Below are 530,048 nucleotides of genomic sequence, written 5' to 3'. Positions count from 1 at the left end.
ATTAACAATTTAAATAGGCTTCTTTTCATCTTTTCTCTCCTATAACTTGTATTATAGGAAAATGAAAGTAGTTGAAACTGTAAGTGAATTCTGGCCAAATATTTTTCCTAAATAAGCCAGCCAAAAGATGCTCTCCCCCAAGTCCTCTGAGATCTAATGCTGGACAAGAGGTACTGCGCCCCACCCCAACCACCCACATGGAAGCAGGACTCAAGAAGTCATGAGCTGCACATTTCTGATTTTGCTCACAGTCAAGCTGCGCAGGCAGAAGGGGTGAGGATTATTAATCAGATAAAGTGAGATGAACTACCAGCTCTCTCTCCTCTGCTCCTCAAAGAATTCCTTCACTTCCTCTGCCTGTTTCTGTCCTCACCCAGGGTGGCCCATGTTCTCCCACGGCGCTCTCCTCTGCTACTCGGCTGCTCCCCTGAAGGGCATGCCCAGAGCCTCCCGGTGCCCATAGCATCTGGTGCTGCTTCAAAGCCAATCACTAAACCAGCCAACTATCTGCCCTTGCGGTTTGCCCAGGCGAATCTTCCAAGGCCACTCCTGTCAAACTGGAAGCTCCCGGAACCTCTGTGCAAATGAATTCTAAAATCCTCCGTACCTTTACAGCAATCTCACAGAGATTTATCTTGTCACAAAGAGGAAAACATAAACCTTCCTGCCATCACTGAGGTACTCCAAGTGTGACTGCCTTTACTGCACCACTCAAAGAGTGAACTATGCATGAAAAATAAAATTTCAGTCTTAACATTAGCTTCACTGTGAAATGGGTTGGAATTCTTCAAGAGACTAATTTAAAAATGAACTCTGAGAATCTGAACAAGCAGTATCTGAAAGGGAAACCTTAAATGATACATAAATAGGTGAAAATACTTTCAACCTCATTAACAATCAAAGGTATGCTAAACAAAACATACATGTTTTTGCTTATCTAACTAGAAATGATTTTTTAAAGTTATATTTGATGTCAGTGTAGAATGTCGGGAAACTTGTTAGTCAGGTTTCCCTGTTCGTCAGGTTTCCCCACATTCTCCTGGTGGGAGATTGGTAAAAGCAAATTGGGGAACTTGTATTAACAATGTGGAAACTATGCATAACCTCTCAGTAAGCAATTCTACTTATGATCCTAAGGATAAAATTAGTAGTATGCAAGAAGATTTGATAATAGCAAAAACTGGAAAAATATACAAGAATAAGTAGTCATTAAATACGGTATCTTCACTTGACAGAATACTCTGCAGCCATTAACAAGGAGCTGAAGGAAGAGGTTTATACATGAGAAAAAAAACTAATTATGAAACAACACATACAACGTAGCCCCAGTTTAGTGGAAATACATACACCTAGAAAAGGGTTTAGAGAGGAGTCATCAGTGGTTATCTCACAGTGGGGTGGACACAAAGCTAGCAGGATGGCATGCAGTTAAGAGTAAGGGGATTGAACATACTTGGATGCATATCCTAACTTTACCACTCTGGGAACTGGGGCAATTTTCTCACAGACTCCTTATTTGTAAAATGGGGATAATGTGACTTCTTAGGGCTTGTTAAAGGATTAAAAGAAATGGTGTTAATAAAGTACATAGCACAATATTTGGTACAAACAAAAACTAACTTATAGATCTAGAGATTTTTTATCTAATTGCCAATTTTCTATGATAAATACATATTTTATAGTGAAAGTCATTTCAAAAAATGTAAACAAATATAGAATTCTAATTAATAATATACACATTTAAGTGATTAGAAGGGAAGTATACTAATGTTTACAATTTACTTTGAAATACATCAAAACAGAAGATGGATTAATGGTAGGTATACAAAAATTTACTGCAAAATTCTTTCAACTTTGTGGTGTGTTTGAAAATATAAAATGTTGGTAAAAATGAATATCACTTTAAATGTATTATCTTTTTTATTTATATAAGTAAGATGACCAGGCACATTGGTTCACTCCTGTAATCCCAGCACTTTGGGACGCCAAGGCAGGTGCATTGCTTGAGGCCAGGAGTTCAAGACCAGTCTAGGCAACATGGCAAAATCCCATCTCTCTACTAAAAATTAAAAAAAAATAAAAGAAAGAAAGAAACAAAAAAGAAAATTAGCTGGCCCTGGTGGTGCATGCCTGTAGTCCCAGCTACTGGGGAGGCTGAGATGGGAGAATCACCTGAACCTGGGAGGTCGAGGCTTCAGTGAGCCAAGATCACACCACTGCAGTCCAGCCTGAGCGACCAGAGTGAGACCCTATCTCAGAAAAAAAAAAAAAAAAAAAAAAAGGAAAAGATGTTCATTTTAAGAGAGCATGAAATAAACACATTAAGAAAAAGTTAGTAATTTCTCTGACATACTCCTCACCAATTCCACTCTGCTGGGAAGGTATTTTTTGTATCTTTCCACATTTTTATGATCATAAATTTAAAGGAAACTGTTTTTTCATAAGATTTTATCATCCATATTACTTGACAACCCCTGTTTTTTATACTTGGAAAGGTAATTTTTGTTTAAAAAATAAAGAATGACATCTACCTCTTACTAATGAACCTATAAGTCACAAATAAATTTTCTTTATAGATAAGATAGAACATAGCTTTTTCCCATATGTGATTTTTATTATTACTCAAAATTTTAGGAGCCTTCATAGCAAGAAATAAAATACTTTGGTTTTTAAAATACTTTCATTATTTTTATATTAAAATGCAACACAGCTTGGTGCCTGTGCGTCCTACTGTGAGCTAGTATTTATTACCATCTCCTCCCATGGATTCCAAGTCCACTCACCTCTGTCTTTGGTGGTGTAATTGCTACCATTACACTTGAGGTCACTTTCTGCAGCCACCACTGTAGCCTAAGTTAAAGATAAAAATGTACCTGAGATTCACAGCATCTGAATATGCAGGACCACAATTCCTATTCACATATGTACATTCAATGTAAAGAAAACAAAATAACAACAGTGACAAAACTGTACCAGTATATCCTGTGTAAGGAGTTGTTACCTACCCCACAGAAGCAGACTGGACTCTACTCCAGATTTTCAAGGAAACTATCTTTTGTTAATGCTTTGAAAATGTCTTGTCATTTTCTCTGCTTTTTCTTTATGAAACTCCTATTTTCTTAGGATACTGAACCTCCTAGATTAAGCCTCTAATTATCTTAGCTTTTCTCCCTTATTATCCATTTCTTTAATGTTACTTCTTACTGGGTGTTTTCCTTGACTTCATCCTCCTGAATGAGGAGCATTCTTAATTTCAACTATAATTTTTAATTTATAAGTGCTTTTTGCTCTGACTAGACTGGTTTCATTAATTTGCATTCTTATTTTATGTCACTAAACATATTAAATAGCAATACTTTATAGCATTTTTTCCATTCCTTGATTTGCCTCTGTTAACTCTTAGTGTCTTTTTATTATTATCTTTTGGGGCAGGGGTTGGTTTGTACCTGTACTTTTCATGTTGAAGGTTTTCCTTAAATATCTGGTCAATTTCTCCTATTTAAAAACAAGACATTAAAATGCTGACTGGAGGCCCCACTCTATTGGTGGCATCTTAGTTCATTTTGTGCTGTTAGAACAAAATGCCACTGACTAATTTAGAGCGAACAGAAATGTATTATCTCACAATTTAGATGGCAGGGAAGTCCAAGATCAAGGCAGTGGCATCAGGTGTGGGACTTCTTACTGCATCCTTACATGATAAAAGGCAGAAGGGCAGCAGGGAACCAGCTCCCTCTGTCAAGGCCCTTTATCAGAGCACTAATCCCATTCATGAGGGAGGAGCCCTTGCAGTCTAATCATCTCCTAAAGGCTCACCTCTTAATACCATCACATTGGTAACACCTGGATTTTGGAGGGGACACATTCAAACCACAGCAGTAGGGCTTGACAACTAGTGAATCTCATTGTACAGCATTGGGCAGGCATCCAGGTTTTAATTTTTTAGGTTTTTAGGTTTTTATTTGTAGGTCTGGTCAGTTCCCGAGTTTCCTAACAGAAGAATCCTCCAATCTTGTCCTCGGGATAGAAGGCTGGCTACTAGTATGTTCAGCTTAGATGATGGAAGACCTCCTCATTAGATACAACGTGTTTCTTGTATTTCCCTGGTTTTCTATCCAGCACCGAAGCACTTCTCTCCTCTGTGCTTGGTATCCACAACTCCAAAAACTGTTTCTGCAATTCCTCTAAGAAATGGATCTCTCAGGTCTCTTAGGGCACAAGAAGAGTAGTCATCTAATTTCTCGGAATGAAGGTGGGCATTGGCATCCACTTGCTCCTTAAACAAATAGTCTTCTTGTTCTCAGCCTCCTCTCCTCCAGGCTTTGGGCTTCCATTTCTGAGAATTCCTGGAATTTGGCAGGGTAAATCACCAAGCTTCTCAGTGGTAACCTCCCTCCTCCCCTCCACATACACACTTGTAAATTTGACCTTTGATCTGCCCAATGGTTGAAATTCACCCAACCATGTGTAATCTTCATATATTATAGTTTGAAGTTTTAGGTGTTTCCTGGTTTCATTAAAGATAAAGTTGAGCACCTGTAATTGTGCTGTGGTTGTTACTGTTCTTGTTATTTTGTGGTAACTTCTGAGAGGAGAATTGGGCAGAGACATCGTTACTTTTACCTCCCATCTTATAACTGATAGAGCTTCTTATTAGTAGAGGAAAGATTCTTGTTTATTTTCTTAGGTGAGAATAGAAAATTACTCTTTTCTAGTTGGAAAAAGCCTGTCATATGTATATTTCTTCATATTCTCAGCATGAATTCTAACCTAAATGATTTCTTTCTTTCTTTAGATGCCTAATACATACAAAGTTAGGAAAGCAAAGGCAGGAAGCCAAAATGAAACACTTTTCTTTTTCTCCCTGGCAGTCCCTTAACATTTTGGGCTTCATACAGTATCTCCACTAAATAACAGAGGGAGAAACTGAGATAGAAAGCGAATCCCAAAGTGTTGAAGGTGATTATGCCATCGAAAGCTAATGTCTGCATGTAAGATGGGGATTTCTACCCCAAGTTTTCTTTCTAGAACGCTAAGGGCAGGCAGGAAAATTATGAGGAAATAAAATACTTAGGATTTAGTAAAACAGATACCAAACTTTACATATGAGTTTATTTCTTCACTATATTTTCTATGTTATATTCTAAGAACAAAAGCACACAGTCTTCTCCTGGGTAAGAAGCAGCTTCTGTTTGACACACATGGCTAGCATGTGGATAATGCCACCACCATCTTTCTAATTGGACTGCAGTTCATATCTTTTCTCATTTGGCTGCCATTCATCCAAACCACCTCCCACTCTTCCTTTTGTGTCCAGAATTGCGAGCAGTGAACCCTCACAGTGAGTGTTACGGTTCTTAAAAATGGTGTGTCCAGAGTCTGTTCCTTCAGATGTTCAGATGTGTCTGGAGGTTCTTCCTTCTGGTGGGTTCATGGTCTTGCTGACAGGAGTGAAGCTGCAGATCTTCCCGGTGAGTGTTACAGCTCTTAAAGGCAGCATGGACCCAAACAGTGAGCAGTAGCAAGATTTATTGCAAAGAGCTAAAGAACTAAGCTTCCACAGTGTGGAAGAGGTTCCCAGCGGGTTGCTGCTAGCTGGGGCAGCCTGCTTTTTTTCCCTTATCTGGTCCCACCCACATCTTGCTGATTGGTCCATTTTACAGAGAGCTGATTGGTCCGTTTTGACAGAGTGCTAATTGCTGCATTTACAATACCAAGTTAGACACAGAGTGCTACACAGAAAAGTTCTCCAAGTCCCCACTAGGTTAGCTAGATACAGAGTACTGATTGGTGTATTTACAAACCTTGAGCTAGATGCAGAGTACTGATTAGTGTATTTACAAACCTTGAGCTAGACACAGGGTGCTGGTTGATGTATTTACAATCCCTTAGCTAGACTTAAAGGTTTTCCAAGTCCCCACCAGACCCAGGAGCCCAGCTGGCTTCACCTAGTGGATCCCATACTGGGGCTGCAGATGGAGCGGCCTGCCAGTCCTGTGCTGTGCGCCTGCACTCCTCAGCCCTTGAGTGGTTGATGGGACTGGGTGCCACAGAGCAGGGGGCAGCACCCATCGGTCGGCATGGGAGCCCTCTGCAGAGGTGGTGGCTCGGGCATGGCGGGCTGCAGGTCCCGAGAGCCCTACCCCCTGGGGAGGCAGCTGAGGCCTGGCGAGAATTTGAGCCCAGTGCATGCGGGCTGGCAGTGCTGGGGGACCCAGCGCGACCTCTACAGCTGCTGGCCTGGCTGCTAAGCCCCTCACTGCCCTGGGCCGGAGGCACCAGCTGGCCACTCCAAGTGCGGGGCCTGCCAAGCCTGCATCCGCGCCCGCCAGAACTCACGATGGCCTGTGAGTGCTGCGCACAGCCCCGGTTCCTCCCGGCACCTCTCCCTCCAAACCTCCCACAAACAGAGGGAGCCGGCTCCAGCCTCGGCCAGCCCAGAGAGGGGCTCCCACAGTGCATAGCTCCTCAAGCGCCACCTGAGTGGACATGGAAGCCAAGGAGGCACTGAGAGTGAGGGCTACTAGCACATTGTCACCTCACACTTTGTCTAAGAAATTTCCCACTTTGAAAGTCCTGTTTGGAAGGAGAGTTATTTCTCACTACATAGGCTGAGATGCTGAGGCTGTCAGATTCACAATTTCCCAAGTCAACCTTGCAGGTAGAGTGCAGGTGAGAGGTGACAATGTGCCAGCAGCTCTTGCTCACTCTCGGCACCTCCTCAGCCTCTGTGTCCACTCTGGCCATGCTTGAGGAGCCCTTTAGCCCACCGCTGCACTGTGGGAGCCCCTCTCTGGGCTGGCCGAGGCTGGAGCCGGCTCCCTCTGCTTGTGGGATAGTATGGAGGGAGAGGCCTGGGCAGGAACCAGGCTGCTTGCTGGCCAGCGCAAGTTCTGGTTGGGCACGGGTTGCACGGCCTTCACTCAGAGTGGCCAGACTGCGCTGCTGACCCCTGGCAGTGAGGGGCTTAGCACCCTGGCCAGCAGCTGCAGAGGGTGCACCGGGTCCTCCAGCACTGCCAGCCCACCCGTGATGTGCTGGAATTCTCACTGGGCCTCCCCCGCCTACCTGCAGGGCAGGGCTCGGGACCTGCAGCCAGCCATGCCCAGGTCTCTCCACATGCCTCCCCCACCCCCATGGGCTCCTGGGCAGCCTGAGCCTCCTCAACCATAGGGCCCCCTGCTCCACAGGACCTGGTCCCATGGATGGCCCAAGGGCTGACAAATGTGGGTGCCTGGCGCAGGACTGGTGGTCACCTCTGCCCACAGCCCCAGGGAGGGATCCACTAGGAGAAGCCCCCTGGGCTCCTGAGTCGTGTGGGGACTTGGAGAACTTCTATGTCTAGCTAAAGGATTGTAAATGCACCAATCAGCACCCTGTGTCTAGCTCAAGGTTTGTAAACGCACCAATCAGTGCCCCATGTCTAGCTAATCTAGTGGGGACTTGTAGAATTTTTATGTCTAACTAAAGGATTGTATTATGTCTAGCTCAAAGTTTTTAAATGCACCAATCAGCACCCTGTCAAAAAGGACCAATCAGCTCTCTGTAAAATGGACCAATCAGCAGGATGTGGGTGGGGTCAGATAAGGGAGTGAAAGCACGCTGCCCAAGCTGCAGCGGAAATCCGCTTGGGTCACCTTTCACAGGGTGGAAGCTTTGTTCTTTCCCTCTTTACAATAAATTTTGCTGCTGCTCACTGTTTGGGTCCACTCTGCCTTTATGAGCTGTAACACTCGCTGCGAGGGTCTGCAGCTTCACTCCTGAAGTCAGCGAGACCACGAATCCACCAGAAGGAAGAAACTGAGTATCTGAAGGAAAAAACTCCAGACACACCATCTTTGATAACTGTAACACTCACTGCAACAGTCCACAGCTTCATTATTGAAGTCAATGAGACCAAGAACCCACCAATTCTGGACACAATATGACAACAAATACCTTAGGGGTAAGAATATCTAGCCATACAAACACTACAGGTAGGCAGATATTTCCTTAGGTAGCCAGACATTTTTTGTTAGTTTGAACAATATAATCCTGTTTTCAGAGTCCTACTCCAAGAAAAAGGTGCTAATATTCTTTCAATCTTGCAAATTGCATGGACCAGACAAGACTCAAGGTTCTTGGTAACTCCACTAGAAACTGAGACAATGTGAAACCCCAAATGAGCAAGCCAGCTATTCCTACTCATCATAACTGCCTAACTCATCCTACAGACACCAGTGTGTTCAAGGAGCTCCTCTGGGTCTATACACCTAAAATGCATATTCAGGTCAAAAGGAGAGAGCGAGTTTGTGCACAGATGAAATTAATATCTGTGGAAATCATGTTTGAGCACTCTTTTAATTAAGCAAAGCTAATGAGAGTACCCATGCCCTTTTTTGTTTAGTAGTGGTATCCAGGTGGTGGTTTTAGGTATAATTATTGTAAATAATGCCAGTTTAAGCTTCAGAGAATCAAAGGTAAATTCCTGAGAGAATTTTATTTTCTCAGGATTTAAATAAACAACTGAAAAAGAAAAGAGAGGCAAAGGAGAATGTTTTCAATAATAAACAAATAGCTATTTTATAGGAACAAGTCTAAACAAAATATTAAGAATCAACCTAATGCAATGCAGCAAATACTTTTGAGAAATTATACCATGTTAGGTGCTGAAGAGTTATAGAGATAAAAAGAACTTGGGCCTACCCTTAACTAAAGCTGACAACTTCAGTGAGAGGTAGCAAAAAGTGGAAAAAATACTCAAATATCAGAAGACATTTAAGCATGACAAAAGGCAGAATGGGATCAACCAGAAGAGATGTAGCAAGAATCATATTTTTCATTTGTTTTTCAATGTCTCTATTTTTTTTTTATTCCCAAAGTTGCCTTCTTGTGACTTTCCATACACCGAGGCTGAGATGCTCATCATTTTCAGGGAGAAGGTAGATCTGCCTAGAATAAACAAGACACAGGCACATTATGATTTTTGTACATTTAGAGGGTTCGCAATAGACAGAAAACCCTCTGGCTTTCAATAGAAAGAGCTGGATGCTTGAAAGAGAAAGCCAGTTTCTCAGGAATCTCAAAGATGGGCTTTGAAATTCCAATTGACCAAGCCTAGAAGACTGGATTGTAGAGTTCTAACTGTAAACACAGAGTATGGAAGTGCAGATTAGGGAATGGGACAGGAATTTGAGGAAGCCCAACCTGTGGCTGTGGGAGGAGCCCAGAAAATTGAGATGCTTGTCTGGGGTCACCTTGGGGTTGAGAGACTTGTGGGGTCGGGGGATGTAGAACACAGGTTGACTGGGAATCCAGAGTGTAGGAGGCTTGGGCATCAGTTCCCTTCAGGACCTCTTGGAGGGGACCTCTTCGCAAATTAACTGAGCCACCCTGTGCCACAGTCAAGTAGAACTGCGTTTAGGCTGAGAGGGTCTGAGAGAGATCCCTACTCTTTACTCCAGCACAAAGTGAAACCAATCCAGAAAATCCCTGGAGTCATTGCAGAGGGCAAGAAAGACATCTGAGAAACAAACAAGCGAACGAACAAAAAACAGAATGTGATGAGTCCTCATGCCTGCTTGAAGAATGCTGCATCATAGGGAAAGGGGACCACTCACAGAGGCTGCAAGGTAAACAGCTCAAAGCCAGAAGACAGATGGGTCCATCGGTGAACCTCACAGGGTCAGCAGTACTGGTGAGAGCAGAGTTGAGGGAGGAGAGAACAGAAAGGGACCGGGGTTGTGCCAAGAGAACAGAGGACAAGCTACACTAGCCAGAGAAGCCTTCAAAACAGACACAAAGAGACTTCATACAAAGCCAGCCAGGCCCACCTGCCTGCCCCTGCCCGTGCTTCATTTCCATGTGCTGGAAGAAGCAAGAAGGGAGAACACCTATGAGGAGATACTGATCCTAGTGGGGAACATGAACCTTGACTGACTACATTTAAGCCCTGATTTCACTAATGATTGAGTAAACTTGAAGAGGCAATATCACATGTTTTCTAGAGCTAATTGGTGGCTGATGAGTAAGTTAGGCCCATTTATAGGAAACCGCTTCTATTTCTACACACGAGTCAGTGTGTACATGGTGCGCACAACACAAAAGATACACACCAAATATGGGAACACCGAAAGAAGGAGACATTGTATTAAGTTGGGGGAGAAGAGCGATTGGGCCACCACTGGATGTTTTGGACTATGCCTTAGTGAATTTTTGGGATTCTGACACATAGAAATGAGGTGGAGGCATTCCAGGTGGCAGAAAAATGTCTATCAAAATCTAGGAAATCGGAGTAGGTAGGAAATGATAAGGAAAAAAATAATGGTCCAATTTGGCTGGAAAATACAGTCCTCATAAAATTCTATATACACTCTGCCAGAGTCTGTGTTTTGTCCCTAAGTGCTGGGAAGAGTTTTGTAAACATTTACAGAATAAAATATATTCTGAGCAGAGTGATGCCTGGAAATTTATGCCCATTACTTAAAAACCCCGCTGTCTCTGGTTCCTGTTCCTTACTGCAACTGTAGTAGACAAGCTTGCCACCAAATATTGCCTCCAGTGGAATACTTCTGTATTCAGCCTCAGCCCACAGAGAAGGAATCTTCCATCAATATTTTGTCCTTTCATCAGATGCTAGGAAAGTTTGCACCATTCTGCCCATCCCTACTCCTTGGATGGAAGCATGGCTAATACAAGGAATGTGGTGGTTCCATGTATATGAGGTGGGGTTCAAGCAGTTTTATTTTGATGAATCTCCAAAGGTGATTTAGATATACAATCTTGATCTCTGCTTTTTCTATCGCTCTGTCTCGTATTTCTTCATACCAGTTTGGAAGAATATCTGCTACATAGTTGGTTTCAATAAATATTTGTTGAATAAATGGACAGACACACCCACCCATTTCTTTTCTCCTTTTTTTTTTTTTTCTTGAGAAGGAGTCTCACCCTGTCACCAGGCTGGAGTGCAGTGGCACAATCTCAGCTCACTGCAACCTCCAACTCCCTGGCTCAAGTGATTCTTCTGCCTCAGTCTCCTGAGTAGCTGGGATTGCAGGCACGCACCACCATGCCCAGCTAATTTTTTTTATTTTTAGTAGAGACAGGGTTTCACCATGTTGGCCAGGATGGTCTCAATCTCCTGACCTTGTGATCCACCTGCCTCAGCCTCCCATAGTGCTGGGGTTACAGGTGTGAGCCACTGCACCCAACTCCATTTCTTAAGCTTTAGCATGCAATGGAATCACTTAGTAGGCTTGTTAAAACAGACTGTGGAGGTCCACCTGAAGAGTTTCTGATTGAGTAGGTCTAGGGCGGAGGCTAAGAATCTACATTTCTAACCACTTCCCAGGTGATAACAATGCTATTGTTAGAAGGGGCTACACTTTGAGATCCAGTGGTCTAGATAAATATGGAAACCCCCTGAATACTTTAAATATAAGCCCAAACTTAATGGGACCTTTGAATGGTTTGCCTACCATTTTTCTGGGAGCTTTTAGAAAAGATGTTTCCCTATGTTTCATTACATAAGTTAAAGGAGCAACTTAATAGCATAAATTATAGGCATTGAAAACTGTTGCTGAAACATAGGAATTTTTATTAAGAATCCAGGAATCAGAGAGTTCTGAATAAAATGTGAGTCATCATTTTCTATTCAAAGTTTGATGTCATAATCTAAAATAGGATTTTTTAAAAGTCATAGGATTTCTATTTTTTTACCCTAAAGTGACCTCCTTTAATATCAAAACAAATCAAAAATCAGGCTCCCCTTCTGGAGTGATTGAAAATTAGATAAAGAGGACTGTATTTCTGTCCATTATCTGGAGGAGAATCCATGTGAGAATTTGGGACTGTCTTGCTATCTTTTTAACCCTACAGAAGAAACAAAACACCATTTTCACATTCTGCCAAGTACCCACAAAGGACCAGGTTTCTGTCTTGTTTTCTAGACACTATAAAAATATCAGAGCTGCTTAATTTTTAAAACTTCTGTAAAAATTTAAGGTTTTTAAACTTTCAAACAGTAATACTTAAGATTTATATTAAGTTATAGCTTTCCTTGGTAAGATTACTCTTGAACTTCCCTAATTTGTAGTTTCAATTCTATTAGTTGTCTGTAAAGTCAAAGATTTTGTTTGATCACTATAAATAATGTGTTTACTTTATAATGGTGTATATTGTTTTTATCATGTGGACTCTCACTATTTAGAAGTTTAAGTGATCAAATACCCTTGTTTCTGTAAGCCACCTAAGAACCATAACTCCAATTATAACTAATTGGAAATATATACATATGTATATAGATAGATGCATATATATATGCATATATATATAATGGAGTTCAGATAAATGATTTTGGAGCTAAAAAGGCTCTCTCAGAGAGCCAGACTGCACATGAAATTCCCAATAAAATGTCTGACACAGCTCTGAACTACAGGGCTCCTCAACTTTATCCACAACGCTGAACTTTTGATATAGTCCTACAGTGGACAGACATGTTGCTTATAAGGGCAGAAAATAACAGTCTGAAGAAGTGTTTCCAGATCTGGCTTTTTTATTAAAAACCTCACTTATCCAAAGACTGATGCTTATTAAGCTTGACATAACTCCTCTCAGACCTGAGACTTCAACTTCAGATTGATTTTCCTTGTTGTATTTTATAAGACACGAAAAATTAAACACTCTCATATGTCATTATTATTTGTAATTGCAGGTTGTATTTTGCAGGCTGACTGCTCCCTGCTGCCCCTGTGTTTTATGAGTACATGTAATTTTGCACATTAGAGAATTTTCTATTTGTCTGCCAATGGGCTCTTTTGCCAAGATGTAGGCAGGCGTAGATATCAAAAGCCTTCATAGCAATAGCATAAACAGAAGCTTGACTCAAATCACTTTTATGAAAGGAAACATTTCTTCACATAATTTGGTAGGAATTCATCACTGTGCTACAGAGTGAATGGAGGCTAACAGAAGCAAGAAGGGTCAAAAGAGGAAATAGATACAGAACATGGGCTTCAGAGTGGAGGGCATAGAACAGACGAGTCTCAAGATAGATAAAGAAGATTTTGGCAAGTAAGAATCAGGAGCAAGAATGGCAGAAGACAGTTGGCAAGTTTGGGAAACAAGAGTACAAAATGAGTGAGGGCGCCAAGGAAGTCAAGGTGCCAGGTGAGAATGCCTAGAGAGGATGGCAGAGGTGAAATTGGCATTGGTGAAATTGACAGAACTATGTAGGAAGCAGGCCAGACTCAAACAAAACTGAGACCAGCAGCCAACGCTATGACTATAAGACTAATGGAAATGCAAGAGAGTGAGAAGGAAGCAAAACAGACAATCAATTTTGACTATTCTAATGAGCCTTAATTAACTACTTTGGCTGAAAACCTCCCATGACAGAACACAGCAGCCTCCAGAGCAGCTTAAAGAAACTGTCAGGATGTACATGAGCTGTTAACAGAACTCCTCACTTTAGTTTTCTTTAGCCAGTTGTTTTCTTCCGTATGGGTGAATGGTCAAAGGTGTGAATCTGAATTCACCAAACAAGATGCAAAAAAAAAAAAAAAAAGTTATGAACTGTATTTATGTTACTAGCAGCAACCTTCCTGAGGATATCATTAATATTTCAGGAGATCCACTTAATAAGAACCATTTCCACATGAAATTTTGAATTCCTTAGGCAAGCCACCAGGCTAGATAAAGAAACCCACCAGATGCCTTGTAAGTTGTATTATCCTGTTATCCTTAGAAATGAATGGATATTGAATTCAACCCCTACGTCAGTGGTTCCCACTCCAGATAGCACATTAGAATTTACATGGGGAAATGCTGATTAGCCTGGGGTGGAACATGAGTTTCTTAGGAGCTTCCCGCATGATTGTAAGGACTGAGAACTATTGCTATATGGAAGAGACTCAATGACAAAAACACAACTCCCTACCACAATATTAACAATATGTTTTAAGATGTAGCCAGAATTTCCTAGAATGTCATGCAACCTTTGCTTCTACTTCTTTGGGTAAAAGAAGGCATGTAGTGACTTTAGCCAATCTCAATGTTATGGGCTCATCTCCTGAGGTTACTATGCCTCTTTTTTCTTTCAAGAAAAAGAAACAACAGCATGTTGCTTAATCACGCTTACTTAATTTGTGCCTATGTCCAATAAATTTCAATTGCTTTGTAAGATAGTATTGATGGGTCCTGTTCCTTTTCTGTCCATTATAATTTGTGCAGCCTAATTTATCCTTTCAGTTTCTGAGTATGTATTCACTGCTTTTAAGTGACAGACAGAGGGGAAATGTCTGTAGTATTTCAAATAGAGATCTAAAGCAGCAGAATGGTTTAACCAAGACAACTGCTAAAAAGCAACTAGATGGCTTCAGTCCCAAGAGAAATAGATATTATATCAAAAGAATGCTGTCTAAAAAGTAATATTTGGAAATGAAGATAAACACAAACTTTGGAAGACTCAAGAATGTCATTTTGATACAGGAACAATGTCTAATGAAAATTTAGAAATCATCGGTTAGCAAGAAACATAAAAGTGTATAAGTATGGCCAGACTTAACTAACTTAGGGGTTATATATGCACATTAATTGACAGGCATTAGCCATGACCTGTAAGTTTAAATGAAAATTAAAATTCTACCAAATATTAGATAAGAATAAATCTGAAGTCTTATAAAGCACTATAGGCATATGAAGAGAGTAGTACTATAATGTTAGCATGAATATTATTCATTTTGACTTCCAAGTTAAATTGTCCCCTGGTCTAAGGTTATATTCAAAAGCAAAGTAGCATTCAAATTCATCTAAGGTGTAAATGCAAGAACAAAGACCCAGCAAATTGAGGTCATTCAAATATATTTTAATAAGCACAATAAATTAAGCAAGAATTCTCAAGGAAAGATTAGACTTTCTTGCCCTACATAAAAATCTTTGAAACACTTAGTAAAAATAATTCAAATGGCAAAGTACAAACTGAAGGTCTTTTAGGGCAGCTTAGCAATGGAAGGGCCAAGGAAGGATAAGAGGAGCATAGGGTCAGTCAGCATGAGTCAAGGAAAGATCGTAAGTAGAGAAATCAAAGAAGCATCCAATTTTTATTTTGATCTGGTTTCAGCATTGCAAGACATGAACATTTTCTCATTGGAGCATAATAATAAGGATTTTGAGGATGAAATCTAGATTTCTTTTGGAAAGTCATTTCACATTGAAATGTCAGTTTTATTTATGTGAATATGAATTTGAATATGTGCACTTGTTTTCTATTGCTGCTGTAACAAATTATAAAAATTTAGTTGCTTGAAACAACATAAATTTATTATATTATACTTCCATAGGTTGGAAGTCCAGTACAGGTCTTATGAACTAAAATCAAGTTGTTGACAGGGCTGTATTTCTCTTTGGAGGCTTCAGGGAAAAACCTGTTTCCTTGCCTCATCTAGCTTCTAGAAGCTGCCAGCATCCCTTGGCTGATGGCCCCTTCCTGCATCTTTTTTCTTTTTGAGACAGGGTCTCTCTCTGTCACCCAGACTGGAGTACAGTGGTGCAATCACAGCTCACTGCAGCCTTAAACTTGGGCTCAAGTGATCCTCCCACCTCAGCCTACCAAGTAGCTGGGACTAAAGGCATGCACCACCACACCAGCTATTTTTTTAATCTTTAATAGAGACAAGGTCTCACCATATTACCCAGGCTGGTATTGAACTCCTGGCCTCAAGTGATCCTCATGGCTCAGCCTTGCAAAGTGCCAAGATTGCAGGTATGAGCCACTGTGCCCAGTCCTGCTTTCTGTATATTGAAAGTCAGCATTGTCTCATCACCCTGACCATTCTTCTGTTATCATATCTTTTTCTCTTATCACAGCTCAGAAACGTTCTCTGATTTCTCATATCTGATGTCGAGAGATTAGATTCATGTGACTAGACTGGGCCTATCCGGATAATCTGAAATAATCTCCCCATCTCTAGGTCCTTAACCTTAATCACATCTGCATAAGCCCCTTTTGGCAGGTAAGGTAACATATTCACAGGTTCCAGGAATTAGGGTATGGACATCTTTGGGAAGACTATTATTCTGCCTACCACCATTAAAATATAATAGTAACTAGATCTTCTTCAAAATGAGTTAGATCCTCAAAACGAGTTAGATCTTCAAAATGAGTTAAAGCCACACCTGTCTTCAAGTCTTCCAGATGTCATCAGATGCCCATGCCACCTTCTTCTTCCCAAATTGATGAGGCTTCACTCTTTCCCCTTGTGGTTCATAAATTCTGATGTCCTTCATGCTGTGCTCTTTGATTTACTATAGGAGATGGCACCTTTTCCCTTCCACTACATAAAAAATTCACTCAGAATCACCCATTTACTGTTTCTTATAACTCAATTTAAATATTATAATTTAAGAACTTGTTTTTTGCCCTTTATCTATACATGCGATGCTACACCAGACAAATTCCCAGAGGCAGGTACAGTATATTTAACTCTCTTCAGATGATTTCCACACAGCACCATGGAGATAAAGAATTTTATTGATGCTTTTATCATTTAACAAGCACATGGCAAAACAAGTGTATATTTTATAGATAGAAAACCACAGATAAGTGGTTAAAGTCAAGCTATCAAAGCACATCAAATTAGGTGAGGTTGAAGAAAATAACTTTCCAAAACAAGTCACTAAAAATTTCTTTCAGAAACCATTTTCGGCAGGTTCAAAACACAGTTTTCTGGACACATGCTTTTTATACTTAAAATGAGGCACCCAGTTAATGATCTCTTTTTGTTCTCTTCCCAAGATAGTCCCATCATAGATGCTATGGGACATTAGGACTAGAAGGAAACAGAACTATCTAGTTTCTCCATTTAATAGATGAGAAAACAGAGGCCCAGTAAGGTGAAACAAATAAAAGCATGAGAACTATATTGACATCATAGGTGAAAGCACAGGCTTGGATTGCTTGTGAACATTATTCAGAATTAGGAGCAAAAGGGAAAGATTCTCACACTCTCAGACTTCCAAATGACAACACTCTTATTCATAGCTTCACCATAGCTTCACCTTGAGAATGGATAATAGCCACGAGCCAGTGGAGCAGAAGGCCAGAGGAGAGAAGGGTGTCACTCACGCTGACGAAGTACACCGGCAGTAGTGAGAAAATGCACACTGTCCCTTGAGCAATGATAGTTCAGCTTGGTTTCCCTCAAACAGTCTAAGTTTTAGTTTAAACATTTTCAGCCACAGCTTGCTTGATTTTTAATACACAGGCAAGTTGATAATCTTTCTTCTGAGAATTTTATCTCTGGTGCTAAAGCAAATTTAAATCAGCATGCTGTGTAATTGTATATTTTTAGCAAATGCAAAAACATGCAGTAGCAAATAGCTAACCTCCTCCCATAACCTTTACCCCACCCTTGTCTCTTCCTCTCCCTTCTTTCCACCTGTGTGATGCTGTGAAGACATGCTAGACAGCGTTTCAGGCACGTCTCATTCATTCCACGAGCCTTCCCTCTCTGAAATCTCTGTTTCCGCACAATCTCCCTCCTCAGATCTATAGCTGAAGACAATGGGAGAATAAGAGAAAATGCAAGGGCTCATTAAACAAACGTAACACTCCATCACATGCAGTGATGAAAGTTTAATTCCATTTTAACTCCAGGGGCCTCCAAGCAAAACTTTCACAAAGAACTCACTCTCATGTCATCTGTCTCCCACTGCCACCATCACAGGAAAAGGCTCCAGAGAGTTTTTGTTGTGTTCTCTGAGCATCTCTTTATTTCCTGGGTCCTTCTCACCAACAAAGGCTTTAGAAAGCCTCAAAAAGTATACTGGCATTACAAAGAGGTTTACAGACAGTGATGTTTATTCAATAAATGCTGCCTGCTTGCTGCTGCCACTACTACATCTCAGAACTGTGATGAGTGTTGGGATACAACCGTGAAGACACAAATCTGGTCCCTGGAGCTCTGATTCTAGTGACAATTGACTAATACTAAATCTCCTAATGAAAAGAAATGGATTGGATTTAAAGTTCAAACAAATTTTATCACCTGGTCTGGATTAGAGGTTCAGATAAACCTCATTACCTGGCATGAACCAGAGTTTGCTCATGGATATACGTTCATTGAATTAAATGTCTTCTTTTCCTGTTCCCTGCTTCCTCTATAGAAAGGCTGGAGGTGTCTTGATCATCTGGCTAACTTCCTGCACTTAAGGCAAGATGAGAAATATAGTATGTATTCAATAAATTCTTGATGTGTGAACAAATTAAAAAATAGCTTCAGCCTTAGGATTCATGTTTTTAATTTCATCCAGGAAGTTCCAGGATAAAGATAGTAAAGCCTTTCAAGATAATAAAGACAAACAAGATTGGCAAGCAAAATATAGTTGTGTCAAAGTAACAATCCTGGAAAAGGCACATAGATGATCAGGTCACTAGAACTTTGATTAAGGAGAGTGAATCAGGTGATAAACAAGCCGTGGTAAGAAATGGAATCAACATGATGAGTCATCAGTTCCTAGCAGTGGTGCTTCAGAGAATCAGATTTCAAGAGGAAAAATAAGTTCAAAACCAGCAAGCTTTCATAAAGAAGCAAAGTGACAGAAACCAAGAGTGAGTGATGGACCTGTGGTAGGATATTTTTGCCCCCAGCTTTATTAAGGTATAATGACAAATGAAAACTAGATATTTATGGCATACAATCATAAATATAGTTATACATATTTATTAGTTCGTTTTCACGCTGCTGATAAAGACATACCCAAGACTAGGCAATTTACAAAAGAGAGAGGTTTAATTGGATTCACAGTTCCACATGACTGGGGAGGCCTCAGAATCATGGTGGAAGACGAGGAGGAGCAAGTCACATCTTACATTGACAGCAGAGGGCAAAGAAAGCAAGTTTGTGCAGGGAAACTCTCCCTTATCATACTGTCAGATCTTGTGAGACTTATTCACTATCATGAGAACAGCATGGGAAAGACTCACCCCCATGATTCAATTATCTCCCACTGGGTCCCTCTCACAACACGTGGGAATTATGGGAGCTACAAGACCAGTTTTGGGTGGAGACACAGAGCCAAACTATATCATTCCACCCCTCCCAAATCTCATGGCTTCACATTTCAAAACCAATCATGTCTTCCCAACAGTTCCCCAAAGTCTTAATTCATTTCCACATTAACTCAAAGTCCACAGTCCAATGTCTCATCTGAGACAAGTCAAGTTCCTTCTGCCTATGAGCCTGTAAAATTCAAAAGCAAGTTAGTTACTTCCTAGATACAGTGGGGGTACGGGCATTGGATAAATACAGCCATTCCAAATGTGAACATTTGGCCAAACCAAAGGGACTACGGGCCCCATGCAAGTTCAAATCCAGCAGGGCAGTCAAATCTCAAAGCTCCAAAATGATCTCATTTGACTCCATATCTCACATCCAGGTCACACTGATGCAAGAGGTAAGTTCCCATGGTCTTGGGCAACTCCATCCCTGTGGCTGTGCAGGGTACAGCCTCCCTCCTAGCTGCTTTCATGGGCTGGTGTTGAGTGTCTGTGGCTTTTCCAGGCATGCGGTACAAGCTGTTGATGGGTCTACCACTCTAGGGTCTGGAGGACAGTGGCCCTCTTTTCACAGCTCCACTAGGCAGTGCCCCAGTAGGGACTCTGTGTGGGGGCTCTGACCCCACATTTCCCTTCCACACTGACCTAGCAGAGGTTCTCCATGAGAGCCCGCCCCTGCAGCAAACTTCTGCCTGGACATCCACACATTTCCATACATCCTGTGAAATCTAGAGAGAGGTTCCCAAACCTCAATTCTTGACTTCTGTGCACTTGCAGGCTCAACACCACATGGAAGCTGCCAAGGGTTGGGGCTTGCACCTTCTGAATCCATGGCCCAAGCTGTACCTTGGCCCCTTTTAGTCATGGATGGAGTGGCTGGAATGCAGGGCACTAAGTCCCTGGACTGCACACAGCATAGGAACCTGGGCCTGGGCCACAAAACCATTTTTTCCTCCTACGCCTCTGGGCCTGTGATGGGAAGGCATGACATGAAGACCTCTGGCACACCCTAGAGACATTTTCCCCATTGTCTTGGGAATTAATATTTTGCTCTTCATTACTTATGCAAATTTATGCAGCTGGCTTGAATTTCTTCTCAGAAAACAGGACTTCCTTTTCTATCACCTTGTCAGGCTGCAAATTTTCTGAACTTTTATGCTGTGCCTCCCTTATAAAACTGAATGACTTTAACAGCACCCAAGTCACATCTTGAAAGCTTTGCTGCTTAGAAATTTCTTCTGCCAGATACTCTAAATCATCTATTTCAAGTTCCAAGTTCCATAAATCTCTAGGGCAGGGGCAAAATGCCGCCAGTCTCTTTGCTAAAACGTAACAAGAGTCACCTTTGCTCCAGTTCCCAACAAGTTCCTTATTTCCATTTGAGACCACCTCAACATGGATTTCATTGTCCATATCGCTATCAGCATTTTGGGTAAAGCCATTCAACAAATCTCTAGGAAGTTCCAAAGTTTCCCACATTTTCCAACCCCTGCCTGTTACTCAGTTCCAAAGTCACTTCCACATTTTTGGGTATCTTTTCAGCAGCTCCCCACTCTACTGGTACCAAGTTATTGTATTAGTCTGTTTTCACACCCTGATAAAGGCATACCTAAGACTGGGCAATTTATGAAAGAGAGATGTTTAATTGGACTCATAGTTCCACATGGCTGGGGAGACCTCATAATCATGGCGGAAGGCAAGAAGGAGCAAGTCACATCTTATATTGGTGGCAGCAGGCAAAGAGTGAGAGCTGTACAGGGAAATTCCCCCTTATAATACCATCAGATCTTATGGGACTTACTGGCTATCACAAGAACAGCATGGGAAAGACCCACCCCCATGATTCAATTATCTCCCACCAGGTCCCTCCCACAACACACGGGAATTATGGGAGCTACAAGATGAGATTTGGGTGGGAACACAGAGCCAAACCTTATCAACATATATTTATGTATATAATCATTTTGGTACATGTATACATTGTGCAATGATTAAATAAAACTAATTAACATATCCATCACTTTACGTACTTACCACTTTTTGGTGGTAAAACATTTAAAACATACCTTCTTAGTAATGTTCAATTATATAACACATTACTATTAGCTATAGTCACCATGCTGTACACTAGATCTCTAGAACATATTTCTCCAATCTAACAAACTATGTACCCACTGACTAACATCACCCCATTTCTACTCCTTTCTCCCTCCCAGCCCCTGAAAATCACCATTCTATTGTCTGCTTTTATGAGTTTTACAATTTTAGATTGCACATTTAAGTGAGATGATATAGTATTTGTCTTTCTGTGCCTGGCTTATTTCGCTTAGCATAATGTCCCCCAAGTTCATTTATGTTGTTGCAAATGACAGAATTTCCTTCTTTTTGTAAGGCTGAATAGTATCCCATTGTATGTATGCATATAAGTCTATACTACATTTGCTTCATCCATTCATCCATCGATGGGCACTTGGGTTGATTCCATATTTTGGCTACTGTGAATAATGCTTCAGTGAACATGGGTGTGCAGATATCTCTTCAACATACTGACTTCGGTTCCTTTGGATATATACCCAGATATGGGATTGCTGGATCATATGATTGTTCTATATTTAATGTTTAAAAGAACTTCCTCACCATTTTCCATAACTGCAGTAATTTACATTCCCACTAACAATGTGCAAGGGTTTTCTTTTCTCTACTTCCTCACCAGCACTTGCTACCTCTTGTCTTTTTGTTAATAGCCATTCTAAAAGTGTGAGGTGATAGCTCATTTTGGTTTTAATTTGCATTTCTCTGATAACTAGTGATGGTGAACATTTTTTCATACACTTGTCAGCTATGTGTATGTCTTCTTTTGAGAAATGTCTTTTCGGGTCTTATGCCCATTTTTAAATCAGGTTGTTTTCTTGCTATTGAGTTGTTTGGGTTCTTGTATATTTTGGATATTAACCATTTATCAGGTATTTGGCTTGTCAATATTTTCTGCTATTCTGTAGGCTGCCTCTTCACTTTGTTGTTTCCTTTGCTCTGCAGAAGTTTTTCTATTTGATGCAATCCCATTCATCTGTTTTTGCTTTTGCTGCCTGTGCGTTTGAAGTCATATCCAAAAAATCATTGCCCAAACCAGTATCAAGAAACTTTTTCTTGGCCGGGTGTGGGGTTCACACCTGTAATCCCAGCCCTTTGGGAGGCTGAGGTCAGGAGTTCAAGACCTGCCTGGCCAACATGGCAAAACCCCATCTCTACTAAAAATATAAAAAATTAGCTGGGCGTGGTGGCACGCACCTGTAGTCCCAGCTACTACGGAGTTGTGGCACGGGAATCACTTGAACCCAGGAAGCGGAGGTTGCACTGAGCTGAGATAGAGCCACTGCACTCCAGCCTGGGAGACAGAGTAAGACTCCATCTAAAAAAAAAAAAAAAAAAAAAAAAAAAAAAAAAAAAAAGCGTTTTTTCTGTTTTTTTTTTTTTTTTTTTTCTAACAGTTTTACAGTTTCAGTTCCTATATTTAAGCCTTTAATTCATTTTCATTTGATAGTATGAGAGATGGGCTCACTTTCATTCTTCTGCATGTGGCTATCTAGTTTTCCCAACACTATTTATTAAAGAAACTGTCCTTTCCCCATTCTCTGTTCTTTACGCCTTTGTAAAATGTCAATTGACCATAACTGCAAGGATTTAGTTTTGAGGTTTCTATTCTGTTCCATTGGTCTATGTGTCTGTTTTATGCCAGTACCATGCTGTTTTGATTACTTTGATTACTGTGGCTTTTTACTATGTATTTTGAAAGTCAGGTATTGTTATGCCTCCAGCTTTGTTCTTTTTGGTCAAAATTGCTTTGATTATTAGGGGCCTTTGTGGCTCCATATGAATTTCTATTTCTGTTTTAAAATGTTACTGGAATACTGATATTCCTATCAGTATCTCGTTGAATCTGTAGATCACTTTGGGTAGTATGAAGATTTTAACAACATTAATTTTTTCAATCCATGAATACAGGATACCTTTCCATTTATATGTGTCTTCTTCAATTTTCTTCATCAATACTTTATAGTTTTCAGTGTATACATCTTCTGCTTTCTTAGTTAAATTTATTCTTAAGTTGGTTTTTAAAAAATTATAAATGAAATTGTTTTCTTAATTTCTTTTCCTGATGGTTCATAGCTAGTGTATTGAAATGTAACTGATTTTTGCATGTCGATTTTATACCCTATAACTTTACTGAATTTGTTTATTAGTTCTAACAGGTTTTATTTTGGTGGTGTCTAGGTTTTCAAGATCGCATCATTTACAAACAGAGACAATTTTTCTTCTTCATTTTCAATTTGAGTTCCTTCTATTTCTTTTTATTGCCTAATTGCTTTGGCTAGGAATTGTACTACTACAATGAATAAAAATGGTGAGAGTGGGCATCCTTGTCTTATTCAAGATCTTAGTTAAATATGATGTTAATTATAAGCCTGTCATATATGGCCTTTCTTATGTCATGAAAGAATGTTGAATTTTGTCAAATGCTTCTACTGCATCTATTAAGATGATCATATGATTTTCATATTTTATTCTGCTAATGTGGTACATCACATTGGTTGGTTTGTGTATGTCGAGTCATCTTGCATCCCAGGGATAAATCCCACTTGATCATGGTGTATGATCCTTTTAATGTGTGGCTGAAGTCAGCTTTCAGTTTTACCTTGTTGAGGACTTTTGCATCTATGTTCATCAGGGATATTGGACTGTAATTTTTTTTTTTGTTTTTTGTAGTGTCCTTGTCTGGCCTTGGTATCAGGGTAATGCTAGCCTTGTAAAATGAGTTTGGAAATATTCCCTTCTCTTCAATTTTTTTAGGAGAGCTTGAGAAGCCTTGTCATGAATTCTCCTTTAAATGTTTGGTAGAATTTGCCCCCAAAACCAAGCCACAGGATCTTTTTGAAGGTCCACAGCCCCATTCCCTAGTACCTGACTTAACAGTAGTATTGACTCCTGGATGGGAGCGGTGGCTAATGCCTGTAATCTCAGCACTTTGGGAGGCCAAGGCAGGCAGGTCACGAGGTCAGAAGATTGAGACCATCCTGGCTAACACGGTGAAACTCCATCTCTATTAAACATACAAAAAAAAAATTAGTTGGGTGTGGTGGCAGGTGCCTGTAGTCCCAGCTACTTGTTAAGCTGAGGCAGGAGAATGACATGAACCTGGAGCTTGCAGTGAGCTGAGATTGTGCCACTGCACTCCAGTCTGGGCAACAGAGCGAGACTCTGAGACTCCATCTCAAAGAAACAAAACAAAACAAAACAAAACAAAAAAACAGTAGTATTGACTCCTTACTAAGGCTGCTACATATACCATTTGGTCTGCGAAGACTCTGAACCCCTCTTTTCTAGGCCCTTGGGACCTTTCCTAATCTTTTGGAATTAATTTATTGTTCATTTAATTCATACATTCCAGTACTCCTCTTTCAATTCTGTCTAGGTCATCACTCAAGCCCAGACATCCTTGTCAGACCTCTCCTTGATGGCATGGACCTCCCTTCACATGAAAACGACACTAAAATCATGAAAAGCAATAGGAGAGGGAAACGGAGGCAAGAAAAGAGACAGCAAAGAAATAGTCATAAAGGTAAGAGAAATAAGACATGTCCTATTGTGAAGTGCAAGGGATGTTTTGTTAAAGGGGTGGGGGCAGGGTTCCAATTATGGTGCAAGTGGTTAAAAGCAGGAGCTTTGGGGACAGAGTGACAGATTTGAGTCCAGCACTGCTGTTTACCAACTAGGTAAACTTAGGACAATTACTTAACCACTCTGGGCTCAGCTTCAACAGATGAATAATAATACCACTTACCCTCATAACAGTTTGTGAAGACTAAGTATGTTAATTCATATCAATGCCTGGCACATAGTATGTACACAGTTAATGTTGGCTAGTATAATGAGAATAATGTCATTTGGACTCCTGACTCTTACAAATATTTTAAACATACGCAAAATGGCTTAAAGTTGGCATGTATATGTGCTAAATTAGTGTGCTTATTCTCCTCAGGGAACAAAAAACGGGAGGGGATCGGCCTGGGAAGAGAATATATAGGAAAAGAGCCTCCTTGAGCCTCTTCATTCATAGTAACCCAAGTTTATTGTCTGGAAGGAAAGAGTCTGACAGATTATGACATATAGTTACTGTCAGGAGTGAAAAACAACCTTGCAGTAAGTCTCTTTTTAATTTGTGTTTTTGAAAAGTTGGGACTATCCTTTAAAATTCCCTGATTATTCAGTGGTGAGGATGCAATTACAGGAGCATGATGCTTCCCCTGTCCTCAGAGGCAGCAACTCCCCAAAACAGAGCAAGCAGGCCTCCACCCTGTGTTGAGGATGGGGATTGTGGAGCCTCCTCCTGCAGTCCCTAGGCTGTGAAGGCTTCTGCTCAGCAAAGTCACCGCTGTGGCATTAAAAGCAGCATTCCCAGGGCTCCTCCTCACAGCAGCCTGTGCTGAGCATGCCCAGCTGCTTCCTCCACCCTCACATCCTCTCCTCTGCTCAGCTCATGCCCTGGATGATGAGAACAAAAATAACATGGGAATTGAAAAGAATTTGGTGTAACGGATGGGGATTTATCAAACGGAATTGGGTTTTTGATTTTTCAAAGCTAATGCCAATGTCAGTAACAAGAAAAGACCAGAAGATGGGTGCCTGGGAGAGGTGACTCTCTGCACAGGGTGCAAGAATCTTGAATGGGAGCCTAGAGCCTCAGATGGTGGGAGTGCCAAGAAGAGGATTAAAGATGAAAGGAAACACAGAGTTCTGGTCAGGAAGCCAGGCCACCAAAAGCACGAAGAAAGACTGACAGTCTTTGTTAAGAGAGCAGAATCACTATGACTCTAGTACAGGCTGTGCACCCAGAAAGTCTGCTTCAGGGAATTACTGTTGGTAGACATAAGGACCTCCGGGGCCAGGTGTCTAATCTGTTTTCACCAGGAGTCAAATAGAGAAGGGATCTTGCTTGTCAGGTAAGCAGAAGAGCAGTGTGTGAGCCCTGGGCAGAGTGGATGCTATCAGCTCTCAGTCCTGCAGCTAATCCCTCCTTCTTCCTTCCTAACAGGGTCCGGATTTCTTTCTATGCAGTTTGCCTTCCCCTATGTAGCCTATGGGGCTCAGGAAAAGCTGACCCCATGCCCAGTTCTAAGGGTGTGTTTCAGTAGTTTAAAAGAAATCCTGTCCTCCTTTCCAGACCTTGGTAAATTGTCACATGACCATTGAGACCAAGGAGAGACTTCCTACAGCTTCTGCAGAAGTTCTTCCCCACCTTCTAGAAGAGATTCTGGAAATTCCTCAGTGTTCTTTATGATGAAAGCCCAGAACTGCTGCCAGCCTAGGAATGCAGCCCACTAAGCAGAAAAGAGCCACAGAAACACAAAAACAAGGCCATGAGATTGTGTCACTCAGAAACCATTCAACCTTGGACTTCCAGTTTCACAGGCCAGTAAAATCCTTATGGTTGAAGCCAATTTGAGTTAGATACTTTTGTCACGTAGCTGAAGTATCCTGGAGAAAAGAAGGAAGGTGGGGAGGAGGGTGAGGAGAAGAAGGAAGAAGAGAAAGAGAAGGAGGGGGACAAGAAGAAATGAAAAGTTTCTATTACAAGTAAGACTCAGAAAAATTAAGTAACTTGTAATGAATCAGTACTCCAGCTTGGGTCTGGCTGATTTTGAAAGTCCATCTTTTTCCATTCTCATCTCATGCGGCCTCTCCACAGTGAATAGCAGGAAGGAGCATTCTTGACTACCTGCCTGAGTAGGGTGTGCCCTGCATCTCTACATCAGCTGGTAAAGAGCTTTTGCTTGAGAAACAGAGGGCTGTATAAAAGAGAAAGAGAAAGGGTCCTAACCATGGAACCCAGACTTTAAAGGAGAAATCCAGATCCTATGGAGGTAGAGGAGGCAAGAACTGCTGGCTCTCCTGTTCTGTGGCTTTCCTGGGCCATGTTTTATAACAAGGAAAATTCTGGAGGTAAATGGGAAGGAAACTGTCAGCAACTCCCATTCTCAAGGGCTTAACGGAAAGAAAAGGTTGATTGATGGAGAGAATAAAATACTATAAGTGGAGTCAAATATATGTTAAAAATCAGCACAAGAGCAAAGAAAGTCACACACAACTACTTTATTTGTTTTTATTTTCCTTCCTTTGAGGCAAGTGAAATAAAGAATATAGCTCCCCATTTAGGTCATGAGAATTCATCACACATTGGATACAAGTGTTGAAATATCACATGCACCCCATAAACATGTATAATGATTATGTATCAGTAAAAAAGGAAATTCCATATGAACATGATTTGTCATGGACTAAGTACTTTTTTCTTGGAGAATGTTTTATTAAATGCATAAATGCTGTGATTATCAAAAAGGATACATTCAATAGAAGACTCCATCATCAGAAATGTAGTCACCTAAGATGGAATTAGCATAGGTAATATAGTTACCTAAGAATAAAAATTGGTTGATATCCAGGTGTGGTGACTCATGCCTGTAATCCCAGCTATGTGGGAGGCTGAGGCTGGAGAATCCCTTGAGCCCTGGAGGCAGAGGTTGCAGTGAGCCAAGATCATACCACTGCACCCCAGCCTGGGAGAGAGAGTGAGTGAGACTCCATCTCAAAATAAATAATTAAATTAAATTAAATAATAAACATTGGTGGAAAGAGGCATGGAGATCTATTCTGGAGTACAGATTTCCTCCCTGCCCCATCTCAGAAGGACACTCTCTCGCCTCAAGGCAATGCAGGGTGAAAGTATTCAGTCCTCTGGCTCCTAAACAAGAAGAAAGGAGAACTGGGGTAGTGGAGGGAAGGGAGGGCTCTCCTGCCTCTCCTATAGTGCATCTTCTGCCACTTCCCAGTAACAGAGGAACTGCATGACCAAAGGCCTATGCCTCTCCAAAGGCTGTAACAGTGGGTAGGTAAAATCACATGAGAAACATTATCATACACCTCAATTTCCTTGCCTCTCCTTCCTTTGTACTCACCTCAAATATCCAACCCTGATTACACTCAACCGTTCTTCTACTCTCCATTCATGTTCAAGCAGTTGTCTGGTCTCACTTTGAATTTGTGATAACAAATCTCAAGTGGGCCTTCAGTGCTGCCTGGCAATCCTGGTATATTCTCCTAATCAGTTTCGTTTATTACTCTCCCAATTATTCACAAGTTTGCCCTCCTTAAACCTCCAACATTCCCTGCCCTCCTCATTCTCAACCAATGGCTTCGCTTCTCATTTCAATGAGGAAATGGGTTCCATCAGGAGAGAATTCCACATCCTCCCATCATCAAATTTATCAATTTTTTGTACAAACCAGCTGACCTTGTTTTTATCTCACAATTTCTCCCTTTGTATATGGGATCTCAATTCTTCTCATCTGCTCAAGTGAAAAGTTTCTTAATTGTGAAAAAAGCCTCAAGAGCTGATGAGATTCCTGTAAAGATATGCAAAATGTCATGTGTATTCACATTTCTAAGGAAATATCTATAGCTTTTACCAAAGTCTCAGACAAAACAAAAAAATTTAGCCCCATTATTCTAAGAGCTAATAATAATAGCCATCCTTTATTAAGCATTTGTCATGTGCCTAGTACTAGCATAAATGAGTTCAATTTTCAACACAATTGTATGATAAAAGTATTATCATAGATAATGATACAAGAAGTACCTATATCACAGATGGACTGTATTAGTCATTTCCGTTGCTGTAAAAGAATACCTGAGACTGGGTAATTTATCAAGAAAAGAGCTTATTTGGTTTATTGTTCTGCAGACTGTGCATGAAGCATAGAGCCAGAATCTACTCCTGGTGAGGGCCTCAGGAAGCTTACACTCGTGGCAAAAATTGATGGGGAGCCCGTATTTCACATAGTGAGAAAGGAAGCCCGAGAGAGGAGGAGGAGGAGCCAGGCTGTTTTAAACAACCAGATCTCATGTGAACACATAGAGTGAGAACTCACTCATTATTGTAACGACAGCACCAAGCCATTCATGAAGGATCTACCACCATGACCCAAACGCCTTCCACCAGGCCCCACCTCAAACACTGGGGATCATATTTCAACATGAGATTTCGAGGGGACAAATATCCAAACCATATCATGGGCAAACTGATGCTCAGATGCCCACAGAGTTTAGATAACTTGCTGAAGTTTGCAGGAGTGGGATTTGAGCCCAGACAGATGCTCACGACCATCAAACTAATTTTGCCTCCATGTTGTCACCAAGAACTGGCCACTTGAAGGATAGAGAATTTAGAATTATTTATTCATTGTCCTCATATCATCTTTGGAAAACTAATACACAAACACATGTACAAATTCTCTGAAGAAAAATGTTATTTTACAACCACATTGCCTCTAATAAAACAAGGCTGGGGGAAGCAAACGGCTTTACTCATACGTAATTTAAATGATATATTGCTTTTTATATTGTGCGTCATTTTTTAATAAACTATTATGAGGTATTATGCAAATTAAAAGTTATCAGCCTTCTGTAAATAACAAAAAGTACTTAAAATATTTACTAAGTGATTTATAACTGTTCAAGTGATCGAAGAAGGTAATTTAGCCTGTTCCTTGAACCCTGCATGTTTAGACAATTAAAAACTTGCTTGGTTTACATTTTAAAATGCCAAAATGTGAGTCACTATCATACATCCTCGCTTGTTATATATTGGCTACTATTTCATTTTCACTTCTTTGTGCCTGGCATAACCCATGCACCAGATCAAGGGAATAGCACTTAGGATACTAAGCTGCCCCACTTTGAAGCTCATTTATCTTGGTACTCAGTAAAGAAAAACAAATATTCTTCTGAAAACAAAACTGTCAAGATGTAGCCACTGTTCCATGGTTTCTTCACACTGCCTCTTCTTTGTTTCTTCATTTGCAAAAGTTGCAGGCAACATATTCAGATCTTTGGAATACATGAAAGCACTTTCTTGAGTTTCTGCAGTCTGTCAGAAAGTACAAAATCCTTGGGAATTCTCATTTTGCCCCATACTAGGTATGTTCCTAGCTACAGGATGCTGAGATGGGGATTCACCAAGGAAAACCAAACTAGGAAGAAATCTCAACTCTCACCTGCCCCTCTTCTGCAGACAGGTTTATATATATAGGACATATGTGGCCAAAAATCCCTGAGCAGGGGTGTTTTTCCATCTCTAGCCACTACTTAAGCCAAAATCCTAAAGATGGGGGCCAAATCTGTGCCACATTTTCCAAAATTTACAATAAGATCCCCTTAACCCTTTTAGTCCCTGCTCCAACTGTACTGAGCTTTGCCATCTTGCAAAATCATTCTCTGTTGATACTTGCTGCTGCCTCAACCCAAAATACCCTTCCCTTCCTCTTATTCCTCCTTCCTTAACCAATTCTTAATCTTTCAAATCTCAGCACAGTGATACTTTCCTTGAGCACCCTTATCCCAGCTTTAGAATAGGTGGCATTCTATGGCTCCCCCAGTGCCCTGTTTACCCTTACCTTAGTACACACCAAACTCTGTTGTTCTGGCTTATTATCTGTCTCCCTTGCTAGATTCTACCATCTTTGGGACAAAGAACTGTGTCTGCCTTGTTAAAAGTTGCATCACTTATCATAATCTAGATTAGAATCGATAATAAAAATTACATGTTAAAGTAATGAATGACAGTCATCATTTATCGTATCCTCTATTTGGGGCTATGTGCCCATAGATGCATGTAGAAAAGAAATGCATGGAAGAAAGTGGTAAAAAGACACAGAATAAAGGGGGTGGAGCAGGGAACAAAAATCATACCACCCTATTATGTGAAAAAAAATCCATCACACAAAAGTTGCCCTCCAAGGATGACCCCTTTTCTCTTCATCTTTATTTCCATTCCTCCTTCCAAACTTCTACCTCACTGGTCCTTTCAATATGCCCTCCTTCTTTATCATCATTTTATTTTTGCCATATCCTCTTCTGCCAACCTCTGACTATCTAACAACTTGCCTTTCTCTCTGCTGTCTTCCAGTGATCATGTGCATCTGATTCGAATGATTTTATATTTTTACATTTCAACATCAAACCAACAGAAAAATGGAATCTATTTGTAAATAAACGTGGTATATAGTACATGCCTCACATTGATTTATGCATGACAATACATATTAAGATTAAAAGATATGCTTTCTAGGTATGAGCAGTGTATCTCATCTTACTATTATATGTCAAAAGATCAATAACAGACTTCTGCTTCTGGCCAAGATGAAATAACAGAGAATGAATTTATAATTGAAATGGAAACAACCAAGAAACTGCAGAACATATATGAAACAACAGTTTTTCAAGGTACTGACTATCAGTCTATTAAGGTTAGTGATCCCTGAAAGATAGGAAAAAAACAAGGTAAGCCCTGTGATTGTCTCAACTTACAGCCTTGAGAGAATTTCCAGGATGTGGCACAGGGAGAGGGAACCTAAGTGGAGTCCGATAGACTCCCTGAGTTTAAGAAATAGACCTAGGAGTCCAGGGAGACAGAAGATCCTAGAGTTTACAGGAAAGAGTACCAGAGAAGAGAGAGCTTCACAGATACAGAAGTCTAAAATCTCAACTATTAACCTGATTTTGATTCTGTTCATACATGTCAGAAAAACAACGGTAAAAGAAACAACTGAGACTGGGCACGGTGGCTCACGCCTGTAATCCCAGCATTTTGGGAGGCCAAGGCGGGTGGATCACCTGAGGTCAGGAGTTCGAGATCAGTCTGGTCAACATGGTGAAACCCCATGTCTACTACAAATACAAAAAATTAGCTAGGCATGGTGACAGGCGCTTATAATCCCAGCTACGCAGGAGGCTGAGACAGGAGAATCACTTGAACCCGGGAGGTGGAGGTTGCAGTGAGCCGAGTTGTGCCATTGCACTCCAGCCTGGGCAACAAGAGTAAGACTCCATCTCAAAACAAACAAACAAACCAAAAAAAAAAAAAAAAAAAAAAAAAACAGCTGAAAGAATTAGAGGAAATGTACCTAACACAGGACCAGGAATAATGCTCATTCCCACAAATCAAATTGGAAAACCTCATAACTCACAGGGAATTGGTAAAGTATTTAGAAGGGTCTTGCCTCTAAATGGAGAATGATTAGCCCCAAACTAAACACAATTCTGCTTCCACCTAAAATTCATTATGTCTGGCATCTAATAAAAAATTACAAGACACAAAAATAAACAGGAAAATGCAACCCACAATGGGGTTCTAGAATAATCAAGCAAATGAAACTGACCCAGAAATGACATAGACATTAGAACTAGCAGACAAGGACATTAAAATGGTTATAAGCCCTCCCTATGTTCAAAAAGTTAATTACAGACATGAAAGACTTTTTTAAAGACTCAAATTAAACTTCTAGAGATAAAAATTACAGTGTCTGATGTATTGATTTTCTACTGATATGTAACAAGTTATCACAAACTTGGCAGCTTAAAACAACACCCATTTATTAGTACACAGTTCCATATGTCAGAAGTCCTAGAGGGCTTGCCTGAGGTCTATGATTAGGATCCTACAAGGCTGAAATTATGTCATTCACTGGTCTGGGTTCTTACCGAGTGGCTTTGAAAAAAAATTAACTTCTAGGCCAAACACAGTGGCTCATGCTTGTAATCCCATTGCTTTAGAAGTCTGAGGCAGAAGTATTGCTTGAGGCCAGAAGTTCAAGACCAGTCTGGGCAACATAGTGAGACCTTGTCTCTACAAAAATATAGATATAATTTTTTAAATTAACTTGCAAGCTCACTGTAGCTGTTAGTAAAATCTAGTTTATTGTGGCTATAGGACTGAAGTCCCCATTTTCTGGCTGACTAGTAACCAGGGGTCACTCTCAGCACCTGGAGGCCATTGTCAGATCTTTTTCATGAGGCTCCCTCTATCTTAAAGTCAGCAATGGCTTAAATCCTTCAGGTGCTTCAAATTTCTCTGACTTTCTCTTCTGCTACCATCCTGAAGAAACTCCTCTTAAGGGCCCACCCAGTTAATAGCCCTTTTGATTCATCCAAATTCAACTGACTAGTAAGCTAAATTACTAAAATTAATTAAATCTGAAAAATTCATTTTGCCATAAAACATTACAAAATTGGGGATTATATCTCATTATAGTCACAATTCTGAATTAGGGTAAAAAAATTTGGGAGGTCATTTTAGAATTCTACCTACCAGGTATGAAATGAAAAATATGAAGATTAGTGAACTTGAAACATAACAACAGAAAATATCCAAAATGAAATACACAGAGAAAAATATATAATCATAAAAAACACACCGTGTGAGCATCAGTGAGCTCCTGGACAACCTCAAGGAGGCAGGGTGTATTTGAAAGAATAATGGCTCAAAAAATCCAAAGTTGATGAAAACTATAAACCCACAGTAGCAAGAAGATCAATGAATCCCAGGTACAAGAAATATGATAAAACTATACCAAGGAATATCATAATCAAATTGTTCAAAACCAGTGATGAGGAGACAATCTTAAAAGCAGACAGAGAAAAAGATACATTATTTATAGAGACAGATACAGATGAGAGCAATATTCTCATTGGAAACAATGTAAACAGAAAGATAGTAAAGCAACATCTTTAAAACACAAGGGGGAAAAGTCAATCTAGAATGGTATACCCAGCAAAAATTACTTTCAAGAATTAAAGCAATGACACCTTAGGTGAAGTAGTGAACTACCTCATAATGCTCCCAGGGCACATAGTATCACAAGCACAGTGATATCTAAGGATGGAAAAATTGCTAAATTAACTGCTGACTTCAGAGCCATGTAGTAACTGCTCAATCCACACCAGCAATATGGATGGTTCACGTACAACTGCGTCTTTCTCCACTTAACTCAGTTCTGAATTACAGTCTCCTATATATGCACCTGATTGGAACAACATAAATTGCATCTAAAAGCCTAACAGCAAGAGTTAAAAAAATGTAATTAACATTCCAGCCTTTGCAGTCAAGAAATATAAAATTAAATTTCAAAGAGATATTGACCAGATACCATCTACTTTATGTTCCATATCAGCAAAAATGTATACTAGGAACTTCCTAGTATATATGTTCCTATATCAGTGTTAATGTCCCTTTGTGCCCACCAGCATATCTTTTTTAGCACATACTAGAATCTGGATTCTATTTTTATCCATTGGCCTGTTGGCCTCTCCCACCTAGACAGATAACCATATCTTATTGTTGTTGCTGTTGTTGTTGTTGTTGTTGTTTTTCATGGCCTGAAGAACTTTCTACAATGTCTCCAAAATAGTAGATGTTCCAAATATATTCATGGAATTAAACTACATTTGTTGATTAGTTCATTTAATAAATATTTTTTAAGCTCTTACTACATCTAGGTGCCAAGAACTGTTCTACAAAGTTGAAATGGAGCAGTGAACGAATTAGAAAAATTTACTGGCCTCATGGATTTAGCATTCTAGTGGTGAGCAGAATAAACATAAATAAATAATTGTCATATATTATTAAGACTACTCATAAGAAATCTGAAATAGAACAAGGAGAGCAAGATGAGGGCTGCTCACCTATTTTAGATAAGATGGTCAGGAAAGGCCTCTTTGAGAAGGTGACATTTGAGCAGAAATCTGAATATAGTGAGTGACCCACCCATTTAGCCGGCTGTAGTGATAGAATACTAAGTGCAAAGGTCCTGAGCCATGGCATCTTTGGCAAACTTTAGGAACAAGGAAGTCAATATGGCAGATCAGAGAGAACAAAGGGGAGAGTGGTAGGCACTGGGGTTGGAGAGGTAGCCAGAGAAGGCTCTCAGTCTTTACTTTGCCTCTGGAACACCTGAGGAGTTTCGACAATCCACAAATGTTCAGGTCCCAAACCCAAAGATTTGATTTGAGTTGGTCAGGGGTGGTATCCAAGCAACAGTAATTTTTTAATCCTCCCCAGATGATTCTAATATATAGACATGTTTAGAACCATTGCTGCAGAGCCTTGTAGACCATAACGCTTTGTATTAAGAGTGATGGGATGCCATGGTGGGTTTGAGCAGGGGGTGAAATTATCTGACATATATATATGTGTGTGTGTATATATATGTGTATATATATATGTGTGTGTATATATATGTATATGTGTGTGTATGTGTGTGTGTGTGTGTGTGTGTGTGTGTGTATATATATACACACACTTTTTTGTTGTTTTTTTGAGACAGAGTCTTGCTCTGTCACCCTGGCTGGAGTGCAGTGGCTCGATCTTGGCTCACTGCAAGCTCCGCCTCCCAGGTTCATGCTGTTCTCCTGCCTCGGCCTCCCGAGTAGCTGGAACTACAGGCGCCCGCCACCACACCCCGCTAATTTTTTTTATTTTTAGTAGAGATGGGGTTTCACTGTGTTAGCCAGGATGGTCTCGATCTCCTGACCTTGTGATTCACCCGACTCGGCCTCCCAAAGTGCTGGGATTACAGGTGTAAGCCAACGCACCCAGCCCTGACTTACATTTTAAAAGATCACTCTGACTGCTGGGTGGCTCCAGAAAGCAAGTATAGAGTCAAGAACAGAAATAGAAAATGCCAGTTAGGTCTCTATTACAACAGTCCTTGTGAAAGAGTAAGGAGGTGGAGGTGGAAAGGATGATAAATTACCAAATTTGTGATAAATTACAAATGCAGTGTCAACAGAATCTGCTAGTGAATTGCATGTAGGATGTGAAAGATTCTATGTCTCAAAAAAAATGATGATTCAGTTTTGGGTCTGAGCAACTAGATGAAAAGTATTAGTGGGATAGGGACCACTGGTGGGGGGATGGAGAGAGAGAAGCAAGTTTTAGGAGAGAAATCAGAAGTTGATATAAAATAACAATAAAAATGCTGATATCAGTACATTTCTACATCTCTGCCTTCTTCCTTCTTTACTTAACCTCCATCTGGCCATATCCTAACTCCTACCCTCTCTGAACTATATATTGCTTCTCATCACTTTTGTGGCTCCAAAGCCCAGAATGTTTCCCTGCAAAAATACTATGTCACTATAAGATTATGTATCTAAATAGGAATTTTAAAGATCTTATGAAAAACACATCTGGGTAAACCTACAACTCCTGAAACAGATATTACAAACATATCCACAAGGAAAGTTTTGGCTTTTGTCAATGTACTCCTAGGTGCAGGTTGGAGGTTAAAATTCAGTTCAGCCAAATTCCTGAGAAAGCATAGGTCTTAGAGCTTGTAAGGTCAGGCCAACTGAATTTGAAGAGGTGATCAATCTTCTCCATTAGCATTCTTGCATATAAAATGATTGCCTTAGATTTTGCAACATTCATTTGCATTTATTTATTCATATATTATATGCAAAAGCTCATTAGATGTTCCTTTCATGTAAAATTTTTTTAATATTCCAATTTTAAAAATGAGTTAAATGTCTGACTCCTTTGGTCACTTTAGCATGATATTTTATCAGATTTCTATAAAGTAATACTAAATGTTTAAGTTTTTCTAGTGGCTGATTTTTCTATTCTGCAATTAACCCAGCATATCTGTTTGAAAATACTCTTCTCTCTGCAAAACATGTTACAATGGCTTTCCTTTCCTTAATTCTAAGATGGCACTGGATTACAAATGCTTTAATATTACTCATTTCTTTTGAAAAGAGTTATATTACTTAAGAGAAAATGTTTATCAAATTTTCTTTACCAAAACAAAAAATTTGTCTAAAGCTGAAAAATAAAGAATTTAAAGGAATCTTTAAAATAACAAAAATATAAAGGCTAAATATTAAAATTTTATATATATACAATGATAGGACAGCTAGCTGTAAACATCACTTTTTATGTTTTAAAGATGGTTCTTCTTAATTAAACAATAAAAGTTAGCAATATCACTGCTAATTTATTGGACTAAATTATTTCAGAATAAAGGTAAAGGCCCACCACGCTAGATTTTTAACTTAATGGGAGAGTTGGGAGGTGGAGCAAATACAGTATTATAAGAATGCTGGTGATAAGAGTTTGCTTTTTGTACCAAAATGTTGATGAAATGGAAAAGATTCTTCATACATTGAAAAAGTATTGAATGTGTGTAGAAATGAAAAAAAAAATCTGCTTAGAAAAATTGATTTCAATATGAGGAAATGGGGGCTACAATCAAAGCTTCAAGAAAAGAGAATGTCAAAAAGGACATTCAAGCTCCTCTTGACTCAGAGAAGAAAAAGATCAGAAATATGTTTTTCCTTTTATGATAGTGAGCTTCTGAACAGTGTTTTGCTTGCCAGAAAAATTGAAAGTAAAGGGAAAAAATATTTCAAAGTGAAAAAAATAAAAAAGATTCCCGCCAATCTTACAGAGTAAACTGATCTGAGGCAGCAATATTTTCTTGAAGAATTCCTCTTGGCTAATACATTTACTATATTTTTCTGCTAAATCCTTTTATCTCTAGTTGTAAAAAATACTTTTGAAGCATTGCTCAGACAATTACATAAGTTGTAAAAACAATTCTCAATGTGAAAAATGATGTTTATAAAATTAAGTTGATATACACTGACTTAAGCTCAATCTTTAATAAAATTTAATGACTTATAACACCTTTCGTATAAGTACATTTATTTAAAACATGTAAAGGTCCAATTTAATGTAGTGTTGGTAAGGCACTGTAAACTTGATCATCTATATAAGCAATAGAATTTTCTAAGAAAGTGATTTCTGACAATTTATCTTCTAAAAATCCCAAGTACCATAGTAAAACATTTTTTGTTTTAATATTTATCTATCTCTATATGTGCCAAATAATAATAATGTTTTACTTGTAGCCAATTTCTATTTTCATTTTTATCATTAAAGTTTGTTATTGGAATTTCAGAAGGAAAATTTAAGAACATGAAAGAGCTACAAATGAAGGAATACTGCTGAAAATAACTTGTCATTACAAGATCTCCCTACACACATTTTTCCCCTCATCTCTTTATTTTTCCATCTCATTTGTCCTTGACCACTTCTTTACTCTCTATATTCTCCTAGCCTTTGCCCTACCCCCAAACTGAAGAAATTAAACAAATATTTTCCCCTTAATAGTATATGTAGAATAAAGTTTTCTGTTCTTTGCTTTTAATTTCACAATTAGGGAACTTTGTTTTTGTAGGGTTCTTTTTTATCTATTTCTTTAAAAAAATAAAATTCTTCAATTATTTTTTAGCCTATTATGGTTCTCAAATTATTTTTCTATGTGGTTGATATCCTTCAAGAAGAACAATCTTTCTTACTATGTTCATGGATATAAGCAACATTTGATTTACTTCTAATTAAAGTCTCCCAAGAATATGCGATTTCATCAACTCAACAAACATTTATTAAGCACATAATATGTATCAGGGACTGTGTTGGATAAAATAAAGTCATAATATTCTTACAGTAAGCTTACAGTACCAAGAGAATAAAGATGGACAAATTGGAATGGGTCATGCGGGAATGAACATTCTTTCCAGTGTTGTCTGGTAAGGGATCACAAAATGTATCCACAAAAGTTGAGATTTAAAAGCTGAGTAGAAATTTGTCAGGAGTCAAGTACAGAAGGGCATTCTGGAGGAAAGCATACATGAAATAAAGTAGATAGGATAGAAACTCTAGCAGATATGTTGAACTACATAGATTCTGTATTCTCAAAGCTTAAAATGCAAGACAAGGAATAAGAGGAGAAGCATCTTTTGGGAGGCAAACCAGTCAGATGGCGAAGGTCCTAGTAAGCTATTCTATGTCTAGATGTTACCCTCTACAGCAGTGGCCTCCAAGTCAGTTATTCCAAAAATAGTTAAGATCATCATTGAGAGGCTTATGAAAGAAAACTTTAGAACTTCTATTTTTCCCAACATGATATTATGAAAAATTTTAAGCACACAAAATGTTAAAAGAATTGAACAGATAATTCCCATATACTCACCACCTAAATTGAACAATTAACACTTTAATATATTTGCTTTATCAAACAGCTGTTCATAGGTCTTCCATACACCAATTCCTTTTTTTACTTTTTTTTTGTATATTTCTGTTTATATTTGTTACTCTTGAAGATATTTTTTATGGATATAGAATTCCTGATTGACAGTCTGTTTTTACTTTCAGCAATTTAAAGGTGTCTCTCCACTTCCTTCTGGCCTCCATTCTTTCTGATAAGAAAAGTGAGCATTCTTCCAGGTGTAATGTGTCATTCTTCTCTCTCCACTTTCACGATATTCTATCCATCTTTGCTTCCCAGCAGTTTGACTGTGATGCATCTATTTGCAGTTTTCTTTGTATTTATCCTCCCAGGGATTCACTGAGATACTTGAATTCATGAACTTATGTCTTTCAACAAATTTGAGAAATTTTTAGCCATTAGGTCTTAAAATTTTGGGGGGGTGCGAGCAAGATGGCCGAATAGGAACAGCTCCAGCCTCCAGCTCCCAGCGTGAGTGACACTGAAGATGGGTGATTTCTGCATTTTCAACTGAGGTACTGGGTTCATCTCACTGGAGAGTGCCAGACAATCGGTGCTGGTCAGCTGGTGCAGCCCGACCAGCAAGAGCTCAAGCAGGGTAAGGCATCACCTCACCTGGAAAGCTCAAGGGGGAACGGAATCCCTTTAGAAACTGAGACACACAACACCTGGAAAATCAGGTAACTCCCACCCTAATACTGCGCTTTACCAAGGGTCTTAGCAAACGGCACACCAGGAGATTATATCCCACACCTGGCCCGGAGGGTCCCACGCCCATGGAGCCTCCCTCATTGCTAGCACAGCAGTCTGAGATCTAACTGAAAGGCAGCAGTGAGGCTGGGGGAGGAGCGCCCATCATTCCTGAGACTTAAGTAGGTAAACAAAGCCTCCTGGAAGCTCAAACCGGGTGGAGCCCACCACAGCTAAAGGAGGCCTGCCTGTCTCTTTAGACTCCACCTCTGGGGACAGGGCATAGAAAAAAAAATGCAGCAGAAACCTCTGCAGATGTTAATGACCCTGTCTGACAGCTTTGAAGAGAGCAGTGGATCGCCCAGCACGGAGGTTGAGATCTGAGAACGGACAGTCTGCCTGCTCAAGTGGGTTCCTGACCCCTGAGTAGCCTAACTGGGGGACATCCCCCACTAGGTGCAGACTGACACCTCACAGCTCACACGGTGGGGTACACCCCTGATACAAAGCTTCCAGAGCAAGAATCAGGCAGCAGCACTCGCTGTACAGCAATATTCTATCTTCTGCAGCTTTCGCTGCTGATACCCAGGCAAACAGGGTCTGGAGTGGACCTCAAGCAATCGCCACCAGATCTACAGCTGAGGGTCCTGACTGTTAGAAGGAAAACTAACAAACAGAAAGGACACCCACACCAAAACCCCATCAGTACGTCACCAGCATCAAAGACCAAAGGCAGATATAACCACAGATGGGGAAAAAGCAGGGCAGAAAAGCAGGAAATTCAAAAAATTAAAAAAATCAGAGCGTATCTCCCCCTCCAAAGGAATGCAGCTCATCACCAGCAACAGATCAAAGCTGGATGGAGAATGACTTTGACGAGTTGAGAGAAGAAGGCTTCAGTCGATCAAACTTCTCAGAGCTAAAGGAGGAACTATGTACCCAGCTCAAAGAAACTAAAAATCATGAAAAAAGAATGGAAGAATGGATAACTAGAATAAGGAATGCAGAAAAGGCAATAAATGAGCCGACAGAGACAAAAACTATGACACGAGAAATATGTGACAAATGCACAAGCTTCAGTAACCGACTCGATCAACTGGAAGAAAGAGTATCAGTGATTGAAGATCAAATGAATGAAATCAAGCAAGAAGAGAAGTTTAGAGGAAAAAAAGGAAAAAGAAAAGAACAAAGCCTCCAAGAAATATGGGATTATGTGAAAAGATCAAATCTACGTCTGATTGGTGTGCCTGAAAGTGAGGGGGAAAATGGAACCAAGTTGGAAAACACTCTGCAGGGTATCATCCAGGAGAACTTCCCCAACCTAGTAAGGCAGGCCAACATTCAAATTCAGGAAATACAAAGAACACTACAAAGATACTCCTCGAGAAGAGCAACTCCAAGACACATAATTGTCAGATTCCCCGAAGTTGAAATGAAGGAAAAAATGTTAAGGGCAGCCAGAGAGACAGGTCGGGTTACCCACGAAGGGAAGCCCATCAGACTAAGAGCAGATCTCTCGGCAGAAACTCTACAAGCCAGAAGAGAGTGGGAGCCAATATTCAACATTCTCAAAGAAAAGAATTTTCAAACTAGAATTTCATATTCAGCCAAACTAAGTTTCATAAGTGAAGGAGAAATAAAATCCTTTACAGACAAGCAAATGCTTAGAGATTTTGTCACCACCAGGCCTGCCCTACAAGAGATCCTGAAGGAAGCACTAAACATGGAAAGGAACAACCAGTACCAGCCATTGCAAAAACATGCCAAAATGTAAAGACCATCAAAGCTAGGAAGAAACTGCATCAACTAATGAGCAAAATAACCAGTTAATATCACAATGACAGGATCAAGTTCACACATAACAATATTAATCTTAAATGTAAATGGACTAAATGGTCCAATTAAAAGACACAGACTGGAAAATAGGATAAATAATCAAGACCCATCAGTTTGCTGTATTCAAGAGACCCATCTCACATGCAGAGACACACATAGGCTCAAAATAAAGGGATGGAGGAAGATCTCCCAAGCAAATGGAGAACAAAAAAAAAGCAGGGGTTGCAATCCTAGTCTCTGATAAAACAGACTTTAAACCATCAAAGATCAAAAGAGACAAAGAAGGCCATTACATAATGGTAAAGGGATCAATTCAACAGGAAGAGCTAACTATCCTAAATATATATGCGCCCAATACAGGAGGACCCAGATTCATAAAGCAACTCCTTAGAGACTTACAAAGAGACTTAAGACTCTCACACAATAATAATGGGAGACTTCAACACCCCACTGTCAACATTAGGGGACAGATCAATGAGACATAAAGTTAACAGGGATATCCAGGAATTGAACTCAACTCTACACCAAGCGGACCTAACAGACATCTACAGAACTCTCCACCCCAAATCAACAGAATATACATTTTTCTCAGCACCACATCGCACTTATTCCGAAATTGACCACATAGTTGGAAGTAAAACACTCCTCAGCAAATGTAAAAGAACAGAAATTATAACAAACTGTCTCTCAGACCACAGTGCAATCAAACTAGAACTCAGGACTAAGAAAATCCATCAAAACCAGTCAACTACATGGAAACTGAACAACCTGCTCCTGAATGACTACTGGGTACATAACGAAATGAAGGCAGAAATAAAGATGTTCTTTGAAACCAATGAGAACAAAGATACAATATACCAGAATCTCTGGGACACATTTAAAGCAATGTGGAGAGAGAAATTTATAGTACTAAATGCTCACAAGAGAAAGCAGGAAAGATCTAAAATTGACACCCTAGCATTACAATTAAAAGAACGAGAGAAGCAAGAGAAAACACATTCAAAAGCTAGCAGAAGGCAAGAAATAACTAAGATCAGAGAAGAACTGAAAGAGATAGAGACACAAAAAACCCTCCAAAAAAATCAATGAATCCAGGAGCTGGTTTTTTGAAAAGATCAACAAAATTGATAGACTGCTAGCAAGACTAATAAAGAAGAAAAGAGAGAAGAATCAAACAGATACAATAAAAAATGATAAAGGGGATATCACCACCAACCCCACAGAAATACAAACTACCATCAGAGAATACTATAAACACCTCTATGCAAATAAACTAGAAAACGTAGAAGAAATGGATAATTTCCTGGACACTTACACTCTCCCAAGACTAAACCAGGAAGAAGTTGAATCCCTGAATAGACCAATAGCAGGCTCTGAAATTGAGGCAATAATTAATAGCCTACCAACCAAAAAAAATCCAGGACCAGACGCATTCACAGCCAAATTCTACCAGAGGTACAAGGAGGAGCTGGTACCATTTCTTCTGAAACTATTCCAATCAATAGAAAAAGAGGGAATGCTCCCTAACTCATTTTATGAGGCCAACATCATCCTGATACCAAAGCCCGGCAGAGACACAACAAAAAAAGAGAATTTTAGACCAAAATCCCTGATGAACATAGATGCAAAAATCCTCAATAAAATACTGGCAAACTGAATCCAGCAGCACATCAAAAAGCTCATCCACCATGATCAAGTGGGCTTCATCCCTGGGATGCAAGGCTGGTTCAACATATGCAAATTAATAAACGTAATCCATCCTATAAACAGAACCAAAGACAAAAACCACATGATTATCACAATAGATGCAGAAAAGGCCTTGACAAAATTCAACAGCTCTTCATGCTAAAAACTCTCAATAAATTCGGCATTGATGGAACGTATCTCAAAATAATAAGAGCTATTTATGACAAACTCACAGCCAATATCATACTGAATGGAAAAAACTGGAAGCATTCCCTTTGAAAACTGGCACAAGACAGGGATGCCCTCTCTCACCACTCCTATTCAACATAGTGTTGGAAGTTCTGGCTAGGGCAATCAGGCAAGAGAAAGAAATCAAGGGTATTCAGTTAGGAAAAGAAGAAGTCAAATTGTCCCTCTTTGCAGATGACATGATTGTATATTTAGAAAACCCCATCATTTCAGTCCAAAATCTCCTTAAGCTGATAAGCAACTTCAGCAAAGTCTCAGGATACAAAATCAATGTGCAAAAATCACAAGCATTCTTACACACCAGTAACAGACGAACAGAGAGCCAAATCATGAATGAACTTCCATTCACAATTGCTTCAAAGAGAATAAAACATCTACGAATCCAACTTACAAGGGATGTAAAGGACTTCTTCTTCAAGAAGAACTACAAACCACTGCTCAGTGAAATAAAAGAGGACACAAACAAATGGAAGAACATTCCATGCTCACGGATAGGAAGAATCAATATCGTGAAAATGGCCATACTGCCCAAGGTAATTTATAGATTCAACGCCATCTCCATTAAGCTACCAATGAGTTTCTTCACAGGATTGGAAAAAACTGCTTTAAAGTTCATATGGAACCAAAAAAGACCCCACATTGCCAAGACAATCCTAAGTCAAAAGAACAAAGCTGGAGGCATCACACTACCTGACTTCAAACTGTACTACAAGGCTACAGTAACCAAAACAGCATGGTACTGGTACCAAAACAGAGATATAGACCAATGGAACAGAACAGAGGCCTCAGAAATAATACCACACATCTATAGCCATCTGATCTTTGACAAACCTGACAAAAACAAGAAATGGGGAAAGGATTCCCTATTTAATAAATGGTGCTGGGAAAATTGGCTAGCCATAAGTAGAAAGCTGAAACTGGATCCTTTCCTTACTCCTTATACGAAGATTAATTCAAGATGGATTAGAGACTTAAATGTTAGACCTAAAACCATAAAGACCCTAGAAGAAAACCTAGGTAATACCATTCAGGACATAGGCATGGGCAAGGACTTCATGTCTAAAACACCAAAAGCAACGGCAACAAAAGCCATAATTGACGAATGGAATCTAATGGAACTAAATAGCTTCTGCACAGCAAAAGAAACTACCATCAGAGTGAACAGGCAACCTACAGAATGGGAGAAAATTTTTGCAATCTACTCATCTGACAAAGAGTTAATATCCAGAACCTACAAAGAACTCAAACAAATTTACGAGAAAAAAACAAACAACCCCATCAACAAGTGGGCAAAGGATATGAATAGACATTTCTCAAAAGAAGACATGCATACAGCCAACAGGTACATGAAAAAATGCTCGTCATCACAGGCCATCAGAGAAATACAAATCAAAACCACAATGAGATACCATCAAAACCACAATGAGATACCAGTTAGAATGGCAATCATTAAAAAGTCAGGAAATAACAAGTGCTGGAGAGGATGTGGAGAAATAGGAACACTTTTACACTGTTGGTGGGATTGTAAACTGGTTCAACCATTGTGGAAAAGAGTATGGCAATTCCTCAAGGATCTAGAATTAGAAATACCATATGACCCAGCTATCCGACTACTGGGTATATACCCAAAGGATTATAAATCATGCTGCTATAAAGACACATGCACACGTATGTTTATTGCGACACTATTCACAATAGCAAAGACTTGGAATCAACCCAAATGTCCATCAGTGACAGACTGGATTAAGAAAATGTGGCACATATGCACCATGGAATACTATGCAGCCATAAAAAAGGATGAGTTTGTGTCCTTTGTAGGGACATGGATGCAGCTAGAAACCATCATTCTCAGCAAACTATCATAAGAACAGAAAACCAAACACCGCATGTTCTCACTCATAGGTGAGAATTGAACAATGAGATCACTTGGACTCTGGAAGGAGAACATCACACACTGGGGCCTATTATGGGGGGGAGGGGGAAGGGAAGGATGGCATTGGGAGTTATACCTGATATAAATGACAAGTTGATGGGTGCTGACGAGTTGATGGGTACAGCACACCAACATGGCACAAGTATACATAGGTAACAAACCTGTATGTTGTGCACATGTACCCTAGAACTTAAAGTATAATAAAAAATAAAAATAAAAAAATAAAATAAAATAAAAGTGTATTAAAGCAAAAAAATAAAGAAATAAAAAAACGAAAAGGGGAAAAAGAAAAAAAAAATTTGGAGTGGGCCCCAATATTTCTGTCTTTTCCCCCAGGATGCCAATTACAAATACTTACATATTTTACAAATATATTACAAATATATAACCTACAAATACACCTTTTGATTTTTCCCACAGGTCACTAAAGCTGTATTCATTTCTTCAATCTTTTTTCTCTGACCTTCAGGTTAATATTATTTATCAATTTCCAAGGTCATTAACTCTTTTTTCATTCATAATATGCTACTAAATTCATTCAGCAAATTTTTTATTTTAGATACTGTATTTCTCTATTCTAGAATTTGTTTTTTTTTAGTTTCTGTCTCTGTGAGATTTGTTATTATAAGCCTCTCCATCCTTGAGTATAGTTATAATAGGTACATTAAATTTCATCTCAGAATCAGTCTCCATTGATTGCCTTTTCTCTTTATTATGATATTATTTTTTCTATTTCTTTGGATTTGTATTATTCCTAGGAATTTTGTCTGGTACCGTGGACACTATAAATGACACATGGTAGAGAATGTAGATTCTGTTATGTTCCTCAAAGGAATATTAATTTTTGTTTTAGCAGGCGTTAACTTGGCTGAATTCAAACTCTAAACTTGGAAACAGTGCTTTTAGCCTTAGCTGGGTTGCTTGGAGTCTGCCCTGCTCATGAAAGGTGTTTTCTAGAGATTTTGGAAATGTATACTTTTGTCTCTCCTTTCTAGCATTCCCCCACTTTCCAGCTACTGCAATTACCTTAAACTCTGGTTCCTCACAAACAGCAAGACTGTGCATTTCTGTCCATATTTCAAGCCTATGTGTTAGTAGTCTGGGGCTCACCCTCAGGCTAGAAACTCTAAAAAGTGAAGCTCACCCAGTACCATTTCTTTTCTTCAAATCTAACCCCTCTTTCAGTATTTTTCTGCTTTTATTCACTCTACATAGCCTTTAGATAGCTGCTTTACATTTTGCCCAAAATATGTAGATATTATTTGCAGGATAGGTGATCTGATAGACCTACTTGGCCATTAGTGGAAGTGGAACCAGAACTCATATTTTTAGTTATCACTTATTTTAGCTAACATAAAAAAGCAATTAATATTTAATAATATTTAAGGATTAATATACCCTCATTTGGATCATATAAAAGGAAGTTATCATTATTATATGTTATATGAAGTATTCTATAGGAAAAGTTGGAGAACTGGTAGAAGTTACAGGCATGGAACTGTTGAAGACAGTGATATGGTTTGGATTTGCGTCCCTGCACAAATCTCATGTTGAATTGTAATCCCCAATGTTGGAGGAGGGGCCTTCTGGGAGGTGACCGGATCATGGAGGCAGATTTCTCCCTTGCCATTCTTGTGATACCGAGTGAGTTCTCATGAGATCTGGTTGTTTAGAAGTGTGTAGCACCTCCCACTTTGCTCTCTGCCTGCTGTTCCACCCATGTAGGACATGCCTGCTTCCCCTTTGCCTTCCACCAAGATTGTAAGTTTTCTGAGGCCTTCTTAGCCACGCTTCCTGTACAGCCTGTGGAACTGTGAGCCAATTCAACCTCTTCTCTTTATAAATTACCCAATCTCAGGTAGTTCTTTATAGACTAACACAGACAGCATTCTCACTCATTTGTTCACTTTTGGTATATTAGCACATATTGCAGGCCATGTGTTTCTTCCCATGTATATTTGTGTGTTTAAAGATTATATTGTCTAGTCTTAGAAACCAATCTAATCTTTGTAAAATGTATCTGTGGCTCTAAAAATATAGAGTAGACATACTCATAAGCAAGAAAAATCAAACAATAAGAATATGGCAAACTGATACTCTAACCTATGATGAGCTCTTTAGCCACACCATAAAGCAAGAAAAAGAATAGTCTAGTCATACCTGACAAAAACTTAGAACCCCCAACATTTAAATTGCCAAGTGGAATATTAGAAGAAAAGAATATATATCCTCTCATTAACGACAATCCTCATTCTAAGTGAATTTTGTGTATTAACATATTAGCCCTTCAATCATTCATTTGACAAACATTTATGAAGCACCTATTATTCATCTGGAACTCCTCTAGACGCCAGGGAAAGAGCTGTGGACGAAACAGTCAAATGCTGGCTTCATGGAGTTTTGATTCTAGTGGAGGGAGATGGACAACATATAAAATAAAAGATATGTAAAATACATACGATGCTGGTAAATTATAGTAACATTATAACGTGATAACATCATTAAGAGTATGACAGTTAACAACTAAGTACCCTGAACATAAATGCAACCTACCAAAATTTGAGAGTAGACAATTTCTTGTATCATTTCTAAATGAAAAATTTCTTATTCTTTTTTTCATTTTTAATTGTTGTGAGTACATAGTAGGTATATATATTTATGAAATAAATAAGATGTTCTGATCCAGGCATGCAGTGCATAATAATCACATCATGGAAAATGGGGTATCCATCCCCTCAAGCATTTATCCTTTATGTTACAAACAATTCAATTATACTTTTAGTTATTTTTAAATGTATGATTAAATTATTATTGACTATAGTCATACTGTTCTGCTATCAAATTCTAGATTGTCTTCATTCTAACTTTTGTACCCATTAACCATCCCTACCTCTCTCTCACTCCCTCACTACCCTTCTCAGCCTCTGGTAACTACTCTTCTACTCTATCTCCATGGGTACAATTGTTTCAAATTTTAGATCCCACAGATAAGTGAAAACATGCAATGTTTGAATTTCTGTGCCTGGCTTATTTCAGTTAACATAATGATCTCCAGTTCCATTCAAGTTGTTGCAAATGACAGATCTCATTCTTTTCTATGGCTGAATAGTACCACATTGTGTACCATATTTTCCCTATCCATTCATCTGTTGATGGATACTTAGGTTGCTTCAAAATCTTGGCTATTGTGAACAGTGCTGCAACAAACATGGGAGTGAGGATATTTCTTCGATATACTGATTTCCTTTCTTTTGGGTATATGCCCAGCAGTGGGATTGCTGGGTTTTATGGTAGTTCTATTTGTAGTTTTTTGAAGAACCTCCAAACTGTTCTCCATAGTGATTGCACTAATTTACACTCCCACCAATAGTGTACAAGGGTTCCTTTTTCTCCACATCCTCGCCAGCATTTGTTATTGCCTGTCTTTTGAATATAAGCCATTTTAATAAATTATTCTAATATATTGTTTGGTTCACTATCTTCCTATTCCTTTTTATTTCTATTAATTTATGTGTGCTGTGATGATTAAACAAACGAATAGCTGTCAACAAATAAGAAAATAATATATTTGGCTAAATGCACTTACAGACCTTGAGATTTAAAAAAAAAGAGCTCCATAAATGTTTGTTATTATCATCATTATTAACATCATAATCACTTTACATATATATATATCTCTCTCTCCTATAAATAAATAAATAGGTGTACCTACACTGGGCCAAAGTTCAAAACATTTTACTGCCAAGTCAAAACTAGTGTGAAAACCACTTCCCTACGCCATAGCGATCCATTGGAAAGCTTTGAATATGGTAGTTCATATAATTCATTTTTTTTGTTGTTAATAATTCATTCCCTGGTAAGAATGTAGGACCGGAATAGACAGTGTCAAGACCAAGAGTCAAGGACACCACAATGGCTCAGTCTTGAGATCACAGTATCTGATAGATACTGTGAACACAGAAGGATAAGAAAAGATTTTTAAATTCAGAATAATAATAATAATAATAATAGTAAATTTAGGCAGTTAGGGATTGCCAGAATAGAGGAGTCAGGCTAGGGAAGAACCTAGAACAGCTACCATATTTCTGAGAAATTGATTCTAGCAATTGAATTAGAGTAAAATGATTTTTGGTGGGAAGCCAAAGCTGCAAAGTTCAGTTTTGGATTTTCCAAATTTAATTCACCTGTTGTATATCCAATAAGCAACCTGGAACACAAGTCTGAAGTTTAGCAGAGAACTAGGAATTGGACATGAATCAGAGTAACCTTCACCAAAGAGATAAAGATTTTAAAATTGTGGGTACAGTACAGATTTACCCAGAAAAAGTGTGGGGAAGAGTATCGAGAATACAGTCCTTGCAGGCCACATACCAAGGGTAGATCAGGGGAGGGAACCATAAAAATGTATTAGGAGTAATCAAAGAAGTACAGGTCCAAAGAGAATTGTGATCTGAAACCCTGGAACCCAAAGAAGGAATGGTTTTGACCTAGAGGGGAAGGAGGGCCTTCAGAGAGGGGCAAGATGAGGGCTCCCTGGAGTAGTTTATGTATCTCTCCAAATCATCTCGTACAAAAACTAACATAAAAAGAGGAGAGGGAGAAGGAAAGGGGCCAGGGGTGAGGGAGAGCATCTATCAGCAGGAAAACCTGGCAGCCTGATCCTGCAGGCCAGGTGGGTTAGGAAAGCCACAGAAGAGCCCTGAGGGTAGTGACCTGGGAGACCCTGAGCAGCCCCCTGGGGCTCACTCTCAGGAGGGTGAATCCCACTTCCAGTGGATCCCGGCTCACTGCACTCCCTGCCAGGGTTCCCCAGCCTCTCATTAGGGCATATGTGGAAACAGTCCCATGAGGGGCTGCGGGAAGAGGCAAAGTGGGGCAGGGAAGGGGGTGACCTGAGCAATTGAAGCCCTCAGAATCCTCAGCTAAACTCTCCACAAGAACAAAGCTACATCTGGAGGCAGACCCCCGGGAAAAGAATCTAAGGGGCCAGGAGGGGCACACTATGGGGATGAAGCAGGGAATTGGAGATGGCTCCCAAGAAAGGCTGTATGTTTTAATGCTTGGCAACAGCCGTGAGGTTGGGAAAGCTTTCCTGGCCCACTCCCATTCCTTACAAAGGAACTCCTAAATGTACAGGAAAGCCCGTCACATTTTGCCATGAGAAACAGAAAAGGATCAAGATGGAGCCCCAAGCAAATACAAGCAAAAAGGGGAAATTGTCCAAATCATATACTGAGACAATTACCATATACTAGAAATATAAATACACATATATGGAGAGAGAGAGAGTGAGAGAGAAAATCACAAAGTGACTGCTGTAATCTAATATTTCAAAATGAAATAAATTAAGAAAATGAGAGAAGCTAGGAAGGAACAACATGACTCAAATATAGAACACCCACAAATGGTACAACGAGAAACCAGAAAGATATGAAAACAGAGCTGACAAAGTTCATAGACTCAAACAGATGAGAAAGCACATAGAAATTGCAGGTAGAGACACTGGGGACAAATGCCACAGACATCCCTATTGTGTTTACAATCTGGTTCTAGAGAGCAAATAAGGACTAAATTCTCTAGCTTATTAAACCTCTGTGGCTCTACCTTGGGTTTGACCTTTACCTTTTGCTTATCTCCACCTCTAGCATTTTGTATCCTCTTCTATATCATCCCCTAGGTTCTCCTTCTAAATCTCATAGACCCACCCCAACACTCTTGAAGCCCTTCTCTATGCAGATGTCTAGTAGTATTACTTATACTTACAGGGCCCGTGGTGTTGAGAAGTCTTAACCTTGGCATCCTTGTTGCTTGAAACCCTCCACCCCACATCAAGCCATAAGCAATTCAGACTTTGACTACAGAAGTAACACATGGCAACTGGTGGCACTTTCTCTTATCAATCATAGTATAAATGGAATAAATGAGAGCCTGGTGGTGTCAGCCTCCTAGCAGATGATAAGGATTTTTAAAATAGGGGTCAGAAAAACTATTTTTCAGGGATACTGAGTTGACTATAAATAAATAATAATTGGAATAACAGAAGTCCAAATACAGTGTTTAACATATTTAGCTAATTGTACTGTTATATCAATGATAATCAGAGAGTTCTGGTGCTATGAAGTTCCATGCACTCCAGTAATTCCAGAGGAAAGGATTCTTTCCCTGAAATCAGCAAAATCTATTACCAAAAATGTGGTACCAAACTAAAAAAGACTAAGAGAAGTCACTGTGGAAAAAATATTAAAGCAAACAAGCAATAATGTCATTGTGCTTTTTAAGTAAGACACATTTTTAATTTTATAAATCAGATTGTAGAAATCTTAATTTTCCTTTCTGTTCTTTTATTTTTAAAGTTTATTCTCAGTTTTTTCCTTAGTTAGAGTTATTAAAACCACCTTGACACTTGGAAAGCTAGGGTGATTTAGCAAGCATATAAATCTGAGCTTAATATCTACACCAAGAGTTTCTAAAGCCTTAGGGATTTTACTCTAAAGATGACAGCATGTCCTCCCAAACGGTTCCCCTGCCACCATGTGGCAGCATGCCTGACCTCTTAGGATTAAAGTTGGTGATGATGAGCTCCCAACTTTGCCCACAAAAATCTAAGTAAAGTTCAGGTAACGTGATCCAATACTGATAAAGGAAGATGGCATCTCTGATTACATTGCAGAAACTAAGTAGGATGCATGCAGGTTGCAACTGTATATACTGCAGATGGCAGATGTTAAAAAAAGAGAAAAAAAAACAAAAAATCTACCAAATTTTATTTAGTGGAATAAATAGTTCTGAGAATGGCATCAAAATGTAAACCAGACAATGGCTTGGTTAGTTGGAGGAGGGGAAATAGTGCAATCAGGATGGTTGTATATAGTTCATTTTCTACATAAACAAATTTTGATATGTAAGAATGTCAGTGCTGCCAGACTGTTTCTATAGTGATATCCTAATAGCTTGGAGACCTCCTGGGAAAGTTATTTCTCTCTCTGCCCTATCTGGTGGTATGTGAAACCAATCAGGTCCAAAATAAAACACTGAGAACAGCACAAAATGTAAGAGCAGAGTGAAAAGATATGTTATCTGGCTGCCCTGATCCCAAGAAAGAACTAGAAAATTCAGCCTGTATTTGATTTAAGCCAAAGATAGAGAAAAATAAAATAAAATAAACCTCCTTTCTTCCTATTTCTGTTATTAGTGAATTTGAGAAAAGGACAAATACTCCCAATTAGAGTTGAGAACTGAGAGCTGTAATATGTGAATAATTACAAAAGGATCTCCCTCCCCCCATACCCTCCCCTTCTAGGTTAGAGTTTGAGGTGTTTTTGTTTGTTCAGAAGCTCTTTTTTATAACATTCGATAATTATTTTAAGGAAAACAACTAAATCTAATATGAATTAATATAAACATTATTAATTATACATACATAATAGCTCAAATTATAGCTCAAATTAACTCGTTCTGTTTAATTAAGTCAGAACTGCTGGTAGTGAGAAAGTTTTTCCTGAAATAAGCATGGTGAAGGCAATTACTCTGTTCTGCTGTAATTGTTGCAGGTGAAAAGCAAGAGAAATGCCCCTCCACCAAAGGACTGTTTATTTTGTGTTTAAATGTAATTAAAGCCAATTCCCATTTCCAACTGCCCTGAGACAAGCAGAATTTCCAGAATAATCTTACTCTTTTGAATTCAACTCAAGAGGGAGCCTAGAGATAGTGCAGAGCTGGGGATACAGATGGGACATTGTTTCCTTCAGATTAGCATTAAGAAGTGCTTCTGCTTTTCTAATAACCTGGTAAATGAGAAGATGTCTACTACAGATCATCCAGTGGTAAAGTTATAGTGGAGACATCCACTATAACTTTGATAAAAATCTATCTTTGATAGAAATGATTAGGTAAATATTGGATATAAATCCTAGCTATGCACCCAATGGTAAAACCATAAGCAGCAAGCAGTATAAAAAAAAAATGCAAAAGAACCCGTTGCTAATTACTTTGAAAATGCAAACATGGTCTTGATCAACAACAGGAAAGACTTGGTTCTATCTAGGAGAGACAGAGGAGGAGGAAATGAAGGGAACCCTTCAGCCAACAACATACCATGTACTTTTTTTGTCCTAAGAATACACATGAATATATTAACAGCATGGGAGTAAGCTAGCAATGTCATTATCCACAGGATTGTAGAAAGAATGTGAAAACTGTTCAAGTTACTCAGGAAATTCAGGTTAGTACAAGATTACAAACAGCTCTTTCCTCCCTCAACATGCAGAGCATAAACATCTTTGCACCAATTTTCAAGACATAGAAATACAGCCCTGGTAGCAAGTACAGCCTACAAATATGGACCCAAAAATAAGATTCACAGGAAGCAATCTGTGCAAACACAGTATAGCCTGTCACCAAGTATAAAACTCAGCTAGTACCTTCTTGCACTTAAGCCATGAGACAAGAAAATCAAACTAAATGGATTTTCTAAAATCCCTAAATGAAAGCTTATATCCCTTTCTTTGGGAAAGGCAACAAAATAAGCCATTGACTTTTTTTCATCCCTAACTCAGTCAGCATTCAAAATGCAGTACAAAGCAGAATATTTATCCTACCACCCTTTGCCCAAATACAGATTTCCATAAAATCAATTAATCTTTAGGGTGAAAGGGGATTTGGAGGTCATGACACCCATTCTCCCACCCAATACTCCTACAGCCAGGAGATTACCCAGCCTGTGTTTGAAACACTCCACTGGGAGCTTACGACTGCTTCAGGCAGCTCCTTTTACTGACAAACAGCGGCAGTTATTAGAATGTTCTAATATTGGCCTGAAATCCGCCTCCTGGTAATTTCCACCCACTGGTCCTAGTTTTGTTCTCTGAAGCATTTCGGAGTCTAACTCTCATCATCACCATGACAACTCTTCAAATATTCAAAGGCAGCAAGAGCCTTCTTCACTCAGGCTGCACATTACCAGTTTCCACACCTCTTCATTTAGAGCAGACCCCGTATTTCCCAGGACATTATCCCATGACTATGTCTATTTGGTCAATGTCAATATGAAAATATACTTACTGGAAGATTCACACAGTATTTAGTATTGCATTTAGTAGTATTAAAAGTAATGGCTAAAGTTGTTTTTAGACTACAGGATGAGCTAAAGCAACTTTTGTGGTTTATATCTATCTGCTTATCTTCCGGAACTCTTACACTATTCTGGATACTGATTAAGAGACTCATTTGGCATGTTGAATTCCAAGAACTCTGAATCATCAGGGAAAACAAGTCATGCCTCTATGGCCAACTGAAGGAAAACTTGCCTGTGGTAAAAATATATCTATAGATCATATACAATTCCCCTCATACCTCCTCTAAAGCAGTTTCCATAAGTAAGGGTAGACTAATCTCTCCTAGCTGCCACCCCTTCCCTGCTTCCAGGATGGCTCACAGCTGCACAGCTCTAGACAAATAAAAATGTAACCTGCTGTTAAAATCCCTAGAAAAGAAAATTCCACAGCCACCCCCAAGGTAACAAATCCCCTTGCCTGACCACTTGGCACAATGCCTATTCATCAAGTCAGAAAGTTTATTTACGTACTTCCAATGAAACTGCTTTGTCCTAATTTCCTTAGGGGCCCTCTGGTGTCTGAAAACCTGCTTTGTTCTTTGGCAGCTGCTGCTATTTCAGACTCTAGGATCACTTAATTGGGTCATGACTTGTTTTCTGGTCCTGACTCCTCTGCCACCACAGAGACTTCCTGAAATCAGCCTGAGCAGAGGAGACTTAAGAGAAGTCCATCTCTCTACACGGAACTGTTCTTAACGTTGACCAAGGAGCTGGGCTGACTGGGAGATCCAGTGTGCAAATCCAGTGTACAGATTCAACAACGTGTATGAACTGTAACGGCTGACCCTCACCTGCTAAATGCAACACTCTCCTCTCTGTGTCGGCTGGGGCTTCTGTTCTGATTAGTCTGATCCATCTTTTGCAGGGGTGTCACTTACCCTTCAAGTCCTCAGAAACTTGAAAGGCTGGGCTACTCTGAGTAAGATAGCTCCTAAATCTGAATTTTCAGGAAACTTCAATACTCTGGCAGTGGACACCGCACCAGATGCTCCAGGCAGCAGCCAGGCCCTCCTAGGCCTCCCAATCAGTCAGCATAGGAGCATAAGACACAGTCACCGGCTCCATTCATTTCCTATTCTGACCCACAAATTCTCCTGCTATTCCCAGGTCAGAGAGGTAATTATCTCAACATTAATGACTACAGTCAGAACATTAGAGTGAGTCTCAAATCACCAGACCCTCCTGACTCCAACCAGCCCCGGGCTATTGGTTAACTTTTGAGGTAGAAGGATGCTTTCACTCTACTACTCTTCATTTATTCATTCAACAAAAAAGTATCAAGCATCTACCAAGCTGTTCCAGGTACTGTACTAAGTTCGTGGGGCACCAAGATGAGGAAGTCAGTGCCCATACCTACCAGGTTCTCACAGTCCAGTGAGACAGGTCAATTACCAACCAAATGACCATATCAGAGTGTTAGGGTCCTATGCTTGTAGTGATGTGTTCATATGCTATTATAATAGACAGGAAGAAGTTTTAAATAACTGCCTGGAGAAGGTGGAGAATGTGAAATTTAAGCCGAGCTTTAAAAATGAATAGGAGTATGTCTAGCGGCGAAGGGGAATAGAATACTCCTATCAAAGAAAGCAACACAAACAAGACATTAATGTATAAAATGATATATGCCATTGAAGAAGATATGTGCTGTTCAGAGAAGAGAGAGTGAATCTGCCGTGGTGGCTAAGAGCTGAAGAGAGGAGAATGGGTCAGAAAGAGTTACTTGAAAGACAGGTTGTGACTCGATTGTGAAGGCCTGGCCAGGGGATTTGGTTTTACTTGGTGGGCCACGGGAATTGAGAAGAGTCAGGGCATTTTCTGGGTTTTAGAAAAATCCCTCCTAGATGGAAAAAGGTATGAAATATTCAAGGTAGTATAGTTAGTCAAGAAGGAGAGCATTCTCTAACAACCTGGAAGCCTTTCTGCTGTTTTCCCTGTCTACAAATGGGGAGGCAGTTGAAGGCAGCACAGAGTAGCTGCTGTTCTAGGGGAGGGATCAATCTCCTTCTCTGTGGCCCTTGGGGATAGAACCAGACACTGTAGAGAGGAGGGAGACCTCACCTCCAGAGAAGGAACCTCTGGGCAGGTATAGTGGCCCATGCTTGTAATCCCAGTGCTTTGGGAGGCTGAGACGGGCAGATCACCGGAGGTCAGGAATTCAAGACCAGCCCGGCCAACATGGTGAAACCTCATCTCTACTAAAAATACAAAAATGAGCCGGGCATGGTGGCGCATACCTGTAATCCCAACTACTCTGGAGGCTAAGGCATGAGAATCGCTGGAACCTGGGAGGCAGAGGTCGCAGTGAGCCGAGATCACGCCACTGTACTCCAGCCTGGATAACAGTGAGGCTCTGTCTCCAAAAAAAAAAAAGAGAAGGGACCTGTGAGGTTTAGTGCTGAGGATGGAATAGGCTGCCTTGAAATGTTGCTGCAAGGAGGAATTCCTCTTGTCTGGGTTGAGCCCTGGGACACTAAGGAGATATCAGGTTGATAGGATTCATAAGAGACTCAAGTTTCACACAGAAGAAAGTGCTTACAAATAGTAACATGCTATGGCACTGGAGGGAAATTTTGTTCTATCTCACATTCCTCAGAAGCCCATTAAGAATCACATATCATGCTAAGGACATACCAAAAGGATTCCCATAAAGACTGCCCACTATGATCCTACTGCTGTATGTGAGAAATACATTACATTTTTTAACTTTTTGGTTAAGGGACAACATGGAGATCTGTTGCTAATATAAAATGCTACTGAGAGTCAGCAAAGCAAATATTTACTAAATCCCTTTCCTATGCAAGGGCCAAGTCCAGAGCAAAGATCAGCTTCTATTTTGAAGGCCCTATTTCTAGCTTGCCACAATAGCTACCACTATGGATCACCTATTCAGTGCCATACTTCATACTAGCAGCTTTCTTATAGACTCTTAATTTTTACAACAACCATACTAAGTAGGTATCATTATCTCCACTTCATAGATATTAAAATGGAAGCACAGAAGGCAAATAACTCACCCAAGTTCACATTCCTGGAGGACAGTAGAGACGGGAGTGGATCTCAAAGTCATCTACCTCCCAGGTACCACATCTTCCCTGGGCTGCTGTCGGGATGGTGAGAGGGGCCCTGAAAGGGAAGGCTGAAGCTGAAGCTGGAAGGCGGGGAGAAAACAGGTGCGGGGTGTGGCTCTGTGCAGCAATGTTTTTGATAACTTTTTCTAAGTAAAGCCACTTTCAGTGTTTTCTCAACCATCTTTTAGGATCACAAGAGAAGAGTGTTACCAGACCCTAGGAGGCCAAAGTGTCTGACCTCCCAGCTCTGCCTTTAGAACCCTTTCTTTGGGGGAATAGTCCAGGTTAGCATCACCAATATGTGGATGCAGAAACATGAAGCTCCTGAGAAGCACCTCTTTAAAAAGGGAAAATACGTGTTTAGTTTTGTGTAGCTCAGCAGTTCAAAAATTCACTTGACCCAGAAGCCTTCTTTTTTTCCATAGAACACCTAGGACCCTGTAGAACTGAGAATTCACCAAACGCTTAGTGAGGCAAGGTAAGACAATATCTACTCCTACTGAGACAATCCAAGATTAGCCTCTCAGGCAATAATTCAACTACAGCCATTTGCAGGCCTTGTGGGTGTGAATGACTGATTGGGGGAGTCATTTAATTCCTTTGAGCCTCAGTTTTCTCATCTATGAAATGGAGAAAGCATAAGGATGTCTTGGGGATTAATAAACTAATTCATTGAATGAGTTAAATATAACCGCCCGATATATAGCAAGACTCAATGAGTGTTAGCTATTACTTTTTTAAAGTATATTAAATGCTAGAGATGAAACTACATGAGACTTGTGAAAATACTTGCTAAACTACAGAGCACTGTATAAATGTCAATGGTTAGTTGTTATTATTACCAGAAACTTCTTGGTCTCTATAAAATGCTGCTATCCAATTAAATCCTCTGTGTCCATAGAAAATATCCAATTGTTGAAGACTGATTACTCAGCTTGTTAAGGTGTCATTATTCAAGTGGTTCTGACCTGCAATGGAAAGAAACAAAAATCCACCTTTTCTTCTTCTGCAAATGGAAATTACTTTCCAAGAAGCCATCTCCTTTTGAAATGAGAAGCAAAGCAGAGAAAGCACCTGGGTAGGGGTCTTTGCAATCAATAAAGTGTGAAAGAAAAAAGATCACATAAGCAGATCATTTGAGAGTTTTAAAATCCATGAGGATTTTTAGAATTTTTTTCAGGTGGTCAGTTTCTAGCTAACTGACCTCATGCTGAAATTTCAGATATCATGTAATACTAGAGGTACTGGGAAATAATCCGTTGTGTGGATGCTCCACAGTGTACCCGGCACGGGGATTTCGGATGCAGCTACTGAGAAGCCCTTTGTCTACTTCTACAGCAGTCTCTGGTGAACATGCTTCCCAGGAGAGCAGGAGCTTTGTGAATGTTTCCTTTTTCCACACATTTTGTTTACTTATGTGGATTCTCAAACGAAGTAGGTGACACACCTAACATAAGCCTGGCAGGTTTGAGTCCAGCAGGGTGAGATCCAGGCAACTGCAAGAGTGTAGTATCCTTCCCAAAGAGGCTAACTGCCTGCCAACATGACCAGGATGTGCTGGAAGAAGCTGTCAAAACACAGAGTAGACATGTGTAGTACAGCCGTGCTTGCCCACCTGAGCGGGCACATGACACGTGAGCACTGCCCACCACCCAGGCACTCTCTCCTACAGTCCTCTCTTGGGTTTGTGTGTAGGGCATGAAAACAAACAAGAGATCCTGCTCCAGTCTTCTTGCCCTAGATCTCTTTTTCCTGCTCCTGTCCACTCCCCCACTCCCTACTGTCCTCCTGCTTTTTCTCTCTTTGCCCAAAATAAGATACCTTGCCAATGTTAACACTTTCCAGTTTATGAGGCAACTTTACAGTTGCTCCTAACACATGGGCTTGAGAGCCCAGATAGATCAACGTGTGTTTGAATCTAGCTCTAGGTCAGGTTTGGTGACCTTGAGCAAGGTTCACTGACTTCTCTGGAAGGGTAAAATTCAGATAAGTATACCTACCACAAAGACACTTCGGGAGGAGAAAGTGTTCCGATGTATCAGAACATTTTCCATGGTGACTACCATGGAGGAAGTACTCTTTAAAGTAGCAGCTGTTAGCCTGAGGTCCTCTGAGTTAGGGGCTAATCACATGTTTTACATAAGAGAAGACTGAGGGACAAAGGGCAGGACAGGATTGTCCAATGTCACTCCATTGGTAAGAACCAGAGCTGGACTTTGAGCCCAGACTTGATTACACGGACACTCCTCACCACACTGCCTCCTGGCCCTTTTGTCTTTTTTTTTTTTTTTTTTTTTTGATCCTATCCTCCATATAACCTAATAAACGTGTTTCTTATATGGGGCATAATTCAACTGTGAGTTCTGCTTATTTTCTGGCTCTAGTGGCCAAGAACTAACATTCCCACAATACTACGTTGGTCAGGCTCAGAGCTTTAAATACGTAGGAATATATAAGTACACGCACACACAACATACACAAAATATATCCACTATATAAACATATTACCTATATACACATGTGATATACACATATACATATATGCACATATGTATATGTATACATGTATACTAAATTCCATATAATTTTTTTTGTTTAAGAAAACTGTAGGTAGATAAGGTATGGAAAATCTGCAGTGACATTCAGGGGGAACATTCAGAAACAAAGCAGAGGCCAATGATATGAGAGAAGAGAGAAAACAATTTCAGTTTCCATGTGATTCCAATTTTGCTGCAGTATTGATGATTCAGTGTTTTCATTTCTTCAAAGAAATATTTGCAGTAGCTCTTATATTTAACAAGCCAGCTTGTGGTTAACGTTTTATAAATACGAAATACGAATACAAATTTTAAAAACAGCAAGAGCACAGTATTACTGAATAATGCTGAGAAAGCATCATAATTTGGAACAATATATTTGATGTACAAGAAAAGAATATTTCTGGTTATAGTTTCGATAGCTATGTTAGAACTTGAGAAAATGCACGTAAACTACCAAGACCTCATCAAATATAATCATGTTGAGAAGTCAGAAAAGTATTAGTTTTCTCATAAATAAAATCTACCTTTTATTACAACCTGTCTTAAAAACTAGATAGAAAATTTCTTTCAGGTTAAAATCAATCTCTGTAGTAGCCCTTGAAAATGTATTTTATTAATATTGGACCCCTTTGAAAAACCTCAAAAATGGAGAATTTGTTTGGAGGTGGAGGGTGTAAGTATCTTGATCCTCTGGAGTAGCTCTATGAGTTCTCAAAGCTGGGTATCCTTATACTTTGACTTCCAAAAGTTCCCCAGATCGTAGTAGCTTGTTATTATAAGGATAGGAAAGACCAAAAAGTACAACAGAATCTCCATGGGGTCACTGTATAAATGCATAATTTCATCCAGAGTATAATTTTTCCCCTTTAATAATATACTTTTAATCATAAATAGTGAAAATATAGAAGTAGGATGTCATGTATAAACTCCCACAGTTTTAGGTTCTAAGACTTAAATCATGTTGTAAAAGAAAGCTATGGAAAGATGTGTTTGAATCCTGGCTCTACCACTATAAGCTCTGTGTTTTTGCACAAAACACTTATTCTCCATCAGCTTTTGTTTACTTGGTTATAAAACAGGGATAATAGCACTCAAAGGTGCTATGAGGAATGGGTAGAAGGACATGCTTGAAAGCTCACAGCATGGGCCTAGACACACAAAGAGTTCTGTAAATGTTGGCTAAATATGGCTGAAATGTTGGCTATAAATGTTGCCTCTACCCCGCCCCAAATCCCTGTAGTTTTATTCTAGGGAATAGTGGGTTTCCAATCCACCAAACTCATTTTTCCTTCAGAAGATTTCTTGGAAATAACTTTATTCTCAGAAAGTAAAGCATAATATATTTTTTTTGAAAACACAAATTTCCAAACATGAAGGGAGTTTTTCTTTTGTTTTTGTTTGTTTGTTTGGTTTTGTCTATTTGTTTTTTTGAGACAGAGTCTCACTCTGTCACCCAGGCTGGAGTGCAGTAGTGCCATCTTGGCTCACTGCAAGCTCCACCTCCCGGGTTCACACCATTCTCCTGCTTCAGCCTCCCAAGTAGCTGGGACTACAGGCACCCACCACCACGCCCGGCTAATTTTTTGTATTTTTAGTAGAGACAGGGTTTCACCGTGTTAGCCAGGATGATCTTGATCTCCTGACCTCATGATCCACCCGCCTCAGCCTCCCAAAGTGCTGGGATTACAGGCATGAGCCACCGTGCCTGGCTGGGAGTTTGTTTTATTTTGTTTAAGGAATGAAATCTTCATTAAACTGAGTTTTATGTTGAAGCATAATCTCTACAAAATCAGTAAACACCGCATATGCGGTGGTGAAGGTGTGTGGGTTTGGACTAAGGTAGGGTCTGGCCTCTAGCCAGCTTGCCTGCTCTCTAACAACCCACCTCCTGCACATCCCCCAAAGGCCCCAGTATAATTCCAGAATTTGCTAGGATTATTTGAAAACTTCTGGTCTAAAGGGTCAAATAAACCTTCCCATTCCAGGGTAGTAAAGCTGTTAGGAACAGTCTGCTAAGGCACTAATGACTGTGATCTTGCTCTTTCATTGGCCAAAGAGAAAGATGTGTAATTCTGGAAAAATCAGCATATTAGATACCAGTAGGGTCGCCATCTATTGAGAAGTTACAACCAAACAGAAATCCCTACCCTTATTTCATTTCAAATTACTGTAATCCCTAACACTGTCTTGGTTTACTTAATGAATAAAGGCTCAAAGTGAAATTTATGTTTAACCTCACTTGTAAGCCCACCCTTAGTATTCGTTTGGTGATGAGTGGCACAGATGGTAGTCACACAGGGTATTTCTGAATTGGGGCATAAGCCAGCAAAACTGCAAGGTCCAATGTTCTGCAGGTTTGAATTCATCTAATGGTTAACACTTAATTGCAGACATCCTCCAAAATACTACAAAGATAGAAACAATCCATTTGGGTCTAAATTGAGCAAAGTAGGCATAATGCCATGGGAGTATTATAGATGAGTTCTTGCCCTGGTGTCAAGCTTACTTCAATCTCCCAAGCAGGAGGAATAAAGAAAGTACTATGCTTTAATTTGGGCTATTTATACACCTTAGTAATTACAGATGTGAAAGCAATGTATTTTCTAAGAAAGTTCTGGCTAAAACCATAGTTTTCAGGATCTGGATAATAGCTTTTCAGCAGCTATTTGTATTTCTCTTCAGTCTGACTCTCAGCGGTATCTTTATTTACAGAAATGTGCACCACACAGTTAAATCTAAGACTATTACATTTCAGAAAGGAGAAAGAACCTTTTATTTGGTTGGAAGCAGGCAGAAAGATATCCGTACTAATCCTCTGTAGCTCTAAACATTTTCTCTAGCACTGCAAGTAACAGTTAAACCATTTTAACTATTGAGTGAAAATGAGTAACTACACAGCACTTTGCAACTTAAGCTCTTCTTTTAAATTATACATTTTCACTCATAAATTCATTTCCATGCAAACCTTATTTTTAAAGGCAAACGTTAAGAATGCTCAAGCTGCGCTATTTCCTACATAGAGTGTTATCCATTAATACAGCTTGTTTTAATCTCTTGGAAAATGGGCCCTTTCAAATCAGAGAGTGGCCTCTAATCTAACAAACTCAGATCAGTCTGAATTTGTCACACTCTGCTCATTTTTCCTCTTTTCCATCTGAAAGCTTAAACTAAAGAGGTTTATTTAGTCTTAGACTTTGTGTTTGCTCTTGGAGACATGCAAGAAAAATTTCTTGAAAGAATCATGTTTTCCTAGTTGTGGAACTGGAGAGAAACAGAATGTGTGGGTTGTGAGACACTGAGAAGGCTAACTTAGAAACAGAGCCTGCTGCTCAGCCTTCTGGCTGAAGATCTGAAAGTGCCAATATTCTGGCCTGAACGGGTGGCTGAGTTTCATAAATATCCATGCTGTTGTGTGATTAGTCACAGAGAGGAAAAACTGTGAGCCATTGAAATGCAAGCAAATTAAAACAAACAAACGAAAACCCAAAAAACCCAAAACTATAATTTAGTGCAGCATGCAGGGATAAAATGTTATTTCATTGCCAATGGCCACAGATTACATTCCAATGCTAGCCAGAAAATTGAGGAATTCATAAGACAGGACCCAGATTCAAGATGAAAGACCAAACATATGCATCAACTACTCTTACTCCTCTTGTGTCCTAATGAAATGGTAGAAAAGTTGTTGGTTTTTTTAATGAGCCTACAACAATCCTCGGAGGAAAGGAATCAAGCAAAAGAACAGAAAGTTCAAAGGAACCAGGAAGAGAGAAAGCAAATATGATCAGATGTACAAAGAAAACCGAGTAGGGAAAACAGCACTTCCAAACCACATTGCCCAGTGAAACTCCAAGATCTAGGTCAACTAACACAAAAAGCAGGAATGGGACCTGGGGCACCCATCAAAGTAGTTAATAAAGAATTGAATGTAGAAGAGCTAAGCCAATTGGTCCCTTGCAATTTCCATAGTTATAATGGAAGACTTTTATCAAAGACTCAAAAAAGTCAGGTACTCATGAATCTTCATTACAACTCTCTGAAGTAGGCCCTATTATTATCCTATTTGTTAAAGAAACTGAGGCACTGAGATGATAAGCAACTTATGGTCACATGGCTAATGACTGATAGAACAGGAATTCAAATTCAAGAAGAGTTTGGCTCTAGAAAACACGTTCCTCAATAACCATGATATACTGCCATAGAAGGCCAGTTGAAAACTGCCTTTATTAAACTGGGGGGCTTCAGATTCAGAATGGCAGACTGAGAACAAGCTCCAGCCTTACCTTTCTGCACCATCCTTAGAAATAAGAGTAACCAAAGTTTTAGCACTCATCTTTACAGTGAAAAACAAGGAATGTGCTATCCTTCAAGACAGTGGCAACAAAAAAAAAATTAGCATTCATTTCTACAGTAAGAAAAAATGTCCTCATAGGACCAAAAAATTTGAAGACTCCTAAAGACAGAAGTCAAATGGAATCAGGTTAAAGAAGGAAACCACAAACTATGCAAAAAAGAGACTGTGGAATAAAAAAAGAAAGGAGGCCCAAAGGTGCTTGAAACCCAGATGCAGCAGTTACTATGGAGAGGAATGGGCCTTGGGGCAGCTAATGAGCAAGTACCCCTCTAACTCCAACAGGCATGCTGCCGCTCAGGGAGAACTTGGACTGCAAGCACCTGGGTCATAGACACAGAGCAGAGCCCTGGGTAAAATGAAGGGAATCGGGTATCCTCTAGACCCAGAAAACACCTACATGCTCTAGACATAAGCACTACTGCTCCTTCTCCACAGTCACTGGAGAATGTACCTATGTAGGCAGCACATGCTGACCCTCTCCCAAAAGCAGGCTTCACAGGCAGGCTAGTGGGGAATCTGGAGAAGAATACAAAACCAGGCTGGGTGCAGTGGCTCACGCCTATAATCCCAGCACTTTGGAAGGCCGAGGCAGGTGGATCACTTGAGGTCAGGAGTTCAAGACCAACTTGACCAACATGGTAAAACCCCGTTTCTACTAAAAATACAAAAATTAGCCAAGGTTGGTGGTGCATGCCTATAATCCCAGCTACTCGGGAGGCTGAAACAGGAGAATTGCTTCAGCCCAGGAGGCGGAGGTTGCATTGAGCCGAGATTGCACCCCTGCACTCCAGCCTGGTGACAGAACAAGACTCTGTCTCAAAACAAAACAAAACAAAACAAAACCATGAATCATTAGTATTTGATTAGAGGCATCAAACATAACAAATGGAAGCAATTGCCTCCTAAAGAAATCAAGAAAAAAGAATAAAACTTTAGGATAGGTATAAATAATATCCTCAAAGATGTAAAAGTGAACATGATATTCATAAAGTGAATCAAGTATAGATCTTGAACACTAAAAATTTAATCATTTAAATTAAAAATAAACAGCTAAACTAAGTAGCAAAATGGACAATGAAAGCAAATTAATTAGCTAGATAATTAGACTGAGGAATTCACAACAGAATTCAAAGGACAGAGAGTTTGAGTACACAACAAAAAAGTAAGAGTTCAGAGGAAAGACCCCAAAGTTTCCAATATTTATCTAACCATTATCCCGGAAAGGAGATTATATATTATTATATAGAAAAAAATATTCAAAGCAATAATGAAAGAAAAATTTCCACAACTGAAGACAGGCATCCTCAAGGTAGGTAGAAGCACCTACTAAGTGTCAAGCAACGTGAATCAAAAAGACACATTATGGTGTAAATGAAGAACTTCATTGATAGAGACAAAGCTCAATTGCCTCATAGAATTAAAATGTCTTGATTCTGTATAAAGGAACAAGAATCAGACTGACATAGGCTACCTCATCATCCACAGCACATGAAAGAATGTCTTCTTGAGGCTGCCTCTTAAAAACTTATGTGGGAAAATTATTTTGAACCTAGAATTCTATGCCCAGTAAACTATCATTCAAGAGTAAATAAAAACAAAGACATTTTGAACACATAAAATAATCAGAATTTTTTTAACACATTAACACTCTCAAAGAATTACTAAAGTACATTAGCAAAAAAAGTCAAGAGAAAGTAGTTTGATACAAAACAGCAATAAGCAAAAATAATATTAAAAATATTAAATGTTAAAAATATTATAATATAATATGTAGACTATATCATTATATATACTATCATAATAAAATTATATATAAATATTACATATTAATATGCTTATTTAGCTATTATATATGGTATATTTTATAATATATAAAATGTAATATAGAATACATAATAATAATATAAATAAAATATGTCAAGTATACAAATATTTCTAACAATCTGGAACTAAAATTATAGATAATCTCCAAATAGGAAGGAGAAGTAGAGAAGGAAATAACATTCTAAGGTTCTTATTCTTTTTGGAAGAGAAATGATATAGATATTGATTAACTTAATAATACCAATAGAAATATACATTTAATTATTGATATTAAAATTTAAAGATCAACCACCAGAAGAGAGAAATAAAAAGACTGTAAAATTTCCAAACCTTAGGATGAGGGGTGGAAATGAAACAGAAAAACAATAGTCCAAGAAAGACCAAACAGAAGGAAAAAAAGATCTTAAAAGAATGTCAACTAGAAAATACAAAATAAGATGGCAAGTGGAATAAATAATCACAATAAATATGAATGAGTTAAAAGATTAAAAATAAAAGACATTAATCCAATAAGGACAAAAAGAACAGAAAGATTATAACAATAAGATTTTGGAAGCTGGAAACAAAAATAGTTATTGACTTAGCAAAACTTAGACGAAATAGAAAGTCTCAGGACTGGAGGAAATGGAGCACAGTTGAAGGATCGGCCACTGTATTAAAAACAGAAAAATAAGTAAAAGTCTAGGTACATACAGAATCTTGAGACCAATCACCCTGTTCCCAGTTGGATCTCAGAATATTTTCAGTGATTCTTCTGTCCTCTAGATAGAATACTACTAGATTCTTATCTGGGAAATAAGAACAGTCTAAAAGAAAAAGACCTAAGAATACTGACATTAGCAATTTCCCAGTTAAACTTAGTCAATCTCCCTGCTGGGAGACCAATAGTCAACAAGTCCAACCAAGTTCACAGAGTTTCCCATAAGCTTGTTAGTGCCCCATTCTTAAATGAGTACAGAGGAGAGCCTAATAGGAAAGATCAAAACCACATACAGAACAAAGCAAGCTGGAAGAAATAGGTTTTTTTTTTTTTTTTTTTTTTTTTTTGGTTTTTTTCCTTTTGTTTTCTTAAAAAAAAAGCTTCTAAAATGTATTCATTAATTCATTCATTAATATTCTCAGAGAAATGAGAAAATATTACATCCATAAAATAAGAATAGGATGCCTTTAATAAGGAGCATTCAGAGTAAAAAGGTCTCTTAAAAATTAAATATATATCATAAATAGCTCTTATTATTTTGAGATACATTCCATCAATACCTAGTTTATGGAGAGTTTTTAGCATGAAGGGCTGTTGAATTTTGTCAAAGGCCTTTGCTGCATCTATTGAAATAAACATGTGGTTCTTGTCTTTGGTTCTGTTTATAAGATGGATTACGTTTATTGATTTGCATATGTTGAACCAGCCTTGCATCCCAGGGATGAAGACAACTTGATCGTGGTGGATAAGCTTTTGATGTGCTGCTGGATTCAGTTTGCCAGTATTTTATTGAGGATTTTTGCATTGATGTTCATCAGGGATATTGGTCTAAAATTCTCTTTTTTTGTTGTGTCTCTGCCAGGCTTTGGTATCAGGATGATGTTGGCCTCATAAAATGAGTTAGGGAGGATTCCCTCTTTTTCTATTGATTGGAATAGTTTCAGAAGGAATGGTACCAGCTCCTCCTTGTACCTCTGGTAGAATTCGGCTCTGAATGCATCTGGTCCTGGATTTTTTTTTTTTTTTTTTTTGGTTGGTAGGCTATTAATTATTGCCTCAATTTCAGAGCCTGTTATTGGTCTATTCAGGGATTCAACTTCTTCCTGGTTTAGTCTTGGGAGAGTGTAAGTGTCCAGGAAATTATCCATTTCTTCTACGTTTTCTAGTTTATTTGCATAGAGGTGTTTATAGTATTCTCTGATGGTAGTTTGTATTTCTGTGGGGTTGGTGGTCATATCCCCTTTATCATTTTTTATTGTGTCTGTTTGATTCTTCTCTCTTTTCTTCTTAATTAGTCTTGCTAGCGGTCTATCAATTTTGTTGATCTTTTCAAAAAACCAGCTCTGGATTCATTGATTTTTTGGAGGGTTTTTTGTGTCTCTATCTCTTTCAGTTCTTCTCTGATCTTAGTTATTTCTTGCCTTCTGCTAGTTTTTGAATGTGTTTGCTCTTGCTTCTCTAGTTCTTTTAATTGTGATGTTAGGGTGTCCATGTTAGATCTTTCCTGCTTTCTATTGTGGGCATTTAGTGCTATAAATTTCCCTCTACACACTGCTTTAAATGTGCCCCAGAGATTCTGATATGTTGTGTCTTTGTTCTCATCGGTTTCAAAAAATATCTTTATTTCTGCCTTCATTTCGTTATGTACCCAGTAGTCATTTGGGAGCAGGTTGTTCAGTTTCCATGTAGTTGAGCAGTTTTGGTTGAGTTTCTTAGTCTTGAGTTCTAGTTTGATTGCACTGTGGTCTGAGAGAGAGTTTGTTATAATTTCTGTTCTCTTACATTTGCTGAGGAGTGCTTTAACTCCAACTATGTGGTCAATTTTGGAATAAGTGCAATGTGGTGCTGAGAAGAATGTATATTCTGTTGATTTGGGATGGAGAGTTCTGTAGATGTCTATTAGGTCCACTTGGTGCAGAGCTGAGTTCAATTTCTGGATATCCTTGTTAACTTTGTCTCGTTGATCTGTCTAATGTTGACAGTGGGGTGTTAAAGTTTCCCATTATTATTGTGTGGGAGTCTAAGTCTCTTTTTAGGTCTCTAAGGACTTGCTTTATGAATCTGGGTGCTCCTGTATTGGGTGCATATATATTTAAGATAGTTAGCTCTTCTTGTTGAATTGATCCCTTTACCATTATGTAATGGCCTTCTTTGTCTCTTTTGATCTTTGATGGTTTAAAGTCTGTTTTATCAGAGACTAGGATTGCAACCCCTGCTTTCTTTTTGTTTTCCATTTGCTTGGTAGATCTTCCTCCATCCCTTTATTTTGAGCCTATGTGTGTCTCTGCACAGGAGATGTGTCTCTTGAATATAGCACACTGATGGGTCTTGACTCTTTATCTAATTTGCCAGTCTGTGTCTTTTAATTAGAGCATTTAGCCCATTTACATTTAAGGTTAATATTGTTATGTGTGAATTGGATCCTGTCATTATGATGTGAGCTGGTTATTTTGCTCGATAGTTGATGCAGTTTCTTCTTAGCATCAGTGGTCTTTACAATTTGGCCTGTTTTTGCAGTGGCTGGTACTGGTTGTTCCTTCCATGTTTAGTGCTTCCTTCAGGAGCTCTTGTAAGGCAGGCCTGGTGGTGACAAAATCTCTAAGCATTTGCTTGTCTGTAAAGGATTTTATTTCTCCTTCACTTATGAAGCTTAGTTTGGCTGGATATGAAATTCTAGGTTGAAAATTCTTTTCTTTAAGAATGTTGAATATTGGTCCCCACTCTCTTCTGGCTTGTAGAGTTTGTGCTAAGAGATCTGCTGTTAGTCTGATGGGCTTCCCTTTGTGGGTAACCTGACCTTTCTCTGTGGCTGCCCTTAACATTTTTTCCTTCATTTCAGCTTTGGTGAATCTGACAATTATGTGCTTGGTGTTGCTCTTCTTGTGGAGTATTTTTTTGGTATTCTCTGTATTTCCTGAATTTGAATGTTGGCCTGCCTTGCTAGGTTTGGGAAGTTCTCCTGGATAATCTCCTGAAGAGTGTTTTCCAACTTGGTTCCATTTTCCCCGTCACTTTCAGGTACACCAATCAGACGTAGATTTGGTCTTTTCACATAGTCCCGTATTTGTTGGAGGCTTTGTTCATCTCTTTTTACTCTTTTTTCTCTAAACTTCTCTTCTCACTTCATTTCATTCATTTGATCTTCCATCACTGATACTCTTTCTTCCGCTTGATCAAATTGGCTACTGAAGCTTGTGCATGTGTCACGTAGTTCTTGTACCATGGTTTTCAGCTCCATCAGGTCATTTAAGGTCTTCTCTATGCTGTTTATTCTTCTTAGCCATTCATCTAATCTTTTTTCAAGGTTTTTTGCTTCTTTGTGATGGGCTCGAACATCCTTCTTTAGCTCAGAGAAGTTTGTTATTACCGATCATCTGAAGCCTTCTCTCAATTCATCAAAGTCTTTCTCCATCCAGTTTTGTTCCGTTGCTGGTGAGGAGCTGCATTCCTTTGGAGGAGAAGAAGCACTCTGATTTTTAGAATTTTCAGCTTTTCTGCTCTGGTTTCTCCCCATCTTTGTGGTTTTATCTACCTTTGGTCTTTGATGGTGGTGATGTACAGATGGGGTTTTGGTGGGGATGTCCTTTCTGTTTGTTAGTTTTCCTTCTAACAGCCAATGTCATACTGAATGGGAAAAAAATATCATACTGAACGTGCCAAATTGTAATGTTTTTGTGGTGTAATGCTTTCAAAGAGAAGAATTCCCTTTGAAAACTGGCACAAAGCAGGGATGCCCTCTCTCACCACTCCTATTCAACATATTGTTGAAAGTTCTGGCCAGGGCAATCAGGCAGGAGAAAGAAATAAAGGGTATTCAATTAGGAAAAGAGGAAGTCAAATTGTCCCTGTTTGCAGATGACATGATTTTATATTTAGAAAACCCCATTGTCTCAGCCCAAAATTTCCTTAAGCTCATAAGCAACTTCAGCAAAGTCTCAGGATACAAAATTAATGTGCAAAAATCACAAGCATTCCTATACACCAATAACAGACAAACAGAGAGCTAAGTCATAAGTGAAATCCCATTCACAATTGCTTCATATAGAATAAAATACCTAGGAATCCAACTTACAAGGGATGTGAACGACCTCTTCAAGGAGAACTGCAAACCACTGCTCAGTGAAATAAAAGAGGACACAAACAAATGGAAGAACATTCCATGCTCATGGATAGGAAGAATCAATATTGTGAAAATGGCCATACTGCCCAAGGTAATTTATAGATTCAATGCCATCCCCATCAAGCTACTAATGACTTTCTTCACAGAATTGGAAAAAAAAAAAAAAACAACTACTTTAAAGTTCATATGGAACCACAAAAGAGCCCGCATTGCCAACACAATCCTAAGCGAAAAGAACAAAGCTGGAGGCATCATGCTACCTGACTTCAAACTATACTACAAGGCTACAGTAACCAAAACAGCATGGTACTGGTACCAAAACAGAGATATAGACCAATGGAACAGAACAGAGTCCTCAGAAATAACACCACACGTCTACAACCATCTGATCTTTCACAAAACTGACAAAAACCAGAAATGGGGAAAGGATTCCCTATTTAATAAATGGTGCTGGGAAAACTGCCTAGCCATATGTAGAAAGCTGAAACTGGATCCCTTCCTTATACCTTATACAAAAATTAATTCAAGATGGATTTAAGACTTAAATGTTAGACCTAAAACCATGGAAACCCTAGAAGAAAAGCTAGACAATACCATTCAGGACATAGGCATGGGCAAGGACTTCATGACTAAAACACCAACAGCAATGGCAACAAAAGCCAAAATTGACAAATGGGATCTAATTAAGGCACTTCTGCACAGCAAAAGAGACTACCATCAGAGTGAACAGGCAACCTACAGAATGGGAGAAAATTTTTACAATTTACCCATCTGACAAAGGGCTAATATCCAGAATCTAGAAAGAACTCAAATAAATTTACAAGAAAAAATCAAACAGCCCATCTGTAAACTAGTTCAACCACTGTGGAAGACAGTGTGGAAGACAGTGTGGTGATTCCTCAAGAATCTAGAACTAGAAATACCATTTGACCCAGCCATCCCATTACTAGGTATATACCCAAAGGATTATAAATCAGGCTATTATAAAGACACATGCACATGTATGCTTATTGAGGCACTATTCACAATAGCAAGGAATTGGAACCAACCCAAATGTCCATGAGTGATAGACTGGTTTAAGAAAATGTGGCAGATATACACCATGGAATACTATGCAGCCACAAAAAATGATGAGTTAATGTCCTTTCTGGGGACATGGATGAAGCTAGAAACCATAATTCTGAGCAAACTATCACAAGGAAAGAAAACCAAACACTGCATGTTCTCACTCATGGGTGGGAATTGAATAATGAGAACACTTGGACACAGGGTGGGGAACATCACACACTGGGGTCCATCATGGGTTGGGGGGACAGGGGAGGAATAGCATTGGGAGATATACTTAATGTAAATGATGAGTTAATGGGTGCAGCACACCAACACGGCACATGTATACATACGTTAACAAAACTGCACATTGTGCGCATGTACCCTAGAACTTGAAGTATAATAAAAAAAGAAAAATAATTAAATATATGATGGATAAATTGTAAAATTTATCTGGGAACAACAATGCAATACCACCTTACTCCTGCAAGAATGGCCATAATTTAAAAATAAATAAAAAAATAGATGTTGGCGTGGATGTTGTAAAAAGGGAACACGTTTGCACTGCTGGTGTGAATGTAAACTAGTACAACCGCTATGGAAAACAGTATGGAGATTCCTTAAAGAACTAAACGTAGAACTGCCATTCAATCCAGCAATCCCACTACTGGGTATGTACTCAAAGGAAAAGAAGTCATTATATGAAAAAGACACATGTGCACACATGTTTATAGCAGCACAATTTGCACTTGCAAAAATATGGAACCAACTTGAATGCCCGTTAACCAACAAGTGCATAAAGAAAATGGGGTATATATACACCATGGAATACTATTCAACCATAAAACTGAATGATATAATGGCCTTTGCAGCAACTTGGATAAAGCTGGAGGCCATTTTTCTAAGTGAAGTAACTCAGGAATAGAAAACCAAACATCTTATGTTCTCACTCACAAGTGGGAGCTAAGCCATGAGGACGCAAAAGCATAAGAATGATATAATGGACTTGGGGAACTCAGGGGGGAAGTGTGGGAGGGAGGTAAGGGAAAAAAAAAGATCACATATTGGATACAACGTATACTGCTTGAATGACAGGTGCGCTAAAATTTCAGAAATCACCACCAAAGAACTTATTCGAGTAACCAGAAACCATCTGTTACCCAAAAACTATTGAAATAAAAATAAAAATAAATTTCTGGGAACAAAGAGACAATCCTAAAAGCTTTCAGAGGCCAAAAAGAGGTTGTATGTAAGAAAAAAAAAATCAAAATTGGAAAATTGGAGAACTTCGAGAATGATGCAATGCCTACAAAAATTCTGAGGGAAATGGATTTCAACAAAAAGTTCCATATACAGTTAATTGCCAACTAATTATGATGGCAGAGTAAAGATATTTTCAGGCATGAAATGTCTCAAAAATTTATATTCCATGCACTCTTTCTCAGGAAGCTACTAGAGGAGGTGTTCCTACAAAATGAGTAAGTGAAACAAGATACAATATATGGGATTCTAGAACAGGGAATTCAACCCAAGTGGGTGAGGAAATTCACCAAATGATGGTGAAAGGAGACTCTGGGATGATAGCTGTGTGGGAAGCCTAGGAATAAACAGGTCCAAGTTGGAAAAGTTCAGAAACTTCCCGTAGAGAGTTCTCCAGATAGACAAAATTGATAGCATACCAGATGTGCTCAAATATATCAAAAGGATATTTAAACAACTGGCAGACTCTGGGTATAAATTAGTGATACGTATATGTTTTAAAACTAAAACAAATAATTCCAGGGAGAGCAAAAAGAGGTGTAAGAGAGCTTTGAATAAAGTTTACATAATCCAATCATTAAAATATAATATTGATCTAACCAAAATTAAGTATAAGTTCATCAAAAAGATAGAAGGAATTGAAGGCTTCTTGCAGAAGAATGAAAGAATGCTACTTTTTCAATCTCCATAATGGAAGGTCAATAGATAATGCTTCAAACAAAATAAAAAAGAAGGAAGAAAGGAAGAAGAAAGAAAGGAAGGAAGGAAAACAAAAATAAAAAAGGAAAAAGAAGAAAGTGTCAGTAAAACATGTTATTTAATAAGCTTGTTAAAGCTATTTGACTCTTTAATCAGAAAACAGCAATAGCAACTTGAAAGGACTCATGTAGTACTTTGCTAAAAATAAATTTTAAAGACTTACACTTAACTACAAAGAAATGAGAAACAAACTGGCAACAGGCCATCAACAACACTGCACACTAGACTACCAAGCTGCAACACCTTCAAAGCTCCAAGGAAAAATAATTTTCAACCCAGAATCATATATATCTATAAATATACATATATATGCATGTATACATCTCAACTATCAAATATTATAAAAATAAAATAAAGATAATTTCGGTCATGTATGGATGCAGAAAGTTTACACGCATGCATCCCATATGAAAATTTTCCCTAGAAAAAAAATTTCAGCAAAACTAAAAAGGAATGTAAGGAAGAATATGACTTGAGATACAAGCAACCATGGCAACCGAGTAATGCCTAAAAGAAGAAAAGAAACTGAAGATGCAATTGAGATGTTTTTTTCCCATTAGTTAGATTTCAGAAGGAGCATTATGGTGGTTTATCTAAAAACAAAAAAAAATTGATTTTGACAATAAATTTTTTAATATTTTGAATGTTATTTTGATTTGGGTTTTAAGTTTTTGAGTCAATCTACAGATAAATCAGGTAATGCTGAATTCTAGCTAAAGATTACGTTCTAAATGTTATAAATTTTGACCATAAAAAATAAGAATAAAACTTTTGTTAAAAGCAAGAAATTGAAGAGGTTGTGGTTGAGGGATTGTGTACTAAATTCCTTATTTTTCATAGTTAAGATGTGAAAGGTACCATCCAAATTATGAATTATAAGTTACAAATCATAAATATTTTATTTAAATTATAAAGAAAAGTGCCAGCAAACATAAAATAGAAGTAGTTAAAAGTAGTACTACTGTTTTCTTTAGGAAGTGGAATTAGGGGTAGAAAGAGAGAACTATTATTTTTCTTTTCATATATTTTTTTTTATGGTTTGGATACTTTCACTATGCCTAGATAAAACTTTATTTTTTTATGAAAGACTAGCTTAAAATGAAGGCGGGCCCTCCCTAACAGAGAATTAGTAGTATATCCTCCAATAGTTCATAAGGTATCCATGCAATGGAGTCCTGTGTGGATGTTGGAAAGACAAAAGAGGATGTCAGGGCCCTCATGAAAAGGTGTCCAAAATGTGATGTTGGTGAAAATGTTTTCATTCATTTGTTAATTTACTTACTCAGTATTAATCGAGGGCCTATCATATGCCTAGCACTGTGTTAAGTATTAGGTGCATATTGAAGGATAAGAGTTCTTATGCAGTTTACATGCTGGCAAGGAAAATAAATGATAAATAAACATAGAAATAAGTGTATAATTATATAAAACTTCTGTACAAAGACTGAATCCTAAGAAAACATATATAATATGTCAGTTTGGGGTTAAAACATTATATATTAATAGACATATGCATTAGGAATATAGGTTTATACATGTATAGGAAGAGGACTGGAAGGATGTACACTGAAAGATCAGAATCAGGAGCAGTAGTGGAGGAAGGGAAAGAGTTTCACTTTTTATTTTCACATCTGTTTTGGGTAAGTATTAATTTTGCAATTTTTATAATTTAAAAATTAAAATAACAGAAATTCCTTGTAAAAAGAAGCAGAACTGGTCAAGGAAGTGAATAATTGAACAATCCACTTATTCATCAATTCTGGAAGAAATACAAACATTTTCCCTGTGAAGAAAGAGTTGTCAGCACTGTATTCCTATAAAAAGGAGAGCATGGTATTATTTACTATAATTAATTATATTTATTATTAATAAACATATTAGCAAACAAAAAGAGGTGTTCTAGAGTATTACTTTACAGACCTTTAAAATACTGAATTACAGGGGCATTGATTCCTATTTCTGTATCATAGGCCTCTCGTGTTTTACTTGTAATTTATTTATAGGAAAAGTCACTATTGTGCAAGTCTTTAAATTCTAGTAATTCAGTTCAGTTAGATTGAACAAACTTTTGATGAGCATCTGTGTGACAGGACCTTTCCCAAGGACCTGAGGGATGCAAAGGTGAGTAATACAGCAAAATGACCCCCAGGAAATTCACAGGAGAGTCTGTATCCATATCAGAATTTCACCATCTTTGAAAGCCATAGGAATCTCTCACAATTGGCCTGTGGGGCTTTAGCATCTTCTCATTTCTACATCAAGTTATTAGGTTGTTTTTCAAGGTAGCCGGGAGTCATTTGGCTCTTTTTTTCTCTTTTTATTTTTTTTTTTTTTGAGATTGAGTCTCACTTTGTCACCCAGGCTGGAGTGCAGTGGTGTGGTCTCCGCTCACTGCAACCTCCACCTCCTGGGTTCAAGCGATTCTCCTGCCTCAGCCTCCTGAGTAGCTGGGACTACAGGCGCCCACCACCATGCCCGGCTAATTTTTGTATTTTTTAGTACAGACGGTGTTGAACCATATTGGCCAGGCTGGTCTCTATCTCCTGACCTCATGATCTGTCCACCTCGGCGTCCCAATGTGCTGGGATTACAGGTGCGAGCTACCACGCCCGGCCATTTGGCTCTTTTGGTTAATGGAGGTTGGAAACGAGGTCCCAAAGGCATAAAAGTACCATGCTCTTCTCTGGTGAGTGATATCAGCAACCAAAATTAGAGTTGTGCCACGCCCAGAGTCTGGATGTAACACCATTTTTGTGCATCAATGTTACAGCTTCTGTATTTGCATTCCCAGCTGGATTTTCAGACAGAGGCACCAAGTTTATACAGGTAGAGTATTGGCTCTACCTCCTTCAAGCTTCATTTTGCGTTGACTTGAATTCAGCTGCAGGTCCCTATCAGGTGACTATAAGCAGGTTTAATTTCTTTTACATCCTTTACTAACACTGGAGACCAAAAGTATCTGGCATCCCAGTGTTTGTAGCTTTGTTATGGCACTCATGGTATCGTTTGTGAGTTTATATGTTTACATGTCTATCTTCCTTCTCCAGAATATGAGTTCTCTGGAGGCAGGGATATGTCTTATTGTTCTTTGTCTTCCTAGTGCTATGCAAAATATCAGAAAATATATTTTGTTTAAAAGTATTGAATAAATGAAAAAAATAAGGTTACTCAGTGGACAGTCTACCCTGCAAGAATGATATCAAATATTTCTTGTTTTTCATACATGTTCACTCCCATTTCCCAAGGTATTGAATCTTTGACTCTGTACTTAAAGAACATCAATGAAAACCTGGCCTTGATAATATTAGCAACATGGATTAATTCCTCTCTATGTTCTAAATCATATGCTAAGTGTGTGTGTGTGTGTTTGCGTACATGTTGCATTATTTTATCCTTACAACAATGCATTAATTAGATACCTTTATCATCACTGCAACACATGAAAGAATCAAAGCCTAGAAATAATGAGCCTATGTCAGGACACAGAGAATACAGGGTAGACATAGGATTTGGATCTACGCCCTTATGCCTTTAGAGCCTAAGCATTTAGCTACTACGCTATCCTAAAGGTGGAGTTCTCCAGACTGTGAGAGGTGAGAAAAAATAGTAAAGAAATGGATTAATGTAATGAAATGGTAGAGACAGGCAGGGCAACTTAGAAAACTGTGGCTTTGTCTGGAATGCTAAGCTTTGGGTTAGGTAAAAGTTAATTCCAGTAATACGGAATTCCTTTGCTTTAATAAGAATAATACACTTGAAAAGTCATTCTATCATGTTTCTTAGGCAGCATTTAGCCACTTATTTACATCAGGAGAATAATTAGAACTCATTTTGTAATTTGTACAAATTCACATAATGAAATTTACAATATTAAGGGCCATGATTATGGCATGTAATTATAGCACAATGAATTTTTTTTTACAAGGGTTGATAAAATGAATCTTTTACTTGGTATTTTAATAATGCCTTTTTTAAAATTCCAGTGTTTGTTTAATTATTAGTATTTTTATTTCTTTCTGTCTAACATTTTTGGTAAAACTCCTTCCCCTTCTCATGGAAATAATTTTAAAGTTTAAAAAGTCAGAAAGGCCTGGGTTTACATCTTGGCTGTCCCACTCCCTAGCTGCATGACACTGGACATGTTACCCTCACTGAGCTTCAGAGCGCCACATGTAAAACAGGAAAAGAAGCCCTAATTTGTGAAGTTTTTTGAGGAGAAGAGATAGTGTATAAAAATCCCCTAGCCCAAGGTTCAGTCACCTAGTAATGGTGATGATGATGGTAACATCAACAACCTTTATTGAGTGCTTGCTATTTCAAGGCCCTTGTCTAAGCATTTTATGTGAATAAACACATTTACTCAATAGATAGTAGCAGGCAGTAGTAACTGTAGTAGTGGTGGTACTCAGTCTAAGGACCCCATTCCCATGCCCACCATTTCCCCATCAAAAACAGAGCACTGGAAACTTTTAAAACATCTTGTATTTAAAATTTTTGATATCTACCCAAATGAGATGAAAATTTACGTCAACACAAACCTGCACACAAATGTTTATAGCAGCTTTCTTCATAACCACCCAAACTTAGAAGCAACCAAAATGTTCTTCAATAGGTAAATAAACTGTGGTGCATCCATACCATGAAATATCATCCAGTGATAAAGAGAAATGAGCTATCCAGCCACAAAAATATATGAAGGAACCTGAAATATATGGGAACCACACAGGTCCCTGTTAAGTGAAAGAAGAAAGAAACCAATTTGAAAAGGCTACATCCCATATGGTTCCAATTATGTAACATTATGAAGAAGGCAAAACAATGGAGACAGTAAAAAAAAGATCAGTGTTTCCCAGGTGTTTTGTAGAGGAAAGAGAGGAATAAATAGGTAGAGCACAAAGGATTGTTAAGGCAGCGAAATTCTTCTATATAATGTCATAATGGTGAATATTGTCATTATATATTTGTCAACATCTGTAGAATATATAACACAGAGTGAGTCCTAATGTAAACTATGGACTTCAGTTATTAATAATGCATCAGTATTAATATTGGGTCATCATTTATAACAAATGTTCCACACTAATACAAGATGTTAGTAATAGAGGAAACTGTTCAGGGGTTGTGAGTAGTAGTATATGGAAACTTTGTACTTCCTATTCAAATTTTCTGTAAACTTAAAACTGTGCTAAAAAATGAAGTCTACTCATTTAAAAACAGCTATCAAATTGTACACTTTAACAAATACTACAGAGCTGTTTCAGAGACTTAGTTAATACATACAATAATTTTTCCTGAAAAAAGTCATTATAAAACACTAAAAGTTGGGAATTATCTTCAGATTAGATGTAATCAGTTTCATTACTATGTTATTATTGCTTCTTGTACACACACATACACATAAAAGAAAGAAAAAGTAGTTCAGAGGCTAAATAAAGGGACCCACCTTATCCATGCTGAACAGTCTCAGATAGAGGAATCTCTATGTCATTGATTCTTAGTGTGGGATATGTAACAACAGCAGCAGCAGCAGCAGCATCACCTGGGACTTGATAGAAACCCAAAGTCTCGGCTGCCCGGCCCTTCAGGTGATTCTGATCCTTGCTGAAGTCAATGGATGTCTACCCCACATTCCTCCCAGACACACAGATACACAAACAAAAGACTCCCATGCTTGACAATGGAGCTTCAGCAGAAGACTGGGACAAGAGTGAGGCCAGTGAGGTGCCAAAACATTCAACAATCAAGATGAATAATATTTTAATGCAATATTTTTAAAAATCATATGAATGCAAAAAAGTCATGATGAATAAAATACTAAAATTTTCCATAAAGACAGGATCAGTGTAACTGACATTTCCTTTCACCTCAGGCTGCATTCTGGCTCTGCAGGTAGTGCTTCAGCATCAGGAGGTGGGAGTGGGCCAAGGGCTGGGATCCCTGAAGCCAGCCTTGGCCCTCTTTCCTCCCTGCAGCATACACCCACACCAGTGTGTCCTGCTGTCCTCATCAGAGTCACGGTCTGCTCATTGCTACTTAGACTTCCCTTAACTACACCCATTAAAAAGTAATTCTAATTTAGTGGAAGCTCTTAGTATTTCTTACAGTAATTAAATAATGATGGTTCAAGAAATTTACCATTTTTGTGGGAAGATTGAGTGTACACAAGGCGTAAAGAACTCCCACAAAGTAATATCTCTTCATGCAAGCTATGACAGTGCTCAGTATTGACATTCTGAGGACTCACTAAGGAGTAGGGAGAACTGAGCCACATGAAGTTCATTTGACAACTCTGCGAAAGTGCTTTGTGAACTGCACATCACCACGGGAAGTTAGCTGTGGTTATTCTCTTCCCGGGAAATATCAGCTGTAAGCCATATTTGGAACAAAGTCAGGTTTATAGATCTGGGGGAGGGGGTTAGAGAAAAATCTACCATAGCCAGGAAGAACTGAGAAAACAGGAATGTTGGGGGGAAAAAAGAGACAGATTTGCTTACCTCCTATATACGTAAAGAAAACTGGAAGAGATAAAGTGGGTGTAAGAGAGAAAGGGCAAAGTGGGAAAATGGGGGGTGGGGAGGGCATCGCTGGGCCAAAGAGCATGGCTCAGCCTGAATCTCACCTGGACTTTGGAAGCTGAGCAACTATGGATTCTGATTCAAGTTAAAAGCAGCCAACAAGTAAAAAGAGCCAATGACATTAAAACTGAACTAAATAGTCATTTTTAAATTTCAAGCGAAGAAACCTAGTGGACACTTCAGCACAATTCAAACTTGTTCTCTGCAATGGCAAGGGCTCGGGGAGTGCTTCCGTAGCAATTATTTCTTTAAAACAATTGAAAAGAGGAAGAAAAGTTCAGTTTGGAAGCTTTGATTGATCCTTGGACACTTGAGTCATTCTGAATGAAAACACTCAACATCACTATGGGAATCTATTACCCTGGTGGTTTGGGCAGGGCAGAACTTTGCAAACTGTTTTCTTTTTGGAGAAACATATTTTTATTTTTCAGTAATTGTTGCTGAAGACCTAAAGCTGAGAGCCAGCAGCAGTTACAGGACCTAGAACGGGACAAGGCTCAGCAGGTTACAGAAATCAGAGCTGTAGCTCAAGAAGGAAGCAGATAAAGGAATCAGGTGGACTAGGTGAGCTCTGCCTTGACCTTCTGCTAAGAACTAAGCTGCCCATAAGTATCGGGGTCAAATAAAAATCGAAAGTCACCGCCATTGCTTTTAGGAACAGAGAACGAAAGGACTTCCTCAGGGTTATCAGCAAAGCTTGTAAGAACTAATTTTTTTTTTTTTTTTTTTTTTTTTTTTGAGTCGGAGTCTCAATCGGTTGCCCAGGCTGGAGTGCAGTGGCACCATCTCGGCTCACTGCAAGCTCCGCCTCCTGGGTTCACGCCGTTCTCCTGCTTCAGCCTCCCGTGTAGCTGGGACTACAGGAGCCTGCCACCACGCCCGGCTAATTTTTTTGTATTTTTAGTAGAGACGGGGTTTCACCCTGTTAGCCAGGATGGTCTCCATCTCCTGACCTCGTGGTCCACTCGTCTCGGCCCCCAAAGTGCTGGGATTACAGGCTTGAGCCAGTGCGCCCGGCCAAGAACTAAAATTATTTAACATCAGTGTCCCAAAGAGAGCCTATTAAGGGAACCTGTGAAGCAGTGAATGGCATTTGAACAGAGCCTAGAAGAGTACGGGTATTGGGATCAGGGTCTATCAGTTCTATTTACCAAATTATCTAACAAGAACCATCAGTCAGATTGGATGTAGGAAAGAATGGGAAGGCCCCTACAAAGCAAGGACTTTGTGGAATAGGATAATGGAGCGGACCTGTTCTGGCAACAGATTCCCCAGAAGACAGTGCTCACTGCACTGTCTCAGCCCATCACGTTACAGTGAGACAAGGGTATTCTGATTAGAATAGTCTTCATACAGGAGGTCAACACAGGCTGGTCAGGTCTAGGAGGGGAATCCACCATACATCGCTGACATGTAACCCAGGTCTGGATCTAAGGAGATGACAACCTCGGGCCCACACCCAGGTAGAAAACAAAAAATAGAAAAAGGTTCTGAGAGGGACAGAGAATTCTATCAGCCCAACCTGAGGGCTGAGAGTGAGGAAAGAAATTCAAAATTCCAATCCTGAGGGTTGTATCAATAAAGTAGATAATGGTTTTCCTAAAATTTTTTTTAAAAGTCTATTAATCTATGTATGCTTATATTTATTTTTGTTTTTATTTTTATTTTTTATTTTTTATTTTATTTGTTTTAGTTTTTATTTTTATATTTTCTTTTAGAGTTGAGTAATAGTCCTTTTTGAAAATACTAACTTGTCTCTTATTAATTGGGAGTAAATGATTCTTGTTACTGTTGGAAAATAAAGACAAGGCCAAAAAGTTAAGATCTTTGCATTATAGAGCTGAGAGTTTTTGAAGATTCCTGATTTACCCAGGGATGTGATAAAATCAGTCTTCCTCCTTGAAAGATTTCAACAGCAGTGTGTAGGACGAATTACAAAGAAGAGTAAAGACAGAAAGCCTACTATTTCATGCTGTTAGAATGATTTAAAATGTAAGAAAATAATTGCTAGGACTTGATGGTAATTGTAGAATGGGACAAATCTGAGAATTGTTCAGAGCTACATGTAGGTAGAAAACAGAATACAGCAGATCCCTGTCTTTGGGAGGACACTAGAAGGATGGAGGAGCTCTGGAGAGCAATGAGGAAAGTGGGTGGAAGTGACTTTAAGAGGGCCAGATAGCAAATCATTTCAATGGTAGATTTTAGATTAAGTGTAACATCCGTATTTTGTGGACAACTAGAGATATGATAATGGATAGTGGGTGAAAGGTCAAAGAAAATTTAGAAAAGAAAATAACTAGGGTTAAAATTATACTCATAGTACTAGAGAAAAGAGCAAAAGGCACAGAAATAATAATAACAGTAATTACAACTTCCACCACTCATTGAATGGCTGCTATTTTCCAGCCATTGTACTGAAAGTTTCACTTATTTGATCTCTAGACACTCTGAGATAGATTCGATTGTCCTATTACAGATGGGAAATTGAGGCTCCAGGTGGTTAAAGGACTTGCTTACATCACACATTGAAGAATCACAACTAAATTTCAAGCAGACCAATCTGAAGCCCATTCCACAGCCTATTTCCTTTCATGTATGGTGGTACAGTCTCCTTGTCCCAAAACACTTGATGTAGAAATATGAAAATATAGATATCGTGGAATACAACTGGAGTAATTTTACATGGAAGACAGTAAGGCACAAGGGACTTCAGGGTGTGAAGATTGGGTAGGCCCAACAGGGCACAGGCCTGGTCTAGAAAGAGGCCAAGAAATTTGTAATGCCCTCCTACAATACCAAGAAGTCACTAAAGAAAGTCACTAATTTCCTCCTTTGTCCTTAACCTGACACAGCACAAAGACAGAACTTTGAAACATAATTTGGTTTTGAAACACTTAATTACCTTCCCCACTGAAGCAAAGGGAAAGATGAAACCCAAACAACAGCTTCAGAGAGAAGCAGAAGTTTCAATGGGGAGTTGAACAGAGAGAATCAAGATGCTTCATAGCTTCATTAATAAATTTCCAGGATACTATACTCATTCACATTCAGTTATAAGCCTCCCTTTGACCCTGTACATTCCAAAGCCAAATATAAAGAACTTCTATTTTCCTAGTGTTGACTATAATAATTATGTTTGTTTTGAAGTCAAATGATAAGATGTTTAAATCAGTTCTATTTATCCTGCATTTACTAATCAGTTAATATGTGCTGATCTCTGCTAGATACTAGTATACAGAGATGAAGTAGACATTTCTTGCCTTCAAGAAATGCACCATCCTTACACAGGAAAATATAAATTATACCAAGTGATAAAGGCTATCAGAGACGTTATGAACTAAGTAAGCTAGGGCATAAAGAAAAGCATGAAAATCTTGACCTGCAATTGCCAGACAGAATACCATCAAAAGATAATGGTTTCTCTGGACCTTGAAAGGTGAGTATTTTCTGAGAGGATCAAGGACACATAGAAAGGATGGAGCAATTTAACTTGGGCAAAAATGGAAGGTAGAGTAACTGACCAGACTAGAACTGGCCCCAAAGCTCACAAGCTAATGGACAGTGTGTAAAGGAGCTTGAAGGATATGTACCTTCCTTCAGTCCTGGTACTGAACTCCCATCAATTGGGTGGACAAATAGCAGAAGGCCAGACAGCAGAGAGCATCTGAAGTTAGAGGGTGAGCAAAACCATGGTTCCAGGGCTTCCTCTGGCTGTGACAGCCCAAGCCTGGGAAAGGCTCTGACAAAGGCCTAGCTATGGGCTCAACATAGGGTACAGTCCCTCTCAGTGAGAGAGTGCTTAGGAGATGCTAAAGTCAATGAAAAATAGTCGTAGCCATGCCAACAGAAAAGGCCTGGTGCAAAGCCATCTGATGCCTAGATCACAGCTCAGGAATATCAGATATCAGGTCTGGGGCAGTAAGATTAATGTGAGACCCCATCCAGCCAGCATGATGTAGTTCTGAATATTTGTAATAACTCCCCAAATTACTACTATAACAGAAGGTAAGTATTCATAATATATTCTCTAAGTAACTAAATAAATATGCTTTTGTGCTACTTTACACCTGTTTCACTTCCATTTCCTTAATGACTATAGGCTTTATCATCATCATCATCATCATCATCATCATCATCATCATCATACTAGCTAGCAATTATGGTATATTTATCATGTGCCTGAAGCAATACTGGGAGCTGGGAGGGTCTCTCATCCTTAGAACATTGCTATAAAGGAAGACATTAGTCCCATTTTATAGATGAAGAAAATCAACTTCAGAGGGATTACAGATATTGCCCCAAATCTCATATGGTTAACAGGGGCAAAAATAGTGGGATATCAAAGCCGATGTTTTATCTGGTAACAAATTAGCTCGCCTCAATGGTAAATAAGTCATTTTAATAAAAAATTTGGTTAATTAAAAGAGAAAATAATTCAGATTGGTAATGTAAGAATGAAACAGTTGAGTGACTTTTTAAAAGGTTTTATTACATATACAGAAAAGTAAACAATTTATTGAATTTTCACCAGCTGACAAGACTAATTTTCACATTTTGATTGGATGTATTAAAGTTCCATGGATATAGCACAAAATCACATTTTCTTTGTCTATTACAGCCTTATAACAAATAAGAGAGGAGACATAATTTCCAATCCACAGACTTGTATAATCTTATTCTAAAATCTACAGCCTTCTGACCCCATAACTTAAGTGTCTTGACTACTTTTCTGACCTTCACTTGTTAAAAATTAGTCACTACATCCAATGAACTCCATCACCAAGAACTTCTAGACTGACTTGAAGACATTTTTACTCCACTACATTCATGTTATTTTTCCCAAAGGAATATCTCAATTATTTCCACTATTTCCTAAGGAAACTCAACTCCCCTGAACTCAGTTCTGAGTTCTTCAGAAGTGAGAGATCTGTTGGAACCTGAGTGGCCCCACTTTCATCACACAAAACTGCAAAATGTAGCAAGGAAGTCACATTTGACTGTAGCAAACAACTTGCAACATTCCATTTTTAAAGTATTCCTGTCTGTCAGGGCATATGAATTATTATCCTACTCCCCTCCCTGCTAAATCTGCCCCCTCTCGTGGAGGTGCCAGATGCTGCCTGTTCACTAGCAACAGCTCTGTCACTTTTACTTTGCATCCTAATTAAGAAGACAGAGAGAGACACAGGGAAGTGCAAGTACCAGAAGGATTCTGCTATCTGTCATACTGTCCTCCAGATGTTCTAATGATGCCTTTGAATTTGGATGGAGGAGACGCACAGAAAGAACTCTGGCACTATGAAACCTTTCCGTGACTACTTGTTGAAGAAAGACAATTAATGACCAAACAGCTGCTAATGGGAACCTTTAGCTGGAGAACTTGTTATGAAGAGCATTTACCAGCACTCAGAGGAATTCATACTGATAAACACCTTACTTACATGCTTTATTTTTGTTCTAAAATGCACAATTCATCCTTCCTAAACCAATTTCCTTCAATTACAAACAGAACTCCTTAAGACAAGAAAGATTTATCACTGGTTTTTAAAAAAATCATCCTGTGAGCTCGTGAAAGCCTACAATAGGAATCATTTCCCTGAAATGTTCAAAAAACTTCCCACGTATTTGACTGGTAGCTAGCCCCTGGTATTGCATAAGGGAATTGCAAACAGATACTTTTGAATACTGGAGCCAGACAGTAGGAAATTCCCTTTTGGACATTATTCACTAATTCGCTTTCAAAAAGATACTGTGCTTAGAGCTCTATGACAGCTCGACACCCCTATCCAGAAGCAATTAATACATGTTCTTGCTTTGGATATATGTGACCTGCTGGGGAAATAAAAGGATATAGTCAGTAATTCTTAAGTTATCATCATGGCAGTGGGCCTTGTCTTCAAAGTGGCCAGACTTTATTATAACTATGGGCTGCTACTGTTCACAGTTGCTCCCAAGTGTGGGGTGGAATTGAAAGCTAAGCTTCTGGTAAGAAAACAGAACTTGATCTCATTCTCTGAGGGAAGAGAAAGGCTAATCAATAAAATGGTCTTTTAAATAGAAACACAGACAATTCTGCCCAATTTCATTATCCTAACAACCTCTTTCTCCACTCCCAAAGAAAAATGAACTATTCTTACCAATTTTCATAAACCCTGTGCTAAGTAATCAGGAAATAATTCATTTCGAGCTCTTCATTAATAATGGGGATGAAATTCCTTAATGAACAGCCTCACTTTAATTTAATGATAACTATTACTGAAATATTTATTGATATAAAATTAAATCAGAGAGAGAAAAAAGCATTTTTCTTAAAAAAAAAAAAGGTCAAATCTTCAATAAGGCATAGGTGATTGCTTGTCCTTTTTATTGCTGAAACAATACCATTCTAAAGAGTATTAGAACTTTGGAAAATACGTTTAAATACTATTTTTGTTAAAAACATTAGCCAGTCGACAGCTACTATGTATCTTCTCAGTTATAGCACTAGATTAAATGATATGGAGTGATACAAGTAAAAGCAAAGATTTTCCCTCAAGAAAATTATCATGTAATTCGGATTTGCTCAGCAGCAGCTCTCTTGACATTTTAGGATGAATAATTACTTGCTGTGAGGGTTCTCCTGTGCGTTAAAGCCAGGGCAGAGGCCAGGGGCATTACCCCTTGCCCCAGCCGTAGCAACGAAAACTGTTTTTCAGACATTACCAACTGTTCCCTGGGAAACAAAATCACCTCAGGTTGAGAACAACTGACTAATTAAAGGATCTAAAGTGCTGAGAAAACCTTCAAGCACATAGTTTTCATGAAAGAGACACTAATAGATTGAATAATAGCTCAGCATCAAAAGAAGTATCCAAATAGATAGCCCTCCAGCTCAATAAGTGGGTGACCTAGTGGTTAAAAATTTGACTGTAGAGTCAGATGGCTTAGGTTTAAATCCTGGCTCTAACTTTTACTAACGTTAGGCAAGTTACTTCTCTTCTCTAAGCCTCAGTCCCCACCTCTTCAGTATGGGCATAATAATAGTAGTTACACATAGTTTGTTTGGAAGAGGAGACAAAATGATACATAGGAGGGCCTGGAATTACTCATATCTACTATTAATATTATCATAGGTGGCATTCACATTTTTGTTGAATTGGAGAGACTAGACTTATAATAAATATTCATGTAGACATTAAATGAAAACTTTGAATAATTATTTTAGTGGTAATGGAAATTTTAAGCATTTATTGTGTATTGGTAGATTGATATTTACATTTTAAATAATGTTTTATAACAAATATAACATATCTAATCTCATTAGTTTTTTCTTTAGGGTAAAAGGGCATATACTGACCTAAAAATAAATAACCCAGAATGATCAAAATTGACAAGTATCCTAGGAAAGTTATTGAAGTTTAAATCCAAAATTTGGGGAACACCTAGGCAAAAATATGAAATAATACATAAATTAAAAGAAACAAGGCTGACCTTGTATTTCTCCACAGAATCCAATGCCAAAAACCAGTAAATCAATACACAGGAGTACTTCAAAGAAAGAATTGTGAGCCAAAGAATTTATATCCAGTAAGCTATCCTCCAAATTTTATGAAGGCTTCAGTCAAACCATTTAAAATATGCAAAAATTCATGGAATTTTGTTGCCATGATTCCTCCTTAAGAAAACGGCTAGATGACAAGTTTCCTCCAACTGAAATATAGCTGAGGAAAAATCTAGCAAAAGAAATGATGGTAAACACTGAATGTATTTAATTGTACACTAAAAGAGAACAAAAGTTTGGAGAGAACTTTTTTTTATAAAAAGATCAAAAGAAGGTGATAGGTAAAATAAGTTCTCTGATTGTTTCAGCTTTTATTCCTGGAAATCCAAATATCTGAAAGGTAACAAGTTAAATAACATAAATTTAAACATACTTGGCAGTACAAATGGAAACACTAAAAAAGCTAATGTTATTGACTGAAATTAGTTGATAAAGTAGAAAAGGAGGGGAAAGAAGATTCTAATCTTCTTTCATGGTAATTTCATTATTTTGTATATTAAGAAACTAATAAGTACTCAAAAATGAAAGACCTAAAGTTATTATATAAAAGTATAATTAAAAGGTAATCAGTACAAAAATGTAAACTTCTCAATATCAAAAAAACTGCATGAGACAAAATAAACGAAAACAGACCAGAATGTGAAGGTTTTTCAAAACAGAAACTATAACATGAACTAACATGACAGAATCAAGACCAAGCATCTCTGTCATTTCAGTACATTTAAATGGCCTACACAAAAGACAAAAACTGAACCACAAATCAAAACCCAGTTCCAAAACAAAGTGAGTCAGAAAGTGAAAATATAAAGATAGTCAGCATTGTAATAAGAAAGCAAGACTTAGAATTTTAACAACTGGCAGGATGGAATTCAGAATTAAAAGTGTTAAACAAGACAAAGAAGCCTACTTTACAATGACAAAATGTAAAACTCACAATGAAGATTCAAGTGCTACAAATATTTATGCACCAAGTAGCATAGCTGCATCATAAACAAAGCAGAAATGATAGGAGCTTCAAAGAGAAATACCTAGGAACTCATTAGTAGTAAGAGACTTGAAATCACCTCCCTCAGTTTTTGACAAATTGTGTAGGAAAAAAAAATAAGGTTATAGAATAATAACATGAAAATCAGTAAATAGAAATCTGATTAATAAATGTAAAACCCTATAACATGAAAATTATACCTCATTTCATATAAACAGAAACATTCGCAAAAATTAACAACATATTAGACCCCAAAGATAACTTTTGTAAATTCAAAAAAGTAGAAATAACAATACGATTAAATAGAAATTCCATCTAGAAATAGTTTGTTTATAAACATACATATATGTGAGATATATTATGAGATACATATAGCTCACAATTTTCTAAGTATAACACCAAATCCATAATTCATAAATGAAACGACTAATAATTTAAAACACATAAAATAACATTTTTACATAACTAAAACCACCACATGGTAAAGACAAAACACAAAGAAAAAAATAGTGAAAAATATTTGCAACACACATTCCAAATGGCTACTATTTCTAAATTAAAAGGAGTATTATAATTCCATATGTAAAAGAGCAACAACTCAATTTTAAAAGGCAATGAACAGTTTGCAGAAAAGAAAATAAAAATGGCTCTTGAACATATGACAAGATGCTAAACTTCACTCTTAAGAAAAATGCAAATTAAAACATGACTGAGATTACATTTTTTCACTTATACTGGCAACGATCAAAGAATTAGATAACACACTGGGCTGGCAAGAGTGAGGGAATAGGCATTCTCATGCATTGCGGCTAGGAGGCTAAATTCATACAACCATTTTGGAGGGCTATTTAACAAATCTAGTGTAATTACCAATGTCCTTACCCTCTAACCCAGCAGTTGCACTTCCAGAAATGTATCCTACAGATAGATATGTACTCACATATCTGATATGGTATTTGTACAAAGGTATGCATAGTCACATAAAAAGAGCAAATGTTGGCAAACATCCCAAATGCCTATTAATAAGGAAATTGTTATAGAAATTTTGGTATATTTATATAATAGATTCAGAAAGAATAAAAACGCACTGATAAGAATGTACTAAAATGGAATGGACTCCAAGATATAATGCTTAAAAAGAGAGGGAAGGAGGGGAGGGATGGAGGGAGGGATGGAGGGACGGAGGGAAAGAGGGAAGGAGGGAGGGAGGGAAAGAGGAAAAGAAGGAAAGTGGTATAGAAAAGCATGTATAAAGTTGAGGCTGGGCAATGGATACACATATTTGTTTATATACACATTTGCACAAACTGTCTCTGGAAGGATCCATTAGAAATTGGTTAGTTTCTCAACTGGGGAACAATAGTGGAAGAAATATTTGCCTTTCACTATACAACCAAAAGGTATCTTAATTTTTTTTATAAAAAGAATCTATTTTGGGGCCTATTGGTTGGATTTGGCCTGTGATTTGCTACTTTGTAATCTCATTAATGGTCATTAAGCCAAAAGGGATCACTTTATCATAAAATTGGTAACTTCCTGTTTAAATTTATCTATAACCCATATAATATTTGCATTATTCAGTCAACTTTATCCCAGTATGAACAATTATTGTGATGCAAGCACTCTAACTTCTAATGCCCTAAATTCTGAGTCTACTATAAAAATAAAACATTTCAATATGTCACAGATGAGACTATTCTGTTGCAAACTAAATTATACAGGGTTTCACTTACAACCTGTCTACCTCTGACTTGATAACTTTATAGTGTAGATGAATTCTTTCAGATTGAAAAAATTTTTTAATCTGTCCTGTTAGAAATTCAGGGAAGAGAAAAAAGGAAAGGTTTATTTTGCTCTATTCATTTCTCAGGAGAAACACAAGCTACATTTGCTCGTATTTGGGGAAGAGTTTAAAGCATAAACATTGATAAATCATAAGTAATCATGTAAAAGAAGGAGAAAAAAACTAATCATATCTGACAGCATAATCTCAAAACAAAGCTTTTATTTTTATACCAGAAAAGTTAGGGGAAAAAATCCATCCTGTGTTGACTCCCAAATTGCTCTATAGATTCAAGTCTCTTTTGTCAGTCTCTGAATGGTTCAAACTTCTCAGACCTGAAGGCCTTTCGACCTTTGCAAAATGCTTATATTCCATAGACACACAATTTCGTGTATGTGTCTCACTCCCAATTAAATTTGTAATGGGTTTTGACCAAACTGATACCTCCTATTTCAAGTAATATTTAGTGTCACGTCTAAAGAACATAGTGCAAATAGTATCCACACAGTGATCTCATTTTAAGGCTTTTCTTCCCAAAAGGCAGCTTCAACTTCTCATCATATAAGCTAAAATTACCCAAAGTCTTTATTGAACTATTTATCTATATGCTCTGGGCCATTATTTCATACAAAAGGTTTTTGGTGAAACAAGAGCATGGTCTCTTGAACTTTGCCTTTTAATTAGTATAAGCTCCTTGGAGGCTGATGGTGTGACTTCACAGCAGATAATAGAATGGACCTAAGGAACAGTGCTAAAATTAAACATTCCTTCCAAATGTTTCAGGCAATCCTAAGCCGTGAAATGCCTGCCAACCCCCTGAGAAGATCAATAGAGCGACCACTGGGCATATAAAGCAGAACCGCCCACTGGAAAGACCAGTTAATGAAAGTCCGCAATGGGCAATCGGTCTACAATATACGCACATTCTTACAGAAGAATGGATTCCCTTTATCTGTGCCTCTAACTCTGGTAGATGGTTCAGTGAGCAATTAGGCCTGCAAAAACTAACACCTGCAAGCCCCAAACTGATAAGATGGTTTCATGTGAATAGAATTAGATTATTATTGAGTCCTTGCCTTTAGGAATCACTTGAGTACTGATATTAAACACAAGGATTCTAGGGTCATCTTGAATAACAAGGCTTTTTCTTTAAGAAATTCAATTCAAATCACAAGCATTAAGATTGGTTTTGTGGAAATGGTATTTGGTCTTTTACTGACCAGCACATTTATCCATGTCATTTGGTTTGCTTCATTAAATTTAATGCTCATGTATTGTACATTATTTTTAAGAGGAAAAACAATGTCAAGCATTATAGGCTCTTCCTAATAAATCCATCAATGCAGTAGTGTATACTATATCTACTTTACAATTCTATACTAGGTTAGAATCTCTCTTTCCACAGCAAGTTATTTATCCTTCAAAATAAATATCTCCTATGGTACAGTATAATTAAATATTTTTCACAGCTGAAATTACCCAGCCTCCTCAAACAGAATTAATAGCCCTTTGTTCATACATATTGCTATGGTTTGAGTATCTCGTCCAAAACCCATGCTGAAATTTAATTGCCATTGTGATGGTATTAAAAGGTGGGACCTTTAAGACATGATAAGGTCAAGATGTTCAGCCCTTGTGAATGGATTAATGCTGTTTTCATGGGAGTGGAATAGTTATTGGGAAAGTTCAGCCTTCTTTTTCTCTCAGGGGTGCTTCCTTGCAATATGACGCCATCTGCCATGTTATGAAGCAGCAAGACAGCCTCTCCAAGATGTGGCCCCTCGATCTTGGACTTTCCAGCCTCCAGCACTGTGAGCCAAATAAATCTGTCTTTAATGAATTGCCCTGTCTGTGCTATTCTGTTATAGTAGCAGAAAAGGGACTAAGTCAGAAAATTGGTACCCAGAAGTGGGGCTGTTGCCATCACAAATAACTGGAAATGTAGAAGTGGTTTTAGAACTGTGTAATGGGTAGAGGCTAGAAGAATTTGGAGAAGCAGGCATTTCACAGCTTAAACATTGGGAAGGAATGTTTAATTTTAGCACTGCTTCTTAGGTCCATTCTATTATCTGCTATGAAGTCACACCATCAGCCTCTAAGGAGCTTATACTAATTAAAAACCTAGATTGCTGCAAGTGGAGCAATAAGAGCGATTCTTGTAAGGGCTCAGAAGAAAAAGAGCTGTAGGGAAGGTACTTTTAGACAGTACTTGAGTAGTAGTGATCAGAATGTTAGTACAGGTTGAGTATCCCTTATCCAAAATGCTTGAGACCAGAAGCATTTCAGGCTTTGAAATTTTTTTTGGAGTATTTGCATATATATAATGAGGTATCTTGAAGATAGGACCCCAGTCTAAACATGAAATTTATTTCTGTTTTATATACATTTAATACACATACCCTGAAGTAATTTTATATAACATTTTAAATAATTTGGAGCATGAAACAAAATGTGTTTACATTAAACTATCGTATTACCCTTTGTGGGTGTGCTTTCGTGAGGGAATCTGGGCATGACAAGAAAAAATATGTTGCAGATGAAGGGGCCTGGGAGGGTCTTCTATCCCTCAGGACACTGAATAAACCATGTGTTGTGCACCTCAGTTTTGACTGCAGCCCTTCACATGAGGTCAGGTGTGAAATTTTCCACTTGTGGCATCATGCTGTTATCTAAAAAATTTTGAACTTTGGAGCATTTCAGATTTTGGACTTTTGGCTTAGGGTTACTTAACTGGTAGAAATATGAACAGTAAAGGCCAGTCTGACTAGGTCTCAGGGGGAAATGAGGAACAAGGTATTGGAAATTGGAGTAAAGGTCATTCTTTTTATATAGTCACTAGGACCTCGGTTGAATTATGTTCATGCCTGAGGGCTTGATGAGCTAGAATACCTGGTAGAAGAAATACCTAAGCAGCCAAGCATTCAGGCTGCTGTGTGGCTACTTTTAACCTCATACAGTGAGATGCAAAATGAAGAAAGTGATTAAAGATTGAATTTATAATAATAAAAAAACAGAACAGAAAGATTTAAAAAATTTACAGCCTGGCCATGTAAAGAGTGAAAAGGCATCTTTAAGAGAGTAAACCAAGAGTGTGGCCAAGCAACTATTTGCTAAAGAGATGGCCATGGTTAGAAGGGAGCCGAGTATCTTCATAAAGACAATGGGGAAAAGATACCAAAGGCATTTCAAAGATCTCTGAAGCTGTCCCTCCCACCACAGGCCCAGAGGGCAGAAAGGTTTCTTGGGTGCCCTCCATGGACCCACTACCCAGATTCAACTCAGGATCCACACAGTGCTCTTCAACTGCCCCTTTTGTGGCTCAAGTGAGCCCAGCTATGACTCTACCTGCCATTCCAGAAGGTTCAAGCCATAAATGTTTAGCAATACCTATGTGATGCTAACTCTGCAGGAACACAGAATGCAAGAGTTGTGGAGGCTTAGCAGCTTCCATGCAGACTTCAAACAGTTTCACAGATAGCCTGGGGGCCCAGGAAGAGATTTGTAACCGGAACAAAACCATCACAGAGAGTGCCAGCTAGGGCAATGCTGAGTAGAAATGTGAGGTCAGGGCCACCACAAAGAGTCCCCACTGGGGAAATGTCTAGTGGAGCCATGGAAGTGGGACCAACCCAAGACCACAGAACTGTAGGGCCACCAGTATGCACCTCCAGCATGGGAGAGCTGCAAGGCAAAAGATGCCAATCCATGAGAGCTGCTGGGTGGACTGAGCCTAGCGAGACCATAGGGATGGGGCTTCCTAAAGTTTTGGGTACCCAGTCATCCCTACCCCACCCCTCCACCCCCAGTGTGCCCAAGTTGTGGGACATAGAATCAAAGGAGATTATTCTGCAGCTTTAAGATGTGATTTTTACCCCCTGTTGGATTTTGGCTTACTTGGAACCAGTTACCCCTCTTTTCTTACATATTTCTTACATATTTCTCCCTTTTGGAATGGGAATGTCTACCTATGCCTGTCCTGCCAATATAGTTGAAAATAGATAACTCATTTAATTTCACAGGCTCACAGCTGGAGGTAATTTGCCTCAGGATGAATTATGCCTTGAGTTTCACATATATCTGATTTAGATGGGACTCTAAACTTTGGATTTTTGAATCTGTGCTGGAACAACTGAAGACTTTTGGGGCTATTAGGATAGAATGAATATCTATCTATCTATCTATCTATCTATCTATCTATCTATCTATCTATCTAGAGAGAGAGAGAGAAGGAGTCTCACTCTGTTGCCCAGGTTGGAGTGCAGTGGCGTGATTTTGGCTCACTGCAGCCCCCGCCTCCTGGGTTCAAGTGATTCTTCTGCCTCAGCCTCCTGAGAAGATGGGACCACAGGCACACCACCTCGCCCAGCTATTTTTTTTTTTTTTTTTTGTATTTTTAGTAGAGACAGGGTTTCACCATGTTAGCCAGGATGGTCTCGATCTCTTGACCTCGTGATCTGCCCACCTTGGCCTCCCAAAGTGCTGGGATAACAGGCATGAGCCACCGTGCCCAGCCAGAATGAATATATTTTGTACGTGAGAAGGATGTGAGTTTGGGGGGACCAGGGATAGAATGCTATGGTTTGAATGTCCCTTTCAAAATTCCAGTTGAAAGCTAATTGCCATTATGATGGTTCAGTAGCCCCCTTATGCTCATAGAATATATTCCAAGACCCTCATGCCTGAAATCATGGATGCCAAACCCTATATATACTATGTTTTTTCCTATACATACATACCAAAGATAAAGCTTAATTTATAAATTACACACAGTAAGATGAATAATAATAAAAATAGGATAATTATACTATAAAAAAAGTTATATGAATGTGATCTCTCTCTCTCTCTCTTTCTCCCTCAAAATATTGTAACTAGAACCATAGAAAGTGAAACCAACTATAAGGGTGGACTACTATATTAAGAGGTGAGACCTTTAAGAGGTGATTAGGTCATGACAGCTCCATCTTCATGAATGGATTAATGCCATTACCATGGTAGTGGGTTAGTTATTATGGGAGTTTGGCCCTCTTTTCCTCTCTGTCTCTCTCACATGCACTTCCGTGTCATGTGAGGCCATCCACCACATTATGACACAGCAAGCAGGCCCTCATCAGATCTGGCCCCTTTATCATGGACCTCCCAGCCACCAGATTCATGAGCCAAATAAATCTCTTGTTTATAAGTTACCCAATCTGTAGTATTCTGTATAGCAGCAGAAAATAGACTAAGACACATATATCATACTGTTTATCACATTTTCAATAGGTGCTGTTGTTGATAGATCTTGTGTTCTCACCAGATTGTGACCCTCCTGTTGAGAGTGGAAAACAGATCTTCTTTATCTTCAAGTAAGCTCCAATGACTTTCACAGAGCCTCCCACATTATAGATGAATGAATAATGAAAACTTCTAGCCAGAGGTTTGTAGTCTTCTCTCTTCTGCCTACTCCCCACAGCAACACTGTGATGTGGGTGGCAAGGCAGAGGGGGTGGAATGTTGAAGCACTTAATTTCTCCTGAGTGCCTCTCAATCTCATAGTCATAGTTCTCTTTTTTCTCTTAAGTTCTATTGCAATTGTAACTTCTAGATTCACAATGTAACTCTCTTCTGAATGTGGCAGGTGCTGCAAAAGAATGGCAATTAAGATCCATTGCAGTTCAGTGCAGAAACAGGCAGCCTGTGGCAATGAAAGTACCAAGTGGCACGTGTGTAACATTCTCACACTACCTACTACATAGCCCTCTTTTATTTGTGCCTCACACAGCCCCTCCTCTCTCCCTTCCTCTGGCTCTACTTCGATCCCCTTTTTTCTTCCCCCACTCAGCTATTTCAATTTCCCTGCTTGCGCTCACAGTGGCCCATGAGCTAAAAATATTGCTGGGTAGGGATAGAAAATACTAGGCGAAGTGCCACCATTCTTCTCTCACTTGCCCAGGACAAAAGTCATTAGCTGATTTTTTAAGACTCTTACTTGCAATCTCAAAATCCTAAAACATGGCTAGAGACAGCCACCACGAATTAATAAGAGTGGACATGGAAGATGACACCTGTTGCAACCTCTATGGAATTTTTATCCTCCTGGCAGTAGAAAGTATTAACTTAACCCTCAGTATTGAAAATATTTTTTGGGAAAAAAAAATTTCCTTTGCCCCTTCTGCCACTGCGGTTGACTGGTAATGGCTCTTCTGGGGCACTGTTTAAGGTGATCAAGAGATAGCATTCTGGCCCAACAAGAAATAGTGCATTAGTAATGTCTTGCTAAGCAATTAGGAACAGAGTGGCAACATACATGCTATGTAATTGCCCTATCTGCCTTACTCTCTCATTTGGTAAGTTACTATTCCACTATCCTCAGTGCAACCAACAGGGCTTGCAAAGTTTATTTAGTTCATTCAACAATTAACTGAACTTGAATATGAGTTCATTAGATTTGAGTATAAGCCCAGCACGATCTACGCACTGGACATAGAAAGATAACTAAACACATCATTAATCTCAGGCAACAAATAATGTCTAGTTTCTAATAAACACAATATGCCATTCGAACTTAAAACCAACCAATAGACAATATTGTCCATGTTCTTAAAGTTTAAGAAAAGGACTTGCATTCAAATAGAACCATTCTTTTATGACTAATCTTAACCTTGGCTTTGCAAAAGCCTAAGCAAGCCACAGATATTTGCAGGAAATTCCCCAAAGTTTCTTGTTATATTTAAAAGGGGGTTAGGGTCCCTGGTGTAAGTTCAAATAATTAAATATTGAATGCTGCCACTCCAAAGTGTTTGAGAATTTGTGGATTACATGTGTGTTGTATGTGATGTCAGTAACAATAGTTGAAATCAGGACAAACATAAAGAAAATAATAGACTAAAGTAATATAATTCCCCACAGATATAAGAATATGCCACACAAACACTAACTTTCTATAATTATCAATTCAGAAGAGTTGCAACAAACATAGAAACTGTGACAGTGACGCATGATGGGAGTAAAAACTTGTTGTCTGTGTTAAAGAAGAGCTGTTTCCTTGCAAAAGAATGAAACTTGAGAACAGAGGCAGCAGCAGGGCAAAGACAACAGATCAGAATACAGTGTATATAATTTAGCCTTCTGAGCTGAATCATCGTCTGCCATCGGTCTCCTCTCCTCTCTTATCAATCATGGTGGTTTCAAGCCCACCAACCTCCAGAGCATTAGGTTGCTGCTGTCTTTTTAGATCTCAAAACTTTGTTTGCCTCTGACATCTATTATATCAATACACTTTTAGTTTTGTTTGTCTACTTGCTTGGGCTATATTTGTATATAGGTTTCAGAATAGTCTCCAAGCTTTTAAGTTTTGAACTAGATATATGCAATATTTTAAATATATAATTTTTAATTAGATACATCCCAATATGAAATTGGAAGACAGTGTATTTTTCCCCAAACTAGCCAAAATAATCGAATAATAGGTCTATTTTTCAACTGCTGTTTTCTACTCAAAGGTGAAGCAGGTACCCATCCACCCAACCAACCCCAGTCATTGAAGTAAAACAGATCCACATGACAGATAAACATATTCACTGGCAGTATATTTATCAAGGTGTGATCTATAGACTGCCCACCTCAAAATCTACCTGAGAAACATTAAAACGCAGATTTCTAGAGCTATCAAGAGCCCCCAAATCTGTATTTTAGCAAACCCACCAGATGATTTCTAAAGGGACTGAAGTATGAGGTGCCCTACCATTCTAGGGTAACTGCTCCATGGCAAAGGGCTTTTCCCATCTAGTCCCTAAAATATATCAGTCAGACTAGTCACATCTGTGCAGAAGTATTAGGGTAATTCAAAATCCAAATCACTGGAAATTTTCCTAAGGTTGGCATGAGGCTCCTGTGCTCAGCCTAATAGGCCCAGAATAGTCCTGTTCTCTGAGTGTACAAAGCTTCTGGAAGCTATGTATATCAGTGATGGAGTGAGTCTAGAACTATTTACGCATTGGGTAAAAATCTTTGAACCTCATATAGGTCTCCTACTAGCCAGGTGCCCACCTTCACTTAAAAGGCAGTGCCTCTGGCCACCTGCCTTGATATTATTTATTGACTGATATTACTGGCTCAGAAGGGCAGCTGCAAGTGAGTCACAGAGGGATTTTTGCAGCATCTCTGGCTGGTGCTGCTCAAAGACAAGCACCCATAAATCCTCTGGTTGCCATCGATCAATGGCAGACACAACAAAAAATACTACCCAGGCAAGTTTAAAGTTCAAACATGGCTACTGAGGGACAGCAAGGCCATACACTGATTCCCCAGTTCCTTTTTAAGAAAGGAGAGCTCAGAGATAAATACAGAAAATCATTCTCTTACTATTTTCAAATATCTAACCTTTAACTTTGTTTAACTTCAATAATTGCCTGAGTTGAGACTGCTTCTAAAGACAAGTTCAAGTTGAATACTAAGTTTCCCACTTGATTTTATTCAGTATAGATTTCCTTTTAGAGCAGTTATTTTGATTCAGACACTCTTAATTCACATCATACACTTTAACACAAAAAGAAGCCCCCATGCTAATGCTGGTATAGAATAAAAACACTCGAATTTGTGAATTCCAGAAGAATTTGTAAGCCTCCTTGTACATGTATTATGCTTCCAGCAAATATACTTCTACAAAGGGCATACAGAACATGACTTTGTACAGAGATCTTACTTTGTACAGGACCACACATGCATGAAAGACCAGAACTGTGAAAGAACTGAAAATTTAGAGACAACAATAACTGGAAATTATCTAATCTACAGTCCTCATTTTGCAGTTCAAGAAGGTGGATTCTCTGGAGTGAACTCAAAGTTTCCTTCTAGCCCTGAAATTGGTTTTTGCTTCATACAGCAGAGGTTCTTGGTGCCCAGAATGATCACTTCACCAATCAGGGTTCCTATGTCTGACCACAGCTTCCTATGGTAGCCCTTCCTAAGGGTTCCTGTATCTCCCTTTTCTAGCCACAGAACATACTGAGTTTATGCATAAGTAGGAAGAAGGTGCTGGAAAGTTAATGCTGCATACCAGCTCTCAGCTAATGACAGAAGAAGGCAGATTATTAACCAGCTTCTGACCTCCAGGTGGGACAACCCTGAAGTGTGCTTTACACCAACTCTCAGAGGTCAGGTACAGTGCCTGCTGACACACCCTGTGGCAGCTTCCCTGACCCACTTCACTTTCCCACCAGTGTCCACTGAATACTTACCCCTACTGGCACTCAAATCCTGGCCTTGGAGTGATCTACTGGGAGAGTCCACCCTAACACAAAAGGTTCCAAAGCTATGGCAGAAAGGGAAGACCACACTGGTTTGGTTTTGCATATTTTAAGAATATTTAAAGAAAAAAGTTGGGAGCAGTGGTTCATGACTGTAATCCTAGCACTTTGGGAGGCCACAGCAGGAGGATCACTTGAACCCAGGAGTTTAAGAACAATCTGGGCAACAAAGCAAGATCCTGACTCTACAAAAAAAAATTAAAATTTTTAAACTTCTAAAATAAATAAATAAATAAAAATTAGCCAGCCAATGTGGCTTGCACCTTTTGTCCTAGCTACTCAGAAGACTGAAAGAGGAGGATGACTTAAGCCCAGGTGTTTAAGGCTGCAGTGAGCTATGATCATGCCACTGTACTCCAGCCTGGGCAACAGAACAAGAATTTGTCTCACAAAAAAAAAAAAAAAAAAAAGATAAATATATTAGATCATGTCATGGAAACCTGGAAGAGTAAGTAAACAGTCTGTTTCAAACAGTGTGAGACATATTCATCCAATTCTTAACAAGTTTTCAGAACCTTAGTTTCAATTCAATCAGACAGTTATTCAGAACTGAATATCAATCAGGCTCAAAATTGATTTAACAAGCAATTTTGAGGTAAAACCAAAAAAATCAACCATATTTGTTCAAAAGCCAAAAGTAGTATTTCGAATACTTGCCTTATCAAATGAGGACAAAACATAACAATTATGTAAATATCTTCAGAATTAGGAGGACAGACAAGGAAAGATGACTGAAGAGAAGCCTCCAGTAATCATCTTCCCCTCCAAAACACCAAATTGAACAACTATTCACACAAAAATCACCTCAATAAGAACCAAAAATCAGGTGAGTGGTCACAGTACTGGGTTTTAACATCATATTAAGGAAAGAGGCACTGAAGAGGGTAGGAAAGTCTTGAATTGCCAATACCACCCCTCTCCTATTCCCTGGTAGTGGCCTCATGACATGGAGAGAGAATCTGTGTGTTCGGATGAGGCAGAGTGCAGAGCTTGTCAGAATTTGCACTGGAACTCAGTGCTGCCCTGTCACAGCAGAAAGCAACACTGAGCAGAATTCAGCCAACTGTAAACAACAATTAGACCAGCCCTAGGCAGAGAGGGATCACCCATCCCAGTGGTTAGAACCTGAGTTCTGGCAAGCCCTGCCACCACGGGCTAAAGAGTTCTGAGGTCCTAAATGAAGTTGAAAGGGAGTTTAGGCCATAAGGACTGCAATTCCTGAGCAAGTCCTGGTGCTGTGCTGGGATCAGAGCCAGTGGACTTGGGGTGCATACAACCTAGTGAGACTCTAGCCAAGGGAGTGCTTGTGTCACCCCTCCTCCAACCCCAGGCAGCACAGCTCACAGCTCCAGAACAGATTCTTTCTTTCTGCTTGAGGAGATGAGAGGGGAGAGTAAAGAGGACTTTGTCTTGCCATTTGGATACTGGTTCAGCCACAGTACAATAGGGTGCCCATCAAAGTCCTAAGGCCCCATTCCAGGACCTAGCTCCCAGATAACATCTGTAGACACCCTGGGCCCGAAAGGAACCTGCTGCCTTGAAGGGAAGGATGCAGTTGTGGCAGGATTCATCACCTGCTGACTAAAGAGTACTTGGGCCCTGAATACTCAGCAGTGGTAGCCAGGTAATACTCACCACAGACCTTGGGTGAGACTCAGAGCTGTGCTGCCTTCAGTTATGAACCAGCACATTCCTACTAGTAGTGGCTATGGGGAGATACCCTTTCTGCTTGAAGAAAGGAGAGGGAAGAGCAAAGGAAACTTCATCTTACAGTTTGGGTACCAACTTGGCCACAGTGTAGTACAAAATCAAGTGGGCTTCTGGGGTCTCTAATTCCAGGCCTTGATTCCTGAAACTGCTGTGAGCCAGACGGACAACCACTGCCATGAAAGGAGAAACCCAGACCCAGAAGCATTCACCACAAGCTGATGGAATAGCCCTTGGACCTTAAGTGAACATCAACAATAGCCAGGCAGTACTCACTGCAGGCCTGGGGTAGTGGTGATCATGGGGAGAAACTCTTCTGCCTGTGGAAAGGAGATGGAAGAGTGGGAAGGATTTTGTCTTCATGGTTTGGGTATAAGCTCAGTCACAGTAGAATACAGCACTAGGTAGATTCAAAAGTTTTCCAGATCCAGGCCCTGGCTCCTGGATGGAAACTCTTAACCTTCCTGGAGCTGGGGGAACCTTGCCTCCATGAAGGGAAGAACACAAGCCTGACTGTATTCACCATGTGTTGTTTGCAGACCCCTAGGGCCTTAAAAGAACATAGGCAGTAGCCAGGCAGTAGTCACTGTGAGCCTTGCGAGAGACCCGGTGCTGTTCTGGCTTTGGGACTGACCCAGCACAATCCCACTGGTGGTAGCCACAGTAGTGCTTGTGTCACTCCTCTCCCCTCTCCAGGCAGCTCAGCACAGAGAGAGAGACTCCATTTGTTTGGGTGAAAGGAAGGGAGGAGAATAAGAATCTCTGCATGGTAATCCTGGGAACTCTTCCAGATCTTACCCAAAACCACCAAGGTGATACCTCTTCAAGTCTGCAAGAACCACAGCATTACTGGGCTTGGGATGCCCACTAATGAATATATGGCTCCATTGAGCAAACATGAAGATGATAACACCCAAGTCCCTTCAAATATCTGGAAAGCCTTCCCAAGAAGGATGGGTACAAACAAAGTTAGAGTGCAAAGACTGCAATAAATACCTAACTCATCAATCCCCAGACACCAATAAACATCCACAAGCATCAAGACCATCCAGGAAAACATGACCTCACTAAATGAACTAAATAAGGCACTGGTGATCAATCCCAGAGACAGAGATATGTGACCTTTCAGAAAATTCAAAATGGCAGTTTGAGGAAATTCAGCAAAACTTAAGATAACACAGAAAAGGAATTCAGAATCCTATCAGATAAGTTTGATAAAAAGGTTGAAATCATTAAAAAGAATCAAACAAATTCTGGAGCTGAAAAATGCAATGACGTATGGAAGAATGCATCAGAGTCTCAAGAGCAGAACTAATCAAGCAGAAGAATTAGTGAGCTTGAAGACAGGCTATTTGAAAATGCACAGTCAGAGGAGACAAAAGAAAATTCTCTCTCATGAAGCATGACTACAAGATCTAGAAAACAGCTTCAAAGGGGCAAATCTAAGAGTTACTGGCCTTAACTCATTTCCTGTTTGCCCAAGAATACTCCTGTCTCTAATCCTAATGTAATATCATATACATTTCTGTTACATTAGGATTAGAGACAAGTTCTATTAAGAAATAACTCCAAGAACAATTTTTATATTTTATTTTTACATTGTAAATCAGTCAGATTTGTTTCAGCCTCAAAGAGTATGTTAATGTAAAATTAAATGAGCACTTGGCAGCAAGCTGCACTTTTTTTTCCTAAACAGGAAATAGGTTAAAGAGGAGCTTGAGAAACAGATCAGGGGAGAAAGTTTATTCAAAAGGATAATAAGAGAGAACATCCCAAACCAGAGAAACATATCAATATTCAAGTAAAAGAAGGTCACAGAACACCAAGCAGATTTAATCCAAATAAGACTACCTCAAGACACTTAATAATCAAATTTCCACAGGTCAATAAAGAAAGTATCCTAAAAGCAGTAAGAGAAAATAAATAAATAACAAACAATGGAACTCCAATATATCTGTCAGTAGACTTCTCAGTGGAAACCTTATAAGCCAGGAGACAGTGGCATGACATATGTAAAGTGCTGAAGGAAAAAGTTCTATCCTGGAGTAGCATATCCAGCAAAAATATCTTCCAAACATGAAGGAGAAATAAAGACTTTCCTAGACAAAAAAAAAAAAGCTGAGGGATTTCATCAACACCAAGACTGTCCTACAAGAATTGCTAAAGGAATAGACAATATGTTAGGCCACAAAACAATTCTTAAAATTTTCAAAAAAAATTGAAATTATATCAAGGATAATCTGTGACCACAATGGAAGGAAACCTAAAGTCAATAACAGAGGAATTTTGACAACTATACAAATACATGAAAATTAAATAATATGCTCCTAAATGACCAGTGATCAATAAAGAAATTAAGAAGAAAATTTAAGAATTTCTTGAAACAAATGATAATGAAAACACAACATACAAAAACCTATGGGATATAGCAAAAGCAGTACTAAGAGGAACATTTATAGCAATAAGCACCTACATCAGAATAGTAGAAAAACTTCAAATAAACAACCTAACAATGCATCCTAAACAACCAGAAAACCTGAAGCAAACCAAACCCAAAATCAGTAGAAGAAAAGAAATAATGATTGAAGCAGAAATAAACAAAATTGAAATAAAAGAATAGTACAAAAGATCAACACAATGAGAACTTCTTTTTTGAAAAGATGAACAAAATTGACAAACCTTTAGCCAGACTAAGAAAAAAAAGAGAGAAAATTCAAATAAATAAAATCAAAGACGAAAAAGGAATCTTTACAATCAATATCACAGAAATTCAAAGGATTATTAGAGGTTACTATAAGTAACTATATGCCAGTAAGTTGGAAAGCCTAGAAGAAACGGATAAATTTGTAGACACAAACAACCTACCAAGATTGAACCATGAATAAATCCAAAACCTGAATAGACTAAGAACAAGTAATGAGATCAAAGCTGTAATTCAAAGTCTCCCGTCAAAGAAAAGTCCAAGAACCAATGGCTTTCTACTGAATTTTAGCAAATATTTAAAGATGAACTAACACCAATCCTCCTCAAACTATTCTAAAACATAGAGGAAGAGTGAATACTTTCAAACTCATTCCACAAATCCAGTATTACCTGATACCAAAACCACACAAAGACATATCAAAAAAAGAAAACTACAAGCCAATATCCCTGATGAACACTGAAGCAAAAATCTTCAACAAAATACTAGTGAACTGAATCCAACAACACATCAAAAAAAAATAATACACCATAATCAAGTGAGATTTCTCCCAGGGATGCAAGGGTGGTTCAACATATGCAAATCAATAGATGTGATACATCGTATCACAGAATGAAATTTTAAAAACCAAATAATCATTTTAATTGCCCCTGAAAAAGCACTTGATAAAATTCAACATCCCTTTATGATTAAAAAAAAAAAAAATTAAAAAACCGGGTATAGAAGGAACATATCTCAACACAATAAAAGCCATATATAACAGACCCACAACTAATATCATACCTAATGGGGAAAAACTGAAAGCCTTTCCTCTAAGATCTGGAACATGACAAGGATGCCCACTTTCACCACTGTTACTCAACATAATACTGAAAGTCCTAGAAGAGCAATCGGACAACAGAAAGAAATAGAGAGCATCCAAATTGGAAAGGAAGAAGTCAAATTATCCTTGTTGGCAGATGACATGATCTTATATTTAGAAAAACCTGAAGACTTCAATGAAAAATTATTAGAGCTGATAAACAAATTCAGTAGTTGCAGAATACAAAATCAACATACAAAAATCAGTAGTAGCAGTTCTATAGCCAACAGTGAACAATGTGAAAAAGAAATCCCATTTACAACAGCTACAAATAAAACAAAATACCTAAAATTAACTTAACTGAAGAAGTGAAAGCTCTCTTCAATGAAAACTACAAAACACTATTGAAAGAAATTGAAAAGGACACAAAAAATGGAAAGATATTCCATGTTCATGGATTGGAAGAAACAATACTGTTAAAATGTCCTTACTACCCAAAGCAATCTACAGATTCAATGTAATTCCTATCAAAATACCAATGATATTCTTCACAGAAATAGAAAAAAAAAATCCTAAAATTTATATGAAACCTCAAAAGACTCAGAACAGTCAAAGATATCCTCAGCAAAAAGAATAAAACTGGAGGAACTACATTACCTGACTTCAAATTATACTAAAAAGCTATAGTAGCCAAAATAGCATGGTACTCACATAAAAACAGACACATAGACCAATGGAACAGAATAGAGAACTCAGAAGCAAATATATTCATTTATAGTGAACTCATTTTTCACAAATGTGCCAAGAACATATTTTGAGGGAAAGACAGTCTCTTCAATTAATGGTGCTAAAAAAAACTGGATATCCATATGCAGAAGAATGAAACTAGATTCCTATCTCTCACCATAAACAAAAGACAGATTAACTGGATCAAAGACTTAAATCTAAGACTCAAACTATGAAGCTGCCACAAGAAAACATTAGAGAACTCTACACAACATTGGACTGGGCAAAACTTTGTTGAATAATACCTACCACAGCACAGGCACCCAAAGCAAAAATGTACAAATGGAATCTCAACAATTTAAAAAGCTTCTGCATAGGAAAGGAAACAATCAACAAAATAAAGAGACAATCCACTGAACAGGAGAAAATATTTACAAACTACCCATCTGAGAAGAGATTAACAACTAGAATATACAAGAAACTCAAACAACTAATTAGGAAAAAAACTTAATAACCAGATTTTTTATTGGGCAGAAGATCTGAATAGACATTTCTCAAAGACATACGAATGGCAAATAGGTTTATGAAAAGGTGGTCAACATCATTAATCATCAGAGAAATTCAAATCAAAATTACAATACCATCCCAACCCAGCTAAAATGGTTTTTATCCAAAAGACTGGCAACGACAAATGCTAGAGAGGATGTGGAGAAAAGGAAACCTTTGTACACCATTGGTGGGAATGTAAATTACTACAATCACTATGGAGCACAGATTGGAGGTTCCTTAAAGAACTAAAAATAGAACCATCATATGATGCAGCAATCCCACTGCTAGGTATGTACCCAAAAGAAAGAAAATGAGTATATAAAAGAGCTATCTGCATTCCTATGTTTATTGCAGCACTATTCATAATAGCCAAGATTTGGAAGCAACCTAAGTATCCATCAACAGGTTAATGGACAAAGAAAATGTGGTACATATACACAATGGAGTACTATTTAGCCACAGGAAAAAAAAGAACAAGGTCCTGTCATGTGCAACAACATGGATGGAAGTGGAGAACATAATGTTAAGCAAAAGAAGCCAGGTACAGAAAGACAAACTTCATATGTTCTCACTTATTTGTAGGAGCTATAAATAAAAACAATTGAATTCATGGAGACAGAAAGTAGAATGACGGTTACCAGAGGCTGTGAAGAGTAGTTGGGCAAGTCAGGGGAAGGGAGCATGGTTAATGAGTACAAAAATATAGTTTGATAGAATGAATAAGAGCTATTATAGTATTTGATAGCACAACAAGGTGACTACAGTCAGCAACAATTTATTGCATATTTAAAAACAACTAAAAGAGTATAATTGGATTGTTTGTAACACAAAGAAAGGATAAATACTTGAGATGATGGATACCCCATTTAGCCTCATGTGAGTATTATGCAGTATATGCCTGTATTAGAACATCTCATGCACTCCATAAGTATATATACCTACTATGTACTCACAAAAATTAAATTTTTTTAAAAAATTGAATTAATATTTGGTCTGAATAAGCTGGATTTCTGTATTTGGTGCACTATATTTCTGTTTTGTTTTAACTAAGACAGTTTTCCACCTACATTTTGTTAAATTTGTACTGAGTTAACCCTAGAAATTATTTAAAAGGTTCACCTTTATCTTATCTTTTTACTTCACTGGTATTTGGTAGTGCTTTAGTCTCTACAACAATACACAATTTTTATTAAACAGGTCTTGTCTATAAGTTATAGGTTTTCAAGACACAGACTTGTCTCCCTTCCATTGTTGTTTTAATGGATATATAAAGACATAAAAGAAGACTTTAAATTAGAGCCTCTGCTTCACTGAGTCCAAGGTCACTCAAGAATTAATTTAGGATGAAAAATATAATACTATAGTATATTGGTACAACTTTTTTCCAAAGAAAATATACTGTCTTATAAATAGTCATTGCTTGCTGCAGCAACACTGATGGGGGGAAAAAAAAGTAAAAACTAACTGTGTTTTCCAGAACAAGCTAAGATGCTAAGACTCCAAGTGAGCAAGTGATTTGAATTAAACCACTCAGTGAGCCAAAGGCAAGAATGCAAACAGGCTGCAGGACCCTAATTCCAAGTTATGTTGTATAGATTAAAATTTGGTTATTTAATCTCACTTCTGGGCAGAAGTGTATTTATACTGAATCCAATGAAGCTTAAACTCCAAAGCCCCACATATGCATACATCCCTTTCAGAGCCCTGGAACCAGAGCCCATATAACCTCACTTAGTGTATGACTTTGTAAAAATTGCCAAGGTGCACACTGAAACCTATCTTCACTCTGACTTTAAAGAGGACTCCTCAAATTTTATAAGCTGCAGATTCTGCAAAACAGGAATTCCTTCTTGTGCTAGATTTACATTAAAACATTACCTGTGTTTCTCAGCTGATTACTTACCCCTACGACTCAAAAACCAACCAAAATATTTTGTCTTTCAGAAGAGACATTTTAGTCCAGAATTAACTCAGGCCTCACAGCATCTTCCCAACTAACAACTTCACTAATCCATGATCTTCCAGAAGATACTTTACAATTACTCTGAACCTTTGTGAGAAACTTAGGAAGCTTTAGTTCATCAATGAGCTGTTAACATCTGTGGATCCCTACTGAGATCTGAGGTTAACAATTAGTGGTAATCAGGAGCTTTGCAATGCACTTTCATACAAAACAAGCATATGCTGATGTTTTAAATTTAAAAACATACTTTCCTGTAGAGAATGTCCACACAGCTTTCTCCTTCTTTGGCTCATGTCATTATGATTACATTTTGTGCTCCAAGAGTGATTATGGGACTCACAGAAACCCTAAGTCCCAAAAGAAAAGATTTCTACATAAGAAACCATACTCTTTGAATCCCATTATTTTGTGTACTTCTATTCATGTAGTTCTTTGTATCTGTTTATTTGAAAGCCTCTACAGTTTGTTCTTCATTCTCCACTCCCAGATCCCAGCCAAAATGCTAGATAAAAAGAAATGAGCCTTAAAATAATGGCCAGACACCCTAGTGTAGTGCTACAACCCTTTCAGGCTAAAAGCTAGCCATGGAGAACAGATGGCAACTCACCCTTATCTTCAACTCTTGAAATTGTAACTAATGACACACAGTTTGTCCATATTAGTTTCATTAATAATAATAATAGCTAACATTTATTGAGCTAGGGCTATGTGCCAGGTACTACACTAAGTACTTGACTGGCATGCATTGTCTCATTTAACCAACCCAGTAACAATAAAGGGTAGGTACACTTTAATGTCTCTATAAACAAGGAAACTGAAGCACAACAAGGTTAAGTAATTTTCCCAGAGTTACTTTTGGTGACCACCATCTTTCATTCCTAGGAATGCACAGTCCCAGTCTCTCTCAACATAGGTTTAGGGGTGTGACTTAGGCTGGCCAGTTAAAGAATCCCATTCCTCTAGCCACAACGATTAATTCAGAGATGGGCATTGTATTAGTTTTCTACTGCTGCATAACGAACAACCACAAACACAGAAGGTTAAAACACCACCACCAGTTTATCAGCTCATAGTTCTGAGGATCAAAAGTCCAGGCACAACATGGGTGCATTCTCTGCACAGAGCATCATAAGCCTAAAATCAAGGTGTCAGCCAGGATGAGTTCTCATCTAGATGCTCCAGGTGTGAAATCTGCTTCCAAGTTCATTCTTGTTCAATTCCTTGCCATTGTTGGACTGAGGATCCATTTCCTTGCTGATTGTCAGCCAGGGGCCACTCTCAGTTGCTAGTGGCTGCTCACATTCCCTGCCATAAGGCCCGCTTCATCTTCAAGCCAGCAGGTGTGTTGAATTATTCTCATACTTTACATCTCTGATATCACCATCTCTGACCTCTAGACCCAGATTTAAAGGGTTCCTGTAATGAGGTAAGGCCCACCCAGACAATCTCTCTAGCTTAACATCAACTGATTTGGGATCTTAGTTATATCTATAAAATCCTTTTGCAGCAACATCTAGATTAGTGCCTGATGAAATAACTGAGAAAAGGTGTTGTGGACACCAGGGGCTGGGAATTTTCAGCACTATCTTAGAATTCTGCCTCCCACAGGCACATAAATAAACCAAGCTAGACTAGTCAGTATCCTCTACACAAAGAAGCCTTCTCTCTTCTCTAAGCTCACTAACTGTGTGCACAACATATGGTTGGAGCTTCAAGATGGAGAGAGCATGATTGCATATGAAACTAAAATAGAAGGAAGAAAAGTCGAAAGAGATGATGCTGATAACATTATTAAAGTCTCTGGATGCAGTAGCTTGAGTTGGCCTTCTGTTATGTGCAACCGAAGACTTCTGACCAGTACAACTTTCTCACTCCAAAGTCCAAGCTCTTAATTACCACGACATTTTTCACTTTCTTTGACCAGGCTTTTGTATTCTAAGTCCGATTTGTATGAGTCATTTGCACATTTTTTTTTTTTTAAAAACAAGCCAGCACTGTCAATCTTCATTTTTCCTTCCTATAATTATTTAAATGATATTAAAACATAAGAAAGCTGTATCAATTAGTGACAAATATTTTTAAAATTGACAGGTAAACATCAGAGGAAGCTGAGTGAGGGCACACACAAACTCTGTACTATTTCTGCAACTTCAGTTAAGTCTTAAATGATTTTAAAATTAAAGGTTTTATTTTAAAAGTCCATTGATAATCGACTCACTTAGGCATCAAATTAAGTCAACCATACTGCTTCACTATACGTTTATAAAATTTTTTTTTCTGCTTTCAGGTAAAATATACAAGATGAGGAAGCAGGGACCAATTGCACAAGAAACCTTGCATATATGTAGTCCTCTCTACTGAAAAGGTCTAAAACTAAAAATGTTAAATATATTGTATTTAATATGTAATATAAATATTTAGGTGTATTGACATCTAAAAAGTGTGCCACCATTCTTATTGATGTCATTTGTTACTACTGACAATGTTGAAAGCACCAATAGTTTTCTGTCTCCTGTACTCTTTTCTTTAATTATTGTTGTCTTTTGAGTTTCTTGTTTTTTGTTTTTTTGTTTTTGACAGAGTCTTGCTCTGTCACCCAGGCTGGAGTGCAGTGGTGCAATCTCAGCTCACTGCAACCTCCACCTCCCAGGTTCAAGCGATTCTCCTGCCTCAGCCTCCCAAGTAGCTGGGATTACAGGCACGCACCATGACGCCTGGGTAATTTTTGTATTTTTAGTAGAGACAGGATTTCGCCATGCTGGCCAGGCTGGTCTCAAACTCCTGACCTCAGGTGATCTGCCCACCTCGGCCTCCCAAAGTGCTGGGATTACAGGCATAAGCCACCACACCTGGCCTTTAATTATTGTTATATGCTGAATTATGTCCCTATCCCAACTCCAAAATTTATATGCTGAATTTCCAACCCCTAGTACCTCAGAATTGACTGTATTTGAAGACTGGGTATTTAAAGAGATAATGAAAGTTAAATGAAATCATTAGGATATGTCCTAATACAATTCGACTGGTATCATTATAAGAAAAGGAGATTAGAACATAGACATACATAGAAGGAAGATCAGGTGAAGATACGGGGTAAAACAGCCATCTACACGCCAAGGAGAGAGGGCTTAGAAGAAACCAACCCTGTTGACACCTCAGTCTAAAATTTCTGTTGTTTAAGCCACCCAGTCTGTGGTATTTTGTTATGGCAGCCTTAGCAAATTTATACCGATTAGTATGATGTTAAATAAGGTACAGGCATATCTCATTTGACTGTGCTTCACTTTACTGTTCTTTGCAGATATTGCATTTTTTACAAATTGAAGATTTGTATCAACTATGCAGCAAGAAAGTCTATCAGCACAATTTTTCTAACAACATGTGCTCACTTCATGTCTCTTGTGTCACACTTTGGTAATTCTTACAGTGTTTCAACCTTTTTCATTATTGTATCTCTTAGAGTGATTTGTGATTGGTGATCTTTGATACTACTATTGTAATTGTTTTGGGGTGCCACAAGCCACATCCATATAAGACAGTAAATTTAATCGAAAAGAGATTGCTCCCCTGTCTTTCTCCCTCTCTTCAGGCTTCCTTATTGCCTGAGACACAACAACATTGAAGTTAGGATAATTAATAACTCTGCAATGGCCTCTAAGAGTTTAGGTGAAAGGAAGAGTTGCACATCTCTCAAAAACAAATTTAAATCAAAAGCTAGAAATGATAGCTTTTGATTTAGCTGGAGAGAGGTAAATGCCTGGCTTCAAAGTTTCAAAAAACAAGCTGATTATCTTAATGAGACTAATACAGCTGGTGACTCTAAATTGAAGCCAGTGTTCATTTAACATTCTGAAAATCCTAGGACCCTTAAGAATTGTGTGAAATCAACTCGCCTGTGCTGTATAAATAAAACAATCAAGCCTGAATGACAGCACATCTGTTTACAGCATGGTTTACTGAATATTTGAAGCCCACTGTTGAGACCTACTGCTCAGAAACAAAAATATTTATTTCAAAATATTGCGGTTCATTAACAATGCACCTTGTCACCCAAGAGGTCTGATAGAGATGCATAAGGAAATTAATGTTGTTTTTATGCCTGCTAACAGAACATCCATTCTACAGCATATAGAGCAAGGAATAATTTCAACCTTCTGGTCTTATTATTTAAGAAATATATTTTGTAAGGCTATAGCTGCCATACACAGTGATTCCTCTGATGAATCTGGCAAAGTAAACTGAAAATCTGCTGAAAAGGATTCACCATTTTAGATGCCATTAAGAACATCTGTGATTCTTAGGGAGCGGTCAAAATATCAGCATTAACACGAGTTTGAAAGAAGCTGATTCCAACTTTCATGAATGACTTCGAGGGGTTCAGGACTTCAATGGAGGAATTTGCTGCAGCTGTGGTGGAAATACTACCAGAACTAGAATTAGACATAGAGCCTGAAGATGGGACTGAATTGCTGCAATCTCATGACAAAACTTGAATGGATGAGGAGTTTCTTCTTATGGATGAGAAAGAGTTTCCTGAGATGGAATCTACTCATGGAGATGATGATGCTGTTAATATTGCTGAAATGACAATAAAGGATTTAGAATATTACATAAACATAGTTAATAAAGCAGCAGCAGCGTTTGAGAGGACTGACTCCAATTTTGAAAGAAGTTCCACTGTGGGTAAAATGCTATCAAACGGTAGCACATGCTACAAAGAAATCTTTTGTAAAAGGAAGTCAATCAGGGCTCCCAAATACCTGGGACCATAGGCAGGCACCACCACGCCCAGCTTTTTTGTTTGTTTGTTTGTTTGTTTGTTTAGTAGATATGTGGTCTGGTTAAGTCATGTTGCCCAGGCTGGTCTCAAGCTCCTGAGCTCAAGCCATCCACCCGCCTCGACCTCCCAAAGTGTTGGGATTACAGGCATGAGCCACTATGCCCAGCCTTCATTGTTGTCTTATATTAAGGAATTGCCACAGCCACTACAACTTTCAGCAACCACCACCCTAATCAGTCAGCAACTATCAACATTGAGGCAAGACCTTCCACCGGAAAAAAAGATTAGGACTCACTGAAGGCTTAGACGATTGTTAGCATTTTTTGCAATAAAGTATTTTTTAATTAAGATGTGTACATTGTGTTTTTTGTTTTTTTTTTTTTTTTTTTTTGAGACGGAGTCTCGCTCTGTCGCCCAGGCTGGAGTGCACTGGCCGGATCTCAGCTCACTGCAAGCTCCGCCTCCCGGATTTACGCCATTCTCCTGCCTCAGCCTCCCGAGTAGCTGGGACTACAGGCGCCCGCCACCTCGCCCGGCTAAGTTTTTGTATTTTTTTTAGTAGAGACGGGGTTTCACCGTGTCAGCCAGGATGGTCTCGATCTCCTGACCTCGTGATCCGCCCGTCTCGGCCTCCCAAAGTGCTGGGATTACAGGCTTGAGCCACCGCGCCCGGCCTGTGTTTTTAAATATAATGCTATTGCACACTTAACAGACTGTAGTACTTAGGTAAATATGACTTTTACATGCACTGAGAAGCCAAAAAGTTTATGTGACTCACTTTATTGTAATATTTGCTTTGTTATAGTGGTCTAAAATCAAACAGGCAATTTCTCTGTGGTACACCTGTACTTAGTTCCAGTTCTAAGCAAAGGTCTTTGGCAAGGAGGAAATTAGGTCCAATTTTAGATTGTGAACTCTGATCTGCTAAAAAGTTTAATGAACCTTCTTGTTCCAACCTAACACTGAATAGCAAGCCAGCTTTCCCCATAGGATGTCTTTCAGTGACGTAAACAGAGAGGTTTAAGGCTGGAGGAAATTTGAGGACTGCACGAAGGACTGTCCAGGGATAGTTAAAATGGTGCCCAGATGGTTACCATTACACCACCTGCAACTCAGTGCCTTTGAAAAGCTATCTGTGAAGGGAATTATGTTTTCCCATTAACTTCTATTAATAATTTCAAAGGTGCATCTATGAAAAATAGAGACAGTAGAAAAAGGTGACACTGTCAGAGCTTGGAGAATACTGTTCTTCAGGGAGTGTCTTACTGTCAAAGATTCTGATGTTATTGCTAGGCAGTAGAGCCCAAGTGTTAGGATTTTTTTTTTAACTCCCTAGGAGATTTCAAATTGCAGTCATAATCGAAATCATCTGATATACAACAGTGCATCTCCAACATGAATAAACATACAGATAACCTGGGGATCTTATTGAAATGGGTCTCAGAGGGTAAAATCCCGGACAAGGAATATATCATCAAAGGATTTGAAAACATGTCAGCTGCATTTATGGGAATGCTGAAAGGAGATAATTTGGGGAAAACAATAGTGAAAGTATGAAAAAAAGGACACATGGAATCTGGAGGCCATTTAGAAGATTATTTAATTTGTTTTTCACCATTTGGCAAAAACGTATACTACCTTAAATGTCTAAGAAACAGTACTTGTAATGAGTTCAATCTACTTAATAAAATACATTTAAGTGGTAAAAAAAAATGCAGATTCTGATTCAGGAGGTCTAAAGTGATGCCTAAGAGTCTATGTTTCTAAAAATTTCAGGGAATGCCAGGGCTGCCGGTCTGTGAAACACACCTGGAGCAGAAAGGCTCCACTAGACAGCAACATGCAAGAGGGTGGCACTAATTTAATCAGAAAAACCCAGAGGGCAATTTGGAGACACAAAAAGTGGAACCTGTAGAAAACAGAAACAAGGTTCTTTAGCTTTGGCTACTGTGAGATCACATTGCAGAGAAATCCATGAGTGGAACTCCATCTTCCTTGCTCTGTTTCCATAAACTCATCAAGCAACTACATCATTAAGCTGTTGTGATCTAAGTCAAACATTGTAGGGATGGGGAGAGAGCAGCTTCCTTTTATGAGTAGAAACAATCTAGAGTGGGAAAGATGTATTCATCTTCTTTTTGTGTGACACCAGCCTGCTACAAGCTGTAAACAGGGGAACTCATTTGGCACACTTTCCCTGCAGCGATTTGTCAGATGTCATAATTCCATGAATAAAAAGCCATTGGGAAAGAATAATGAATGTATTCCTTAGTACTGAATTTCTGTTTATCCTGATATCTCTTGAGTCTCAGCTTTCATCTGGATACCAACATTATTTTAATATTAATATTATTAAGCTTTCTGGAAAAAATTTTTATTATACTTTAAGTTCTGGGATATATCTGCAGAAAGTGCAGATTTATTACACAGGTATACATGTACCATGGTGGTTTACCTCATGACAAACCTGTCATCTACATTAGGTATTTCTCCTAATGCTATCCCTCTCCTTGCCCCCCACCCCACAACAGGCCCTGGTGTGTGATGTTTCCCTCCCTGTGCCCATATGTTCTCCTTGTTCAATTCCCACTTACAAGTGAGAACATGCAGTGTTTGGTTTTCTGTTGTTGGGTTAGTTTGCTGAGAATGATGGTTTCCGGCTCATCCATGTCCCTGCAATGGACATGAATTCATTCTTTTTTATGGCTGCATAGTATTCCATGGTGTATATGTGCCACGTTTTCTTTATCCAGTCTATCATTGATGGGTATTTGGGTTGGTTCCAAGTCCTTGCTATTGTGAATATTGCTGCAATAAACCTATGTGTGTATGTGTCTTTATAGTAGAATGATTTATAATACTTTGGCTATTTACCTATTAATGGAATTGCAGGGTCAAAGGGGAATTTCTGGTTCTCTATCCCTGAGAAACTGCCACACTGGCTTCCACAATGGTTGAGCTAATTTACACCCCCACCAACAGTATAAAAGCATTCCTATTTTTCCACATCCTCTCCAGCATCTGTTGCTTCCTGACTTTTTATTAATCACCACTCTAACTGGCATGAGATGGTATCTCATTGTGGTTTTGATTTGCATTTCTCCAATGACCAGTGATGATGAGCTTTTTTTCAAATGTTTGTTGACTGCATAAATGTCTTCTTTTGAGAAGTGTCTCTTCATATCCTTTGCCCACTTTTCAATGGGGTTGTTTTTTTCTTGTAAATTTGTTTAAGTTTCTTGTAGATTCTAGACATTAGCCCTTTGTCAGATGGATTACAAAAATTATTTCCCACTCTGTAGTTTGCCTGTTCACCCTGATGATAGTTTCTTTTGCTGTGCAGAAGCTCTTTAGTTTAATTAGATCCCATCTGGTTTTGCTGCCATTGCTTTTGGTGTTATAGTCTTTGCCCATGCCTATGTCCTGAATGGTATTACCTAGGCTTTCTTCTAGGGTTTTTATGGTTTTAGGTCTTACGTTTAAGTCTTTAATCCATCTTGAGTTAATTTTTGTATAAGGTGTAAGGAAGGGGTCAAGTTTCAGTTTTCTGCATATGGCTTGCCAGTTTTCCCAACACCATTTATTAAGTAGGAAATGCTTTCCCCATTGCTTCTTTTTGTCAGGTTTGGCAATGATCAGATGGTTGTAGATGTGTGGTGTTATTTCTGAGGTCTCTGTTCTGTGCCATTGGTCTGTTTATCTATTTTGGTACCAGCACCATGTTGTTTTGGTTACTGTAACCTTGTAGTATACTTTGAAGTCAGGTAGTGTGATGCCTCCGGCGTTGCTCTTTCTGCTTAGGATTGTCTTGACTATACAGGCTCTTTTTTGGTTCCACAGGAAATGTAAAGTAATTTTTTCTAATTCTGTGAAGAGAGTCAATGGTAGCTTGATGGGAATAGCATTGACTCTATAAATTACTTTGGGCAGTATGACCATTTTCACGATATTGATTCTTCCTATCCATGAGCATGGAATGTTTTTCCATTTATTTGTGTCCTTTATTATTTCCTTGAGCAGTGGTTTGTAGTTCTTGAAGAGGTCTTTCACATCCGTTGTAAGTTGGATTCCTAGATATTTTATTCTCTTTGCAGCAATTGTGAATGGGAGTTTGCTCATGATTTGGCTCTCTGTCTACTATTGGTATATAGGAATGCTTGTGATTTTTGCCATTGATTTTGGATCCTGAGATTTTGCTGAAGTTGCTTACCAGCTTAAGGAGATTTTGGGCTGGGACAATGGGGTTTTCTAAATATACAATCATGTCATCTGCAAACAGAGACAATCTGACTTCCTCTCTTCCTATTTGAATACCCTTGATTTCTTTCTCTTGCCTAATTGCCCTGACCAGAACTTCCAAAACTATGTTGAATAGGAGTGGTGAGAGAGGGTATCCTTGTCTTGTGCTGGTTTTCAAAGGGAAGGCTTCCAGCTTTTGCCCATTCAGTATGATATTGACTGTGGGTTTGTCATAAATAGCTCTGATTACTTTGAGATATATTCCATCAACACATAGTTTATTGAGTGTTTTTAGCATGAAGGAGTGTTGAATTTTATGGAAGGCCTTTTCTGCATCTACTGAAATAATCTTATATGTAGTTTTTCTCATTGGTTCTGTTTATGTGATGGATTATGTTTATTGATTTGCATGTGTTGAACCTGCTTTGCATCCCAGGGAAGAAGCTGACTTGATCATGGTGGATAAGCTTTTTAATGTGCTGCTGGATTTGGTTTGTCAGTATTTTATTGAAGATTTTTGCATCGATGTTCATCAGGGATATTGGCCTGAAATTCTCCTTTTTTGTTGTTGTGTCTCTGCCTGGTTTTGGTATCTGGATGATGTTGGCCTCATAAAATGAGTTAGGGAGGAGTCCCTCTTTTTCTGTTGTTTGGAATAGTTTCAGAAGGAATGGTACCAGCTCCTTTGTACCTCTGGTAAAATTCAGCAGGGAATCTGTCTGGTCCTGGGCTTTTTTTGGTTGGTAGGCTATTAATTACTGCCTCAATTACAGAACTTGTTATCGGTCTATTCAGGGATTCAATTTCTTCCTGGTTTAGTCTAGGGAGGGTGTAGGTGTCCAGGAATTTATCCATTTCTTCTACATTTTCTAGTTTATTTGCACAGAGGTGTTTATAGTATTCTCCGATGATAGTTTGTATTCCTGTAGGATTGACTGTTTTTTTTTTTTTTTTTTTTTTTTTTTGAGATGGAGCCTCACTCTGTCACCCAGACTGGAGTATAGTGGTGCGATCTCTGCTCACTGCAAGCTCTGCCTCTGGGGTTCACGCCATTCTCCTGACTCAACCTCCCAAGTAGCTGGAATTACAGGCACCCACCACCACGCCCATCTAATTTTTTTTTTTTGGATTTTTAGTAGAGATGGGGTTTCACCATGTTAGCCAGGATGGTCTCGATCTCCTGACCTCGTGATCCGCCTGCCTCGGCCTCCGAAAGTGCTGGGATTACAGGTGTGAGCCACCGTGCCCAGCCCATTCATTGACTTTTTGAAGGGTTTTTTTGTGTCTCTATCTCCTTCAGTTCCACTCTTGATCTTAGTTATTTCTTGTCTTCTGCTAGCTTTTGAATGTGTTTGCTCATGCTTCTCTAGTTCTTTTAATTGTGATGTTAGGGTGTTGATTTTAGAACTTTCTTGCTTTCTCCTGTGAGCATTTAGTGCTATAAATTTCCCTCCAATACTGCTTTAGCTGTGTCCCAGAGATTCTGGTACATTGTGTCTTTGTTCTCATTGGTTTCAAAAAGCTTATTTATTTCTGCCTTAATTTCGTTATTCACCCAGTAGTGATTCAGGAGCAGGTTGCTCAGTTTCCATGTAGTTGTGAAGTTTTGAGTGAGCCTCTTTTTTTTTTTTTTTTTTTTTTTTTTGAGGTGGAGTCTCGCTCTGTCACCCAGGCTGGAGTGCAGTGGCCAGATCTCAGCTCACTGCAAGCTCCGCCTCCTGGGTTTAAGCCATTCTCCTGCCTCAGCCTCCCGAGTAGCTGGGACTACAGGCACCCGCCTTCACGCCCGGCTAAATTTTTTTTGTATTTTTTAGTGGAGACGGGGTTTCACCGTGTTAGCCAGGATGGTCTCGATCTCCTGACCTCGTGATTCATCCGTCTTGGCCTCCCAAAGTGCTGGGATTACAGGCTTGAGCCACCGCGCCTGGCTTGAGTGAGCTTCTTAATCCTGACTTCTAATTTGATTGCACTGTGGTCTGAGACAGTGTTTGTTATGATTTCTGTTCTTTTGCATGTGCTGAGGATTGTTTTACTTCCAATTATGTGGTTTATTTTAGAATAAGTGCTATGTGGTGCTGAGAAGAATGTATATTCTGTTGATGTGAGGTGGAGAGTTATCTATTAGGTCCTCTTGGTCCAGAACTGAGTTCAAGTCCTGAAAATCCTTGTTAATTTTCTGTCTCATTGATCTGTCTAATATTGACAGTGGGATGTTAAATTCTCCCACTATTATTGTATGGGAGTCTAAGTCTCTTTGTAGGTCTCTAAGAACTTGCTTTATGAATCTGGGTGCTCCTGTATTGGGTGCATATATATTTAGGATAGTTAGCTCTTCTTGTTGCATTGATCCCTTTACCATTATGTAATGCCCTTCTTTGTCTTTTTTGATCGTTGTTGGTTTAAAGTCTGTTTTATCAGAGACTAGGACTGCAACCCCTGCTTTTTTTTTTTTTTTTTCTTCCCATTTGCTTGGTAAATCTTCCTCCATCCCTTTATTTTGAGCCTATGAGTGTATTTGCACATGAGATGGGCCTCCTGGATATAGCACACCGATGGGGCTTGACTCTTTATCCAATTTGCCAGTCTGTGACTTTTAATTGGGTCATTTAGCCCATTTACATTTAGGGTTAATATTGTTATGTGTTAATTTCATCCTGTCATTATGATGCTAGCTGGTTATTTTGCCCATTAATTGATGCAGTTTTTTCATAGTGTCAATGGTCTTTACATTTTGGTTTGTTTTCACAGTGGCTGGTACCGGTTGTTCCTTTCCATATTTAGTGCTTCCTTCAGGAGCTCTTGTAATGCAGGCCTGGTGGTGACAAAATCCCTCAGCATTTGCTTGTCTGTAAAGGATTTTATTTCTCCTTCACTTGTGAAGCTTAGTTTGGCTGGATATGAATTTCTGGGTTGAAAATTCTTTTCTTTAAGAATGTTGAATATTGGCCCCCACACTCTTCTGGCTTGTAGGGTTTCTGCAGAGAGATCCGCTGTTAGTTTGATGGGCTTCCCTTTATGGATAACCTGACCTTTCTCTCTGGCTGCCCTTAACATTTTTTCTTTCCTTCATTTCAACCTTGATGAATCTGATAATTCTGTGTCTTGGCGTTGCTCTTCTTGAGGAGTATCTTTGTGGTGGTCTCTGTATTTCCTGAATTTGAATGCTGGCCTGTCTTGCTAGGTTGTGGGGGGGTTCTCCTGGATAAAATCCTGAAGTATGTTTTCCAACTTGGTTCCATTCTCCCCGTCACTTTCAGGTACAACAATCAAATGTAAGTTTGGTCTTTCCCCATAGTCCCATATTTCTGGGAGGCTTTGTTCATTCCTTTTCATTCCTTTTTCTCTAACCTTTTGTTCATGCTTTATTTCATTAAGTTGATCTTCAATCTCTGATATCCCTTCTTCTGCTTGGTTGATTCAGCTATTGATATTTTTGTATGCTTCACAATGGTCTTGTGCTGTGTTTTTCAGTTCCATCAGGTCATTTATGTTCTTCTCTAAACTGGTTATTCTAGTTAGCAATTCTTCTAACCTTTTATCAGTTTCTTAGCTTCCTTGCATTGGGTTAGAACATGCTCCTTCAGCTTGGAGGAGTTTGTTATTACCCACCTTCTGAAGCCTACTTCTGTCAATTTGTCAAACTCATTCTATATCCAGTTTTGTTCCATTGCTGGTGAGCAGCTGTGATCCTTTGGAGGAGAAGAGGTGTTCTGGTTTTTAGAATTTTCAGCCTCTTTGCACTGGTTTTTCCTCATCTTCATGGATTTATCTACCTTTGGTCTTTGCTTTTGGTGACCTGTGGATAGAGTTTTTGTGTGGTCATCCTTTTTGCTGATGTTGATGCTATTGCTTTCTGTTTGTTGGTTTTCCTTCTAACAGGCCCCTCTTCTGCAGATCTGCTGGAATTTACTGGGGGTCCACTCCAGATCCTGTTTGCCTGGGTATCATGAGTGAAGGCTGCAGAACAGTAAAGATTGCTACCTGCTCCTTCCTCTGGAAGCTTCATCCCAGAGGGGCACCTGCCAGATGCCAGCTGGAACTCTCCTGTATGAGGTCTCTGTCAACCCCTGCTGGGAGGTGTCTCCCAGTTAGGAGGCACCAGTGTTAGGGACCCACCTGAGGAGGCAGCCTATCCCTTAGCAGAACTCCAGCACTGTGCTGGGAGATTCGCTGCTCTCTTCAGAGCTGGCAGGTAGGAACGTTTAAGTCTGCTGAAGTTGCACCCACAGCCACCCCTTCCCCCAGGTGCTCTGTCCCAGGGAGATGGGAGTTTTATCTATAAGCCCATGACTGGGGCTGCTGCCTTTGTTTCAGAAGTGCCCTGCCCAGAAAGAAGGAATCTAGAGACGTAGTCTGGCTATAGTGGCTTTGCAGCTCAGTGGTGGGCTCCACCCAGTCCAAACTTCCAGGTGCCTTTGTTTACACTGTGAGGGAAAATCACCTACTCAAGTCTCAGTAATGGCAGACACCCCTCCCCCGACCAAGCAGGAGCATCCCAGGTCAACTTCAGACTGCTGTGCTAGCAGCGAGAATTTCAAGCCAGTGGATCTTAGCTTGCTGGGCTCCGTGGGGGTGGAACCCGCCGAGCCAGACCACTTGGCTCCCTGGCTTCAGTCCGCTTTCCAGGGGAGGGAACGGTTCTGTATTGCTGGCATTCCAGTGCCACTGGGGTATGAAAAAAGACTCCTGCAGCTAGCTCGGTGTCTGCCCAAATTGCCACCCAGTTTTGTATTTGAAACCCAGGGTTATTGTGGTGTAGCCACCTGAGGGACTCTCCTGGTCTGTGGGTTGTGAAGACCATGGAAAAATCGTAGTATCTGGGCTGTAATGCACAGTCCCTCATGGCACAGTCCCTCATGGCTTCCTCTGGCTAGGGGAGGGAGTTCCCTGACCCCTTGTGCTTTCCAGGTGAGGCAACACCCAACCCTGCTTCTGTTCACCCTCTGTGGGCTGCACCCACTGTCTAACCAGTCCCAGTGAGATGAATCGGGTACTTCAGTTGGAAATGCAGAAATCACCTGTCTTCTGCGTTGATCTCACTGGGAGCTGCAGACTGGAGCTGTTCCTATTTGGCCATCCTGCCCGGGTATCTTTTTTTTTTTTTTTTTTTTTTTGAGACAGAGTTTCACTCTTGTCGCCCAGGCTGGAGTGCAATGGTGCGATCTTGGCTCACTGCCACCTCCACCTCCTGGGTTCAAGCGATTCTCCTTCCTCAGCCTTCTTAGTAGCTGGGATTACAGGTGCCCACCATCACGCCCAGCTAATTTTTTTTGTATTTTTAGTAGAGATGGGGTTTCACCATGTTGGCCAGGCTGGTCTCGAACTCCTAACCTCAGGTGATCCCCCCACCTTGGCCTTCCAAAATCCTGCGATTACAGGCATGAACCACCACGCCCAGCTGAGAATTTTTATCTGATACATAAACACATGGTATATTTGGTAAAGTAATACAAGAATAATATTTCAGGATTTCCATTCTCCGTAAATGTTTGGACCTAGCTTTAGTAGTTGTAACACTACTGAGGTTTCTTATGGCTTTTTTTAAACATTGGTTGAGATGGAAATATGGGTGCTGATTTTAATTTTCATATGACCAAATAAAGATGCATGTGATTCAGGAGGTTTCTTCTAGGACAGCAGTCCCCAAATTTTTTTGTCCTATGGTTCCTTTTCATCCTTAAAAATTTGTGAGAATTCAATTTGCTTTTGTTTACATGGGTTATATCTACTGATACTCTTTTAAAAACTAAAACTGAGAGAATTTAAAAATATTTGTCCACCTTAAAATAACAAAGCTTCACATTATCATAAACACTTTAGAAAAATTAAGTTTGTTTTAAAAAATGAAATTATGAAAAGAGTGGCATTTTAAAAATCTTTTTGAAAATCTTTTTTGAGCCTGCCTTAATAGAATACAGTTTGGATGTCATATCTGCTTCAGCATTTAAGTTGTTGTGATATGTGGCATTAGTTAAAGCGTATAAAGAAAATCTGGCATCTCAAGATCTATGATCTAGAAAAGGAAGAGTATTTTAATATTCTTCCAGATAATTGTGGCTATCCCTCTTTTTACACTACAGCGAAACTCAACAAGTGTTCCTTTCTGAAAGGTTAACTGCAATGTGGAATAAGAAACCACATCGATGAACTTTTATTTTCTGTCACATTAAAATCCACTGTTCTTTCTCACTCTTTGAACGGATCTTTTACCCAGGCATAATTTGGTGACATTAGGACTATCTTGATTCCCTGAGTTATGGAGATCTCCCAAATGTTGGTGCATTTCATTATGTATTATCAAAAACACATTCATTAATATCCTCACCATTCTCATCAGAAAAGTCTTTATGTATTGGAAAGTTATCAAGTTCATGGTGGCAAATACAAATTTTCTAAAACTCAAATTGTCACTTGCAAGCTCAAACTTTATCACTGGCAACAAATGCTATCAGTTTTCCTTAAAGTGACAGAACCAATTTGTTCATTAAAAAAATAAAATTAGCCAAGTAGTCATGTCTTAATACCAACAGTTTGTTCATTAGTCATTCTTTCAACTGAAAATGGTGTTCCAAGAAAAATATGGTTAGTTCAACTCCACAAGTCCTTTTCCTCAAGATAACCATCATAACTCACATGCAGTAGAAGTGTTTTCTATGCATACTTTCCACTTAGTCACATAGGATTAAAAACATGTATGCTCAATAGCCAAGATTTAGTAACAGTATAAATAACAGTATAAATAAAAAACAAATTTATACTACTCTATTGAAGATCCTAAGTAAAACTGGCCTTTTGTTTTTTAAATTGTAAGTGTGTGGCAATGACAACCAGTAGTTTGAAACCACTTCCTTAATTTTTCCCAAGGCACCAGCCATGTTGCCTACCATTAATTTTGCACTACCATTATTATTATTATTATTATTATTTTTTGAGATGGAATCTTGCTCTGTTACGCAGACTGGAGTGCAGTGGTGCACTCTCTGCTCATTTCAACCTCTGCCTCCTGGGTTCAAGGGATTCTCCTGCCTCAGCCTCCTGAGTAGCTGGGACTACAGGCACACACCACCACACTTGACTAATTTTTGTATTTTTAGTAGAGATAGGGTTTCACCATGTTGGCCAGGCTGGTCTCAAATTCCTGACCTCAAGTGATCCGCCCACCTCGGCCTCCCAGAGTGCTGGGATTATAGGCATGAGCCTGTGCCCTGCCTGCACTGCCATTATTTGACCACAGAAAGGGTTTATATTTATGCTTTTCTTTTTTCTGTTTTTTGAGACAGAGTCTCGCTCTGTCGCCCAAAATGACTACTATCTTCTGCAGTAGTGCCCTATGTAACACATCTGGGAAACACTGTATTAAATACCCTCTTTAGTCCTTTCTACTTCAACATCCAATGAAAATTTATGGTTCCATCTATCTGCCATATTATCTCTTTGAACTGACGTAACTTCAGGGAATGGAGAAATTTTACCAATTTTTATTAGGCTTCAATATTCTTTTCTATGATTTATTAATCAAGTTTTGATTTACATCTGCAATATCTAACACAGTGCCTGGAACAGGCTATGTGTTTTGAAAATGTTTACTCCTTTATATCTTATCACTCTTAACAGAGAATTGGAGGCATTTTTTGCAAAAACACACACAATATGACAAATGCATTCTAAAACTCCAATCAAACACAAAGGTACAGCATGAACAATTAAGATTGGGTTGTAAATTTGACCCCAAGCTTCCTGAAGTCCAAAGAAACAGGAAATTTCAATCAGTTATTATAGAAAAGCCACATTATTGCCCAGGCACGGTGGTTAATGCCTGTAATCCCAGCATTTTGGGAGGCCAAGGCTGGTGAATTACAAGGTCAGGAGTTTCAGACCAGCCCGGTCAGCATGGTGAAACTCCATTTCTACCAAAAATACAAAAAATTAGCTGGGCATGGTGGCATGCACCTGTAGTCCCAGCTACTCAGGAGGCTGAGGCAGGAGAATTGCTTAAACCCAGCAGGTAGACGTTGTAGTCAGCCAAGAGCGCACCACTGCACTCCAGCCTGGGCAACAGAGTGAGACTCCATCAAAAAAAAAAAGAAAAAGCCACATGGAAATGATTCCAAGCCACATCCAGAGGTGGACTGAGACAGTTTAATAAATAATAGATGTAGACTTCTGTTCTAATTTATGACTAGTAAAATATAACTTTTTTTATAATTTGACTATATTTCATTGATAATTTTTATAAAAGTTACTTCTGATTGTACTTGTAAGGAGCCAAGTTGTCTACGAAGTAATCTAGGAAGTTCTCTCTCTCGTTTGTTGCATAAGTTAAAATCCTCTCATTATTCACTATGAAATCTCTAAACTCACAACAACACATGCCAATCATTCTAGAAGGATTAAAGTTGGTAAGGAAGCCTACACGTATTTATTCATATATTTATGTATTCAGAAATTGAGCATCTTCTATGTACAAAACCACGGTGTATGTGGTATAATCACCTATGTAAGACTTTCATACTTGCTTCAAGTCAGGAATCCAGACAATTTGTCATACAAATAATTATTTTCCTTAAAAAAAATACTTATAATACTTAAGAAGCAGCTAAAAGTAACCAACTTTTGCATTCAGTAGGGGCAAACTGTATTCAGTGCTTGGATAAGAATTCATATCAAGTATATGTGCCAATAAGCTTCGGTCTACACAATATAATATGAAGATGTGTAGAAAATATAAATGGATTTGAAGTGGATTTGGGGGACAGATGAATTATGTGTGGAGAGAAAAAAGAGGAAGATTACATGTTAAAGCAAGAAAGCATGAGTAACAAAACTGAGAACCAGGCTCTGTCTTCATTTTGCAGTTGCTAGTGAAGCAATCTTGAATAAATCTTTCAAAAACTTTTTCTCTCACTCTTCTAAACGTGAGTCCTTCACCACAACCAGGTGGTTATGTTCATGTCTTGGAAATTCAGGTTTAGTCTACCTAATCATTGTGACTTTATTCAAGCTGGTCTCTATCAAAGAATAGTCTCTTCCATTCCTCTCTTCCCATTCAAAATTCTATCTGTTCTCCAAGACAGTCAAGACAGAGTTCAAACTTCACGTCATACATGAAACCGACCTCAATATTTTGCATCTCATGGCATTCTCATCCCCCTTGTAATTCTTAAAGCATGTATAACATGTATACCATTAATTTAGAAAATAATTCACAGCTTTTGACTATTAACTATTTGGTCATCAGATGTTACATCTCCCTATTTAGCTGCTATTAGCCTTACAATACTAAATTCTAGCATTCTCAGTCCCTGACACAATACTAAACACATACATGATAGTTGCTCAATAAGTACTTGTAGAATTTAATGGAAGTTCGCTAATCTATGAAAAAGATTACTTACTGCCTACCAATGGTGAAGAGGTATTTCTATTAACAAGACAGTCACTAGTTACCAAAGTGATTCTTAGACTATCTAAACATTGAGGGCCCCCCGGCAGGCTCCATGAGTATCTTTAATAGGACGTTTCCCCCAAAATACTCTACCCAGACCTTCATAGTTTTCACTTTGTCTTTTTATTAAGCAGACTCACTAGACTTTCCTGCCCTGTCAATTGTCTGTGGTTCATTTATTCATATAATAGAGCTGGGTAGATCATAGTGAGTAATAAAATAATGTTATTTCACATTTCACTGTGTTGTACCCATTTTGTTGTGTCAGGAACTCATATATAAGGACATTGTATTCATCCTTACTCACTAAGCTCTTTTCAGTTTATAGTTCCATTGGTAAATAAATGAAGGTGTTTCATTATTGTCACAGCTGTTTTGGCAAATGATAATGTTTTCATAGATTTTAACATGATTTTGACTTGCTTCTTTCAGCACAAAAATAATAATAATTTATATAGTTAAAAAGACCAGTTATTACACTAAGTCAATGAAGGAACCAGTCCATGTCATGAAAATCCTCATGGCATCTTGTTCACACATGGAAGTGCCCAGGTAGATTACATGCGACCCTGAAAAATCTGTTAGATGCACATCACCAGGGTGACTAGAATCATCATGCTGGAACTGTGTGGCCTATTAATTTTTCTTAACTTTGCATGATGATACTAATAGGTCTATTCTAATTCTTTCCTACATTTATATTGTTAGAGGATAAAAGGGAAGAAAAATATTTTAAAGAACAAACACATAGGCTTCATTTGGCATCCCATATTCAATGGTCCTTTAAGACAATATATTTCAGTTAGTTTTTCCAAATAAGTATCATCCAAAAGGTTAACATGGGATAGATGTTAGATAAATAATGGACCTAAAGATCCAGGCATGACATTTTCTCAAGCTGGAAACAATTTGAGCAACATGAAATTAAAGAACCCACATAGCAAAGACAATCCTAAGCAAAAACAACAAAGCTGGAGGCATCACGCTACCTGACTTCAAACTATACTACAAGACTACAGTAACCAAAACAGCATGGTATTGGTACCAAAACAGATATACAGATCAATGGAACAGAACAGAGGCCTCAGAAACACACATCTACAACCATCTGATCTTAGACAAACCTGACAAAAACAAGATATGGGGAAAGGATTCCCTATTTAATAAATGGTGTTGGGAAAACTGGTGAGCCATATGCAGAAAGCTGAAACTGGATCCCTTCTTACACCTTATACAAAAATTAGCGCAAGATGGATTAAAGATTTAAACATAAGACCTAAAACCATAAAAACCATAGAAGAAAATCTAGGTAATACCATTCAGGACACAGGCATGGGCAAAGACTTCATGACTATAACACCAAAAGCAATGGCAACTAGAGCCAAAATTGACAAATAGGATCTAATTAAACTAAAGAGCTTCTCCACAGTAAAACAAACTATCATCAGAGTGAACAGGCAACCTACAGAATGGGAGAAAATTTTTGCAATCTATCCATCTGACAAAGGGCTAATATCCAGAATCTACAAAGAACTCAAACAAATTTACAAGAAAAAATCAAACAACTCCATCAAAAGGTGGGCAAAGGATATGCAGCCAACAAACATATGAAAAAAAAGCTCATCATCACTGGTCATTGGAGAAATGCAAATCAAAACCACAATGAGATACCATCTCATGCCAGTTAGAATGGTGATCATTAAAAAGTCAGGAAACAACAGATGCTGGAGAGGATGTGGAGACATAGGAATGCTTTTACACTGTTCGTGTGAGTGTAAATTAGTTCAACCATTGTGGAAGACAGTGTGGTGATTCCTCAAGGATCTAGAACTAGAAATACCATTTGACCCAGCAATCCCATTACTGGGTTAATACCAAAGTATTATAAATCATTCTACTATAAAGACACATGCACACGCATGTTTACTGCGGCATTGTTCACAATAGCAAAGACTTGAAACCAACCCAAATGCCCATCCACGATAGACTGGATAAAGAAAATGAGGCACATATACACCATGGAATACTATGCAGCCATAAAAAAGGATGAGTTCATGTCCTTTGTAGAGACATGGATGAAGCTGGAAACCATCATTTTCAGCAAACTATCACAAGAACAGAAAACTAAATATCACATGTTCTCACTTGCAAGTGGGAATTGAACAATGAGAACACATGGATACAGGGGCAGCGGCATCACACACCAGGGCCTGTCAGGGGGTGGGGGGCTGGAAGAGGGATAGCTTTAGAAGAAATACCTAATGTAGATAATGGGTTGATGGGTGCAGCAAACCACCACGGCACATGTATACCTATGTAACAAACCTGCACATTCTGTACATGTACCCCAGAACTTAAATATATATATATTCCATTTATAATTACCTTGAGACTTCATGTAATTGATCTAATTACACCCACTATGTGAAGCATCCACATTGCCTTTTTATGATCTAAACCTAACTTTAATGTTTTCTTCGTGAATCATTGACGGCAGGCCCAAACTGAAACCCAGAAGAACTGCTGAGCTAAGAAATCTTCAACTCAGCTAATTCAACCAAGAGAATTTACAGCAAAGAATCCTTAAAGATGTGTGTGACTTGTCTAGTGCAGCATTTTCAGGACTGGGAGGAATCACACATCTCAAGGATCCACCCAGAATTCCTCAGGAATTATATTTCTCATCACAAATGGTACTGCTAAAACATTGAAGACAGATGACTTGCAGCATAGTATTTTGTGATCTGTATTGAACAATCCATTTGATCAGGGATCTAAACTCAGAATTAGAATTGCTGCAAATTTTTAATAATTACTAGAACCCCTCCTACCATTTATGATATGCTGTGTTTCAGATAGCAAGTCCAATTAAACTGACATTAATGTCACCATTTTACAGATATCTGAAAATCGATGAAGTTAAGTAACTTGCAACAGGTCACACAGCTAAACATTAGAAAGAGACCAAAAGGAAGACTGTGAAGTGAGGTGTAAGAGGAAAGAAGGACTAATATATAAGAGGTGTCATAGGATAATAAACATTTTCTTCTTTATTCTGAGAACAATGTGATGCTACTGGAAGATTTTTAGAAAAAAAGAATGAGATGACACAGAATAGATGTGGATACATCACTTGAGGGGCAAATGTAGTGGTCCAGATAACAGTGAATAATAGCTTGGACAAGAATGATGCTGGTGGAAAGGTTAAAAACAGGAACATTTGAGAGATATTCAACATGATCACATTAACAGGAGTTAGTGATATGTTGGATACGAAGAGTAAGGGAGAAGTCAGCATCAAGAACAACTCGTGGGTTTCTGGCTAATAGAAATAGACTGATGAGAATATCCTTTACTGAGATAAGAAGTACTGAGTGTTATATGGAAAAATTCTAAGTTCTGGGCTGGACATGTTGGGTTTAAGATGCTTGAGATATCAAGAGAAGTGAGGGCACAGTTGGACATATGGGATTGAATTTAGACAGGAGGTCTTGAATGAAAATATACATTTGTCAGTCATCTGGGCATCCATGGTAATTGAAATATAGTTTGGGCTGATATTCCTTAGGGGAGGAATACAGCATGAGGTAAAACAGGAGGTGGGGAGCAAGGACTATACTTTGAGGAAGATGGGCATGCATGAAGGACACAGAAGAACTGGTCAGAAAATTTACAATAACAAAAAAGTGTATAAGAAAAGTTGAGAGAAGAGATTACCTCAAATAGAAGGGTGTGGGTATCAGAATCCGATCAGGTAATTGAGCTCTGATATTATCCACTGAATTCAGCTACATTGAAGACATTGGTGATGTTCGCAAATAGTATTTTGGTAGATTGTTAAGGGCATAAGTTAGATTGCAATGGATTTGAGAGGAGTGAAAAAAAATGGAGACAATGATTATAGACAACTCTTTCAAGAAATTTGATTGTGAATAGGGAGAGGAGAAACAGGACAAAAACTTAGGAGGGTTATGTGAGGTTCAGGAATTTATTTTATCTAAGAGAGATTTAAACAAGTATAAATGTGCATAGAAATGATCCATACTGATGGTGGAGGTGAAGACTGTGATCCACGTGCCAAAGTCATTAATAAATGGATACCCAGAGGCTGCCAGATGACATAAACCAGGAAATAAAAAGAATGATAGAGCTGAATGGCATGCGTTTCAAAAGACTTTTTCTTATAAAAGGGTAAGGGAGTGCTAAGTTGGAAGAAGCAAAGATAACAACAGTTTGTTTAATCACCAACCACAGGTTTGGCATGAGTAGGAAAAGAATAAATAGCACTACTTTGAGATAGCTATAAGAAATGTCCTGTCCTCAGGAGATGGGCTGGTTTCAGCGAAGGCAAGAGGGCCTTGGGAAAATTGAGAGGAGGTTAGGATACAAGGGCCTCTGCCTATTAGACCGTGAGATCCTTGAGATCAAGGATTCTGCCATATTGATGAGGTAATTTAGACCTATGGTTCTCAAAGCTTTAGAGTGTATCAGAATCACCTGCAGGGCCTGCTAAAACACAGATCGCTGGGTCCTACCCTCAGAGTTTCTGATTTACTAGACCTCAAGTGAGCTCCAGAATATGCATATCTAACAAATTCCCAGGAGATGCTGATGCTGCTGTCTGAGAACCACATTTTGAGAACTCCTGGGATAATCCATGCTATGTGATAACAAACCTGAAATCTCATCAGCTTAATAAAATAAAAGTTTATTTTCACTTATTCATAGTGTAACTGGGTAGCTCTCCAGGGCAGTCTTCTTCTAAGCAGAAATCCAGGAATCCAGGTTGCTCCTCCCTTGTAGTGATGCCATCTGGAACTTGTGGCCTCCAAGGTCAAAAGGCAAGGGAAGAGAGACCTGGAGAGTCACTTAAGATGTTTTCAGCAGTCAGGACTGGAAATGGTTTATTATCTCTGCTCAGCTTCCGTTGATGAGAACTTAGTCTCATGGTTCAAACATCACTACAAGGGACACCGGATGTAAATGTTAAGGAGAGAACATGAATGTTTCGTGAATATTAATCATCTCTGTCAGGGGATCTTCTGTCTCTAACTTCAGCAGAGGGAATGATACCAGTTAAGATCAAGAGCTCAATGTATATTGCCTGGTTCAATAAATGGAATAGAATTTAATAGTTATTTACCAAAACCTCGGTTTTCGCTTTCCTTCAGACAAAGCACCCCTTACAACTAACCACTATTACCTGCTCATATCCCCAACAAACACACACACAAATCATGGCCTCCTCTGAGTTATCTTTTCTCACCTTGCCAGGCTCGACTTTTCATTGCTACATTTGGGACATTCATAGATTGAAGTGATATGCACATGCTGAAATGGAAAAGGAAATTATACTGATTTCAAAAGAAAGGCTATTTCAAGTTCACTCCCCTTTGCTATGAATTCAAACATTTGAAGTAGAATATTGGGTTCAACAAGCAGCCTTATTTTTGAGAAGGCTACACCCTTGGGATGCTCCACTTCCTGTATTACCTTCAAGGTCTTTATTATATTCCAGGGCTGGAGATGGCCGAGTGACAGGAGATCTGACAGTTCTATTAGCCATAGAGCGAGGACAGGTCAATCAAGACTTCTCACATCTCTAAGTAACAAACTGGGTTTCCAATGGTAACCCAGATTCCAGCAGGACGGGCCGCAGTCTTGTTATAAGATGAAGTGGGCTCTTCAAGGTCAGCTTTTACCTCTAGGATCCTCCATCACCCACTTGAAATAGAAAGCATTAGTCTCATTTCTAACATGCTTGCTGCCAACCTCTGGTAGCAACTAGTGCAGAGTATAGAAATACAAACAAGAGAAAGAGAGCAATTTTCTGGGCTCCATGGTGCCAGGAGAGCGAGCTTCGTCCTCCACCACTGTGGTCGTGCAGAAAGGAAAAGATGATGTGATGGGTACTTGAGGTAAACAGACATTTTGATTTCAATCCATGGAGATCAAAGAGGTAATGTTTTAATCTTATTTTCACCTCATTTGCATCTTATTTTTTATCTCCAATTGAAGCACAAATCTCACAATGCTTAATAATTACTTTGTGTGACAAGCACATCTCTTTTAGGAAAAATGAGAAAACTAAGGAAAAAAATGAAAGAAATTCCAATGAGGAGTAAAAAGTGTACTTATTATTCAGTGTCTCAGTACAATTGATATAATGGAGAAGTTTCCTATCAAACAGCAGTTAGATAGCTGTTTTCTTAGAAATATTTTCACAGCATATCATAGATAAAAATTACATTAAAACATGTAGTACCTAGCTGCTGTTTTGAATGTTTGCATAGCACAAATATGTTTAGCCTCAAGTTTTCATGACAGAGACCAAAGGCACAAAAAGTTAGTTTCTAAATTCTTGACCTTAGTGAGATGCCTTTCAAAAGGAGGCTGAGACATTTGTAACAACTGTCACTGAATTCACTTTTCAGACATAAAACTATACTGAGACTTACACAAACATGGTCTGCATTCAGATTTCTACATATCTTGGGAAATGATTGGCTGAATAATATTGTATTTGTAAAATGTCATTGTGGCTTAAGAGCTAGTCCACAGGGAGGAGAAGTTGTTTCAGCATCAGCAATGAACGCCTTATTTTTTTGTATGCTGCTGTAGAGATCTGGGATCCAGAACTGTCCAGTCTCCATCAACATGCAATGTTCCACAGATCAGTGTTTATTAAGGTGCATTTAAAAAGAGAAAAATGATACTGTCCTAGGATCAATTCTGCACTCAGTCTGTAAATGCAGTCGTCCCTAGGTATCCATGGGGAATTGGTTCCAGGATCCCCCTTGAATACCAAAATCCACGGATGCTCACATCCCTTAGATTAAATGCGGTAGTATTTGCATATACGCTATGTACATCTTCCTGTATACTCTAAATCATCTCTAAATTACATTTAATACATAATACAATGCCTATATATCACTTCATTCACAAGGAATCAACATAGTGCTTGGCATATGGCAAATTCAAATTTCGCTTTGTGGACCTTCCTGGATTGTTTTAATATTTCAAAAATATTTAAAATATTTGTAAAATCTGCAGTTGGTTGCATCTACACAGTTGGATAGGAACCTGTGGATCTGGAGGGCTGAGTGTATTTATTGGAGAGCTATTATGTTCAATAGAAATACTTCTACATAATTTTCTACAATACTTACTGAATATAGAGAAAAGTGAAAGCATGAGCCTAGGAACCATAGTTCAGATTTCAGAACGTAAACAGTGAGAGCAGGTTTAAGAGATAAATACATGTGAAATTGCATTGTAACTTATTCCAGCCTATGTGGTATAATGGTAGGGTTTTTATGGATTTTTCAAATGCAAGACTTAAGTTTCTATATCACTCTATCATTTTCTATCTGTGAATCATGGAAAAATTACTTAAGCTCACTGAGCCTCAGTTTCCTTATCCATAAAAGAAACATAATGTTATTTACCTGTAGAGTTGACATGAGAATTAAACGAGCTATATGAAAGAGCCTAATGTGTCATAAACGTTTAATAAATGGTAGCCATAACTGGGCTATATTATCATTCAGCCTTCTGTGAACAGGTTATATTGTATTAATGTATTAATTATATATATTATATTTATATATTAATATATATTAAATGCTGCTTATCAGTCGGGCATGGTGGCTCACACCTGTAACCCCAGCACATTGGGAGGCTAAGGCAGGAAGAGTGCTTGAACCCAGAAGTTGGAGACCAGTCCAGGAAACACAGTGAGTAGAGACTTCATCTCTACAAAAAATAAACAAAATTAGCTGTGCATGGTGGGACATGCTTGTAGTTTCAACTGCGTGGGAGGCTTAGGTGGGAGGATGGCTTGCGCCTGGGAAGTCAAGGCTGCAGTGAGCCAAGATTGTCTCAAAAAAAGAAAAAAAGAAAAGAAATAAAAATGATTTTTATCGAAAAGGATGTGATTTCTAAAAAGAAAGCTTTGTTTATAAAAATTTTTAAAGGATTTAAAAAAATTTTTAAATGATCATACATTTGTGTAACAGTTAACATCAAATATGTATTAGCTCATAAGTATCTATTAACCTAGAAAGCTGGTTTATGTTACAAAGTAAATGTGGATGAAAAATAAGAGAAAATTAATTCTGATTTGTTATTTCATTATACTTTCTATTGGATGTTTGGATTTTTAAATTTCCATTGACCTTTAAACTATTTATGTTTTAGACACATCCCTAGACAATTTAAAAGAAACAAGCTAATCCTGGATATCAAATACAGCACACACATTGAAGTTTACCAAACATCATATAAGGGAAAGGTGATTCCTGAGTCATAGGGTGTAAAGAATTGTAGACATGAAAGTCATTTTAAAAGCTGGTCATTTTTAATTATTTCCTGTGACATCATTTATCATGGTAAAGTGTGAGAGACCTGTTCATAAATATTGGAATTTGAAGGTTGCATTTATAGATAACATAGCTTCTAGGCTTTTTCTAACTGGTCAATTGTCTATAAGTCATTTGTCACAAGGACTAGACACACATTCTTATAGCTCTCAAAAATATTCATTTCTAGAAGGCCATAGTCATAGTTCCTTAAAAGAAAAACTTTAAAAGACATGTATTATTAAAAAATTAGTATGCCTTTTTACCAATATGAAGTTCCTGGATTTCATTTGCTACACTGTTCAATGAGTTAAATGTCAGAAATCAGTAACAAACCCTAAATGTTCCATGCCATCTCTGACAACAGTGTAAATTAAAAGGCTGTCAAGTTATTTAGTTTTAAAGATGAAGGTAGACTTCCTGGCAGTCACATTTTCCATCACTGATGACTCTGACCGTATCCAGAGAGGATATGAACTAACAAAACCCAGACAGGGAAGGAAGGAGAAGGACAAAAGGCAGTGAAAAGCATAATGAAAAAAAGAAAAACAGAAAAAGAACAGTTTCCAAAGCAGGAATAGAAGTAACGGAAGTAAATAGTTATTTTTCCAACTACCTTGAATATAAAGAGAATTCAAGAAAATCAGAAATTTTTTTCCAGTAAGATACGGTAAATAAACAAAAAGACACCCCTCCAGAATCAGCTGTTTTTAACTTAAATGCAATTGTCCTTGTGGGGAAAAACACATTAGAAGCAAATGTTTTCAAACTGCATTATAAATACAGGTTATATTTCATGTCTTAGTGTTAGGAGTGGCTGAGTAAGCCTGCTAGACATTTGGCTCTCCTACCCAATCCAAGCAGTAGTACCAAGGCAGCAGCTCTGATGAAATAGTTTGAGAATGAAAGCAGGGTATGGGAAACTAATTGGATTTCTTATATTTCTTATCTAATGTGTCCTTTTGGAAAGAAATGAATCTCATTTCTTTCATGAAAGTAAATTCTAGAATTAGGATTCATTTATGCTAATTTCTGTATAGATATCTGGTTGTGCTATTTTTATATACAATATCATATCTGTACATTTTCCCATAAAAATACTAAAATGAACAACCACACAAGCAAAGATTACTGTTAATCTGTTCAGATGACAAATTCCTATAGAGGATAAAGACTAATACTTGACAGTATTTATATTGTTACAGTGAGATACCATTAAAATAGATGGATTTATAATACTGCTGTTAAAATATGTTCCCTAAATTGTAATTCAATACAGTAAAATTTCTGATTCAATAAGGCCCAGTGTGACTGTCAGGTAACATTACCTTGTAATGGATTCCACTACATATACATTTATCCACACATGCACATTAATAAATGTATAGGCAAATGCCATGTTTTGAAAAATTGTGAACAGCAAATAGCATTCGTTTCTGATCTATTATTAATTTTGTTTCTTCTGTAGCTGTCATGTATAACTAGCCCATTTGCATTATATGAACATTCCCCAGAATACAGTATTTAAGAAAGAATTCTACAAATCCAAGATAGCAGCGTCCACAGGTCCTAGCCATATGGTATATACTTGTTCTTTGAGTTACTGCTTGCTTAAAAGAACCAGAGTGGTTTCCCGCACAGATACAAGATGGGACAACTCCTAGTGCACTTCCCTTCTTGGGTACTTTCTAGGTAACTGACATTGTCCAGCAGGTGTATATCTCTTCTTATCTGAGAGTCAAACGCAGAAGCTAGCATTAATTATGAATATGTGACAGAAAGAACATGGTAACATGTGCAATTAGTTCAACCAAAAAAAAAAAAAAAAACCCTATATATTCTTTCTGGGCTATGTGGTACTTTCACATCCTTAACAATACTGTAGATACGATTCTATAGTTTGCATAGGTTTAAGGTGATTCTAGACCCATGATCTTCCACTTCCCCTTTCATTCCTTTCCCTTCCATAGAAATTTAGTCCTAAAGCCATTAGGTGGGACAGAATAACATACGTGTCCCGACCAGGACGGGGACAGGAGTCACAGTGGTCCACAGCAGGTATCAAAGCCCAAGGAGGATGAGGAAGGTATACATGTCAGGAAGGACCCAGTGTGGGGTATCAGAGCCAGAGCTGGGTGATGAGGGAACCTGCCCACTGAAGGGTGAGGCAGCTGCGATAAGAAATTGGTGACTTTTGGGAGAACTGATCAAATAAAAAATACATTAAGCATAATGGGTACCAGGTGTCTCCCTGTCAGAAAAGGGAACTACCACTATGAAAAGAGAGGGAACTAGCATGAGGCCTGTGGTGTTGGATTGGAAGGCATCAGGGTGAACTCATAATTTTATGTGTATGTGAGTGTGTCCGTTTTTTCATACAGAAATATATATATATATGTGCATATATATATAAATGTTTGTATACATGTATGTATTCACATACACACTCATATTCTCTAGCTCTGTCTACTGATATTGCTATCCCAGTAGCAAGGACCATACTAGCACTCAGATCTAAATACCATTCTTCACTGAAAGAAATGAGAACTCCTTGGAAAAGTGGCTAATTCCAGGGCCAGGGCAGGGAAAACATGAAATGAGCTGGGAACATCTTGCTGTGCCAGAAAACAAGAAAATGCTCACAGAATGAATGAGATATTTCAAAAGAATCCAGAAATTATCCTGAAGGGGTTCCCACTGGTCATATCTAAGACAACTGGGTCATTAAAATACTTAATGGTGATAATGAATTAAAATGCACTGAATTAGGAAACCCTGAGAAAATCAAGTTATAAATAAATATGCAAGCAAATTGAAAGTATAATATTTACATATTTTTACAATTTCACAACAACATCCTACAAAATATTTGCTAATTACAGAGGAAAAAGGAATAAGATTGTGGCAGAAACTACTTTAATCAAGCAATGAAAGTGAACATCATCAGTAATGGAACTGATCAAAATTGGTGCCATGTGCGAGGATGCAATGAGAAAAAGCCTGCATCACTTCTGTGATGTTACTGCAGAAGATGTATAATCAGAACCTAATCATGACAAAACATCAGACAAACCTAAATTCAGGAACATTCTCCAAAAACAATGACTTGTAACTTCAAAAATAGCAAAGCTGTGAAAGTTTAAAAAAAAAAAAAAAAAAAAAAAAAAACCTAAGGAAGTGCTCCAGAGGGAATGAGCCTAAAGAGACATGATACTTAATGCAACCTGTGATTCCGAACTGGATTATTTTGCTATAAAGGACATTATTAGGACGTTTGGTGAATGGAGTCTGAAGATGGTCATACTTCATTCATGTTAACTTCCTGACTTAGATGGTTGTTATGGCTGAATTGTATCCTTCTCCCCAAATTCACATGTCAAAGCCTAACACCCAGCACCTCAGAAGTGATTTTTGTTTTTGGAGATAAGGCCTTTAAAGAAGTGACTGAGTGGGCAGTTGCAGTGGCTCACGCCTGTAAACCCAACACTTTAGGAGGCCGAGGTGGGCAGATCACGAGGATAGGGGATTCGAGACCAGCCTGGCCAACATGGTGAAACCCTGTCTCTACTAAAAATACAAAAATTAGCAGGGCGTGGTGGCAGACACCTGTAATTCCAGCTACTCAGGAGGCTGAGGCAAGAGAATCATTTGAACCTGGAAGGCAGAGCTTGCAGTGAGCCAAGGTTGCGCCATTGCACTCCAGCCTGGGCAACAGGACGAGACTCCGTCTCAAAAAAAAAAATGAGGCCATTGGGTGGGCCCTAATCCAGTCTGACTGGTATCCTTACAAAAGTAGGAAATTTGGACACAGAGGGAGAGAGATATTAGGAGTGCCATGTGAGGACATGGTGAGAAGGCAGCCATCTGCCAGCCAAGGAGAGAGACCTCAGGAGAAACCAAAGCTGCCAACACATTGATCTTGGACTTCCAGCCTCCAGAACTGTGAGCAAAATAAATTTCTGTTGTTTAAGCCACCCAGTCTGTGAAACTTTGTTATGACAGCTTTTCAATTTAATATAATGATTATATTGTGGTTATGTAAGAGACTTCTTGTTTGTAGGAAATTAAAGAAACAGAAGTGATGACGGTTAGGTTACTAGCTTATTCTTAAGTGCTACAGGAAAAAATATTCTTTGAAATGGGCTTACAAATTTTCTGTAATTTTTTTATTGTTTTAAAATAAAAATATATAGTACAACTTAAAAGTCCCAAAAGAAGTGGTTGCAGAGTTGAAAGAAGAGCAAAAAGGATAAAATCCATACTGTTTTTGACACACACACACAAATGCTTTTCCAGGTCACTGCCAATGACAGGTTGAGAGGAAATGGGTTTAAACTGAAAGATTAAATATGTGAGTGAAAATATATATCATCTCCTTAAATAGAAACGCTTTTACACCGTTGATGGGAATGTAAATTAGTTCAACTATTGGGGAAGACAGTGTGGTGATTCCTCAAGGATCTAGAACTAGAAATACCATTTGACCCAGCAATCCCATTACTGAGTATATACCAAAAGGAATAAAAATTATTCTACCATAAAGACACATGCACACATATGTTAATTGCAGCACTATTTACAATAGCAAAGACATGGAACCAACCCAAATGCCCATCAATGATAGACTGGATAAAGAAAATATACCCCATGGAATACTATGCAGCCATAAAAAGAATGAGATCACGTCCTTTGCAGGGACATGGATGAAGCTGGAAGCATTATCCTAAGCAAACTAACACAGGAATAGAAAATCAAACACCACCTGTTCTCACTCATAAGTGGGAGTCGAACAATGAGAACACATGAACACAGGGAGGGGAACAACACACACTGGGGCCTGTTGGGGGGTGGGGCCAAGGAGAGGGAGAGCATTAGGACAAATACCTAGTGCATGTGGGGCTTAAAACTTAGATGACGGGTTGATAGGTGCAACAAGCCACCATAGCACATGTATACCCATGTAACAAACCAGCACGTTCTGCATATGTATCCCAGAACATAAAGCAAAATAAAATTTCAATTAAAAAAAGAAAATACATATCATCTCCTCTTAATAAAAGAGGCTCTAAAGGCATTGATTGATTGATTGATTGAGTGATTGACCTGGTCTCACTCTATTGCCCAGTCTGGAATTCAGTGGAGCAATCACTGCAGCTTCAATCTCCTTGGATCAAGTGATCCTTCTGCCTAAGTCTCCCTAGTAGCTGAGACTGCAGGCACCAGTCACCATATCCAGCTAATTTAAAAAAAAATTTTAGTACAGACAAGGTCTCACTATGTTGCCCAGACTGGTTTCAAACTCCCGAGTTCAAGCAATCTTCCCACCTCAGCCTCCCAAAATGCTGGGATCACAGACGTAAGCCACCACTCCCAGCTGCTCTAAAGGCTTTTACAAGTAGAAATTTCCTTAAATTTTATTTCTATATTTATCTGATTTAAGCACCTGCCTTCATGCTCTGTAAGACTGTGGTTTCAATAGATTTCTATTCACAAACTCAATCTTGTGAGGCTTCCCAATTACGTAAGCAGTAAAAATGGAGTTACTCTGGATAAAATAATGGTTCTGCATGAAAAAAAAGTCAAATTTACTCACCCTCCCTTCTCCTCTCATAAGCTCAGGAATTGTGGGGTGCCTACTAAGTTTGTATTTCAATGAGGGCTCCTCTGGCTCTTTAGAAAGAGTGGTGTAGGTTTTAGGTCTTTATCCCCCCATAGACATACACACACTCATACCCAAGATTTCTTTAGCATGCCTATGGGTCAGAGGAGGAGCTATGGCAAAAGGTTCTTGCCATGCTGGCAAAAAGATGGCACTGACATCTGAATGCTCTGGCACTTCAAGGTTAGCTTTATAGCCATTTCAAAGCTGCACACGTTTTCTGGAGTCCAGACAACCTCCAAAGCAAAGATTACTCTGTAAGATCTGCCTAGACTGAACCAGAATACTTCGAAACCTACCTTCAGGAGCTGGGACACTCAAGCATTGAGGGGATTGGTGTGTGTTGAAAAAGTAACGGCCGGGCGCGGTGGCTCAAGCCTGTAATCCCAGCACTTTGGGAGGCCGAGACGGGCGGATCACGAGGTCAGGAGATCCAGACCATCCTGGCTAACAACACAGTGAAACCCCGTCTCTACTGAAAAATACAAAAAACTAGCCGGGCGCGGTGGCGGGCGCCTGTAGTCCCAGCTACTGGGGAGGCTGAGGCAGGAGAATGGCGTAAACCCGGGAGGCGGAGCTTGCAGTGAGCTGAGATCCGGCCACTGCACTCCAGCCTGGGCGACAGAGCGAGACTCCATCTCAAAAAAAAAAAAAAAAAAGAAAAGAAAAGAAAAAGTAAGATAAAAAAATGAGCTGCTGGACCCAAGAGCATCTAGACTAGAATTGGCACCCAACTTCTAGCATAGCAATGGTTTCCTTGAGTCTATCCTCCCCTGTCCCCTATAGCCTGCACCCCTTTAACACAAAGTCAGGATCTCCACGGTAAACTGCATTCTTGTTCAAAAATATTCACTGCTCCTGTTTGGGCAAAGATTATACTTTGCCACCCCCATTGATGTCATGTTTGGTCTTGTGATTTCTTTTCAGCCAATAAAATGTGCCAAAGTGACTTGTGTCACTCCTGGACAGAAGCTATAGGAGCCAGCATATGGCTTACTGTCTTTTTCCCCCTCTGTTACAAAGCTAGTAATGATCCAGGTAAAGGTTACTGCACCCGCCTGACCCCAGAGTCAAGATTATGGGGAGCAGATTTGTAGTTTACCCATTGATGAACCTGTTTATGCTATCAATATAGTGTGGATGAAAAATAAATCTTTAGGCTATACCTTTGAGGTTTTGGAGGTATTTGTTAACATAGAAAACCTAGACCATTTTGACTAATACAATATCCTATTACCCAGTGTCATTTCATAAAAGTAAACAATTAATTAAATACTTTTCAAATATTTAGATGGATTATCAAATATTTGGTTTTAAAGATACCTTGAAAAAAATGGCGTCATATTGCTTTGTGTCTACAAAATGATTACTTGCTAGATAGGTAAAAGTAAAACAGTTTGTAGACCCACAATTTGAGGTCACGTATACCATTTTAAAAATATACATCCACGCAGGGCTTTTCTTTTAACCCATCAGAGAGTGCATGCTAATTTTTTGCCCTTCCTTTGTATCACATACTACATTATCCACAGTCCTTACAGACACCTGTCCCCTAACCACGAGTACCTGGAGATTGTAAGATTCTGTGTCACCTAGAGACTCATGATTTGAGCTATTTCTCACTCCTAGAAGAACTTTAAAGAACCAGCAAGTTCAAGCTCTACTGAAAGCCTCCATCTGGGAACATCACATTCAAAGGCCCTTTGTTGATAAATTATGCCATCTCAAGCAGGAGAAAGAGCAGTCTGGGCTGCTCCTATTTTTGGCTAAGAAAGAGATCTGATTCTGACAATCATCCTTCTGGAAAATGACTATTTACTATACCAAATTATAATAAAACAAATTTCTAAAACTCAACAGTAAAACTAGGCAAATTACTCTTATTTTAGCAAATTTTTAAAAAAAATTAATAAAAATAGGAAAACTGTATAACCATGACTATAAACCAAGCAATTGGAGTTCTTCCACTGGGGAGAATCCGTTTTTCTTTTAGTGAACTAGATGTTAATTCCCAAGATAATAATTTGGAAGTTTAGGACAGGAGGTGACAGATTGTTCCTCAATGGCTCAGAGAGGTAATTTGGCTAATATAATCTTGTTAATGAAGCTGGAATTACCTAGAAATAATAGCTCAGCTCTGCCAGGGGTTGATAGAAATTCAAAAGGCCAGGCTAATGTTTTTAATTTCTGTAAAACAATATTTCTCAAACTTTATTTCTTAGAAAAGTATTATCCTGAAAGTTATTAACTAGAATTATGTGAGAAAAAGATGTTAATAAGTATTCTGTGAAAAACATTCAAATAAATTAGTGAAATATCTAATATTATATCATCTTCTCTTTTTTCCAATGTACATTAACATATTAAAGACCCTGAAAAATAGTGCAATAAAGAAACTTGTTTTACATCATTTAACCAAGTGATTCATAAACTTACAGGGAGCACCATATAACATCCTTTGGAACTAGTCATTTTCTATAATTTGATAAGCTCCCTTGGAACTAGTAGTTCTTTGTAGCTTGATCAAAAATATCAAATCTGTATAAGCACCACAAGATGGTCACCCGGTTAGAAATGAAATTTTCAAAACTGTGTCCAAAGTCCTCAGGGGTGATCAGACTCTGTGTGACAAAGACATACCAGTCTGAAGAGATACAGTTTAAAGCAAATGTAACCCACATGATATCAGGCATGAAATGGTTAAACAGAAATACTCCTAAACTATTCCTGAGGCACTGCAAGTAGGGAGTGTTTAGAGGGGTTACATAGGAAGTACCATCTGGTTAGGCAAATAGTAGATGTATTTTCACCTTCAACTCCAATTTGCAAATGTTTCTTCCAACCAAGATTTATACCCACTGCTACCACCTCTCAACCCCCAGCCATCACCACCATGGTATACAGAAGAATGCAGACCCAACAGAAAGAGCATAGATTAAGAGCCCTCAGATTAAAGATACAAACATCTCTAGCCCCACAAAGCCATCCCTGAGGTTACTAGGCAAAGACTACTACATGATCTGTGATTAGCAGGCAACCAGTGACCTCAGCTTATCAGAAGACCCCCATCATTCCTCACCTCTGCTGGCCTCTGGTTCTGAACTGTCACCTGTGCTGTCCTAACTGTGCCACACTGGCTTCTGCTACGCTAAGTACAGATCCTTGTAGATCTCCCATTTTCTGGAGTCTTGGGAGCTTGGTAGAATCTTTTGAAGTGAAAAGACACGGGCTTCCTCCAAAAAACACTCCTCCTGGCTGGATAGGGTTGGTTTCAAGTGTATGTAACATTCTCTCTTACATATCTGAAATCATAACTTCCTCAGACCCTCAGCATCCCCCCTGTTCCTACATGAACCCTGAATTCCATTGTCCTTTACCCTCATTATCACAACATGCCCACACACACCTGAACTTCCTTGAAAGTCACGGCAAAAGACAGGTTATTACTGTTGCTTCCAGAAGGTTCTTTGACTCCTCTGTATGTCACTGGATATAAATAGTTTTTTGAGACAATTACACATTTCACACATTACGCTCAATTAAGTCTCAGTTCTAGACCACTTATGGCCCTTTATATGTATTGTCTTAGTCTATTCAGGCTGCTGTAAAATACCAGAGACTGGGTGGTTTAAACAATTTAACAATTTCTCACAGTTCTGCAGGCCGGGGAGTCCAAGATCAAGGCACTGGCAGATCTAGCATCTGTGAGGGCCCTCTCCCTGGTTTGCAGATGGCCATCTTCTCGTTGTAGCCTCACATGGCAGAGAGCAGAGAAAGAGGCAAGCTCTTTCATATCATTTTTTATAAGGGTACTAATTCCATCATGAAGGTTGCACCCCCATGACCTAATTACCTCCCATAGCCCCATCCCCAAACACCATCACACTGGGGGTTTCAATATATGAATTTGGTGGGGAGGGTATAAACATTTAGTCTATTACATTCTGCCCCTAATTCCCCCAAATCCATGTCCTTCTCACATGAAAAATGCATTTATTCCACCCCAACAGCCCCAAAAGTCTTTACTCATTCCAGAATCAACTCTAAAATCTAAAGTCCAAAGTCTCATCTCAATATCATATAAATGTGAAAAGGGTAAGTCTCAAGGTACTATTCGTCCTAAAGTAAAATTTCTCTCTAGCTGTGAACCTGTGAAGCCAAACAAGTTAGTGCTTCCAAAATACAATGGTGATTCAGGCATAGAAGAGATATCCCATTCTTGTAATTGCCCAACCAGTTCTTCCTACCTGCTGCACAGACAAAATCAATTCAGTGAGACCGTGGCATTGCAATAAAAAAATAGTTTAATTGATGCAAGGCTGGCCATGCAGGAGATGGAGTTATTACTCAATCTCTCGAAAGGCTCTAAGTTTAGGGGTTTTTAAGGACAGTTTGGTGGGCAGGGGACTAGGGAATGAGTGCTGCTAATGGGTTGGGGATGCAATCATAGCAGTGTGGAAAATTGTACTTGTGCCCTGAGTCTGCCTCTGGGTGGAGTCAGTGACCTGTGAGTGGGGTTAGTCATCTGCCAAAATGCAAAAGTCTGAAAAATATCTCAAAAGACCAATCTTAAGTTCTACAGTAGTGACATTATCCACAGAAGTAATTGGGGAAGTCACAAATCTTGTGACCTCTAGAACAATAGTTGGTATCATTTAACTACATCTACATTTTAGCAAACTTCATGCCCCTCTCATAATCCTAACCTCATGGCCTTTCATTAGTTTTACAAAAGGCAGCTTAGTTTGGGGAGGGGCTATTATCATCCTTGCTTTAAGATTAAACTATAAACTAAATTTCTCCCAAAGTTAGCTTGGCCTACACCCAGGAATGAGCAAGGACAGCCAGCCTGTGAGACTAGCAGCAAGATGGAGTCAGTCATGTTAGATCTCTCTCACTGTCATTATCTTTGCAAAGGTGGTTTCATTCCAAAAGGGAGACAAAAGAGAAAAAGAAGAGTGACAGGCCTCAAGCAAGTTCAAAACCTAGCAAGGCAAACTCTATGAGACCTTAAACTTCAGGAATAATACTTTTTGATGCAAAGCTGTGCTTTCCAGATCTACTGAGATGACAGTCCAAAATATTATGCCCCTGATCCCCCAAAATTCATTTCATTGTATGAGTTCAGTTATACTAAACAAAATTGTCATATGGAGATTGGCTGCTAACCTGAACTAAGCCAACAGAGTAGATTCAAGATTGGCTGAATCTTGGTTGACAATCTACTAAGCCAACAGAGCAGACTAAGATTCTGAATCCCCTTATACAATATTCTCTGGGTACGTTGCATATCACACGACAGAACTGCAAGCTTACTTGTTACCTATTTGGGGGAAGGGAGATTCAGCCTATACAGAAGTACTCTTAATTTTCAGGTCAAGAGACAACATCAACCCAGTAGAATGTCCTCCCATAAGCGTTGGTATATTTGTATTTCAATTTTGCTACTCCCTTTTTGGTTTTAGTACAGGGAGTTCATTTTAACATACTACTTTTTTCCAGATAAGTATACTTTTTTTAACCTTCTTGGAACCTAAGGAAGATTGTCTCCCCTGACCTCTTGAGCCTGACTTTTTATTAACTGGCCCCACGTGTTTGTTAATTTGTATGTTATGTTGTTCTTGCATTGCTATAAATAAAAACCTGAGGTTGTGTAATTTATAAGAAAAGAGGTTCGATTGGCTCACCGTTCTGCAGGCTGTACAGGAAGCATAGCACCAGCATGTGCTTCTGGCAAGGCCTCAGGAAGGTTACAATCATGGCAGAAGGCAAAGGGGGAGAAGGTATCTCACTAGGCAAGAACAAGAGAGTGGTGGGGGAAGGTACTACACACTTTTTTTTTTTTTTTTTTGAGACGGAGTCTAGCTCTGTCACCCAGGCTGGAGTGCAGTGGCGCGATCTTGGCTCACTGCAAGCTCCGCCTCCCGGGTTTACGCCATTCTCCTGCCTCAGCCTCCCGAGTAGCTGGGACTACAGGCGCCCGCCACCTTGCCCAGCTAGTTTTTTGTATTTTTTAGTAGAGACGGGGTTTCACCGTGTTAGCCAGGATGGTCTCGATCTCCTGACCTCGTGATCCGCCCGTCTCGGCCTCCCAAAGTGCTGGGATTACAGGCTTGAGCCACCGCGCCCGGCCGGTACTACACACTTTTAAACAACCAGATCTCTCAAGAAATCAGTCACTATTGCGAAGTCAGCCCCAAGCCATGAGGGACCCACTCCATAACCCAAACACCTCACACCAGCCCCACCTCCAAAACTGGGGATTACATTTCAACGTGAGATGTGAGGGAACAAATATCCAAATTATATCAAATTGGGAAGTTACTGTTGTTGTTTAGAGGTTTTTTCCTCCTATCCTAAGTAATGGTCATCCCCTCCAAAAGTTTATGTTACTGAAAAGGCTACCAGCCTTTCAACTGAAAATTATGACAAAAGAAACAATATATTTACAGCACTTGGACCAAACTCTTGACAAATAATTTAAATATAATTAGTAGAGTCAAAAAAAAAAAGCCTTTCCAAAATTTTTTTCAAAATCTTATTGTGACTACATATAACAGAGAATCCTTAATGATTTTAACTATATTTTATTTATACATATCTTATTTGTACATTTTACATATTTCTATAATTAATGTTGTTTATAAATTTAAATTTATAAATATTCTCCTATCTACAATTATTTTACCTATTTTTATTATTTTATACATATTTAACTACATTTTGTGTTATACCCTTTTTTAAGACAAATAGGTTCAAATATAGTAAACTTAATAGCAACAACTACATATTTAGATTCAGGTTCTTTCAAATACGAAACTATTCCTGTGTAATATGGCAAATGTATTGGAACTTATCACTTCCCTAACACTGGAGTAGCATTTCAAGAATGATGATCTAGGCATAGGAAAATAACTTCAAAACTGCCATTTTTATGTGACGAAAAGGTAGGTTACAAATTTTAAAAAATGTTTAAAAACCTGCCATCTCCAGTTGTGGGAAAATCATGACCTGTCGCCTAATTTGGGCATTAATGCTTCCTAATACTGCCTCTCCCTGTGGAGGTGAGATTAGCCAGAATTCTCCTCCAACCTACACTGCTAGAGCCATTGGGAGAGGGGAGAGGAAGCACAAAGAAATATTGGAACTTGAGTGGAGAACTCAGGAGAATTTGTTTTGGCCCACAGGAAAATAGCTATAGGGTGAGAGTGACACAGGCACATGCTATTTCAGAACAGGTGGTCAAGTGGATTTTGTAATTATTAAACATATCTAAAGAAATACAGTTCCATTATTTTCAGGTACACACTACCAGCAGGTAAGGTGAGGAAGTATAATTTAGACAGTTTCTCAAGGGAATTGCCTTAAAGTAATTCTGAGTGACTTGTAATTAAAACAATTTGAGGATAAATGGGCATTTCTGAAGTGCTTGAAGGTATTTAAACGATTTTGTTCTCCTCTGACTATAAGCAACTGCCTATAATGTGATTTATAGCATGACTTACTTTATCGCTTTCCAGAAATGGCTTCAATTTGACCTAATGACCACAGCAGGACGCTAACCATGAGCTTCATTTGAGCTTCAAATTGCGCTGACATCAAGGCACTTTCTCCCGGAGTTCCTTTAAAACCTTGAGGTCTACATTTTCCTTGGCTATGGCTCAAAACAGAAGCAACTCTTATCACCTGTGTCCTCCACCCACGTCCTGGTTTTGCTCCGTGCTTCCTCTCTCCTCCCTCAGGTTTCACCGCTTCCCTCCTTCCCAGAGATTTTCACTGAAACATGATAAACAAGCTCCCCTGCACCCTTCAGCTCCTCACAGAAAGCTCCTTCTCCTTCCCTGCCTCACTGCCCTGGTTAAAACCCGCCTCGCCTAAGATGGCTGCTCCTTACCATTGACAGGCTTCAGGAGACAGCTCTAGCTCATTTTCTTACTCTGAGCCCAGGGGTTGGGAATTGGAGTCGGCATTTAAAAAAAAAAAGTCATACTTGCCACTTCCAGACCGCTGGGTTTTGTTGTATTGCACAAAAATCCCCATTCCGTTTAAGGCACTGCCATTTGGCTATGTGTCTTTTTTTTTTTTTTTTTTTTTTTTTGAGACGGAGCCTCTGTTGCCCAGGCTGGAGTGCTGTGGCGCTGTCTCGGTTCACTGCAACCTCCGCCTCCCGGGTTCAAGCAATTCTCCTGCCTCAGCCTCCCGAGTAGCTGGGATTACAGGCGCCCACTATCACGCCCGGCTAATATTTGTTTTTTTGTTTTTTTGTTTGTTTGTTTTTTAGTAGAGACGGGGTTTCGAGACCCTGACCTCAGGTGATTCGCCCGCCTCGGCGTCCGGAAGTGCTGGGATTACAGTCATGAGCCACTGCGCCTGGCCGGCTGTATGACTTCTTCCTCCACTCATCTCCGTCAGCTCTGACCTCCAGTGACTCCACCTCATTCTGAACCGTTCATTGACCTGCTCGAATTTTTCCTCAACTCTGAGTTCCGCTGCCATCCTGTGAGACTTCATGCAGATGACCATTCAGGACCCTAACCTAATGGTTCATCACAGTTCCACTGATTGTAGCTTTTGTCATTCCATCTATCCCTTCCCCAGTCACACTGGGGCACTTGTCATTGCTCAGAATTGCTCCTATTTTGAAAATTCACTCTCTATATTCTCTAACCTTCTGGCTCTGCCTTTCTTTACTCCTGCTGTAGCAGTTCAGAAATCTCAGCAAGATTTCTCAGCCTCTAACACTTTTCTCTTCCAATTTACCTGTCGTTAATGTGTTCATTGTCTTTCCTGCCTAAAGCCTCAAGACACGTTCCATCACTACCCCCTTACCCTCCTTTGTATTCCTTATTACAATGATAACTATCAAAAGTCATATTGTTTTGTTTTTTTATGACTCTTCTACTAGAACAGAACCTCCTCCCTAAGGGCAGGAACTCCAGTTCACTGCTGCAATCCCAGGTTTTAATAGAGTGAGCCTCTCATGAACCTCATACCCCGCCCAGATTCATTAAATATCTGTGGAAGGAGAAACGAAAGGCTATAATTGTTTCTTCACTTCAGAGACTAAGAACCCCTTATTTAATCCAATAAGTTTTAATTCGAAACAATTTTTCAGAAATGTGTATAATGATTCAGTAAATCTAAAAATATATTATTCAACATGAGAGGGTTGACTTAATACTGGTACATCTATGTAAGAAGATACCAAGCAGTTAATGAAAAGATGCTCTAGAAGAATATCTAACAGTGTGAGAAAAGTTTGCAATATGTCATTAAGAATGAAAAGCAAGTTGTACTGCAGTATATGCAGTACAATCTCATGTTGATAAAATATATAGGCATAAAAAAGACTGGAAAGAAAATCTATGTGATTTTTGAGTTTGGCAATAAGTTTTTAGATATAATACCAAAATTACAATCTATAAAAGAAAAATAATTGTTGGACTGTATTAAAATTTAAAAATTCTGCTCTGTCAAAGACAGTTATGAGAATCAAAGCATAAGCCACAAACAGTAAGAAAATATTTGCAAAACATATCTGATAAGGGACTTGTATCTAAAATATGCAAAGATGTCTTAAAACTCAACGATAAGAAAACAACTCACCAAAACATGAGCAAAAGATTTCAACAGATGCCTCACCAAACAAAATATACAAATGGCAAAAAAAGCATATGTAAAGATGTTCAACATTAGCTGTCATGAACTGCAAATTGAAATAACAATGAATGGCCAGGTGTTGTGGCTCACGCCTGTAATCCCAGCACTTTGGGAGGCCAAGGTGGGCAGATCACTTGAGGTCAGGAGTTCAAGACCAGCCTGACTAACATGGTGAAACCCTGTCTCTACCAAAAAATACAAAAATTAGCCAGATGTGGTGACACGAACCTGTAGTTCCTCTGGACGCTGAGGCATGGGAATCACTTGAACCTGGGAGGTGGAGATTGCAGTAAGCTGAGATTGTGCCATTGCACTCCAACCTGGGCAACAGAGTGAGAACCTGTCTCAAAAAAAAAGAAAGAAAGAATGAAATACAAATACAACTATACAGTTGTTAGAATGGCCAACATCCAAAAGGCTAATCACGTTAATTGCTGTTGAGCCTGTGGAGCAGCAAAAACTCTCATTCATTACTGATGGGAATACAAAACGGGATGATCATTTAGAAGCAGAAAGGAGAGGAAGCTAGAATGATAACTATGGTACTGAATCAGGGTTTGGCAGTTTCTAATTTTTTAAATTTTAATTATTTTTAAGAGACAGGCTGGAGTGGAGTGGCACGACCAATCATAGTTTACTGTAGCCTCAAGCTCCTGTGCTCAAGCAGTTCTCCCACCTCAGACTCTTGAGTAGCAGGGAACACAGGTGCACACATCACCATGCTTGGTTAAGTTTTAAATTTTTTGTAGAGATGAGGTCTCTCTTTGTTGCCCAGGCTGGTCTGGAACTCCTGGCTTCAAGTGACCCTCCTACCTCAACCTTCCAAAGTGCTGGGATTACAGGTATGAGGCATCACATCTGGCCGAGTTTGGCAGTTTCTTACAAGGCTAAACATAGTCATTCCATATAATCCAGCAATTGCACTCCAAGGTACATACTCAAAAGATTTTAAAACTTATATTCACACAAAAACCTACATGTGAATGTTTCTAGCAAGTTTAAATTGAAAATTGAAAGCGACCAATTTGTCCTTCAACAAATGAATGAATAAACAGTAGTACAATTATTCAATGGTAAAATGTAGAGTATTATTCAGTGACAAAAAGAAGTGAGCTATCAAGCCATAATAAGACACGAATAAATCTTAAACACATATTGCTAAGTGAAAAAAGTAAGTCTGAACAGGCTACATACTGTATGATGCCAATTATATGACATTCTGAAAAAGGCAAAACAATTTTAGAATAGTTAACAGGGTTTCAAGGAGAGGAATGGGGGTTGAAAAGGTGAAGCACAGTATTTTTAAGGCAGTGAAACTATTCTGTATGATGCTGTAATGGCAGGTACATCTCTTCATATATTTGACAAAACCCATGGAACTTTACAACACAAAGAGTGAACCTCAATGGTTGAAAAATTTTAAAAAGGCATTTAGGAGTTCAGGGGATCTTAGCATGTGATCCTGGAATGCAGAATGTGACAAAAGAATTTAACTTACTACAAATGTATGAAACAATTTCAGCAAAATGGGTAGGGGAGAAAAGGTACTAAGTAAGTTCAGAAGTGAGTGAATACAGGAAGACTAAAGGCAAAATAAATTACATATAACTACTGTACTCCAGCTAATAAAGTTGTTTCCATGGGAATACAGGTTAACAATTCTGATTCTGCTATACATGTATACTGGGATTAAAGCATATGTAAATGGATGGCAGATGGTAGGAGCCAGGTTTTTCACTGCTGGAGTGGGAGGTTTTTGACAAGCAAAAAGAGGAAGCTAGAATGATCACTATGGTAATGAATTAGAGTTGGAGAAATCAGTATGAACTCATGTTTTAGCTTAAAATAAGTATAGATGGTTACATATAGAAATATTATATATATACACACACACACAAGTTGATATATACATATATGTTTTCTTGCTCTCTTCTGCTTAAAGGACCTAGAAGTAATGGCACCCCCATATTAATAAACATCCTTAGTGCCCAGATCTTGCTTTCTAATGTCATTGTTTCATTAAAAGACAAAAGCTCATTAAAGAAATGGCCAATTCTAGGCCTGGGGTCATGAATATGACCCACTGAAGATGAGTAAATGCAATACCAGAAAGTAAAAAATTACTCCAAAAAAAATCCCCCGAAACAAACCCACATTATAGTGGTATTTCAAAGGGTAAGCATACAACAGCCAATCGAAAGAGCTCTCAATGGCAAAAGTTGGGACAATTTGAGCAAGAAAACAAGTAAAATAGTATTAGATTACAACCCGAGGTATAAAATCTATACCCATGAGTCCATACTGATGTAAATAAATGACTAAATAAATAAATAAATAAATGGAGGAGACAAATCTCCTGTGCAAAAGAATCTCAAATAATGCATATAGATACTTCATCCTCAAGGTGGTAGAGCATAACTCCCCATTCCATAAGTTTGAGCTGTACATAGTGACTTTTCTTCCAAAGAGTACAGTATAGTGTGGGATAGGAGTAACTTCACAGTGAAGAAATCTAACAAACACTACCTCATCCAGGTGATCAAGGTTAACTTAAACAGTAATAAGTCATGTGTATAGTATGTTGTCCTTGATACAATGTGATCAGCATTGCATTTTACCTTTGTGACTTTGTGGTCTTCCTTCCAAAAACACATAACCTCAGTCTAATCATGACAAAAATATCAGACAAATCCCAATTAAAAGACATTCTACAAAATTCCTGACCAGTACTCCTCAGAACTATCAAGGTCATCAAAAACAAGCCAAGTATTAGAAACTGTCACAGTCAAGAATGGCCTTAGGAGGCATGACAGCTAAAGGTAATGTGGCATCCTGATGGGATTGTGGAACTCAGAAAGGACATCGGGTAAAAACTAAAGACATATGAATAAAATGTTAGTTATTAATTATGTATTAATATCAATTCATTAATTGTAACATATATGCCATACTAACATAAGATGTTAAAATAGGAAAAACTGGGTATAAGGTATATGGAAATCTTTATCCTATATTTGCAACCTTTTTGTAAATCTAGAACTATTCTTTTTAAATATATATATATTTATTTTATATTTATATTTATATATATTTATATAAATATTAAATATATATATATTTAAAAAGAAGAAAAAAACTAGAAAGATATGCCTCAAAATCCTATTAGTAGTTGTGTTTTAGTGGCAGGATTACAAATAGTTTTTCCTTTTTGCTTATCTATATTTTAAAAATAATATCGCTGAATTTTGATTTTTAGCTCTTGAAGTTTGGTATTAACCTAACAGTCCCAGTATTTGGTCTCTGGCCTCTTCAGATAGGTGGCATTTTGGTCCTTGTCAAGCAAATGACACCTCTTACCACCTCTAGGGGAGGAGTCCACTGCAGGGAGGACAGCAAAGAGCATGACAATGCCTACCACCGGGAGCAGCAGTCCCAGGATGTCACCTCACTGCATCAAGTCACCAAGAAAGCATCACCAAGAAAGACAGGATTCACACAGGTGCTGAATGGAACAACGCTCTCCTCTCATAGAGAAGAAGCAGAGCAAGTTCGGCTTCAAACAGGTGCCATGAAGAGCAGGTCTTGTCATACAGCCAATATAGGAAGATGGTCTGCATGGGCCCCTCTTGTGCTATAGGTGAAGGACTCTATTTCTTCCTCTGCAAGAAACAGAAATAGCAGTGCGATTGACCAGGTGTCATAGGATGCACACACTTTACACAGAAGAAAAAGTATACATTGAACCTGGAGCAGAAAATGATACTCCCAAACAAGACGATATGCCCAGCACAGGCTGTGAGGGCTCCTTATCTCTATGTAGGAAAATGTTTCAGAACTGAGGCACTCTTTTATGCAGCCATGCAAGGGTCAGTATTCTGTGCATGATTCATTTTTCCAACAGCCTTCATTCATAGGAATATACAGAGACATTGTAATCTCCTTTTGAAAAAGGAAGTAAAGGAAATATAATTATCTCATAGTGGGTGATAGAAGTAAGTCATTATAAATATTAGTGGAATACACTAACCATTAGAAGTAAAGGAAACATTACTTTTGCAAATTAAGCTTTAAAAATCATTCCAGAAAGTTAGCTACAAAACTCATAATACCTAGTAGAAATAAAATCTCAAGCTCTCCAGAAAAATGTTACAGAAGTCAGAGAGATCAACAGGGCAGAATTTCTTTCACAGAGAATGAAAATATCTCTGAGGGTATATGAGAAGACATCAGCTCTACCCTTGGCTAATACCTGAATCCTTCTGAAACTTGCCTTCCACATCTTCCTGAAGTGTCAAACTTCAGTGACAGCAAGTGTATTTGCTACTAAGGTGTCTGGTTTATTCTCAGATAGATTCCCAAATAAAGTTATGCAAATTAAGACTAAAATAATCCATGATAATTTGCATTTTTGTAAACAAATGGTTAATCAATAATAACTGTGAATTGAGGAGATGAATATTACCTATAAATGATGGGTGCCTTTTTGTTACTTAAAAAGGCGGTATAGAGTATAGAAGTTACAGGATAAGTTCGTGCTCAATATTGGGCAATTATTTCACCTCTCAGAGCCTCATTTTCTGCTCTTTTAAAATGGAGATATTTATAGTCTGTACCTCATAGAGTCATTGTAGGGGTTAACTGAATTAATACATGTCAAGTGCTTAGGATGCTATCTGACACACAGCAAGTTCTATATAAAAGTTAGCTGTTGGCTGTGTATGGTGGCTCATGTCTGTAATCTCAGCATTTTGGGAGGGTGAGGTGGGTGAATCACTTGAGGCCAGGGGTTGGAGACCAGTCTGGCCAACATGGTAAAACCCCATCTCTACTAAAAACACAAAAATTAGTTGGATGTCATTATGCATGCCTGTAATTCCAGCTACCCTGGAAGCTGAGGGAGGAGAATTGCTTGAACCCGGGAGGCAGAGGCTGCAGTGAGCAGAGATGATGCCACTGCCCTCCAGCCTGGGTGACAGAGAGAGACCCTCTCTTGAAAAAAAGTTATCTGTTATATTAAGTAAAGGCAGTCAGTGGTTTTTAGCCATCTCTTTTTTACTCTGTTTCACATTCCACTCAGATCTAACAGTTTTGATTTGTATTCCCCTAATGAGTAATTCATTGTGCTATATTGGACATCACATTGACCCCCTTCACCCCTGACAGCTTCTCACTCCTTCATGGCACAGCCATTCTCTGAGTTACCCAGGAGCAAAGCCTATTGATTCTTCCCTTTCTCACTTCTCTTGCAATTGGAGTTGCTACATTCTGAAGTCTAACTTTGGTTATGGTTCTTACATTTGTCCCCATTGGCATCACTAACACTGAGCTTAAGCCCTTGTCAATTAATAATCTATTAACTTGGCTATTCTGCTTTCTTCATCCACCCCAATTGGTTTATACCCTGATGCCGGGTTAAATTTTATTTTTATTTTAATAATAGCTTTGTTGAGATATTCACATTCCACAAGGCTAAAACTTTTGAAGCATATCATGCAATGGTTTTTAATATTCACAGACTTGTGCAACCTTCACCATTATCTACTTACAGAATATTTTCATTACTCTAAAAAGAAAGCTCAGACACATAAGCAGTCACTCCTCATTCTCCCTTTCCCCGAGCCAGACAATCCCTAATCTACTTTCTATTTCTATGAAGTTGCCTAATCCGGATATTTCATACAAATGAAATAATATAATATGTAACCTTTGTGTCTGGTTTTTTTTTCAGTTAGCATAAAGTTTTTAAGGTTCATGGCATATATCAATACTTCATTCCTTTTTGTCACCAAATGCTATTCCATTATATGAATATAATCACATAGCATTTATCCATTCATCAATCGATGGACATTTGGGTTGTTTCCATATTTTGTTATTGTCAACAATATTGCTATGAGCATTTGTGTACAAGTTTTTGAATGAACATCCAATTTTCGTGGGTATATATCTAGGATTAGAATTGATGGATTATATGGTAACTGTTATGTCGAGCTTTTTGAGGCACTTCCACTGTTTTTGAAAGCAATTGCATTATTTTACATTCCCACCAGAATATATGAGGGTTTTAGCTTCTCTATCCTCATCAACACTTGTTATTATCCATCTTTTTATTATAGCCATCCTAGTGGATATGAAGTGTTATCTAACAGTTTTGATTTGTATTTCCCTAATGAGTAATTCATTGTGCTATATTGGATGTTATTTTTTGTATATATTTTTGTAGAAATATCTATTCAAATCCTTTCCCATTTTTAAATGGAGCTATTTATCCTTTTATAGTTGAATTGTGATAGTTAATTATATATTCTTGGTTCTAAAGACTTTCTTATTGAATATATGATTTGCAAGACTATTCTCCCATTCTGTGGAGGCTGTCCTTTTACTTTCTTGATATTGTCCTTTAAAGCAGTAAAGTTTTAATTTTGATACATCACCATTTATCTAAATTTTCTTTTGTTGCTTGTGCTTTTGCTGTTATATCTATGAAATTTTTGCTTATGCAAGGTTAAGAGGACTTGCTCCTTTGTTTTATTCTGAGATTTTTTTTTAAAGCTTTACCTCTTACATTTGGTCTATGATCAATTTTGAGTTAATTTTTGTGTGTGGTGTGAGGTAAGGGTCTAGCTTCATTCTTTTGCATGTGAATATTCAGTTGTCCCAGTACTATTTGTTGAAAATACTATTCTTCAATGGATTGGTTCCACAAAAGGATATAACAATTTAAAATTGCACCCCACGATGCACTCAACACTCAAGCACCCCAGATATACAGCAAATATTATTAGATGTAAAGGGAGAAATAGACTCCAATACAATAATAGCTGGAGACCTCAACACCCCATTCTAAGCATTAGATCATCTAGACAGAAAATAACAATAAACCAGGGACTCACACTACACTTTAGACCAAATGGACCTGATAGAAATATACAGAACATTTAATCTGATAGCTTCAGAATATACATTCTTCTCCCCAGTACATGGAACATTCTCCAGGACAAACCATATTTTAGGCCACAAAAAAGTCTCAAAAATTTTTTTAAATATAAAATCATATTGAGTATTTTCTCAGACCAAAATGGAATAAAACTAGAAATCAATAACAAGCAGAAGATGGGAAACTATAAATACATAGAAATTAAACAACATGCTCCTGAATGATCATTGGGTCAATGAAGAAATTAAGAAGAAAATTTAAAAAAATTTCTTGAAACAAATGAAAATGGAAACACAACATATTAAAACTTATGGGATACATCAAAAGCTGTGTTGAGAGAAGTTTATAGCAATAAACACCTACATCAATAAAGTTCAAAGATGAACATAATAAGACCTTTTCTTAAAAAATTTTTTTTTGTTTTAATTTTTAAAAAAATACTTTGGATCAAGACAGCTGAATAAAAGCCTTCATCAGTTGTCCTCCCTTCAGGAACACTAAATTGAACTATTCACATGAAAAGCACTTTCATAGGAATCAAAATTTACCTTGGTGTCAGCTCAGCCACAGTGGGGTAGAGCACCAACTGGGCTGTTGGGGTCCCCAATTCCAGGCCTTGGCTCTTACACAGTATTTCTGGACTTGCCATGGGCCAGAGGGAAGCCCACTGCTCTGAAAGGACAGACCCAGGCCTTGCAGGAATCACCACAAGCCGACTAAAAACCTCTTGAGCCTTGAATGAACATCAGTAGTTGCCAGACAACTCTGGCCATGTGACTGGGGTGGTGGTAGCCTTTGGGAGAGATTCCTCTACTTGTAAAATGGGGAGGAAAGAAGGAAAGGATTTTGTCTTGTGGCTTGGGGGCTAGATCAGAAGCAGTAGAATGGAGCACCAGGTAGATTCCTAAGGTTTCCCTCTCAAGGACCCGGCTCCCAGATGGCATCTGTGAACCTACCTGGGAACTATGGGAACTTGCCACTCTGAAAGCAAGGACACAAGCCTGGCTGGATTCACCACTTGCTGATTGTAGAGCCCTAGGGCCTTGAGCTTTCATAGGAAGTCGCCAGGCACTGGTTACTGTGGGCCTTGAGGGAGACCCAGTGCTGTGCTGGATTCTGTGCTTCTGTTCTGTGTAACTCCTCCCCCAGATCCAGACAGCTCAGCATAAACAAAGGGACTCTGTTTGAGAGAAATAAATGGAAAAGAATAAGAGTCTCTGCCTGGTAATCCGGGGAATTCTTCCAGATCTTATCCAAGACCACCAAGGTAGTACCTTGGTACAAGTCTGCAAGAGCCACAGTGTTACTGGGCTTGGAGTATCTCATAATGCAGCTATAGCTGCAGTGACCAAAAACTTCTATAACACCCAAGTCCCTTCAGTGCCTGGAAAGCCTTCCCAAAAAGAATGGATACAAACAAGTTCAGACTGTGAAGACTACAATAAATACCTAACTCTTCAATGCCCAGACACCAACAAACATCCACAAGCATCAAGACTATCAAGACCACGACTTCACCAAACAAACTAAAAAAGGCACCAGAGACCAATACTGGAGAAACAAACACATGTGACCTTTCAGAGAATCCAGAACAGCCATATGGAGAAAATGCAATGAAATTCAGTGTAACACACAGAAGAAATGCATAATCCCATCAGATAGATTTAACCAAGAGAATGAAATAATTACAAAGAATCAAACAGAAATTCTGGAGCTGAAAAATGCAATCGACATAATGAAGAATGCATCAGAGTCTCTTAATAGCAGAATTGATCAAGCAGAAGAAAGAATTAGTGAGCTTGAAGACAGGCTATTTGAAAATACACAGAGGAGACCAAAGAAAAAAGAATTATGAAAGAATGAAGCATGCATATGAGATCCTCGAAAATAGCCTCAAAAAGGCAAACCTAAGAGTTATTAGCCTTAAAGAGGAGGGGGTAGTAGGATGTTTATTCACTGGGATAGTAAAAGAGAACTTCATAAATCTAGAGAAAGATATCAATATCCTAGTACAAGAAGTTTATCAAACACCAAGCAGATTTAACCCAAATAAGACTACCTCAAGACATTTAATAATTAAACTCCGAAAGGTCAAGGATAAAGAAAGGAGCCTAAAAGCACCAAGAGAAAAGTAACAAATAACATACAATGGATCTCCAGTACATCTATCAACAGACTTCTCAGTGGAAACCGTACAGTCCAGGAGAGAGTGGCATGACATATTTAAAGTGCTGAAGAAAAACAACTTTTATCTTAGAATTGTATATCCAGCAAAAATATCCTTCAAACATAAAGCAGAAGCAAAGACTTTCCCAGACAAATAAAAGCTGAGGGATTTCATCAGCATCAGACCTGTCCTACAAGAAATGTTAAAGGGCATTTTTCAATCTGAAAGAAAAGGCTATTGGTGAGTGATAAGAAATCATCTGAAGGTCTAATACTCACTGGTAATAGTAACTACACAGAAAACAACAGAATATTATAATACCATAATTGTGGTGTGTAAACTACTCATATTTTGACTAGTAACACTAACAGATAAACTGGTCAAAAATAACTACAACAAATTTCAAGACATATAAGTACAAATAAAATATAAATAGAAACAACAGAAAGTTAAAAACAGAAGGATGAATTAAAATGCAGAATTTTTATTAGTCTCCTATATGCTTGTTCATGTATGCAATCAATGTTTAGTTGTCATCAGTTTATAATAATGAGCTATTTATAAGCCTCATGGTAACTTCAAATAAAAAAATATACAACAGATACACACACAAAAAAATAAAAAGCAAGAAATTAAATCATATCACCAGAGAATATCACATCCACTAAAAAGAGATGGAAAGGAAGAAAAGAAGGAAGAGAAGACCATAAAACAACCAAAAAACAAATTTTAAAATGGCAGGAGTAAGTCCTTATTTATCAATAATAACATTGAATGTAAATGAACTAAACTCTGAAATCAGAAGACACAGAGTGGCTGAATGGATTAAAAAAGAAAAGCAAGACCCAGTGATCTGCTGCCTACAAGAAATACACCTGACCTATTAAGACACAAATAGACTGAAAATAAAGAGATGGAAAAAGATAATCAATGCAAATGGAAGCCAAAACAAGAGCAGGAGTAGCTATACTTACATATGACAAAATAGATTTCAAGACAAAAACTATAGAAAGAGACATAAAAGGTTATTATAATATACAATGATGAAGAGGTCAATTCAGAAAGGGGATATAACAATTGTAAATATATACGTACCCACAGTGGAGTACCCAGATACATAAGGCAATATTGTCAGAGTTAGAGAGATACACATCAATAAAATAATGGCTGGAGACTTCAACACCCCACTTCTAGCATTGAACAGATCATCCAGACAGCAAATCAACAAAGAAACATCAGACTTAATCCACACTATAAACCAAATAGTTTTAATGGATATTTACAGAACACTTTCTCCAACATCTGAAGAATATATTCTTCTCCTCAGCACATGGATCATTACCAAGGATAGACTATATGCTAGGTCACAAGAAAAAGTTTTTAAAAATTCAAAAAAATTGAAATTATATCAAGTATATTCTCTGACCACAATGGAATAAAACTAGCAATCAATAACACAAGGAACTTTGAAAACACGTGGAAATTAAATGGTATGCTCCTGATTGTGGGTCACAGAAGACCTTAAGAAGGAAACTGAAAAATTTTTTGAACCAAATGATAATGAAAACACAACATACCAAAGCCTATGGGATATAGCAAAAGCAGTACTAAGAGAAAAGTTTATAGCTATAAGCACCCACATCCAAAAAGTAAAAAAACTTCAAATAAACAACCTAACAATGCATCTTAAAGAACTACAAAAGCAAAAGCAAACCCAACCCAAAGTTTGTAGAAGAAAAGAAATAACAAAGATCAAAGCAGAAATAAATGAATTTGAAATAAAGAAAACAACACAAGGATCAAAAACTTAAAAGTTAGCCTTTATTTTAAAGATAAACAAAATCAGGCCTGGCATGGTGGCTCATGCATGTAATTTTAGCACTTTGGGAGGCCAACGTGGGAGGATCACTTGGGTCCAGGAGTTTGAAACCAGTCTTGGCAACACAGTGAGACCTCATCTCTACAAAAAGGCAAAGAATTAGCTGGGCGTGATCTCATGCAGTTGTTGTTTTAGCTATGCAGAAGGTTGAGGTTGAAGGATCACTTGAGCCCAAGAGGTGGAAGCTGTAAGTGAGCTATGATCATGCCACTGCACTACAGCCTGGGCAACAGAGGGAGACCCTATCTCAAAAAATAAATAAAATAAATAAATAAATAAATAAATGAAGAAGAAGAAGAAGAAGAAGAAGAAGAAGAAGAAGAAGAAGAAGAAGAAGAAGAAGAAGAAGAAGAAGAAGAGGAGGAGGAAGGAGATAAATGGGAAAAAACCTTTAGCCAGGCTAACTAAAAAAAGAGAGACCCAATAAATAAAATCAGAGATAAAATGGAGACATTACAACCAATATCACAGAAATTCAAAGCATAATTAGAGACTATTACAAACAATTATATGCCAATACATTGGAAAACCTAGAAGAAATGGATAAATTCCTAGATACATATAATCTACCAAGATTGAACCATAAAGAAATCCAAAACCTAAACAAACCAAGAACAAGTAATGAGATCAAAGCTGCAACTAGAAAGACTCCCAGCAAAAGAAATTCTGGGATGCGATGGCTTCACTGCTGAACTTTACCATGCATTTAAGGAGAATTATTACTAATCCTTCTCAAACACCTCTGAAAACTAGAGGGAGAGGGAATAGTTTCAAATGTATTCCTTGTGGCCAGGATTACCCTCATACAAAAACCAGAAAAGGACATATATAAAAAAGGAAAAAACATAGGCCAATATCACTGTTGAACATTGATGCAAAATCCTCAACGAAATACTACCAAACTGAATTCAACAACACATCAAAAAGATCATTCATCATAACCAAGAGGGACTTAATGCAAGGATGCAAGGATGGTTCAACACATGCAGATCAATCAATGTGACACATCATATCAACAGAATAAAGAGAAAAAAACATAATCCTTTCAATTGATGCTGAAACACATTTGATAAAATTCAACATTCCTTCATGACAAAAACTATCAAATGCCTGGGTATAGAAGGAACTTACCTCATCACAATAAAAACCATATATGAGAGCTCCACAGCTAGTATCACATTGAATGGGAAAAAACTGAAAGCCTTTCCTCTAGGATCTGAAATATGACAAGGATGCCCACTTTCACCACTGTTATTGAACATGGCAATGGAAGTCCTAGTTCGAGTACTCAGATAAGGGTAAGAAATAAAGGACATCAAAATTAGAAAAAAGAAAGTCAAATTATCCTTGTTTGCAGATTACATAATCTTATACTTGGAGAAACCTAAAGAATACACCAAAAACTATTAGAACTGACAAATTCAGTAAAGTTGCAGGATACAAAATTAACATACAAAAATCAGTGGTATTTATATATGCCAACAACAAACAATCTGAACAGGAAATCAAGAGAGCAATCCCATTTACAATAGCTACAGATAAAATAAAATACTTAGGAATTAACTTAAAAATGTGAAAGATCTCCATAATGAAAACTATAAAACATTGATGAAAGAAATTGAAGAGGACATCAAAAAATGAAAAGATATTCCATGTTCAGGGATTGAAAGAATCAATATTGTTAAAATGTCCATACCATCTGAAGTAATCTACAGATTCAATGCAATCCCTATCAAAGTAACAATGATGTTCTTCACAGAAATAGAAAAACAATCCTAAAATTTATATGGAACCACAAAAAACTCACAATAGCCAAAGCCATCCTGAGCAAAAAGAACATAACTGGAAGAAACACTAATGTGTTTCCTGACTTCAAATTATACTACAAAATTATAGTAGCCAAAACAGCATGGTACTAGCATAAAAACAGACACATAGACCAGTGGAACAAAATAGAGAACCCAGAAACAAATTCATACATCTACAGTGAACTCATTTTTTATAAAAGTGCCAAGAACATACATCAGAGAAAGGATAGTCTCTTCAATAAATGGTTCTGAGAAAACTGGATATCCATATGCAGAAGAATGAAACTAAACCCCTATCTCTCGCCATATAAAAAAAAATCAAAATTAAAGACTTAAATCTAACACCGCAAACTATGAAACTACTACAAGAAAACATAGGGGAAACGCTCCAGGATATGGACTGGGCATAGATTTCTTGAGTAATACACACAAGCATAGGCAACCAAAGCAAAAATGGACAAATGAAATCACACTAAGTGAAAAAGCTTCTGCATAACAAAGGAAACAATCAACAAAGTGAAGAGAAAACCCACAGAATGGAACAAAATATTTGCAAAATAGCCATTTGACAGGGGATTAATAACTGGTATACATAAGGAGCTCAAACAACTCATTAGGAAAAATCTAATAATCTGATTTTAAAATGGGCAAAAAATCTGAATAGAAATTTCTCAAAAGAAGACATACAAATGGCAAAAGGGTATATGAAAAGGTGCTCAACATTACTGATCAACAGAAAAATGCAAATCAAAACAACAATGAGATATCATCTCAACTGAGTTGAAATGGCTTTTATGCAAAAGACAGGCAACAGTGAATACTGGCAAGGATGTGGAGAAAAGGGAACCCTTGTACATTGTTGCTGAGAATGTAAATTAGCACAATCACTATAGAGAACAGTTTGGAGGTTCCTCAAAAAACTAAAATTAGGACTACAACATGATCCAGTGATCTCACTTCTAGCTATCTATCCAAAAGAATGGATATCAGTGTATAGAAGAGATGTCTGCACTCCCATGTTTATTGCAGCACTACTCATAATAGCCAAGATTTGAAAGAAACCTGTTTCTGTTAACAGATAAATGGACAAAGAAAATGTGATGCCTATGCACAATGAAGTACTATTCAGCCATGAAAAAGAACAAGAGCCTGTTGTTTGCAGCAACATGGATGGAAGTGGAGAACATTAAGTGAAATAAGTCACGCACAGAAAGACAAACTTTGCATGTTCTCACTTATTTATGGGAAATTTAAAATAATTGAACAAGTGGAGACAGAAAGTAGAATGATGGTCACCAGAGGCTGGGAAGGTAGTTGAGCAGGTGGGGGAAGGGAGCATGGTTAATGGGTACAAAAATATAGTTAGAGAAAATGATTAAGATCTAGCATTTGATAGCGCAACTGGGTGACTACTGTGAACAATAATTTATTGTACATTTTAAAATAACTAAAAGAATATAATTGGATAGTTTGTAATACAAAGAAAACATAAATGTTTGAGGTGATGGATGTCCTATTTGCTTTGATGTGATTATTGTATGCCTGTATAAAAATATTTCATGTATCCTATAAATATGAACAAAAAGATATATTTTATATACCTACAAAATTAAAAATAAGAAATTAAAATTTAAGAAAAAAAATTAATTCTAACCACCCCTCCCAACTTACCTATTAGTCGTCAAGTATTTTTAATTCTTCCCTTTGTTTTAAGCCTTCACAAATTAGATATCACTTTATAAAAATGTTTGTTTTGACTTGTTTAATGACTTTACTGATTTCTTTTTTCACCATTCTTTCTCACATCTCAGCTCTTTCTTCTAGAATAATCTTTCTTCTTTCTTAAATACATCCTTTAGATGTTCCTAAGTATGATATGTGGATAATTCTCTCAGTTTTTGATTCTCTGTAAATTACTTTATTTTGTTTCATCTTATTCTTAAAAGATAGTTTTGGTTGGTACAGAAGAGTTGCTTTTCAGATATTATTCCAGTCTCTTCTGCTTCTGTTGTTGATGTTGAAGTTACAGTTGTAGTGTCAATTGTCAGCAGTCTAGGTGTCTTTTCTCTCTAGGTCATTTTTGTGATTTCCTTTTGATTTTTGGTGTTCTACAGTTTCACTACAATCTAGATAGATAGATGATAGATAGATAGATAGATAGATAGATAGATAGATAGATAGATAGAAGACAGATAGTAGATAGATAGATAGATAGATAGATAGATAGATAGATAGAAGACAGATAGATAGTAGATAGATAGATAGATAGATAGTAGATAGAAGATACATAGATAGATAGATAGTAGATAGAAGATACATAGATAGATAGATAGATAGATAGATAGATAGATAGATAGATAGAAGACACATAGATAGATAGATAGATAGATAGATAGATAGATAGATAGATAGATAGATAGATAGATGGATGGATGGACAGATAGATAGATAGATAGATAGATAGATAGATAGATAGATAGATAGATAGATAGATATCCTGCTTGGTAGAAATAGATTCATGTCTTCCCTCAATTCTGGAAAATGTGTAATTGTTATCTCTTGAAATATTGCTTCTTCTCCATTCTCTTTATTTTCAGTCTGGGATTCTAACTATACATTTATTCACCTACTTCTTCTCAAACCTTGGGTGTATATTGTCACCTGAGGAGCTTCCTAATCAATAAAGATTCTGATACAAGAGGTCAGCAGTAAGGCTGAATCTGAATTTCTAATGATCTCCCAGGTGGATCTCTTGCTACTGTTTCTTGTATATGTCACAAGGGACATAGTATTAGACCTTCTCTTTTTATCTTCCACATCTCTTAACACTTCTTTCATTTTACACCTCCCATTTCTCTGTGTTGCATTCTAGTTAATTTCTTCAAGTCTGTCTCCAAATTAACTTATTTCTATTCTTTTATATCTATTATGTTCCTTACCCTCTGTGTTTCAACAACTACATTTTTCATGTCTAAAATTTACATTTGATATTCTTTATATATGCTTGGAAAATTTTAAGTGCTTTGTTGCATGTACATTTTTTGTTGTTCCATCCTCCATTTCTTTAAATAGTTCATAAAATGTTGTTTTATATCCTACATCTTATGCAACTATATTTTATGATTATCATGTCTCAACTCTTTGAGGGTTCATATGTATTGTATGTTACCTATGCTAGCTATCATTGATATGGTTTAGTTTCTTTGCATGTTTGGTAATCTTTCTCTGTGGGTTCCTATTTGGCTGATCTTGATCAATGGAAAACACGACAGCATAAAATAAAGACATTTTCACCAAAGTGGATTTGGTTTCCATCAAACACAAGCCAGGATAGGCTACCAACCTCTATGATGGCTTAAATCACCTTCAAGTTTCTTACACTTAACCTGGGACACTCAAGTTTAGCAACTTCCCACAGACATCTTTTCACCAGACCAAAGCGCAGTTTCTTGGTAGCAGTGACAATTTGGCTCCTGCCTTTGTTGGAATCCCTCATTACTTCTGTGTTAATTGCTTTTTAAGTCCTCACAGCTTTTCCTTTTTTTCTGGTCCTTTGGAAATTTTCCTTACTTTCTTCAAACCCCAAAACATAAGAACTATGTCTTACGAAGTATCTAACTTTAGTCACCAATAAGAAGACCTTCATGCACATGCACACACACACACACACACACACTCAGTCTATGATATTCCCAGAGCCACATGTCATGAAAATAATTTTCACTTGAGTCTCCTTCACAATTGGCTGTGTGTGACCCTCATCCCATTACATGGTTATTTCCCCAGGTCCTGACCATAATGTTTGAATACATTTCAGTAGCTAGAAAAATACTCACATTACATCCTCAACTCATAGAGTAAGAGCTATAGAAAAATAGGGACATGCAGAGGCTATCTCTCTTTCCATACAGAATAGTAAGTCAAGAACAATACTACACCTGTAGGAGAAGTGCAGAGATTATTGCTACCATGGAAGGCTGGAAATTGCAGAGTGGTAATTATAAAATGCTCAGTGTAGTTCTCTAGTTTAGTTAGTGCAAAACATGATTGATTTTGGAATAGCAATAGTGAATTTTCATAACCTGAATTAGCTGATGACTCCAATAAAAGCTACTGTTCCAGATGTAATATTTTTAATGGACTAAATTAATACAACCACAGATACCTAATAACCAGTTATTGATCCAGTGACTTTTTTTCAATCCCAACAAGCAGAAAATACCAGAAACCAATAGCTTCCCTGGAAAAAGATTAGTACAGTAAGTCATCCTTTAATGTTGTCAGTAAGTTCTTGGAAACTGACTTTATGCAAGACAACATGCTCTGAAACCAATTTTATCATAGGCTAATTGATATAAAAAGGAGCTAAGTTCCTACAGCATATTTTTGGTCACAAAATCATCGTTAAACTTCTAAAGGCTCAAAACACTTACAGTATTAACATTTGAAATAAATGTGAGCTGCATATACATTTAAGAAAGATTAATAGAAGCAAGTAAGGTAATTATTTACCCAGATAATTATTTACTGGTTTTGGTGAACTGGTGAGTAACAGCAGTCCTAGTGATGGGTTAAATCAAGGAATAAGTGTTTGCAAGTCAAAACTTGAAAAGAGCACTTCCTACCACCACACAGTTCAAAACCACACAATAACAAATATGGCAGGCTCACTGAGCTCTTTCATCCGGCATTATTTATTGTCATTCATTTGGATGATTATTGTACACTTTATGAATTTTTATTGGACTATAACAAAATTCATTATTCATTCAGTCATTGATTTCCTAACCCACTTATTCCAGTTCAGGGTTGCCAGTGGATGGAACCTATCACGGCATAAAATTGGCACCAACACTATTCCACTGCAGGATGCACTCACACACACACACACCCACACACACACTTACTCAGACTGAGACCATGTAGAAGATATACCAATTAACATAATGTACACATCTTTGGGTTGTGGGAGGAAATTAGAGTACCTGACTCCACACAGAATGGGGAGAACATGCAGACTTCACACAGACGGAGGCCCCAGCAAAGAATCAATTCTTCTTTTTATCATCAAGTTTATTTATAATGAAACAACATTGAACAAAGTGATGTTATTCAAGGACCTGCTGTACATCTTTGTTATTCCATATTAGGACACAGCACCTCCTCAGTGTTATGCCACAATTTACTTCTCAAGGATCTGACTATTTCTCATTCCACAAGATATCTCCCTGGTCCATCACATTGTTGGTAATAATACAACCTGAAGAGCAAAAAGAAGCTGGTTGCCTAGAAGCCAGACTCATCAGAAGATGGATGGTGTCCTCCACAAAAGTATAAAAATCTGAAAGCTCAGTAAAGTTTTTGGCAGACTAGTAGACTGGCTCAGCATATTCCTTCCAAAATAAAAAACAGGTTGCAATATTTTGTATATACAATTCTTGGTGGGATTTTTGCATTTTTGAAGTAATATAAACTATATTTACACCGTAACTTATTTATTTGGTTACCTGAAACTTTGCCTAATTTGATTCAGGCCTAGAGCAAGAGAAGAGTCTTCATCTTGTCCAAGCTACACGGCAAACAGCTCTCTGCACCTTGATCCCCATGACTCAGCCAATGCTATGGCTAATTAAATGCCTTGAGCAGATTAAGATAATATATGATGGCTGCAGAAATTCCCGTTAGAAGAATCACAATGAAGTCTCCAAAGAATCTGAGAGAAAACTGCATCCTCTTTGGTATGTAGCTGTCATTCTTTTGGAAGACAGTAGTTTGATTGCCACTGGGCCCTGCTAACCATGGTATACCTGGTGATAGGGGACTCAGCTGACCATTATAAACTTGGTGTTACCAGATATACCTAGCTCTAAACTGGCTGCAAACAATACACTGCACAGTCAAGGAGAAGTTAGTGTATTAGAGACCAGCCTTAGACAGATCCTCAAAAAAAAAAAGTTGAATAAGAATGTTGCCTACCCTTCCAGCAGGCCTGAATCTCCCATGCTGCCATCTTCCCCTCAGCTTACTTCATGGGCCCACATTGCTGTGTGGAAAGTTCCCTATGATGCAGTGATATAAAAGAGACACCTGTGGCTGACAATAGGCAGAGACACACCTCCATGATATTAGAGCCCACTCAGGAAGAGAGGTGGAAGAGATAATTTTTTCCAGTAGGCAGAACCTCAAGTATATATCTTTGTCCATATTGGCTAGGAAAAGGGCAGATTGATTAGATTTAAGAGATCATCAAGCTCTTAGAAGAAACAGGATCAGATGATTGATGGCAAGAAAAATATCTGTGTCTCATAGAGATGTTCATTATAATGCCTCCACTGCAGAGAAGGTTCTCAGTTGTCAGGTGAAGCTCAGCTAACCTGTGGTATTAGTTAGCCTCTTTCTCCAGCCAGCCCATCCTTGTTCAGTGGGTTCTAAAATCATCCATATTGACAAGGACAGAGGTTATACACAAGCTCATCAACAAAGAACTACTCTCACTATGGTTGACTAAGTTACTGTCAGAGTCAGGTGCAAAGTCTACCAACAACAGTTACTGACCCTGACCCCTCCAGTAAGGTAGAATACTCTAATTGGACCAGGAATTCACCTGCGGCAGATTCATTACACTGACTCCTGCTACATCCTTGGAACAGACATTTATTCTGGATTTGGGTATGCCTTCCATGTCTCAATATCTCCTCAAGTAGCACCTACCATAGACTTACTAGATGGCTTTTTCATCCTCATGGAATATCACACAATATTGCTTCTGGCCAAGAAAGTCCTTTTAACTATAAAAAGAAATAAGGAAATGTTATAAAAATGCATTGGTCACATCTGCTTGCTCATTATCCATATGTAGCTGGAATTGCCTATTAAAGACTCAGTTACTATATCAGCCAGTATCTAACACTTTGCAAGCTTGAAATGCTCTCCTGTGGAATTTGGTAAATGTTCTGAAGAGCAATCAATTACTGGCTAGGAAACAAGAGTTCCAGCACTGAAGGGGTGAGTAGGGTTGGTCCTTTTTATAGCTACAACTCATGACTAATTTACAAAATATTTATTTCCAATCTCCATTACTTTTTACCCCTAATGACTTAAGTTTTTCAAATCCAAGGGAGAAATGCTGCCATCAAAGGGTTTAATAATAATACCACTAAATTGAACATGGCAACTGCCATCTGCTCAGTTAGTCTCTTGAGGACACCAGATAAAACAAACAAAGTGGTGTTTGATCCTGGTTGTCTAGGAGAAACAGAATAATTGCTGCAAATTGGGGGCAGGAAGACTTTGGCTAGAATCCAGTTGATCTGGGGTGCCTCTACTAAGCCAAGAGGCAAAGAAGGGTCTTGCAATCCAAAACAAACTGGACACCAAGAGTTCATATTCCTCAGAAGTGAAGGCTTCATTGAGAAAGTCAACAGTCTGAGGTGCTAACTGAAGGAAATATCAACCATGGCTCATGCCATTGCAGAAGTAAGAATTATGGCATCTACCTATCATTTCCTACTCGCTCTGTTATGTATATAGTCATATAAGTAGATAAAATGCCCATCTTTTCTCTTTCCTTTTTCTCAGGATCGTTAACTTTACTGTTTGGTACTTATATTGCAGAACTTGGGATGAGAACTTGATTGATACACTAAAATACATTTTAGTTGCCTCCCTTCAGGAGTTTCTGATCATTCAGAAGGTGGTTATACAACATTAGGCAATTTTTGGAAGTGTAAATTTGGGACTAGATTTTAATCTCTGTACATGGCACATAACACAGTGCAAAAGATAAACTATGTCATTCGTAATGTTTATGTCATTCGTAATGTTATCTGCGTCTCAGTACAAATAGTTTTCTTCAGATCTATCTTCCAGTTCATGAATTCACTCTTCAGGTGTGTCCAATATCCTGTTTAAAATGCTCACTCAGTTTTTACTTCAGTGTTTACATTTTCAATTTCTGGAAGTTCTATTTGGCCTCTTTGGCAGTATATTTCTTTTCATCATTTTAACATACCTTTTAAAAGTCTAATGGATAAAAGTAACATCTGAATTCTTAGGCTTGTGATCTTGATATTTATTTACTGTCTTTACTGATTTTGGTTCAGGGTAAATTATTTCCTTGAATATTTTGTAATTTTAGATTGTGAGCTCATCTTTAGAGGATCTATTTCTGTGGGAAACCACTTTGGCCTAGGCTGTGTGTTTGCTTTTCCCAGGTACCCATGGGTTTCACTGACCTGTGACAACTTCTCACCTTGTATCTCAGCTTGAGGGTTCATGAATCATAAAGAAAAGTATGTATTTGAATCACAAACCATGAGATGGCAAGCCTGTGATTATAGAGTTCTCCAGGGGAGACTTTGTACCCAAGCAACCAGTCTTAGCTAGTGACGCTGCCATGTGGTTTCCTTGCATGGGTGAGCATATTTATTTTCTAGTCACTCTTTTACTAAGTCTTGCCCTTCAAGAGTCCCAGCTTTATACATATATCTCAGTTCCAATTCCTGTCTCTTACAGTCCCCACATCTCATCATCTATCGATCCATGGTGTTATGGTCTATATCCCTAGCTTCTCATGACTACTGGCACCCCCCCAACACACATACACACACACACACACACACACACACACACACACACACACACACACAAATAGCAGTAACTGCTACGGTGTCAAATATGACTTTCTATTCACTTTCTCTACGGAGATTATGTTTTATCAACTCATCTATGCATTCAAAGGAGAGGTTTAAAAAATTGTTCATATAGAATTTCTAGGCATTTCGTCATGAAAGGATTTGCAGTTTAATTCATATAATGTCTGGAAAGAAAGTCTCAGGTAGTAATAAATTAGAAAGGGCTCTGAGATAATGAATCTTAAAGAAGGAGGTTAATTTGCTGGGAAACAAAAAAGGAAATGGTAGTGGGAAAGAGAAAAAAAGCACCCCTGCAGGAGAGTGGTGGTCGTAAAGAACCACAACAGAAAAGGGTAAAGCAATTGGCTTTCACAAGTGAAGACAAAAATCTTCAAGCCTGCCAGGGAGACTGTTAGATGAAGGGGCACAGAAGTTGGGGAAAGAGTGTGCTGCGTCATATGTATTCTGGGAGGTGATGGGAATTTTCCATTAAAGATCTGTGTCAGGTCATTGTTAAAAGAAAGCAACAGTATATATGGCTTTAAGATCCAGCCCAGATTCCCAGTTCCATGGGGAAAGGGACGCATGAAAAAAGCCTGACAGTTTTGAAATGAAAGTTCATTTAACCAAAGGAGATATAATAGAGCCGAGAGATGACTACTGAAGTCCAAAAGGAGACTGAACCCTCTGATACAATTTGACATTGAACAAGTGTTGACAGATGAGCATCCACAAGCACTTCTGACAAGACATAATGCCCTCAGGCTGTGGACAAACCTGGAAGTGGGCAACTGACAGCCTGCAATACACACACCACTTTATTCTTCCTTGTCTGCATTTTATGATTACGAATCAGTTTTCTTTGACGTGCCCCATTTTTCACTGCAGCATCTTCGTCTCAGTGCCTTTATCAGTTATAACTTCATCAGAGCATTTGAGTGCACCATTTACAAAATTGCTTTTTGCTGAAAGTTAGAGAGTATGAACCAGTGCAATTCTACAGAACAAAAGAGAAGAAAGAAGCACTACCTGGAGACTCCAGCACAGATGGCCTTCAGTTTTCTAACAAAACACCATTGTGAGGTGTTTTGCCAATAAATTTCTTTACGTGTTACAGTAAGATGAAATAACCATTGAGTTGATAATGCATGTATGTTTTCTCTATACATGGATAAGAGAAGAAAGTAAAGGCCTTTGATGTAATGTAAAGGATTCCATGTAAAACTTAAATGCACAGTGAAGCATTTGAATATGCAGAATATCCACATGCAAGCTTCTCTTGCAAATCCTCTAGCTCATAATACAGTTATTTCTGTTCCAAATGAGAACTCAGTTCTCTCTGTGGGCAGCTCTATTTTATACCCCTCCAGGTCTGTGTTCTCGGGCTTCCCTAATATACTCAAAGGCCTATAGTAGAGGACTGGCAAATCCTCTAATTTTTAGAAGCTATCCACACTATCAGTTCAGCTTTGGCATCCTCTTCTGTTGACAAAATTGCTTGCTTTTATTCTATCATCCCACGTGTTAATGTAATGCTAATCGCCATGGCATGATCAGCTCCAGTGGCTTTATTCACAATTATGGTCTGTAAATAATCTATAACCCATGAATAAATAATCTGGTAAATATGATTCATGAAAGCAACATTATGTCCTTAAAGTCACAGATTTCTACAGGTATCAATTATAGCAAACAGGAGTTGGAAATTGCAACATAGCTTCTGCTGTGCCTCAAATGTCAGATCCCTGAGACCAGATAAATGTCTCTGTGTTCCTATCCTAATTGTGCCACTAAGCCAGTAGTCCAGAGAAGGTAATTTACCCTCTTTCTGCCTCCCTTTTTCAATCAGCAAGTTGAGAGAAGACTACTATTTGTAACTGGGCTAACAGAGTTCAATAAATGTCAGTGAATAAATTGACATTAATATAAGTTTAGATTCATAGAATATAAATTTTCTTGAAACATGCCTGCATAAGTACCAGGTGTCATTCTCCTAACTACCAGCTACTTCAAATTGCAAATGTTTGGCTTCAAAGTTAAATCAAGGTCATTTTTATTATAGTTTAGTGCCTCTTCATATAACACATTATTCTAGTTTAACACAAAATAAATATATGTTGTGCTTGGGTATCCACCAAATCCCATCTCTCCTAGAAATATGGCCCACATAATCTATTTAGTGAAAAAGCAAATAAAACCAAACAAACTCCAGCTGCCCTCATGGAAAGTTACTGCCCGGATGAGCTGAGTGTTAGCCTTCAAGATACTTAGATGGGTGGGCAGCTAACCCTTTCCTGAATCTGTTTTGTATCCAGTCCAGTGAACAGGAAACAGCTGTGACTGTTGAATTCCAACAGCCATGCAGTGACCAGAAGCAACAAGGTGCCCATCTCTGCCCATGGCATCAACTAATTCATAGATTCGGCTGCTCCTGTTGTTGTGCTTTTTCTTCTTTTCATTTCTTTCCTTTTTTTTTTTTTTTTAAGGCAGTTCTAGCAGATGGATCAATCAAAGCCCCAGAGTTCGAAGAACCCAGAGAGATCACATGTGTGAATAAATTCCCTCTCCTTCACTGATGCTCATTTTTCTTCTCATTAGCAGATAAAACTGAACTGGGCAGGATGGTTGTTGAGCCAACCTTTCTGTTGCTTTCACCTGAAGCTCTGGCTTATTCCATCTTCACGGTGCTTTCTCCTTTTCTTCTTCCTGTCTCTTCTCCTTTAGATTTGATGTAAACATGTTTTTCAGAAGAATCCCCAGTAAATGTTCCATGAGTCACCTTGCTTATGGGATCTCCCCCATCACTTACATTTTCCCCCAGCAACGTTCTCATCATGGCAATGCTGCTGTAGTGTGTAGGAGGAATGAGTTGGGATGGGGTTTGAGTTCATGGTTCTCAAACACCCGTATACTTAAGTGATACCATACCACGCCTTTGCCTGGTTATAAAGAGACAAATATATTAATATGTCTTGCTTTAAATTGTCAATGCCTTTTCTTGAGCTGCATGTTATAGGTAAGCTGTATAACTCCCTCTTATCATGTACTCTGGAATCAACTCTTTTTTTTTTTTCCTGCTACACTGGCTGGATCTGACCTATCATGCACTCTGTATTTTCACATATGTATCATTGAAGCACAATTCCTATATAATATGGTTTGACTCAGTGTCCCCACCCAAATTTCATGTTGAATTGTGATCCCAAGTATTGGAGATGGGGCCTAGTGGAAGGTGATTAGATCACTGGGGTGATTTCTAATGGTTTAGCGCTATCCTCCTAGTGCTGTCTTATGATAGAGTTCTCATAAGAGCTGGTTGTTTGAAAGTGTGTAGCACTTCCCCCTTTGCACTCTCTCTCTCTCTCCTGCCACCGTATGAAGACGTGCTTGCTTCCCCTTCACACTTCTGCCATGATTGTAAGTGTCCTGGGGCCTCCCCAGCCATGTCTCCTGTACAGTTTGTGGAACCGTGAGTCAATTAAACCTCTTTTCTTTATAAACTACCCAGTCTCAGGTAGTTCTTTGTAGCAATGTGATAATGGACCAATACACTAAAAATCTGGAAAGCTGATTTTGGTAAAACCAGTACCCATCAGTTAATTTTGCCTCTGGTCTTTAAAAAATACATTATGAAAAGAATTTTGCTCTACTGCCTTGGCCATTCTTCTTGGCAACCATTCTTTTTCTCATCACTCAGAAAGCAGCCTAAGGTTTGGGGAACCATCCTGACTTGTTTTGTGACTGTGAAGGGGTCTGGTACACTTGCCAGCTGTTTTCTCTCAGCTTGTCAGGCTAGGGCCCAGCTGCTGAGACAGCTCTGCCCTGGCTCCTGTCAGTCTGCAGAACCTCAGAGGTCTGTTAATATTGGCCATTCATTTCCAGGTCCAGACTGTCCCCCTCTGCCTTTGGCCACAAGGTCAGTTCTGCCCACAACAGTGATACGACCTGGCCATGCCCCTTATATCCCTCCTTAGGAGCAGGTAGAAATTTCTCTGTCCCATCTGGTCACACATGACCCAGGATTTCGTATAGGAGCTCAACTCAAACACTTCTTCCATTCTGGGACTTCAATCAAATGTACCTTGATAGTCAAGGTCCATTAGGCCTTGACAGATGAGTGATAAATATAAGAATCAGAGAATTTCTTTGCCTTAAAAAAAAGTCTGGTTTTTAAGAGCTGTGTCTTCTTGCAAAATCCTATTTTGGATTTCAGGAGCTAATTTAAAATCTCTTGCTTTTCTTTTTATCTTGTTCTCCCCAACCCTTGCCTCAACACACACCCCCTCCCACTTTGTATTTCCGCTATAACAATCTTCAGCCTCCCCAAGGCAAAGAATGTTCTCCAGAACAGTAGGAGGAACTGCAAAATATAAAGTATACATGTAGTTTTTTAAAACTGTCCCCTCATAAGGACAAGGAACCACATCCTGTCTGTACCTCAATCAAAGTGCCTAACATCTACAGCTCATTCCTTTGTTTCCTTCAGACCCCCAAATCCTCTGTATTTCTTTCTTTTGAAACTGTTCCTGACACTATCTTCATTTTTTTCTTTTTCTCTCTTTAAATCACTGCCCACTTTTCTCTGTCCCTTTACACTCTGGGGATGAGGCCTTTATTGTTGCTTGAACTTCTCTGTCTTCTCATCTTCTTGACATTATCTAAACTTTTCATTTGCATTTTAATTTTTGTTGCTTTGACTTAAATTTCTTTGCCTCCATCCACCCCAAGCCTCATCTCCATTAAATACTTATGCAACTAGGAATATATATTTTAGTTTTTAAAGTCTCTGGGTCCATTTCTTCCCCTTCGCGTTTCAGGAATACACAGAGGATATTTAATGTGGTTCTTCGGGAAGTGTTAGAACCTATGTACTGGGATGGGCATCTATTTTTTTGTTTTTTCATTTTTTATTTTTTGTTGAGGAAAGGTCTTTCTATAGCCCAGGCTGGTCTCAAACTTCTGGGCTCAAGCAATCCTCCTGCCTCAGCCTCCCAAAGTGCTAGGATTACAGGCATGAGCCACCATGCCTGAAGGACATCCATTATTATGTAGGGCCCAAAGGAAGAAAAATTTCTTAGCAAGAAAAAACTCCTACCATCTAAATGGAGAATCCAGGACAGGCCATAGTACCTAGCCAGAGAATACTGAGGTTAGACAGAGAGCTACAAAATAGAGTTTAACAACAGCAAGAGATAAATTTTCAAGTTATAGTTTTCTAGTAAGGCAGACAGCCAGCATTTTGCAAAGCATAGTGAAGGAAGAACCTCTGTAAATGCTATGCTTACAATGAACAGTTTTCATTTGCATATTCATTGACTGAAAACAAGTTGTAACTAGTAGTAAGAACCCTGAAAGGAAAGAGAAAACAAAACCCACCACTATTTAATGAGTGTTTACCATGTGTTAGGCAGAATGCAAAGTACTTTACATGTGTTGTCTTAATTTCCACAACCAACCCTATAAAATTGAAGTATTATTTTAGCCATCACACAAAAGGTAAAATTGAAGTTCAAATAAGTCAAGTTGCCCCAAATCGCATAGCATATATGTGACAAAATCTAGGTGGTTTTAACACAAGCCTACACTCTTCTACCAGAATCATGTGAGAAGAGAAGTGATCACAGGATATAAATGGGAAAGAAAACAAGCTGAATTTGGACAACACGGGGAGAAGAGGAATCCAAAACAGAGATCCTTTCCTTGGATGTCTGCATAAGAATGATTGTCCAATGTTTAATGAAAAAGAACATGATATTGACATCAGAACTCCATTCAGTAGTATATATAGGTATTATATATGTTTACATTTTTAAAAAGGTATAGCAATATATACTACTCTCTATAGAGAGTAAATTGATTCTGAATGAATTATTTTTATATATTTATAAAAGTATGAGTTACAAGTCCTCCATTGTCAACTGTAGATACATAAAAATTTCAGTAAATGTTTTGGTAGGAATCATGAAAAACCAAATGAATAGTCCCCTTGTTATAGAATTATATTTCAAATAGTGTTTTAATTGTGTAAGCCAATTAATATTCTTCATTTCATATTGTGTTATGTCACACTATTCTATATTATCCTGAAAAGAGACAAAACGTTCTTGCTTTTAATCATTTTAAATCATATGTTAACATTCTCTCTTGTTCAAACGAGATTTTTTAATCCTCTATGTATTCTTTGCAAAGTATCCTAGTGCCTGAGAAATTTTTTCAGTTATTGCTAAGGCATGATCAGAAAGAGCAATCGTTTCACACTATATTTCATAGCCTCTGTTCCTTTTAGTTATAATCCTATTAATTATTTTGGATCTCTTTCCTTTTCTGTCAATATTTATATTTCAAAGTGTTAGCATACATACCTAAACAATTACATTTTAATTCTCTTTTCTTGTAGGCTGATTGAAAATGTGATGGCATCATTACATTGTAAACTCCTAGACTGTAGTAACCACAACTTATTAATGGTGTCTACAGGGTATTGGGTGCATAAAAGGTGCTGAGTAAATATTTGTTGACAGAATGTTGGCAACCTCTATACTTAATTTTAAAAAACAGTAATAATAATGAACATTTCCTGAATTAAAGTAACAAGTATGTTTGGCATCATGCTAGATTTAAAATTACTTCTCTTATGTAAGCCTTACAACAACACATTATTTCTATTTTAAAAATGAGGAAATTAAAATCAGGGAGGTCAGGTGACCTACTCAAGATCACATACAATAAGTGACAACAAGTGATGGAGTCAGACTCCAACCCAGGTGTATCTAACTCCAAAGCCCATCCCTTAAAGAGTACACTTTTCTGGCCTCTCAATGTTCCCTAAGCAATTGCTGAACACCTTTTTGACCTCATCATTCCCTTTCACATTTTCTTGGAGAACATATACATTTACAAATTTCATTTCCCAACTCTTGTCCAATTCATATCTGTACTCCTGCAAGGACATTTCAGATCTTATCCTGTATGTTCATTATTTATGGTTCTTCCCAGTAGTGTGCTGGTAAATGTTAAAGAATCAGTTTGGGAGAGTGGAAGAGAAACCCCGATCTATAATGCTTATCTGATTTCCGTGATATAGATTCTGCTGCCATGGATGATTTCAAGCTATCAACACGATGTCGTTGAACAGAATTGGAAAGAGATATCCAATCTCTCGGGTACAGCTTTCTGTACCTGGCACCTGTGAATTCTAGCATACCATCAGCTCTTTCCCATATTGGCTAGTATGAAGCTGAAAAAAAAAAAAGCACTAAAAAATTAAAATCCTCCATGTTAGGATATGCTTTGGATAAGTACCTAGTGACATGGTTTGGCTGTGTTCCCACCCAAATCTCATCTTGAACTATAGTTCTCACAATCCCTATGTGTCATGGGAGGGACCCAGTGGGAGGTAATTGAATCATGGGGGCAGTTACCTCCATGCTGTTCTCATGATCCTGAGTGAGTTGCTATGAGATTTGACAGTTTTATAAGGTGCTTTCCCCACTCTTCGCTCAGCACTTCTCCTTGCTGCCACCATGTGAAGAAGGACGTGTTTGCTTCCCCTTGTGCCATGATTTTAGCTTCCCGAGGCCTCCCCATCCATGTGGAACTGTGAGTCAATTAAACCTCTTTACTTTATAAATTACCCAGTGTTGGGTATGACCTTATTTGCAGCGTGAGAAAAGACTAATATACCTGGTAAACACACATCTGTTTTAAAATTTTTGAGTACTGTTTCATGAATTAAATGAATTTTCACTCTTCCAGAACAGAAGTTGTCAAACTGTGGTCCCCAGACCAGCATCATCAGCATCACCTGGGAATTTATGCAAATGCAGATCCTTGAACCCACTCCAGACTTACTGAATCAAAAAACTTGGTGGTGATCAAGGGAGATCAGCAATTGTTTTAACAGGCATCCAGTGATTCTGCACGCTAAAGTTTGTGAACTATTCAAAAGTAAAAATCTCTTGTCCATTTCAACTCTCAAGGTACAGCAAGTCTAACAAGGGAGAGTCCAAGGTCAATTTTAATGAAAAAAAAAAAAAAAAAGTGGGGAAAGTCAAAGTTCAGGCGAGTAAGTGTATAATGTAGACTGCAGAGAAGAATGGTCCAGGCCCAATTATTACTCATAGCTGAGTCAGGAGACGTGGGTGTAAAACCTACCTGAAGAAAAGCCCTCCAAATCAGAGAAGAAATTTGCTGACTTTTGGAGACTCCTCCCAGAAACAATGCCTTAGTAGGTATCAGACAAGAGTGGACCCAGTTGGAAAGCTTCACGCCTTAGCACACTTAGCTAGGGGACCTCTGTGTTTTACATAAGTGAGTTAAAACACAGATTTCCTACCTAAACCCCACCTGGGATAAATTTTTTCTGCCTGCTTCAGTAGTTCACCTGTCTTAGATTCTTCTGCTGGGTTTGTTACAATAACACAGATGGCTGACTTCCTCTCTCCTCTGCCTCTCCACCACCTGACAAAGATACTCTGTTTCACCAAATTCCAGTGAGCCTCCTCTGAACTCTCTTCTCAATGAGACCCTGGCTTTTAAGCTTCTGTGTTTGTGTCTGCATTGTCCATTTTGGCAAGAATCCTACTAAAGCAGCTGAACCAGAATTCTCCACCCTGCAGATCTGATTACCCTGAATATCTGACCGTCCACCATCCCCTAGGTGATGTCTGATCACCCTGGCCTGCCTTCCGCAAGAATCCTCTTAGGTCCCTTTAGCCAGAATTTCCCCTTATTCCTGATGTTTCCTCAAGTAAGTTTCCATCCTCTGATGCCCCCCTGCTCCTTAGCTATTGGGATGGTTAATACTGAGTAGCAATTTGATTGGATTGAAGGATACAAAGTATTGTTCCTGAGTGTGTCTGTGAGGGTGTTGCCAAAGGAGATAAACATTTGAGTCAGTGAACTGAGAGACGCGGACCCACCCTGTATCTGGGTGGGCACCATCTAATCAGCTGCCAGCATGGCTAGGAGAAAAGCAGGCAGAGGAATGTGGAAGGACTAGACTGGCTGAGTCTTCTGGCCTCCATCTTTCTCCCGTGCTGGATGCTTCCTGCCTTCGAACATTGGACTCTAAGTTCTTCAGCTTTTGGACTCTTGGACCTGCACCAGTGGTTTTCCGGGGGCTCTCAGGCCTTCAGCCTGTGGCTGCAGTGTCGGCTTTCCTACTTTTGAGGTTTTAGAACTTCCTTGCTCCTTAGCTTGTAGACATCCTATTGTGGGACTTCACCTTGTGATTGTGTGAGTCACTACTCCTTAATAAACTCCTTTTCATATATACATCTATGCTATTAGTCCTGTCTCTCTAGAGAATCCTGATTAATACAGCTATAAATCCCCACTCATCCTTGTTGTATTTGGAGTTGAGCCCAATCTCTCTCCTATTACAAAACCCTGTTGTAGGACCTTCCTTTGAATAAGGTCTGTCTTACCATCTTTAACAAGGGTCGTGGCACAGCTTTTCTCTAACACAGTCCACCAAGTTCCTAATTCAGTAGGAATGCCCAGGAATTAGCATTTGTAACAAGTTCCCAGTGATGCCACTACTGGTCTGGGAACAACACTCTGAGAATTACTGGCCCTACCTACATTTTCTAAGTTCTGTATCGTGTTCTTGAGTTGTTAAGGAGCTGTTGGATTTTGCCTCGGGGGCTGTTTTGATGGGGTGTTAGGTGAGGAGATGTGTACAGTGGAGCCAGCAATAGAAAAGCTTTCATTTTGGCCAGATCATCATTGCAAAGCAGAGACACAGTTTAATCAGAACCATAATTGTTACACTGCATAAGAATTCCAATTTTCTCTAGTGTATCTCATTTTACTGTGAAGAGATATTTACTGCAGAAAATTTTTGTAATTAACACATATAAGTATAATCAATTTTGGCTTATGGGAATGCTTTTCTAGAAATCAAAATGTATACTGGCATCAATGTACAAATATTCCAGAAACCAACATTAAACAATTTATGAGGTATTCATTAATATTCTAATACATTATTTTCGGCATCTCATTCAGGAATGAGCTGAGACTTTCTCTGTGAAGATTCAGTGTTCCTATTACTGAAATGACCCAAATGTAGCAGAGCAGTCAGTACAGCCTGTCTTCCTCATTCTGCTCCTAACCACATAAATAACCAAATAGTATTCATTAAATTTGCAAATGGCATCACGCTGGGAGAGAAATTACCACAAAGGAGAGAAAAAAACCTTAAATACAACATGACCTTGATAATTTGGAGCAAAGGAGAGAAAATATAACAAACATTATCAAAGCAGAGTACTCACATTTAAAGAGAAAGTCCAAATTACAAAATAAAAGGAAGGTCATTATACATGCAAATTTGCCTTTTATTTGTTGATCTATTCAGCAATTTATTATTGAGCACATATTATGTGCCAGGCTCTGGGGATAGAGTGGTGAACAAAACAGACATTGTTTCTCACTCAGGGAACTCACAGAACAAGAGGGGACAGGGGCCTTAAACAAGAAAATAAATAAACATCTTCCAGTTGTGATAAGTGTTTTGAACAAAAAGCAGAGTAATGTGAAAAAGAACAACTGATGTGTGAGAGAAGGAACTATTTACAGTAGAGTGGTTAGGGAAACCTCTCTGAGATATGAGCTGGAACGCAATGAGAAGCAATCCGCTTTCGAAAGAATACTGTTCCAGACAGAGAGGGCTGTCCAGACAGAGCAAATATCCTGTGCTAAGTCCCTGGGCAGGAAAGGTCTTGGTGTTTTCCTGAAACTGAAAGGAGGCAGGTGTGGCTTGAACATAGTGGACAAGAGAGGTTGAAGAAAGATATGAGGCGATAGAGAGATGAGAGCAAGAGGAGAGAGAGATGAGGCTGGAGAGAAGGCATCCAGGGTAAATATGGCATAGTAACATTTTCAAGCAGGAGTTGGCAAACATTTTCTGCAACAGTCCTGTATTAGGGTTCTCTAGAGGGACAGAACTTAATAGTGTATATATAATATATAAAGGGAAGTTTATTAAGTATTAACGTACACAGTCACAAGATCCCACAATACGTTGTCTGCAAGCTTGAGGAGCAAGGAGAGCCAGTCTAAGTCTCAAAACTGAAGAACCTGGAGTCCAACGTTTGAGGGCAGGAACATCCAGCATGTGAGAAAGATGTAGGCTGGGAGGCTAGGCCAGTCTCCCTCTTCATGTTTTTCTGCCTGCTTTATATTCACTGGCAGCTGATTAGAGGGTGCTCACCACATTAAGGGTGGGTCTGCCTTCCCCAGCCCACTGACTCAATTGTTAATCTCCTTTGGCAACACCCACACAGACACACACAGGATCAATACTTTGTATCCTTCAGTCCCATCAAGTTGACACTCAGTGATCACAGGGCCAGAGTTTAGGCTTTGATGAGTCCTAAGGTCTCTATCACAACTATTCTGTTCTGCAGTTGTAGCACAAAAGCAGATACAGACAATACTTAAATGAATACAGGTGGCTGTGTTCTAATAACACTCAAATATTTACCAAAACAGGCAATGGGTGGACTTGGCCTACAGGCCAAATTCTTTCAGTTGCCAACCCCTGAAAGAATAAAATTGGGCACAATACTATCCTAGGAAACATAAGTAGGAGCAGGACACTCACCTTCCAGATGAGTCAGCATTAGTCAGAACATCACTGAATGAATGTCTTCCTTGGGCTCCACACTTAAATGGGATATGATAAAACTCGCGTAGGTTCTAAAATAGTGATGATTAAAGGTTTGGAAAACTGGCCAAGTAAAAAGTTTAAATGAGCTGATGTATTCAACTTGAGCAACAAAGAAGAGGTAATAAAATAGTTTTCACATGTTTTAAGTGTTATTTTGCTAAAGATTGTCCAACTGTTTATATGTTCACTGAGCAGAAAGACATGAGAACTGAAGGGAAGGGAAAAGCAAGACATGAGAAGGAAATGGAACTGGAAGAATATAATGACCTGACAAGGTAAACACAAAACAATGGGTCCCATTGGCTCTCCTCTCTGCCTCCATGGCAGACTTTTCCGTTCAGGAGTGAAATAATGTTTTAATGAAAGCATATTAAAAAACCTCATTTTAAAGGAAAACCATAGTGTATACTGTTATCAAGCAAATAGTTGCCCATAATTTGTCATCTTTAAAACATTACATTTTCCTTTTTTTTTTTTTTTAAAAAAAAGCCATATTGTATTGATCAATTACTATAAGCCAAGTGTGCCGAGCATTTGACATGCATCATCTTGTTTACTCTTCACAGTACTCCTAGGAAGTCAATACTATCCCCATCCTCATTTTACTAAAAATGAAGTCAATGCTATTCTTATCTTCATTTCACAGACAACTTAGACTAATGTTACTAAATAATTTGTCCAATGGCAACTAGCTAATAAATGTTAGACCCAATTAATTTTATTTTTTAAGTGAGGCATAGTAAATGAGGAACAGCTGTATTTACACTTCTTTTTAAAATAGCACTGAGTAATATTTATCATAAGATCTCTACGTTTTAAATCAAGAAGGCCAAAATTTAGAATGCACTTTTGACTACAACCAACCTAGCTAATCCACAGCTCTATAAACAATAATTTCTTCTTATTGTCTACGTGTGTGTGTTATGTGAAGAAGCTCAAATCTTTGAAAACTCTATAGATTCAGTTTTCTAAGCTCTCTTAGTGTCTTTTGTAGTATTTAAGGTTTTAAATTTCTTTAAAAAGAGGAAGCATGGTTATTTGATCATTTCTTTGATAGTTCTGATATCTAAAGTATTTGCAGGTCTGTTTTTGCTGTCTCTTATTCTGTTGGTTCCCACTCTTGGGTATTACTTTCTTACTGTGCTTAGATATTTTTTGTTATAAGCTGCTCATTTTTTTTTTTTTCCCAGAAAATTTATGGTGAGACTTCTTTGAGGCCGAGGATAAAGGCATATTCCTCCAGAGAGGACTGGAATTTACTTCTGCAAGTGCTAGGAGGCACTACCACTTCAAGGCCAATTTAAACAAAATTTACAACCTGTGGTTTTACTGGACTGCAAATCTGGGAGGCTGGGTTGCAAATCTGTGTCAAGATTAGCTTGTAGTAATATCTCAGGGATAGCTTTCCCTCTTTCTGTCACTGCTTGGTGCCAAGGTAAATATCCTTGCACTCTCTTGGAGGAGGGTATGAGGTGAATTTTTTTTCGACTTACCCTTATACTTTGAGATCCCAGTATTATGAGCAGACAGATCGTCTATTACTCAAGAGTCATCTGCCCTTTGCTCTTGGCTCCTGGGTGAGGATCTCTAAGCCCTTGGAATGTACTACCCAATATGAATGTCACTGTGTGCCTGAGAGTCTGGGCCACACCAACAGCCTAATGATGTGATTTCGAGTTGGGGCTGTGAGTCACATGGTATCAGCTCGAGCTCTAGAGGGGCTGGAGACTAAAGGTCAGTTTTAAGGCAGGCAGCCAGGTCTAAGTAATTGAGCCCCAATACAAAATGGAAGCGATGGCTCAGTTGAGCGTCTCTGGTTGACAATACTCTGTGCACATTGTTTCACATCCTTGCTGGGAGAAGCTGGCATTGTCCATGACTCAGCTGGGAGGGGGCAATGGAAGCTCCATATATGGATTCTGCCCCCTGTGTCTCTGGCATTTGCAGATTTTAATCTGTATCCTTCTGCTATAATAAATAATAGCTGTGAGTATAAAAGCTTTCAGTGAGTTATGTGAATCCTTCCAGCAAGTTTTCAAGTCTGTGGCTATCTTGGGGACCCCAAACTTGTAATGGTGTCAGAAGTGAGGGTGGTCTTGGGGACTCCCCTACCTCTGCAGTTGTTCTCAGTAGAAAGTGGTTGCTTCAGAGGAAAAGTGGTCTCATTTCCCAGCCAGTCACATAGAAATGGAAGAGTCTGTAGTAATTAGGAGATGCAACATTTTCCTGCCTTTAGCCTGTGTTCCATACCTGTTTCACCTAAGTTGAGCAGTATGACTGAACTAATTTTAATTGAAATGTCAGAACAGGCTTTTATGAAATTCAGATGTAGTCAAATATTGACTAGATAATTTCTCAATAAAACAAATTTTATCATATGTGTATGCATCTATATATAAATGTAACATATACATTTATGGTTATATGTGAGTCAACAGATGTGAATCACACATACAGTTCTGATCCTACCACTTCCTAGCAATTTTTTGGTGATTCACTTAAATTTTTTGAGTCTACCTCCTCATAAACCCAGTCATCTAGGTCAGGGGTTCTTAGTGGCGATGATTTTGCCTACCAGGGGCCATGTTGGAAATTGATGGGGCTACTTTTGGTTGTTGTAATATTTGAGAGTGCCATTGGCATTTGGGAGAAGCCAGGGATTCTAAATTTTCCACAATGCACAGCACAGCACTGCCCATCAAAGAATTGTTCTACATCCCACACAAATACTGGATGTTTTGTCAGACATTCCTATAGGTGAGATCGCTTTTTATAATTATCTGAGCCCAGAATCTAACTCCATTTTATGCAGAAAAATGAAGTATGTGTTTTGCATGATTTTAATACACATGGAATTTTCCAGATTTACAACTACCATGTATTGAGGGGAGATTTCACTGTGTTTGGTTTGGCACTTGCCCTGAGATGCCGCTAGAGTGAGTCACTGAGACCACCCACCTGTGTGAGTCTGCACGTGCAGCTGCACATGTGTGGTGTAGGCATAGCCTGCTACCCAGGTCTTCCAGTGTGGTCCTAAACTGAACATTCCCATATTAAAGTGCAGAGTATTTATTATAGATTACTTTCATTTCTCCTCTGTGTTGTTGGTAGTGCACTTTGTGTGCCTGTAGGTTATAATATCTGTGGAATTAATTTCAAAATAAACTTAACTTATTCCTCCCATCTAACTGAGGCTTTGTCCCTTTGACTATCATCAGTTAGATATTTTTTTAGATCAATAGTACAACATGGTGAATATGGCTAATAATTGAGTACCGTATAGTTCTTTTTTCTTTTTTTCTTTTTTTTTTTTTTGAGATGGAATTTCACTCTGACGCCTAGGCTGGAGTGCAGTGGTGTGATCTCGGCTCACTGCAACCTCTGCCTCCTGGTTTCAAGTGATTTTCTTGCCTCAGCCTCCCAAATACCTGGGATTACATGCATGTGCCACCATCCCCAGCTAATAAATTTTGTACTTTTAGTAGAGACAGGGTTTCATCATGTTGGCCAGGCTGGCCTCAAATTCCTGACCTCAAGTGATCTGTCCACTTCGGCCTCTCAAAGTGCAGGGATTGCAAGCGTGAGCCACCATGCCTGGCTAATTTTTGTATTTTTAGGAGAGAGGAGGGTTCGCCATGTTGACCAGGCTGGTCTTGAACTCCTGACCTCATGTGATCTGCCCACCTCGGCCTCCCAAAGTGCTAGGATTACAGGCATGAGCCACTACACCTGGCCAAGTACTATATATTTCAATATCACTAAAACAATAAATTTTAAATTTTCTTATCACAAAAAGTGTGAGATGCTTGAGATGATGGATATATTATTTCACTTGATTTAATTATGGCATATTATATTTAAAAAATGACATCACTTTGCACCCTATAAATATATACAATTTGTCAATATATAATTTAAAAAATAATATCTATGGATTTTATTCTGTATGGCATTCTAGCATCCTGTCATATTTGCCCCATGCCGATTGCACACACACAAGAAGAGTAGAAAATGATTTAGGATCCCCTTTTTATGAAAAAATATCCACATTGTTAAGAAAATGCCAAGGTACATAACTCTGTAAACTTTCTTCCTGCTTTCACTTCAGTTAATTAGCCTAGTTTGGGCTTTGCACAGTAAAAAGCTCTGGGTATGTTTCTAAGCCACCCTGTCCCATGTGGCTTCATAACTATCTACTCCTTCAAGATATGGTGTCTTATCAAGGATTATCTTCTAGTTCAGAGAAGGGGCCATTAAGGTCATTTTCAAAGGTAGCCTCTACTCAGGACCAAGTGATTTTGTCTTCATTTCAGCAAAATGCATTTCAATAGACTTACTACTAAGGAGTGAAATCACACTAAATGGATAAGACTGGGTCCTTCATCATAAACGTCTTGTAGTGTAATTGGGGAGAACGTCTTCAACCCAAAAGGCTGTGACATAATACAGGGAATGTGAGGTATAAGCAAATGCTATGAGGGACCTGGGGGAGTAATTCATTCGACCTGAAAGAATGAGGAAAGGTTTTAAGAAGTGGGATGGGTTTGGGCAGATGTGTTTCAGGCAGGGGCACTTCATTAACAAGGTGTGAAGAGGAGAATAGAAAGCATGAGGGAAGCCTCAGGAGATCCTGGCTAGCATGCTCAGAAAGTTAACATCAGTGAGGAATTGTGGGCAAAAAGGCCAGAAAGATAGGTTAGGACCTGTCTTAGTCAGCTCAGGCTACTATAATAAAGCACCATGGACTCCGTAGCTTACAAACAATAGAAATTTATTTCTCTCGGTTCTGGAGCCTGGAAGTACAAAAGTAGGGCACCATCATTGTTGGGCTCTGGTACAGGTTCTTTCCTGGTTTGCAGACTGCTGACTTCTTGCTATGTCCTTATGTGAGGGAAAGAAGACAAGAGAGCTCACTGGAATTTCTTCTATAAGGCCACTTATCTCATTTATAAGGGCTCTTCTGTCATGATTTACTTGCCTTCCAAAAGGCCCACCTCCTAATACCATCTCATTGAGGGTTCAGATTTCAATACATGAATTTTAAGGGGACAGAAACATTCAGTCAATCGCAGGATTCAGCTGTGGAGGACCTTGAAAGCCAGGTTGTGAGGTCTGGAGAGAATCCTGCATGTAAGAGGGAGCCGTGAAGTTTGGAGGAGAGTGACATGATCAGAGTCCTGATTTTGGAAAATTTTCTAGCCAGCAACTGCAGGATGCATTGGGGTTAGGAGGAGGTAGGGAGAAAGGGACTTTGGTAAGTTGGTAGTTGTGACAGTGCCGCCAGGTAGGAATATGAGGGTGGGAAGCAGAGAAGAAGCAATCAGACTAGAATAAGAGGGCAGAGACAGACTCACAGAGGAGGAGGATTACGAGGAGGGGTTGTATCTTGGCTCCAAGGGTTCTGGCCTGGGTGCATGAGCATCTGGTGATGATGCCGTAACCTGGATACCACCTCCAAGGGGAGGAAGAGATAATGAGCTTGGTTTTTAGATCAGTTGGATTTGAAGGGCAGATACTATGTTCATATGGAGACGTCCAGCACACTATTAGAAAAAGAGGCTGAGTGCTCTACAGTTTCCAGAGTATGGGTCACTTCTCTACTGCTTTTTCTTCCTCTGAAAAAAAGGCCCTCTTCTCTGTCCCAGCTGAAGGCTATGGACAGCACTGTGGTTAACAGTTCATGCAGAACCCAGTCATCCTAGAATCACATACTAGTTCTGCCTCTCTCTAAGTTGTATGACCCTAGGTGAGTTATTGGATTTCTCTAAGCCTCATCAGTTTCCTCACATATAAACTGGTGATAACAAAAGTATCTTCTGTATAATGTTCCCACAAATAAATTAATTAATGCCAATAATACCTGGCATATTGGAAATGCCTAAAAATATCAACTGTTATTAACTCAAATTATTTACCATTCCATGAACACACCCAGAACGTTCCTTCCTCCTCTCATTTGTCCCTGCTGCTGCTCTCCACTTACAACGCTCTCCAAAGGAACTGATTCCTACCATTCACCTTACTCTCTACACAAGATCCTGAAATCATACTTAGTCTTGACTCTAGGAGCCAGTGTTTGAATTTGGAATTATCCATGAGATTGGAAAAGCTTGCACCCTCACTGTGATGATTAAAAAAGGCTTGACTGGCTTAGAAGGGGAAATCCAGTTTATCCTATTACAGAAAATACTCTCATGCTGTAGGGCTTTCCTAAAATCTTTTAACAGAGGGATCATATAGCAAAACACCTCATCAAAATAAAGGCTTTTTTGGAATATAAAAAAGGAGAAAATAAAAGTTGGGGAAACCCCAAAAAATGTGGTAATGTCTAATGTTTGCTACTGTTTTTTTGTGGACAATTGAATACTTGGCACCTCTATTTTGGATTCCTCTTTGGCAGCACTTTCCCAGGCTAAAAGTGCTAGCAGCCAGTTCTTCCCAGCTACCTTCCACCTATGCTTTGTTTTGGCAAGTGTAACTTGCCTGAGAGTTGCAGAAATGCTACTCTGCGCAGAGCTGATGCCAGACTGGAAAAGACATTGTTCTCTGTAAAATTAAGATAAGAGATTTTGAAGCAGAAGGGCCAATCTGCTTCAAACTACCACTTCAACAATGTTTTTAAGTTATCTGAAACAGTAGCTCAATGTCATTCTTCGGGTTTCTACTTATTACAGTATCTTTCTTCTGTTTTAGAACAGTTCCTATAGCAATATAATGAAAATAACATTTACTTTTTTTCAGCCACAAAGAGAGAACTATAAATTATTCCTCACCCTAGTTTCCTTTCATCACATACAAAAGCCAGTGCTTGCTCTGCCCCAATAAATCAAAGCTTCAAAAAGGGCAAGGCAGCTAATCAGAGAACGCAGCTTCTACTAACTAGACAATAAATTTCTGTGTCTGTCATCTTTGGAATTAATAAGAGATAAAGGGCCACTTTACACAAAGTTTCCAAAACAGGTCAAGAAAGAGTCAGGACATAGAATGAACTCGTAAACCTGGTCATTATGACAATTTAATCTAATAAGAAGTGAAGGTTCATCTGTATTTTACACATGAGCAAATGTCTTCAATACATTTCCAACAGGACAAAATACTTAGTCGTTTTATTTTTGAAAAGTATATTCTCAAAACAGAAATAAATGTTTTTAGTCTGGGAGGAATAAGGAAAATGTCTCTTAGAGGAAGTGATATTGGAAATAAACCTTAAAGGAAATAGAACCTTTTAACAGCCAGAGAGATTCATATTTTGTAAGAATGGATTAACTCAAATCAGTCATACCCTATTGACCCAACTTTTCTAGTTTTCCAATATGAATGTCCCCAATAGAGTAATTAATGAAGCCAACATTTACTGAATTCATTCTCTACATTAGGCATCGTGCTAAGCACAGGATTAAGAAGATGAATAAAACACTGGACCTGCCCTCAAAGAGTGACCACCCTTCGAAAAGTTCAACTGTTCCTTAATTCTATTACATAAAATAAAACACAAGAATCATTATAAATTGATTCCCAAGTTTAGTTGGAATCTCCACATGAAAGTTTTGCTCCACAGCAGTTTTCTCAGTAAAATAAAATTGAATAATCTAAGACACAGAGAAGACAGCTTTCCCAGGATAGAAAGGAGTTGCAAAAATCAACTCAATCTAACATAGCCATAGTCACAAACTTAAAGTTGGTAATTCTACATAACAGCTTTAAAACTAAAAGAGAACAAGAATGGTCAAAGCTTGTGTTACAGCACTTCTATAAAGGTAGAACAGGCAAAAAAATAATAACTAAATTTTAGTCCCAGGTTGAACCCAAATAGTACTAATACCTGAGATTTCTGCCCTGAACATATTTACATGCAGGACCAAGAGAACTTCTGGGAGAACCTCATTTTGGAAGAAGAGATAATTCTGAACTTGCATTTGGTTCAAAAATGGTGTTCTAGTGTTAGATTATATGGTACTCAAAATTTGTTTTCAAGTCTAGCCCCTGGGCTGGGATAATTTCAAATTTTAAAACATTAAAAAGAGCAACTTTCACTAAGAAACTATAATTATAGACCCTGGGGTGCAGGGCAACACCCGTTTTGGGATCTGTGTCACAAAGTGCAACACATGGTGGAGAGGATCAACCTTCTCCTTTGGTCTATACCCTACACAGTGTAACTTTGGCTTATTGAAGTTTCCAAGACTGTTTCACTCCTTTGCTCCATTGGAGGCTCCCAGGTAGTAGAGGCACCTACACCTCATATGGGGCAGCAGTGAAGATCATCAGCACCAAATGACGCTGGAGAAAAATAGGAATAAAGTGGCAGATGCCATGAGGCAAATGATGCATATGGGCACCCCAGAGGGTACCCTAGACATAATTAGAGAGTATTTTGCAGGGAGCGGCAGGACTTTCAACGGTAAATTAGGATAAGAATCAGATAAATAGGGTTTATTTCTGCTCATCTCACCTCATTGTCTACTCCCCTATGTTCGGCTCCATACACACAGGTTACTCAAATATTAGATCCTAATTCATTTCAAGAATGTGTGGAATTATTCTTTTAATAGAAATAAAAGTGCTCACTTATCTGAAATTTAGTAGCATAGTCAACAACTTCTTTCCCATCATGGTATTTCAGGAGGAACACTGAAATTTTACACTGGGGTGATCCCACAGCATAATTCTGAGAAGGAAAATGCATGGGGAAATACGAATAGAAGGAAGTCAGACTGGTTCACCAGGGAAGATCCTTTGCCTTGTTCTCCTGAGAACCAGTGACACTGAACAAAAAGATTCCTGGTACTTTTGGAAATTATATAAAAAGTAAATTGAACTTCAGTCCAGAGGACATCCCTGTAGGATGCCTGGTCAGAGACTTCTGGGCTGGATTCTTTTCCTCACTTAAAGATTTTTGCAAAAGCTTTTTTGCTTGCAAGAGAAGATTCTGAAAAAGATCTCATTTTAAAATATCTATATGAAAATGCTTAGAATGGGTTGTCACGTCCCTTGTTAGAGCAAAGCTGACTAGAGATGGAAAACTATGTATTCCATTGTACCTTTAGTGGCCTTCACAAATAAGTAAAGGTAGAATAGGAAAAAAAAAGCACTGACAAAGCTATTTGGTCAAGACATTTTTTGACAGTTTTTTGGAATTGGGAAGCGTTTTCTTGTTTTGCAACAAAAGGTATTTTCTTCTTCTCCTCAACCTACCTTGTGTTCTGCAACCAGATTGGTTTTTCTAGTGCATCACTTTTATGTTATTCTCCTGCTTAAAACTTCAGAAAATCAATTCTACAGGGGATGACAAGGAGGGGTGGCAGAGCAGCAAATTCATAGAATAATCACTGTATCTAAAATGTATTGCACACTGTGTGCCAGGTGCTGTTCTAAACATTATGCATGCATTAACCCATTTAATGCTCAAATAACCCCTATGAGAAAAATGCTATTTTTTTTACCCCATTTTAAAGATGAGCTTAAAGAACTTGCTCAAGATTGCACAGGTGGCATTTCAATCCAGGCAAGCGGATTCTAGAACCCTCTCACTCTTAACTACTGCATCTACATTTTAGAGCTCAAAAAGCCCTCAAGGGTACAAAAAATATATATTTTCTGTTCATGTTGTGCTTGAGCACTCAGAAGTCAGAAGGAAGGAGAATGTTCTCCAGCTTCATGATGACATTCAAAGCTTTCCACAATCTAACAAGAACTATTTCCTGTCTTATTCACAGTCCAATCTCAAGTCCTCCAATCTAGCCAAATGTTCTTACTATTTCAAAGTTTCATTCTTCCAGAGTGTCTCATTCTTCCCATCTTTCCAAATCTTAATCATCACTTAAGGCCCACATAAAATCTTGCCTCATGCAGACAAGGATGCCTTCTCTGTCCATTGGGAGGGCCCTCTTTGTACTCCATAACCGCTGAGGTCCACACCAGCAGTTTGATATCATCACTCACTGCTTTGCCGGTTTCTCTTGTGTGTTTTTTCTCACCTCCATTCTTAATTTTACTTTCATACAAAGCAATCTCTAATGACAGTACTCATTTCAGGAACACTTTATGTCTGTGTAAGGAATACAACCACTGTGGTACAACCACAGGTGGTAGCCTTTGCTTACGTAGGGCAGCGGTCCTCAACCTTTTTGGTACCAAGGACTGGTTTTGTTCCATGGACCTGTGGTGGAGGGGGATGAAACTGTTCCACCTCAGATCACCAGCCATTGGTTAGGTTCTCATAAGGAGCACGCAACCTAGATCCCTCTCATGTGCAGTTCAGAACAAGGTTCACCTCCTATGGGAATCTAATGCCACCTGATCTGACAGGATGCGGAACTCAGGCAGTGACGCTTCCTCACCCTCCGCTCACCTCCTGTTGTGTAGCCTGGTTTCTAATAGGCCACAGGCTGGTACCGGTCCATAGCCCGGGGGTTGGAGACCCCTGATGTAGAGAACATACTTGGCTTGATGGAATAAAGGGAAACAAATAAACACAAGTATTGAAACTGGCTCTTCTAAAATTGCCAGGAGCAACTGTCACAGGGTTCGAAAGATACGTAGGAAATGTGTTTTCTTTATCAAGTTCTCTCTGTTTCCTCTAGTGATTTTTAACACACACATTTCTAACTTACTGGTGATTTCATTAGAAATTTTAAAAATATATTGCAACTTCATTTTCTTGTGATATCAACAATAAATATCTCTTGCCTGTGCTACACAAAGTGTCTGTGCTTGGTCACTATTTTGTTTCTTCTTGACGTCATCACTTTTTAGATAGTATTGAATTGAAATGTGGAATTTTATTTCAATTATTTTGTTACACTATGCACCTTATTTCAATAATTTTTTAACATTGGCACTAAACAGAGTATGTATAATCAAATGAACAATTCAGAGAAATTATAGTGCCCTATATTGGGTTTATTATTCAAAAACCTGTATTTGGGCCTGGTGCGGTGGCTAATGCCTGTAATCTCAGCACTTTGGGAGGCTAAGGTGGGTGGATCACTTGAGATCAGCCTGACCAACATGGTGAAACCCCGTCTCTACTAAAAATATCAAAAAAAAAAAAAAAAAAGCTGGGTGTTGTGGCAGGTGTCTGTAGACCCAGCTACTTGGGAGGCTGAGGCAGGAGAATCACTTAAACTCAGGAGGCAGAGGCTACAGTGAGCTGAGATCGTGCTACTACTACTGTACTCCAGCCTGGGCCACAGAGAGAGACTCTGTCTCAAAAAAACCAACCAACAAACAAAAACAAACAAACAAACAAAAAAACCCTGTATTGGAGGAGACAGTATTTTTTTTTTTTTTTTTCTAGAAAGAATAGTGGACTGGGTGCGGTGGCTCACACCTATAATCCCAGCACTTTGGGAGGCCAAGGCAGGCGGATCACTTGCGGTCAGGAGTTCGAGACCAGCCTAGCCAATATGGTGAAATCCCATCTCTACTAAAAATACAAAAATTAGCCGGGCGTGGTGGTGCATGCCTGCAATCCCAGCTACTCGGGAGGCTGAGGCAAGAGAATTGCTTGAACCCAGGAGATGGAGGTTGCAATGAGCCAATATGGCGCCACTGCACTCCATCCTGGGCAACAGAGCGATACTCCATCTCGAAGAAAAGAAAAGAATATTGGATGGTATACTTTCTGAGTCTAATATGTACTACTATGGAACTTAAAACTAATGATGACTAATTTTGATACTTATATCACCATACTATGAAGATAAAGTTTCAAGTGAAGTGGTCACACAGTGATCAACCCAAGTGTGGGTTCAGGAAAGGGAGCACAGAGTGATCAAGGCTGGCATTTCTGGCTCTTCTTTCTAGAAATGGTATTGCCTAGGAAGAGAGGAAGAGAGTGTGGGAAATGTAAGGGGAGGAACAGGTCTGAGAGATCCTTTTCACAAAGACTGGTTCCCTTCACTGGTTTCCAGTGAAAAAAGAGAGAAGATTCCATTATTTTTGTGGGCACTTATGAAGCGCTTTGTTTTTACAATTTCTTTCCCAATCCGCAGAAAGCCTGCCATGTCCTTTTTAGGCTGAGAAGGGTACTAGGCAAAGGGTGACAAGCCCTGATTTCCTTGAGTCTAGGAAGAGTTCAGCCAGAACCTCCATATAGGCAATCTACTGCTGCTACTGCTTGAAAGTAAGTTAACCACTTATGATGTTCATGATTTAGGGGTTTTTTTTTTTTAAAAAAAAGCAGATATATTTAAATTTGCAACCAAAACACAAATAGAGTGCATGCAAATTATGACAATAAAAATCATTTGCATCTTTTTTCTAAAACAATAAAATAGAAAATAGTTTTAATCTATGAAATGTTAAAAAGGGATCAAAAAACAATATTGAAATATTTATAGAAAGAAACTAATCAGGCTGTGTATAACAGGGGAGAAAGTTGAATAAAGAAAATGTACTCATCTGGTCAGCAGTTGTCATTCTGACCAGAAAGGCTGCCAAAGATCCCAGGAAGGCTACTAAAAGACACAAGTAGGATACAAATCCTGCACTCTGCTTACTGTACCTTGTAACCAAAGGATCCCCGAATAAGTGTGGACTTGAAAATGGGTTTCATAATTTATATGTAACGGGATTGAGAACAAATTGGTTTAGTTTATTCCAGAATGGAAATAGGGACATATTTTTAAAAGAATGGTAGTACAGTTTAGATGCTTTTTAAAATGTTGTTTTGAACAATTATGTGTTGCCATTCTTCTTAAAACTGGGAGGATTTACCTCTTATGACTGATTTCCATTAACTCCCTCTTACTTTTTCTCCCAGATTAAGTTTTGATGATGAGCTCTGATTCAGTAGATGAAATCTCAAATGTATCTTACAATGTAAAATGTATCATAAAAGGTAAAATGTACCTTAAAATGTAAAAGCATCTTAAAATGCAAACCAAGAGAAATGGTTACATTAAATCATCTTGAGTGGTCTTGCATATTTAAGATTTAAGAATGTGTAGAACTCTTAAATAAGCATCTAGTGGGACACAGTCCTCTGATGGGTAACGTTAACGGTGATTCTTCGCTAACTATAGACTAAGGCATACCAATCATTCCTACGTTCTTGAATAACAATGAAATGCAGATCTCAATTAATCTTTGTTATACATTAGGCGCAAAAACAAATGTACAGGAACAGCAACTAGGTTGGCTTTATCTATCATGCAAAAGGAAAACTATTTAACACTGTCAGCACTTTTTACAACAGTGGCTACTGAGCAGACTTAATTACCAAAATGCCTGCAGAAAGCCAGTTACATCAGCATGTCTGGGTCTAATCAGATTCTCTTTTCTGGTATCTATGAAATCAAACATGCTTTGCTAATATTGGCAGATCCTTGTTTAGTGAAGGTACTTTTGGCAAAATGATGCAAGGCTGCAGTTTGTATGTGATCTGTTGGTCTTTAACAATGCAGCTCTTGATGGAATTGGATTATTTTAAATATATATGGTACCAACAGTATACATATACTTTAAGCTCAATTTGAGCCATCCCTGTCTGAAATAGCACCTAATCTTTCTTAACCCATCTTTGTCTTATTGTGCTTTGCAGAAGTTATATATAATAATTTTATGATAAAACATAGTACTTCTTTTTTGTCTGCTTCCTCCATGAGGATGTAAGCTCGATGAGGGCAAGGTCTTTGTCTTACTGTCTCCATCTGCAGTACCCGTAACTATCTTGAAATTCAGTAGATGTTCTAAAAGTCCTCACTGAATGAAGAAACCTATATAGGTTTGTCAAAATGAGTGGCCGACAGAAGTTTTCAACAGGGTCTATCCACTGTAATTTTACTGTAACTTTATACTAGATAAGAACAAGTTCACAGAACCACTTGTTTACAGCAGATTTTAGAGACACAAAAAAGGGACTAGAAATTTGGTGTTTTACTAAGAGTTCCTTGGTAACCAATTAATAGCATGTCTGCATTCTGTGGTATCCTTATCTAAGAATGCTACTGAATAGATTGTGGAATTATACTCACAAGACACAGGAGGCTAATGTGGAACGACTTCCAAGGGTCAACATTAATTTTGTACAGCCTGCTTCCATTGTCTAGCCCTCCCAGCATGGTTTAAAATGAAATTTAAATGTCTTTCATGCTATCCCTGTGTCTCTTTGTTTCTGTGCATGTATCTCATACACACCAATTCACCCACCCGGAGCAACAAACAGATAGAAAGGACCATTTCCCTTTTCCCTTCATGCCCTATAGCCCCAAAGTAGACTCTCACAGGTACAGACATGTTACCCCTCAGGCCTACCCAGTGACTAGATGTGAATAACGCACTTTGAGCATTGGCTCAGCTCTGCTGGCCCTCCCTTCCCAACTGTGGAAGATCCAATGGAGACCTGTTGAGTTTGGGAACTTCACCATGACAAGATTTATGTGATTCATGACAGATGCAATTTAAAGCACAGTAACTATAGTGTCGCCAGAAACCTGCTCTTTGTGTGCACGTGTGTGTAGCATGACCTCCTCTTACCTCTGTCCCTTAGAGCTTCTCATGGTCATGGTCATTCCACCTCCACTCCCCACACTGTGCCATCAGAAAGAAAGCTGGCTTGGTTCCTCCTAAGGCCTAAGGAAGAGGTGAGATGAGGGTGTCTCACTACATTTGATTCAACTTGACTTTCTTAGGGAGGCAAGTTTAGTAAATTAGAATATTCTTCTAGTTGGGTTTTTTTGAGCAGTACAGAGTTATCTGTGCAATCACAAGCACCTTTAGGATCTAAATCATAAACATACATTAGTATGGTAGTATGGCCATTGCGTTTTTCCAGAGGGAGAAAAAGTATCTCAGAAGAAAATTCTTTTTTATGAACAGGCCGAACTCTGCTTCATCTAAGTTATTCCAATTTCCATCGTTAGACCAATACAAACTGAACTATAAGAAACAGTCATGCATAAAGGCATTCACCACTAATGTATTCATTTGTGAAAAAAAAAAGGTATACTAAGCTCAGGCTACATGCCAGAAAAAGATTCAGATTTTGTAATAATCTGTCATGGGCAATACACAATTCTATAGACAGTCACCAAATCTTGTTTCTTAGGCCATATCTTCTACAGCAGTGGTTCTCAGCTGTAGTTAATTTTGTCAATCACAACAATACAGACATTTTTGGTCAACACAACTGGAGTGAAGGAGGGGGCTGTGCTAATGGAATCTAGTGGGTAGAGGTCAGGGATGTTGCTAAACATCCTTCAACACAGAGAGCAGTGTCCAACAAAAAGAATTATCCAGACCAAAATGTAAACAGTGTTGAGGCTGAGGAACCCTGCTATATACTGACAGACAGGAATCTAAAGCATGGAAAGTCAGTGTGATGTTTGGGAGTCTAGTAGCTTAAGTGAAGCCAAACTAATTATCTTCTGTGGCTGTGAGTCTTGGATGTATCACTAAGAACTTCAGCGTTTCAAACTGTGCTCAATGAAATGACTCTGCAGGATCAACAGTTGGGTATTATTCCTATGTCAGTCTACAAGTTACAGAATTAGGAACGCCATACCCCTGCTCTGTCAGTGAGACAAATGTTTTGGTTGCACTACCAGGAAGAAATCATGAAAAGTTCACCCAATCATAAAACACCAAGTGACACCTGTGTTAAGAATGTTAGAGGCCGGGCGTGGTGGCTCACGCCTGTAATCCCAGCAGTTTAGAAGGCCAAGGTGGGTGGATCACCTGAGGTCAGGAGTTCAAGACCAGCCTCTGGTGACTGGTAGAGAGGGCAAAACCCCGTCTCTACTAAAAATACAAAAAATTAGCCAGGCGTGATGGCGGGTGCCTGTAATCCCAGCTACTCGGGAGCCTGTGGCAGGCAAATCACTTGAACCCCAGAGGTGGAGGCTGCAGTGAGCCGAGATCACACCATTGCACGCCAGCTGGGCAAAGAGAGCCAAACTCCGTCTCAAAAAAAAAAAAAAAAAAAAGGTTAGAACACTTGCAGATAGAAAACTCAGGGTTTCTGAGGCAAGATGTATTAGGTGGTCTGTGGGGATTAATGCCAATTGAGCAGCAAGGATATCTGCAAATCCAGAGACTGTCCTCCTGATCATGGAGCAGGAAAGGAGGATGTCAGAGAGAGATAGATCAGATCTTGGGCAGAGGAGATGGACCTGCCAGGCTCCAGTCCCAGCTTTGATCCTAGCTGTGTGATTCTAGGCAAGTTTCAAATGTTCTTTGTGAAATTAGGAGCTAGCCTGTACTCTGTGGGATTCCCAGTAGCTCCATCATTCTCACTCAAAGTTTTCCTCACCACTTGTGCTGGTACACAAAGAATAGAACAACTCTGTAACAGGATGCTAGTGCGGTATATTTATTAATTTGCAATAGTGTATGGTAAAGGAAATAACAAAAGAAACATGCAGATTTGCATAAATGGGAAATCCTTTGATTTGATAATCATTTATTCAACAAACATCTACTGAGCATCTCCTCTGAATAAAGTATTAAATGTTTTCTATTTTTCTTTTTTAAAATTTGTTTTAAATGATCCTAAGAAACTCCTTAAAAGTTTATTTCCTAGATTTATAGCAGTTAACATTCAGTTCCACCAATAAAATTCCTCACTGGATTCCACACAGGACAGATGGGTCTCCATTAGCTAATAACCTTCCAGGTGGTGCTGACACAGCACATATGTGAATATTCCTCTCTGTGGGAAATAGAGATGTAACTTCTATACTTGCCTCAACCTGCTACTACGACTTTCTTCACAGTCCTGGGTTTTCAAAGATCTAAAGTTAACTCTTCTCTTAGAGAATATATGCAAACAAGTGAACTTTAAACTTCAATGCAATGCTCTTAGCCCATAGCTCTGGTTCTTGTCTTTGTAACTGATGTCTCCTGAGCTGACTGCTGGCCTCAGTGTGCTCCTGCTTGAGAGCTGTCTGCCAGGGGAGGAGAATGCCCAGCTTCATAGTTACATCTTCAAAAAGGCCACCTGGAGAAGGAAGAAAAACCCACAGTGCTTTACTTCTATAATATGACAAAATGGCTGCATGTACATCAAATCAGAATCAGGTAAGTCTGGTCAATAAGAACATACACTTATTTAAACAGAAAAATGACTCTTAGTGGATCTAGACATTGTATTTTACAGCAGGAGCCAATTAGTCTTTTTTTAATGAACCATATGGTAATTAAGATGATTCACATGCATTTTAAAGGAGAAAAAGAGTTTTAATTGAAACTAAAGTTATATTGCCATGAAGTAACCTAGTCCTCGTTCCCATTGGTTCACAACTATTGTTTTGGACCTTCCATATTTAGAATTCTGAATCTCATTCCTGGGCGATTCCAGGTCCTCATCCCTATGGGTAATGATACCAGTCTCTCCTAGGTCATGGTGATACTTTCACTTATATTGGTTGGTCAGCAGCAATTCATCTTAAAACCTAGAGTTAAAAAAACGAATTCACACAGTCTTATGTACAAAATATTTTCAGACTATGTAATGAGGCCTAGATCAAATGTATCTAATTTCCCAATAGTTTTGAAAACAGAAACAAACATAACAAAGTCAATCATAAATGTTTAGAAAGGTTTAGTTCAGGGGTGACAATACATTGGGAACTGTGCCAGCATGAGGAAGAGAGTCAAGTATACAGCAGAGATAGATCGTGAAGTATGGGAGGCTTGGGAAGCTCGTATTAGGTGTGAGCAAGAGAAGTAAAAACATTCTACTCTTGGGGAAGTATGGGACATCTGTCAATAGCATCAGGGAAGTTTGTCCTTAAGTCCCCGAATGCAGTAAAAAGAGGTGTGTATTTAACTATCTCTGTTAAAAGAAAAGGAAAAGGGAGGGTCACACAGGGCAGAAAGCATCTGCTTTGTGCTGAGTAATTCAGAAGGATGTTACCCTTCGTACGGTGCTGGTGAGAAAGGCACCTGCTGAGTTTCCGTATCAACTTCCTGCTGAGTTTCTCTATCAAGAGAACACCAAATTGGAAGGAGCAGCAAAGAGGAAAGGTTGATTCCTAAACAAAATGTAAACATGGACAACTGATGCAAACCTCAAGAGCTTACTGTGAAGCTCAGATGAGATCACTGTTAGTTCAAGCTGCACCATGTGGTAAGTCCCGCCCCGCTACCATTTCACTGACCCTGGTCAAAGTAAAACATTCCATGGGGGTTCAGACCATGAGAAACATCCTGCCCAACCACCTGACTTTCTTATCATACCCTGCCGGGCAACGGCCCAACGGAAGGAACATCCCTATCATATCTTGCTGGACAAAGGCCCAAGGAACGTCTATCACATCCCACTGGAAAAAGGGCCAAACCGCCTGATCATAGGAACATCTTATCAATATCCTGCCGGGCAGCAAGCCATACTGCCCAGACCCCTCCCGCCCATACCTATAAATACCCCAGCCTGTAAGCAGCGGTGAGCTCTAGCTGGCATTCAGCTGGTCCCCCACCTCTGCAGGTCTGTGCTGGACATAAAACCTGCGTTGCTGTAGAGCCACCAACTCTCTCTGTCTTTAACACTCACCTTCCCTTCAAAACCTAATAATAATGATTAGGAAAATCCATGCGTTTCCCTTGTCTCTCAGCTGACAAGAGATATTAGAAGTCTGTGAATATAACAGATGAGAAAAGAGGCCAGTAGAGCCTGTTATAATAAACAGGGGAAGGAAGACCAGACGTCACTGAGTTTGACTTAGGGCTCACTGTGGGCAGCATCCCTGGCAGGCAACATTCTGCTTCTACAAAGTTTACAGGGACAGGAAGCTCACAACTGTACAAAGAAGACAATGCCGCTGCTTATATTCAGACAGAAAGACAATGGAAGAAACCATTTATCTCCTTTTTAATTCTGAAAATTGCCATGTCATGGAGTATTCCAACCAGGAAATACTTAGCATAAGGATAACACTGATAAATGACATTACGAAAATGGTTAAGAGTCCGGGCACAGTGGCTCAAGTGGCCTGTAATCCCAGCACTTTGGGAGGCCAAGGCAGGCAGATGGCTTGAGGTTAGGAGTTTGAGAACAGCCTGCCAATACAGTAAAACCCTGTCTCTATTAAAAATATAAAAATTAGCCAGGCATGGTGGCAGGTACCTGTAATCCCTGCTACTCGGGAGGCTGAGGCATGAGAGTCACTTGAACCCATGTGGCAGGGGTTGCAGTGAGCCGAGATCACGCTACTGCACTATAGCCTGGCTGACAGAGGGAAAGTCCGTCTCAAAAAAGAAGAGAAAAAAGAAAATGGTTAAGAATTTTAGCTATACAGAATAGTGATTTTCAACTTGAGGTGATTTTGTGTACTGAGGGGTGTCTGGCAGTATCTGGAGACATTTTCGGTTGTCAATATAACTGGGAGGGGGTGCTACTAGCATCCAGTGGACAGAGGCCAGGGACGTTCTCCTACAATGTAAAGAGCCCCTATAACAAAGAATTATCAGCCAGCCCCATTCAGCCTTTCCTCATCCACAAAATGGGAATTCTAACAGGATGTACATGAAATTTGTAAAACACCTTATTAAGCCTACTTTGATTTTTTTCATTCGCAGCACAGTCCTATGGTTTAGTAAAGCAGGCATTTGAAACTTTGTTTTACATATGAAGAAACAGAAGCTCAGAAAACGTATGAAACTTGCTTAGGTAGCAAAGCTGTTAAGTGACATGGTGGGCTTAGAAAGAAATTGATTTCTAATCCGTGCTTTTCCCACTATAACTTTACAGATGAATGACAGAAAACTACAGAGGCTTAGAGACTTCCAATCTTTGGTATTGCCTCAACTATCAAAAGGTTTCTTTTGCATGCCTGCGAATATGAACTCAAGATGAGGAACAACTACAAAAGAGGCTGAGCTGATTAAATTAAATAACACAAAATGGACCCTCCCAGTAAAAAAGAAAAAGTTTAAAATTTGGCTTAATGTCTTTTTTTATCTAGTTTTTATAGTTTCATTTGCTGAGCACATTATGTATTTTTAAAGACTTAACATGAAACTGCAGCCATTCTTGGGAACAGGTACTGTACAATGCATTTTATTCCTTATATTTAAAACACTGTGAGTTAACATATTTCAAATGCTGATTTTGTGTTCCCTACCATTTATCCATGACAGGAGAAATTACTTCCCCTAACTGCCGTTTATTTTAAGAGAGGATAATTTTATTTTGTTCCACTACACTGAGAAAGATCTCTATATTTCATCTTTTTAGTTTTATTCCCCAAAGTAAAGTTTTAAAGCTTCTCAGTGCATATGACTATAGCTGCAGCTTAAAGCTCTGTTGGTTGTTACATTTCTGGAACATAGTTACAAAGTCTAAATAATTATTTTAAAAAACAAAAGACAACCCTTTCCTGTTGGTTATAAGATTTGACTTAGTTCTGTACACCTGAATAGTTATACTTGGAAATGGAGAGAGGGAGAGGATGTTAAGATGTCTAACAATGATGTCTCTGCTTTGAGTAATCATCTAAAAACAATCTTCTTAAACCACAATAAACATGGCCAGGTTGATGTATTGAGAGGTGACATGCTAGCAGCCCTCGCTCTCGGCGCCTCCTCGGCCTCGGCATCCACTCTGGCGGCACTTGAGGAGCCCTTCAGCGAGACCAAGAACCCACCAATTCCGGACACAGTATCATTGACCAAACGTAAGTTTGGGATGCATTAATACTTTTGTGTGACACGTTAAACATTTTTTAATATTATTTTACCCTAGATAAATTTATATTAACTGATTTCTCAACATTGACTTAGAATTTCTTATCCTCTTTCTGTTTTTTCTTTCTTTTTTTTTCAGAGGGAGTCTTGCTCTATTGCCCAGGCTGGAGTGCAGTGGCCCCATCTTGGCTCACAGCAACCTCCGCCTCCTGGGTTCAAGCAATTCTCCTGCCTCCGCCTCCTGGGTTCAAGCAATTCTCCTGCCTCAGCCTTCTGAGCAGCTGGGATTATAGGCACATGCCACCACGCTGGATAATTTTTGTATTTTTAGTAGAGATGGGGTTTCACCATGTTGGTCAGGCTGGTCTTGAACTCCTGACCTCGTGATCCACCCGCCTCAGCCTCCCAAAGCACTGGGATTACAGGCGTGAGCTACTCTGCCTGGCCTTAGAATTTCAATCACTAAAAAAATATATCATCAAGGCTGGCTACATAGAAAGGCTTTAGAAAGGACTCTACACTAAGTAGACAGACAAAAATGTTCCTTTTAAAAAGGACATTGTTGACTTAAAAAAAAAAAAACATAAAACTTTCCTTTAGATATATATTTTTGTCCAGTGCATGTTCAAAATCATGATCTGAAACAGGCTGTTTTTATGGTGGAAAAGGAAAAGGACAAGGACAGCTTATGCCCTTATATTATAAAATCCAGTTTCTTGGACAGGCGTGGTGGCTAACACCTGTAATTCCAGCACTTCGGGAGGCTGAGGTGGGTGGATCACCTGAGGTCAGGAGTTCGAGACCAGCCTGGTCAACATGGCGAAACCCCCTCTCTACTAAAAACACAAAAATTAGCTGGGTACGGTGGTGGGTGCCTGTAATCCCAGTTACTTGGGAGGCTGAGGCAGGGGAATCGCTTGGACCCAGGAGGCAGAGGTTGCAGTGAGCTGAGATCCTACCACTGCACTCCACAGCCTAGGTGACAGAGTGAGACACCATCTCAAAAATAAATAAACTAATTAATTAATTAAAATAAAATCTAGTTTCCAAGATCCAAATTTTCTATACAAAACATACAATATAAATGTAAAAACAAAAATAAAATTAAAAACTACAACCTATTCTAGCATCTAGCAAATATACTTGATGTCTTAAAATAATACTGGGATTAGGTAGTTTTTACTAACTCACTAATTTGGCATTAATCACACCCATGTTGACGATACCCTAGACTCAACTTTTTGTGTTGGATAAATACTGTAAGATATTCCTCTCAAAAGAAACTATCATCAGAGTGAACAGGCAACCTACAGAGTGGGAGAAAATTTTTGCAATCTATCCATCTGGCAAAGGACTAATATCCAGAATCTACAAAGATCTCAAACAAATTTACAAGAAAACAACCCCATCAAAAATTGGGCAAAGGATATGAACAGACACTTCTCAAAAGAAGACATTTATACAGCCAACAAACAGATGAGAAAAAGCCCATCATCACTGGTCATTAGAGAAATGCAAATCAAAACCAGTGAGATACCATCTCATGCCCGTTAGAATGGCGATCATTAAAAAGTCAGGAAACAACAGATGCTGGAGAGGATGTGGAGAAAAAGGGATGCTTTTACACTTTTGGTGGGAGTGTAAACTAGTTCATCCATTGTGGAAGACAGTGTGGCCACTCCTCAAGGATCTAGAACTAGAAATACCATTTGACCCAGCAATGCCATTACTGGGTATATACCCAAAGGATTATAAATCATTCTACTAAAAAGATACATGCACACGTATGTTTATCGCAGCACTGTTTACAATAGCAAAGACTTGGAACCAACCCAAATGCCCATTGATGATAGACTGGATAAAGAAAATGAGGCACATATACACCATGGAATACTATGCAGTCATAAAAAGGATGAGTTCATGTCCTTTGCAGGGACATGGATGAAGCTGGAAACCATTATTCTCAGCAAACTAACACAAGAACAGAAACCAAACACCACATGTTCTCACTCATAAGTGGGAGCTGAACAACGAGAACACATGGACACAGTGAGGGGAACATCACACACTGGGGCCTGTTGGGGGGTGGGGGCTAGCGGAGGGATAGCAATAGGAGAAATACCTAATGTAGGTGACGGGTTGATGGGTGCAGCAAACCACCACGGCACATGTATACCTATGTAACAAAACTGCACGTTCTGCACATGTACCCCAGAACTTAAAGTATAATTAAAAAAAACTTTAAAGATATTTCTCTCTCTGGGCTGGGAGGCTAGCTTCATTCATTCAATCAGTAATTATCTCCTATGTGACACTGATTGTTCCAGCCACAGAGCACACTGAGAAGGAATTTCCGCCTCCTGCTGAAATGAGAGTGGGAGAGGTAGTCAAGGAATTAGGTGATTCCAATAAGGTGTAGTAAATTTAAGATGGACCTTAACACCTGCTGGGAGAAACAAGACTATTTTTGTGTTATGAAAGCAAGAGAGCCTCCTGAGACACTACCCTGGAGGAGGCAAAGAGAGCCATAAAGCCCGGCATGGCACAGAGTTTGGCACACACTTGATCCTCCTAGGATGCTGGCCTGCTAAATGAATGACTGGCAGACAGGAAGGACCAAACAAAACACCAAAAATGTGAGAAGCAATCCAATGAGGAAGAAAATCCTGTCCCTCCAAATTGGCAACAATTATGTGTGTAAGGGACAGAAACAGTAGACTAAGGGAACATCAGCGTAGCCCTCCAACCCTGGGCTTTCTGCATACATTCTGTAAGAACTTTTAAAAGGTAGAGAGAGAAAAAAAGATGGGTATCTATAAATTAAACTTTCACCCTGTATTTGCTTTAAGCCATGATGTACTATGAAAATTTACATATAACTAAACAGTTTGTTGATTTAAAAAGTTAGGCTGAGCCTTGTTATGTCTTCTTGCAGACATCTAGGTAGAAGGCCAGCAGTTGACTTACAGGATGAGAAGTACTTTAAGAGATGTGTATGTGGCAGACAGAAGAGGACTACTGGTGGCTTTTCATCTCTAGATGGGGCTGAAATCAAGGACCACTATAGCAGTTACTGGATCTTGATCCTATTCTTCAACAAAGCAAGTAAGTCCTAGACATGAACATCTCCTCACTTCTTTTAGAATAACTGGACTACGGACAGTATTGTTGGCATTGGATGGTGCTATTGTAACACCGTAGTGAACAAGCAGTTCTGATGCTCCCAGTCATATAAAGCAAATCCGGTAACTTTACTAATGAGAACAAACCCATGAGGCCAACATTTACATAGCAGTCTTCCGATGTTACATAAAAATATATTGCCTCTGAAGCACAAAACATTTGTAAGGAAATCATTCGAGGATACTAATATGGGTGGGTGTTAAAGCACAACATATAAAATGGTGCTACCTCAATACATGCTCACACACTCACAAATCAAAAAGTCCCTTTAATTTCCCCTTCCTATGGAATAGCCGCAGGAAGGAACCTGCAGAAGGGAACAGTGGCACTGCTGCAGCTTTGGCCTAGAGTGGTGTTTTGAAAATCACCACTGTGCTGCCCTATTGGTGACATGCCTCTGACCAAACAAGTTTATTCAGAAACAGAGTTTCTAGAGCTCAGAAATAAAGTGCTTTTCTATAGTATCAATTAACTGAAATATTTTCAGTTGCTTAAGGAGAGGTGACTTTAGCAGCAAAACCATTTTAATATATCATATTTAAAGGAAACCATACCCACTCTTACCTTAAGGTTAAGAAGCACGGCTGGTGAAGAAATGGTATGCCTATGATATCAGAACAACTAGAAATCCTAGGAGGGGCCATGAACTCCTATATTGTGGAACAAAATAGATTTCCACAGATGAATGGGTTCTGTCATTTAAACAGATTTATTTCAGTGGCAATTTTTTAATTCCTATTTTAGCTGCAAATATTAATTCTTTTAACAGACATGCAACCAAGAAGAAAACTTGCTTCATGCAGACAAAACGCTTTCTGACTCACTGTGAAGGAAAGAGGAGGAAATAGCTTGTAAGGTTGTGACTGTGGATCCCACTAGTTATCAGTGGAAAAGTGGCATGGAAACACTATGCGGGCAGTATTGAGATACTTAACAAGTAGCCTTGAGGCCAGGGCTACTTGTGCACGAGTGAAGAATTCTGTCCAGTAGGAAGAATGGCAAAAGGTGACCTAACACATTTTTTAAGAGAAAGGGATAAGCAGGGTCATACCTGCCTTTGAAAACCATCCTGGACAATTTTATTTCACACCAGAAATAAAAAAGCCTTACTTCTATTGATTGGTATTCAACAAGGTCTTTATTTTAATTATTGAAACTTAGAGAAGTTGAGACTTATATTGCCTACTATAATTCCTGTTCAAATATGTGACTTATGATTATATGAATTATAGACAAACTTACAAAACACAGAAAGGTACAACACAAAAAGAAAAAATTTGTGGCTACATCACTTAGGGATAACTACTATTAACATTTTGGATATATATTTCTAGATTTTTATATCTATGTTTTCTGGACAATTCCATATAGCTGTTTTGTGAAACAGCACTTCTAAAACTAAATGTAATATGTATTGTGGTAATTTTCAAATAAAATTATTCTAGATATCTTTAATTGCTGCATTATATTTTACTACACATCTGCATCACTAAAAAAAAAAAAAAAAAAAAAAAAAAAAAAAAAGAGTAAGTGCATAACTTATTTCACCAGAAAGCAAATCTGAGGAGTTTGACAGAGGAGCAGGGATTGGGAGAGGGTGGTATTGACTGACAGTCCCAGGAAGCACTTTAAAATAGTCCAGCCCACTGCTTCTCAGGTGTTGTCTCTGGACCAACATTGCTGGCCTCATTTGAGAACGTGTTAGAAAGGCAAATTACTGTGCCCACTCCAGACTTACTGAATCTAGGGGTGGGGCCTAGCAAGGGCTGTTTTAATAGGTTGTCCAGGTGATTCTGATGCTTGCTAGGTTTGAGAGCTGTTGATCTAGTCCAGCCATTTTATACAGCTGAGCAAACTGTCCTCGAGAAGGGAATTGGATTAAAGTGACATAGCTAATTAGGCGAGGACTCACACACAGGTCTTCTAACTCCTACTCCAGTGTCTTCATTTCTAGACCAGTGCAAACTCAAAGGTGCTAATTTGGGTGCCCAAAAATATTTTCAAAAAACATCTTTTTCCTCTAGAAGACAATAAAATTGTCAAACAAGGGAGAAAGAAACAAATTATGTCCAGTTCAATTTCCCAATATTAATAAAGGAGCTTGGGCCCACTGTTGACAAAAGGAAAGCCAAGCCCTTTTTGTTTACTATGTAGAGACTGAAGGGGCCAATGTCTCAAGTTCAAATTGACCTATCATATAAAGTTAGTCTGTTGAAAGTTAAGTGAATGAATTTTCTGGGAGGTGGGAGTTAGCGGAGACAGCTTCTGATGTGCCCTGATGTGGCATATGACTAGGCTGTGGCATATCACATATAACTCCATTCTTTTCTAAATCTAGTCACTCCACATGGGTCTCCAGCAAATGTATTTGGTTAGCTCAGGTAAAGAAAATGGTCACAAATTTGGCTTTAAAATAAGCTACGGTACCACCACCAAAAGTTGGCAAAGAAACTGAGTCTTCCATACATTGCTGAGGAGGGGAATATAAGAGTAGAGCCATTCGAGAAAACAGTTTGGCAGTTTATTTTTAAAACTAAACATGTAATTACTACATGACCTAACAACTGCAAATTAGGTATTTGTCTCAGAGAAATAGAAACTTATGTTCGCATAATAATCTGTACACGAATGTTTAAGGCAGCATTATTTTACTATCCAAAACCTGGAATCAGCTCAGGTGAATGGTTAAACTGCTGTACATCCACACCATAGAACACGGCTCAGCAATAAAAAGCAGCCCACTATCAATACACAAGACTCGGAAGAATCTCTAGGGAATTATGCTGAGTGAAAAAAAAACCAATCTCAAAAGGTTACGCACTGTTTCATTCCATTTACATAACATTTTTGAAATCACAAAATTTTACAAGTTAAGGACAGAGCAATGATTGCTGGGGTTAAGGATGGTGGAGAGGGCAGAGAGGGTGTGATTATAAAAGTGCAACAGGAGGGATTCCTGTTTTGATAGAACTATTCAGTGTCTTGACTATGGTGGTGGATACACATACACAGGTGATAAAATTGTATAGAACTCAGTACACCTATCAACAGACTGTTTAAATTTTTCAGTAGTTTGTATAAGTGCTTTAGTAAATGTTAATATGTTTTTGTGCAGTGAAGAAATTAAGTGCCAAGCATGGTATCGTCTCACTAAATCCTTAAAAAATCCACTTGAATTAAATATCTAATTTAATTCTACCCAAATTGTAAGTGAAGACTCAAAGGTCAGAGAAGTTAGGTAACTTTTGCTCATGGCTGTAAGCTAGTAACGAGACTAGGGGTGCGAGCAGATCTCTGTCTCTGAGCCTCACATTCATTTCATCATAAAAGCTCCCTTCCATTTAATTATGGTGAGAGATAATTGCTATGGTAACTTTAATTGAAGAAGGAATCCATAATCCAATTTTAAAACAGATTTAGTAGCAGTTGAAATGATGCATTTTTTTTTTTTTTTCCTTTGTAGAGATGAGGTCTCACTTTGTAGCCCAGGCTGGTCTCAAACTCCTGGCTTCAAGTGATCCTCCCACTTCGGCCTCCCAAAGTGCTGGGATTACAGGTGAGTCACCATGCCCAGCTAGCACCCTATTTTTTGAGAAGAAAGTAGATTACTTCTTTTGGATTAGTGGCAAGGAGGAGAAAGAAGAGATAGAGTGGCAAAGTAAATCCTACTTTTAAGAGAAAATGATTACTTGATTAGAGGAGGAAACTTCTGTCAGAGGAGGAGCGCCAACAGGATAGATGACAAATTGGCCTGAAATCTTGGGAAGGAATTTTTGTTAAGTTTAGAAAGCTGGATATGTCATAGTATAGCATAGTTGAATCAGTTCAGTAAAAATGATTATGACTTGGAATAATTAAATAACAGGTAAGGTCTAGCAAGAAAGGGATCAAAATGTAACCAGATACTCATTTTCTTTAGCCATTTGCTACTCAGACATTCCTTTGAAAACATACTTAAGACATGCAAATTTTAAAAAGAAAAACATGCTAATATAGCCATTTAAAAATAAAGACCATTTATTTCTTAAGTCTAGTATTTGCACTTGCTGGAAATAAAGAGGGATCACAAAACAGTAATTGCCTGTTTGTTTTAAAGGAGGGGTAAATAATGGCTTATGAGGAGTTTATAAACGGTCATACCAACAGAGGGGAACAACCTGAAAAGCTGAAGAGGATCCTGTAGGATGTTTCACCAGAAGCCTTGGCTTTTTTACTTTTAGCCACGTGGAAGACAAAGGGGGCTCTTTTACACAGAACTGTTCACTGAACTCTTCCAGGTCAAGAACAATGTAGGGTATGGGACTAGAAAAAGGCTCTCAGCATTCAAAGTGGTAGACTCTTCATGAGAAGTTGGAAGTCTCAGATGGCTACCAGGAAGGTGCAGAAAGGTGAATTCTAATTGATATGAAAAGACAGGAGAATTGGAGATAAAGTACAGTAAATCCTCAGTTAATGTTCTTGACAGGTTTTTAGAAGCTCTAACTTTAAGCTAAACGAAGCATAATGAACCAATTTTTTATCATCAAAGTTACAATGAAATGACGATGAAGGAAACAATATTATTCAAGGACCTGCCACACGTCATTTTACTTAAAGTTACAGTTTCCAAGAACCTATCAAGCACGTTAAATGAGGACTACTGTACATTACACAGAGAGAAGTAAAAACAGGTTAGTGTAAGAAGGCAGCAGTTTGTACACTGCTAGAGGTGGTGGGAGAGCAGAAAAATATAAGCTCTTGGGAGAGCTGAGATTGAATGCCTTCCTGACATTTACTAGCTGAATGGCCTCTTGGAGCCTTAGCTCCCTCCAGTTCTGCCCACCAGTGGTTGTAGGGATTAGTAATAAAGGACATAAACGGCCCAGCAGGCCATGGCACAGATGAGGCCTTAGATAAATGGAAGAGCTTAATATTATTATACTAAACCTAAGTGTTTCTTTTAAATATTGCTCCAGATGCATCTCTTTCGCTGTCTGCTGCTAATAAACAAATTCATGTTTGTTTATTTTTAAAGGAGAAGCATAAATGGCTAATTGTGTATATAAAATATCCAAGGCTTTTTTTTTCTATATTACCCTAAATAACAAAACATCTACCAGTGACAGTCACTGAAATTGCAGATATTGCATCTGAAGAAAAAACTATAAACCTATAGCATTTTCAAATATAAGAATGTAGGTTGCTTAGTGTAAAATATCACCTGCTCCTTGAAAAATAACTTGAAGCCCAGAGGCCACTGACTGGATTGGATTGTGTAGGGGGCGTCTAAAGGTTTGTAATGGGCAGCACTCCTAGGGATTTAAAGCAGCACATCCTGGATTGCTGACATAATCCACTCCTGAGAAATTCAACTCTGAATCCAGGATTAATGATTAAGCCAAGGATCTTTAATATACGAAACTATTTGGCTGAATAGTCCTTTACTATTACAGGCACATCTCACTTATTCTGCTTCACTTTATTGTACTTTGCAGATACTGCATTTTTTACAAATTGAAGGTTTGCAGTAACCCTGCATTAAGCAAGTCTACTGGTGCCCATTTTTCCAACAACATGTGCTGACTTCATTTTTCTGCATCACATTTTGGTAATTCTCTCAATATTTTGAACTTTTCCATTAATATTATACCTACCATGGTGATCTATGATCAGTGATCACTGATGTTACTATTGTAATTATTTTGGGGCACCACAAATCATGCCCATATACAGCCACAAACTTAATCGATAAATGTTGTGTGTTCTGTCCGAACCAATGACCAGCCATTCCCCTGTCTTTCTCCCTCTCCTAGGGCCTCCCTAGTCTCTCACACAAAACAATACTGAAATTAGGCCAATTAATACCCTACAGTGGCCTCTAAATGTTCAAGTGAAAGGAAGAGCCACATATTTTTCACTAAATCAAAAGATAGAAAAATGTTGGGGGCAGGTTAGATCACTGGATATTAATTTTTTCAGTGCCACATACCAACAAACAAGGCCAGCAAGATACAGCTCCTTACTCAAGTCTAGTCATCCCAGCAGTCCTCTCTCCCTGTTCAAACATCTGCTTTTGTTCTCCAATAAACCCTTAACAGTAACAATCTGTAGTGTACTTAACTGGTTTTTTTTTTAACTTACGAAAATTTTCAAATATTAATATATTCTCTAGTAAAGATATAACAAATCTACATATATTTATTACTCAGAAACAATGATTACGAGCTCACAGCCATTTGTTTCATTCAAATCCCTGCCACAGACCTCTTTTGAAGCAAATCCCAGTCCTATTACTTCACATATAATTCAGCATGTATCTTTAAAAGAAAGGTTACTATAAAAATAAAACCACAATGCCATGATCACATTTAAAATATCAGTAATTCCTTAATATAACCAAATATCCTGTCAGTGACCAAATTTCCCAACTAGCTCATACTTTTTTTTTTTTTTTTTTAACAGTTGGCGTTTGTTTAAATCAGAATCCAAATGTGATCCAAGTATCACAACTAATAAGTCTTTTACATTGCTTTTAAATAATAGGTTCCTCTTCCTTCCTTTTTTCTCCATTTGCAATTTGCGTTTCAAAGAAATCAGGCCTTTTGTTCTGCAGAGTTTTCCAAGGACTGAAATGTGACCACTTTTATGCTTTTAGTATCCTTATGAATTCATGGATTTGAAGTATATTTGATATGCTTTAATCCACTGCAGTCATTCTCACTGATACGCAAACCTGCCCATCTCTGTCAGTAAGAACCTCTTCAACTTAGAGCCTAAGTCCTTTTGACATGATCCTAGTAGTTTATAATAATTTGATTACTTTTTCCCTCCCTTATGGTAAGACAGAACTCAGTCTTGTCTTGTACATTTCTTATCTCAGACATAGAATCAGCCATTTTCCCAAGAAAGTGGTTCCTTTTAGTGGGGAATGGTATTTAGCCACCACATCTGGAGACTGCCTTACTGCTTACAAAGCCCTTGTACACTTAACCTCACGTATACACATAACACAAGCCATTCCCCTTCTGCAGGCCACTGCCTTTCCTTTTCAAAGTGCAGCAAGAAAACACCCTGCTTCAAGTGTCCTTGTATCCTATTTAGAAACAAGGTCCTAAACTACTCAGAGATGAATCTTTCTATCCGGTGAGCTAAGTAAAACAGTTAAAACCATCTTAACAATTGAAGTCATTTTATTGGACAAACTAAAACAAAAGAAAGTTCCTAAGTCCCTCCCTTTTCCACTGTAATTAAAAGGAAACAGCTAAACTTTATGATCAGAAAATAGGAATGGAAAAAAGGATCTTTCTAGGTAGAGAACTTAATTCTTTTTAAACTAGGTAAAGACATTCCTGTATGGGTAAAAGAAAAATGGAGGGAGGAGGGAGAAATAACTGCTTCCAAAAAAAGGCTCACCACAAAACTCCCTTAGGCATGGAATTATAAAAGTGACTCACTGCCTTATGTGGGGACAGGTTCCTGCGTTAATTTGCTTGTCAAAGCTGTGGATGAGGTTGGGCTGTTGCTGTGTAGGGGCTTTGAGCACTGGAAGGCTATGCCATAGAAAATTAAAGTAGTTCTGCATACGTGTCTGGATAATTAGGAGGAGTATTTCTAACCTCTAAGGAAAAATACTTTATAAATTCACAGGATGTTTGGAAATGGAAACAAACAAACAAAATCCAGAAGGCATGTTTCATAGTGGTTTTTATATTTTAGATCAAATTTATTCAGATGGCCAAAGGTTTCTCCGTCCCTGAGTTTCCTGTAAAACTCAAACCAATTACGGGTAGTGGTGGCGGATGTAGGAGGGGAACAGGACTCCTACAATCAATGATAAAAAGCCTCAAAACAGATCCTTCACAAGAGAAGATAAAGCACATGAAAAGGTGCTCATATCATTGGTCATTAGGGAAATGCAAACGAAAAATCATAATGAGATACCCAGAATAACTAAATAAAAGACTGGCATCACCAAATGATGTCACTGATGAAGACACGGAACAGCCGGAGCTCTCAGACATGGTTGCTGGGAGCGTAAAATGGCACATGCACTTTGCAAAAGTGTTTAGCAGTTTATTAAAAGTGAAATATACATCTATCCTAACAACCCAGCAATTCCATTCCTAGATATGTACCTGAGAGAGATGAAAACAGGTCCACAAAAAGATTTTAACAGAATATTTACAGCAGCCTTATTCAAAATAGCCCCCAGTAGGAAACAAACTAAGTGTCCATTAACAGGAGAACTGATTAACAAATTGTGGCCTATTTATTCAGTGAAATACTTCTCTGCAACAGAAAAGAATGAACTATTGATAAATGCAGTAATATGGATAAATTGCAAAAACATTATGTTAAGTGGGAGGTCGAGACAAAAAAGAGTACATACTGTATGATTCAATTTATACAAAGTCCAATTATAGACAAAATGAATCTAAGATGATAGAAAATAGAGACAGTGGTTTTCAAAGAGGGAGGATTAACTGTAAAACACCTGAAGGGAACTTTATGGGAAACAGATATGATCTAAATCTTCTTTTTGGATAATGGTTACATGGGTGTGTATTAGTGGTTCTCAACCAGGGGACATTTGGCAATGTGTGGAGACATTTTTGGTTGTCATAACTAGGGGAATGCTACTGGCATCTGGTAGTTACAGGCCCAGGATGAACAGTACAGCTCTCTACAAAAAAAAAAAAAAAAAAAAAAATCCATCTTAAAATGTGAATAGTTGGGTACAATGTACATTATTTGGGTGACACTAATGGCCAGACTTCACCACTATACAATTCATCCTCGTAACCAAAAACCACGTGTACCTCTAAAGTTACTGAAATAAGAAAATAAAACAAAACAAAACAAAAAGAACTCAGCAACACCTTTCCTCACTCCAAAATGTGGTTGAAGATTGGGGGAAAAATTTCATATTTCAATCCTATGAGTTCAACTGCTCAATAAATACATTACATATACAAACTGTGCTTAATACATGTTTATTAAAAAATATTAGGAGATGGATAGGGTATAGGACTTAATGTTAACAACTCTCCTTTCAAATACATTCTTCCTTTCTTCCCTTCCTTCACTGCATAACTTATTCATGTACTATGCTACTTGAAACTTCCTGAAGGCCTCAGGGAAATATTTATACAGCCAGGCACAAAGAGAGTCCTGGGGTCATAAAGCGGGGGCATAAAGAAGTGTGGGAGTGGAGCAGGGCCTGGCTCAGGAGGCAGGTGAGTCAGCCCAGGTTTCCCAGTAAGCCTCAGCATTTCACTCGCCCCTCTCTGTAGTGCCACACTTTCCCTGGCCCCATGGCTCTGTGCTCAATTAATGCAGTCTGAAGTAGTCACAGGGAGTGTGGCAAGTGTGCAGCTGGGTGAGGACTTCTGAAGGGGTTACCCCTGTCCCACAGGTCACAGTAACTGCCAACTGACTTCTGTGGTTCTCTCTGAATCTAAGAGAACATTCCTGATACAAAGTTAAAAGTTGTTCTTAAGTGGAAAGAAAAATGGATCCAAAAATATGCCATAAACTAGTAGTTCAGGGTACAGGTACTATTAACTCTGATGTTTGCAGAAAACAAGTAGCTTACAACTCAGGTTACTAAGGTTGAATTGCATAAACATTTCCTTGGGGGAATCTGAACTGTATAACATTAGCCTTTCTGTCAGTGATTTTCAGGCCTTCCCTAATACTCACAAAGGTACCCAGAATATATTCCCTGCTAAGCCTGGAGGCAGCCCTGAGTCAGCTTTTCCCATTACCTGTACAGCTAAGCCATTCAAGAGAGATATTATTCAGAAATGCCTCCAGAGGAGATGCTGCAGAGCTCCTTCAATATTCTGGCCCTCTCTGCAGCTAAGAATTTTTTCCTTAGGTTTAAATTAGCTGACTTTTAACATAAGCATTCACATCTGCTTTCTTTCCCTTTATGCAAGGCTGCTTCAAATTTTGGGTGGGGCAAATTAGAACTCCCACGTTGGAAAAACTGCTCACAAAACTTCATCACTTACTCACTCTTAGAAGCTTCAAGTTTTGTACTTGTCTGTCACCTTCATGTTGATTCTCTGGGATTCGAGGTCTATGAGCAATGAAGCCCATTAGCTAAATTCTTTTGGAAACCTGACAACATCGCACTGTGCATTTGTTCCTGTGGGCACATCTGCTGCACAGTAGGGGAATGAAATTGGATGCGATCTTTCCCCTACCTCCCAACGTAACTGTTTAAAATGGCACTGAGTTTTAGAAGTTATCTTGGGGGACAAGAAAGGCACCCTTGCACTTTGGTCACTACCCTCGACATGTTCAAATGCTCCAGCTTTATGTTCATCACCAATTAAACACTTGAATTTGTGATTCCCGAAAGCTACTTCTTAGACTAGGATTCAAGAAAAGAGGAAAAGCACTGGTGATTTTAAATTCCCACACCTTGCCTGTGACACAGTCCACAGACACAGACACTGAGAAGGGAACCAAATGCCTCTTCTTGACGACATTTTGTGTTTTAGATTTCCCAATAAAACCCTTGTGTATCCACTCCTGCCTGCAAAAGGACCATTCATGTGGAAGCGCAATGTCTTATCTAAATCTCTGTATATCGCTCTATGAGGTCTTGTACACAAAAGGTTTTCAGTAAATATTTGTTGCCTGGAATGAATGGTTGGATACATTCATTATATAACTAGAATCTAGGTTTATTACTTTTCTGCATCAACATCAGAGAAAATAACCTTTTATAGGATGGAGCCGAAAAGAGACTGGGAGATTTCTTATTTTCAACCCCAGTACTCTATTACTTCCATATTACTTGGCAAAACATCCTGGCCAGAAAATGATCTGCTCTTTAAAACTTTCCTCAGAGCTCTGCTCTGTACTGCCTCACAAGCCTCAAAGTTGAGACCAAGGTGCCACAGCCCTCACTGCTCTCCTGGTTCTGCAGAGATGGCTGTCACAGAGCAGAGTCCCAGAGATTCCATGGTGATTTCCTTTTTTTTTTTTTTTTTTTTAACAAAAGCTGTTGGGGTAACATTGCAAGAGTCCAAGAATTAGAATTAGGTGATAAATTTCAAGTTGAAAACATAAAAATAAACTCAATTGGCAAAGTGATTTAAAATGTAGGAATTAGGCAGGTGGTGACACTGACAATGTGAAGATTGTTCTGAGTGTTATTCTAAACACTGCAGTATAGTTTGGATCTTAACAATCACTGGCTCACCAATTTTTTCAAATGTTTACTTTCCATGCATATTTTGTGTCATCCTAGTCTGTTTAACCCAAAAGATCTAATCCCACCAGATCACCTATAATTAGAGAGTGATGATGCATTCTTAGAAGACAAATATAGACACCACAGAGGTGATGCATCAGCAATCTAAAAATAATGCGTATCCTCACAAGGCCACCTACACCAAGACACTTGGGAACAGTTCACTATAGCCATAATGTCATAGAAGGATGGCAAAATCATTTTTCTTATCTGCAGAAGTAGGTCACAGCAAGAACAGTTCGGCAACAAACAAACAAACAAAAAAAACCCAGGGTGGACATGAATAGATTTTGTGACACAGTCTTTTCATTTATTACCTTAATGCAAGACTTGATCATCAGTTCATTGTGTACTCTCCAATCATTTTCCTACATGGTAAAGGATCAGAATTGAGGCTTTGAAATGCAGTATTTGGGGACACAGCAAAAAGCTCCATTACCAATATACTGCTTCTAAATGGAATGACAAGGGACCAAACATTTGAGACAGTAACTGGTTTTTGTTGTTTTTCTAATTACATGAAAATAAAACTTATAAATTAGAACACTTCTTACAAGTCTGAACTAGGTAATATATAGTCACAGAGGCTAAAGGTTAGCTGAAAGTTTCCCATAGTGACCTTTTAAACTCAGCACATGGGCCACATGTGAGACAGATTTTATTTGAGACTTTCATTTAAACACATTGGTCAGCTCTTGCAAAAATGATGTGAGTTTTGAGCATTTCACTAGTGCTGCTGCCTTCTAAATAATGAATGATTTTCCCCAATGAAGGTGAGGGGGTAGAAAAAGGGGATGTACATGATCAGGAAGGGGGACCCTGACATTTACACTGATAATTTTATAATCTCAGGAAAAGTCATGGGAGGAGCTGATATCTACCCTACTTAAAGCTTTCTCCTGTCATCGGTCAGAAAGGCTCAACACTCTTCCTGTGCTAGCAGCTGCTCCAATTAATGCTGCACCTCCTTAGAATCACACATTTGAATTCACAGGCTGACTGATACTGGACTTTCTTCTGGGGAACAGAAAACATGTCTCCAGGAAACCAGGCTTCTCTCTTAACTATAAGCTCTTATTGACCTGCATTTTTAAGAAATTTGCTCTGAAGTTCTGGTAAGGATTAGAACCCATTCTTTGGCTCCAACAGAGCTACTCATTTGGGCACACAGTCCTTCCTCCCTTCCCTCAACTGTACTAAAAAGATTTCTTCCATGCTTTTTTTTTCTTGCTAAGAGCAATTCTATTTCATTTTTCACAGAATATGATTTTCTACGTACACTTTATCATTTTTATTCCTCTTAGTGTCATTAATGACCTTCGAGCTTAGTCAGTTGTTCTATGCTTTTTTCTTCTGCATTCATCCTTTTTTCCATTTTAGCACTGAAGGCCAATTTTACAATGAATAAACTATAACATTGTGTCCCAGTTCTCCTAGAGACAATCTTTTTTCTTTGAGCTATTAAATTGGAATTTTTGGAAGTTTTCTTTTTTTTAATCAAGGCTTTGTCACAGAACAGGTACAATCATTACAATGTAAAATTAGTCTTTTTTCCAATGAAAGTGATGTAATACTCTGCTTTTGACTTATAACTACACAAAAGGATTTGGGAAGTAGAATATAAAAAACCTATCAAGAGCTTCAAAGAATTATGTGCAAAGTTATATGATATTTTGTTCCTGAAATGTAGAAATAAAGTCATACTAGTGTATAATGCTAAAATTTTGCTTTCTGTATTAGCTGTTGCAAAATCAGTTCATTTAAGCCTTGTAGAATAAACTGCCTTTCATTCACTCATACATCCACGTAGTCATCCTCTGGATGTATTCATTGGGTTCCTCCAATGTGCCAGGCAGAGTGATGAATTAAAAGCAAATCAAAATAAAACAACAAACAACCTTTTTTAAAAAATCCTGAGAATCTTGTCAGTGGTTATTCTCTATTCTAGGCACATCACTCCCCTCAAAAATGATCTCATACATTGTATTTACCTGCAAAAGATGATGAGCCGCAGTAACAATAAACCTACCTGCAGGCAGATTCGCTAAGGTGGACGGTTTTACAGGACTGTTTCACTAGTTATTAACTGAAAGCCCAGTGGCTATGCAATCCAGTGGGGAAAAAGAGGCTTTAGAATCAAATAACCTGTGCTTAGATTTTCGCTCTGTGGTTTGAGGCCTATATGGCTTTGACTTAGCTTCTCTAAGCCTCCGATTCCTCATGTGAAAAACAGAAATAGCTGCACAAGTACCAAAGGGTGGTTATAATCATTACGTGAATTAAAATCCACAAAGTTTCTATCACTGTACCTGTTGCAAAGTTGATGCCCAATAAATTATAATTTTAGCAGCATCATTATTATGGCTGGGTTTTACAGCCTGGGAAGAATGACTGCCCCAGGCAAAGAATTCTTTTTTCTCAGAAAAGGAATGACAGGGTTAATTTCAAGTATTTTGAGGATAACTAGGTTGTAAAAGAAGTGTATCACATGTCCTAACCCAACCCCTCTTCTCTCTTGAGTTGTGCTCCTACTTCATTTACCTAAGGACCCACTTATTCATTATCTCCATAGATGCCCCTTTACATTAGCACTCCATTCACTGGGCTTTACCTGTCAGCATTACCTTTTCCTCTATCATCCAAACATATTTAGATACAGCTTAACTCAGGGTATTAGTGTATTACTTTAAATGAGTCAAGGGAAGGGAAGGTGATAAATCAGTTAAATTTTTGCTTCAGGATGGAGGTGATGGAAATGTGAGGAAGAGGACTGGATAGCTGGATCAAAACAAAACAAAAAGAACCCAGAACTTAAGGATTCAAACTGAACAGCAGAAAGTGTCTTTTTACATATGTCAATATTACCCTGCTTATCAACTGCAACATTCACATCTAGCCTGAGTGAATGGAAAGGCTATTCCCTCATAAGCTAAAAATGAATAAATGGATGCAAACAGCATATGCTCGGTCATAGAGAAGACTACTGACTTCATGTGACCTTACTTTGGCTCACAGAATTACAGACGACTACAGCTGAACACAGAACACTAGAGTTTAAGAGACAGAGACACTGAGGCCCAAAAATGTCTTACATGACTTGCTGAAGGCAATCCAGCTACTAGCTGCAGAGCTAAAACCAGAACCTAGGTTTCTTTCAGTTTCCTCCAAAACTAATTGAAAATGATGAAGGTATAGTGTGTTTAGGTGGTTAGAGTTAAATTTTGTTTTTTATTGTTATTTTGTTTAGTGTGAAAAAGATGCAGTCTGACTTTTAGAAAGGGCTTAGGTCTGAGGAATTTATGTGCCTTTGGTGATGGTGGAGCAGTCCATGAAGGCTTTGAAACAGTATGCAAAATTTCACACAGATGCACTTTTTTAAAGGAATAAGACCCAAAGCTTTTATCAGATTCTTAAAGGTGTCAGTGAGCAAAACCAAGTGAAACGCAATTGATTGGGTAGAGACCAAAGCAATCAGACCAGTGGTTTCCAAGGTGCTGCAAGTGGGAACGTGTCCAGTGCAGACACAGATGACATGGGCTAGGGAAAAGTTGGCTGGCAAAGTGGACTCCACTGTGGCACCTCGATGTCAAGCAGGGCGACTTTACTTTCTCCCTGCTTTCCAAATTAGCGTTCTGCTCCATTAGCTGAAGGAAAGGCTTCTGCTGCCAGGAGTAGGAGAACTGATATCATTGTTAGACTGTCCTATACAATATTAACAAAGCTGTGACCTCCACACTCATTTTTGAAAAAATAATTTATAGCATTCTGCAAAGAGCCCCCATCTACTGCTGTTCGATTACTTCCCCATTTAGCAATCAAGATGATACCTCTTGCTTCCCAACATCTTTGTGAATGCCTGCTGGTGGTAAGAAAATAAGGGCGAGGAACTGAAGTTGCTTATAAAAAAGTACCTATGTCCATCCTCTCTCATCCTGAGAGGATAATGGAAATTACTTTTTTCCATTTCCCTGGCTTCTCACAGGATGATCTTCATCCCAAAGGCCTGGGTGTTGCTATAGTTGTGCCTGAAATCCTGAGTGGATTGCCCATCTTTTTCTTTTATAACCTGTGGAACGCTCTCCCTTCCATTTTATTCTTCAGACAATAAAGAGTTGAGGGCATATTTTTAGAAGCAAAAAGCTTTAAGTTTTATAGAACGTTCGTTAACTTGGGATAGGGAAAAATGAGATCTAGCAAAAAGCAATAACACTTAGGAAGCAGTATATTTGGTCGTTTTCAGCCAAAATTAGAGCTTCATGCCCCTAAGACACAGCCTAAATAATGTTGTTTGTGTTGCATTAACCTTGAGCTATAATATGGCAAAAGTAGATTACAGGAGATCACAGAAAAAAATAGTTATAACATTAGCAGCAGCTCGCAAGAATATCAAAATAATTTGCTCTTACAGATTCCATTATAAACATCAGGATCACAGACTGGGCCTGTATGAGTCTGTACAAAATTCAAGTATAAATATGAAATATATGACTTCACAAATAAGTACCATACTGAGAAATGACCACCCACCAACCAGTTTTATATGTCTTCTTTAGCTTTCACCTGCCTCACTGAACGTGTTTCTGAAGGATGGCAGAACCCTGGGGTGGGAGGGGTAGTGAGAGATCAGCTGGTCCAACTCTACCTCTCCCGCTCACCACAGGTGCAACCATTTCTTCTTGTCAACATGCTCTCTTTGAATTATAATTTTTAAAGACATTCTCTCATTGAACAGCTGGGCTTACACTCAGCAATGTTCCAGGTGTTGCAAGTTACCTTATAAAAGTGTAAGATGATAATCCTCTTTAAAAGGAACTTATGATCTCACTGGAAACTGAGACAGACACTTCAGCAGCTGTTAGTCATGCTGTGTGACAACAGGTAGAGCAGGAAGCGATGAAAATATCAGTGTTGATCTTATTGTCTCCTTTGATATCCTTTACAATACCTAATATTAGGTGTATGACACAGCTTGTTGAACAAGAGTTCAACAGAGCATGGGGCTGGGAGATAGGAGCCTGGCCTCTAACGTCATTGAAGTAGATGTTTAGAACTAGAAATGGCATAGTCATAGGGAAAAAAGTCATAATCATTTATTTAGTATTTATTATATTCCAAGGACTTGTCATATATTCATTGACTTTATCATTACAATACGCATAAGGTAAGTAATACTCTTATTATACAGGCGAGACGTCTTCCCTGAGGTCCTGTGGCCAGTGTGTGGAAGGGTTACAATTTCACACCACACCTCTCCAATTTCTAGGCCCATACTCCAGTCCTGCCCAAGTCTAGCCCTTTCTGAGATTCTGTAAATCTGTGTCAAAATATCCACTATGTCATTTTCAATTATTAAATATAGCAAGGCTTATGTAGTATTTAACATTACTGACATCTAAGTATGTAATAATATTTTACTTCTTACATTAATATATCTTAACTACTATTACTACAGCAGCTGTAAGATAACATAGAAGACCATAGGTCACATATCTTATTTAGTTTCCAGATGTTCACACTGAAGACTGGCACAATCACAATACTTTAATAACTGGTAAATTACGTAGCCATTTTATTCAGCTTCGATAAATGAAATGTTGAGTTGAACTTGAGATATGTGAGTACTGAAATGAATAAATATTGTGTTGCTGACTGAAAGGAGAAGATACAATGGTTACAAGAAAATTACTGTAGACAAATAACATCTACATACATTTCAAGTGTAACTTTCAAACAGGAAAAACAAACACCAATGGGATCTATCTCCAGTACTAAGGACTATCTCATGCTTAAAGTCAGCTGAAGGTACAATCACTTCCTGATATGGCAACAAATTAGGGGGACTTGCACATAACACCTGTGTGTGCTCAGCTGGACCACCCTGATACCAACTTTATTTAGTTTTAGAATGTTTCAATTAATCTACCCAGCTTCCTGCACCAAGAAGTCAGACACTAGTTATTAAAAGCCACTTTCTCCTACTGAGTCTAAAAATGAACACTGACAATTTTAGAGAGGGAGACTGGGAGCACTTAGAGAACAAAAGAAAAGCTAAGGTTCTGCCTCCAAATCTTGCTTTATCCTCCTTTTCTAAGGAATATGGAACAAAATGACAGTTCAAAATGAGAGCTTTTTCCCAATTCACATTCTCAGCATTGAAATAAAGATGTAAATTCTCGTAAGGAAATGAATTTGCACTCTCCTGAGAGATTACAGGAGCTCATCTGGGAAGAAAGAAAGGAGGGAAGAAAGGAGAAAGGAAGGAGGGCAAGACTAGCGTAAATGTTAGGACAGGCAGATAGCTAGACATGAACAGGAGGGGGAAGCCCCTGAGCAAAGTAGGTCTGGAAAATCTCACATCCCAGAGACCACCCGAAACATGAATGCTAGATATGAGCAGAGAGGGGGAAAATACGTATGCAGGAAGGTACACCCTTGAACATCCCTTAAGATGCCCAGTAATTGCTCACTGTGCAGTTAAGCTGTCAGACGGTAGCTAGCTACATGCTGATAAGGAAGGAAAGAGGGCAACGGTGAAATTCCTAAGAGGTATACAGGTGCAATAAGTACATATTTAACCACTATGAGACCTCCCTGAGTTGATGGTAATGAGCAACAGCACGATTAGGAAGGATTCATATCTAACACTGAGCCTGTACCTGTGTATCAACTGACAGTAAGGGAGAATCCCACAAACCTGGAATGGGAACCAGGTGGGGGAAAGGCAGAGACTTAAGGCAAAAGCGGGAAACTAGACAAAGACAAAGTCAGAGACTCAAGACAGAGGCAGGAACTTAAAGAGTCCGATGTAAGAAAAACCTCAACGCAGAACTCTCAGGGCTGTTGGCTCATTCTCTTTCCAGCGGCCCACTCTGCCTTGTCTTTCAGAGTGTGCTGTCTCTCTAAACTCTGCCACTGCTTAACCCTTGCTGCTATTGGAGCTGTTTTCCAGCCAGACCAGCCTGCTCCTCTCTTAAACTCTACTTCCTTTGATAAACTCTCTGCTCTTTATTTTCCTTCAATAAACTCCCTGCTCTTTATTTTCCTTCAATAAATTCTCTGCTTTCTTTGCTAAATTTGTCTCTTGGCCAAATTCTTTCTTCCAAGTAAGACAAGAACCAAGGACTCATGTACTTTCCAGTAAAACAAACAGGACTGAAATGGATGAAGGGAGAAAATGGAATTATCTTTTCGGTTTTGGGGAATGGTTTTATAATTCGCTTCAAGTTGTCTTTTAATTTCTAAAAGAACAATGCTCTTTTACCCATCCACCAGGGAAATAAGGTAAAGGGTAAACAAAAAATCTTTCATTTCCTGAATCTTATTGTCATATGAACCCTTCACCAACCTGAGCTTTTCATGCTCTTCTTATGTATGACTTATCATAAAGGTACAAGTTTCTAAAGTCATTTTACAAATGAGAAAATGATGGTATCAGGTATTAAGAAACCCATCTGAGTTTACTCAGTGAAAAAGTTGAAAAACAAAACAAATCATTTCCGGAACAGGTTCCTAGTAGTTTAAATAATTAAAGTACAATGGAAAATAGAATTTGTTGTAACAGGATGAATTATTGAGATACACACTAGTGTACTGCCTCCTTTGTTGCTATGGATTTGAAACCAGCCCAATTGTCCCATAGAACTGATATTTACAGTCTTTTTAAATAAACATAGAAACTGACCTTCCTGGTCTTAAAACTTACATTGGTCTTACCTGAGTTCCTTCTTCAGGCCTCCTAGATAGTATCAAGGAACTGAAACTCACCAGATCCAGACAATGAGAAGCCAAACCCCCTCATCTCTCATGATTTCTTCTCTTTTCCCTAATTCCTGTTTACCTGCATGTAGTTACATTCCTTCCCTGCTGTACATATAAATCCCCGATTTTAATCGGTCAGGGAGATGCATTTAAGATTGATCTCCCATCAGCTGCAGCACCCAAATAAAGCCTCTTCCCTGGTAATGCTCATCTCCATGATTGGCCTCCTGTGCAGAGAGTAGCAGGAGTTAGATCCATCCCCTGGTGTTTTGGTAACAGATTCATTCACAAAAGCATTATATGAGAGTTTCCACTTTCTTCCTCTTCCCCCATATTAGAAAGGGGAAAAAGACCCTAGTGTATTGAATCCTGGCCTCCCTTACCCATCCTTAAGGCCAAGCTTCCAGAGGCAAGGGAAGTGGCTGCCACAAGAGGAGAAAGTAGACTTCTCGGGATGTAAGTATGAATAAGAAGAGGGGTGGGTTAAGTTCCCAAGTGGTGGTGACCCATGCCCTTTTTCAGTGGCTGGCCTTAGAAGTATCAGGACTTGGCCAGGCACGGTGGCTCACGCCTGTAATCCCAGCACTTTGGGAGGCCGAGGTGGTCAGATCACGAGGTCAGGAGATCGAGACCATCCTGGCTAACATGGTGAAACCCCATCTCCATTAAAAATACAAAAAATTAGCTGGGCATGGTGGCAGGCACCTGTAGTCCCAGCTACTTGGGAGGCTAAGGCAGGAGAATGGTGTGAACCAGGGAGGCGGAGCTTGCAGTGAGCCAAGATCACATCACTGCACTCCAGCCTGGGTGACAGAGCAAGACTCAATCTCAAAATAAATAAATAAATAAATAAATAAATAAATAAATAAATAAAATAAAAAATAAAAAAAAGAAGTATCAGGACATGCAAGGACAGATGATAATAAGAATGCCAGTGGAGACCCTGGAGGTAACAGCACCAGGTTCAATTACTAGCATGGCACAGAGGAAGTAAAATCACCAGGGAGACTGCCTACTTTTGAATTTAGGGAAGGAGTGTCCTCCCCGCAACCTTTTCCTGATTTTCCTGGACTGATGGACCTGGTTACTTTAGGAGAATGAGAACTTGCTTAAGAAAAACACACAGATATTGTAGTTTCAATATCTATCCCAAAATACTGGCAATTGGGAAACAATGTCACGCAAGAAAAAGAAGGCTCATTGAAAACACTACTTGAGAAAACTGTACTTTAAGTATCACCAAATGAAATTTCTGTCCTATGAAAGTTACATTTTCCAAGTCTGATTTCTAACATTATGCTTCAAATGGAAAAAGTGTATATAAATCATATTAAGAAACCACTTTCATAGGAAGAAGTATCTATTAACACTATAACCAAATGCCACACAGTTGACTGAAGTTGTGGGAGAGAAGTAGTTTGAGATGAATTATGAAATAAAGGGAATCCATGTTTAGTAATGAATCTTTAAAGTCCTTGGCCAAAGTTTCTCTTCTTATCCAGGCTAACAAATGTGTTTTGGGATATGACATCCAGAAAAATCGTTGGGAAGTATTTTAAGAGTAATTTTTCTTAGAGGAGACAAAGTAGTAAGAGGCAAGGTAAATTGGCTTTTGCATTCCTTTGATACACTTATCTTTTTAATATGGTAAGACCACACTGATCTATAATAGCACCGTTTAAATGAAAATTTAAGATATATTACACATTTTGCTGCCTTTTAAAATAACAATGCACCAAATATAAACAGATTCCATCTAGCATGACTTCTTTTCTTGATAACCCAAGGTCAACATTATGAATTATCTGTTCATTGTGCGACCTTGGGCAAATGATTTGAACCTCTCCAAAGTTTCAGTGTCCTCTTCTTTATTATGGGAATGATAGAATTGTGATGGTGGATTAAATGAGATCTTCCTAATAAAGCACTTGGTATAAAGCCCCATACATTATTAAAAATCAACCCAAAATGTTAGCCACTGCTACCTTTTCACTTACTTCCTCTCTCTTGACTGTGATCTCAAAAATTGAGGTTGACCCATATATGTAACTTCCTATGAAGTTACCACATAAGATTTACAACTCCCATTTCTCTTCTAGGCAAACAAACAGAAAAAAAAAAAAAAAGAAAACATTTAACTCCCATTTTTTCCAACACGGTAGCCTGATGTCAGAGGAAGCCCTCTTAGTATAGAAAACTAAAAATGCTGATTTTTTCTTTTTCTTTTTTTTTTTTTTTTTTTTTGAGACAGCATCTTGCTGTGTTGCCCAGGCTGGATGCCCAGGCTGGAGTGTAGTGGCACAATCTCAGGTTACTGCAACTTTAACCTCCTGGGTGCAAGTGATTCCCCATCTCAGCCTCCCAAGTAGCTGGGACTACAGGTGCCCACCACCATGCCCAGCTAATTTTTATATTTTTAGTAGTCTGAGCTTTAGCATGTTGCCCAGGCTGGTCTTGAAATCCTGAGCTCAAGGGATCTGCCCATCTTGGCCTCCCAAAATGCTGGGATTACAGGCATGAACACCTGGCCCCAAATAAATATTTTTTAAAAATATTTTAAACACATAGGTGAGCTATCAGGAGAATAATCATATCCTCTGAGGTAGGAAAAATTCCTGAAACCTCTTAGTAAGCCAGGGCTGAAGACAGAATTTTCCCTGAGGCTTCTGCCCATCCTGGAAGGTCTAGACTAATGCTTGTGCTTTAAACCTATGAAAGGCTGAGGGTCAGCAGACAAGCCTGGGGCCCTGCAAAATAGGACACTGGATCACACACCCCTGAGATCCTTCCTTCTTCCTCCATACCACTCTCCCATAGTAAATGAACTGGAGAAAAACAAATCTACCTTTTAGAGGCAGATGGTGAATGAAGCAATTTGCCTGTCTCAGCCTCAGTTCAGAATGTGGCATGGAGGGTCAGGAGAAAGGCACTCGTGAGAATTCCTGATCACAGGCACACTCATGGGCATGTTTGGGGTTGGAATTTTCACACTATTTATGGGGTCTCACTAACAGTCCTCTATGCAGGAACATATTTTCATCCAGGCCTTAAAGAACCCTCCTAAAGTCGCAAGGAGAACATGAGCTTGCTGTCATAAAATCACCCAATATGTGAGCAAGTCAACAGAAACAACTTATACAACCAGACCTGCAAACCTGTAGACATTTTCACCAGGAAGAATATGTAATATGTATAAACAAATAAAAGAAATAGCAAAAGTATGCCTAGGCTACAAGAGACTTTCAGAACTTACGGGCAGATTTGAAAAAGAACCAAACAGTATATCCAGAAAGGAAAAAATGTAAGACTTGCTACCAGAAATTTAATGGATTAGACAAATAAGAGATTGGACACAGTAGAAGAAAGATGAACACAACCAGATAATAGTTGTAGCAAACATAAAAGGTATATTCTGAACAAATTTTATGAAAATTCTGAAAATGCAGATGAAATGGACAAATCCCTAGAAAAACAGAAATTACTGAAACTGATTCCAGAAGAAATAGAAAGCCTGAATCATCTTAAACATTTAAAAAGGTTGAATCGGTAGTTTAAAAATTCTTCCAAATTAGAAAACACCATGCCCAGATAGTTTTACCAAACTGGTAATTTCAATCTTATATAAAGTCTGCCAAAAACAGAAAAAGGAGAAACTATCTCCGAGTCATTTTATGGGGCTATCAAAACCTTGATATTAAAAACCCACAGACAGTATAAAAGAGGAAAGTCTGAAACCTGACACACACAAGCAATGGGGAAAAGATTCCCTATTTAATAAATGGTGTTGGGAAAACTAGCTAGCCATATGCAGAAAACTGAAACTGGACCCCTTCCTTACACCTTATACAAAAATCAACTCAAGATGGATAAAAGACTTAAATGTAAGACCTAGGACCATAAAAATCCTAGAAGAAAACCTGGGCAATACCATTCAGGACATAGGCATGGGCAAAGACTTCATGTCTAAAACACCAAAAGCAATGTCAACAAAAGCCAAAATTGACAAATGGGATCTAATTAAACTAAAGAGCTTCTGCACAGTAAAAGAAACTATCATCAGAGTGAACAGGCAACCTAGAGAATGGGAGAAAATTTCTGCAATCTATCCATCTGACAAAGGGCTAATATCCAGAATCTGCAAAGAACGTAAACAAATTTACAAGAAACAACCCCATCAAAAAATGGGCAAAGGATATGAACAGACACTTCTCAAAAGAAGACATTTATGCAGCCAACAGACATATGAAAAAATGTACTTCATCACTGGTCATTAGAGAAATGTAAATCAAAACCACAATGAGATACCATCTCATGCCAGTTAGAATGGTGATCATTAAAAAGCCAGGAAACAACAGATGCTGGAGAGGATGTGGAGAAATAGGAATGCTTTTACAGTGTTGGTGGAAGTGTAAATTAGTTCAACCATTGTGGAAGACAACGTGGCAATTCCTCAAGGATCTAGAACTAGAAATACCATTTGACCCAGCCATCCCATTACTGCGTATATACCCAAAGGATTATAAATCATGCTACTATAAAGACATATGTACACGTATGTTTATTGCAGCACTATTCACAATAGCAAAGACTTGGAACCAACCCAAATGTCCATCAGTGATAGACTGGATTAAGAAAATGTGGCACATATACCACCATGGAATACTATGCATCCATAAAAAAGGATGAGTTCATGTCCTTTGCAGGCACATGGATGAAGCTGGAAACCATCATTCTCAGCAAACTGTCCTAAGATCAGAAAACCAAACACCACATGTTCCACTCATAAGTGGGAGTTGAACAATGAGAACACATGGACACAGGGAGGGGAACATCACACACCAGGGCCTGGGACCCTGTGAGGGGTGGGGGGCTAGAGGAGGGATCACATCAGAAATACCTAATGTAGGTGACGGGTTGATTGGTGCAACAAACCACCATGGCATGTGTATACCTACGTAACAAAATGCACGTTCTGCACATGTAACCCAGAACTTAAAGTATAATAAAAATAAATAAATAAAAGAGGAAATTCTGTCACTTATCTAGACTCTGAACACAAACACAGACAAGAAACAAAATATGAATTTATATCATGACCTTCCTATCATGACCAAGTTAAGTTTAACTCAAGAATGTTAATTTAACATTTGAAAATTATTACAGGTAATTCACCGTATCAACAGATTGAATGCAGCAAAAAAACTGTGTGTTTGAAAAGCCTAGAGTCAAAAGTAAAAAAAATAAATTTCAGCTTGTAATATTCTTTGTAGAACATTCACACCCTCACTGTGTACCTGGTCCTTCAAAATGGTGAAGCAGTGAAAAGAGGCTTTTTTTTTTTTTTTCTTAAGCAGAAGTATGCATATGCACAAGCAGCATATAAATTAAAAAAGGTAGGAGAAATGAGAAAAGTACTTGGAAGTCCACAAATGGCAGCTATTAAACACATTTTTCTAACTTATTCAAAAATATTTACTTGAAAAGGTACATAAAAATAAAAAGAAAAACAAAACAAAACCCAGATATAGCTATTTTCTTGCAGAGCTTACAATTACTAACTGAAAAAAAATTACTTGGATGAAATATAAGTTGATATGAATGTTTTAGAGAATAATTTGGTAAAATGTCAAAAGCCTCAAAAATATTCAGAATTGGCCGGGCGCGGTGGCTCAAGCCTGTAATCCCAGCACTTTGGGAGGCCGAGACGGGCGGATCACAAGGTCAGGAGATTGAGACCATCCTGGCTAACATGGTGAAACCCCATCTCCACTAAAAATACAAAAAACTAGCCGGGCGAGGTGGCGGGCGCCTGTAGTCCCAGCTACTCCGGAGGCTGAGGCAGGAGAATGGCGTGAACCCGGGAGGCGGAGCTTGCAGTGAGCTGAGACCCGGCCACTGCACTCCAGCCTGGGTGACAGAGCGAGACTCCGTCTCAAAAAAAAAAAAAATTCAGAATTTTGATTTAGGAAATGATCAGATATTTAGCCAAAGCTTAAGGACAAGAATCTTTACTACAGAACAACTTATTTTTTATATAAAAAGTAGCATTTATTATGACAACTGCATAGTAACTTTGTTCACAGATTCTAGTATCACAAATTCAAAACACTATTTTGCCTCTCAATTCAATTATACACACTGGAAAGTGATTAAGTAATTTATAAATTAATTACCATTCATAGAATATCATTTAAAAATATTTGCCAAGCAGGGTATTAGCTTTATCTTTAAAATCGCTGATTCTTTGCATAAATTGAAAAATAAAGGCATACATCTCATTTTGTTCTGCATTTTTAAATAATATCATTTGTTTCCTTTAAATATTTTTCATCCATTTATTCAAAAATATTTTGAAGTTCAACTGTCCAATTTAAGGCAGAATATAGAACATGCATAGTATTTATATTAAACATTATCCTTCTTTTGACTGAACCTAACTAAAAATTTTATTAGAATCCTTGTTGGCTTTCTGGTCATGCTTTCCTAAGATATGGAACCTCATCTTTACTGGTCATCATACCCGCTGTGCCTAAATGAGCCCATTTCTGAGTCACAAATTCATTCAGCTATGTTGCAGTTGCATATGCCCCTACAGATTGATATTTTCCAATAGTATTCACATAGCAAGCTGACAATCTGCAACCTGTCTTGCATAATGTTCAAAGAGAGGCAGTCTCCAGTCATGGTCCCCCATTGCAATGCTAGCCTCAAATAGCTCTTTGTCCCTGTATATAGGGACAAAAAAGTGAATGATAAAGGCAAGTGATACACATATACCTGTAAGCAAAGTCTACTTTAAAAATAAAATAATCATTCAAAGAAGGAATATAAACCAAAGTCACCTTCCTTTTAATTTGAACACATTTCTATCTTTATGAATCCATCTACTGAAGCAAAAATGTCCTTGGAGTACTGCCATATTTTCTGCCTGCCCAGCACTTTTTCAAAATGTCAGGAATTTCCTTCCTTACAGACCCTACTTCTTTAAGTCAAAAGCCAGAAAACTTGTTTCTTCAGCTTTCCTGTGAAGCCAGGACAGCAGCACATGATCAGGCTCTATTGATTAGACACACGGCTCAGGATTAGCTTCAGAAGTAAGTAACCTGAGGAGGAAACATGGGGAATCCATCCTATCCTGTGGTGACCATGGAAGGGAAGTATCTTTCTTTCTGAGGACATCTGGGTAGAGTCACCGGTGTAAATAATGTAGTGATATTTTCCTAAAAGCAATCTGGATGGCATGTTGGGCCCTGTTCTTGGCTGCATGTGTAACTGCCCAATATCCTTCACTAAATCCTGCTTCTGCTCAAACTAGCCAGAGAGGATTTTGTTGCTTTTAAGAACCCCTGACCAATAGGGGGAACGATGACAAAATCAGCCTCTAAAATATGAGGAGTAACAATAAATACCCTACAAAATTACCAAAATATTAAATAAGTACTATTCCATTCCTTGGTTCTATACTTTGTTTCTACTAAGTAAAGACTAAATGCTCATTTAGGTGGAAAAAAAAGCTTCCCAAGGTCACACAGCTGGTTAAGTACATGATAGAACCAGTATTCAAATCACCACATTTCTAGCTCTATAGCCTAAAATCTTATTAAAAAATCTCCCCACCTCCCTTCCTCAATAGAGGATATAAAAACAATGGTCTAGTGATCATCTTTCAAAAATATTTCCTAAAGAAGGAAATCCCAGCTTGCTTTACTCAAGCCCCTTTGAATTTAGCTGACTGTGACTTCTAAACTTGAAGGTAAAATGGAGTGGAATCCAAATAAAAAGTGAAAAAGAATGTCATATAGTTGGTACCATACAGTATGTAGCCTCTTTAGACTGGCTTTTTTCACCTAGTAATATGCATTTAAGTTTCCTCTGTGCCTTTTCCTAGTTTGACGGCTCATTTCTTTTTAGTACTGAATAATATTCCATTGTCTGGATGTGTCATAGTTTATTCATTCACCTATGGAAAGACTGTTGGTTGCTTGCAAGTTTTGGCAATAATGAATAAAGCTGCTATAAACATCCCTGTGCAGGTTTTTGTGTGGAAATAAGTTTGAGCACCTTTGGTATTGATGATACAGTAAGAGTATGTTAAGTTTTCTAAGAAACTGCCAACCTGTCTTGAAAAGTGGCTGTACCACTTTGCATTCTTACCAGCAATCAAAGAACATCTCTGTTGCTCCACCAGCATTTGATGTTGTCAGTGGTCTGGATTACGGCCATTCTAATAGGTGTGTGGTAGTTTATCACTGTTGTTTTAATTTGCATTTTCCTGATGACATGTGATGTGGAGTATCTTTTCATACATTTATTTGCCATCTGTATATCTTCTTTAGTGACATGTTTCTGAAGGTCTTTGCCCATTTTAAAATCAGGTTGTTTTCTTTTCTCCCAGCCTGTGGCTTTTCTTTCTATTCTCTAGTGTCTTTTACAAAGCAGAAATTTTTATTTTAATGAAGTCCAGCTTATCAATTCTTTCTTTCATGGGGTATGCCTTTGCACTGTATCTAAAAAGTCATCATCAGATGCTATGCCATCTGGAGTTTCTCCTACCTTATCTTCTAAGGGTTTACTTGTTTGGTATTTTACTTTGAGGTCTGTGATCCATTCTGAGTTGATTTTTGTAAAGGGTGTAAAATCTGTATCTAGATTCATTGTTTTTGTATGTGGATGTCTAGTTGTTCCAACATCATTTATTAAAAAGACTAACTTTTCTCTGTTGAAATGCTTTTGCTTCTCTGTCAAAGATCAGTTGACCATATTTATGCGGGTCCATTTCTGGGCTTTCTGTTCTGTTCCATTGATCTATTTGTGTGTGTGTGTGTGTGTGTGTGTGTGTGTGTGTGTGTTCCACTAATACCACACTGGTGGTGATTACTGTAGCTTTATATTAAGTCTTAAAGTAGGGTAGTGTCAGTCCTCTAGTTTTGTTCCTCCTTCAATATTATGTTGGCTAGTTGGGGTATTTTGCCTCTCCATATAAACTTTAGCATCAGTTTGTCAACGTATATAAAATTACTTGCTCAGATTTTCATTGGGATTGCATGGAATCTATGGATTGAGAATCTAGAGTTAGAAAGAAATGACATCCTGACCACATGTAGTCTTCCTTTCCATGAACATGGAATATCTCTCCATTTTTTTAGTTCTTTGATTTCTTTCATCAGAGTTTTACAGTATTCTTCAAAGAGATCTTATAGGCCGGGTGCGGTGGCTCAAGCCTGTAATCCCAGCACTTTGGGAGGCCGAGACGGGTGGATCACGAGGTCAGAAGATCGAGACCATCCTGGCTAACACGGTGAAACCCCGCCTCTACTAAAAAATACAAAAAACTAGCCGGGAGAGGTGGCGGGCGCCTGTAGTCCCAGCTACTCGGGAGGCTGAGGCAGGAGAATGGTGTGAACCCGGGAGGCGGGGCTTGCAGTGAGCTGAGATCCGGCCACTGCACTCCAGCCTGGGCGACAGAGCAAGACTCCGTCTCAAAAAAAAAAAAAAAAGAAGAGATCTTATACATATTTTGCTAGATTTATATCTACATATTTCAATTTTTGGGGGCTAATGTAAAAGGTACTGTTTTTAATTTCAAATTTCACTTATCCATTGCTGGTATGTAGGAAGGCAATAATTGGCTTTTGTATATTAACTTTGTATCCTACAATCTTATTATAATCACTTATTAGTTTTGGGAGGTTTCTTTTTTTTTTAATTCTTCAGGATTTTTTAAATAAGATAATCACGGCATCTGTGAACAAAGACAAATGCCATTCTGGAAAAAAGCAAAACTATAGGGACAGTATTAAGATCAGTGGGTGCCAGTAGTTGTGGGGGGAGGAAAGGATGAACAGGTAGAGCACAGAGTATTCTTAGGGACAGTGAAACTACTCTGTATAATACTATATTGGTACATACATGTCATTATATATTTTTTCAAAGTCTTAAAATGTACAATGCCAAGAGTGAACCCTAATGTAAACTATGGACTTTAGGTGGTAAGAATGTATCAATGTAGGTTCATCAACTGTACCAAATGTACCCATCTAGTGGGGGATGTTGTAATGAAGGAGGTTATCCATATGTAGAGGTAAGGGGTATATGAGAATCTCTGAACCTTCCTCCTAATTTTTGTGTGAACCTAAAACTGCTATAAAAATAAAGTCTTGCTTTTTAAAATGATGAATAAGAATGCAAAATTTGGTCAGATGCTAAAATGGATCCTGGGAATCACATATGAATGACTTTCATTTTAAAGCCAATTCCTGTCAACCACTAAAGATAAAACAAGGCAACAAATCTCTCAGGGACTTCTGAGAACATTATTAATGTTGTTGTATGTATCCTAAAAAAGCAGAGGAATAGGCAATAATATGATGAATTAAAAAAAAATGCATTTCAACTATATCCTGATTTCTGTAATCAGCTCTACACTGCAAATTGCCACTTCATGATGGTAAATTTGCAAATGTATCGAGAAGCTTAAAAAGATCTTTTAACACCTGTTCTAGGGACACCAACCACCTTATATTAGCCCCTCTGCACATTTAGAAAACAAGATTCATTTACCAAGTCTGCTTAAATTTTAAAACATGAATGCATTCAGTGATCATTTTATTTGCAGAGTAGAAAGAAGCACAAGGGAGCTTCTAAATATTGGCTCTCATTATACTTTCAATTATTTCAATTATTTCAGATTATGTATAAGGCAATTTCCCCTCTGACAAAATGCTGGATAAAGGTATCCATGGGAATCCAAACAGCAGCAGTCTCTGTCCATATGGTAAGTTATGTTCTTCTAGGGAAAAAAGCTGTAGTGAGGTGAAGTAATATAAATTTGATGTCTTATAGAAATACTATTCTAACAAAGATATGCATAACAAAAGCTAGTCCCAACTTTATACAGAAGTGACTACAAACACCTAGTAGTTTAATCAATTATTCTGCATTATAATTTCAAACATAACTATTTCAAACATAATTCCAAAAGAACCATATAGCGACCAAAATAAAACTATGGCTACTATGATTCTTGCTTGATTGTATGATCTAAATCCAAGGATGTAGAAACATCATCATCAAAATCATAAAAATAACAAATCTTTCTTCAGGTAAACCTAAGATATCCATTCAGTCCACAGGACAATTAAACCTTTCTTAAGAACTTTCTTATTCATAGGAGTGGCTCTTCAACAGTCATGTTTGTCTTACATAACTCTGGGCCCTAATCACATCTGATGGAGATCAACACTGACCTAATAAAATTCTCAGTCTTACCATGGAACTAAGACTTTTGTGGGGAAAGGGTCACTTAATTGTGTTTTGAAAAACTGTAATTTTTGCTAAGCTTTTTTGATAATTAAGGGACTAATTAAGGGCTTTCTCTTACTAAAAGTCTGAAGATTTCCTATTTTTTACAAAATTTCTTTACTGATTTTAATTTCATTTTGTTCACTTTCATGAGATTAAAGTTTTTAAAAATTCCTCTTTCAAAAGATGCCCTTTCTGTCAGTCTAGCAAAGTCAAGGTACTTTAGTGGGTTTTTTTGTTGGTGTGTTTGTTCTGGTTGGGGGAGTGGAGAGTGAGTCCTCTGATTTTGTGATTCTCTTACATAATTCTAAGCTTTCCCCCTTTCTTCTCTTCTCCTTCTTCATCCAATTGCTAAAAAACCCTTCTTTTCTTTTTACTCTTTTCCTTCTCCAGAAATTATGCTATTTTTATGAAATAGACTGTTTTTTCTAAAGTACACAGCAAAATTGAAAGGAAGGTGCATAGAATTCCCATATTCCCTCTGTATCCACACATGCATAGCCTCCCTCATCATCAACATCTATCACAGAGCAGTACATTTGTTACAACTGGTGAACCTACATTGACACATCCTTATCACCCAAAGTCCACGGTTTACATTACTGTTCACTCTTAGTGGTGTACATTCTATGGGTTTGGACAAATATATGATGATATGGTTTGGCTGCATCCCCACCAAAATCTCATCTTTAGTTCCCATAATCCCCATTATGTCATAGGAGGGACCCAGTGGGAAGTAATTGAATCATGGGGGTGGTGACCCTCATGCTGTTCTTGTGATAGTGAGTTTTATGAAATATGATGGTTTTATAAGGGGCTTCTCTCACCCTTTAATTCTTCTCCTTGCTGCCACCATGTGAAGAAGCACATGTTCCATTTCCCCTTCTGCCACTATTGTAAATTTCCTGAGGCCTCCCCAGCCATGCTGAATTGTGAGTCCATTAAACCTCTTTCTTTTATAAATATCCAGTCTTAGACATGTTTTTATTTGCAGTGTGAGAATGAATTAATACAGCAAATTCATACTGGGTAGTGGGGCACTGCTGTAAATATACCCAAAAACATGGAAGCGACTTTGGAACTGGGTAACAGGCAGTTTGGAACAGTTTGGCAGGCTCAAAAGAAGATAGGAAAATGTGGGAAGTTTGGAACTTCCTAGACTTGGAGGGCTCAGAAGACAGGAAGATACGGGAAACTAGAGACTTGTTGAATGGCTTTGTTGAAATGCTGATAGCGATATGGACAATGAGGTCCAGGCTGACGTGGTCTCAGATGAAGATGAGGAACTTGTTGGGAACTTGAGTAGAAAATTCACTCTTTCTATGCAGATAGACTGGCAGCATTTTGCCTCTGCCTTAGAGATCTGTGGAACATTGAACTTGAGAGATATGATTAGGGTATCTAGCGGAAGAAATTTCTAAGTGGCAAAGTGTTTAACAGGAAGCAGAGCATAAAAGTTTAAAAATTTTCCAGCGTAACAGTGCAGTATAAAAGAAAAACTCATTTTCTGGGAAGAACTTCAAGCCCACTGCAGAAATTTGCATGAGTAACAAGGAGCTGAATACTAATCACCAAGACAATGGGGAAAATGTCTCTAGGGCATGTCAGAGACTTTCATGGCAGCCCCTCTCATTACAGGCCTGGAGGCCGAGGAGGAAAAAATGGTTTTGTGGGCCAGGCCCAGGGCTTCTCTGCCATGTGCAACCTAGGAACTTGGTGCCCTGAATCCTAGCTGCTCCAGTCATGACTAAAATGGGCCAACGTACAGCTCAGGTTGTGGCTTCAGAGGGTGCAAGCTCCAAGTCTTGGTGGCTAACACGTGGTGTTAGGCCTGTGGGTACACAGAAGTCAAGAATTGAAGTTTGAAAAACTCTGCCTTGATTCAGAGGATATATGGAAGTACCTGGAAATCCAGGCAGAAGTTTGCTGTAGGGGTGGAGCCCTCATGGAAAACTTCTGCTAGGGTAGTGTGGAAGGGAAATGTGGGGTTGGAGCCCCCACACAGAGTCCCCACTGGGGCACCGCCTAGTGGAGCTGTGAGAAAAGGGCCACCATCAACCAGACCCAGAATGGTAGATCCACCAACAGCTTATACTGTGCACAGCTTGCACCATGCACCTGGAAAAGCCACAGACACTCAACACCAGGGCCCATGAAAGCAGCCACGAGGGGGGCTGTACCCTGCAAAGCCACAGGGACAGAGCTGTCCAAAGCCATGGGAGCCCGCCTCTTGCATCAGCATGACCTGGATGTGAGACATGGAGTCAAAGGAGATCATTTTGGAACTTTACGATTTAATAAGTGCCTTATTGGATTTCAGACTTGCTTGTAGCCTGAAGCCCCTTTGTTTTGGTCAACTTCTCCCATTTGGAATGGGTGTATTTACCCAGTGCCTGTACACTCATTATATCTAGGAAGTAACTAACTTGCTTTTGATTTTACAGGCTCATACGCAGAGAAGACTTGCCTTATTACAGATGAGTCTTTGGACTTGGATTGGGTGTTGAAATATGAGGACATGAGATCTGGGAGGGGCTAGGGCGAAATGACACAGTCTGCCTGCATCCTCACTGAAATCTCGCCTTGAATTGTAGTTCCCATAATCTCCACGTGTCATGGGAGGGACCCAGCATGAGGTAATTGAATCATGAGGGCAGTAACCCATGAGGGTTACTGTTCTCCTGATAGTGAGTGGGTTCTCATGAGATACGATGGTTTTATAAGGGGCTTCCCCTATCTTCACTCTCATTCTTCTCCTTGCTGCCACCATGTGAAGGAGCATGTGTTCACTTCCCCTTCTACCATGATTGTAAGTTTCCTGAAGCCTCCTAAATCATGCTGAACTGTGAGTCAGTTAAACCTCTTTTCTTTATAAATTACCCAGTCTTGGGTATGTCTTTATCAGCAGCATGAGAACAGACTAATACATATGATGACACATATCCACTGCTATAGTGTCATACAGAGTAGTTTCACTGGAAATAATGCTTTGGAAGACTGACGCATTAAATGATACCTATCCTTTTAAATGATGATTGTTCATTTGAATAGTATCTGGTCCTATAAAATGGTGTATCTTTAACTGGTGTATCTGGTCCTATATGGCCTTTGGCTCTTTAAATAATGTGACCTTAAAATCCCTTCCCTATATTCCATGCTGTGATCTGCTTGGTCATTTTCCAAGCATTTTAGAATTTAGGCTAAATTTAATCTTTCTGGTGGCCATTCCAAATCACTCTTAGGCATTGTCACTAGCCTATCTCTTCTGTTTTCGCAGTTTATCTTGGTCTGCTTTGCCCTCCATGAAGCCTGGCATGAATGGAAGTGGGGAAGAAGTGTGAGGAACTGAACACTGGAACTTACTCATGTTTTTTCCCTATTTATCCACAGCTATTTGTGTTTTTGTACTCTCTGCCTATAAGTAATGCTAAGGGTGTGGCTTTGTGTGGTGTTTTCCTAATTGGAAAGTTGTTTCTTGTTTTTAGTTTGGGAAACTGATTACTACACAATTGCCATTGTTTTCTGCTGCCAGGAAATGTGTATGGAGAATTTTTAGACACCATGCTAGAGCATGAAGAGAGAGAGGAACACAAATTTTCAATTAACAAAACATAGCTAAAAGAGAAAATCAGGGCTCTAGTTGTCTGCTACAAAGAATGTGACAGTATGAGAGGGGAAAACCTTTAATTTTGTGTATCCAGGGTCAAATTCAGGCAGTGGCTTCTCTTGTTGATTCCTGCTACCTGACCAAGCCGATCTGGGTTTTTTTCGGGGGGTAGGGGAAGATACAAACAAAATGGTTTATAACACTGATAAAAGGCATCATCTTCACAGTATGACTCTCTAGGCCTTCAACATTATGCAATGATGGTGATAAGCACCTGAAAGACAAAGTTTAATAAACTCTTTTATATCCAGAGCAAGTCCATCTTTAGTTTAGACAGATTTTATAAAGCACCTAAGCAGCAAATGGCAAGATAGATTCTGGATACCATCACAACAGAGTTAAGAAAAATGGAACAATCCAGTGAATAGTGAGCCAGCTTTATTGTCACAAAAAACAATTGCATTTTCATTGTATGCAACTCTAAAAGTAAATATACAGTCACAATCCATTTACCTGTAGAAAGCACTTTGCAATTTGTGGACTAAACCACTGACAACATTTACCAAACAACTTTAGGGATGTTTAAGTCTATTATGACCTAAGGTATTTCATTCCCCCAGCATGCCACCTACCCATCCTGAACATCTTTGACTCCATAGGTAGAGTGTAGTGGTAAAATGTGATACCAATTACTTTAATTATACAAATGGCCACAACTTGTCTTTTTTATTTACAAAGTGGTTTCACAGATGGGAAGGGCAGTTGTTATTTTCCTTCTACAGATATGAAATGAAAACCAAGGTTAAATCATAGACAGCCGAAGATTACACTAAAAGTCTTTGCCTTCTTCAAGTATCAGGCAATGACAGATAAAATATAAAATGAGAGAATTCCAAATCATAGCTATACTCAGAAAACAAGCTAAGCACTTGCATAGACCAGAAGCACACAGTGTGGAGGCAGAGCTAAAGCCATGGAACTGCCTAGTGGGGCTAAAGTTAAGGTTTTATTTTTTTATTTCCAAGGTATCAAATTAAAAACAATCATTATGAGATATGGTCTGGCTCTGTGTCCCCACCCAAATCTCAGCTCAAATTGTAATCCCCATAATCCCCACATGTTGAGGGAGTGTCCTGGTAGGAGGTGATTGGATCCTGGGAGCCGTTTCCCCCATGGTGTTCTCATGATAGTGTGTGAGTTCTCACAAGATGTGATGGTTTTATAAGTGTTTCACAGCTCCTCCTTCACACACTCTCTCTCACCCGCCACCATATAAGACATGCTTTGCTTACCCTTTCACAATGATTAGAAATTTCCTGAGGCCTCCCCAGCCACGTGGAACTGTGAGTCAATTAAACCTCTTTTCTTTATAAATTATCCAGCCTAAGGCAGTTCTTTATAGCAGTGTGAGAATGGATTAATACAATGAGGACATTAAACACAGCTTGTAAATATTTTTACTTTGTTCTGTTATTTTAATTTTTTAACAGAGTGGCTGGACTTAGACTGCATGAGGCTTATGAAAGGAAACCAGTGAAAATTGTTGCTGACAAATGCTGGAAGTTATGGCTCACCTGGGGCTCCTCATTTAGAGAAATAGAAAAACACAGACATAGATGCAGAAGCAGCTGCAAAACTATCATGGGGGTGGGGCAAGTTGTGGGAAAGAGTAAGGAGGAGAAAGCAGATGTTAAACAAGGTAAGCTTGCAAAGCAAAATTCCAAAACACATGAAGATATCTAAGTTAGCCACAAAATTAACAAGTAGAAGAATAAGCACTTTCAGAAAAAAATAAAATAACAGAACAAACTCAGAATAGTTGTAGGCTATGCTTAATATCTTCATAGAAATTTTTAAAATGTGATATCTTGGAAATGAAAATATATAGCCACTGAAATAAAACTCAATAGTGGAGATAAATACCAGAATGAGTGAACTGGAAGATCTAGTACTCAGGATTTATTCTGATACAGCTCTGAGATAAAAATGAGTGTGTATTTACAAATTATATATATATATATGAAAAAACAGTTAAGAGACAAGGGAATAGGCAAGGAGAACACAAGAATGACTCCAATAGTATTAGGCCGTTCTTGAATTGCTATAGAGAAATACCTGAGACTGGGTAATTTATAAATAAGAGGGGTTTAACTGGCTCATGGTTCTGTAGGCTTTATAGGAAGCATGGTGCTGGCATATGCTTGGCTTCTAGGGAGTCTACAGGGAGCTTACAATCATAGCAGAAGGTGAAGGGGAAGCAGGCACATCACATGGAGAAAGCAGAGCAAGCAAGAAAGAGGGATGGGGGTGCCACACACTTTGAAACTAGCAGATCTTGTGTGAACTCAGAGCGAGAGCTCACTTATCACCAAGGGGATAGCCCATGCCATTCATGAGAGACACACCCCTATGACCCAAACAACCTCCCACCAGGCCCCACCTCCAACATCTGGGATTAAAATTCAACGTAAGATTTGGATGGGGACAAATATTCAAACTACATCACCAATATATGTCTAATAGAAGGTCAGAATGAAGAAATGGGGGTGGGGAAAATGGAAATTTAATATATATTAGCTGATCATTTTACAAAACTACTTAAAGACAGGAGTTCTTACATGTATTCTCAGAGTGCTAAGTAGAATAAGGTTTTTTTTGTTTGTTTGTTTTTGTTTTTGTGTTTTGTTTTGTTTTTTGTTTTTGAGACGGAGTCTTGCTCAGTCACCCAGGCTGGAGTACAGTTGCACGATCTCGGCTCACTGCAAGCTCCGTCTCCAGGGTTCACACCATTCTCCTGCCTCAGCCTCCTGATTAGCTGGGACTACAGGCGCCCACCACCACATCGGGCTATTTTTTTTGTATTTTTAGTAGAGACAGGGTTACACCATGTTAGCCAGGATAGTCTCAATCTTCTGACCTCGTGATCCACCCACCTCGGCCTCCCACAGTGCTGGGATTACAGGCGTGAGCCACCACGCCCGGCCAGAATAAGATTTTAAAACTCCACACTTAAGACATCACTGTAAATCTATAGTATATCAAGCATGAAGATAAAATCTTACAGGCCAGCAGGAAAAAGAAAGAAGACAGTTTATCTTCAAAGGAATAGCAAATAGTCTTACAACAGCTGTCTTATCAACAAAAATAGATGTCAGCAGGCAATGAGTGATAGATCTTCAAAGTGAAAAGGGGTATAGAATTCTATACTTAGCTTAGCCATCACTAAAGAGTGTGAACAAAATGAAGACGTTTCCAGATATACAAAGACTAAGAGAGTTTCCCATTCACAAACTGCCAGTGACAGAAATACTACAGGAAGTGAGATGCAAGAAAATAAAAGGCTGACAACTATATGTATTAGGTAGAGAACATGAAAATATGTAAAATAATGAATTTTTGTGTTTTTAAGTGAAACCAGGAAAAACAATAGATAATAGTAATAGGGAAATGTGGGGTGAGAGGACGTAATGTGCCTAATAGGTGGCAAAATAAACAATGGTAAGGTCTTTGTTTTAAAAAAGTAAATATACTGAACAATTTAGTCTCTGCTAGAAAATCCTAGATACATTCCATCCTGCCCCTGCCAAAGATTGTAGACGTAAGTCCAATTACATGAGTAACACAAAAATGTAATATAAACAGATTTAACTCTGCTATTTAAAATAAAAATACCAAAAACCAAGTCTTCTAAGTGCTCTGATTTCTGCTAAAAACATTAGCATATCTGAGGGACTCAATGAAAAGCAGCTGATGTTTCAAATCATCAATGTCTCAAATATTTATTGCTTTTACAAATGATTTTCGAGCTGAAGTTATATCAGAAGAAAACAATAATTTACTACCAGCAGGAAGAGAACCAGAAATATAGGGACTATGGACACATGTAAGTTTTTTTTTTAAATGAAGAACTGCATTCAGTTCTAAAGAGTCAAGAAAAGGAGCCAGCACTGAAACATTATTCTGCCAATTTAGTCTGTGCTCTGTTATCACGGCTTTAGACTATATACCAGACAACCTTTGTATGCTACAGATTAGTCACACTGTCTTAAATTATTGAAAGCCAATTGTTGATGCTAACTGCATTAAGCCCCTAGTTGAAGCCCTTTCCCTGCTGCCCAGACATGGTCACTTGGTTTGTGACCATCACTTCCAACCTCCAACCCCCAAAGAAGCAATGTGCTAATCTCAGAGGAGGGCAAACTGGATGATAATTTTTCTTCTTCAGGCTAATTTAATCCACCAGCTCTTACGCTTCTGTCAGACTTTCAACTACTAGAAGTTAGAATCAGTTTAGCGCAGGAGGAATGAAAACACTGCAGTATAGACAGGGAAAGTGACTTAGGTCCAGTCACGCTGGTTGCTGGTTTCCCAACAGTCATGAAGGAGCCCAAACATATCTTCCACTTCCACTGCAGGCCCTTTTCTTTACTGCTCCATAGATGAGGTCCACAAGAGCGAGGACCAAAGGGACAATAAAATAATTTCATTCTTGTTTCCCATGCTTCCTTTGGCTTATTCTCATTTAGACTAGAAAAGATCCCCCAATACCTCTTCTATTTGAAATATTCTAACTTTGCTGAAATGATTAGTCACTACCAGGAGGGCTCACAAGAGGTTCTCAATGGAGGCTTGAGAACAGTTTCACCTTCCAAATCACATTCCCCTGAAGGCTGATATCCTCCCCAGGCTGTTGTTTCCTCCTTCTAACAAAACAAAACAAAATAAACAAAAACAACAACAACAAAAAACAAAAAAAAAGCTCCTGAGAACAACACAGCAGCTCCCTCCATGAGTGAAGCAAGCTCAGTTATTTCAGTCTTGATCCCACTTTGTTTCTAAAAGCAGACATATATCTTTAGCCTCCTTTCCAAGGAAGTAAGACCCACCACCAGGAAGCCACTTGACTGAACACAGCCATGCTCAGTGTGTGGGAAAGAACGAAGTCCTCTCGTTAGCAGCTCCAGGCAACAGAAGAGGCTCACATTTTAGAACACTTTCTTGGAGTCACTATACTTATAAATAAAATACAAAGACAAAATCACTAAAAAATTCCTAAGTCATACGTGTTTCAATGTGCGCCAAGAACCAGAGTCAAAAATAAAACGGGAAGCCAAAAGTGCAAAAAGCCGAAGGGAGGGTAGAGAAGGAAGAGGAAAGGGGAGAAATGACGGGCTGTAAGAGAACATACCAAGTTTCTGTGACACACAGGCCTTCGGACAGGGTTCTTCATTTGCTAGCCTCCACATGAAAGAGTCGCCTATGTCTCAGAGGCAGGAAGAGCCAAGGGCCAGACGGCACCCTAACCCCATCATTCCTGTCCCTTCCTGACAGCTGTTAGGGAGGCCTTACAGCATCAACTCCATTCTCTTGGAAAGCACACGGGCGCGCGCGCACACACACACACACACACACACAACAACCCTATGTAATCTGACTTTATCTCTATTTTTCCTCAGTTAAACACTTCCAGGATGTTCACAAGAAATAAGGTTCTATAACATTTAAGGAATACAGTTATATTACACAGCCTGGGTGAATAAATTAAAAACAGCTGGGAACAGACAAAAATGACTCTGTGCCTCTACCTTAAAAGGAACTTTAAAAACACTTACATATGTAATTTAACCCAACCCTTCATCCCACAGATAAAGAAACTGGGATCCATAGAGGGTTATCTGCCTAGAAGAGGGTCAGCAGTCCAGACTAGACCTTGAGTGTCTGACACGTGCAGTGAGAGAGGGGACTACAGAGGCTGCACATCCCCGAGAAAAGCAAGAAGCCCAGAGACCAGGAGATGTGGGCATGCTGGGTGTTCACAGCAATGGCAGAAAGAGGAGTGACAGAGGTAACACAAGGATTCTACAAAGCATCTGAGGGTAAAGAGAGAAGGAAAGAAAAGAAAAAATATAAACTTCATGACAACTATTCAGTTTAGTGCAATACAGACTGTGTTAAGTACAGGTTAATAAGGAGCAGTGAAGAAAAGGTGAAAATAATTAAGCTATTTGGACTAGTGACTAGATGTTTGTTATAATTAAAATACTTTCTTTCATTTCTCACTTTAGTTGGTATATATTCTCTTATCATGTGTTTCTTACAGTTTCGTTCTTGAAATTCCCTATCATATACACGTTTGGATGCTTGTTAATGCAGATTTTTGGACTCTACTTCAGAGCTATTGAATCGGAATCTCTCTGGCTAGGACTCCAATTTCTTAGATCACTAAGAAATCTAAATTTTAAACAAGCTTCCCATGTACACTGACATTTAAGAACTAGTACCATAGTCTGGTGTGGTGGCATGCACCTACATGGGAGGCTGAGGCAGGAGGATCGCTTGAACTCAGCAGTTCTAGGCTGCAGTGAGCTACAATCGTGCTACTACACTCCACACTCCAGCCAGGGTGACCGAGTGAGACTGGACACCCCATCTATTAAAAAAAAAGAACGAGTACCACTCATAATAATGTCATTACAGAATTAGACAAACCCTATCTGTCTTCCAGTTCTCTTTATCCCTATTTCTGTGTTAAGGATACTGAGGTAAGAGAAGGTGAGTGCTCTCAAATCACAAAGGCTGCCCAGAGCCTGCCAGGCCTTGCTCCTAGGCCTCCTCTCCCCACCATGAAGGACAGATGGACTGAATTGGGCTAGGTAGCCATTGGTTCAATTTTAAGATTCTATATTTTTAGTTTGCTAAAAGTAAAAGTATGTATTGTTTTGCTAATGAAAAACCCATACCACATTGTCTATCATGGGTACATACAGTCATGAGCTGCATAATGACGTCTCATCAACAAGAGACCACATGTACAACTGTAGTTTCATAAGATTATAACAGAGCTGCCCTATACAAGTGTACCACTTTTTAATCTTTTATACCATATTTTTACCATACCTTTTCTATGTTTAGATATATTTTGATATACAAATACTTACCATTGTATTACAATTGCCTACAGTATTCAGTACAATACCATATAGGCTTGCAGCCTAGGAGCAATGGGCCATACCACATAGCTTAGGTGTGTAGTAGGCTGTCCCAGCCCATCTAGGTTTGTGTAAGTGCACTCTATGACATTCTGTGTGATGCCTCATGACATGTTTCTCAGAATGTATCTCTATCATTAAGTAATACATGACTGTATTTCCTTTAGAATCAGGAAAAAATTAACTTACTAAACACAACCAAACAAAACAAGAAACATAATTATAGACTTAGTAAGCTATACATCATCCCTGCTTCTCTCAATAAAGCAAACGGCAGAGCATCCCAAGTCCCTTCAGACCTCCCCTACCAAGTGCTACAGAAAGCACAGAAACTATCCAGCTTTGCCCACAACCTCAACTCCTTGGTAGCAACCGAAACATCTGAGGGGCAAGTCAAGTGGCAGGTAACTGGGTAGGGAATCGGCCTTTTGAAAGATGTGATGTGGCATCAACGTGGATCTGGCTAAATTTCTGGTTAACCTCCAGGCTCTCTGCCTGGCCCCATCCTCCACGTTCTCTCTAGAGTATGGCAAAAAGGAGAGTCCAAAATGAAAGGAGGCAGAGGAAGAGACAATTCAGACTAGAGAACTAAATTCAACTAAGAATACCTGCTTATTTCCCCAGACCACAGAATGCCCTGCAGGGCAAAAAGGAATGAAGATGACAACATCTTTCACATCCAAATGCTGAGGTAATTCCCAGAAATTGTTTCGAGGAGAGAGATGGAAAATAGGACAGTAATCACTACCTTTGAGAACAAAGTTCCTAAATATAATGAGTAGCACTCAACTCCCGATTATCTTTGCACATTGAGGACAAAGGCATTCACAGGAAAGAAAAAATAGTGGACGCATCCAGGGACCTGAGGGTGCCAACACCACTCCCATCTCAGTTCCCTGGGATGCACACGTGGATTACCACAAGTGCTGAGTGAAAATTCTAGGGAGTGCCTGCCCATCTTGGTTCAGGTCTGTCTGCTTCATGACTATAGAAGCCCTTTGACATGTGGAATCACCCACACCCTTCTTCCCTTCCCACTCGCAGCTAATAACAGGACCCTGAGACCCTCATATATAATGTCCCCAAGGCCCATTGATAGTCTCTTGGGAAAAGTATATGTCTTCATGCCGGGAGATGAAACAAAGGAAAGAGCAGAGTATTGCCAGTACTGTGCTCCAGGCAGCATCTTCAATGAGCCCAATTTTATATTAATATATATATTTGTGTGTGTGTGTGTGTATAAGCAGACATTAAAAATACTAGTAAGAATTACTCTAAAATGGTCATGCATGGTGGCTTACACCTGTAATCCCAGCAATTTGGGAGGCCAAGGCCGGTGGATCACTTGAGGTCAGGAGTTCAAGATGAGCCTGGCCAATATGGTGAAACCCCATCTCTGTTAACAACACAAAAATCAGCTGGGTGTGGCATCTGTAATCTCAGCTACGTAGGAGGCTGAGGAAGGAGAATTGCTTGAACCCAAGAGGCAGAGGTTGCAATGAGCTGAGATTGTGCCACTGCATTCTATCCTGGGTGACAGAGCAAGACTCTTAAAAAAAAAAAAAAAAAAAGGAAAAAAAAAATCTCTAAAATGTCAATACTGGTTACTCCCAGTGATCTTAATTCTCTTCACATTTTTCTGAATTTTCCAATTTTTTTTATGATAAAAGGTTTCTTTTTTTTTTTTATAATTAGGGGAAAACATTACTTTAAAAAAAAAATGGCTATAATTCACCCAGAGATGAAAGTGGAATATAACAGATGAGGTCATTTATGTAGTACAATGTCTGAAAGTATATAGAAAAAAAAGAGTGCAGAGACAAAAACTTAACTTCCTCTTCTCTATAGCCCATTGTTGTTACTTACCTGTAGAATTCCCAGGCCTCTGTTTATCTATTTCTAGGAGTCCCTATAAGTTATTATATTATTATTATTATTATTATTATTATTTTTTTTTTTTTTTTTTTTTGAGACGGAGTCTCGCTCTGTCGCCCAGGCTGGAGTGCAGTGGCGCTATCTCGGCTCACTGCAAGCTCCGCCTCCCGGGTTTACGCCATTCTCCTGCCTCAGCCTCCCGAGTAGCTGGGACTACAGGCGCCCGCCACCTCGCCCGGCTAATTTTTTTGTATTTTTAGTAGAGACGGGGTTTCATTGTGTTAGCCAGGATGGTCTCGATCTCCTGACCTCGTGATCCGCCCGTCTCGGCCTCCCAAAGTGCTGGGATTACAGGCTTGAGCCACCGCGCCCGGCCTATATTATTATTTTTTAAGTTCTTAAGTGATACGGTTTGGCTCTGCATCCCCATCCAAATCTCACTTTGAATTGTAATCCCCAGAATCCCCATGCATCAGGGGCAGGACTAGGTGGAGGTAATCGGATCATGGGGGCAGTTTCCCTCATACTGGTCTCATGATAGTGAGTGAATTCTCATGAGATCTGATAGTTTTATAAGCATCTGACATTTCCTCTGTTAGCACTCATTCTCTCTCCTGCTGCCCTGTGAAGAGGTACCTTCTGCCATGATTGTAAGTTTCCTGAGGCGTTCCCAGCCATACAGAACTGTGAGTTAATTAAATCTCTTTATAAACTGCCTAGTCTCAGGGAGTTCTTTATAGCAGCAAGAAAGGACTAATATAGTAAACTGGTACCAGTAGAGTGGGGTACTGCTATAAATATACCCAAAATGTGGAAGTGACTTTGGAACTGGGAAACAGGCAGAGGTTGGAACAGTTTGGAGGGCTCAGAGGAAGACAGGAAGATGTGGGAAAGTTTAGAACTTCTTAGAGATTATTGAATGGTTTTGACCAACATGCTGATAGTGACATGAAGAATGAAATCCAGGCTGAGGTGGTCTCAGATGGAGATGAGAAGCTTATTGGGAACTGGAATAGAAAGGTCACTCTTGCTATGTTTTAGTAAAGAGACTGGAGGTATTTTGCCCCTGCCCTAGAGATCTGTGGAACTTTAACCTTGAGAGAGACAATCTGAAATTGGAACTTGTATTTAAAGGGGAAGCAGAGCATAAAAGATGAGAAAATTTGCAGCCTGACAATGTGATGGAAAACAAAAACCCATTTTCTGGGGGAAAAAAATGCAAGATGTCTGCAGAAATTTGCATAAGAAACAAGGAGCAGAATGTTAATCACCAAGACAATGGGAAAAATGTCTCCAGGCCATGTCAGAGACCTTCAGGGCAGCCCCTCCCATCACAGGCCCAGAGCACTAGGAGGAAAAAATGGTTTTGTGGCCACTGCCTATCCAGCTCCAGCCATGGCTAAAATGGGCCAACGTACAGCTCAGGTCATGGCTTCAAAGGGTGCAAGCCCCAAGTCCTGGTGGCTTACATGTGCTATTGGCCCTGTGAGTGCACAGTTGTCAAGAATTGAAGTTTGAGAAGCTCCACCTAGATTTCAGAAGATGTATGGAAATGCCTGGATGTCCAGGCAGAGGTTGCTACAGGGGTAAAGCCCTCAGGGAGAACCTCTGCTAGGGTAGTGAGGAGCAGAAATGTGGGGTCTGAGCCCCCACACAGAGTACCCACTGGGGCACTACCTAGCGGAGCTGTGAGAAGAGGGCCACCGTCAACCAGACCACAGAATGGTAGCTCCACTGACAGTTTGCACTGTGCACCTGCACAGACACTCAACACCAGTCTGTGAAAGCAGCCAGGAGCGGGGCTGCACCCTGCAAAGTCACAGGGGCAGAGCTGCCCAAAGCATGGGAGCTTACCTCTTGCATCAGCATGACCTGGATGTGAGACATGGAGTCATAGGAGATCATTTTGGAACTTTAAGGTTCAATGACTGCTCTATTAGATTTCAGACTTACATGGGGCCTGTAGCCCCTTTGTTTTGGCCAATTTCTCCCCTGTGGAATGGGTGTATTTACCTAATGCCTGTACCCCCATTGTATCTAGGAAGTAAATGACTTGCTTTTGATTTTACAGGCTCACAGGTGGAAAGGACTTGCCTTGTCTCAGATGAGACTTTGGAATTGGACTTTTGGGTTAATGCTAGAATGAGTTAAGACTCTGGGGGACTGTTGGAAGGGCACGATTCTGTTTTGAAATGTGAGGACATGAGATTTGGGAGGGACCAGGCACAAAATGGTATGGTTTGGCTCTTTGTCCCCACCCAAATCTCACGCTGAATTGTAATTCCCATAATCCTCATGTGTCAAGGACAGGACCAGGTGGAGGATAACTGGATCATGGGGGCAGTTTCCCCCATGCTGCTCTCATGATAGTGAGCGAGTCTCATGAGATCTGATGGTTTTATAAGCATCTGGCATTTCTCCTTCTTGCACTCATTCTCTCTCCTGCTGCCCTGTGAAGAGGTGCCTTCTGCCATGATTGTAAGTTTCCTGAGGCCTCCTGAATCATGCTGAACTGTGAGTCACTTAAACCTCTTTTCTTTATAATTACCTAGTCTTGGGTATTTAATCATAGCAGCATGAGAATGAACTAATACATTAAGTTTAAACCACAGCTTTAAACTTCTATATCATCAAAGCTTTTCACCTGAGTTGCCAATAAATGGCAAAATGACTAAATCTAATTTTCATATTATTTTGTTTTCTTTTCTTTTGATACAGATATTGACAGGTAGTAAACCACTAGCTGAATGAGATAATTATAAAACTATTAACATCTGAATAACTGTGAAGTTAAATATATGATTTTTACATCATGAAAAAGATGAAAATTTTAAGTATCAGTGAGTTTCTTAAAGTTAAAATCAAATTACAGATAAGTAACAAGCAATGGAGAATCTCCTTGTCTAGAATAGTATGTGGGTCTCATATTCAAGATGCTTCAATTACTTCACCCTTCACCACAGAACAGTCTATGATTTCAAGTCCCTCTAGAACAGGAAATATCCTGATCAACCCTAATTATCAGGTGGTAATAAAGTCCATAAAGCTTTTTATTTCTTCTTTTTGACATATTTTCACTATATGATTAAACTATACAACATATACAGAACACTAATTTGATGACGCTCCACTTATTTGCCACGATCCATTTAATGCTTGAGATTATTTCTCACACTGCTCCCATGTTTGAAGGCTGTTGTTCTCTAAAGGATGACATTAGTGAAAGAGATATTGTTGCTTCCACATGGTAAAAATAAGTTATACAAGACACAAGACTGTCAAAGAGGACCATCTGGCATTTTCTTTGATGTATCTGTCATGAGGTGGAATAAATAATAGATTCAGAATTTGAAGACCAATATTTAAAGCATAGCCTCACATTTTGGTAGTTAAATAATTACACTTGCCCACTTTACTTACTTTTTTCACCTTTACTTACTTTTTAAAAATGGGAGTTACATTGATTTGGAGGGTTGAAGGAAGATGGTGGGATACAATACCCTACCCACTGTGCCCCTGACAGGAAAACCAAATTTGACAACTATCTACACACAAAAAAGCATCTTCATAAGAAACAAAAATTAGCTGGGCACAGTGGCTTATGCCCATAATCCTAGCACTTTTGAAGGATGAGGCAGGAGAATTGCTCGGGCCAGGGAATTCAAGACCACCCTGGGCAACATGGCGAAACCCCATGTCCACTAAAAATACAAAAATTAGCTGGGCAAGGTGGCACATACCTGTAGCCCCAGCTACTCAGGAGGCTGAGCTGGGAGGATTGCTTAAGCCCAGGAGGTGGAGGTTGCAGTGAGCTGAGATCGCACCACTACACTACAGCCTGCATGACAGAGTGAGACCCTGTCTCAAACAAACAAACAAAAAAAGAACCAAACATCAAGTAAGGACTCTCATGGTATCTGATTTTAACTTAATATCTCTGAAAAGAATAGGAAATAGGAAACAGTCTTGAATTGCCAATGCCACCCCTCTCCCATTCCCCTACAGCAGCTGCATAGCTCAGAGAAATCTGTGTGCTTGAGAGGAGGAGAGTGCAGTAATTATGAGACTTCACATTAAACTCAGTGCTTCCCTGTTACAGTGGAAAGCAAAACCAAGTGGAACTCAGGTGATGCCCACACAAGGAGGGAGCATGCAGATCAACCCTAGCCAGAGGGGAATCGCCCATCCCAGTGGTGGGAACTTGAGTTCGAGCCAGCTTCATTACTGTGGGCTGAAGTGCTGTGGGGCCACAAATAAACCTGAAAGACAACCTAGACCACAGGGACTGCAAGTCTTAATGCTGAGCTGGGATTGGAGCAAGTGGACTCAGGGGTGATGCAAGCTACTGAGAAACTAGCTAGGGCAGCTAAGGGAGTGCTTGTGCCACCCCTCCCCTAACTCTAGGCAACACAACTCCAAAAGAGACCTCTTCCTTCCACTTGAAGAGAGGAGAGGGAAGAGTAAAGAGGATTTTTATTTTGATTCTTGAATACTAGCTTGGCCACAGTAGGATAGAGAACTGATCACGGTTGTAAGGCTCCATTCCAGGCCCTAGCTCCTGGATGACATTTGTAGACACACCCTGGACCAGAAGGGAATCTGTTGCTGTAAAGTGAAGGACCCAGTCCAGGCAAAGCCTATCACCTGATGACTAAAGAGCCCCTGGGCCCTGAATAACCAGTAGGGATACCCAGGTAGTAAGCTGTGGGTCTTGGGTGAGATTCTGAGAGGTGCTGACTTCAGCTGAGACACAACACATTTGAAACTCTGATGGCTGTGGTGAGAAACTCCTTCTGCTTGAGGAAAGGGAAAAGTAAAGGGAACTTTGTCTTGCACTTTAGGTACTAGCTTGGTCACAGTGGGGTAGAGCACAAAGCAGGTTCTTTGCACAAAGCAAGTCCTGAGTCCGGGACTTGGTTCTTAGATGGCATTTCTCGACCTGTCCTGAGCCAAAGGGGAGCCCACTGCCCTGAAGGATGAATCCCAGTCTGGCAGAATTCACCACAAGTTTACTGAAGTCCCCTTGGGCCTTACGTGAACATCAGCAGTAGCTTGGCAGTACTCCCCATGGGTTTCTGGTGGTTGTGGTCATGGAGTGAGGCTCTTCTGCCTGTGGAAAGGGGAGGGAAGAGTGGGAAGGACTGTTTCTCATGGTTCAAGGACTAGCTAAGCCACAGCAGAACAGAATACCAAGTAGACTGCTAAGGTTTTTAACTCTAGCCCCTAGGTCTCAGATGGCATCTCTAGACCGGTCCAGGGCCTGGAGGAAATTGCCACCCTGAAGGGAAGAACACAAGCCTGGCTGGCTTTACCAACTGCTGATAGCAGAGCCCTAGCGCCTTGAGCAAACATAGGTGTTAGCCAAGTATTGATTATAGTGGACATTGGGTGAGACTCAGGGCTGTGCTGGCTTCAGGTCTGACCCAGCGCAGTCTTTGTGATGGTGGCCACAGGGGTGATTGTGTCACCTCAGCCCCAGGTGGCTCAGCACAGAGACAGATAGACAGACAGAAAGGAAGACAGAAAAAGAGGGAGAAAGAGAGACTGACTGACTCCATTTGTTTAAGAGAAAGTAAGGGAAGAGAAGAGTCTGCCAGGTAATACAGAGAAGTATTCTGGATCTTATGTAAGACCACCAAGCCAGTGTGAGTCTATGAGTCTCCAAGAATAACAGAATTACTAGGCTTCAGTCTCCTAATACAGTTATGACTTAGATCACAACACCCAAGTCCTTTTGAATGCCTGGAAAGCCTTCCTACGAAGGACAGGTAAAAACAAGCCCATGATGTGAAGACTACAATAAATACCTAACTTTTTAATATCCATGCCCAGATACTGACAAACATCAATAAACATGAAGACCATCCAGAAAAACATGACCTCACCAAACAAACTAAATGAGGCACCAGGGATCAATCCTGGTGGAGAAAGGTATGCAACTTTTTAGACAGACAATGCAAAATAGCTGTGTTGAGGAAATTCAATGAGATTTAAGATAACACAGAGAAGGAATTCAGAATGTTATTAGATAAATTTAACAAAGAGATTGAAATTAAAAAGAATCAAGAAGAAATTCTGGAGTAGAAAAATGCAACTTACATATTAAAGATTGAATCAGAGTCTCTTAATAGGAGAATTGATTAAGCAGAAGAATTAGTGGGCTATTTGAAAATACACAGTCAGAGGAGATAAAAGCAAAAAAGAATAATGAAAGAATGAAGCATACATACAAGATCTAGAAAATAGCCTCCAAGGGGCAAATTTAAGAGTTACAGGTCTTAAAGAGGAGGCAGAGAAAGAGAAAGGGGAAGTAAATATATTCAAAGGGATAAGAACAGAGAACTTCCCAAACCTAGAGAAAGATATCAATATCCAAGTACAAGAAGGTTATAGAAAACCAACCAGATTTAACCCATAGGAGACCACCTCAAGGCATTTAATAATCAGACTCCCAAAGGTCAAGAATAAAGAAAGGAGCCTAAAAGCACCAACAGAAAAGTAACAAATAATATACAATGGAGCGCCAACACACCTAGCAGCAGACTTTTCAGTGGAAACCTTACAGGCCAAGAGACAGTGGCATGACATATTTAAAAGGCTGAAGGAAAAAAATTTTACCCTAGAGTAGTGTATCTGGAGAAAATATCCTTCAAATATGAAGGAGAAATAAAGACTTTCCCAGATAAACAAAAACTGAGGAATTTCAACACCAGACCTGTCCTTGAAGAAATGCTAAAGGGAGTACTTCAATCAGAAAGAAAAGAATGTTCATGAGCAATAAGACATCATCTGAAGGTACAAAACTCACCAGCAAAAATAAGTACACGGAAAAATACAGACTATTATAACACTGTAACTATGGTATGTAAACTACTGTTAAGTAGAAAGACTAAAAGATTAACCAATCAAAAATAACTACAACAACTTTTCAAGACATAGACAGTACAATAAGGTATAAACAGAAACAACAAAGAATTAAAATTAAAAAGTTAATTAAAAAGTGGGGGACAAAGTTAAAGTGTAGAGTTTTTATTAGTTTTCTTTTCGTTTGTTTATGCAAGCAGTGTTTAGTTGTTATCAGCTTAAAATAGTGAATTATAAGATAGTTTTTGCAAACCTCATGGTAACCTCAAATCAAAAACCATACAACAGGCACAGAAAAAATAAAAAGCAAGAAATTAAATCATACCACCAGAGAAAATCACCTTGACTAAAATCAAGACAGGAAGGAAAGAAGGAAGAGAAGACCACAAAACAACCAGGAAACAAATAACAAAATGGCAGGAATAAATCTTTACTTATCAATAACAACACTGAATATAAGTAAACTCTCCAATAAAAAGATGGAAAAATATATTTTGTGTCAATGGAAACCAAAAAAGAGCAAAGTAGCTAGGCTTATATCAGCCAAAATACATTTAAAGACAAAAACTATACAAAGAGACAAAGAAGGTCATTATATAATGATAAAAGGGTCCATTCAGCAAAACGATATAATGATTATAAATATATGTGCACCCAAAACTGGAGCACCCAGATATGTAAAGAAAATATTATTAAAGAAAGAGATGAACTCCAATAAAATAATAGCTGGAGACTTCAACACCCCACTTTAAGCATTCAACAGATCTTCTAGACAGAAAATAGTCAAAGAAACATCAAACTTAATCTGCACTATGGACCAAATAAACCTAAAAGATACAGAACATTTCATCCAATGGTTGTAGAATACATATTTTTTTTAATTTTTAATTTTTTTCTTTTCTCTTTCTTGCCCTATCTTATGGTGCTGAAGAATACATATTCTTCTCAGTACACAGATCATTCTCAATGACAGACCATATGTTACGTCACAAAATAAGTCTTAAAACACTCAAAACACATTGAAATAACATCATGCATCTTCTCTGACCACAATGGAAGAAAACTTTAAATCAATAACAAGAGGAATTTTGAAAACTATACGAACACATGGAAATTAACAATATACTCCTGAATGACCAGTGGGTCAATGAAGACATTGAGAAGTAAATTGAAAAATTTCTTGAAACAAATGATAATGGAAACACACATACCAAAACCTATGGAAAACAGCAAAAGCAGTTCTAGGAGGGAAGTTTATAACTGTAAATGCGTACATCAAAACAGAAGAAAAACCTTCAATAAACAACCTAATGATTCATCTTAAAGAACTAGGAAAGCAAGAGCAAACCAAACTCAAAATCAGTAGAAGAAAAGAAATAGTAAAGATCAGAACAGAGATAAATGAAATTAAAATGGAGAAAACAGTACAAAAGATCAATGAAACAAAATGTTGGTTTTTTTGAAAAGGCAAACAAAATTGACAAATCTTTAGCCAGAATAATTAAGAAAATACGAGAGAATAAATGAATAAAATAAATAAATAAAATCAGAGATGAAAAAGGAGAAATTACAACTGATACTGCAGAAATTCATAGGCTCATTAGTGGCTACTATGAGCAGCTATATGCCCATAAATTGGAAAATCTAGAAGAAATGAATAAATTCATAGACACATACCATGTACCAAAACTGAATCATGAAAAAATCCTGAACAGACCAAATGAGACTGAAGTCATAATAAAAAGTTGCCCAGTAAAGAAAAGCCCAGGATCTGATGGCTTCACTGCCGAATTCTACCAAACATTTGAAGGAGAACTAATACTACTTCTACTCAAATGATTCTGGAAAATAGAGAATGGAATACTTCCAAACTCATTATAGGAGGCCAGAAGTATTACCTTGATACCAAAACTAAACAAACACACATTAAAAAAAACTACAAGCCAAATATCTCTAAACAATATTGATTTAGAATCATTAATAAAACACCAACAAACTGAATTCAATAACACATTAAAAAGATATCTCTTCATGGCCAAGTAGGATTTATCCCAGGGATACAAGGATGATTCAAAATATACAAATAACTCAGTGTGATATATCATATCAACAGAATGATGGCCAAAAACCACATAAACATTTCAATTGATGGTGGTGCTAAAAATGCATCTGGAAAAATTCAACATCACTTCATGATAAAAACCATTACAAAACTGGATATAGAAGGAACATACCTCAACATAAAAAAAGCCATATATGATAGACCCATAGCTAGTGTCATACTGAATAAGGAAAAACTAGAAGCCTTTCCTCTAGGGTCTGAAACATGACAAGGATGCCCACTGCCACTGTTATTCAACATAGTACCGGAAGTCCTAGCTACAGCAATCACACGAGAGAAAGAAATAAAGGGCATTCGAACTGGAAAGGAACAAATCAAATTATCCTTGCTGGTAGATGATATGATCTTATATTTAGAAAAACCTAAAGACTTCAATGAAAAACTATTAGAATTGATAAACAAATTCAGTAAAGTTGCAGGGGACAAAATGAACACACAAAAATCACTAGGATTTCCATACGCCAACAGGGAACAATTTGAAAAATAAATTGAAAAGTAATCCCATTTACAATAGCTACAGAGTAAAATCACTAAGAATTTACTTAACTGAGGAAATAAAAGATCTCTACAATGAAAACTATAAAACATTGATGCAAGAAATTGAAGAAGACACAAAAAAATGGGAAAATATTCCATGTTCAAGAACTGGAAGAATGAATATTGTTAAAATGTCCACACTACTCAAAGCAATCTACAGATTCAATGCAATCATTATCTAAACAATGACATTCTTCGCAGAAATAGAAAAAAAATCTTAAAATTTATATGGAACCATAAAATACCCACAATAGCCAAAGCCATCCTGAGTAAAAAGAAGAAAACTGGAGGAATCACATTACCTGACTTCAAATTATATTACAAAGCTATAGTAAACAAAACAGCACGGTACTGGCATAAAACCAGACACACAGACCAATGGAATAGAATAGAGAACCCAGAAACAAATCCATACATCTACAGTGAAATCATTTTTTTTACAAAAGTGCCAAGAACATATAGTGGGGGAAGGACAGTCTCTTCAATAAATGGGTCTGAGAAAACTGGATATCCATATGCAGAAGAATGAAACTAGATCTGTATCTCTAGCCATATACAAAAATCAAATAAAATTGGATTAAAGACTTAAATCTAAGACTTCAAACTATAAAATTACTGTAAGAAAACATTGGGGAAACTCCCTAGGACACTGAACTGGGCAAAGATTTCTTGAGTAATATCCCACAAACACAGGCAACTAAAGTAAAAATGGACAAATGAGATCATATCAAGTTAAAAGTTTCTGCATAGCAAAGGAAACAATCAGCAAAATGAAGAGACAACTCACAGAATGGAACAATACATTTGCACACTACCAATCTGACAAGAGATTAATAACAAGAATATATAAGGAGCTCAAACAACTCTATAGGAAAATATCTAATCATCTGATTACAAAATGGGCAAAAGATATGAATAGACGTTTCTCAAAAGAATATACACAATTGGCAAACAAGTTTCTGAAAAGATGCTTAACATCATTGATCATCAGAGAAATGCAAATCAAAACAACAACAGGATATCATCTCACACCTGTTAAAATTACTTTTATCCAAAAGACAGGCTAACAAATGCTGGTAAGGATGTAGAGAAAAGGGAACTCTCATACACTGTTGGTGGGAATGTAAATTAGTACAACCAGTATGAAGAAGAGTTTGGAGATTCCTCAAAAAACAAAAAAATAGAACTACCGGCTAGGAACAGTGGCTTACAGCTGTAATCCCAGCACTTCGGGAGGCCGAGGCAGGTGGATCACTTGAGGTCAGGAGTTCAAGAACTACCACACAATCCAGCAATCCCACTCCTAGGTAGGTACCCAAAAGAAAGGAAATCAGTATATCAAAGAGATATCTGCACTCCCATGTTTATTGCAAAACTATTCACAAGAGCCAAGATTTGGAAGCAACCTAAGTGTCCATCAACAGATGAATGAATAAAGAAAATGTGGTACGTATACACAACGGACTACTTGTCAGCCATAAAACTCAATGAGATCTTGTCATTTGCAACAACATGGGTGGAACTGGAGGACATTATGTTAACTGAAATAAGCCAGGCACAGAAAGACAAACTTCACATGTTCTCACTTATTTGTGGGATCTAAACATTAAAACAACTGAATTCATGGAGACAGAGAGCAGAAGGATGGTTACCAAAGGCTAGGAAGAGTAGTGGAGGGATGGGGGAAGTGGGGATGACTAATGAATAAAAAAAAAAAAAGAATAAATAAGATCTAATATTTGCTAACACAACAGGATGACTATAGTAAAAGTAATTTAGTTGTACATTTAAAAATAACTAAAAGAGTATAAGTGGATTGTTTGTAACACAAAGCATAAATGCTTGAGGTGATAGATACCACATTTGCCCTGATGTGACTGTTACGCATTGTATGCCTGTATCAAAATATCTCATGTGACCCATGAACATATATACCTACTATGTGTCCATAAAAATTAAGAATAAATAAAATGGGAATTGCAAGTATCTGAAAAAGGCAAGTGTTTGTGAAAACATTGTCATCTACCTGGGGCTCTATGCCCTTAAAAATTCTATCCATACCATTTAGATAGCCTGGAGCAGCTGGTTGGAGCTGGAGTTAATGAAGTAAGGTGTGGGAATAAACAGGAAGGGTTTCCTCCACTCAGGGACCAAGGCTATGAAACATTCCTTCCTTATCTTGGTTGAGTATATTTTCCAAGGAAGACTCTTCTGGAGCATTCTCAGTGGGAGTCAATCCTTAAGTTAGGAGAGAGGCAGAGCTTGGCCAGAGGGCTCAATCTACCAGCAGAACCCTTTGCCATGTTACTACTTTGGTACGCGGTGTACAGAGTGGATGAGTGCCAGTTGAAATGGAACTGGGAACAGGTACAGGGTGGGAAAGCAATGCTCAGCCAGGGACCTTCTGGGCCTCAGGCTTGATTCAGTGTGTACCAAGGAATGCCAAAGGCAGATCTTGTTCCTACTGTGCCATTCTGACCAAAGAGGCCCTGACCAAAAGGACAACCATCTAGTCTCAAAAGAGAAGAGATGGTATCCTCCTGACAATCAGCCTCTAAAACTGCAGCACTACTTCTTGTGGAGGTAAGGAAGGCTGCCACTAAGAATGTACATAAGGGTCTTTAGAGATAGAACAGTGTCTCCTCATCTGTGTTCTGCAAACATTAAACCCATAAAATGCCCTGGAAAAAGTCTCCCTGCTATCAAGTGCATTTGGGAAATAATGTTTACTATATTCCTCAACTAGGAGGATCACACTACCCCTTAAGCACATGCAAGGGGCTGACAAGTCATGCCACTTAAAAACATCTAACTTTGTTTAACCAACCTTATTAAAAGAGGTTAACATTATTTAGTGGTTAAGAATAGGGGTTCTGGAGCCAGACCTTGTACCTCATGTTCCTCTACTTATTAGCTGTGTGAGCTTGGGCACGTTGTGCTCCTGTGGCTCAGTTTCTGCACCTGTTGTAAAATGGAAATGGAAATAATAATATACCGTCCTCGTGGAGGTGTCATGAAAGTGAAATGAGCTACTAAGTACAAATCATTGAGAACAGTACCTGGAAAACAGAAAGAACTCAAAAAAAATTAGCTATTATAATTTATATTATTATTGTCTGATTATTAATATCTAATTTTTTTTTTTGAGACAGGGTCTGACGCTGTCATCCAAGCCACAGTGCAGTGGCGCAATCATGGCTTACTGCAGGATTGACCTCCAGGGCTCAAGAAATCCTCCTACTTCAGCCTTCTGATTTGCTGGAGCTACAGGCATATGCCAGCACACCTGTTAATTTCTTAATTTTTTACATAGATGGCATCTTATTATGTTGCCCAGGGTGGACCTGAACTCCTGGGCTCAAGTGATCCTCCTGCTTTGGCTCCCAAAGTGCTGGTATTACAAGTGTGAGCTACTTTGGCCAGAGAAATGCTAAATATAGAAAAATCCCCTCTCTTCCCAAAGAGAAGTCAACATACTCTCTGTAGCACAAAAACACAACTAAGAAATCAGAATTTCAGTCTCCAATATCAGCTTAACCTTCTTGGGTATGTGTTTCCTTATCTATAAAAATAAGATTATTAGACTTATTATTCCTTCTAGCTGCAACAGGCCAGGATTCTAGGAAAAATACATAGTTGCCATTAAAACCAGCAACTCTTGCCCAGTCCTGGTTCCAACCTGGTTGCTTTTAAGATTCTACCTTGCAGACATCTTACCCAGATTTAAAGCTGCCATTGCAGGACTTTAGGTTAAGAGCTGGTTGTTGCCCAGCAAGATGGGTATGGAAATGGCCTTGTGCCACCTAACCCCAGAGTTCTGAAGCACACAGAGTGAAATAAACTAGCAACGGCAATAACGTCAACAGGCTGCAACTTGCCTGCTCCAGAGGACCCATCTGCACCTCTAATGCCGACTGCCTTGGTTTCTGGCACAAAAGCTTGAGCATCATTCCCATATTCCCTACTGTGGTACTGTGGTCTCCAGTAACCAGAAAGTCCCATCCTATATATTGATTATTTTGCTTGTCTGAGTCTTGCCAGCTCTTTCTAAGGGCTGAACTCTTCTTTGAGTTTTTCTCATTTGTACAAAACACCAGGTTGCAGTTTCAATGTGGATACCCATCTGTGCTCAACTTTGTTGACATGTCTTAAATCCAGACCTTATCTGTTGAGTCTAGTACTGCCCCAGCAGAGAAAGGGCTGCTGCTTCTGCCCTGAGTGTGTACTGTACATACCTCTGTGTAACCCAGCTCAGTCTTTTAGATTTCTAGAATGTCACATGGCTGTGTCCATCTGCATTTTAGTTGTGCCTTCATCCACCCATCCAGCCATCTGGCCAGTCATCCAGTATTTATTAACTTCTTCCTACATCCAGGCACTATACTAAAATCTGTTGGCACAATATTGAACGAAAACAGACATTCCCTCATTCGTTCATTCAACACATATTTTAGTAGAGGAAAAAGGCAAACAAATAAATGAACAAGATCAAAGAGTGGAAAGTGCTCTGAAGAAAATTAAACAAGGAAAGGTTACAGAGTAATGGTGATGTGAAGAAGGGGGGTCAGGTTGGGCCTCTCCTCAGAGGGGATACCTGAACTGAGACCTGAAGGACAAGAAGCAGCTGGCCATGCAAAGACCTGGTGCAGAGTATTCTCCCAGTAGCAGAGAAAACAGCCAGTCCACAGATCCTACAGCCAGAACCAGCTCATGATAAGGACAGGGAGATAGGGCCAGTGTGCCTGGAGCCGAGTGACGGTGAGAGAGCCAGAGATGAGGTCAGAAAGGGAGGCAGGGCCAAGATGTTCCTCGGCCTTATTGGCCAAGATAAGGAGTTTGGATTTTATTTTCATTGCAACAGGATGCCACGCAAGAATTTTAAGCAGGAAGTGACTTGATAAGGAATGATAAGTCCATCCATCTTCTTGGGACTACTGCAACAACTTAGTATACGCTTAGCAATATGTCAGTGAATCTCAATCAAATCCTACATTTTGTTGGCTTATAATCACATTAGAAATAGTAAGGTACTGTAACAGAGCGGAAGCTATAATTGTGACAAAACCACCAAAAGAGATCCCTGTTGGCCTGAGAGAAATGTTACAGTGTAATTTAAGAAGTTAGAATTTCATATCATGTTGTTTTAGTTAATAAGATAAACTCTTCTTTTGGAGATTCAGCAGTGATAACAGCTCAAGCAGGAGCACCAAGTGAATCCTAAAATGACAGCTTTACAGAAAAAGAAGCACTGCTCACAGTGACTCAGCCAGAAAATAGGAGAATTGGAAATGTAAAGCAAACTTTAACAAGTGTCATTCTGCTATTTTATAGCTCTTGCCAATATAGCTCTTAAAAAATGTGCATGAAACTGAGTTTCCAATTAAAAAAATAAATCCTAAACACAGGCAAAATTAGAAGCCCCATTCCTTGCCATTATAATACATGATGAAGTGGGTGGTACAAAGATGAAAAAGCAGAGCATCTTTCTAATCCTGACACACACTTTCCCCCATTTTCACTGATCCTTCATCTGGGAGTGAGGACCTGCATAGGAAGATGATTCCTGGTATGTTCCTTATAAGAATACGTCTTTCCAGCGGTGATAGCAGGGACCAAACTAGCTCATAAGATTCTGCCAAGTTTCTCTCTATCTGTGATACTGGGAAAGCATGTGTGTTTCTGACAGTAATATTCAGAAAAGGGACTAAAACCACAGGAAGTAAAATCACCAATAGAAAAGGGCATTGAGTAATTAACATTCAGACCACTCTAAGAGCTCCTCTAATTAAAGGTGCTAAGACCACACTAATGCCGCCAATTGCAGGCCAGGCTTCATGCACCTGTGCTTCCATGAGATTGAGATGACATCCTTAAAGGGAGCAAGGCCTCCTGGGTCTCGCAGGGAAGAAATACAGATTGGTCTTCCTCTCAAACCTCCCATATTTGGTTTAGATTACTCTTATACCTTTAATTTCTTTAAGACTTGTGTTGAGGCTATTTTGTAATAAAATTACTCTTAAGTTAAATCAGACATGGATGACTGTCCTATTTCCCTCAATATGCCATAAAATCCTTTAAGTCAGTCATTTCTCTTGCTGCTCACTCACCCATGGCATGCAAATTTCAAACAGTACATGAGGGAAGGAGTGAAATAAAAAATTATTGTTTCTCAGCTTCACTCCTCAAAGATACAACTGTTAAGTTTCTTGTCTCTCCCTCCATGAACGTTTGTGGGCATATACAAACTTTTGCATTATGCAATCCCATGAGCAGAACTTAAAGAAATATGGATACACAGAATTTTAAATCATATCTGGTTTAAGGCAGCATATGAATAAATAACATAAATACAAACTACTGCAAAATAAGGGGAGGCTGTGGACATTCTACGGCAGATCTAATAACCTGTCTCCACCCACCACTCACACCCGCTCCACCTCCAGGACCTTAGTGGGCACTGCAGTTGGTGGCTGATGGAGTAACCCCGGTGAGTGAGTCCAGTTTGGTCTCTGACCCACTGAGTGTTTCCTGGCCAACTCAATCCATTGCTCCAGATTTCAATTTCCTCTCCTACAAAATGAGAAGATGTTATTTAAGGTCCCTTTGAGACACCAGGATTGGAGTTGACCAACAGACAGCAAAAACAAACAGGCATGCTAAGGCCAAAGACTGTACTCTATGAGTGCCTGAGGCTCAGAAAGAGGAAGAGCATCACAGAGACAATCCATGTAACAGATTTCCAAGAGGAGAAGAATGTAAATAAGATTGGAGCAGTTTTTTTCTCTCTATTTCTTGAGATATGATTCATAGGAAAATCCACATCTTGTTTTACCATATAACAGAGGTACCAAGCAATATACAATGCTCCTGAAGTTTTCTTACAATACATTAAAAACCCAGAAGTAGAAAAATCCCATGTTTATATATTCCTCAGCAACGTACGTTGTATTACCACTAGCACCAGAGGGCTTGTGAGTATTTTCCCATTGTGAAGAGTCGCAGATATGTGCAATTACATGTAGTAGTGATAGGGCCACAACTTAAGCCACAAGTTAACATTTAATTCTCATTTGCCACCTCATCTGACAATTAGCTGACTGTGAGGGAGGTGGGGAGTCTTCCTACTGGTCATCTTGCTGGCCAGTCTACATTTGCAGAAATGACTTAGACTAGAACAAATAAATATCAAGGGCAGTAGGGAAGTGATAAGGGAGAGGGCTAAGGAGAGAGAGGGAAATGGCTCGGAAAGTAGAACACCTTTAAACAGACCAATCCTGTTAAACATCCATTTGGCAATTTGACTTCAGGCTAACAGCAGCAAACCCACTAATAATGATTAAGATTCCTGGGTCTCCTGCAAACTTGGCAGAAGGGAGGTGGCATTCACAAGTGTCTGCCAGATCTTCTGGCCATTTCCCAGAAGGAAGATGGGAGCTGGAGAACAAAGCCTGGAGTTACAGAGCTGTGAGTTCTGCCACAACTAGACAATTACCTAGTCAATTCTGAGCCTCTATTTGTTCATTTATTTAAAAAAAGATAGACAAAGGTGGGATGCGGCGGTTCATGCCAGTAATCCCAGCAGTTTGGAAGGCTGAGGCAGTTGGATTGCCTGAGCTCAGGAGTTTGAGACCAGCCTGGGCAACACAGTGAAACCCTGTCTCTACTAAAAATACAAAAAATTAGCCAGGTGTGGTGGCATGCACCTGTAGTCCCAGCTACTCGGGAAGCTGAGGAATGAGAATTGCTTAAACCTGGGAGGCGGAGGCTGCAGTGAGCCGAGATTGTGCCCCTTTACTCCAGCCTGGGCAACAGAGTGAGTCTCTGCCTCCAAAAAATAAACAAAAAACATATAGACAAAGCAATACATGCATTATGCTTATTGCTATGATTTGAAACTGGGAAATTCCACGGGCTATCTCCTGTGAAAGAGAGGATCCTTGAAAAATAATTCCAAGTAAAACTGAGAAATCACAGCCTAGAAAAGAAGCCATTGCTCACCTGAAAGGAATTCATATGGCGAAGGGATGAAGGCAGATTGGCATTACTCCTTGATAATATCAACAGCAGCTCCAAGCAGGTTGCAGAGGGCAGGGTTAGCGGGTGGACGCTGATGTCACTTTCCCACAAGCTGACAAGTCTGGAACACACCAACACATTAACTTTCAAAAATACATTATCATAATTATTTTTAAAATCTGAAATGAAAGAAAATTCAATTGTGAGAGAAAAAGGCAAAGTACAAAAACTAGAAATAAACTATATTAAAAATTCACAGAGAACATGTCCAAGACATTTTTATGGTGTTGTTGATATAAAGCAGATGGATCAGGCAATTTTTCAGGCCATCATTTCATACTCTGAAGTATGCAGTCACAGGAAATGCTGTCTTAGTTGTGTGGGACCCGCTGGGGAAGGGGTGGCAGAGACTAACGGCTAACACAATGAATGCTCCCTACATTCTATGCCCTGTTCTACATGTAATATCTTGTTTACCTCTCAGAAACCTAAGAGAAGGAACTATTGTTATCCCCATTCTACAGCTATGAAACTGGTTTTCTGAGCTGGATAGGCCCTTATGGAACATTTAGCTCAGTGATTTTCAAACTTTTAAAAAGTGACAGAATCCTTTTGTCAAAAAAAAAAAAAAAAAAAATCTTGTAACAGCCCCAACTTACAATACAAATAAAAGTGAAGCTGCTCTGTCTGAAGGGGAAAGGTTGGCAGGAGGCCTCCCTTCATCTTCCAGAGTGGCCCTTGAAGCATCTCTGCTATATCCTGCGGAACCTATTTGAAAATCCTTTCATTTTAGAGATCAGGAAACCAAGGGCTAGAGAAGTAAAAGGATGTGTCTGAGATGAGGCAATGTGTAGAAAGTGATATGGCTGGGTCTAGAATCCTGGCTTCCTGGCTCCTCATCTAGTGCTTACAGTAAAGGAAAACATCAAAAAATAATTATGAGAAAATAAAGTAATAAGAATAGCATGAGTTTTAGGTTTTCAACTTTTCTATTTACTTATTTCCTATCTGATCTGCGACCAAAGTGTCTCTTATCACTAATTTTAAAGATATATGTATATAATATTTATATTTGTTTATATAAATATATATGTATTTTTTGCCACTTCTATAAACTTCTCTCTGAAAAGTGATCTTTAACCAAATCAGTGGTGAATAATGGAAACTTGGAGAGAATCAGTAGTTCCGGGCATGATGGATTTTAAACACTTTACAGAACAAGTCATGGCAAATGGTTTAGATGTTTTATCAATCGGATTACTTATTATGCTAACAGATTTCTGATGTGGGGTAATGCAGTTCACTCTCCTTTGAAGCACTGGCCAACTAGTTGGACTGGAATAAGACACTGGTCCAATTTTAGTGTAGAGGAGAACAGATCACCCTCAGTGCCCTTTTAGCTCTTAGTAGGCTCTTCAGCTGGATCTGGGAGCCAAACTGACACCAGGCAGATAAACAAGAGAAAAGTCTACAAATTTTATTAGTTTTGCATGTACATGGGGATCTTTACAAGCAAGTGAAGTCCAAAGAAGTGGCCAAAGCAAGATGCTTTTATACATTTTTAGGCACAGAGTGATAAGTATGAGGAACATAACAGGACAAGGAAAATCTGGCTAGAGGAAGTAAATTTTCTAGGGGAGTCACTGGAGATATATGGTGTGGGGGTGTGTAAAACAGATGGAAGATAAGGTAAATATGTTTATTCAGGTCCATTGCAGCCTCCAATTCCAAGTCTCTGCTGATAAGCGCTGTTTTCTCACCTTGGTATCGAGAGGGTACTCTTCCCAGAGGGATCTTGATCACTTGCTGCATGCAGGAAAGGACAAACCTTGGCCTTTTTTTTTTTAGAAAAATCAAAAATTTTAATCTTTATATATAACATGTCAAGACCCCTACTTGTTTGTAAAAATTTCCCCACCCCCCTCAAAATTTGTAGAGCATAATAAGTCTTGGCCTAAACTGACCTGATTTGTAAAATATCTTCCTCTGTGCACTTTTCCCTTCAGCCTGAGGCTCTTTGCTGATCCGCTCACAGCAGAAGCAGCTTGGCTTTCCTCTGGGAGTACCACCAGCCTGCAAACCTAGAGTGTACTCTCCACCCCTGGGGCACAGAACTTCATTCTCCCCTGCTCTGTAACCCAAGGACCTTACAGCCTCTGAGGCCTAACACCCAAGCTCTTCCTTGCAGAAGAGCTGAGATGCTAAGGAGACCATCTGCAGCATCATAATAAGCCCTTGGGATTCGTTGAGCTCCCACATGGCTTTCTTCAACCACCTGGCCCACTTTCTTCAACCACATTAGACTTTGGAATGCGTGTCTTTAAGGCACCAAGTGATCTTAAGAATTGGCTCTGTTTCTTTGAATCCAGTGATCCAAGTTCCTATCTCAGTGGGACCTCCAAAAAAAGGATTGACTCTGCTTCTAATGTAATGCCTGCCTTTTACACACCAGTTATGTGTTAGTGACTGCTGGATGCCAGTCCACACCCCTTCAAGCACCTCACAGTCCCAAATGGGGTGCTCCTACAGGTCCCAGGGTCCTGTTAGTGGAAGAAAGGCAGCTCCAGGAAGTCTTCATCTAGCCTTCCTGACAGGAAGTAGTTAATCCTCTGGGAAATAGGCTTGCAGTCTTGGGAAGAAAAGAGTTGTTCCTCCTTGGGGATATACATCATCATCTTGGCAATTTCATTCAGTGTCTCTTCTGTATACAGAAGCTCCTAGCTCAGGAAGGGCATCCCGTCCACATAGCCTCAGGAAATTCTAATTTCTCCAAAGTTTTCACCTCTAAACAATCAATATACCAATCTGACATATTTTGAGATGGCATGTCCTTCACTCCTTCATAGGCAAAGGCACATTTAAGTGTATTTTTTGTGTTTAAAATAACCATCTTATATTGATTGACTGGCTCTGCTATTCTTTTTGCTTTTACTCATTATATAACATTTTCGACATTTCTCTTGAATGTAAATTAAAACGTTGCTGTCTTTTCCGTAATTCAAACTTAGTACTAGTGCAGTGGCTCTAAGCTCACTGTCCACCCACACTCCTTCCTCATGCTCTCCATAATCCACTGTTGACTTACATATACAGTTAACTGGGCCTGGAAGGCAGTTATCCTTGCTGCTGAATTTCTGTTCATCCTGTGAGACCCACTTACGTATCATTTTCTTAGAGATATTGTCTTGCTTCCTTTATAAGAACTTCCCTAATACCATACTTACATCACTTACGTACTAGTAAGGCATTTGTAAGTGATATAAGTATGGTATTAGGCAAGTTTTTATAAAGGAAACAAATACCTTACTAGTATTCTTATTTGGGATATGTCTATGTCTCTAATTCTTTCTAGATCAGACATGAGTGATTTCCTCTAACTTTCTCGTCTTATTTGGAAACAAAGATGTAAAAGTTGCCTCAATGTTGCTTTTCTGCAGACACAGTCAGGTATTAACCTCCTACTGCCTAAAAGAAATACCTTTTTAATTTTCCCCAACATTTGTTATGTTCAATAAAACAACTCAAGTTTTCAGAATTTATACCCCTGACCCCAACTCCTGCCACCCACAATAGGGTTCACTGAAGCCTATTCTGAATTTTTTTAAAAAGTGTGGTGAAAAGGTTTTTGCATTTTCTGAATTGAATCTCTTGCCCTGGATTGTGAATGTTCCTTGGGAACTCATCAGTGAATCTCTAAGACCTATTCCAGGCCCATCATGCTTTGGACTTTCCTGAAATGAGGTAAACACTGTAGCCTGGACCATGGCCTGCCAGGGTAGAAAGCATTTCCAGACAGTTACTTTTTCATCATTTTCCATTCCTCTTTGGGCAGTAACATATTTGCAAGAGAAAGGCAAAATGGTAAATTATGTAAATAAATATTTTGAAGACACGGTTACTTAGTTAATTACGGCTATAACATGGTTGCCTTTAATTTTTACAAAATTACTTCAGTTTTGTAAGCCTAAGGCCTTAGGTTTCTTCTGACTATCACTTATCCTATGGCTAACACATCCAGACACCAGGTCAGGCACTTTACTTATATTTGCTGTCTCTAATCCTAAAGCAGCCCTGAATGGTATTATCATTCATCCCATTTTAAAGACAGGAAACCAAAGGTCAGAGAAGTTAAGTGATTGTCCAACATCATGCAGTTAGCAAGTAGTGGGACCAGGATTCAGTCAGGTCAGCCCGAATGCAAAGCCTACGCTATTCGCACCACACCACAATGACTGCTGAGGACACTGTATATATTATCCTCTCCAAGCAAACCATAAGTAGGATTTTAATAACTGAATCTGCAAGTGCCTACTTCTTCTGCAAGATAACCCTTTGGCTTGCAAAATATAGTTGAGTATTTTGACCTTTTTTTAAGAAGTTATTTGGTGGATCACCTGAGGTCGGTAGTTTGAGACTAGCCTGATCAACATGGAGAAACTCCGTCTCTACTAAAAACACAAAAAATTAGCCGGGTGTGGTGGCAGTGTGCACCTGTAATCCCAGCTACTTGGGAGGTTGAGGCAGCAGAATTGCTGGAACCCAGGAGGCAGAGGTTGCGGTGAGCCAAGATTGTGCCATTGCTCTCCAGCCTGGGCAACAAGAGTGAAACTCTGTCTCAAAAAAACAAACAAAAAAGATGCTAATTTATTTTGTGTGTGTGTGTGTGTGTGTGTGTATTTACTTCAAAACTTGACTAGGAAAGGTGGTAAAATAGACATTGAAAAATACTCATGTTAGAGTAAGTGAAAATAACCATGTGATGAGAAAAAAAGATGAAGAGGCAATACACTCACAGTTGTTTCCACTACAGGAAAATAATAATCTGGTTTTTACATTTTCTTCTTTACACTTTTATTTTCCAAGTGTTATTTTTGTAATCAGAAACAAGTTAACATTATGCTGTTGATGTGATTTCTGGTTCAGACAAAGGAAATTTTAAATGCTGCTTAAAAGTTTCAACATGCTGCTAAATGGCTATGGTACGACCTATCAAAAATGGACACTTAAATAGAAATAAAAATACATTGGCACTGCCTTGTCACTCATGAGCGAGTGATCATGGACAGGCACTCTGGAGCCTAGTTTCCCCACAGGACCTTTGAGTCAGGTACACAACCTGTCCAATGTATCAAACTATCAAAATTTATACAGAAGGACATTGTTACAGTAATGATAACCACAGTCACAAAAAAGATACAATTAGTTATCAAGTTAGTTACCCATGTCTCTATGTAATTACAGACATTTGCATGGTATGTAAATCCAACACTGGCATTTTAAACTTAATCCTTAAAATATTCTGTGATTTAACAATTTTTATTCCCATTGAAGCACATAAAGGGAATGAGTATTATCTTGATCACAGAGCCAATAAATGATAGGGAAAAAAATCTCGAGCATGATCTTTACCATCTGAATCCTATTCTTTTTAATACTCACATGAACAAGGCAAAAGTATATTAAGCATTATTTAATTCCACCCAAAGAGATTAAAAACCCCAAAGGCAAATTATAAGGTAAGTTCTAGATATCTCAAAACACTTCATCTTAAAATAATTTGAATAATCTTATTTTTGAAATTAGACAAACTAGCTGGGTCTAATATGGCTCAAATTCCTAATGTTCATCCTGCTGTTTCTATTCCCACAGTATGTTTTTCATGAGTCTCAGGACTTATTTCTAATGTTATGATTTATAAACTTTCTCTGTAATTTCAATCACATAAAATATTACTTTAATCACAGGAAGCATTCATACATATGAACAAAGGAAGTAATAAATAAAAAATGAAATTAGTTGTTTAGGAGAGTAAGAACTACAGGTAACTTTCCCTCAAAACTTCAGGTAAAGTTTTCATTTTTTTTTTTTTTTAATTTAGGGAGAAAGAAATAAAGAAAAGAGAACAAAATGGAAAGAGGAAGAAATTACTTAGCATACTGAATCTATACAGTATATCCTAAAACAATCACCAAACTCATTATGTGGAATTTAGGACATATGTTGACAAAGCCAGAGGTGTCACTTGCAACTCTGCCCATGACTCACATATTATATTAGTTTTGGTTCTCTAGAGAAACAGAACTAATAAGATAGACAGATAAATAGGGAAGTTTATTAAGGAGTGTTAACTCACACAATCACAAGATCCCACAATAGGCTGTTTGCAAGTTGAGGAGCAAGGAAACCAGTCCCAGTCCCAAAGTTGAAGAACTGGGAGTTCAGTGTTTGAGAACAGGAAGCATCCAGCATGGGAGAAGGATGTAGGCTGGGAGGCTAAGTCAATCTAGCCTTTTCATGTTTTTCTGCCTGCTTTATATCCTGGCTGAGCTGGCAGTTGATTAGATGGTGCCCACCCAGATTAAGGGTGGGTCTGCCTTTCCCAGCCCACTGACTCAAATGTTAATCTCCTTTCACAACATCCTCACAGACACACCCAGGATCAATACTTTGCATCCTTCAACCCAATCGAGTTGACATTCAGTATCAACTGACATTAAATATCAATACAAATGTCTGTTGATACAAGCATTTTAACAACCATAGGGCAGAATCTGGAACATTTCTGGTATTTCCTACAAAGACATCACAGACTATTGGACCTAAATCAGTAATTACCCACTATAAGTCAATAAGAAAGATACTTCAAAAGGAACAATAAATGAAACATCAATTGAAACTTACTTCTGTGATTTTTAAAGTACTGAGAGAGGAAAAGCTTTCTTAGGAGACCAGAACTGTCAGTCAGACGACCTTAGTCTAACTGACCAAAATACAAGTAGAGGACACACCATCCTTATTTCTAAACTTTTGCCTTGTCAAAATTCCCTAGAGAAGCAACTATGGCCTATCTATTTTCAAAGAGGCATTGAGAAGGGGAAAAAAGGTCACTTTCTATCACTTCTAACGAAAATGGTGAAATTGAGAATGAATCAAACCAATCAAGATCAAGAAAAGAACCTGAGTAAATAGAAAGGTGATACAGTCTTCTAGGAAACATGGAGGTCGTTTAATCTAACACGGGTTAAAATGACAAACAGAAATGATATAACAACTCTATCCAAATTAAAATATTTAAAAAGAATCCAATATATTATTGTGTAGAGAAGAAAAAAATGGTATGTATGAGAGAGTTCAAGATGAAAATATTTAACTTAAACCTCATTTCTCATATTTTAGTAGATAATTTGAACTCTTCAAACCTAGAAGAACCTAAGAAAGCAAAGAGCGTATTAAAGATATTGAAATATTATGTTGCTTATACCTGTACATTTTAGATGCTCAATTTCAAAGCTATACCAATGATACGCCCATCAATTTAAGCTCTCAAACTAGCAAAACAAGCAAATGACAACAACTTAGTGATAGAATTTTTATAAACATTCACCTATTTAATACATAACAAAAATTTTGAAATTCTTATAAGCCACTCTTAGGAATACAACGTTTTGAAACATCTAAATATATTGGAATGTCTGTTCTGATTAGCCATATTGACTGCATTATACTTAAAGTATTTCAAAAGCATTAATTAAATAAAAATAGACCCTGAAAACATGCACACACAAACTACTGTTTGTCAAAACAAAGTTCATTAAGTAATGAACAGTATCCACAAGAACATTTTTCTTTGAAAATGACAGAAGAAAAATTTGACCCTTTTAAATCACAAAAGGCAAAATTGGTCTTTAATACTCTTTGAATTAGAGGGCTCTTGAGAGAATTCAAGTGCACAATTCCTAAATACTATGCCTTTCAAACTTTGCCCATATGACCTGTAAGTTTGTCAAGGCAAATCTCCCACACATCAAGAAGCATGGGGAAAATGGTTCTCATTTAAATAAGATACCAATAAGGCAGTCGCAAAATTAAATGTATTACTTCATGCCAAAAAAAATAAGAAATTTTGTCTTTTATAAATGCTTGTATCATTGCAAGACACCAGTCGCTGAGAACACAGAAATTAGACTGGGAACACTTTCATTAAAGAAGAGAACAGTGGCTCACGCCTGTAATCCCAGCACTTTGGGAGGTTGAGGCGGGTGGATCACCTGAGGTTGGGAGTTCAACACCAGCCTGACCAAAATGGAGAAACCTCATCTCTACTAAAAATACAAAAAATTAGCCAGGTGTGGTGGCGCATGCCTGTAATCCCAGCTACTCGGGAGACTGAGGCAGGAGAATCGCTAGAACCCGGGAGGCGGAGGTTGTGGTGAGCCGAGACAGTGCCATTACTCTCCAGGCTGGACAACAAGAGCAAAACTCAATCTCAAAAAAAAAAAAAAGAAGAAGAGAATCCACCCTACAAACAACCCTACAAACAAGCCTGTCAGAAACTGCATAATTAGAAGTGATATCATTAAGAACATAATAATTAGAAGTCCATCTAAAGAGGCCAGCTACTTCTTCAGATTTTAAAAAACTAAAAACTTTTCATTATGGAAAATTTCAAATACAATATGCAAATAAGAGAGAAAAGTGTAATGAACCCTATGTACCCAAGACCCAGTTTCAAGTCATTATTCTCACACGGCCAACTTTGTTTCATTTGTATCTCCACACACTACCCACCAACCCATCTGAATTATTTTGGAAGAAATCCCAGACAACATATCATTCATTTCATGAGGAAATAATTCAGTATGTATTATTAAAGATAGATTATTTTAAAAAGAATACCCACAATATAATTTATTACACTTTGAAAAAAGTAACAATTCTTTCATATCAAGTCTGTAGTTAGTGCTGAAATATCCTCAACTGACTCATAATTTTTTTTTTTTACAGTTTGTTTGAGTTTGGACTAAATAAGATCCATATATTGCAACTGACTGCTATGTCTTTTAAGGCATTTCTCATCTGGATGCCACATATAGTATGATTCTATTTATATAAAATGCTCAGAATAGGCAAATCCATAAAGATAGAAAGCAGATTAGGGGTTTTCAGGGGCTGGAAGGAGGAATGGGGAGTGATTGCTAGTGGGTAGAGTTTCATTTTAGGGTGACAGAAATATTCTGAAATTAGATAGTGATACTACCTTGTGAATATATTTAAAACCACTGAATTGTACCCTTTAAAAGAACAAATTTTATGATATGTATATTATATTTAAATGTAACAAAAAGAGAATCTGTGGAAAAATTAAATAAGCTCTAGGGATACCTATAGATCTATTTGGCTCTTTCTAATCAAGATAGATGAATGTTGAATGTACTGATTTAATTATGTAACAGTGAACTAGTAAAACTAGTAAATATTCCCAACAGAAACTCAAACATATTATGGTTGCTATTGTAATTAATTCTAGAAAATTTTTACTTGCAAACAAAATGTGAGACAAATTGGCCTCTATACTATGTAGTTCACTATCTTAAAAATATTTTTTCATGCTTATTTCTATTTTATTAACCTTTTATTTCAATTCCCTGCCCCAAATGGAAAAATCAAGCCTCAAATGATTTACTCTGTCAAACTGGCGTCTGTTCTCCCTTGTCCTTAATTTTTTCCATTTTAAATATTTAAACCATTTCTTCCCACTTTTTATTCTGAGATAAGTGTAGAGTCACATGCATTTGTAAGAAATACAGAGATGCTGTCTATCCTTCACCCAGCTTCCCCCAACGGTAACATTTGGGATAACTACATCAACATTGATATAATTCACCAACCTTTTTTAAACCTCATGTTTAAATATGCATTCATTTGTGTGTGTCTCTGTACATTTACTTCTAGGCAATTATTTCACATGTGCAGACCACTTTAAAGTGTGACCACTTTAACACCGAAGAGCCAACATAAAAAACAGTTCCATTATGAGGATCTCTTAAGGTAACTTTTTAGAGGCACAACCACCTCCCTTCCCCATCTCTTCCACTCCCTACCCACTGGCAACTACTAATCTGTTCTTCATCTTTATAATTTTGTTATCTCAAGAATGTTACATAAGTAGAAACATATAATACGTAGTCTTCTTTTTTTTTTTAACTCACCATAATTCCCTCAGGATTCATCCAAGTAATTGTATCAACAGTTCATATTTTTTTTCTTTTTTAAAAAGAGACGGGGTCCTGCTCTGTCACCTAGGCTGGAGTGCAGTGGCGTGATCACAGCTCACTGCAGTTTTGAATTCCTGGGCTCAAGTGATCTTCCCACCTCAGCCTCCTGAGAAGCTGGTTCTAGAGAGGTGCACTGTTACACCAGACTAAGTTTAAAAAAAAAAAAAAAAAAAAAAAAGTAAGAGACGGATCACTATATTGCCGAGGCTAGTTTCAAACTCCTGGCCTCAGGCAATCCTCCGGCCTCGGGCAATCCTCCCGCCTCAGTCTCCAGAGTAGGTGCAATTACAGGCCACTCAACTCCATACCTAGCTTTCATTCCTTTTTATAGCTGAGTAAATTTCCATGGAATATAATCACAGTTGTTTATCCATTCATCTACTGAAGGACATTTGGGCTGATTTCAGTTTGGGGCTATTATAACACCATGAGCTGCTATGAACATCTGTGTACAGGTTTCACGGTGAACATTAAGTTTTCATTTCTCTAGGATAAAAGCCCCCAAAATGCAATTGCTGGGTCATATGATAAGCACATGCTTAAAAAGTTCTTAATTTTGATGTAATCAAGCTTTTGTATTTTTGAAGCTTACCACTTATTGTGTCCTGTTTAAGAAATATTTGCCAAATCCCATATTGTACTGCATTCTCCCCTTTTTAACCTCCCTCACCTCTCCCTACTTCCCCTGCCCCCCACCCCATCTCTCACTATCCACTGATCACTCTCTGCCCTCAAATCAACTGCTCTGGGACTAATAATTCACTCTCTTTAATGGCTATATAACACATCAAGGTGTGTACGTCTAAAATACTATACCTTGGTTATCTTTTCTCCCAGTTTTCTTTCCCTGCTATGAACAATATTACAATAAGGTCCTTGCTTACATTTCTTTACATTCTGGTACTCTGATTTGTTTGGAATAGAATCTCAAGAGCGGTAATATCAGATTGAGGTGTATATGCATTTTTTAATTTTAATAGATATTTCTGGAAAGTCTGCCAATTCACATTTCCACAACCAGTCATCAGAGTACTCTTTGCCCTATACCCCCACCAACAATGAACTAACAGTTGGGATTTTTAAAGTTTGATGGAAGTAAAATTATTTTGTGCTATTCATCTGGTTTATATTTGCTTAATTTTAGTGAACTAGGGTTTCTTTTCATATATTTGTTGGCTGTTTGGATTTGCTGTGAATTGCATTTTAAAAATTTTATCTTATTTTCAATTTTGTTGAGTCATTTGCAGAGGTGCTTCATTGTACAACTTCAGGAATGCCATCAATAGCCTTAATTATTAGGCCTTTCCTCATCAGTTTGTAAGCAATACTCAAAATCAAATTATAAATGGCAAAACATACAATTATCACAATTGAAATCAGGAAGTAGGAGTGGTCACTGTTATTGATTAACATTTTCTTGTAAAGGAGATGTTAAAATTAATCCCCTTTTCCCCTGGTGATATGACTGTTTTACTTAGAAAGCCTGAGAGACTGTGTTAACAAGAGTGAAGAAAATGTGCCCAAGATATTTATGTAAAAAGCAAGAATCTCTCTATTACATAGGGCAGGGATGGGGGTGGGGGTAGGGTGGGGTGGGGCGGAAGTGAAGCCTAAAAATAGGAAAAACATTCCTCTTTTACAATAAGAACATCATTATAAAAACACTTAGAATGAGGCCAGGTGCAGTGACTCACGACTCTAATCCCAACACTCAGAGAGGCCGAGGTGGGCAGATTGCTTGAGCTCAGGAGTTTGAGACCAGCCTGGGCAACATAGTGAAACCCCATCTTTACTAAAAATACAAAAAAGTAGCCTGGCATGGTGGCACACGCCTGTGGGCTCAGCTACTTGGGAGGCTGAGGTAGGAGGATCTCTTGAACCCAGGGGGTGGAGGTTGCAGTGAGCCAAGATCGTCCCACTGCACTCCAGACCGAGTGACAGAGTGAGACCCTCTCTAAAAACAAAAAAAAATAAACTTAGAAAATTTAACAAAAAAGACAAAGAGCTACAGAAATTAGACTATATAACCTTACTCAGGAACGTAAAACAAGACATGAAAAAATGGAAAGATATACTTCATCTCATAAAAGTGTCAATGGTCCCAAAATTTATATTTTAATTTAATGTAATTTCAGTTAGAATCCCAAAGGGGTTGGTTTTCATCAGAACTGGATAAAACAATATTACTCACAAGAATAAATGTTTGAAAATGACCATGGTCATTTCAAAAAGAATGCCGTAGGCATACTTGCTTTCCAGATCCAAAACATATAATAAAACTAATGTAATCAAGTCAACATAGATCCATGGAACAAAACACAAAATCCAAAAATACACCCCAATGAAATGTAACATATTTCTATGGTGTTTACCCATGATATACTATTACAATTTGAGGACAGAAAAATTGATTATTTATTAAGGGTGATAGATCAAATAACCACTCATCTGGAAGAAAATAAACTTAAAACCCTATCTTATATCATTTTCAAAAATAAATTCAAGATGTATTACAGGCATATATGTAAAAATAAAATAAATATTGCCAAAAACTCTAAAAAACTACTACAAACCCATAATCTATAAGGGTTTTATAATTTTAAAAAATTGTATTGCTAACAAAAAAATTTTTAAATCACAGGCAGAGGGCAGAAACCCTTATTGACAGAAAGAACCTATATGAATTTATAAAAAGAAGACAAAGGACAGAAATTCTTTTTTTTTTTTTTTTTTTAATTCTTTATACATCATTTATTCAAGTGAATTTATTGGAACTCCAACTGAAAATCCAGAAGTGATGAATTAGACTAAGTTTTCATATTCATGAAGTACAATCTATAGTGGTAGAGAAACCACTAACAAATAAACATGTAAACATGAAACGGGTTAGATGGCAACACACATTACAGAGGTAAAGTAAGCAAGGCAAGTGATGTAGTGCAGGAAACAAATTATTTTACATTGTAAAGTTTTCATTAATAGCACCATATGTAAAAATAAAGCTTAAACACAGTTAGCTAATTGAGTATCTGAGGAAAAACATTCCAAGCAGAGAAACCAATGCAAAGTCCAGAGATGGGAGCATTCTTGTAATTACACATTCCAAGAAATTCATTTTTAAAAAGTTTTTCAAGTAGTGATTTTTAAACAATGTTGAAGGTCATAGTTCTCAATGACAATATGGTTAAAACTAGGGACTCTCCGTCGGGCGCGGTGGCTCATGCCTGTAATCCCAGCACTTTGGGAGGTCGAGGCGGGCAGATCACGAGGTCAGAAAATCGAGACCATCCTGGCTAACACGGTGAAACCCTGTCTCTACTAAAAATACAAAAAATTAGCCGGGCGTGGTGGCAGGCATCTGTAGTCCCAGCTACTCGGGAGGCTGAAGCAGGAGAATTGCTTGAACCCAGGAGGCAGAGGTTGCAGTGAGTAGAGGTCATGTCACTGCACTCCAGCCTCGGTGACAGAGCAAGACTCTGTCTCAAAACAAACAAAAAGCAATCAAACAAAAAAAACTAGGGACTCTCTCCCCTCAACTTTCATTTTACAAAGAGGATTTTGCATATAATTTTGGGTGTTTCCCAGATCACCCCCCTCTCCAAGCCCATTCATTCCCTTCTTTTATATAAATGGAATCATACAATATGTGGCCTTTTTGGTCTGGCTTCTTTCACTTAGCACAATGTTTTCAAGATTCGTGGAACCCTGAGTAAGGATCACTGCTTTTCAGTCAAAATTCTCTTTTTCTAATTTGCCATTTTTTTGACAAAATAATTAAAACAGTTCCATTTAGAACTAACTTCTAATTATATATCATAATATTTGTTAGCACATTAATAAATATAACCACTTATGAAAAAATTTTCAAAAATAAGGTATTTTGGCTCACATTTTTACTATGTTCTATTATATTACCAGAGGAAATCAGTTAAAAACTTGGGAGGCTGAGAAGTGCATTTCCAATCCTCTAATCACCCTTCTAAGTAACTGGCAGTCAAAGTATGCGGGCTGAGACATAATAAACTAGGTCCACTTTAATAACATTCTCATAAGTAAATCTGACACTTGGCATTACTAGATTCCCTGTCCCATAGAGGCCAAACTCAGCTGACACTTTCATTGATCAGCATTACCTACTCTGTCCCAAAGTGGAAGTCCTTTGCTAGCGTGAATGAAGGTTTTAGGACGCATAAGGTACACAGCAAGGATTAAAGATGTTTTCTTTTTTTAAAATATTGAGACAGGGTCTTGCTATGTTGCCCAGTCGGGGTCTGGAACTCCTAGCCTCAAGCGATCCTCCTGTCTTGGCCTCCCAAAGTGCTGGGATTACAGGCATGAGCTACCACACCTGGTCTCTATTTTTTAAAATAGTTCTTGATGTCTTTTTAAGGTTTATTTTTGCCAGAAAGAGTTTTAAAAAAAAAGTCAGGAAATATATTTACATTATCAATATTGATACTACTAGTATTGATAAAATGGCATTATTTATAGATGCTTTATTTGGAGTTGTATTAGAGGTATTCAAAATATTTGATGTTTTCTTCTTTGATGATTTCCTAGACCTGGTATAGGTGTTCATTTTTCAATTCAAATTGGTTGGAGTGCTGAAATAGATGATGAGACCAGAGATAGATGGTGAAACCATGTCTGGTCTCAGCAGAAAAGAGAAAGATGATCTAGCAGAGCTCTCTCAGCCCATGCCTTCAGAACAGGGTGGGTTCTGGTTGCCTGCATCATATGCAACCACAGAGTTCCATTCCTACCCTCACAGAGCACCATCATCTTCAGTATCCTTGGCTTCCCTTTATCTCTTCCCAAGTCTATCCTTGGATGCCCTTCCTTTGGAAACCCAGATACCATTCCTTCACAAGAGGGCAGTTGGCAATGGTATAACTCAATTCAGATGAATGAGGCCCGATCAATCTTGGTATCTTAGCTACTAGTGACTGAATTTCATAACCCTAAATTATAAGTGGATTTCTCTGACCCATTAGAAGACAAATCCTAATGACTAAGAATTCTGTCCTTCCCTCCATGGGAAGAGATGAGAATCCAGATACCAAGATCTCATGCCCCCTGTGCAAGAGCCCTTGATTTTGGAAAATGCCCTCAAGTTTAAACCTTTATACCATTTGTGAAGTCACATGTCAATGTAACTCTAGTAGAGTTGATTTTAAGTCTGCTCTTAAAAATAATCATATAAAAACATAAGTTATATGTTGGAAATACCCTGGTTTTAGTTAAGATACTTAAAAATGATACATAATTCTATAAATTTAAATGTACATAAAAATATAGTTTGGTATTCTTTGTTGTACCATTTATGCTGCAGACTGCTATAATTTCAAGAAGTGATATAAATAAAATAATGCACTTTAGGATATTTTCTATCTTTGAAATCTGAACATGAATCATTCACATAACGAAAAATTATATTTTTAAAAAGAAATACATGTCTAGTCTATCCTTCTAAAGTAACTGTTCTCTTATATAAGCTATGATAGAAATAAAATCATTGCCAGTTAACGTTGAAAACATATATGTTTAAGAGTATTGTTTGAAAGCATATGCTATAAAATTATTTTAAAAAGCTATATAAATGAGAAGTTACTAATGTTCTGAAATCTGTTGTTTCTGCCACAGGTAAAAGCTTATTCAGGAATCCCCAAATTTGTATGACTGAATAAAAGACAACACAACATTATAGTACAAAAAAAAAAAAAAGACAAAACTGGCCACACCCATTTAAAGTAGGAGAATCAATTTCCAGAGTTATTTGGCATAGAGAAAAATTCATTTCTACCAACTTGGATTTGATTCTCCTATAAGAATTTGATTTGTATGTACCCACATAAAATAAATATAACCAACAAAATCTACCAGGTCAGTCCTGACAGTCTTCTAAATTTTATATCTGTTATTTACTCATTAGCTGACTTGTAGCGAGGTCTGATTATTGAAACTGGAAAATATGATCCAGTTTTATTCAAAGACTTTATGCACTAAAAGGCATCTCCTCCCTGAAGAGTATCTTGAGTCAAAGAGAAAAATGTTTACTAAATTTTTCTGAGGTAGAACAAAATATTTTTAAAAGGCAGCTTTAAAACCTAAGAAGAATTTCATTAAAACTTACAAAAGCCACTATTTTTAATTAAAAATTATAAAATTCTTAGCTTCTCTTTCCTTGTCATGACACCCTTACAATGAACTATCTCTGATAGTTGGATTTCATTAATCTACATTCTGTTCATTTTGAAGAGGCTAGCCTCAGTATTTGGTTCCAAGGAATAAAAAAGACACTTAAAATGTGCGTAATCAACCCTGTACAGCAGGGGTCCCCAACTCCCGGACCACAGACCGATACCGGCCTGTGAGCCAAGCCGGCACAGCTTCATCTGAATTTACAGCCACTTCCCATCATTTACATTACCGCCTGAGCTCTGCCTCCTGTCAGATAAGAAGCAGCATTAGATTCTCATAGGAGCCAGAACCCTATTGTGAACTGTGAATGCCAGGGATGTAGGTTGTGTGCTCCTTATGAGAATCTAATGCCTAATGATCTGTCACTGTCTCCCATCACCCCCAGATGGGACTGTCTAGTTGCAGGAAAACAGGCTTAGAGCTCCCACTGATTCTACATTCTGGTGAGTTGTATAATTATCTCATTATGAATTACAACCTAACAATATTAGGTTGATGCAAAAGTAATTGGGATTTTTGTCATTAAAAGTAATGGCAAAAATTGCACTTACTTTTGCACCAACCCACAATAGAAATAAAGTGCACAATAAATGTAATGCGCATGAATCATCCCTAAACTATCCCCCTACCACCATGATCTGTGGAAAACCTGTCTTCCATAAAAACCAGTCCCTGGTGCTGAAAAGGTTGGGGACTGCTGCTGTACAGTGTGCAGCAGCACACTGTACATTGTACACACATTGTATGTGTGTACAATGATCCCTAAGTATCCATAGGGGATTGGTTCCAGGATCCCCCACAACAACCTGCAGATAACAACATCCATGGTGCTCACTACACCCTTAAAATGGTGTAGTGTTTGCATATAACCTGCACATATCTTCCCATATAAGACATCTTGAGATTACTTATAATACCTAACACAATGTAAATACTATGTAAATAGTTGTTGCACTGTATTTTTAAATTTGTATTTTTTTATTTTTTATATATTTTTAATCCCTGAATATTTTCCATCTGTGGTTGGCTTAATCCTCTGATGAGGAACCTATGGATACTGAAGGCTGACTGTATTACTTTGTGGGGCAGGGGGTGGGGAAGGAGTTAAATATAGCTACTCAAGAAATCAGTATTCTAGAAATGTAAAGTAATTGTAAGAAAGCTGTGAAAGGTAGTTAGGCATCTGAATTTACCAATGTTAAAAGAGCTTAAAAAAAACCAACTTGTACTATTTTTTAAAACATCATATTGTGAATATTAAAACAATTTTCCTCCTCTGAATCAATTCATACATTTAATGAGAAATATTTATGAATGTTAAAGTGAGGAAAGCTTATAATTATCAGCCTAGGGTATCCTAGGGTATAGGAAGAAAGCACAATGTTTCCAGATGATCTGAATAAAAATGCTGATTTTTTACTTTAAAATAACAAAAATATAATAATTTATAACCAAAATACTTTTGCTTAAATTTTGATGATATCTAAAATATATAAACTTGCTTTAGTTTAATAAGATAAACACATACATTTTTCAGTGAAAGCAGCAAAATTATACTTTTGATATCTGAGTTCATCTCTTTATTAAGACCCCCAAGCATATTCTTCAATTTTGCTTCCTAATTACTTACAATATTGAGTTTTAGAAACTAGCAAAAATAAGTCATTGCTTTAAAGTATGAGACCTCTAAAAATCAATGCGTAAATGATGACTGTAGATCTAAACTGACATGGAAAGATAGTCATAATATTTTGATAAGTTAAAAAAAAAATAAAGAACAGCACATATAACTACACTTAGCCTATGCAAACCTAAATTTTCTAGCCATATCCTTCTGTGTATATGTACATAAAGAGGTGCAAGCAAAGAAGAGTGCCAGAATACTGGCAGTAGTTGTCAGTGTGGGCTATCAGTATAAAAATTCTGCTGGCCTTCTTCTACTTTTTTCTTGTATTGTTTCAAATAGTTTACAAGAAATATATACTATTTTGGTGATATATACAAAGTAGAGCTACTTTTGTTTTGAATATATACGAAATGAAACATCTTTGAATGCTTTAAAATGTGGATTCACATTACTTTTTTATATGAGAAACTGATCAAGTTATCTTAACAAGTAAACTCAATTGTTATTTAAATTAAGATATTTTTTTAAAAACTAACCTAAAAAGTAGTCTTTTCCATGAAGAAAGGTACCTATGGTGCTAAATTTGGAATTTAGGATTTTTGTCATTAGCATCAGTCAAGTTGCTATAGATATTAAAAAATTTATTACCTACAAACTGACAAATTTAGAGGTTGCTATTAATCGAATTCTTTTCTTAGGTGACAAAGAATACAAAATAAGTAACACAAATGACTGACTACTTGAGGTGATCTGAGTAGGTATATTATCTATTATTAAGAGAAGATTATTAAGAGGTTAAGAGAGATGTTAACAGCATCAGGAAAAAATGTCTTTTAAGTTCCAGGAAAAAAGCTCACATCCAAGAAATGTAAGGCAAATTTATTTCAGGTAATTTTCATTAACTAGGATCAAGGTTAAAAAGCCCATGCTATTTGCCTTAGCACTTGGCAGAAACAAACTGGGGAATGTGGCTTCTTTGGAGAGTCATTGTCCAACCAAACACTCAACCTAACATCCATTCAGACTTTTTATTATGTCCAATAAAATAATAAAATCATAGCACCATAATAGCCTGGTGCTATGGTCCCATTAGGTCTTGCAACTTAATCAAAGCCAGCTTAAGTCTAATCAGACGAAACAGCTGTTTTAACAGTTGGGTTTTCCAAAATTAAAATATTCTATGCCTGACAGTGGCTAAGAACTCAACTGTTAAAACAGCTGCTCATGTTGCATTGAAAACCAAGTGTACATACAATTTTCCTTCTATTTACAACTGCTCTGAGATTCTTTCAGAATAGAAGTTCCCAAACTTCATACTGACATCTCCCAACCTGTTTAAGTTTTTTGTTTTTTGTTTTTTTGGTTTTTTTTTATTATTATACTTTAAGTTCTAGGGTACATGTGCACAACGTGCAGGTTTGTTACATATGTATACTTGTGCCATGTTGGTGTGCTGCACCCATCAACTTGTCAGCACCCATCAACTCGTCATTTACATCAGGTATAACTCCCAATGCCATCCCCCCCCCCTCCCCCCTTCCCATAATAGGCCCCGGTGTGTGATGTTCCCCTTCCAGAGTCCAAGTGATCTCATTGTTCAATTCCCACCTATGAGTGAGAACATGCGGTGTTTGGTTTTCTGTTCTTGTGATAGTTTGCTGAGAATGATGGTTTCCAGCTGCATCCATGTCCCTACAAAGGACACGAACTCATCCTTTTTTATGGCTGCATAGTATTCCATGGTATATATATGCCACATTTTCTTAATCCAGTCGTCAGTTTTATACTTGTATTGCCTCTACCTCTGACCTTCAGCCAATATTTCTGCCACCATCATCTTCTTGGTGTTTGCTCTTTGTCTCCATTATACTCTAAACTATCATTGCCAGCTGGTGGTTTTGTACTTCCTTCCTTAGAAACATCATCTGTGTGCTTTATACTTACTCCTCTATTGTCTGGAAAGTATTTTCACTTCCTCTGAAACAGGCAGTAACTCAGAGTCTCCAGGTTCTGCTAAGTGAAATATTATTTCTAATGACTTACACTAGTACTACTAAGGTTAAAGAAGGTAAAGGTAGGCCGGGCGCAGTGGCTCACACCTGTAATCCCAGCACTTTGGGAGGCTGAGGCGGGCAGATCACGAGGTCAGGAAATCAACACCATCCTGGCTAAAACGGTGAAACCCTGTCTCTACTAAAAATACAAAAAATTAGCCGGGTGTTGGGGCGGGTTCAAGACCAGCCTGGCCAACGTGGTGAAACCCCGTCTCTACTAAAAATACAAAAATTAGCTGGCCGTGGTGGTGGATGCCTGTAATCCCAGCTACTCGGGAGGCTGAGGCAGGAGAATCGCTTGAACCCAGGAGGTGGAGGTTACAGTGAACTGAGATCGCGCCATTGCACTCCAGTCTGGGCGACAAGAGCAAAACTCCATCTCAAAACAAAACAAAACAAAAATGACAACAACAACAACAACAACAAAATCTTAGCTCCCAGGATCTGTCTAAAAATAGATTTACTATAGGACCCAGACTCATTAAACCTGAACATACCTACAAAAAGGCTGAACATATTTCAAGATTACAAAATTTTTCCTGTAGCAGCTCCAGCTCTTCCGCTGGGTTATGTACGGAGAGATTCTGGCACATTAATCTCAGAAACAACCTCTCTCTCATGCCCCACATCTCAGTGGGAAAGGGCACAAGCCAAAGATACTCCAACAAGTGCAGATACCACAAATGAAAAGGTGCTCCCAGATCTTCTGCCAGGCAACACAGTCCTGGGGCAAGCTGACACTAATGGAGACACTGGAGTGCTCAGTGAAACAGCTTGATTCTAGGGCTGGAAGTCATTTCAGTAAGTCATGTCAAAGCCTAAATTACAAGCACGGTAGAGTAAAATTTTCCTAATTAAAGGAGACTTTGAAATACTGGCTTTGCTGTCACTATTCTATTATCTTAATGTCAGGGAAGAGACCCCAAAGTTTCCTGACTTTATTTTCAAGTCAGTCTAGAGAACAGTGTTTGCTCTTCCAGCTTACAGTATTGTTAGGATCAGTTTTGCTTTACAGGGCTAAACATAGAAAAGTTTTCATTTTTAATAAGAGCTTAGATAAATAACCCTAAGTCCCAAAGGGCCTTGTTAAAGCAGCCTCATAAAAGTTTTACACTTGCATATGAGTTTGAAAAAAAAAAAGTCTACCTAGCAGTTTGAGCTCCTGCTGATTTCTCTAGCCTTGGGGAAGTTATTGTTAAAATTCATATGTCTCGGTATTTCAGATGATTTAAATCGGTCTATTATGATAAATCACCATGAAGTACACCAAATGAAAGACGCTGTTCAAACAAAAATCTCAATTTTAAATACACAAAATACACACAATGCACCCATCCGTATGTTTAAATAGCATTAAGGTTCTGATACGTTACTCATGTAACCACATTTTATCCTCAGAGCCTAGGATGCAAAAACACATTTTGTACTAGGTGATCTATTTTCCCTTTCTTTTTGTAGGAGGTCATTTCAACACATTTTGACTCTACTCTGAAGAATGAAAGTCTATGTAGGAAAGTTCCAACAAAATTGGAAACTAAATCAGTTGGAATAACAAAATATACATAGTGGGTAATGTTAACATTTTATCTCCTCCCTTATAAGACCTGGGAAAATCAAAACTGAAACAGTATATTCAAAACGTGAGACAATGATTGCTAGCAGAACAGAATCTTATGTTCAACAATTGAACTCTAGAGAGGGCTTTTTAAAAGAGCCCCAATACCTAGCACATCATCCTGCAATATGGTAAGTGCTTAATACATACTTGCTAAATGATTTTTTCTAAATCATCATATAGATAATCCTTTGCAATTTTTATACCATTACAGGACCATTATCATTAGTGCTTCTCTGGACTTTGGGCCGGTAACCAGGAATTGCAACCCAACTCTGAAATTGTGTTAATTTTCTATGATAGAACCTTGGAGTAGACATTAACCTGAGAAGAATTTTGCTCCTCTGCAATATTCCTAACATATGGCTCTCTGGTCTTTGTTGAAAAACTCCAATAACAGGGAAACTCACTGCCAGGAAGTTCTCTGAACTGAGTGAAATCTGCTCTTCAGAACCTGAGCCCTTCAGAAAACATCCAACAACATTTAACAGGTTCTTCTGATTTTTCTCTAAGCTAAACATTACCCAAGTTTCTTCCAACACTGATTTCTTATTTATTTTTATTTGTATAAATTTATGGGGTAAGATGCAATTTTGTTACATGGATATATTACATAGTGGTGAAGTCTAGATTTTTAGTGTATTCATCACCAAAATAATGGACACTGTACAAATCAAGTAATTTTTCATTACCCCCTCACACCCTTCCAACTCTCCAACATCTATCATTCCACACTCTATGTCCATGTGCACACATTATTTAGCTCCCAGTTGTAAGAACATGCAATATATGACTTCCTGTTTCTCAGTTGTCTCACTCAAGATAATGGCCCCTAGCTGTATCCATATTGCTGCAAAAGACATGGTTTCATTCTTTTTATGGCCAAAGAACATTCCTTTCTTTACATATACCACATTTTCTTTATCCAGCCATACAATGATGGACATTTAGGTTGACTATATATCTTTGCTACTGTGAGTAGTGCTGGAATAAATACATAAATGAATGTATCTTTTTGATATAATGATTTATTTTCCTTTGGGTAAATACCCAGTAGTGGGATTCCTAGATTGAATGGTAGTTCTATATTTGAGAATTCTCAATACTGTTTTCCATAGAAGTTGTACCAATTTACATTCCTACTAACATTGTACAAGTGTTCCCTTTGCTCTGGATCCTCATAAACATGTTCTTTTTTGACATTTTAATAGCCATTCTGACTGGTGTAAGATGATATCTCACTGTGGCTTTAATTTGCATTTTCCTGATGATTAGTGATGTTAAGCATTTTCTGGCATGTCTTTTGAAAATGGCCATTCATGTCCTTTGCCCACTTTTTAATGGAGTTATTTGGAGTTTTTTGTTGCATTGAGTTTCTTGTAAATTCTGGATATTAGTCCTCTGTCAGTTGCATATTTTACAAATATTTTCTCCCCTTCTTCATGTTGTGTATTCACTAAGTTATTTCTTTTCCTGTACACAAGCTTTTTAGTTTAGTTAAGTCCTATTTGTCTATTTTTGTTTTGGTTGCTTGTGCTTTTGAGGGCTTAGTCATGAATTCTTTGCTTAGGCCAATGTCCAGAAGAGTTTTTCCTAAGTTTTCTTCTCATGTTTTTATAGTTTTAGGTCTTACATTTAAGTCTTTAATCTGTCTTGATTTTTATACAGTAAGAGAGGGTTTCATTCTTTGCATATGGATTTCCAATTTTCCCAGCACCATTTATTGAAAAGCGTGTCCTTTTCTCAGTGTATATTTTTGTCATCTTTGTCAAAAACCAGCTGACTATAGTTATATGACTTTTTATCTAGGTTCTCTATTCTCTCCCATTGGTGTATGTGTCTATTTTTATACCAGTACCATGTCCCCACAGTGATTTCATATCATATGGATGAGTTTCCTTACTATTCCAGTTGCTTTTGTCAACATAGTGATCATTTATTAAAATAATCCTACCATGATCTTCTTCAGTGACAAATGGAAATTTGCATAGTACCTTATATGTTATCCAATTCTTTCACATAATTGTAAAATAGGGTTTCATTTTACAAACAAGGAAACTGAAGTTCAGGAGGTTAAATGAACATGCACATGTTTCTCCCAGAAAAGCCAGAACTCAAGTCCTGGCTCCCAAGTGTTTTCTATCACACCTTTGAGGCTATCTTTTTAGCTGTAAAATAGGGGTAGTAATATTTACCCTTTAAGCTTCAAAGCTTTCTTGTGACTATCAAAGAAAGAATGCATGAACACAGCATAGAAGATAGGTTTTTATTACCAAGATCATTCATATGCAGAAAATTTCTGCTCTCTTACATAAATTCTGTACATAATTTATGAGGGTTCCAAGATAGCAGAATAGGAACAGCTCCAGGCTACAACTCCCAGCATGAGCAACACAGAAGATGGGGGATTCCAGCATTTCCAACTGATGTACCAGGTTCATCTCACTGGTGCGTGTCGGACAGCAGGTGCAGCCCACCGAGTGAGAGCTGAAGCAGGGCGAGGCATCACCTCACCCAGGAAGCACAAGGGATAAGGGAATTCCCTTTCCTAGCCAAGGGAAACTGATACACAGCAACTGGAAAATCTGGCCACTCCCACCCTAATACTGTGTTTTTCCAAAGGTCTTAGCAAACAGCACACCAGGAGATTATATCCTGCGCCAGGCTCGGAGGGTCCCACACCCACGGAGTATCCCTCATTGCTAGCACAGCAGTCTGAGATCTCACCGCAAGGCAGCAGTGAGGCTGGGGGAGGGGCACCCACCATTGCTGAAGCTTGAGTAGGTAAACAAAGCGGCCTGGAAGCTCAAACTGGGTGGAGCCCACCTCAGCTCAAGAAGGCCTGCCTGCCTCTGTAGACTCCACCTCTGGGGACAGGGCATAGCCAAACAAAAGACAGCAGAAACCTCTGCAGATTTAAATGTCCCTGTCTGACAGCTTTGAAGAGAGTAGTGGTTCTCCCAGTACGGAATTTGAGATCTGAGAATGGACAGACTGCCTGCTCAAGTGGGTCCCTGACCTCCGAGTAGCATAACTGGGAAGCATCCCCAATTAGGGGCAGACTGACATCTCACACAGCCAGGTACCCCTCTGAGACGAAGCTTCCAGAGGAACGATCAGGCAGCAACATTTGCTGTTCAGCAATATTCACTCTTCTGCAGCCTCTGCTGCTGATACCCAGGCAAACAGGATCTGGAGTGGACCTCCAGCAAACTCCAACAGACCTGCAGCTGAGGGTCCTGACTGTTAGAAGGAAAACTAACAAACAGAAAGGACATCCACAGCAAAACCTCATCTGTACGTCACCATCATCAAAGACCAAAGGTAGACAAAAACACAAAGATGGGGAAAAAACAGAGCAGAAAAGCTGAAAATTCCAAAAATCAGAGCACCTCTCCCCCTCCAAAGGAATGCAGCTCTTCACCAGCAATGGAACAAAGCTGGATGGACAATGACTTTGACAAGTTGAGAGAGGAAGACTTCAGATGATCAAGCTTCTCTGAGCTAAAGGAGGAAGTTCCAACCCATCGCAAAGAAGCTAAAAACCATGAAAGAAGATTAGACGAGTGGCTAACTAGAATAACCAATGTAGGGAAGTCCTTAAATGACCTGATAGAACTGAAAACCATGGCAAGAGAACTACGTGACAAATGCAGAAGCTTCAGTAACTGATTTGATCAACTGGAAGAAAGGGTATCAGTGACTGAAGATCAAATGAAAGAAATGAAGTAAGAAGACAAGTTTAGAGAAAAAAGAATAAAAAGAAATGAACAAAGCCTCTAAGAAACATGGGACCATGTGAAAAGATCAAATCTACATCTGATTGGTATACCTGAGAGTGATGAGGAAAATGGAACCAAGTTGGAAAACGCTCTTCAGGAGATTATCCAGGAGAACTTCCCCAACGTAGCAAGGCAGGCCAACATTCAAATTCAGGAAATACAGAGAATGCCACAAAGATACTCCTCAAGAAGAGCAACTCCAAGACACATAATTGTCAGATTCCCCAAAGTTGAAATGAAGGAAAAAATGTTAGGGGCAGCCAGAGAAAAAGGTCAGGTTACCCACAAAGGGAAGCCCATCAGACTAACAGCAGATCTCTCAGCAGAAACTCTCCAAGCCAGAAGAGAGTGGGGGCCAATATTCAACATTCTTAAAGGAAAGAATTTTTGACCCAGAATTTCATATTCAGCCAAACTAAGTTTCATAAGTAAAGGAGAAATAAAATCATTTACAGACAAGCAAATGCTGAGCGATTTTGTCACCACCAGGCCTGCCCTACAAGAGCTCCTGAAGGAAGCACTAAACATGGAAAGGAACAACCGGTACCACCCACTGCAAAACCATGCCAAAATGTAAACACCATCGAAGCTAGGAAGAAACTGCATCAACTAACGAGCAAAATAACCAGCTCACATCATAATGACAGTATCAAATTCACACATAACAATATTAACCTTAAATGTAAATGGGCAAAATGATCCAATTAAAAGACACAGACTGGCAAATTGGGCAAAGAGTCAACACTAAACAGTATGCTGTATTGAGGAGACCCATCTCACGTGCAGAGATACACATAGGCTCAAAATAAAGGGATGGAGGAAGATCTACCAAGCAAATGGAAAACAAAACAAGGCAGGGGTTGCAATCCTAGTCTGATAAAACAGATTTTAAACCAACAAAGATCAAAAGAGACAAAGAAGGCCATTACATAATGGTAAAGGGATCAGTTCGACAAGAAGAGCTAACTATCCTAAATACATAAGCACCCAATACAGGAGCACCCAGATTCATAAAGCAAGTCCTCAGAGACCTACAAAGAGACTTAGACTCCCACACAATAATAATGGGAGACTTTAACATCCCACTGTCAACTTAGACAGATCAAGACAAAAAGTTAACAAGGATATACAGGAATTGAACTCAGCTCTGCACCAAGCAGACCTAATAGACATCTACAGAACTCTCCATCCCAAATCAACAGAATATACATTCTTCCCAGCACCACATCACACCTATTCCAAAATTGACCACATAATTGGAAGTAAAGCACACCTCACCAAACGTAAAAGAACAAAATTATAACAAAATTATAACAAACTGTCTCTCAGACCACAGTGCAATCAAACTAGAACTCAGGACTAAGAAACTCAATCAAAACTGCTCAGCTACATGGAAACTGAACAACCTGCTCCTGTACTGGATACATAACGAAATGAAGGCAGAAATAAAGATGTTCTTTGAAACCAATGAGAACAAAGACACAACATACCAGAATCTCTGGGACACATTTAAAGTAGTGTGGAGAAGGAAGTTTATAGCACTAAATGCCCACAAGAGAAAGCAGGAAAGATCTAACATTGACACTCTAACATCACAATTAAAACAATTAGAAAAGCAAGAGCAAACACATTCAAAAGCTAGCAGAAGGCAAAAAATAACTAAGATCAGAGGAGGACTGAAGGAGATAGACACACAAAAAACCCTTCAAAAATCACTGAATCCAGGAGCTGGTTTTTTGAAAAGATCAACAAAATTGATAGACCGCTAGCAAGACTAACAAAGAAGAAAAGAGAGAAGAATCAAACAGATGCAATAAAAAATGATAAAGGGGGTATCACCATCAAACCCACAGAAATACAAAGTACCATCAGAGAATACTATAAACACCTCTATGCAAATAAACTAGAAAACCTAGAAGAAATGGATAAATTCCTGGACACATACACTCTCCCAAGACTAAACCAGGAAGAAGTTGAATCCCTGAATAGACCAATAACAGGCTCTGAAGTTGAGGCAATAATTAATAGCCTACCAACCAAAAAAAATCCAAGACCAGACAGATTCACAGCCGAATTCTACCAGAGGTACAAGGGGGAGCTGGTATCATTCCTTCTGAAACTATTCCAATCAATAGAAAAAGAGGGAATCCTCCCTAACTCATTTTATGAGGCCAACATCATCCTGATACCAAAGCCTGGCAGAGACACAACAAAAAAGAGAATTTTAGACCAATATCCCTGATGAACATCGATGCAAAAATCCTCAATAAAATACTGGCAAACCAAATCCAGCAGCACATCAAAAAACTTATCCACCATGATCAAGTGGGCTTCATCCCTGGGATGCAAGGCTGGTTCAACACACGCAAATCAATAAACATAATCCAGCACATAACAGAACCAAAGACAAAAACCACATAATTATCTCAATAGATGCAGAAAAGGCCTTCGACAAAATTCAACAGTCCTTCATGTTAAAAACTCTCAATAAATTCGGTATTGATGGAACGTATCTCAAAACAATAAGAGCTATTTATGACAAACCCACAGCCAATATCACACTTAATGGGCAAAAACTGGAAGCATTTCCTTTGAAAACTGGCACAAGACAGGGATACCCTCTCTCACCACTCCTATTCAACATAGTGTTGGAAGTTCTGGCTAGGGCAATCAGGCAAGAGAAAGAAATAAAGCGTATTTAATCAGGAAAAGAGGGAGTCAAATTGTCCCTGTTTGCAGATGACATGACTCTATATTTAGAAAACCCTATCGTCTCAGCCCAAAATCTCCTTAAGCTGATAAGCACTTTCAGCAAAATCTCAGGATACAAAATCAATGTGCAAAAATCAGAAGCATTCCTATACACCAGTAACAGACAAACAGAGAGCCAAATCATGAATGAACTCCCATTCACAACTGCTTCAAAGAGAATAAAATACCTAGGAATCCAACTTACTAGGGATGTGAAGGATCTCTTCAAGGAGAACTACAAACCACTGCTCAGTGAAATAAAAGAGGACACAAACAAATGGAAGAACATTCCATGCACATGGATAGGAAGAATCAATAGCATGAAAATGGCCATACTGCCCAAGGTAATTTACAAGATTCAATGCCATCCCCATTAAGCTACCAATGTCTTCCTTCACAGAATTGGAAAAAACTACTTTAAAGTTCACATGGAACCAAAAAAGAGCCCGCATTGCCAAGTCAATCCAAAGCCAAAAGAACAAAGCTGGAGGCATCATGCTACCTGACTTCAAACTATACTACAAGGCTACAGTAACCAAAACAGCATGGTACTGGTACCAAAACAGAGATATAGACCAATGGAACAGAACAGAGCTCTCAGAAATATTATCTCACATCTACAACCATCTGATCTTTGACAAACCTGACAAACACAAGAAATGGGGAAAGGATTCCCTATTTAATAAATGGTGCTGGGAAAACTGGCTAGCCATATGTAGAAAGCTGAAGCTGGATCCCTTCTTTACACCTCATACAAAAATTAATTCAAGATGGATTAGAGACTTAAATTTTAGACCTAAAGCCATAAAAACCCTAGAAGTAAACCTAGGCAATACCATAGGCATGGGCAAGGATTTCATGTCTAAAACACCAAAAGTAATGGCAACAAAAGCCAAAATTGACAAATGGGATCTAATTAAACTAAAGAGCTTCTGCACAGTAAAAGAAACTACCATCAGAGTGAACAGGCAACCTACAGAATGGGAGAAAATTTTTTGCAATCTCCTCATCTGACAAAGGGCTAATATTCCAGAACCTACAAAGAACTCAAACAAATTTACAAGAAAAAAACAAAACAACCCCATCAAAACGTGTGCAAAGGATATGAACAGACACTTCTCAAAAGAAGACTTATGCAGCCAACAGACAGATGAAAAAATGCTCATCATCACTAGCTATCAGAGAAATGCAAATCAAAAGCACAATGAGATACCATCTCACACCAGTTAGAATGGCGATCATTAAAAAGGAAACAACAGGTGCTGGAGAGGATGTGGAGAAATAGGAATACTTTTACACTGTTGGTGGAACTGTAAACTAGTTCAACCATTGGGGAAGACAGAGTGGCGATTCCTAAAGGATCTAGAACTAGAAATACCATTTGACCCAGCCATCCCATTACTGGGTATATACCCCAAAGGATTATAAATCATGCTGCTATAAAGACACATGCACACGTATGTTTATTGTGGCACTATTCACAATAGCAAAGACTTGGAACTAACCCAAATGTCTATCAATGACAGACCGGATTAAGAAAATGTGGCACATATGCAGCCATAAAAAAGGATGAGTTCATGTCCTTTGTAGGAACATGGATGCAGCTGGAAACCATCATTCTCAGCAAACCATTGCAAGAACAGAAAACCAAACGCCACATGTTCTCACTTATAGGTGGGAATTGAACAGTGAGAACACTTGGACACAGGAAGGGGAACATCACACACTGGGGCCTGTTTTGGGGTGGGGGAAGGGGGAAGGATGGCATTAGGAGATATACCTAATGTAAATGACGAGTTAATGGGTGCAGCACACCAACGTGGCACATGTATACATATGTAACAAACCTGCACGTTGTGTACATGTACCCTAGAACTTAGAGTATAATAAAAAATAAATAAATAAAATTTAAAAAAAGAATATAATTTATGAATGGGAGCCGTCCAAGTCACAGGTGTTATAATGTTACTGTTTTTCACCTTCAGAATGCAAAGCATATGGTAACTAAATGATCCAGTGGTCTAACAAGACAAATGCCACCTATAAAGTAGTAGGAAAGTCACTCATCCTTTGGAGTCCTGAATTCAATGAAGAAAGCATTTTCCTAAAAAAAAAAAAAAAATTTTAAATTTATGCCTGTACTGGACTCCTAGTATTCGGTCATCTTTTAATTCCATTATGTTATACATTAATAGATTTCTTAGACTGGCCTGAGAACCTACTTGACGTTTACAATATAATTTCTCTGAGAGAACATTCTTCTAGTTCTAACAAATTGCCTTAGAAAAAACTTTTGGAATACACCCATTTATAAGTTGAGAAGAACCTTTAAAAAAAATCTGTTGCTAAAGCATGGTAGGATATTTAAAAATTATTCTCACTTTTAAAAGGGAATAAAGTAGTAATGCATATACATCTAGTTGAAGAATGGAGAGCTGATTTCCAATTCAAGTACATCTTACCATTTGCAGCTGCAGGAAAGCCACATTAAAACTAAGACTTGTTTCATTGGTGATTGTTTTCAAGAAAGATGAGGTAATAAGGAAATAGGCAGAGACCTATAATAAACTGCCCCTGTTTCTCAATGAAAATCATTTAACCCAATTTTAAAAAAGGTTTTATCAAAAATTTCAAACATATACAAAAGTATAAACCACAGTGTAATAAACAACTGTCCTCATCACCCAGCTTCATCAACGACCAATTCACAGCTAACTTGTTTCAGGTATATTCCCACCCATTACAGATATATTCCCACCCAATACTCTCAACCCCTGAATCTTTTTGAAGCAAATTCCACAAATACTATCATATCATCTATTATGCATAATACTTCAACATGTACTCTAAGAGAGACTTATCTTAAAATATCATATCCATATTATATCAAAAAAAATAACAATACCTTTGGCCTCATCAAATGTTCACATGTCCTCAACATTTTAACTTTCTGAATTTTATTTGAGATCCAAATAAGGTCCACATATTAATTGGTTGGTAAAGCCTATGTTTCTTTTAATCTGTAGGTTCTCCTTCCTTCTATCTTTTTTTCCTCCTGCTAATATTTTGCAGAAGAAACCAAGTTGATTGTCCTATAATTTTCCAATTTGGATTTTGCCAGTTGCAGCCTTATAGCATAATTTAACATATCCCTGTCCCCTGAATTTCCTAAAAACTGGTAGTTGGATCTAGAAGCTTGATCGGGTTTGTTATTTTGAAGACTACTTTATAGGTGGGGTTATACACTTCTGTCAGGAGGTATAGAATCACCACCCCACCCCATCTTTCCTTTCGTGATGTTAGTATCCAAAGATGATCATCACCAAGTTCCATTACTTCATGATGGTTCAGAAAATGGTTTTAGCCCAATTCTACGCTGTTTTCATTTGTCCACTGGAAGCTGCCTATGAAAAAACTTCCCCTAATCACATATTTGGTTACTCTGAGGCACAGCTCACAGAGGAAAAGCTAGATAAATGTTTGATTTTCTTCCTATTTATCTTCCAGGTTTCAAAGCTATGATGGTTCATAGCATTTTCCAAATGTAATGACCAATGAAATTTCTCTCTTTTTTTCTTTGTAAACAGGGTCTCACTCTGTTACCCAGGATCATGCAGTGGCATGATCATAGCTCACTGCAGCCTCAAACTCCTGGGCTCAAGTGATCCTCCTGCCTCAGCCTCCCAAAGTGCTGGGATTACAGGCATGAGCCATCATACCTGGCTGAAATGCATTTTTTGATCTTTTTTGGTATCATTATGAACTCATGGATATAAATATATATGTTGATTTATCCTTATTATCCTTACTGATGCTCAAATTCACCCATTTTTTGGCCAGTGAAGCCTATTCAAGTTGTCTCCTGAGTCCTTTTTGACATGACCCTCATAATGTTTGATAACTTCTTTTCTATTTAACAAGATATTACAAGCTCTTGTACACTACATGCTACATCCTGAGATCTACCCACTTCTGGTTGGATCCCTGGTTGTTTTCAGCAGGGAATGGTATTTAGAGACAAAATAATCTAAGTCCTACGGATGCACTGCCACTGGGTTAGTCAATACTTTTAGGCTTTTTCAGGGAATAGAGCTAAAAAGTAGTAGGTTTTTTAAAAGGTTAAAATAAATAATGTGCTCATTTTAATACTTCCATTCCAAATCCAGGACTAGACAGTTTTATTTAATCTCACCAATCTTGCATCTGTAATATTTTCTCTCTCTCATGCTAAAAACCCAGTTCTCATGACACCAACATAATTGCTCATTTGACTTATCCTAAAATCCACATACAACAGTCTCAGTTTATCACTACCACACTGTCACCAGTAATATGATTATGGAAAAAGTCTTAAGATGTTTTTGTAGTTTCTTTTGTCATTAGGATATATACTAAGAGAGATATACAGTCCAATGACTGTGTTTTAAAGTCTCTTGGAGCACTTCTTCATGTGTTTATGACACCAATGCTACATGCACTTAAGTTCATTTTTTTTCCCATTTCCTTTGGATTTTTAGAGATGGTTTAAATCATATTTAGCCTTATAACTATGTAAAATACATACTTGTTCCCAAGTCAAATCTATGAAATCAGATATATTTTTAAAAGCCTAACTTGTATCCTTGTTCTGTTCACTCTCTTTTCTTCTTTCCTTTATAAACAACTTTATTTAAATTTTATAGTTTAGCCTTTGATTTTTAAAATATAAGCAAATATGTTCATATTTTTATCATTCTTCAATAAACAATAGCACACTATACACTTTCTTCTTCACCAGAGTAGTATATACTGATATTCATCATTACTTTTTATAGTTGTATGGTTAATTGCAAGAATATAATTTATTCAGCCAGCTCCCTACTGATGAACATTTGGGTTATTTGATTCATTCATTCACTCATTCATTCATTTTATAAATTGTGCTCAAATTAATAGTTGTATGCATGTGTCCTTTAATTTCTATCCAATGATTTGTCCCTAAAATAATTAATAGAAATGGAATTGCTCCATCAAAAAGTAAATGCACTTGTAATTTTTGCCAAATTTTCCTCCATAAAGATTGTACCATTTTGTATATCTACCAAAGTATGAGATTTCCCATTTCTCACAGTTTCACCAAAAAAATATGTTGTCAAACTTTTGGATTTCTGCCAATCTAATAAAGCCCAGGAGAGTTTTATTTACATTTCTTATTAGGAGTGAGGGTGGATATATTTTTATATGTTTAAGAGTTCTTTTCATTTCTTTTCCGATGAAGTATCTGTGAATATTTCTACTCCATTTTTCTATGGGGTTGTTAGCCTTCTTCTTCTTTATTTGTAGATTTTTATAAACTGGGGATATTAGCCTTGGTCTCTGGTTGATATTATAAAGAGTTCTTCATAGTTGTTATATTTATTTATTTAGATACAGGGTTTCACTCTGTCGCCCTGGCTGGAGTTCAGTGGTGATTATGGCTCCCTGCAGCCTTTATCTTCCGGGCTCAGGCAATCCTCCTGCCTCAGCCTCCCAAGTAGGTAGGACTATAGCTGTGCGCAACCACATCTGGCTGTTTTTAAATTTTTTTCTTTCTTCTTCTTTTTTTTTTTTTGTAGAGAGGAGTTTTGCTATGTTGCCCAGGCTGGTCTCAAACTCTTGGCCTCAAGTGATCCTCCCACCTAACCTCCCAAAATGATGGGATTACAAGTGTGGGCCACACATGCCTGGCCTCATAGTTATTCTTTATCTTTTTAATTTGTTTATGATGCTTTTTTGTTACAAGTTTTTTTTCTTTTTATTTCTATGTAATCAAATTCATCACTCTCTCTCCTTACTACTTCTAGATTTTGAGTCACTGTTAAAAGGTTTTCCTCACCTTTTAACACCTTTTTGGTAGTTAATCTCCTGGTAACAGCTGGTTTTACCAGGTAATGGAAGAATTCATCCATCTTTTCTTTTACTACTAACGTGTTTTTTTTGTGTTTTTTTGAGATGGAGTCTTGCTCTGTTGCCCAGGCTGGAGTGCAGTGGCGCAATCTCAGCTCACTACAACCTTTGCCTCCTGGGTTCAAGCAATTCTCCTGCTTCAGCCTCCCAAGTAGCTGGGACTACAGGCGCATGCCACCATACCTGGCTAATTTTATGTAATATTTGTAGAGACAGGGTTTCACCATGTTAGCCAGGATGGTCTCAATCTCCTGACCTTGTGATCCATCCGCCTTGGCCTCCCAAAGTGCTGGCATTACAGGCGTCAGTCCCCACATCCGGCCATGTGGTTTTCTTTTTAAACCTCTGATCTATTTGAAATGGATCCCCATGTAACATGTAAAGATTAAATTTTATTTTTTTATTTGCATTTGTCTCAGCATCCCAAAGCTAATTATTATGAATTCTACATTTCCTCACTGTTTGAGAGGCCACCTTTCCTATGTATTATACTTATATATGAAATCAGGTCTATTTCTGTTGTGTTCCAATGGTCTGTCTATTCATGGGTCAGAATCACACTATTTGACTTACAGTATCTTAATAAAACATTTTAATATTAATATCTGATAGGGCTAGTCCTTGCCCTGATTTCTTTTATTTTCAAAGGTTTTCCTAACAATTGTTTCCAAACAAACTTTATAATCAACTTGTCTAGCTGAAAAAACAAAACAAAATTTGATGGCATTTTTATTGGGTTTTAGTTTATTGAATTTGTATATTAATTTAGGGATAACTGACATTTTAATGATAGTTACCATCTTATCCAATAATACGGTATATACTTCCATTTGCTTAAGAATACTTTTGTACTGGCTGGGCGCGGTGGCTCACGCCTGTAATCCCAGCACTTTGGGAGGCTGTGGCGGGCAGATCACGAGGTCAGGAGTTCAAGACCAGCCTGGCCAACATGGTGAAACCTCATCTCTACTAAAAATACAAAAATTAGCTGGGTGTGGTGGCAGATGCCTGTAATCTCACCTACTCGGGAGGCTGAGGCAGAAGAATCACTTGAAGTCGAGAAGCAGAGGTTGCAGTGAGCCGAGGTCATGCCATTGCACTCTAGCCTGGGTGACAGAAAAAGACTCCACCGCAAAAAAAAAAAAAAAAAAAAAAAAGAATGCTTTCGTACTCTTTTCCAAAAGTATTTTGTAATTTTCCTCATATATGTTTTTGACACTTCCGGTTAAGTTTCAGCATTTTAATTTCTTTTTTGTGCTGTTATTGTACATGAGGTCTTCTCTTCCATATGTTCTAGGTGACTTTTGAAAAAATATATACAAATATATTTTACACATATGTATGGATTATACATATATCTTTTATACATATGCATAGATTATACATATATTTATATTTTATATATATCCATAATATATATGTATGCATGTATTAAACACACATATTCTTTATTTGTAGACTTTTATATATTGGAGTTATTAGTCCTGGTCTCTGGTTTGAATTACAAAGAGTTTTCCATAGGTGTTATTTTTATTTTATATATAATAATAATAAATTATATTTTATATATATATATAAAATAGCTTTCAAAAAGTCTGCCTGCCTTTCTTTCTCTTTCTCCCTTCCTCTCTTCCTTCCTTCATGAGACAGAGTCTTGATCTGTCGCCCAGGCTGAAGTCCAGCGGCATGATCAAGGCTTGCTGCAGCCTTGACCACCTGGCCTCAAGCTATCCACCTACCTCAGCCTCCTAAGTAGCTGGGACTACAGGTGTTACAGCTGGAACTATGCCACCACACCTGGCTAATCAAAAAAAAATTTTGCATAGAGTGGGTGTTGCTATGTTTTCTTTCTTTTTTTATTGTTATTTTGAGACAGAGTCTCACTACGTTGCCCAGGCTGGTCTTGAACTCTTGGCCTCAAGTAATCTTTCCACCTCAGCTACCTGAAGTGCTGGGATTAAAGGAATGAGCGACCACGCCTCACCTATAACTTGCTAATTTAGTAAGTTATTTTGTTTGTAGTAGTTTTCTCATGGATGCTTTTGGGTTTTCTTGACATATAACTATATTATCCCCCCAAGAAAGACAGTTTTACTTCTTCTTTTCCAATTCCTATGCCTCTAATTGCTTTCTATTTCCATTAGCTACTATCTCCAACACAATGTTAAAGATAAAAAATTAAAGCCAATGCTCAACTATACTAGTAATTAGGAAAATATTTCTTAGCAATAAAATATCAAATTGACAAAATGAGGAAGTGTTGACCATGATGTGAAGCAATGGGAATGTTTATGATGCCAGTGTGGGTGTAAATTCATATAGCGACTTTGGACAGCTGTTTGGAATTACCTAATAATACTGAAGATGTACTCTAAGGCCCAATCATTCCATCTCTTATGTAAAGAAGAGAAAAGCTCACACATATTCAAAAGAGATATGAACAAGAATGTTCACTGCTGTATTATTTTTAATGTAAAAACTGAAAACAGTTTAAATGTCCACAGAAAGAATAACAGATATATAAGTTGTAGTACATCCTGACAAAAGAATATCTTACAGCAATTAAAATGAATAAATACAGTACATGTGTCAACATGGAGAAGTCTTAAAAACACAATCAGAAGTGAAAAAAGCAAGCTGCAAAAAATACAATGTGATACCATTTATATGTCGTTTCAAAACACGTAAGTTAATAGTATGTAATTTTAATATTTATAAATAGTAAAAATACAACAGTACTCGTATTTAGTAAAAGTATGTACGACAGTCCATAGTCTCTAGTCTTCTTAGTTATGCAACTAAGAAGTTTTTACAAATTCTTTTTGTTTGGCAATGATACATTCCATACTTCAGACACATGTTTCCTCTGGGGAAGGATAAAAGAGAATGAACTTAGAGGAAGCTTCAACTGTGTTAATGCTTTATTTTAAAAACTCTATCTATCTATCTATCTATCTATCTATCTATCTATCTATCTATCTACCTATCTACCTACCTATCAAGTTTTATTAAAAATGGGAGTAAGAAAATGGATTTTTATTACACTGTTCTGGAACTTTACTGTAAATTTGAAACAGTTCATAACAAATTAATTACTTAAATTATGAACTCGGTTAGAACTTCTAGAAAATTAGCCAAAATACTGATAGACTGACCCCCTCAGTGAAGTACAAGACGTGAGAAAAAAAAAATATTCTTTAACTGACATAATGAGCAACGAAGACAAAACTCTTAAGCAATTAACTCCGAATACAGCTGAATGAATTTTGTCATTGCTCTTCCTGCTGAGGACATCAGCCAGTAATCACATGAGGTCTATATGGGACATCAAGCTTCAAAAAGAGCATGTGGGCTGTCACAGCAGAAATATTGTATACTGTATTCATGAAAGACTGTATAAAACATAGATATGGTCTGCCATATGCCATTTCCTTTCTTTAGTTTTTCTAAACTTTCTCAAACTTTTTCTAAAGTTGAGAAACATCTTAGATATTAAAGAATAAACATTTAGCACATTTGAACCTAAGGTACAAAGTAAAACCAGCTGTTACCAGGGGATTAACTACCTAATAATAATAATAATAATAATAATGATAAGGTACAAAGTAAAACCAGCTGTTACCAGGAGATTAACTACCAAAAAAAGAAAAAAAAGAAATCAGACTTAAAGTCTCAGAATTGAGCCCAATTCTAAAGTGAGTATCACCTTTATCTGGAAGAATCAATCAGTAACTGTTAGTGACAAGTGAGTTCACAACACTACACCAAAATAGAATTAGAAAGGAAATAGACTAGAATCCAGCCCTCAAACATCTTATTTCAAAATAATGTATGTGTCTTTTATAGATCAGGTTTATGAGACTCTTTGGGCAGAAAAGAAAAATGTCAAGTAGAGACAAATACAGAAGAAGCAAGAGATCCTTTACAGTAACAAATACCACAGGCCTCTCCTGCTTAACTGTTAGCAGTGCAAGGCCCCTGGGTGTTCACCTCTGATGCAGCATCATTAACCCCTGCCCTCTGCTCTACAAATCTCATTTCTCCAGGAGGCTGTCCAGATAGCCACTTCCTTAGACCAGGAAAGCAATTACTCCGATGGGGTTTGGGGAGCAAATGTTAATGTATTACTTACCTGGGGAAAGTTGGCTACATGATATGTAGTATATTCACCCATCAGTTAGAAAGATAAATTTTAGCTACTACTTTTATGCAACAAGAATACCAAACTCATCTCAATATTTAGAAGTAAAGGTCAGCAAACTTTTTTGTAAAGGGCCAGATAGTACGTATTTTACTATCTGTTTATAGGGCATCTATCTCAACTACTCAACTCTACGGTAGTGTGGCAAATGCAGACACAAATAATGTGTATACAAATAGGCATGGTTGTATTTCATTAAAATTATAAAAGCAGGGCAAGGTCCTGACTTTGTCTTAGTGGCTATAATTTGCCTACCCCTGATGTAAAGCAATCAAGGACACTTTGAAAGGGAACTGTCCCATACGCCCATGCTAAATTCTTTTTACTTTTTAAAGCCTAATCCAATCCCATCTTCAAAAAATACACATCAATTACATATGTAAGCCTTGCTTCCCTCAATGAAACCTTTATATCTCATTTTCCAGGCCTCACTGCTCTGCTTCCTCTGAACAAAACACATAATGCAGGATTTTTAGCCTTTCAGAGATTAAGGAGTCCTTTTAGAAACTGGTGAAAGTTATGAATACTTGCCAAGCAAATGCACACATACATATACATAATTTTGTATCTCTTTTTATAGAGGTCACTGATACCCTGGAATTTGCTGGAAGTGAAGCCAGTACGTCCAAGGATTCCAGGTTGCTGCCATACCTCTTGAATTAGTTACTAACAAACATCTCACAGTTACTGTGGGACAGGAATTTGCAAACAACCTAGCTGGGTGGCTCTGGTTTAGAATCTCTCATGTAGCTGAAGTTGTTTGTGAAAGGAAAATAAAATCTCAGGACCCTAATTCACTATGCCAACAGGAAAAAATTAAACTGAAACCTGGGTCATGAGAGAAATTGCCTTTCTTTTTTAAATTTTTTTGAGACAGAGTCTCACCCTGTCACCCAGGCTGGGGTGCAGTGGTGCTATCTCAGCTCACTGCAACCTCCGCCTCCCGGGTTCAAGGGATTCTCCTGTCTCAGCCTCCCGAGTAGCAGGGACTGCAGGTACACACCAACACACTCAGCTAATTTTTGTATTTTTAGTAGAGACGGGGTTTCACCATGTTGGTCAGGCTCGTCTTGAACTCCTGACCTCAGATGATCCACCCACCTTGGCCTCCCAAAGTGCTGGGATTACAGGCATGAGCCACCACGCCTGGCCTGCCTTTCCTTTTGTTCCTAAGCAGATAGCTACAGATAAAATGTTAAAAATCTCCACAGGTAGCTACTCTATGTTCACCCTATCTTAAGTAAAGTGCCAGTTTACTGAGCGCTAGATGAATACATAATTAACTATTCTTCTACCTGCTCCTTTTCTCTTGCAACATGTGGATTCAGTAATGTGACCGTATTCTCCTTCTTTCCCCTCCAGCCCTTTTCCCCTTTATATAAATACTGAAGCCCTCAAAAATATCTTTGGAAAAAGGCACGAACCACAGATTGTTCCTATGAACTTGGGGTCCTTTTTTCCAGGCGTATCTTTAGCATTGGCAAAATAAACTTCTAAATTGATTGAGAACCATTTCAGATACTTTTTGGTTTACACATTCAAGATGCCAACAAGGGCTACGGTTGTCCACAGGCCGGATGGGGGATAGGGTTACTGCTTCTAAGATGGTACATTCACAGGGCCACTGGCAGGAGGCCTCAGTTCCTTATCATATGGGCTCTCCATAGGCCCTGGTGTCCTCATGTCGGCAGCTGGATTCCCACAGAAGGAGTGCTGAAGACATAGAGCAAGGAAGAATCCACTGTGCCTTTTATGACCTACTCCCAGAATTAAAACTGTCATATCATCATTGTTGTATCCCTGAGGAGTGAGTCAATAAGTCCAGCCCACACTCAAAAGAGAGGGAAATTAAGCTCCACCTCTTAAAGAAAGGAACATGAAAGAATTTTTAAAACCACATTTTACAACCATCAATATCTCCAAGGAACCCAATGATATCAAGAAGGCGGTATTATGTTTAATCTGCCTGGAACCCCTCACTGTTCCTAGCACCATAATTACTACATAAATACCCGGGATGACTCATTACTATATTGAGTTAGGTACGGGTCAAGTAGTTTTTCATAACAATTTTGTGAATTTGGTAGCAATCTTTAGAAGTATCTAAATAGAACCTTTAACTCTTATAAATGAATTAAACTACAAAATGAAGAACAGATGACAATTCCTAAACTATGTTCCCACAGCTTAAGAGTAAATCCTCCTCCCCCAAATTCTGGCAGGAAGTTCTTACATAAGAAGGTAAAAAAGGATAAATTTTGTTAAGAAATTTATCATTTTGACAATTAAAAAAAGAACAAAATAAGCACAGCAATCCCTAAGCAGTTAAAATTTAGTTTTTTAACTGAAAAAAGAACCATCTTCTAAGCATTTCCTGAATTCCCAACTTCTGGATTTTTCCCTTAAGGTTTTTCACCCAAGTTCTGTGTATGCATAAACCTGCCAAGCACATAGCCTCAGGTGGTAGAGCTGCCACACATAATCAATAAGGTCATAGAGAATTAAATGAACAAGTCACATTGGCATTAATTAGTGTCACCTGTAAAAGTCCCTAATATATAAATAAATTAAGATCTTCATGTAAAACAAAAAACAAAAAAACCCCGATAAGTTTAAAGTTTTTATTACATTTTCTTTTAATAGATTCCAGCACAAACATGCACAGAGAATGTATGCAAGTATTCCAACATGTCTTGGAATAATAAGCACTCCAACATTTATAGGTCATGTCTCCAAGGTAAAGAAGTGGGATTCGTAGTTACTCTGTACATTTAAAGACATCTGCATTCCTTTTTTTTTTTTTTTTTTTTTTTTGAGGCAGAGTCTTGCTCTATTGCTCAGGCTGGAGTGCAATGGCATGATCTTGGCTCACTAAAACCTCCGCCTCCTGGGTTCAAGCAATTCTCCCACCTCAGCTTCCTGAGTAGCTGGGATTACAGGTGCCTGCCACCACGTTCGGCTAATTTTTGTATTTTTACTAGAGATGGGGTTTCACCATGCTGGCCAGGCTGGTCTCAAAACTCCTGACCTCCGGTGATCCGCCCACCTCGGCCTCCCAAAGTGCTGGTATTACAGGCATGAGCCACCATGCCCAGCCGACATCTGTATTCTTTAGGGAAGGGAGTATAAAGTAGGAGAAACTGAATTTCCCAATGGAAGTGTGAGCTAAAAGTAGATGATAGCTTTGGAATGAATAGTTACACTCCTTCTTTCTTCTTCCTCTGTGGGAAATGGGCACTATGGGTCCCTGGCTATGTGTGTATACTTGAATATCAGATCCAGTAGTTGTAATTCTTCATGCTATCTATAATTCTGGGAATCCAGCATACCGGACAGGTTCAACAATCAGAGTCTGGTATACATAGTGATGTCATTTGACATATTTCATATTATAAACCATTCCAGAGCTTACTTCTATTTGAGTCCTTTACTAAGAACTACCTCTGCCACTTGGGTGTTTGTCAGATAAGTGGTGATGGTTTACATAACACTAGGTACAGATTAGTCCCATTAAGTCCCATTATTAGAGTATGTGTTCCACAACTGCAAGAGTTTTGTAGCTTTTCTTTACTAATGCAGACCTACCACCTAACATAGTATCTGTTAACTGAATGTATGAATACACAAATAAATAAACCTTCCATCTTATCTCTGGTGTTAGGTTATTGTGAGAGAGAAAGAAACGGGGAGGGGGAAGAGAGAGAGTCAGCAAAAGTATAATTCATTATTTAAGTGCTTTAAAGTATATTAATTTTAAATGCATAAATATAAATTCTCTTCCTTTGATGTACAGGCACTCTTGGAAATTGCCAACATATGACTGTCCTCTTCCAATCTTTTCCTCTTGCACGACTGTACCCAAGCTGTATTTGGCAGACACTGACACCTATCAGCTGACATAGAAAATGGTTTCCCTCTGGGAATATACAGTCATCCATAAGTATCCATAGGGGATTGGTTCCAGGACTCCCCTCAGCAAAAATCCACCTATGCTCAAGTCCCTTATGTAAAATGACACAGTATTTTGATATAACCTATGCAAATCCTCCCGTATACTTTAAATCATCTCTAGATTACTTATGATACCTAATACAATGCCTACACATCACTTCATTCATGTGGATTCAACATAGGAATCAGTGTGCTACAAATCCAAGTATTGCTTTTTGAATTTTGTGGGGATTTTTTCCCCCAAAATATTTTCCTTCTGAGGTTGGTTAAAACCATGGGTGTGGAACCCATGGTGACAGAGGGTTAACTGTACATTCTCCAATCTTCTTCCTTAAATTCTTATTTTCCAACTTTGGTCCAATTAATAACAGGGAAATCTCTATATTCACTCTACTCCACTGACATACAGGATATTCTTGTACAATTTCTCAAAAGTGTATTCTTTGGACCTAGAGGTCCCATGAAAAAGAGTTCCATGATCATATAAGACTCACAGTGCTACACACTATATGTTTGCCAATTTCCCTATTTTGACTTCATTAATCTAGAAACAAACTCTGTGATAAAATTAGCAAAGTTAAGTCACTTCACCAGTAAAGGTATTATTTGAAATTGCTGAAAGGAAAAAAATGATGGCAATAACATACACTAGGGAAATAGGAGTAAAACAGCAATCACAGGGCCTAAAATAAATTTCTGTGTATTCATGTATTTATTTTTATTTAATTCACAAAGATGTAAGAACTTTATTAGCTATGGACAACAGAAGAAAAAATTTTAATATATTTGTTAATGAAGACCTTACCCATGCAATACTTATAACCAAAACACTAATTTATATATCCATCCCCTCCTTACAGAAATATTACCAAAAAAAAAAAAAGATCCGAATTGAAATAGAAAATTGAGTACCATGGGTAATTATACACTCTTAGCAAACACAATGAACTGTACATGACCTGCATAGATGAATTAACATTTGAGCAGTAGCAGTATTCCATTCTGATTGGACATAACAGAGAGTATGACAGGCACAGGAGAAAGCAGGGTTAGGGAATGAAACTGGAGTCAGGCTCTAGAAGACCTCTAATACTAATCCAAGGAGATAAGGATTTGCGACAGGCAAACAGAGGCAGGGGTATGATTGCAATGACCAGGTTGGGTGGATTAGGGGTGACACAGGTTGAAGAGATGCATATAAACATCACAAGAAGAGGGACAAACACCTGAACGAGGTTGATGCAATGAAGAAGAGAAAGAAAAGAATGGATGTGAAAGAGTTTTTGAAGGCAGAGTGAATATGACTTCATAACAGGTTGGATGTGGGGAAGAGGGAAACAATTAAAGGCAAACTTTAGGTTTTGAGTCCAGGTGATTAGGAGAATCATGATGCCATTGGTAGACATACAAATAAGAAGAAAGATATATTTGCCAGGCATGGTAAGGAGTTTCTTCTACCTTGGGCATACTGAATTTGAGAAGTTAGTGGGATACGCAGCAGAGACAACATAGAGACAAGAAGGAGAAGTAAAAAACTTAAGTGAAAGGTAGGACTTGAAATGTAGGCTTGAATGTTTCTACTCAACAGAAATTAGAGTTTCCTTTATGAGAGCAGATGAGCTTAGCAAAGGGGAAGAAGAAGGCAGGGAGAATCCCCTGCTAGCAGGCTAAAGGAAAAAGTATAAATGAGAAGGAATAAGGGAAGAGGTAAAAAGAAAGAGGAAAGGGAAGAGGACAGAGGCAAACCAGTAGAATGCCAGGGCAAATACTTCCAAGAAGAAACCATGAATAATGCCAAATGCTAAGGATTCAGAAAAAGCAAATGATTTTGCTTAACAGGTGTGTTCATTTGTGATCTTTGAATCAGCAGTTTCAGTAAATGATTGCAATAAAAACATACGTGGACATGCTAGAAAGATCTCCTTAAACATGATACAAAAGCAAAAGCCTTCAATTTCAATTGTGACAGTATCAAAATTTAAAACTTCTGTATGTCAAAAGAAATTATATAGTTTAAAAGTAAGTGATAGGGTGAAAAAAGGACTACTCATCAAAACCAGATAAAGGATTAATACTAACACACACACACACACACACACACACACACACACACACACACACTCTCTCACAGTCACCAACTTAAGTAAGCAAAGGAACATGAACAGGTTATTCATAGAAAAAGAAGCTCAAGTGTCTAATAAACATAAACAGAGATGTTCAACCACACTAGTAATCAGAGAAACAGTCTTTTAAAAAAGATACAATTTTATCAGGGCAAAATTAGTAATCCTAATAGTGTCAAGTATTGTAACAGGTATGAGGAGAACAACAAAGGCGTCAACTAGAAAAGCCTATAGGAGAGCAACTGAACAGTAGCTCTTAACCTTTAAAACATCAGTAGGCCGGGCATGGTGGCTCATGCCTGTAATCCCAGCACTTCAGGAGGCCAAGGCGGATAGATAATTTGAGGCCAGGACTTGGAGACCAGCCTGGCCAACATGAGGAAATCCCGAGTCTACTAAAAACACAAAAATTAGCCAGGTGTGGTGGCAGGCACATGCAATCCCAGCTACTGGGAGGCTGAGGCAGGAGAATCGCTTGAACTGGGAGACAGAGGTTGCAGTGAGCTGAGATCATGCCACTGCACTCCAGCCTGAGAGACAGAGAGCAAGACTCCATCTCAAAAAAGCAAAAAACATCAGTAGTAGGGAGCACTTCTATCCCCTGATAAAAAAGAACCAGGGTTTCTTTTATGGCTGATTCTAGGGCTGAGGCAGGGAAAAATGCGAAAATATAAGGTAAGTCCAGAGTATTTTATGAGATCAGGAAGCAAGGAGGTGCTCAAAAATTAAAAGTACGGGGTTAGGCAAAGGGACGTGACAGTCAGCCAAAAAGAGCTCCCAATAGCCAAAGCTGGAACAATTTGAGCAACAAAATAAGTAAATAAATAAATAATAGCATAGTACTGGATTATAACCCAAATTATAAAATAAATATACATGAGTCCTTAAGATATAATTGAAGGAACAAACGATAGAGAAAAAACAAATCTTTCTTACATAAAAATTCCAAATAAAATCTACAGATAATACCTTCCTCCAGGACACAGAGCTTATCACTCCTAGCCCTTTGAGTGTGGGCTGGATTTAGTGACTCAATTCCAAAGAATACAGCATGGGAAGGGAAAAAGGGTAGCTTGGTGGAAAAACCTGACCAACACTACCTTGGCTAAGTAATCAAGGCTAACATTGCCGGTAATGGAAGGTGGATACCCTAATATGATGTGATGGTATTTTCCCCAAACCCACAACCCAGTCTAATCATGAGAAAAACATCAGGCATGAAGGGGCATATTACAAAATGCCTAACCAATACTCCTCAAAACTGTCAAGGTTATGAAAAACAAGGAAAAACTATCATAGTCTAGAGGAGACAAAGGAGACATGACGAGTTAATGTAATGTGGTATCATGAATTAGATCCTGGAATAGAAAAAAGGACATTACTGGAAGACCTGGTGAAATGTGAATAAAGTCTGAAATGTAGTTACAGCAGTGCACCAATGTTGGTTTCTTAGTTTTGACAAAGATGTCACGACAATATTATCATCTTTCATTAGGGGAAACTGAATATGGGTTAGGGGTACACAGTAACAATCTGTACTAACTTTGCAACTCTTCTGTATATCTAAAATTACTCCAAAATAAAGTTTTTAAAAATTTAAAATAAATATACCCCAGGAATACCACCACCACTTCTTTCCATCCACTTTAAAGAAATTGTTGCAGAGGTGCGCAAGAAGGCATGTGCAAAGGTCTTCACTGCAGAATTGTATCAAAGAAAAATTTAAAATAACTTTAATAGAATAATGAAATAAATCATGAAATACATTATGGAATATAGGTTTAAAGAATGAGATACATTTATACGTACTGAGAAGACATAATATTGTGTGAAAAATAAATTGCAAAAGGACACTATGGTATATGATATTATTTATGTTAAAAAAAGAAAAAGGAAAACACAATGGTTTTTATATATACTTCTGGGGCATATATAAATATATGTATACGCTTAGGTAAAGGTCTGGAAAAATACACAGCAACCTGGTTACAGTGGTTATATAGACGGGAGTGAAATTAGAAATAGTAGTCCAGGGATTTGAACTTGACCCTATGATTTGAAATTATTTTACAAGGAGAATGCCTTCACCATTTACCTGGGGAATTAGGAATGACTGATTTAAGTATGGGAGTTTTCTCTGACATGGAGAGAAAATGACAAGAGTAAGGTTCTGGCAGTTGATATTGTGCAGTAAGGCAGAGGGTGTTGATATTGCGCAGTAAGGCAGAGGGTGTCCCATGGAGGACAGTGCTATTGCTACAGGCCTTTGGCCTGAAGCCTTGCATAGGTGCCTGGGACAAGCACTTCCTTCCACAATGGATGTTACAGCAGCAGCTAGACTTAACAGTGGGAACTCCAATAATGAAATGTTCCATTTATTTTGCTTTGCAATAGAGGTGCATGCACCTGGAGGGCTCTTACAGCGATCTGGATAAAAAGTCCCCAAGTGATAATGAAAGAAACTGACTTCTTCCCTCTACTCCAGCTGACTTTAGGATCCAAAGATCATTTTTCAACCCCAATGTTTAAAACAAAAGCAGAACCACAGGAACATTGCAGTTGCTTTATATGACAAATGTCAAATTAAAATTCTGGCAGACACTAAAGATTACCCACCTTTTTCTTTATACATGTCATCTCACATTAGGCCAATACATTTCCTTACAAAATGGGATTACAAAAATCACATGGAAAATCTGGAAGGAAATTTAACTCAGGGCATGTGTCTGAATAAGTGCTAAAACTCCATTAAGGGATTAGAGTTTTTCTTAATATATTTTAAGAGGATCATTTGCCATCAATAATCTTTGGTATTTAAAAAACATTTTTAAGAAGCTTCAAATATACAATTAAAAGCTTTCTCTTCTACCAGATCTAAGTTTCAGTAAGTGATTAAAAACTACAGCCTCTTTCCAACTCTTAAGTCATTAAAATAGGCCATATAGATTCTATAGTCCATCACTATAATAATAATACAAGAGTTACACAGTACTCTTTGCATGGGGACAACCAAACTTTAACCCGGATGATCTCAACTGTCTGCTTTCTCTGTGCTTGTGCTTAGTAGATGACAAGCTGGAAAAGGTCACAGCATAAGAAAGGTTAACATCACTATGAATTTGTGATCATGAACCTCAAATGGGCAATGAACAATGCCTACCAAGTCCACACATTTCTGGTCATCTCACTCATCTCCTTTCCAAATGACCATTTTAAATCTCCATTCTCCTCAAATCTGCAAGTGTCCACTACCCTCATCCCTTCTCCCTCTTGTGCTTCCTCCCTCTTGTGCCTCCTGCCTCTTGTGCCTCCTCCCTCTCGACTCCTGTCTTACAGATAAAACAGAAGGCATCAGAGGACCATCTTCTCAAAACCTATACGCAAATCTATTCCAGCCACTCCAATACTGATCTCCTTCTTTCCTGTTACAAAAGGAGAGCTATCCTGCTCCTGAGGCTGGTTGCTCCACCAGAACTTGAGATACCAGACCTTTTTATTTTGTCCTGGAATCCTGCTATCAGTCATACCTTCTTTCTCATGTGTAATAACCCTCTTCTCAACAGGACCTTCCCTGTTGGCTTTTTTATTTTTTGAGACAGAGTCTCACTCTGTCATCCAGGCTGGAGTGCAGTGGCGTGATCTCAGCTCATGGCAACCTCTGCCTCTTGGGTTCAAGTGGTTCTCCTGTCTTTGCCTCCCAAGTAGCTGGGACTATAGGTGCACACCACCACACCCAGCTAATTTTTGTATTTTTAGTAGAGACAGTGTTTCACCATGTTGGCCAGGCTGGTCTTGAACTCCTGACCTCAAGTGATCCACCCACCTCGGCCTCCCAAAGTGCTGGGATTACAGACCTGAGCCACTGCACCCGGCCCCCTGTTGCTTTTAAATAGACTCAAGTGAGTCTAACCCCACCTGCCTACCTTAAGTCAGCTTCTCATCCCCTTCTTCTCTGTTCTTCTCCTTTCACAGCCAAACTTCTTGAAACAGTGGTCCACACTTACTGTTTGGCATATCACCTCTCACTCACTGCTCACCCATTCCACCCCGGCTCCCATCCCAGGCACTCAACAAGAAAATTCCTGCTAAAGTCACTAATAACCTTTGTAATCTACATCCAAAGCATGTTTTACATTCAACATCTTACTGACCTCTCTCTCAGCAGCGTTTGACCACTTTCTCCTTCTTAAAGCAGTTTCCTCCCTTAGCTTCTAAAAAGCAACACTGTTGTTTTCCTTCTGTCTCACCACTCCTCTATCTCCTTTCCAGACTCACCCTCCTTTAACTAGCCTATAAATGTGGGAGTTCTTCACTACTCTGTCTTCCATTCTTTCTTCCTAAATAATCTTACTCATGCCTTTGGCTTCAATTATGACTAATATGCAGATGACTCACAAATTTACAAATCCAGCCCTAACCTTTCACTTGAACCCCAGGTCTATATATTAACATTCTATTTGCTATTCCCTCTTGAACAACTCAAATGCACCTCCAACTCAACATGTACAAAAGTGAACCAATTATCTTCTCCCAAAACTTTATCTTCTTCCAATATTATCTATCCCAGTATTTGGCGGCCCATTCCCCAAATCCAATCAATCACCAAGTATGCAATTTTACTTAATAAGTATCTCTCAAATCTATCGCAGCCACCATTACCCAGGTCCAAACTAAAATAATTTCTCTCTCTTAGGCTACTGCAATAGCTTCCTATCTGATCTACCCAAATCCAACTGTTCTCTAGATGGCTGCCAGAACAATCTTTCTGAAGCTTAAATTAAACCACCTCTTCCTTCTCTCTGGATAAAATGTTCAATAGGTTCTTATTGTTCTTAGGACAAAGACTAAACTCTTTCAAGTCCCTTTGGGTCCCTGAGTTGGTCTGTCTTCCCTACCCTACGCCTGTTTCTATTAGTCACCTTGACCTTCCTGTCCCTTGTACTCACTGTACTGCCTCCTACCCCTTGCCTAGAAGCTCTTCACAGTAAACTTCTTCTCATCCTTCAGGCAGCAGTCAAGCATCAATTTTTTATTTTTTTTTATTTTTTTTTTTGAGACGGAGTCTTGCTCTTGTTGCCCAGGGTGAAGTGCAATGGTGCAATCTTGGCTAACTGCAACCTCCACCTCCTGGGTTCAAAGGTTTCTCCTGCCTCAGCCTCCCGAGTAGCTAGGATTATAGGCATGTGCCACCACACCCGGCTAATCTTACATTTTTAGCAGAGACGGGGTTTTTCCATGTTGGTCAGGCTGGTCTCGAACCCCCTACCTCAGATGATCTGCCAGCCATGGCTTCCCAAAGTGCTGGAATTACAGGCATGAGCCACTGTGCCTAGCCCAAGCATCAATTCTTCATGGACTCCTATCCTGACCCAGTTGGTTTTTCTCTGATTTGTTCTCATAGCACCATTTATCTCTTCATCACAGCACTAATCAGTTTGCAGTTTTGCATTTATTTATTTTTCCTGCTAGATTGTAATAAGTCTGTGATACAAGGTCTCACTTAGCTCAATATTAAATTCCTAATATGTAGCACAAGACTATACATTTAATAAGTATTTGCTGAATGAATCAATGACCTTCTCTAATTCCTGAAGTTGAAAACTTTTCTATTAATTGTCCAAATTCTATGGATTCTTACAATTCAGCTTCTTTTCTCTAGCTTCACTGCAAATGCCTTATCCCTTTATATACAAATTTCCTACAGCAGCCTTGTAGGATGCAGCCTTAGCTTTAGCTTCTCTCCAGTTCACCTCTTACTGCACACAATTGACAGGATGCTGGGCAACATCTTCTTACAGGCAATCAAGATGGTAATAGGAAAGGGGAAAGACCACAAGGAAAAAGAGATTGTATAAGGAAAGGGAAGCTTGAAGCCACCCCATCTCAGAATGTTTGGCCTGGAGAGAATAGCAGGTTACCTGAATCTCTGAAGAGCTATCATGTTCAAAAAATAGCAGTTCTGGAAGAGTGTCTAGGAAGCAGATTTATCTCAAATAAAAGGAAGACCATTCTAACAATTAGAACTTCAGTGTAGTTGCTTTCCAAGTCATAACTTTGCCATAATCCAGTGGATTCAAGCATAGTCTGGTGAAATGCATATCACAGATTCTTAAATATCACCTCATATCACAGTGATTCTTAAATTTTTTTTTTTCAGCTGTGGAACCCTTTCTTCCAAAACACCCTGTTGAGTAGAAACTAATATTTTAAAGAAATAAATGTGAGCATCTCTACAGTAGGTGTCTGACCCCCACCCCACCTTCCCAAGCCCTCTGGGAGCCACATACTCTTTCATTAGCTAGAATCCACTATTTAAACATGTGGATGTTTTTGCTGCCCAGCTCTTTTCAGTTTTTCCTGGAATAGGGGTGGAGTGGGGGACAGTACTTCCTACCTTTTGTTCTATTTTCTTTAATTCAGTGAATGAATACTGTTCTCCATGAAAACCTGTTCCATAGATGCTTTGGTTTGAATGTTTGTGTCCTCTCCAAAAGTCATTTTGAAACTTAATTCCCAATGCAACAGTATTTAGAGGTAGGGCTTTTGAGAGGCGATTAGACCACAATGGCTCTGCCCTCATGGATGAGATTAGCACTTTTTAAAAGAGCCCGTGGGCCAGGCATGATGGCTCACCCCTGTAAGCCCAGCACTTTGGGAGGCTGAGGCAGGTGGATCACCTGAGGTCAGCAGTTCAAGACCAACCTGGCCAACCTGATGAAACCTCATCTCTACTAAAAATACAAAAATTAGCTGGGCGTGGTGGCAGGCGCCTGTAATTCCAGCTACTTGGGAGGTTGAGGCAGGAGAATTACTTGAACACGGGAGGCAGAGGTTGCGGTGAGCCAAGATTGTGCCATTGCACTCCAGCCTGGACGACAGGGTGAGACTCCATCTCAAAAAAAAAAGGCTGGTGGGGGCTAGCTGGGCCCTTTTGTCCTTCCATCCCTTTCATCCTGTAAGGATATAGTAACAAGGCACCACCTTGGAAGCAGACATGGGGCCCTCACCAGACATCAGAACTGCTGGCACTTTTATCTTAGACTTCCCAGCCTCCAGAATCCGGATAAATACATTTCTGTTGTTTATAAATTACCTAGTCTCAGGTATTTTGTTATAGCAGCACAACAGACTAAGACATTAGCATTTATATAGATTTTGGTCTTTTGAATACATTTTGGGGGTGTATTTACCATGTTGCCTTAACTTGACCATAAGTTCCTTTTTGGCAAAATCTTTGTTCTCCTGCTTCAAAATCACTTATTAATACAGTACCAAGTACAGCAGGAGGTAATAAAAAAGAGAAAAAAGGAAAACGTAGACCTTTCTCATACGAAAGGTTAGGACAACTACTTCAGGTCTGACTCATAAAACTATCTCACATACAATTAGAAAACATAGAACAGAGAAGAAACAATTTTATATACTGATTCCCCTTCCATCCTCTACCCAATCGCAGTCCCCAAGCCCTTTTTATTCTCACAGGTCATGATCAGATTTGTCTCATATTTTTTCATCAGAAGAAGGAAACCAGATTCTCCTCAAGGAAGCGATCTGAAGAGAATAACTGCTTTTCATAGGACACCTGGAATTTCTAGTAAAAAAAAAAAAGCTCACTTTTATTATATGCCTTATTTTCTGTTTCTTCTTTTATTATTACTACTGGATTCATGTATAGTATAGGAATTTCAAATAAAACAAGTTTTAGTTTAGGCCATTGTACAGTCATGTGTCGCTTAACAACATGGATACATCCTGAGAAATGCGTTATTAGGCAACTTCGTCTTTGTGTGAACATCATGGAGTTACTCAGACAAACCTAAGTGATATAGTCTATTATTTCTAGGCTACAGACCCATAGCGCACATTACTGCACTGAGTACTGTAGGCAACAGTAACAAAATGGTAATTCTTTATGTATCTAAACATATCTAAACACAGAAAAGGTACAGGAAAGATAGAGTATTATAATCTTACGGGACCACTGCCATATATGCAGTCTGTCATTGCAATGTCACTGTGAAGTTCATGACTATACTTAAAAGTCTAAAAAAGATATTTGCCATTTACAAATGAAAGAAGTACGTACTTAATTTGCTTAATAATGAATGGTCCCTAGATGTATACATTTTGGTGATAATACTAACAGACAAATATGTGAAAAGTGATTTCAAATGATGCATTTATATTTTTCCATAAGCACCTAACTACTTCTCTGTATCTTCAGAGTAATTTCCATTCAATAGATTCTTGTTCTAAGGAGCTAAGGCATTGAACTTCTAAAGAAAATCACATTTGTACCCATAAATTCTGATCTATAACATCAGATATGAACATACTGTAAATCAGAAGTTTCTGCTACTGATGTTACAGATTAAGAGGCATAAATTTCACTGAATATAGTATAGTAAGCAGTATATTTTGAGGAGTTATCAAAAGTTTGACACATTCTAAACTACCAGGAGAATTTCTCTTGAGGAAAAATACACATTCATAGTGGCCTTTTCGGATCTCCTAATATTTTCTGGTGAGAGACTACATGATACAATGAAAAGTACTGAATTTGAAATCAGGACAACCCAACTCTAATTCTGGTTTTATCAGTAACATACTGACTAACTGAAGTTATTTCTCTTTTTGGTCCTCAGATTTCTTGATTGTAAAACGTAAGACTTGAACATTCATTTCTGAAGTTTAAGTACATCCTACGCTGCAAAGTCAATGTACCCAACTGGGATGCACTGACAATGTCACCTTGTGACTCCTAAGTGGGAAGTGGAATAAACACTTACTTGAGATTGTTTAATAACACGTTCTTTAGCATTTGGTGACACTTGTCAATTCCTTCATTCATTTATTCTAACATCATATTCACACACTATTCAAATAAGATAACATAAAGTGTTTTAGCAGGTTATACAACTATTAAATAATAGTCTTAGATACTCTGCTGGATACAAAATCAGCATAATTAACCTTTGTGTTTTTTTGTTTTTAACCAACCAAAAAGACAATTTCCTCTAAATCTTCTCAAAACCACCTAATTTTATTTCCAAAGTTATTTCAGGCAATGACAGTCTCTGCCACATCAGGTGCAGAGTATCAAAATTAAGGAGAATTTGGCAATGATATCTTGAAAATGACACTAAAAGCACAGGCAACAAAAGCAAAAATAGAGAAATGGGACTATCTCACACTTAAAAACCTTTGTGCATCAAAAGACACAATGAACAAAGTGAAAAGGCAACCTCCAGAATGAGAGAACATATTTGCAAATCATGCATCTCATAAGGGATTATTATCCAGAATATAAAGCATTCCTACAACTCAATAACAAATTAAAAGGACTTGATTAAAAAGGGCAAAGGACTTAAACAGAGATTTCTCCAAAGGTGATATGCAAATAACCAACAAACATGAAAGGATGCTCAACATCACTAATCATCAGAAATATGCGAATTAAACCACAATGATATCACCTTGCATCCATTACGATGGCTACTCTTAAAAAAAGAGAATAACAAGTGCTAGCAAGGATGTGGAGAAACTGGACTGCTTCTGTACTTTTGATAGGATTATAAAATGCTGCAACTGCTATAAAAGACAGTGTGAAGGTTCCTTAAATAATTAAAAATAGAACTATCATATAATCCAGCAAACCCACTTCCAGATATATATCCAAAAGAATTGAGACTGAGCATGGTGACTCACACACGAAATCTCAGCACTTTGGAAGGCTAAGGCTTGAGGATCGCTTGAGACCAGGGTTTTAAGACCAGCCTGGGCAACATAGTAAGATGCTGTCTCTATTTTTTTTTTTTTTTAATTAAAAGAAAAAAAAATTGCAAACAGGGCCTCAAAAAGATATTTGCACGCCAATGTTCATAGCAGCACTATGTAAAATAGCCAAGAGGTAGAAGCAACCCAAATGTCCACTGACAGATGAAAAGATAAACAAAATGTAGTATATACATACCATGGAAAGATACTCGGTCTTTAAAAGGACGGAAATCCTGTCACATGCTACCATGTGAATGAAACTTGAGGACATCATGCTAAATGAAATAAACTAGTCACAGGAAGACAAACACTATGATTCTACTTACAAGAGATATCAAAAAGTAGTCAATGTTGACTGGGCACGGTGGCTCACACCTATAATCCCAGTACATTGGGAAGGTGAGGTGGGTGTATCACTTGAGGCCAGGAATTCGAGACCAGCCTGGCCAACATGGTGAAACCCCAACTTTACTAAAAATACAAAAATTAGCCAGGCATGGTGGCTCATGCCTGTAATCCCAGCTACTTGGGAGGCTGAGGCAGGAGAATCACTTGAACTTGGGAGGCAGAGGTTGCAGTGAGCAGAGATAGCACCACTGCACTCCAGCCTGAGTGACAGAGTGAGACTCTGTTTCAAAAAACAAACAAACAAACAAACAAAAGTAGCCAATGTTATGGACTGAATTGTGTCCCTTCAAATTAGTAAGTTCAAGCCCTAACCCCAATGTTCCTATATTTGGAGATAGGACCCCAATGTCCCTGTATTTGGAGATAGGAGGTCATTAAGATTAAATGAGGTCATAAAGATGGGTCCCTAATCTGATAGGGCTGCTGTCCTTACCAGAAGAGGAAGAGACACAGATCTCTCTCTTTCTTTGACATGCACAGGAGGAAAGGCCATGCGAGGACACAGAGAGAAAACAGTCATTTACAAGCCAGGAAGAGAGGCCTCACGAGAAACCAACCCTTGATCTTGGAATTTTACCCTCTAAAATTAGACTTTTAGCCTCCAGAAAAAATAAATAAATGTCTGTTGTTTAAGGCATCTAGTCTGTAGTATTTTGCTATGGCAGCTCTAGTCAACTATAATATAGTCAAATTCACATAAGTAGAAAGTAGAATGGTGGTTAACAGAGGCTGGGGTGAGTGGGAAAGAGGGTTGTGGTTTAATGAGTATGGAGTTTCAGATTTGCAAGATAAAATTGTTCTGGAGATCTGTTTCACAACAACAGAATATACTTAACGCTACTGAAATATACACTTAAAAATGGTTAAAATGGCAAATTTTGTGTTATGTGTTTTTAAATACAATTTTTAAAATTAGAGTTTCAATTTTCCTGCTGAAATAAAGAAAAAAAGATAAGGAAATACTACTTTACAAGTAAAGACAACTACTAATACTATTCTAGGACTACAAAATATATATGGGTGTGGTTACACTTGTTTTTACTTCACTGGAAAAAATAACATATTTTTAAAACTATCTTAAGCTAAAACAACACATCTACTTTAGAGATAATATTTAGCAATATGTAGCAAAATAAAGAAACCAAACTAGTTTATAGTTTAGTCTCTATATTTTATTAAAGCTGAAAATAACATTTCATCATTTTTTCCTCAATATATTTTGTAAGAAAATGTTATTAATAATAGTCAAATGTAGAATTGTTCTTCTCAGCTCAAATTTCCACATTCCTAAATTAGATATTTTATCCTTTGAAAAAGGTGGGAAGAACCACTACCAATACCAATACTAGGGCTCATGTAACTTACAAAGTGAAGAGAATTCAATTTTAGCTTAAATAAAAAACACTTCTTTACTCCCTACTAATTGCATTCTCCTAAGTCTTTTTCTCCTAAAAATACAAAAGCAAGGAGCTTGATAACTATGAAATTCTTCATCAATATTTAATAAAAACAAATCTATTCTTCATATTTCCCTTACAGAAAAAAGAGAGGTGTGACATAAACATTTATGTTTTTTGTCACTTATTCTGTTTAACCTAACAAAGTTAAAGTGGATTATATTTAATAGAAATTTTGGCTCACTGGGTATGGTTGCTTATGTCTGTAATCCCAAAATTTTGGGAGGTTGAGGTGGGTGAATCACTTCAGCCCAGCAGCTCGAGATAAGTCTGTGCAACATGGAGAAATCCCACCTCTACAAAATATAAATATACAAAAAGTAGCTAGGTGTGGTGACATGTACCTGTAATCCCAGCTACCTGGGAGGCTGAGGTGGGAGGATCACTTGAGCCCAGAAGGTTGAGGCTGCAGTGAGCTGAGACTGACCCACTACACTCCAGTCTGGGTGACAGAGTGAGACCTTGTCTCAAAAAGAGTAAAAAATATAAGGAAAAAGAAATTTTGGCTCATGTGATAGTAAGATTTTCTTATTTGCTGGCCTAAACACAATTTCAAGAAAATTGTGGGCTATATAACACACAGAGGGAAAAAGGCAGACAAAGTTTGATTTCAGATGTCTTGATTAGGGTTTCTCAAATTTGGCACTATTGGCATTTGGGGTTGAAAAATTCCTTGTTGTGGGAGTTCTTCTTTGCACTGAAGGATGCTTAAGAACATCCCTATTTACTAGACGGCAGTAGTTCCCCAAGTTGTAACAACTAAAAATGTCTCCAGACATTACCAAATGTCTCCTGTGAGGCTAAATTACTCCCAGTCTAGAGCATATGAGGCCACAGGTGGACTGATGAATTGGCAGACTTAAACTACAGAAGTTAATATAGAATCTAAAGCCAAAAAGTTAATATTTAGCATCTAAATGCTGATAAGTAAACTAAAAAATGTGATATATGAAATAAATTATTTCCCCAATACAAAATGTGGAGCAGTAAAAAAAAAAAAAAAACCACTGGCGCTCACCAAGATGTGAAACTCTAGCTGGAGTGGGCAGGAGGGGAGGATGAAAAACAATACACTTCAAAGTGTTGAGTGTTGACAGAGATGTGTGTCTATTGCTAGAAAGAAGGAACACTCTAAAAATACTACATGCCACTTTTTTGTGTATGCTCAAGGAAATAAAACCATAGTTACATTTGCTATTTTCCTCTTTTAGACTACCATCTGGCAATCCACACTTCCACTAGAAAAAAGTTCTAGCCAATTGGACTAAAATAGTTAATACACCACCTCCTGTGCCAAAAATATGCCAGGAAGTCTACAGCTTGTTCAGTCACACCCAAAAAGACACTAATGTCCTTAAATGACAAAGTAAATAACTCACAGCATGTTTACCTACTTCTCTTCGTACCTTGGGGGCAGAGCGTCAAACAATAGCAGGAGGAAAAATACAACAAAAGTAGTTATAAGCAACAGGCAAACTAAAGTGACCAAATTAATTTATTAGATGTCAACTTGTCCCTAAGACAGTTGGAGTTTTAAAAAATCTACTAATTGAATACAAGAGAACACATAAGACTATAGTCACAATATTTCCAGTGTCAGAGGAATTTGTTAAGAATGAGTGAAGTAATAAGGCAGGTGCATCAGATTCTTATAATACTCTTCAAGAAAGGAAAGGTAAAGATTCTACATATAATGAATATAACAATCAGCAAAATAAACTACTTCCTTTTTCTTAATACTTGAAAGTTGTCAAAAGACAAACTGGTACATGCATGCTAGTATATCCTGTGAGTTATCTTTCACTAATCCATATAGGCAGGCTATGGTAACAAGAACCTACAGTTACCAATAGGTAAATAATGATTACTAAATATTACAAAGATAAGCAGAAAACCATGCACCATTGCACAAACATTAATTGAATGCTTTGAGCACTTTTATAAGTACTCATCTAGCTGAGCAAGACAGAGATGGTCCTGGTTCACGCGGAGTTTACATTTCAGGGCAGGAATTCTAATGAAATAATCAAACATTTGGGAAATGCACCACCATGAAAGACAGGTACCAAACTCAATCTTTGTTTTCAAAAACAGAAGAGCCAACACCCAAGGAAAACATTAATAGAGAAACAACAAGACTTTAAGCAAAAATATTATTATCACAGAGATTGTATCTGTAAAAAGAGATTATGACATAAGAGAAAATTTTGAGTGAATGCTCACATTTAAACATATCTGTATAAAATCTTAGAAAGCCAAGGATAAAAAGAAAATCCTACAGGTTTTTGGAGAGACAGAATAGATATAATAAATTTTCAGATACTCACAGATTGACTACAGTCCAAGGTTAAAAGAAGTATTAAAGAGTATACTTCATCACATTAAAAAAATCAAACAAAGAATACTGAGTAAAAAAAATCACAAAAAGAGAACATATCAAATGATACCATACCTTTTTAAGGAAGTATTTATAATAGAGATACAAAACTTTCATGGTCATGATGCATGACAGTAGACAAATGGAGGAGGGCTTCAGCTTAATATTTCTTTAAGAAGAAATACAACCATCATATCATCAGAATCACAAAGGATTCAACATAGGAAAGGGAGGAGGTTAGGGAGCGAGCAAAAAGACAAACATGAATCTCCAAGTCTTTCCTTGTTCCAGTGAAGAGTATGGATACTAATTAAATCTAAATATTGACAGTTAAAAAAAAGAGTAAATTTAAATGTGTATTAAAATTTTAAGGTTAATCACGAATAATCATTTTGAAGTAAACAAAAAAGTTCTTTTTTGCTTCCAAATCATTGGAGGAAAGAAATGACACAGAGAGGGCAACCAATCTAAAAGAGCAAACTATGTCCAAATTCATCAAAATCACAATAAATGTGAATAATTAAATTCACCATTAAAATAGAAGGACTCTCCTACTGGAGTTTTAAACTATCCAGCTATACACAGTTCATAAGGTATATCTTAATGCAATATACACTTGATTAAATGACACAAGACAGGTGAAAATAAACACAAAAAGAACAAATCAACAATTTTTTAAAAGTAAATATAGTAGTATTAACATCAGGCAAATGTATTAGTAAGGTTCTCTAGAGGGATGGAACTAATAAGACAGATAAATACCTATAAAGGGGAGTTTATTGAGGAGTATTAACTCACATGATCAAAAGGTGCCACAACAGGCCATCTGTAAGCTGAAGAGCAAGGAAACTAGTCCAAATCCCAAAGCTGAAGAACTTGGAGTCCAATGTTCAAGGGCAAGAAGCATCCAGCATAGGAGAAAGATATAGGCTGGGAGGCAAAGCCAGTCTAGTCTTTTCATGTTTTTTCTGCCTACTTTATATTCCAGCCATGCTGGCAGCTGATCAGACGGTGCCCACCCAGATTAAGGGTGGGTCTGCCTTTCCCCAGCCCACTGACTCAAATGTTAATCTCCTTTGGTAACACCCTCACAGACACACCCAGGATCAATACTTTGCATCCAGTCAAGTTTATACTTAGTATTAATCATCACGAGTAGACCCCTTGTTAACTTGTACCCATACACATCTCCTGAGATCATACATAATCTTCAAATAAAAACAATAAGAAGGTCATAATTATGCCTAACGTAATACAACTATCCTTCATATAACCGGAAATGCACCAATCCCCAACCCTCTATTCCATAAAGTTAACAATACTTAAAAGCTCATATGAAGTCAATAAACTTTATGTCACATGATAAAGGAAAAAGTAAGTAAGATGAAGATATTTTCTTAGTACAAGTGCACAAATGTGTTTTTAACAAAAGGAGAAGGAAATACTCACGACACTTACATTCCTTGTTTCTGCAACTGGTCATCTGGTCATAGCTGGTATTGATGACTACCTTCTTCTACTATCCATCCTGTATTCCCTTTGCCTTCAGCAAGCACCTCAGCAGGTTGTGGTTTTTTTCCTGGTAGAGTGAACCAAACCTTCATTCCTGAAGGGTCTGGGTCATTTGTAGTCCTGCCTGGATTGAGCTGTTGTAGTTTCCCATTGACCTTAATTGCAGGGCATGGTAATACTAAGAGATGCTCTAATGGATCTCCTGTATTTCATGCATACTCTTCCTAACTTCCATTGTGGAGCAGTAGACTGATTTCATCTTGATAGTCCAGGTCACTCACCGCAGGCAACACTGTTACTTCCTTCTTAGCCTGTTGACTTAAAGGTAGGAGGAGCCCAAAGTGTCCAGGTGGCAATCTTAACTTCCAGTTTAATGGAATCGTTGTTTTGTCTTCTGGTGGCAGCGTTGCTCCTGCTGGAACTAAGACCTCTAGGCCAGCGGAAAGTAATGTTGCAGGAAGAGGAAGCAAACATTTTGCTAGTGGATCACTATGGGTGCCACTTCCACTCCACCCCTCGATTCCTGGACCCGTGAATCCTGGCTATGGGAGAAACACTGCCATATGCTGGATGCTGATTCAGAGCATACACGGCATTCTGGAGAACTTTGCCCCAGCCCTGCAAAGTATTGTCACCTACTTGCTGTTGTAATTGTGACTTCAAAAGGCCATTCCACTGTTCTATCCAGCTGCTTCAGGATGATGGGGAACACAGTAAGATCAGTGAGTCTAATGAGCATGAGCCCACTGCTGCACTTCTTTAGCCATAAAGTGAGTGCCTTGGTCAGAGGCAGTGCTGTGTGGAATACCATGATGGTGGATAAGGCATTCTGTGAGTCTTCGGATGGGAGTCTTGCAGAAGCATTGTGTGTAGGATAGGCAAATCCATACCCAAAGTGTGTATTCCACTGAGGACAAACCTCTGCCCTTTCCATGATGGAAGAGGTCCAATATAATCAATATGCCACCAAATAGCTGGCTGATCACCCCCAAAAATGGCGCCATATCAAGGGCTCAGTGTTGGTCTCTGCTGCTGGCAAATTGGGCACTCAGCAGTGGCCATAGCCAGGTCAGCCTTGGTGAGTGGAAGTTCATGTTGCTGAGCCCATGCATAACATCTATCCCTGCCACCATGGGCACTTTATTCATGGACCCATTGGGCAATGACAGGGTGGCTGGGGAAAGAGGCTAAGAATGAGTCATCCTATCCACTTGATTATTAAAATCTTCCTCTGCTGAGGTCACCTGTTGGTAAGCTCTCACATGGGATACAACTATCTTCACAGTTTTTGATCACTCAGAGAGGTCCATCCACATACCTCATCCCCTAATTTATTTGTCACAATTTTCCAATCATGCTTCTTCCAAATGTCTGACCATGTCAAACCATTGGCTACAATGAATCAGTATATAATTGCACATCTGGCCATTTCTCCTTCCATCCAAGGTTCACTGCTCCAAGTTCTGCCCACTGGGAAGAGTTCCCTTCACTGCTATCATTCAAGGATGTCCCAGAAAGGGGCTATAGTGCTGCAGCTGTCCACTTTCAGGTGGTGTCCGCATATCGTGGAGAACCGTTTGTGAACTAGGCCCTAGTCTTCTCTTCCTCTGACAACTGATCATAGGGAACTCCCCACGAGGCCACTGGTGTAGGCTGGGGAAGAGACAGCAGGGTGGCAGGAGTGCAGACCATGGGCATTTGAGCCACTTCCTCATGTAACTTACTTGTGCCTTCAGGACCTGCTCAAGCCCAATCATGTATATACCACTTCCATTTGATGATGGAATGCTGCTGTGCAGGACCACTTTATGGCTAGACAGGTCAGAAAGTACCCAGTTCATGTCACATGGTGACTTGATGATTCATAGTCAAATATCCAGTTTTCACCAAAGCCCAGTAACAGGCCAAGATCTGTTTCTCAAAAGGAGAACAGTTATCTGCAGAAGATGCAGGGCCTTGCTCCAAAATCCTGATGCCTCTGCTAACAGCAGAGACTCCCTTATGGGGGCCTGCCAAAGGCTCCAACAGCATCCCTAACTGCCAATGACACCTCAAGCACCATTGGATCTGCTGGGTTATATGGCCCAAGTGGCAGAGCAGCTTGCACAGCAGCCTGGACCTGTTGCAGAGCCTTCTCCTGTTCTGGATTCCACCCAAAACTGACAGCCTTTTGGGTAACTCGATAAATGGGTCAGAGTAACACACCCAAATGAGGGACGTGTTGCCTCCAAAATCGTACCAGGCCTACCAGGCGCTGTGCCTCTTTCTTGGTTGTAGGAGGGGCCAAATGCAGCAACTTTTCCTTCACCTTAGAAAGAATATCTCAACAGGCTCCACACCACTGGACCCCTGGAAATTTTACTGAGGTAGAAGGTCCCTGAATTTTAGTTGGATTTATTTCCCATCCTCTGGCACGTAAATCTCTCACCAATAAGTCCAGTGTGTTTGCTACTTCTTGATCACTGGATTCAATCAGCATACTGTCCTCAACATAACAAACCAGTGTTATATCTTGAAGAAGGGAAGTGATCAGGGTCTCTCCAAATAGGATTATGACACAAAGTTGATATACTCCTGAGGTAGGACAATAAAGGCATATTGCTGGCCTTGTCCGCTGAAGACAAATTGCTTCTGGTGGGCCTTACGGACAGGAGTGGAGAAAAAGGCATTTGCCAAATCAGTGGCTGCATACCAAGTACCAGGAGATGTATTACTTTGCTCAAGCAATGAAACCACATCTGGTACTGCAATTGCAATCGGAGTCACCACTTTGTTACACTTACGATAATCCATTTTCATTCTCTAAGAGCCATCTGTCTTCTGCACAGGCCAAATAAGAGAGTTGAACAGGGATATGGTAGGAATCACCACCCCTGCGTCTTTCAAGTCCTTGATGGTGGCACTAATTTCAGCAGTCCCTCCAGGGATGCGATATTGGTTTTGATTTACTGTTTTTCTAGGTGGAGGCAGCTCTAATGGTTTCCATTTGGCCTTTCCCACCATTATGGCTCTCAACCTACAGTCAGGGAGCCAATGTGGGGGTTCTACCAGTTGTTAAGTATGTCTATGTCAATCATGCATTCTGGCACTGGGGAGATGACCACAGGATAAGTCCAGGGACACAATGGACCCACTGTAAGTCAGACCTGAGCTAAAACTCCATCAATTACCTGACCTCCATAAGCCCCTATTTTAACTGGAGGACTACAATGACATTTTGGGTCCCCTGGACTCAGCGTCAGCTCAGAGCCAGTGTCCAGTTGTCCCTGAAATGTCTGATCATTTCCCTATGCCCAATGAACAGTTAGCCTGGTAAAAGGCTGGAGGTCTCCTTGGGGAAGGATGGGAGAAAGATTCACAGCATAAACTGTCAGTAGTGTAGAGTGGTCCTTCCTCAAGGGGACCCGGTCTCCCTTTCATTCAAGGGGTTCTGGGTATGTGAACTGGCTCAAGTCTGGAAATTGATTGAGGGACGATGATTCTCTGCTTTTATAATTCAAATTAGTCTGGAAGTTCTCTGCTTATATAAATTAAGTAGGAATGCAGTAGGCTTCCTATCACTTCTAGGAACATTGTAATTAGCCAATGCCAGAGTTCGACAGGAGTCAGATTATTCTGATTGCTGCTTTGCCTCTTCTGTCCATCACAGTAGCTATGCCCAGCTTGCCTTTGACAGCTGAGTGCCACCACTGGCCCCTGCCACCTCGGGATCCAATTATTCCAATTGTATTTAAATTTTGTAGTTGAGTGACTGCAGTTCCCACTGTTAGATCTGACATACAGAGAAGGGCAATTACAGGGCTCTTCAAAGATGAAGGTGCTGCCTTCACAAATCTATTTCACAAAGCATTGGTCAAGGGTATATCTTCTGGACCCTCCCATCTGGGATGAGTAGGTCTAAAGAGACTAATCCACTCCACCATCCCTTCCTCTACATTAAACGAAGAGAGATCAGGCATTTCCAGCTCACTCACAGTGGGCCATTTTTAATCCATCTTTCAGCTAACCAAGCAAATAAACTATTAGAACCTTTTGTAACTCCCCAAGCTGCAATATTAAATGAAGAATCCCTAATTAGTGGGCCCAAATCAATAAATTCAGTCTAATCCAACTCTATATTCCTTCCACCATTATCCCACACCCTTAATATCCATTCCCATGCCTGTTTTCCAGATTTCTGTTTATATACATTAGAAAACTCAAGCAGTTCTTTTCGCTTGTAGTACACCTCTTCATGGGTCTTACTCTCAACCTCACCTCTAGGGGTCCACCGAGACTCTAGTCTAGTTATAGGTCTAGAAGCAAACAGAGGTTTTGGGGGTGGCTCCTGAGGAGAATCAACATTATCTTGCTTGGAAACTGCCTCTGGGGAGGCCATCGCTATTGCCTCAGGCAGTAAAGGGTTTATCTCCTCAGACAAAGGTGGAAATGCTGATGGCAGCATGGGTTGGAAAGGGGATGTTGCCACTACTGGGGATGGGAAAGCTGTGTCTTCTGGCAAGAAAGATTCCTTAGAGTTTATAAGCTCAGTATCCCCAGCTTCATCAGGGTCCTCCCACATATCCCCATTCCAAGTTTCAGGGTCCCATTTTTTCCCGATTAATCCCCTCACTTTAACAGTAGACACCTGGTGAGGCTGTGCATACACTTTTCATTGCAGGTCAGTCACTCACATGATAAACTTGTGTCTGATTTTCCACAATTTCAACTCTTTCTCTACAGGAGATAAGATTCTCACTCAAGGCAATCTTAGCAGATTTGAGGCTCCGTATCTGTTTCTGAAGCTGGGAGTTAGAATCCCTGAGTTCATCATTTTCTTTCATCACTTTGTCCAGTGAACTTAGGAGCAACCAACCAACTTCATTATGTTCCTTAATATAGTCAAAGGCATTATGCGGAGAGTCACTAAACTCCTTGCCTCTCATGAGCAGTGAATCAGGAGTGTCAAATGTATTTACTGTGCATAACTCTGTTAACAGTTCATGCCAAGGACTATCAGTGACTATCAGGACTATTAGCATTTTTGGATGTAATCATATTAAGCAACCAACTCCAGAAACCTCAAAACCAATGAAAGAACTCTATCCTTAATATTCTGTTCCTCTAGAACCACTCCTGGTATCAAAATCCGTATTAGGGCTCTCTAGAGGGACGGAACTAATAGAATATATAGACATATATTTGTAAATCTTTTTATACATATATTTAATTCTTTATATATAAAAAGCCATATATATATCTCTTCATATATAAATATATAAATCTTCATATATATGAAGATATATATACACACACACACACATATATGATCATATTAACTCACACAATCTCAAGGTCCCACAATAGGCCATCTATAAGCTGAGGAGCAAGGAATCCAGTCCTAATCCCAAAGCTGAAGAACTTGGAGTCCAATGTTCAAGGGCAAGAAGCATCTAGCACTAGAGAAAGATGTAGGCTGGGAGGCTAAGCCAGTCTAGTCTTTTCATGTTTTTCTGCCTGCTTTATATTCCAGCCATTCTGGCAGCTGATTAGATGGTGCCCACCCAGATTAAGGGTGGGTCTGCCTTTCCCCAGCCCACTGACTCAAATGTTAATCTCCTTTGGCAACACCCTCACAGACACACCTAGGACCAATACTTTGCATCCTTCAATCTAATCAAGTTGACACTTACTATTAACCATCACAGCAAATTAGAATGAAACAAAAACTAGCATTAAATTGAAGAAGAGCAAAATCTCCTATTGATAGTATACTCAATTAGTTGTCATGCTTTTATTTCTCTAACAATACAGCTTTAAAATATATAATGTGAAAACTAGAATCAAAACAGAAGAAAATTACTTACATAATCATAATGTAAGATTCAACATACCTGTCAGAAAAGTCCACATTTCAATAAATAGAAAAGATGAATATAAAGGGTTTTAATAAATTTGATGATATAAACCTAAATATATAAAGATACACACACACACACACACACACAGAGACATCAAAAGAAAATATAATCAATGTAGAGCTTAATAGTTGACTACGTATAAGGGCACCAAAAAAAAAAAAAAAAAAATTCCAAGCCCTCAAAGAGTGTCTCAAAAGCATAAAACTGAGATGCATCCATTGAACATGCCTCAATAAAATATAAGGATAGTGTCAAGTACCTGTTTCCTTTAGAATCACATCAGATAGGCAAAAATCTAAATGGAAATTTCAGTGAGAATTCAGGGTAATGGACATTTATAAAAACTTCAGGTGGGAGTATAAATTCATGATACCTTTTTACAAAATAATTTGATACTACCTCTCAAAATTTTAAATGTCCATACCCTTTGACTCAACAATTGTATCTCTAGAAATTCCTCTAATATAGAAAACTTATAATCAGAAAACAAATATACAAGATTACAACACTAATTATAACAGCAAAAAAGTAATAAACCAAATATCCATTAAAAGAAAAATGGCTAAGTAATTTATAGTACCTCCATTTCACAAAATGTCAAGCACTGACATGGAAAGAATCTCTAAGACATGGGCTTAAGTGTAAAAAAATACACGTTTAGGTGCAAAATGAATGGAAAAAGAAGTGGAAGAGTACACAACAAACGTTTTACTTCTGGAGAGGGATATAATTTTACCTTACATATGTCTCTTAGTGTTTGGATCTTTTATGACTGGTAAACTTGCATAAGAAACATAATTAATTTTTTCAATGTCTTATTTACTTTCCAGAAAAAGACTAAGATCCTTCCGTCCTTAGGACAAATTTGATCAAACCCATCTGAGAGTACAGGACAAGTACAAACTTTGATTCTGTTACAATAAGAATACCTGCTGTTTCCTTTTCTGGGAATGATCTTCCATCAGATATGGCTCAGCACTTCACTTCCTTCAAGTTATCTGCTTAAATATCACTTTATCTAAGGAATCTTTCCTGACTTTGCAATATAAAATGACAACATCCTACTCCCATCCTACCCCTCGCCAACTACCTTACCTTGTTTCATTATTCACTAGAGTAATTTACTACCAGTATCTTAGTGTGCTTATGTTTAAAGTGGGGATGATAATAGTACCTACCACACAGGTTGTTGTTAGGCTTAAATGACCTATGAGTTCTTAGATGAGTGCCTGACACATAGTAAGAGACATAAGAATCTGTTTTGTTTATGGTCTGCCTTCCCCCATTAGAACAACAATGCTAAGAGGTAGGGGCTGTGTTTTGTTCATTATTGTATCCTGATGCCTGGAAAGTGCTTATTGGTAAATATTCATCACTATTGAAGTCGGATTTAGTACTGCAGCCATATGTACAGACAGCTTAGATTACAAGAAAAAAAAATAATTTTTGGTAAAAGCAAAATTACAGATTAGCATGAATCATCTGTAATAATTCAACCTATTTTAAACATATAATATTTAGCAGTATGGCTCCTAGAAGCTTCAAGCAGGGAAGGGGTATAGTGGCATTTAATTCATTAATTTCTTAACACCAACATGACAACAAAAGATAAAACATAATGTGGATGAGAAAACAAATGCACAACTTACCTTTCATTCCTGCTTTTGATGCATGGCTGGTAGAGGACCTTGATAGCACTCCAGGCAGAACTAGAATCTGCTTTCAATGTGTCTTCCAACAATGGGAATTTTTTGATATATTTAGAATTTCTCAATGATTCAATCACCAAACTGTCTGAATTTAAAAGCCACAGCTAAAGATGTGAAGAGAAAGTCCAAGTATAAGAATATTGTCACCTTATCCATATCTTATGACTTTTCAAAAACAAAAAAGAGACTATGAAAATCCCAGAAAAAATAAATATGAGAATCATGTACATAATTTTAAAGCTAGGTAGGCCTTTCAAAATATAACACTTGGTAGAGCAATTGACATAAAGTTAAAAAAAAAAAAAAGACAACTGACTCAGAGAAAATACGCAGAAGTAACAACGTTATTATCTATAATATACAGAGCTTCAGTAAGGAGGTAAAACAGCCCGAGAGAAATACAGGCAAAGAATATGAACAGAATTAACAGAAGAAATAAAAGATACATAAACATATATTAGAATCTTAATGTAACTAATAAATGTGAAATTGTGTGCCACCATTTTTCATTGATCAGATTGGCAAATATAAAAGGATTGATAACATCTAGTTCAGAAAAGGGGTTTGAAGTGGGCATTCCAATACACTGCTGGTAAAGTGTTTTGGGATTTGGATGCATGGGATTCACTGAGGGAGAACTCACAGGAGAAAAGTGAAGGAAATGGGATAAGGAAGGGGAAAGAGCTAATTAAGGATATAGAATCATCTGGAGTCTGGTTTTGGCCTGATCAATGGGGGAGTTCTACAGCATGAATCCCACCTACAGAGTTTGTTCTACTTTGAGACAAGAGTCCCTAGCTTTCTGTGCCCCAGGATCAAATCACTGGCAGTGGGCTGACCAAGAAGGGGTAAGTCAGGGAGATGGGATTGTGGCAGACAGGTAACTTCTGGGCAAGGCAACCCCTGTCATCTGAAAAGGAAGTCTCTGGAGAAGGGGGCAGCTGTGAGCCATTATTAGCCAACACTGTCAGCAGCTGGGAATGGGTGCATCAACCCAGTATGGGGTCTGGGTGGCACACCAAGAATGCCTACTATAAAAGATAAATTAGTACAACTTTTTTTGCAAGGTGATAATTACCTGAGTTTCAAATACACAAATTCTAATACTATATTACATTAGAAAGATCCATTTATAAAGAAGTACTAAAAGATACAGGCAAAGATTATTTTCATTGCAGTTCAGTCTTATCAGCCATACAGCAAAATTCCAGTCATTAAGGAGCCAGACCTACATTTAAACTAACAAAAACAATCCTCAAGATACATACTGTGAAGCAAGCAGGTTGCAGAAAAACACTAATCATATGATACTGGTTTTTTTTTTTTTTTTTACAAATAGATAAACACCTGTGAGTGTACATATATATAGTCGTATATGGAAAGAATAAAAATAATGAAGTACACATATCAGACTGTTATTACTGATTGCCCCCTGAATAGTATGATATAGCAAGGCAAGAAAAGGAACATTTTATGTTCTTCATGGTCCCTGATTGTGTTTCAAGAATATTTTATAAAAAAGAAAAATCTAAATATATGTTAGAAAGTTTCAGAAGTTCCTACTCCTGATTTTCAATTTGAAATCTTAGAATAAAATAAAAAGTAAAACTGATTTCAGATAACTGTGAGGTATATTTAGTATCAAAATCAGTCAGAAAATATTTTAGGTTTTCATAGAAATTATCTACAATTAGAAGAGCATAGGGTCCTCATAAGGGATGGCCAGCTACAGAGTCACACCTAACAGCAACCTCAGGCCCTTCCCTCTTTTTTGTTACTATGTTTCCATATTAGCTTTTTAGTTTCATAAAGGCATTTGGGCTCTACCTTGAGCACCTGGAACAGTGTCTTTCATATAAGAAGTGCTCCATACATGTTTACTGGTTGAATAAAATAGATGTAGAAGTAGAGAGGATATTTGGGCTATGATTCTTGGTTATCCAGATAAATGCTCAAAATTTGTTTCTGAAGGACACTATTTTTAATAGAGGCAGTGTAATATTAGGCTCTAGTAGTACATGCTGGGATGATTGTTAGCCACAAAGCCTCTTCCTCAAAAATTGCCACTATTTCTCAAATATCACAGAATCAGAGCAACTAAAAACAACAAAAGAAGTCCAGGTATGGTGGCTCATGCCTGTAATCCCACTATAATCCCAACAGTTTGGGAGGCCAAAGTGGGAGGATTACCTCAGCCCAGGAGTTCAAGACCAGCCTGGGCAACATAGCAAGACCTCATCTCCAAAATTAAAAAATTGTTTGGGAATGGTGGAGTAGGCCTGGAGTCTCAGCTATTTAGAAGGCTGAGGTGGGAGGATCACTTTAGCCTGGGAAGTCGAGGCTGTGGTGAGCCATAATCCTGCCACTGCACTCCAGCCTGTGTGACAGAGTAAGACCTTATCTCAAAAAAACAAAAAACAAACAGGAGCAATAGGACATATTCTAAACATAAGAGTACGAAATAGAAAAAAAAAAAAAAAAAAAAAAGGTGAGACAGAATAGTGTTATAGTGACCAAAAAAAAGCCATTACAAACTGAGAGTAAAAAATCTGATTTTGGCCAGGCGCAGTGGCTCATGCCTGTAATCCCAGAACTTTGGGAGGCCGAGGCAGGTGGATAACGAGGTCAGGAGATCGAGACCATCCTGGCTAACACGGTGAAACCCCATCTCTACAAAAAAATTAACTGGGCGTGGTGACGGGTGCCTGTAGTCCCAGCTACTCGGGAGGCTGAGGCAGGAGAATGGCGTGAACCCAGGAGGCTGAGCTTGCAGTGAGCCAAGATCGTGCCACCGCACTCCAGCCTGGGGAACAGAGCGAGACTCCATCTCAAAACAAAGAAAAAAAACCCCTGATTTTGTGGTATGAGCTTCTAAATAGCAGGAATCAGGAATTTTCTCTGTATCCCTAGTAACTAGTACATAGAGGCACTTGACCATCTGCTATTAAATTAAGGGAGTTTGATTTATGAATTAAACTGATATTAACTTTTTTTTTTTTTTAAGATGGAGTCTTGCTCTGTCACCCAGGCTTAAGTGCAGTGGCACCATCTTGGCTCACTGCAACCTCTACCTCCCGACTTCGAGCGATTCTCCTGCATCAGCTTCCTGAGTAGCTGGGACTACAGGCATGGGCCATCCACCAGGCTAATTTTTGTATTTTTAGTAGAGATGGGGTTTCCCCATGTTGGCCAGGCTGGTCTCGAACTACTGACCTCAAGTGATCCCCCTACCTTGGCTTCCCAAAGGGCTGGGATTACAGGCATAAGTCACCATGCCCAGCCTGATATTAACATTTTTAATCACTTATTTTCCACACCTGAGAATTAAGAAAAAAAAATGAAAAAACTAAAGAATTCTGAGACCTTGGATTCCTAGGCTACAAAAGCTGGATAAAATAATTTCTTACCAAGATATACACTTTGTCGTCCTGACCTTGAATCCTGAATCTAAAAGTACTTCTAGCAGAGGAGAGCTGCACCAGACACTGGGTGATCACGCTCTGGACAAACCGAGACCTGTTTGAACAGAAATCAATTTTCAAAACGTGTGTCTCATAATAACTCTAACTGGTAAGATAAGCAAAAAATACCCACAGGGTACCTAAAAGGCAGAGACATCCACATTCCAGACTTTTCTATGTACTGCTCATTCCCTCACAATCCACACTGATGTGGATTTTAATATAGTTTAATGTATTCAGCTTTGCTCCATTCTTCTTCAAATCTATTCTCCAATCCTTAATACACTTTCCACACCAAACCTAACTATTCACCCCTACTGAATAAAAAAATACCATGTTAGAACAAGTCAATACTCCATTTGTGCTGTAGCATATTAAACAGAGAATAACTAACTTACAAAAGGAGGCAAGAAATTTTCTTCCAAACATCAGACAGTATTGTCTACATTTTCTTCCATTTGGATGGAAAGTGTCCCTAAAGTGTCAGCTCTGAGGTACAGAATCCAAGTATTTACATAACGATAAAGTTCAAGGCTATACTCAGATTGCCATAATTTTAGGATATCAACAAATAAACAGGAATAAAGGCATATCATGGTTAACTTGTTTGCAAACTAAAAAGAGTCAAAGAAATAAAAACACTAATAGATTTAGGGGCTAAGTACCATGTTTTTAAAACACAGGAGTCATTTGAAACTGACCTATGTTTCAAATTTTAAATAATTCAAATTAAAACCAGAAGCTATTCAAAAAACTTATTGGTGACTAGGTGATAAAATTCTACATATCTGGCACATAGAAATAAGCATAGAAAACTTTCAGAATTAGAAGATTTATAAGAGCACATTTGTCTACAGCACTATATGGAGCAAAACATTTTTTTAAATCCTCAAATCTTTTATATGTGTGGTTTGGTTCAACTATCTAAAAGGCTTTCTCTTTCCTTTTCCAAATAAAGAAAGGTATGAATAAAAATGAATTCCCATATCATCAATTGTACTTCCTTTTTCCTAAATTTGGAATTACAAATATATACCATGCAATACTACTTAGCCACAAAAAGGAACGAAATAATGGCAATCACAGCATCCTGGACGTAATTGGAGACTATTATTCTAATTGAAATAACTCAGGAATGGAAAACCAAACATCGTATGTTCTCCTTCATAAGTGGGAACTAAGTTATGAGGATGCAAAGGCATAAGAATAATACAATGGACTTTGAGGACTTGGGGAAAAGGCGGGGGGAGAGGTAAGAGATAAAAGACTACACATTGAGTACAGTGAACACTGACTGATTGGGTGATGGGTGCACCCAAATCTCAGAAATCATCACTATTCATGTAAGTAAACATCATCTGTTCCCAAAAACCTATTAAAATAAAAAATAAATTCAAAACCAAAAAATTAAAAATAAAAAAAAGGTCTGAATAGGGGAAAAAAAGAAATTACAAATAAATGTAATTTGCTATTTGTACCTTGGTATGATGGGGAAACTCCTCTCAGATGACTGAATGATTATCTCTGTCATGTAAAACTTGGTGGTTTCTAGAAACAAAAAAGAAAATTAAGACTCTCCCCAATACACTAATAATTTTATTGTGGGCCTGTTGACTCCAAATTATAATATTCCAAACTAAATATTAAACATACTGGTAACATTTTCCCAAAACTACTTAGTTTCAGAAGACAAAGCATTGGTCACTACAAGGAGATAGTTCTGAAGCTTCTGTGTCTTTTTAGAAAATAATGCCCAGAGATTCTGCTCACACATATGGAAGATTATAAAAGTTGTCACATCACAGGCATAGTGCACTTAGATAGAAATTAGTCACTGGGTTTCCTCAATCCTACAGAATAGCTACAAACCTGTAAGTCAATGAAAAAGACTTCTGGTTTGTCTTTGGTTTTGATGTACTATTTTCCCAGATAAAGGCAGTTCTAATGGCTTCCACTTGGCCTTTTCTACCAAAATAGCCTCAACTCACATGTTGGGGAACTAAAGCGGGGATTCTGTCAGCTGCTAAGTGTGTTAATTTGAGTTAAGCACTCTGGAATTCAGGAAATAATCACAGGAAGTATTCAGGATCCACTGGACCCACTGTGAGATGGACCTGAGCTAAAACTCTATTGATCACCTGACCCCATCCCCTACTCTAACTGGAGGGCCACAGTGATGTTTTGGGTCTTCTAGAATTGGTGTTCATTTAGAACCAGTGTCCAGCAGTCCCAAAAGGGGTGATTATTTCCTTTTCCCCAGTGCACATGCGGAACTGTTACCCTGAGAAAGGCCATGGTTCCCTTTGTGGAAGGGTGGGAGAAGATTAACAGTATAAATTTTAGGTAGCATACTAGGGTTTTTCATTGAGGGCATCTGCCCTTTCCTTCATTCAAGGGTTCCTGGGTCTACAAAGGCTCAAGTGTGAGAATTGAGGGGCCAGGACTCTCTGTTTTTATGATGCAAGCTCAACTTTTATTCACTTGACAGAACTTTCTGCTTATACAAATCAAGTAAGATTTTAGCAGGCTTGCTATCTATTTCACTTCTAGACAACACCATGATCAACTAGCAAACACCATATGACTGAATAACTCAGATTATTCCAATTGTTGCCATGACTTTCTGTCCATTACGCTAACTATACCCACTTTGCCTTTGATGTTTGAGTGCTCCTATCTGAAAAGGGGTTTTTACTCATAGCACCCGAAACACAGATGCAGTGAACCTCACATTAGAATCTACCCAGAATCTCAATGACTCTATTGATGTACAATTCTCACTAAATCTGGTTATCTGATTGCTTACAGAAAACTTTAAATAGATATTTAATAGACATAAATGTGAACACAACCATCTTGGAGTTCTAAAAAAAATCTAAGAAAGTTTAATCTCACTAACAATGAAGAAAATGTACATCAAAATAACATTTTTTTTTTTGCATCAAACAAAATATTTTAAAATGATAAGGTGTAGTGCTGGATACACTTATTCACATAGATGGATATGCTTATTCACACACTGCTGTGAGAATTGAAAATGACAGACTTCTGGAAAGCCACTTGGCAAAGGCCTTAAAATTGTGCATGTAGGGCTGGGTGCCTACATATACAATCACACCTCATGCCTGTAATCCCAGCACTTTGGGAGGCCGAGGCAGGCAGATCACCTGGGGTCAGGTGTTTGAGACCAGCCTGGCCAACATGGTGAAACCCTGTCTCTACTAAAAATACAAAAATTAGCTAGGCGCAGTGACCCACGCCCATAGTCCCAGCTACTTAGGAGGGTGAGGCAGGAGAATTGCTTGAAACCGGGAGGCGGATGTTGCAGTGAGCTGAGATCGCGCCACTGCACTCCAGCCTGGGTGACAGAATGTGACTTCGTCTTAAAAACAAACAAACAAACAAAAAAATGTATATGTATTGTGACACCATAAACATATAAGAATTTATTTCAAAAAAATACACACTGGTATATGAAAACACTTATCTATAGTGATACTCATAATAATATCAATAGAAAAATACTGAAAACAAGTGTCTAAAAATTGAGGATGGGTTAAACAGATATTCAGGCAACATAATTCCATGCATGTTTCAAATTTTAAATAGGTCAAATTAAAACCAGAAATAATTAAAAATGAGGCTGTCATTAAAAATGGTGTTGTTGGCCAGGTACAGTGGCTCACACTTAATCCCAGCACTTTGGAAGGCCAAGCCAGGAGGATCACTTGAAGCCCAGGAGTTTGAGACCATCCTGGACAACAAAGCAACAACCTGTCTCTACAAAAAAAAAATCTTTGAAAAATTAGCCAGGCTGAGTGGCGTGTGCCTGTAGTTCCAGTTACTTGGGAGGCTGAGGCAAGAGGATTGTTTGAGCCTAGAAGTCTGAGGCTTCAGTGAACTACTGCCCTCCAGCCTGAGAGACAGAGTAAGATCCCATCTCTTAAAAAATAAAATAAAATAGTGTTGTCAAACAACTTTTAATAAGACAGAAAGTTATTTTTTGAAAAAGTATGTAATTGCTCAATATTACACACAGAAAAGGTCAAAAAAATAAAATAGTTTCATAGATTAATATATAGAGAGCCATGACAGATTTACCCATTTCTCCCTGAAGATCTGTCAATATTTACTATTTTGAAGTCATGTTGTTACACAAACTAAATCTTTTTAACTTTATGAAATGACTATGTATGTATGTATGTATGTATGTATGTATGTATGTAATTTACTTAAGACAGGTCTTGCTCTGTTGCCCAACTAGAGTGCAGTGGTGTGATCATAGCTCACTGTAACCTCGAACTCCTGGGCTTCAGTGATCCTTCCGCGTCAGCCTCCTGAGTAGCTAGGACTACTACAGGGATGCACCACTATGCCCGGTCAATTTTTTGTAGAGACAAGGTTTCACTATGTTGCCTAGGCTGGTCTCAAGGGATCCTCTCATCTCCGCCTCCCAAAGTAGAAGTGACCCTTTTTATCCCGTGTGTTGTTAATCTATAATTTAATTACATTATTTTAATCCCACAAGTATTATTTCTATTGCTTTACAGTTAATATTCATTTAAGCGTTATCTGAATATTCACTATTCAGACAATAAGACTAATAAGTCTTATTGAACTTAATTAGACCTTCTATGCGGGATCATTTTCTTCTACCTGAATACAGGTAGAATTTCTTTTCATAAGAAACCACTATGGGCCAGGCACGGTGGCTCACGCCTGTAATCCCAGCACTCTGGGAGGCCGAGGCGGGCAGATCGCGAGGTCAGGAGTTCAAGACCAGCCTGGCCAACATGGTGAAATCCCATCTCTACTAAAAATACAAAAATTAGCCAGGCGTGGTGGCGCATGTCTGTAATCCCAGTTACTTGGAAGGCTAAGGCAGAAGAATCGCTTGAACCCAGGAGGCAGAGGTTGCAGTGAGTCAAGACCGCGCCACTGCGCTCCAGCCTGGCGATGGAGCGAGACTCCATCTCAAAAAAAATAAATAAATAAAAATAAAAAATAAAAAAACCCATTAGTATTGAATTATCCCAGTTTGTGTTTGTCAGAAAACATATTTATCTTAGCCTTCATTCTTAAAGGAAATTTTCACTTGAGATTAAGTCCTAGGATCAACAGTTATTTGCACACATTGGCAATATTGTTCCACTGTCTTCAGACTTCCATTACTGCTGTTCCTTTGAAGGAACTCTGTCATTTTTCTTCAGCTGCAGTTAAGATTATCCCCACTTTTTATTCTACAGTATTACTTGCACGTGTCTAGGTATGGATTTATTTTTATTTTTCTTGCTAGGGCTTCACCAAATTGGAAATCACTGGGTCCCTTGAATCTATAGATTGCTGTTCTTCATCACTTTTGTAAAATTCTCAACAATTATCTCTTCAAATATTGCCCATGCTCCTTTCTTTTCCTCCTGGAAGTCTGATTAAACATACAATGGATAGTCGATGTTCTACGTCTCTTACTCTCTCTTCTATATTTTTTGCCTTTTGTCTCTCTGTGCTACATAACAGGTTTTTCTTGTCGTCTCTCTTTTGTTCATTAATTCTATCTTCAAGTTGTACCTAATCTGGTGTTAAACCACTGGCTGAGTTTTTAATATCAATTATAATACTTTTTAAGAAATTTTACTGTGGGTCTTTCCTAAATATACTTACTGTTACAGTTTCCTTTTCCTTTCAGCTACCTTCACACCTTTCATATTGCTAAATATACTAAGCAAATATAAATATTTGCCATATTTATAACAGCTGCTTCCACATGTTTGTCTGCTCAATCGAATATTTGTGTTTACTAAGTACCTGTTTATTAAGTCCTTTTTTTCTTGAGTATGAAACATTCTTTTCAGTTTCTTTGCACACCTAATAATTTTTAGACAGAAGCAGGACATTGTGTGCAATATGTTGGGGCAAATGTGGATTTTGTTTTGCTCTTCTGACGGTTGTTGGTTATTGGTTGGGATAGCAATCAATTGACTGGCCTGGACTCGAACTGTGAAATGTATCTCCCCACAGTGTGTAGCCACTAATGTCTCTACTCGGTTTTAATTTTTTTTTTTAGTCTGGTTCCCTAGCAAGTATCCACTGTACCTGTATAGGTTAGCTGTCAGCAAATAATTTTGGGCAAGGCTCTACTCAAATACCTCAAGCCAGTAAGGCTTCTTACAAAAATTACCTTCTGCTACCCAAGTTGTATGTGGATTGAGGAATGCAATCAAAGTCACAGCAAATTCACAGGTCCCCCTAAGCTTTCAATTCTTACTGAAAATACATACAATAGATACTCCCTGCCATTTTTTTGTGTGTATGCAAGGTTTAGGAGTCAGCTAGAGTTGTGTTAGGGCAGAGAAGTTATCTCAGCTCATCTATCATCCTTTGTGCAGCAGGTGGTTTTTGTATTGCTATAATAAATACCTGAGGCTAACTAAAAAAAAAAAAAAGAGGTTTCTGATAGGGTTTGGCTGTGTCTCTACTCAAATCTCATCTTAAATTGTAGCTCCCATAATTGCCATGTATCATGGGAGCGACCCAGTGGGAGGTAATTAAACCATGGGGGCGTGTTTTTCCATATCATGTTCTCATGATAATGAATAAGTCTCATGAGATCTGATGGTTTTATAAAAGACGGTTCCCCTGCACAAGCTCTCTTGCCTGCCACCATGTAAGACCTGTCTTTCCTCCTCCTTCACCTTCTGCCATGATTGTAAGGCCTCCTGAGCCATGTGGAACTGTGAGTCCGTTAAACTTCTTTTTCTTTATAAATTACCCAGTCTCAGGTATGTCTTTATTAGCAGCATAAGAATGGACTAATACAGTAAATTAGTACTGGTAGAGTGGGGTGCTGCTGTAAGGATACTGGAAAATGTGGAAGCAACTTTGGAACTTGGGTAACAAGCAGAGGCTGGAACAGTTTAGAGGGCTCAGAAGAAGAGAGGAAAATGTGGGAAAGCTTGAAACTTCCTAGAGAGTTGGAGGGCTCAGAAGATAAGAAAATGGGGGAAAATTTGAACCTTCCTAGAGAATTGTTGAATGGTTTTGACCAAAATGCTGATAGGGATACGGACAATGAAGTCCAGGCTGAGGTGCTCTCAGAGAGAGATGAGGAATTTGTTGGGAACTGGAGCAAGGGTGACTCTTGTTATGCTTTAGGAAAGAAACTGGCAGCATTTTGTCCCTGCCCTAGACATCTGTGGAATTTTGAACTTGTGAGAGATAACTTAGGGTATGTGGTGGAAGAAATTTCTTCCTCTTTTTTTTGAAACCGGTTCTCACTCTGTTGCTCAGGCTGGAGTGCAGTGGTGTAATATCAGCTCACTGCAACCTCTGCCTCCCAAATTCAAGTGATTCTCATGCCTCAGCCTCCCAAGTAGCTGGAACTACAGGCATGCACCAATACGCCTGGCTAATATTTGTATTTTTTGGTAGAGACAGGGGTTTCACCATGTTGACTAGGCTGGTCTTGAACTCCTGACCTCAAGTGATCTACCGGCCTTGGCCTCCCAAAGTGTTGGGATTACAGGCATGAGCCACTATACCCAGCCTGGCGGAAGAAATTTCTAACCAGCAAAGCATTCAAGTGGTGACAGAGCATAAAAGTTTGGAAAATTTGTAGCTGGACGATTAGGTAGAAAAGAAAAACCCATTTTCTGGGGGGAAATTCCAGCCTGCTTGAATCTTGCATCAGCATGACCTGGATGTGAGACACAAAGTCAAAGGAGAAATTCAAGCCACTTGTATCAGTGTGATCTAGATGTGAGACATGAAGTCAAAGGAGATCATTTTGGAGTTTTAAGATTTGACTGCTTTGCTGGATTTCGGACTTCCATGGGGCCTTGCATTCAAGCCTGCTTGAATTTCTACTGCTGCAGAAATCTGCACAAGTAACAAGAAACCAAATGTTAACCACTAAGACAATGGGGAAAGTGACTCCAGGGCATGTCAGAGACCTTTGCAGCAGCTCCTCCCATCACAGGCCTGGAGGCCTAGAAGGAAAAAATGGTTTCCCGTTGTACACAGCCTAGGGACTTGGTGCCCTGTGTCCCAGTCACTCTAGCCATGGCTAAAAGGGGCCAAGGTAGAGCTTGGGCCCAGGCTTCAGAGGTTACAAGCCTCAAGCCTTGGCAACTTCCACGTGGTGTTAAGCCTGTGGGTGCACAGAAGTCAAGAGTTGAGGTTTGGGAATCTCCACCAAGATTTCTGAGACTGTATGGAAATACCTGGATGTCCAGGCAGAGGTGTGCTGCAGGGCTGCAGCCCTCATGGAGAACCTCTGTTAGGGCAGTGCAGAAGGGAAAGGTGGGGTGGGAGCTCCCACATAGAGTTCCCACTGTGGCACTGCCTGGCAGAGCTGTGAGAAGAGGGCCACCATCCTCTAGACCCCAGAATAACAGATACACAGAAGGCTTACACCGTATGCCTAGAAAAGCCACAGTAACTCAAAAACAGTACATGAAAGAAGCTGGGTGGGGATGTATCCTGCAAAACCACAGGGCCAGAGCTGTTCAAGGCCATGGGAGCCCACCTCTTGCATCAGCATGACCTGGATGTGAGACATGAAGTCAAAAGAGATCATTTTGGAGCTTTAAGGTTTGACTGCTTTGCTAGATTTCAGATTTGCATGGGACCTTTAGCCCCTTTGATTTGGCCAATTTCTTCCATTTGGAGTGGGTGCATTTACCCAATGCCTGTACCCCCATTTTATCTAGGAAGTACCTAACTTGTTTTTGATTTTACAGTCTCATAGGTGGAAGGGATTTGCCTTGTCTCTGATGAGACTTTGGACTTGGACTTTTCAGTTAATGCTGAAATGAGTTAAGACTCTGGGGACTGTTGGGAAGGCATGATTGGTTTTGAAATGTGAGGACATCAGATTTGGGAGTAGCCAGGGACAGAATGATACGGTTTGGCTGTGTCCCCACCCAAATATCATCTTGAATTGTTGTTCCCATAATCCCCATGTGTCATGGGAGGGACCCAGTGGGAATTCACTGAATCATGGGGGCGGGGTTTTCCTGTCCTGTTCTTGTGATAGTAAGTCTCACAAGATACGATGGTTTTATAAAGGGCAGTACCCCTGCACACTCTCTGTTGCCTAACGCCATGTAAAACGTGTCTTTGTCCCCCTTCACCTTTTGCCATGATTGTGAGGCCTTCCCAGCCATGTGATACTGTGAGTCAATTAAACCTTTTTCTTTATAAATTACCCAGTCTTGGGTATGTGTTTATTAACAGCATGAGAACAGACTAATACAGTTTCATTGTCTCATGGCTCTCCAGGCTGTACAGGCAAGCCTCCAGCATTTGCTTGGCTTCTGGTAAGGACCTTGGGAACCTGACAATCATGGTGGAAGGCAAAGAAGGAGCAAGGTGTCTCACATGGTGAAAGCAGGGATGAGAGAGAGAGGAGAGAGGTGCCACACACTTTTAAATAACCAGATCTCATAAGCATTCACTCACTATCATGAGGACAGCAAAAAGACATTCATGAGGGATCTGCCCCATTACGCAAACACCTCCCACCACACCCTACCTCAAAAATTGGGGATTACATTGTATTATTTTAAATTGGGAATTACATTTTATTATTATTTTATTATTTTATGAGATTTAAAGGAGACAAACATCAGAACTATATCTCTGATATGGTTTGGATCTGTGTCCCCACCCAAATCTCCTGCTGTATTGTAATCCCTAATGTTGGAGGTGGGACCTGATGGGAAGTGACCGGATTATGGCAGTGGGTCCTTCATGAATGGTTTAGCACCATCACCTTGGTGCTGTACTTGTGATGGTGAGTGAGTGACTTCTTACAAGATCTACTTGTTTAAAAGTGTGTAGCACCTCCCCTCATTCTCTCTTGCTACTGCTTCCACTATGTGAGATGCCTCACTCCTCCTCTGTTTTGTGCCATGATTGTAAGTTTCCTGAGGCCTCCCCAAAACCAGAAGCTGCTATGCTTCCTGTACAGCCTGCAGTACCATAAGCCAAAAAACCTATTTTCTTTATAAATTACCCAGTCTTGGTATTTCTTTATAGCAATGTGAGAATGGACTAATACAATCACTTTGCTTCCAAAATATCCTCCTTAGAATTTCTGCTTTCTCCACCACCTACCCTAAACCAAACCCACCATGTATAGACAGTAAAGCTGTGGGCTTTTCCTGCCTGAGTTGGGAAGATATAAAGTGGCAAGGTCCGTCTGCCTCCCCAGACAAAAAAAAAATTACAAACTTGCTATTCTTTCCCAGTAGCAGTTTTCCATTACTTAAATAGTTCTAAAACTGTTGTTTCACTTTTGTTCATTTTCTAGTGCCCTAATATGGTTATTAATTTTTTAAATTGTCCAGTTTTGTACATGTTTGCTACAGAATAAAGTTGCCCATTCTCTTCATGACACTATTTTGGGAAGTGGAATCCTAGTGATTTACTTTTAGAACAGATGTAGGTATAGATCTCTTATACCACCCCACACACAAACTCACACATATTGACCTTCTAATACACTTTTGTATCACACTACAATGTTTAGTAAATATTCAGTGTTTACATTATTATTACCATAATACTACAATGGAGATGTTTCTTTTCTTGTTCAACCTTTCTTTTTTCCTTCCTGCAGTGAATAACTGCTTCAATCACCTTTTAGCTAATTCTTTCCATATAATTAAATGGTTTGTCTCGAGATTATCTGTCACATGTTGATATGGTTTGGCTCTGTGTCCCCACTCAAATCTCATGTCAAGTTGTAATCTCCACGTGTTAAAGTTGGGGCCTGGTGGGAAGTGATTGGATCATGGGAGTGGTTTCTAATGGTTTAGCACCATCTCACCAGTCTCATGATAGAGTTCTCACAAGATCTGACGGTTTAAAAGTGTGTGGCAGTTCCCTGCTCTCTCTCTCCTGCCCCCTTGTGAAGAAGGTTCTTGCTTCTTCTTTGCCTTCTGCCATGACGGTAAGATTCCTGAGACTTCCAAGCCATGTAGAACTGTGAGTCAATTAAACCTCTTTTCTTTACAAATTACCCAGTCTCAAGTAGTTATTTACAACAGTGTGAAAATGAACTAAAACACATGTGGTCAAACAAATCAAATAATTTATCAATTCCACTTTATAACTAAAAAAAAAAAAAAAAAATCAACCATGTATGTTGGCTCATGCTTGTAATCCCAGCACTTGGAAGGCTGAGGCAGGAGGATCACTTGAGTCCTGGAGTTTAAGATCAGCCTAGGCAACATAGGGAGACCCCACTTCTACAAAAAATTAAAAATTAGTCAGACATGGTGGTATGCACCTGTGGTCCGAGCTACTTGGGAGGCTGAGGTGGGAGGATCACTTGAGCCCGGGAGGTTGAGGCTGCCATGAGCCATGATCATGCCACTGGACTCCAGTCTAGGCAACAGAGTGAGACTATGTCTCAAAAAAAAAAAAAAAAAAAAAAATCTCTATTGCAATCTTCTCTCCCATTTGCTTCAATCTAGGCTGCTATTCTCTAGGCCTGCTGCCCACTCCTTACCCTGGGACTTCCTTATCCTGCTTTCCTTTATTGTACGCCTTGTTACCCAATTCCATGTCATCTCTTCCTAGATTGAATCTCTAGTTTTGGTGATTTATATTTTATGGTGAATTACTAAGAAAAATAAACCTTTGAGAATTGTGTTTTGAGACTTTGTTATTTGCAAAATGGCTTTTATTATTTTCATATTTGACTGACAGCTTGACTGTGTATAGAATTCTGGGCTGAAAATCTTTTTCCTTTCAAATTATGAAGGCACTGCTTCACTGTTTTCTGGCTTTCAGCTCTGGTGTTAAGACGTTCAATGCTATTCTAATTCTTAATCTGTCTTATATTAACTGCCTTTTTCCCTCTGGAAACTTCATCTTTGGTGTTCTGAAATTACTCATTGCTGTGGCCTGAGGTGGCTTCCTTGCTATTCCTCTACTAATTACAGAGGGTACTTAGTGGACCCTTTCAGTCAAGAAACTGAAGTCCTAGCTCTGGAAAACAGTCTTGTATTTTTGGTATTTTTGTTATTGGATAATTTCCTACATTCTGTTGTCTCTATTCTCTCTTTCTAGAATTTCTATAAGCTAGATGTTGGTTGTCCTGAAAGGCTCAATTTACTTATTCATTTCACAGATACTTACTGGGTACTCACTATGTGCCAGACGTTACACTAAGTGCTGAGATCATACTGATAGACAAGATAGACAATGTCTCTACCTTCAGGAAACTTAACTGATTATATATATGTTTTGTACTTCTTTAATTTTAATTTTCTTTCTTTCTTTTTTTTTTTTTTTTGAGATGGAGACTTGCCCTGTTGCTCAGGCTGCAGTGCAGTGGCACGATCTTAGCTCACCGTAACCTTCGCCTCCCAGGTTCAAGTGATTCTCCTGCCTCAGCCTCCCTAGTAGCTGGGATTACAGGCGCACTTCACCACACCTGGCTAATTGTTGTATTTTTGGTAGAGACGAGGTTTCACCATATTGGCCAGGCTGGTCTTGAGCTCCTGACCTCAGGTGATCTGCCCATCTTGGCCACCCAAAGTGCTGAGATTACAGGTGTGAGCCTCTGTGCCCGGCCTCTCCTTTAATTTTCAATCTCTGTCTTTTGGTTTTAATTTCTGGCCTAATTCTTTACTTTTATCTTCCAATTCTTTAATTTTTTTTTCTGAAGCTATTATATTTTTAAATTCCACATTCTCTGAATTATGGAAGCAATATTAGTTTATTTCTTCAAGGGCATTTTATTTTTTTTAAAGATTTTCTTCTGCTGCATACATAATGTGTTTCTTCTCAGTGCTTTTAATTTGCTTGCTTAATCATTTAATTGCCTTGGTTTTTTTTTTGTTGGAGATTTCCTCAAATATTTGGTGAGTCTCAATTCATTTCAATTTTAGTGTAAGGCAGTGAAATGCTGAGAGAAAGTTCTTGGGTATAGGTACAAGGTTTGTTGACAGCAGGATGAATGAATATAAGCTCTTTTTTTTAAAGAGATGGAGTCTCCCTATGTTCTTCAGGCTGAAGTGCAGTGGTTATTCATAGGTGCAATAATAGTGCACTACAGCCTCGAACTCCTGGGCTCAAGTGACCCTCCTGCCTCAGACTCCCAAGTAGCTGGGACTACAGGCATGTACCACTGTGCTCAGCTTAACCTCATTTTTGTTGAACATCGATGTTACCTCATTTTTGGTTGAATGTTACTGAAGAATCAGTGTCTACAAATCTTTTCTCTAGTTGGTATTCTTCCATTATTCAAAAAAAAGGGTATAGGAGAGGTCTTCCAATCTCCAACCTTGAAGCAAGTTGAAAATGAAGTGGGAAACCTAGAAGTCTAGTAGCTCTATATATACACTTTGAAATAATCATCCTGCTTCCAGCTTCTTGCCTCAGACTGCCTTCCCTGTTACCTGCTGCCACCAAATTCTGACCTGTTTTGGGGCTCTACAGAGATTATTGGCCCACTCCTTATTCAAATGATCTACAGACACCAAAGCTGCAGCTCCCTCCAGGCTGCCAACTGTGTTCCAAAAAAGTTTGTTTACATCTCTTGTTTATGTCATTGTCATACCTTCTCCATTTCTTTGCCTTTGTTGATATACATCTTTTCATTCCTTAACTGACATTTTAACAGGACTTCAGGGAGAAAATAATTTAAAAATCAATTCACCTTATTTAACCAGAAGGCTTAACATTTTCTAAGGTATTGCTTCAGGAGCTTGCTTTCATTTTCCAAAAATGACGTTAAGGATGGTATCATTTACTAACTCATTTTTCCTTTCTGGCTCACCATGAACAAGTAACTATTTATAAGATTTTGATGATTAAACAAACAAGTAAACAAACAAACAAAAAATCATCATCTGCCTTCTCTTAAGTACAATTGCTTCATGTAAATCACATCTTCTAATTAATTGTATTAAAAGTAATTATTCACCCTCCACAAGCTGACACAGCATGTTGCAGCTCTCTAGACACTGTAAACCATATCTTTAAATTGCAATGCATTTTAATTATCAGGATTTTCAGTATAATATTTTTAAGTAGTATAACAGAATTTACATAAAATATAATCAACGTTACTGGGAAACAAAAAGAATAAGGGACAAAGTACAAAACTCAGAATGTTTTTTCTTCCATTTCAACAGGTCCTCTTCCATCCCCAGCCCCAAAATACAGCCCCAAGCCAGATGGCAGCCAAGAAAAACAACTCCTCCATCTCTGGGCACCAATTCTTCTGACTGAGGAGTTTTGTTAAGAAAAAAGCTCTGTTTTGTGAGTTACCAGGAAGGTAAAATGAAAAAAAAAAAAAAAGATGAAAGAAAGAGAGAGAGAAAGAAAGAGAGAAAAGCTCCAATTTTCTTTAAAATAGACCTAAGTACAAACTTTATACTATTGCTTTATATCTACAAAGAGGCTATGAAACACTGAAAATGACTCAAGTTCTTAATACTTAAAATTCAATACTCTGTACTTATGAAGGTCAAAATATACAAACTTCTTGGTATATTGGATGATATGTTAGTTGGGGTCTATTTTGAAAAGCACCAATTCTACAGCATATATTAATCATCTATCTTTCCTATATATTTACTATAAAATATCATTCTGGCTTTTAAACAAGAAGCCAATCATTTTGGCTTCTTGTTATGAAATTCTTACCTGATGACACGGTCTCTCCCAACATTACCTTGCAACGCTTACAAATTACTTTGGTATTTGCCTTTGGTTCCTGTAGAACAGAAAAATGTCATTTAAATGTCATTCAGCTTTTCTTAAAAGGAATATATAATTTTAACAAAGTCCCCAGAGTATACATTGAACTTTACATTTTATTCTGCCCTCTACTAAATACTGGGAATACATTTAGCTTGTATGCATAATTCACATGCACAGAGATAATTTTTCAAGTCTTAAGAAACAATAAAGCACAGATTCACTTTTCCAAAACTAGCCACTTCTTGATAATCCAAAAGTTGCCAAATAATTTGAATTAAGTGGTACCTTACATTTCTAAAAAGCACTTCCAAATAGCCTTATAACTTAGAACAGGCAGATGGTGGGCAACAAAGACCGGGTTGATGACTTGCCTCAACTCATGTGTATAGAACACAGAAGAATCAGAACTTGAACTCACACAATTTTGATTCCTAGTCCAGTGTAATTTATGTAAAAGTAACCTATAATCCTTAACTACAATAAGTGAAAAGTTAACAATATATATTCTGTTCATATACTTCCATTTTTTCCACTTAGGATCGGCACGGTAACTGGAAAGACAGGTAGTGCTCTGGGACAATTCCTGAAACAATCCTAACCTTCAAAAATCCAAATTCATTATTTGAGACATAGATTAAAATAACTAGCATTTGCCTAATCAATAAACAAAGAATATGCCTTTTCACATCCATAATTATACCTTTGTTAAAACCATACAACATTCCTCTCGTCCAGATATACTGCAACAAGGCAGAAGCCATATAAAATGGGCAGGGAAAAGGAGGTTCTGCAGCTCTGAACACACCAGGGTACCTTTCCTGGGAAATTACAGAATAGGTGTAGGCTGAAGTAAGGAAGGGCAGTGACTTCTGTTGTGGGATAATATGTGTATTTAATCTAAGGAAAAAAAATTTAACTGATTAATATACATTTGAGTATTTTTTCCTTGGCATAAATAATTTCCTAAAAAGTTGCATAAAAAGTACATTTAAACTGAGTTCCATGGACGTGCTGCTAGTAACTGACAGTTGATGTTTGAATCTGGGTCTTTCTGATGCTAAGGCTTCTGAACACTATGCTAAGTGTTTTCCAAATTACAGCTCATGCGCTCCATTAGTGGGAACCAATTCATGGAACCAATTCAGTGGATTACTGTGCTTTGGGGTTTTTTTTGTCTATTTTATTTTGTTTTGTTTTGAGATGGAGTCTTGCTCCGTTGCCCAGGCTGGAGTGCAGTGGTGTGACCTTGGCTAACTGCAATCTCCGCCTCCTGGGTTCAAGAAATTCTCTGCCCCAGCCTCCCTAGTAGCTGGGATTATAGGCACCTGCCACCATGCCTGGCTAATTTTTGTAGTTTTAGTAGAGATGGTTTCACCATCTTGGCCAGGCTGGTCTTGAACTCCCGAGCTCATGATCCACCCACCTTGGCCTTCCAAAATGCTGGGATTATAGGTATGAGTCATCGCACCAGGTCTACTGTGTTTTTAAAAAATGAAATACAATAGAACAGAAAATATGACAGTGCTTCAAACACTGAGTAAGTACTGCTTCAAGAAACTTTTATTTGAGGTGTTTGTGTGTGTGTGTGCATGAGTGTGTCTGTGTGTGTTATCAGATCTTGATGTAAAAAAATACATTCACTGGCTGGGCGCAGTGGCTCACGCCTGTAATCCCAGCACTTTGGGAGGCTAAGGTAGGTAGATCATGAGGTCAGGAGTTTGAGACCAGCCTGACCAAAGTGGTGAAAACCCCGTCTCTACTAAAAATATAAAAATTAGCTGGGTATGGTGGCACGCACCTGTAATCCCAGCTACTCAGGAGGCTGAGGCAGGAGAATCACAGGAACCTGGGAGGGGAAGGTTTCAGTGAGCCGAGATTGTGCCACTGCACTCCAGCCTGGGCGACAGAGCAAGACTCTGTCTATACACACACACACACACACACACACACATATACACACACACACACACATATATATATTCAATTAGAGGTCAAAGTCAAGAGCAACAGCACAATTCATATTGGGGTCTTCCTCTATGGCCTATTCTTTCCCCCAGCCTCAAACACATGCAACTAGTAAAAAATCCATAAATGCCCACAGCTCTTCTATTTAGAAACTTTTGAGATGAATCCCTTCCTACACTGAATTAACCTTCAGTAACATAAACACTTATTCCATTTTTCCTGGTCTAGCGGCAGTATTTGGACAGATTCTGCAGCCTTTCTCAAAAGTTTCTGCCGAGGAAACAAAAGCACACGTGAACTTCGTAAGTCAGTTCAGTCCTGGCTGAAACTTTGGTCCAGGCACACTCCCAAAGTGGGCCCCACAGTGTGCCATCTCTGGCCATTGCATGACATCCTTATCAGGCACATCACAAATGGCAGGTCTCAGAGCCTGACCCAGGTGGGAAACTGGATGGGGTCATTCCCATGAGAGGTAAGAGACAGACACAGAAACCTAGGAAGGTGCCAATTTATTCAGGTCCAGTTAGAAGAGAACTCAGCCAGCATGGTCTACAAAGGGTGCCATTCTGGCAGTTTAATGCTTTCTTACAGTAAGACATACACCCGTATGGCTCCAAGTTGATATTAAAAATATTTTTTAAAGAGTACTATTTTGTACAAGTTAAATCTGATCATACTCATTAAATGTTACCAAAAACTAAGGGCTTTACTAAAAACTAATATTGGTATTGTAATAGCAAGGCTTGAGAATAAAGAATTTTTTTATTTGAAGCAGAAATTTTTTTTTCAAGTGCTCTGATATGTACTTCATTCGTAACGGCTATTACAGAACATCTCACCTTGTCTTTCAAGGGGGCAGGAGAAGTATTTTTTGTTTGCTTGTTTTTAAAATAAGATTCTACCCTTATCAGACATAGGTAATCAGGATTTAAAAATCAGATCAACAACAACCAAATTATCTCAATCACATGTGTGGATCTGGATTCAAACAAACCTATAGTAAAAGATACTTTTTTTTTTTTTTTTTTTTTTGAGAGGGAGTCTCGCTCTGCCGCCCACGCTGGAGTGTAGTGGCCGGATCTCAGATCACTGCAAGCTCCGCCTCCCGGGTTTACGCCATTCTCCTGCCTCAGCCTCCCTAGTAGCTGGGACTACAGGCGCCCGCCACCTTGCCCGGCTAGTTTTTTTTTTTTTTTTTTTTTTTTGTATTTTTAGTAGAGATGTATTTTTGTATTTTAGTAGAGATTTTTAGCAGAGATCGAGACCATCCGCGTTAGCCAGGATGGTCTCGATCTCCTGACCTCATGATCTGCCCGTCTCGGCCTCCCAAAGTGCTGGGATTACATGAGCCACCGCGCCCGGCCACTAAAAGATACTTTTAAGACAATTGATAAAATCTGTATATGGCCTGGTATTGTATCATTAAGGAATAATTGTTAATTTTATCAGGTGTGATGACAGTGTGGCTACATTTTTAAAATCCCTAATTTTACACATAGGGATAAAATGACAAGACTGTTTTAAAGCACTTCAGGAAAAAAAAGAGCAGATGAAGCATACTAGTATGATGAATCCATATTGAAATTCACAATACTATTCTTTTTATAATTGTGAATACTTACAGAGTTTGACAACACATTTTTCTAAGAAAACAAAAAAGACCCACTTATGGATTTAACAAAACAAATTACCAAAATCAACTAATTATTACTAAGTACTCCAAGAAAGAAAAAAAGATAAAGATGTTAGTCATCCTTGCTAGCAGTAATATTAATGTAATCAAAGATCAATTTTATTTGTTCTTTAAAAAATACAGTGAAGTCTTGAATAATATTTTGAATCTTATAAAAGGAAGAAATGCCATCTTTATCATCCCATTATTATAAGATACAATTTTTTTTTTTTTTTGAGATGGTGTCTCACTCTGTCACCAGGCTGGAGTGCAGCGGTGTAATCTTGGCTCACTGCAACCTCGGCCTCTTGGGTTCAAGAGATTCTCCTGCCTCAGCCTCCTGAGTAGCTGGGACTACAGGCCCCCACCACCATGCCTCGCTAATTTTTTTGTAGTTTAGTAGAGATGGGGTTTTACCATGTTGGCCAGGATGGTCTCGATCTCCTGACCTTGTGATCCACCCGCCTCAGCCTCGCAAAGTGCTGGGATTACAGGCATGAGCTACCATGCCCGGCCCAAGATGCGAAATTTGTATTATGTGGGTGGGCACAAAATAGAACAAGAGAGATGATAAATGAATACATGAATAAGGAAATCTCCAGCAGGTATCTTTTTTTAAAAAAGTAGATACTGCTGCAATGACAAAGGCTCAAATAAAGTACTATAAACTCTAAAAAGCTATGGAAGAAAAGAAACAGTGTTGGGCTTCATGTTTGTTTGTGCTGTTTTTAAAAGCAGATCTTTTTAATTAAACATATAACACATAAATTTTGTTTAAAGAGAATCTCTGTTTGTAGTGCATTTTTCTTCACCTATCCTTGAAGGAAATAATAAGGCAAGTTGTGTAATGAAGCAGCCTAACAGTGTGGGAACTCTACAGAGCAAACCTCAAAGACAGACATTGTTGTGGACTAATTAAGTCAATATATCTGACACAGGGCAGGACTGCTCAGAGAGGTGGATTAGCCTTGTGTCCTCCCTTTTAGTTTCCCTTTGTGTTGTCTCAATTTCTAAGGACCCTTGATATTGTCTCACCAAAAAAATGTTTCCCAAGAGATACCATTAGGATGCTTTGTTACTATGTGGCATTTCAAAACCCTGCTAGATGGCTAGACTGGGTGATAGGAGAAATAGGTTTTCAATAGCACAGAACAGCCTTGTTCCCACAGGAGCCTTGAGAGCGCTGTTTACCCAGTCCCTCCAAATTTACGCTTCTATTTTGGTCACAGGCACACTCTTTGGACTGCTACAATATACAATTAAAGAGGGACTTTCATCTAGGCTAACTTGAAGAAAATCTTTTCAACAGCAGCTTGTCATGATAGTACAGAATTTCCCACAGTCTCCTTGATACTAAAACTGTAGTGTCTAAAAATACGATGGGTCTTTCTTTAATGGATAAGATAGCTGTTTACTATGAAGAGAAATTCTTGTAAATTGCATCACATAACTGATAAAGATGTAAATGTGAAGAATATATTTCAGCACAGAGTGCTGAGTTTATTTAAAAAGGGAAACATGGCTTCTCTCATTTAATCTTTCTCTACTACTTTTCTGCTCACAACTTCCAAATATTTTTAAAATGTACAGCTTAATCATAAAGACGAAATTTAAAACACATAAAGTATTAGTATATATTTAGATTAAAATACAAATTTAATTAATCATATTAAATATAACATAAATGTATATTAACTTACTATTTACCTTTTAAAATATAAAATGTAAAGTACCACATTTCACCAAAGTGAACCATATTTAGATTAAGGGATTTCTGTTTACAGTGTAAGATGAGGCACTTAAATAATTTTCTTTGACAACAACTTAACGTCCACATTCGACGAATTTCCTTCGTCTCCCTCAGAATAGTTCTATAAACTAATTTACAACCTAAGAGCTGCCCATCTACTGCATATTTCCTGCAGTCGCTCAGTTTCAGTTCTGATTACAAAAATTAAATGAGTTCTGAATGAAATTTAAAATACAATGTTTTCATTCCCACCAATAATCAGATGTTAAAATGCTTCTCTGGCAATGATTTTCTTTACTTTTTAAATAACATCTGTACTGACTGGCCATCAGTGGAATGATTTCTCACAGGGCTAAGCCAATGCCATTGATTTTCTTTTAAAATAAAGTAAAACATGTGTTCTCTGCAGTGAGAGAAAATTGCCTTCTTCCCAAAGTAACCTACGCAGCAAGAACCACCTGACCTCACACTGTCAAGCACCAATTCAGACCCTGCAACACAAGCTTTATCTCCATTTCTGGGCTCCTCCATTCCTCTTTTTACTTGATGACATGTGCATTTATGACTTCGGCAGAAGTCTAGACTGTGGGCAGAAATAGTAAAATACCTCAGCTTAATAGTATAGTAGATATCCTGGAGCAACAGAACACTTTTAACTTAAATCAGACTACTTAGGATAAAATGCACACAAATGATGCAATATTGTCCTAAGAACAAGAAAGGAGGGCATTTTGTTTGTAAAATGGTAGCACTCCCAATTCTATGACTGCAGAGGTCTTCCTCTCCTTATTCTTCCAGGTCCCTGTGGCTGTTTTAGTTTAAAGCCATATGCTCTTCCTGTTTTGATAAAGCAGAGATAGTGATGACAGTTGAAAATAATGAATTTTGGCCTTTACAGCAGTCCATGTAACAAGGCCTTAATTAGGAAAAGATTGAAGAAACCAGTATCTAAGACAACCTCTAAATTAGCATTTAGTTTGAAATGATATTTTACCAATTTACAATGGTTGTCAGAAGAAACACAGCACATCTCCACTGGGGATAGTTCAGGTCTTGGCTGCCACAAACTGGTTCTTAAATTCACCAAGAAGAAAGAGTCTCCAATAAAACAGTCATTCTCTTGCGGATGAAGTGGTTTATTAGCAAAGGGGTCAGGATGACAACACCATTCTCCAACTAGAGCTTCCCAGTTCTCACTCGGCAGTGGGAGCACCCTGAGGAGCTTCCTAGTGGAAAGAGGAAAAATCATTTTTAACAGAACAAAATGGAACTAACATTCTCTTAATTAAATGAGCATAAAAGATGAAAGAAACTCATTAACCACAAGGCTTGCAATGCTAATTTTTCCTCAATTATAAAAGTAATATATACTCACTATAACTAATTTTGAAAATGCAAGGAGGTATAAACAAGGAAAAATCATCCTTTTATCTCACTACCCAGATATAAGTAACTAAACATGACAGTGTATTTCTTTGCCATCCGTTCAAAAGATGTATCTGTACATATCACAAAGTTTGAGAATGGTGACTAAACATACTATATCTTGCTTTTGTTGTTTTATTTAGATGAATCCTAATTAGTCCACAATATTCTATTCCATAATCAAAACTTTTGAGATCATTCCCTCAACCGTTAGATATTTAGATTTTAAGTTTTTCATTATCAATAACTCTGTGATGAATGTTCCTGTTAGAATATTTATGAACATATCTATTTTCCTTGAGAAGAATCTTATATAAGTGTGAGATGATAAGCACAAATTGTATGCATATTTTAAAACCCAACACCTATTTGGTGAATTTCTTTCCAGAAAGGCTGTGCCAATCTATAATTCTTCCACTCACCCTTTTCATAAATGAATACTATCATTTTTTCATTTCTGCATTAGTAATAGGTGAAAGTATTTTCAATGCTGCTTTAATTGGCAACTCTTAAATTACTGGAGAGATTCATCTAGTTTTTCCACTTATAGACCACTGTGTTTCTTCTGTGAATTGTGATTAGTGACTATTTTCCAGGGTCCGTATTACTATGTTCTTATTAATTTGTAAAAATGTGTTATATATTAAGATTATTAGCCTTATGTTTATTAACCTGTTACAAATTTTTTTGGTGTTACTGCCTTTTATTTTGGTTTACATGTCTTAACTGTCAAATCACCTAACAACTTTCTTCTATAATTTCTATTACCATATTTTAATAAACTTTTCATTTTGGAATACTTTCAGATTTACAGAAAACTTACAAAGGTAATATATTAGTTCCCATATACACTTCACCCAACTGGCCTTAAAGTTACTATTTTATGATACCATGGTAGATTTGTCAAAACTACACACTTTGAATTTCACCTGTTTTTCCACTAATATCCTTTTTTTCTGTTCCAAGATCTAATTCATGATAATACTTTGCATTTAGTCATCATGTCTCCCTAGTCTCGTCTGGTCTGTAACAGTTTCTCAATATTTCCTTATTTTTCAGAAACTTGAGATTTTTGAAAAGATCAGGTATTTTACAGAATATTCTTCAATCTGAGTTTGTCTAATATCATCTCAAGATTAGGCTGGTGGTATGGATTTGGGGAAAGAATCTCACAGAAGTGAAACGTACCCTTCTCATCACATCATATCAGAGAGTATATCACATCAACACAACTTAGTGATGCTAATCTTGATAACCTGGTTAAGGTGATATCTGCTAAGTTCCTCCTCCTAACAAAACACAAACACTAGTAAATTAATGTACATTCAGATGTTATAAGTTAAAAATATTTAAGATGTGAATGCTACTTTTTTTTTTAAACAATTCCCCCTATTTTCCTTTGATTTCCCCAATCAACTGAGTCACATAAAAGGGCAATTACAATTCAGAAGAGGGTACACAATCTATAACTGCAGAGGACAAAGCTAGAAACAAGAAAGGCTGATTTTAGTTTAACATAGGGAAGAACTTTTCCTTTGAAATTAGTATACACTGCACCACTGGTATCATCAAGGTGCTGAGCCTGTTAAACATACTGAGAAGTGATTCTTTCAACATACACTTCCTATAAGTCTACCATGAATAAGGCATTCTACTGGCACAAAATATGAACACATACAGTCATCTCTCTTAAGGTACTCATGTGCTAGTAAGAAATATGGACCTATAAACAAATAACAAAAGCACATGTTATAAATGCTCGTAACAGAGTAATGGTTCTAAACTCTTGCAGTGGGTGGGGGAGTGTGTGGCGCCAGGGGGAGCAGTACAGATCCCTTTGAATATTTAAGAAAAGTGTTAGCCTCTTTCCTCAAACATACATTTCTACAAGCACACAAAATCTGCATATTAATTTAGGGGATTCATGGATCCCCAAGACCAATCTATGAATTCAGGGCAATATATACAAAGTACTATGGGAATAGACTGTACATAGACTTCAGAGAAGAGGTAATATCTGAGCTGGCCTTTGAAGGATAAATAGTAGTTCTCCAGGCAATGAAAGGAATTAAGGGCATCATGGAAGAAACAATATGAAGGTAGATGCCATATATGTTTACTTTGCCACTGTATTTCTGCTGTCTTACATTGCTTCTAACATATAGCATGAGCTCTTAAATATTTGTTGAAGAAATGAACTAGTGTATTTTGATAACTAAAATGTGTGAAGCATTTCACACTGGTTGTATCTGTTGCACACTGGAATTCAGGGGTTAACAAACCTTTTCCCTTGCTGCTTGAGAATCTGACCTTTGGTTTAGCCACCTAGCTCTGTTACCCTGGAAACCAGGTAAGATCTTAGGCATTGACTATATTGCTAGGCAACACTGCTTACGGTAAAAATGATCCTTGGTTGGTAAACTGCATCTGAACCAGGAAGAAATATGAATGAGCTGTAAATGTCTGATAGGATACTTTGGCCTTCCCTGAATGCAGTCTCTTCTTGGGAACCCTACAAACTATATCAAGAATTGTTACAAGAAATACTGGCTGCTTAAGGCAGAAGGCCTTCTTCTGAGCCACGGCAGCTCCCGTTCCTCCCTGATGTGGAGCTTATGCTTTGTACCTGGAACTACGCCGTGTTGGGAGACGACAGTCCCCAGAAAGGTATGTGAGCTGTCACTTGTGCAAACATGCAGCGCCCCTGCTGAGAGGAATTCTTGATGCTGCCCTGCTGGCAAGCTGGCAAAGAATGTGGACTGTGGTAGCCTTGTGAGTCCACATGTTTAGGTAACTTAAGAAGACCCTTGGTGGGCACTAAACACACCTTATTTCATTTAATGCTCGCAACAACTTTGTGAGACAAGAAATATCATTTTCCTATACAGAGGAGGAAAGTGAGGCTCAGAAATGTTAAGTAATCTGCATAAGTTCACAGAATCAGAGGTGACCAGTAATGGCAGGTTCTTAGTTCAGGTCTTCCTGCCTCCAAAACCAAACTTTTTCCTTAGAATATATTCCCTGCCCTGGCAATGCAGAACAGCCATAGAGGACACTTGGGCAGGTAGGATGGTGGCAAACTGTGTGGGGTGTTCTAGGCCACGCTAAGGGGTAGGGACTTGGTACCTCAGGTGCGTAGGAAGCATTACAGAATTTTAAGTGGAATAACAGGTCAGATTTGAATTTTACCAAGAAGAATCAGAAGAAGAAAAAGGCAAATAAATTGCCTGTTTAGAGTGGGAGGGAGTTAGGCCTAAATAGGCTCCTGGACTTTCTCCATCATTAAGATCTTTTGTCTCCTGACATATTGCATGTAGTGCCAATAAACAAACCCTCAATACAGTGCAAGAGACAACAATGGCAAAATCGCCTACATGATCAGGGAAATAAAATTGCCCCAAGATTTACAGAGATCTGGGAGACAACTCACATTAACACAAAATATGATATTTTAAACTTAATGTGACTACATTATCATGTGAATAAAAGCTATAATATATCCTATAACCATCTACATAAGACACCAGGAGCAAGAAAGTGCCTAATCTGTAAGTCATTGCAAAGATAAAAGAGTTTTTAAAGCAGAAAATTTTTTTTGATGTTTTGAAGAAAACATAAAACATTTCAGAACAAAAGATTTTAATCACTGCTTTACTGAAAGCATATTTATCTAAAACCCTGAAAAATAGACTTTGATATGATCTACTTCCCAAGAGAATTTTCAAAATAAAATAGATACCATCTTTTTCAAAGTTAGTTTTTAGGTAGAATCCTGGTGGAGCTCAAAAAAACAGTGAAATGATTTCCTGAATTTTCTCTCAGCTTAAGGTTCTATAATGAACAGCAACACAACTTCACAATAAATTAAAATTTCCTAGTTATTTTTAATGTACCATGACCACAGACTTTTAGGAAACTTAAAATATACAAATGATATCAATGTTTAATACTTAAACATATACACAAGAAGATGTATGCCCCTTAACTTTAATAGAGGTAAAGAAAAATGAAGAATGTGAAAATAAAGAAACATACATAAGAAAATAAAATTATGCTCCTTAGCTTTAAAATGAACCATTAATCAGTGATAAGATAATAACAATGGTAATAACAGCTTTTACAGATTGGATTATAACCAAGTGGACATTAAGAATATTAATAACATCAACTATCTAAAGCTCAAAATATGGCTGCTGGAATTAGATAAATTCAGGTGACATTCTCCGACTGGCAGGCCACAAATCCTATAAAACTAGCTTAGCACTTTAATACTATTACATACATAGTATGATTAGAGCCATAAAAGTATAATTTTATTCCAAAAGTTTGTACAGTGTTACCAATAATGCAGTTGGTGACTGTACTCTTTTTTAACCTCTTTGTAGAAATGTGACTATATTCTTGGGAGTAGTTATTTTCAGGTTACAATTGTTGCTGGTCTACCAAGTGGCTCAATCAAGTGGTTGGATATCCTGACATCTCATGTTTCCAAAGATTCCATCTTGCTGGTTTCCCTCCAGGGTGTCAATGCCCTCATGAGATCTAGGCTGACACCTAGCACTACCCTGCCAGTGCAGGGAGAACAGGGTGAAACATCCAGAGACCTCAGGAGAGCCGCTCTGTTTCAAATCATCCGAAAATCAAAAGGCTTGAGTTTGAAAGTTTAGCCAACTGATTTCATTCATGTATGAGATGAATTTATTTCTAGAATATATAAATTCCAAACACAAGAACTATTTGGCTGTTTCTGAGACTATTCACAACAAAATAAATTTCATTATTGTTGCTGGATATTAGGACCCGTTAATCTTAACAAGAGCATAATCAAAAATTACATACATTCACACACATTTTACAGAAAAACTGTTAATCTGGTAAAATGTAAATTGGAGAATTTAATTATAAATAAATGAGGCATTATTTGGTTTCGAATAACCACAATCAAATAGCTAAGAACAAGTGACCTTAAAATTAGGCGTTGCTGTAATTAGCAGGTATCATGTGCCCTGGTGCGTAAGTATTTAAAAGCCATTAATGAGTCTTACTGTTTAAACTGTCCTCTACATCTTATTTCTATAATTAAGTTAACAAGAACCTTTTTTATTAAAAAAAAAAAAAAAAAAGAATAAGCATTAGTCCCACACTACGAAATAATGATGAATCACAAAGTACATGAAACCGCAAATACAAATGAGGTTCATTGATCAGGGAATTTTTATGTTTCATAGCACTCTAACAGGTTTATCTAATCCAACATCCTCATTTTACAGGTGAGGAAACTGGAGCCCAGGAAATTAATGTAACATGTTCCCAGATAATAAGACTAGCCAGTAAGCAAGCAGATCTTAACTCTATTCCACTGCTCCTATAGAGGTGCTCCCAATACAGATAATCAACATATTCCAAGTTACCTTCCTGGGAAATATGTTTACAATTAGTTGATTTTTGGCACACACATGCTCTTTTGAAAACTTTTGGTCTTGTTTTCTATTTAACGAGCACAAAGTTGTCCTTACCACTCACATAAAACAGATAACTGAGGGAGAAATAAGAACACTGGGTTTGACATTAATGGTCAACATGAAATCTATGTGCAGATACTTAAGGAAGCATCTTTATCCATACAACTCAGTCAAAGGGCAAGCTACTTAAGAGTTAAAGGTAAGCAAAGCCTTGAGTCATTTACTAAGGATTTCTCTGCATTACTGAAGAGGCATGCATATGCCAGGCACACAGTTGTGACATGAAAAGGTTTTTGGGTAAGACTTGCTTAAATGAGGCAAAGGCTAAATCAAGTCCACTGTTTCTCAGCGAGAAAAAGAGAAAGGGAATTCATTTCCTTGGCACATGCAGAGTATGCGAATCACAGTCTTGAAACAAAAAGGTTTGAAATACTAAACTAGATAATTTGCTAGTTTGCTAATAAGAACAATTTGGAAAAGAGTGTAGAAATCTGTAAAACCAATTTAAAAGACCTTGTTGAGTATTAACTATTCCATATATTATATCCTTTAACCCTCTTGACAAATTTGGAAAATAGGCCTTATTAGAAGGCTATATTAGAAGAACCTGAGGTAGAACAAACACAACTTCCCAGCTACTAAGTCATGAAGCTGGATTTCAAACCCAGGTCCCATTCTCCTGCTCCTGCCTCCAGGGCCAGACCATGGTCAGGGTTAGGGAGAGTGAGTGCTGCCCTTTTAGTTCTCAGTTCCATCACTGTAAAAGGGACTGACACAGAAGATACAGTTCCTGAACAGAAAAAATGGGGGCAACAGATACAAGATTTTTCATATTCTCATCCTGTTCCAATGAAAACAAATAACCGCCAATAATGAGCCAGCATATCCTTTACTGCAAGCAACACCCAGAAATACTGTTACACTGATTTAACATGTTCCAACTGTAACTTCTAGGAATCCCCATTGTTGTCTAGGAATGAATGTTTCAGAAACTTCATCTGAGAATTCAACCAAAGCCTAAAATAGACTGAGAGAAGGAAAACACTCTTGGTTCAACTACAGTGTAAACTGAGATCCCCTGAACCTTTCAGGATAAAGTGGGCCTGTCACCAAGTACATGCAGTAACTTCAACACTTAGGTAATCCAAGCAAAGATGAGGTTCCCTCCTCTGCAAATTTAAAGTCACCTCATTTCTTACTCAAGACAGTCACTCTGAGGATCTTCCATTTGTAACCTCTCACTTATGCCAGATTAACTCTGTGCCATCTCATCTACCTAGGACACTGCCAGAAATCAGGAAGCAAGCAAGAGAGGTTGGTAGAAGGCCAAAACAAACATGTCAACGTTTATTCAATTCAACCCAGCAAAAATTGATTGAGAGCACACTATTTACGAGGGACAGTGCCTGATGCTGCGGATGGGGATGATGATGATGATGATAAGAACAGTAATTATCGCAATAGCTAATACATATGGAATGCTTGCCACGTTGCCACGTGCCAGGCACTGTCATAAACACTTAAACTCACTCGATTCTCCTAGCAACCCTATGAGATAGGTCCTACTGTTAGCCACATTTCTGCAATAGAAGAATTGAGGCACAGACTGCTTAAGTAACTTGCCCAGAGTCACACAGCTAGTAAATGTCAGGTGCAAACCTAGTTACTCCGGCTTCTGAGTCTGTACTACTAGACAGACTCAGAAGGGTCTACACTGTACTGCACTCTCAAAAGAGTAGGGATAAAGGATACAGGGGACAAGAAGATTATCTGCACTCTGAAAGCCTACAGTTTAGTTGTGAAGACAGGCAAATAAACCTTAGAGGAGCACCTAAACCAACCCAGGGTTGACAGAAGGCTTATAACGGTACCTGTCCTGTCAGTTGAATTCTGAAGTTCAGGTAGGAGCCAACCAGGGGGAGACAGGGTGTGGGGTGCATTCCTCCAGGAAAGGAAGTCACTTTCATAAGGCCCCAGGGTGAAAAAAATCATGAAAAGACTATAGGGCTGCACATTGATCACCAGAGCTGCGTACAGAAAGCCGTCAATAATGGCATGTTTTTTGGGGGAGGAGGAATAGGTTGGGAGAGATATAAAATGTGAGGGTGGAGAGGTAAATAGAGGTAAACTCATAAAGGTCCTAACGTAGCATGTTTCTGGAATTTATACTGGAGAAATGGGGGGTCATGGAGGGACCAGTAGAGCCTGATGCATTTGAGAACAATTACTTAGTTGTGCTAAAATAGGTCAGACGAGAGGACAAAACTACAGGGAGGCTCAGTGGATGAGGAGCTGGTGTAACAAGTGTAATTAGGTGAGAAGATAGTGGCCTCAACTAAGGTAGAGGCACTGGGGTGGAGGAAAGTGGACTTATGTTAGACATGCTATGAAAAAAGTAACAAAAGAACTTAGCAACTGACCATTTATGGGGGGAGCCCCTTAGAGCAAGCTGATCCATGTTACAGCATATGGCCCAAAGGTTTTGAATGTGGCCCAACACAAATACATAAACTTTCTTTCATAAACAACAACAACAACAACAACAAAAACCAGCAAAGAGTCCTTCCCATCTCAACAGGGCAATCGCAGCACATGGCAAGAATAAATAATAAAATTAACCTAACCATTGAGAAAAGGTTAATTTGTGCTCTGTATGCTCTGTTTTAATAAGCAGGAGAAATAGGAAATGGATTTTAGAAAGGCACTGATAAAAATAGTTCAAATAAAAAGTTTTTGTGCAAAAGCTTCTGTTATGTGGAAAAAATTACTGAAATGTGGAAAATGTCACTCAGCATCGTGTTGGATGAAACATGTGACAGGTCCCATGTTTCTTTTCAGGAGGGAGGTGCTTCAGTGATCAGCACAGGTTTTCAGCCGAGATAAGCTCTCCTCTCTCAAAGCCAGCATCCTAGTGCTCCCCTTTATGTCCCTAAGAGCTAATCACTCTGATTGCTAGCAAGTTTTGTGGCTGATTTTGTTCCAAGTGACATTAAGCTGGCTCTCACTTTAAGGCCATATACTACCCAATTGGCAATTTCTTGAAAAATTCTGATAGAAAGAGAGATAACCATTGCCAGGCATGGAATTAATCAGTGTTAAATATATTCCTTACCTGTCTTTTATTATGACTTCACCACAGGATTGGCAATAAAATGTGCAACATTCTTGGGCTTGCGAGCTTTGATTAAACATTGAAATCAGTTCTAAAGGAAGTCAATGAAATAGCTAATCTTAGAGATTGAAACAAATATATTATCATACTTAAACAGTTCAATAGCCACAATAAATTACCATCCATAAGCAGTTTATGATCCACCCAGAAGTACACATTTAATTAATACTATCTGATGACTCAAGCAGAAGCAAATATTGTGAAGTGTTTTTGAAAACAACAGATTTTGATAAGTGTTCCAGAGCTAGGTGCTCCCCTAGATTACGCATGTAGCATTTGTTAGTTCTCTCATTCTATAAATACCAACATTAAGGATGAGTGAAAAAGAACTATTTCCTTCTCATCAAGCTAACTACATAGCTCTCCAACATTCTCAGCTTTCCTCTGCTATGTCTCACAATAGTGTTTCATTGGTGTGAACAAATAGAGCTCTTAAATTTGAGTTTCATTTTTTGTTGTTGTTGTTGAGGCAGAGTCTTGCTCTGTCACCCAGGCTGAAGTGCAGTGGCATGCTCTTGGCTCACTGCAGTCTCCGCCTCCTGGGTTCAAGCAATTCTCTGCCTCAGCCTCTTGAGTAGTTGGGATTACAGGTGCCCGACACCACGCCCGGCTAATTTTTGTATTTTTAGTAGAGACGGGGTTTCACCATCTTGGCCAGTCTGATCTTGAATTCCTGACCTCGTAATCCACCTGCCTCGGCCTCCCAAAGTGCTGGGATTACAGGCGTGAGTCACCATGCCCAGCCAAATTTGAGTTTAATTTTATTTAAACTAGGTTTATGTCCAATCTAGCATATTACCAAATGAACAAAGATCTCAAACTAATGTTTATTGGACACCTCCCTGGGAATGGAATGGCTCCAAAAAGAGTCCAGTTATTCCAGAGCAAAAGTCAATGTCTAATGAAAGCTATGGTAAAACATTGAAAGCTGTGGGGAAAAATGTATATTTCTCACACTATGGTAAGAGAAGCATAAGGCAGCATGTTCCCTTAGTTTCCATTATTTCTTTTATGAAATAAGGAAACTTTCATTTAAAAGAAACAACTAAAATATGTCTGTAAAAATCTAATTAAACGAATGAGCTCATATCCATCAGAATCAAGCAATGTGGATCTGGTTTGTGTTTTTCTGTATATAAGATTAAAAAAACTGATGCTAGAAGGTTTACGCCTTGGCAATTAAAAATCTTAACAGTTTTTAAGGGGTGGTCAGAAATCCCTATAGCACTAAGGTGAAATTAACAGTATTATTCTTTAACTTTGAGTAGATTAAAAGGAGACCTAGGAATCCAAAATATTCTTTCCAGACCCACAAACAAATTTTCAGTGAAACACTACCCTCTGCTGGTCACCCAGCATGATGCACTGGGTCGGGTTTAAAACTCAGAGCTTCTGATATAGAGGAATCCTGGGAGAGTGTTGCTGCCGGGGATCAATCTAATGCGCGTGCTGTAATAGATCCTACTGTAGCTAGTTCCACATTGAGGGTCACAGTTTGACACTCAAAATAGCAGTATACCAGTATGATGTTTGCTATAGTTGTCCTTAAAAGGGTGTTCTTAGCATTGAAAAGTCATCTTTTTAAAAACCCTGAAACACAAACTGAATGCTAAAACTTTCAAGTCACTTCCTACAAAACAGTTTGATTCAAGTTCACACCAGTACACATCTATTCATATTTATTCATTCCGCAAATATTTATACACCATCTATTATATGGAAAGCACTCAGGCAATTAAGTGCTGAGGAATCTGTTTTGCATACTCTTTCACGCACTACGGAACAGGCCTTTGGTAGTTTTCCTTTTCAGACATTTGAGTAAAATATATTAAAAGTGTAAAGAAATAGGAGACCAATGAACACAAAAAATATGCAAATCAGCACATAGCAATCAATTTATTTTGTCCTATAGTTTAAACAATGTTTCTGGATTTAAATTTTTAAAAACAATTCCGGTTTTGATATTTGTATATTCAGTTACAGAATACAGAATACGGATGGGCAAAAACCCAATACTATGTCCCTGGTGGTCTCTATTCCTCCATCTCTAACATCACAGCCCCAGAAAACACTCCACTGTGGCTTTCATGCTTGCCTTTCGCAAATCTCAGGATCCAACACAAAATTCCTGCTGTGGTTACTCTTGTAAAAGAGGTAACTGTTGTGAAGGAGAAGGTGATGACAACACAACATCCAGCCTCATGGCCTCCTCCCTGAAACACTTTCTCTGCCCATTATTCGGTGCACTCAGGGAGTCTACTTCCCAGCTTGGTGACCCTAACCTTCTTGCTATGGTTATTCCAACAGTCATTCCTAGTATTCATCCTATAATATTTAAATGCCATGACATCCATCTCTTTTCCCTACCCCTTGTTCCTAAAACCAACCCTGTCCAACTCAAACCAGTTATTCACTAACCCAGGACTTGAGCAAACATTGTTCTCCAGCAAAAAAGAAATGAAACCCTCTCTATCTTCTCTTTCCTCACAAAAGCCCACAATAGAGACTCAGGGGAATACTCAACATCTTCTAAATGGCTCTTCCAAACACTCCTGCTGACCCCATCTCCAAGATCCACACTGCTCAGATAAAAGGTTTATTACAGATGAGGCAGCAGTGAAGTGTCAGTGTGCAGCTGAAAGAATTACAATCTTTCTCTGATAATAAACATCATATAAGTCTTTTACAGCCTGTTTCCCCCTTTAACATAATTTTAATCCCCCAAAGCATATAGTACATCTATTGTAATAGATGTAATGAGCCAATAATTTTATTCAATAAATAACCCCGAGGTCTTAGAAAAAGCAAATTTTCTACTGCCTTACCGAATCGTTATACCAGTTACAAAATGTTGTAAATATAACAGGCATAGTAAAAATCAAAATCAAATTAAGTATCAAACTCAACTGCACGATCCTTTGTGTACTGTTTTCTCTATTTGGAACTGTCACCACATGGATAGGATTTCCTTATTCAGGATTCAGGTCAACCATCACCTCCTCACAGTGGCCTTCACTGATCATCCTTTAGCCAACCCTAGTCACTCCCTATCCCATTATTCTGTTTTATATTATCATAACACTTTTCTTAATATTTAAATTGTTTGCTCATTATCTGCTCCCACCAATTAGAATGTAAGCTCCATGAGAGCAGACACCTCCCCTACCTTGTTCAATTCTGTATCCCCAGCACCTAGATTGATGCCTAGCACATAGCACAAACCAAAATATTTGCTGAATGAATAAATTTCCATGTAATGCTTTAAAATCAGTCAGGTCTTATACACTTGCCATCTGATTTAATCTTCCCATCTGTGAGCCAGAAAATTTTACAATTAAAGAAACAAGGCAGTGGGTAAATGGGAAATCTCTACACCTTCTGCTCAATTTTGCTGTGGGTGGAAAAGAAAGAAGGGAGGGAGGGAGGAAGCCTCATAAAGGTTAAGTAACATGTTCAATTGCATACAGCCAATAACTGGCAAGGCTGACAAAGACCCTACAGCTTCTCAACCCCTTCACCTGGGAAAAGTTCAAGTTATCAAAGGAAAAATCACCTTGGTTCATAACTAAAAGGTAAATACAGAAGCAGAAGTGCTAATATTACTCACTTGTGCCTAATTCTGCTTGCGCCTGCAGCCGCAGGTGCAGTCCATCTCCAGTAACAAACTGTAGCCCACGGCAAGAGGAAGGTACAAGCCTGACCTCTGCTGGAAGCTGGATTTCTGTGCAGCCTTCAGGGGTTTTCATCTGGAGTGAAGATGGCATTATGGAAATATCCATGGGCATACCTCCTTCTTTCGGTTCTCTGGTAATTAAAAACAAAACCCAAACAAATTATTTCTCATAATGAAAACCACATGATGAAAGAAACAAATATGGCCAAGGATCTCTTTGTTCCTCTTCAATAGAGGCTCTAGCCACTGCCCCAGAAAAACAGCAGCAAGCAGATCATAAATGAAAGCAACCTACACTAGATTTAGATCTGGTCAGAGAGTGCCCTTCATTGTCACCGTAATATGCAAGTTCTGGGACAGACTTTTGGTTCTTCCTTCTGAGAAGAGCACTAAAATAACGTTTTATAGTAAATCAGAGCAAAGTACTGTTATTTCATATACAAGATTTTAATAAAGAGACCAAGATTCGGTGAAACAAAGATACAAGAGAAAAATTTGTCAATTTTAAGAAAAGGAATTAATGAAGAAAACAATATAGTGATGTATGAATATCAGGTGTGAAAGGACTTACTAATACAATTCACAGTAAACAAAAATTACACAGTATAGGCAATAAAGAGTAAAACACAGTCCCTATCAAAAGCCCCCAGATGTCAAATGTATAGAGGGGACAAAGGCATGTATGGAAATGACCCTCCTCTGAAACTGCAATAGGCTTAGCATTGCAACAGAGGTACAAAGTACCATGGCTCCTTATTAAGTGCAGACAGCAGGCCATCCACATGGTGTCAACTAAGTGCAGAGAGCAAGTCATTTGCTTGAGTGTCATCTGAGTACACAGGGCAGATGATGTGTTCAGGTGTGAATCTTGGTGAGGCCTCAGAAATCTGCCTTAGAAAATCTTACAACTACTTTCTGGCTAGTTCCTTTTCAAAGCATATGGATCTGCACTTAATTAGCAATACAGAATATTAAGCACCTGAGTTTTTTGAAGGGACAACAGCTTCAAACCCAAGTCAAAAGTCCAATTTCAAGCAATGGTGTTTAAGCAATAATGATCCTCTAAAACAAGCGTCAGCAACTTTTTTTCTGTGAAAGACCAGATAGTAAATATTTTAGGCTTTATGAGCCATGTATGGTCTCAAAGTAGAATACATATTCTAATTTTTATTTTTTAAAAAACAACCCTTAAAAAATGCAAAATCAGCAGGTTGAGGTGGCTCACTCCTCTAATCCTAGCACTTTGGGAGGCCAAGGTGGGAGGATGGTTTGAGCCATAAGTTTCAGACCAGCCTGGGCAACATAGCAAGACTCTGGCTCTACAAAAAAAAATTTAAAAATTAGCTGGGTATAGTGGCACACACCTGCAGTCCTAGCCACTCAGGAGGCTGAGATGGGGAGGATCACCTGAGCCCAGGAGACTGCAGTGAGCCATGATCATGCCACTGCATGCCAGCCTGGGCAACAGATCAAGAACCTGTCTAAAAGTAAAAAAGATAAAGAAGAAAAATCCAAATCTTAGCTCACAGGCTGCACCAAAACAGGCTGCAGGTAGGATTTGGCCAATGGGCCATAGTTCTCTGACCACTGCTCTAAAAATAACAATGTCCGTTTGCTGCCTCAATGACTTTCAAACTAGACTGTGTAGAGTTGACACTTCCAAGTGCCGCAAGGGTTACCACTGGGTTCCTAAGTATCCATTGCCACCCTATCTCTGGTTTATCACATTTCTTCCCAGTCCCAAAAACTTTAGTCATTTTATAGGGCCAAGCAAGGGAGGCATCAGTGCAAGGGTGGTGACACAGTGGCCCAGCATGGATATGAGAAACCAAGCAGGCTGTGGAGGGCATCCACCAGGAGCACCACTCAGCAGGGGTGTCAGATCCCAAGACAGGTGAGGAGGAAATCTAAACAGGAGGTGAGGCCAGCTCAGGATGGGGTTTCAGAGCCTGTCTTAGCTCAGCTGCTATAACAAAATACCATAGATGGGTGGCTTAAACAACAGACATGGCAGACAAAGGAAGTTTGGTGCCTCTTCCTCTCCATATAAGGACACTAATCTCATCAGAGGGGCCCCACCCTCAAGACCTCATCTAAATCTAATTACCTCCCAAAGCCCCATCTCCTAACACCATCATTTTGGGGGTTAGGGCTTCAATAAGTACATTTTGAGGGGACACAAACATTCAGTCCATAACAGGGTCCAAGCAGGTGAGGAGAGCGTCAACAATGAGCAGGGGGAGGTGGCAAAGGATGCCAGTGGACTATTAATTACATAGAGGGAACTGACCAAATAAACAAATGCCACTGGGACAATGAGGGCCATGATTCTTACTGAGGGAGAATGGAGTTACAAAAAGAGAAAGGGAGGAAACTAGAATGGCCCTTATGGTGGTGGGGCAGAATACCTGTAGAAATACCTGTGTGAAGTCATGGTTTTCAATGTTTACAAATAGATACAGTAATATAGATAGCTGTAAATGCAGGTATGTACATATGTATGTAGGCACAACCATACATAAACATCATATATAAGTCATACACACATACCCTAGTTCCGGGAGAAGCAACACTCAATAGTGATGAGTACACCTCGTGCCCAGATCTTGGTTTGTAAAGGCCATTTTCTGCTTTAAAAAATGAAACGAACAAACCAAAAACAAAGTTCCTTGGTAAAATGACTACATCCAGCGCTGTAACAGGGAAAGAATGAAATAAGCCTGGAACATGTTGCTAGAACATGAAGAAATCAAAGAATGACAGGGACATATCAAAAAAGATGCAGAAACCATTCAGAAAGGACTTCCTTGGCCATGTCTGGTATAATATGAGCAAAAGAGTAGCCCATTGAATAAAATAAAAAATAAAACCCACTGAGTAACCCACAGTAAGAATCATGTGTCCTTACCGATACACATAATTGAATAAAATGAAACTCTAATGAGGAACACGGTATTTACATAATTTCAGAATACCCTCCAATTATTGATTATGAAGAGAAAAAGAGTAACTTTAAAGTAGAGAAGCCTGGCAGACACTCTTACTTAAGTGCTCAAAGTTAACATAACCAATTTGATGGAACAAAGCAAAATCATGTGCCACCTAACAGGAAGCGTCACTTCTGTTATATTCCTGCCAAAGATGCAAAATCTGAATCTTGTCTTGAAGAAACATAAGACAAATCCAAATGGAAGGATATTCTACAGAATGATTGTACTGTCATCTTGCAAAGTGTCAGGACCATGAAAGTCAATGGAAAATGAGGAACTCTTTTAGATTTAAACAGACAGAGGAAGCACGACAGTGAAATGCAATGCATTATTCTGAACTGGATTCTTCTGTTTTTAGGGATATTATGTAGGCAATCGGCAAAACATGAATGATGTAAGATGGTAGCAACATATTTCCCAATTGTGAGGGTTGGATGATGGTTCTTTAGGAGAATGTCCTACTTTAAGACTAAGTTTGATTGACATAATTCATACAATACTTTCATACTCGAGGCTTTCTTCACCATTGACTTGTATTCTGTCAGGTATCACACCTGCTTAAAACTATCCAATGACTTCATCTCTCACTCTAACTACAAGCTAAAGTCCTTTCGATGGTTCCTAAGTCACAGTGGTATAGTAGGCCCTGCTGCTACAAGCTTTGGAGAACCTGTTGTTAAAATCCTTGGAGTTCTGCAAAGCAGGTCAACTCACCTCACCAAGTTGGTAGGCTGAAGGTCATACATGGTGAAAGTATTCACACCAAAGAAATCAACAAATGCTTCAGATCAAGACCTCAGTCTGTCTTTTTGTTTATTTTCATGGAGAGTAGGTTATTAAACTTCATGGAGAGTAGGTTATTAAACATGTACCAGCACAATGCCATAAGATTTTTATTATGTGTTCTCCCACCTCATCCGCATCTCTCTGAACTAGGCACCCTTTCATACTCACTTTCTCTCAAAGGGAAATTGTCTCCTACCAGGTATGTCAGTTCTACACCTCACCGCTTACAGTTTAATACTCAAATGTTACTTTCTCGTTTGAAATAAAACATTGTAACTTTTTTCTCCCCATCCCTTTTTTGTTTAATTTTTTCTCCACTTCTATTAAATATATATTTATTTTGTATATTCTCTGCCAACTCTTCCCTACTGCCACCATTAGACTGTAAGCTCAACAAAGGCAGGTGTTTTTGTCTTTGTTGTTGTTACTGTTCATGGCTATATTCTCAGCACTTAGAATTTGAATTTTTGGCACTAGAGTAAGAACACATTAAACATCTGTGGATTGAATAAATGAATGGCCAAAGTTTATCACAAAATGCTAAGATGGCTTAACATAAGTAGATCTTTACATCTGTGAATGGAAACTGAGGAAACCAGACCCTTTTGAACCCACTAGGGCATGAATTAATCCATTCCTGAGAGAGAACTCACCCACCCATCTCCATGGGAGGGCATTAATCTGTTCAAGAAGGATCTGCCCTCAGGAACCATGCACCTCCCACTAGGCCCCATGTCTCAACACTGCCACATTGGGGATCAACGTGACAAAACATAGGGACAAAACACATCCAAACCATAGTAATTAGGAACAAGAACATCAATATTTACATTAATATAAAAGAGACTAAACATTTTAAGTAAAACGCACAGATCATCAGAACGGATTTAAAATCACCTAACTATATATTTTTTAAAATAGCATATAGTTTTATGCTATTTTTAGAGAAATACAGTATGTTTACAGTTTTTTGCTTTATACAGAAAGACATAAGAAAGGTTAAAAGGGTAGAAAAGACACACTATCCAAACAGTATAAGTCAACTGATTTCTCATGAAGATACTGAGTTATTTTAATGGGAGAAATGATGGCCTTTTCAACTGATGGTGATAGAATAACTGAATATCCTTATACCAAAAAAATGAACTTTGATCCCTACCTCATTGCAAACACAAAAATGAATTCAACATGATCACAGATCAAAATGTAAAAGCTAAAACGATGTAACTCCTAGAAACTAAACCTGCCAAAACATCTTCACAGCCTTAAGGTAGGCAAAGATTTAAGACACCGAAAAAACTAACCCTTAAGTGGAAAAAAACAAAAAATGACAGAGTGGACTTCATTAAAATTTCTGTTTATCAAAGGACACTATAAAAAAAATGAAGCAGGGCATGGTGGCTCACACCTGTAATCACAGCACTTTGGGAATCCAAAGTGGGTGGATCGCTTGAGTCCAGAGTTCACGACCAGCCTGGGCAATATAGTGAAACCCTATCTCTACAAAAATATACAAAAATTAGCTGGGCATGGTGGCATGCACTTGTATAGCAGCTACTCAAGAGGCTGAGGTGGGAGGATTGCTTGAGCCCAGGAGGTTGAGGCTGCAGTGAGCCATGACCACACCACTGCACTGCATCCTGGGCAGTAGAGCGAGATCCTGTCTCAAAAAAAAAATACAGAAAAGAAAATGAAAAGGTAAGTCACAGATAAGAAGTCATATATTCACAAGGCATTTATATGAGAAAGCTCTTGTTTTGAGACTGTAGAAAGAGCTCAATTAAACAAGACAAATAATCTGATTAACGGCAAAAAAATTAGACGATACTTTTAAAAAGAACATATATGAATTGCTAAAAAGCAAGTGAAAAGGCACTCAACATTATTAGTCATCAGTAAAACGAAAATTAAAACCACAAGATACTATTTTACACACACTAGAATGGTTCAAACTAAAAGGACTGACAATACTAAATGTAGGTGAGAATGGGAAGCAGTTGAAACTCTCATTTTTTTTTTCTGGTTGAATGTGTAAACTGGTACAGTCACTCTGGAGAACTGTTTGGTAATTTCTCACAAAGTAACACACACATCTATCCTATGACCTAGAAATTGCACTGTTTGGTACTTACCTAAGAGGAAATAAAAATGTATGTCCAAAAAAAGATTTATATGACAGTGTTATGACAGCTGTATTCATAATAAGCAAACTCCGGAAACAAGAAAAACCTTCAGCAATAGGAGAACAGATAAATGAACTGTGGTATATTCATACAATGGAAAACTTAGCAAGAAAAAGGAATGGACTACTGATATATGCAGCCACATAGATGGAAAATGAATCTCAAAAATATTATGGAAGGAATGCAGCCAGAAACAAAAAGGTATATACTGTATGAATCCATTTATAAGTAGTTCAAGAAATGGCAAAACTAAGTCCAGCAAAGTTAGGTTTCTTTTTTTCTTTTTCCTTTTTTTTTTTTTTTTGAGACGGAGTTTCATTCTGTCGCCAGGCTGGAGTGCAGTGGCGCAACATCGGCTCACTGCAACCTCCGCCTCCCGGGTTCAAGCGATTCTCTTGCATCAGCCTCCCCAGTAGCTGGGACTACAGGCACGTGCCACCACACCCAGCTAATTTTTTATTTTTAGTAGAGACAGGATTTCACCATGTTGGCCAGGATACTCTCGATCTCTTGACCTCGTGATCTGCCCAAATCGGCCTCCCAATGTGCTGGGATTACAGGTGTGAGCCACCTGTGTAACTTGCTTAAACAAGGGGGAGTAGTCCAAGGGAACTGTGAAAGGCCCCTGGATGAGAGGAAGGGAGGGTTTGGTGTGTGTGTGGTTTTTGTTTTATTTCGGCAGAGTTTGGGTTCCTAATTACTCTACAAGGTGCACCAGAATTGGAGATATTTGCCCAAATTCATAATTTTTGAAAGAGAAAAATAAATACATTCAGAGTACTAAGTGTTATTCCTATTTCAAGATTGAAGAAATTCCGATTAAATTATTCTAATTTTGTGAGGAAGCTAGCATTTGAACTCAGTTCTCATGCCATATTCCAAACGGCCACACCAGATATCTGGCAGATTAAGGGAAAAGAGGAAAAAATTAAGCATCAATCTACCTGTGGCACTGTGTAATAACAATCTCAGGATTTTAACATTTAACTTACTCTGTTTGAAACAGCGATCACAAAGGAATAGACAAGGGGACCACAAATCATTAAAACTGCTGTCAAACAAAATAGAGAAAATTTTCCCTAAAAGTTATTTGTGTAGCGAATAACAAGCTCGCCGTTCTCACTGGAAAGCAGAAGATGAATAAATGAACGAGCTCCAATAAGAAGTCTGCAACCTTTCTTCGAGGTTCATTAAACTCAGTTTATTGAATGACTGTGTGGTTTCTCTGCAAAGAGCAGTTTTGGGAGGAAAGACCCGAGGTTATCTACAACATAAGAACCTCACACATAGGAACTGATCCAGTAAGCAGGATCCTGAAGAGAGGCAAACAAATCATTTTTTGCATTGTTTTGTTGGAAACGCCGGGCACTGCCAACAGTGCTTTACATCACTGTTCCTCAAATTTTAATGTGCATTTGACTCCTGGGAATCTTGTTAAAATATAAGTTCTGATTCCCTAAGTCTGGTGTGGAGCTGAGACCCTGAATTTCTAAAAAGCTACCCAAAGATACCAGACTGTCTGTAGGGGTGGGAGTGTCGGAGGCGACTACAGGGGAAAGCTTCACTTTGAGTGATCGAGAGGCTCTACGCAACTGGCAAGAAGAAACTCAAAATCCCTCGTTCAGAGAGAGACAGAGAGAGACTCACCAGCCCCCGATCCCTGGGCAGCAGTAAAGCGAGCTGGGTACTGCGCCTAGAATCCCAGTTCTTACCCCAGGATCAGAAGCGCGCTCTGCAGCTGTCTCCGCACCTCCAGAAATATGCGCGTTTCTGCCGCAGTAGCCGCCATGGCGGGCGTCCAGTCCCGGACCGGACCAAGCTGGAGATTCCGAGGGGCCCGGGTCAACAGGACCAGGAGAGGTTCCACGTGCGGACCAACCAGCAGCAGCCCCGCGGCGGCGCAGGCGCCTGTGACAGAGCTCATGGCTGACACCGCCTACTGGCTCACAGCGCCGCCTGCCGGCGGGAGAGTACACCACCGAGAAGGCGAGGGACCCCCTGAGGCCTGGGCGGGGCGCGCATTTTCAAAACCAGGCTTTGGCCCACAGCGCTGAGAAAGGTGGGCGGCGAGAGGTGAGCTATCCTCCCACTCTGCTTCTTTTGAGCGTGACTTGGCGCGTTAGCCTCCCTGGAAATGACCATAAAAATCAGACCCAAGGTTCACTCCTTTGGCTAACTCGAACTGAGGGAGGTGATGGAGGCAGGTGTTACAGGTGGACTTTGTCTCCAGGAAATCCAAGAGCAGAATTCCTGGCCCCAAACCCACTTTATTTTGGTCTCTTTATGAACAAGGGTCATTTGTTAGCCTCTGTCTAAAGTAACAAAATTTTCAAGAATTGACTTGCCATTGCTTCTCAACTTAGGATAACTCCAAAATTGAAACGGGTGCAAAAACATGAGGAAGTTCTTTGTTACCTAATGCAAAAGAGTATGGCTGAAGTCTATCGGGACTAACCATTTTTTAGGGGGTAAAAAAGGAAGATGAGAATGATTACGTATGTACAGCTCCACTATTCACTTTCACAAAAGTAAAAACTAAGAGAAGTTGTCATCCCATTACTACTAAAAGATAGTTTTGAAAAGTTTGACACAGTAAATACTTATAATGAAAAACTATTAAAATATAAGACCAGGGTAGAATTACAATCGGACTTCTTAAAAACAAGGAACTGCTGTTTTTTGTTTTGTTTTGTTTTTAGACAGAGTCTCTCTCTGTCGCCAAGGCTGGAGTGCAGTGGCGCAATCTCGACTCACTGCAACCTCCGCCTCCCGGGTTCAAGCGATTCTCCTGCTTCAGCTTCCCGAGCAGCTGGGATAACAGGTGCACACCACCATGCCCGGCTAATTTTTGTATTTTTGGTAGATCCGCCCGCCTCGGCCTCCCAAACTGCTGGGATTACAGGTGTGAGCCACCATGACCGGCCTAGACCATAAATAAATTCTAAATAAATAAATCCTGTCATGTTTTAAGATAATAGCTTAAGACAATTTTTCTAAAATCAGTATTTGGGGTGATTAAAGTGTATTATGTTGATGCGCGAATTATTATATCTATCCCAATAATTTGAAATCATAGATGGAAGCAACAACTCACTTTAAAAAATGAAGTTTACTACTGTTTGGTCTCAAGTAATTCATTTATTTGAAGGATGATGATTTCAACTCTTCATATCTTCCTCCTTTAATATCCGAGACTATTGAATGCTTAAATATTGACACATTATATTGAAATACACAACTTCCTTAGCACAGCTTACTCTTTATAATTGTTTTGTTAGCTTAAAAGATTGTTATATATTACGTATTTGCAAAAACTTTCATTTTTTTACCCCATGGTGTTTGCAAAACGGTGCAATTTACCTTGGAGTAACTAGATATGATTGATAGAGCTCTAGACTCAAAATAGTTCCAAATCTGACACCAACTATTTGTCTCCTAACTTCACAAGTCTCCTAACCTCTCTGGGCCTCAGGTTACTCATATGAAATACTGAGATACTATTACAATAATATTTAAAAGCTGTTTTCAGTTCCTATTATCCCTTCAAATGAAAACATCTGCTAACCCCCTTTCTAACCACTCCTGAAATTGGTAGCCGTGGCCGCTTCCAGCGACAGTCCACTTGAGGGCGCTGTGGCAACAGCTAGCGCTGGGAGGCAGGAAGCCGACCGGGGGCGGGGATCGAAGGCCGCAGACGTCGACGCCGGCGTGGGCGCGAGCGCGGTGCACGCTGGGAGCTGTCACTAGGCCCTTCGGCTCCCGGTCTCCGTGTGGCTGCCGTGGTTGCCAGGAGAGCGGCGCCGGCTAGGAGCGGCCGAGCCAGCAGCAGGTAAAAGTGTCCCCGCCCCCAGTGCGGTCGCTAGGCTGGTCGCCGGCTCTAAGCATCCTTCTTGGCCGGGCTAGGTCCTGAGCCGCGGGGACGCCTTGCGGGTCTGACTGCTGTGGCGTCGGGGGTGTTGCCGCTCCGGCCCCGCCAGAAGCCGCGAAACTGGTCGGCCGCCCTCTGGTTTCCGGGGAGTCGAGAGCTGCGCGGGGACTAGAGGGCTAGAGCTGGGGCCAAGGCCTGGCCTGGGCAGAGGCGCGAGGGCGGCCCCAGGTGAGGCAGGCTGGAGGCGGGGCCGGGGGCAGGTCCCGAGCCTCCCTTGCTGGCGCGGAGCTGTGCGCAAGGCTGGGGCAGAGGTCGCACCTGTGCGATGGAGGCGCGCGGAGTACCCTCTTTGTTGGAGGAATTCAGTCGTTGTGCCTTTTCCTCGGCTGGTGGGTTCTTTTAGCATCGAGGAGACACGTAGGCCCGCGATGGTTCATGTTCTCCAGGGGGCTTAGAAAGGAGTACCGAAGTTTATTAAGAGGAAGTCAGAAGAGTCAAACGGGAGTTGTTAACAATTATCACCTTTGATTCCCAAGCCTTTTAAAGTTGCAACATAACAATAGTCACTTGTTCGGGCCTCCTCCATTCTTGTACCCTGAGGGGGCGGGAAATGGCACACAACTATTTTTCTTAAGCTAAGTACATTGTGTTTGAACATTTTTACACTATCTTAGAGTTCTGTGGCGTTTGAGAAATGTGAAGATTGGGAAAATGACTTCGACTCCAGCTAAAGCAGTCAAAAAAAATGATAATTACCAAAAATGTAGGAAACTGTTTGTCTAACAAATAGGCCCTGAACTGTAGAAAGACAAAAATCTGTTTTGATGTTGTTGGCCATTGTCTGTGCAGACATAAGTTCTTACATTTTGATTTTGTTTCTGGGTATTAATATGGTCTACAGTGAATAACATATGTCAGCATTATGTACTAAGTAACTCACCACCTGATAGATAACAGTGATTTAGGTGGGCCGACTGAAGTTATGAGTAAATTAAAACCACGAGTAGTCTGAATGCTTTATTTTAGTGATTACTTTCGGCCAAAACTGATAACTAAATCATTCTCTGTAATTGTTAAGCAGTAGCAAATCTCCACGTGGGCTTGATTATTAGGGACCTAGTGCTGAAAGAAAGAACTAAAAACACCCAATTTAATACACAAACCAGAAAATGGGACACCATAACCCAAATCTTTAAGGTACGTGCTGTCAGTTAAATGTTTGATTGTATACATTCAAAGAAGTCCTATTTTGTAGTTAAAGTAACGGAGTGAACTCTGGCCTAGGAATGAAGAGATTCGATTCAAGTCCTTTAATCTGCTACTAGCCAGGTGTGATCTCTGGGCTTCGGTTTTGTCATCGTTTAAGGAAATTTGAAAAGACCAGGGTTTTCCAAACTGATATTTCCCCCAGAACAGTGTTCTAAAGCCATTTAATAGGCTTACTTCCCCCAAAGCAGTGTTCGTTGGCAATTAACTTGGGAGCACACTAGGTTAAGCTGGGTTAAACTTTTTTGCTTATAAAGGCAGGACTCTTCAAAACCTTTACTGTTATGCTGATACATGTAAATCTCCAGGTTATCCTAGCATTCCCAAACTTACCTGATCTATTTTCTCATGGCCAATTGGTTAACAACTCTTAGAATATAATTACATAGAATATAAATTTAAAAACTGCTGTACTTGAGCTGAGTCCTCTTCAACTGTAAAGGTCCATGCATTAGGCTTATTTTTTGGCTGTCATTTTAAGCTTTTTGGAGCATGAAGATCTAGTGGCAACTCACTTATATAAGAAAAGAATTATATTTATCTTAGTAAAATATAAGAATACAATTAAGTTCCCCTGAGTCTTAATGCTTTAATTATTGGCAGAAGAGTTACCGTATTCTGCTTTTGTTACTTTCTTTTTCTTTAACTATAATTCATGTTTTGAATTTTATTTTATGGTGGAGTGGAGTTATTGATTTTATTCAAAATGGCATTTTAAAGTTCCAAAAAGTGAAGACTTGTTGATAATGGCATCACTTTTGCTATGATGATTTCTCCTTATCGTCATGAATTCCTAAAATGAAATTGTGGTAGAAGCCACCCAAAATGTGCTTACTGTGTAATAACTACATAATTTTAAGAGCTTATATCATGGAAAAGAGCTAAAGGCTAAAACACAAATTCTGAGACAGTTATTTCTAAATTGATTTACAAACAGGATGTGTGCTGAACACAATCTTAAACTGTTTTGCTAAAGTCTGTTAAGTGTCACTAGTACCCAACCAGTGTGGATATTCTGTTCATTATTTGTTACTTTCTTAGCGGGAATGCTGTTAATGCACAGTTTTGCTTGGGGATAAGAGAGGTGGGAATAGAACATGTAATTTTAACAGATAAGTGTTATTTCAGGTAAATTATCTCCCTGAAATAAAACTATTAAGTAGAAATGTTAAGCTAATATTTTTTGTGTAATAGCTAACAGTTTTTATTGAGAATTATGTGAAAATACGATCCCTTTGTCTTTAATTGGCGGTTTCCCTTTTTCATTTATGGTATTTACTTCCTCCTCTCCAAGCTATCCAAGCCTTTAATCTCAATGACCTTTCATTGCATTGGTCAATGATACAGTATCAGATTTGTTAAGGAAAAATTTATATACACAGATGTACATTCATTTAAGTGTACATTTCAATAAGTTTTAGTAGATATATATGCACCCATGTAACTACCACCACAATCAAGATTTGGAAGATGCCACCACTCAGGCACATATTGTTATACTTTTACTCTCAGAATGTCCTCCTGTTTCTGAGTGTCTAAATTATACCTGTCTTTTAAGACCTAGCTCAAATGCCTATCCTGTGAACCTTTTTTTTGATTACCTCATTTTGAATTAATTTCCTCCTCTTCTGACTTTCCTGTTCACATTTTTTTTTTTTTAACATTCTTCTCCGTTCTTTGTGGTGGCTAACCCAGTGGCGAACGTATAGCCGACACTTATTTGTTGACCAAATGGATTAATGTAATATTTCCTAAACTTCAGTCGTTGTGATATCATCTTCAGAATTTTGGCCATATCTTCCTGTTTGGTATACTTCCTGTTTGTTTATTAATATTTATATCAATGTGATTATTAAAGTAATATTTTAAAGGAAGCTTGAAATTACTATGAGTAAAAAGCAGGTGGCACTTATCATAAACAGAAGGTGGACATATACATAAAAATAATGAAAATCAAAGTGTTCTTAATTTCTAGCTAGAAACTATTGCCTGCAGGAGGCTCTAAGCCTCAACTTGCCCTTTGTTTAAAAGTGAGATTGGCAAGAATTTCAGTGGTGTTAACATCTTGGCACCAAACTGAGACTTTCTTCTTGACACAGTCAGAGGAACTGAAAGAGAATGAAGAGGAAATAACCTCTTTTTTTTTTTTTTTTTTTAAATGAAATGGAGTCTCGCTCCGTCACCCAGGCTGGAGTGCAGTGATCTCAGCTCACTGCAACCTCTGCCTCCCGGATTCAAGCTATTCTCCTGCCTCAGCCTCCTGATTACCTGGGATTACAGGCACCCACCATCACACCGGACTAATTTTTGTATTTTTACTAGGGACAGGGTTTCACCATATTGGTCAGGCTGGTGTGAAACTCCTGACCTCAGGTGATCCACTCGCCTCTGCCTCTCAAAATGCTGTGATTATAGGCGTGAGCCACCATGCCTGGCCCCTTCTCGTTTAATTCAGTGTCACTTAGCTCTGCCCTCAGATCTAATAAAATCATCTCACATCTCTCCAGTTGGTGGCCCAAATTTTTGTAGATACTAAGTTAATCAGTGCTTGAAAATTCCTTAGAATTTTACCTGTGCAGTAATTGAGAAACAAAGCCTTAATTGTAAATTAAAAAGTGTACTACAGTTACCTAAAAAAATAGTAAAAAAGAGAGTTAAACAGTAGAAAGATAATATTCTTGAATCAGATATATGTCTTTATTTTTTCAGAAATGTTCTGAATGTTACTGATGTTACCTCTTATTAGGGTACATTAGCCTTAAGATAAACATTTGAATCTAAAATCTAAATCTGAAAACAAGTGGGAACCTGTTATGTGACAAAGTGATTCAGGAGTGATGAAATGTTAATATAATGTTTATCTGGCGAAGCTCCTGTATAAGTAGATGAGGTAATAAAGTTAAAATAATCTCCTATCTCCTTTAGTTTTTTCTCTCGTCGCTTAAGTTTTATATAGCTATATTTTTATATTTTAATCCTGCCAAAGACATTTCTAGACTTTTTCCTTCTGAGATGACACCTTCTACTCCTGTGGAAGGAGTTTCATATGAACAGATTGGAAAATAAATTCCCTGCTCTTATTTTGTAAAATATATCTTGTATTTAAAGTTACTGTATTTATTTATAGGCATATATCCATATCGTGAGCCTAAAGTTTGCTGTTATTTTGTGTTCATGAACGAAGAGCTTGGGTAAATAGACCCTTTCATTTGGTGTTAACTGTTTCCAAAAAAAAAAAAAAAAAATTAACCTAAGTGGTGATAAGTTCATCAGTACACACAATCATTTGCTACTCACCAAAAGGTCAGGTTCCTGGGTTTTGGTTTTGGTTTTGAGACGGGGCTCTGTAGTCCAGGCTGGAGTGAGATTCCTGTTAATCTAAGGTTCTGGGGTACAGCCTCAAAAATTGGAAGGAAAGAGCCATCTTGGATGCATAGCCTTTGTTTCACAAACAAGTGGTTTCTTTCCTCCTTCTCTACAGTAAAAAAAAGGGAGCAGTATAGGTAAACTGTCATCATTTGGAAGTGACAGCTGACTGTAATCAGAAAATCATAAAAACACTGCAATGTTAGTCCTTTGAATTATACAGGTAAATAGCCCTACATTTTTCAGTTGCTTTTGATTGTGCTATTATATTATGACAAGTTACTGTAAATTATCAGCTACCTGAAACCTTTTAGAATATGTTATTTTTATCAAATATTCTAGATAGCTAGAATTTTCTTATATACCCCAAATGCTATCACAGAGCACTGATTATGCTTTTTGCTTACGTTCAGCATGATGCAGCTGGCACAGTGGCTTTTCCATACATGCTTAACAGTTTAAAAATTTCCTGGAGAGGTTTTTCTCCTGCTGGCATGTGAAAAAATAGAACATAGTACAGTACTTGCTTTAAAGTTAGTCTCTGACATTTTGGAAGAAATATGTGTTTGAATGACTTCCTTATTATATACAGCATTACCACCAATTAGCAGTTCATTTTTTTTTTTCTTTTGAGACAGAGTCTCACTCTTTTGCCCAGGCTGGAGTGCAGTGGTGTGATCTCAGCTCACTACAACCTCCACCTCCTGGGTTCAAGTGATTCTCCTGCGTCAGCCTCCCAAGTAGCTGGGACTACGGGAGCGGGCCACCACGCCCGGCTAATTTTTATTGTATTTTTAAAATAGAAACGGGGTTTTGCCATGTTGGCCAGGCTGGTCTCTATCTCCTGACCTCAGGTGATCCGCCTCCATTGGCCTCCCGAAGTGCTGGGATTACAGGTGTGAGCCACCGCACCTGGCCAGCAGTTCACTTTTGAGCCTGAATGTGGGGTTCCAGAAACAAAATATGACCTCTGACATTTTTTGGAAGGCTGTCCTCAAAGTACTGTTCTCCAAACCTACCTGATTCCATAACTTGAGGCTGCCAATTAGTTTTATGTAATCTGATAACTTTCATTATGTTTTAAGTTATAGGGATTGTGATTGAAAAAAGGAAAATATTATTTGGGAATAAACTTTTGTTATTACTACATGCCAAATTATCTCAAAATGTAGTGATTTAAAATAGTATCTCACACAATTTTTGTCAGAGGGGATAGGGAAGTTATTTGGCTTGAGTTCTGACTTGAGTTTTTTATGAGGTTGCAGTCTGATTGCAGTTGGAGAACCCACTTCCAAAGTGGCTCACTCAGGACTGGCCAGGCAAGTTGTTTCTGGCTTTTAGAGGAAAGACGCAGTTCCTCCCCATGTGGGCCTCTTCACAGGGCTGCTTGAGTGTCCCTATGACATAGAGGCCAACTTGCCCAAGAATAAGTGATTCTAGAGACATCAAAGTGGGAGCTACAGTGTCTATTATGGCCTTTTATTTCTGCAGTGTTCTATTGATTATTCTCACAGGCCAGCAGTAATTCCATGTGATAAGGAATTGCACAACAGCATGAATATCAGGAAGTGAGGATCATTGAAACCCATGTTAGAAGCTGGTATGTGAATATGTATCTAAATCATAAACAGTACCTATTTACTCAATATGCAGTATATGTACAGCTCATTATGATTTTGGAAAGAATATTCAAAGATGAATTTAAAATGCCACTTGAAAATTAATGTGCCAAACAAATCAAGCACTTTGACAAAATTCTTAGGCTCCATGGTCCTTTGGGAGGGGGGTATGATTCTGAGTTGAGATGTAGCACCTAAGATACAGATTTTATTTATTTATTTTTTGTTATTTATTATGAGATGAAAGGAGGAAACCCCACATTTTACAGAGTTGCTATTTCATGTTCTTCAGGGACATTATTCATTCACCCTTTATTACCATAAACGGGGCATAATTCACATGATTTTAAAAGTATAAGGAAGTATACAGATAGTCCCCAAATCATGGTAGTTTGACTTTAGGATTTTTCAACTTTACACTGGTGCAAAAATGATACACATCCAGTAAAAACTGGACTTCTAGTGTCCATACAACCATTTTGATTTCTCCTTCTGTTATAGTATTTAATAAATTACATGAGCTATTCAACACTTTATTATAAAAGATGCTTTATATTGGGTGATTTTTGCCCAACTGTAGGCTAATATAGATGCTCTGAGCACATTTAAGGTAGGCTAGGCTAAGCAATGATGTAAATAATGGTGCATCAACATGAATATACTTAACACTACTGAACTGTACGCTCAGTGGTTAAGATAGTAAATTTTGGCCAGGCTCAGTGGCTCATTTTTATAATCCCAACACTTTGGAAGGCCAAGGCCAGAGGATTGCTTGAGCCCAGCAATGTTAAATGAAATGTTAAATACATTTTCACTATTGGTATTTTCAACTTAGGATGAGTTTATGTGGATATAAGCCATAAATCAAGGAACATCTGTACAATGAAAAGACTCCCTCTCCTGGGCCCTCATCCATCCAGTTATCATCTGTCTCCTAGGCAGTAATGTTTAGTTTCGTTGTCTGTTCCTTCAGATATATATTGTACGTATGCAAATTCATATATATTTTCCATCTTTTAATATAAATGGTAGCATATTATAAACACTATTCTGTACCTTGCTTCTTTTAGTTAATCTCTCTTAGCACTTTAAAAATCAGTGTATAGAATTAGTTCATTATTTTTACCAACTGAGAATATTCTATTGTCATTCTTTTTATTATTATTATTATTCTTTAAGTTCTAGGGTACATGTGCACAACGTGCAGGTTTGTTACATATGTATACATGTGCCATGTTGGTGTGCTGCACCCATTAACTCGTCATTTACGTTAGGTATATCTCCTACTGCTATCTCTCCCCGCTCCCCGCTCCCCACAATAGGCCCCAGTGTGTGATGTTCCCCTTTCTGTGTCCAAGTGATCTCATTGTTCAATTCCCACCTATGAGTGAGAACATGCCGTGTTTGGTTTTCTGTTCTTGGAATAGTTTGCTGAGAATGATGGTTTCCAGCTGCATCCATGTCCCTACAAAGGACACGAACTAATCCTTTTTTATGGCTGTGTAGTATTCCATGGTGTATGTGTGCCACACTGTCTTAATCCAGTCTGTCAATGGTGGACATTTGGGTTGATTCCAAGTCTTTGCAGTTGTGAATAGTGCTGCAATAAACATATGTGTGCATGTGTCTTTATAGTATTATTTTGAGATACATTCTGTCAATACCGAATTTATTGAGAGTTTTTAGCATGAAGGGCTGTTGAATTTTGTCAAAGGCCTTTTCTGCATCTGTTGAGATAATCATGTGGTTTTTGTCTTTGGTTCTGTTTATATGCTGGATTACGTTTGTTGATTTGCATATGTTGAACCAGCCTTGCATCCCAGGGATGAAGCCCACTTGATCATGGTGGATAAGTTTTTTGATGTGCTACTGGGTTTGGTTTGCCAGTAGTTTATTGAGGATTTTTGCATCAATGTACATCAGGGATATTGGTCTAAAATTCTCTTTTTTTTGTTGTGTCTCTGCCAGGCTTTGGTATCAGGATGATGTTGGTCTCATAAAATGAGTTAAGGAGGATTCCCTCTTTTTCTGTTGATTGGAATAATTTCAGAAGGAATGGTACCAGCTCCTCCTTGTACCTCTGGTAGAATTCTGCTGTGAATCCATCTGGTCCTGGACTTTTTTTGGTTGGTAGGCTATTAATTATTGCCTCAATTTCAGAGCCTGCTGTTGGTCTATTCAGGGATTCAGTTTCTTCCTGGTTTAGTCTTGGGAGAGTGTAAGAGTCCAGGAAATTATTCATTTCTTCTAGGTTTTCTAGTTTATTTGCGTAGAGGTGTTTATAGTATTCTCTGATGGTAGTTTGTATTTCTGTGGGGTTGGTGGTGATATCCCCTTTATCATTTTTTATTGCGTCTGTTTGATTCTTCTCTTTTCTTCTTTGTTAGTCTTGCTAGTGGTCTGTCAATTTTGTTGATCTTTTCAAAAAACCAGCTCCTGGATTCATTGATTTTTTGGAGGGTTTTTTGTGTCTCTATCTCCTTCAGTTCTGCTCTGATCTTAGTTATTTCTTGCCTTCTGCTAGCTTTTGAATGTGTTTGCTCTTGCTTCTCTAGTTCTTTTAATTGCGATGTTAGAGTGTCAATTTTAGATCTTCCTGCTTTCTCTTGTGGGCATTTAGTGCTCTAAATTTCCCTCTACACACTGCTTTAAATGTGTCCCAGAGATTCTGGTGTGTTGTATCTTTGTTCTCATTGGTTTCAAAGAACATCTTTATTTCTGCCTTCATTTCATTATGTACCCAGTAGTCATTCAGGAGCAAGTTGTTCAGTTTCCATGTAGTTGAGCAGTTTTGATTGAGTTTCTTAGTCCTGAGTTCTAGTTTGATTGCACTGTGGTCTGAGAGACAGTTTGTTATAATTTCTGTTCTTGTACATTTGCTGAGGAGTGCTTTACTTCCAACTATGTGGTCAATTTTGGAATAAGTGCAATGTGGTGCTGAGAAGAATGTATATTCTGTTGATTTGGGGTGGAGAGTTCTGTAGATGTCTATTAGGTCCGCTTGGTGCAGAGTTCAGTTCAATTCCTGGATATCCTTGTTAACTTTCTATCTCATTGATCTGTCTAATGTTGAAGTGGGGTGTTAAAGTCTCTCATTATTATTGTATGGGAGTCTAAGTCTCTTTGTAAGTCTCTAAGGACTTGCTTTATGAATCTGGGTGCTCCTGTATTGAGTGCATATATATTTAGGATAGTTGGCTCTTCCTCATAAATTGATCCCTTTACCATTATGTAATGGCCTTCTTTGTCTCTTGATCTTTGATGGTTTAAAATCTGTTTTATCAGAGACTAGGATTGCAACCCCTGCTTTTTTTTGTTCTCCATTTGCTTGGTAGATCTTCCTCCATCCCTTTATTTTGAGCTTATGTATGTCTCTGCATGTGAGATGGGTCTCCTGAATACAGCAAACTGATGGGTCTTGACTCTTTATCCAATTTGCCAGTCTATGTCTTTTACTTGTACGATTTAGTCCGTTTACATTTAAGGTTAATATTGTTATGTGTGAACTTGATCCTGTCATTATGATATTAACTGGTTATTTTGCTCGTTAGTTGATGCAGTTTCTTCCTAGCCTAAATGGTCTTTACAGTTTGCCATGCTTTTGCAGTGGCTGGTACCGGTTGTTCCTTTCCATGTTTAGTGCTTCCTTCAGGATCTCTTGTAGGGCAGGCCTGGTGGTGACAAAGTCTCCAGGCATTTGCTTGTCTGTAAAGGATTTTATTTCTCCTTCACTGATGAAACTTAGTTTGGCTGAATATGAAATTCTGGATTGAAAATTCTTTTATGAATGTTGAATATCGGCCCCCAGTCTCTTCTGGCTTGGAGAGTTTCTGCCGAGAGATCTGCTGTTAGTCTGACGGGCTTCCCTTTGTGGGTAACCCGACCTTTCTCTCTGGTTGCCCCTAACATTTTTTCCTTCATTTCAGCTTTGGTTAATCTGATAATTATGTGTCTTGGAGTTGCTCTTCTCGAGGAGTATCTTTGTGGCGGTCTCTGTATTTCCTGAATTTGAATGTTGGCCTGCCTTACTAGGTTGGGGAAGTTCTCCTGGATGATATCCTGCAGAGTGTTTTCCAACTTGGTTCCATTTTCCCCATCACTTTCAGGCACACCAATCAGACGTAGATTTGGTCTTTTCACATAATTCCATATTTCTTGGAGGCTTTGTTCATTTCTTTTTACTGTTTTTTCTCTACACTTCTCTTCTCACTTCATTTCATTCATTTGATCTTTAGTCACTGATACTCTTTCTTCCAGTTGATCAAGTCGGTTACTGAAGCTTGTGCATTTGTCACGTAGTTCTCGTGTCATGGTTTTCATCTCTGTCAGTTCTTTTAAGGTCTTCTTTGCATTGATTATTCTAGTTATCCATTCATCCATTCTTTTTTCAAGGTTTTTAGTTTCTTTCCGCTGATTACGTAGTTCCTCCTTTAGCTCTGAGAAGTTTGATCGACTGAAGTCGTCTTCTCTCACCTTGTCAAAGTCATTCGCCATCCAGCTTTAGTTCCATTGCTGGCGATGAGCTGCATTCCTTTGGAGGGGGAGATGAGCTCTGATTTTTTTTGAATTTCCAGCTTTTCTGCCCTGCTTTTTCCCCATCTTTGTGGTTTTATCTGCCTTTGGTCTTTGATGATGGTGACGTATTGATGGGATTTTGGTGTGGGTGTCCTTTCTGTTTGCTAGTTTTCCTTGTAACAGTCAGGACCCTCAGCTGCAGATCTGTTGGAGTTTGCTTGAGGTCCACTCCAGACCGTGTTTGCCTGGGTATTAGCCACGGAGGCTGCAGAAGATAGAATACAGCAAGTGTTGCTGTCTGATTCTTGCTCTGGAACCTTCATCTCAGGGCTGTACCCCGCCATGTGAAGTGTGAGGTGTTGGTCTGCACCTCGGTTGAAAATTTAGAAGTCACCCGTCTTCTGTGTCACTCATGCTGGGAACTGGAGGCTGGAGCTGTTCCTATTCGGCCATCTTGGGCGCCCCCCTCGTCGTTCAATTTTTATAATGTTTATTGACTATTTACCGTGGGTCAGGCATTTTTCTAGGAGCTGGAGATTTGACAGCTAAAATGACAGATGAGGTCTCTCTATTATAGGGATTACCACCCCTGGAGTCACAGTTTAGTTGCAATAAAGCAAGTTGAGTTCTATGATAGAGGAAGTATAGTGTGTAGTGGTAGTTCACAGGAAGGAGGTGTGTATGTGAGTGTTATGGGGATGGTGTAATGGTCCCGGAAGACTTCCCAAAAGGGATAAAATCTGAGACCTGAAGGATAAGTAGGTTCTTGTCAGGTCAAGTTAGGATTTAATGTTTCAGACAGAAGGAATAAAAGAGTGGCTCTCAAAAAATGCATTTAAAAATTATTACAAAGCTATAGTAATCAAAATAGTGTGGTACTGGCAGAAGACAGACACATAGATCAATGAAATTGAATGGAAAGCCCCAAAATAAACACTAATTTATATGGTCCAACAGTGTTTGACAGGGGTGCCAAGACGACTCAGTCAGGAAAGGACGGCCTCTTCACCAGATAGTGTTGGGAAAACTGATAACCCCATGTCAAAAAATGAAGCTATATATCTTATACCATACACAAAGATTGACACAAAATGGATTAAAGATCTAAAGATAAGACCTAAAACTTTAAAGCTCCTAGAAGAAAACATAGGAGAAAAGTTTTATGACATTGAGTTTGGCAGTTTCTTGGATATGACAGCAAAAGCACAGACAATAAAAGCAAAAATAAAAAATAGGATTGTATTAATCTTAAAACTTTTTGTGCCTCAGAGAATACAAGAGAGTGAAAAAGCAAACTATGGAAAGGGAGAAAATATTTGTAAGTCATGTGTTTGATAAGAGGCTAATACCCAGTATATAAAGAGCTACTCTTACAGTTCAATAACAACAAAAGAATAACTGAATTTTAAAATGGGCCAAAGACTTAAATAGACATTTTTCCAAAGATGATATATAAATGGCCAGCAAATATATGAAAAGATGTTGAGGCTGGGTGTGGTGGCTCATGCCTGTAATCCCAGCACTTTGAGAGGCCCAGGCAGGCGGATCATGAGGTCAAGAGATTGAGACCATCCTGGCCAACATGGTGAAACCCCGTCTCTACTAAAATACAAAAAATTAGCCGGGCGTGGTGGTGCACGCCTGTAGTCCCAACTACTCAGGAAGCTGAGGCAAGGGAATTGCTTGGATCCAGGAGGTGAAGGTTGCAGTTGAGCCAAGATCGCACCACTGCACTCCAGCCTGGTGACAGAGCAAGACTGCATCTCAAAAGGAAAAAAAAAGAAGTTGAAGATCACTAATCATTAGATATATGCAAATCAAAACCACAAGGAGATACCTAACCTTACACCCATTAAGATGGCTACTATTTAAAAAAAAAAAAAAATTTTGACAAGGATGTAGGGAAATTAGAAACTTGTTGGGCACTGTTGGTAGGAATGTAAAATGGTTCAGCCCCTGTGGAACACAGTATGGCCATTCCTCAAAAAAAGTTTAAAAATTACTCTGTAAATTCAGCAATCCCACTTTTGGATATATCCAAAAGAACTGAAAGCAGGATCTTGAAGAGGAATTTGCACACCCATGTTGATAGCAGCACTATTCGTGATAATCAAGAGGTAGAAACAACCTAAGTGTGCATCTATGGTTTAATGGATAAACAAAATACAGTATCTACATACAATGAAATATTACTGAGCCTTAAGAAAGGAAATTCTGACACGTGCTACAACGTGGATGAATCTCGAGGATATTATGCTAAGTGAAATAAGCCAGTCATAATAAAAAGACCCATACTATATGGTTCCCCTTACATGAGGTATCTAAAGTAGTCAAATTCGTAAAAACAGGAAATAGAATTGTTGCTTAATGGATATAGAGTTGCAGTTTGCAAGATGAAAAGTTCTGGAGATTGGTTGCACAACATGAATGTACTTAACACTACTGAACTATACACTCAGTGGTTAAGATGGTAAATTTTGCCCAGGCTCAGTGACTCATTCCTGTAATCTCAACACTTTTGGGAGGCCAAGGCCAGAGGATTGCTTGAGCCCAGTTGTTCAAAACTAGCGTGGACAACATAGCAAGACCCCTTTAAAAAAAGATGGTAAATGTTATATGCTTTAAAAAAAATTAAAAAGGACTATAGGCTGAGCACAGTGGCTGATGCCTGTAATCAGCACTTTGGGAGGCCAGGGCAGGAGTATCATTTGAGGCCACAAGTTCAAGACCAACCTGGGCAAGAAAATAAGACCCTGTCTACAAAAAAAAAATTTTTTTTAATTAGCTAGGCATGTTGGCACCCACCTGTAATCCTGGCTACTCAGGAGGCTAAGGCAGGAAGATTGTTTGAGCCCAGGAGTTAGAGACTTCAGTGAGCCATGATTGTGCCACTGCTTTCCAGACTGGGTGATAGAATGAGACCTTGTCTCAAAAAAATAAAAAGGACTTTAAACTTTTAGAAACATGAAGCATATGTACATTTTTTACATTTTATACTGTCATGTAAGCCATGTTTCTAAATCAGCGGTGTCTAAACTTTTGGCTTCCCTGGGCCACATTGGAAGAATTGTCTTGGGCCACACATAAAATACACTAACGCTTAACTATAGCTGATAAGCTAAAAAAGTTCATGGATAAATCTCATAATGTTTTAAGAAAGTTTACGAATTTCTTGGGCCACATTCAAAACTGTTCTGGGCTGTGGGTTGGACAAGCTTATTCTGAATATTGAAAAAGATACTGATTTAAAAACTAGGCAGGTCAAAGGGGTTGAGGCATAGCATTTTGAGTTTGAGTATAATTTAATAGAAAATTAAATTCTATCCACAAAATTAATAACATACGTAAAGGCACTGAGATGGGAGGGAGCAAGTCTTGAACAGTGGGCAACTGCCTAGGTTTTGCTTAGCTGGGACAGACGTGTGAATAAGATTGAAGGAATGGCTCTACTTTATGAAGACTTTAATTATATGGCTAAGAGCTTGGATTTCATGTCTAAGAAAATGAATGTCACAATTATAGCAATAATAAGAGCACTTCTTATGTGCTAAGTTAACACTGAGCTAAAGTGCTTTCCAGGGATTATCAAATGTACTTTTCTGAGCTTCAGCAGGGAACATGTTCCACCTGCTTTTTCCTGTGTACAATTAATTGGCTCTTGGAGAAGGTGAAGGTAGTGAAAATAGGTTGTTGACATAATTCAGATATAAAATCGGAGGCGTGAATAAAAAAAAGACCATTCTGAAAATTGCACATTTGTAGACTTTATTAAAACTACTCCAAAATGAAATTGCACAAGTACAAACTTGTGTAATTAGGAAGATGATGTGCTGTTGACAGTAATGAAGGATAAAAAGGAAATTCAGAAAATTATAGCAGTGCTTGACAGACTTTTCAGCATTTCTTGTATTGGAGTGATTCTGACAACAGAGGTACTATGAAATGGAAAGTGAGGAGAGGTGTAGTAACAGTTTATGGTTTATCAGTATTTTGGAGGGTGCCTATTTTTTTGTAGAGATTCTGAATAAAGGTTTTACAATAATTAAGCAATACCTTATTTTGGTTCTCATTCTATTACGTGCTTCAGAATCTACAAAAATATCTGGAGTTAATTCTCTCTTACAGAGTTAACACCTCAGCAAAGTTATTTTGTTCTTTCATGATGAGCATTATTAATATTTTTGTTTTGTTATCTTAACCTTAAGACGTGAGAGGGGATGAACACTGAAGGGTTACAGGAGCTGGGGGAAGGTCTGCTGTATGCTGTACTCCATTTTTCTCTGCAAAGTATCTTGATATCCTCAAAATTAATTCTAGTTTTCTTTCCTTTGCCCATCAAGGGAGTTAACCCTTGTTCAAGGCTACTGTCTGTCACCATTCTTTCATAGATTTTAGAAACTGATGTGTACATATACATGCATGGTCTGTGTTCAGCATGAACCATTTTTTTAAAAGGCATCTTTAAATAAAAGTACTCAGCTAAAGTGTTGGTGACTTCCTATGTAATATTTTGATCTTATCCTTTAAATACATAGGCATGATTGAATTTGCATCTCAGTGAATTTTTGCATGTGTGCTTTTTCTTATGATTTTACTTTTGGAACGGTCTTAATAAAATGTGCAAATAAAAAATAAATGTTAAAATTCCATGGGATTTTTTTTAAATGGGAAAATTTTTTTTCTACTGGCTGTGATTAAAATTTGTTTACAGATACTTAGTTAAATTGGAACACACTAGGAAGTATAGAAAAATGTTTGGGTAGTATGTATAGTATGGCATTGTTATGTTAACTTATGTAAAAACCAGTCTTTATTTTAAAATCCAACTCTACAAGTTAATAGCATACTATTTATTTTTTAAATGCTGAAAACATTGTTAAATTACTAATTTTTAAATAGATTTTATTTTGCAAATGATTTGATTAACTTAAAATGGGTTTAATTATGCTATAAAAATTATTTTTGCTTATTTTACTATATTTCTAGTAGTATGTTTTAGCATATGTAAAAGCTTAAGCAAAATTATTGTCAGTCATTATTAAATGAAGAATGATAGCTACAAATAAAGATACTTTGAGAAAGAGACTTTCTGATGAAAAGTGATGTTTCAAAAATAAGCTGGAAAAACACGGTGGGATAGTTAACAGTTATTCCTCATCTCGTGTTTCACCTCCCTAATCATTCTGAATAGCAATGCATTCATTTTTATCATTATTCTCATGTCTTACCTTCTGCTATATATAAAAAATAAGCCATGTTTTCTTGCTGCTTCCAAACTATTAATAAAAGCAAAACAGAATGTGTTCAATCTAGATAATTTGGATGTTCTTTAAGTGTACTATTTTGATATTTACTCTTAGGCTGATTTTTTTCCCTTGCCATCTAAAATGTTTGTTTCATTTTCCCCTACCCAATCAATGTATACACAGGGAAATCAAATGTTTTAATGTTAAGAAAAACGAAACATTAGAAAGATATGTTTGAAAAAAGCAGGTACATCCTAAAAGCAAAATTTAGTTGTTTGGAATTCTGTTTTAGATTATCCACACAACTACTTCTTTCTATAGATATGGTTAATACAATGATAAATGACTAAACCAGAATATTAAACTATCAGTGACGTTCACAGGTTTCATCAAAATAAGGGAAACTTCTTGGATATATTTGTTTTCTGAACTATCGTTTTGTCCCCTCATAACTAATAACTCTCAGGAATTATATCTCCCTTTGCCAAGAGAAAAAAACCTGTCTTTAGTAGGTCCTATAAAGCATCCCTAGGTGCTTAATAATAGAATTTGTGCACTAAATCTTACTCCTAGTCCAACAAGAATCTTGTCATCAGCCCTGGACATCCTAAATTTGGAGACAGCCACATCTGTAATACTGTTTTAGGATGTGTAACCCAACCTGCAGTACCTCTCTAGTATTTCATCCCACATCAGAGCATTTTTGCCTCTTAGGAATTATTTTCTAGGGAGGAATAGATTCTTGTCTTCTATGTTCTGTATATAGTTCCCCTTGTATATAGTTCCACCATGGCCATTTATTGAATTTAAATCCCTGTTTTATAATGTCTGTGTCACCCAAAACAATCTATAGATTCAATACAATTCCTATCAAAATACCGGTGACATTCTTCACAGAAATAGAAAAAAGGAAATCCTAAAATTCATGTGGAACCTCAAAAGACCCCAAATAACCAAAGTCATCTTGAACAAAAAACAAAGCTGGAGGTGTCATACTACCTGACTTCATAATATACTACAAAGCTATTGTAACCAAAATAACATGGAACTGGCATAAGAACAGACACATTGACTAATGGAACAGAATAGAGAGCCCAGAAATAATTCCACACATTTACAAACAACTGTTTGTTTGTTTTTTGAGACAGAGTCTCGCTCTGTTGCCCAGGCTGGGGTGCAGTGGTGCGATCTCACCTCACTGTGGCCTCTGCCTGCAGGTTCAAGTGATCCTCCTGAGTAGCTGGGATTACAGGCATGCACCACCATGCCTGGCTAATTTTTGTATTTTTAATAGAGACAAGGTTTTACCATGTTGGCCAGGCTGGTCTCCAACTCCTGGCCTCAAGTGATCCACCCACCTCAGCTTCCCAAAGTGCTGGGTTTACAGGGGTGAGCCACCACGCCCAGCCCGACAACCAACTGGTTTTTGACAAAGGGGACAGTAATACACAATGGGGTAAGGACATTCTCTTCAGTAAATCATGTTGGGAAAACTGGATAAACTGCAGAAGAAAATTAGACCCTTATCTCTCACCATATACAAAAAATTAACTTGGATTAAAAAAAAAAAAGTAGGACTTGAAATTATGAAACTATTAGGAGAAAACAAGAAAAGCTATGTGACATTGATCTGCGCCATGACCTTAAAAGCACAGGCAACAAAAGCAAAAATAGACAAATGGGGTTATGTCAAATTAAAAAGCTTCCGCACAGCAAAGTAAAGAGACAACCTGCTTACCGGATAGGAGAAAATATTTGCACACCATACATCTGATAAGGGGTTAATATCTAAAATATATAAGGAACTCAACTCAATAGCAAGTAAACAACTTGGTTTTTAAATGTGCAAAAGACCTGAATAGACATTTCCCAAAGGAAGATGTAAATGGCCAACAGGTATATGAAAAAAGGCTTAATGTCACTAATCGTCAGGTAAATGCAAATCAAAACTACAATGAGGTATCATCTCACTCCTGTTAGAATTGCTATTATCAAAAAGACAAAAGGTAAGTGTTGGAGAGGATGTGGAGAAAAGGGAACACACTGTTTGTGGGAATGTAAATTAGTATAGCCATTATGGAAAACAGTATGGAGGGTCCTCAAAAAATGAAAAAATAGAACTACCTGATCCTGTAATCCCACTACTGAGTATATATCCAAAGGAAATGAAATCAGTATGTCAAAGAGATAACTGCACATAAACAGCAGTATTCACATTAGCCAAGATATGGAGTCAACCTAGGGGTCCATCACCAGATGAAGGGGCAAAGAAAATATGGTTTATATACATGGTGGAATGCTATTCAGGTATCAAAAAGCAAAATTCTGTTCTTTGCAATAACATGGATGAACCTAGAGGACACTGTGTTAAGTGAAATAAGCCAAGCACAGAAAGAGAAGTGTTGCATGATCTCACCCAATATGTAAAACCTAAAAAGTATATCCCATAGAAGTAGAGAATAGAATGGTGGTTACCAGTGGCTGGGGTGGTTTGAGAAAATGACAGGATGGAATAATGTCGGTCAAAGGATATACAGTTAAGAGGAATAAGTTCAAGAAATCTGTTGTACAGCATGGTGACTATGGTTAATGGTGATATATTCTTGGAAAATGCAAATAGTAGTAAGTGTTCTCACCACAAAAATGACAACTATTTGAGGCAATGCATGTGTTAATTAGCTACATTTAACCATTACACAGTGTATATATACTTCAAAATATTATATTGTACATAATACAATTTTATCTGTCAATTTAAAATAAGTAAACTATATTTTTTTAAACCCACCTTTTTTTTTTTTTTTTTTTTTTTTTTTGAGACCTAGTTTTCCTCTGTCACCCAGGCTGGAGTGCAGTGGTGCGATCTCCACTCACTGCAACTTCCGCCCACTGGGTTCAAGTAGTTCTCCTGCCTCAGCCTCCCAAGTAGCTGGGATTACAGGTGCCTGCCACCACACCCAGCTAATTTTTGTATTTTTACTACAGATGGGGTTTCACTGTGTTGGCCAAGCTGGTCTCAAACTCCTGACCTCAGGTGGTCCACCCGCCTCAGCCTCCTAAAGTGCTCGGATTACAGGCGTGAGCCACCATGCCTGGCCAAAAACCCACTCTTTCATGCATAACAACCAAAAATAAACACTTCTATATCAGAATTATGATCATTTTTGTCTTATATTTTAAACACTATCAGTACTGAGTGGTGAACCACTTGGGATATTTTGAGGTGAGCTTTGGTCCCTGTGCTTCATTCAAGGTCTAGGAAGAATAACATATGTATTTACATTATTATAGTGTGTTTTTTTAAAGTACAATATCTAAAAAATCTATATAGCCAGAAAAGTTTTTTGAAAAAGATTAATGAGAGAGGAGAGGTAGAATGTGCCATGCAGGAGAATTAAGACCTGTGGTTTAAAAAAAAAAGTTCAGAAAGATACCGATTAAGGGCCAATTCCAGGAGTCAGTCTGCCAGAGTTCTTCCTGGTTCTTCCTTTTATTCTCTGTGGCACCTTGAACACTAATTGCCTTATATGAACATGGATTCATGTGTATATCTACCTCATGGATGTATTGTGAAGATTACATGAGATAATTCACATAAAAGGGCTTGGCATAGTGTCTGGCTCAGAGTAATTTGTAAGTAAGTATCAACTGTGATTATTATCATCATCTTGAATAATGTGTGGAAAATGTTTATTTGGCTACTGTGCTTTGGAGACAGGATGATCCTTTGTAACTCAAGGGTATGTGTCTAAGTGTTTATTATTACGACTATTTACCATTTGATGCTTAAAGTAGAATCCCAGTTACCTGCTAATGGCTCATTTCAGGTTATATATGGTGCTTATGTTTTGTATTTTCTAAAATTAAGATTTTCATATTGCTATATGTACCAGAAATCACGGAATTTGAAATGAGAAAGAATCTGATTTTATAGCATTCAGAGACAATTTTTAATAACGTATATAATTTTGTGTATATTTACTTGGTAAAAAATAAAATTGTAAAGTTAAATCAGCTTCACTGTCACCTTGGAAGATCTATGGGCTTTTAAATCTCTTGTGTCTTAGGTTTTTATTCGTATAGTTTTTCTGAGACCTAAAGTGAAAATATAAATAGTCATATGCCATATAACATTTCAGTCAGTGATGGCCCACCTGTGTAACAGTGGTCCCATAAGGTTTTAATACTGTATTTTTACTGTACTTTTCTATTTTTAGGTACACAAATACTGTTGTGTTACAGTTGCCTACAGTATTCAGTATATAACATGCTATACAGGTTTGCAGCCTAGGAGCAGTAGGTTATACCATATAGCCAGGATGTGTAGTAGGGTTTACCAATAGGTCTGTTTAAGCGTGTTCTATGAATGTTCACGCAATAACTAAATCACCCAACAACACATCTCAAAACATATTCTCATCAAGCAGTGCATGACTGTAAATAAGTACATAAAGTATAATAAAACTTTTTCCAAATTTTTCTCCAGCTAGAGATTTGCATCTAATTAATTTGGAAAGATTTGACTTCGACGTCTGGGAGTAACATACTTAAGTAGCTTTTTATTTTATTTATTTTATTTTTTTTGAGACAGAGTCTCGCTCTTAAGCCCAGGCTGGAGTACAGTGGTGCCATCTTGGCTCACTGCAGCCTCTACGTCCTGGGGTCAAGCGATTCTTGTGCCTCAGCCACCCAAGAGGCTGGGATTACAGGCACGCACCACTACACCTGGCTCATTTTTGTATTTTTTTTTTTTCAGTAGAGACTGTTTCACCATGTTGGCCAGGCTGGTCTCGAACTCCTGGCCTCAAGTGATCTGCCTGCCTTGGCCTCCGAAAGTGCTGGGATTACAGGCATGATCCACTGCACCCAGCCTAAATAGGATTTTTTAAAAATCTCGTTTCACAGGACTGGAATGACTTCATTCACATTTAGATAGTTATGTTTAATACAGATTAAACTAAGCCAGTTTTTTAAAAGTGTAACCGGATATGGTGCATTTTTATAGATGTTCTTAGGCAATCTTTCTGTTTTTTAAAGCACTTAATAGCCATGTGAATGTATTCTGTATTTGAGGAGAGTAAGGTCAAGTGTGAATATACCAGTTAAGAAATAGAACTGTAGTTCTGCTTTTTATTTTTTTTTTCTACAAAGCTTTTCTCAGAGAAAACAAACTAAGATGGTTTAACTGTATTGTCATTGATAGATTAATTCATTTATTCAGATTATATTTGAGGCCGTACTATTTATCAGCCACTATTATGGGACTGCCAATGCAGGTATGAACAAGTAAGATAAGGCTATTGACTTCATAGTATTTACATTCCATGAGAGATGATAGACAAGAAACAAGCAAACAAATAGGAAAATTTCAAACTGTAACAAATGCTAGCAAGGAAATAATGTTATGTTATAGGGTACTTAGTAAGAGTTTGGCCCCAGGCAGGCTACTTAGACTGATCAGAAAGAGCTTTTGTTAGGGTTTGATATTACTGGAGAATGGGAAGAAATTTGTCACATAGAGTTGACCTAAGAGATTTCAAATGTAGAGAATAGCAAGAACAAAATGCCTACAATGCAAAAAATTTTGGTGTATTTGAGTTTGGATATTATTCTAAGCTTTGTATTAGAATATTTGTATTTAGGGTATAGCTAAGATGCTGCTGTTTCTGCTACATCAGAAGAGGTCTTATCCTCAGAGAATAGTTAAGACTAGAGGGTGACAGGACAAGCTTTTAGGAAAACCATTGATGAGTTTTTGAAGTATTTTATTTTATTTTATTTTGAGACAGAGTCTCGCTCTGTTGCCCAACCTGGAGTGCAGTGGTACAATCTTGGCTCACTGCAACCTCCACTTCCCAGGTTCAAGTGATTCTCCTGCCTCAGCCTCCCGAGTAGCTGGGACTACAGGCGTCCACTACCACACCCTGCTAATTTTTGTATTTTTTAGTAGAGGTGGGGTTTCACCATGTTAGCCAGGCTGGTCTTGAACTCCTGACCTCAAATGATCCGTCCACCTCAGTCTCCCAAAGTGCTGGAATTACAGGCGTGAGCCACCGCACCCAGCCATTGACAAACTTGAAGCAAAGGAATGACATAATGTGTCTCTGGCTTCTCTGTGGAGGATGAATTATGCAGACTCAAGAATAGAAGCAGGAATCAGTGGTGTGCTGGAGTGGGCTATAACTGGTTAGAATAATAGAAGAGGAAAAGTGGCGGGTATAGATTTAGGACACATAAGTTAACAGATGCTATCGGAGCTATAGGACAAGAGGAGATAACCTAAAGGGAGAGAAGAGAGGAGGGTTCCTGATTGAACCTTGAAGTCGGACTGACCCATGAATCGAAAATCCACATATAATTTTTGACTCCCCAAAAACTTCACTACTAATAACCTTCTCTAGACTGGAAGCCTTACTGGTAACATAAATGGTTGATTAACACATTCTGTAGGTTATATGTGTAATATGCTGTATTCTTACAATAAAATAAGCTAGAGAAAATAAAATAGTAAGAAAATCATAAGAGAAAATACATGTACTATTCATTAAGTGGAAGTGGATCATCACAAAGATCTTCATGAACCTCATTGTCTTCACTGTGAGTAGGCAGAGGAATAGGAGGAGAAAGAAGAGAGGTTGGTCTTGCTGTCTTGTGTAGGTGGTAGAAGTGGAAGAAAATCCACAAAGAAATGGACCCATGCAACTCAAATGCATGTTTTTCAAGGGTCAGCTGTACCTCAGCATTTAAAATTGAATAGAAAAGAGAAGCCAACATAAACTGAAAAAGAGAGGCTAAGAGATAACATACCTTCAGAGGGAAGAGTCCTGGAAGCCAAAAACAAAGTATTGAATACTGCTGAGTTGAATAAAATGAGGAGCTACAGAAGTGACCTTTGGCTTTGGTTAAAGCACATTATGGGTGATTTTTATACGGGTTTTTTTCCTGGAGGGACAGTCCAGTATGCATTTCAAGTAGTCTGAAGAGTGAATAAAAGATAAGGAAAAAAATAGCAAATATAGAGAAATCTTTCAGGTTTTGCTGTGAGAGAATAGAGAAATGAGTTGGCAGCCAGAGAGCCTGTGGGGGTCAAGGAAAGGCTATGGGTTTTTAGTTTTAGACCATGAGAGATTCGGGGGGTAGACTTTAGGCTGTAGGCAGGAAAAGAAACTGACAGTATTGAAGGAGCCTGAGCTAATAGTCCTTGGGAAGGCAAGAGGAGACCAGATTCAGAACACAGCAAGAGGGAGGCCTTTAATGGGAGGAAGGTCCTTTGTCCTTCATAATGGGAAGAAAAGTAGAGAATATGGGTATAGTTGAAGATAGGTTACAGATTTGTTGGAGGGAAGGTAAGAATATTCTTTTTGCTTCTATTTTCTTAAGTTTGAAACTAGATCTTTAGCAATGATGGAGGGAAGACAGTATTAGGATTTTGAGAAGAGAAGTTATGAAATAGTTGTGTCAAGAGCATAAGTTTACTAAGGAAACACAGAGTGGGTTAGGATAGTGTTGAGTACCTATTTGAAGTTTGTGCTTCTCAACTCAAGTCAACCTAATTGTATGATTTTTCCTCCAATGTTGCTCGTGTTCAGGCTAAAAACAAACAAACAAACAAAACATGTCGTTTAACCAGGATTGGAGTTTTGTCAGATAAGTATAAAGAGGAAGATTCCACACTCTTTACCCCTAAGGTAGGATAGGTATGAGAAGGAAAACAGCCTCCATGAAAGTGAAGAGTAATGACTAAGAGTTAGGACTCTAAAGCCAAATTGCTTGTGTTTAAATCCCTACCTCTCCCATTTACTAGCTGTATCGCATATCATTTCTGTCTTTCAGTTTCCTTACTTGTAAATGTGAGTAATAGTGCCTACTACAAAGGATCAACTGGGATTAATTAAAATACACAAAGCACTCAAACAGTTCTTGGTATTTAGTAAGTACACTGTAAGGTTAGAAGAGGTCTTGTCCTCAGAGAATAATTAAGACTAGAAGGTGACAGGACAAGCTTTGAGGAAAACCATTGATGGGTTTTAAGCAAAGGAATGACATAATTAAGACTAGAAGGTGACAGGATGTGCAGAGGAAAGGCTAATGATCTGTTGAGCACATATCTGAAGTTTCCTAGGCCGGGCGCGGTGGCTCACGTCTGTAATCCCAGCACTTTGGGAGGCCGAGATGGGCGGATCACGAGGTCAGGAGATCGAGACCATCCTGACTAACACGGTGAAACCCCGTCTCTACTAAAAATACAAAACTTAGCTGGGCGCGGTGGCGGGCGCCTGTAGTCCCAGCTACACGGGAGGCTGAGGCAGGAGAACGGCGTGAACCCGGAAGGCGGAGCTTGCAGTGAGCTGAGATCCGGCCACTGCACCACAGCCTGGGCAACTGAGCGAGACTCCGTCTAAAAAAAAAAAAAAAAAAGAAAGAAAGTTGAGACAACAGTAAGAGCATGGGAGATTGGATCGGATTAGGGAAGTACAGAGTGTCAGGTTTATAATGAGTGACAATAACCTGTTCGTAAAATACTTAGTAAGTGTTGTCTTCCATCCTTTTTTTTTTTTTTTTTTTTTTTCTTGAGATGGAGTCTCACTCTGTCCCCAGGCTGGAGTGCAGTGGTGTGGTCTCAGCTCACTGCAACCTCCAACTCCATGGTTCAAGTGATTCTCCTACCTCAGCTTCCCCAGTAACTGGGATTACAGGCATGAACCACCACACCCAGCTAATTTTTGTATTTTCAGTAGAGACGGGGTTTCACCATGTTGGCTAGGATGGTCTTGATCTCCTGACCTCATGGTCTGCCCGCCTCACCCTCCCAAAGTGCTGGGATTACAGGTGTAAGCCACCATGCCTGGCCTCCATCCATATTTTTAATACTCAAGGGAAGTTTCCAGCTTTCTGGAATGACTGGCTTTATGAATTGACTAAATAAATGATTGCTGAAGATTATTTAGTGACAGTGCCAACATTGGAACCTAGAACTGTTGACCAAAATGAAATAGATTATTAATGTTACATCTATTAGATGATAACAATTACTGAATGGTAATTTTTCATTAGTTAGAAAAGTTTGGAAAGAGCATCTACTTATAGCTTTTTTCCCCTGATGTTCTCTTCCCTAATCAACAGCAGGGTTTTTTGCCCCATTGCGTGGTGCTTACAATAATTCATTAATTTATATTCTTGGAATGTGCTAGAAACACTTAGTCCCCAGATACCTCTTTAGAATTGAGTAATAGTGAATCTTTCTCTTTCAGCCCTCCCCCTGCCTTTCGTGGCAAAGGAAGGAGAGAAAGGGAAAATGCAGCTAATGATAAGAAAACTAGCCAAAGTATCTTTGTGGTGTTATTCTGAAGTGAGGTCTACTCACTTTTTATCGCCATTTAAAATGAACTTTAAAAATTGAGATGGTATGATGCAATATTTCTTTTCTTATTTAAATTTTAGCTTTTTACGCTATAAAGTGTAAAAACAAATCTGTACTACCTACTAATTGTCACAGGGCATAACTTGCCCAGAGAAATCTACAGCTTTTATCTTTTTTCATAAACAGCTTTTTTGCTTTATTTTTATATTTGATATATGTTATATTTGTGAAACAAAACATGACACTAAATTATGTTTCATGACAATTCGGGTCCAATTTATCTGAGTTGTAACTTTGAAAGTATTTGCAAATAATTGTCCAGTGGACTAAAGATCAAGTCAGAGAAACTATGATTAACAGCCCCTAAAAGAAAGATTACAAATGCAACTTTGATTTACTTGCATCACTTTAAACAAACTAGAAGTTTTATTTTTATTTTTTTAAGTTTTCTGGTTATATTAAATAGTTTGTTACTGTATTTCCTGGAAAGTAGCAAGTTATTGAGAGGAGGGAGTTAATTGCAAACAAAACAGCTCATTTGACAGAGATGATGTAAATGTTTGATACAAAGTTTAAGATGATAGAAATGTTCTGTATCTTAACTGTAGTGAAGAATCTTGATTGTGGTGATGGTTTATGGGTGGGTGCATGCACTAGTCAAAACATCAAATACGTGTAGTAAATATATACAGTTTCACAAAGCCATAAAACATGTTTGGCAATAATTCTACATTTTAACTTATATTCACAGGACAATTCAAGATAGGTTAGTGAGTCCTCAGTTTTCCAGTTTGCTGCCAAGAAATTCAGAGCCGCATCTGATGCTTAATTATAACCTACTACCCCTCATAATTAACGTACTTGCTTCCTAGTATTGTTTTGATTTCATAGGAAATAATGATGACAACTGTTTCTTGAGCATTTTCTATGTGCCAGGCACTCTGATAACTTTAGTATGTTACTTATTTAATTTTGACAACCATTCAAGTATAAGTATTTTCATCTTCTTTAATGGATAAGGAAAACTGGTTTGACAAAATTAAGCATGTTGCCCAAGGTCATACAACTGCTAAGTATTAGAGCTCGGACTTGGATTTAGGCCATCTTGACTTTAACTGCTGTTCTTGGAGGCCCTACCCTCTACTGCCTGTCTTTTCATTGCCTGGGGTTTCTGTGAAACACTGCTTTATTGAGTATGTGTATTTATTTTGTATTTATTCTGAAGAAGAGGCATGGTACAAAGTTTGATACACCGTGGGGATACGTTATATTTGCATTATGATCTAAGCCAGTGGTGTTTAAAGTGTGATATTCACAAACTTTGTTAAGAGACATGATGAAATAAGCACAGAGATAAAAGTAAACATTTAGAAACTTTTATAGCAATTTAATATTACTGCAACAACTAAAGCACATGATTTTATATTTTAGAAAAGTATTGGTCAGTGATGGGTTGGGTGGAAATACTGATCTTTCACTACAGATACTTTGAGAAGTATTGACCTAAGCCATTATAAAATAAAATATGGGGGAGAATACCTGAGAACTGCAATTTGTATGTGTATATTGGATGAAAGGCTTAAGATGGTGTATCTTTACACTTCTCTTGTGACATATAATGAGTAATTTTATTTGCATTAAAGTCATTGGGGAATTACAACTAAATTTTTAGTGCTAGGATTTGACTATTGTATTAGTTTTCACGCTGCTGATAAAGACATACCTGAGACTGGGCAATTTACAGAAGAAAGAGGTTTAATCGGACTTACAGTTCCACATGACTGGGGAAGCCTCACAATCATCGTGGAAGGCAAAGAGGAGCAAGTCACATCTTACATGGATGGCGGCAGGCAAAGAAAAAAAAAAAGCTTGTGCAGGAGAACTCCTCCTTATAATACCATCAGATCTCACCCACCACCATGAGAACACCATGGGAAAGACCTGCCCCTATGATCCAGTTACCTCCCACCAGGTCCCTCCCCACAGCAAGTGGGAATTCAAGATGAGATTTGGGTAGGACACAGCCAAACCCTATCAACCATTTTTTCACATGAAAAGTAATACTGCAGCTCTGCTGATGAAACTTCTGCAAAATGTCCCTTCTCATTTTTCAGTAATTTAAGATTTTGCTTTTAATATTCTGTGTTTTTGTGTGTCTTAAGCTATATGAACTCTTTTTAATCATACTTAAATATTTAGGAATTTATTGCCTTAAAAAAAAGGTAAGAAAGTTCAAATTAATTACCTGAACAAACTTTTTAGCTGTAGATGCATACAAGAGTCATAAACCTTACAAATTTAACTGGTCATTATTAATTGGCTTTTTTATAGCAAATAAGAAAAGATTATCTGAAGGATGTGTATGTTAAGATAATATTGCTTAAAAATTATATTATTAGGCTGATAAACAACCCCTATTTTCATTAATAGAAATTACTACTAAATTGTTTTGCAGGTTAATCTTCCTCATGCACTGAGTATTATATATCTTCAAAATGAATGCTATTTTATATCTTATTCTGGAAATCTTGCTAAGGAAAGAAAAAAAATGTTCCTGCTGATAAAATGTATGCATGTGTTTTATTCCATCTACCACAAGTACATTATTTCATTCATTGATTGGAATTTAGTTATTTTATACAAATTTTATGTGCTTTCAGAAAATCCAGTCAAGTTGATATTTTCCCTGAGTTTAATTTAGTTTTGCTATCCTTCTGATTTCTGAGAAACAGAACTAGAAATGTTTTAGGTTGTGTTCACTATAACCTTCATTCCGTATATGTTACTGTTAGTATTTAACTGTTTAATTAGCTATCAAAGTTTATGGCTTTACTTGTTTAATGTGCTGGTCTTTTGTATCTAACATACCTACAGATACTGCTTTGTGTGTATGCTGTGTTTGTGTGTTTATGGTTAAATCTAGTATTTAAAAGTTTTAGAAACCATGGGTTGATAATGAAATAGCTTGTATCTTTTTAAATTTATTACCAGTTTTTATTATGTTTAAACACATTGATCATGAGTCCAACTGTAGCCTCACTATTGTAAGTTATGTGTTGTCCAGCATAGAGACATGTATAAAACATAGTTCCTGCTCTCAAAGAACTTTCCTGGTAGGAAAATTGCATAGCAAATCCTTATATAAAACAAAAATTAATTTGATGTGCAAGGTTAAGATTATTTTGATTCACATATTTAAGTTCCTATTTATTGTGAGTTCTTCAGAGTACTTCACAATACTGCTTTATGTTTGATTTGCTGCTCTTAGTCCAAAGCATGAAGGGACAGTAGTGTGCCCACCCCCCACCATATTCACCGGGGATATGTTCTAAGACCCCCCCAATGGATGATTGAAACTGCAGATAGTACCAAACTCTGTAAATTCTGGGGTTTTTTTTCTATACATATATACGGATGATAAAGTTTAATTTACAAATTAGGCATAGTACTCTTGCGCTTTACAGCTATTATTAAGTAAAATAAGGGCACAAGCACTGTGCTACCACAACAGTCTATAACCCACACAGCTACTAAGTGATTAATGGGCAGTTGTCATCTGTAGCGTGGATACGCTGTACAAAGGAAGGATTCACTTTGTTCTGTGAGAGGTTTTGTCATGTTACTCAGAATGCTATGCAATTTAAAACTTATGATTGTTTATTTCTGCAATTTTTCATGTAATATTTCCAGACTGTGGTTGACTGAGGTTAACTGAAACCCCACAGACAGCAAAAATGTGGATGGGGGTGAGGAAGAAGTATTATATGACTGTGTTTTTTCCCCCCACATAAACTTTATATTATTTTAAGTCCCTTAGCATCAAATATCCAGTTTTAAAGAGAAAAATAGATTAACTATCTTATTTTGTTCACTACTCTCACCGTCCCAATTGGGAATGAAAGTATCATGAGGTCAGGGATGTTCTCTCTAGTCAGCACCTAAACATAGTGCTTGGCACATGATATGCTGAAGCAAAATCATTTCATGTCAAATGAAATCACATTTAAGGTGATTACTCTCTCCAAAGATAGGATTTGGGACTTGTTTTCATTTTTGTGGATAAAATAATTGAAGTAGAGAATTGGGAAACTCGTATTGCCTCTCTTTGGCACAACCTTAACCAAGGAAATTTTGATTTTATAAATCAAAAGATTTGTAGCTTTTTTCAATACAAACAGATTTTACTCATTAGCTATCTTCTCTAGTAGTTTTTAACCTTTTTGTTAAAAAAACTGTTGTTTGAGAACATTATGAAAGAAGTAGACTCTCCCCAGTAAAATGTAAGACATGTAAATTTTACATGTAATTTAAGGTGATTCATGTATTTTGAGTATGCAGTTCACCTGTTTAAAGTATATAATACGGGCTGGGCGTGGTGGCTCACACCTGTAATGTCAGCTCTTTGGGAGGCCAACGCAGGCGGATCACAAGGTCAGGAGTTCTAGACCAACCTGGCCAGCATGGTGAAACACCGTCTATACTAAAAATACAAAATTAGCCGGTGCATGGTGCCAGGCGCCTGTAATCCCAGTTACTCGGGAGGCTGAGACAGGAGAATTGCTTGAGTCCAAGAGGCGGAGGTTGTAGTGAGCCAAGATGGCGCCACTGCACTCCAGCACTCCAGCCTGGGTGACAGAGTGAGACTCCGTCTCAAAAACAAACTATATATGTGTGTGTGTGTGTGTGTGTGTGTGTGTGTGTGTGTGTGTGTGTGTATGTGTATATATATGTATACACACACATATATATATAATATGATGGTATTCAATATATTCAGAGTTGTGAAGCCATCACTACAATCAATTTTAAAACACTTTTGTCATCCCAAAAAGAAACCCTATATTCATTTTGAGTTCATTCTCCATTTCACACCAATTCCTCTTTTCTTCTTCTCCCCCTACTCTAATCAACCACTAATTTACTTTGTCTCTATAGATTTTTCTATTCTTGACATTTCGTATAAATGGACTCATATACTATGTGGTCTTATGTCAGTGGCTTCTTTCATTTATAATGTTTTCAAGGTTCATGTGTGTTATAGCTTGTATCACTATTTCATTCTTTTTTATGACCAAATAATATTCCATTGTATTTTAGTTATTTGTGTGTCAGTCGATGAATATTTGGGTTATTTCTTCTTTTGGCTATTATGAATAATGCTTCTATGAGCATTCACACAAGTTTTTGAGTGGACATGTATTTTCATTTCTCTTGTGTCTCCACCATACCTAGGAGTGGAATTTCTGGCTTACAGTAATTCTGTGTTGAACCTTGGAGAACTACTACTAGACTGTTTTCCAAAGAAGCCATATCAATTTATGTTCCTCCAGCAGTGTATGAGGGTTCCAGTTTCTACATACCACACTTATTATCGTCTATCTTTTTTATTATAACCATCCTAGTAGGCGTGAAATATTCTTGTGGTTTTGATTTGTTTCCCTAATTATGTGGAGTGTCATTTTATGTACTTATAGACCATTTGTACATTTTCCTTTTAGAAATGTCCATTCACATCTGTTGCCTACTTTTGAATTATTTGTCTTTTTATTATTGACTTTGAAGAGTTTTTTTATTATCTAAAGTCTCATCAGATGTATGGAGGATTTGTTTTCTCCCATTCTGTCAGTTGTCTTTTCACTTTCTTGATGTTCTTTGCAACATGAAAGTTTTACTTCTTTTTTTCTTTTGTTGCTCGTGTTTTTGGTTTTCTATTTTATTTTATTTATTTTATTTTTTTGAGATGGAATCTCACTCTGTTGCCCAGGCTGGGGTGCAGTGGCGTGGTCTTGTTCACTGCAGCCTCGGACTCCTGGGTTCAAGTGATAGGCCTGCCTCAGCCTCCCGAGTAGCTGAGATTACAGGCATGAGCCACCACAACTGGCTGATTTTTGTATTTTTGGTAGAGATGAAAATGTTGGCCAGCCTGGTCTTGAACTCCTGACCTCAAGCAATCCGCCTGCCTCGGCCTCCCAGAGTGCTAGGATTATAGGCGTGAGCCACCGTGCCTGGCTGTCAGTTTTATTTCTAAGAAGACTTTGCCTAGCCACAGGTCACAAAGATTTAATCCTACATTTTCTTCTGAGTGTTTTATAGTTCTAGCTGTTACATTTAGATCTCTGATCTATTTTAAAGTAACTTTTGTGTAGATGTGAAGGAGTCAACTTTGTCCTTTTGCACATGGGATATTCAGTTATCCCAAACTACTTGTTGGAAAGACTATTCTTACCCTGGTTGAATTGTGTTAGCATCCCCTAAGGCCCACTCTTAGACCTTCCTGTAGGTCCATGCACCCAGCTCTAAAGAAAGGTACCGAGTTAGTTAGAAGTTAGTTGGGATACCAGAAAAATTAAAGGGGAGCCACACTGGTTTTTAAGTAGAACCTTAATTAAATTCTTCCTATTACCCTAGATTATGTATTGCTGTATAACAAATTACCGCTGAACTCAGTGGCCTATAACAAAATCTTCTGTGGGTCTTGAATTTGAGAGACGTAGCTTATGTAATCGTGGCTTTGGGTTGCTCATGAAGTTATAGTCAGGATGCCATTTGGGGCCACAGTCAAATTAAGGCTTGGCCGAGGATGGAGGATGTGCTTCTAAGATGGCTCAATCACATGGCTGTACAGAAAGCTTTAGCTCCTTGTCACGAGACCTGCCTTCTCCATAGGGCTCCTTGAAAGTGTCTTCATGATGTGGCAGCTAGCTCCTCCGCAGAACTAATGATAATAAGAGAGTAAAGAGGAAACCAAAGTGCTTTTATAACCTGTTGGCTGTTACACATTGTCTCTTCTACCCTATTCTTTTCATTAGAAATGAGTCACAAAGTTGACCCTAAGGTGCTGGGGGATTAGGCACCACTTTTTCAAAGAAATATCAAAGAATTTGTAAATTTGTTTTTTTCACTTTAATAGAGACAGGATCTTGCTCTGTCACCCAGTCATATTTCGTTGCAGCCTTGATGTCTTGGGCTCATGCTGTCTTCTCACTTCAGCCTCCTGAGTAGCTGGGACTACAGGTGCCACCCTGCCTGGCTAATTTTTATTTTTATTTTTTTTTAGAGACAGGATCTCACTGTGTTGCCAGTGCTGGTCTTGAAACCTTGACCTTAGGCCATACTCCATCCTCCAGCTTCCCAAGTAGCTGGGATTACAGGTGTGAGCCACTGTACTCAGCTGTGGACATACTTTAAACCACCACATGTTCTTGTCAGTTTTATTCGAAGTAAAGTCTAAAGTAAAGTCTAATTCTAACAGCTAATGGGCCTTCATATTAGATGCTCACTTACTACTTAATAAAATGATCTCCGAGTCATTTTTTTTTTCTTTCTTCCCCTGTGTTCTTGATTCTTCCAATCTAACCAGACTTAGTGTATTTTAGGATCAAAACAAAGTAGAGGAGCATATATGTGTGTATATATATGTACATATATATGTATACATATTTGTATATACACACACCCATATATATCAGAAATGTTACATAAACAAATATGACAGAGAAATAGCATGATTTCTAAATTGAAGTATAATAAAATTTTCTAAATTGAAATAAGTATAAGAAAATTTTACTGACTAAATTTTCACAGTCGTTTTTCCAATTCCTAGGAAAGAACACACAAGTAGTTATCTTTTAGGCTGTCTTTGAATACTTCCATGACCCTGAACACTAGCTGAGGAGAGTTTCAACCACTGCTAACAGTAAGAAACATTTTCAAGTTAGTCATTACCTTTGTAGTAAGATCATATGAACCCATTTTAATACTTTGTAACCTTGGTTCCTCCTGCAAACTCTTTTGTAGGTAATGACTTTACATGAGTTTGGAACTGGTCTCTAGTGGGAAGTTGTGGGAGGATGAACACAGAAGAGCTGGAGTTATTGAGTGACTCCAAATACAGAAACTATGTAGCCGCAATTGACAAAGCACTAAAGAATTTTGAATACTCCAGTGAATGGGCAGATTTGATATCAGCACTTGGAAAACTTAATAAGGTATGTCTGTATTATCCATTTCATAAAAGGAGTAAAAATTAGAAATCTGTGTTTGTACTTGTTAGATTTCTCTAAATCTTGAAGTAAGAATGCAAAAACATAAATGAACCTTAGATTACTATTGGTAGTGCTGTTTTTCTTCATGAGTTGCATGCCTGTGTAGTCAAGCATATTGTTAAGGCTTTGGAAGTTTTAATTCAAAGAAATAACAGTGCTTGAAAAATATGTAGTTATCGCCATGATTATTAGCTATAAAAACAAAAGAAAAGGAAGCAAATATGCTATGAGGGCTAGTAAATTTCCATAATGGAGCATCAGATATGGTGCTGGAATTCCTGGCAGCAAAATGAATTTCCTACAAATGGAAAGCAGTAATTCCTGTGTTCTTTCCAAATGGTATATAGCAGAAGGAAACATTTTCTATCCTGGCAAGCTATAGTTATAATTCGGTACTTCGTACAAAGGCAATTATATACAAGCAGTTGCTTATGCCTTGCAGCTTGTCCTTGAGTAATTCTTCTTGACATGTCTGGTTTTTATTACGTTATTGTTGTGGCATCTTTGATCAACTTCTGGCTCTTCATTTTGACCTTTTTATTTTTTAAACATCAATTTTTTTCACCGCATACCCATAGTTAAGGTTTTTTTTTGTTTTTTGTTTTTAATTGTTATTGAATGAGAGTGCTTCTAAATATTAAAGGGCTTAGATAGGAAAGGAGTGGTCTTCCAAAAACTATTTTTTATTTTATTTGAGACAAGGTTTTACTCTTTCACCCAGGCTGAAGTCCAGTGGCATGATCATAGCTCATTGCAGACTCCTGGGCTCAAGGGATCCTCCCACCTCAGCCTTCTGAGTAGGTGGGACTGCAGGCATGCCACCATGCCTGGCTAGTTATTATTTTTGTTTTTTTAGAGACAGGATCTCGCTATGTTGACGAAGGTGGTCTTGAACTCTTGGCCTCAAGTGATCCTCCCACCTCAACCTCCCAAAGTGCTGGGATTACAGGCATTAGCCACCACACCCAGCCTATCAAATAGCTTAACATACAAATTAGGAAAGAAATTTGTCTTAAAATACATACTAAGATGTGTGGGGAAAAGAATACATATTGTTTTTCCTCTGCTTTCACACCACAACAATCAATGCAGAAGACTTCTATAACCCTAAAACAAGTGATTATTTCTCCCTTACCAGCAAGCAAGCAGTTCTACAGTGGATACCAGCTGGATGTGCTGCAGTTCAATTTGGACACTATCTACCTGGAGATAGTATCAGATCCCACAGGTTGAGGGCTGAGCCTCATAAGACTGTTCCCCTCTTTGATGCCAATCACAAGCCCCAGTTTGTTTTACCTGTGCTTCTGATCAACTGGCTATAAAGTTCCACAATCCTTTCTTTAGGTTTAATTTGCTAGAGTGACTCACAGAACTTAAAGTACTGGTTCATTATAAAAGACATTACAAAGGATACAAGTGAAGAGATGCATAGGGTGAGGTCTGGGTGAAGGGATGTAGAACCTTCATGCCTTCTCCAGGAGCGCCACCCTCCAGGAACCTCCACATGTGTTCAGCTGGCCTGGACGCTCTCTAATCATCCTTTTGGGCCTTTTGAGACTTCATTGGATAGGCATGATTGAAGCATGAACAGCTGTGTAGAAATGTGTTAGGACATAAAAGATTTGATCTAATACTAACAGACAAAGTGGAGGAACCCAGCAAGACCCGTCTGTCAGATTTTTCTTGGCCTCTCTGTACAGCATTCGTTCCTTCTGGGTATGGGGCAGGACCCCTTCTGAAATGGAGGTCTTTGACCTACAATGAGACCAAGTAGTCCAGAGAATTTTGTTACGGCCAGCTCTGAGATAGAAAGGTAGAGGAAGATTCCTGCCTTAGGGAGAAAAAGATGAGCAGAGGGCAGGAAAAAGAGAGAAATTGTTTTTTGAGGCCTGCTTCTGAGGCCCAAAGTTCCCCAATATTATAATAAGGGCTGTGCGAGTTATGAGCCAGGAACCATGGATGAAAACCTAGACACACTCTCACTCACAGTACCACACCAGGATGCTAGTTTTCAACCTGATATGACAGATAATCACTTTGATATCATAAAAAGAAAAATAATCATTTTCAGTATGTCAAGGTTTTGTCTTAAAATTTGATGCAGAAGCTTCTGTTTGACATGTTAGAACTTCTAACATTTATCATTTGAAGTTTGAATAATTCTTTATTTCTTTACAACATCCACAAGAAATTTCATCTAAAAGTACAAGTTTGCTTAAAGGTAGTTAAGTTCTTTTTTTTCTAAAGGGTTCTGAAGAGTCTGTTTCTGAAGATATACTGGGAACTCTTTTTAAAGGCAAGTCATTAAATGATGGAAATTAATTTGCCTAACTAGGTACATAATTTTTAGATTAATCAATATTCATGAAAATAGATTTCATGGTATCTAGATAACTCAAAGAAGAAGACCCAAGTTGTCGATGAAACTTAGCCAAAATTGTGATGGAACAAGACAAGGATTACGTGTGTGTGTGTGTATATATACTCTTATATATACATATATATACTCATATATATATATATACTCCTATATATACACACACACACATATATACACACACACACATATATACACACACACACACACACTCTTATACTGCCTTTGGTCATTTCATATATTATGGCAAAAAAAATCCAGTTACTTTTGCACCAACCTAATATGTCAACCTGTTTATTCCTCTGTAAAATAAGTCTTTGTATATTTCTTCTAAATTCCAGTTCTAATATAGTCTATTCATTCTGAGTCTTCACTTTGTGACGTTCTATCAATACTTGATTATAATACTGAATTCTAGGTTCAAACTAAAGGATTACATTTATTATAAGATCTTCTTTACATAACTAATCTCCTTTGAGTAGTTGATAAGATAGGATCTGTGTACAGAAATTCTGCCCTGACCATTATTTCTAAGGAAATGTTATGGTTGAAATAAATAAAGCAAAAGTTGCTTTGTCCAGTTAGAAAAATCAGTTTATAAAAACAAATGGGCAATGATAATCTCATGTAGATTTTCTTATAAACATTAGAATTACTTACTATAATTTGATATACTGGGACAATGGTTATACCTCTTCCAAGTAACTGTAAATATCTATTGTGAGGCCAGACTTTATTTCAAAGTAGTAAAAATAGGTTGAAGGCTATAACATTCCATGTTCCAGCTGTCTTCTCACATCAAATATTAAAAATTTACCAAAAAAAATCTAAAATGCCTCTCTTCTCCATAAATTTGTTTTGGAAAATATCATTTTTCATTAAAAATGTTATTCTGTTAACAGGTAACGAGTTTATTTTTTAAACAAATTAATAAAGTTTGTAACATTTCCTCAGTTTTAACTTTAAATATGGTGTATGTAGGCAAATGTAGCTAACAAAACACAAAGATCTACAATTAACATTTTTTATAATACTATGCTAGAAAATGGAAGTAAAATGAATGCAATATTTTGTTTTTCTCAACTACATTAAAATGCTTTCTTCAAGGTTTTACAGAATAATGCAAAGTACCAAGTAGTACCCAAAAAGCTGACCATAGGCAAACGCCTAGCTCAATGTCTACATCCAGCATTACCAGGTGGAGTTCATCGGAAGGCACTTGAAACATATGAAATTATCTTCAAAATAATTGGACCTAAGCGACTTGCCAAAGATCTTTTTTTATATAGGTAAGAAGAATTTTATTCTCTCTATATATACACAAATAATATAAAGAAAATGTATTGCTAAACTATTTTATACTTTCTCACTAAAAACTACAAAATTGAAAATTCCTTAATGATTAGAAGTTTTCAGATATCACTCTTTGTTTTGTTTTGTTTGAGACGGAGTCTTGCTCTGTCACCCAGGCTGGAGTGCAGTGGCAGGATCTTGGCTCACTGCAAGCTCCGCCTCCCGGGTTCACGCCATTCTGCTGCCTCAGCCTCCCCAGCAGCTGGGACTACAGGCGCATGCTGCCACGCCTGGCTAATTTTTTTGTATTTTTAGTAGAGACAGGGTTTCACCGTGTTAGCCAGGATGGTCTCGATCTCCTGACCTCGTGATCTGCCCGCCTTGGCCTCCCAAAGTGCTGGGATTACAGGCATGAGCCACCACGCCTGGCCTCAAATATCAATCTTAATATTTAAGTTAAGTGATTCAGAAAAATGTAGAACAGTCTTTAATGTCTTTTTGTTGTTTTATTGTTAGATACCATTTATTAAAAGTTTTCCTTCAAAGTTGTTGAGACTATAGTACATTCTACCTTTTTAAGCTTGAAAACTGGTCTGAGAAAAAGATAGGATACCTTGATCTCTCAGCAACTTTCAACATCATTGACTCTTCTCCCCTTAAAACAGTCTTTTCCTTTGGCTTTCATTGTACCACATTTTTCTGTTCAGTTACTCTTTCTCAGTGTCCTTTACCAGTCTTTCCTCCTTTACCCAGACTCCACACAGAGTTTCTTAGGGCTCATTTAGTGCAGCACCTTCTTATATTTTCACTTTGTAATCTCTCGTTAGGCAAACTTAGCCATACCCATGATTTATTTTTTATTTTAAATTTTACTGTGTACATTTAAGATACACAACATGATGTGAGATACCTACAGATAGTGAAACAATTACTATAGATAAATTAATGTAGCCATCATCTTACATAATTATCTATTTTTTGTGTATGTGACAGGAGCAGTTAAAATCTATTCATTTAGTAAAAATCCCAAATAAAATATTATTAATTATAGTCTTCATGTTGTACATTAGATCTCTAGATTTATTCATGTGACATTTCCCATTTCCTCCTGCCCGTGGTAACAACTGTTTTATCTTCTATATGCTGACTCCCAACTGGACATTTCCAGTGCTGACAGCAGCTTTAAACTCCTGCTTGCTTGACATCTCCATATAGATCTTGAAAGGCAACTAAAGTTCAACCTGTTTAAACTTTCCTCTTCTCCTATTAACCTGACCTTCCTGCAATGTACTATATTAAAGCTCAATAAATGGTATCACCATCTATCCATTTATACAACCCTCAGATCCGAGAGCCACACTTGTTACCTTGTTTTCCCCACCCACGTTTTCCCACCTCTGGTGTACATAGTCTGTTGTTCAGAGTTATGTCTCATGGTGGTTAAGAGAAGAGATGGTAGAGTCAAACTAGCTCTGTTATCTTTGGCCTTTGTCCTCACCTGTTTGTGTTTGTGTCCTCACTTGCACAACAGAAATAAGATTATCAACCTCATAGGGTGGTTAATGGAATTGAAAGACTTCATATATGTAAAATGCAATGGGCAACTTATAGTAAGTTCTTAATACATGTTAGCTACTATTCTGGTATATGTCTCAAATACATCTACTTCCCTGAACCTTCACTGGCAGCATGCAGTCTAAGCATCATCTCTAGCTTGGGCTTCATCACTGACCTAACATTCATCCACCATCTGTTCTTATCCTCTTCTACCCTGTTCTCCACATAGTACCAGTGTAATCTTTTTAATATATTAAATAATGTTACTCTCTTGCTAAAAAGCTCTATTGACTTCTTCTCAGCACACTTAAGAAAAAAAAATAAGAAAAAGGCTTTAATATGGCTTTGAATAATTCCTGAAGTACTGTGACCCTGGCTCTGTCAGTGACCTCAACTCTTAATAAACTAAAACTAAACTATTATTATTTTCCCCCCAATTTATTCCACTCAGGTCAACAGGTCTCTTTGCTTATTATTCCTCGTTTTCTTTGCTATTCTCTTGATCTGTAATTCTCAAATCCAGGTCTCTGATCAGATGTCAGCTCCTCAGAGGACTTGCTTAGTTATTATCTGAAATGGTCCTTCTTCCACATTTTTATCCCTAGTATTCTGTTCTATTGTGATATGTTTTTAGGTAGGTTTTTTTTATTATTATTATTTATTCTGTTGGTATATGTTGGACTTTTAAAAAATCTATAAATTGGATAAAAAGGAATGAAATAATGGCATTCACAGCAACCTGAATGGAATTGGAGACCATTATTCTAAATGAAGTAACTCAGGAATGGAAAAACAAACATCATATTTTCTCACTCATAAGTGGGAGCTAAGCTATGAGGATGCAAAGGCATAGAGTGATACAGTGAACTTTGGGGACCTAGGAGAAAGGGTGTAACAGGGTGAGTGGTAATAGACTACACTTTGCATACAGTATACACTGCTTGGGTGATGGGTGCACCAAAATCTCAGAAATCGCCACTAAAGAACTTATTCATGTAACCAAATACCACCTTTTCCTCAAAAAACCATTAAAAATTTTTTTTAATTGATGAATTGATGCCTTTCACCCATTTTGGAAAATTTGCAACCACTGTCTTTTGAGATTACCTTCACATCTGTTCTCTCCCCACTTATTAGGTCTTCCCACCATGGCTTCTCCATCTCTTAACCATTCTTCATATTTTCTAACTTTTTGTCCTTCTGTGCTGCATTCTCAGGAATTTCTTCTGACCTAGTTTCCAGGTCACTAATTCTGTCTGTCTCTTCTTTTTTTAACCACTTAACTTTTCTTTTAAACTGTTGATATAATTTACATTCAATAAAATGAACAGATCATAAATGTTCAATGTGTGGTAAGTTTTGACAAATTTAGTCAATTTTGTAGCCACCATTCAAAATAAGATATAGAACATTCTTATCAATGCAGCAAGTTCCCTCCTACCCCTTTCTAGTGGAAACCCCTACTGTCCAACTATATATATTTCCCTCATTCTGCAGCTTTTAAAACTTTCTAAATGGTATTTTTGAAGAACCAAAAGTTCTTTATGCTGTCTTTTGAAGAAAGTTTTTTTTAGTTGATTTATCAACCTTTTATTAAGTAGTCCTTTTTGCTTCTTATTTAAGGAATCTTTGCTTAGTATATTGCTGCTAGAATGTGGAAATATGAAGGTGTTTTTCTGTATTGACATTGTATTCAGAAACTTTGTCAAGTTCACTTTTTCTAATAGCTTTTGGAATTTTGAGATGTAGTCACACTATCTGTGAATGGTGAGTTTTCTTTTCCGATTTTAATAATTTTATATCTTTTTTTGCCTTATTGTATTGACTAGGGTCTATAGTAGAGTGTTAAAGAGAGTAGGGTCAAGTATATCTGTCTTATTTCTCATTTCAGGTAGAAAATGTTAAATATTTTTGAAGGTTCAATCAGCCTTTCATTTCTGGAATATATCCAGTTGGCTCATGATTTAGAGTCCTTTTTGTATCACTGGATTTGCTTACTTTGTTTTTTTGCTTTGTTTTGTTTTTGTTTTGTTTTGTTTTGTTTTGTGTAGTTTTACATCTTTGTTTAGTAGAGAATGGCTATGATTTTACATTTTTATCTAATTTTGGTTTCAGGTTTATGCTAAATTTCATATTGTTCTCTTATTCCGTTCTGTGCAACAGTTTTCATAACATTGGTGTAATTATTTAGGTTTTATCTGAAATTTATCTTTGTGGGAAGATTTGTAATTACAGATTAATTTCTTTAGTAGTTATGATACTATTCAAATCTATTTATGTCAGTTTTAGTAAGTTTTTTATCTTGAAATTTGCCTGTTTTTACTAAATTTTTAGGTGCATCAGCCTAAAGTTCATAATATACTCTTATCTTTGTAACATGTAGGATCTATAGTGATGTCTCCTCTTTCACTTTTGACATTGGTGACTCAAGCTATCCTTTTTTTTTTAATTGATCAGTCTTATCAGGAGTTTATCAGTTTTGTTAGTCTTTTTAAAAACCAACTTTTAGTTTTACTGATCCTTCCTACTGTGTATGTGTTTACTCTCTCATTTTTACTCAGATAAGCCTTCTCTGACCACCCTATTTAGAACCTGCCTCTGCTCTAGTCTCCTTGTTACTCTCCTGTAACTTTTTCTCCTCTGCTTTAACATTTATCACCATCTGATATGTATGTATGTGTTAAGAGATACAATAACCAAGCAATTAAAATATGTACATATATACTCTCCAAAAAATAAGCTTTATGAGGTTAAAGAACAGGGATTTCTTACTGTGATTAAGTGCTCTATTCTCAGGATCCTGAGGAACTGACAGATAGTAGACCCTTAATAAATATGTGTTTAATGAATAAAGAAATGCTATTTGTTATACTCAATTCTTTGATGTTTCAAAATATTATTAAAGAGAAATGAGCAAGGAAATATTATTAAAGAGAAATGAATATGAATGTCTTTTTTTTGAGACGGAGTCTCGCTCTGTCACCCAAGCTGGAGTGCAGTGGTGCAATCTTGGCTTACTGAAACCTCCGCCTCCCAGGTTCAAGCAATTATTCTTCCTCAGCCTCCCAAGTAACTGGGATTACAGGCACATGCCACCACCGTAAAAAAATACCCAGCTAATTTTTGTATTTTCAGTAGAGACAGGGTTTCACTATGTTGGCCAGGCTGGTCTCGAACTCCTGACTTTGTGATCCTCCTGCCTTGGCCTCCCAAAGTGCTGGGATTACAGGCATGAGCCACTGCGCCCAGTCGAGCATGGATGTCTTAAAAATAGTATGTAAAGCCAGTAAAGGTATTTTTAATAGTAGTAAATAATACATTCAAAGAATGATGTTAAGAAAACTGAGCATTGCCGAATCAGTGTTGCATGTGATTATCTCATAATTGATAGATTTTCCTTTCTTAAAGCAAGATTTACATAATTCATGCCTGCTACTTTCTACCTCTTAACAGAAAGTTTAAGCAGCACAGTTATTCTTCATTTGTAGTATACCTATTTTTATCATCAGTATGTTACATAAAATTAAACCTAGAATACCATTTCTAAATATGGCAGATATTCTTGTATACATACACACACGTTATGGAGTAAATGATATCATTGTTCTATACTTTTTTGAAGTATAACTATTTTAAAAACGAAAGTTTATATTAAATGTAGATATGTTTATTTTTAATTAATGATTTTTTCATTTCAAGGTTTACAGTTTAACGTAATTAAATACAAATGCTTTTAAAGTTCTATAACCTATTACATGATGTAATACCATATTGCCTCTTCAAGCTTATTTCTTTTTAATGTGATACAGTGTACAAAGATGTTACTAAGAAGGCTAGAAGTAGAGTTTGAATGCCTTAAAATATTTAGATGGGTATGTAAAGTGAGCTTTTGGTAATACAAATCTGGATTGCAGATTAGACAGATACTGTAAAGCAGTCAGCATTTAGGTGGCAGTTGAAGCCAAGAGAATAATTGAAATTACCTAGGTACATTGTAAATCACAAGGAGGAAAAAAGGAATGAGGACATTTTGAGAGTATTTAGGAGTCTCAGTATTTAAATATCAGGTGGGGGAAAGTAGCCTGTGAAAAAGAGTCAGAGATAGAAAGTGTACCAGGAGGCTGGGCTCAGTGGCTCATGCCTGTAAATCCCAGCACTTTGGGAGGCCGAGGTGAGTGGATTACCTGAGGTCAGGAGTTCAAGACCAGACTACCCAACATGTCAAAACCCCATCTCAACTAAAAATACAAAATTAGCCGGGTGTGGTGGTGAGTGCCTGTAATACCACCTACTGAGGAGGCTGAGGCATGAGAATCACTTGAACTCGGGAGGTGGAGGTTTCAGTGAGCCAGTTGCACCACTGCACATCAGCATGGGCAGCAGAGTGAGACTCCGTCTAAGAAAAAAAAAAGCGAAAATGTACCAGGAGACAAAGCAGTCCTGGAAGTCAAGGAGGAAGGGTGCTTCAAGAGAATGCTCTGGTTAATAGTATCACATGTTAAATTAAATAGGATAAGGTCTGAAGATAGAGCATTGGATCTGGCAGTTGGTAGACATTGGTGACCAAAATGAGAACAGTTTCAGCGGAGGGAGTAGAAGTATCGTGATTGATTGATGATGGAAGGTAATAAATAGAAGAAATTTATATATGTATTTTAATAATTCATAGAGAATGGTAGCTTTAAGACAGAAGGTTAGTTAGAATAAAGATTTTGGGGTTATTGCTGTTACTTTTTTCTTGTTTTAGAATTATGAGGAAATATGTGAGTACATTTGTATTAAAAAGCAAAGATGTCAGTTCAGGAAGAAAGAAATTACAGAAAAGAAAAACGATAGTGGATGATGCAGGTCCCTGGACAGGCGGGTCATGGCCCTGGGCACATTGGAAAAAAGGTAGCCTGGAAGAGACTGAGAGACTATGGCTGTATCTTTAGATCAAACAGTACCTAAAATGAGAGACAGAAGAGTAGAAAGCTGAAGCCATTCTTACTTGATGATTTCTATTTTTTATAAACTAGGAGCAAGAGAGATTCCTAATTCATTTGTTCTTCACTTGCTAAGTACAGGACATGGTGCTTGAAACTTAGGATACAGAAATAAAAATATAGTCATGGTCCTTTGTTTTCTGATATTTACAGTCTGTTGGAAAAGATAGACATTAAGCAATTCAAATAAAGAATGATAAGCGCGTTTTGGTAAGTAAATATTGTGTACTATGAGAACATCAAATAGGGAGCCTAACCTAGTCTAATTAGGAGATAGTCTTCCTAAGGAAATGGCTTCTTAGGCTGAGGCCTGAAAGTTTAGGAATCCCCCAAAGAGGGTATAAGTAAGGGAGTGAGAATTGTATCTGTCAGAGCAGCATATGGAAAGGTATGGGCACTAAAAAGAGCATAGAAGGTTCTGAAAGGAACTAGAAAGGAATTCTTCAGTATAGCTGGAGCAGAGGGTACAGGAGTAAAATTGGTGAGTATATATGGACTGTTCAGAGGTATGTAGTAGCCATTTTTTAAAAGATGTTAAAGGCCTCATTGGCAATGGGAACTCATTGAAAGGTTTTACCGAGAGCTGCTTCAGGGCAATAATAAACCAATACATGTTAAAACATGAAGAGTAAGATACGATAGCAGTTGCTTCTAGGTAGCTATCTGGTGGAGATACAATTTGTTATATTCAAAAAATATCTAGGAGAGTGACTTGGAGAGAGAACTTGATGACCTTGATTGATAACTGATTGCAGGTTAGAGTAGAAAATTTTTTTTTTTTTTTTAATTTTTGAATCCAGGGTCTCACTCTGTCACCCTGGCTGGAGTACAGTGTCATGATCACAGCTCATTGCAGCCTCTACCTCCCAGGTTCAAGCAGTCCTCTACTCTCAGCCTCCCGAGTAGCTGGGACTGCAGGCACATGCCACTGTGCCCAGCTAATTTTTATTTTTTGTAGAGATGAGGTCTCACTATGTTTCCTGAGCTAGTCTTAAACTCCTGGGCCTAAGCAGTCCTCCTACCTCAGCCCTCCAAAGTGCTTGGATTACAGGCATGAGCCAACTTACCCAGCCAGGTTAGAGTAGAAGATTTTTAAAGCTACTCATGAGGCTGAGGCAGGAGGATTGCATGAGTCAAGGATCAGTCCTAGATTTATAGCTTTTGGTCAGCCAGATAGATAGTGATGCCATATTTTGACATGACAGTTATTACAGGGAAGGCACATGTTTTGCTGGGGCACATCAGGGGAGAATTCTGTTTTGGAATTGTGAAATATGAGGACTTTGTGAAACAGCTAGGTAGCTATTGGGTTTATAAGTATAAAACCCAGGTGAGAGAAGTGGTCTGTTTTAATGGATGTAGTCATTAATATACAGGTATCATTTTACGCCAATCAGTATAACTTTTTCATCAGAAATAAATAAAATATTTATACATATAATTGTGTATGAATTAATATTGTATAGTTATTTTGCTTCCCTCTCCTCGTCTTTTTTTTTTTTTTTTTAATAGTTCTGGATTATTTCCTCTTCTTGCAAATGCTGCCATGTCTGTGAAGCCAACATTGCTCAGTTTGTATGAGATATATTATCTGCCTTTGGGTAAAACACTGAAACCTGGTCTACAGGGATTGCTTACTGGTATTCTTCCTGGCTTAGAAGAAGGATCAGAGTACTATGAGAGGTAAGATCATATTTGGTGCAGTTACGTAATTGAAGTCATGGATTTGTCAGTAGTCATATTTAGGTAAAATATGTTTTAGCATCACGAATGAATTATTCTAGACAGTTCAGTATATCACATGAATATTTCTATAGCAATGAAACATTATAGTTTAGTCTGTGTATCATACTGAAAATATAGCTAGTGGTAAAAGCATAGACTTCGGAGGTGGATGTCCTGAGTTGAAGTCTTGCCTATACAGACACTGAGCTTAGGGAAGTTTTCTTAATGTCTGAACTTTATTCAGTTTCCTCATCTTTAAAACAAACATAATATCCTTTTGTTTGTGTTATTCTAATAGCAAATCACCTAGTCCTTTGCCAAGCACATATAAGTCACTCAAGAAAATTGTGACCCATAACTTAAAATAATATAACAGATAGGACATGTAGATTAGTGATAAGAATGGAAGATTAGTCTATGCACTAACAATTTTTAAGTTGCTGATGGGGAAAAATAGCTTAGTACCAGTGCAGTGCTGTTTCATTAGCTGTTGACGTGGTACTCTTGATACCTAACTGTTCAAATGAAGTTATTTGATCTATTTGGACCCTATTATTATTTTTGGGGAGTTGATAATTGTAGGCAATGCATGATGGCATTAAGTATCTCTAATAACTCATTACTAATATTCTTATTAAAACACTGAGTTGAAGTAGCAAAAATAGAAAATACCAAACTTACTTTATGAGTAGACATAATTATTTAAATATTTTATTCAAGTACATTGCCTAGTTACTATTTTTCAGCTGCTCTCCTCATGCAGTAAGAATCTAATTCTTAATATATTGAATTACCTTTTTAAAGGCTCCTTGGAGAAAAAATAATTTTGTCCTCAAAGCTAATCAGTTGCTTTTATTAATTTTTTTTTTTTTTTTTTTTTTTTTTGAGACAGAATCTCACTGTCACCCCGGCTGGAGTGCAGTGGCCTGATCTCAACTCACTGCAACCTCTGCCTCTCAGGTTCAAGCAATTCTCCTGTCTCAGCCTCCCAAGTAGCAGGGATTACAGGCACCTGCCACCACGACTGGCTAATTTTTGTAGTTTTAGTAAAGACAGGGTTTCACCATCTTGGCCAGGCTGGTCTTGAACTCCTGACCTCGTGATCCACCCCCCTCGGCCTCCCAAAGTGCTGGGATTATAGGCGCGAGCCACCGCATCCGACCCTCTTTTATTTATTTTACTTTTTTACTTATTTGCCTACAGTTTCATAAATGTAATATGAAATTATTTCATTTAGCTTGGAAATCAGTTTTGTTTAAAATAGTTATTTTTCTCTAAAGGAAGCATGGACTCTAGTTATAATTAAAAATTTAACATAGAAATTGAATAATGATCCTTATAACTGTGGTATCCTATGATTTATCTTGTTAATGTTTTGCTAGGTATTCCATATAAGTTTTATAAAAGAATTTGTAAATGTTATTCTTTTACCACATAGATAAATTGAGGCCAGAAGAAATTACAGTGTTAATATTAAGTAGCAAGTAAACAGTGTGACTCATCAAATTCTCTTCACTATGCTACAGTGTAATAGACTTTTATGTTACTCATTGTTTACCTTATGTTAAAAAGGATTCAGAGAGTACATGTGCAAGTTTATTACTTGGGTATATTGCATGACTCTGAGGTTTGGGGTTTGGATGATCCTTTCACCCAGGTAGTGAGCATAGTATTCAATAGGTAGTTTTTAGCCCACCCCCCACTTCTTCCCTCTTCTAAAAAGTAATCTTCAACTGTATTCCTTATTAAAGTGGTAAGGCATCTTTGATTTTTATCATAGATCTAATTCATTAAAGTTTTAAACTTTATAGTGTGTGATTTCAAAAAGAAAGATTTGAAATGTCCTTTTAAGATTTTGTAGAAAGTCAACAGAACATCTATTCTACTATAGGATTACTATTAACTAAAATGTATATGATATTTTATTACTTAGAGTACTTTAACAACCTAGTGAGGTAGGTAGGTCTTGTGGTGGAGTGTTTTGTTGTCGTTGTTCTCTTCATTTTACAGATGAGGAGACTGAACTTTTAAGAACAATGAAGTGACTTCCTCAACGTATACAGCTAGTAAATGGTGGAGCCAGGACTTAAATTCAGTCCTCTGACTCTAAAGTATATTCTTCTTTCAGTCTATCACACTTATTTCCAGGGTGGGACATATGACTATAACATGGATGTTTGCATACATCTTTGGAAAAGAACGATTTATTTTTTAAAATATGAGACTAAGTGTTTCTCTTCTTAAACCACTTTATTTATACCTCAGAACAAATACATTGTTGGAAAAGGTTGCTGCTGCTGTGGACCAGTCAGCATTCTACAGTGCCCTGTGGGGTAGTCTTCTCACCAGTCCTGCTGTGCGTTTACCTGGAATCACGTATGTTCTTGCCCATTTAAACAGGAAGCTTTCTATGGAAGATCAACTTTATATAATTGGCAGTGATATTGAGCTAATGGTAGGTCTAAAAATATGGTTGCTCATTTCGCAAATATTTCTTTAGAGCCAGACACTATTCCAGACATATATCGAGGATTGTATAATGAACAAAGTTCCTATTTTCATCGAGCTTACATTTATCAAGGAAAATTAAAGGCCAAAATAATAATTATTGTTTTTAAAAGCTTAACTTCAGGCCTGAAGTGATCCTCTCACCTTGGCCTCATAGCCTTCTTTATAAGAAGTGAATTTTAGATAAAGTAATATAGCCAGATTCCATATGGAATTTATGTGAGAAGATGTACTAAAACAGATAGTGAAAGATAATAGGAGGAAAAATCACATTTATTACTTACTTATACAGTATTTTTCTTTTTAATTTCAAGATTAACAAGAGAGGGCAAGCTTTGTATCTCTAGAGTGCTATACTCTTAAGAGCAAGAAATACAAAACCCTCAGGGATCATTTTGAAAAATTAAACAATTTGATTGATCATAATTTACTTTTTCCCCATATGATTATGACATTACTGATATTTTTTTTTTTTTTTTTTTTGAGACGGAGTCTCGCTGTGTCGCCCAGGCTGGAGTGCAGTGGCCGGATCTCAGCTCACTGCAAGCTCTGCCTCCCGGGTTTTTACGCCATTCTCCTGCCTCAGCCTCCCGAGTAGCCGGGACTACAGGCGCCGCCACCTCGCCCGGCTAGTTTTTTGTATTTTTTTAGTAGAGACGGGGTTTCACCGTGTTAGCCAGGATGGTCTCGAACTCCTGACCTCGTGATCCGCCCGTCTCGGCCTCCCAAAGTGCTGGGATTACAGGCTTGAGCCACCGCGCCCGGCCAACATTACTGATATTTTAATGCATATTTCTGATTAGATTTGTTGAAGTTAATTTATGTACACCAAAATTAGCCCTTCTTACACTGTAGAGTTACCTGAATTTTGGCAAGTACATAGAGTCATATAACCACTATTGCAATCAAGATACAGAATATTTACATCACCCTAAAAAGTCCTCTGTGCCTTTTTTTCAGTCACTCCCCTTCCTCTACACTCCCAGGCCCTTAGAAACACTGATCTGTTTACTGTTTCTATAGTTTTGTTTTTTCTAGAATGTTACATAAACCATACTGTATATAAGTGGACTCATTTTTTGTGTTCTTTAAATCCATGTTGGTCAGGCTGGCCTCAAACTCCTGACCTCAGGTGATCGACCTACCTCAGCCTCCCAAGGTGCTGGGATTACAGGCATGAGCCACTGCACCTGGCCTGTGTTCATATACCATTAATCAGCTGATGGACATTTGGGTTGTTTATATTTTTTGGCTGTTAAAAATAATGCCCGATTGAACACTCATGTATGAGTTTTAGTATGGACATGTGTTTTCGTTTATTTCGGGTATACGTCTAGTAGTGCCATTTCCAAGTTTTTTGGTAACTGTCGAACTTTTTGAAGAACTGGCAAACTTTTTTCCAAAGTGTCTGCACCAATTTTTATTACCACTTGCAGTATATGAAGGTTTCAGTTTCTCCACAGCATTGCCAACACTTGTTGTCTTTTTTATCATAGTCCTCCCAGTGGGTATAAAGTGTTCTCATTGTCATTTTGAGTTGCATTTCCCTAATGACTAACAATGAACATCTTGTGGTTGGTTATTGGCTCTTTGTATATCTTCTTTGAATAAATTTCTATTCAAATCCTTTGTCCATCTTAAAAATTAGATTATTTGCCTTTTTGTTGTTGAATTGTAGGAGTTCCTTATACATTCTGGATATTAAACCCTTGTCATATATGATTTGAAAATATTTTCCCCCATTCTGTAGATTGTCTTCTAACATTCTTGATAGGGTCCCATGAAGCAAAAAAGTTTTAATTTTGATCAAGTCCAGTTCATCTAATTTTTTTTCTCTTGCTGCCTGTGCTTTTGATGTTATAGTTAGGAAACCATTATCTAATCCAAGGTACCAGAGATTTACTTTTTTCTTCAATGCGTAAGTTTATTAGAAACTGCCAAACTATTTTCCAAAATGGCTACACTTTTTAAATTCAGGTTTTAAAATATACTGTTACATTTCTTTTTAATGATTTAATGGAAATTTTAAACAAATCATTTTTGACTTAAACAAATGACACACATGGAAAAATAATTCCCAAATATCACAGTCAAAGGAGTATTCTTTCTACTATTCAAAGAGCTACTATAGACAAATAAAAACAAGTAAAAAATGGATTTGAACAGATAATTAAAGGAAATAAAAATAATTCAGACATAAAGAGATGATCAACATTGTAATAAAGAAATAAAAGTTTAGCTACACCAAGCCAGTTTTCATGTCAGATGGGCAAAAATACAAAAAAAAAAAAAAAAAAAAAAAACCCATATATATATATATATATAGCTAAGCAAGCATGTGGAGAAACAAATTGTCATGTAAAACTGGTGGGAATATAAAGTGATAGAAACCTAATATAAAGCATTATGCTGTGTATTTATTGACACAGTCTCACTTTGTCACACAGGATGGAGTGCAGTGGCACAATCTTGGCTCACTGCAACCTCCGCCTCCAGGGTTCAAGTAAACTCCCTTGCCTCAGCCACCCGAGTGGCTGGGATTACAGGCATGCACCACCACACCCAGCTAATTTTTGTATTTTTAGTAGAGACAGGGTTTCAACATGTTGGCCAGACTGATCTCCAACTCCTGACCAAGTGATCTACCCACCTCAGCCTCCCAAAGTGCTGGGATTACAGGGGTGAGCCACCATGCCCAACGGCATTATGATGTTTAAATTGTAACTGCACATACCCCAAGACCTGGCAATTCTATTTTGAGCAATTTATCTTACAGATGTATGTTATGTAAGTATTATATATTGTAACATTATTTACAATAGTGTTTAGAAATGTGTAAGTCCGCATGATTAGAAACTTAGTTAAATAAATTAGAGTTCATGTATGAAATAAAATACTTTGGCCATTAAGAAATGAAGCTCTTTAATAATAAGGAAAGATCTCTAAAACATGTTAAATGAAAAAGGCAGGTTTGAAATATATGTATGGTGTTTTTCTTGTATTTGCAGGAAATATTCACTAGTAAAACTGTTGCCTACAAAACGGAAGTTGGATAGTTAGAAGTTGTGCTGTATAGTCTTATGTACTTCTTAATTTTTAAACCATCATGATATATTTACTATTCAAAATAATGTAAATATCTTTAATTATTGATTAGATCCTCAGAAGCATACTTTTGAGAAAATGAAGAGTTGTTACATTTTCATGGCAAAAAATTCTCAGCATAATAGACAATAGATTAAAGATGCTGTTATTTCAGGTAGAAGCAGTAAGTACTTCGGTGCAAGACTCAAGTGTACTTGTACAGAGAAGCACACTGGACCTCATACTCTTCTGTTTTCCTTTCCACATGAGTCAGGTAAAATATTAACGCTGATATTATTATAAGGCATTCTTGGAAAACTATAGATTGATAATGTGTAGTTATTTTTTTAAAGGCATGTGTGTTGAATTCTTGTATAAATGAGTAAGCATGTAGAAAATAAGTTCCTTTTTAAGGAGTGGAATTTGTTGTGAAAAAAAAACCTAAAGATAAAAGCTTCACTTATTTGATAAGAATAATTGAAGTAGATTATTTCATACTTTTGAAAAAAGTTGTAACATATAAAAAGCAAGAGGTTCTCTATTGCTAACTCTGAGTAAGCCAAGACTGAGACCCAGGCCTTCTACCCAGCCATCATCTGTACTGATGTTATGTTATCTTGTTTTGGTGATTTTAATATGCATGCCAGATCCTTAGCAGAGTTGACTATAACTTAAGAGCCACATGTTTAGTCACTGTGATATTTTATAGTACTTTTATTACAAATAAGTGCAACTAACTTGACAAATCATAAACGAAGTTCATTCCTAGACCTTAATCAGTGCCCTCATTTTAAAAGAAATGATCTAAATTCCTTTGAGTTCTAAACCTTTATTTATTCCTAAAAAGGACTATTATTTGAGGTTTTCATAAGAACTGCGATGAATAGATAACTGTAGTGAATTTTCATTATGACTGGCCAATTTTTTATTCATTATTTTATTAACATTTTTCTTTTACTTTATTTAGTTTGATATTGAAATATTAGTAACTAAATAATTCTACACTTCATTGTCTATACTTTCACTAATTGGAACATAAACCACTCTGTTTCTATTTTGAGACTTTCACCCTTCAACCAAGGGACTTTATTCTGCCCTCTGGCTTTTCACAAAAACAACTATTGAGTCATCTTAGCATAATCTAAATTAGAGATGGCCAAACAGCCCAAAAGTTAAGAAAGGTTTTTGCTTTTTTAAAGGCTTAGAAAACAAAGAAGAATATGGCAAAGCAATGTATGTTATCTGAAAGTCTAAAATATGTACTGTCTGGATCTGTATCCAAAAAACTTACTGACTTTCACTCTTGAACTTTTCCCATTGCTTTCTTACCTTTCAGGCATTCAACATCATTAGGCCCTCAATTGACAGATGTCTCAACAAGATCTGAGGAATTAAGTCATAGTAGACTCAAGAGTAACTTAATTTGTAATCTTAACATATCAATGTTTCCTAAGCTTTTCTCAGCCTGTACTTTCTTACTCTGCCTTCTCTGTAATCCTGTCAGCCAAAATGTTCTAGATTCTTACATTCTATAATAGGTATTATGAAAACAATAGCTTCGTTGAATGTTTTTTAAAAGTATACACCCAATTCTAATAATCTTATAATTCTAATACTTTTCTCCCCACTACTCTACCCAATTCTAATACAGTTCTCCCTCTAACTGTATCAAACTGAATAAGAATTATGATGTAGGTACCTTAGTGTTCCACTTTCCCTCTTTCTATGTCTTTCATATAATAGAATACAATCCGAGTATGGATTTTATTATAATTGTGACTTAACAGTGCCTTCATTACCATATCCCAAAAGGATGATTGCTGTTGGGAACTTCAGCAGAGAGATGGACTGCTACACTTCTTTGTTTCCTGGAAAGCTCACCCAAATCTGTAGTACTTACACCTTTGAAATTATAATAGACTTTTTTTCATATTAGAAATAGATGGTGATATCAGTTGTAATCAAGAAGCAACTTCCTTTTTTAAATTTAGTTTTTAATGGACACGAATTGTATATATTTATCCTGTACAACATGATGTTTGACATATGTATACATTCTGGAATCTGTAAATTGAGCTAATTAACATTCATTACCTCACACACATTTTTACAGTGAGAACACTTAAAATGTACTCTGAGCAGTTTTTAAGAATACAATACATTGTGGCCAGGCGCGGTGGCTCACGCCTATAATCCCAGCACTTTGGGAAGCCGAGGTGGGTGGATCATGAGGTCAGGAGATCAGACCATCCTGGCTAACACGGTGAAACCCCGTCTCTACTAAATGTACAAAAACAAATTAGCCAGGCGTAGTGGCTGGCGCCTGTAGTCCCAGCTACTCGGGATGCTGAGGCAGGAGAATGGCATGAACCTGGGAGGCAGAGATTGCAGTGAGCCGAGAACGCCCCACTGCACTCCAGCCTGAGTGACAGAGCAAGACTCGTCTCACACACACACACACACAAAAACAATACATTGCTAATAACTATAGTTACCATGTTGTACCATAGATCTTTTTGAACTTATTTTTGCCATCTGAAATTTTTTATCCTTTGACTAACATCTTCTACTTCCTGCTTTCTTAAGAAGAGTAGTTTTTCTCCCAAAATAAGATGGGGAGACATTTGTACTTTTAAAGATTTTGTGACAATATAATCTTCATATCTTATGTTGGATAGATTAGAAGTTCTCAAATGCTTTAGTTGTAGAACCCCATTACACTCTTTAAAGGTACTGAAGGTCCTCAAAAATCTTTTGCTTGTATTGGTTAGCTTGTCTATTGTGATTTGTTCTTTTGGTTAAAGTATGTGAAGAAAATCTGATCTCACCTTGATATGTAGTTGGAAAATCGAGGAGTATTTCAGTAGCATTTTCTGTTAAAATTACATATTCTTTGATATTATACGAAAACTTTGAAGCTATAGATTTTAAAAATTAGTTACAATATTGAGTCTTAAACTATATCAATGAACTTTTCATATTCTATTCCATTAAAATCCACTGGTCTATCTTGTACTTTCAGTGGATCTTTCAGTCATATGTGCTTTTGTAACATCATGATTGGATATTAAGGAAATACTGGCTTATTGAATTATGCAGATTTTCCAAATGTTTTCACATTTTATTATACAAGATTAATCATGTTTATTACTATTGCCACTGATCTCATCAGTAAAGATTTTTAGATATTGGGAGAAACTTTTAATCCCAGTATTGAGAAGCTTTCAACCAATTCAAATCAAAACAATACAATTTCAGTCAGATGCAGTGGCTCACACCTGTAATCCCAGCGCTTTGGGAGGCCTAGGCAAGTAGATCACTTGAGGTCAGGAGTTCAAGACCAGCCTGGCCAACATGGTGAAACCCCATGCTCTAATAAAAATACAAAAATAAGCTAGGCATGGTGGCACATGCCTGTAACCCCAGCTACTCGGGAGGCTGAGGCAGGAGAATCGCTTGAACCTGGAAGGCAGAGGTTGCAGTGAGCCGAGATTGCGACACTGCACTCCTGCCTGGACTATAGAGCGAGACTCCATTTCAAAAAAAAAAAAAAACCCCAAAAATACAGTTTCAGTCTAAATGCAAGTTTTCTATAATTCTGCTTTTCTTTTAGAAGCTCAGCTTTTATTATTTGTCATGATTAATATTATTTTCCTTGCAATGACAGGCTCACTTTGAGAAAATGACTACAAAATGTCCAAAATGTCCTGAATAATCATAGTTCGTATTAGTAATTCTTCAGGTAAAAATGGCATTCTTTGAAAAAACTAGCAGTTAAGCTCACAACTCAGTTATACGATTGCTTTTCCTTGAGACAACCGTCATACTTCAGTATACATCAGAAGTACATTTAGTACTTTTTTTTTTTTTGAGATGGAGTCTTGCTTTGTCACCCAGGCTGGAGTGCAATGACGCTATCTTAGCTCACTGCAACCTCCGCCTCCCAAGTTCGAGTGATTCTCCTGCCTTAGCCTCCTGAGTAGCTGGGACTACAGGCGCCAACCACCATGCCCAGCTAATTTTTTATAATTTTAATAGAGATGAGGTGTCACCACATTAGCCAGGATGGTCTCGATCTCCTGACCTTGTGATCCACCTGCCTTGGCCTCCAAAAGTGCTGGGATTACAGGTATGAGTCACTGTGCCCGGCCACATCAGAAATACTTTAAGTGTATCTTTCACTCTATTATACAGAATATTAAAAGACATGCACTCAAGGGTTGATATTATTTTTTGATTTTACTACAAGTACATAGCAGTAAAAGTATAATGATTACAAGTATAGTGGGTGCTACTGCTATACTGCCTCTTTTCATGCTAAGGTGCCAGCAGTTTTATCCACTATTGCATGATCAGGGCATATGTCAACAGAACAAAAAGCCCTATAACATCTTAGTATTGTTATGAATATGCATAGTTTTGTTATGAATATGAATAGCTAGTTTTTACTTTATGGACCCCCTGAAAAAGTCTTAGAGATACCTAGGGGTCTTGAACCATACTTTCAGAATTGTACAGATCAATAGAAGACATTTGTGTTCAAAGGCATGAACCTAATCTGTCAGTTGTTAGTGATCTGTGTTCTGTATCATCTCAGTTATTTCTCTAAGGTTCCTTTAAAACAAATGAGCTGGGTGAATCCTTTCTAATTCTATCAAGAAGCATGGTAATAAGACAAAGTTCACTGGTCTGTGATTAAGGAGAAGTGAGTTCTCCATCTAGCTGGGTCACTAACCAAGCATTTGAATTTGGCTAAGCACTTAGCCAAAACCTCAAGAACCTGTGAGGCTTAGGTTCTTTACTTACAGAGTGGTTGTTAAACTAGTCAGTTTCCACATTATTGTCTAATTCTCAGATTCCAAGATTCTATTGTAGAGCGATTATCTGGCAGTATTCTTAAAATTAATAGCAAGTTAGTTGCTTTTCTTCTATTATGGTTTTTATAAATTTACCTCTTTTAGCTAAAATCCAGATCTCCTTTAATCATTTTTTTAAACATTGAATTAAGGATATTGGGAAAAAAGAAAAAAATTATTTCTCTTAAAAAGATGTGGAACAAAATGAGAGAAAAATTAAGATTAAAGCTGGATGATTGGTAGAAAAGGGTTTATTATGTTGTTTTCTGTATTTTTCAATATGTTTAAAATACTGCAAGGTAAAAATTTTTAAAAAGAATAAATGACTGAGTGGATGAAGATGGTGACCTTCTAAGGAGTTTATAGCCAGTTGACAGCATTATAAATGTGAAAGACTAATGGCATATGATTTTCTTGTGTCTGTTCCATCTTGCTCCATTTTATTTGTTTTATGTCAGAATTTGCTTTTATTATATAGATAAAGAACTTCAAACTGGAAGTTAAAATAATTAAGTTACAATTTCAGTTATGCAGCTAAATAGCCATGTTATCTAACTTTCTTCCTGTGTCCTAATCTGTAAAATGTAAGTAATAATTCCTGTGTTTGAAATAATACATGAAAGTACTCCATACGCCCTAATGTTCTAAGCATATTTCAGGGCAAATTTAAAGAGGAAAAAAATATGTATTGTATATTGTTAAATATAACCATATTCCTAACTTCCAGGCCACTCGACCGGATATGATCAGGATCTTGTCAGCAGCCCTTCATGTAGTGCTAAGGAGGGATATGTCTCTGAATCGAAGACTTTATGCATGGCTTCTTGGTAGGTATTTGATGTCTACGGTCATAATTGGGGAAAAATGGAGGGAGATTTGTCATGTATAAGTATTACCAAGTTGTATGTATTTCCTGAATTTAAAAACTAAAATTTCTTGTTTAAATGGACAATAAAAAATATAAACAGTATTAGTTGTGTATTGTATGAAGAAATTTCAGCAGCTTTATAGTTGAAGAGGCTATTTGAATTCATAAAGTCATGTTCCCTTGTCCTTAACAAGATGTTTTTCCCCTTACAAATTGAGGTGGTTGTACTGTAAGTTAGTAGGCAAAGAAGGATGAGCTGATAATCAAAATGCTGGCATACTATCCAAAACTTTGAATTCATCAAAGGAATCAGGACTAGTACCATTGTCTTACACATCATACTAATGTCCCACTCAGGCAGTAATACATATGTACACTTTGGTTTTCCATGCTTTTTGTGTGTTTTGTCTGTCTTCACAACTCTTTACTGCCTAGAGTGAGGGGACATAATATAACTTATTGTGGATGTTCTGAGTATCCAGTTACTTCACTGTGAGTAAAATTGGCCAAAAAAAAAAAAAAAGGATAATTCTGGAAGAATACTATGATACTTACGTATTGAATTGGTTTCCCTTTATTAAACTATCTAAAATGATCTCTCTTGCTGACATTGAATGGGCTACTAATTGGTAAGTGTTTAGTGCTGTTTTGAGATTTTGCTGTTTTGGTATTTAGTGAACAACAGTTTTGAGAATTCCATTTTAAGTAATTTTGTGATTTGTTTCTGTGGAGGTTTTGATAACAACGGTGCTATCATAGGACCCAGAAGCACAAGACACAGTAATCCCGAAGAACATGCCACTTACTATTTCACTACCTTTTCAAAAGAATTATTGGTCCAGGTAATGAATACTTTCATTATTCTTTGGTCTCTTACTGACCACTACAGGTACTGAAAAAGTATAAGACAAGGTCTTGCCTTAATTGAATTCACAGTTGAAGGGATGGAGACAAGACCTACAAACTTCCCCAGAATTTTTATAACAATCAAATGCCTATAAAATAATAATCATATGTTAGACCACCACATAAGACAAAACACTTTTTTCTCTTTGTTGTTTTCATTGCTTTAGTAAAACATAGTTGCAGCTTCTCACCTTCTGCTCAAGGAAAGTTGGAGCTTTTCCAAAAATGAGTCAGGACCTGTGCTATTTCCTATGAAGCTCTGGAGAAGTTTATTTCATATTATTTTTAATTCAATTATGTTTATTTAAGATATTTGAAATAAACAGAAAAAAATACATGGTATCTGAAGCATTTTTAAAAGAGTGAGGTTATAAGAATATCGTTGTTAAGTCACTAACGGGAAAATAATTGTGTAATAGCAGAAACTGCCATGATAATGTGGCATAGTTCTGAGAAGGATGATCTTAAATAGAAATTCATCTGTAGGGAAAACACTCACCTCATGAATATATTTTTCTAAATTTTCTTTGATATTCCACTATGTCTAAAGAAAATTTAGACACTTTTTTTCTCAAGATAGATAAATATATTTTTTTCCTAGCAGAGTAAGAAGGCCAGGGTTGGTGAAAGGCTTCAGAAAAGCAATAGTGGGTATAAATCTCCATTATATATGGTTACATTTAAAAGTACTTTTTCTTAAGGAAAAAATCTTTGAATATGTTTACTTAAATGACCAGTGTACTTTCCTTTTTTAAAGGCAATGGTGGGAATCTTACAAGTGAATGGATTTGGAGAAGAGAACACTCTAATGCAGGATCTAAAGCCTTTTCGCATTTTAATCAGTTTACTGGACAAACCTGAGCTAGGTAATATATACTGTCCTAGGGCATAAGGTCATGTGTGGTACCTTTGTGTGAATAAGAAAATAAAAAGAGTCATCAGGGAAATCGTTATATTTTGAGGTGGCCTTTAAATATAAGTTCTCAATTTCTGAAAGTTCACTCTACAAAGTTAAGATACAGGTATTCATCCAGCTGATACGTTATTATGTATCTGTCCTGTGGTATGTATGTAGCAGAAGAATCACTTTAAAGATGCTATCTAAGCTTCTCTTAATCCTGATTATATTATTGAAATTAAAACATTTATCCATCATGACCAATTTATAGTTCACAGAATCCAAGGACTTGATGAAAAATATTTGAGTTATATCCCTCAACTTTCTTCTCCACATTCCCTTTATTTTGCATGTTTTCTCTTTATTCATTGTATATTTCCTATATATTATGGCACTTGAGACAGAAATTAGGAAAAAACATAAATATTTGCAACAATAAAATGAAATCATAAAGTATGTAATATCTTCAAGTTATATACAGATGTTTTAGCAGGTGTCCTCTCACCATTTCTTAAAAATGAAAACTTTAAAATATAAGAATAACTTGAATTTTATAAATGGTCTTGAGAGGTTTTTTTAGCTGTTATATGATAACAGATGAAGCTCAGGAATTTTTTAAGGAGGTGATATCTGTAATAGCAAGAAAATTTAGCCTTATGCATTTTAGTATTATTTAAATTAATAACAGTAATTACAAGTAGCATTTGTTTAATACTTATTATATTCTAGAAACTATGCTAGCAATCTTACAAATATTTTTTCTAACCCTTAACAGTCCTGTAAATTTCGGTATTATCCTCATTCTAGATGAGGAAACTGAAGCTCAAAGAAGTTAAATAACTTGTCTAATGTAGCAGAACTATTAAGTGGCAAAACCAGTTTCTCTGATTCTGTAATTTCTATTGTGTCAATCTGCACTTTAAATATTTGTTCAGTTATGTAATATCTTACATTACCTTCTCAAAGAAATGTGAATTTAGCTTAGCTTCTGAAGAAATACTATTTTAAAAATACTTGTTTTTAAAACATCGTTTAATTGGGCCAATTTTCAGATAAGCATGATTTTCTCATGCTGATTAATTACTGTCTTTAATTTGAATATTAATTTTAGGACCTGTAATTCTAGAAGATGTCCTGATTGAAGTGTTTAGAACATTATATTCTCAATGCAAAGCAGAGTTGGATCTTCAAACAGAACCACCCTTCAGCAAGGATCATGCTCAGTTAAGCAGGTAGATTATCAAAAAATTAAATTTGACATGAAGACATAACATGTATTCACCTAATATAAACTTGAAGTGTAATAACTTGGGATCCTACTCTATGAAGTTTGTGTTCTAATAAGTAAGGCTGATTTAATACTAGTAAAGCTGATGTAATACTGACATACTAGTTGTATTGACAGTACCTCACTATATAAAGACAGTTGTTTTAATTGTTACAAAAGACAGGAGGAGAAAATAGCTAATCGGCTAAAGGGTTGCCACTTGAAATAACAGTTATTTTTCCCCGATGCAATTTCAGTGATAATGGCTATTAACAGCACTAGTTAGTTTTGTTGTTGTTTTTCAAACTAAGAATAATAATTTGATTGAAACTGGTCAAAATAAACTTTTCTTAAGAAAATCCTGAATAGCACAGGGAAGCAGACAAAATTCTTCACAATCAAGGCTGTGAAAATCAAATCACTACTCAGTTTGTATGTGCCAAGGGAAATAAAAGAATTTTGCCAAATTTACAGTCTTACGCACTAAATAGTTCAAAAAGAAATTCTTGTTCTTTTGTCTTTTTTATTATGCAGAAACTAGGAAAGTCTAATTTCTGATCTTGATATTTGAGTGACAAAAATTCAAATTTGGAAAAATAACTGCACAAAAAATAATAGAGTGGCAGTAGATAAAAATTATTTGTTGCAATCTTCTTACTAGCACATTTTCTAGCAACTACCTAGGAATGTGTACTGGCATTGCACTCAAATTTAAATTTGAAAAAATAAATGTTAATATTTTTTAGTTTTTGTTTTCTTTTCTCTTTTTTCAGTAAATTAAGAGAAAATAAGAAAACAGCAGAGTTGATTAAAACTGCTAACCTTCTGTTTAATTCCTTCGAACCTTATTATATGTGGGATTATGTTGCACGTTGGTTTGAAGAATGTTGTAGGTACGTTAAACTTTCATTCGTTTTAATTTAGTAACATCCAAAGCTAACCTTTGGGTTTTTTTAAGTTATTAAATTTAATGAATGTTCTTTTATACATTCTATTACTAATAATTGTTAGTTACTTATTATTCATGATCTGACTCTACCTTGTCACATAGGATATAAAATCATTGATCATATTCTCTTAGAATTGGGAGTTTAGAGATCAGTTATTCATACACCAGAGTAGATTAAAAATTTTCCCTCTTCAGTCTATAGTAATGTAGTTTTTCATTGTTGTAGAAAAGACAGCAAATTTTGGGCTGCTGCCTCAGCACACTTTTCCAAAAGGATTTCCATTTTGATTAACAAAAAACTTTTTGGCCTGACTTGTGTTTTTAGAAGCCATTAGAACTAATCCATACTGTCACTGGGCAGTGATAAAAGCCTTCTACCCCTTAGGAAATAAAGCAAAAAATATGGTCTGAAAACCCTTGGCTACTAGTGAATCTGAGTGGAATCTCTGGCTTCTAGACCAGATCCTCTCAACCAGATTAACCACTCAAGGCCCAGGAGCATGTAGTCAAAATGTAATTATATATGATCTGGGCATTAGAAGTCTTTTAATAAAAAACGTTAAGTGTTGCTCCTATACATTAATCTCTTTAATGGTTTAGAAAGTTCTTGACTTATTCAGCAGAGGTTGAGCACCCAGTTAAAAAGCATCATGCTAGGCAGATAGACAGTCCCTGTCTTCAAAGATCTTGTAGTGGGAACAAATAAGACATGCATGTATATATTCCTAGTATTAAAAAATACAAATGTCTTAATAGATTAAAATGTAGGAATCGTATCTTTTTGTCACCTGACCCTACCCTGGGTTTTTACCTTCTACAAATTCACAAATGCACACATCCACACTTCTTCAGCCAACCTGGACTATTCTCTGAAAGTTAGCAGCATGTTAACTTTAATGCTGCTGAGGCTTCACTTGTGCTATTCTTTCTAAAGTACTCTTTCCCCTTGCCCATCTGCTAAAATCCTATGTAGAGGTTACCCACCTTTCCTTCCTTCCCTCAAATCTCCCATCAGAATCGATGCCGCCAACACTGTCACATTGTTGCATTTATTTGTCTACATGCTTATATTCTTGTTGGTCAGGGACTATATTATATTCTTACTTTGTGTCTTCAGAGTGGAGGGCAATGTATGGTCATATAGGATTTCTATGATTTAATGTGAATGTTTGTTGGAGGAATGATCTCTGCTACTTGGATCAGAAGAGGCTTCCTGGAGGAGGTAACATTTGATCTGAGACTTTGAAGGACAGATGCATTCTGATCATGGGAAAAATGAGACTGGGGAGGGCAGTAGTACAGAAGGACAAATGAGCCTATTTTAAGACCCAAGGTTAGAAATCAAGTAGCAATTAATCAGTGTTAACTAGGAGGTGTTATCTGTACAGGAAGCAATGGGAAATAAGTCCGAGAAAGTGAGATCCATTCAGAGAACACTTCGAAGTGCAGGATAGGAGTTGTAGGGAGAGGTTCAGCCTAGGTATCTTGCTTTGGGAATTTTCCACGAAGAGGTACAGTGTCCTGGGGGAAATAGAATTTGTCATCACAAAAACATTACTGTGTGTGACCCAGTATTGACTTGGCCTTCATTAGAAGGATGATGATGCTGTCACAGGTATTCACATCACTTGACAGTATACTTGATAAAGTAAATTTCATCCTTTTAGGAGGACACTGCATGCCAGACTTCAGATTGGACCTGGAGATAGTAATGACTCATCTGAATTACAGCTGACCAATTTCTGCTTACTGGTGGATTTTTTATTGGACATAGTTTCTTTGGTAAGACCACCTTGGTAAGAAAATATCAAGGACATCTAATAACATAGTTCAAATATTTCATGTTGTAGGCAAGCCTTCAGATACATTTCATCTTTAAAATTAAATTGATTTTTTCCTCTTTGGTAAGCTTTTTTTCATAAAATCTTTCAAGTGTTTTCTCCTTTGACATATACATATAAAAAATACATGGGGTAAACTTCATAATTGCATGTTATAAAATCTTAACTGTTTAGTGTATAGTGGTCTAATGCTGCATTTATATTAATATTATTTCTATTAAATGAAGACTTGGAAATCTTTTCCCTTCTGTTTTCTCTCCTCACTTCTTTGCTTTCTCATTTTGAAGCCTACTAGAAGTATGAGGGTGCTGTGTCAGGTATGACATTCAGCCTGTTTTGTTTTTAAATAATTCTATTTACTTTTGTTATATTATAATTTTAGTAATATAGCAGATAAAACTGGGGTTATTTTATAATACATGCTTTGAAGTATTTAAATTGAGAATTTGGGAATAGAAATTTTATAAGGCATCAGTAATAAAATACACAGTGTTAACAGCATGATGCATATAAAACATTACAGATGAGTAAAATTATTGCCTATTTATATATAGATTTAAAAATGTAACTTTTGGGTTCCACATTGTTTAAACTTTTTTTGTTTCACTTTTGTTTTCAGGAGACTTATATTGAAATCCAGACAGAACACTTGCCCCAGTTGCTGCTCAGAATGATTTCTGCCTTGACAAGCCATCTCCAGACATTGCACTTGTCTGAACTCACATATTCTCTCAGACTTTGCTCAAAGATCCTTAGCAAGGTTCAGCCTCCACTGTTATCTGCTAGCACTGGAGGTGTTTTGCAGTTTCCAAGTGGGCAGAACAATTCAGTCAAAGAATGGGAAGACAAAAAGGTAATTTTAACTATTATTTTTGGTATTAGACCATTTACATTTCTTCAAAGCAGAAGTTACTTAGTAAAATCACTTATACGTAAGCATTTAAATAATAGTGAGTCTTTCCTAGATCCAAATGCAATGTTAGTAGGCTTTTGTAGGCTTTTGCTTATAGGGCAGTTTAATTTTCTATATCAGTACTTTTCCAGTAAAAGTTATCATGTGAATGGCATATGTAATTCAAAAGTTTCTAGTACCCACATTGAAGTAAAACGCAGGTAAAGTTAATTTTAATTCTAGTTTATTCAGACAATTGTAGCCAATATATTATCATTTCAATGTAATCTATATAAAATTGATGTCATATAAATAAGTGAGGTAGCTTATATTCTTTTTTGTACTGTCTTCAAGATCTAGTGTGCATTTTACACTTACAGCACATCTTTGTGCTGATTGGTTTGTGAGTACACAAAAGAGGCTAAAACAAAGGCACCACTCAAAGGTGAGCACAACAGTATAAATAACCAATTAGGGAAGGGTAGGTATATGTAAAATAGGTGAAGAGTGGGGATCAATCAGAGGAAAGTGTGCCAAATGGGAAGAGAGGGTCTCAATCTGGTCTGTGGATTTATGCAGGACTTGTAGCTAGGCTTTAAACTGTCTTTGGCTTGAATGTGAGGTTTCACCGGGGACCCGTCTCTGGCTGCCTAGGATTTGTCTGTCTCCTGCTGCTATCACTGTGCTAGTTGCTGGCTATCCAGTGGTGAGCTAGACATAGTCTCTCCCCTTCTCTGTCCTTTCTTTCTAATTGGGAGAAATATTATACAAGTAAGTGCACATTTAATTACAGTTGTGATAAATGTACAAAGGAAAATAATCAAGTGGTAAGAATATGGAAAATGGGGTGACCTGACCTACGCTGGGGCCAAAGAATGCTTTCTTGAGGAAGGTGTGTTTGAGTGAAGCCCTAGAGGAACTGGTGTGGTGAGGGAGGTAAAAAGAGAGCACCTGACGGAGGAAGAAGTATAACAGCCCAACGAGTTCACCTTGCCTGTTGCCTAGACAGCCAATTTATCAAGACAGAGGAATTGCAATGGAGAAACAGTAATTTATGCACAGCCGGCTATGTAGGAGACTGAAGTTTTATTATTGCCCAAATCAGTCTACCCGAAAACTTGAGGATCATAGTCTTTAAGGATAATTTGGTGGGTAGGGGGCCAGTGAATTGGGAGTGCTGATTAGTTGGCTTGGGGATGAAATCATAGGGAGTAGAAGCTTTTTTTATGTTGAATCAGTTCCTGGGTGGGGGCCACAGAACTGGTTGGCAGGTCCAGGTGAGGCCATTCAGTTGTTAGAAATGCAAAAACCTGAAAAGACATCAAAAGGCTGATCTTAGGTTCACATAGTGATGTTACCTACAAGAGTAATTGGGGAAGTTGAAAATCTTATGACCTCTGGAATAATGGCTGGTAATATTTAGAATTCCAGCTCCTCTCATTCTAACCTGGTAGCTGGTGGTCTTTCATTTGTTTTATAAGAACAGTTTAGCTTTAAACTACAAACTAAATTCTTTCCCAAGGCTAGTTCAGCCTATACCCAGGAATGAACAAGGACAGTTGAGAGGACAGAAGCAAGATGAGGTCAATTAGGTTTGATATCGTTCACTGTCATAATTTTCTCAGCTATGATTTTGCAAAGGCTCTTAGGCAGAGACAAGCACCAAGCAGACAAGAGATGCAGCTGTAAGATAGGCAGAGGCCAGGTCTTAGAGGGCCTTGAGCTGTTCTAGGGCTTTTGTTGTTTAGGAGCACCAGGAAGGCCCTGAGGGGAAAAGGCAAATGGCATAATTACTTTTGTGTATTAGAAAAGTTACTCTGGCTGCAGTGTGAAATGTAGATGAGAAACAAAAACAGATGTGGGAAGACCTATGGTAGCACAGGTGAGAGGTGGTGATAACTTGTGCCAACAAGATACGAGGAGTAAAGATAGAAATGGATGGATTAGCAATATATTTAGGAGGAAAAATAGACTTAGTAATAGATTGATAAAGGTAATGATCACTAACCATGAGTGTTTACTAGGTGCTAGGCATTTTGCCATGTGCTTTATATATACCGTTATGTAATCCTCATAGCAATTGTAAAATGTAGGAATTACTGTCCCTCAATTATACACATTAGGAAACGGTGGTTTGGAGAAGTTAAATAACTTGCCAGGTATCACATAACTAGTGAATGGCAGAGCCCTAGTTGACTCAAGGCCTGCACCCTTAATGCCTCTACTGATATGAAAGTGGGGAGGGGAGGAGGGGTGAAGAAGGTACAAAAAATGATCCCTAGGTTTCTGTCTTCCTGACTCAAGGAAAAGTGTCATTCACTGAGGCAAGGAACATTAGGCGAAGCCCAGCTTTGGGCAACAGAGCATTTAGTTCATGATGCTATTATATTCTGACTCAGTCACCCAAGGAATTCTTACATATAACTTTTACTTAAATTAAGCCAGAAAATATCCTCGATATTTATACTTACTCTATCCTATTGTAGGGAGTAAAAGGCTAATACCCTCCAGTTCTACTCCAGGGACCGGTTCATTTGTTGTTTATTGTAATTTAATTGTCTCTCATCTTCCCCTCTAGATTATAAAATACTCCTTTTATTTCTACTACCTAATACAGTGTCTGGCACCATGATAGGAATTCGATAACTATTCACTGAAAGACAAATATTTAATTAGCACTTTACACATTTCAATAAAAATTTCACATTCATGTGGCCCTGAACAGATGAGCTATTAGATTTTATTTGTAGTTATTAAAATGTCATTTTTTAACCTTACATATCTCATTCTTGGCATTTTTTAGACATTAGGAAAGTGATTTCATGAAGTAGGTGAAATAACCATTTGAAAACAAGGATATAGATCCTAGAGACTTTTATATAAGTATTTTTGTTCTCAAGAATCTAACCTTATGTATGCTGTGTGTATAGTGCATAATAAATACTTAGAGAATGAATAAATCGGTGTAGGGGTTGCTGTTAAGAGTCAACAGAATGGGTAGATTAAATTGTGAATAGTCTAAAACATCTCTCAAAAGTGGTCATTTCTAATTCCTAATATGTACACTTTGCTACTCAGCCTTTTGCTTTCTTAAAAATCTCTAACAGATATCATCAGTTTCTCATGAAAATCCTACTGAAGTGTTTGAAGACGGAGAAAATCCACCAAGTAGTCGATCATCAGAGAGTGGATTCACTGAGTTTATACAATATCAAGCAGACCGAACTGATGATATTGACAGAGAACTGAGTGAGGGCCAGGGGGCAGCTACCATCCCAATTGGTAGCACATCCTCTGAAACAGAAACAGCATCCACTGTGGGATCTGAAGAAACCATCATCCAGACCCCTTCCGTAGTCACTCAGGGGACAGCAACCCGAAGTGGGAAGACAGCCCAAAAGACTGCAATGCAGTGCTGCTTGGAGTATGTCCAACAGTTTCTTACCAGACTTATCAACCTCTACATCATTCAGAATAACTCTCTTTCTCAGGCTTTGACTACAGAACATCAGGGGGATCTTGGTCGAGAACAAGGAGAGACTTCAAAATGGGACAGAAATTCACAAGGAGATGTAAAAGAGAGAAGCATAAGTAAACAAAAAACTTCTAAAGAATACCTTTCTGCCTTCCTTGCTGCCTGTCAGCTCTTCCTAGAGTGCTCAAGTTTCCCAGTTTACATCGCTGAGGGGAACCATACATCAGAGTTACGTTCTGAAAAACTGGAGACTGGTAAGGTCATCTCAGTTTTGCTTATATTTCAGTATTTTCTGTAGTATGTTTTTTCTTTTTAAAAGAGGCATTCATTAAAACGGATTTTTTTAGCCAGTTACTTTTTTTTAATGTTTTAATTTGCAAGTTTTTTTTTTAAATGGAATACTGTCACTATGGGGAGATTGATATATTGGAAGATTTTGTGATTTTGATGTCGTTCACAGTTTGCTTGCAGGTAAGTTGGAGCTGAAATGGAAATCTCTGGGGAAAAGTAGTGTAGCAGTAGATCTGCTGGTTTTCTTTGTTATGACCAGTAACATGTTTACTTTTATTTTGATTTTTATATATACACACACAGTGCAGTGAATACTACATAATGTTTATTGATCAATATACTGTTTTTTGGGACGGGATAATAGATTGTATGACTTGGCATAAGAAAAATATATATTGAAGAAAAGTATAATAAATTATTGTTGCTACTTTATTAAAGCTCTAGACTAGGTGAGAAACCATGGTTTTGTTAACAGATCAAGGCCTTAAAAGTATTTAGTGGCTTTATTTTTTGAAATTAACTTAGAGTGTGTGTGAAATGTTTAGTATAATGAACTCTGATTGCTACCATCTTTTGTTTCAGACTGTGAGCATGTGCAGCCTCCACAGTGGCTCCAGACTCTGATGAATGCTTGCAGCCAAGCAAGTGATTTCAGTGTTCAGAGTGTTGCTATTTCACTAGTCATGGACCTGGTGGGACTGACACAGTCTGTGGCCATGGTCACTGGGGAAAACATCAACAGTGTAGAGCCTGCACAACCCTTAAGTCCAAACCAGGGAAGAGTAGCTGTGGTTATTAGACCTCCCCTCACTCAGGGCAATCTGAGGTACATAGCTGAGAAGACTGAATTTTTCAAGGTAAATTCTAAGAAATGCATACATGACGATGATCATTACAGCCATGTATGATACTTGACCTAGTTTGCTTTAAGGATTATTTTTAAAATGATAATAAAGCCTCATTAAACACCTCTTAATATGTCTTGCCATATAGAAAATGATGCCACAGCTGATAGACATACTGCTCTCCCCGTCTTATTCCCAATTTTGTGAGCGGGGAGAAAAATAAGAATAAAGGAGTAGGAATATTAGGATAAAGAGAAGTATTAGGGCACTGAAGCCATGTAGGAAATAATTTCAGCTAAAAAGAGGAAAACAGTAGAACTTACTTTCAGATTAAGTGGTTGTGACACTTTTGCTTTTTTTTTTTTTTTTGGAGACAGTCTTGCTCTGTCGGCCAGGCTGGAGTGCAGTGGCACGATCTTGGCTCACTGCAACTTCTGCCTCCTGGGCTCAAGCAATTCTCCTGCCTCAGCCTCCCTAGTAGCTGGGATTACAGGTGTGTGCCACCATGCCCAGCTAATTTTTGTGTTTTTAGTAGAAACGGGGTTTCACCATGTTGGCCAGGCTGGTCTCAAACTCCTGACCTCAGTAATCCGCCCGCCTCAGCCTCCCAAAGTGCTGGGATTACAGGCGTGAGCAGCACTTTTGCTTTTCATGCAGTAAAACCTTAGTACTCCAAAACTCTCATGAAAAGTTTTTCTGACTCGTCATATTGTCTCATTATCATCTGTGGTGTATAAAGTCACTCAGAAAAAAATTCAGAAAACTCAGTCTTTGATTTCTACCCCAATGGTATAAATATTATCCTCTATATCGAACATCAAGTAGATTTGGATTGTATACATCTTAAGCAGGTAGATTCTTTATACTGTACGTTAAAAAAAAGTTTTAAAATGTGATTTCAAGTCATTGTGCCCCTTCAGATATTTCCTCCTGCTAGATTAGAGTTGGATTTTATAATATTGTGGTAGTGAATCCTGAAGATTATTGCATTATTATTATTACTAATTGCATTATTATTAATGCTGTTACAGATCAAGTGCTGCGTTAACATATGTAGCTCTGAAATACCTATTATCTATTTTATAGATTTCAAGTAGTTTGGATATTTCAACTATGAATTACTTTTCACTCTGTAATATACAACCATGAATATTAAATTGCATTCAATGTGGGATTTGTATCTTATTAAGGATAGTTTATTCTAGCATCACTTTACTAACACCACTAAATAATGAAATGGGGTCTTACCTGGGCCCTGCAGAAAACATTCACATGTCTGATTTTTTTTTCGAGATATAGTCTCGCTCTGTTGCGCAATCTCTGCTAACTGCAACTTGCGCCTTTCGAGTTCAATTAATTCTCCTGTCTCAGCCTCCCGAGTAGCTGGGATTACAGGTGCATGCCACCATGCCCGGCTAACTTTTTGTATTTTTAGTAGAGACAAGATTTCGCCGTGTTGCCCAGGCTGGTCTCAAACTCGTGACCTCAGGTGATCCTCCTGCTTCGGCCTCCCAAGATGCTGGGATTACAGGCATGAGCCACCATGTCCAGACAACGTGCCTGATGTCTAAAAACAAATATCATTACAGGACTATCATAAAAGGTTCCAAGGGCTTGGGTGATCAGAAAGTAGGTACATGGAAGACTGCACTTAGTAACCTCATCCCCATAGAATAGAATATTAAAAACCTTAGATATCTGACAGAGAGCAGACATTCATTTATACCTAATAAGAAATATTTGTTAAATAAATTTTCATGTATGGTATTGTGACTGTCACTTTTACATCTTTTTTATAGCATGTAGCTTTAACATTGTGGGACCAGTTGGGAGATGGGACACCTCAGCATCACCAGAAGAGTGTGGAACTATTTTATCAATTACATAACTTAGTTCCTTCTTCTAGCATCTGTGAGGATGTTATAAGTCAGCAGTTAACCCATAAAGATAAGGTAAATCCTCTTCTTATCTTGTGCACACCGCCCCCCGCCCCCTGCCCCCCCCCCCACACACACACATTATACTAAAAAGTAAGTTAAGAAAACTTTAGGGAAATTATTGCAGTTAACATAGGAGTAAGAGAAAATAGCTTTGTTCACAGTGATCTTAATATCTTTAAAATAAATGTATTCAACTCTTTCTAGAGGAAAGTTGTTTACAAAAGCATCAGTAATATGAAAAGTAAAACAAAAATCAAATGCTGTATTTATTTATTTGTTCAGGACACAGTTATGGGAAATGATGTTTAGTATTGGTGGTCTCAGTTCTTGGGTCATTTAAAGAGGAACCAGTGGCCTCAGTTATGGAACTTATGGATTTATTAACTAATATATATGAAATGAAATAATGTATAAATTATATTTATAAACTATAGAATACTAATATGTGAGATTATATTATTTGCATTATTATACTACATATCCAAAATAAGAATTTTGTATTCTAATATATATGAAGTGTGATATATAATTCAGTTAGCCTGAGAAGAAGCTGGAATAATCATTTTGACTAACCTCATCAGGGTAATTTAATGACGTTTGTGGTCTTCCTGTGCTGCTCTGTAATATAAATAGAAGATTTGATTGAAGACCTTTTAGAAGTATATTGTCCTATTTTTAAAAAACTCAAAATGCTAGTATGTTTGAGTGGGTCATATTCAAAAAAGGAATTGTGTTAAATAAACATTTGGCAGAGGAGAAAGTGGTATATGAAGGAGTAAATGAAAGGAATGAAAAGTTTATTCCAAGAAAAATGTTAAAAATCTATTTCTGCTATAACACATTTTTTTTCAAAATTATTCAGAAATAATAGGGAACCACTCTATTCTAACAATTTAAGTTTTACATTAAATATAAATCTAGGACAAATTATATGCCTATTTTCACTTGGATAGCATTTCATTTTTAAAGAAATACTCCCAAGTTCTAAATAAATATATACATCCATGAAAAAAATTAAAATATATTTTACTACTTAATTTTTACATTTCTGTTGGTTGATACAAATGCAGGCTTCGTAAGAAAAGCCTGTATTAAGCTCACAGAAAAAACAAGCATGCCTCCCAACTATCACAAGCAATTTAGGAAGTTGCAGTCTGGTTTCTTGGGGCTTTTGCTTAAAGGATCCATAAATGCTAAAGAAAGACTTCAAAAGTTTTGATAATGTGACAATTTCAACTTGATTTATATTAATACATATTTATTATCTAATACCAAGTGTGCTTGCTCTTCTAAATAATTTATTTTTACATTGTTTTACCCATTATTAATCTTTTTCCAAATAATCTCAAAAGTAGTTTGATATTTTTATTGTAGAAATAATTTTTAAGTGTTTAAATTTTTGAGTCAAACCAGCTTATAAGTGATGAAAAACTCATTTGGGATTAATGTATCATTTCTGGGACAAAAAATATATAGTGCAATGAAATCAATTTTGACAACTAAATGTTTATATTAAAATGAAGGAGGAAGTGCCTTCTGGACTCCAGATACATGTACATTAGTAACTTTTTTCTTCTGTTATACAATAATCTAGTAAGCTCATTACTTAAAGTCTAAACTCAGGAATAATTATTTACGAGACAGGATGAGATGATAACCTTTAAGTTCAATATTTCTGTATATATTTACATATTTTCTGTGTTTCTACTTCCATAAAGAATAGAAATAAAGTTTATTGCAATGTGTGTTTGAATATTGTGGACGTTGAACGTAATACAGTACTCCTAAATAGTACTCTGATTTTACTAAAATCACTTAGTATCTTCAAGAGAGAAGAACATAATTTAAGCTCCCATGTTTCTCCTCAGAAAATAAGGATGGAAGCACATGCCAAGTTTGCAGTTCTTTGGCATCTAACGAGAGATCTCCATATAAATAAATCTTCATCTTTTGTACGTTCTTTTGACAGGTCAGTTACATTTTATATTAAGATTTCACAGTAAGATATCTTAATGTTGCCTCTTTCCTTGAGTCTACTGTCTAGCTTGGCAAGTGTAGGAGATAGCAATTTATAAATTTTATAAAGAGAATTTATTATTTTGAAAACCATAAACTGTATTAAAATGCATGGCATTTTTACTCATCCACCAGATATTTACTTTCTGGTTTTGGAGTACCTGGTTTCCCTTCCCTTCCTTGGACAACTATTTATCACATTCCTACGAAGTGTCAGGCAGCATTCTAGGTGCATTACTTAGAATGATAATGCAATGGATACAGCTTTCTTGAGTCTATATTCACATTTAGTGAAACTGCATATAAATAGTAGATTATGTGTTTCTCAAGCAATTATTTTCAATCTTCTGCCTAAACTAGATTTGTTAAAATCTATAGCCGAAAACACTAACAAATTATTTCCATGAATCCAGAGAACTTGTAGCTGCCTGAGAGTGGTTTTGGTTTTTGTCTGGACTACATAGGTGACTTCAGATATCAGATCTGCATTAAATTCCAAGGAGCTGCCATTTTTAGGTGGATTCACATATTGTCATAAGGTAGTCTCACCAGCCGGTCTCATAGTGGTGGCCATGAATCTGTGTTCAAGCTCAGCTCAGGATCAGAATTGTCCTCTACTGAACGTTATTTCAGCTGGTGCTTTTCAACCAGCATTACCATTTTTAAGTGATCTGATACTGAACCATATATTGAACCCCTACAGTGTATTGAATATATTGAACCTTTACTTTATAAATAATCATCTCTTATTTGACAACTATCTTTCCTAATTTTACAAGTGAGGGAATAGAGGTCAGGAAAAGTTGTTACTTGCCAAACACCACACAAAAGATTTGAATCTTGGGTTTTTCTGATTCCAAAGCACACTTTCATACCATTCACAGATTTTGCCTTGAATTAAGCACATAGCTTTGACTCACAGGGATAGTGTGAGCAGAGGAACATGGATCAACATGGAGTAATACTGACTTGCCGAAGGCTCAGTGCTTGATAATATGAACAGGAAAATGTTGCTAAAACAAGACTAATCATATTTTTTTTCAGTTCTTCAGTATTAATCTTAGTAATGTATGCTTGTGAAATTTCAAAGCATAAGTATATTTTTAGAAGGGCAAAAGTTTTTTTCCTTTCTTATGCCTACTGAGACTATTGGGATTAAGATTATTAAAATGCTATGATCAAAATTTATCCTGAAGTATGACTACTTCAAAATAGTTAATTCAAAGTAAGAAACCCAATTTATTGATTTTATAAAAGAGTGTGACAAGGTAGATGTTTGGTTCTTTAATTATTTGTGTTTATTTTAGGTCACTGTTCATCATGTTAGATAGCCTTAACAGTCTCGATGGTTCTACTAGCTCTGTGGGACAAGCCTGGCTGAACCAAGTCCTACAAAGACATGATATTGCACGAGTTTTGGAACCATTGCTATTGCTCCTGCTTCATCCAAAAACTCAGAGGGTTTCAGTACAGCGTGTACAAGCAGAACGTTACTGGAATAAGGCTCCCTGTTATCCAGGAGAGGACAATGACAAGCATTTCATGCAAAATTTTGCCTGCAGCAATGGTGAATATCACATAGAAGTAGACAGCTTTATTTAGAATTATCAAAATAAGTGAATATAACAGTAATTGGTGGAAGAACTGCATGTGAGATTTTCTCCATGGGCTTATTTTCTCCCCTCCTCATGCACTAGCAATGCTGTGTGGACCATGTCAGAATGTACTGTGTCAATGACCATCGTAGAGGATGTGGGTCTCTCAGTTGACTTTTTCAGGGCAGGAATCAGGCACAGCTCTGGTTAGAGACATTCTTCAGTTTTGATGGAAATATCTTTAGAGCTTAGTTAGCAATTCTGGTCCTACAGGCTCTGTAGATACTTCATTGGGAATTTATAGTAAACGTGTAATACACATTTTGTATTTCATGAGTCATTTTCCTCATCTTTTAGGAGAAGAATAATGCCCAACTTTCAAGGTTTTATTATGACCATCAGATGTAGACATGTTTGTGACATGCCTAAATGTTCACTGTTACTATATTACTACAAAGTCCATACGTTATAAACTGTTGAGTGATGCCTTCTATACAGTGATAATGTCCCCTTATTTTATTTAAGGGACAAAAGACTCTCGCATATGTCATTTGTCTCTTGACAAACCCTGTGGGTCTGTAATGAAAAGATCATTTTACTGAGCAGGTTGCTGATGCCTGGAAGACTATGGCTTTCTCAAAGTCTCATGGCTAGTAAGTGATGAAGCTGAAACCAAACTGTCATATTCCTGCTTCATCTCTAGTGCGTTTCTACAGAGTCTTGGTTCCTCTCTCTGGCTTCTTTTCCACTGCTTCTTCTGAATCTTGTAAGAATTTGTATGACCCTGCTTATTGCCAGAGTGTCTTTCTGTTAATGCTTTATCTAACTCTGCTGAATTCTCACCTCCTCTCTGAGATCAGTGCCAGATCTCATCAATGGTATCATGATTCTTTCCCTAAATTTGCTAGCATTTGGTATGTACTATTTTGTATGTCACTAAGCCTTCCACCTTTTCTAAAAGAAGAACATCATTAATGTATGCCACCTAAGAAATACAGAAATTAATTATATATTTGTGGTTTGCTGCTAATTTTAAACTCTTTAGAGAGTTTAGAAACAGCATAACTAAAGTGAGGTATTAGGGAGGAAAAATAAAACAAAATTTTCACCTGCAATAAAATAAAATGTAATTTTAGTAGGAAAATATAAGTAGATGATGACACTAATGATTAAAAATTTTGATCAGTCTACATTTCAATTATTTTAATGCATTTTGCATTTTTCTTCTTTTACTGTTTTTCTCATATATCAGTGAGCCAAGTACAACTCATCACATCGAAAGGAAATGGTGAAAAGCCACTTACCATGGATGAAATAGAGAACTTTAGTCTCACTGTGAATCCATTAAGTGACAGACTTTCCCTCCTAAGTACCAGCAGTGAGACAATTCCAATGGTTGTGTCTGATTTTGATCTTCCAGACCAACAGATAGAAATACTTCAGAGTTCTGACTCGGGATGTTCACAGTCCTCTGCAGGGGACAACTTGAGTTATGAAGTTGATCCTGAAACCGTGAATGCCCAAGAGGATTCTCAAATGCTAAAGGAAAGCTCCCCAGATGATGATGTTCAGCAGGTAGTGTTTGACCTGATATGTAAAGTTGTAAGTGGCCTCGAAGTGGAATCTGCATCAGTTACATCTCAATTAGAAATTGAAGCTATGCCCCCAAAGTGCAGTGATATAGATCCAGATGAAGAGACAATTAAAATTGAAGATGACTCTATTCAACAGAGTCAGAATGTTTTGCTGAGTAATGAAAGTTCTCAGTTTCTGTCTGTGTCTGCAGAGAGAGGCCATGAGTGTGTGGCAAATGGAATATCCAGGAATAGCTCCTCACCTTGTATTTCAGGAACCACACACACTCTTCATGACTCTTCTTTTGCTTCCATAGAAACCAAATCTAGACAAAGGAGTCACAGTAGTATTCAATTCAGCTTCAAAGAAAAATTATCAGAAAAAGTTTCGGAGAAGGAAACAATAGTTAAGGAGTCAGGTAAACAACCAGGAGCAAAACCTAAAGTAAAACTTGCCAGAAAAAAGGATGATGACAAGAAAAAATCTTCCAATGAAAAACTCAAACAAACCAGTGTATTCTTTAGTGATGGTCTGGATTTAGAGAACTGGTATAGCTGTGGAGATGGAGACATTTCTGAAATTGAAAGTGACATGGGTTCTCCAGGATCTCGGAAATCTCCCAGTTTCAACATTCATCCTCTCTATCAACATGTGCTCCTGTATCTCCAGTTGTATGATTCATCCAGGACTTTGTATGCTTTCTCTGCCATCAAAGCCATCTTGAAAACTAACCCTATAGCTTTTGTAAATGCCATTTCAACTACTAGTGTAAATAATGCATATACTCCTCAGTTGTCTCTCCTTCAGAATCTATTGGCCAGACACCGGATTTCTGTTATGGGCAAAGATTTTTATAGTCACATTCCAGTGGACTCAAATCATAACTTCCGGAGTTCTATGTACATAGAAATTCTTATTTCTCTCTGCCTATATTACATGCGTAGCCATTACCCAACCCATGTCAAGGTTACTGCACAAGATTTAATAGGCAATCGAAACATGCAGATGATGAGCATAGAAATTCTGACACTACTTTTCACTGAGCTGGCAAAAGTAATAGAAAGCTCAGCGAAGGGTTTCCCTAGTTTTATTTCTGATATGTTATCTAAGTGCAAAGTTCAGAAAGTGATTCTTCATTGTTTGCTGTCATCTATCTTTAGTGCTCAGAAATGGCATAGTGAAAAAATGGCAGGTAAGAACATGGTTGCTGTGGAAGAAGGTTTCTCAGAGGACAGCCTTATTAATTTTTCAGAGGATGAATTTGACAATGGCAGCACGTTGCAGTCACAACTTCTTAAGGTGCTTCAGAGGCTGATTGTTCTAGAACACAGAGTAATGACTATTCCTGAAGAGAATGAAACAGGTTTTGATTTTGGTATATCTGACTTGGAACACATCAGTCCCCATCAACCCATGACTTCTCTTCAGTATTTGCATGCTCAGCCAATCACGTGTCAAGGCATGTTCCTCTGTGCAGTGATACGAGCTTTGCATCAGCACTGTGCATGTAAGATGCACCCACAATGGATCGGTTTAATCACATCTACTCTGCCTTACATGGGAAAAGTTCTACAGAGAGTAGTTGTTTCTGTGACACTACAACTGTGCAGAAATCTAGATAATCTAATTCAGCAGTACAAATACGAAACAGGATTATCTGACAGTAGGTAAGAGGTGACTTTTAACTTTATTGGTACTGAAATTTTTTAAATAAATGACTGCTTAATGTCTGGAAAGTTTGTCACAACTTGAGTAAATAAATTAGTGGCTTTTGGTAGGTTACAAATAGTATATTATTTTCCCCAAAAAAAATGTGGCTCGAGGAAGAGTATCAATAAAAGAATCTAGAATGGAAAAGGGAAGGAATATTTAAACAGGCTTATTTTCTTCCAAGGACTGAAATTAATTTCACTGTTCTTCTTGCCTGAGCTGGCAAAACTAATAGGAAGCTTAGGAAAGGGTTTCCCGGGTTTTGTCTGCTTTATCTAAGTGCAAATCAGTTTTAGACTGAAAATAATTTAAATTTACAAATCTTTTCCATCCAATTTTGTTTTTTGTTTTGGATATTCATGGTTTAGTGGCAAATTCAATCTGAGTCCCCATGCTCAAAATGAAGTCTGAAAAATTAGTTCCAGTAGACTATCTCATTTTTCAGAATAACCTTAGTTTCCACATGTAAAATAATAAGAAAACTGCCTTTGTTGTTTAATATTAATATGCCTGCCATTCCTCAGTGGCTAGAGATTCACTGGCCATCATGTGTTTATTTTGTATAGAATTCTTTAGCCAAGAGGAACTCTAGTATATTTAGTCCTACTCACTTATTTTGTAGATTAGGAAATAAAAGACCCTGATTTATTCTTTTAGCCATTTATTAATCTAGTATTTATTGCACATTTTCTATGTACCTGACACATTGTGAGTATTTCCTAGTGATAAAATATGAACTATACTATCATAAAACTTGTGTTTAAATGAATGCATTTTATTTCAGGCCTCTGTGGATGGCATCAGTTATTCCACCAGATATGATTCTTACTCTTTTGGAAGGGATTACAGCCATTATCCATTACTGTTTGTTGGATCCAACTACACAGTATCACCAAGTAAGACTGCATAAATATTTGACTTCTTTTGAAAGACTATGAGGTCTAATATATTTCCATTTGTAAATCTCAGTAAGTAATGAGGTTTTTTCCCCCAACTGTTAATAGCTTTTGGTCAGTGTAGACCAGAAACACTTGTTTGAAGCACGCAGTGGAATCCTCTCAATCCTTCATATGATCATGTCCTCTGTGACACTGCTTTGGAGCATACTGCATCAAGCCGATTCTTCAGAAAAGATGATTATTGCTGCATCCGCATCTGTTACCACTATTAATCTTGGAGCTACAAAGGTTAGACAATTCATATTTAATATGTAGAGCTCAGAAGTCTGTTTGAGGACCTTCCCAAAGATTATATTCAGAATATGTCAATAATTTGTGTAGTATTTACAGGACCCTGCATAGATTAATTATCAAATAATTTTTAACAGTTTTCCTGGGCTATGGCTGACATGTCACAGAATTTGCCCATTTTTAAGTATACAATTCAGTAATTTTTTTAGTAAATTTACAAAGTTCACAACTTTGTAAATTTTTGCATATATCCTTTACCAGTCCAATTTTTGAATATGTGCTTTACCACAAAGATTCTTCGTGGCCATTTGCACTCACTCCCTGTTCCCATCCCTAATCCCAATCAACCACTAATCTATTCTCTCCATATATTGATTTGCTTTTTCTGAAAAAGTTCATATAAAGGGAATGATAATATTTGGTCTTTTGTGTCTGGCTTCTTTCACGTGACATATTTTTAAGGTTCATTCATACATGTTAGAACTTTGTTCCTTTTTTTTAGGGCATTTTAAATTGAGATTTTAATATGCAAAGCCCTCCTAGAAAACAATTTAGCAATATGTACAGACAGCTTTAAAGATTTCATAGTCTTTGACCTAGTAATCTACTTTAGGAGTGAATTCTAAGGTAATTGAAATTATACAAAGATGTATATACAAAGTGTTCATTATAGTATTATTTAATGGCAGAAAAAAGAGAGATCCTAAACAATGAATTAGGGAATGTTTAAATTATCCTTTCAGTGTTTCATTACATAGCCACTAATATTCATGGTTTTGAAGAATTCTTATTGGATGGAGAAGGGCTCAAAAGCTCAGTGAAACCGGGGATGTTACATAATTGAACAAATACCGTATTTTCGGTTATATAAAAAATGTTATCTGTAGAAAAAGGAATAAAGTTTGCATTTTATCAGTAATTATCTCAGGATGATGGGATTAATTATTGATTTTTAATTTTTTTCTTCCTTGCTTGATATTTTCCAAATGCTTTGCCATGTCAAGTTGTCAAATTGATATCCTTCAATAACCTAATTTTACTCCTAGACCAGACCACCTGGATCTGGGATCCAAGGGAACACATAGGGAATTGGGAGAAGGATAAGGGTGGGAACCATTAGAACATTTGATCTAAGTTTTGATGCTTGGATTAAGCTATACTTTTTATGTTTTGTTTTACTTAAATAAAACAGAAGTTGTTTTATAATTATAGAATCCCTCACCTTTTTTTAAAGGACTCTATGTCAAACCTGCTAAGTCGAATTTTATATGTGTTGTGTTTTTCTAGTATCTTTTCACAGTGAATAGACTTGTATTTGGCTGATTGGTAGCGGTCATTTTATAGGATTTGTTTTTCTTTCAGAATTATAGTCATGTTGTAGCCCTTAATGTTATTAAAGTTTCCTCTAGTGTTATTTATATAGTAAAACCTGTAAGTACTATATTATTTCAAAGAAACCAAAAATGCAGTCTAGTTGTAAATGTTTTCATTTTTTTTAAATTTCACTTTCATTTGCTTCAAACTGTTTTAGAACTTGAGACAACAGATTCTTGAATTGTTGGGCCCCATTTCAATGAATCATGGTGTTCACTTTATGGCTGCCATTGCATTTGTGTGGAATGAAAGAAGACAGAATAAAACCACCACCAGGACCAAGGTATGTATTTAGACATTTGGCACTTTTTGTTTTGCATTTGGTGAGTACATGCTAATTTTCACTTCTCCATATATTGCAGTGGTGCTGGGGTAGATTGGAGTGTAAAGCAAAAGTTTGTTGACAGGTTTAGATAAATTGTTGCCTTAATTTCTTTAAGTATTGATTAAAATTTGAGGTCAAGGCTAGGTGCAGTGGCTCACACCTGTAATCCCAGCACTTTGGGAGGCTGAGGCAGGCAGATCATGAGGTCAGGAGATCCAGACCAGCCTGGCCAACACAGTGAAACCCCATCTCTACTAAAAATACAAAAATTAGCTGGGCATGGTGGCACACGCCTGTAGTCCCAGCTACTTGGGAGGCTGAGGCAGGAGAATCGCTTAAACCCAGAAGGCGGAAGTTGTGGTGAGCCGAGATCACGCCACTGCACTCCAGCCTGGGCAACAAAGTGAGACCCTGTCTCAAAAAAATAAGTAAATAAAGATAAAAATAAAATTTGAGGTCAAATATAAAAGATATTATGTGGAAATGAAAGGAAATTAGTATGATATTAAAACTAAATAGAAATGGTAATATGGTACAGTATATTTTTTAAGTGCTAGTCATTTAGGGTCCAAAGCAAGGATATGGAGAAAAATTTTCATCTTGACTGTAGTTTATTATGATATGATAATTCAAAGAGTTCTTGTTTCTAAATATAATTTACAAATTTTTTTTTCTACTTTTTTTCATAGAGATGAGGTCTCACTTTGCCGTTGGTCTTAGCTGAGTTATGTATGTGAATTTTGTTGCTTTCTGAGTTTCAAAGCTCAAGAGAAATGCTCTATATTGAAAACAAATCACGGTACATTAGAATAGTAAGGCTATTGTATAACTTACATTTATATAAAAAATATGATTTTTTTCCACCTAACAATTCCTGATTTATTTTTGTGCTTTTACATTTTTAAAGTAATCAAAATAAACATTCACACCATATTACATTATTTGCATGTGAAGATTCAGTAGTAGATAGCACTCACATTGAAAATTTAAATCCTGTACTACTTAGAAGCAGTAAAGAACACTTGATTTAACATGGCATGTTGAAGCCAGGCACAGTGGCTCATAGCTACAGTCCTAGCACTTTGGGAGACCAAGGTGGGAGGATTGCTTGAGGCCAAGAATTCAAGACCTCATGAGACCCTGTCTCTACAAAATATAAAAATAGTGAAGTGTGGTGGCATGTGCCTGTAGACCTAGGTACTCATGAGGCTGAGGCAGGAGGATTATCAGGTATATTATAGCTGATATTATGTAATTCACATAGAGCAACACCTAGCACTTAATAATCACTGTGTAAATATTAGCTATATTATTATTCCTCATATTTAAATAGAGAGCCAAGGATTATCAGTCACATAAAGTCTCTAATGTGATAGACAGACTGAAACAGCTAGATTTTTAAAAGTCAAACAATGCAGATAACAGAAGAAAATGTAAATAATAATAATGTCCTTCAGTGGGTGAGACCAAGAGGTAGAAAGGGAGAGTATAGGAAAGACCATTCCAAAAATTAAAATTTTTCATGGATATTAAAAATTCTACAGCAGAAACAAAGCAATATTTTTAGGAGGGTTGGAACAGAAAGTGGATAAATACCAGAAATGGAATACAAATTTAAAGATATGGAAAACAGGAGAAAAGAGATAAGAATATTAGAGAAGTGATACTAGAGACCCAGTATCTTTCTGCAGAATTTAAAAACAAGAGGAGAAAAATACAAAGAAATAATACAATAAAATTCCTCAGGAATGAAATAAATACGTTTCCAGATTGTGCGTAGCACTGTGAAAAGAGATCTGCACAAAGATTAGCATGTAATTTCAGAACACTGGAGATAAAGAAGAGATCCTAAAATCTTCTGAAGAAAGAATACTGGTCACATTCAAAAGAATAAAGATGAGATTTGTTAACAGCAACACTGGGAATTTTGATGGGAAGGTAGTTTCAATCCATAATTCTATCTCCAGCCAAACTGTCACTCAGAACATTTTCAGCTATGCAATGTCTCAACAACAACAACAACAGCAGCAAGGAAAATTGCTATCAGTTCACTTTTTCGCGGCTACTGGAAGATGTAAGTCCACCAGAGGAGGAATAAACCAAGAATGAAGAAGACGGGAGATCCAAGAAACAGGGGTTCCAACACAAAAGAGACAGCAAGGGGAATCTCTGAGATAATGGTAACAGGAGACATATCAAGATGACACTGTGTAGCAAACCTAGAGAGTATCAACCCAGGGTAGAATAAAAAGACATCTAACAGAAATGTCTCAAGGAAAAAAGAGAGGGAGGAAAAGATACAAATTAATTACCTGAAGTATTTGAATATGTAATTAGAGATTTACAGTTGAAGTATTTAGGGATGAATTTTTAATAGGTGCAGAGAAAATGAAGCAAACAAAGCAATTAGCTCCAGGAAAAACAAAAAGTTGTACCATAAAACAAATACAATGCTAGTACAATACACAGTGCAACCACAAATAATCATGTGAACATTAGATATGGATTTAAATAAAAATACGGTACAACAGTGTTGGCAGGATAGGTAGAAAAGTGTAAGAGAGAGCTACATCTTTGTCTTCCAAAATAATGAATAGATAATGTGTAAAAGAAAATCAGGAAATAGGAAAAATAGTACTGTATGTTATTTAGACAAAATGGAAAAGAACTTAAGGAGTTCAGCATGGTTGCTTTGGGGCATGGGAAGAGATATAGGACAATACCATTTTTTTTTTAATAAAGCTTATTGTTCTGTTTTATTTTTTGAGGTGATGAACATGTATTGATTAGAAAAAAATAAATTTTGACCCTGAGCAACATAGGGAGACCCTGTCTCCACAAAAAATTAAAAAATTATCTGGGCATAGTGGCATGCCTGTGGTCTCAGCTACTCAGGAGGCTGAAGCAAGAGGATCGCTTAAACCTCTGAGGTTGAGGCTGCAGTAAACTGTAATTGAGCCACTGCACGCCAGCCTTGGAGACAGAGCAAAACCCCATCTCAAAAAACAAAAAAAATATATATATATATGTAAAATAAAAGTAAAATTTGCCTAAAGTAGTCAAGGGACTTGAAGAGGTCTTTAATAAAGGGACTTAAATAGAGGCCAGGGCTGTGTGCGGTGGCTCATGCCTGTAATCCTAGCACTTTGGGGGGCCAAGGCACCAGGATCACTTTGAGCACAGGAGTTTGAGACAAGGCTGAGCAAAATAGCAAGACCTCATCTCTATAAAATCTAAAAAAAGAAGAAGTCATAAAATACTCTCTTAATTCTGTAACTTCCCCTAAAAGACTTATATACACACATACATACATAAATACAATGATTTATTACCTAGGTCATTCCTGCAGCCAGTGAAGAACAGCTTTTATTAGTGGAATTGGTTCGTTCAATCAGTGTCATGAGAGCAGAAACTGTTATCCAGACTGTAAAAGAAGTTTTAAAGCAGCCACCAGCCATAGCCAAGGACAAGGTAAGAAAAAACTCTTCTTCACATGTGTTTACAATTCTGTTTCAGAAATTATGCTGGTAAGATTTTTTTTTGTACAATAATGTCCTTTCAATATAGTACAGATTGCAGAGATGGCTGCATGTGGCCCTCACACTGCTTCAATCAAAACAATTATCAATATTTGTAGTGACTTGCTATTCTGATTATTCAGTAGTCAGTGAAGAGCAGTTAACTGCTCATCTCTTCATATGTTCCTCAAAGGCAGTCAGGGACCATGTGACTAAATTCTCAGGGGAGATTTTTCTGGTCACTTAAAGAACATAAGCCAGAGCTCAAGATTTGCTTCTCTCAGTTGTTGCCATTTTTCACAGCTTCCTTATTGCTTTCTTTTCTGAATGAATCTCTTAACTCTGTGAACTCCCCAAATTTTGCTGTAACCTTAGTTCTAGTCAATGTCATTTCTTGACCATGTGTAATACTGTGCTATGCAAGGGCCACACTATGAATGACATAGTCTCTGCACACACATTGCTTTGTCTCCAGGCAAAAATAAAAGTCTACAAATTAGGAATATTACGGACTTTTCTACTTTTTCTGCTCTTTGTTCAAGCAATACCAAGAGGTCGTATTTTCTCAGAAAGTATTTACCAGCTACAAACATTAGACTTTGAGCCAAGCCAAAATAGACCTAATCATATCCTTTAAAGAATTATGACATATATCTGAAAATGTTGAATTATGTTTTCCTTTTATCTTGAGTTTCCAAAGGGAGTAAGATGTGTGTGAATAGTCAGTGTCCTTATTAAGCTTTTAATAAAAACTGGGGCATTTGTCATAGGATTTTTAGTTTGTTTTTAGAGTACCTATTTGTGCCAGACATTGAGCTACACATGAGGGATATGAAAACAAATTAGAGCCAATCCACCATCCTGTGCCACCAATCTGTGTCCCCTTATTAAGTTCTGAATCTATTAGACACTTGATTTTTCTTTGTGTGGTAAAACGGGAAACCTTCAAGGAAATAGTTGGGACTAAAAAAGCACAAATTGATAAACGTCAGTGGTCATCAATATCATTCTCCGGCCTCTCATTAATTTCCAAGGGCAGGTGTTTTATTTTTATTATATATTACACTCAACACTATCTTTAATTTAGTGGCTATATTTAAAGCTCTTAGGAATTGATCACAAATTTGAACTACACTAACTGAACAGATATGTGTAATAAGACTTAAATACGCATTTCATTAAAAATCTCAATTCTAATAGCACCAAGCATAAGCTACCTAAAATAGTGTTGATACTTACAGAGTACATGAATCATTTAAAAGTGAGTGGTGGACTGTCAACTTCTGATATATGGAAGGAAAAATTGACAATCTTTCCATTCCTTCCATCTATTTTCAACTTTTAAAATAGCTCTTGTGTTATGAATTTTTCCTACTAAGTGGAAGAGAGCTGCATGGCTCATTAATGAAAAATTTATTATTTTGTTCTTTTAATTTTTTTAATTAAAAATTGGCAGTAAGATACAAAGTTGCAACAATGAAAAAGAAAAGGCAGCATTCTTCACTATAAAATTGATTTCTTTTATTTATAGAAACATCTTTCTTTGGAAGTCTGCATGCTTCAGTTTTTCTATGCTTATATTCAAAGGTAAGATTACTAATATTGATCTCTCCTTACTATGTTGCTAGAAACAGAGAAACATTACTTATGGATATATTAACACAAGTAATGAGTATCTTAATGACTCAGCCATGTATATCCTACAAACCTAAAGACCTAAGGATATTGACGATTCCTAGATAGTAAAACACTGAATTGTGATAAAATCATTTAAACATAAATGAAAAGCTGAACCTATTCGAAACTATGCATATTGCAACTGAATCCATTATTTTGGTATAGGTGAACATACAGTAATTCATTCTGCTTTTTTAATGTTAGGAATGATTACATGAAATATCTTATTTTGCATTTTGCATTTAACTGACCTGTGAACAGAAGTTATGATTTGAGTTTTATAACTTCTTACTCAAGAACCTGACTCTTCATCCTCCTTTATAATTCCATTTTATTCACCAAACTCAGCCTCCATTTGTATTCTATGACTAGCATTATAAGGTCAGGCTACTGAGTGTATTTAAACTGGTTGTGACCTAGAGCAAGGACTACCTAAAATCTGAACTTACATACAGAGAAGTGTTAGGGTTAAGGTCAGACTGAAACAAAGATAGTCTTCATTAGTTTTACAGGTCAAAGACTAATGTTCATTTGACAGCCTTCCATAACATGAGGTAGAGACTTAAAAGGTGAAGGAAAAAGAACTAAGAGGGAAATGGAGAGACGAGGCTAGGGAGTGGGTGACTGTGATATCAGTAGTTAAACTGAGAATTACTGCAGTCGTATTTTACTTTTGAGATCCCATGTGACAAATGGGATTTCAACAGAAAAATGTCTAGATTAAGAAACTGCAGGCTAGGCGTGTTGGCTCTCGCCTGTAATCCCAGCACTTTGGGAGGCCGAGTCGGATGGATCACAGAGTCAGGAGATCAAGACCATACTGGCCAACATGGTGAAACCCCGTCTCTACTAAAAATACAAAAATTAGCTGGGCGTGGCGGTGCACGCCTGTGGTCCCAGCTACTCAGGAGGCTGAGGCAGGAGCGAATTGCTTGAACTGGGGAGGTGGAGGCTGCCACTGCACTCCAGCCTGGGCAACAGAGCAAGACTCCATCTCAAAAAAAAAAAGAAAAATTGCACTGGGGCCAGATGCAGTGGTTCACGCCCGTAATCCCAACACTAAAGCTTGATCCCAGGAGTTTGAGACCAGCCTGGGCAACATGGTGAAATTCCATCTCTATTTAAAAAAAAAAGAAATTGCATTGATATTTTAACTGTGTTGGTTTACTAATTAATGTTAGTAAAAATGAAGTTTTTAGGAATTTTGTTCTATCATTGTCTATAAAAATTTAGAGAATGTTCCACAAACTATTAGAAAACCATAGTTTATTGTGGCTTTTGTGTAAACTGTATTATCTTGCAGAATTCCAGTGCCCAATTTAGTGGATAGCTGGGCGTCACTGTTGATACTTCTGAAAGACTCTATACAACTGAGTCTTCCAGCTCCAGGGCAGTTTCTTATACTTGGGTAAGCAATTTCACTTAAATATATTATTTCAAATAAAAGGATAATGTTAATTGTCCTAGTTGCCAAGAATTCATAACAGATGTTTTAGGTGACAGTGATCTCTCTACCTTCTCATAGTATTCTTGAGATGCAAAACTAGATATATAAGGCCTGTTTAAGAAAAAGAAAGTGGGAGGCAGGGTGAGAGGACGAAACAGTCTATGTTTATACATATACAAAATGTAAGTACACTAACATAAAACTGTTACAACAGTAGCTGTTCTGTGGTGGTGGAGAGTGTGGGATGGAAAGGGGAGGGGGTGATGTAGCATGGCTGAAGGGGAACTTCATAGAGGAGGGACACCTGAGCTGGGCCCCAAACCTAAACAGGCTGGGAAAATTTTTCTCTCTGTGTCTTGGAGTTTCCTGCTTTATCTTAATGATTTATATGATTATTTGATAAATGTTAGTCACCCATGACTGCAAGTACTGGGATGTCATAGACAGTCTCAGTTTTTTGCTTGCCATTATTCTTGATTCCTAATAGGTCCCCAGTAAATACCTGATAAGTGGATAGAGGTGGTGGGCACAGAAAGCCTTCTTTGTGAAACAGGAAGGGGAAGGGTATTCTGGGGCAAAGTACATTGTCTGGTTTGGTAATAGAGCAGGGCACAAGCAGTGGTATAGTGGAAAATAAGGCTGGGTGAAAAAGGGAGATGGGAGCTAGATGGGGCAGGTTCTTGAATTTTATTTTAAAGAATATGGTCTTGAAAGGGAGTGGGAGAGGTTGCAGGTTTTTGAGGAGAGACACGATTGGCATGTTAGTAGTAGGCTAGATCAGAGGGGAAAGAGGCTAGACTAGGAATTCTGTTTCAAGTGGGAAGTGTGGGGATGGTTTCAACTATTGATGGGATTGAAAGAACAGGATGAAGAAGGAGAAGAGGGCAGCAAAGGAGATAGAAAGGGAAGTATCAAAAAGTTAGAAGAAAACCAGGCATTTAATTGTTCCAGAACCAAAGGGAGGTTAAGAGGGCATGGTTAACACCTTCAGAGAGGTTAAGGAAGGTGAGGAATAATAAAAGGCTATGTTTGTTGACAATCTGGACAGGCATCCTGATTATCTAATCACCAATGATCTGATGATTTAGGAGAGAGGGTTTGTAGAGGTAGAAGCACAGATGTGTTAACAGCAAATGCTTAGTGTGGGAAAGTAAGTGTTGATTCCTCTTTGAGGATATTTGATCATGAAAAGAAAGAAAGAAGCCACGTGCGGTGGCTCATACCTGCTATTCCAGCACTTTGGGATGCTGAAGCAAGAGGATTGCTTGAGCCTGGGAGTTCGAGACCAGCCTAGGCAACATAGGGAGACCCTGTCTCTACAAAACATTTAAAAATTAGCCAGGCGTGGTCACACGTGCCTGTAGTCCCAGCTACACAGGAGTTGTCATAAGGTTCAGAGAGGGAATGTATGTACAGTTGTTGGAATCATCACCAAATAACCCTGCTGGCTAATTTCATCAAAAAATTAAGTTCGTTTGTTATGATCTGTAGCTGTTCCCCTCCAATATTTTACTGTTTCCTCACATGCCTTTTCTTCCTTTCAGAATAAAGGATCCTCTTCTTTTTCAACATGTGCATATTCTGAATGTTAAAACTAAAAGTTGGAAGTTGAACATTTTCAGTTATACTAGAAACTCAATTTCCTTTTAAAATTTGTCAGTTTACCTTTTTGCCAACCATTGTACTGATCCTCTAAAATTACCTAATTAAAAAATAGAAGTTGATGAAGGTTGCTCTTTAGTTTCATTTTACATATTAGTTTGGAAGTAATTGTGCATATATTTTATCTTTTAAAAAATCATGTCAGAGTGAATATTGAGTAGACTCTTAGCAAATAATGAAAATGGAAATTTTTTTCTTCATGGACTATTTTTAATGTGTTATGGTAAGAAATCGTTTCTAGGTTACAATTTAGGATTTTTTTAACTTTTCTGTTTATATATAAAACACATATCGAAAAATATACAAATAGTATACAACTCTACAAATGCAAAGTTTGTAAAAAGCAGGCATACCACTATATCATTACAAACTTAAATTAAGAAACAAAACACCGTATGTCCCTCTGCACCTCTCCCAGTTACTATTCTTTTCTTTCCCCAAATGTAACCACTAGTCTAACACCAAAGATGGATTTCGCCTTGTTTTTGAACTATAAGTATATATAAATATTTTGTGTCTGGCTTCTTTTGTTCAACATAATGTTTATGAGATTCATTCATGTAATTATAATATCTGTAATTTATTTTCATTGTTGTTTAGTGTTTGAGCATTCTGCAATTTGTTTTTTCTTTGATATGGGATCTTGCCATTTTGCCAGGTTTCCCAGGCCAGAGTGCAGTGGTTATTCACAGCATGATCATAGCACACTGCAGCCTTGGCCTCAAGCAATTATCCTGCCTTAGCCTACCAAGTAGCTGGAACTACAGGCATGCACCACCATGCCTGGCCACATTCCACAATTTATCTTTTCTGCCCTTGCTGGACATTTGGGTTCCTTCCACTTTGGGGCTCTTACAAATAATACTGCTTTGAGCATCCTTATACAGTGTCTTTTAATGAATATGTTTATGAATTTCAGTTGAGTCATAGGATATATACATATATTAAATATTTAAAATGGAAATCAAGAGCATTAAGCCACTTAACTCATGGTGAGAAATTAGATCACATTAGTTTCTTTTAGACTGATATTTCCCGTTTCTGTTTTCTCTTTGTCCCTTTTAGGGTTCTGAATGAGTTTATTATGAAAAACCCTAGTTTGGAAAATAAGAAAGACCAAAGAGACCTTCAGGTAAGGCAGTCTGAGTTAAGAGCTGTTGTCAAAAGTGTTTCTCAGTGCACTCAATTTGAAAATGAGAGAGTCAAATAAGATAAACTGAAGTTTCTTTCAACTCTGAACATTCTATGGGAATCAGTAATGTCTATTGTAAAATATCTATGATCAGAAATATAAACTACAGAAGTTCATAACTAGTGTGCACGTGTGTACATATGTAGTTCTTTTTTTTTTTAGGATGTAACTCACAAAATAGTGGATGCAATTGGTGTAATTGCTGGTTCTTCTCTGGAACAAACAACGTGGCTGCGACGAAATCTTGAAGTTAAGCCTTCTCCCAAAATAATGGTAGATGGAACCAATTTGGAATCTGATGTTGAAGGTATTCATTTAGGTTTATTATCTGTAAGCAGGCATATATTTACTAAGAAATCATTTCGCCTAGCACTATAAGTACCACAAATTTATCCCTTTTCTCGTGTATAACAAATAACTTTTTTCAGTGGGAATTATATATACACGTACATATATACATGTATATACACACACATACACACACATATACACATATAAACTTTGTTTTCAGTGGGAACTAGCCATATCTTTAATTTTCTCTTATTTATAGATATGTTATCACCTGCAATGGAAACCGCAAACATAACTCCTTCTGTATATAGTGTCCATGCATTGACATTACTCTCTGAGGTAAATATTAAGCTTTTTCACATGAACTCTCAAGTAGACTGTTTCATTATTAAAAATTAGCAAGTAATTTTTATAGAGAAATTTATAATTTGAGAAACTATTTGGTGCTTCTAGAAATCACTATATAGAATTAACAAATACAAAGTTTTGGCCTTTTATGTATTTGGATTAGTTTGCCAAACGTTAGTGATAAATTTAGATATTGCTCCCCTTCTCCATGTCCTTTTTTTTTTTTTTTTTTTTTTTTTTTTTTGAGACGGAGTCTCACGCTGTTGCCCAGGCTGGAGTGCAGTGGCGCGATCTCGGCTCACTGCAAGCTCCGCCTCCCGGGTTCCCGCCATTCTCCTGCCTCAGCCTCCTGAGTAGCTGGGACTACAGGCGCCCGCCACCGCACCCGGCTAATTTTTTTTGTATTTTTAGTAGAGACGGGGTTTCACTGTGGTCTCGATCTCCTGACCTTGTGATCCGCCCGCCTCGGCCTCCCAAAGTGCTGGGATTACAGGCTTGAGCCACCGCGCCCGGCTTTTTTTTGTTGTTGTTGAGATGAAGTTTCACTCTTGTTGCCCAGGCTGGAGTCAAGTGGTGTGATCTCGGCTCACTGCAACCTCTGCCTCCCAGGCTCAAGCTATTCTCCTCCCTCAGCCTCCTAAGTAGTTGAGACTACGGGTGTGCACCACCACACCCAGCTAATTTTTGTATTTTTAGGAGAGACAGGGTTTCACCAAGTTGGCCAGGCTGGTCTAGAACTCCTGACCTCAGGTAATCTGCCCACCTCAGCTTCCCAAAGTGCTGAGGTTACAGGCATGAGCCACCGCGCCCAGCATGGGGAGAAGTGAAGGTGATCTAAAGCCTGCCACTATAATGTATTTTACAATTTACCAAACATTTCTATGTACATTGTCTGACAGGCTCTTTTTTATATCCTATTATACACGTGCCATTTTGTTTCCTCTTTGCAGATGTGGATAGTGACCTTTACAAGATCCGAACAATAGGACTATGGCCAAATATCTGTTAATTGACAGTTTTGGAATTTGAACAGTCCAGTTAAATTGTTTGGTTTTTTTTTCTAAACTACATTTTAGCTGTTAGGGATAAAAGAATACTGTAGTTTCTAGTACTAAATTCACTGTTTACTCACTGTCACAGAAGGTTCTTGAACTCTTTTCTTTTTTGTACTTCCCTATCTCAGTTGGAAATGGCAAGATTTGCCCATATTTATATCCTATAGTAACAATGTACAAAAAACCAGATGGTGGAAAACCTTATTAACATAAAAATGATTCAGGAAGATTTAATTTTAGATTTTTCTAATTTTAAGTAGTCTAGGTTTTCTAACAAACTGAAAATCAGTACCTTGGGATGACATCAGTTTCACCTCATATGTTACTCTTCATTTTTTGTTTTTATAGGTTTTGGCTCATCTTTTGGATATGGTTTTCTATAGTGATGAAAAGGAGCGGGTTATTCCTTTACTTGTAAATATTATGCATTATGTTGTGCCCTACCTCAGAAATCACAGGTACTATTATTATTTAAATAGTTTTTTAAATTAATTTCATCGCCTGCTAGAAACAAGTTCTGTTCCCTTATTGCCATTTCTAGAATTATTACAAAATGACATTTTTACCTTGAATTATAATTATTTTTTAAAAATGCATATAATATTTTTCTTATGGTGCTTTTTATTTCATATCTTCATGTCACTGTCTTAGGCAAATGTGAACATTTATGTATAACTTGATAGGATGTTTAAAGTTAGGACATATAGGTTAAGATGGTTTTTCTTCCTTGTAGTGCACATAATGCCCCTAGTTATCGAGCTTGTGTCCAGCTGCTCAGCAGTCTTAGTGGGTATCAGTACACACGGAGAGCTTGGAAAAAAGAAGCTTTTGACCTCTTTATGGATCCCAGTTTCTTTCAGATGGATGCCTCTTGTGTTAATCAGTAAGTTGTCCTCTCGTTTGTATTCAGTATGATAATGCACCTCACAGTCTGTTGACATCAGCTACTCCCCTGGAAAGTTAGAATACTGTTCTTTAACAGTAACAACATAATCTTAATTACATGTAATCCTTATCTCTTTCAGTTGGAGAGCAATTATGGACAATCTGATGACACATGATAAAACAACATTTAGAGATTTGATGAGTGAGTATTATGGGACGACAATCCAAGTTCTTTCCTGTACATGATTCCTTCTTTCTGTTTACTTTTACTCTTTTCTGGAGACTAGGAGACTACTGAATGAGCTCTTTGTCAAGGGTCGGTGGGGATATATGCTCTAGAGAAAGCACACTACTTTCTATATGCTATGGGAATATAATCTTAAAATTTACAACTTAAGTGATAAATAATAAGTAAAACTATTTGTCCTTTTGCAGCTACTAGTGGAAGGAAGGGGCCATGTCTAATTATTTCCTCATCACACAGCATCATACCCAGCACATAACAGCACTCAGTAAATAATTATTCAGTGAATGAGAAACTGACAGATGGTGAAGTGAAAAAGGCAGGCAGTTGAATCCACCTTATCAGACAAGTCACTTTAAATATCTGGGGCTCTGTTTATTTCATCTGAAGGAAGAAAGGTGCCAAGAAGGGCAGAATCACCCGACATCCCCTCTTTCTACTCTTATCTTGATTGGTTTTATAGTTTAGGATTCCATTTAGAATTTCATCTGAAGAAAAGAGTTTTAAAAAACGTTTGAAAGTTATCAAACTTAAATAGCAGTGACATTGTATGATTCTGTAGTATTTTTTAACAAATTCTTTAGCCAAAGCTACAGTTTTCTCATTTGGAAAAAGGGCAGAATATCTGTTTTATCTTCATAGGATTGTTTTAAGGTTCAGATTAATCCATTCAACAAATGTTTATTAAAAGACAACAGTGGGCCCCTCATTGCACTAACCTTAATCAAATTTTAAAAGTTGTGAAGGAAATAAAATAGGGCAATGTGTGATGGATTTTAAATAACAGCTAAACAGCTCATATACAAGGTGAAACTAAAGAAGCCAACCATGAGAAGGCCTAGGGTCAAAATATTCCAGGAATAGGGAACAAAAATCACAAAGGTTGGCTGGGCGCAGTGGCTCACACCTGTAATCCTAGCACTTTGACAGGCCAAGGCAGTAGAATTGTTTGAGGCCAGGAGTTTGAGACCAACCTGGACAAAATAGCAAGACCCCAGCTCTACAAAACAAAAATTTTAATTGGCCAAATGTGGTATGTACCTGTAGTCTCAGCTACGCAGGAGGCAGGAGGATTGCTTGAGCCCAGATGGTTGAGGCTGCAGTGAGCCATGATTGTGCCCACTGCACTTCAGCCTGGGTGACAGAGCAAGATACCATCTCGAAGAAAAATACAAATAAATTGCAAAAGTCTTGGGATGCAAGCACACTTGGTGCATTGAGGGAATGACAAACAAGACAATGTGGCTACAGCAGAATGAGTCGAGGGTGAGTAATGACTTGAGGAAGGAGAGGTACGTAGGCAAGGCTATACCAGAAAGTATTTTTAAAGTAACAAGAAGGATTTAAGCAGATGGCCTCAAATATTAAAGGGTTTCCTCAGGGTTTTATATAAATGGTATTATTAGTGGTTTTACCTTCTAAAACCTACAGTTCTAAATTTTCCCCTCTCCATCAAAACTCCTACCATTTTGGTCCTCTGGCTTACGTATGCTGGATCTGTTTGCCAGCCTGTCTGCCCCAGAGAGGGGCATCAAGTTTTGTACCCCAAGCTCCTCTCAGTTTTGGATGTCATAGAGCATATAGCTATTTTTTAAAACAACAGAATAATCTTTCTTCAAATGACAGTGTCACAGTCTCTTTCACTTGCTTTTTCAGCACGCGTAGCAGTGGCTCAAAGCAGTTCACTTAATCTCTTTGCAAACCGTGATGTGGAGCTAGAACAGAGAGCCATGCTTCTTAAAAGATTAGCATTTGCTATTTTTAGCAGTGAAATTGACCAGTACCAGAAATATCTTCCAGATATACAAGGTAAAAAATGAAAAACCCTTTATCTTCTCTAACTATAGGATTTTGGTTCCTTAGAAAATACTTCTCTAAATTCTAAGTTGGGGTAAAATATATCAAGTGTAGATCAATTGGGAATTAGAAATTTTTCTACTGAAACAACGAAAATTATCAATGCCAGCATCTAAAAGAAATCATCACTGAGTTGTAGGACTTGCCTAAATGTGGTCTCTATTTTATTGTTTAGTTCAAATTTCTTAGGAATTCATGTTTGAAGATGAGGTATAAGATGATTTTGCTGCAGGCAGGCATGTTAGCATGTTCTCCTTGTCGAGAAGAATTTGTGTACTCTGAGAAGACCAAAATACAAGGTAAAGCCAGGAAATTGTGGCTAGAAGTAACACCTGGAGATCTGTAATTTGGGAACTGCAAGGGGGATTATGTAATATTTTTGGTAACTTCATTAAGCGGGTTTGGTGACCTTCTGTGTCCAGAAGTTTATCAGTACACACATCATCACCCTGTACCACCAAATAGCTCCACAATGGGGATTTATCCAGAACAGAATTATTTGCTGCTCGAGTCAGCATACTCTAAAGCCTCTAGCCTCGGGAGCCAACATGGGAACATGATAGTTGTCACTCTCTAGGGAGAATTTTCTTTTCTCCCAGAAGACAAATGATTCCTAATTTCAGATATACAAAATGTACACTATTTGTCCCTATAATTTTTTTTTTTTGTTTAAGTTGACTAGATCAGTGCTACTGAAAGTATGGTCCATGGACCAGTAACCAGTCTGTTATCCCATCCATAAGTACAAAAATTTAGAGTAAACATTTTAAACCTTGATTTGCTATTTGACAGAATCTGCTTAATAAGAAAATGACATTTGTATTCTATGTATCTTTGTTTAATTGGAGTTTTCTTATTCATTATTTTATGAAAATATCTCCAACAGTTTGGAATTTTGTTTAAGTTTATCCTTTACTACAGATAGTTTGAGAGTACTGGACCAGATGATATAGAAAGTTTTATGTGATAAAGATTATTTAGTTACTGAAAATGCTCTGCATTTCTTTCAGAGAGATTGGTCGAGAGTCTCCGTTTGCCACAGGTGCCAACTCTCCATTCTCAAGTGTTCCTGTTTTTCAGAGTATTACTTTTAAGAATGTCTCCCCAACATCTTACCTCACTCTGGCCTACCATGATTACAGAACTTGTGAGTTAATTTTAATTCAGTCAGGTTATAAATCTAAATGATAAAACAGTGATTAGTTTCCATGTGCTTACTAGACACAACAAATATTGGGAGAGAATTGAGCTGTAGTTAAACCAGTTACTGATACTTTTTACAGTTGAAAATAGTAAAACAAGTCAGATTCCATTTCCGTACAGCTTAAATTTACAAATAGGCAACACAGATGGATGGCCAGCTCCTTGTGAATGATTACTTTCTTGGATCTGGTTTAGTGTTTAGTCTGTACTACACTACATTTTTAACCCTGTCAAGGCCTACCATCCTGACAATAGCAGCTGGACCTATTTACAATAGCTGTAGCAATACCTCTAGTGATCGAGATGGCCGAGCTGGATTTAACTGCTCTGACATATTACATATACTCACTCTTGAAGTGCAGCACCTACCCCAGTTAAACTTGCTTCAGAGAGACTTTCACAGAGATTTTGTAACCTATCAAACAGTAAAACCTTCTCAGGTCCCACCTATACCCTTCTGTTCCCCTCCTCAAACCATACCCAGTCATCCTCATCCTCATCCTCATCAGAATGATTTGGGGAGTTAGGAAAGAGGAATGGGTAAAGAAAGGAAAAGGAATCTATCTCTCTGAGAATCTAGCTTTATAGTTTCCCTGCAAATATAATTGCTTTAATATTTCTTTTATTTTTCCTTTTTTTTTTTTTTTTTGAGATGGAGTCTCGCTGTGTCACCCAGGCTGGAGTGCAGTGGCACGATCTCAGGTCACTGCAAGCTCCGCCTCCTGGGTTCAGGCCATTCTCCTGCCTCAGCCTCCCAAGTAGGTGGGACTACAGGTGCCTGCCACCATGTCCAGCTAATTTTGTTTTGTATTTTTAGTAGAGATGGGGTTTCAGAGTGTTAGCCAGGATGGTCTCGATCTCCTGACCTTGTGATCTGCCCACCACAGCCTCCCAAAGTGCTGGGGTTACAGGCATGAGCCACCACACCTGGCCTATTTTTCCTTTTTTAATAACTGTAACTCTGTTCCATAATCACTAAAAACAAAAGCTCGCCTTCATCTCACTGGATTTCACCAAATGATTAGCAAGCAATTTCACCAAGATTTAGCTCTATGTGGCTAAATTTGCAGTTTTACCTTCAGAAACTAACTATAACTTAAAAGATTCTGAAAACGTATTCTAAAATTTTTGTGTTAATGAAAATACAACTTAAAGATAACTTGAAAGGATTAAATATCCAGTTTAAACATTTAACATTTATTTCACTTATTTCACCATTTTCAGGTACAAGTATTTTTACTGATGGAGCAGGAACTCACTGCTGATGAAGATATTTCACGGTAATATGTAATTTAAATATATTCTTGTCCATTTTTTAATATCCTAAAATTATTCAGAATATTACTCAGCATCTAGGATAATATAGATAGTATTTTTTTGAATACTTATTTATTATTATGTAATTGATTACATTTGGATATAATGTAATTTCACTTATTCCTTAAGCACTTTAGATTGGATTAAGCCATCAGCATTCATTGCCTTGGGCCTCTAGACACAAATTTAATTTAAAGCAGTACAGTATTGTTTCAGCTGCATGAGCCAGGCTGGTTTTGGTAAGTCAGATCTGGTCTCTGAAATATTGCAATATATAGCCAACTCTGTTATGGTAGGTAACCTGGAACCAGGTTATCCATATGTGCAGATCTTCCAGATGGTCCCAATTTAATGTACTTTTACTCTTTTTAATAGAGGCAGTTTATTAATGTATGACTAAATATAATTTTTTATTTACACAAATTTGTAGATTGAAAAGTTCCTTTAAGACCAAGTTTCTTGAATATATTTTCTTCTTCAGTAGTAGATTTATAAAAAGGATCTCCTGTACTAATAACTGTTTATTATTATAGAGAACTTTCTCATCTTTGCAGAAACTGAGTAAAGAAGTTTCTTGCTTTTACAGTTTTTATATTTCTTGAATGTAATACAAGGTATGTACTACTTTTTTTTTTAGACAGGGCCTCACTCTTTTCACCCAGGCTGGAATGCAGTGGTGTGATCCTGGCTCACTGCAGCCTTGACCTCCCAGGCTGAGGTGATTCTCCCACCTCAGCCTCCCGAGCAGCTGAGACCACAGGTGTGTGCCACCATGCCTGGCTAGGGTTTTTTTTTTTTTTTTTGGTTTTTGTTCTGTTTGTTTGTTTTTTGTATTTTTTGTAGAGACAGGGTTTCATCATGTTGCCCAGGCTGGTCTCAAACTCCTCGGCTCAAAACGTTCCACCCGCCTTGGCGTCCCAAAATGCTGGGATTACAGGCATAAGCCACTGCACCCAGTCTATGTACTGTTTTTACATTCTTAAAGAAGAAAAGTAAATTTTTGATTTGAAAATGGTGACATTTCATCATGACCTTGCTTAGCAATTACTGGCACATTTATCTCAGGATGATTATGAAAAATATTAGCTGGCACTTTTAGATCTTTCTAGGAATTCCTGTGAGTAAATGGGTCCAGCTGCTGACAGTCTGTCTCCTGCTTACAGGACTTCAGGGCCCTCTGTGGCTGGTCTGGAGACAACGTACACAGGAGGTAATGGCTTCTCTACTTCATATAACAGCCAGCGGTGGTTAAACCTCTATCTCTCTGCTTGCAAATTTTTGGATTTGGCTCTCGCATTGCCCTCTGAAAACCTTCCTCAGTTTCAGATGTAAGTAAAAGCAAGGATATTAAATGGATATTTTTGAAAGTGCATTTGCTTTGGTCACTGACATCTATGACTAATTAAAAAGATTTTCGTGTAAGTTGAAGTATTCATAATTTTTACTAAAATGTAATTATTTTGGCACAGCACAGTTATTGGAAGTAAATGGTCAATGTGGATATATTAACAGACTATTCAGTCAACAGATTGAGTACCTCCAGATGTGAGACAATGGGGTACATAACTCACATGCTTCAAGTCCAGGGAAGGAGACATACTGATACTATGGTAGCTCATGTACAAGACACACTGAGGCCACATAGCAGAGATCCCTACTAGCTCTGAAGGTCAGAGAAGGCCCTCAGGGGAGTCTTAACCTGAGGTGGTGAAGAATGACAGCTGGGAGAGTGAAGGAAGATAGAGGCAGCTGCAGACGTGATACGTCTGAAGTGTGGAGAGATCAGTATTGCTGGAGCAGAATATTGAGAAGAAGCTGGAAAGGGACTAAACCATGTAAGACCTTGTAAGCTGTGTTAGAGAACTTGGACAGCTAAGGAAAGAAGTGATGTTATTAGGCTTGAATTTTAGAACGCTTATTTTGGCTATGCAGTGTGGAGAATGGACTGGAGATGGGCAAGACTAGAATGAAGGAGGCAGTTTTATCTTAGATGATAATGAATTGAACTGAAAGAAATAGGGGAAAAGTTGATAAAAGTTAATGCTCACAATGCCTTAAGTGGCAAAAATATTTATTATGGTTTTCCATATATAAATTTTAAAAATAATGGGCAATCTATGTAACATTATCAAAATGTAGTTAAGGTAGTATGAGAATTTATCCACGAGATCAAATACGTATTAATTTATAATACTGTGTCTTATTTTTCTTCTGGAATGGAAATAATAGGATAAAGAGTATGCTACTGAGCTTTTTCTGTTTTTTATTTGGACATGCTCCAAAATTTGCTATTTTACAAGCTTACTTTTCATTAAATTTAATGGTAAGAACTAGAGATTACTTTTTTAGAGTCATTCTAGTTCCTTTAATTTTCTCTTCTACTCGAAAACCATATATATCTACTTTTTGATGAATTTCAGTTGTTGGGTATCTGTTACACAGATGTTACTCCTAAGGAATTCCAGAAAAGAATACTAAACAGAATTGTAGGAAAGTGGCCAATATTAACCAAGACACTTACCTTCACAAAAGTGATAACTATTCTCAGGTGCTTTTGGAGGGACATTAAATAGTATGCTCATGATACTGACTCTTTATCTTCCATGACAAGAACCAAAATAAGTTTATCCTCTTTACTTGTCAAGATGTTACTACAAAAGGGAAGGAAACATGCCATTATATTAATTAGTTTTTTTAAAACCTTGTATCTTTCTAAAAATAAAAATCTTTAAAGTAGAAAATGTGAAGATTTTCATAATTATCTTGAAAGAGTAATATCTTACCATGATCCATATTTGGAAAGTTCAAAGTATTTCATAAGTTTCCTATATATAAATTTAAAAGTATCCATGTAACTATAAAGTTTGAGAGATAGCAATGAATTGGCAAAAGATATTTTCAGTGTATATGACAAAAGTCTAAAATGCGTAATATATAAAAATAATCTGGTAGAAAAATGGGCCAATCAGCAACACAGTTAATAATTTATAGGATGGTTTCTAAACATAGGAAAAGCTGCTCAGTTGTTCTCCTGAGTTTCCAATTAAAATTATGGATAACTATCAGAATGGTAAAGATCTGAAAGTTGCTTTCCTTTTACTTTTAGTAACAGAAGCATTCTTATTCTTGTTGGAAGTATACGCTGATATTGTCCAATTGTTCAGAGGTTATATTTACCAAAATTTAAAAAATATATTCTCTTTAAACCTATAATTCTGCTACATCCGAGGATTTATCCTGCCTCTATATTCTCAGATGTGCACAAAAATAAATAAGCATTACATAAGGGTATCCATCGTGGTACTTTGTAAGTGCAAGAAATTGGACAATCTAGGACATTGGCTTTGGTGTACCACTATGTTGCTGTTAAAAAGAATGAAGTTTTATATGATGCAGAATTACCTCCAAGATATGAAATTAATATCAAATATATATATCCTACATGTATAATTAAATCAAAACAGGCAGCGATCATGTTTTTTTAAAGGAGAGGGTTGTGTGAATATGTACTCTTTTGGGCATAAACTCTCGGGAAGGACTTACGAAGCTGACAACATTGATGGATCCTATGCAGGGAGGGGAGACTACCTTTCTTTGGTATGCCCATTTATACGGTTTGAATTTTTCCCATGGTCGGATATTACTTATGAAAGACAAAATTATAAAAATTCAAGAAAAGTGCAAAGAAAGCCCTACTTTTCTTAAATTCGTTCAGTTTTTTATTCCTTTACTGTGCAACTAGGGAACATTTGACCTAGTTGAAAAATATGTTGAAAAATCAAGTCTTTGCCACACTGTTATGTTACAGTACAGAGATAAGCTAAATGAAAACATGTTCCTTTTAAGAACCTTTTGCCTATTCGCTAATAAGGAAACAAACATTTGTTGAGTACTTGCTTTGTGCTCATGAAAAAAGTAATGATGACTACAAGTTTCGTATTTATTCCTTACAACCTTATGAGGTAGTAGTATCTTTATTTACTGATGAAGGCTCAGAGAGGTTAAGAAACATACCCAAAGTGACAAGGCTACAAGTGGCACATCTGGCATTTGAATTTTTATAAGCGGTGGGGTCATGATCTTTCTACTGCATTATGCCACCTAATCTTAGATGGCACAAAGTCTGTCTTACTGATGCTGATGTCATTATTCTATACATAGGTACCGATGGGCCTTTATTCCAGAAGCCTCAGATGATTCAGGTTTGGAAGTCAGAAGGCAGGGTATACATCAACGAGAATTTAAACCTTACGTGGTACGACTAGCAAAACTTCTTCGGAAAAGAGCAAAGGTATCGCATTCTTTTGTGATTGTTTTGTTTTACATCACTACATGTTGCATTAGTGAGGTATTTATTAAATACTTCCTGGGAAACTGAGAACGTTATCAAGTTGAGCTATTTTGAAAACAAGTCCCTGGTTTTAAGAATTAATGTCTGTAAGCCTCATATTTCCAGACATTAGAAAACATACTGCAGTATTTTAAAGGAATACGCGGTTATTCTTATTTTTGAAGAGAAGAAAAAGGCTTTTGTACATTAATAGCATCTACCTTAAAATATTTTCCCCTCAAAAAAGAGAAACCTTGGAGCCATACGTGTGAGTACTTAAGACTGTAGTCCTGAACAGTCTTCATGTCAAAAACTTGAGAATGTAATATAATGTTCATCTTAACGCCATGATGAGAAACAAAAGTATGAGTTGATTGAGAAAAATGCAATACAAAAGGGATTTTTAGAACGTGTCAGAGTTGTTTCAACAGAAATAATCAATGGGTAAGAAGATTATACATTTTAAATTTGTAAAATATGAGTCAGATTTCATTGAAATCGAGCTAGAACCTCGGTCAGAATAAAGGAAATAATCATTAGCATTCATTCTGTTTATCTATATGAAATAAAATATATATGCTAAAATTCATTTTCTAAGTATTTTTCACTTTCTGATTATAACCTACATTCAGAAATGCATTCCTTATCCTGATCGAATACAGATATATAACCGAATCTAAAGTTTCACAAAACAGTTCTTGCCCTTAACATGTGAGATATTTTCCTTTTTGTAGTTCACGGTGATGATGCTAAGTACAGATTGCCAGACCCCCCCAACCTGCAGTTTTTAAAACAGTGCTCAAAATTAAACTGGCTCTGACTCATTAATATAAAGCATCTTCTTAGAGAAATTATTTAAGGGGAAAAGTGGGAATTTACTTAAAACATATTATACCATTAAAAAGTGTAGGAAAATAAAATGTGTAAAATATTGTGTCTTATATACTTTTTATCTTTCAGTATGCATCATGCTAATTTATTACAGATCTTTGCCCAAGAACCTACCAGCAGTGAAACTGGTGTGCTCGCCATTGGGCCTTTGTTATTAACCTTTTGTCAAATTTTCTTTTACATTCAACAAATTTCAAAATCAAATTGTACAATTTGGGAGTCAGCTAGGTTATTTGGTGAGATCTAGTATGCAGTGTGTGCTTTGAGTGCTCAGAAATTTTCCAGTCTTCTGGAGTCCTCCTAATCAGGCAGCAGCTCTTAAACTGAATTCCGTTAACTACAGAAATGGAATGAAGAAAGTGATTAAAGAGATTTTGCTGGAAGGAATTTACATGAGAAACTTGACTTAAATTCCTAGTTGCTTCTGTAGGAGCTTAATAAAAGGACAGAGATGAGGATGTAAGCTGGGTCCTGAGTTCAGGATAGGACTTCGGTACTTTTCACTTTGATATCTCAGAGTTTGGGCAAGTAATCATGACAAATCCAGAAGCAAATATGACCCCAGGCACATGTCCTTTTCTGTTATGCCTGCATTTCATTAGTAATGAGAATTTTTATAAGACCTCCCTCCTTTAAATAATAAATATGACAGTCTTTTGCCCAAAATTTGTCCCACAGAATAAAAAAACTATTTTGATTGAAAGGCATCTTCCCATCCAAACCACCTTAAACAAGGTCTTCATGGCCAAGCATACTTTTCACTGGAACAAAGGCTGTGAGTTCTCCTCTTTCCTTCCACAGGACAAGGAGGAGGACTTTAAGACAGTGATTTTGGAGGGATTGGAGATGGCCAAGAATCAGGTGAGGGTGGCTGTTTCATGCTTATGATATGGCAGTAAAAGTTGCCAAATATTAAGACACAAACCCAGGTCTGAATGTCAACAAGTACAAGAGAGGTAAACAGGAAGGAAGTCTTTTTCAAGTGTAGACTGGTGAAGTCAAAGGAGAAATCATTTGTATGGAAATGTTTGACTTTATTTAATATTGAGACAATACAGATAGTTCTCATTAAAAGCATCAGAAACTCTGAATCAAGTGTATTCTTCTTGGTCAAGAGCGTAATTAGTCCTTCTCTTAAAGGCTCATCTTGGTAGGAATATAAACAAAAGGTTACCCCATAGTTCTCTTACATTTGGAAGTTTGCTATATAGAGGGTGCAAGGGTATTCATTTCCCTTCATGACAAAGTCATCTCTGTATGCCCTTTATTGCTGAATTGCAGTTTGATTTAGGGGATTAGAGGTGGTATGGTACCAGTAATTGAGTAATGGTGGAAATGTGAAAGTCAGTCACAGGACTCTCATTGGTGCCAGTGTCATAGTTAAGAAAGAAAGAAAGATAGTTTTATATATCCTATAATCTAGACTGGAACCTAAATAATTGCTAGGAAGCAAACTTAAGTGATAGCTGTTAAGTTTTTTGGCTTTTGACCAGAGATGATGAAGAAGTAGGTGATCTTTTCTTGGTTTGCTCCTGGACTCTTCCATTTTAACATATATTTTTAGTTTGGTGCAAAAGTAACTGCGGTTTGGGACCATGAATTTTAAATCATCATAACTAGGTTCAAACAAATCTTTATTAAAACAATATAGGAACCATTACAATCAACACATTTTTGCCAATGAGAAATGTTTGTTTATTCCTGTAGCATAACAACCCATGCTTCCAAATTTGATGAACTCTTGGAAAGCATTTTCTGCATCCTGCTAGTTGTGGAAGCAGTTTCCCTGCAAAACGTTGCTGAGATGCCTAAAGAAGTGGTAGTTGGTTGGCAAGAGGTCAGGTGAATATGGCAGATGAGGCAAAACTTCATAGCCCAATTAGTTCAACTTTTGAAGCGTTGGTTGTGCGACGTGCGGTCCACTGTTGTGATGGAAAAGAATTGGACCCTTTCTGGTGGCCAATGCCGGCTGCAGGCATTGCAGTTTTGGGGGCATCTCATTGATTTGCTGAGCATACTTATCAGATGTAATGGTTTCACCTGGATTCAGAAAGCTGTAGTGGATCAGACTGGCAGCAGACCACCAAACAATGACGATGACCATTTTTTGGTGCAAGTTTGGCTTTGGGAAGTGCTTTGGAGCTGCTTCTCAGTCCAGCCACTGTGCTGGTCATCGCCTGTTTTCGTATAAAATCCACCTTTTGGCACACGTCACAATCCGATCGAGAAATGGTTCATTATTGTTGCATAGAATAGAGAAGATGACACTTCAAAACGACGATTTTTAGTATTTTTTTCACTCAGCTCATGAGGCACCCATTTCTTGAGCTTTTTCACTTTTCCAATTTGCTTCAAATGCCGAACAATCATAAAATGGTCAACGTTGAGTTCTTGGGCAACTCTTACAGTTGTAAGAGGATTAGCTTCAATGATGCTGTCAATTGATCATTATCAATTTCCAATGGCTGGCCACTGCACTCCTCATCTTCAAGGCTCTAGTCTCCTTTGCAAAACTTCTTGAACCATCACAGCACTGTTTCGGCACTGTATGTTCGTCAGCAGTTCCTGGGCCAAATGCATTGTTGATGTTGTGTGTTGTCTCTGCTGCTTTATAACCTATTTTGAACTCAGAAAATCACTCAAATTTGATTTTTTGTCTAACATCATTTCCACAGTCTAAAATAAACAGCAAGTAAGTCATTAGCAAAAAAAAGTGAGAAATGTGCTTAAAATGATGTATAACATAACCACATTTATTTAAGAATGTATTCCAATATAAAACTGCAAATTTCAACAATGCAAAAACCGCAATTACGTTTGCACCAACCTAATTTCCTTTTTCAGGATTTTACTTTAAAATAAGCAACAAGCTTGAGAGCACATAGAAGAAAATAAGCTGGATTTTGTATCTGCTTGACCCACTAAGAAACTAGTAATACTAAATTAGGTAAACAATGAAAGTTTCTGAGCAACATCTGATCTTAGAAGGCAAACTCCATTTGTTAATATGACAGATTGTAATTCTTCTTCCTAAGTCTTCATGATTTCTTTCTTCTGTCTAGTTCATTGCTTATTTTCATTATCTTTATTTAGTGTGGTATTGTATCTGTGATTCTGCCCAAGTTCAACCAACCTCAGTTCTCTCATATCTTTCTCTAGACAGAATGATGTCTGTAGCTATGTTTGTGTAATTCAGGTGGCTTCTCAAACTACCCTCTTTTTTTTTTTTTTTTTTTTTTTTTTTGAGACGGAGTCTTGCTCTGTCGCCCAGACTGGAGTGCAGTGGTGCGATCTCGGCTCACTGCAAGCTCCGCCTCCCGGGTTCACGCCATTCTCCTGCCTCAGCCTCCGGAGTAGCTGGGACTACAGGCGCCCGCCACCACGCCCGGCTAATTTCTTTTTGTATTTTTAGTAGAGACGGGGTTTCACCGTGTTAGCCAGGATGGTCTCGATCTCCTGACCTCGTGATCCGCCCGCCTCGGCCTCCCAAAGTGCTGGGATTACAGGCTTGAGCCACCGCGCCCGGCTCAAACTACCCTCTTAATACACAAATTATTTGTGTTTATATTTAGTTGGCAGAGTTTTCACATACCTTCTCATTTGACTTCTCTACTAAAAGTTAGTTTAGATTGTCCCATTTTATAAGTGAGGAACCTTTGTGTATCTTGCCCAAGGATGTCGTTAAGTATGGCAGAGCCAGCACACTAAACCAATTCCTTTGATTCCAGGTCCAGCTTTCCTCCCTATGTTGTTTAGCACAACCCAGAAGGAGAGAGCAGTGTCTCTCCTGAGGGATACCTTCCTTTCTCTGTGATGCAGTATTGACAGTAATTATTCACTTTGGATACTGCTACCATCATGGCAAATTTAGGCTATCTAGATAAAAGGGAATTAACTATTTATAATAAAAGGGGATATAAAATGTATAGAGCACTTTGTTCCTTTTTTCTGTAGTCATTTTGTGACCTAGTCCTTGGTTACAGTAGTGAGGGTTCAGAAACCTGGGAGCTTTTTGAGTAAATACAAAGCACAACATAAAACTTTTATGTTTGACTCTATTCCTGTTCAAAGCGATTTCTGTTAACTAAGCTTATCTGTGCATTCTAGTTGGGAACTATTACTACAGTGTTAAGACTGCTCCATATAAAACTAAGAAATGGCAGTAAAAGGTCTCAGAAGCACCAAGGGTTTTGATCAGGTCAGGAGTAGAAACGTAATGTCATTTGTATTCATTTCTTGACCAACTGCCAATGTTTATATCTTTTTAATTTTTCTAACCACACTGTCTGTTAATACCAGTTCACTTTTTGTTTTCTGCAGAAAAATCCAGAGGAAGACAACTCAGGGAGAACGTTGGGTTGGGAGCCAGGGCAATTGCTGCTCACCATCTGCACCGTGCGCAGCATGGAGCAGCTCCTGCCGTTCTTCAATGTGCTCAGTCAAGTCTTCAACAGCAAAGTCACAAGCCGATGTGGAGGACACTCAGGGAGTCCTATCCTCTACTCAAACGCCTTCCCTAATAAGGACATGAAACTGGAGAACCACAAACCATGTTCCAGCAAAGCCAGGCAAAAAATAGAAGAGATGGTAGAAAAAGATTTTCTGGAAGGGATGATAAAAACTTGAGCACCACCGGTGGTTCCATTTAACTTATATGTAAATGTAATTATTTAAAACACATACACTGCTCTGCATTGTATAGTTTTTCCTTTTTTGTATGTAACAGAACACATTTCAGCTTGTATTTAATTTAAATATTTGTATATAAGAGCAAATGTCTGAATGTGGCCTGAATCAAGTTTAAATATTGTTGGCTCATACTGATTATGGTGCCTAAGAGAGCTATATATATATACACATGTAAAGTCCATTGTTTTTATTGTCCTGAGTTGTCTTAAACCTGCAAAATATATACTACCCATTTTTTTTTTCCATTGGTTTCAGGCTTGGTTTAATTAAGATTGGTTGGGGATTTTTCTTTTCCTTAGTAACCATGTTCTGGTATCAGTGTGGTGTTCCTTCTCCATCGGAGGCTGGAAAACATATTATAATTAGTTTTTTTCCCACATACCTTCACCAAGAGCAGTGAAGAATAACTGAAGGCTGGACCATGCATCCTTATAAGTCTCAGTATGGAAGAGGGATGGACAACCCCCTCTTCACACCTCTGAGTTCCTGATGGCATTAGTCATATAGATTAGTCATATAGGTAAGTCATCTAATAATCTTTCTTAAAACTCTGCAATGGAAAAACTGGTTGTATAAAGTCTTCTCTGCCCTCTCCATTTGTATCAGCAATGGGGGATGCTGCAAAACATCATCTTGCTCATGTGATGGTGATGGCAAAGATATCACAAGGAGTTGGTAATAAGATTTAATTTTCCAGTAGTCTGCATGAATTGTTCCCCACATAAAACTGTACAGTTAGTGACTGAATTGTATACTTAAGCCCCAGTATTTTATATTAGTGAGCCTGAAATTAGAGGTAAATTTCTTTAACAAGTGTAAGGCTTACCTATTCACAAAGAATTATTCTGGTAGTGTTTAAGAAAAACAATCAGATCTAGAGACAATCCAGTACGCTGCATTGTAAACATTATGATTATAAATCTCTTAGTAGGGCCATTATTATTGACAGTTTTGTAAAGACTTGTAAAAAGTCCAGTTTCTCAAGAATATGAAAATTATCTTCAGAAACCTGGTTGGGGTCTTTCTCCAATTCCTCCAGCCAGCTGAAATACTGCCAAGCTCACTTCATGTGCAAGGTGATCTGCACTTTCCTGCAAATGACATTAGAAGAGATTAGATGAGAAAGACATAGCATGTGTCTAACATGGGCAAGACCATGTTACTTGGAATTCTGGGGAAGAGAGGGGTGATTCTTGATTTTGTTTCACTAACAAATTCCAATGAAAACCTTTTTTCATCTTTCAGTAACAAATTCCAAGGCCCTTAAATAAATGGAAAACAGATGAAATTCTTCTAAAGGTAAGTTTTTAATCAATTGAGATTATAAAAATAGCTATCATTCCAAAACTGAAAAAATTCAATAAAACCTTAGTCCACAATTGGCCTAATAGTAAGTAAGTATTACTGCCTCTGTTGCCATCTCCTCATCCATCATGGATATTCATTAGACTCTAAGATGGCTTAAGCTTCTGGAAGAAAGCTGCCAAATGTCTCCTCCTGATTCCCTATTCAGCACGCTTAGTCTGCCGTGGCTTTGCAGATACTTTAAGGAGTATGTGAAGAGGCCAAATAATAAAAATCCAGACCACAGGTCTTGACCCCTATCAGGGAAACAGGCACCAGAGTAAAGCTGTCATTTAAAGGAAATATTTTGAAAAACAAATCAAGAGTTCAGAATGCTATCAGTTGACTTAGAAATGAACTATAAAGCTGGTTGTTTTCATAATGTCACAAAATTATATTTTTAAAAGAAAAGGATCATCTACCTTATAGTGCATAAACTAAGTATTTATTAGTTATTCCTGCCATGGTTAAAAATATGACACTTTCAGAAGTCCAGAATAAGTCAAAAATATTTGGGGAAATAAACTGAGTGGATCTAATTTTGTTCAATTTTATAATTACTGCTGGTGAAAATAATTTTGTAGCTTAATGTGAACCTAAAAGGCTCAACAAAATAAAGCCTAATCATCATAGATTCTAAAAACTATTAAAATAGTTTGCCTCTGTATCACCTAATATTAGGCTCTTTTTCAATAGAACTATCCCAGCTTACTTGTGAGTCTGCTTCTGCATATACTCGGACGACATCTTCTGTACCAGAGGGCCGGACAAAAGCTCGGGAAAGCTTGTACTTCTTCACCAGGTCATTGATTGCCTCCTGTAATCCTGGGGGTGTAACTGCTTGTCTTTCGGCATTGGTAGTGCTAATAACTCTCCTGTCTGCAACCTAAGTGCAAGCATTTCATATTTGTTACATACTACACTTCCTTTCAGAAGCTTAACCTGTTAAACATAAATTCTACAAAAAGTGCCAGACTAAATATAAAATTACATTAAAATTTATTTCTCCAAGATCAGGGTAATTAATTTCAACATTTGTACAACTCTTCTTTTTCTTCAATCTATAAAGAATTACCTTTGACAAAAAATATTTCCACAAATGCTTAGAGTTACCACTAAGATAATGGCCAGTAAATACGACATGACTTTAAGTCCCATATCACACATAAAAACAGGATAAGTGGTAGCCCATTATATAAGAAAGCCGATAAGAATCTCTTAAAATATGCCAAAAATAATCAGAACAATCAACAGCCATTTCTGTGAACTGTGGCTTTAGTACCTCCAATTGTCTTTCACAAATTCTGTTGGTGAATGTGTAAACTGGCATAAACATGTACAGAAATCAGTGAGCAATTTATCTGAATTCTCTCCCTCAGGAAGTATTCTGTGAACTAAACATAATGCAGAGTAAGTATTTTCACTTGAAATGACAGGGGATCTGAGTTTTGCTTCAAAATAATGTTGGGGCCAGGCGCAGTGGCTCACACCTGTAATCCTAGCACTTTGGGAGGCCAAGGGAAAAGGATCACTCAAGCTCAGGAGTTCGAGACCAGCCTGGGCAACACAGTGAGACCTCGTCTCTAAATAAAATACCCAAAAGAGTATTGGGAGGGGGTATGGAGAATGTATAGGGCAATAACTGAAATCTGCTGAAGATGGGTACACAAAGTTCATTATGTAGTTTCTCTACATTTATATCTGTTTTTAATTCTCCATAATAAAATCTCTTTAAAAATGTGATGCATTCATATTATTTATTATATAATAAAGTTGGAAACCAAATACTTCTCAAACAATAGAATGCTAAGTAAATGAACTTACTCTATAATTTTTTTCAGCTGTAAGATAATACCGTTAGATATCATAAGACCTTCTTTTTTTTGAGATAGCATCTCACTCTGTCGCCAGGCCGGAGTACAATGGCATGATCTCGGCTCACTGCAACCTCCACCTCCCGGGTTCAAGTGATTCTCCTGCCTCAGCCTCCTGAATAGCTGGAACTACAGGTGTGCACCATCACGCCCAGCTAATTTTTGTATTTTTAGTAGAGACAGGGTTTCACCATGTTGTCCAGGCTGGTCTCAATCCCTTGACCTCATGATCCGCCCACCTTGGCATCCCAAGGTGCTGGGATTACAGGCATGAGCCACTGCACCCGGCCCACAAGGCCTTATTTTCTGTGTATCATGTGTGTATGTACAGAATGAAATAGGAAACATTTGTCAGTGAGACATAGAATTGGGATAATAGGTTTTACTTAGCTAATATGCAAAAAAGTTAAAGTTTCTCTCACACCTGAACTTTAAGTTGTCTGTTTGGAAGATCTGTATAGAGAGCATCCCACTGTTGCACAGTCAAGCCCTTCAGAGCCAAGATTGCCTCAATCACCAGCATGTCAGAAATAGCATCACCAGCTGCCTGCAAAATGGGGAAACAAATGGAAGAAACCACTTAACACAAGCAAATCTTGGAAACGGATGTTTTTCTTAAAAAACCAATCACAGTACAGGTTGAACATCCTTAATCTGAAACATGTTGAGGGCCAAAATAACGTCACAAGTGAAAAATTCCACACCTGGCCTTCTGTGATAGGTCATGTGGGTATACAACTGCTAGGTGTGGTGGCACACACCTACAGTCCCAGCTACTCAGGAGGCTGAGATGGGATGATTACTTGAAGCTAGGTGTTTGAGGCTGCAGCGTGCTGTGATAATGCCTGTGAACATCCAGTGCACTCCAGCCTGGGCAACACAGCAAGACCTTGTCTCTTAATAAAAAAACAAATGCACTCCTGACCTCACTGTCAGGAATTCAAAACCAGCCTGGCCAACACGGTAAAACTCCATCTCTACTAAAAATATAAAAATTAGCAAGCACCTGTAATCCCAGCTACTCGGGAGGCTGAGGAAGAACTGCTTGAGCCCGGGAGGCAGAGGTTGCAGTAAGCCAAGACTGCGCCACTACACTCCAGCCTGGGGAATAAAGCAAGACTCCATCTCAAAATAAAACAAAAAACCCCACTAAAGGCAGGCCCACAGTTCATTCAGCATCCCCAAGGGAAAAAGACTCTGTCAGCCTCCTTCAGCTATGATACATCGTTTCCATGCATGCCAGATATGTATCATATTTTTTACTATTAAATACTTGTGTGTGAATAAGTATAAAAAATGTTGCTTATTGACAGCATATAAATTCAGAGTCAGGAATGATGGTGATGCCAAACAACCACAGATTGTCCAATGGATGGCTGAGAGTGACACCTTTGCTTTCTGATGGTTCAGTAGACACAAACTTTGTTTCATGCACTAAATTTGCAGTATTCTATAAAACCTTTAATCTTATGTAACATATATGAAACAAAAGAATTTAGTGTTTTCGACTTGAGTGCCACACCCAAGATGTCACATTATATATATGCAAATATCCCAAAATCCAGTGAATCTGGAACCCAAAACACTTCTAGTCCCAAGCATTTTGGGTAAGAGATACTCAGCCTATATCCTATGCTTTCTCACATGCAGCATGATTAACTGAAGGGTTTTTGTGGATGGATAAATATGAACAATGAGATGGAGATCTCCATGGAAGACAATGAAAGGTGTAACAAAGAATACTGAAACTAGCTCTTGAGAAACTTGCCTTTAGTACTCCTTATCTATAAAATGAAATTAGACTGGATAACTCTAAGGCTCAGCCTAACATTCCATCACTCATTTTTCTTTATAATTAGATCCCTTTTGAGATATTACCCCACAATGATAGAAAGCATCAAGATAAAATGGAGAAATAGGAGCTTTGGTATAAGATATAACTGAAGATAGATCTCTGTTTCTTCACTTATAAAAGGGAATTACAGTAACACCTCTCCCTGTGTTACTGCAAGGATTACACAGTAAGGTATATAGTGTCCAATGTGTGCAAGACAGTCAAATAACTGAATCGCTTTCCTCTACCCTGAGTACTGCTTTTCCACTGCCAAATGACACTCCAACCCCAATCCCAACTAACCCACATGTATGTCCTTTGTCAGTGAGACAACTAGTTATTTTTTTTTTCTTTTTGAGACGGAGTCTCACTCTGTCGCCCAGGCTGGAATGCAGTGGCACGATCTCGGCTCACTGCAAGCTCTGTCTCCCGGGGTCACGCCATTCTCCTGCCTCAGCCTCCAGAGTAGTTGGGACTACAGGTGCCCGCCACTATGCCCAGCTAATTGTATTTTTAGTAGAGACGAAACAGTCACCCTGTTAGCCAGGATGGTCTCGATCTCCTGACTTCGTAATCTGCCGCCTCGGTCTCCCAAAGTGCCGGGATTACAGGCATGAGCCACCGCGCCTGGCCTGACAACCAGTTATTTTTATTTAATTTCCTCGAGGTTTGGTTAAAAAAAATAATAATAATATGTATGTATACACTGAGTAGCTGAATCTGTGATCCTAGGTAGAAGCTACTCAATATACTTGAAATTTCCCATCATAAGATGTAGGGGAAGGGAAGCATATTAAAAAATGTTCTGTCATTCCATTTCATTATAAATCTCAACTGAATACACCACTATTGCAAGGAAGCCACCAGGCCAGGACGTCTCTACTTTAATTTTGTATGCACCCACACTCTGTTCTATCCATCTTCTGAATAAAGTAAAGGTAACCAAGAGTCCACTGCCCCATCAGTTCTGACCTGGTTAAACAAGTCAATAATGTTTTCAAGCATCTTAGCAGCTTTTCTTTTCTTATCTTCCAGTTGTTCGGCTGATTGTTTTATCTTCATTTCAACAGCTGTACTAAACAGTGCCTGCAGCAAAAGCATATAAAATCAGTCTCAAAACACTATCCAAAACCTAGTCATAAATACTATTATTCTAGCTAACCCACTTTTCCCTCCTAGTCAATCTGGAGAAACAGGGGAAAAATAGTGGCAGCCTTAAAATGTATGAAATTAATGTAAGATCACATTAAAACCCAGAGGATAGTACTAGGGGAAAAATTTTATTTGTGGATTATATAACTGGCTATAAAAATTTAAACATCTGATTACAAAGAAAACACCACCTTGACAAAAGGCGAACACACACAATAAGTTCATGTTTTCCCTTCAACCAGCTAAGTCATTTCTGTGCAACCAGGTTACTTAGAGCCTGTCTGTATCCTTTATACTTTGAAGGAAATAATTCATTGCGACTAGTACAGTTTTATTCTAAAACTTAAGGGTATGAGCTAGGCAAAATTGAGAGTTCCTAGTATTTATCAAAATATGGCAAATAATATCATGGATAGTCATTACAATATATAATTAATCATGCTCCTCAAGAGTCTTACCTCATTTGGAAATACCTTACCCATCTTTTTTATTGCCTTCTAGAGGCCTAATACTGAGCAAGATTAGCATACTATGCTCAACTACTTGATGAAATACATTTTTCTTGATAAAATAAGGCACAGGCTAGTCACCTGTTTTTGTGAAGTTTTACTGGAACACAACCACACCCATTCATTTAAGCTAGATCAGCAGAGTTGAGCAGCTGTAACAGAGACCTTATGGCCTGAAAATCCAAAAATATTTACTGTCTACCCTTTAGAAAATAATTTACCAACTTCTCCATTAGATCACTAAAGTTATATCTTAATTGCATTTTGCAGGAACTTATTTTTCCCCTTTTTATATTTATGCCCTCCAAAAGCCAATTTAAATTAATGAGGAAAATTATTCGGCTTAGATTCAAATGTTCTGATAGCCACCTCAAGTGCATTCATTAAATGAGGTGAGTATAAAAACATTTTTAAAATATTCTGAAATTATGAATCTACAAAAAACTACTTTACACTTTAAAATGTAATTTTATGTAAAATATAAATTGAAACATTTTATATGCCTATCACTAGTTACCTTAAATTCATTTTCATTTCTTATTATCAACTTTACAACACTTTGCAATTCACCATAGCGACTGAATTTTTCTTTTCCTCTCCTATGGCCAGCCGAAAAGTGCATAGACAACATGCTTATAACAAAATTAAGAACTGTAAAATTAAAAAAAAAAAAACTATTCAAAACACCTTAGTGTATCTCTTCACATTGAAAGAAGAATCATTACCAAGTAAAAGAGTATCACAGTTTCATAATACATCAATATATAAGATAACCAAAGGATCTTTTTGTCACATCCAATTATTTCAACAAAGTACAATATTACCTATTATTACCCCCCAGATACAGAAATCTCATTATAAAGAAAAGTGCCACCTAAGGCCAACTGTAATTAAGAGAACTTACAGTGCCATGCCCATTTGCTTCAAAATAAACTCCAATGTCAAACTCTTGAGCCTTGTGGTGCAAATGTTTTACACCAGTCTTAGTGCAATAGACAGGTACCTGTAACACATGCATTTAAAGAAATACAGCAATTACTCAGATGTCAAATGTTCCCTGCATACCGAGTATCCCAGAGACACAAAGGGGATCAAAACATACTGGGGCCGAGTCCAGTGAGGAAGACGATTAAGCATTAAAATACAAAATGGTATGTATACAATGGGAGTGTGAACACACTCTGGAAGCACGTGTCCAGGGGTAAAGCACGGTGAGAGAGATGAGGGTCTCCTTATAAGACACGAAAGATTACAAGTGGGGGCGTGACATGACCTAACAGTTTTAGAAAGCTGTTTAGCTACAGTGTGGAGAATAGCTTAGAGCAGAATTGCAAGTTTTTTCTGTAACAGGCCAGACAGTAAATATTTTAGGCTTTGCAGGCCATATGGTCTCTGTCACAATTATTCTGCCATTACAGTGCAAAAGCAGCCACAGACCATACATAAACAAATCAACATAGCTCTATTCCAATAAAACTTCGTTTACAAATAGCGGCAAGTTCAATGAGAAGGTTAAGAAATGGAATCAGGAGGCTTCTAGGACTAATCCCAGTAAGAAATAGTGGCTGGATCAGCAACAGTGAATAGGGAAAGTCAAGAATGGATGGATCTGAGAGAGCTTTAAGAATGGTTAAGGAAAGACTGATAGTAGAAAAACTGCAAAAGAAAGATCAGCATTCGATTGGATGTAGGAGACCTCAGGAATGGCAAGAGCTAAAAATATTTCATCTGGAAGACAGTGAGTTGAGAAGTAACAGTTTCTTAAACTAGGTTATTTTATCTGTAATAAATGTTTAAGACAGAAAATGAAAATACTAAAGCAATAACCCAAGTACTGTGAAATAACCCAATCCCTGTGAAAGGCAGGCAAATGGGTCCCAGATGGAATCCCTTGAATGAGCTTATTATAACCATACATTAAAATCAGGTCATAAACTAGCAGCCTCAAGATATATTTCATTTTGCTCAGCCACTGTTTCCTTTTTAGGCTTTTTTCCTGGTATACATGTAAATTTTCAGTCAGACACTGTTTCTTTTTTTAAAAGTTGGAAATTCACATGAAAATTCAGATTTCCTGCTTCTCTTGAAGAGTGTGACTACAGTTGACATCATCTGGCACACTTCCCTGTTTTTAGCCACCTGCTGCCCTCATTCACTTTACCTGTCCAAATTCTGCAGGAATCTGACTTTATAATTCCTGCTTTCTAGAGAATGGAAAGGTAACTAAAACTAGTATAAATGCCAGAACTTGAAACAAGGTACAAAAAAGTTGGAGAACTGCTCGTTAATGAGAAAACATAGGCAAACAGGCTTCCAGTTTTGTCCATGAACCCTGGTAACTCTCCGATCAAGCAGTGTGGTGCCAAGGGTGGTCATCTGGTGGACACCGGAGAAATAATTAGAAACAGAAATCTCCCACCACTCTAGAAAACCTCTCCAAAAAAAAAAGGGCAAGAAACAGTTTTATTACTGAATAAGTATTAAGCCAAACTGATGTTCAATCACAAGCTAATTTGCTAAGAGACAGCAAAGATAAATGCTCACTCTTTAATATAACCAGCAGACACATTCCAATCCAATTTCCGAAGATAAAAGATGGCTAATGACAAAAATTCTCTCCTTGACCAAACTTTAGTCAGGCTCACCTAAGCCTGACTAGGCGTTGTCCTTAGGCTTGTCTTCCAATAGCCCGATTTTAATAAGAGTCATGCTAAGTGAGCTTAGCGAGAATCCCTCATCCTGATATATGACCACTCGTGACATCTGATCTGAGTTCTTATTCTCCACCATCCCCCAGGTAGTATGTGACCGCGCTGGCCTACCTTCAGCAAAAGTCCTGTTAGATCAGTTTAGCCAAAATACCACCCACTTACCCTCATGTTTCCTCTCAGTAATTTTTCATCCACTGACCACCACCTGCCCCCACACACCCTGCTCCTTGGCTATAAAACCCCACTTTTCCTTACTATATTTGGAGTTGAGCCCAATCTTTCTCCTATCACTGCAAAACTCCATCACATTAGTCCCTGTACCTATCACAACAGTCCTGAATCAAGTCTGCTTTACCATTTTAACAAGTGTTATGAATTATTTTTTCTTTAACACTAGTCCTCAAACAGGAAAACTTGACAACACCATTTGTCACACATGTCTATCCTAAACTTACCTGGTAATAGGGATGGCCACCTGTGTTAACCGCCCTTCTCTAAGGGAGTAATAAAACTTTTCGTACCTCTGTGACAGGTAGATAGTTACAAATTGGACCCAAACACCTAAGTTAAACTCTCCTGCGACTGGGAGATAGGTGAGCTATCTTCCTTGATGTTTATATTTGAAGTTGGTGACTCTAGGACCTTAAACAAAAATATTCCTGAGCTGTAAAACTGGATTATTAGGCCTTTAGAAAGATTTACATTCATTACAAAGGTGCAGAGAAAGAATTCACAAGTTTTCTAAAGGAAAACTCCAAGAAAAGGAAAGAAGTTTTCCTTTTTTCATCAAGGAAACTAAATTTTTTCTTATTTATTTCTTTACCTTTACATGAACAGCAGCTCAGCTTCATGCACTACAACATAATCACTTTTATGAAGGCAGTATCTTCCTCACAGAAACATGATACTAATTAAGAAACTATCAGAAAACAAAAATAGTTCAATACCTTCATAACTTCAAGACACATGATATTAATTCAGAAACTACCAGAAAACAAAAATGGTTCAATACCTTCATAACTTCTTCAAGATACCGTGTTGAACTTCCATTTGCATATGCAGTTTGTACAACACCAATATTCAAACTTTCTCCAATCTAGACAAAAACAGTGATACTTAACTTGCCATCAAAAGTATCGTCTACGAAAACAAATATAATGAGAGTTCTAAAGGCTAACAAAATTATCAGTCAGTTCAGTTGTGCCTTAGTTTATGCCATAAATGTCTGACTGAAAATTTACATGTATACCAGGAAAAAAGCCTAAAATACATTTGAGCACTATTTAAAGCAATTCTATGAGAAATCCTCTTTTAAGAAGCCTGTATCTCCTGATCCTCACCTCTTTAATTTTTTAAATAAAAGTATCTGGCCAGGCACAGTGGCTCATGCCTGTAATTCCAGCACTTTGGGAGGCCAAGGTGGGTGGATCAACTGAGGTCGAGAGTTCGAGACCAGCCTGGCCACCATAGTGAAACCCCGTCTCTACTAAAAATACAAAAATTAGCCGGGTGTGGTGGCATGCACCTGTAATCCTAGCTACTTGGGAGGCTGAGGCAGAAGAATTGCTTGAGCCCAGGAGGCAGAGGTTGCAATGAGCTGAGATCGCGCCCCTGCACTCCAGCCTAGAAATTTCCAGTTACATTGTATACTTAAAGCTAGCCTGAGATTTATTTCTAATATAGCAAAATGAAACAAATCTCACATTACTAAGCTTATCATAATCAGTTAATATATCAGATGATGAGATTTCCTCTTAGAATTTAGGGCTTTTATGGAGTGACCACAGAACTCTCATCAAAGTTTCAATTATTATGGAAGCAAAACTTCCTAAAGCTTCAAATCACAAAACTCGGCCAGTATAAGGAAGAAAAGAGTACCTTCAGGTTCCAAAGCCTCAAATGTTCAAATGACTGGGTATTACCACTGCTCTTTTTTGAATTTTCTGCCCATTAATGTAAAGAATTTGTCATAAATTTTGCCTTTCTGACAAATAACAATAAAATATGGAACTATTTCACTAAGTCTTGTTTTAGAGGGTAGCCAATCCCCCCACCATACCTCCACCAGGAGCTCTTTAAGGAAACTGCTAATTAACGTTGCTATCTTGTCTCCATCTATGAGATGAAAGTGGCCATCTGCATCATGGTAGTAATAAACAATTCTGTCTGCATCTCCATCAAAAGAACAGCATCTTTCATTGGACTTAATTTCCATTCCTAGCACACAGGATAATTTACATGCATTTCAGTCTAAGAATTTATTATAAAGAGTTTTAGAATTTTCTCTTAAAATTATCCTCCTAAAAATCAATGTCTTAATCTTTAACTAGTATATAATCTTTAAATAGTACATAGTTTATTAGTGATTTTTACAGGTCAAATTCTTTCACTGCAAAGTGAAAAAAGGAGCATTCAAAACCTATGCTGAAATATGCTATACTACTATTATAAAATTCCATTTTATAAGCAGGTTGGTTTGGCTAGACAGGTATCCCATAAAGTTTTTTTGAAAGCTACATTTCTGAATGTAATTTACCTAGCACTGTGATCTCCTTTACAGAGAAAAAATAATCAGCACTAGATGAGGTATGTGCTTTAATTCTACAGAAATGATTTTTATTTGTTCATACCACCAATAAAAAGAAACACTGGTAATTAAGAGCAAAGAATTATAACTTTGAGAGATAACTGGCTTATGAAATTTACATAAAGTTGCTGAAATCTCAGCAATTGTAGCATCAAATTTATTAGAAAATTTGGCTATTCCTTAGCCATGACAGCAGCAGAGTGACAAATCCAACATGAGGCAACTAAGAAGTAAAAGGCTTTTGTCAGGGATAGGATCATAAGATTGACAAAAGGACATGATGCAAGCTTCAGGAAAGCAAGGACTATGGTTTTGTTCATACTGTAGTCCCAAAGCCTAGAGCATAGAGAGTAAGAGCTCAGTATTTAACAAATGGATAAATAAGTGGCAGAACTGAACTGTCAAGTAAATGTCAAAACAAGCAATTTAATGAAAAGGAGCTCAAATTGGTTGACTACACTGACATTTTAAATGCTTATTAAGTAAGGCATAATAACATGAATGAATGAGGCAACTGGATGATGAAGTCTGTAGAGTTCTAGAATGCATGTCCTATTTAAGGGGGGCAGCATCTATCTGACTGCAGTGGACTAATGCCATGTGTGAACATTTTCTGATTTTGGTAAAGAGATGCTAGAGATTCCAATATGTAAGAGAAGTCACGGAATTTTTAAACAGTGGCACACAGACAAACACACAAATACAGCCAAACAAAACATAACTGCAAGTCAGGTTTGTCCTAAGCAAATAATGTAGGGTCTATAATGCAGATAAATCCAGAACACCTCTTACTACAACTAAAATCTGAAGAAAAGTTCCTCCTCCTACTCTGCACTGAGTGGAAAACACTGATTACTAACAACTGTATAAGCAGTTACATTCGCTTTCCATAGTGTATCTAATTCAGACAAGGTATCTAATAATACTTACTATGCTACCCTCTAGACCTGATTCTCCAAAAGGGATCCCCAGACAAGCACCGTGAACAAAGCCTGCAAACTTGATAGAAATGCAAATTTCTAGGCCAGGCGCGGTGGCTTAAGCCTGTAATCCCAGCACTTTGGGAGGCCGAGACGGGCGGATCACAAGGTCAGGAGATCGAGACCATCCTGGCTAACACGGTGAAACCCCGACTATACTAAAAAATACAAAAAACTACCCAGGCGCGGTGGCGGGCACCTGTAGTCCCAGCTACTCGGGAGGCTGAGGCAGGAGAATGGCTAAACCCCGGGAGGCGGAGCTTGCAGTGAGCTGAGATCCGGCCACTGCACTCCAGCCTGGGCGACAGAGCGAGACTCCGTCTCAAAAAAAAAAAAAAAAATGCAAATTTCTATCATATGCAAATCCTATGCCAGACCTCCAGAAACTCAGAAGTGGAGCCCAGGAATCTGTGTGCTAACAAGCCCTCAAAGTGATTCTGACGCATGCCAGTTTGAGAACCACTGCTCTAGAATGCCATTTCCTGACTTTGCTTTCCTCACCTGATTTCCTGTAGACTATGAGGAGTGGTGTGATTTACAGGCAGAGAGAGCAGACCATGTTTCAATTGCTCTGAGAATGGGAAGATTTCTCAGTGTCTAAATGTGGCAGAACCAGGACTAGCTGCATGATTCTTAACTCACTTTACCACCTTCGTTTATAAGTGAGATTGGCCTCAAAGAGCATTAAAAACAAATTTTTACAGTGCTAGTACGACATACCCTGTGGAGGTTTCTGATGACTTTTCACAAAGTCAGCTCCACATAAATGATTGAGTTTCCCCTTGGACCCATCATTAAACAGCTGAACTGACAAGCCCTGTGAGAAGTAGTGTTCCATTTCCCTTAGCTTCAGGGCCCCTATGCCATTTGCACAGTCAACCTTAAGTGATCTGTATTCATCTCCACCGCAGGAAGCCTACAAAGGAAAAAGACACATGAAAGAAAAATTTCAAGTTATAAAAATAAATGTGAAATATAAAGCATATATACATATGTGCATATGTAAATATTCAGTTAACTCATCTATTTTAATTTTTATATTTTATCAATTATAATTAATTTTATCGATTTTTAAAATTATAAAACACTAAAGTAAAATTTAAAAACACCTGGAACAATAGAAGAGTTTTGCTGATTGAACAACTGACAGCATAGAGCTTTGTTAAAATTTAGTCTCAATTAACAGGGTCCCTTAAAAGTAATATTACAAGGCAGCCATTCAAATGCAAGAATAAGCACACAGACAAATGGGCAGTAATGACATGTCATCCTTTTTACAGTATGTAACATCATCAGGCAGATTTGTTTTTTTTCTAATTGTCTCCTCTCCCAGCTATCCTCACCCCAAATTTTAAGTTCTATGAGAGCAAGGGCTTTTAGTTAATTGTGCCTGGTAAGGACATACACTTAGTATTTGTTGATCAAATGAATTATACTTCTCAAATCTCTCCACATTTAACAAGCCAATATACCTAGAAGAAAATCTCAATAGTAGATGCCTCAGGTATTAAGCCAGTAGCACCTACATTAACTAAGATCAAATTCATCTGAATGAATACTTATGATAACCATCGTCAAGACCCCCACCATGTTTTCTTCCCCAAAGGATCTCAGAATGTACTACGTGCTTTGCCAAGTAAACACCAATGTAAGTTAGCAGGATACATAGACCAGAACCTTGAGTAGCCCTAGAGCAAAACAAAAAAGGAGATATGCAGCATTTTTGGAAAAGGAAGGAGGAGGCATGACAAAAAGATAATCTGTTCAGTAGACTATGTTACTTTATTCATTTGTTTGAACTCTAACCATGTTCAATAAACTTTTCACCTGTTTGGTGAGTTCCACAAAAGCCTTAGAGAGTTTCTGGTAGTAACCTTCTATAGTTGCCTTTCCATATCGGCCACCCGTGTTTCGACAATACACCATGTAGTGCAGCTGGGGTGTTGTTAACAAGCCATAATCTGTCGTAGAAATACAAAAAGCAATTCACCACATTTCTTAACAAAGAGAAAAAAGTTTAAATGCATTCATACGTAGGAATTTCAGGGTGACAAATCCTTTTTTGTCATCTCAGACATCTTAGAAAACATAAAAATGATCTTAAAAAGAAATAAAAATGACCATTAGTAGCCAAAAAAAATCATTACATATAAACAGTTAATAATGTAAATATAAACCAATATAGACAAGTAATAATTGAGTTCTGTTTCCAGTAACATTGCAAACTACATAATTCAGATGAATCGTCCTCCTGGAAACAACTAAAATGCTAGATAAAAGATAAAAATCTCCTTTTAAAAAGAACTACAGTGCTGACAAGTTACAGAATTATCAGGCCGAAACATACCTGAAGGCAAGAACTTCAAGATCTAAGCTAGTCTGGAAGCCAGTTTTGTTCTGAATTAATTCCTCTAAACTAGAAATTGAGCTACGGTTTTCAGAGCAAAAAAAGCCCACGGTGATCTAAGATGCAGAACCCAGTAGAAGACTCTCATGAAGCTGAAATCCCAAAGAACTATACCTTCAGTGTGAGGATGAGTCAGAAATTAATCACCCCATGTCACCACTCCCACAACAGTTATCTTAACACTAAGCAGAGAAGAGGGGAAAACCCATTCTTGAAGAGCTATTACCAAGCACAGGCCCTCGCATGAATATCCTGCCCAAACATACATAACCGCAGGAGTCCAAAGGAACTTTGTCATGATTTTTTTTTTTCTGAGATGGAGTTTCGCCGTATCGCTCAGGCTGGAGGGCACTGGCACAATCTCAGCTCACTACAACCTCTACCTCCCAGGCTCAAGGGATTCTCCTGCCTCAGCCTCCCAAGTAGCTGGGATTACAGGTGCCTACCACCACACCTGGCTAATTTTTGTATTTTTAGTACAGACAGGGTTTCACCATGTTGGCCAGACTGGTCTCAAACTCCTGACCTCAAATGATCCACCCACCTCGGCCTCCCAAAATGCTGGGATTACAGGTGTGAGCCACCATGCCCGGCCTGTCATCAATCAATTTAAAGTGAACCCAGCCATTGCCCCAGGTACTCAGCAGAAGCCAAAGACTAAATTTTACCAAAGGACTGTACTTTCATTGTAAACCTCAAAAACATCCCATAATTTTCAAAAAAAAAAAAAAAAAAGAAAGAAAACCAGCTTACAGTTAAACATAGCTAACTTATAAGAAAAGCACCATGAGCAAAAAACAAAGAAAAATGGATAGCAAACTGGACCAGTAACCAATAAGTAAATATTCAGTGACTAAACCTGTCAGTTGGACCTGAACCTCAAACACAACAATTTGACTGGAGGCAAAAAGGAGTCACTTTAAATTCTTGAGCCCTGAAGTGATTTAATAGAAATGGTACCTTATGAAGGCAACCTTAGCTCTGGTATAATGATGAGATGGGAGGAGATGGAGAAGCTCAAAAAATGCAAATAAGAGCTTAGGTTAGCTTAATGGAAGTGTTTACTAGAGGAACCCATTATTCTAAAAGACATGCTAAAGGAAGAAACAAAATAATTGTATGACCAATATCAAAATTACCAAAGAAACATTTACTAAATGACTAGTTTATGTACCCAATGAAAAGGATTATCTATCCAACTCATCAACTCAGAAACCTGGAATGTGTTCTTCACAGTTCTGTTCTCCCCATATACCACAAAATCCTTTGAATGCAATACTAATTTTTCAAGAGTGGCCTAGCTGGTCTCTTTCCTTCTTACAACTCTCCTTTCTCTTCTCTCTACAACAAACAGAGGGACTGGCTTAAATGAAAATGTGATCATATCACTCTCTTGCATAAAATCCTTCAATGGAGTCCCACTGCATCTGGAATAGAGCCCAGGTTCTTGCCATGACCTCCAAGGTTTCGTATGAATTAGCCCACCTTACCTCCCTACTCTTCTCCTAACCCCCATTCTCCCTACATTAACCTTTTTTCATTTCCTGAAATACACTAAGCTGAAGAGAGAAATGAAGGAAAACTTTAAAAAATTACCCTCAACATTTTCTAGACTAAAACACTAGAAGAGTGATCGTTCTAGAGATAGAATGAAAATGCTGAAAAAGACAACCATTCTGGGGATGACAGAAAGAATAGTTTGGGGCAAGGTGAACACGAGATAGAAGCAGGCCACCTAAGGGAGGACACCATTCAGACCAATGCTTTACAAATTGCAGGCCACAGCCTGCCAATGGGCCATGGAATTTACTGAGACACAAACCAGCATTTGTGCATTTTAAACAGATGATTGCATATCATGTAGGAAGGATGAGCATTGTTTATTCAAACTATTATTTCAGTTATACATACAAGCACACATTGACATGTCATGACACATAATGGGTTTCTTACTATGGGTTGTGATACACAGTGAAACAGAAACAGACTACTAGAGGGAGGTACACAGCAGGTAGTAAAACATGTTTGATGAATTAATAAATGAATGAGGCCAGGCACGGTAGCTCATGCCTGTAATCCCAGCACTTTGGGAGGCCAAGGTAGGCGGATCACAAGGTCAGGAGATCGAGACCAGTCTGGCCAACATGATGAAACCCCGTCTCTACTAATAAAAAAATTAGCCAGGTGTGGTGGCACATGCCTGTAATCCCAGCTACTCAGGAGGCTGAGGCAGGAGAATCACTTGAACCAGGGAGTCAGAGGTTGCAGTGAGCTGAGATAGAGCCACTGCACTCCAGCCTGGCGACAGAGTGAGACTCCATCTCAAACAATAAATAAATAAATAAATAAGGTAGCTCAAGCTATAGCAGTAGAGATAATCATTCAGAAATCATGCAGAATGAAAGAGAGTCCCGAGGAATGTCCTCCCCGAAAGAGACAGAAGAGGAGCCAACAGAGAAGACCAATATGGAATAGTGGCCAAGTAGAAGCTCAAAGAAAGAGCTTTAACATTATGGAAAGCTACAAAGCCTTCAACTGTAAGAACTTTAAAGCATAAATTATTAAAATTATTTTTAGATCACAGCCCCCTCTGAGTATCTGAGCAGAGGTACTTGTACACTCCCAGGGAAAGCGCTTCTGCGGACAACACTGTACATCGTATCATGAGATCCACAGGTCCTCTGCAGCAGTCCCAGACATGCCACAGAGGTCCCTGGTTAAGAATCCCTACTTTACAATATCCACAAGATTTGGCAATAACAATGCAGATGGATGCCAGGGGTGGGCTGGGGAGACATTTATTTCACGGAGAGGTAAGGATAGAGACTCACCTGCAGAAGGCTGAAGAATGACAGAAGAGGAGGAAACAGACAAGGTAAGCAGAGCAAGCCCTCAACAGAGGCCAGACTGTGCAGGAAGGGAACACAGTCAGAACTCAGTCAAAGGAGGTTTCAAAGGTCAAGAGTGGATGTTTGTTTTAATGAGAAAGATATCACACCAGGAAAATATTCACCTCAAAACATAGTGGAGGCAGTGCCTTCACAATAGACAAAGTGTGAGAAGGGGATCCTAGTGTGTTGTTTCATTTAATTCTCTGTCATTTGATAAAACATAAAGAACTACCTGTCAAAGATATTGCCCATCACTACTTGACAGGTAACAGCTGATTTCACAGGAGACCAGCTATTAATGAAAACCTAATATTGACAAAGCTCCCCAGAATGATCATCTTCAAGTACTTAAAAAGGTTTTTATTTGAGGAAATTCAGCCTTACCAAAGTGAAGGAAGTTGTATTTGTTCAGAATTTCCCACCTATAATCTCCTATAGTACTGCCATAGGTAAAACAAAACATGCCTGCCCAGAAACAACCTGGAAGATTATATTTAAAGTTAGTATTTTTGTATCCAGGAGTTCATTTTTTAAATATTTTTTTGTTCATCTGTATTTCACACTTTGTTAAATAAATATACATTACTTTTGTAAATAAAAGTTTTTTAAAGATTGTTTAATTTCCAACTCAGGATAACTACATACCATGGAATTGACCTCCCAGAACAGTCACACCATCTATTACGGATTGTGAAAGTTTCTCACTGCTGGGCCTAGGAAAGAAAAGGAAGAAAATAATATATCCCATCCGGAAACTGGCAGGGTTGCTGGTTCTGCAAGCAAATGCCAAAATTACATGTCACAAATTTCAAAATAATAAGTTCCTTGTATCTGAACTGAAAGCTATAAACTCTGAAGATACTGGTAAATTAGAAGCATTTTCCAATAACCTTTCGCAATTTAGTTCTTGGAAAAATTTTGGCTTTTAAATGAATTTATAAAATAAAGGACACTCTTAACCACACCATACCCAAATACCTTTTCAAGTTTGACTATAGCAACATGTCTGAACTCTAAGAACAGTAACAATAAACATGGAATATACACAGTATGTATAAGACAGTTCTTGTATTAAGCCACCAAGGATAAAGAACCTGTTTTCCATTTTGTAAAGTCAGAACAAATTATCTATCTGAAAATAAAACAGATTAAAAAACTGCCTTGGCCAGACACAGTGACTCACACCTGTGATACCAGCACTTTGGGAGGCCGAGGCGGGTGCATCACGAGATCGAGACCATCCTGGTCAACATGGTGAAACGCCATCTCTACTAAAAAATACAAAAATTAGCTGGGCGTGGTGGCACACGCCTGTGGTCCCAGGTATTTGGGAGGCTGAGGCTGGAGAATCGCTTGACCTCGGCAGGTGGAGGGCGCAATGAGCCAAGATTGTGCCACTGCACTCCAGCCTGGTGACAGAACAAGACTCCATGTCAAAAAAATTAAAAAAAAAAAACTGCCTTGTGGGAAAAGATGTTTTATCACTTAGATTAGTTAATAGTTAAGAACAAAATACATGTGGGATGGCTTTACTGTGGTGGGATAACGTACTTCAGAACATAAGTTACTTGGCTATTTCTGCTACTATCATCGGTATCTGGAAAACCCTCTGGTAACACAACAGAGGGTAAGAAAAACCAGTCCAGGTATTGGAGACTGAGTAGAAATTTCCTTTTGAAAGAATCTCAGGTTAAAATCAGATCTTATGCAAAAGGAAATGCTACTGTTGCAAAGTATACTTTTCATCTAATATTTTACAAAAATACATTATTGTTAAGGAAGGCAAAAGCTGCGAAATAATATTATACTTTTCAGTGAGCTCCAGCATGGAAAAATCATATAAATATCTGAAACAATAACAACACAGATTATAAAGTAAATCTTTAAAAATAATGAGTTCAAATCATGTGTTATGACTCTGTAGGGAAGAAAAAAAACCTACAGAGGGAGTGGGAGACATTTATTCAGTGCTTCTCTTGTGTCAGGAAGTATTTTCCATATATTATTCTGCAGCTTGGGTTTTGGAGTAGGGTTTCAAACCAGAGTCAGACTCCAAACCCCAAGCTGCAGTTGTGACTTAGCTACCACAGCCTACTAAAAAGGTCATGCAGGTAGACATGCAACTCAGGGTAGTTCCACTTTACTTCTTTCCATTTGTCTTGGATTCAAACTGATACAATCGTTTATATCACGTTCCCAAAGCTTTTTTTTTTTTTTTTTTTTACCAGTAACTCTTATCATCACCTGGTATCTCTACCAATAACTACAAAGGCATCTTGTTGCAGATTCACAGCTTCTTTCTCGCTGATGTCAATAAGCACTCTCTGCATATCTTGTTCCTCAGCATTTGCTAAACAGGTGGCATGTTCCTCCCAGGATGGTGCCAACATTTCACCCAAAGGATCAACCAATTTTACACCATTGTCTTCCTTAAAAGAAAAACAAACAAGCAATCTGTGCATACTCATGAGCTGAGTTGAGAGTAGAACGCAAAAGCTGTTTCCCTTCAACCAAAGACAGTGATGGCTGAGCAGCTTCAACAATAAACACCAAATATTAATACTGATATTTTATGTATCTATTACCTCATTAAATCCTCATGACACACATAAATCAATTAAACTAATAATCCTATTTTTAGTCCAATCTTACTTTGAGAAAACTGAGCTTCAGAGAGGTTAGGTAATTTGCTTATGACCATACAACTAATAAATGTCAGTATTGATTAAAACAGCAAGTCTATCCAACTCGCCTAAAAACACTATGCCACACTAGCCTTTGTAAAAGGCTGTGATCTGTGCATTCACTATCAATAAACTGACTAGGGCACAAGTGGAGCAGAATAAGGGCACACAGAGATCCTTCTCGGAAGGATCTGGAGTTCTCGGAACTCCAAGAACACACTAGCCAGCTTGTCAACCAGCGGGTGGGACAGAAAGTGAAAACTGCCTCCCAACACTGTTCTGCTCAAATTCCTAGAAAGAAAATGTAGTTCACAGTGAATGTCACCTGAAAGAAACGAGAATCATTTTGAGAATGCCTCTGGAACTAGCAATAAATGTGGGGCTTTTCCTAGAAGTCGATCAGTCAATCAATTATGGTGATTTACATATTTAGAAATTTACACATTTATAGTGATCACATATTTGGACAAGCAATGCCCTTGTTTGGGGGAAGAGGAGGTTACAATCCTTCACAGACCTGCACCACTTTAACTTGCTGCTGATTTAGCTACAAAGGCAAAAATCCCACACCCCAAGCAATCAAATAGAAGCATATTATTCAAACTCTGTATTAATGGTCTACAGACAATACAGAACAATTACATTGTGTCAAGAGGTTGGCTAAGATATAGAAACAACCTAAGTGCACATAAACAGATAAATGGATGAAGAAAATGTGGTATATATACACAACAGAATATTATTCAGCCTTAAAAAAGAAATACTGCCATTTGCATCATGGTTGAATCTGGAAGACATTATGCTAAGTTAAATAAGCAGACACATGAAGACAAATACTGCAGGATCATAACATACATGTGTTATGTAAAAAAGTGGAACTCACAGAAACAGAGAGTAGTATGGTGGTGGCTAGAGGGTAAGGGAAATGGGGAGATGCTGGCCAATGAGCATAAACTTGCAGTTATAAGATGAATAAGTTCTGGAAGATGTTAATGTACAGCATGGTGACTACAGTTCATAATAATATATATTGAAAATGTGTTGAGAGTACATCTTAAGTATTCTCACCACAAAACAAGGTAACTATGTGAGGTAATGTTTATGTTAATTAGCCTGATAGTATTAATCATTTCACAATGTATACACATATCAAAACATGGTGTTGTATGACTTGAATATATACAATTTTTATTTATCACTTATACCACAATAAAGCTGAAAAAATAATTGTGTCAAAAAGAATACTTTGATTAAAATCTGTCACAAAGACTAGAACCATCAGGCATCATCAATATTCTGCCAAAGCTCACCTGTTTGTCCATTCAGAACAAGAAATTATTGCCGAGCTATAAAAACCTGTCTGAAAATGTTCAAAAAGTTTCTTTTCAAATCTTTACCCTCCCTCACCCATCCCCAATATCTTTAATCACTGCTAAGTTAACAAAGGAAACAATTTTCAATTACCAAACATGTCTTAAATCAATAAATTTGGAAGAACATTGTTATTTCTCTAATATGAACACTCCAAAAAAAAGACAGTATCTTTTCATTCTTTCCACACCCTTAGGAATCATGAGCTTAATGATCACGCTCTTAAAAATAAATTAATTAATTTTAAAAAAGTGGTTTCACATCCAATGCACATATAAATGAGAAGGCACATTCCTAGAATTAGAATTTGTACTTTAGGTCAAACTGCTCAGACACTAAGGCTTGGTATTGTAAATAATGGTCTGCTTTATCAGGGCACTAAACCCATTACCTCAGGATTGTGGGACGCTGTTACCATGACTCCTATAGTGGATTTTGTCTGTTTTGACCTCAGGACAGCTAATAATCCCATGCGAAACATGACATGATCAAGATGTTCTGCCTTCGTTCGAAATCCAGCAGTCCCGTATTGAAGAATCAGTCCACTGGGCTTGGCATGTAATGCTGAGTATTTTGTAATAGCACCTAAATCCATGTCTACAAAATTAAGAAATATTGTTTCAGGCATAACAAGTAACCTCTCAAGAACCATTTGCTTCAAAAACTGCCACCCCAAACAAATAGGTCTGTCTCAGTCTGAACCTCCTCAAAGAACCCTATGTTTGACAGAGCAATGGGCAGGAGAGTAAGTCCTGTGGGTTAGAATTACCTAGAAGATCTTGCCCAACTTGTATTGTCCACTCCTCGGCAGACTCAGAGCAGATATCAGATTGTCCCCACTCTCCTCCCATTTTAGCTCCAGGACTATTCCCGGACCCGGGCACACTTAAATTGGTCCACTCTCAACTAAAATGAAGATTTTACACCTATTCAGAGACTCCAATGAGCTCAAAGATCATTTCCTTTTACAAAAGGGGAAACTAACCTAAATTAACATAGATAGCTGGTGATGGATTGAGGCCTAAAGTCAGATTCTTGAGTGGACTGGAACTACATATCCCCAAATATCTGAGAAATCTTTGTGGTTCTTTTGCTATTTCTCCGAAACTACAGAGACATATTCTCAAAGGAAAAGCAAAAGGCAACAGTTTCTTCTCCAAGACTACCCAGATCTTTTTCCATTTTCTTAAGGACAATCAGGACACCCTTCTACGATGTTGCTCTAAAACTAGCAATATCTTCTTCCTAAAGAATGCCACCTTTCTCCTTTACTTTAAAAAATAAAACATCGGCCGGGAGCGGTGGCTCACACCTGTAATCTTAGCACTTTGGGAGGCCGACGCAGGCGGATCACCTGAGGTCAGGAGTTTGAAACTAGCCTGGCCAACATGGTGAAACCGCCTACTATAAATACAAAAAAAAAATTAGTCGGGCGTGTTGGCGGGCGCCTGTAATCCCAGCTACTAGGTAGGCTGAGGCAGGAGAATCTCTTGAACCCGGGAGGTGGAGGTTGCAATGAGCTATCTGAGATCGCGCCACTGCACTCCTGCCTGGGTGACAAAGGGAGACTCTTGTCTCAAAACAAAACAAACCAAACAGACCAGGTGCGGTGGCTCACACCTGTAATCCCAGCATTTTGGGAGGCCAAGGCGGGCGAATCACGAGGTCAGGAGTTCAAGACCAGTCTGACCAATATGGTGAAACCCGTCTCTACTAAAAATACAAAAAGTAGCTTGTCGTGGTGGCGCGCGCTTGTAGTCCCAGCTACTCAGGAGGCTAAGGCAGGAGAATCGCCTGAACCCAGGAGGTGGAGGTCGCAGTAAGCAGAGATCGCGCCACTGCACTTCAGCCTGGGCGACAGGGCGAGACTCCCTCTCAAAACAAACAAGAAGAACAAAAACATCGGCCCTTAGCCCACTAATACTGCTTTCTCTGGGATACTCCCATTAAGTGGAACTTGGGGTTTCCAACCTCAGCCCGTAGTTTTCCTTCAGCAGTCCATATACATTATACATTTCCTGGGTCAATTAATTCCCAATTAGCCCAGAGATGAGGAGCAGTCCTCCAGCTGCTAGCCTCATAATCTTGTTTTCTTTATTGTCCTTCATTGCTTCAATGAACAGAACTTACAAGAAATGGTGAAAAACAGTTACTTTTGTCCAGTTGGAAAAAGCTGGCATTCGGCAAGCTAATTTAGTTCAAGACAGTGGTCAAATCTCTTTCCTAAGGATAAATACATATTTGTAAAAACTGAGCAGTCAGTTATGTGTCATGATTATTCATAAGGGTGTAAACCAGTCCTGTTAACTCCCAAAAGCCATTTTTAAAAAAAAAAAGGTCCAGATAATATGCGTTTCAGGTCCTACAACTACTTTCAACGCGTCTGCGAATGCCTTTATTGAAAGCACATTTGCCAAATCCAGAGTCCACTCAAAAAGTTAAGGGTATCCCCCTACTCTCCATTCAATCTTCAAACCTCCTTAGTGCCTCTCTCCCGCCTACCTTCGAATTACCTGGCACTCCACCCTGAGGTGCTCGCCTAGGTCCAAGGACCAGAGCCCAGGCAGGAGACCCGCAGCCGGGCCCGACCAGCCCGCTAGCGGGGCGCAGGGCCCTGAAGGTGTGTCCTGCGCGCTCCGCCGCTCGGTCAGTCGCGCCGGCCCGCTAGACCCTCCGTCCGGCCGAGAATCTGACCTGTCCCGCTCCCACCGAGCCCTTGCCGACCGGTAGTTTCCCTTCTCAACTCCGAGCCTCGGGCCCAGCTTACCTCGGTCAGGAAGCCCCCTACACCTACACGCAGCGGAGAAACTCCCAAGCGACAACGTCTGCAGCAGCCAGACCTAGTCCTCAGAACCGTAGACGTGGCCCTGCGTGGCTTCCGGCTTGTCGCCGCGCCCCCCGGCCAATCACGACGGAGGAAGGTCCGCCGGCCCCGCCCCCACCTCGCCGCCGGGCGCGCGCAGCTCGCGCCTGAGGAACTGCGGCTGCGGTTCCGAGCGGGCTCTGGGGCTGTTTCCATTGAATGACCAGGAAGGGTGAGGCCCCAGCGGTGGCCCGGGGGTTGGGGCCGAGGGTCGCGGGCCCTCAGAGCACTGCAGCCGCGGAGACGCAGCCTCCGCCTCCAAATCCGGGCCTCTGGGGGCGGCAGGCCCTGCGTTCCTGGGAAGCCGGGGTTCCTAGTGGTCTTGGCTAGGGGCGGGGGTGGGGTATCAGCCCCGTCGCTGGGCCTCGGACAGGGCGACCTCGCCCACAGTGAGTGCCGCCGGCGGCCCGCATCCCCCCTCCGACGTCGAGGTCATCTCCCAAACCTTTGAATCCGGGAAGCCTTCTCCGGCCGCCGTCTCCCCGGGTACCCCCTTCCCCCAGCTCGCTGTAAACACCTTTTATTTAATGATCTCTGAGACACCCCCTACCCTCATCCTGGGTCCCTCGGGGCACAGGCCAGTGAATCGTAAGCGTCCGGAGCCCTGGGATGCGGCCCAAGCGAAAAGGCCACCCCGGCGTGGCGGGGGGGGGGGGGGGACGGTCCGCGAGTCCGAGACCGAGGGGTGGCGACTGGCGCTGGGGGTAACACCAGGGCTGGGGAACCCGGAGCCCATCCCGCCGGCACTGCAGCCGCTCTCGCCGCAGCGTCTGGCTCCGCCCAAGCCCGAGCCCCGGGTGGGATTGGAAGCCGGGCCCCAGCCTTTTCTAGAATTCAGGCTTGCAGAGCGGCTGCAAGTGTCTGCCTGCCACCTGCAGCGGGACAATTCCAAACACCTGTTGAAAGTGCAGATTCCCCTATCTAGTGCGGGGTGCGGGAGGCGGGAGCCCGGAGCCCGGGTACGCAGAATATGGGTTTTAACGGAGTGTTTTAGGGGATGTTGTGCATACTAGATTTTGAAGTCAGGAAATAAGAGTGTAAGTGTCCGGTTTGTGCCCCTAGCTCTCGGTGCAAAGCGTTCCTGCAGAATTGCTTCCACGTAAAGGGACCTTCGGGAAATTTCGCTGGACACCGGCTGGCATTGACAAACCCAGCATCCCTGAGCCTTGTGAGGTTTCCAGGCAGGTTGATTGCGAGGCAACATGTCTGCTTCGGTGAAAGAAAGCCTTCAGCTTCAGCTACTGGAGATGGAAATGCTGTTTTCTATGTTTCCTAACCAAGGAGAAGTAAAACTTGAAGATGTAAATGCCCTGACGAATATAAAGAGGTATTTGGAAGGCACAAGGGAGGCGCTGCCGCCAAAAATCGAATTTGTAATTACGCTCCAGATTGAGGAGCCCAAGGTAGGTGCCCTGATTTAAGTGTTTGCCAGGTGCCCAGTTTTTAACTGAAACATCTGGAACAGCTTTCTGTCAAGGAAAGATAGAAATATTCCGGGTGCATATTACCTTGTTTGAAAGATATGGAATGTTCTGTAAATTGTCTTCAGTAAATATCTTGAATTTTATGTAAACATACACACCTTTTTAACAAATATACCTGGAGTTTTTATTGAATCTATCTTGCAGTCTTATGCCGTTATTATTTTGTTCACTCATCCAGTTGGACTACCTTGCACATGTATCATGATTTTCATAAATCTAAATATCTCCTGTAACAAAACAAAACAGGCTTTTAAGGAGTAAATGAGTGGATTTTTTTATGGCACAACACAGAAAGCAAATACGGATGGAAAAATCTAAAGACTAAAAATGAATTTACCTCCATCTTCTGATCCATTTATCTCCAGCAACATTAGCATAGCATAGGTAACACGCGGACTGGGCATTTGAGAACCACTGTTGTAGCTATTTCCTACTCATCCTTCAGTTGTCAGGAAACTTCTTGGTTCCGCAGACTGGATTCTGTCCCGCTGGTTACACACTTCAATGGAACCCTCCACTTTTCCATGGTAATGCTTCTCACAATTGAAATTAAATACTTGCTATGTGTAATTATTTGTTTAATGTGTGTCTCCTTCACTAGGCTCTGGACTTCATGAAGAGCAAAAATAGTGTCTGGCTTATTCACTTATTTATCCCAGCACAAGGGCACCTGGCACATGTAGTTGTTCAATAAATACTGAAATAATGCATAAAAGGAAGCAATCGTGTATGTAAAGTACCTGGTACACAGCTGTCATTTAATAGTAGCAATAACATTTCTCAAAATCATGCAGTTGCTATTGATAAACTAGCTTATGGGATGTTATGGTATTTAAATCTATTTGATTTTCATTTTAAGGTGAAAATTGATTTGCAAGTGACCATGCCTCACAGCTACCCCTATGTAGCATTGCAGCTGTTTGGACGGTCATCTGAACTTGACAGACATCAGCAGCTACTTCTCAACAAAGGTCTCACTTCTTACATAGGGACTTTTGATCCAGGTGAGCTCTGCGTATGTGCAGCAATCCAGTGGCTACAGGACAACAGTGCATCTTATTTCCTGAGCAGAAAGCTTGTGTATGAACCATCTACACAAGCAAAGCCAGTCAAGAACACATTCCTCCGAATGTGGATCTACAGTCACCATATATATCAGCAGGACCTAAGGAAAAAGATTTTGGATGTTGGGAAAAGGTTAGATGTGACTGGATTTTGCATGACAGGAAAGCCTGGTATAATTTGTGTGGAGGGTTTCAAAGAGCACTGTGAGGAGTTCTGGCACACAATTAGGTACCCCAATTGGAAGCACATTTCTTGTAAGCATGCCGAAAGCGTGGAGACAGAAGGAAATGGTGAGGACCTGCGCCTTTTCCATTCTTTTGAAGAATTACTCCTTGAGGCCCATGGTGACTATGGATTAAGGAATGACTATCACATGAATCTGGGCCAGTTCTTAGAATTTCTCAAGAAGCACAAAAGTGAGCATGTTTTTCAGATACTATTTGGTATTGAAAGCAAAAGTTCAGACTCGTAAAAAGCTATTGAGAGGCCTATGCTTGTAATTTCACTAAGTCAGTATTTCTGTTATTAAGAGCAAAATAAAAAGGCTGGTGGCTGTGTAGCATCCTCAGTGCAAAACCCAGCTCCCACATTTTCACCTGGTAATGAATTTCAACTGACAGTGAAATGAATAGGCCTTTAAACTTTATAACAGTGCAATTGTGATGTTATCTCTAGGTTCTTGTGTTAAGTCATTCAAAAACTATTTCATTGTAAATTAATAAAAACAATCCATTTAACTTGTGAAGCTGATTTGATTGAAGGGTGATCCAAAGCCCATAGCTAACATCAAAAATCAAACTGCAGTTACGAATTGAAAAATATGATTAGCATTTGTTTCACATTGCTAGCATACGTGTGACACACCCACTTGTCTTTCATTATTGGAAGTCTAAATCAAGTTTAAAATGAGAACAGGAAGGACATGTTTACTTTTTTAAGACGGACTCTGACTTCGTCGCCAGGCTGGAGTACAGTGGCACGATCTCGGCTCACTGCATTCTCCGCTTCGTAGGTTGAAGTGATTCTTCTGCCTCAGCCTCCCAAGTAGCTGGGACTACAGGCATGCACCACCATGCCCAGCTAATTGTTATATTTTTAGTAAAGACAGGGTTTCATCATGTTGGCCAGGATGGTCTCGATCTCTTAACCTCGTGATGTGATCCACCCGCCTCGGCCTTCCAAAGTGCTGGGATTACAGGTGTGAGCCACTGCACCCAGCCTGTTTACTTCATTTCTTACTTTAAACTCATATTTTGAGTGTTTTAGTAAAACTAGCTCCTAATAGCAGTGGCAAAGGACTCAGAGAAATGAAGTCCCAGGAGTTAAAAGATGACCCACGATGCTATATGTTCTGGCTGTTTATATCAGTTAATGATACTAGCAATCCTGATACCAGTATTAGTTTAATTCTTATCCAGAAAAGATAAATACATGGGTCCTTGTCTATAAAGTATTCCCGTTTCAATCCAACCTTTGCCTGTGTGCCAGTATGCATTACTATACAGGGCAAGAGAGTGTTGAGGGTACTGCATCATTACCTTATTGGGAAAAACATATATATATAAAATTCTACAGTCTGGTGATGTTACTGCCATCTCCTCTGAAAATTCCAAGCTCCACAGGCTTCACCAGGCTTTTCAAAATGAGAGTTTATTTTAATGATTAAAAACTAATGCCTATTTAAGTAGCTCTTGCCAAGCCTTTTCATTCTCCATCCCGCCCCAAGTATTTCTGTGAGTCTCATGTGCTAAAAGATGTCCTGAGCAGCCTCAGCAGCTTTCCCTGTTTCTGCAGTCAGCTACTGCTGCCCTTTCCCGGGAGGCATCCCATTCTCCTTCTGGGTCCCCTCCAGATGCCAAAGCTGGGTGCTGGGATTTAGGAAGATGGAGGGAAACACCTCACTCCCCATTCTGTAACACATCCTATTAGATGTCAGACAGTGCTGCTTGTGCTGGGGAGCCTATAGAACTTCTGATGAAACTACCTTCTGGTTTTACCCTCTGTGCCATGGATGCAGACGTGTCCTTGGGCTACAGAGAGGACATGATGGACCAGGAGGCCCTATCCCCAGGAGGCCTTAGAACTGGGTCCACTTTGTACTGCCTCTTTCTTCTTAGGTCACAGTGAGTTTCCTCTCAGGGCACAACTCAGATCTTCAACACTCGCTGTGGGCCTGCCCCGCCAGGTCCTCCAGCTTGCCATTCATGTTTCCATCCTAGCCTGGGTTGTGCTGGAACTCAGGCTGGAGCCTGACACTTTGCCTATATGCAAAGGGAAGAAATAGGACTTACATTGCCAAAGAATCATGTCTTAATGTTTGCCAGCACTAAAAACAACAAAGTATAGGAATATTTTTCCCCACAGTCTCCACAAAGCTATCAGTAAGTATAATTAGCATTTGCAAGTTTTAGGCCTTCAACAGATGTAACTCCATCCAAATGAATCAATATGTGCCATCAACCTACCTCATAGAGGTGTTTTTCCTGATTACATAAGCAAAAGTAGCTACATAAAGATAAGTGTAAAGAAAAGGGAATACATTCTAGATTATGAACTCTAGTGCTTCTGGAGCTATTGCTGAGATTTTTCAGAACCTACTTTTATAAGCCTAATTTGAGCATTCTGCAATACTTTTTTCCTATCAGGAGTACTAATGCAGATAGTATTATGGGGAAGTGTAGGTTTTATAGAAAAAAAAAGTACATGTATAATTCAAAACTCAACTTTGTATGTATAGGAGTCTGCTGGTTGTTTGCATAGCCTAATATGAGCACATAATAAAAGTCCAGCATTCCCCAACCCCCTCTCCCTACACACACTGCTTATTTTGGGAAACTGCCCCTTCCCTGTGATTTGGGAGGAGAAAGTGATAGGAATTCAGTTGTCCTCTGGCAGCCTCCTGGAGAGATGGCTGTGAGCTCTTGCTGCTTAAACCTCTAGTGCCACCCTCATTCTAGCCTACTGAATGCTCAGCTGTTTGGCATTTCCTTTGAATGACCCAGCATCTTTCCTTTTGTTGTTGGAAATCAGAATCAGTCTCTATTGCTTGTAACTTAAGAATCTGTATATTCTGTATATTGTATTCTTAAATGGTTATTTGGAAAATGTGCTCATTTATAAAAGTTGCAGTGTCTTTTTAAAGTTTGCTGAATTAAATCAGGCATATCGTCAAGTATGTTCTTTGCCTTTCATTCCTTATTGGTAAACTCTTACCAGGCTGAGAGCTGAGGACACCTGCATAGTGAATTGAGTTGGTCAGATGAGTTGGCAGACCATGACACAGGGACCTCTGAAACATTCCTTATTAAATCAAACATACGTCGCCTGTGAACTTGAGCATTCACACATAACTGCTTACATGCCATCCAACCCCTCTCAGAACTTGAGGAGGCTCTCATGGCATCTGTCTGCAGCCTTCACGGAACCTTTTTGAATAGGTTTTTTCCACTTGCTTTTATCTGAAGTAGCCCAGTAGTAAGTTAAAAGAATAGTTACTGTCTGAAGAGGGCACAGTGTTGCTCACACTTCCTGATTTTATACATAATCCTGATTTGCCACAGAAACTCTGAGCTCACTGGCTTTCCCTCATAAGGTCCACATGGTGGAACTAATTTCACCACAGCCTGGACCAGCCAGAGAGACCTCTCTTTCTAATCCCAGTCAAAAGTAGATGCATTTGGGTCAATCCACGAATGAATTCGAGCAGGGTACACAGAATTTAAATAAGTCCACTGTATTAGTTCATTCTCATGCTGCTAATAAACACATACCCTAGACTGGGTAGTTTATAAAGGAAAGAGGTTTAATGGACTCACAGTTCCACATGGCTGGAGAGGCGTCACAATCATGGCAGAAGATGAAAGAAGAGCATAGAGACATCTTACATAGGGGCAGGCAAGAGATCTTGTGTAGGGGAAGTCCCCTTTATGAAGCCATCAGAGCTCGTGACACTTATTCACTACCACGAGAACAGTATGGGGTAAACCACCCCCATGATGCAATTATCTCCACCTGGTCCCATCCTTGACACGTGGGGATTATTACTATTCAAGGTGAGATTTGGATAGGGGCACAGCCAAACCATGTCACCCACCAATCACTGAGAGTTCTCCTTAGTTACAGAAGGAATAAAGTACACAATTTGTTCCTCATGATGAAGGGGAAATCCCAGCATGTACCAGACACTGCACCTCTCCAAAACTTGGCTGCAGACTCTGCTTTCATGAGATTTATCATTCACTCTCTGGGATGACACATCTTACCAGGCATCCAGGAAACATGACTCCATTCTCCAGGTCCTATCAGAATCTCACCTGGAGGCATCCAGCATGCTGCCCTGTACAGTGGTAAGCTGATCAAAGGTCTGATATCAAGACTGATATTCTGACATAGAAAGTTAATGTAACATTGGAAAAAGACAATCTACACTGCTGCTTACTGAGATACAGTAAATGCTTCAAGTGCTCTTACTGGAATAAAGGAAAAACAAAAAAGCATTGACCAAATCAATAGCCAGCTACTTTCTGATTTTCTCCAAGAAAAAGAACTTATCTGACAGCAGCTGCAGTTGGAATCACCATCTGATTAAGTTTCGGAATATGTGCAGTCATTCTATTTTTTTGAGGCGGAGTCTCGCTTTCTCGCTTTCTCGCTCTGTCACTCAGGCTGGAGTGCAGTGGCCCAATTTCAGCTCACAGCAACCTCCGCCTCCCAGATTCAAGTGAGTCTCATGCCTCAGCCTCCAGAGTAGATGGGATTACAGGCATATGCCACCACGCCCGGCTATTTTTTGTATTTTTAGTAGAGATGTTTTTTCACCATGTTGGCCAGGCTGGTCTCGAATCCTGGCCTCAAGTGATCCGCCCATCTCAGCTTCCCAAAGTGTGGGGATTACAGGCGTGAGCCACTGATCCTGGCCTGTGAAGTCATTCTTAGAGACCCATCTGTCTCCTCCTACATATGCCAAAGATCATGCTAAAGCAAGACATGATAAGAGTCACACTCCTGCTGCTTTTAAAGCTTTTGATGGTGGGACTCATCTCTGCAAATCTCTTCATACTTCCTAATACAATAACCCTCTTTTTATGGATCAGGGATCCAGTGTGAGTATATTGCCACAGAGGATGAAGAAATAAATTATAACTCTTCACTGGAAAAATAACTGGGGGATGGGTTTATTCCTATAGCATATAGTTTGTTCCATAGACCACAATGGTTTCAGAGACCCAAGAAATTTATATTTGTTCAGAGCTGCTCCCAGATGACCTCCAAAAGGCCTAATGGTTTCCTTTCTGCAGTACATTGTTATCTTAGCAAATGGGAGCCTCAAAGGAATATTTGGGAACACATTTATGATATAATTATAGAGTTCTGCATCTTTAGGGGTCTTTCACTCGTATCTATTTGTGGCAATTTGGTGACACTGTATCTTGGTGGCCCAGTCAGGCTTTTCTGCTATTGTTATATATATCAAGTAGGACCTATGTTGTTGCCAATGTATTTGGTCCTAGGCCAGGCTGGGATATAGCTGGTATTTACTGGCATGGCTGTATCAGTTTTATACAATGGTATCAATTTTTCTTGGTTAGTACGTATGCCACCTCGTTAATTTTTTGAATAGCATTTCAGGCCAGGAGGCCCTGTGTTATCCAAAACCAATATTTCTGTGGGCTGAACTCCTGATTACACTGGACCTACTCCTATTACAATCACTATTTTCACCTTGTCTGCAGTTGTTAATTGCTACTAAATGTTATTAAGCCTGTACCAACCCCAAGAGTCTGATGTTTCCATTGAAATCGGGAACCCCTTTTAACCATAACATTTTCCACAAGCCTTCCTAGCTTAAAGAGAAGCATCATTAAAATGATTTTCATAGATGCTGCTACTCCCCTCACCAGTGTTATTTCTCTCAAGGCCTTAGTGAAAGGAGTGTCATTGATAGGTCCTCCAAGGAGATTTAGGGGATTAATAGATTAGGACAGTCAGATTGCACACAACAAATCCACTCCAACATTCCTATCTTTGTAAATCTTTGAATGACTTTATATTATTTAAGGAATATTTGCATTCTCAATTTCATTTAATGTGGACCATTATTAAGTTCATGTTTCACTCAACTAACTGAACCAACAAGTAGAATCACCCCCAACTGCTCAAGGCAGCACGCAGAATCCAGAATCTGTGGCAAGTGTACCCTATCAATCATTTCTGCCCTATCCAAAATTACGGTTCTCCTTGTCAGTGTAATGTTCTGAGAATCTCACACATTTTTCTCTGGGTTTTTGCCAACATATATGAGCAAAGTCTAGATTTTTTTTTTTTTTTTTTGGCATAAGTCTCCTTCTGGATTTGCCTTTTAAATTCTAGCCACCACAGCCCCTCTCATGCTGGAATCTGATTTGGGGTGTATAGAAATAATGAGAATAATGGAGGAGAAGCGTAGGCAAATTGGTTTCCCTTTACAAGGTAACCATTACCTCAGGTGAGGTCATTATAGGATCTTCTAGCAAGGCAGTAACAACCTCTTTAGACAGGAAGAGCTCCTGCTTTGATTAGCAGAGGAGAACATGTCAACTATCCCAGTTTTCCTGGGACTGAGGGGTTTCCTGGGACACAGGACTTTCAGTTCTGAAACCTGGACTATTGTTCTCTCTAGTTTAGGATATTATGAGTCCTCCAAATCCCCTTCCCCATTCCAAATCAAGGTCCTACTGTTTCTTGGTCCATACTCTTTACGTTTTACATAAGAGGCCTAATGAGGATGTCAGTTTAACTCATGGTATTAATATAATTTGGCAACCAGCAAGATTAAGTATGACCTTGGTTTTCAATTATTTCAGCATTAATAACTAGAAAGAGAGAAAATATTTTGTTAGCAAAACATGGGACTTTTCCTGGTTTTTAGATTGAGAATTCAGTCTAGAATTTTTGAGCTGAGGATTTCAGACTCAAGCCTAAATTATATTTCTTTATGTATCCATCCCTACTAGAAGCAACCACCCCAACTCACAGTCCTGGAATTCCTTGTCCTTTACACTGTTTTATGGCAGCAGCCATGTGATCCACCTAAACCTTCCCTTCCTTAGATAATATATCCCATTTTACCTCATAGTTGTGTTTATGAGGTCCCAAGCATATTTTGCTACATTAATTTTCATTAATTTTATATTTTTACCATTCATACCTAGGTCTCTAATCGATCAGGAGTCTACCTTTTCACATAGGGTAAGGTAGGGTTCTAGTTTTAATTTTCTCCATGTTGTGGGCCAGTTTTTCCAGTCCTTTTACCAAGCATTCTGTTCTTTATCTATTGATTTTTGTGCTAGCTTGGTGTATTAGTCTGTTCTCACTCTACCAATAATGACATATCCAAGACGAGGCAATTTATAAAGGAAAGAGGTTTAATTGACTCACAATTCAGCATGGCTGGGAGACCTCAGAAAACTTAGGATCATGGAGGAGGGGGAAGCAAATACGTTCTTCTTCACATGGCAGCAGCAAGGAGAAGTGCAGAGCGATGTGGGGGAAAAAACCCTTATAAAACCATCAGATCTTTTGAGAACTCGCTCACTGTCATGAGAACTGCATGGAGGTAACTGTTCCCATGATTCAATTACCTCCTACCTGTCCTTCCTACTCCATGTGGGGATTATGGGAACTACAAGGTGAGATTCAGGTGGGGACACAGTCAAACTGTATCACCTGGTAACTCATATTCCTGTGAGTTTCCTATTCCATTCCATTGTCCTGTATGTTACCATGACTTTGATGTATATGCAACTATCTATAGAGTAATTCCCCCTTTGCTTTTCTTTTACAAATTGACTTAATCTTTTTTTTTTTTTTCCAAGACAGAGTCTTGCTCTGCCACCTGGGCTGGAGTATAGTGGTATGAGCTTGGCTCACTACAACCTCCGTTTTCCAGGTTCAAGTGATTCTCCTGGCTCAGCCTCCAGAGTGGCTGGGCCACCACACCCAATGAATTGGCTTTTTTTTTTTTTTTTTTTTTTAGTGGAGATGGGGTTCCACCATGTTGGCCAGGCTGGTCTTGAACCTCTGACCTCCCAAAGTGCTGGGATTACAGGTGTGAGCCACTGTGCCTGGCTGCAAATTGACTTAATTATTTATGGGTCATTATTTTTCAATTATGAAGAGAGGTGAGTTAAAATATCCAGCTATTATGGTGAATGTGTATATTTTACCATTTATTTCTGTCATTGTTGTCCATGTATTTTGAAGATGTTTTATTAAAAGCATAGAAAGAATTGTGTCTTTTAATGACTGACCCATTTATCACCATCTCTGGTAATATGCCTTGCCATGAAGTGTATACTTCTCTGATATTAATAGAGCCACACCGGCTTTCTTGGGCTTACTTTTTGTATGAGATATCTTTTGCCATCCTTTTACCATCAACCTTTTTGTGTCATAATATTTAAAGTATATCTCTTATAAACAGCATATAATTGTAGGCTGGGCATGATGCCTCATGCCTGTAATCCCAGCAGTTTGGGAGGCTGAGGCAGGAGGATCACTTGTGCTCAGGAGTTTGAGACCAGCCTGGGCAATATAGTGAGACCTCATCTCTATAATAACAACAAGAAATATATAAACAGCATATAATTGGATCTTTAAAAAAATCCAGTCTGACAATTTTTGCTAATAGAGTGTTTAGTTCACTTGCATTTAACATAATTACCAACAAAGTTGGGTTTATGTCTACCATCTTGCTATTAGTTTTATATTTATGCCAGGAGCTACGCTCTTATATTCTTTGTTCCTCCTTTATCTTTCTTTTGCGTTAATCAAGTATTTTAAAATTATTCCATTTCTTCCATTAGCTATTTTTTTAAATTTTCTTTCTTTCTTTCTTTCTTTCTTTCTTTCTTTCTTTCTTTCTTTCTTTCTTTCTTTCTTTCCTTCCTTTCTTTCTTTCTTTCTTTCTTTCTTTCTTTCTTTCTTTTTTTTTTTTTTTTTTTTTTTGAGACAGAGTTTTGTTCTTGTTGCCCAGGCTGGAGTGCAATAGCATGATTTCAGCTCACTGCAACCTCCACCTCCTGGGTTCAACTGATTCTCCTGTCTCAGCCTCCCAAGTAGTTGGGATTACAGGCATGTGCCCCGGATAATTTTCTATTTTTAGTAGAAATGGGGTTTCACCATGTTGGCCAGGCTGGCCTCAAACTCCTGACCTCAGGTGATCCACCCACTTCAGCCTCCCAACGTGTTGGGATCACAAGTGTGAGCCACAGTGTCTGGCCTGTTAGCTTTTAAACTATATCTTTTTGTAGTATTTTTAGTGTTTTAGAGGTTATAATATTCTTCCTTAATTTATTACAATATTCCTTGAATTCTTGCAATACACTTTAAATTGTAAGGTTTCTAGATTGTTCATGAAGTGGTATATTACTTGCTACAGTATTCCTTTTATAATTGATGTACCACTTCATGAATAATGTATAAAACATACAGTAGTATACTTCCATTATTAATCCCCCTTCCACCCTTTGTCCTACTCTTGTCATGCATTTTACTTCTACATATTTTATAAACCCCACATACCTTGTTATTTCTACTAGTCAATATATTGTCTTACACAAATTTTAAAATAGTATTTTATATTCACCTTTTCTGGTGCTTTGCTTTGCTTTCTTTCTTTCTTTTTTTTTTTTTTTTTTTTTTTTTGAGACAGAGTTTTGCTCTTTTGCCCAGGCTGGAGTGCAGTGGTGTGATCTCAGCTCACTGCAACCTCTGCCTCCCGGGTTCAAGCAATTCTCTTGCCTCAGCCTCCCAAGAAGCTGGGAGGATAGGTGCCCACCACCATGCCTGGCTAATTTGTGTGTGTGTGTGTGTGTGTGTGTGTGTGCGTATTTTTAGTAGAGACAGGGTTTCACCGTGTTAGCCAGGATGGTCTTGATCTCCTGACCTCATGATCCGCCCACCTTGGCCTCCCAAAGGGCTAGGATTACAGGCGTGAGCCACCAGGCCCGGCCCTTTCTGGTGCTTTTCATTTTTTCCCACAGATGCACGTTTCCATCTAGGATCATTTTGCCTCAGCCTGAAGAACTTCCTTTAGTATTTCTAGCAGTGTAGGTCTGCAGGCCATGAATTAGCTCAGATTTCATTAGTCTGAAATGTCTCTATTTGCCTTAATTTCTGAAGGATATTTTCTCTAGGTATAGAATGCTAAGTTTTAGGCTGGGCATGGTGGCTCATGCCTGTAATCACCGCACTTTGGGAGGCTGAGGTGGGCAGATCACTAGGTCAGGAGATCGAGACTATCCTGCCTAACACAGTGAAACCCTGTCTCTACTAAAAACACAAAACAAACAAACAAAAAACATTAGCCGGGCATGGTGGCGGGTGCCTGTAGTCCCAGCCACTTGGGAGGCTGAGGCAGGAGAATTGCTTGAACCCAGGAGGTAGAGGTTGCAGTGAGCCAAGATCGCACCACTGCATTCCAGTCTGGGTGACAGAGTGAGACTTCATCTGAAAAAAAAAAAAAAAAAAAAAAAAAAAGAATGCTAAGTTTTATTCTTTTGGCACATTAAAAATGTCTATTATCTCTCACATTTTTCTGCTGAGAAGTTGACTGTCATCCTTACTGTACTTCTGAAGGCATTGTATATCTATTTCATTTGGCTGCTTTTAAGATTTTTCTGTTTATTTTGGATATGCAATTTGATTATGATATCCCTAGGTCTGCTTTCCTTTGTATTGATCCTACTTGGGGCTTGCTAGCTCTAACTCTATCAGTTGATGCTTTTCATTAATTTGAGAAAATTCCTTTCCATTATCTCTTCAAATATTTGTACTCCAGTATCTCTTTTCTTTCCTTACAGGACCCAATAGCACATATATTATACCACCTAATTTTAGCCAACATCTCTCTCTCTTTTTCCTTTCTTGCTCACTCTTTATGCTTCCATTTGGAAATTTTCTGTTTATGTTAGACAAAAAACGTAGGATTATCTCAATAGGCGCAGAAAAGGCTTTTGATATAACTCAACATACCTTCATGTTAAAAACTTTCAGTAAACTAGATATTGAAGGAACATACCTCAAAATAATAACAGCCCTCTATGACAAACCCACAGCCAACATCATACTGAATAGGCAAAAGCTGGAAGCATTCCTCTTGATAACCAGCACAAGACAAGGATTCTCTCCCTCACTACTCCTATCCAAGAAAGCACTGGAAGTCCTGGCCAAAGCAAGTGGCAAGGGAAAGAAATGAAGGGCATCCAAATAGGAAGAGAGGAAGTCAAACTATCCCTGTTTTCAGAGGACATGATTCTATATCTAGAAAACCACATAGTCTTGGCCCCAAATCTACTTCAGCTCCTAAGCAACTTCAGCCAAGTTTCAGGATGCAAAATCAACGTACAAAAATCACTAGCATTCCTATGCACCACCAGCAGCCAAACTAAGAGTCAAATTGGGAATGCAATCCCATTCACAATTGCCGCAAAAATAATACAATACCTAGGAATACAGCTAAATCAGAGAAGTGAAAGATCTCTAAAGGAGAACTGAAAAATACTGCTCAAGGCAATCAGAGAAGACAAAAACAAATGGAAAAGCATCCCATGCTCAAAGATAGGAAGAATCAATATCATTAAAATGATCATATTGTCCAAAGCAATTTACAGATTCAATAATATTCTGATCAAACTGCCAATGACATTCTTGACAGAACTAGAAAAGACTATTTTAAAATTCACATGGAAACAAAACAGAGCCCGAATAGCCAAGGCAATATGAAGCAAAAAGAATAAAGTTGGAGGGATCACATTATCCAACTTCAAACTATATCACAGGGCTACAGTAACCAAAACAGAATGGTACTGGTACAAAAACAGACACATAGTCCAATGGAACAGAATAGAGAACCCAAAAATAAGGCCACACACTTATGACCATCTGGTCTTTGACAAAGCTAACAAAAGCAAGCAACGGAGAAAAGACTCCCTATTCAATAAACGATGTTGGGATAACTGGCTAGCCATATGTAGAATGTTGAAGCTAGACCCCTTCCTTATACCATATACAAAAATCAACTCAAGGTGGATTGAAGACTTAAATGTAAAATCCAAAACTGTGAAAATCCTGGAAGACAACCTAGGCATTACCATCCTTGACATAGGAACAGGCAAAAATTTCATGACAAAGACACCAAAAGCAACTGCAACAAAAGCAGAAATTGACAAACAAGATCTAATTAAATTTAGCTTCTGCACAGCAAAAGAAACTATCAGCAGAGAAAACAGACAACCTACGGAATGGGAGAAAATATTTGCAAACTTGCATCTGACAAAGGTGTAATATCCAGCATCTATATGGACCTTAAACAAATTTACAAGAAAAAAACAACCCTATTAAAAAGTGGGCAAAGGACATGAACAGGCTCTTTTCAAAAGAAGACATATGTGCAGCCAACAAACATATGAAAAAAGGCTCAATATCACTGATCGTTAAAGAAATGCAAATCAAAAACCATAATGAGATACCATTTCATTGTGACACCAGTCAGAATGGCTTCATGACATTCTGGCTATTATTAAAAAGTCAAACAAACAAACAAACAAGTGTTGGCAAGGTTGTGGAGAAAAGGGAACACTTACACACTGTTGGTGAGAGTGCAAATTAGTTCAACGATTGTAGAAAGCAGTGTGGCGATTCCTCAAAGAGCTAAAGTAGAACTGCCATTCAACCCAGTAATCTTATTACTGGGTATATACCCAGAGGAATATAAATCATTCTACCATAAAGACACACAAACACACACACACACACACACACACACACACACTCAAATGCTCACTGCAACACTATTCACAATACCAAAGACATGGAATCAACCTAAATGCCCATTAATGCCAGATCAGATAAAGAGAAGGTGTTAGATGAACTCCATAGAATACTATGCAGCATAAAAAAAGAATGAGAACATGTCTTTTGTGGGAACATGGATGGAACTGGAGGCTATTTTCCTTAGCAAACTAGCACAGGAACAGAAAACCAAATACCACATATCTTCACTTATAAGTGGGAGCTAAATGATGAGAACTCATGAACACAAAGAAGGGAACAACAGACATTGGGGTCTATTTGACAGTGGAGGGCGGGAGGAGGGAGAAAAGCAGAAAGAGTAACTATTGGGTACTAGGCTTAATACCTGGGTGATGAAATAATCCATACAACAA

General features: G+C 38.2%; 4 protein-coding genes and 2 long non-coding RNA genes across 34 annotated transcripts; 2 read left to right on the top strand and 4 right to left on the bottom strand.

Moving 5' to 3' along the window:
* Window positions 1-58,238: 58,238 nt before the first annotated feature.
* Window positions 58,239-159,461, bottom strand: LOC105495740 (uncharacterized). The gene is made up of 3 exons (XR_011623591.1): window positions 158,833-159,461; window positions 151,168-151,279; window positions 58,239-58,536 (listed from the first exon to the last, which is right to left on the bottom strand). It is a non-coding gene; the product is annotated as an uncharacterized lncRNA (long non-coding RNA).
* A 40,870-nt stretch (window positions 159,462-200,331) lies between these two features.
* On the bottom strand, window positions 200,332-387,417 carry LOC105495809 (ubiquitin protein ligase E3D). Of its 11 annotated transcripts, none has more exons than XM_011765644.3 (11): window positions 387,285-387,417; window positions 372,829-373,025; window positions 369,162-369,252; window positions 360,157-360,388; window positions 353,719-353,788; window positions 340,533-340,602; window positions 339,001-339,109; window positions 335,534-335,697; window positions 268,151-268,289; window positions 255,664-255,739; window positions 200,332-200,982 (listed from the first exon to the last, which is right to left on the bottom strand). In XM_011765644.3, exons 2-10 carry the CDS (start codon window positions 373,004-373,006, stop codon window positions 255,671-255,673), a joined length of 1,122 nt encoding a protein of 373 aa, XP_011763946.2. In that variant the 5' UTR covers window positions 373,007-373,025; window positions 387,285-387,417; the 3' UTR covers window positions 200,332-200,982; window positions 255,664-255,670. The 11 variants fall into 11 exon arrangements, with proteins under 11 accessions (XP_011763946.2, XP_070952909.1, XP_011763932.2 ...); XM_071096808.1 differs by lacking the exons at window positions 255,664-255,739; window positions 387,285-387,417 and adding exons at window positions 263,038-263,113; window positions 380,566-380,766; XM_011765630.3 differs by lacking the exons at window positions 255,664-255,739; window positions 387,285-387,417 and adding exons at window positions 263,045-263,113; window positions 380,566-380,766.
* DOP1A (DOP1 leucine zipper like protein A) lies at window positions 363,174-489,330 on the top strand. Of its 12 annotated transcripts, none has more exons than XM_071096796.1 (40): window positions 363,174-363,254; window positions 415,698-415,790; window positions 415,892-416,082; window positions 419,624-419,805; window positions 427,864-428,034; window positions 430,342-430,535; window positions 433,848-433,942; window positions 439,252-439,351; window positions 440,125-440,234; window positions 441,056-441,164; window positions 442,308-442,428; window positions 443,237-443,356; window positions 445,080-445,194; window positions 445,541-445,570; window positions 445,873-446,106; window positions 449,253-449,874; window positions 450,494-450,768; window positions 452,556-452,708; window positions 454,565-454,665; window positions 456,020-456,279; window positions 457,560-459,549; window positions 460,377-460,488; window positions 460,597-460,779; window positions 462,314-462,439; window positions 465,818-465,952; window positions 467,531-467,586; window positions 468,980-469,084; window positions 471,851-471,917; window positions 472,140-472,284; window positions 472,528-472,607; window positions 474,020-474,129; window positions 474,405-474,554; window positions 474,697-474,758; window positions 476,457-476,609; window positions 477,668-477,804; window positions 479,085-479,140; window positions 480,341-480,505; window positions 483,339-483,468; window positions 485,200-485,259; window positions 488,719-489,330. In XM_071096796.1, the coding sequence occupies exons 3-40, from the start codon at window positions 415,945-415,947 to the stop codon at window positions 489,022-489,024; spliced, it is 7,458 nt and encodes a 2,485-aa protein (XP_070952897.1). In that variant the 5' UTR covers window positions 363,174-363,254; window positions 415,698-415,790; window positions 415,892-415,944; the 3' UTR covers window positions 489,025-489,330. The 12 variants fall into 12 exon arrangements, with proteins under 12 accessions (XP_070952897.1, XP_070952896.1, XP_070952898.1 ...); XM_071096797.1 differs by lacking the exon at window positions 363,174-363,254 and adding an exon at window positions 382,573-382,682 and having other exon boundaries at window positions 440,152-440,234; XM_071096794.1 differs by lacking the exon at window positions 363,174-363,254 and adding an exon at window positions 382,573-382,682.
* On the bottom strand, window positions 446,981-453,427 carry LOC139363359 (uncharacterized). Its single transcript, XR_011623590.1, has 3 exons — window positions 453,270-453,427; window positions 452,005-452,323; window positions 446,981-447,455 (listed from the first exon to the last, which is right to left on the bottom strand). It is a non-coding gene; the product is annotated as an uncharacterized lncRNA (long non-coding RNA).
* On the bottom strand, window positions 472,186-514,315 carry LOC105495768 (phosphoglucomutase 3). 5 transcript variants are annotated; one of them, XR_011623588.1, is made up of 15 exons: window positions 514,199-514,315; window positions 511,823-512,028; window positions 509,621-509,805; window positions 508,022-508,089; window positions 503,906-504,039; window positions 502,799-502,994; window positions 500,571-500,728; window positions 499,524-499,607; window positions 496,705-496,803; window positions 495,112-495,225; window positions 492,730-492,852; window positions 491,144-491,317; window positions 490,097-490,178; window positions 481,699-481,828; window positions 472,186-472,305 (listed from the first exon to the last, which is right to left on the bottom strand). XR_011623588.1 is itself a non-coding variant. In XM_071096806.1 (14 exons), exons 2-14 carry the CDS (start codon window positions 512,024-512,026, stop codon window positions 481,818-481,820), a joined length of 1,632 nt encoding a protein of 543 aa, XP_070952907.1. In that variant the 5' UTR covers window positions 512,027-512,028; window positions 514,199-514,315; the 3' UTR covers window positions 481,674-481,817. The 5 variants fall into 5 exon arrangements, 3 of the variants coding, with proteins under 3 accessions (XP_070952907.1, XP_011763800.1, XP_011763813.1); XR_011623587.1 differs by lacking the exon at window positions 472,186-472,305 and adding an exon at window positions 474,510-474,623; XM_071096806.1 differs by lacking the exon at window positions 472,186-472,305 and having other exon boundaries at window positions 481,674-481,828.
* A 32-nt stretch (window positions 514,316-514,347) lies between these two features.
* LOC105495747 (RWD domain containing 2A) lies at window positions 514,348-517,580 on the top strand. 4 transcript variants are annotated; one of them, XM_011765477.3, is made up of 3 exons: window positions 514,348-514,466; window positions 515,357-515,697; window positions 516,638-517,580. In XM_011765477.3, exons 2-3 carry the CDS (start codon window positions 515,497-515,499, stop codon window positions 517,313-517,315), a joined length of 879 nt encoding a protein of 292 aa, XP_011763779.1. In that variant the 5' UTR covers window positions 514,348-514,466; window positions 515,357-515,496; the 3' UTR covers window positions 517,316-517,580. The 4 variants fall into 4 exon arrangements, with proteins under 4 accessions (XP_011763779.1, XP_011763781.1, XP_011763787.1 ...); XM_011765479.3 differs by lacking the exon at window positions 514,348-514,466 and adding an exon at window positions 514,645-514,780; XM_011765485.3 differs by lacking the exon at window positions 514,348-514,466 and having other exon boundaries at window positions 515,572-515,697; window positions 516,224-517,580.
* Window positions 517,581-530,048: the final 12,468 nt, after the last annotated feature.

The sequence above is a fragment of the Macaca nemestrina genome, chromosome 5 (genome assembly GCF_043159975.1).
Source record: "Macaca nemestrina isolate mMacNem1 chromosome 5, mMacNem.hap1, whole genome shotgun sequence".
Taxonomy (NCBI): domain Eukaryota; kingdom Metazoa; phylum Chordata; class Mammalia; order Primates; family Cercopithecidae; genus Macaca; species Macaca nemestrina.
The sequence above is the reverse complement of the archived record's forward strand: the minus strand, read 5'-3'. Positions and strand labels throughout refer to the sequence as shown.

What these genes read in the sequence shown, in the direction of transcription:
- LOC105495809 (XM_071096807.1), bottom strand. Translation starts at nt 380,642, where the DNA reads ATGGCGGCTACTGCGGCAGAAACGCGCATATTTCTGGAGGTGCGGAGA. An exon ending in AGTTTCCCCATCATACCAAG is followed by an intron (nt 339,110 to 340,532) that starts GTACAAATAGCA and finishes CTGTTCAAACAG; the next exon opens with GTCTCGGTTTGTCCAGAGCG. An exon ending in ATCAAAAGCAGGAATGAAAG is followed by an intron (nt 268,290 to 335,533) that starts GTAAGTTGTGCA and finishes GGTGTGTTCCAG; the next exon opens with ACTTGTCAGCTTGTGGGAAA.
- DOP1A (XM_071096796.1), top strand. Translation starts at nt 415,945, where the DNA reads ATGAACACAGAAGAGCTGGAGTTATTGAGTGACTCCAAATACAGAAAC. An exon ending in ACTGGACAAACCTGAGCTAG is followed by an intron (nt 441,165 to 442,307) that starts GTAATATATACT and finishes TATTAATTTTAG; the next exon opens with GACCTGTAATTCTAGAAGAT. An exon ending in TTCTATGCTTATATTCAAAG is followed by an intron (nt 467,587 to 468,979) that starts GTAAGATTACTA and finishes ATTATCTTGCAG; the next exon opens with AATTCCAGTGCCCAATTTAG.
- LOC105495768 (XM_011765511.3), bottom strand. Translation starts at nt 512,282, where the DNA reads ATGGGAGGAGAGTGGGGACAATCTGATATCTGCTCTGAGTCTGCCGAG. An exon ending in GTTATTGGTAGAGATACCAG is followed by an intron (nt 508,090 to 509,620) that starts GTGATGATAAGA and finishes TTTCTTTCCTAG; the next exon opens with GCCCAGCAGTGAGAAACTTT. An exon ending in TTAAAGAGCTCCTGGTGGAG is followed by an intron (nt 499,608 to 500,570) that starts GTATGGTGGGGG and finishes GTTTTTGTCTAG; the next exon opens with ATTGGAGAAAGTTTGAATAT.
- LOC105495747 (XM_011765477.3), top strand. Translation starts at nt 515,497, where the DNA reads ATGTCTGCTTCGGTGAAAGAAAGCCTTCAGCTTCAGCTACTGGAGATG. An exon ending in TCCAGATTGAGGAGCCCAAG is followed by an intron (nt 515,698 to 516,637) that starts GTAGGTGCCCTG and finishes TTTCATTTTAAG; the next exon opens with GTGAAAATTGATTTGCAAGT.